The sequence below is a fragment of the Cydia fagiglandana genome, chromosome 1, assembly GCF_963556715.1.
Source record: "Cydia fagiglandana chromosome 1, ilCydFagi1.1, whole genome shotgun sequence".
Lineage (NCBI taxonomy): Eukaryota > Metazoa > Arthropoda > Insecta > Lepidoptera > Tortricidae > Cydia > Cydia fagiglandana.
In genome coordinates, this window is record NC_085932.1 from 7483940 (window position 1) to 8024415 (window position 540476).

The following is a 540476-nucleotide window of genomic DNA, read 5'->3' on the forward strand; positions in this document are numbered from 1 at the left end:
GGCTGTCAAATCTGTCGATTTCCGTAGCATAACTTGTACTCGCGACTGCAACAGCCGCGTAGAGAACTCAAAGTCGCGGCGCGACTCGTCAGTGTTACCCGGCGAAATCAAAGTCTAAACAAATCGATATTAGTCCGATAGCAATAACTTTTGAAGTTATAAGATTATTAATGTTGCCTATTTTTTACATATAGTTTTCAGACCACATACTAAACCTAAGAATAATAATTTGTGTCATCCTAGGTATTTGCTTAGGTAGAAATTTAGGTATTTCTTTTTTTAAACAGCATTCGGTAAAAAGAATATTCGAGATGAAATTCTTTGTTTCCCTGTAAAAGCAAAGTGGCTTCTGACGTACACACGCATTTTGTGTCATTTTCATCCACGGGTATAATGACATTTAATAAATACCTAATAGTGAACCTAAAACGCCTAAAATAAAATTATAGTCGGTAAGTGAAGTGTTGTACTTCAGAGGATATTATAATATGTTATTCAAACAAATGTGTGTCAAATTCATCCACAGCTTTTATTTTTAATCTTTTTTTTTCTTATAAACATCATGTATCTGCCACAAAAAAAAATTCATGTTATTAAGTTTACGTCTACATTATTATAATGCCACATCGAGACAACATTCATAATTTGGGTCATTTTCAACAACGGTTTTTTACTATTTGGCAAAATAAAACTTTGCATGAACGGCGTACGCGGGGAAGGCTACCTACGCGGGTAGCGAGTACCTACTTGCTCCCTTGGAGTGGCCGGCGTTGGCCCATCGTGTAGAGGAGCCATTACAGTGTATTTATTTCATTCGGAGGCATAATTATTATATTAAGTCTTTTCATAGTGTGGGAGTAGGTATGTTGTAAGTATATTTAAAAATAAAATGTAGGCTCCTCATACTGACCAACATTCGTGACGTTCGCAATCAAAAGGTACCACTTTATCCTTGCCATAAGGACTCTCTGACAGGTTATTTGTATAAAGATACAATCAAATTTCGTCTTTATGGTAAAGGACAAAGTGGTCCCTACCTTTTGAATGAGAATGTCACATCAGCGACTTTTAAAAATAACTTTTATTCGATATTTAGTACACTTTATAAGATTATTTTAAGACGCAATGTATTGCTAATTTTGTGATGTATAAAGCGTGGCAAGCAACGCCAATTACAATGATGATGGTGTACATTGAATACAAGACTTCATACATTTTAAAAGTTATTGAAAAAAATATGTTCCTTTGAGGAGCAGAATATTTTCTGTTAGAACGATTATGAAACAATTGAATTAATGAATGATTTTATAGGACATTGTTACACAGATTGGCTTAGTCGATAAACAACGATATTATAGAATATAAGAAATTATGTATATATATATATATATAATATACTATAAGAAATTCCACTGCGAGTAAAAGGATGATAGTTGCTGAAAAACACCGAGCTGAGGTTTTTAATTTGAAGAGAAATGTAAGTCCGTGTCGCTAAGTCCATGTTACTTGTTTTAAATTTAGAGTTTAGAAACTAATTCGTGGTAGTAAACGATACAAATATTAGAAAAGTCCTTTACAACCTTGTTCGCTACATATACTTATGGTAAAATCATTTTAGGGCGGGTCATAAAGGGCAAGTAAAATAATAATTGTCAATAGTAAAATATGTCCTTTACGACCATATTGACCACACGAGATACGATATGAAAAATCATCAAGACAAATGAAGGGCTTAAAGGACGACAAAAGACATGTAAGTCATTTACAATCATATTTATATTTAGCGGTAACCTTAACGATAATATCTATGAATTTCTAATTTATAACTGGTCATTTACGCCCCTTTAGATAAGCTGTTTTTACAAGCTCATAGTGCAAAAATTGGGTCAAAAGGCAACTTTTTAAGAGACATAAAAAATTTCACTATACAGAACGAAAGCGCTTGGAATTCTGAACAAAACTGTATATAACGACTACCGTAGGCTCAAAGGGCGTAAGGGACAAAATTGCAAAAATGCTGTTATACTCAGTATTTTTTTCTCTATCGAATAGTATATTTAACGTATCGATAACTTGAAAAAAAAGTCCGTTAAGCCCTACGAAAAATCAATGCTTGAACACAGTTTTCCAACGCATTTGGCCGTATCTGCCAATTAAAAAAAATGTTGTGAGGCATTTTGGCGTAACTCCCGACTTTGTGTACGATACGCCCTTTTGCATCGGAAATTTTTGAGTGCTAAATGTACGTTACGCCCACAACTAATGTATAAAAAAAGTATAACTATTGTATATTTATGCGAGAGAGAGATTCAATGTAAGAGATACGCCGGCGCCCCCATACTATGTATAATTTCGGGTTTATAATTGTTTCTTTTTTGTGTTTAAGTGGGATGACCTAGTTATACCTACTTTCCTTCTCAATTTTTTTGTTAAGTAGGTACTTGCATTACCTGCTCATGTGCTCATTGCTTTATTTATAGGGTTACTAAATTTTGACAATTTAAACTGAACTAGTGGGTACTTTTTAGAGATGCACCGGATATCCGGTTACTATCCGGTATTGGCCTATCCGGCTATTATTTTACTATCCGGCCGGATACCGGATAGTAACATTGCTTGATTTCAGAGTAATAAAATTGGATTTAAGAAACAGACACGGTCATAATCGTAGTTATTTATTATTTTAAAACAATTTAATCATTCTACTGACTTGTACGCGCACTCATTTCGAACCTAGAAATGAGTGTGCGTTAACGTTTACTAGGAAACAGGTCAAACCTGCAGAATGCGCACCTGAAAAACCGAAACGTAGGTATAGTTCCTCTGCCCGGATATTCGGCGGCCGGATACCGGATATTCGGCCTGACCATCGGCCGAATATCCGGTATCCGGCCAAACAACTATCCCTTGCATCTCTAGTACTTTTTCATCAGTTTTGTAAAAATAATAAAACATGACTATATTCAAATGATAATTATGGCGTTTAATTAAGGTTAGACTGATAACTATTAGTTTTGTTTGTGACTGGGTCATTGATAATATTAATTAAGACGTAATATTAATATTTTTTTGTTTAAACCCTAATTTACAGGATTAACCTTATGAAAGTTACTGTCTAGATATAACGTTTGCATTTAAATCCATAGAAGTACGTAAGCCTGGCCTTTTTCTACTCTAATGTAATGTCATAAATATGCGATCATATTCATTAAGTTTTACTGAATAGGCATATGAAATTTCTAAACTACTATTGTACCTAATAGTATTTTAGTATGTAAAAGTAAAATTTATAATCTAATTAACATTACAAACAGAAATAACGCATAATACTTTCTATAGTTAAATTAATTTGTTAGAAATTGTTGTATATCAATATATACATCAATGGTAGGACAGCAGTGATTCTGTTGAAGTAATATACCTAAACAAATAAATAGAACATTGTTTTAGTGGCTAAGAAAACGACCTTTTCCACGTTTAAGTATTCAAAATAACAAAAATGTGGAAAAACTTAACAGTGAATACTACATCTCATTATATTTTAACTCTAGTAAGTGTGAGGTGATGACCTTTTCGCGATCGCAGGGGCCTATGGAGTATGAGTATGCATCGGGGATGCTTGTATAGCACGTTCGGCCCGCGTCCGTGATCTAGGTGTGCTCTTCGACCCTGCACTCTCATTTCGCGATCATGTTCAGGCAGTGACGGATGCGGCTTACAAGAGGCTGGGATTCGTTTTGCGTAATTCTGGGCCCCTGAGCGTATACGCCACTCGCGTGCTCTATGCTGCACTCGTCCGGACCTTACTGGAGACGAATTCTGTAGTCTGGAGTCCGCATGAGAATAAATATATTCTCATGTTAGAACAGGTCCAGAAAATGTACCTAAGGGCTTTGTATAAGAGGCTATACGGCTATTATCCGTACATGTACCCTACCTTATTCTTACAGGGTCAACTCGGGTATGACTCCTTACAGTTACGAAGGTCGCTCTCATTAGCCAAATTTATATTGGCAATCTTTAGGAATAAAATCGACGGTATAAAACTTGTCGAAGTCTGCGTGCGCCTGTTCGTACCTAACCAATACACCCGCGCGCGCCGGCACCCGCTGCTGGCGGGGGGCTCCGCGCGCACGCAGGCACACGCGCAGGCGCCGGTCGCGCGCGCGCACGTGCTGCTCAACTCCCTGCTCGAGGCACAGCCGCAGTGCGATTTATTTGTGAGTGCGATGGGGCGAGTGACGATGGAATGCAAGAGGATGTTAGAAAGAGAGATGCCTAAGAGTACCATACCATAATGAATACATGTGTCTTAGCTGTATATTGTACCTATTGTTATAAATAATGTTAAAAATGCTTTATGTTGTTAATGTGTTCCAATTTGTGCCGCTTTGGCATTAGCTGTAAGGTGCAATTTGTTATTTGAAATAATAAATAAATAAATCTCTATATTTTTTCGGAACAAAAATGTAAATTATAGTAAGTACTTAGAAGTATAGTGTTCCCTAAATGCAAGTAGTAGCAATATTGGCAATATTGCAACGAAATTATTGGATTTACGCCAAATGGTACTAAAACAGTTTAAAGTTTAGTACATTACGCCCTTTTTCTAATAAGATAAACAATAAAGAAGAGACGTAAGGGACGCCCTTCTTAAAAACAGTCGTGTTTTTTGGCGTAACGGACATGCTATTTTCGTTAATAAGCATTGTATTGTAAGTTCAAGAAATCAGTTTAAAAGACCTCAAAAAGTTAGGAATAAGCCACATACAGGCATTAGTTTATTCAAACAAACAAAAAAGGTATGATTTTTTTTCTCAAACAAAACTGTTTTTTGGCTCTCCTGAAAAATCGCGTTTTGTCAGTTAAGCCCTTTGAGCCTACGGTAGTCGATATAACTCATTTTCACCAAAATGTCCTTTACGCCAATTGAACCCAAAGGTAATTATTATCCAAGAAGCTTGAACTATCAAAAGTGTTGGTAATTATTATTGAGGGTAAATGTATAATAATAATACTTCAATTTAATTTGTTCAAATACTTCATAGTAGCCTAGCTCTTGTCGGTGGAGTATTCGCCATTCCGTTCTTTTCTCTGCCACTGTTTTGAGCTCCTGATGCGTCACGTCACTACATTAATTTTCTCTTTGGCCTGGTCAATATATGTACGTCTCGGTCTTCCTCTGCCTCTCTGTTCTTCTATTCTGCCTTCAATTATAGACTTTATGTAAGTATCGTGACGTATCAGGTGCCCCAACATGTTTCCCCTTCGGTTTTCAATTGTTTTTAGCAGAGATCTCTTCTCATCTACCAAATTTAATTTAATTAATATACTTGAAAAACGTGTGTAAAAAAACATTGTTTTCTTAAAAACGACCTTTTCCACGTTTAAGTATCCAAAATAACAAAAATGGGGAAAACTTGACATTAAATACATACATCTCTATAAATTTTCAGAAAAAAAAATGTTAATTATAGTACTTAGAACAGTGGTTCTTAACCTGGGGGTAATTACCCCCGTGGGGGTAAAACTGGTATTTTACGGGGGTAATAAGCTAACCTAATATAACAATACAACAAACGTACACGTTTTATTTTTTATTACTATTGGGAGGAGGGGTAAAATCAGGTTCCCTAGTTAGTCATAGGGGTGACCGGACTGAAAAGGTTAAGAACCACTGACTTAGAAGTATAGTGTTCCCTAAATGCAAGTTGCGAATATTGCAACGAAATTGTTGGATTTACGCCAACTGGTACTAAAACAGTTTAATTTTTAGTACATTACGCCCTTTTTCTGATAAGATAAACACTAAAGAAGAGGCGTAAGGGACGCCTTTTTAAAAATAGTCGTGTTTTTTGGCGTAACGGACATGCTATTTTTGTAAATAAGCATTGTATTCAAGAAATCAGTTTAAAAGACCTCAAAAAGTTAGGAATAAGCCACATACAGGCATCAGTTAATTCAAACAAACAAAAAAGGTCTGATTTTTTTCTCAAACAAAACTGATTTTTGGCTCTCCTGGAAAGATATCCTGGCGTTTTGTCAGTTAAGCCCTTTGAGGCTACGGTAGTGGATATAACTTATTTTCGCCAAAATGTCCTTTACGCCAATTGAACCCAAAGGTATTATTCAAGAAGCTTGAACTATCATAAGTGTTGGTAATTATTATTTAAGGTAAATTTATTCAAAACATAAGAATAAACAGGCTTTAAATAACCTCAATACGTGTAATATTAATAATATCTATTGTAAAAAAAATGCTAAGAACAAAAAAATACATTAAAAAAATAATGTGCATAATTTACGTTAAGTATGGAAAGACTGGTTTGTGCTATTTGTAATGAAAAAAAAAATGTTTATATTAAAATTTATTAGTCCATATAATTAAGATATATTGAAGTTAGACTTGATTAGATAATTAGATATAGAAATCAAAATATTAATAACATTAATATAAATTAAGTTCAAGAAGTAATATTTTTATCAAAGAATGAAAGTTACCTCAAGTCACGGCATTAATAAGCAAATTTTACTCAAGTGGTACCTTTTCCCTGTCATTGTCACAAGTATATGATGCGTAACCGTGAACACTAAAGTTTGTAAATTGCGAACTCTTTCTCTTTTACTCCAATTAGACGTAATAAAAGTGACAGAGAAAGATGTCCGCAATTTGCGAATTGCGATGTTCGCGGTAGGCCCTCAGGATGGATATGTCGCATATTTGTTAATCAACATTACGTAACGAATGTCAAAGAGGAATTTCACATTCTCAATGTGTATAGATATAAAGTTAAACAGACCTTAATTCTCTTTCTTACTTACACACTTACAGTTATTTTGCTAAATGGTGACATAATGTACAATATCTATAAGTTCTCTTTGTAGTAGTATAACTTTGCATAAGTTGCGTTAATTTGGCGCGCAGGCGAACTAAACATGCGTTGCGTACGCAACGTGTGGTTTTTAGAGAGAGGCCCGCTCCCCGTGCACGGCCCGCGTTGCCCGTTAAGAGCCACCCGCTAACGTCGTATGAACGTGAACATTATTTTTGTATTATTTGTTTATGCAATGGATGAAACTGACACAAATTCATATTTCTTATTTATCCCGCCTTTTATATTAATAAGGTGTGAACTCTAGTAACCTTAATATTCTTTTGTTATGGTAATAGCCTGTTAGAACAAAATTATCAAAAAATCTTATGAAGCTGTGCCTCAATAAGACACAAAAACATGTAATGTACATATTGATACGATTAAATGCGACGTCAGCAATTTATTTTAACTTTAATTATTTTTTGAGTCATTTTGAATAGTATGACATAGTATCCGATTGCAATGGACGTAATTGACACAAACTATGTTTTCACATTAAAAAAACTATCCTAAATGCGACACAGTTACATGTTTTCTCTCGAATATTCTTTTCTCCAAAATAATTCAAAATAAAAATAATTACCACAAATTATTAAATAACTTAAAAAGCAAATAATATCTGTGACACAAAACAAAATGTAAGATTAACATCTTAAAACAGCATTCGTAAGCAAAAAAAAAATTGACTTTAATATTACTTTAAGTTAGGGCTCAAAATATAGCCAGCGCTGCAGGACTATATTTGCAAGTGGCAACACTGAATCGGAAACCAGGGATGCGCTAAATCATTCGTTCTTTGGTGATAAAAAATCTAGTTTTTTGTCGATGGTTAAGTTTTTCCTGTCAAAGTCAAGGAACTTTCAAATTTTGTCAACATTTAATTACGGGAAAACATATGAAAAAATGTAAGTAATAGAGCCTTATATACTTAATATTGATAATATTCCTTATAATATATATTGTTTAAAATTTTCTGTTTAATAAACCTTTTAAATAAAATATTTTTGTAAGTAACTATAATAATGGAATTGCTATTATTGGTTTTGTTCTCATATTCCTGTTGTAAATAGTGTTTTTTTTTTCAGAATAAGTTCAGCATTATCCTAGACACGATTGATATCCCAGCACTCAAAGGAAAATATTATTAACAGGAACGTGCCAACGGGACCCGAAGTGGAGATTCAGGAAAAGAAACACACTAGGCAAGCTTGTAGGTTTCAAACGCGGAGCTGTCCCCTTTTCTAAATTAACTAAGATGTGAGAAGCGCTTTAGCTTTAAGAACACCACTGAGGAAGTGAACTATTAATAATTACCCTAATGGTTATGGCGTACCTATCTTAGCTGCCACAGTAACTCTCAAATAAGTTTCATATAGTTTTTCTTGTGCCAATAATGGATGGCATGTGTGTGTACTGTGTACCTAACTGTTTATGATTTGACAAATTGATATGAAAAGCTTATTTCATAGTCCTCGATGAAGTCATGACCATATTTTATTGTCTTGTTTACAAACCAATTTTCTTTCCAGGGTGATATTTAATTGTCCTACGCCGCATGTCGAAGAAAAAGGAAGAGAGAAAATACTTTTCAAGGGTAATAAAGAAGATTCTTACAATTTCTCTATAGTGGTTCTAGATGTTAATATATATTAGGTTTAATAATAAGAAATATATAAGGCAAAGCAATATACTATTAATTTAAATATTGTTTTTTTTCTCTCCTGTATTTTTACCTGAAAAGAAACAAAAATAAAGTAGGTAGGTATAAAGTACCTAGAACTCCTAGAAGCCATTATTAATTAATAGCTCCCCAAGGCCCACTTCATACCTAATGTTGACAGCAACGTATCATAGCATGATCGTATCAGGCCCTGTCAAACATGAAGTGAAACATCTAGAACATGGGTATGATCTAGAGGAGTTTCAATATGGTAGACCATATGATAACCGTACCTATGCTACCTACGCAGACTATGACATGAGCGTAACGACTCCTTCAAAATATTGTTGGTCGGCTCGGTCCAGTCACGTCACGGTATGGTGTTGGCAGGGGACGGAATGGTTTAGTGGGTGTTGACTGATAATATTTCATACAAAGCATGATTTTGAGCCGGACATGATCCTGTTATAGCCACGTATTACATCATTCTGTTACAGTACGATGCAGCGGGCACAGGCCACATGTTTTGTTGAAGTCGAGGAAGGTTCCAAACGGTACCTAAATAGTAAGAGATTGTTGAAATTAGACATCTAACCGTGATCCTAAATATTACTACTAAGACTATGGCTTACTTAATAAGTTGGATAGTTTGTTTTGAATATTTGTACCTACCCACCTCATCGGCTTCATTTATGTACAAGCAAGCGGGCTCCGTTGTTAGGTTGATGAAAGTTTTGTGTAAGGAAGTCTTAGGATTACTTTTACAAACTTACGAACTTGAATTGAAATTTAAAAATCCTACATATGTACCTAATTACTTAATTGAGTACCTACAAGCTAGCTGTTTGAAATTAAAGTTGTAAAGATGATGGGTGTGTTGTGGTACTTGTAGATATCACCGTGCATAATCGATATAAGCGTGCGTAAAGCGCATTTAGTGATTGTTCCATACTTCCTTATTCCTTAGGGCAATAAGTAATTATACAAATTATATTATTACATAATATATGAAACTTGTTTTTAAGTTATAATTATCATGAGTTTAGTTAAAAACGTACAAGCAAACCACCCGCGAGAGCGAATCGCGTTATAAAGTCGCGTAGACTTCGACTCGCGGATTGACATAAAGACGAGAGAATATTTTGTCTCAAAATAGGCAGTTGTGCTACGGATTTTAGTTCAAAGTCGCGATCGTTGTCATTTTCTGACAGTGACACCTGATCGCGAGTTTGTCGTGGCTCTCGCGCGTGAGTTGTGCTGCCAACACGCGACAAGCCGCCAAGTCGCGCCGATCTGTCACTTCTCACGCCTGTCGCGGCCAGTTGTGCTAGAGGTGCTGTAGTTAGTTATGAATAATCTTTAATGTCAATTTGTTGTGTAAATTATTTAAGTACCTATTTAGAAAAGAAAGCATAATATTGGATGCAAACAATAATAGTAATTGATAATTATTCATATTTAATTTATTTTTACCTTTCTTATTTATTTATTTAAACTTTATTGCACAAAATATATACAACACTGTACAAATATCTGACTTAATGCCAAATGGCATTCTCTACCAGTCAACCATAGGGCCAAACAGAGATATCTACAATTGGTGCAGATTAATGGAGTACTTTCTTGTCGGTTTCTCCTCCTTAGGTTAGACACTTTGCGCTGAACTGCTTGCAGCTACACTACTTTTAAATTCGGAGTCAGAACGTAAAAGTAAGAAACACACACAGTTATATGTAAACCTCGAACACGATAAAAAAGTAGGTACTTACCTAGTTCAATCTTCCTTTATTAAAATACTTGGGTGCTATTTATATTTTACTTAACTATACTTGCCTTATACATATAATAAACAAATCTAAAGAGTTGCAGATGGTATCATATAACTATATAATTATATCCGGAAAGCATCATTGCTTACTTGAATGTACTAAGAAATTTGACCTTGATATTATTTAATGTTTTTTAAATATTTCACAAACCAACGTATGAACGTATATTATTTATTTAACTTCTATAGAATTATTAAAACCAACTACCCATGACATATGCGATACGGCTACCTATATCTATAACTAATAGCTAGTTATTCCGCTAAAAGCAATCCCATTTCCGATGACTGAATGTTTATAAAGTCACTTCCTTCCTTAACACATAATAATAAACGATGTCTTCAAGTCATTGAACCTTGATTGGGCTTTTCGTGAAGCCTGCTAGTGGAAAATATTTTACTAGCAACAATTATAATTTGTTCAAGTGCATTCTTACAAGTTAGAAATTGTAGCCATGCCACGCGTACTTGATAGCAAGAATGACAATTATTTGTGGGATTTTCATTGCAAAATTACTTTAAATATAAAAACGCTCTAGTGTCCTTTGTGCAAACAGTGTATTTTGTGGATCCCATAAGTAATTGCTCGCACTACACTAACCAATGGATTATCAGGAGTATCTAAGACGTACAGCCACAAGGAAGTCCTGCACATAGAGAGAGGAAGCCCCCCAGTGTCCTTACCCGTTGAGCTGGGGCTCGCGCCAGGACACCTATCATCTTTATAATTATTTATATCCTTTACACTTTTACGCCTTTTGTTATAAGTACTGTTAGTTTTATTATTTAGTTTAATTTTATTGTAAGTAGTTTATTTTTTCACTTTTAAAACCAGTCCTTTGTTGATGCCCCTTTCAAGCCTATCTTGCCCTACTCCACCCACTGCATTGCCAGAGAACCTTGTTCGTTGCCCTGAATGTATAGAACCGAGCTTTTTTAAAGGCCCTAGAGGCCTCAGTATTCACATCGGCAAAAAACATAAACAAAGCCTCAGCCAGCCTACACCTTCTACACCATTTCAACCTAACGCTGTAGCCAGTCCCGATTCCCAGTCATCTAACTCAGATGTACCTTTCTGGCAAATTCTAAGCGATCTAAAAAACACACGCCCGGTCCTAAAGCGCATACCGCGCGGTGCGCGCGTGTCCGTCGCCAAATTTCTTAGTGAAACAATCAAATCAATAGTCTCAAAAAATTCCATTCACAGCTGGGAAAATTTACTAACATTTACCTCTAGAGTGCTGCACATAAAACCGGATCAGAATACCAAGTCACTCACGAAAATTATTAAAGATAATTGCAGCTGTGATTTTTCAAATTATCCCGCCGCTGATGGTTCTAAGCGCTCAAGCGATAATATATTCAAAAAAGTAGAATGCAAGATCTCCGATGGTGATATCAAAGGCGCCGCCCGCCTTTTGTTTTCTGACGATGCAGTGGCCCCGGCCAATTCTGATACCCTCGCAGCCTTACTTGCTAAACATCCACCCTCAGACCCGAACCTTCTTCTTCCTGATCCCCCGCAGCCCAACGATCCCAGTCTGCGTGCATCCACCGATGATGTTTTCGCAGCCATAATGTCGTTTCCTAATGGTTCCGCAGGAGGCCTCGACGGTTTGTCACCACAGCACCTCAAAGACCTCCTGTACTGTGGCTGTGGTGACACCAAGGAAAGTCTCTTGAAGGACTTGACGGCCCTTGTAAATACCATGCTGGCTGGTCTGGTCCCTCCAGAGATTACAGGCGTTCTGTACGGAGCCAACCTTTGCGCCTTAACTAAAAAGGACGGCGGTATTCGGCCCATTGCAGTTGGCACTACCTTGCGCCGCCTCACTGCAAAAATTGCTTGTCACTCCATCCTCAAGGAACTTAGCTCAGAATTACAGCCTGTGCAGCTTGGTTTCGGTTCCAAGAGCGGCTGCGAAGCCGCTGTCCACGCTGTGCGAACCTATATAGAACATCAGACAGGAGAGGTTCTTCTGAAGGTGGATATCTCCAACGCATTTAATTCAGTAGACCGGGGCGCCTTGTTGACCCAAATCAAAGATAAAATCCCGGCTACTTATAATTTTCTTTGGCAGTGTTATAGTTCCCCTTCTAAATTGTTATACCAATCTAACCTCTTGGCTTCATCCGTAGGATGTCAACAAGGCGACCCGCTCGGCCCAGCAATTTTCAGCCTAGCCATCCATCCCATAATTAAAAACCTAAAGTCAAAATTGAATTTATGGTACCTTGATGACGGGACCCTAGGTGGTGAAGCGTTTTCAGTTCTCGGTGATTTAGAAAAATTAAAAACAGACCTCAGTATCATTGGCTTATCTCTTAACTTCTCGAAATGCGAACTCTTTGTTACAGACTCTTGCCCAAACAAGGAAAGAACAATAGAACAGTTTGAACAACTAGCTCCTGGAATCAAAATTATTACAAAAGAAACGCTTCACCTCCTTGGTTGTCCCATCTTGGACCAATCTTTTGAAAATTTCATAGATACAAAAATTCAAAATTTTAAGGCATCCTCACATCGTCTGATCAAAATTAATATACATTCGGCGTATTGTATCATTAAACATTGTTTATTCGTCCCAAAATTTACTTACATTCTCCGCGGATCACACCTTTGGAAACACCCTTCTTTGTTATCAAACTTGGACAACTTAGTTTTAGAAACACTCACCACCATTTTCAACATTTCTTTTGGCGAAAGAACATGGACCCAGGCTAGCCTACCCATTAGGTTGGGCGGCCTGGGCATCCGCAAAATTTCCAGCGTGGCGCTACCCGCTTTCTTGGCTTCGGTACACGGTGCTCAAAACCTCATCGGGAAAATTTTAGCCCCTTCCCTTGGGGCCCTGGAGGCTTCGCACTGTACCGAGGCCAAGAACGTATGGCATTTAACATGTCCTAACACAGACCCGCCTGTCAACCCATGTTCGCAGAGGCAGTGGGACGAGCCTCTCTGCCGTCTAACTAGGAACCGTCTCCTAGATTCGGCACTTAGTCCGACAGATCGCGCTCGTCTTCTTGCCACTGCGGAATGGGAGTCGGGTCTGTGGTTACAGACACTACCATCCACAACTGTGGGCACATTGCTGGATAATACTACATTCCGTTTGGCCACATGTTTAAGAATAGGGGCATCAACAAACATACCCCACCGGTGCCAATGCGGAATTATGGTGGATAATCTGGGCCACCACGGCCTCTCATGCAGCCGTAGCGCTGGAAGGATCCCCCGCCACGCCAGCCTCAACGACGTCATCCGAAGGGCCCTTGTCAGTGCCAAGGTACCGGCGTTCCTCGAGCCCAACGGTCTGGCCAGGGTCGATGGCAAGAGGCCTGACGGAATGACGCTGGTGCCTTGGAGTATGGGACGGCCACTTGTCTGGGACGCTACGTGCGTTGATACCCTGGCGCCGTCCCATATTCCAGGCACCAAAGTTGGCGCTGGTGCGGCCGCATCCTCGGCCGAAAGCCTCAAACGCCGCAAATATGTCACACTAGGTAGTAGCTATATATTTGCGGCGTTTGGTGTGGAAACCTTGGGGCCGTGGGGACCTAGCGCGCGTCGCCTCTATGGGGAGTTATCAAAGCGCCTCATAGAGGCCTCCGGTGACCAGAGGGCTGGCCTATATTTTGCCCAAAGGATCAGCATTGCCATCCAGCGGGGCAATGCGGCTAGCCTTCTGGGCACCCTACCTACGGACCATGACTTAGGGCAAATTTTTTATTTATAAGTTTTAGTGATTTGTTATAAAGTTGTAAAAATGTTATTAAATAAAATTACCCAAAAAAATGTTTAAAACACTTCCAATAAAATGATTTGAATATAAAACAACACGAACGCATCGTTAAGTTATTTCGACTAGACTATCACATCACAAAGGTACACTTAGCGTAGTTTGTCACATATACAATTTGTTCATTTTAGTATCATTTGGTCATTAAAATAATCTCGGTCCGATAGTCCTAAAAGAAAATTTGGTAAGGGTATTATTAATTTGGTAAGACTACCTTTGAGTATTAAGTAACTGGAGACGCCATGGCTGTCATTTTCTGTACAAAACAGTCTGCCGATTTTGGCGGGGGAGGGAGGGGCACGTCAAATCTATGGCTATTTGTGCATGATTTGTACGGAACGTATAAATAGCCATGTCAGATAAACGTCAGCCCACACAACACACACACAGACACACACACACACACACACACACACACACACGCACACACACGCACGCACGCACTCACGCACGCACGCACCCACCCACACCCACACACACACACACACACACACACACACACACACACACACACACACTCACACACACTCACACACTCACACACACACACACACACACACACACACACACACACACACACACACACACACACACACAGCAGTGCAAGGTTTTCGGCAGAGAGGTAAGCTCTCAAAGGCGACTCCGGTTATTAAATGCTCTAAGGTGACTACTTTCGAGGGATGAACGTAAATCACAAATTTGACACATATTGAACCTTACTCTGGACCTCTGAAGTACTATGTTACGTTAACATTCTAGTGGTGTACTTCGCAGAAATGAGCTTTAGCACTATAAATTAAGGTGTGTGACAAATTCGGTACTTCGCCATTAAATAGGTACAGTTGACAGGGTTCAGGCGCTGCCGATGTTAGGTAAAACCAGCGTCCAAAATTTCACGGAACACTGCCAGGGCTCCGTTACGTAGCGTTTTACGTTAGTCTACAAACGACGTTAAAAATGCAACTTCGGAAAACACTTTTCAATACACTGTTCTACAAGAAATATGCGTCATGTTTTTGATTGAAAACTGAAAATTTGACAACGTTAGCCTAAACCGCTCGTACGTGGAATTAAATGGCTAGCTAGGTGCATCAGGTTAATTGCGAATTCAGGAACAGGCGCACGCGCGGAGTCCTGCAATTTCAAAGCATTTCGGTCAAATGTACGAGTATCAAGTCCCATCACAAGCGTTGCTTTACATTGACCTAAGTAACACAATTTACACAGTAGGTATCTATAGCGTGAGTGTGACCCCCTTTCTTGCACATATACGCAGAAGATTTACTGCTGAAGATATGTCGGTAAAATTATTTCAATGCTCTAGAATCCAAGCAAACGTTTTAATTCAAGTAATTGTAAGAAATTTGTTATACATAATAGGTAGATAAATTGAAGAATACCGGGGGTAGCCTGTAACAAGAGCAAATAATTAAAACATAGATTGTACCTACTCCTCAAACGGTGACACTTTTGTTCAACAACTTTAAAAAAAAATATTATATTATATTACATTATATTATTATTGGTGTATTTAGACTCCCTATTTTTCATACAAAATAAATACATATTATGTTCAATGGACGCCATCGCCACGCCATCATTGTGATTGACGTTGCTTGTCACGCCTTAAACATAACAAAATTCGCAATACATTGCGTCTTAGAATAAACTTTACAGTGTATTAAAAATCAAACCATAAGTTATTTTTAAAAGTCGCTTAACAAAAAAATGTTGGTTAGTATGAGGAGTACAGCCTGTAGTAAAATTTTTTGCTCATATTACATGTCACACCTGGTATATCTTACGATATAGTTATGTAACTGCGTTTATAATTTTCGTTTCACCGACTTCTATTTGTATCAAAGTAGAGAAGAGAGGGTTTAGACTACTTCAGACAGTATTTCTGCAGTCTTCTGAAAACTTATTAAGTACTTACCATAAATATGTGTCTCGATCCTGACTTATGGCCGCGTTCTCAGTCCCAGAGGTTGCTCGCTGGCCAGGCTAACTTACGGTCTATTTCATTTTCTAATGACCATAATTGTCTTTACATCGTTTTATTTTGGCTTAACTTTGTCTTGTATGTACAATAAATTATGAACTAGAAATTCAGCAGAATATCTAGGTATCTGGGGTTCTATGCAATATTTAAAACAATATCAGGATCATGTTTCTATATTTTTTACAATAACTTAGGCTAAAATTGTAACGTCTTAACTCCGTAAATAATGTCTCGGAATCTACGTCTTTCAAGGATACTCCCCTTAAAAAGGAACAATTTGTGACATCTATCGATATGTTAAAGAATTATTTATTTCAAAACTGTCATATAACAAAAACGTTATTATAAACGTTAAAAGGAAATATTTCCAAGGCACATTGCTAATATTTCCAAAATTAACATGTTGCTACCAATATTTAGATAGTTTATGTTGCAGTTGACTGGTGGCACAGTAAATCAGTGTTTTGTTTTGTTTAATTAATCCTATTAGTAGCGATAAATGGCAAATAATTACAGGTAATGCATGCATGGCGGGCCGTCGTTTGGGGAAATGTGATTGGTGCCCGGGAATGAACTTAGTGGCACAGCGTTCATTTGGTTTCGAAATATTTACACTATTGCCTCATAATAGGGTATTTTCCTACTAGTCAAATCAGGTCAAGTCAGTCAGGTACTTTTTTAGAACTGTCAAAACGATTTGCTAATATGGAATTTATATGAAACATTATACCTTGACGTCACGGCCAACTCACCTACTTTTTATATTTTCTATCCGATTTATTGAATAGAACTTGTGTTTAAAAATAACTCCTATCTGTGTTTTTCTAATAATTATCTGGTGCTTTATTCCATGCATGGTGTAAAATAATTTATTTTAAATACAGTATAATTCCCTATTAATATATCATAATTATTCCTACAATAATAACTCAAGCATAATTGTATATTATCAGACATCGTAACTTTTACAGAATTTTTTGTGCAGCGGAGTGGTGTTAACGGAATTGGTATAGATAATTCCAACTGAAATGGTAAATTAAGGTTAATATTAACGTAATTAATGCTAATTAATCATTAGGGTTGAAATTGTTTATATCGATTCCGTTAACACCACTTCGCTGCACCAAAAATGCTGTAAAAGTTACGATGTCTGTATATTATACATTATAGAAGGCACCTTAGACTCAGCTTCCGTAATACTAAAAAAATGTTATGGCGTAGGTATGACCGCCTATGCACTCTGAAGATAACACAATGGGTCTGTAGGTTGCTGTATAAACATCTTCGTATAGGCATAGGTGCTAAATAAGTTCACTGTTCTTACCCATTTTTTTTTAAATATGGCAAACCCAATAAATACAATAAATTGTTTTTAATAAGAGACTTCACCTTACAAGTAAAAAGTTTTGAAAATCCAATACGAACGTTCGGCACATAGCAATGCAACCTTATTAACTATGCCTTTTCGAAGCAAGGAATATTCCTCTCCTTTACCGGTACACATTTTTTAAAATCCTCATCGGGACTATGAGGTATTTTGCGAATACGAGACTCAAACCTCACGTTTTAAAAAAGCATGTATTCCAACTCTTTATTAAACGCAGACACGAATCAGTGTTCCAGTAACCATGAGTCTCATGTAAGTAAGCGTGTGGATACTTTATCGTAAAGTGTGCGTTAACTGGTATCCAGAGCTTACAACTCGCTTCATAAGCGTTAGAACAACACCCCAAGCGCGTTGCTGATTCACACATTCTTCCGCAAATGCAAAGTAAATGAATCAACCTAATCGACCCTGCCCTTCGAGTGCTGGGCAAGGGAGCTACCCTTCATCGGCATTATTTTCATGTTTTCCGCATTATGTCAGCGGGGGAAATTACAAACAGTTTAACGCTGCTTGGGTATACCTTTGATTTATAGTTCGTGTAATTACTATCAGGTTGCATTAATAAAATTTAGTACACGAATAAGTCCAAGAATACGTTTCTTTCGTATAGATTATTTCATTAAGTGTACCTAAGTAAATTCATAAGAGCTGGGGCCTTATTCCACTCGTGCAAAGCTGACATTTGCAATCCACATCAAATCAACAGTTGATTGTATCACATGTTCAATGGAATCGCGTTCTATCGCAAACTTGTGATCGAAAAAATAAGTAAGAAAAAATCAACTTTGTTTTATCACTACTATACGGTTTATAATGACTTTGAACTCGGGGTAGGTCGGTTAAGTCGGTTTGGTTTGGTTGTCACCTAACTGTGGATTGCTAATGTCAAATTTTGACAGGCGTGGATACTATCGCTAGACTTTTTTGTCCATGGGCTTGGGCACCATCTTGGAGTTTTTGACGTGCGAAAGGGTATTTTATAGCATAGAGTAAAGCTTTTTTTTTTCAATATATACGTTTACAGGAATTAATGACATCTTGTGAGCGATAGATGAACTAACGCGCTATTCACGGTGCGGCGGCGAGTAGTGGAACTATACGTGACAATTTCCCTCAATCAAAAGGGGACTACACTGTTGATGGTCGATAAAGGCTATTATTAATTGAATTTTAACAGCACGAACGTCTTATCGACAAGCGTTCTTTTTTGTTGAACCCACACCTACACGTCAAATAATGCTCACTCCACACATTCACCTATGAACGCTCAAAAATGCCTATTCACGCAAGTTTTTTTTATGTAATACTCTGCAAAGTCAGTTGTACATAAACCATATATAGAAAAGTGAGTTTTTTTATTACTGGGTGGAATCAGGGATGAAAATCCCGGAAAAAATTAAATCCTTATCGCACACACAAAAAACAACACAAAATTTCGTTTTTTCCGGTTTTTTCCAGTTTAGGATAACTCAGGTTAGACCGGGCTGTGGCCGGGCCGCCGGAGCTACCGGAGCTTCGTTTTCTATGCAAAGCGTTATGTCATCACCAGGGCTCGGGAGTGGCACGGTGGGGGCCCGGCCCGGTCTTGCTATGTGCAAAGCCCTGACCCCCCCCCCCCCCCAGTATCTTTCAATTTTCATTATGACATTGATGCATCAAGGTGATTTGGTTACAGTATTTCGATTTATGTGTTTCGCGGTAGGCCCTGGGATGTGCTATTAACGTCCTCTACGCAGGGTTTTGCGTAATGTTGCCTATTTCCTGCCTCAAATAACAGTTTGACAAAAACTAGTAGAAAATAAATGAGGGCGCCACTTTCTACGTTACTGTCCCTTTTTTGACGTAAAATGCTTAAAAATGGCATCAATTTAGTATGGCATATTTTCAGTTCCAGTTTATTTAATTTCTACTTTTTATGTCGCACTTTGGGTATAGGCACTAACTACTGAAATAATACAATAGAACTCTTTGTATATATATTTTTTTATAATAAACTAAACGGGGATTGGCTCTAGTCACACCTGATTGAAAGTGAGAGCCTGAAGATGATGGAGCTCACCGGCTCAGTAAGTAATAATAGCCTATTCACTCTTGCTTTAAAGACACCGAGGTCAAATTTCCCAGGAAACACAGATGACGGGAGCGCATTCCATTCCTTAATCGTCCTTAAAAAAAATGAGGCAAATCGTTTTGTGCGGATAAATAGTATATTAACAACGAACGGGTGCATTCGCTTTGTTCCTCCCGCCTGAACGTCCGACATAGACCTAGTATTACATAGATGAGCATACGCGTGTCTTCGTGAGGGACAAAACATTCGCAAAGCGACAATATTAAAAACACGTTTTAACATTCCTGACAACATACCAAAAATAATCTACGTAATTTGGTCGGGTTTTTGTTGATAAACCATACTAAATTTTTTGTGGGGAACAAACAAAAAGTGAGACTGTGACAAGGACAAGCAATAATACTTTCTCTGCTACTCCTACTGAAATTTCCATAAGTGCATCTGGTTCGGTCGTGTACCTACTAACATTCGTTGTAAGATTTAAATTAAAATGACGAAATTGATCCTTTGTTGGTCTTAAATAAATTAAATTTTTTTTTTAATAATAGGGTAATTAAATAACAACAATCTTAACAAATATGGCGTAATTGATCATGATTGCAGGATTGCTTTCAAATAGGATCCATATTATATTAATATGATCATTTATATGACAGTTTAATTAATTGCCTTGTATTTTTTAGAAATCATAATTCCCTCAGTGAGGGTGCTATTGGACGGTCGACGCAGTCTTAATATCATCTTACTGACGTACATTTTTACATATCAAACGACAAAGAATAAATATTCTTTGAATAGGTAGGTATATCTTCCTTTGACATGGCTGCTATTATACCTATATTCTTCAGGATTTGATTTGCCGTGTGATCATCGCTTTCTGGTTGCAACTTGGTGCCATCTAGGAACGTCCATACTATATACTTATATGAAAATAAAAAATATTTATCACAATACCTTCTACTACTACAGGGCGGCACCTTTAACCTTATTTTGGCAGTGATATTAATATATCCCTACAAAAATAGATTAGGTGTCTAATTGTGCATCAATTATATTTTCAGTGGCTCATCTTTGTTATATATACTAGCTTTTCGCCGCAACTTCTTCAGCGTGGAATTATTAATTTAGGTAGGTAGCTATTATTTTATTCAATCAGTTAATGGGTGATTTCTTGAATGAAAACTACCCTTTGTCGTTCCCCGGGACTCGAACTATCTGTATGTACCCAACTAAATCGTGCACCAGCGCCGGTGCTACACAGTGCGGGCGGGACAGTTCCTATTGACAAAGTCTGTTGTGCAGTTTGTGTTAAGTGCCCATACAAAGTTCCACCGCTTTAAAGGATGATTTCTGGAATAAAAACTATCCTATGTCCTTCCTCGGGACTCAAACAATCTCTGTACCATATTTCAAATAAATCGGTTCAGTGGCTTAAGCGTGAAGAGGTAACAGACAGACAAACAGACAGCCGCACTTTCGCCTTTGTAATATTAAGTAGCTATGGATATGCACTAGTCCAAGCACCAAGGGCGTGTAAGCGATAAGATAGAGAATCCGTGCCGGTAAAAGACAATAGATAGGTATATTTAATAGTTGATCGCTGGCTGTTCACATTGCCGGCGAGGACTCTCTTTACACTCTTTACTCGCAGCGATCTAAGCTGTCAACGGTAAAATCGCTTAGCGGTAGGTACTCGCTAAGCGATGTTCGCTTGGCGGTCGGAGAGACCATGAAACTAGAAAAAATAGTCGTATTGTTTTAGAACATCTATATCGATATTACTAACGAACCTCTGTAACTCAAAAAAAATGTATTTTCACGTTTCTATGTATTACCTGCCTAACACGAATTTTAATGTGTTTTTAAGACTAACAAAAACCTACAAGAACCTCTCTAAGTCGATACCCTCTACAAGACAAAACCTCGTTAACACGAAGTTTTGGCGTTTCCCTTGAGATCCGTGCTATCGAGGTTCCACTGTACTTCTATTCTGTGACTAAGGTTACAATACTTAATTCACGTAGGCTGATATTTGCTTGTAGACCTTATTAACCTTAAATACGGTGTTTAAAACGTCAAACTCGCATTCAAACACTCGCTTCGGTCGCAGCCGGACGACAAAACTATCAGAAGTATCAGAGGGCCTACCGCGAACCACGTTCGACGTGTTGCCTCCCTGTCACACTTACGTACGAATTTACAAGTGTGACAAAGAGGGAACACGTAGAACGTGGTTCGCGGTAGGCCTTCAGAACTAATATACTCGCTTCTCGCTGCTTGCGCCCCAACTCGTTTCCAGTTTTATAGCTCTAATCGCTTCTCGCTCATCGTTCTTAGTAAAAACCAATCCCAGTATATTGAAACTAAAAAAATAATATATTATATTTACATTATAACCCGAGGTACGAAAAATATACCAATTATTTTACACTACTGGAAACTGCAACTAAAACGTTCGATATGTTTCGGAAATGTTTGGGCACAGTCATTTGTAAGGTCAAACATGCCTCCCATCACCCATCAAATTAAATAAAATGTTCCGTAGGTTGTATGTCTAACTGTACACAGGATACAGGTGTATAAAGACGGGCCAATAACACCTGCTTTGTAGGTATCTATGGTTTTATTTTTGAAGATTATCTACCTATACCTACGTAAAATGAACACCAACAACGCCGTTGTGGTTGTTCGTTTTTCGTCAAGTTCTTAAAATAGTCCTATTCTGCTTTTGTTACCCATTCTACATTCGTCACAATCGTCGGTGGCTTTCAATGTAGAATGCGTGACGAAAGCAGAATAGGGCTGATTTAAGAACTTAGCGAAAAACGAATAGGACGACCCAAGACGATACCACTACGCCATATTGGTTAGTACCAACCCCGCGACCCGCCCCGGCTTCGCACGGGTTACACAAAACCTTAACAAATCATACACCTAAATCTTCCTCAAGAATCACTCTGTTGATAGATGAAAACCGCATAAAAATCCGATCTGTAGTTTTTGGGTCTATCGCGAACATACATACACACACAAACAGACGCGGCGGGGGACTTGGTTTTGTAAGGTGGAGTGATTATATACTCGCTGTGGCCAGCAAGGCTTTGCCCGCGTGGAATTTGGTCAGTTTCTCTTCCTCCCTCTCTCCCCGCCCGGGAGGGCATAAATAAAAAATAATTAAAAGCCTAAGCCGAAACACCTATTAAATACTTGTCATGGAGAAGTTACTTTCTGGTCTTCATGAAAAAGTTCCATTTACCAAATTGCACTGTTTAAATGCAAATGTAAAAATATACTATAAGTACCTATATATAAAAGATTTGAAAAGTTTCGTCTCTTCTTTCTGCAACCCATCACCAGAAATAGGTCTCGACTAAAATGATGCTTAAAAATAACTTGCAGATTAAACATAACAAAGAAGAAGGAATAAATTCTTGCGGAATGATCATTCACAGAGATAGGTAGAAAATGGGTAGAAAGATGGACAGACGGACGGATGCACAGACGGATAGACGGACAGGCGGACGGACGGACAGACGGACAATAAAGTGATCCTAAAAGTGTCCTGTTTTTTCCTTATGAAGTACGGAAACCTAAAGAATTACTTTCTGCTTATCATAGCGCTCTTTCTTTCGACACACAAGTACTTTATAGTAAATGATAATAGTATTTACTTTATTCCTCTTCAACTCGATACCTACACCCTAGGATAGACAGACAGACGGACGGACTCACAGACGGACCGACGGATAACGAATTGATCCTTAAAGGGTCCCGTTTTTTTCCTTTTGAGGTACGGGACCTTAAAAAATAACTTGTACTTATCATAGCGCTCTTTTTTTGGACATATCGTATAGTAATACTCGTATTTACTTTACTCCTCTTATTACATATTTTGGTCCCTTTTACATACTACTTCGTGGGTTAAAGAAAAACTATTAAGGTAAGTATATAAAAATTCTACTTACAAACATACCTACACGTAATATAAAACAACCGGGCTAGTGTGAATCTGACTCGCGTTTCTATGGTTCCGTACATAAGTCCGACTCACGCTTGACTGCACATTTCTAATAGGTTTTCCTGTCATCTACAGGTGAAGATTTTTTCAAAATTTTAGACTATTGTTTCGGAGATAAGTAACTTTTTGGCTCTATCTATGTATTTTAATTTTTTTTAATATACCTATGTCCATCTTTGGGTCACTAATTAACATATGTGTACCAAAATTCAATTTAATTGGTCCAGTAGTTTTGGAGTAAATAGGCTGAGACAGACGGACAGACAGACGCACGAGTGACCCTATAAGGGCTCCGTTTTTTTTCCTTTTGAGGTACGGAACCCTAAAAACAAACCTCCTATGAGCAGATCCATTTCACTAAATGTCACTTTTTTTTAACGTAAATACTTGCTTTATTGATGAAAACACAAAAATCGCTATATGTATGCCTACTTATAAGATTCGAGGTGTTCGGATGGACCCATCATCAGAACTGGGATTAGATAAAAACGGGACCAACTTGGAACTACATATACCTATAATTTCAAAAAAATCCAAATCGGTTCACCACCGCCAACCGGTTGAAATTCTAACTTACGAGTATGTAGTGGTTTACAAAATTAAAAATACCTAATTTCGCAATTTCATTATAATATAGTTTTTGAGTAAAATTGCTGTGGCATATGGACAGATAGACGGACAAGCATGACGAAACTTTAAGGGTTCCGTTTTTGCAATTATAGCTAGGGCTAGCTACCCTAAACTTACAGTGTTTGGTAAATTTCAACTACCTATTATCGTATCGATCAAAAATTATTATTCCCAAGAAGAAAGTAAGTATGTCTTATATAGTTTATTTTTTAACTGTTAGACAATTTTACCTTAGTGTACTTATGAGCTTAATAGTTAATTTACTTACTTCTTTTTTTTACTTTGAGACATTCTTAGTGGTAAACGTATTCGCTATAGCCGAAAACAGTTTATAGATGATTATCTTCTATCGATACTTTAAAATGTTGTTACTTTCCCACAGCCATCGGAAATTTATTATCTTTTAAACTTTCGTTTTTCACGCGTTCCTGAAACCATAAAGTAACTATAATCTGTGCTGAAACTGAACAAATCTGTACACATGAACACTGAAGAACGTGAGATTGATGGAAGAAAATAATGCCAAAACCTGAAAGCTGAAATCTAAATTTGTAGAATGTAGTAGAACGCATTGAGCACTGTCAGTTTGTTGATATTCCATATTCCATAATATCAATATCCAGAGAGGAAAATTGCGACTACGTTTGTATGGAGAACTGGACATCCCCTTCCCTCTTAATAATATGCTTCGGCACATGATTACACATATTTATACGTGCATTGTATTTCCATATCTTACAAGCACCAGGCAAGAGCCAGACGGTGCTTGCTGGATACTTATTGGTTTCTGAAATCTTCGACTAAGTCTTGGGTCATACTTATGAAAATAAAGCTCTTTACATAACGTATAATATTTTCCTTTTTCCTAATTTTTTTATATATTTTGCATTTTTTTCTTGGATATTTTCTTGACTTCGATTGACGTGTTTATTATTTTCGTTACTATGACAGCGTGAATATTGAAAAAAAAAATATAACGTGAAGGTTGAGTCCGCAGGTGAAGGTATAGTGATATTTATAGTTGGTCAAGCAGATTTTGTCAGTAGAAAAAGGCGGCAAATTTGAAAAATGTAGGCGCGAAGGGATATCGACTCATAGAAAATTTGAATTTCGCGCCTTTTATAACTGACAAGATTTGCTTGACCACACAAGCAAGAACCACCATTTACATTAATATGATAAACATTTAAATACCAACTTTTTGGCGTTTATCGTGCGTACTTCTATTCGTCTTTTGGGAAAAAATACCACAAACAAAGGGCCTACCGTGAAACACGAAATTCCAAATTTCGTTAACTGCCACTCTATCACTCTTGCATATCCGAGCCATAGAGCGGCAGATAAAGAAAATTCGCTTTTCGGCGTTCGCGGCAGGCTGTAAACAAACCGCCTTGATCCATCAATGTTATACACCGTGTTCTTATTGAATTCCGTTAACTTCGTGGTATGGTTAAGTACGTTTAAGAGAACTAAATAGCATATTTAAAAAAAAATTGGATCCTGAAAATAATAACAAGGTTTAGGTTACGCTCAGAATAAAATTGGGTAATAAATGTGACGGTTATTCTATTATTTCGAAATTCTTACCTAAAAAGTTTTCAGATGCAATGAAATCTTCGGATTTAAAATGTGCTGAACATATCTTTGAGGTTTTTTTGCTTTACGACGTACCGCCGCTTCCCACAGTTTCATACACTTTGGTCTTTCGGAAATGAATGATTTCCTGGATTTCTGCAGCCAAATACGCAGCACTGATGCATTATTGTATTAACATATCTTGTAAGTACCTTATTTTAAAGTCGAATTATATCAATATCTTTAGCAATTTTATTTTAATCCCGATTTGAAAGACTTGTCAAAATTGTCAAAAAACTGTTTACTATATGGATCGGTCATGCACTCTGGCGGAAGAACAATGCAGTAATATTCCCTATTAGAATATCGGTGTCTTTGAGAAAGTTACTTAATTTAAGCCCAGGAACGCACCCTTGAAATTAACGGAAATTAAAAAAGAACACGGTGTATAGTTGGTCAAACCAATTTGTCAGTCAGTAAGAACCGGGAAATCTTTAGTCGTCCTTTTCTTTTGGGTGCTAGTACTAGTGTAAAGTGTAAACCAAAGAATGTATGATTGTCTCTGTCTATGATTGAAAGGAGACCTTTGAAAAAACTATATTTATTCGAAACATCTGTGAAAACTTGATTATTGACTTGTTTACTTACTTGAAACTTGATTATGTATGCAAATTTTGAGCTTAATTGAACACCCGGGAAGTGGGTCTTTAGATTTGATTGTTACAAACAGACAACGGGGCAGGTGAAAGTGAAACTAAATAAAAGCTTGTAAAAATGTGGCTTCTGGAATTTCCAATTTCTATTGGAATTTCAGATGAAAACGTCCTTGTTGCATTTGAAGCATAAAGCCGTACCCTTATTTTATGGAAAGCCTCAAATAACAACGACGACCGGTCTGGCCTAGTGGGTAGTGACCCTGCCTGCGAAGCCGATGGTCCTGGGTTCGAATCCCAGTAAGGGCATTTATTTGTGTTGGAATCCGACACAAGAGCAGCCGATGCAACGGAGCCACGCCGTTTTGTCGACTAAATAGTGTTTAGTTTTAAGTTTATAAAATACATTATGTATGTTAGTCTGTAAGGTATTTGTAATATGGGCCTTGTTGCCTGAATTAAATTTCTAAATAAATAAATAAATAAAATTTGTATGATGAATTGATGATACATATATTTGTTCCTGAGTCATGGGTGTTTTCTATGTATTTAAGTATTTGTATATTATATATATCCTTGTCTGAGTACCCACAACACAAGCCTTCTTGAGCTTACCGTGGGACTTTGTCAATCTGTGTAAGAATGTCCTATAATATTTATTTATTTATTTATTTTTATAATTCGAGGCTACTAAGGTGGCAAAATATGAGTAGGTCCAATGTAGAGAATGGCACAGGCACTAGTTCTTACGAATTTTACCTGAATTAATTAATTAATGGAGCTGATGTAAAAGTGACTTGGGAAAGTTGGCAACTAGTCGCCGAAGCTCCGGTTTTCCAGAGATTAGCCCCTAATCATGCACCTAACATATAATTAATACCCTGGCTCATGGCTTAGGGCTTTTAACAACACAATAAATGCTTATTTTGCCGCATTCTTCACTATCTCTCCCTGCCATCTAACCCAGAGGGGAGAAATATACCTTATTGTGGCTACTCCATCTTCCTCATGATATTATACTTCACAGAAAAGCAATTGGTTAAGATAGTTACAACAAGTTCATTGTTAATAGCCGGGGTTACGACCCACGACCATTGGTTTAAAAATTATACTTTTTACCTATATGATTTGTAAGTATGTTTATAATATCTGTTTTCTTTTTGCCATTTTGAAGTATATGTATTGCTTTATGTTATTTGTCAATATTTTTTTTAATCATAGACAATTGTCACATGTTCGTTTCATGATAGATCTACACCCACGCAACTGCATGTCATGTTCTTGCGGTTTATTTTTATAACGCCAAGATCGAAATTTGACTGCTAACTCCATCTTGCGTCCAGTAGAAGAATCAAAGTATTGTAGAAAAATAAGAATGCAGTTTACTCTATGCCGTAGGATCCCCTTTTGAATGTCATAAATCCAAACATGGCAGCCATACCCATCGACAAAAAAGTCTAGTATCATTGACAGTTGCGATCGCAAGTTGTCAAATGTAACAACTTGCGATACATTGTGATCCTAACTAGAGCTGGGACACGTTGGCAAAATGCGTACCAAAAGTACGTTTCTATGAAAGTACCAGTTTTACGTGTACCACCCCAAAAAGGCAATTTACGTGTTTACCGTACTTAAGCGTTTTACAAATAAAGGTTATTTATGCAAATATCGACTTTTCATTAGTAGGGATCTGACGTATCGTGACTTTTTGAGTCAAGGCCATTAATCAAATGAGATATTAACAATGTAAAAATTATTTCCATAATTTTTTGATCCAACAGACACCCAGACGACTGCCAGTTAACAAAAAAAAATATTTAAAGTAAAGGTAAGAATGGAGGTACGAGGTGTTGGCAACTTCATATCTGTTATATTTCGAAAATTAAAGTACTTGCTTTTAAATACTCGACAAACGAAAAGTCGTCCATTAAGAAAAACCTGTCCCAATAACTATTTCAGTACAACGCCCCACCTCTAGTGTGGATAGAGTTCACTGACAGGTGGTGATTGTACGCAATTCGACAAGTCATGATTTATCAGTATCAACTGGATATCCTCATGATACGTCAAATGTGCCTTCTCGAATACACCCCCTGGTACGAGATTTGCACTGAAAAAACAACATTTTCGTAATAAATCCGCGCCAGCTTTCGTGAAACGACCTACTGCCGTATTCGAACTTCAATATATTCACAAGAGACGACACGTTATAGTTTAGATATCAACTAGATAGTTCTCTTTTGCAGCGCAATTCGGGCAACCAATGTCACTTTTACGTTAGATAGAGTAAGATATCTATTAGATGTGAATAGGATCTCTAAGTCATATCCTGTGGAAATCGTTCAAGAGTATCGCGCAAATGTCAAATTTGACAGGTTAGATCTTAAACATATCGTTATCGTATTTTGGTGATGTCTAATAGATGTCTATTTCAAAATCCGAATCGGGCCCCTATTATAAACAAGTATGTTGTACACCTATTTCATTCGTTGCCATTAAAAAAAACTTTCACCACTTCATTCATTCATTATCTTCAATTGAGTTACTTATTGGCAATTTTAATATAGTAATTATTATTTTAACTTATGTAATTGCTATTTTAATGTAACGAAAAATAATGCAACACCTACACAAGTGCTTTGCGAGTGACATATCACTAAAAGGTAAATGAATAATAGATTTTCAAAGTTCAATTGCTGTTGTTTATAAATGTGTACATGCAACAGTACAACGCCTGTCTGTACCCCGTCGAGACGTATTGTCAATAAAACGTTGTAACTTTGGGGTAGCGAGGACGAGTAAAAAGTAAAGAATAAATACATTATAATCCCCAATATTCTGCTCCTGGCACGTATCGCTCCACCATATTTCGTGCATAATTTAAGATTTGCCGCTCATGTTTTAATTAATTTCAACATAGTGTAGGTACAGTCAAGGAATTTAAATTCCGACCCATTTCGTACTTTGTCACAGTGACAACCGTATGAGGTCTCTAGCGGCTTTCATATTGATTGTCACTGTGACAAAGTACGAAATGGGTCGGAATTTAAATTCCTTGACTGTACCTCAGTATACTTTGCAAATTTTTAGTTCATTTTATAGGTAGGTTATAGTTGATTTTTTATATAGCTCATAGTCCTAAACGGGCAGCCTAAAAAATGTCAACTATAACTGTAACACCCGCCTCCTGTTGGACCATACATATATGTAGAATACACGTAGTAGATATTTTTTGTTCCGGGGTTATACTGTTCTGCTGTATTTGTCATTTCACAGACACGTTCAACAAGTTTACATGTTGTACTCGTAGAACAAAGGTTTTTCAATTTATTTACTTCCTTGAATAAAATTTTAACAATTTTAATCTCTAAAGCTCTACATGAACAGCGCCCTAGTATAGATAGTGTAGAGTCGGACCAAGCTAACTCTGCAAGGCATTTGCTTTGCCAAAGTGTCGAAATGTCATCAACATCATTAATGTCAAATTTCCCTCTTACATCCCCTCACTTTCTGCTGTTCGAGTCAGTCCAAAGCTAACTTCAACGGATTCTAGTTAAATTGACAGTTAACAATTAATTAATGACAATGAGTTCTACCTGATTAAAATAATTATGTAGGTACATGCTTTTTTATGGATCAACGCGTGGTCAATTCTAAAGGTATACGTAAATCTTTTAAAAGCGACAGTGACGGAGAGGTTGGTGACAGCTGGGTTGCAGTTCGCGAAAGACAGACGGAAATTGAGCTTCGCCAATATGATGCCAGTTGTCAGGACATGACGAATAAAACTGACTTGCCGTAGATTTTAAGGGCGGTTCCTGACTAGCGTTTTATACGAGCGTACGCGTATGTGCCAGTAAGCTGGGATAGACCAAGGGCCCGATTCGGATTTTGAAATAGACATCTATTAAGTAGATATATTTATTTTAGACATCACCAAGATACGATAACGATATGTTTAAGATCTAACCTATCAAATTTGACATTTACGCGATTCTGGAGATACTCTTGAACGATTTCCACAGGATATGACTTAATAGAGATCCAATTCACATCTAATAGATATCTTACTCTAAGTATCTAATGTAAAAGTGGTATTGGGTGCCCAAATTGCGCTGCAAAAGAGAACTAGTTGATATTTAAACTATAACGTATCTGGAATGGATCTATTAGTACGTGTCGTCTCTTGTGAATATCTTGAAGTTCGAATACGGCAGCAAATGTAAGGAAAAATACGCTAGTCTGAAACCGCTCTATTAGCTCAAGATATTTCCATGTTCTGTTATGTATGAAAATAACAAAATGATATTGGTTAGTCAAAATTTTATGACTTTAATATTACAATACCTAATGCTTTTACAATAGGAAAATTCTACAGTTCCCCGAAAACTCGCTGCGTTTCACGCAACTCATGACATGTTATTAAAATAGTCGAATTCACTAGAGACCTTTCTTTCAACACCGGAAGTCTCTTTCTAATGAATAAAGTTTAAAAAGGCTTCCGCCTGTATTACAAAGTATTATTCAAGAAATCAATCCCTTGTCTTTACGAGTGCTGTCAAAATTAAGCTCTACCTACTTAGGTAAAATATATATACAGGATGTGGCCTGTAATATGAGCAAAAAATTAAACTGCAGACTGTACTCCTCATACTAACCAACATTTGTTTAGCGACTTTTAAAAATAACTTGTAGTTTGATTTTTAATACACTTTAAAGTTTTTTCTAAGAGGCAATGTATTGCGAATTTTGTTATGTTTATGGCATGACAAGCAACGTCAATCACAATGATATGGCGTAGCGATGGCGTCCATTGAAGATAATATTTATTTTGTATGAAAATTAGGGAGTCTAAATACTTCATATTTTTTAAAAGTTGTTGAACAAAAGTGTCACCGTTTGAGGAGTACAATCTATGTTTTAATTATTTGCTCGTGTTACAGGCCACACCCGGTATATATCAACTATTTTCAATGCAGGAGTTAAGCTAATAGTTAAGCTGACTGTACAATTGTACATTCCAAGTATTATTTAGTTTAAAATACTTACTTAAATAGTTATTTTTGCGAATAACTTAAATCTGGGTAGAAGAGGGGTTTTAAAAAAAAATTGCTTGTAAATCACATATTTTATTCTTTTTGATTTCTTAACTTTGAGCTACACAATTATTTCATTATTTACATATTGACTCTTAATTCTATTTATTTATAACAATAAGCAACAATTTTTAGCCGCAGCGTGTGGCCGGGCTGCGTGCGCGCATCTCAACAACATTAGTAGAATACGTATATAAGTAGCAAAATATTTTACACATAAACCTAAAAAATTTTGACTATTTCCAATATGTTTCCAATAATCTGAAATAAGCTAAGTTGATACTAGTGGGTGTACATGTTAATACTTCGGTAATAAATATTCATAGAATATACAGAATACGATATATGTAGTTTACAACGAATGATTTGCAAATAAAATGTTCCATATTTCATACGGGCATTTTTGTTTGAATCAATGCCGTTTGATGATAAACCCAAAAGTGAAAGTGAAATGCCATGTATTTCGCCACGAAACAGCAAATTAGACGTTACTTAAACATTACCTACGGATTTAAAGTACCTACCTACTTACAAGTTTAAATAAAAATGTATGTACATCTGTTTTTTTTTGTTCTACTATAATACTATAAATAAAATTATACCCCAGACCAAAAATGCATTTCTGCGTAGGTATAGAATAAAAAATATCATATTATATATTTTTCTTAAATATTCAAATACATAGGTACAAATGGTGCAAAATTATAACATCGAATTACTTAGGTATATAATAATTCGAGTAAATTCCCTCGAGTCGTCATTTGTCTTGGTAATCCGAATAGCGGGAACGCAACGTAGGTACGATATGAAATGAACATTGCAATGCCTAATTAGCAGCTCCGCTGGAACAACAAATGGAACTTATTATCGGAGTTCCTGCAGTTTAACTGTTTTAATTAAATTGCAGAAACTAACTAGTTCAGTACAATGGCCGTTACGGTGGTAATGAGTATTGAATCGATTAAAAACATGTTGGAACCTAGATCTCCAGAGACTGCAGTAGTAAAATAACCAAAGAGTTCTAATAGAAAGAAAAGAAAATAACGGATTACGTACTTATAGTAATAGCTTGCTAAGTCAAGTAATTTGAGAATTCATCCATATTACCTAGGTGTCGATAAATACCGCAGAATACTACAAAATATAGGAAGAAAAGGTAAAATATTTAAAAACTTATTATATATTTTGGGAACCAGCCCCTTTTAACTAAGTATAACAATAGATAAAAATAAATTATTTTTTGTTTTATTTTTCATTACACGCCTGTAGTACCTAGGCCAAACACAGGAGCGGCACATCGGTCTCTCGCCCAGGAGACAGACTACCTACAAATACAGCAACAAGTCTATCTCGCGGTCGCGGTCAAGATATTGTCGAAGTCGCGCCGTTTCTATGCTAGGCCTACAGGTCGTACAGAGCTCTCTTCATTATTCATAAACGAATGATAAAGTAAATAGCATTCTATTAACGAGAGTGGCAAAGTAATTGATGCATGAGTTGTTTCCTCATGTTGGCTGGTGGAATTAACTTTTATGTGATTGATTTAGAATAATTGATATTTAATAGCTGTCATTTGGAATTGATTTGTAATATTTTCCAGTTCGTATTTTCCTTTGGTGTAATGAAAAATTGTATTTTTCACTCGGGAGCAAAATCTGTATAACCCTGGTGTCTTAAAATCCGCGCAACGCTCAATATTCCACTTTTTTACAATTTTGTATTCTTTAACCTACTATTTGGGTATCAAGATTAGGCAACAAATTTGCCCCCTTGTAAAATAATAACTACTTATTTAAAAGATTACAGGATGAACCCCCACCATAAAGCAAGTATTAAACGAATTGGTCTTTCGAACGTATCGTAGTTAGTGGTTTAAATGAAGATTAGACTGTATTTTTTTAATGTGCAGGGTGGCGGACACATCAAAAAGGGAGCCCGAGCGGGCGGAACTTGCGCTGCGATTGTCAACTTGTTCCAAACAAAACTAAACTAGGACAACGAAAGTTTTAATGTACACAAACATATTCATTCATGGAAATTCCTTTAAGTAGTTGGTATTTAATGACACTAGGGGCAGTTTCGTTATAGAGGGCAATTTTAAACATTTGAATACGTAAATTTTGCCCTTTGTTTTGCATAAGGTTATCTGCAGCAAATTTTGCATTAGTTACCTAGCCTATATAAATTTGTTTTTTTTTACTTAGGGGCTATTCATAAATTACGTCATTTCAAATTAGGGGGGGGGGTCTGGACATCGGATGACGGTAGCATGAAGTAGGAGGAAATGGGGTAATTTGAAGCATGATTTTTGGATGATTATAGGGGGGGGGGGGATTCAAAAATCGTCAAAAATCGATGACGTAATTTATGGATAGCCCCTTATGTAACTAAATCGAATAGAAAAAAGCTGTAGTTTGATTCACTGATATCACGTCAATAAATTTAAAAAACATCCCTTGAATTTACATTTTTATATTAAATTTCTTCGAGTTCTTAACACAGTATAATATTATATCGATCTAAATTTCTCTATTTATTTGTCCAAATGACAATTCAATAATCTTCTACATCCCTGTACAATATTCAACTGTATATTCATAGAATTAGCAATTACTGTAATGCTATTTAGTTATATTGGTAGTTAACTATAGTTCGTTTTTTTTAGCATTAGAAAGAACTCCACAGAAGCAAGCGTGCAGTTTTTATCAGGCTCTTTAATTGTCAATAATTATTGAATTATCTAATGTAGCATGGTCAATACATGTAATTTACTTCAAATTATTACCGCTAAAAGTGCCGGATTTGGAACCACAAGCTTACTTCTGCGAAGTTCTTTCTAATGCTAAAAAAAACGGACTATACATATAAAACTCCCTCGAGACTCAGACATATTATACCTAACAGGTCGCTCACTTTTATCCAGTGTTTTCGATGGTTAGTCAACGTGAACCTTGAACGGATAAAGATAAAGCTCTTTGTTATAGTTCGTTTTTTTTAGCATTAGAAAAAAGGTAAACAATCTTGATGTGTCTTTTAATTGAAAAACACGTTTTAAAAATAAGTCACGGCAAATATGTAACAATTATGAATCTAATACAATCATTTATATTCTTTTGCCTTCATAAGTAATAGTCTTTGATTTTTAAAAAGCGTTTTTCAATTAAAAATTTAAAAGACATGTCAAGATGTCTTACCTTCTTGCAAGTTCTTTCTAATGCTAAAAAAACGAACTATAGGAACAAAATATTCCGAGCAACATTCAACTTATGAAACGTCAGTGACCAGTTTTAAAATACCTAACAAGTCACGTATAACTTATTTTTTATCGCAATCGCAATATCATGTGGAGCTACCATAACATAATTTTGACAACAAAGGTATATTTTACTTCGAAAAGGCCTGATTCGCGTTCATACGATATTTTAGTTAGGAACTAAGAATTTTGTTTCTGTTGACCAGAGGGCTCTTTCAAGAAAGCTTGTAACTTGTATTATAATACAAGCGGAGCATTCTTTCTAATACCTAATAGGAGTTAAAATCACTTGTAATTGTAATATAAGGTTTCATGAAACGCTCTCAATGTTTAAGCAATCATATTAGTTATCAAACGAAACAAAGTTAGACGTGGCCTAGTAAGTGCTGGTAAAAAATATGAAGAAACTCGTGTTTCCTGACTACATTAGGAAACTGACAATATTTACTGCCCGAAACTTTGGAATTGACTGCGATATTATTGTAATATTATTATTAAGTGCGAATAATTCCTTTCAGTATTTATTGCCTTACCTACTTAAATATCAACGTCGTTTTACGTTTTAGTTCACTGGCAATATTGCTAGCAACATAAAACTTTTTCCGGGACCACACTTGCCAAGTTTCACTGTGAGGTTCCGATAACATTTTTTATCCGAATAGCAAAAACAATGTAGGCATTTACCACGATCGACACCCAATGGATTCAGCGAGCAATATCGTTAAATAAAGGGCTCCTCTCCTAGCTAATTATTACATATTATGACATAAAATTATGTTAAGTCTTATATAGGTACGTAAACACGTTTCAATACTAAAATATACACAGAATGTAAGTATGTACCTACAACAGTATATTGTGATCGATTAAATGATGCATATTTTACTCGTAATTATTTATTAATTTGAACGACGACACCGGTTACGTTATTTGTATGTACAGTCGTCATAGGCTATATCGGAGCGGCCAAGGTGTTCACAATATCTGAACAGGCACTCTAATGTCTTGACAATAGAGGCATGTTCAGATATTTGTGAGAGCCTTGACCGCTCCGATAGATGTGATGGCGGCTGTATTTATTGCAGAAATAAAGGAGGAAGCACCTGAAGAGAATGTGAAAGAAATTTATTTTATTCGCTTATCAAGTTTTAAAAACGACGCGACGCGACTTGTGTATTACTTGTAACCCGATTTATGCAACAGAAAATAATAAATATGGTTATTTTTCAATCGCGTCAAGGTGCTGAAAAAAAAAACATTAAAATAAATTGATATTGCATTAACGTACAGTTCCATATCAGCCTATCGAACAAAGCAGTAACACAGTAACATAACAACATCTTTGGAAATAATGTTGTGACGGATTTTAAGCGATATTGCAGTACATTATTGAAACCTGATTTTAATGATATGTCATGTATGTCTCATAATTGGAATCACAAATAACTGCTACGTAATTAATTACTTACCGACGTTTCGATACGTATAGATTACCCTTAATAACGCAAATGTAATGTACCTATTGTACCTATACGTAAGAGATTTTGATATGTTAATTACAAAATGCCTCCACTTTGGTTAAATAAAATCTTGGTAAAACAATAATCTTTGGAATCCGAGGTGATAGAATAACAAGGTAATAATTATTACTTCGACAATGGCACATATCTCACGCGTTAGTGTTTATTTACTTAGCAACACAGAATCAAGCGTATTTTACAATAATTAGTTTATCTAATCAGAATGATCGTTTTTGCACCATTAACAATCCGAACACATAGGAAGTGTCTGCGTTGTCGTTTCGAGCCTTTTAAGTGTTTAATCGCATAGTGGGGTTCGCGGCGGCGTGCGCGAGTAGCAGCGCGAGCGCAGGCAGTAGGGCGGGCAGGGGCAGCGCGGGCAGCGCGCGCGGCGCGGCGCCGTGCTTGCCCGCCGCCTGCACGCGGTCGGCGCGCGACGCGCCCTCGCTGAGCTCGCGCGAGCGCGCATACCCCTTCATGCGCTCGCCCTGCACGCTCTCTTCGTTGCTGCGCCAGTACACTGTCGCTATCGTTGCCAGACACTGTCAACAAAAAAATATCACTGACTTTTTTATACTGCTGTATCGAACTGCAAACTATTTATTGAAACTAGTTTTTACCAAGCCACGCTATGAAAACTAAGAAAAAACAGAAAGGTAATGTTAACCAACATCGTTAATCACGTTTTAAGTTTTTTACAATAATATAATAATAATATAGCTATAGCAGCTTGGGAAAATAGCATAATCAACCCTTTAACGCTCATTCCTCAAATGGGCTTCCTAATAGTATACATTTATAAATACCCTATGTATGTCAGGATCGTAGCAAGTGGAAATCCGTGGTCTCTGCCTACCCCTCCGGGAAATAGGCGTGATTATATGTATGTATATATGTATGTATGTACGTTATAAATACCCAATACCCAATAACTTATTTTTCTCAAGTAATCCCATTTTATGTCGAAAGGTCACATGTCAGCCGTTTTCGTAATAATTAGTGCCGACACCAATTCTATTGCGCCCTCACTAACGGCAAAGAGGATGAAACACCGGAGTGGGTTTAGTGGATAGGGCCAATTTTCCCTCCCAAATTACCAAAGGAGAGGAGAACTACCTACATCAAAACATAAGGGATGTGTTTTGAGTAAGTCAGTGTGTCTGCCTGCTACCTCTACACAGTCTTCACCATTAAACCGCTGAAGCGATTTAGATAAAATTTGGTATGGAGATAGTTTCGGGAAGGATATAAGACAGGTACTTTTTATCACGGAAACCATTATTCTATGCAAAAGAAGTCGCAAGCCGAAGCTCTTGTCTTGCTATAGTTTTGTGTTGTACATTAGGTGTCAGCCAGAACGAGTGCATTCTATCAATAGTAAAATGTCCTTTGTCAAAGGATATATTTATTTCTATATTTCTACAAGAATTTCAAGAATACTTATCAGCTAGGCACAAGGATTATAGATTTTTATAAGCTTAAATACAGTACAAGTCCCTACATAACTACTATATAGTACCTAGTTTAGTGTAGTAGAGTTCAGGTATAATTTAGATTTTGTTAAAAGCTGTCAATATTAATAACTAGATGAAAACCCGGCTTCGCTCGGGTAAAATAAATAATAGTAATAGGTAATACTCATTATGAATTAAGTAATTATTTACTTTTAGACTTCAAACCTTCATCAAGGCGGTTACAAACCTATCTCATCTCAGAAAACTTTAAATCCGTAACATTAACTCGAAAAATGTACTATTCCGATATATCTAAAAACAAATATGTAATTAAAAAAATCTCATCTGCTTTTCTGGTAGCAGTTCGGTTCTGTAAGGGTCGCAGTTCTAACCTAACCTAACCCACTTCTGGTTGCAGTTTGGTTCTATAAGGATCACAGTTCTAACCTGACCCACTTTTCTGGTCGCAGATCGGTTCTGTGAAGGCCGCATTTATAACCTAGCCCACTTTCCAATCTCAAAAGAGGGAACCCTTTGTACCTACCCTTCATGGCACTAAAGTGAAAGTATGGAAATTATGACTACTATTTCATTCTTTAATATTAATGCCTATCCGTTAATAATAAATTCATTAAAAAAAAAACTGGATAAGTGCGAGTCGGACTCACCCATCAAGAACGGAACACTTTTAAGTATTTGTTGTTATAGCGGCAACAGAAATACATCATGTGTGAAAATTTCAACTGTCTAGCTATCACGGTTCATGAGATACAGCCTGGTGACAGACGGACAGTGGAGTAAACTGAAATAAAGGTTCCGTCACACCGGCGCGTTTTCAGAGCCGGGCCTGAGCGTTTTATATGAAAAAGCGGCGCGCCCCGCTCACGCGCCGCACGCGAAACGCGCCTGTGTGACGGAGCCTGAAATATCAAACCGGTCAAGTGCGATTTGGACTCGCGCACGAAGGGTTCCATACTTTTTAGTATTTGTTGTTATAGCGGCAACAGAAATACATCATCTGTGAAAATTTCAACTGCCTATCACGGTTCATGAGATACAGCCTGGTGACAGACAGACAGACAGACAGACGGACAATGAAGTAAAACTGAAACAAATGTCATATACCTACTAAGAAAAACCGGCCAAGTGCGAGTCGGAATCGCTAATAGGTTCCCGTTTTTAGTTACCCTTCAGGTACGGTACCCTAGTATGGTACGGTACCCTAGTCAGGTACGGTACCCTAGTATGAGTGTAATAGATTTGTAACCGGTCAGCAATGTGAGTCCCTTGGAGAAGCAGAGGTCTAGTCTAAACTCCCACTTACCATGGGCATTAACAGCCTTATATGCTTGTTTGCCACCAATATGTCATATTAAAACATATTAATAAAAATTTACTCGGTCAACAATGTGAGTCCCTTGGAGAAGCAGAGGTCTAGTCTAAACTCCCACTTACCATCGGCATTAACAGCCTTGTATGCTTGTTTGCCACCAACATGTCATATTAAAACATTTTAATAAAAATTTACTCGATCAGCAATGTGAGTCCCTTGGAGAAGCAGAGGTCTAGTCTAAACTCCCACTTACCATCGGCATTAACAGCCTTGTATGCTTGTTTGCCACCAACATGTCATATTAATAGTACATTGGGGTCCCTTTGTTTCCCATAAAGTTTTAAGTCATAATGTATTGTTTGTCATATTATCGTTAGTCATAAAACTGAAACCGTTAACTTTTCAGGATTTTCCTAAGGTTATTCTATAGATAGGTTAGGTTAGGTTAGGTTTGTTTTATGGCAATCCTGAAAAATTACGCGTTTCTGAGAAAAACCAATTATGACTAACGAAAATTCGGACAAACAATACATTATGACTTAAAACTATTTGGGAAACAATAGAGACCCTAGTACATTACTACAGAGGCCGGGACAAAAGGGGTTGCCGGCCGAAGACATATAGGTCTGAGCGCGGGCAACCCCATTTCCCGCCGAGGTATGTATAGTGCTTTTCTCAAACATGCAATGAAATAAATAAAATAAAAAATCCACGAAACCCAAGTTTTATTTATAGAAAAAACTAAAAGTAAACTACACCCAAAATATAACTAACACGTACCTATATCTTTATCACGCGTATGTTTTACACGAGTCGTGTATTTTTACTACCCGTATATTTTCATGTATCTTTGATTTTTTCGCCTTGTATCCGTCTGACTGTCGTTTTCGTCACATAAGTTTACATAGTATTTCATGTTGATATCATGTTTCACATACATCGTTGCTTTATGCATGGAGAAAATAAGTATAATTTCCACAGTGTTGACGAATTTGTAGTTACATTCATTTAAAATATGCCACAAAACTGTTTCTAAAAAACTGTAAGCCATTTTTCTTAGATTCTAAAATAATAAAATTGCCATAAGCAACCATATAGATACTTCGTCTTTGACTTGGCGGCAGAGGCAGCAAGTTATTTAAAATCAATTCTGGTTACGCTGCCAATTCCAACTCCTACGATTACAATTAAAATTAATTTCATTATTTTGTCGGGACTCATATTAAAGTAAAAAAATCAACAACGCACCATAAATCCAATAAAACAGAAATACAGAATGAAAATTTTTCAACTTTGCCTCCATAACAATTTAAAAAAATAACTACGCGTGTTTGAGTAGACCTTTTTACCGCTAACGTTTAGATGAAATATTTTAAATGTATTTATTTGTGTAGTTTAATTTATAATTTAAAATTACAGAATTTGGTTAATAATGTATTATTTATTAAGTTCATGTTGATTTTATACAAATAAAACTGCAAATTGTAGCAAACATTGTTTTTGTTTTTTTTTTATAGGCGTAGTGGCAGAGTGTCATTACGAACCATAAAGCAAATACTGCCTCTAGTTTTTTTTAAATGGCTGAATACCACGATGCTGTGTCTCAAATATCTGTGAAATGGAAATTAAAAAAGAGGACTTTGCCGGCCTAGGCCTGCAAGATTTGTATGAAATTCCATTAAATACCTCTTGTCCTAGCCGAACCTGAAACGTCATACTTCGCAGCCTATTATAAGGAACATAACATCAATATTTCATTGCATGTTTGAGAAAAACATATTAATAAAAATTTACTCGGTCAGCAATGTGAGTCCCTTGGAGAAGCAGAGGTCTAGTCTAAACTCCCACTTACCATCGGCATTAACAGCCTTGTATCTTGTTTGCCACCAACATGTCATATTAAAACATATTAATAAAAAATTACTCATTTCATTGGCCCCGCTTAAATATTTCTTTAATTTGTTTTTAGTATTTGTTGTTATAGCGGCAATAGAAATACATCATTTGTGAAAATGTAAACTGTCTAGTTAATCTAGTTATCACGGTTCATGAGATCTTGAGATACAGCCTGGTGACAGACAGACGGACAGCAGTCTTAGTATTTAATAGGGTCCCGTTTTTACCCTTTGGGTATGGAACCCTAAAAAGGCCTCCAGTGCCCCAGGCTGGAATCAAAGCAGCGTCCTCTGCTATTGCAGCAGGTGCCTGTGCCATTCTGCCACCGGGCCATCCACGGCGGCATAGGTCGGATTTTTCCAAGTATACTTATGCACTACTTACTGAAGGCTTATGGAGCCTCGCCATCCCTAAGCCTAAATTAAATATTTTCTGAAAATAATTTGTTTTGTTCTAATAATATATTGGAGTCCTAGTAATAGGGGTCCCGTTTTTACCCTTTGGCTACAGAACCCTAAAAATCAACCTTGTTTTGGTACTACGCTTAACTATGACTCTGAAATTTTAGCAGGAATTAATGTTTTTTTTGTTGTCACCTGTCAAATTAGAATAGAATAGGATAGAATAGCCTTTATTGCCCAAAAAATTAAATTTCAGTACATATTACATTTAAATAAATTCACATTTCATTTATATCAATTAGTTTTTCAATATTTTTTCCTTAGTAACTTTATTAAATAATTTTTATGTCATTGCTTTTTAATAATTATTTCAGTCTGCCTTCTTGGCATAGGCCTCCCCCAGCTCTCTATCCCTTGCCGTCCCTATCCAATTCGGCGCCGCATGCTTCTTTATGTCATCCGACCACCTCATTATTGGTTTCCTTCTCTCCTTTCTCCATCTCTAGGATACCATTCCGCTACCTCTCTATCCCACTTATCTTTACCTTCCCTTGCCATATGTCCAGCCCAACCTTTTGCAGTCAAAAGTGTGAACTGGTCAAAAGAACTTTTAACCGACAAAAACAGGCAAAACTGCTTTTGACTGAGCATGTTGGTCAAAAGTAGTTTTACCTGAAAATCATACCTATTTCTGGCAGCAGTTTCGTTTTTAGGGCGTAGCAAAAAAAAATAACCCTAACCTACCAAACTCTGGGAACAGTTTCATTTTTTGAGCGTAGCAAAAAAAATAACCCTAACCTACCTATCTCTGAGAGTACTTTTGACTGATAGTAACAGTCACAATTACTATTAACCAATGATTTTCAGGTAAAACTACTTTTGACCAACACGCTCAGTCAAAAGCAGTTTTGCCTGTTTTTGTCGGTTAAAAGTTCTTTTGACCAGATCACACTTTTGACTGCGACATATATACTATCTATATATCTTATTATATTTAATCTTATATTCAACTTACATTGATTCCGGAGATAACTTATTAGCTTTTATTCACTTTCCAATTCACCGATACACCTCAAATTTGATTCATAGTCTAAACTAAAGCACAGTTATTAAATATGTCCACAATACACTGTAGCTTTTTCACTGTTTCACACTGTTTACAGTCAGCTGGCACTTAAACTCAAAGTTTCTTTGAACAATTTTCATCTCGCTCACTTATTAGTTTATCACAGCTGCTTCAAGGTTGCTTTCACTTGCATTTCCAGGTAGCTAGTAGTGCCTTGACATGTAAGAATATTTGGAACCATTCTGAAATATTAAAATACAACTGAGAGACCGATGTTTATACTAAACACAATACTCCCATGGAACGCTTTGAAGTTCAAATCTCGTTATGTTATGATGGCGTTTGTACTTTGCACTATGTTCGGTGACTATTTTTTTATTGTTAACACACACAATACACTATTTAACAGGTTTTTATCACGTCTGGAGTACCGGATAAAGTATTTTTGAATAACAGCCGTCGTTGACGTCTAGGCAGTGTTGCTATCGTCTTAAAAGCCGTAACAGACTATCGCACGTTCTGGCTTAAAAAAAAAAAGTAATAATTATACCGGTATACATATCCATATGAAACGAAACTTAATGCAAATAATAACCATTATACATACCGGAGTCATCAAATAAACAGTAATATTCGTCTTGCTTTTTATTTAAAAAAAAAAAAGACCAACCTAACTTGTAAGCATGTTTGCAGTTTCTAAACGCAACAAACGCTGTCAAATGACAACCAACAAATTGAACATTTGCATTCTTTGTCGAAATTTTTTCACTTTTAAATGCAAAATACTCGACAATACGAATTTTGCGGATACATGTTCTCGATTCAAAAGTGATATTTTTTCAAGCTCTTTCGATTGAGCATAATTTCATTCGGTTTTACCGTCAGAGCCGCTCGCGTTTATATATAAAGATGAGTTTTCTAACAATGACTCATCATCGTAAAGAACGACTAACTACGTCTACGATCAATTTAAACAAGTCTCAATCCGGTGGCCTCCGAACTTTCTGATTTAATTATTCAATTGTTAGTAGTACCTACCTACTACAAACCTAGTACTTACTACAAAATTAAAATGGCCGCTGTCTGGGATAAAATCAGTTTTTTGCGATTACATGGTAATTTAATGAATATAATCGAGTTTATACTAAATCACATGGAAACGTAGTCGTCTCGTCTACTCATAACATAAGGCGCGATTCGGGAAATGAATTAGAGATTCACTAGATATGAAATAGTAAAGATATGTGACGTTCCACGACAAAAGGTACCTTTGATTTGATTGACGTGACCAATATAGAGATTCCCGTGCAGAATTCCTGATACCGTGTCCACAATACATAGTCCACATGTCCAACTTGGGCCAACTAAAGGACGCATAAGCGTTAGAGGGAGCAAGTGATATTGCTATTTCATTCCACTGCATAGCTGCGTCCCTCAGATCAGATTGCCCCATGTTGGCTCAATATGTGGACTCGGCTTCACATCAAATTCAAAATAGCCGGTTTTGTTTAACGAAACTACTATAGATTAAAGATTCCAGGTCATAATGGTACAATGGCAATAGGGTACTAGTTTAAACATCCCGTCCAGTGCCAGCCGCTGATTGAATAATTGGCCGTATAAAAAGATAATAGACCAATACAGAACGGGGCTCCGGCCCCTGATCGAGTTCCGGGAACCACTAATTCCGATGTCAAAGCTTGGGTATACTATTTTCGGAACCTTATCATCATTCTCTTGCCCTTGTCCCATTCACTTGGGGTCGGCGCAGCATGTCTTTCTCTTCCACACCTTTCTGTCGCCCGTATTTTTGGAACCTAAGTATAAACCTTTTAAAAACAATGAGTTAGGTATATAGGTTAGGTTAGGTATAGGTTCGTAGGATAAAACAATAGCCAGCGCTAACCGTGTTTTAGCGTGTGTAAGAGTGACATTCCATTTCCAACTGCAGCTGCAATACTGTTCATTTTACTATGGAAACGCGTCGCTGTCATTGTCAATTTCCATAGGAAATGAACAGTATTGCAGCTGCAGTTGGAAATGGAATGTCACTTTAAAGCGACGAAAACGCACGGCATATAACAAGTGTGAACTGTCACGGAATAACATTGTTGACAGATGTCGCTGCCAGGGTCGCGTCGCCGTCACGCACAGAGCGAATAGAGCTTCATTGTGTGTTACCTGACGTACCTTAAGTTTCAAATCCCCTCTTCTGAAGTGCTTTGGCTTGACCTTGAAGTCGAGCTCGAGGCTGGTGGTCTCGAGCCCGTCGGGATGCGTCTCGTGCACCGGCGGCTGCAGCGCGGCGGGCGGCGCGGGCTCGCCGTTCACGTACCATGCCAGCCGCGTCGCCGGCCGCGACCGACCCGACGTGCAGTTCACCTGACCATAGATGGAATAAAAAAATATGGTTGTCTGTAAAGTCGGTTTACGGACGATCATTTTGCGTGATAACGTCATAAGAAATATTACTATTACATTACGTAACGTTACCATGGAGTGGAGATCCGTCCACAACATTACCATGGAGATTTGTCCACAACGTGACACTTTTTCGTGCATGCTACCAGTAGGTATTCATCGATTTATAAGACGTTATCGCGTCAAAAATAAATATAACAGGAGACAATCTTCTTGATTCGACCCAGTTAGAGTTAGAGGGATTTCAACTCGTCATCCCTAGTCCCGGGTTCAGCGGGATAATTACTCGTACGTAACTGTCAGTGACGGGCGGCTAACCGAAGCCGATTTTAGTTTTAACATTTTGTCTTTGAATTGAAAAAAAAGCTATTTTAAAGGTACACGTGGCAATGGCAAGCTTACACGCGTTTTTTTATGTATAGATAAAAGTTGCGAGTTTCCTTTAATCACAAACTGGCAACGCTGCAACGTTTCCACTTTGTGATTTGAAAAGGCGTCTTGTTTTGACGATGACGACTTTCTTTCTTTCAAAATTTGTCGGGTTTACCAGCCCACGGCGTATAAATAAATACATAGTATTAGTTAAGCTAACAGGGTTCTACACCTATATTTATACAGTTAGCTATTGATTAACCGTTGGCAGTGTTTTAGTCTGTCTTACCTTGTAGATTATGCATTTTATATCTTCAATTAGCGTAGGCAGTCAATTATTACAGGTCCTTAAATTTTACTATATTTAGAAACTATAAAAAAAGATTCCGTGAGAAACTCATTAAGAATTTCCATTTAGGTAACAGGAAACTTGTTTTTCTGAAATTGTTTAGGTATTAGTAATTACGTTTGAAAAGGTTATTAAAAGGTATCTCTTTAAAATAGATAATAGTCTTTACAGTGATAAATAATTACCTGGAATGAGACGGAGGTTGTAACACTTTATTATTTTTTAATTTATTTGGTACAACATGGAGTAACTCAAGGTTTCAGCAAGGAATTAGAGTAACAGCAATTATAAAGTGTGAGATTAACAATACCGTCCACAGATTACTAGATTATAAACCTACGAATATGTAACAATATAATTATACAGAATATAGAATATAAAATGAAGATTATAACATGAACAAATTACAAATAAGCTTTGTGAATAATGTGGATACAGTATTAATACACACATAAATATTAGGCAGCTACAATTTAGTTAGCGAGTAAAAACAGCATGGCCCACCAGCAACTTTTAATTATGTTGGTTCTGAAGTAACGGAATAAAAAAATAGTTAATAATGTGCATCAATTTTACCTGCACTCGGTCGCCGATCTGATACCGAAGCTTGGACCCTGTGATTGTGGGCCCGTGGTTCGGAAGAGCTGAAAAGAATGATTTATTTAAAACTCTGAAACAGATAGCCGTTTATGGTAACTGTCGCAACTAAAATCTAGAAATTCACTAGAAAGCTAGGTAGCTATATGAAGTACACCACGAGTACCTTTACGGTGAACTAATTTAAGCCAAAAATTCGTAGCCTGTTCGCATTATGCTGCGCCAAACTAAGATAATCTACTCATAGCCCACATTTAATAAAAGCAAAACGTGATACGAAAATTCAGTTCATTGGAATACACCTTAACGCCTCGAAGCTTTAATCTAATTTAGAATAAATTTGTAGTGAGTACGCTTTGTGCAAAGCATTAAGTTATTTTGTGTTATCTTTCCGAGATTACTTACCTAGCTTTGAGCAAAGCATTAGGTTATTTTGACAAAAAAAATACATTATGTTCAAGTGGTTTAAATGTCACCTTGTAATGTTGACATTCCTTATGATGAATGATATAATTGAATTTGTTTTCAATCTAGTAAATGTCTTGAAAAACATTACGAGTATTAACTTGTGAAAGACGAATATCTAATTATAACGACATGAAAATCTCGTTCATACCGGGAATTTCAAATATTGCTTACGCAAAATGAAATGTAAGAATAAAAACACTTACATTTTTTGTACAATAAAATTCGTTACTAAACATTTATCGCCGTAATAAATACTCATGTAAATAGGCATTAATAAAATGGTTATTGGACGAAATATATCGTCACTGAAAATATTTTGCAACCTATGACATAACTATTAGTATATTAATTTAGTGTACTTTAAAACACACACACGCACATGATGGTTATTTCTTTAATCTTATAAATATTTCCTAACGTAGTAATTTTATTATTATAATTTCATTTTGTTTTCTACAATTAGAGACTATACTATACTAGACTATATATATATGTACATCTCTAATAAAGTATCTAATATTTCAAAAGATATACCTTTTGAACTTAATAAACTTTATTTGGGGACCCACATACTTTACAGTGGTATTGCAATCCTGCGGATGTTTTCCCAAGAGGTCATATTAAAAAGTTGCAAGCGTCTAGGATGCGATACCGCTTACCTGAAGGTAGTCAAAAAGATAAATATACAACCTTCAGCGGTCACATTGGATAATCAGAAGTCCCACCTCACCTATTGTCGCCTAGAATGGTAATGGCCATGTGCTCGGGCCGGACACTTTGCAGCACCGGCTCTAGTTAGACTCACCTACGACAGTGGTGTCCGAGTGGTGGGTCACCGTGGGGAACCGCGGCCGCTCATCGGACACCTCGCAGCGCTAACATCGGCTCTAGTGAGAATCACCTACGACGGTCATGTCCCAGTGCTCGGACACCGTGGGGAACAACGGCCGCTCGCTGGACACCTCGTAGTGCTAACACCGGCTCGTGTGAGACTCACCTATGACGGTCATGTCCGAGTGGTCGGACACTGTGGGGAACAACGGCCGCTCGCCGGACACCTCGTAGTGCTAACACCGGCTCTAGTGAGACTCACCTACGACGGTCATGTCCGAGTGGTCGGACACCGTGGGGAACAACGGCCGCTCGCCGGACACCTCGTAGTGCTAACACCGGCTCTAGTGAGACTCACCTACGACGGTCATGTCCGAGTGGTCGGACACCGTGGGGAACAACGGCCGCTCGCCGGACACCTCGTAGTGCTAACACCGGCTCTAGTGAGACTCACCTACGACGGTCATGTCCGAGTGGTCGGACACCGTGGGGAACAACGGCCGCTCGCCGGACACTTCGCAGCGGTAACGCCCGCCTGTCTCCAGGATCGCCGGGAAGAGCGTTACGTTAGCCCCATTTGTACTCGATCTCTGAATATTAAACACAATAAAAATTTAAAATTACTTAAGTTAAATTAATTGAGTATGGTAGCGTTTTGATATTGATGATGTATTTTAAAAGAAAGAATAGGTAACATAATTTCATGTTTTGAGATAAGATAAATAAGTAAGTATATACGTAAACAATGTTTAGTTGATAGGTTTGGACATACATATTAACGTACTAACAATGATCGATCATTTAACGAGTCTGGCTTCTAATTAAACTTGACAATCGTAACAAGGTGTTAGTAAAACCATTTGTATTTTTTATTTTTTTAGTTTTTGTTGCAACAAAAGCTGAAATGTACCTATTGAATTGATAGGTGTATTATTTACCTATTATCCGACTGGATATAAATAAAATATAATAATTACTAAACCAAAACCTTGCAATTACTTATACTTCATAGGTATGTAGTTACTTATTAATCTTCAATATAAATAATTTGTCTATAAAGTCAAATATGCTAGTTTATTGAGACACAACGTTTTAGTGGTAAAAGTTGCTCAGTTAATTAATCCTGAAGGTTAATAAAAATTGCTATTGATTTCTATAATCGCCAAATAAACTGTTTGCCTTTAAAAATAGACTCTCATTGAAATATTGGGATTGGGGGTTTTACATATGCCTTACGGGACCGCTACCGATTTTTAGTATGAAGTTTTGCTGCGCGTGATTGAGACAAAATTATTTACAAAAATATAATATTAGGAAACCCAGTTATCCAGCTTTACGTCACAGATTTCTGAAAAATAAACACCTATGTAATTTATGCAAAAATACTCACGCGGGTCAACATCGCACTCATATTGTGCGAAGCACTGACCAAATAGATTTATTTTGCAAAATATTAAATTAATAATTTCTTTTATCCACTTGGACTTCATAAAAGCAATGTTTTAATGTATTTTTCATATCTCATGCTCTGAAAGTGGGTCGTTGTTGTTCTAAAAGGTGCGCAGAAAGTGATACGTTTATGCTCTAGTGCAGAAAAGTGGTGTACTCCTCTGCGTCCCCGTCCCACGAACAACTGAGTGGAAACAAAATAGAGAAATAGTGTCTTTATTTCCTCGCCTGGAACAATTGGTAATTGTTTAATTTTACTAATCCCACGTTGATCCTTTTTTTTATAAAAAATGATGTAAGTAAATTGTTAAAAACAAATTATTCTTGATTTCTTTCGTTGAATTCTATTTACTCGATTTCATAAGGCGGGAACCAAAAGGAATACACCAAAAATATTTTTTAAACCTTACACTTGCGTAAATGAGCAAAGGCAGAATCTTATACAGCCACAGTTAAACGTTAGTACGATATTATATTGGTTTTTAAAGTTATTTAGCACTATATTCATGAAAATAAAATAAAAAACAAGATACTTTCTTATATTATTAATTAAATTGTTATTTTATATTTTAAATACTTTTATTATTTTATTACGTGGTGCGGTGCACCAAGGTCGCGGTGCAGTCCTGTAGTGTGTTGCGGCTATTAGAACGAAAAAGTAAAAAATTAAAAAGTAAGAGGCAATCCCGCTGATTTTCATACTATAATGAACAAATAATTTTAAAATTACTGCAGTTTGTTAAAATATGTGTGTTTTTGTAAATATTGCAATCTAATGCAATAATAATGCAATGATTTTTGCTAGGGGTTATTAATCGTCACACATGTAAAGTATCCGATTGCAAGTAAGTCCTAAGGAAAAAAATCATGGCCGTAGGTCTATTAGGTAACTTCAATTACTGATTTTGCGAAATTGCCTTGTCTTGTTTGGTTTCCTCGCATTCGATATGAAAAGTAGAGTGTTTAACTCGGGTGAAAGGCACCATTTCTGTCTCGGACTATTGGCGCTCTCACTGCGTTCGAGCGCCAAACTACCTCGACAGAAATGGGTGCCTTTCAACCCTTGGTTAACAATCTACTATTATGTCAAATGAATAATCGAATGTTTTGTTTTGCATTTTATCGATTCACGGACCATATAGATACCGTTCATTTGGCTTCTGTGTAAATTAACAGAACAATTTTTGAACGAATTTCATTTGGCAGAGTAATATTTTAGTTTATGCAACAGTTACATTTTAGTATACATTTATTAAAAGGTTTGCTGAATGACTGATTGTTTGTACATTTAGCAATTGCGGCACTAGATTTTATCGATTGAAATTGTTTGCAACTAGGTACAGTCACCTACAATAATATGTTACTCTTCGAAGGCCGCAAAAATATGTGACATGCTCTTATGGGTCTACAAATAAGATCGTGTCAGATATTTTTGCGGCTTTCGTTGTGTAACATAATATTGCAGGTGACTGTACCTACTATACACAGATTACCTACATCAATAAACAAAACTTCTACGACGGTACATTAAAAGCTAATATTTGTGTTTGTAGGTAAGAAATTATACTGCAACTTCTGAATATTTAATTAAAAAATAATATGTAGGTACGAGTATTAGTCACCTAGTATATACAAACCTGTAATTCAACTATTTGAATCCCTATGGATGAAAATTTCCATTCCAATTTCGTATTACGCTGGCATATGAAACAAGAGGTCTGCAGCTGAAAGTAAGCTATCAGCCCCCACAACAATGCGCCCGCCAGCTGTATGAACACCTCTTCTAATGAAATCCATGTGCTGCATTCACCGGCTGGTTTTGTTCTTGAATTATACACTTATTCTAGCTTTTCAATAGAGCATTGTAATTTTTAAAGTAGCATGTTAGGCTGCTAGAAAACAAAGTTGCCACAGTTTTCAGGTTTTGCTTTTATTTCAGCAATTTTATAAAATAAATGACTACTGAATAAAAGTTACTTAAAATAGACAAAGATATTCAAAAAATTCTGTTAATACAAGGTAAAATTTTGAAAAAAGCAAAAATTACAATCACCGTTTAGGGCAAAATTCAAACTTGCGACCTTTTGGAACACGCCTGTCCGATCGCGGTTACGGTTCGGTCGGTGAACAAAAATCGTAATGCGGCTTGCAAAAGACGTCTCTGTTTAGAACAAAATTAGTTCTTTTATGAAGTTTCTTGGAGTCAATTATTATTTGAGTTAGTATCTCTTTGAGACTTGTTTTACTAACTGTCGTTATCACATCACTATTTTTTGCTTTTAATAATTGCTCGTGAAATAGGTGCCTACCTGCAAAATCTTTACCCGCTGTAAATATCAATATGAAATTCATAGCTGTGAATTTCTTACAAATCTTTTACTTGTCTTTAAAGGCAGGAGCGGCTAAAAGTATAATATCTACATTCCGCAATCTTTGAATTATCAAGATAAAGATTTAAGTGTATCAGAAGGGATTATTTTAAGTGATATCATAATTTAGAAGCTAAACAACTGCTGCTGCTGCGTGTGGTGGATAACCTTTAAGCCGGCCCATAAATTAAATTATACTTTTTCAAGTATACCTTTAAATTATACTTCTTTTTTAATTAATTTTAATCTCATGATTGATAAAAATGATAAATGATAATTTATATCACACAGTTTCATATACAACTTTCAAGAACAACTGTACACATAAATTTGTTACAAATACCAACTTGTACTTTTATACGAAAATAAGGCTTGACCGACAGACGGGCCTACAACAAAGTGAATTGATCCTGTAATGGACCGGTTTTCTTTTGAGCGCACCTACGCTACTCTCAATTTTTAAAACAATTTTCCTTCAAAATAAGCCAGGATGAAACGGCTCCGGCCGGTATAAAGTATAAAACAACAAAAGCAAGCGGTCGTCAAGAGCCGCGAGTAGGCCGCGTAGGTGAGGCTAAATGAAAGAAAGTATATACGAAATGGCTCTCGTACCAGAGTGGGACTGTGTTTGCACCTGAACCTCTTCACAGCTTAATATCCGTTCTAGTTTTATATTGTTTCCACTCGGAACGACCTAAGCAAACTCGACTCGACCGGATTAATCTAATTATACCTATCTGTACCTATGCACATATTTGTTTAGTTGTTTAGACAATATGAGCTTTGTTTATTGATCTTGCAGTCACTCTAATACCTTATGTAAAACGTAGCCGGTACTACATATAGTGCATATTTTTAATTATTTAAGATATTTTAAGTCGCATATTTATATAATTCAAGGTATACATGTCAGAGTAGGTATAGGGATGTTCATCTTACTAATTACCTATCGTAATTAATTGGCATAAATTAAAATGATATCCTACGTAAATTAGAATAAAACAAATACGTCGGTAGGTACTCTGAACTGAGTAGAGCGACAGTTTCTTAATTTTTTTAGTTTAAGGTTTGAGAATCATTTCGTGCTAATTTGACATCCAACATGTGTGTCTACACGGTGTCGCGTTTAGTACGGATTAGAATGACCTCAAAGCTACTGATCTGTCCTCGATCGTTCATGATTGTTTATCAAACATTACATAATGGTTTCGGAGAAATCATCAATAAGTAGTACCTATGTACTTACTGAACTGTAAGTACAAATATAACTTTATGTAATTTAAAAAAGTATCGAATCCGATGTAAGGGCACTTATAGGCGTCCAGGAGGGCGATTTTTGAATATCGGTCGCTCGATTTCGTCGCTCGAAAATCGCTGGAAAACGGCGTAATGTCAATTTTTGAAATACGAGCGATAGAAATTTGGAATCTATTGGTATTGACCACTCGATTTCAATTCTATTAGTAGAATTTAAATGCCTAGTAGTGGAGATATTATTTAACGAAATACACGAAATCGAGTGGTCTAAATTCAAAAATCGGCCCCCTGAATTTATTCTACGTATTAGTGCACGGCTAGTTTATGAATTAATTCCATTCATAGGTATTTTTCGATGCGATTTTGCAGCTCACTGTGCCTCGACATCACGCCGGGCAGCGGCGGGATTTTTTGCGCAGGCTCTGTGGCTCTGTGTCCTTGGGCATGTGTCGAAAGAACTCTTTGCCGTCCTAGCACAGATTATATAATAGTTCTTACGAACAGATACTTATCTCTCAAACAAAACGCAAATACCTACCGTTTTGATACCTAAACAAAAATACAATGGAGTGACCTTCAACGCGCCGCTCCCCGCACCGCGCGCACCGGCACAACGCTAGGGTTGCTGACGCTTAGAAATGATAAATAAATACCTACTTAAACAGCGGAGTGAAATAAAAGGAAAGCTAAATCTTAAATTATACCTAATATTCCGATTATGCGTGTTTGCGAAATAGTCATTTTAAAAGGTCATATGTCCCTGCAGTAACCGCAGTGTTTACGCCGTTTTATAAACCGCGGAATATAATCCAGGCAAGAATTAGTTTTAAAATTTCGTGTAATTTAAAACCAGATAGAGATTAATGTTACACAATAAAGAAAAATAATAGAAACACCATGAATACCGGTAATGAATTATAAGTTAACCAGAGCAAAAATGAGTAGGCACTTTCCGGTGTAAAGTTAACTTACTGCCGTTACAATAAACATATACCAAAATAAATTAAAAATTTGCTACCTATTTCAAATAGATAGATATCTAAAACTAATATACATTTGTCATACATAATAAACATTACAAATGTTTAATTAAAGAAATTCAATAGTAGGTAGGTACCTACTACGTAGCTTGTAACTATCGTAAAAATTGACAGTGCGGCGCGCGGTGACGTGCGTACATGAGCGCGCGTGGCAACCAACTGGCTTGCTTTTCTACCGTGAACGGGAGCAGATTCGTAGGTATAAATCTGAGCTCGCGCGGAGAGTTCCATAGGCCTGGTCCTAGTACCACTTCACTTCGGCGGGGCCGAACTGCGAGCGACAGGATAGCGACGCGTACGACGTACGTGCTCATAAAGAATATGCTTACCTCGACATCGACGCCAGGCAGCGGGAATTTCCTGCGCGGCTCTGTGTCCTTGGGCACGTGTCGGAAGAACTCCTTGCCGTCCTTGTACCACTTGACGGAGCACGTCGGTGGGCTCAAGCTGCCAGCGGTGGGACAACGACGCGCACGTGCTCATAAGGAATGTTTACCTCGACATCGACGCCAGGCAGCGGGAATTTCCTGCGCGGCTCTGTGTCCTTGGGCACGTGTCGGAAGAACTCCTTGCCGTCCTTGTACCACTTGACGGAGTACAGCACGTCGGTGGGCCCGAGCTGCCAGCGACAGGAGAGCGACGGGCGCGTGCCCAGCGGCACGTGCGCCGGCACGCGCAGCTCCAGCAGCTCTAGGCTCGACACGCCCTCTGTAACAATATTCTTCATTTCAATATTATGTACCTACTGGAAAATGCCGCGTGGGCAAGCCGCCAACAAAGTTGTGAGCATCTGTTCAAGATTCAAAAACATAAACTAGGTACCAAACTAAACCCATAATATTACACAAACACTAAGAGCCTCAAGGGATAAGTAAGAGAAATTATGTACCGAGAGTACCTAATGTCAAATAAACATCTGATTAATCTGATTTTGAATAGCGCTTCATACGAAATTTCAATAGCGCTTCAAACCTAATGTGTTTTGTAGCTTGTGGCGTACGCAAAGTTGCAAATTACGACAATAGTATTACACCGTGTTCTAGATAGGTATCAACTTTGTACTTGAATTTTATTTGCCTGTAGGTAGCGTGTTATGAAGGCAAAAATCCATTAAACGGCACGTCAAATAATTTCCCATGTGACGCGCGCTCGCGGCCCGTAAAAGAGGCACTATTGCCCGCCCGCGCCCAGCCCAACGGTGGATAATATTACTTTACGACCCGCGGGGCCACACAAATGTAAGTAAATTGCCGAATAAATACAAACAGCGCAAAATGTCGATGTTAGAATTATACTCGCTAACTACACCTGCCAGCTTCTAAGAACCACCAACGTCCGCTACTCGTGCTCGTCCTCGACATAACGACATATTTAAATATGCAATATTGGGCGGGCCACAGGCTTCCTCTCAAACGCGAGAAGGATTGAGCTAATAGTCCCCATATTAGTGCAAATTTATACCTATATAATTTTTAAGAAAAAAAAACCGACTTCTATGGGGCCCGGTGAAAGATTATGGTAGATGGTGCACTATGTAGAAAAGGAGGTAAAAACAGTACTTTCTAGTAACATTTCGTTTCCGTTAGGGTCGTAGTTCTAGCCTAACCTAACCCACTTCTCTGATAGCAGTTCGGTTCTGTGAGGATCGCAGTTCGAACCTAATCAAACCCACTTTTCTAGTAGCATTTCGTTTCTGTAAGGCTCGCAGTTCTAACCAAACCTAACCCACTTTTGTTCGGTTCTGTGAGGATCGCAGTTCAAACCTAACCTAACCCACTTAACGGCGCATGCGGTGCGGTGTACGGGAGTTTGAGCGGGAGGGGTTTGGCATCATCATACCCACATTTTATGGTAGGTAATCATAGTGGTTTATTTAGTTTAGGTATCATAGTGGTTTTCCGGGTCAAGGTCCGGGTCTCTGAGTCAGAGTCCGGGTCCGAGTCCCGGTCCGAGTCCGGGTCCGGCTCCGAGTCCGGGTCCGAGTCCGGGTCCGAGTCCGGGTCCGAGTCCGGATCCGAGTCCGGGTCCGAGTCCGGGTCCGAGTCCGAGTCCGAGTCCGGGTCCGAACCGGATCCGGGTATGAGTCCGGGTCCCAGTCCAAGTCAAAATCGAAATTCGAAATCACCAAACATGTACTATGCGTCGTTGAAGAGTTCTATTCTGATCATCATCAGCAGTTCCACTTCATCAAATGCGACAGTTTTTAATGTAAATGCTTGATTTTATGATGAAAATACAAAAAATTCTATACATATGCCTTTAAGATTTGAGGAGTTCCCTCGATTCCTTATGGATCCCATCATCAGAACTCGAGCTTGACAGAAATGTGGCTTAAAAACTAAACTTGCTTAACAAACATAACGAAGAGGACAAATCGCCAAACGTGAACTATGCGTCGTTGAAGAGTTCCGTTCTGATCATCATCAGCAGTTCCACTTCATCAAATGCGACAGTTTTTAATGAAAATGCTTGATTTTCTGATGAAAATACAAAAATCTCTATACGCATGCCTTTAAAATTTGAGGAGTTCCCTCGATTTCTCATGGATCCCATCATCAGAACTCAAGCTTGACAAAATTGTGGCTTAAAAACTTAACTTGCTTAACAAACATAACGAAGAGGACAAATCGCCAAAGGTGAACTATGCGTCGTTGAAGAGTTCCGTTCTGATCACCATCAGCAGTTCCACTTCATCAAATGTCACGTTTTTGAATGTATATGCTTGATTTGTTGATAAAAACACAAAAATCACCATATGTATGCCTTTAAGATTTGAGGAGTTCCGTCGATTCCTCATGGATCCCATCATCAGAACTGGATTTTGACAAAAACGGGACCAATCTGTATGCATATACATACAATCAAAAAAATAATTTTCAAAATCGGTCCAGTAATGACGGAGATATGGAGTAACAAACATAAAAAATAAAAAAAATAAAAAAAATAAAAATAAAATAATTTTTAAGAAAAAAAACCGACTTCTTTGGGGGCCGGTGAAAGTATGTAGAAAAGGAGGTAAAACCACCCATTTTTCTACTAGCATTTCGCTTCTGTAATGGCTCCTCTACAGGATGGGCCAACGCCGGCCACTCCAAGGGACGCAGCCATGCGGTAGAAAGAGATAGAAATATTACTTGCTCCCTCTAACGCATAAATGCGTCCCTTGGAGTGGCCGGCGTTGGCCCATCGTGTAGAGGAGCCATAAGGGTCGTAGTTCTAGCCTAACCTAACCCACTTCTCAGATAGCAGTTCGGTTCTGTGAGGATCGCAGTTCGAACCTAATGAAACCCACTTTTCAAGTAGCATTCCGTTTCTGTAAGGCTCGCAGTTTCAACCTAACCTAACCCTTGTTCGGTTCTGTGAGGATCGCAGTTCAAACCTAACCTAACCCACTTAATGGCGCATGCGGTGCGGTGTACGGGGGTTTAAGCGGGAGGGGTTAGTAAGATTGGCATCATCATACTTTATACCTACATTTTATGGTAGGTAATCATAGTGGTTTATTTAGGGTATCATAGTGGTTTTCCGGGCCAAGGTCCGGGTCCGAGTCCGGGTCCGAGTCCGAGTCCGAGTCCGAGTCCGAGTCCGAGTCCGAGTCCGAGTCCGAGTCCGAGTCCGAGTCCGAGTCCGAGTCCGAGTCCGAGTCCGAGTCCGAGTCCGAGTCCGAGTCCGAGTCCGAGTCCGAGTCCGAGTCCGAGTCCGAGTCCGAGTCCGTGTCCGAGTCCGAGTCCGAGTCCGAGTCCGAGTCCGAGTCCGAGTCCGAGTCCGAGTCCGAGTCCGAGTCCGAGTCCGAGTCCGAGTCCGAGTCCGAGTCCGAGTCCGAGTCCGAGTCCGAGTCCGAGTCCGAGTGTGAGTTCGAGTCCGAGTCCGCGTCCGAGTCCGAGTCCGAGTCCGAGTCCGTGTGCGAGTCCGGGTCCGAGCCCGGGTCCGAGTTCAGGTCCGAGTCCGGGTCCGAGTCCGAGTCCGGGTCCGAGTCTGGGTCCGAGTCCGGGTCCGAGGCCGGGTCCGTGTCCGTGTCCGGATCCCAGACCGGATCCGAGTCCGGGTCCGAGTCAGGATCCGAGTCCGGTTCCGAGTCCGGGTCCGAATCTGGATCCGAGTCCAGGTCCGGGTCCGGGTATGAGTCCCAGTCCGGGTCCCAGTCCAAGTCAAAATCGAAATTCGTAATCACCAGACGTATACCATGCGTCGTTGAAGAGTTCTGTTCTGGTCATCATCAGCAGTTCCACTTCATCAAATAATGCGACAGTTTTTAATGTAAATGCTTGATTTTATGATGAAAATACAGAAAATTCTATATGTATGCCTTTAAGATTTGAGGAGTTCCCTCGATTCCTTATGGATCCCATCATCAGAACTCGAGCTTGACAAAAGTGTGGCTTTAAAACTTAACTTGCTTAACGAACATAACGAAGAGGGAAAATCGCCAAACGTGAACTATGCGTCGTTGAAGAGTTCTGTTCTGATCATCATCAGCAGTTCCACTTCATCAAATGCGACAGTTTCTAATGAAAATGCTTGATTTTCTGATGTAAATACAAAAATCTCTATACGCATGCCTTTAAGATTTGAGGAGTTCCCTTGATTCCTCATGGATCCCATCATCAGAACTCGAGCTTGACAAAAATGTGGCTTAAAAACTTAACTTGCTTAACAAACATAACGAAGAGGACAAATCGCCAACCGTGAACTATGCGTCGTTGAAGAGTTCCGTTCTGATCATCATCAGCAGTTCCACTTCATCAAATGTCACTTTTTTGGATGTATATGCTTGATTCGTTGATAAAAAACCAAAAATCACTATGTGTATGCCTTTAAGATTTGAGGAGTTCCCTCGATTCCTCATGGATCCCATCATCAGAACTGGGTTTTGACAAAAACGGGACCAATCTGTATGCATATACATTCAATCAAAAAAAGAATTTTCAAAATCGGTCCAGTAATGACGGAGTTATGGAGTAACAAACATAAAAAAAAATAAAAAAAATAAAAAAAAACATACAACCGAATTGATAACCTCCTTCTTTGAGATTTGGAAGTCGGTTAAAAAACATACAACCGAATTGATAACCTCCTTTGGGATTTGGAAGTCGGTTAAAAACGGATTGGATTGCTTGGAGTATCCGAATAGTACAGAAGTATACAAGTGTTATGATAGATGTTCTAATTTAACATTAACATAAGACCAACTTTACGAGTCAGTTATTAAAATTAGATTATGAAAGAAGAAAATATTAACTGAAAGTTCTAATTCGTAAATCCTTTGTACAATTATATAATAGTACTTGGGAGAGAGAAAACATAAAAAAACTTAAAAAATGCGCGTAAATAGCTAGATCGTTTTTCGCCCCCGAAAACCTCCATTTACTTAGCAAGTTTCATCGAAATCATTAGAGCCGTTTCCGAGATCCCTGAAATATATAAATATATATACATACAAGAATTGCTCCTTTAAAGGTATTAAATTAGATACAAATACCTAAGCTATTACAGTCATACATATATATCGGAATGCAAATAGGTTCCAGCAGACAGGATGCACGCTAATATGTCATTGTGAATATTACACCACCCATGAAAATATTCATGAAATTTGCAGTTACAACCCTGCTTTCTATTGCTATTTAAATTTATACAGACAACTGACTATGTATTGCTTTAAATATCGTTAAAAAATAACGACGTTTGTATGGAACATTTTAATATTTTTAGATAACTGTAGTTATAGTTTTCTTGCTGTATATGTATTTTCGTATACCTACGTTATGTTTTTACGATACGAAACAATATCACATAGCCAAATGAATATGTATCGAAATCAGAATACCTGCTAATATTTGTCTATTTGTGCACAAAACAGATCGTTGGAATAGCCATTATCTGATTTAGGTACAAATATTGGCAAATAATGGGAGCATGGAATGTGCCAATATTGGTTACTAACAGGTTATAGAACTACATTTATTAGGTATTGATCTGTAATCGTGTGATCCACGCTTAGATGAAAGGCTCAGTTAAATACCAACTTATTGTGTACCTATGTACCCCTGCGTAGAAGCACCTTAGCCTTTTCAGACAGACATTTTGTATGGAACCGTCGGGACGAGACCAGTGCGCCAAGCCCCTAAAAGCATTCATACTCATGGGTCTCGCCTTCATTATACTGACCTTTGCAGCCCTATTGAATGCGAACATTTCGAACTTTGAAGGGTGTACACTGTACGTAGTGCCTCTAATAGGGCAGCGGCCGGCGGGTCAGGCTAAGTTAATAGCCACAGAAAACAACTAACGATTTTTTTCTTAATATCATAAATACGAGTACTAAGGAAAAAATATTTGTCGCATTAGGGTGTTGCTGTTGCTTTATTTTCAAAATATATGATTTATTCGATAAAGCCTATTTAAAAATTCTGTAAGTAATTCAAGAATAACAAAAATAAATTAGAAGCGCACGACCCTTTTCCTTTAAAGTTTAAAGCACAGTTTCGAGTATGTGACGAAGAACCATTAAGCATTAACTGTAAGATAAAGTCAGTATTAAAGTTTAAGATTATGAATTAGCCTTCTAAAAGGGTTATTGTATTGACGGCACTTGTGCGGAAACGGAGCAAAGTGAGGTGTCAGCACGCGCGGCTCCTCTCGATAGTGCACGTAGCGGCTCTCCGCCAACATATCACCAGCAACACTTCCCGACCTATCCCCTTCACGCTCACAGACCAAAGTACTAAATTTTACACGCCATAACAGACTTTCAAAGAGGAACTTTTAGTTACTAATACATTTTTCAATGCCGATTTTTTGCATTATTTGCACTCTGATTATCGATTAAGCAGCATCATAGCAACATTTATATTTCAAACAAGTGGCAAAATAATTTGACGCAATTTTGACTTTTAAGTGATTTTGGATGATAAATATTTTATTATGATTTGATTTGTATTATTTTACAGTAAGGTGCTTATTTAGTATATTCATCATTCGTTTTCAATAAATAACGAGAATTAAGTCACCGAATTCTTTTTTTACACAATTGAGTCATTCCATATGAAAACGTCCGAAATGAATTATTTTGTGTTGCCGCGTGGTCACGGACTTTAATAAAAAAAAAAAACGTAATTTTACGTACGTATTTGTAAGTACACAAATAATAAGACCACCGGTGGACGGGCAGCAGCGTCCCTCAAATTCGGTGTACTCGACTGCGATCGCCAACCCGCCTGCCAAGCGTGGCGATTATGGCATTCACCCCCCATAAGGGGGAGGCCTATGTTCAGCAGTGGACGTCTTATGGCTGAGATGATAATGATGATGATGATTTGTAAGTGTTTCTACTCGTCTATTACAAAATATTAACCTAAAGCGCCAAAGGCAAATTTATGCCAAACTAAAAGTGAAATATCGCCGTATGGTGTATTATAACTTTACGACAGTCTGTCTAAGATAGTTTATTACACTCACACAAACTCGACACGAAATCCATTACTAAAATGTTAAAATTGTACTTAGAAACTCGGGTACCTATTTGGAAGAGGCGGGACGTAAGCAAATAAGCTCAGTGACTTGCTTTTAGTCCCGCTGGGAAATAAAGATATTCAAAATATCTGCGTTTCGCGGTTACCGTTAACGTATGGTTGTCCAAACGAGCATGTATTTGAGTACAGAATTAAGTAAACATTTGGTTAGTTTGATGAAGGAACCTTTAAATGAGAAATGTGCATTGATTACCTAACTCTGTGAGTGTAATCATTCATAACATACAAACGAGACTGAAATCTATTATCTACTTATTGTGTATCTGTTATAAACTGGAAACGGAAACTGATGATGGAAATATTATGGCGGTAGGTGTCAGCCAATCGTGAACCGCTACGTCATCTGTCAAATACCATCACTCCCTCTAATATTAAATAGGCGTCAAATAACGGTAGTTTAATGGGACAAAATCTCGTTTGCAATACCTAACTGAAATACTCAAACGTTATTTAACAATGTAATGGCTTGCCAATAAAACCCGATCAGATACTGGAAATATGAATAGGAAAACGTAAACATATGCGATCTTTGCCCGGAATACGAAATGGCTTACAAACGTGGCCCTGCAAGCTTCTACCCACAATTTACGTTTCTATTTATTATTATAAATATAACTTCTTATCCTGAGAAAACGGGCGTGCGTTGATTTCATCGGTATCATAACTCACATAGGTAATATTAAATAGCACAGTCAAGTGCGTTACCTAGGTTAAGTAGGATAGGTCTGAGGCCGGCAACCCCATTTCCCGCCGAGGTATGTATAGTGCTTTTCTCAAACATGAAATTAAATTAATAAAATAAAAAATCCACGAAACCCAAGTTTCATTTATAGAAAAAAACTAAACGTAAACTACACGCAAAATATAAGTAACACGTACCTATATCTTTATCACACGTATGTTTTACACGAGTCGTGTATTTTTACTACCCGTATCTTTGATTTTTTCACGTAAGTTTACATAGTCTTTCATGTTGATATCATGTTTCACATATATCATTCCTTTATGCATGGAGAAAATAAGTATAATTTCCACAGTGTTGACGATTTTGTAGTTACTTTCATTTGTTTAAAATACGCCACAAAACTGTTTACAATAAACTGTAAGCCTTTTTTCTTAGTTTCTCAAATAATAAAATTGCCATAAGCAACCATATACATACATACTTCGTCTTTGACTTGGCGGCAGAGACAGCAAGTTATTTAAAATCAATTCTGGTTACGCTGCCAATTCCAACTCCTACGATTACAATTAATATTAATTTCATTATTTTGTCGGCACTCGTATTAAAGTAAAAAAATCAATAACGCACCATAAATCCAATAAAACAGAAATAAAGAGTGAAAATTTTTCAACTTTGGCTCCATAACAATAAAAAAAAATAGCTACGCGTGTTTGAGTAGACCTTTTTACCGTTAACGTTTAGATGTGTTTGTGATTTTAAATGTTTTTATTTGTGTAGTTAAATTTATTTATTAAGTAGCGTAGGGGTGGACGTATGGCCACGCGTTGGGCGGACAGAATAACGTCAGAGACAAACGCCACATTGCAGGCTAGCATGCACTGGGCCCAAGACAGAGTGGCTTGGAGAGCGCTGGTGAAAAGTGTCCACATTCGTCACGTCCCTCAGCCATGAGGATACGACAAGGAAGAGAAGAAGTTAAATTTATAATTTAAAATTATAGTATTTGGTTAATAATGTATTATTTATTAATTTCATGTTGATTTTATACAAATAAAAGTGCAAATTGTAGCAAACATTGTTTTCTGTTTTTTTTATATAGGCGTAGTAATACTGCCTCTAGTTTTTTTTAATGGCTGAATGCCACGATGATGTGTCACAAATATCTGTAAAATGGAAATTAAAAAAGCGGACTTTGCCGGCCTAGGCCTGCAAGATTTGTATGAAATTCTATTAAGGACCTCTTGTCCTAGCCGCACCTGAAACGCCATACTTTGCAGCAGTTATAAGGAACATAACATCAATATTTCATTGCATGTTTGAGAAAAAAAAATCAGACAATGTTTAGGGGCTTTCTAATAAGCTAGGTACCTATAGTACCTACCTAATGCATGGTTGTTTTAAAAACATAAGGTATACTGTTTTGCTTATATACCCGTGGAAGTAAATACATAGATGACATGATTTTTATATCGTTGTCCTTTTTTTTGTCAAATTGAAAATAAATTGGTAAGTAGATAGAGTTACCTATTCTGTACAATACTTCTGAGTTAAGAAAATGTAACCGTTAATCAACGGAAAATTAGGTACATAAGTAATTTTTTTTTCGTCCAAATTGGGATTTCGTGTTTATACCGCCCAGAATAAGGAGCTCTTCATTTTCAAACTTACCTACTAAATTTTATCTAAATATGATGAAAAAAAAAACGATATTTAAATAAAAATCGGTCCAGGTAACAAACAATCCATGTCTTCTTACGCGCGAATACGACTTTGAAAAATGCTACATACATATATATTTGAAATATGGGCCATAAAAATTACTGAATGACTGTAATGTCCACATCGTATGTAACAATTCAGTTAAGTAATAGGAAGTGAGGGCCCAAGTAGGGTATTTGTTTTTTGGGCGCCAGCTTAAATGTCATTAGTTTAATTTACTTTTATTTAGGTACTTAAGTTGTTTTTTCGTGTATTATAGCAATCCACGACCTCATTCAGTCATACTCTGACAATGAATTCAAATATTAATTTTCTTAATATGAATACAAAAAATACAAAAAATACAAAAAAGTTTATTTACAAATTTAGGTAATATACAAAAATATAACTATATCCGTCAGAGACCAAACTAGGCTGAGCCTGTATCTTGGCCATCTGATCTGCGAGTGTGGTTATCAATGTACAATTTTACCTTTAAGATAGGTGACTTGATAGTTAAATGTCTGAAACTAAACAAAAACAACCTTATATCTACTCGTGTATAATATAGAGTCTGGCTAGCCAAAATTTGTTGACAGATATTTCGTTGTTGTATCACCAATTGTCTATGATTTAAAAAAAAGCTAAAAGTTAGTTGACAATTTATGTCATTCATTCAAATTATTTGCGGTTTATAAGGGGTTTCTTTTAAATAATATTAATAATTTCTATACTGAGTGAGGTTCGCAAACTATTATTCAAGCTCGTAAATAATTACGACAATGTGCGAAGTCGACGTGTAGCGTTGTATAACGAAAAACTGCAATGTTTACAACTCCTAACCAAATGTAAACAAATTAGGAGGTTGGTGCTCTATAAATATTTTGATACTTTAAGTACTAGTTCTAACATTTGCCTATTACTTTGATTAACTACGTGAATTTATTAATGCCTGAATCCCATAAATAGGACAAATGTATAAAGAAACGGATAAACTAAAAGTCCTGAAAAATATCTATAAAATCTAAATATTGGAACGTAAACATATGTGTTTGTCGTTGACTGCACTTTAAATAATGGTAGAAATTATGTGAGCTGACTTAGAGTGCACGTAAACGTTTATTTAACTTATTTCCTTAGGTACCTTACTTGTACACAGAATATCAAAAATACTATCTAGTATCAAAACTATAATTCCTAGTACACAAAGTGTGACCAGCCCAAGATTTTATGAATTTCCCGCCAAAAATGTAGGTAAAATTTCAGTAGCCAGACTATAACTATAGCTAGACTTATGGAATGACAATTGTTCCCGTAAGAGGGCATGTTACATGCAGGACCTAAATAATTATAATAGCTGGGTTTGTGATATATGTGTGTGTGTGTGTGTGTTTGTGTGTGTGTGTGTGTGTGTTTGTGTGTGTGTGTGTTTGTGTGTGTGTGTGTGTGTGTGTGTGTGTGTGTGTGTGTGAGAGAGAGAGAGAGAGAAAGAGTTACCTATTTGCGTGTTGCAGCATTACTTTGCCTTTAAACATTTGATGATGTCCTCTGTGTCGTCGTAAGATAGTGTGAGTAGCCACTGTTTTACTTCGTGTTTCGCTCTAGGGACCGATAGACATTTGATGTTACACTTATTACAGATATGATTATATATTCTGTAGTGGGCGTAAGCGGGTGATCTCCTCGCGAGTGCAGACTTGTAAGGAGGGAGTACCGCCCTGTACGTTCGCTTGCTTAACATGTTTTCATGTATATTAGAGCCTATAATGTTACTGTGAGTGTTTGTGACCGCCTTGATGATAAAGAGTTGTCTGACTCTTAGGACTTTAATATCACGGTACAGCAGATGTGTGGGGTACCTATAAGGCTTTTTTACCATAACCTTTAGTACTGCTCTCTGTGCACGTTCTAGTGGCAGCAGGTGGGTCTTGCAAGCACAACCCCAGACGGCCACGCCATACTGAATGATGGACTGACCCAATGCGTGGTAAACCATTCGAAGCATGTCCATTGTTGCACAGTCACGGAGCCGCTTCATCGCATAAATAAGTTTTCTGACTAACCTAGTAAGATGCTAACCGAGACGGTGTCAAAGGCCTTTGCCAGATCTAAAAAGATACCTATGCACTTATTGCCACCGTCTAGGTTCCCTGAGATTAAATTTAAAAGGAGGGAAGCCGCGTCCTCCGTTGACATCCCTGATCTGAAGCCGAATTGTCTGTCTGAAATTAAGTGGTTGCTCTCAAGGAAACGAGTCAACCGAACCTTTACTAATTTTTCCAATATTTTGGAGAATACCGATAGAAGCGAAATCGGTCTATAGTTATTTGGCGTATCTTTAGACCCGGATTTGTGAATGGGCGAGACACTTGCTACTTTCCAGCAGTCGGGGAAACACCCTGATTGCATACTAAGGTTATATATATAGGTAAGTGGTTCTAATATGACCCCCTTAGACTCCTTTATTAGTAGCGCTTTCACATTGTCCGGACCAGGTGAACTGCCTAACTTAAGTTGGGAAATAATTTTATCAACTTCGTGGGTGTCGGTTGGTTGCATAAAGAAAGAGTTTGAGATTATCCGCGTGGGTTTGAATTTTGCAGCTAAGGCAGCCTGTGATTCTCCCGTTGTGGACAGTATCCTGTCAGCTAGCTTTTTACCATTTGTGGCGAAATACGTGTTACAATTGTTTAGGATATCTAACGCAGGTTTATCGTTTGAAGAAATAAGTTCCTCTGCACAATTTTTACGGTTAGGATTTTGGCAAATTCCTTTAATTGATTGCCAGAGCTTACTAGGGTTATTTTTGCTATCGATTAGTTGCTTGTTTTGATATTCGTTCTTAAGATTGTGCAATAGATTGTCCAAGAAATTTCTGTATCTAGTATAAGACAAACGAAGAATATGATTGTTTGTTTACAACTTTACAATGTTGTTTCACCTTTATTTATAAAATACGAATTATATTGACCGGCATTTACCGAATGATTGCGTTGCGTATCACTCACTTCCTTTAGCTTTGTTATTAAAATACATAGTACCTATGTAATTATCAATTTCTAGCGACAATCTCAAAAAAATAATTTCGTTTTCGAATAATTTCCACCAGTCTTTCTATTTCAAAAGCGCTCAAGTATCACAAGTAAGCCGACAATGATATGTCAGTCGTATTGGCTCCGACTTAACAGCACTAGGGAGCGTCTTGCTTGGAGCAGACATCAAAAGGTGAAGCCAGCTGTCATCAGCACGGCACCGGCCCTCACGCAAGCAACACAATAACACGTCACCATACAACTGAAGCTCAATTATAGAAATCGACAGGCTGCCAACCCAATCATGTTTCCAACCAAGATAACATTGTTATTGTTATTATCAGTTCATTGTATAATGGATATGAATTGTACATATAGTTTCAATATGCGATTGGTGTCCCTTTTCTTATCCTTATTTTAAAAATCGACTAAGTGTGAGTCGAACTCTCGTTCTCGTTCGTACTTTTTCCGTTTTTTTATTAAGTCTGACTCATGATGACTACAGATTTCTAATAGGTTTTCCTGTCATCATCATAATTAGGTATATACACAGTAGTTTAGGTTAGGAGATAAGGGAAGAAAGGGTAATGTTGCATAGGTCTTTGGAGTACTATCATCATATCATTCTTATTTCAAGTTATAAAAATTCGAAATTATTAAAAAAACTAAAATTGTCATATACTTAGTGTCTTTTTTGGGTTTCGTTTTGGCAGTCATGTAAAAACGTGTTTTTCTCATCCATTGTAAATATAAACATAATTAAATACATAATTCGCAAGGTAAAATCTCACTTTTATACGTCACTCATACAGTCCACCTTTCTCATCTTTTTCAGGTATTTTTTTTACCTATTTTCTTATTTCTAAACTATTCACCTTAAAATTATAAAAAAATACTTAAGATTCTCACAATGCTCATTGCGAACATTTCGGGCGAGAATCTCTCCACGAGAGCGCACCACCACCATCACCATGTACATACTCATTGAATCATTTAAACCGCGGATCCCCGCCACGATGGACATAGAAATAGAAACTGTTCCTGCGATTTGCCTTTGTGCCGCTATTATAATCAGTCACCTAATAGTAGGAAATTTACATGTCTGATATTATAAAAATAATGTATGACAAAGATATTTAAATAAATGTATGCTTACCTCTGCATCCGTATTTATTGTTTTTCTGCATAAAACTATTTCATTTAAATATGAGTTTGAGAAATGTGAACCATATCGGTTTATACATGGATTTCCACTAGCTTCAGATTGCATGAATTTTTAGGGTTCCGTACCTCAAAAGGAAAAAACGGAACCCTTATAGGATCACTCGTGCGTCTGTCTGTCTGTCTGTCCGTCTGTCACAGCCGATTTTCTCCGGAACTACTGGACCAATCAAGTTGAAATTTGGTACACATATGTAAGTTTGTGACCCAAATACGGACATGTAACGTGAACAAATGAATTTTAAACATGGGGGCCACTTTTGGGGGTAAATGAAAAAATGAAAAAAAAATTTTTTCAAACTATATCATATTACATATCAAATGAAAGAGCTTATTTTAAGGATCTCAAATATATTTTTTTTATAATTTTCGCATAAACAGTTTAGAAGTTATTCAAGAAAATAGGCAAAAAATGACCATCCCCCCCCCCCCCCCCCCCGTTATCTCCGAAACTACTAGGTCTAAAATTTTGAAAAAATACATAAAATAGGTCTTTACCTATAGATGACAGGAAAACCTATTAGAAATGTACAGTCAAGCGTGAGTCGGACTTAATTACCGTTTTTGATCCGACCCCTACGGATTTTTTAAAGAGATTTCACTCACGTTTCACATAAAAAATACATTGTTAACAGTGCCGGATTACTTAAAGTAGTAGTTTTCTTAGAGTAATTGGTGATAATTTTCTGATAAGATAATCGTTTTAATTATTTAACCGTCTTACCTACTTACGAGTAATTCTAAGGTCAAATTAAAAATAATGTAAAAAACAATGTTAAATTGAGTTAATAGTTGAATTAATAAAGACTTTGTAACCAATAAGCAAAACAAGCACGTGCTTAGGGCACCAAGTTCAGGGGGGGCACCTATAGTGTGGGGTGTCGTTGGATAGGTCTTTTAAAACGAATACGGGTCTTCGAGAACCATTTTTTAATCTGCTTAATATTTTCGGAAATAATCGATCTGAAAGAAAAAAAGTTGTGTTTTCCACTTTAGTGCCCCTAACATTTGAACCATGGGTCCAAAAAATATGAAAAAAATCGTAAAAGTACAGCTTAGTAAAGACTTTCAGAGAAAAATATAGCGAACCTAATCGATTTAGCAGTTTTTGAGTTTTTGCAAATAGTCTATTTTGACGGACGGGAAACTACGGAACCCTACACTGAGCATGACCCGACATGCTCTTGGCCGGTTTTTATTTTATTTTATGGCGGTACGTAGCCACGAGTGAATCCCGCTTTTTTTTCAACTCTGCCACGGGAATATCAAATATAATATCAATAAGCTCACTTAAATATACTATAATATACTATATTTCACATCTGTTGGGTTCCATAGGAGTGGTTCCATTTAATAAAATTTTAAAAACTGCAATTATTCATGTTGTACCATATTTTAACGGCTGATAACAAAAACGCGTCTTTACAGAAACATACCGGGCGATTATTAATAATAGTGTCTCTATATTTGACAATATTCCTGTAGTATACATTCTCTTTGTGTTGAGTATATAATATAGAAAGAGCATTAGTGTATCTAAGCTATGAATAAAAGTGACGAGTGAAAATCATAAAGGCTCGTTAAGAATCAACGTTAAAAACTGGACCATAGTTCTGTTGTACTTAAGGATGATAGTTACCTGATTTTACGGTACCTATTGAACTTGTGGACCATAGTTGCAGTATTGGACTATAGTTGGGTGGTTTTACAGTAATGTATAAGACCATTCCATTTCAGCTGTTCAAAAAAAAGCAATTAAATGAGTCAAGATTTAATTTTATACGAATGTGACTTCATAATATGCATTCAGTAGCGTTTTCGTAAAGAAAATTTTAAGATTAGCTGGCGTGCTCCTATTGCTGCTGCTCTGAATACTTTAGCTCGCAGTCGCTTATTGTGGTAAAATTAATTTTAAACGCGCATATTCATATATAGTTTATAGTAACATAATAACAATATTAACAATAACTAAGTGAAATGTTCACGTCGTTTATTTTGAAAGAGCTATCATGAGTTAGCAAACCATACATAGTAGATGAATGGTGGAGTGTACCCTTGTTTTGCCGACAAATTTTTCATCGAATATTATTTCATCGACAACGATTCATCGAAACAATAGTACTAGTACTATTGTTTGGCGTTATTTTGTTTCATATACTATTTATTTCAATTTTTCTTACTGCGTAGAAATACTATTCAACGAATATCACTTGATCCCTAATTTGTTTAAAATTATTTTAATTGGCACAACTACTAAACATTGCAATTCATTTGTTCGACTTATTACTTTAATACATTTTTATATGTCTTACTATACATTTATACATTTTTCTGTTGTAAGAATTTTAGATTTAGGTTAGGTTAGAACTGCGACCCCACACAGAAACGAACGGCTATCAAAGTCGGTTTAGGTTAGGTTAGAACTGCGACCCCACACAGAAACGAACGGCTTTCAAAGTAGGTTAGGTTAGAACTGTGACCCCACACAGAAACGAACGGCTTTTAAAGTAGGTTTAGGTTAGGTTAGAATTGCGACCCCACACAGAAACGAACGGCTTTCAAAGTAGGTTTAGGTTAGGTTAGAACTGCAACCCCACACAGACACAAACGGCTTTCAAAGTAGGTTTAGGTTAGGTTAGAACTGCGACCCCACACAGAAACGAACGGCTATCAAAGTAGGTTTAGGTTAGGTTAGAACTGCGACCCAACACAGAAACGAACGGCTTTCAAAGTAGGTTAGGTTAGAACTGTGACCCCACACAGAAACGAACGGCTTTTAAAGTAGGTTTAGGTTAGGTTAGAATTGCGACCCCACACAGAAACGAACGGCTTTCAAAGTAGGTTTAGGTTAGGTTAGAACTGCAACCCCACACAGACACAAACGGCTTTCAAAGTAGGTTTAGGTTAGGTTAGAACTGCGACCCCACACAGAAACGAACGGCTATCAAAGTAGGTTTAGGTTAGGTTAGAACTGCGACCCAACACAGAAACGAACGGCTTTCAAAGCCACACTGCGGGGTTGCGAACTGTATCGCAGCCATAATTGTGTTTTTAGTTTTAAGATATATTTTGTAATCATATGTATGCTAGTTTTAAGGTATTTATCTATGGGCCAATAGTTGCCTGAAAATAAATCTTTTCATTCATTCAAAGTAGGTTTAGGTTAGGTTAGAACTGCGACCCTACACAGAAATGAACGGCTTAAATTATTGTTACCTATTTATAATTTGGCCAAAATGAAAATGGCAGCCTTGTAAAATTATATCTTCAAAATTAGAGTGTCAACTTAAAATTGCCGCTTTCCTCAAAATTATGTATGTCCAGATAAACAATTTTATATCTTAAACTACCCACATAGCTTTAATCGCGCAGAGTGAGCCGACTGACATGACTGCGTGTAGTTTCGAAAACGAAATATTACAAATTGAAGTAATTTTACGCGTAATAAATTTTACTAAATACAATACAAAATGAAATAAGAAAACCCGTAAAGAAAAACCACGATATAATCTATATACAAAATAACTCAAGTACCAATTAAAAGTCCCCGATTTAAATTTACTAGTATCGATTCTTCGACGCAATAACTTGTCGATGAAATGAAAATACTTGAAACGTTGTCTTTGAAATAAAATTCGATGAAATGTCTGTCGGCAATTCAAGGGTAAACCGGTGGAATCCACGTGATAAATAATATTTTTATTGAACACTTGAAAAAGTTATCCACTGTATTTACAACATGATATTCGGACGTCAACTTTTTCTTTATTACAGTATAAGTTTCGAGGGTAGGAGGGTAGGAGGGTAGGTTATGAATGAGTATAGAGATCACATAGCAGCAAAAAAGCCACGTCACAGTTAAAAAATAGTGTTTTAAAAATGACGATGTTATAGGTAATATAGTTTATACCTATAACATTTTTGTTTTCGCAGAAATAGAACAGAATCCTTTGTTTCAGATTTTTCCAGAGCATTTAATATTTATACAAAATCGATACTTTACCTTTCGTCTTAATACCATACCCGCTAATAGACATTTACTGAACTGAAGCTGGAGGAAACTAAATATAGTAGTAAGTAGTTGTTAAATATCAATAGAACCGTTTTTAGGGTCCGCACTTCGCCAGTTTTTTCGCAATATCTTCGCTAGTCTCATAGTAAAAATTTATCAGTATTTATAACCTATATACATTTATTTTTACTTAAATGTCATGGTGCAAAATGTTAAGAAACTGCGTGGCAAGTTTAGAACCGATCAATGATCTCACAGTTCGATGTAGAAACGAGCGCGCATCTGGTTAGTGTTCACAAAAGTGACGGGGCCGCTGTCGATTCACTCCGCACATGGGCCTCGAATTAAGTGTCCTTTACACTCGGCTCACATTCATTACGTCAATTTCAGATGCTATATCTATTTTAGTCCGTTGCAAAATAGGTCTCAACAACAATTTTACCAACAGAATTATACGGATTATACTTATGTACCTACTTTACAGGCGTAAATTGGAAGTACGAGTAGGTATCCGGAAATAAAAGTACATCTACTACTTTTGCATATTAACATAATATTCATTCATTCAAAGTCTTGCCACAAAGGTGCATTTTATACAAAAGTTAATTCAAACACATTAAAAGAGTTTTTAATGGGGTTTTCCGGCTTAATTAACCCTATTTAGTAGAAGGAGCCACGACATTATTTCAATAATGTAAAATTATGTTATCAAAGTGCTTTTTTATTCGCCCTGTAGTGTTTGCGTACCTTTAAACGTCTTAATTAAACCACTTGAATAATGAAGGGCTTAAAAGACCCACTGCACAGTGCAGAGGACTCTTTAGGGCGGTACCCCACTCTTTAACCGAGAGACCCACAAGCTGAACCCACTTGAAGCGGGTCATAATTTATATTTCAAAGAATGATGAAATAAATTATAATTAAAACATCTGGGTAATATGTAAAATTTTGAGGTAAGATTTGTTCCGATCTTGTTCTTTATTCATGTTCAGCCTTAATTAACTTTAGTAAGCCGGCGCGATGAGTAGAGTAATAATTAATTAGTAGGTTTTCTTGTGAGTTTGTGCAGAAAATGATTTGGGCGACCGGTTATACGCATACTGAATTAATTTTATTATATTATTGCAATTTAGATACAAGAACTTATATGTATTGTGTTTCAACTTCTGACATTCAATCAAAAAATCAATGACCTAATTTAATGAATACACTTATATTAACCATTTCTCCACTTTTTCCCAAGGCTTTAAATATATTGTGAACAATGTTAAAATTATTAAAATAGTAGAGTTCCACGAATCGAAACACAATACACGAGGGAAACGTAGGCGTCTCATTAATGTATAAATTTTAATTAATATTACGTAATAATGACTACTTCAGTTTCAATTCGGTAATAATGGTTATTTAACCTCATTACTAAGAAATAATCCCTCTAGCGCTCCGCAGATTCCGTACCATCATATTTTTTTTGCGTTTATTTTTCCTTAAGACCAGTTATTTATTATTTTATTTAATTTATTTTTGAACAAGTATATAGTTTATTTTATTTTGATAGTGGCAGTAGAAATAATTACAAATTTTAACGCCTACCTGGTACGAGTCATGATATAGGCCATAGAATGGACCTAGAATACTATGGACGTAGTTTCGCTAGAAAACAACTTGGATTCCATCATCCACCAGTTTCCTAGTATTTACGCGTGACACACACACACATTGACAGTTATCTCTATGCCCTCATCCACCAGTTTGCTGTCAGACGGATCGAAACGTCGTTGAAGTAAACGTGTCGATGAAAAATATTAAATGAATGCGTAATAAATGCTGCAGGAATTGTACCGATCGCAAGAAAAAACCTGACAGAATAATGTTCCATACGTAAGTTTATCAATAGGGTATTTTCCTACTAGTCAAATCAGTTATTTTTTTAGAACTGTCAAAACGATTTGCTAACTAATATGTAATTTATATGAAACATTACATCGTGACGTCACAGTCAACTCACCTACTTTTATTTTTAGGTATATTATTAATTAAAAAGAACTTGTGTTTAAAAATAACTCCTATCTGTTTTTCTACTAAATAATTATCTGGTGCTTTATTTCATACATTGTGTAAAATAATTTATTTAAATACAGTAAAATACCCTATTATCAAGTTATAGTACGTAAAATCACGATATTTCATTGTTTATAGGAGTGTGACCAGTAAGTTGAATAGGGTAATTTCCCGAATGTAGGGTAATTGATGCCCTTATTATTAAATCATTATGTAATAGGTACAGCTTGGCAAAAAAGAGTAGAAATTAAAAAGTGGCAATATTGTTGTGTCGTCCTTTCCAAGCCAATATATATAAGAAAACGGGACGACACTACAGTGTTGCCACTTTTTAATTACTACTCTTTTTGCCAAGCTGTATCTATACATTTAAGATATCATTTAGGTAAATGGCTTAATTATTGATTGTGCATTTCAAACTAGGTCAGCATGGTAATTTCTCGATAGTAAGATCTTACATGAATAATGTTTGATAGTTAACCTTTCTTTGTTAGGTACTTATGTATTTTTTTTGCTTAAAACTAGATATCTCTAATGTCTTTTTACAATTGATTTCTAGTTTTAGTACCTATATCAGATACATATTTATTGTCTAACGTAAAACTGTCCTATTTTTAGTGTTCCGTACAAAACTTTGTTTACGGAACACTTATGGGATCACTTCGGTCTTGCAAATCAGTTAAATACGTTTTTCTCAGAGACCGTTTGACATAGATACCTAAAATTTGGAACAGTTATAGCAATTACCACCACTCATATTGTAAATAAGTCAAAACTGCTTATTTCTTATTAAAGGGGGAAATTTAGGGGGTTGAGAGGGGTAGGCTGAAACTTTTTTCATTTGTAAGAATCGTGTGGGGTACCATTAGAAAGCTTGCAAAAAATTGAGTCGATGGACTGATTTTGACTTCATTTTAGACTGCAATAGTTTCGTCAAAAAATGCATTTAAAGTTGCAAGTTTTCATACAAAAATTTTCACCTCTGTCCTGGCGATTTTCGCGAAAACTATAGCTAACAGGCAGCTGACCAGTCAATACCCAACTTAAAGAAGCATGGAGACGGCGGGAAAATTATCAGCTTAACTTTATCTTTATTAGTTTTTCAACTGCAGCTTGACCTTTGGTTGCTTAGGGCTAGCTAACTGATGCTTACACTGGTCAATTCATATTAGGCGAGAAACATCCTTAGTTAAAACTTTGGCATTGAAATTTATGACTTATGTCTTTGACACAAAGTTTAATTCTGCTTGCTTATTTTTGTGGGATATTTAATTTTATCTCAATAGCCTACTATAAGTATGAGAGAGATCTACAAAATACGACCTTATTATATTGCAAATAAGTTTCAATTTCGAACGGGCTTTCCAACCAATGGACTAGGCATCTCAAAAATCTGAAAAATTCAAATTAAGAATTCCGTTCTTGACTGTCGTTGTGTTTTTTTTTCCACAATAGGACACATAGAGTTAGTAAGGCGTATAGAGATAATAAAGTCATTTAATATTTATGAACAGCTTTGGCCTCATGTATAGATTTTATTGAGAGTATCTGATTCGTCGAAACAATATACACAATATTCCTTTTCATTAAGTACCATTACATTTCTGTATTAATTGTATAATTATAATATCAATTAATTATATTCAGTTCTTATGTATATTTTTGAACGGATCGGTGAGCAACAAGATTCAGGGCTATAACCGCGAAAATAGAAGTTCGCAAATTGCGAGCATTTTTCTCTGTCACTCTAATTACGCCTTCATTGGAGTAAAAGAGAAAGATCCCCGCAAATTGCGAATTTCGGTTTTCGCGGTAGCCCCTCAGTCCGGTTACGAGAAAATAATTTTGGAAGACATTAATAGTATATGACAGTTAAATATCACAGTTTTTAGAAACAAAGGTAAAATAAGCCGTATTTAAAGTAAGCCGATCTTGTTTTTTAGCAGTTCTAAATAATATTAAAGTCTATATATATGGCATAGAACTAGAAACAAAATCAAATAAAAAATAATAATGAGTTCTAAATTCAAATTGAAGGAGTATACATTTAAGGTATTATAGGCCAAGCGCGCACCAAGATATTATTTTTTGCGACACGATTTTAGAATCGCGCTGTAATATATCGCAGAAAATTCACTGCGCGCACTGCGATGAAAAAGTCGACGATTTGTTCATTCTCAACGTGGATTTCGTAACAGTCGCTTGTCATGAAACGTGTCTTTAATATGCGATTGCTGTATGACTTTGAGCATTTATAACACAAAGGTGATCCCCGTCTATTTCCATAATTAAATGGTCAACATCTAGAGTCTCATTTTGAGACTCCATTGGAGATGCAGGTGCCGAGATGTTGGGGTTTGGAGAGCGAAATGCCGACTGAGGTCCGGCCGGGGTGCGATTTTATTATCATAGTGCGCGCGGGGCCATACAACTCCGCATGCTGCAATTCACTTTGCGACAATCGCGTCGCGAACAATCGCGGAAAAATGTGACAAATCACAATTTTAAAATCGCTGCGATTTTTTTGTCGCATATGCGCGCACTAACATATAAACACATACGTTGCATTTCTGCGACAAAATTATCGCAGGACAAAAAATCGTGGTGCGCACTTGGCCTTAAAAAAAAATTAAATTATAAAAAATTAATTAAATTATTATAATACATCACATCAAGCATTCGCGAGATGCTCGACTTCGGTATTCAAACACAAAGCAATAGTACAAGAATCTAACTAAATGCAAAGGCCGAAGGAGCGATTCGAAGATCCGAAGCGTCCGACAGACGCGCGCCTCCCGTAACTTTTCCAAGTATTTTTAAGTACAAGTGTCTAAGTAGCAAGATCCAAAGGCTGAAGTCGCATTGGGCCGAAAGCCCGAAGCATCCAGGAGGTCAGTTCTAAACACAGGTAATTAATACAAGTGTCTAAATGCGAAGGCCGGAGGCCGAGCTCCGCGTAGGGCCGAAGGCCCGAAGCCTGCAAGATGTCAGTGGTTAAACACAGAACTGACAGCCTGGACACTTCGGGCCTTCGGCCCTACGCGGAGCTCGGCCTTCGGCCTTCGCATTTAGATACTTATACTATTGTTCTGTGTTTAAGTACTAACATCCTGGACGCTTCGGGCCTTCGGCTCTACGCGGAGCTCGGCCTTCGGCTTTCGCATTTAGACACTTGTACTATTGTTCTGTGTTAAAGCACTGACATCCTGGACGCTTCGGGCCTTCGGGCTACGCGGAGGTCGGCCTTTGGCCTTCACATTTAGACACTTGTACTATTGTTCTGTGCTAAAGCGATGACATTTTGCTAAAGCTCGGCCTTCGGCCTTCGCACTTAGACACTTTGTACTATTGTTCTGTGTGTGTAGTTGAATACGGTATCCTAAAAACAGGCAAACAAACTTTGTAAAATGTAACGATGCGAGCGGTACGGCTACCATCAGTTTGGCATTGACATAAACGCTACCGTGGGCGTGAACGTAATTTACTTTCTATGCATCTCGCTCGTACTGACATATTAGTGCGAAAGAGATATACCTATAGGAAGTAAATTACGTTCACGATATCGTTTATGTCAATGCCAAACTGATGGTAGCCGTACGGAACACTAAATGCCTCGAGCTATCTCGGACTTGGCCAAATTATTTTAATTTGAAAACAAGGTCACAGTTTATCTTAAGTGACATTTCCTCTGTCAAATATCTCTATGGGTCATAGCATACCTACCGCTCGCGACTGACAGATATATAAGAAAAATAAAAATTTGTCACGGTTTTTATTGAGCAGCTTTCACGTTTAGTTTAATTGTTTTATAATAAATGTAATAGGAAACATACAAGGTTTATTGGATATAACGCAATGACCGACGGACAGACAAAGAGTAGGTAATAGGCAATGGCCGTAATTAGGGTTTTATTTTTCGTAGAGCAACCTGTGTGTACAGTACAACCCTAAAAACAAGTGAACTACTTATATAGCTTGTTAGCTAAGATGTGGGACATGTCAATAGAGCTCATTCATGGGCTGACAAGTGTCCCGGCGGAGTCAACAGTTGCGCAGTTTACGCGTAATTAAATTACGACGGATTGCCCTGAGCTTGTATACACAAGAACAAGATGCTCAAACTGTGTGTATTTCTTAAATAGCAATCAATATGGTAATTTTAATGTTTTATGCAGATCGCATTCAGAATCCTAAGATAATACGACTTTATGAATAAATCAGGGAAAAAAATGTCCATGTAAACTAGTCTAACACGAAAGAAGGAGTCGTGTAAGAGCAAATTGTAGTTTTTATATTGAATTTTTAGAAATTCTGATGGTATTTTGGTAAAAAATACATAGGTATTTTATAATACCAAAAGTATTAAAAGGTTAAAGTTGACTCGATAAAAAAATTCGTTTATTTTTAATTGTATATCGTTACCCTGCATAGATAGCAGTATATTTTAGTACAAAAAAGCTAGTGATATAGTTAGCCGAGAGACCCGAGGAGCAAAATATTACAGAAGTAGCTATATTTTCAGACACATGAGAACCCGCGCGACGGTCATATCTTTCGTCGTGTGTTTCACGCAGGACGCCATCGTCTTTTGTTTCTAGTTTCCCTAATTTCCTAGGTTTACGCTTTTAAATATTATTTCTTATCCAAAATATAACTTACAAAGTACAAAAAACATACTTACATACGTAGGTACGTTACATGCGTAGGTGCATACTTACATACAAGTTACATTTACTTAGGTACTTTTACAAAAAGTATTTGAAACCACGTTGGTATCGATAGCACTAGTAACATCGAATGCAGGTGTTATCATCGCTACGGGCATATGACGACGAGCCATTGCTTTCTGGAGATAGGAATTATACGTACGTGGAAGTTACGAGCCAAACGCTTATCCTTTCACACATTGATAAAGTTTCAGCGCGTTTGAATGGCAATGGCTGACATTATCGTAAAAGTCGAAACTTTGTGTTGAAATAGCTCCGGCGAAACATAAGGGGTTCACATACAATTGCTAAAGTTTCTAATATATACTATGATATATACATTCCTGTTATGGTTCGTAAGATAGCACATAAAAATATCAAAACTGTTGAAAGTTTAAGAAGCGCTGAAGAATGGCAAAGTGTGTTTTGAATGTATTTAGAAAATTACCGTGTTTTTTTTTTAAATATATAATTATATTTCGAACGATGCTGAACACAAAAAGCTAAGTTGGAAACTTTGCTGACTTTACGTCTATTACAATCAAAGTCAGATTAATGAGATTTAGTCCGCCACAAAAAATATCAACTCTGCGAAAGGTTGCGCAGATATAGGTACAATTAGGTACCTAACCTAGTTGTCCTACAGCGGTGAACACAAAATGTCGTGTGTCGTGTTTCTTTTTGTTAATTAGGTTCCTATAGTTCTAACTGATGTTAGGAAGTATTTACGACTACTTATTTAATAATAATAGGTGAAGGTAAAATAGGTATACATAATTACATTTGTATATGCTGTTTCGTACTTAATGTAGGAAATTTTAGGGATGATAGCTGAGGAAGTCATAACATACCTACTCAAAATTTTTGTATACAGTAATATGTATTTAGAGTTTAATATGGAGTACTAGTATAGTAAATTGGTGTACATACTATGTTGTTCCTTCAGTTGATTATGCGCTCGTATCGGCGTACGTTCCGGGGAACGCGGATTCGCGTACGAAGGAACTACTTCGGTACCTATTTGAAAAAAAATGCGGCACACGAGAGGTTATTCCTTGCTTGAAGAGATTTCCTAATATATCAGTTAGAGTTTCAGATCAAATAAATGGAAGAGATTTTGAAACTTCGCTGGCTGTCCCAAGAAACTTGTTGAGGTCTATAATTGTATATAGTTTGAAGTGAATTAATGAGTGGATTCCTTAATCCTACCGGGAAGCCGTGGCCGGCGGCGGCGGCGCCTCGACAGGTCTTCCTATCGGGTTACGACGGACTCAGTTAAACATCATTAAATTCACAAATTGTTAACTTACCCTCCTAGGGCACATGCGCACCGGCGTGGTCTCAGTGGTCTTATATGTCATCGTAACAATGTTTCCACTATCAAGTCATAATAGCCGAGGCACATGTAGATAATGTAGATACCTAAAACTCTGCAAGTCTTATTAACTAAACAAACTGTAATGTAACGAACTCGCGTCATGTTTACTGTTGAGACAATGTAAGCTTATTACTGCTTCCGGTTGGCGAAATACCGTAGTCTGCAAGTGCGATTGCACGATACAAATTTAACCCTTCAGCACTATACGGCACAAGATTGATAGAATGTTTGCTTTGCTCGTCGCTAAAGCGTTCTTAATTGCCCCGAGCAATAAATTCTCGCCGTTAGGGAACAAAGTAAAATGTTCCGTTCACAATGTTTATGCGCCGGCAACAATGGCAACAGAGCTCGTACAAAGAGGTTTTAAGCGCTTCTCACGTGGTCTAATTAAGCGTTACACTTAAAGTGATGGCTGAGCGAGGGTGCCACTCAATTATTCGCAACTTGATGCGGGATCACGATTCCCTTCCCCTCGAGGTCGCCAGTTCCTCGCAAATCCAGCCGAGGCGCATCGCAAAATTCTACACCACAGTAAAGTTATGTGTCATACGCGACTGAAGGATTATGCGAATTAAGCAGAGACCAAGCTTAGTACGCGGAGCTCATCATCATTAATGCTCAAGAGGGGTTACTAGGTACAAATGTTGTTAAGCGATATGTTGGTGCTTTGGTTACCATAATCATTAAATCTGTACCGTAAATTACTAATGCTTGTAATTAAATACCTACCTATTTATAGGTAGATAAATATCGTCATGCTATTTATATCAGCGCGCGACACACGTATACATATGAAATCACATGGTGTCTGACTTTTAAAAAATAATCTGTTTTTCGTGTGCCTTACTGCAAGTTTTGTTGTGGAACACCTTCACAATCAACCATACAAATCACGTCAAAAACTAAGTGCTCGATACAAAAGCTTTTAATTAGGTAGGTATATTGCAAGACCCTGAATATGAGTTAATAGAGCTAACCTCGCAGTGCAATAAGCCACTTCGTGTATAAACGCCATAACGTCAAAGAGTAATTTAGCCATTTTGACTTGATTAAAATACAGGAGACGTACCTTTAAAGGCGTCAAAAAAATTCGATAAACTTTTATGTGGTTATTATTCAAAAAGTATTACTCATCCCACGCCTTAATCTTCGTATATAATCAAAATAGGATTCTGAGACGCAGAAAGAAAGTTTATTTTTGGTTGTTCAGAAGGAAGACTTAGCTATAACATTGTGAGATTACGGTGTGTCGTTACGATGCTCGTTTAGATAGGGCACATGAAGAATTGCAGATCTAGAAACGGCAGCAACTTGCGAGCGGCGTCTCGAGAGCTTGCCGTGCCGAACAATAACTTCATTAAACTTTAAGTGTTGCTTTCAGTAACACGTTCATGCCAATGTATTAATCCTTTGTTCAATTGACATGCACCCACCCTACCTACCTAATTTGTAATTTTGGTTTTAACAGTGACTAATCGAAATTATATTTTTGTCTACCTTATATATAAATATTTTTTCATGTTACAAAATCTACATAACCATTTTATAGTCCCAAATAAAAAAAACCGTTGTAAGCTCACTGCTTATTATTATTCGAATGTAATACCTACCCAATGAAAAAAATTGTTTGATAAACACCGACGTATTACTCGTACAAATAACAATTTCTTGAACGTATAATAATAAAACATTATTACAAAAGCCAAGAGAGCAGGTATGGCCTAACGGTTATGTTATAACTGGGTAGTAGGGGCCACACGGCGTGGAAAACTGACCTGTAATTGGATATTTCCCAAATAATGGCCTAATTAGGTACTCTAATTAGCTATAATTGTAACGGTGCGTGTAACGAAGCGTTACACTATCGACCTTCATACTATTTCTGGCACCATACAAATTCTAAATTCCTTTTTGAAATTCAAATCCTATTCCAAATTCCATTCAATGATTTTTATTTTCAGTTCGATCACATACTTTGATCGATAAACATCATTTTATCTAACGGACTGTACTTCCCAAGTTTCTAAACACGACCGTTTAAGTGTGATTTTTATTAGTAAACGTAATAATTCATAAGTGCGTGCAGTTCAGTATAGTGCTCGTTTTGTGGCCCTGCACACCTTCCAGATATATATCTACATCATCACCAAGGCACATATTGTAAGTTATTTGATTTCTAACCTTCTGAATTACGAAAGTGTTTTTATACATACCTATCTGTTAACACGTAACCTGTATTGTTACAGGTGCCTTTTTATTTAAATAATAAATACCCCTCATCGCTCTGGATCCTGCCTTTTCATTCCCATCATCCCTGTGAGGCTCCTCTACCTGCCCCCTCACACTGGCGCCATCAACGTGCTCAAACCCGGACCTGACAAGACACCCACCCGCCCTACGACGCTGAGCAGCCCGTTCCAGTACCTCCGTGCCAGCACCTGCTCCTACCCAACAACCGCAACCAGCTGTTCCAGTCCTACATTTTACCTTTTTCTAACAATTTTTTTTTTATTGTTTGTAATTGCTAGCTTTAAGATCTTTTCAAAATTCTAAAAGGTTATAGTCGACCCAACTCAAATTTTCGCAATATCTCTCGGCCTAACATCATTTTATTTAATTTTCTATTTTACAACCAACCTTTTATCTAATCCTCAACCGTTTAACCAAAATTCCCCCCTTAAATAACCAATTACATATACATCTATCATCATTCATCATCTTATACCAATTTATCTATATCTATTTTCTAATCCCTATTATGCCAGCGTCCTACGCTTTTTGTCGCGCCACATAACAAAACTCTTAACATAGTGATTACACAAAACATCTATCACATACAATTACACAATCCAAGATTTCCACTGAAATCTCACAAATTGGTTTCAATCCTAAGTGTTTTTAAAACTCCTTGGAGTCACTGAAGTGCGAACCAATCCTGACTTACGGCAGTACTATTGGAGATAATCCGATAGCTTATCCTTCACCCGATTAAATAAATATACACAACTAAGCCTAATGTCACAATAAACTTCTCCTTTCGATTCAATAAAAAATAAAATTTAATAACTACATATTTTATTTATATTGATAACATCAATTATTCTCTTCGTAATAGGTATCCACTTTAATAAACAATGAATCCAGCACTATTTAATAAACCTGAACTCATCTATGAGCTCAAACTCAGGAACATTCAGTTCCCAGCCACCGCGCAGGCTGATGATTTAAGACAGCTCCTCACTCCAAATTTATTCGCGGACCCGTGTTCGAATCTCTCCAGCCCATATGATCTTGAACAGGATATCACCGAAATTAGCAGATGCCTCACAATAGTTTCTTCTCAGCTACAGCTTGCGACCACCAACCAAGCGAAGCACGATAGAATAGCGGTTTTCTTATTTCATTTATATAACAGAATAGAACGTCTCCATATTACCACTGAATTATCTCCAGAAATTATTGACAACTATTCGAAAATATGCGAATTATTGTCAAAATGTCAAACAAAATTTAACATGTCACAACCGTCAACAACAACGTCAACTTACGCGTCAGCAACCTCTTTGATAGATGATTCCACAAATTTAGACCTACTTGCTCGAAAATTAACCAACCTCTCTGAAGCAAAACCAAGCGATTTTAAAAAATTCAACTATAAAGGCGATAGTTGCCCTTATGATTTTATTCGAAACATCGAAGAGTTTGCAATAGCGCGTAACATTGACGACAAACGCTTACACAAATATATATACGATTTTTTATCAGGCACTCCTTTAGATTGGTATAGGTCAAAGAAAACAACCCTTACAGATTGGAAATCATTTAAAACCCACTTCTTAAAAGATTTCGAATTGCATGACCATGACCACAACTTACTACAAAATATACATTCCCGTAAACAAAAACAACATGAACGAATAATAATGTATTTTTCAGCCATGGAAGCCCTCTTTTCCAAATTACATGAACCCCTTTCTGAAAAACAAAAAATAGATATCCTCCGTAGAAACATGAGCCCTTATTACAGTTCCAGATTAGTTCCTACAGATGTTACGTCTATAGACACATTATTCCAATCGTGCAAATGGTACGAAAGCTGTAATACTACCTCTACTTATAGCTCTAGCAACTATACCAACATTCAACAAGATTCTAACCATACCCCCCCTTCCCAACCGTATATACCACCATTCCCATTTAATAAACCGGTCCATACTGTAACAGCACCACCTTCTACGTTACGTTACTCCTGTCCGCGTTGCAAAACAAACGATCATTCTTTAGATATTTGTACAAGTAAAAATATAGTATGCTTCCGCTGTGGCAAACAAAATGTCACTTTTGCAAAATGTATAGTTTGCCATAAATTTCCAAAAAACGCATAAAGGAGAAAAGTAACTTAAATAAAACTACTGCTACAGAATGGAACCAATGGTTAGATACCATTAAATTATTTATGTCATCATACAATACTACATCAGCACTTTTCACTCAAGATCCATACGATGAACGACCTTATGTTAACATCCAGACAAATAATTTAACTTTATGTGGCCTCTTAGACAGTGGCAGTGCTTTAACTATTTTCGGAAATAATTCCCATAAAATTCTCTTATCCCACAATTTTACCATAAATTACGACCATAAAGTCGTAGGCTCTGTAGCCGACGGCTACCCTATATACTCTATTGGTACAATTCAACTACCAATTTCGTACAAAAATATTGTGGCTATTATTACCGCTCATGTTATCCCTACTGTAAAGCAACCCTTGATTCTAGGCACAAATTTTTGGAGAAAATTCAATATAGCTCCCCACATATTACCTGACATAACGTCATATTCTGATAAACATATAGATACCCTAGTTATTTCCACCTGCGACCAACACATCACTAATTATGACAACCTTTCTGAAACTCAACAGTTAATTTCAGATACTATTATTGAAAAATTTAAAAATATTTCAACAGAAACCAAACCCTTAGGACTAACCCACCTCATTGAACATCACATAGATACCGGTGACCATCCACCAATCAAACAGCGATGCTATAGGCTTTCTCCAGAGAAACAAAAAGCTTTATGCAAAGAAGTTGATGAAATGCTAAAGCTTAATGTTATCGAACCCTGTGAAAGCCCATGGCTAAACCCTGTCATAATAACTCCTAAAAAAGATGGAACGTGGCGTTTTTGCATCGACAGCCGTAAACTAAATTCGATTACGCGCAAAGATGCCTACAAACTCCCACTCATTTCTGACATTTTAGATAATCTAAAAAATGCTAAATATCTATCATCGATAGACATAGCAAAAGCATTTTGGGAAATACCCCTACGCCCTTCTGATAGACCTAAAACTAGTTTCCATGTACCCTCAAAAGGCATGTACATGTTTCGCGTAATGCCTTTTGGATTGACTAATGCCCCTGCTACCCAACAACGCTTTATGGATGCGTTATTCCCTTCTGAAAACCTTGATAACTCAGTATTTACCTACTTAGATGATATTATCATCATAAGTAATACTTTCGATGAACACATCACTTTACTTAATAAAGTTTACCAAAGGCTAGTACAAGCCAACATTACTATAAACTTCCCCAAGTGTTCATTTTTCAAAAAAGAACTTAAATATCTTGGTTACATAGTTAATGAACACGGCTTTCAAACAGATCCTGACAAGGTTAAGGCAATACTTAACATCCCACCTCCCACAACTCCTCGAGAAGTTAAAAAGTTCCTAGGTACAGCAAGTTGGTATAGACGCTTTATCCCCGATTTCAGCACAAAGGTTGCACCACTAACTAAACTCACCTCCACTTCCAAAAAAGCACCACCATTTAAATGGACATCACTAGAAGACAATGCCTTTAAATCCATTAAAGAAGCTCTAGTCTCTACCCCTGTTCTTGCTTGCCCAGACTTCTCAAAACCCTTCGCAGTCCACTGTGATGCATCCAGCTTCGGCATCGGTGCCATGCTGACCCAAGAATTTGATGGCGTTGAGAAACCCATTGCTTATATGAGCAAATCCCTAACTGGCCCCCAAAGAAATTACTCAATTACAGAAAGAGAACTCTTAAGTGTCTTACTAGCCCTAGAACATTGGCGTTGCTATCTTGACAACGGCTTAAAGTTCACAATCTACACAGACCATTCCGCATTACAATGGTTTCTCCATCTAGATAATCCAACCGGACGTCTAGCCCGCTGGAGTATTCGTCTATCTACATTTAACTTCGAAATTAAACATAAACGTGGTAAAGATCATCTAATCCCTGACGCTTTATCACGCTTACCTTCAGTAGACGTTATTAACTACAATAGTTCTAATACCAATGACGACTGGTATAATAATATCTACGCTAAATGCAGTTCTAACCCCAACACCACTCCAGATTACATAATACATAATAATAAATTATACCGATACTCAAAAACCCCTTCGTTACTCCAATCTGAGTATAATTGGAAAGAAGTTATCCCACTAGAGTACAGAATACCCATTATCACAGAAAATCATTCCACCCCAACTTGCGCTCATTTCGGAACATTTAAAACATACAATAAAGTTAAATTGAAATATTTTTGGCCAGGAATGTACAAAGATATTTCAAATTTTATTGCCAAATGCGAGACTTGCTTAGCTTGCAAACACCAAACCCAACTAAAACTTGGCCTAATGGGTAAACCTAAGCAATGCTCTCGACCCTTTCAATGCATTTCAATAGATTTGATCGGCCCCTTGCCTACTACACTAAAACACAACAGATTCATCTTTGTCGTTACTTGCTGTTTTTCAAAATACTGCCTCCTCTTTGCGATTAAACGTGCTACGTCATCAGTAATCGTTCATATTCTAGAAAACCTAGTTTTCCTAGTATACGGAATCCCACAGACCATAATTCTTGACCATGGTCCTCAATTCGTTAGTCAGGAGACAACGGATTTATTCCACTCCTATCAGATCCCAAAAATACACTATTGCGCAATTAAATGCGCCCAACCAAATCCCGTGGAGAGATATAATAAAGTTGTTACCACAGCAATATCCTCATTCATACAGGATGACCACAGGAATTGGGATATCAACCTACATAAGATACAATTTGCTATTAATACTTCCGTAAATGAAACAACAAATTATACTCCTTCTTTCCTTGTATTTGGTCGCGAATTAGTCACATGTGGATCAGCATACGATAAATCTGATCTCACAGATGATATTATATTCGCGCCCAGAGACGAATACGCTGATAATCTTGGTCTTCTCCAGCCTGTCTTCTCCGAAGTACAAGCCCGTCTTTGGAGAGCACACCAAACCAATTCTTCATCGTATAATAAACATCACCAACATTTCGAATTCAACGAAAATGACATCGTCTGGAAACGAAATTACGCAATTAGTAATTCTCCTAAACACTATTCTGCTAAACTTGCACCCAAGTTTATTAAATGTTCTATCCTAAAAAAAATATCACCCTTAGTATATGTCCTACAAGACATGTCCGGCAAAATGCTCGGACGATGGCATATTAGAGACCTTAAACCTCTCCCCAAAATTCTAAAATAAATAATATACTGTTTTTCCTTAATTAGATTCTTATTTGGCTCAAACTTAGCTACTTTTCTCCTAAGCTCCTAACTTGTAAAATATTGTATATAATGTTATACATTTATAATTATACCTCATCCCCATTATACATTTCGGACTCATTACATTTCGTACATACCTACTTAGTACGAATTTATACGTTCATTTATACTATTTAATTTATATAACGTTATATTACGTTCATATAACGTTATTCAAAGCTAACTCTACCAGAGTTAGAACAATACTTATTTATATATTTCTTCCCTTGACATAACGTTCATATTTACGTACTTAAGTACATACGTACCGTACAGTACATTTATTAATTCCATTAAGGAATTATCTTATGATATTTTGTAGTAATCCTACATTCCATACGGCATTATTTTGTTGAATAAATTTCAACAATCGTACTCTTTGTAGGTACACATTATTGTAGATATTATATTTAGATTCATTAATATTCAGCGGGTGGTTACTGATTAATAAGCCTTAATACTAATGGAGAGCGATTTAATGAGTACGTCCTCTACTTAAAGGAGTACTCTATTGAAACTTATTTTGGTTAAACAATTAACCAAAATTTTATAAGATGACGTATGAATGACCTTTGGTATGCATGTTTAAATCGCCTCTCTTGTATGATAAACATTGTGTATAACATCCCCACCTTCTAAATTTATCACTCATACCCATATTCATTACATTATATTTACATTACGGAAAAATCCTTTGGCCATAAGCCCCAGGATTTTCCCTTCCAGGGCGACCCCGGTAGTGTAACGGTGCGTGTAACGAAGCGTTACACTATCGACCTTCATACTATTTCTGGCACCATACAAATTCTAAATTCCTTTTTGAAATTCAAATCCTATTCCAAATTCCATTCAATGATTTTTATTTTCAGTTCGATCACATACTTTGATCGATAAACATCATTTTATCTAACGGACTGTACTTCCCAAGTTTCTAAACACGACCGTTTAAGTGTGATTTTTATTAGTAAACGTAATAATTCATAAGTGCGTGCAGTTCAGTATAGTGCTCGTTTTGTGGCCCTGCACACCTTCCAGATATATATCTACATCATCACCAAGGCACATATTGTAAGTTATTTGATTTCTAACCTTCTGAATTACGAAAGTGTTTTTATACATACCTATCTGTTAACACGTAACCTGTATTGTTACAGGTGCCTTTTTATTTAAATAATAAATACCCCTCATCGCTCTGGATCCTGCCTTTTCATTCCCATCATCCCTGTGAGGCTCCTCTACCTGCCCCCTCACAATAATTAAAGCACTCTTAATAAACGTATGAAAACGCGTATTATTCATTCAGTAAGTATAGCTAGTAGGCTCCTCATAGCTCTTAAGAAATAACAATACATGTGTTGGTTCATTAGCATATCTTTTTCAAAAACGGGATAAAAAATTAATGACTTATAAACATGATATCATTCAACGTAACGACAATGACAATACGGAACTAATTAAATATCTTATTAGCTTTGCTTTTCTAATCCAGCATGGTCGAACACAGGCTCCACCGGCGCGGCGAACGCGCAGCACCGCCCAGCTGCGTGAACCCGTCCACTTTGATCTTTATTGTAATAAAGTTACTTCATTCCGCTCCAGTAATGAATATTAATGTCTTCTCTTAAGTCATAAAATAAACTTTATCTGAACAACGCGTCGTCGTGCCTGCGCCACCTCTGGCACCTCGGCCAAAGTGATAAATTCAAAGAATAACCCGAACTCGGTCCGTTTTCAATTAAAACTCAAATTCATATTGTTTACTTTCTAACTCCAATATCATGAATTATGTACATCGCGCCGTTAATAACGGCCGTGTGCCTATTTGTTGTTCTGTGTTACCTCCGAGGCATAACCCTTGCCTGTGTTGTATTCAATTGTGTTATTGCCTAATTACATCAGCCGAAATGCGGTTACCTGCCTTCAACTTGTTCCGAACGCGGTCGAGTTTCCGAGGAACTACTATGAATTGATTCTCTGAGGGAATTGTAGAAGTGAACAACATTTACCTAATACCATTAACACCACCACAATGAACACAGCAAGCGTAGTTTAGTCTATGAAAAAAATGAGTTTATTTAAATTGACAAATAGAAAAACTCTTTGTCTAAAAAGTTTCGTATGATACGAATTTTAAGATTGTCTACAAAACATATAATGACCCAAACTGCTCTCACAACAATCTCTCGGCAAGCATGGGTGAGTTTAATCTTGACCTGTTCGCAGTATGCAATGTAGTTTTTGTAAATATGATGAATCACGCTTCAGCGGCGAGCAGGGCTAATCTCGTTCCGTGCTCCGTTACGTTTGCTCGACAAACACCAGTCTGTTTGCGTAGACAATAGCTAAGTACAATAATAATTGTGCATTGAGTGCCCTGGAGAGTCGTAGCTTGTTGGCACAGCGGTCCCGCTAAGCCCTTCCGATGTGAAACTAATGTTTGTGTATGGTAATGAGATGGTAATGACGACGAGCGCGCCAGTTCACCGTAACTGGATCATCCGACAGCGCGCTGCACGGCCACCCTGCGGTCCTTAGGACGCTATCACACTAGCGGTTTACAAAACACATTCAAGCGAAATGAAGACAGTGTGTTTGTGGTGACAACGTAACGCAGTCGCTACGATGTGCTAAATAATTATAGACTTGTGGAAAAGCTATCTGTCTCTCTATCACTCTTCCATATGAGTGCGATAGAGAGACAGTGTTTCGTTGTCGTAGCGTAAACGATTGTCATTTTGGCTATAAGCACCAGAAAATTATAAATAGTTGATCAAGCTCAACAGGTTTCTTCTTGTAGACAGAATAAACAGATTCGACCCTCGTCTGGCATTTACATGTTAATAAAGTACCGATTGCTGTACATATTTACCAATGTATCATTTGATCGTTTTGAGGGATCAATATTAAACGTAAAATCCTAGATTGCTTCTCGTGAATTCTAGACGTTCAGTAAGTTATGTGCCCTTTCACAGAATAAATAATAGTACTAAGTACCGAAGACTCACTCTCTAACAAAACGCGTCTGTTACGATCAGCACAGATATGGCCGCTAGGTGGCGACAGCGCCACGCGCGGCTTATGGCTTTCCCCAAAATTGGGGTGGAACGGATGTACTTTTAGCTACCTACCTGTAGTAAAGGAACGAAATCGGGGAGTGAGCCACGCCTGGCCAGTTGGCCACATATATATTTGCAATTTGTATATATTGTGGTATTTAGATTGACTAATCGAGTACTTAAGCCAGTAAATTGATGAATAGGATTTATCAGTATAACCAACTGTGATCACTGATTTCCAAAATCACGAGTCCGTATACGGCTCTTGCCGTCGAATGACGGACGCTTCACGTTTAATGTACCAAATTCCCATAATTTACGTTAATGCCGTGGTCAGGCCCCTATTTCACCAACGTGACAGGTGCGACAATTCGACAAGTCTCATTGTTGCTGACATCACAGGCATCCATGGGCTACGGTTATCGCTTACCATCGGGTGGGCCGTATTCCTGTTTGTCACCATCATTGTATTATTTAAAAAAACTTTATTATATCGGCAAAAAGAGTAGTATTTCTCTTGTGATGTTTATGATGATAATGATGACAATTGTCACAAGATTTCAAAGAACTTTCGGTAATTCTTGACAGCAAATGAGTTCTGTGTCGGAATTTCGTGACAATTGTCGTATTTCTTGTGACAATTGTCATTAGCTTCGCAAAATAAATACTTATTTACTGGCGATATAGTGGAGTTTTTTAAATTAACATGTTGGTGGCAAACAACCACACCGCCCGTCTGATGGTAAGCGGTTACCGTAGCCTATGGTGGCCTGTGACGTCAGTAACAGTGATGTCGACAAATGCGACATTTGTCACGTTGGTGAAATAGGGCCCAGGACAGACTTACACAAGGCGCGGCCTGTCACGGGCGCAAATAATTAAACATGACAAATAGGTAGGTACATCTATAAAGGGATAAGGCACGGCAGAAGAATAAGAAATAGGTACATCTATAACGTGGAAAATTGTTGTTAATAAAATTGTATTCCATACAATGATACCTATATTATTTATTCTGATATTTAAGCGTTTCCAAAAATGCATGTTTCTAAATATAACGAACTGCACTGAGCCTTTTTCTTCACTATTCTTTATTTTTTGTTGTGTTATTTGCTCCATACAAAATTCACGGGAAGAAAAACACTTGATTGGTAAATAAATTTATACCTATAACAATTACAACATTATGAAATTTTGTAACTACAATATATTTTACAGTACATATGGTCCTATTTTCCCGCACTAGTGCGTAAAATAGCACTTTTCGTGCGATGTCAAAAGTTTAAAGGGCCATATGTACTGTAAAACGTTGTACGATACACGTGCGAATAGGTAATTCGCAACTCGTGTCGATTTAAAACACGGTCGTGTTTTAATTTATTGCCACTCGTTTCGAATTTCCTCTTTTTCGCACTTGTATCGTAAATAACTATTTTAATAAATGCTCATCAATTTATACCTGTAGCAATTATTTGCTGGTGCCGTGCTGCCCCTATCGGTCACGAGGCCCTGTTATCGCATAATCGATAACTATGATTTCATAAATAGAAAGCTAGTGAGTGTAGTAAACATTTAATGAATGAGTCTTTGGTTTTACATATCTTGTTCATATTTAAAAAGGCCACTTAGGGTGATTGGACAATTTTCACGGTATGTGTTTTTATATTCTTCCAAAGATGAATTATCCTCTTTGATAGCCTATGAGATATGACATGATGATTACTTTTACCGACGTTAGTTCATGAATGTTTTACAGGGTCCCTCAACGTATAAGAGAGTAATATCGTTATTTAATGAAGCCTACTGTAAAATCGCCGACATACTGTAATTATCCTTTGCCTGGGAAATGCCCAGCCACAATCAAGTGGCCCTGTACACTGACATGACATCTGTGAATAAACAATGGGCACCCGTAGCGTCGACCGAACGGAACATGAACTTCGGAGTTCGGAGATCTCTGCAAACAAACCGGAGAAAGTCTATGGAATACAAGTTTGTGATGTAAAGTGCCTCGGGGTTAATCTAAAGTTACGTAATGTAAGTACTTTTAATAAATCAATAGTCTCAATGCTCACATTTGATTAATACGATATTCAATTAAAAGTTTTAGCATCAGTGATCTGGATCACATGATTTTTAGACAGTTTACATAGTTACAGATTACCATAGTTTTTGAGAAACCTAAATATGTATTAATTGATTGACTTCCTTAAACTCACTCTTTTCATTAGGCGTGTACGTATTGCGAGGCCGTTTCAAAAGAGTTCGAAACTTTGTTTTGGCTTCGTCTTGGTGAATCCAATAACAATTTTCAAATTCTTTTGAAATGATCTAAGGCGAAAATATTTTATTCTTTTAGTTATAACAAAGATCTATTGAAGTGTATAAAATAAATAAAGTCTAAAAAAAGTTCCTCGGAAAATGTCAATTCTCTTTGGTTCTATATCTGTACCTACACATATTTACTTAGATTTGTGAAAAACCAAATAATCGCCTACTGTATCGTCCCCTGTCTGTTATAAGGCCAAATCTCAAAATGTATGATTATTGGAGATTAAATCTTCATTGAAAGAAAGTTAAGGGCCCGATTCGGATTTTGAAATAGACATCTACTAGATATCTTTTAGACATCACCAAGATACGATAACCATATGTTTAAGATCTAACCTGTTAAATTTGTAATTTGCGCGATTCTGGAGATACTCTTTAACGATTTCCACAGGATATGACTCAGAGATCCAATTCATATCTAATAGATATCTTACTCTATCTAACGTAAGTGACATTGGCTGCCCGAATTGCGCTGCAAAAGAGAACTAGTTGATATCTAAACTATAACGTATCTAGAATGGATCTAGTACGTGTCGTCGTCTCTTGTGAATATCTTGAAGTTCGAATACGGCAGTAAGTTTGTAGGTAAGTCTTGATTGTTACCGTAATAACCCGTTTTTTCTCGTTAAAACTAGTTTTCCGTAGAGTATAAGGAAAACTACTTTTAGTTAATTAGGAAAAATTAATAACGAGTTTATACGGTTTCTTATGTTTAAAAATAAATTATTCAGAACTACTAATAATAAGTACCTAAACGTAAAATTAATTAACAAGGTCTCAATTAAGTAACAATATAGAATTTTCGACCTGCGCTCCAAGGCTGTTTATACCTGGAGTTGGTTGCAAGGATTTATTTGCGTAGGTAATTAATCATCGTTTGGACTAAACTAACTCCCTGTAAACTGGCTTTTGTGTGGCGTTGGCCGGCGCTGCGGCCGAGCAACATTTACGTATTAGGTAAGCATATTAGTTTTAGCTTCAGTGCCATTAGCTACTAGTTAGCCAAGTTATGCACGTATGAAGGTTGTTTTATTTAAGTAAAAATAACTAAGGTTTAACTAGTAAATGTACTTTGTTTGACTGGTAGTTGCAAAAATATTGGACCTCTGCACACACTATTTGTAGAGTCGCTAATGCGTGACAGAAATTTTGCGGGCAAATTCATGACAATCACTATTATTACGATTGACTTTATCTAGTAGTAGTAAAACAAGATGACATAAATATATGTATACCCAATCATCATGTCATGCGATTATATCCTGGTTACCGTAAAATGGGGTGAGTTGGGTGAAATTTGACTTTCAAACCTCAATAAAATTAAAATTAAAAAATTTTACATGTGAAAACTGAATGGTGTATATAATAAGTGGTTCGGACGTTTGTATTTTATTTTGGGTAGTTCCATTTCATAACTTTGACTCGTATCATAACCTCGTATTTGGGGTGAGAGGGTTTTTGATACAAAGGTGATTTTGGAAGATTGTTGGAACGATTTTTTTTTATTATGCGTATTACTATAGCCCCATTTTAAATTGGAATACATTATTTTTGTAGCAGTAGCCTTAAAATCCCCTCTCACACCCCTCTCAAACCTTCTCTCCCCAATCATAACCCAACTCTCCCCGCGAAACCTACTCACCCCGTTTTACGGTACTTACTCTATTTCTTTCGATGTCTCAACGTAAAATAGATCATCATAGGTCGAGTCGTTCTTATATATACGACTTGAAATAAATAATCCTACAAATTTTCCTACAATTTTCAATCCTACAATTTTTTACTTTTCTAATAATTATTGTCGGAGATTCAACGAACAAAGGCTTATGAGCGCAAATCATATGCAAAAGACGGGCTAAACCTTAAAAGTAGGTACATATATATATTTTTAAAAGTAAGGATCCAAACAAATTCAAAACTTTTATCATATCACATAAATAAACCCTAACCGCAGTGATAACAACACAAGAAAAATAAATTCATAGCGGCTGCATTCATGGCGCGTACGCGGTAACGGACGGCCCAATTCTGGCGTACAATTTACCTGCAGATGCAACAAACACAAAGAGGCCATATTTTCCGCGAGGAGGTTGCCGGGGTCGGATTACAGCGGCCATCTGCCGCGCGGGACAATCAGCCTAACGAGCGTCGCGTCGCTCGCGACCGGATTAAAGCCTAATACCGCTGAACAATACCGTTGACGCCCTTTATCAGTTACACTTAGACGTTAACAGATAGCTCGTGTCGCGACAATGGCCCTTCTTGTTTACGGCTAATCCTAAGTGGATTACATCTGCGCCGCGGACGGCCGCCGACGCGACGCGGGACTAGTGACGACGTAATCGTACGTTTTGTTTACTTTATTTACGGCTTGACCACACTATAGGACTATGCGATTATTGTTTTATCAGTTTTCTTTTCACTATAATGGTTTTTATTGTCAAAGTTGTTTACCAGTAGGTAGGTACTAACGCTGTTTATATATTAAAAAAAAAAACAATAAAATATATATAGGGTCTTATTCGTATATAATTTGGAACGTAGAAAATAGGTCACTTAACTGTAAACAGTTAGTTGCTTTTTACCCACTTCTCAGCCAGAATATGTCTGAAAAAATATCTGCTCGAGCAAAGATCGCACAAAAATTACATTTACTTACATTTAACTGAGAATCCTCTTCCAAAATCTTTGAAAGCGGAAGTAATTTACTTTTGTAAGCTATTTATGTAGCGCCGTGTAGTCAAAGAGGCGTGTGATTGTGTATCATTACAGCACTACAAATAGGAGCATCCTAACTTGCTTGCCTGCTTGCCTAAACGAGGTCTTAAACAAACCGGGTATATTTTCCAAAGAGTTTCCAACGGAGAATGCTAGCGAGCTTAGTGAAATAGAAACCCTGCCCTGCGTTAAACGCTGAAGAGACACTTCCACCCTAATAGGTCCTCCCTTAGCAAAGTTTGTAAAATATTAGCCTATAACTTACAGCTATGAGTAGGGGACGGCCGAGTTAAGGTTTATGATCTTAGATCAGGAGTTAAGGAAGATGTATTGAACATACCTTAAATAATATTGTGTTTTGGAAAACAAGTTTTAAGAATTGTTCTTAAAATATAATAAGATGGCAAATCAAATAGTTTGTTAACTTGGGAAAACGTAGGTATATTAAAATACTTTCCTAAAGGAGGACTTCACGTATAAACCCTCTTCCAAGGACTCATTTTCTTTTCCGACATCTACCGGGACTGTCAAGGTGCATAGAGCTTCATGTTCAAATAAAAATAAAATGTCGTTATTTTAATTTATTATTTAATCAGAACGCAGATTAAGTTGAAAATACCAAAATCAGGAAAGCTTGACAAATTAAAAATGGTGTCGAGATTACTTCTGACTTAGTTTGAAAGAACGATGAATGGTGGAGTAAATCAATGAATAGCCTTGCCGGTTACCGTCGCAATTTGGTAAAGTGGGCAATCTCCGGGAAATCGCGTCACTCGCGCTGACAAATTAGTCAGAAACCCACCACCAAGTACCATAATCATGCCATTATAGTGTACTACATAGGATATTTCTGTTACAAGTTCTATGATCATCATGTCGAGTTCGAAGTAAGGATTTGAAACTTAGCGTTTCATTTCCCAAATGTGTCTGTTAGTGTATACTCCAGCCATCCATTTAGTAACCTTTCAACCAGATTTGATTGAATCGATGCGTAAGACGCTTCCACAGGCAGAAAGTAATGGAGAAGTAACGCAAACAATTACACGATATATCAGGGGTCCTGGCGGCCATATGTCAACACGGCGCGGCGGACGGGAAAACCGGGGAAACTAAGCGATTCTGCCAAAAGTACGTGACCTTAATGTATATCAATCCGAGCATGATTTATACAGGAGGGATCTGTAAAATATGATATAAAATAAACATTGACAACCAAAACGATGAAATACGACGTAGCGTTGTGATTTAAGGGCGCGTTCACAAGATTTTATGACGCTATAAAATCAGCTCGCGCCGCTCGTCCGTGCCCGGCAAAGCGCGCACGTACCGCACAGATTTGACAAAACAGACGACAGGCATTTATTTGTTCTAGTTTTTTTGCAAGTTTTATGGACTGGTGCCAGCTTTATGGTCCCTGGACGGCAGACGTTTTCGCTTGACATTGTAAAATTGGGCGACTAGATTTGATTTACTTTCAATACAATACGTAAATTGTACCTCATTTTGTACACAAGTTTTGTACATCAGTAATGTCTGTATTCTTTGATTGTACCTGATGTTAATCTTGCCAGTGTTGTGACACTATAATAGCAATGCTGGAGTAGATAGATACTAGATAAGATAGTTGCGCATAGGTACTCCTACCTTACACTTGATATCTTACAATTGCAAAGTGTCAGATACTGTTCGTCACACGGTCGTAACGCTACTCGTAATACAATAACCTATCTACGATTACGTGTTCATCGTGTAGGCTTTAGGCTTTGTAGGCTTCAACAAGTCAATTATCAGAAGAATGGCTGTAGGTAGATCAGATTAGCGATTAAAGTTACTGGCAATTATCGCTGGTCTAGACATACCTATCCCTATTACCTACTCTCTGTTTCGGACTGGTATAGGTACCTATCGACGAATAATGTTATAATCAACTGCTTAGATAATATAATACTAGATCTGACATTCAAATTAATTATTAAGGTTCAAATTCTTTTCAAAGGGGAATCTTATGCAAAACGAATTAATCCAGACACAAACGAAGCTGAGCAAGGTTATACATATATAGCAATTATTATATTATTATTATTATGAGCCTATACATATTGTACCACTGCTGGGCAAAGGCCTCCCTCTTATTTCTCCACGTACTTATCCCTATCCCCTGAAGTCGCACCAGTCTCTGTCAAAGGCGTCAAGCTCGTCCCGCCAATATAGCAATACTTATGCTAAATTCATGGTAACGTCTACGACTCGGTAACAAAGTATTCGATAATCGTGATTAGAACCCGGGAACTTCTTAGGCAGGGTCACCTCACCGGGTTACAGGACTTAAACTAGTAAATATTTAATGTTTTCCTGTAGGGTAGGTAATTGCGAATATCATTAACATAGAATAAGTTTCAATATTCCAAGCGTAATAAAGGATATTAATGCTTTCCACCAGGTTACATTTCTGCTTTTCGCCAGAAATTAAAGGTGTTGCCAGCGCGAGGCAAGCGCGAACACGGTCCCGCGGGGCGCGTACTAGGCCAACAGTTGCATCGCCGCAGCGTGTGCTTGGCCGACATTCCCATTGCTTTACTAAGGGTGGTATTCCATCTGTCCAACATCTTGGTCCAATGTCACTGCGTCTCTCTCATTAAGCAAAATGTGAGATAAAATACGTATACCTTGGACAGGTGGAATACCACAGTAAAGAAAACTCTTCCTTTATACTTGTATGAACCAGTATTCGAGGAACATACTTCAACACATTTGTCGTGATAAGGGCGAAAAAAAATGTCTACATTGCCGTCATTGCCATAACTTATTTATACATAGGTACATATATGGTTATAAAACTAAGTAGGTAGGTACATTTAAGTAATATGAACTGTTTAGCATTTTTTAAACTTTTTTCAATCCAGGCTGTTCGTACATAGCATGGATGTCTGCCTTTTATGTTTCGTTATTTCGTCATTAGGAGTTGGGAGGCCGTCTATCTCTGAGCCTTCATGTAGATCTTTTCTTTTTTGTTTTTACCTTGTAAACGTCATTACTTTTCTGTACCTATCATAGGAAAAATATGTTTTAGGGTTCAAGTAGCTCGCCCGAGTCGAGCCTCCGGTATCCGAGAACGTGTGCCCTATATTTTAGCGTGCGGGACCCTGATCCCTGTGGCCACTTTAATTGCCCACAACTCGGAACGGCACGTTTCACGTCGACGCGGCTTTCGAAGGATCACATCTTAGACTGATCCAAATAAACCACACGCTTTATATATTTCTTAGATACATTTGATTTGTATTTGAAGCTAATCAACATTGGCATCGTTAATTTGTGTATATAAGTGAGTGTAGTTTGTATTTCTGATGGTTTTCAATGAAGTATTTTTAAGTTGGAAGACGAGAGAAATACTTAGGTATAAATAAGTAAGTCTAATACTTACCGCCGTCGATCCAAACGTAACTTATTAGGTAAACACATGTTTGATACAGACATCAAATAAACTTTAAAAGGAGCAAATGGAAGATACATTACGCATGTATCTATACGTATACTATATATATATGTGTATTGAAATCATCATCAGAAACAGCGCTTTCATTCCTGCAAGCCTCAGAGTTACGGGGACGTTAACAAGCTGACAGACGGCGCCGGCGGCGGCGCTTTAACCTATGACGCGGCTATTCCCAGAATTGTAGCTTCAATAAATAGACGACAAAATATTTCTTAATTAAAACATGCATTCATAGGTAGGTACAGGATATAATTTTACTATTATTCGGCATGAAGAAGTTTTATAATATATATTGTTTACTAAATGTATTTTGCATATAAAAACTTTTCATGAGAGTAAAATTTCCTCATCTTGATAGTTTATTTTGATAGTAGCCGCTACAAACATGATACATTACATATATTGATTGATCAGAAATAAAACGGTAATAAATATTATACTACATAACGGTAATGTTTCGGAATAACCCTGAACGACCTACTCGTATCATTTTACAATGAGAACTGTAATGGACGCCTATCGTGCGGGATTACTTACTGGTTTCATCATCTAAGATATGATAGTGCAGACCTATTTACTTCAGATCTTCATATAGCCAGTTCATTCTCTTAACATACTTTTGACCAAACTTCTTGACAGTCCGTGGACTACTTATATGACCTTTGTCTCGTCTTGGCGGGGGCATGGTCGTGTCCCCAGATTAGTTTAATAAATAAGGTTCGAGAAATGGGTTCGCGACTGCAGGACGACGCCTGGCCTGTAAACTTGATGACTGTTTCCAAAGTATCTGAGCGACCTGCCATATTGTGTCTCTTAGTTTATTCTAAAGGCAAATTCGAACATATACAAATTGATATCAATTTTATTTTATACAATGGAAAACTTTGATATCCATGTTGTAAATCTGATTACCATGAATACACGTATATTATTAATCATTTTTTACATCTCCTCTCCATGACTCTTGCTCGATCCGAGTGAGTGAGTTGGGCTGTGCCCACCAGTCAATCCAATCCAGTCCTGCCATGCATTTCGATAACCAATCTATTGATTCCAGTTCGACTGAGCCCTCTGCACTCCCGCACTCGGTTAGCCATTGGAATGACACCCTATACATATGTACACATACTTGAAAACAAAGCTATTATTCAGAATGACCCGTCATCCTGTCCATTGTCCCCAAATTACTGTCGGATTATAAAAATTGTAATGGGATTATTGTTTAAGGGGCAGCGGCACGGACACGCTTGAGACACATTTCAATTACCGCGTGCATTGTGCGCCCGCGACGGTGGCGCGACGTCACGCCCGGCCTGCTGTCCAGACGTTCGCCACCAAATACTTACGGCAGTTTACAGGATCAATGAAAACCCAGCTCGTCAAAAAAAAATCATACTGTATACTTATTGCAAACTAGTTATCTATATACATTATACATCTACAGTTGTCATTTATTTATTTATTTAAGCTCATTTGCTCTAACACGAATGCAATTTGTTTAGAGGTCGATGAAAATTGTCGAGGTGTATAGTATACTAGCTGTTGCCCGCGACTTCGTCCGCGTGGAATCTTATCTTCAACATTTTACATCTTTAGTACCTATAATTTTCATATCCAAGCAATGTTGAAATTAAGTACTTTTCTTTTTTGGCAAGTTGTATGAAGTTTTAAGTCAAGTGGATTTTGATGTTGGTTGCTGAAATTAATTTTCTTGTATTCTCATAATAGGAACCTATGCCCTTATACAAAGATTCAAGTTCCGCATTCCGCACTCACAAAATATCTGATCTCCATACAAACTTTCAACCCTTTCTCACCACCTTGGGGGATGATTGTCAAAAATGCTTGAATTAGTTTTCATGTTTTTTAATTTATTACCTTTTTTTCCAAAAAGTTAAAGTTCCTAGCTTCAAATAAAATTTGCACCTGAAGACGAACTTTCATCCCCTTTTTAACCCCCTTTGGGGTTGAATTTCCAAAAACGTTGCAATTACTTTTTTTTGTAATCAGCTATTATGACTTTCTAAGAAGTTTCAAAGCATTTGTAATGGAGTCTTTGAACCCCATTTTAACCCTGTTAGGGGATGAATTTTACAAAACGCTGAAATAACTTTTATTGTCTTCTAATAGTATCCCCAAACACAAAGATTCAAGTCCCGCGCTCGCAAAAATGTTTGATATCCATACAAACTTTCAACCCCTTTTTCACCACCTTAGGGGATGAATTTTCAAAAACGCTGATATTAGTTTTCTTGTATTTTAATTTAAAACGTTTTTACAAAGTTTCAAGTTCCTTGCTTAAAATAAAATTTGCACCCGCAGACGAACTTCCATCCCCTTTTTAACCCCCTTAGAGGTTGAAATTCCAAAAACGTTGCAATCACTTTTCTTTGTGATCGGCTATTATGCCTTTCTAAGAAGTTTCAAAACCATTTGTAATGGATTCAAACTTTCAACCCCTTTTTAACCCTGTTAGGGGATGAATTTTACAAAACGCTGAAATTACTTTTCCTGTCTTCTAATAATATCCCTAAATACAAAGATTCAAGTCCACCACTTGAAATTTTTTTTGATATCCATACAAACTTTCAACCCCTTTTTCACCACCTTAGGGGATGAATTTTCAAAAACGCTTAAATTAGTTTTCTTGTATTTTAATAGTATATCTTTTTACGAAGTTTCAAATTCCTAGCTTAAAAGAAAACTTTAACCGCATACAAACTTTCATCCCCTTTTTAACCCCCTTAGGGGTTGAATTTCTCAAAATCGCTTCTTATTTCTTGTACACTTTATAAATGCAATCTGGTGTGCAAATTTCAACTTTCTAGTTTCGGCTCTGCGTTGATGAATCAGTCAGTCAGTCAGGACACTTGCATTTATATATATAGATAGATAGATTTTAAGAGTAGGAGGGAGAAGTTTTGTAGTGAGAGATGTGTAGAATACAATATTTGTATGAACAAACCTAGAGACTCTTATACAATTAAGTAACCAGCTACTTATAAAAAAAAACATTCTTCAATCCATAAAACCTCGTAAAGTGTGATGCAGCTTAAAGAACGTATAAAACTTGGGATCTTTTACCTACAATGTACACAGAAATGCATCATTTATGCTATTTTTCTGTCCTTGCATTCACTTGCAACTTAGTAAGTATAACGTGTCTCTATTATACGCTATACTATTCTTGTGTAATAATACCTAGGTAAGGACTTACATTCAAATAATAAGAACAAATACAAAGTCGTAAGAAGTATAAAATTGAAGCCGTTTTTGGTTAATTGGATTATTGATAAACGTTTAGTGATGTTAAATAATCGGCCAAGAGCATGTCGGGCCATGCCTCAGTGTAGGGTTTCGTAGTTATCATTCTGTCAATATAGGCCAAACGGGGGCTATTAGTAAGTATCATAAGGAGTACCTTTGCAGCGCTTTGTACATTACGTCTTTTTACTAAGAAAAGAAGATTTTTTGCAATAACTCACAAACGACTAGACCGATCATGTTCACTATAATTTTCGTTGAAAGAATTTATTAAGCTTGTTTCGCAATTTTTGTCATAATTTTTGGACCCATGGTTCAAAAGTTAGGGAGGGGGGGGACACATATTAATTTTCTTTCGGAGCGCATATTTCTGAAAATATTAACTATATCAAAATGATTTTAAGAGACCCTTATTCATTTTGAAAGACATATCCAACGATACCCCACACTATCGGGACAAAAGTAAATAAAATTTTTCGAAAAAAAGCTTTTTGTATGGGAGGTACCCTAATAAAAAAAATGTACTTTTTATTTTACCGTTTTGGCGCAATGCATGATTTATGTATCCATGCCAAATTGCAGCTTTCTAGCACTAACGATCACGGAGAAAGCCTCGGACCTCGGACAGACAGACAGACCTGGCGAAACTATAAGGGTTTCTAGGTGACTACGAAACCCTAAAAAGAACACTGGATTTAGAAAATAAGTAGCTGGAATTCATAATAATAAGGATTACGTATCTATAAAAAAACAGGGAAAAATATTTGTATTGATTATCTATGTTATGAGTTATGACTAAGTATTAACATACATGGCACAGAAATGATGTGCACATATTTATGTAGTAATAGTGTGTAATTACTTAATATAGCGCAATTGTTTTTTGTATTTAAAGCAAACCACCTTAACTACGGAACCACCGTATACACTTTATTTACGTTGTTTTATGACTAAACCTAAAACGTTTTCACCAAAAATGAGAGCTTGACAAAATGAAATATTAAATTTGTAATCTCACGTTGGGCTACATAAAATTCTAGGTACTATGAGCCACGGCTGGCTCAATTAAATTAATTCCACTATCATTCCCCTCACACAATTAAACAAATCAACAACAAATGTAATTTTAATAGGACTGTCACTGCAAATTGTTGTGGTTGTACGGGTAGATATGTAAATCCTAGTAAATCCAATCGCATTTACCACACGACGTAGCGAGTCATCGGGGATCAGTATTTCAAATTACGCACTGTTCTATGCTATTAGTAGGTAGTAATCATCACATTGTTTACACCTTAACCGAAAATACGTTTTCAACAATTATATCTGATAATTAAACCGTCATGCCTTAAATTAAACATTAATATTAATTTGTAAGTATAATTGTTTAGCGGTGTAATTTTCAAAGTTATATTAGGTATATATTATGTTGTTTACTACAGCGCACGTACAATAACCAATATAATCCAAAACAAAATAAATACAGATAGTTTTAATGACTAAAATTACTAAACCTTGAGTAAGATAGCCACAGTCAGTACAGTCAGCAGCAGAAGTTGCTAAGCGGATGAGATGTTTCTTTCGCGAAAATCGCGTTAAGATCATTTTTAACACCTGTCCCGCTTAGTAAACTTTTGCTGCTGACTATACCTATAAGTAGTTCAAGCAAATTGATGCGGTTATAACTTTTTTGTAAGTATAAGTTACGTGTTATTTTTAGTGTTTCGTGCAAAACTTTGTACACGGAACACTTATTTTATAGTAAAACCTAAAAACATTCCATTTATTCATTTATTTGTAGATGTTAATAAAACCATTTGACCAATTTTAACCTCACAAATACCTCACCTTATTTTAAATATCTCTTCAGAACTTATTGTTTAAACGTCTAATAGCTCTCTCATCTTACTGTTCTCTCAATAGGAAGACCAGATCAATCACTAGGTATAGTCTTATATGTACGTTTAAATTCTGAATCACATCAGGAGAGGTACTAACGTTTCTTTTCCGGTTGTTGCTACATGGGTGGGGCCAAGTAATTAGAGCCTCTATTCAGGAATGATGGCAAAGGATCCGCGCTAACGAAGTATTATGAAATGATTGCGGATCAATCACCTCTCTTGTTGCTGGACACAGTGTGGGGGTAATTAGCTTCTGTTCGTAGTGCAGAATTTGTTGATTGTCGATTCCGACGCACTCGTGCAGAACACCTGCACATCATATAGGTATACTGCACCTATCAACAATTTTATACACTAATATGCAGAAAGTCACATTGCACACAAACACCGAGAAACATAAACTGAGAGTAGCTAATGGTATCAACGTGTACAGTCAAGTGTAAAAATATGGGTGCAATAATCATCTCAAAAATATGCCTCATAGCTCTTATGTCAGCGAATTAAGAACTATGGGACATATTTTCGAGCAAGTTGTCTGTACCCATATTTTTACACTAGACTGTGCCTATTAATAACGTAACAACTGACTGAAAATGACGTAGTAATAAACTAAATTTTCGAAAATAGGCTTTGGTGATGTCCGTTATTAAAGTTATTATTTATTATTTTTATTAAATAAAGTGGCCTGCATAATCGGCAATAAGCCATCATGCTACACTTAAAAAAATTGGGTCATTTTAACCTGAAGTCAACTTTCATTTTGCTAAATTATACGGTTGCTTAAGCAAAATATTCAATATTAGGGCGGGTGCCGCAGCAGTCGCGGGCCAAATTAACATATTATGGCCTATGTCTACGCAACGTATCTTCCCCGACCACATTTGTAAACAAGATTATACCTGGAGGATATCGTTACTCGCGAGTTATGAAAGCCTCCCGACCCGCAACCGTTTACCGAGGAAATATCACCTATCAACTATATTTATTTGAAACCAGCAAACATTGATCGTGGGGTCTATTCAGATTTTTTATCAGGGAAACAGTATTCACACTTTATGATCATTTTCATATCTGCATGACGAATAAACTCATACGCTAATAGTTAATGCTTCGGCATAGCCTGTTACCATAGTTTTCCCGATACACGTATAGATTTTTATCGGCCTATAAGTAAAATATTTTTTTTGTTTATTAGATGAAAGGTTAAATATGTGTAGGTTCAGATAATAGGGACAACAGGGTCGTAGGGCTTTGGATGCCTACGAAGCCGTAAACTGTCGAATAATAATCTTGAACGAGGGAGCACAGAAGTAAATTCAATTCAGTAATTAATTTCGTTGCGCGTCATAATAATCCGTTACTCTTGTTGAACTGAGTGAGCCTTTGTTCTCAGAACAAAGTAAGTATTTATGGAAATAAACGTCGACCTCTTATGAAAAATGATAATAATTTGCTACACATTCCGCCCTTATTCGATGAAATTCCTTGTACATAATGAAAGGTCATAAATTATTATACTTACTGAGTGAAAAATTGAGTTTCTTGCAGCACTTTTTTGCATAAATACTTCTTAGATTAATAAAATACCAATATTACTCACCTCACGCTAAATTTATTACGTATACATTCTTAAGTATGTATACCAAATATGTACACACATAACTAAAATATAAGCATTCATCTACCAAGTTTTCACTTAGGATGATAGATCAGGTAGCAGTCATTTTCGTAAAAACTTGTGCCCATGTCTAGTGCCTCAATTTTTCTTGAGTACCTAGGGACATTCAATTTAAGATGCAACATGGAACGGCTAAGATCGGGAGCCAAAAAATGGCTTCACGTCAGTGCTCGCCCCAGCTGTAACTGTAAGCGGTAAACGGCTAATCTGTAGCAGGCCCGCGGCAATTTCGCCCGTTCCAATGAATTTAATCAGTATTTTTTCTACGTAATTCTGCAATTTAGATCCGCGTCATCGAATGCAATGCAAATTATTATGCTAATACAGTCTATTGGACCTGCGTCACAACTTCTTATTAGATGTGATCGTATTACAGATAGCCGCAGCGCAGCGCCACCAGCACCACTGCGAAGGAAAGTAGAACAAATGTATCGTATTTCTTTTTTAACTTTATCCGTATATTTCTTATCTGATTTAAAGTGAAACAATAGTAATAAACTGGATTGAAGACGAGGCCCGCTTCTCCATAGAAACGTAGTCCCCATTCTCCTCATATAAAATAAATAAATAAATAAATAAATAAATATTTTCACATTTTAATTTAATATATGGGTATTAAACCATACCTATATTATAGGAATTAGAAGCGAAAAACAAATTCCATACAAAAAATCAAACGAAGGGGCATACAGATCTAGTGCATAATTATTTTCCATCGTATTTTCACGGAAACGTACAAACGTGGCTTGCTATTTCAGTCAGTCTCTAAAACACAAAAACATAGTTAGTAGCATTTCGAAATGATGAATCACGCACCATGCATTAGACAAACGAGCCCGCGATGAACTTCTAAAAGGTTGAGTAAGCACGGTTTTAAAGTCACTCTAGATGAGAATAAATCAAGGGAACAGTTAAAATTGTGGCTGTGTTGCAGTCGCTGACTGAATATTGATGACACGAAGCTCCACTGTAGCCAATTTGTATTCTATGCATAAGTAATGGGGAAAATATGGAACGGAGATTCAAGCGCACAATAAATATTGACATCGAGCTTCCTTTGGGGCCCGTGCCCACAAATCCTATGTTGTGCGCACTAACACGGTAAACATCATTTTGGGGATTAAATATTTTTCTTACATTGTTGGTTGACTGAACGACTTGGATTTAATACACGACTTGACTCGATAATGTATATATTTAATTCTATACAGGTCTCCGACCTCATATCAAAAATAACACATTTATTTTTCTTATGTTATTACTAAGACTAGGTTCTAATAAGAAACAACACCGAGTATGTAATAGTATTAAAGTATTTTTTTGAGGCGTGATTTTAAAATCTGCTGCATGTAGCCGAATGCAGAAATAGACAAACGCTGGATATCGAATAAATCCGAACGAGTAATAGGTCCGTTGTTAGTAGCATACATATGAGTTTGCAACGAAGATTCAGCACAAACAAAAATCAGTATAACGACAGCTTTCAAAAAGAAAATATTAATAAATTGATGCCCACATTCAAAAATAATGTGCTATGCGTCTGAACTCTTTATTTTCAGAGCCACTACAAAATCAATATACATTTTAATCTCTTTCATCCTTCGGGCTATAAAAGCGCGAAAACCTATTCGATATTTTCTATCAACGCAATATAGTTTCCACGTATCCTGCGGCCGAAAACGTCGAGATGACTTAATTAGCGCCGAGTTTTTTCATTATCCGTATAAACGGTTCTGCTCCATATTAGACGACGGTTTTACGTAGTCTATATGAAAAGAAAATGTGCGCCCATATGACACCGCTCCGAGACAGCCTTTCCTAATGGAAATTTGCATACGCACCTTTAAATTTTATTCATAAGGAGAAAATTGTTTCGCATTCACGGCGTCGTCGGGCCACCGCGTAGCCGAAGCCGGGAGACGCACTCAAGCAACAAAATCGAATTATTTCCGTACATTAGGAATTTGGGCCGTTATTTTGCGGGTAACAAGGGCATTAGCTTATCAAACTTCCATAATACGAACGCACAATTATACCAGCAACTATGAATTATAGACAACTCTTTAGTTGAAAATCCATCCACCACAGCCTTATCTATCACGAGTACATATTACCCCTACCATCGACAACATTATGTAATATGTATTTTAATCCTCGTTCCCTGAAACCCTCGCAACGCTCAAGATTACATTGTTCGCTACGCTCGTGGTTCATATTGAAATCTTTCACTTGCTGTTTAATTAATTATATTTGAAGTAATTTAGGCCAAAGAATTAATTTGCAGTTTAATTTAGGAAAAATATTATGTAGCAAAGTAATTTGGAATTAATTTCACGTAATTAAGCTATATTTAGAATTTCACGCCGACAAAAAAGACTAAGCTAATTAACATTGATTTATCCCAAGGTCGTCCGTTTAAAATTAAAACTTATTCCGGAATAACCTTCTGCACTCCCTCAATAATAATAATTACCTACTCGTATTACTTGTCTAATCAATAAAATGCAGCATTAAATTATTAAATTGTTGTATTTATAAAGTCATTTTCATACGTGACATTAAGATTCGAGAATAAGACCCAAATCGATACGAAATTGTCAAAGAAAATTGTTTCCCTTTGAGCAGAAAATGATAAATCTCCATTATAGATTTATGCATTCCAGTGTAGCGTAGTTAATGTGATTATCCTACCTTTATGTGTTGCAAAAGATCAAATCTACCGTAAGTACTTCAATATTTATAGACAATTTCAATTCCCCATCTATTTCCTGGCGATCGAATTTATCTCGTTTATTATCTTTTGATGTGATGAGCTTTAGTGACATTTAAAGACGTCACTTTCATTGATCTTAATTTTTAAGGCCCCGTAAGAACACGATTCTTCTCTCACTCTCACTGAGCGTAAGCGTGAGCGTTTTTGAATGAATTTTTATTAGTTGTAAGTTTTAACAAAAAAAGTAAGCGATAAGTTCACTCAAAAATAAAATTTCACATTTTTATTAGAAGTAATTTTCATATTTTTAGTTTTTGGGGAAAAAATTGAAGTGCGTTTTAGACCATAGAAAATCCTTAAGATTTATAATAAAGTTTTTGGCAACGATCTAAAAAAGCGGAACGATTATTCAAAAACTCTGTTCTCTGGTTCTACAGCGCCTTAAGGAAATAACTATGTGGGCCAAAATCGACACGTTTATTTTGAAAACGTAAGTACACGTAGTCATATACGGCCCAGCCATTATATTTTTCTCGGTATTTTCAAAATCATACGAAATTCTCATTTACCGTAAAGTAATGAGAAGACAAGTTACTTAAGTGTGCGCTGAAGATTTTCCGTAAATCTGTGCTTCGTTTCCGTCGTCGCGCGGAGCACTTGTTGTCCCTGCGCCCTTATTTGGGACTTTCGCCAATAACAATAACGTCAAGTGTTTTATCCGGGCGGCAACACTCTATCCTTTATTACAAAGGTTATTATGTCATATTTCATAAATTATTTGAAGCGGCGATTACCCGGGTAACGGGGGTGAGATAACAAGAGGGTCGCTACGCGAACAATTTCCGGAGCGGCCGCGGGTTCCGCATGGCACACGCACAGCTTAACCAACCACCAACGATCACGGTCTTGAGCACTTTTATAAGTGCTTAGATGACGATGATTGATAAATAACTATCCGAATGGCCACGGAAAGCAAGTTGCATACTATTGACACTAATTCTACACCACATTAAACACCCAAAGCGCTTCATAGGATTTCTTTTTCGTATGGAACACTTGATTCATAATTATTTTACTTGAAAATTTAGCCAGTTCAACCCTAGAATCATTTGGATCATTTACGTCGCAAGTGCCAGTCTATAAGCACGAATATTATATTATGATGCCCCAAAGACAAAAAGTCTAGGTGCCACAATGTCCAATTGTAATAAAGCATAGTTCATATGTCAGAAATGATGGTGTCACATTGTCCCACTGGGTACATAACATACAAAGAGTGTTATTTAACTTATTTACCAAAGCGCGTCCCGTTCCTTGAGAATATATCCATATTCAAATTTGAACAATTAGTGCAGAAAAATAATGGATGAATAAGTGGATCTATAATTTTCGTGGATCGCTCATCGATCGATCATCACGCTGGCCGTTTGCTTGTTTGCCACCGAATTCGTGCGTGAACAATTTTTTTTAGTTGTAAAAAAGTTACATGGTTTTCAGGTTCTGTAGACACGATTCACCAAATGAGTGATTTGCATCAAGACGCTTTACTAAAGCACTAAAATATGTGGATATTTTATCAATGGGTTATTGTGACACAGATTTCATATTACACTTGGGCACAATCATATAAAGATGATTTTACAAAGCTTTCCAATTCAGCAAATTTTAGATAACTATTAGGACCGTGATTAGGCAGTGTGTATAATGGACCTAAAACTGTGTTTAAAGTTTAAATAAATATTTGGTTAAATTTCTACACGATTCAATATCAACTTTGGTCAACACTATTCAAATAATTTAGTTAATTATGTAAGGTATTATTATTCAACTTACAACATACGTACATTTTGTACGAAACTGCGCCCATTTTCAATACAATGACTATAGCTCTTAATCTGTTCGGATTATCATTGCAAAACCATTAGTGTTTAGAGCGCACATGTGCCGAGTGTCAGAATAAACAACCATAAGGCTTGCGCTGAACAGTCATCCGCGCTGAAAGAGGAAAACTATAATAGGTTTGTTCATGCTGTGAACTAGATACGAGTTTCTGACTCTTGTTTATCAATGAAGTCGCAGGAGGAGGCAGGCTAAGCTGTGTATTCTCATCGAGCACAAGGCTTGTCAAGTTCACATGTATACCAGTGTTACGTGGCCTTTCGATACGTAATATGGTGAATCGGAGAGGGAACTTATTATACTGGTTCGCTAGAGTATTTGACTGACCAGTGTTCTGTATACGTTTGGAAACGGCGCCTCCGGCCGCAACGGCAGCGGCGGTGGCGACGCTAACCGCGCGCAACCGGCTTGAATACCGATGACGGCGCACTACGCGACTCGTTTCAATCTCTACTCTATGCATAAGTAATGCGAAAAGTATGGAGATATTGGAGATACCGCTCCGACGCGGCACACACGGCGCTCCTCTAAAATATTGTTCAATATTTTTATGGTAACGACTTCGGTTATTTGTTCTTATTCTTAGAACAAGATAGCCTTTGTAGACATTTTGCCGTTCAAAATCCAAGACGGGAGTTCCACAGCGTGTTCAGAGAAATTTGCATGCCTCGGAGTTTCATTTGTAGCTTAAGCTTAACTACCGTTTGCCGAGATTTTAAAATATAGTACGTTTATAGTGCCAGTACTAGCGGTTTTATGGCTTTACACAGACGGGTTTCCGTCGGTTTCAGGACTTACAGCTTCAGCGTTATTCGTTAGTGTAAGTCTCACTTGCCGTGGATCTCATTTGGAGGTATTGGAACCATATTGAACTCTACGCGTCCGCTTACGCTCATGTATAATTAGTCACCGTCAGATAGACCAAGGTGTTTATAAACAGCTGAACAAAGTCTCTATTATCAAGACGTGAAAGTGCATGTTGCGATATTTTTGAACACCTTGGACACTCCGATATATCTGATGACGAGAGTACCTTGATAGGCACCAAAAAATACGCATGACACTCATTGTGAAAGAAATTATTCACGGAATTAAATCTGTTTTTTTTGTTCCTCGGTTTCTTATACACTGTTCGCTGCGCAAAAAACAGATACATTGAAGAATTCGCTCTTTAGCGATAATATAGCCTGGTAGTTTGCCTGTATTTACGACATACGAGTATGTATTGGTAAAACTAATTTTCGGTCCTGATCAAACCATACTTTTCAGCTATTGGATAATAATGTAGCAGAAACAAGCGAGGGTCGCGTTAGCCGGTGCGGCTCGGCAGTAAGACATTTCCACATAACCGAGTTATGGCTTATGGCATGTAAATAAACGAGCGGTTGGCGTGGCTAGTGTCTATTCCGACGTGGGCAATAACTGTGCGATTATCCTATTTGAGCTCGCAACAACTAACAGGCGTGACTTGGTTCTACATTTTTTATAAGCATCCTTGGAAATATTACGATCACACTACTAAGTAGCTTAATATAAAAGCAAATGAAGGTATGTCGATGCAGACGCGTATGTCGTTGTATACTAGCAAAATGGCATCGTTTTAATTTCGCGTTGCAAGCAAAAACTTTAATTCGACACGTGCTCTGTGTAGTAACGGGCCGCTCGCCCAAGGTCGTGGTTCCCATCGAGTAACTAACGATTGTAAAGGCACGAAGTAGCTTGATACGAACCAGTATAAGCGTGGTATCTGATAACGTTAAGACGTTGCCAAAGTTGAGATTACAGCTCACCCACGCTGGCCCAAAGTGGCCTGAGACTTCACATACACCTTTCTTCAATTTCTTTACGGATGTATGCAGGTTCACGCTGTTTTCCTTCCCCGAAAAGTTAATGGTAAATATCAAGTGATATTGTTTCACAACTTCCAAGAAACTAAGGGTTCGACCCCGCGACCGACCGACCGACCGGGTTGAATGTCACACGTCTTACCATGCTTGTCCACCGACTACATATGTACATCATACAGAAGGTACACTATATTACATATACGAAATGCTTCTTATTTTGTAATAGGTAGTTATTTCAATTAATTTGTCCCTGAAAAAATACCGCATTTCAACTTTTAAGCATATCAGTTTAAAAAAAATTAACATAGGTACATATTCAGTTTTCAGGTGTTTAGGTTTACCTCATTCATTGTAAATAAAATGATTTATAATTTCCTGCATTATTTTTGATTCTTAATGCTATTTCATAATTAGGTATATTTTTAACAAGGACCAAAAATAGATTGATTACTTAAAACTAATTAGGAGCAGTATCGCTTATACGTTTGCCTGTAAAAACAAACCCACGCAAATTGCAAACTCGTCTAAATCTCCATACGGCTGTCATTTTAGGCACCTAATCAAAATTCAAATGTCTGAAATGTCTCGAATATAAAGTTCCACTGTGTTTTTCTTAAAATTCGAACAAAAATTAAGAAATTTTCTACTTTGTCAAACTTATATTCGGAGTGACTAAAACGTGAAATTCGGAGCGAACATAAATATTCAGTAAGGCTGTATATAAATAAACCAAGTTTGGGTCATTTATTCCGATACACCGGGACTCTGCACAGAGACTGGAAAAGTTAGGCGGGAACTGGATTGCCTAATGCGATTTTAATTCGTTTTTTCTGCGACGAAAAGAACAATTACAATAGGAGGCATTCAGTTTTCCTCGTAACGCTACGTCTTACGTAGGCGAACAACGCGCGAACGCGGCGCGGCGCGGCGCGGCGAAAGCGGCCGCCGCCGCGCCGCGCCGCCTGACATTCGCGTGCAAATCGCGCCGCACCGCGTTCGCAACGAGATCGCTTACGTAGGACACTTCTATGGGCATCGAAGGATTGATTTCGCCGCGCCGCGCCGCGCCGCGTTCGCGCGTTGTTCGCCTACGTAAGACGTAGCGTTAGTGACTGAATGAAATGCAAAGCCAATTAAATGATCTGAAAACAAAAATAACAAAGTGCATTTGCTTGTTGATAACAAGGAAAAGCACTTTTCATTATAAAATCTATCATTTTTTATTAAAAAGTTTACAAAGCTTCCTACTATAAATACAGCCTTTAGTGTCACCTCGACCAAAAAATTACAAGGTCACGACCATACTTTAGTATAGGGAACTAATAATAATAAAGCCATTTATTCCGAACAAAATTACATTTTTTTTTCTTATAATATATCCCTCAGTTAGGTGTGCCGTAAGGCATAGGCCTCCTCCAACTGTCTCCATTGGGCTCTGTCTGCAGCAACCCTCATCCAGTATGGCCCCAGAGTCAGAAGGATGTCATCTTTCCATCTTGTGATTGGATGTGCTTGCTTTCTAAGTACAGCCTCTAGGGTACCATAGGGAACTAATAAGCGAACAATATATGATTCCCACCGACTGAGCCGGTTCGGATCGGCTGCCGCCGCGTGGCCACGGACGCTCGGGCACCCGGCGGTAGCCGACCGCGTGTCATCGTAGGTAGTTCATAAGTTGCACGCGCTTGCTTTAGGGCCCATGGCCAAGTAAGTATATACCTACTTACATAGGAAGGCATATTCAATAATTGTTTCAAAGTCTACAATTAATAAACCGAAGTATGTACTTTTAATATGACGATTTTAACAAGAGCTACTTCAAATTATACAATCGTTATTTAATGCTGTTGTTGTTGTGTGTAAATTATTATCTTAATAAAATCCATAAACGTCTCAAGTTTGGAAGACACCGGTAGTGGCCGGCTAAATAGAATTCTACAGCGAAATTTTTGCAGGACAGGTCACGTCCCAGGAAAACGCGGCGTGATGGGCCCCGGCAGGAGCGCCACGGCGGCGCGGCGTGCCGCTCGGGGTGGCCCGTTGAGGAGGATAAGTTTGGACTAAAATCAAACTGTTACAGTTAAGTAAATTCATTTTCGCACCATGGCTTCAAAATGTGGCAATAATTACCTACGTACTTCAAGATTAGAAAACTATTGTGGTGTCTCAAAGATCGCCCCATCCCCGCATACAAAACAAATTGACAGATTCAATAGATCATATTGCTTTTGATTCAGTTCTAATCTTTTAATACCTTTTGAAGAAAAATATAATGTCTAAAAAAATGGTAATTTATTTCCTCCCAGTAGTCGTAATACATGTCGTCCTGACTTTAACAATTTAATTCATTAATAGCTTATTTCACAGCATCTTTAACATTGTAGTTACTATTCCACCCAAGAATGACATCGCATGGTCGGATTTAGACAACCGAATCTTCTCGTAAATACAATTAACTAAGTATTTTATCGATCTTATTGCACTGTTAATAAAATGGTAGCTATATCCCGCCGTAAGGGTGAATGCAGTAAGCAAGTTTGCTTCCCACCCTATATTAAGGGTAATTGAGACTATAATTACGCCAGCAAACAAACTGACCGTCTGAAAATGTTACCCTGCGAAAAGTCTGACGTAGCGATCAATACAGCATAATCTATTTGTATTTGCTTGCTTGGCGTGCTTCTAAAATCAAGACATGTTTCAGCGTCCGGCTTCATGCCAAAAATAGAGAATCGAACCAAAGGATTCGAGGCACTATATAAGGGGGGTTTTCTTTTGTCTTTATACTGGCTTTTTAAAGCACAATGCATCGGTAATGACTATCCGTAAATAAAAGCTTTCCCAAAACGTGCCGGTGTTTTATTTTATCTTCATTTCGGTAATAAAATAAGACAAGCGGTCAACGAAAATACAGACCATTAATTAAATGAAATACAATTGTACTTTAAATAACGCATCTACGAGTGATGATTTGATGAACTATAATAAAAATAGATATAATAGGTATATGTTCATAAATCACGCCGAGAGTATCACTATTCAGTAAACTACGAAATACTAGTTTATTACATAGTTATATTGAACTCTTGTATAATTAGATTTTTAATCGCTTGATGCTCTTTTTTTTTTTTTGTTGTGCAAGTATAACAGCAAGTTCGCTAAACAGGTATATACTGATTTCTTAGGGATTTTTCATCAAAATAATTCATTTTTATGAATTACTGTGTCAAATCTTGATCTCGTCGAAATTAATCTCTCGAAAGTCTGACTGTGTTTCGAGATCTCGAAACTGAACACTCAAGCTCGATTCAGATTTTTCACGCGAGATCTTGAATCGCCAATCTTGTGTCAAGATTGGATTCCCTAAACTAAATGTAAGCGTTTCAGTACCTAGGTACCTACCTTACCTATTACCTTTTTAATCTATGTCGTGAATTCGATCGGGGAATATTGTTTCTAGCTAAAATGATACCAGGTACATACAAGCTTGTTCAGTGACAATTTCAATAAGATTGCAGTCTAAATTCTATTTCGTGATTTTCGTTTTGTCGATAAAACACGAGGCGGTGAGGCAGTGACACGTCAACTCTCGTGACCTGTGTCGCTTATTCGATGTATCGGCAATAGAAGCAAAACTAGTTAGTTTGGACGAAATATTGTTTTATAACAAATTTAATTTGTTCAAACGAAACTTCTAACAAGGACTTAAAACAAATACATAGATAAATGTGCTACTTTTCACAACAATACTTTTATATTGCACGGGTATATCCGAACGGAATCGGGATTGTCGTGCAAGTATACAAAGTCATACCTTGGTAAGTTGGCCTTATTAAAAGCAACATAAACGCCAGGAGGAGAACACGTGTGTATGGCCACCCTATTGTTTGCTCCGTTAAAATGCATCCCAAAGTACAAAGCGAACAAGTCCTACCTCGACACAGCACCATAAGCGCCAGCAGGAAAACGCGCGAGGTCGCGTGCGCCGCCATCCTGCTACTTGCTCCACTCAGGCGCATCCCCAAACGGAGGCTTGGAATCCCAGCTCGCTGCGCGTCCTCATGGTGCAAGAACTGAAACAAAGAAAAATGCGCTGTTAGGTAATTGTAAATTTTCACCGATGATGTATTTCCGTTGCCGCTAAAACAAATAACAACAAATATTAAAAACAAAATATAATAAATATTTAAGTGGGGCGTGGGTATTTTGCGTAATGGTACGGAACCCTTCGTGTGCGAGCCCGACTCGCACTTGGCCGGTTTTTTATAAATTCACAAATGTGGTATCATGATTCAATTTACGATCCGCTATTTAGGTTCAAATTTCATATAACAAACGTAAATTATTTAATGATTATTAAATTTGGATGCTTCACCGTCCATAAACTCTTGCCACTTTATTATTAATTATCAATTTCCCTTTAAATGCCGTCAATAACGACTTAAACGTGTAATCCCGTTGTTTTTCTACCAGGCCTGTGTGTTATTGTTTGTTTCCATCAAGTATTTGTAGCAATTTCCATTTTGAGCTTTTATTGTATATTGTATTGTACGATTTTTAAAAACGCATATGCATAATAAATTATATACATAAATATTTAATAATATATGTCTCTTGATTAAGTAAACTTGACAACTGATATGCGTGATTTCCGGTGAGATTTATTTATCGGTGTTCTTTTTTTGAAAATATGTACTTATTTGTACAAACTTACACGAAACTCTTTTTAAATGCAGAAGTTGTCGACTCTACTGAGTTCAGGAAATGGTGCCACATTTCATTATTTTGCGATTTTTGATGGGTCGGTTGAACTGGACGTAACAAACCAAACCAGCCCAAGTTTTTAGATATATAAACTATTATATTGCAACCACGTAAAAAATACGACAATTATAAATTAGCGCCACTTGCACCATTTCACTAACCCGGGGTTATCTGGTTAAACCTGGAGTTACCATGGTTACCAATACAATTTGACACTGGGTTAACGGTTTAACCACTTAACCTCGGGTTAGTGGGATGGTGCAAGTGGCCCAAATATATCTTACCATGACAATCGTTAGTGGTCAGGAATAATCAAATTTGAAAGATAAGCGAACAATGAGTTTGCAAATCATACGTTATATTACAAAATTTCAAAAATGGAACGTCTATTCGATCGCTTCACCGAATTCAACAAGGGCTTTAGCTAAGTTTTTTACCTATTATCATAATATTTAACTTTACAATTTTAGTCAAGTATTTTTAAACATGACATGCGTAAGCCCTGTAAGTAGGAATTGCAAAAATAATCGAATATTATGTGGGTATTTTTAATGTTTGAGAGGTAACTTTAAGCTAACTTTCAATCAAGGCAAATTCAAGTAGGTATGTAATTACATCTCTGAAACTTATGAGCTCTTCAATAAATCCTAAATCATTAGAAGTGGTGCTACAAAGACAACTTGAAAATAAACGAAGTAATTAAGTAAGCTTAAGTAAAAGTTCATGTGGTTTTCAAAATGACTTCTTATCGTACTTTTTTCGCGCTGCTGACAAACGTGAAATACGCGTTATTGAAGAGTTCCGTACTGGTCATCATCAGCAGTTTCTCTTCATCAAAAGGCACTTTTTTAATGCAAATTCTGGTTTTGTTGACAAAATCAGTTCAGAACAGACTGAGTTCTGAGGTAACGTAGTAACGTACCTACGTCAAAGAAAACACCGTGGAATTGATAACCTCCTTTTTGAAGTCGGTTAAAAAAGGCTTTTTAAGGATAGGTATTTGTTGTGGTAAATGCATTATTTGAACCTCGATAATGGTTTAGGCATCTTAATTGTAAAACTCATTTGTGCAAAAAAAAAACGAAGTTCGTTTCATAGGTAAGTCAAATAATAATACAGCAATGAGCTTAATAGGGTATTTTACGAATTTTACGAACATTAATCTTGTGTTACGTCGGGGAGTATTTTTACGCCGGTCCATACGGGCCGATAGCCGAATGACGAATGATGAGCGGCTCCGGGTCGCGGGCGAGGTGCATTCGTCAAGGCAAGAATTAGGCCGGAGAACGTGAGCCCAATTCAAGTGTAACAACTTGTTACTGTTTTGATCTTATTTTGACACGACCTTGAAGATTGCTGACGCTGATTGGCGTATGCGAAATGAAGTGAAAGTCGTGCGTGAGATGCGCGCCAATCACCAAGACGGTCATCAAAACCATAACAAATTGTTCAATTAGGACCGGCCTCTGGGGACCGCCCGGCGGATCCTTCAAGAATAACAGCGCATATTGCTGTGTACTGTTACAGCAGGGTTTCTTAAAATCAGGGGTCCGCATTAGGTCGTTACCTACCTACTATAGGAAATCTTGTAGTAAAGTTGACCAGACGAGACCTAAGTGTAATGAAACTTCATTTTAAAATATTTTTGACCGGGGTCCGTGGAATTGTTTAAATTGTGAAAATGATCCGTGACTGCAAAAATTTTAAAGAAACCCAGTGTTACAGTCTACCTATCTGTGATAGAAGTCATACAATGTGGCCAGGGCAAGTAGGTATGATAGGGTCGTAAAACCGTACTGGGATCGCAGATTACGAAAATTGTAGGATTATTAATTGCCTTACAGCAGATGATGTAATAGGTACTAAAAAATAATAACTCAATATTGTGGTGTCGTCGCTAGCTGCCGTATCAACCTTGGAAACTTATTCTTCCATTCGATACCACCCTACTGTAAATATCTAACTTACACTAGCCAACCCTTTCAAGATTGCCTACTTAACAACTTAAAAATAAACTCAACCACAATACTTGGGAGTTCGGGTGGTCTATCACGAAATAAAAAGATCTGCCGAGCGCGGCGCGCGCGCGAGTAAAAATAAATAATAATAACAGAGCTTGCGCGTTAACGTTGCGGTTTGCTGTATAAACATGGCATCCGCGGTGACTTCCTACATATTGAAACTATCATACCTTCACCTATTACATTCTCATTTGTATCCTACATAATTATTTCTTGTGTATATTTTATCTCTTGATTTGCTACGCATAAAGGGGGGTTCCGTACTTTTACACAATATTAAAAAGTCATAGGTACTTACAAGCTCTCATGTCCTTTGCATAAAACAAAAGAAGTTTTGTAAAAAAAACCTCATTATTTACTCAACCGATCATGTTCATAGTATTTAAAAGTTAAAGGGGCAATTTTTCGAAGCAATTACAAGTATTTTCAAAAGTATTTTTTTATTCCGATTTTGTTATATTGGATATGATGGTACGGAACCCTAAAAACGTACTGCAAATTGGATCCTGTTGGATCCAATGCCGTCATACCTATTAGATTTTCCACAAGATTGTCAGCACCGATTAGTTAGACATATTTCACGCCGAAAACCCACACGAGTCAGTCGTTTTATTTGTACATTATGACCATTATGAGATTGTACCGGGACTTTTTTAATTCAAAAAATATTTGTAAAATGCATTTCTCGAAACGCTAACGTGTCAGCCGTAATGTAATTTTATGAGAAACATTTAGAAAAATGTTCATGGCATTACTTAATATTTATCATAGCGACCAGCAACAACAGATTATGTATTGATATGATTCTGACACAGAGACAAAATTTAAAAGTGATAAATAACATCATTATTTTTCTCATTAGACTTTTAATACGTACAGTATAGACATTTTACAGGTATCAGTGAAATGTCAAAAATACTTACCTAACTCCTTGTCTTAAATGTTTCATGATTGGAGCCGTTACTATCTATCTAGGTTGACACGTATAGTTACCATGACTCTCAACAAAATCTGTAAGTAAATACTGAAATGCAATTGTACATATGAGTTATTTTATTTACACTCCAGAGATATTTATGTCGTAAGCGTAAGACCCATTTAACAAAATTAAACGCCACAGGTGCGACTTGTTTTTATGGCTTAACATTTTCACTTATTGGAGCTACTACGTTGAACATCAAATACCTACTTCCAACGTCTTTAAGGATAAGTAGACATTTAAGTGATATTAAGTTAACATATTGGAAAAAGTCTTCCAGTAGCGTGATGGCGTCCCGCTGTGAGAAAAAAAAAATCGCATTCGATAAATATCCTAATCAATAAGAAATTTGATCTGAATTTTCGAAAACAATTCTGTACACAATTCAAAAACAATGATTTAAAAATGTAGGTACATTAGGTACAAAATAGGTATCGTCGTCGTCGTAAATTTAAGAGTTAGACTCTTGTCGGTGTAGCTCTCTCCACTTGACTCTATCCTAGTTATATAGGTATAAAGAAAGATTAATTAGTTTTGTTCTTAAATATATAGTAACTGATTTGCGATATTTAAATATTGAAAAGAACATAAACATACTAATATAAATAAGTCAGATTCAAGACATCTTATAATGATGAATAGGTAATTTAATGAAATCTTTGGCAATAAGGCATTTAAATAATATTTAAGAGCTTTTTAAAATCACCGAAATCGTTACTAACACAGTATTTGACATCGAGCTCAGTGATTTGAAAATAGCAAAATTACAGGTATGGACCTCAAAGGCAATGATGATGATTAAATAAAGATTTATTAACACGCTTACGAAAATTTATTAAATATTAACAATCAGGTGAAGATTACAATTAAAATAAACGTCCCGATGATACTGTTCCAAATTTCCAATATTAATTTTGTTCCATGCCACCATCACAATTAGAAACAGGTTGGGGGTTACCATAAAACAGATTACGTATTTTACGAAACGCGAACATTACGGCTAATAAACATTAATATGCGCAATAAACCTAATTTCACAATTCACCGCGACATTTCAAATGCGATGAAAATTTGATTTAAAACCTTGTTTTGCATGGGATCTGAAATGTACCTATAAATTGGTTGGAGTTGATTTGTAGGTAATTATTAAGTAAGTAATAGATTATATAAAATAATTATTCTTGTACGTGTGTACCAAAAAGTCGGTAATCAGTAAAAAAAATAGGACCATAATAATATGGCTTAGATTAATTCGTCTTATGTTGCTAGTAACAGTGATTTTATTAAATAGATGCCTATTAAGCTACTATATAAAACATAATATATTATGTATCAGTAGCTTTTTTAGAATCCTACTGAAAAAACGATTAGAAATATAAATGTATGTGTACCTTTAGGTACATATTTATGCTGGTAAACATAACGATACTTTGTTGGAATTTATATCTTACGAAGTCCTCGAATAACGATGTATCCAATCCACAAGAATTTTTTTGAAAGAAATAAGAAAATTCCGGGTTCGGAACCCTATGTTTTTTTTACTACTAGAGTTAGACCAACTTAACTTTGCACAGAGTTTGCAGTGATAAAGTGTTGATAGCAAACACGTCATTGAATTTCTATGACAATATAACGTTTGAAGAGGCACCCCCATGATACTTCGTTCTGTCAGTCAGACGGCCAGACGGACGGACTCTATAACTAATTAATTGACTAATATTTTCTTTACATTCAGATCACAAAACGAAAACAGATAGATACGTATAACTAGTTAGTATTCCAGAAACATAACTGTTCCTTTATTGGGATGGAATAAGCATTAGTCCAGGAAACTGTATTAATAGCCGCTGTCACAAGTTAGTATAAGTACGGCGCCGACTATTGATGCCGCCTGCAATGACGTGCAATAATTGTAACGCCGAGTTAGCTCGACGCTAATATTTACGAAGCTATTTCGTTAAAGGCAAACATCACTCAAAGTTGCGTGTCTTCCGAGATTGTTGTGATTCTCGACAATGACGTCACGACACTCGGCAATAACCCCGCGACGCAGAAGGATGTAATGTCATACGTCAAAAATGAGAAAACATGGAAAACGAAAATGTATTCGCAAGCAACGCATTTACCATCGAAATAAAAGAAAATATTTGTGACAAGTGAAACGAAATAACAATGAAACATGAAATGTAATAACCTAATGAACCGAACGGGCGAAGATTTAAGACAAAATTTGCTCATTCGTGGCGTTAACGTGCTGGAAGGGAAGAAATCTCTCGGCGGCGACTAATGAAAAATAATTTAGGTGTAGACAGGCGACATTAATATAAATAAATAATAAGGTGACGGTTCGCACGGTAGTACATAAATCCCGCACGCTGCGAGACGTCACAATAGTAATATATTAGGACAAATGTTATTACAAGCTCGACTCGTTATGTTATTTTTGTTCGTTCCCTCGGCGGAGCAGCCGGCCGCTGGCACGACCGCATCAAGGAGCCGACAGCGCGCCCTCATCGCTGCGCCGCGCCGCGGCGCCGCGCGGTTACCGGCCACGGCTCCTGTACGAGTACACCGCAGCCCTGGACTAGCACACTTAACGCAATAAATTAAAAGCTTACAGCTACATTCTTACATAAAAGTACCAATTTCACAAGTTACTGTATTAGAACGTAGCAAAAAAATAATAATTGAGGATTGTGCGTACGTATCGAAATAAAATTATCGTAATTTGCCATACAGATCATTAGTACTAATCAATAATACGAACAAAGCTCGATTTAGAATACGTGGATAGTTATATCTAACGTAATAATATATTCAGTTTTGTTACAAGCTCGACCACTAAATTAATTAGAACCACATTTGAAAGAATTTCGATTAAGTAGTCCATTGCAGGACGACGGCAGCATATACACCTATACAGTATATGCTGCCTGTTTGTCAAAATAAACAAAACTGTCTGATTCTTAATTTTTTGTAAAAATTTCTTACTGAATAACGATTAGAACTATGGTGCATAACAAATTCATCTCCCCAAAACTTCTTTACATAAACGCCTTCAATTTGTGGATCAAGTTGTCTACGTCAGAATTTAGTATAAGTACAGTTCTACCTATAAGCTCTACCTTCTATCGGAGTTGGAAGTTCACTTCAATGTGGCTACTAGAAACAGTGAAATACCCGCACCCAAGGCAACTCGCCCCTTCAACTCTGATCGCTTTAGAAACTTGCAAGAACAACTGACCAGATGTTATAGTTGTAAATTTAAGCAAACCTAAATGTTTAAGGGTAGTCCCGGGGAAACGGACAGTGCATTATCATCATATTCATCATTGAAATAAAATATAACTTTGGATAATCTTTAACCCGTCGAGCGTTTCGTATGCGTTAAACATTTGGCTGTACTGAACTGTACCCAAACAGTCGCCATTAAATACATAGCCGAGGTGCTCAAAAAGATCTGAACAGGCACTCTAACAACATTAAATAGAGGGGTTTTGTGCTCAACACTCATTAGGACATTACTGGACAAATAGACGCCAGTGCCATCGACAGTCAGCATATTGTTCCATACACATCGTTATGTTTTTGGCAATTTTTTGTCATTTTTTGTGCACCGGAATTTTAGTTGACAATGTAGACATTCAGGTGACAATTGATCAGTGTTAGGAAGTTGTTGTATCGTCAGCCGCGTCCCTCCCCGCGCCCCGCGGAGCAGGCAGCTGCGGTAAATCGCAATTTGAGCGGCATAAATATTAATCACGAATTTAAAATAATAATAATTGCGCCTAATTGAAGCCATAAATTTTAATAAGGCGTGTTCGACACAACAGAACATTTCAGAACAAACACTCTAACATCATTAATGCCTTGGCTGTGTGGAACTTCAGACAGTAGATGGCAATGGCACTCGGCAGCTTTTGCAGTTTCTACAAACCGAATAAAATGTGGTTATTATATAAATACTGCCTGAAAAATCGTAGCGTACGTTTAACGTAGGTACATAGCTGCAGAGGTTTACCTACTCCTCCCAAAGGATTAACCGAGAAGATAGTTTCTCTTAAGCAAAGAAAAGGACGTGTATTCATATTATTCTTTAGTCGGAGACGATTTACCTAAACTGGTAAATGGAAATCTCTTTGGAATTTAGTACCGATTACCCCAATTATTTTATACGAATTTTAATTCACAAATTCAATCGGAGAAGTTCATGCTAACCACCGTTTCAATATTGTACCTATTTCTATAGACATTAAAATAAACTCTTTCCATATGAGCACGATCCAGTCTAGCTGCCAGCAAGTTTAATTCCATTACAATTCATGTGCAATGTTAAGAAGCTTAAACATAAATTGAATGAGTTCGGAGCATGGAGTATTTGGTGAAGTAATTAATTTTTGTTAGGGTGTTCTGTTTAATGGGCTGCGGACATGTGGGGCGGGACCGAAGGGATTAAACACCAACAACAGCCGGACGGCCATATGGTAACGTTGTCATGTCCGAGTCTTCGCACATTATTTAGGGTAAATGTACTAAATGTAATATACACGCTTCATGCAACGTTCTCATCTCATCCACATCTATGTCAATGTGGAAATTCGAAACTTGTACGCAGGAAACGCTCATAGTTAAGTCAGAATGCCTTTATTGAATACACGAAGTAGAGTAGCTTACTACTACATGTATTCAATAAAGGCATTCTGACTTAACTATGAGCGTTTCCTATAGGTACTTATACCTATAGTATTAGTAGGTAAGTAGTAGAGTACTTAGGTAACGTTTCATTCAATTTGAATACATACATACTCACATACATACACACATACCTTCACATAAACACTTTCACTTACTTATAACTTACTAAGACCTTAATAAAAATTCTTAGTTTTAATTTTATTGTACTAGATTTAATAATAATTTGTATTTGGCTTAGACCCCCACGTCACAAGCTAAGCCTAGTGTGGGGATCACTGTACTTCACGTATGTAACATCCAAGCTATTAAATAAATATGTTTTAAATTTGAATTTGAATTTTGAATTTATTAGTTTTGTAGTTTCGGCTCGTCATTAATAAGTCAGTCAGCCAGTCACTCGGTCAAGATAATAAAATTATACTTAGGCAGGGTGCCCGGTAATCAATGGATTAAGCTTCAACGTTGACCCTTACAAGTTACTTCTTCTGGCCATAAAAGACCTAACTACTACTACCATGTCTAGGTAGGTAGGTATATTCGAAATATCCCAACCATCATAATTATAGTGTACCACCTTTTCTATTTTGGCCTAATCGATGCAAGCTGCCTAGTAGTGCCAAGATAGAAATGCAGTGACATTTAAATTGGATTCATAAAGTTCGTATTCGTCATCATGAAAATAGGAATGTATGCAGGTGTGCTAAGCTAATGGTTTTGGCTGACTGTATTTTGTTTGTTTTAACCCTTAAATATTATTTACGCACAGAAAACCAAGGTACTTCAACCCGTCATACCGCCAATGATTCTGGTTAAAAAGAGGGTCAAAGGTTATGTATGGAAGTCGATTACTATTCGCAGAACATTAGTTGACCGAGATTTAGCGAAGGTCTCCATTTCAGCTTTCGTATATCTGGATGTTCTCCTCTACAAGTCGCGTGAAATTTTGTGAGCAGGGTCGGTAGTTCGAACTCTTTTTAAGTGTTTAGTTAGAACGTTTAAAATGGCGAAAATTAAATTGGCTTAAAAGTCTGAAGTGCCAGTAGAATCAGCCAGCACTTAAGACTATAGTGTCGAGTTCGCTGTGATAATGATTCAACAAAGCAAGTTTTCTTTATTACATTTTTTTAAGCTTTATCGCGCGGCTCTTCAGCTTACAGAGCCATTAGTCATTACTCAGTTACAAAGATTATTAGACAATGATACCTATTACCTACAAAATAGATTAGAATTTGTTTTTATTTTATAAACAAACAAAATGTAAATAGAAACTCTGTTACATTTATTAATAATTTAAATTTCAATTAAGGTAATTAGCACATTTATAGGACGGTGAAATCCTCTAGAGGTGAAATAAAATCTCTAATGTTAATCCTGGTTATTTTGCACAAAAATAAAGAAAAATCTCTAGCTTTCAATCAGCCAAGCTTAAAATGCAAGGTGCAGATAAGTTTACGTTAATAAGTTACATTAAAACGTGTACCTAAGTTAAAAAAAAGTGGCGTTGTTACAAATAAACTGATAGTTATACATCAATTTTTCAATTAATTAAATCTTCAATTGCGTTACATTCGATTCCAATTATGAGAGAGACGAAATTTAATGTTCTTGAATTGATACAATCCGTAATAAATAACGTCGATGAAATAATAGACGAGTGAACTTACACCCTAAACTCAACACAACCTAATTTGGGAATAAATTCCTACTCAGTCATTTACTTGTTGCATACAGTAATGAAAAGCTATTTGCTCACATGCTCTATCTTCACATTTAGTGACAATATTTAAGGCCTGTGCCCACCGGCTGCGTGAGCGTGACGTGTACGTGTGCGTGCAGCGTTGTAGTATACAGATTCTTACGAGAAACGGCACACCGCTTGCGTGACGTGTGCGTGTGCGGCTCCAACATTTTATCGCACGCGCACGTGCACGTCACGCACACGCAAGCCGGTGTGCCCAGGCCTTTATACATTACCACACCACTACTGGTTACAAAAAACTTTTTATCATCCTTGAATCGTATCCTAGAATTCAATTAAATACAAGGACGAGTTCTCACTCCAGTTGAAATGGCATATTTAAGAATAAGTATTGCTTTGAATACATAAAACGCACAGACACTCTCGATTACTTTGATCGCCCGGATGTCGCAGTCATTCCCAACTGCTTTGCGAACATTCCCCGATATATACACTTTAATTTTAGAATAAACGTGTAACTCGCAGCAGTCCTCACTGGGGCCTTTCATGCCCCTATAAAGTTAGCTGACTCGTGTATATTTGATGGTCGTATATTGCAGCTCACTGTGACTCGCAAATAAGTGTTTTTTTATAGCGCGATGACATAAATGTTGCGACCTATGGTTTTTCAACTACGAGGCGATACGAAATCGAAGCTCAAAACAAGTGACAATACACATTCATCACGTGTAAAATAAACAAAAGAAAGAGGTCGATTCTAATTTTAAAATTTGTTATGATTTTGAAATGGTTTTGATACCTACGACCTTGACGATCGACTTTGTGATCATCTGCTAGAATAATATTTTTTTTTCATGTTTGAGGGGACGTGTCGCACTTAAACTAAGAGAATAATAAAGGTCGGAATTACCAATTTTACACTGTTTAGCGGCTTCCTTCGATTTCGCTAAACTGCGAGCAGGGCCGTGATGTGGGTGGGTAAATCTAGTACCTACCTAAGCTCAATTTCAGTGATTTTCTGGATAAAGGATTTAACCGAATATCTACTAGATCTCATGTCTAACTAGATGGCAGTGGATGCTGTTATACCTAATGGTAATTAAGTTCATTAAACTGTGATGCACTGGACTTGATTGCGGCATGTAGCCGGCATTGGGTTACGGTGACCGTCGGTTCAAAGCTAACGAGCACGGGGCAGACGTGAACCCGCACTCATTTGCGACGTCGCTCGCTGCCGGTTGATTGGTTAATTGCTTCGTTTAATCAATTGACCGCTTGAGACACGCCGCTCGGTTTAGATGCAGGCACAGTTATTGCTCGCTAACTCGCAATAAATCCTAGTTAGGAAACGGTTTTATTCAATAAATACCTTTGCCGATGACAACGACGAGTAGGGTTGTAATTAATTTAAATTAAAAACCTTTTCAGAATACGTGAGGTATCACTTGTACGGTAGTTTTGCATTTTTACATAGTGATCACAACACATATAAGTCAAATACTATTAAACCTTCTACTACGAGTACATCTTAGTTAACTATAACAACTTCTTATTAAAACGCAGGATTGTATAATATATATATAGATTGTATAATCTAGGCACAAATACCACGAAAAGATGTTCTAATATGCGATGTGCGATTTTGGCGCTCGTAAGGCGGCTAACAGCCGTATTCGAAGAATGAGATACGTCAAATACTAGATATTGAAAAGATATGGAATAGATATGTCAGTGTCAAAAGTGACGTTTTTGTTTGAAGAAATGTCAATTTTGACACTTGTTTGACACTGACATATCTAATCCATATCGTTTCAATATCTAGTATTTGACGTATCTCATTGTTCGAATATGGCTGTCAGAGATCCATTAGTAATTCGAGAGTTCATATTCAAGTAATCCGGGCCTCCAGCCGCCCTCCATACAAGGAAAATTGGGAATCGAATTTGAATCAATGGTATTATAAAATAGCCTTTTAGATATCGTCCGGCGAACTGGTAATCTGTGGGCCCCTTTACGATTTTTTGCTCAGATTTACGTGATTATTACGTTACGTCTAGCAATATTAAATAGATAAATAACAATATAGCTCGTCACAACTCGTTATGTGAATTTAATTAAAATGAAAAAGTGCATGGCATTTTACTTTACAATTATTAATTTTTTTACTGCTGCGGCACCTAATACAACGTGAAAATGGTAATCTCATTCAGTAAATTTTACAAAAAAGGTTAGGGAAAATTCATGTTATTCGAAAGCAAAAGATGCTAAAGTATAGTATAAGTTTTAAATGTCGCGACTCGCGTCTTGAAAACTGTACGTTTACATACAGGTTGGGTTTTTTTAAATAGGGCACTAAAGGCAACTACTAGATCCCGTGCTGCTATATCAAACTGGTTTTAGGGGACCATGCGTAACATTTTTAATAACGATTATTGATATTTACAGATTTTGGAAAATATGTAAATTCAGCGACATAAGTTTAGCAAGATCTTCCAAGACCATTTTGTCGTAGAAGCATGGGATCTGGTCGCTGTCCTTAGTGCGCAGTTAGTGCCCCATTTAAAAAATCCACTCTGTATAGCTAAATGGTTTTTAATAATGTAAAAGGCTGTTTAAGAGTAAGTTTGGCCTGGCCAGCCACACGAGAGCTGATGAGAGGAAAAATCCTTTATTACCGAGGTCGCCGTTATCCAAATCGACGTGGAGGACTACCTATTTACAGTACCAAAATGACGTTCGTGTAAGGTAACAAAATGCAGCGCTTAACTGTGATATTGCCTTTTATTGTGTTTATTTTGCTGCGTAAATAATGCGTCAACGTCAACGCATTTTATTATTTATTAAACCACCGTAAATTTATTTTAGGGATCGATTAATAGGACCCGTAAAATATGAATCAAGCAAATAAACATAAAGTAATATCTACTTAGTTGAGAAATTAATTAAATATCGATTGCTAGCCAATATTATAAAACATTACAGTTGCCGTGTCGCCGAAATATTTTTTTAGCTTGTAAGATTTTATTATTGTATGTATGTTAGTTTGTAAGGTAATATGTATCTATGGGCCTTAGTTGCCTGATAATAAATGATATTTGATTTGATTTTGATTTGATTACAAATCAACTACAAATGATCGTTATTAAATATTTATTTCGTTATCTATGTACACTATACAGCATGGAAACGCTGCTAGTGTGATGGGAAGTTTTGGGCCGGATGCTGTTCGCGGCGGTCCTTTAAAATGACTTTATTATTATAATTAACATAAGGGAAAATAACGAAGCCTGTTGCTACCCGCTTTGTTGTTTGTATGGAATGACGACGCCTGTTGCAGATTTATGGTTGTACCCACCTGACGAAACCTACGTTGTTTGAATTTGTCAACGTTGTAAATTACTTAATTGTACTGTTGTTTTGTAAACTGAATTTAAATAATAATGAAAATAAATGTTATTAAGTAAGATCTGTACATAGCAACTTTCTCACTAGTTTTTTAAGTATTAAGATAGCCTTATTTTACAAATTCCAAATTATTTATTTTTTAAATATAGGCAGATACAACAGTAGATCTTAAATGTATAATATAATTAATATTGTATCACCGTGCTTCGCCACATGGCACACTAATAGCTACAGTATATAGTGTGTAATTATAAACTAGGTCTTAATTGATATTAAAATATACTCGGCGGATGTAGTGAAAATTAATGTACATGTTACATTATTACTATTATTAGTAACATGCGTTACTTCATAATAGTACGAGTACGTATTAAAAGTCAGTGCCCATATTTTTGGAGTGATGAATGGACAATTGTCAGCAATCTACTTTTCCAGTCTCGTCTGAAACCGCCATCTATTTTAGGAATCATTGTCAAGTCAATCGATTGGTGAGTGGATACCTACTCCAATATTCCAGCTAGATACATACATACCTACAAGTTGCTTTCATCATATGACAATAAAGGAAAAATAAATTAAGAGAATACAGTTAATACAAAAACGGACTACTTTGCCAAGAATCAGTTTTTGCAATTTTTTTCCAATGAGAAAATGTGCTGCGTATTATATTAGTTATCTAAGCTATACCTCTCGCGTCGTGTGATGATCCATATGACAGTAAATTTTTATATGAAGGAACCTGTCACGTAAAATGTTTTTGGACATTTTTTTGAAGTTTAGCACATCAATTTAATAAGGCATGGGCCGTGGGGGCCTAGCGCGCGCCGTATATACAGGGCCTTAGCGGAGCGCCTTATAGATGCCGCAGGGGATCAGAGGGCTGGCCAGTATTTTGCTCAACGCATTAGTATTGCCATACAACGTGGCAATGCGGCCAGCCTTCTGGGCACACTGCCCATCGGCAGTGACTTGGGGGACGTTTTTAATTTATAGGCTTTTATTTTAAGTTTATTTAGTTTAGAGATAGTTTGTATTATTATTTTTAAGCTAATTTAATGTTTTATATTTACTTAATAGTGTTGTAATAAATCTGTATCCCATAAGGCATGTAACATGTAACATTTAAGAAATAAAATTATAGTAAAACAAATTTAAATAATTATTTTTTAAATTAATCCCGACCAAAAGAGACTTGCAGGAACTGTCATAGGGGTCATCATTGACCGCGATAAGTATAATTATTGGTGACATTGTGGGTGGCTCTAATAAATGATAACTTACTACTACATCAAGCATAACATAGGCATTGCATGGGGTAAGAAGAAATGGCGAAGTATAATAAGTATTCTCTTTATTTACTTTTCGTCTTAAGTTAGGTTATTTATAATATGAATATAAAAGTAAAAACACTTACAAAACAATAAAAATACATATACGTACACATTATAAAAAACCTAACCTAGGGTGCCGCCGGCAGCGGGGCAGGGCTCAAGCTGCCGGTGGTCAGGGCCGCAGAGTGAAGAACCGACGTACTATACGCGCCGTGTCCAAAATTACCGCCTTCTGCATCTGACCCTTGATCCAACCACCCAGCGAGAGTCTCTCTAGGTGTTGGTCGAGACTCTATAAGTATAATTATTATTACACCATGGACTTATTGGATATTGCTGTAATCTGGCAAGACGTGCTACATGTGCAAGTGCAGGAAAAATAATTTACATATTTACAGTGCGAGAAAGAAACGTGGTACATTTATTTTCATTAGTGCTAAGTTGGAGCCCAACGTCTACTGCTAAAAATACATAAAGATAGGGTACGTGGGTTTTCATTTTCACATAAAGCAAACAAGTAAAGTGGTGACAATAAGTATCTAAACATACCTGAGTATAGTACAAATTATACAATGTACTCAGGTAGAAGTGGACAATTTAATGATTGTGGGGCACTGGCGTTTTAGTTAAAAGTAGTTTAAAAGTCAAGTAAAGCGGAATAAACCGTCCAGTAAAGTGGAAGGTTCGTAACCAAATGACTGTTGTAAATTTTATTTCTTTTGTGTGTTGCAAACTTTGTCCATTAACAGTTCCTTCCGTTTTGTATTATACGGCGACTTTTGAGGATAACTCTTGATAGAGAATAAATATAGATCTCACATAAGCAAACTTTACCAAATTATCGCTATACTCTGTATCATTAGGTATTTAAATGAAGTAAACAAATAATTTGTACATTTTCGGGTAGTTATAACATTTATTGATTAACCAACCAAATACAAAACCACCTGGATCTGTCACTGAACGACCTGACTTTAACCTACACTATTTGATCATGTAATGTTTTCATCTACCCTCAACTGGCTTAAGAAGCCATTTGAGGGTAGATTATGTTTACTCTTTTTTAAATACCTAAAGATACAGACTATAAGTATTCGTAACGTAGGTACTTATCTCGCTAATATGGATCGCTCGTAGGAGTGCGATTCACTGCAAGTAGTTAATATCAATATAATACATATAAGTAATGGTAGGTAAATACCTACTTACTGTTAATCTACTTCCAGACTACATCCATCTTCCGATTTATTGTGAGTAAACAGCCTTGAAACGAATGCCTAGCCTGCTTAGATCCCTAACCAACTGGTCTTAGTTGCCCATTTACGTTGAATTAATTCTCTGTGTGAATCTATTATTAGGTCCTTACATATGAAATTGGCGTTTGGCGAACTGGCAACTTTGGTTCAAAATATGTGGCGTTCGGCTAGGAATTCCAAATTCAAATTTATTTCAAATTTAAGACCATGTATTTCTGTGTTCGAATTACGAAATTTATTTGTTATCGCGTCATTTGTTTTTCTTTCACATCGTTCTGTTCACAATATGGAGAACTTAAAATATCGCTATATTTACGAATATGAGTTTCACCTCGGCACTAGTGCTGCAGAAATGGCTCGTAGGATTAACAATGCGTATGGGGAAGCTACTGCAAAAGAAAATACGGTACGTTATTGGTTCCAACGTTTCCGTTCTGGAAATTTTGACCTACAGAACATAACGAAGAATTAAAAGCAATTGTGGAAGCAGATCCATCGCAAACCACGTCAGAGTTAGCGGCAGGCTTCGGTGTGAGTGATAAAACCATTTTGATTCACTTGAAACAAATTGGAAAAGTGAAAAAACTTGAAAAATGGGTACCGCATGAATTGAGCGACGCAAACAAAGAAACACGCGTCGAGTGTTGCGTTTCACTTCTCAACCGGCACAATAATGAAGGCATTTTGAATCGTATCGTTACTTGTGATGAAAAATGGATCCTGTACGATAACCGGAAACGTTCTTCACAATGGCTGAACCCAGGTGAACCAGCCAAATTCTGCCCGAAACGAAAGTTGACTCAGAAAAAGGTACTGGTAAGTGTCTGGTGGACTAGTGCCGGTGTCATCCATTACAGTTTCTTAAGATCTGGGCAAACAATCACGGCTGATGTGTATTGTCAACAATTGCAAACGATGATGGAAAAGCTAGCCATTAAACAACCCAGACTGGTCAATCGATCTAGCCCACTGCTGCTTCAGGACAATGCTCGACCACATACGGCACGTTTGACGGCCGCAAAACTAAGGGAGCTGCGACTGGAATGTCTTCGACACCCACCGTACTCCCCGGACCTTGCTCCAACTGATTACCATTTTTTTCGGAATTTGGACAACTTCATGCAAGGAAAAAAATTCAATTCTCACGAGGCTGTCCAAACGGCCTTCAAAGATTTTATTGATTCTCGCTCACACACTTTTTTTAGTAAAGGAATCAATGAACTACCTTCGAGATGGCAAAAGTGCATAGATAGCCATGGTACATACTTTGACTAAATAAAAAAATAGTTTCATAAAAAAAAATCGTTTTCATTTCTGCCATATGAAACGCCAATTTCATATGTAAGGACCCAGGGCGTCCCACGGCGATGCCACATGGAGGGAAAGTACCTTAAATATCATAGATAGCATATTTTGCTGAAAGAAGACTTCATTTTATTTTTAAAACTTAGTTAAATTGCATTCATACTTTTTTAATTTTTTTTGAAAAAAAATGTATGGATAAAAATGATCGCGTCATTGGAGGAAAAGTACCTTAATTATTGTAAATGAACATCTGACTGAAAGAAGACATTATTTCGATTTAAAAAAACAAGTTGAATTGCATTTTAAATAATTTCATGGTTAAACCGGGAATCGAACCCGCTACACGAGAAAAAAAAATACCTTGTAGCTTTGTCATACCGATCGAAAGGCTTCAATGTGAGAATTATTTTTTTGGTACAAGGTATTTTTTTTTTCTCGTGTAGCGGGTTCGATTCCCGGTTTAACCATGAAATTATTTAAAATGCAATTCAACTTGTTTTTTTAAATCGAAATAATGTCTTCTTTCAGTAAGATGTTCATTTACAATAATTAACGTACTTTTCCTCCAATGACGCAATAATTTTTTTCCATACATTTTTTAAAAAAGAAAATTAAAAAAGTATGAATGCAATTTAACTAAGTTTTAAAAATAAAATGAAGTCTTCTTTCAGCAAAATATGCTATCTATGATATTTAAGGTACTTTCCCTCCATGTGGCATCGCCGTGGGACGCCCTGTAGTAACGTTAATGATGGGTCAGAATTCTAGTCGTAGCCTGAATTAGTTTGTACATTAAGGGCACGTGTTCAGTAGACCTGTCATCCTCAGCGCATTTTCACATTACCCGATCCGATATCGAATGTCGAATACATCGAGTTATTATAAGCGTAAAGCTGGATTAAAAAGTAAAACAAAATCATTAAAATGTAATATTTTTATATCAGTGACAACCTTGCCACTACAAAGTTCTAAATTGACACATAAATCATTAACTTTTAACTTTACATTCAATGCTCGGATTTACGTGCTAGGGTTGAAACTAGAGATGCCACGAATATTCGGCAACTATTCGGTATTCGGCCTATTCGGCCACTTTGCCGAATATTCGGTATTCGGCCGAATGTTGCCTACTATTCGGCCGAATACCGAATATCTGTGGCACCTACCTAAAAAGAAAAATTACACAAAAAAATTACCAAACCCTAGGTATATTTAATATTTAAAATGTAGTAGTAGTAGTAGTAGTAGTAAACACTTTATTGCACAAAACAAGTACATAACACAGAGAGAATACAATAAATGTGTACAAAGGCGAACTTATCCCGTTAAGGGATCTCTTCCAGCTAACCTAAGAAGCAATGTATTAAGAAATGTAAAATTAAGAAATGTATTCTTGGAAAGTAGCTAAATACGAAGGCACATTTTTGAGCATTTGTTGATTACAAAATATTTATTTTTATCATGGGTCTGATTTGATTGATTCTAACTCCATTTATTAATAAAATTGTGTTCAACATAAAAATATAAATCTAGCAAACGTTGTGCTTTGTTGACGAACAATTTTCATAATAGTTGTGACTCATAATGTTCGCATGTCATGCCGAATATTCGGTCGCCGAATATTCGGTGTCCGGCCGAGAGAGGGGCCGAATATTCGGTATTCGGTATTCGACCAAATTCACTATTCGGGGCATCTCTAGTTGAAACATGCAGATTTTTGCACTTATGTTTTACAAACTCTGTCTCACAAACGGTTAGAATTTTAGAATTATTAACGTGATTAATAAGTGAAAAATAAAGTACCTATACGTAGCCTAAACAATTCCCCGTTTGCACAAAAGTCCCTCGTTCTGTTCCACCTGATATATATTATCAAACAAGGCTCCTTTTGTACAATTTTGGCGAGCCGTGCTATTAATACACCGGAGGTCTTAATCTCAAACGTTCATATAATAATATAAAAATTACAATGCGAATTTTTCTCATTATTCCATGCCTTTGGCTGCCTATCTTCGCTCGCACGAGTGCACGTGTATCACATTTCTGTGCCACCACGCATAGCAACCATGTCTGAAGTTCGAAAACTCATTCAATTAAGTAAAGCTAAGTATTTGCTGTAATCTCGCGCAATAAAGGGATGTCATTAATTATACGAAAAAGTGATGTAGGCTTCCAGTGCCATGGCAGAAAATTAGTAGGTACTAATGTACCTACCTACTAATTTGAACAAGTGAGAAACAAGTAGCGATAAATTAAAAGCACGACCGAAGGAAGTCATAGACTGAAACCGAGAGCTACCTACTACAATTTCCATTTCTCACATGAACTCTTTGATTCGAGTATCTACTCGTAAGCCCAATTACATAGTGCAATACATATACAATAGCAAGCATCAGCTCATAGAATTTAAATGTTAGAGTTAGACCAAGAAAAGCCTGCAGCGATTTTGATAGCCCACGCAGTGCAAACGTTATTTTAAACGTCAAACTTCTATGAAATTATGACGTATAAATAACGCTTGCACTGCGTGGGCTATCAAAATCGATGTAGACTTTTCTTGGTCGAACTTTAGTTATCTATAGCATCATACGTGATTACGATTATGGCGTGATACGTGATTTAGGCAATCGTAAACACAAAAGGATTGCCGGTTCCGGCTTTTTTAGCCAAACGCACTTTAACGTTACGTTTACATATGACGTTACATTGACTCCTTAAAAGCCAAGATCGCAACAAGGCAATGTTTATTTGACGATGCCTATACAAAGGTAATTGTGTAATGAATGCATGAATAATAGAACCTGCATCTTGCATAGGACTATCATCACGTTCCCCACCTTTTTGGGAATCCTTTGCATCTCGGTTTTTGTAATCAAAACTATCAAAAGGTACATTTAAGTACGTACCTGTATTGCATACGTATAGGTACCAATTTAATTAGTGTACCGCATATTAGCAAGACGATACAACTAGTGATGTGCCGTTACCATAAATTACGAGAACAGAGAAATGTACGAGTATAATATAGGTATGAAAATTGCTAAGTATTCCTTCTTTAACTATTTCTACAGAATTGTATTTCATTTAGTGACTATAATATGTACTGAAAATTTCAAAAAGATCGGACAAAAGGAACTATTTTTTACCAAAATTACCGTAAATCACGTATTTCCATGAATGTTCCGGAGTACATTTCTATCAGAATATGTTTTTAACTTTTTTCAATATTATAATTGAAGTCTAGAAGTAAAATATTTATATTACCTATATTATAAGTATTTTACTTCTTTTTTACTAAACTTTAATTTTATTATTTTACTTATATTAAATGAGTTTTAATGGAGAAGTTTCATTTTGGTCACTGCTCTAAAGAATAGCAGATCTGAGTATTTGATAGTAATTTTATTCTGATACCTCCTCGTGTCCCTGAGAAAGCGAATATATCATTTTTGCCGATTGAAGTACGGTACTAAAAAATATTATCAAAATTACGAGTATCAATAATTCCGTATCACTTACTTTGTCAACATTAAGGTGGATGTCTAGGGATGGGATGCCGATTATCAGCCAAAAGATGGCGTCACTGTGCACGAATTGTGGATTTTCACTATTTCTCCTAAAATACAAAGTTTCATAAGATGTGTTTGATATGTGCGAAAACTATAAAAAATACTACATCCAAATCGAGACATGTTCAACTCAACATTGTCTCATTTCGTTATTATCGGAATCCAACTGCAAAATATTGCAATTTCTTGCATTCACGCACACTTACGTACTTAAAGTCACCTTAAAGTCAGTGTCAAATGTCAGCAGATTCGTAATGTTACAGTAAAGTAACCTAGAGGGCGCAGCGGATGAAATGTTTATTGTTGAAAAAAGATTGGAAATTAAATAATAAATTCTTGTTTGAGCAACGATTAAGAATTACAAGGCATTCAGAAGCAACTAATGTTTTCGACCATCAACTGTCATGTGCTCGTGGCACCCGTAGCCTCTATTTTGAAAAAAATCAGATTGTAGCTAAGATACATGGTTCAAACCCCGACAATGCCAATTTTTTTTTATTTTATAATTTTTGCATTCTCTTTTGAATTATTTTAAGCGTATGTTATTCTTCGAAACTAAACTTACGTGAGTAAAACATTTTCAGTAATTTGATTATTTTTTAATAATATTATGGGAAGATATATAAAATGTAGGCGCGAAGGGACATCGTTCATAGAACATTTGGATTTCGCGCCTTTTTTTACTGACAAGTTTTGCTTGACCAGGTATAAAATAAAAGTTTCCAAAATTTTATTGAAATGATATACATATAATGATATACATGAAATAATCAAATACAACACATTTACTTAAAATAACTTTTAAAATAAGGCATATAAAATTACCAAAAAGATGAAATAAAATAAATACAAAAAGAAATGAGTCTTTGTTCGTGGTTTGAACCCTGTCATGCTGTTCAACTTGTTAGACTTATACTCAATAGCTAAAAGCCACTAGACCATTTGACCATAGTAGACCCGGGCGAAAAATGCCTTCTTATTTAAGTAACCCATTACTGTCAAAAATATCAAGTTTGAATTGATTTGAAATATAGTTTTTCATTGTCGACTTATTGACATCCAAACGTTGCGAGCATGTTGTACTTTAAACCATTTGGCAACGTCGCACGCGGGGAAATCTTCTGAAAATGTATGTTCTTTTATATTTTGATATTTATGGATATATGAGGATTCTTCTACTTATGTTGCAAATTGATTAAATTATCGAGAGACAAGAACAAGAAATATGATTCGGTTAAATTGTGTTCTAATGTATAGGGAAGACAAACTAATTATAGCCAGCCTTTTATGAATATAGTATGATACCTTAGGGTATGGTGCTTTACGCACACTAGCGTCCCTTCCCCTCCCCCTGACGCAACCCCCCCTTTTTGCATGAAATATGTCCCGGTTCACAGTTTTTTACATTTTTTGAGGAAAGTATATATTTTAGGAAAAAAAGTGTCAATGAAAGAAATAATCCTTAATAAATTCTTAATAAAAAAGGTCATATTCATTTTTTTATATGATGCACCTAATTCATGTATTAGCTTGTCAAAATTCGAAATAACATAGTTTTTACTTAGGATTCGAAACTCATTTATTATACACAGTGTAACACGAGGAACTCGAATAATTTTGACAGCGTATTCCTGAACATATTTAGAGACAAAAATGTCCTATAAACTTTTTGAAATTCGCCTAGTTTCAGAGTTAACACCAATTAAAAAAAATACATGTTTCTCTTGTTACATAGTTCAAAACGCCTTTTTGATGGCGATGTTGCTACTATGGGATTTAGTCTAAATATCCTTATTGATATGTCAAAAAGTGACAAGTAACACTTTTTTTGACAAGCTAATACATGAATTAGGTGCATCATATAAAAAAATGAATATGACCTTTTTTTATTAAGAATTTATTAAGGATTATTTCTTTCATTGACACTTTTTTCCTAAAATGTATACTTTCCTCAAAAAATGTAAAAAACTGTGAACCGGGACATATTTCATGCAAAAAGGGGGGGTTGCGTCAGGGGGAGGGGAAGGGACGCTAGTGTGCGTAAAGCACCATACCCAAAGGTATCATACTACATTCATAAAAGGCTGGCTATAATTAGTTTTTCAAAAAGCACAATTTGACCGAATATATGAAAGAGGGTCATTGTTGTTGTAAAAGGTGTGCAGGAAATGATACGTTTCTGCACTAGAGCAGTTTAGGTTCCAATTCCAAGTACGATTTTATTATTCTTTTTACAATAAGCAATTGAAATTTGGGTATAAATGGATTTGTTATACAATTTCCATTCTGATATTTGACTCCCCATTCCATAAATAACGATACTTTTGGCCAAATTATTAATTGAAAATACCTACTCTCAAAAATACCTAATAAAAATGTATTTAAAAAAACACATGCATTTTACTTTCCTCGTATGCGAAATGAAAAGTAGAGTGTTTTAACTCGGGTGAAAGGCAGCATTTTTGAAAAAAACCAGGCAAGTGCGAGTCGGACTCGCGCACGAAGGGTTCCGTACCATAATGCAAAAAAAAACAAAAAAAAAGCAAAAAAAAAACGGTCACCCATCCAAGTACTGACCACTCCCGACGTTGCTTAACTTTGGTCAAAAATCACGTTTGTTGTATGGGAGCCCCATTTAAATCTTTATTTTATTCTGTTTTTAGTATTTGTTGTTATAGCGGCAACAAAAATACATCATCTGTGAAAATTTCAACTGTCTAGCTATCACGGTTCGTGAGATACAGCCTGGTGACAGACAGACGGACAGACGGACGGACAGCGAAGTCTTAGTAATAGGGTCCCGTTTTACCCTTTGGGTACGGAACCCTAAAAATATCATCTACTAATGTTATTGTTATGCACAAGCAGAAGATATTATAGAATCTTGTTTATTTACAAGAAGATGACATGTTTCTCCACATATCTATATATTTTTGAGAAAAATATAGCCAGGTATTTTAGTTTAAAAATCATTATTACAATAAATATAGGCTTTTCCATAGAACATTTATATTTCTACCGAAACGAAAGCAGAATTCACAAGGGTTTTCGGTGGACGACCGTAACGCGAATGATTGTTTGGATTTGGACTGACCTTTCTATAAATATATAAATGTATTTTATTGTGTAATAATCATAATAATTATTAAGTTATATTAAATCTGGGAATGAAATTATATCAGAAAGGAGATTCTTAAATGAGTAGGTATACTCGTAACATGCTTTGTGCATTAAATATACCTCCCTCTATTGAGTGAAAATAAAACAAAATACACAGGTAATCTGTGTTGCGGTTTTAAAGTGCCATCTGTTACACCTTTGAATAATTAAAAATGATTGCTTGTCAAATGAAGTCGCCATGTTAGAATTACACCGATACTATAAGCATCACTCACACAAACAAGCAATGAGGCAAAATTTTACCAATATTCAAAGGCTTTTTTCTTAATAATTTTAATCAAAATCTAGTATTTTTTTACGTTAAGCGAAGACAGAAATATATATACTACCCAAACATTACATATACAAGCGAAGAAACCCTATATAATAGGAGCTAGGGTGCCAAGAAAGTTTGTATGAAAATCGAGCAAGGAGAACCACCTTAACATCGTTCTCCTAATTTAAGAATTTTTGAAGAATCAGAATCGTGAACTACGGCTGCTATTGACTTGTTGTCTGCCGGTTGACCTTCATTAAATTCTACTTTAATGTCAACAATATGTCACCTCTTTGAATAAACGACAATTTTCAGTCGCAAACCAAATTTGTCAGAAGGAAAAGGCAACGAATTATAAAAAGAAGGTCGGTGTCCCATACAAATTATTGTAGGGGTTCCGTAGCCAAATTAGCAAAAACTGAACCCTTATAATTTCATCATGTCAGTCAGTATGTCAGCTCATTTTTTTTTTTTATAGTAAACATCAACTCATTCCGATAAAAGGATTACTTTTAATCGCGGGGAAACACCGTTTATTGATTCGATTTTCAAACTATAAAGAATTGGGTTTTTGAACGCTTTCATCATGTTTCTGTTAAGGCCCATTTACATGGTGCGAGTTTCTCGCACGTTTTGGGGCGAGAAATCGTATGACATTATCGTATGCAATAATCGTCAGGCGATTATCGAATAAAAATGTTTACACTCATACGAGAAATAAAAACTCGCCTACGATTATGTCATGCGATACTCGAATGGCGATTATCGCCAGGCGAAATAGTTTACATGGGGAGCTGCGTTCTAGGGAGATATTTGCATACGATTTCTCGACTCGTCTAAACTGGTTCTCGTATGACATTTTTTCACGTACGTGCGAGCAAAGGCGAGGCGATTATCGCTCCTTCTAGTACCATATCGTACGTTTAGTTTACATAATACTATATTTTTCCTCGTGCTACGATAATCGAGCGTTCGAGGCGAGAAAATCGCACCATGTAAATGGGCCTTTAATGTTGCCAACCACAATCAAAAATCAACTTCTATGTATTTCTCATAAATCGATGATCAATGTTTCCCCGAGACTCAAAGTAAACCTAGTTTACGATTTTTAAAAATACTGTTAGGATTACTAAGATTTTTTTTTGTTTTAATGAATACTTTCATTATAAAGTTTTTCGAAATGATCGGTTGCAATAAATGTTTTTATTTCCTTATTATTTTTTAATTAGGTAAATAGACTCAGCCCAACTAACATTAGGCGCTAAATTTAAGGGTTAGAAGAGATTTATATAAGCGCCTATTTACTCTTTAGGTGTTGTTAGTACTCTAAAAATAGGAGTTATAGCCGGCTATAACCCCGTTTTAACCCCGGATTGGGCACAAATTTTATCACCATAAGATTTATAACAGTGCTACAGTAGGGTTAGCGGATAAAAAAAGAGACATAAGAGCGGTATAGTGGAGCTACAATAGTGTTAATTAATTCTTTAGGAGCTAGATGGGTTGCATATAGGTGACTACAAACTGTTGTAGTAGAAGAGCGCTAAAGTAGTGTTGTAATAGCGTTGATTAAGTACTTACGATTTAAAAGGGTGCCAAATAAGCGAATACTAACTATTTGAGTAGTAGTGTAGGGCCATATAGATGATACTTTCAGCTTTAGATGGTATATTAGCATTTTAAGTCAATATTTGTAACACTCAAGAAGGTAATTGCACATTTTTTCCTTAACCCTATCTGCTTTGGTAGCAGATGTTTCCATTTTGTATTATTATTCGTAAGCTTGCTCTGTGACAGCTTGAAGTGAAATGTAATGGCGGATAATTAAAAGCAAATAATTATTTTAGTTCACTGATGCAGGAGTTATCTGCGGATTTATGATGGCGAAATTAATTACACTGCCAAAAACTATATGTATTACTAACAAAATTTTAATGGGCCTCTGATCCTTTGCATATTTATCTGAATATAATATTTTTTTATTTGTGGTCCACCGTATTTAATTTTCGAAAAATTACTCAATATACGTGAAGTCCGGTTTTAAATATAACAATACTAACATTAGGTCAATATTGAGTAAAAGTATCGATTTTTATGAAGTATTTTACGTTCTAATTAATAGTTTTTGTTTTGCTTATTGATTCATCGGTCATCTTAACATGGCGCTATATTAGGCTTAGGTTCTAAGTTAGACTCTAATAACAGTAAAAGATGTACTAAGGTATTGAATAACGCTCGTCTGCGACTACATGATCGATAATGGTGACTGATAACTTCTCTTTTCGACTGTAAGTGATACAAGAGAGTTAAGTAGCGATTATGATACACGGAGCTATAAAAGACTTTTTATCGCCTGTTTAGAACCTTAAGTGAAAATTGCAGCTGCTTATTACTCATCTAGATATTAAGGTGGTAGAATTCACTTTGAGCTATAACACTAGCTGCTTAAGATGCATTATAGCGGCCAAAACGGCTACTGTGGATCTTAAAGCTATACATGGACCTCTTAAAGACCTTGATGTCACCAGAGCCTGTAAGCTTAGAATATGTAGCTATTCTACAGCCGTTCTATGTCTTTAGGTGATAAAATAAGTGCTAAGTGTCGCTTAATTGTTTGTTGGGAGGTGCCACAAAATTTTTTTATGGATTAAGTCGTATCGTATCAAAGTACGGAATCGTAATAAATCCGAACTAAGATTGTGTTTTTTTTTAAATCCAGACCACCCACCTATAAGTAAGTACCTAAGTAAGTACCTAAAATAAATTTAAAATTAAATTATAAGTTAAATTTCTTATAAGATTTCTTATAAAAGCAAAATTCACAATGAAAAGCTGGAATTGAAAACCAAATACTAAATTCAAATACCTACTTAGCATTTCCTTCGAAAACATTTATAACTTGTTATAAAAATAATTGAAGACATCATTTAAAAATTTAAAAACACACTACTACTTAACTATTTTTAATTAGGTAAATAGATAACACTGTACTTACATCAGAAACAAAACATATTGTCAAACTCACCCATTCTGCTTCAATTAAACTCCATCATTCCAAATAGAACTGTGTTCTCTGCTACAAACACACACCACACAGATGGCTGCTAACTAATTTGCATCCAATTTTGTTCAGAGCACTGCGCACTTTTTCTCGTTGGAAAAGTTCGTGAAAGTTTTGCGAGTAGCGGAGCGTGGGTGCGGCGTGAGGCCGGCGTGCGCGACTCGAGGCTCCGTGCCGACTGAGCCCGCAGCCCCACACGCCCACCCGGCCCTCCCTCCTGTTGCCTGCTACCCTCCGCACACGGAACTTCAGACGCTAATAAAAACTTATACCCACAAAAAGTACCCGCTGCCCCATATCGGAACGTGTTATCTCGCACAATTTCAACCACAACAATCGCTAAACTTTTGTTAACATATTTACGTGAGGTAAGTGCAGTTGATGTTTAAGGAATTATTTGTAGTTTTCTTTTTCAGATAAACATAACCGTTGCAAAAGCAGTTCACAATTAAATTGGCTCACTGCACTGAGAAAATGAAATGGCTAGAAATAAATAAGTTTTTGCTGTCTACAACCGAGTGACTTGTCTCGGAGGGAGCCTACAAAGTTTGTTGTTAAAATCAAAGAAGTCAACTTGGTTAGGTAACGTAAGTTGGTAAAGTTACGCAATTAAATTTATTAAAAGTAAATAACACGCGTTTCTATTGACTAAGACTCTTATTTGAAAAAAAAAAGTACTTGGTTAAAACAACCAAGAACGTTTAGCAATAATTGCTTGTTTGTCAATTACAGAGCTTTTATTTCGCATTTTAAATAAGTCTTGGTTGAATTCAACTAAATGAATTTTAACGAAGCCAAATTGGTACTTTGCTAGAGCTTTTTTTTTCCGTGTGCAAAATTGGCTAACACTGTGTTGGACTTATTTATTAATATGTTTTTATAATTAACAAACTTCAAAATATCGACGGAGAATGTTTTCAATCTTCGGGTTCTTTGTTTTTTTTGTTCTCGTTGTTCCCCGATTCCTGAGTTGGCTGGGCCGATTCGGAAAATTATTGTACAAAATTTGATAATAAGCATCATAGAGATATTAAAGTCATTATTTTTAAATTTTAGGTACTTATCACACCTTTTGTGACTTTGATACTACATATACTGTAAATTGTAACTCGTGCAAGTGGTGCATATGTTCTCGAAAAGCACCGTTTGGCAAACTGGAATTGCTGATGAAGAAACATTTAAACCGTATTAGTGGTTTTTATCATTTTGTTTAAAAAAAATTACGAGTATACTTAAGTTGTATACCTAATATGTACATAACAATTCGGATTTGATTTGTAATTTTTACAGTTTGATAGTAGTTTTCTCGCGTCCCTGTGGTAAAAACATAGGTTTACTCGGTCAAATACATTTTGTTCAACTCTCTTGCAAAGCTCAAGATTCCGCTTTTCAAATCACATGCTATGTTCGTAGTTCAATTTTGGAATCATTCGCTTGCTTGGGTATCAATATTAACACGAGTGGTTAAACAACATTGCACCCATGTAAAAAATATACGGCTCTAGAAAAATAGTAACATTTTAGTCTTCTTGGAAAATGTAATACAGAAAATTTGTAATATTCATTACACAACTGTTTAAATGACCTACACGCTCACGCTCGTAATGATTATTTGCATTGTTTATGTAGTCAATTAACTGTAGAAAATTGGGAGTATTTTTGACAGTAAAATAGAGGTTGCCGTTTCAGATACGGAGGCCCGTTTCCTAACCTAGATTTACCTGGCTTTTATAATCTTGATTTTAAGCTTAATTTTTAAATGTTTTCTGAGAACACGTTTCAGTTGGAAGCTAGGAAGATACTTTCAAATCATAGAGTTTTAAACCACGGGGACGCTCACGCGATTCTAAATAAGTAGGATATATAGTGATTGTTATTAAATAAATTAATAGTGATTTATAATGCCCCGGGGTGTTTTAGCGCCACTATGGATTCTGCATCACGTTTTGGGCGAGAGGGTGCGTTATCGACTTTCTGTATCCGATTGGGAATTTGTGATTGAGTGCGTTTCTCTATCGAGATCAGTTGGTTTGCGTGGTGGCGTTAGATATTTAGTTTATTTTGCAGATAATTACGTCGGCTAAAGTCGCAAACCTCGTAACTCCATTACAAGGAAATTAGTAATTCCTACCTTAGCCAGCAATACCCAAAGTTGCAAACCTCGGAACTCCATTACAAGGAAATTAGTAATTGCTAATACCATACCCAACAATACCTAAAGTCGCATACCTCGTAACTGCATGACAAGAAAATTTTGCTACCTTATACAATAATACCTACCTTGAGCCGATATATACAATATTATTATTGTACTGATATTTTGTCAGAAGAAATCCCACATTAAAATATTATGAATGCAAAAGCATTTTCGAAATATTTTTATTGTTTTCATCAAAATGAATTGTGTAAAAAAATATGTGGAGGTTAAAAATAGGTAGGTGTGTAATAAAATGTTAGGCGAGTGTAGAATTTTGTGGGTGGGTATGCGATTATCGAGTTGTAGACGAATAGAGCAAGTTCTTAACGAGTAAATATTTTATATTATGTATACAAATAAATACAAATAATATTAAAATTAACGTAAGCATATCCACATCACGATTATGCGGTGCCATGACTACAGCGAACGCTTGCAAAATGGCACTCCAGTTTATAATAAATAACTGAAAATATTGCGCCCCTAAAGTATTATGACACAAATTGTCGATTCAATTATAATAATGGGCTCAATAGTTCCGCACTCTGCCCCGCTATCGACGTGCTCGGAGCTCGTCCATTTACTCGCATACGATGTTCTGCATATAAATAAGCCCCCAATTAAGTCGCTGGCCTTTGAGCGCCACCGAATATGTCAAATAGAAAACGTTATATAAACACCGTCTTTATGGACTGGTTAGATCATTTTTCCAAAATCATAATTTACCTGTAGCATAATTTCTATTCGCATTTTTTCCTATTCTTAATTTACACCAGACGCATTATTTCCTAACATGATTTTTCCATTTGCATATTTTCCCATTAGACAATTTAGCCACTCACAAATATTTCTTACGGCGTTTATCTCATCACCTATTCACCTATTATAAAAAATATGTACTTGTACTTAGGACGTATAGGACGTATTTTATATAACAAAATGATAAGATAATATATAAGTGCACATTAATGTTTATTTATTAGAAGCTGGAAAAAAAATGCAATAATATTATGCATATTTGGTTTAGTTTATAATTAGTTATGCCGTGTTTTTTCTTCAATATTCTTATTGGTACCTATACAATTATGTGTTTAATAAAAGTACTAGATATGTTTAATTACTATTACAGAACATATTCCTATTAATTTCGAAACTTGAGGCAATTACCTAAATAAAATTAATAAAAAAAACGCTGTTGGTTAACCAAAAGATTACTTTTAAATAAATTAGTTTAATCTTTATACAAATTTAAGATTGTACGTTGCAAGGGTTATTAAAGTAAAGTGTAGGTAGGTAATGGAAAGCTTGAACTAGCGATTTTCATAAGTACGTAGTTCAATTAGCAAGATAATGCCGGTTAAATATGAAAGATACATGCGTCTTATTCTAAATAATCCTTCTTAAGCATGAAACCTACAAAATTAACAAGATTCTGCTCTCGGCGGCGCAGCGTGGGCGCCGCGCGCCGCCCGCCGGGCGCGCGCTAATCCGTGATCGCTCCCCCGAAAATTGTAATTAGTAAGCATTTATACTATGCTAATGATGTAATCAGTTTCCTAAACTATTAACGCCACGTATTTTATTAAATTATAAATTTCATTAATGTATTTGCATTACCCCTATTGACTGAATATGATACACTTATACACGATGATTTTTAATCGTAACTAGTGGGTCTGAGAGCTGTAGACCTCGCGTTAAGTTTATAAAATTGAAAAGTGAAAAATACTTAGTTCGTTGAGTCGTTATTACAGGGCACTCACAATGGTCTGAAGCGCCATAGACGCAAAAATGATGCTAAAGTCCTTTATGCCAATTTACGCATTTTGAAATTACCAAAAACTTGATTGACCAAAAAAATCTATTTAATCGTAGAATCTGGTCACATAATTTCACGAGAATCGCTAGAAGAGAACATGCGGACGGAGACCCTCGATGACGCTTCGATGAAGAAACGGAGACCTCTGCTGACGCTTCGGTCAATTACTTTTTATGCCGATGTTTCAGCAAATAAATCATTATCATTAATTAATTCACACCTTCTTTTCTTTTTGCCTAAGTACCTAATTAATACGATTACTAGTATATTAAGCTCAATGCTTTGTCATGTATTCCCATTATTGTTATCCACTACGCTTCACGCTCCTTATGAGCTTCATTTGTGTTATTTAAATATAAGTACTTGACTATTAGAACTAATAAATTCAAAAGTAAATCTACATATGTCAGTATTTTGCCCAAGGAAGTGGAAATTACAGGCGGAGCCACGGGCACACCTAGCTAATAATAATACAGTCCGTTCTGAGATATTAGAATTAAGTATAAAATAGTAGTACTATTATTCACTAATGTATTCATGTAGGTACATACTTACATATGTATATTTCGGCATGGCGGATTGCAGTTTATCGCAAAATGGTAAATAATATGAATTGAAATATTCCACCAATTCGTTTCGAAAGCCTTCATAAGTTTATTAAAATCATCAGCATCGCTTGTTTCAAAAAGCAATCAGCAGATGAATTAGCGGAACCATTAAAACATAAAGCGATCAAGCAATAAAATTAACTCAAATATTTATACAACAAATATAACAATGTGAAATAAATGTATGAGCTCATTTCCGAGACGGGCGATATATGGCCCCTCGTTCGATCAAGTTTTTATCATGACAAAGGCAATTCCCATCAAAATGCACGAATTTGGGGCTTGAAGCGTGAAGCTGGCCACCGCCGTGCACACTGCACACAGTGCAGGTCATGCATACACTCGCCACATCGCCGCTCTACCCCAATAATTGCATTTTAAAATATATTCCTAGGTTATGTTACATAACATGTTTCCGTCGCCTCGCCTAAACTTAAGTAAGGTACAGTGAGTTCAGCCAGCTTGAAAAACCGTAGCACTTGTTAAAATAATACGGTTGCCAAAAAATATGAATAACAATCTTGAGTACCTATTCTTGAGGCCTTTCCCTAGTAACTTAATCGATACGAAATCTGACTAAACAAATTTCACTCGATAAAAAAGTTGCGAACGTCTAAAACGCATCAATAACGTAGGTAACTATTTTTGCACAAAAACTAACTAATATGATAAAAATAACAATGATATCCGCGATCTGATTGGAGAAGGACCTAATTCACTGCACCTTAAACGTTAAAATAATTCACGAATGATAAAAACTTTGCCATTATTACTTTATTTGTGTCTATATTTTAAATTACATATTTAACTAGCTGTTGCCCGCGACTTCGTTCGCGTGGAATCTTATCTTCAACATTTTACATCTTTTGTACTATAATTTTCATATCCAAGCAATTTTGAAATTAAGTATCTTTCTTTTTTAGCAAGTTGTATGAAGTTTTAAGTCAAGTGAACTTTGATGTTGGTTGCTGAAATTACTTTTCTTGTATTCTCATAATAGCATTTTTTTGTAATCGGCTATTATGTCTTTCTAAGAAGTTTCAAAGCATTTGTAATGGATTCAAACTTTGAACCCCATTTTAACCCTGTTAGGGGATGCATTTTACAAATCGCTGAAATCACTTTTATTGTCTTCTAATAATATCCCCAAATACAAAGATTCAAATCCCGCGCTCGAAAAATGTATGATATCCATACAAACTTTCAACCCCGTTTTCACCACCATAGGGGATGAATTTTCAAAAACGCTGAAATTAGTTTTCTTGTATTTTAATTTAATACATTTTTACAAAGTTTCAAGTTCCTAGCTTCAAATAATATTTGCACCTGAAGACGAACTTTCATCCCCTTTTTAACCCCCTTAGGGATTGAATTTCCAAAAACGTTGCAATCACTTTTTTTGTAATCGGCTATTATGCCTTTCTAAGAAGTTTCAAAGCATTTGTAATGGATTAAAATTTTCAACCCCTTTTTAACCCTGTTAGGGGATGAATTTTACAATACGCTGAAATCACTTTTCCTGTCTTCTAATAATATCCCTAAATACAAAGATTCAAGTCCACCACTCGAAAAAATTTTTGATATCCATACAAACTTTCAACCCCTTTTTAACCACCTTAGGGGATGAATTTTCAAAAACGCTGAAATTAGTTTTCTTGTATTTTAATAATATATCTTTTTACGAAGATTTAAATTCCTAGCTTAAAAGAAAACTTTAACCCCATACAAACTTTCATCCCCTTTTTAACCCCCTTAGGGGATGAATTTTGAAAAATCCTTACTTAGTGGACCCCAAGACCTTATAAGGAATCTAGTTACCAAATTTGGATTTTCTAGTCCCAGCGGTTTGGGCTGTGCGTTGATTTAAGTCAGTCAGTCAGTCAGTCAGGTCTTTCACGTTTATATATATAGACTAGCTGTTGCCCGCGACTTCGTCCGCGTGGAATCTTATCTTCAACATTTTACATCTTTAGTAGGTACCTATAATTTTCATATCCAAGCAATGTTGAAATTAAGTACTTTTCTTTTTTAGCAAGTTGTATGAAGTTTTAAGTCAAGTGGATTTTGATGTTGGTTGCTGAAATTACTTTTCTTGTATTCTCATAATAGGTACTTACCTATGCCCTTATACAAAGATTCAAGTTCCGCATTCCGCACTCACAAAATATCTGATCTCCATACAAACTTTCAACGCCTTTCTCACCACCTTGGGGGATGATTTTCAAAAATGCTTGAATTAGTTTTCATGTTTATTAATTTATTACCTTTTTTTCCAAAAAGTTAAAGTTCCTAGCTTAAAATTAAATTTACACCCCAAGACGAATTTTCATCCCCTTAGGGATTGAATTTCCAAAAACGTTGCAATTACTTTTTTTTTGTAATCGGCTATTATGTCTTTCTAAGAAGTTTCAAAGCATTTGTAATGGATTCAAACTTTGAACCCCATTTTAACCATGTTAGGGGATGAATTGTACAAAACGCTGAAATTACTTTTATTGTCTTCTAATAATATACCTAAATACAAAGATTCAAGTCCCGCGCTCGAAAAAATGTTTGATATACATACAAACTTTCATCCCCTTTTTAAGGGGTTTCATCCCCTTAGGGGTTGAATTTCCAAGAACGTTGCAATTACTTTTTTTTTGTAATCGGCTATTATGCCTTTCTAAGAATTTTCAAAGCATTTGTAATGGATTTAAACTTTCAACCCCTTTTTAACCCTGTTAGGGGATGAATTTTAAAAAACGCTGAAGTTGCTTTTCCTGTCTTCTAAGAATATCCCTAAATACAAAGATTCAAGTCCCACACTCGAAAAAATGTTTGATATCCATACAAACTTTCAACCCCTTTTTCACCACCTTACGGGTTGAATTTTCAAAAATGCTGAAATTAGTTTTCTTGTATTTTGATAATATATCTTTTAACGAAGTTTCAAATTCGTCGCTGAAAAGAAAACTTTAACCCCATACAAACTTTCATCCCCTTTTTTAACCCTGTTAGGGGATGAATTGTACAAAACGCTGAAATTACTTTTATTGTCTTCTAATAATGTACTTAAATACAAAGATTCAAGTTCCGCGCTCGAAAAAATGTTTGATATCCATACAAATTTTCAACCCCTTTTTCACTACCTTAGGGGTTGAATTTTCAAAAATGCTGAAATTAGTTTTCTTGTATTTTGATAATATATCTTTTAACGAAGTTTCAAATTCGTAGCTGAAAAGAAAACTTTAACCCCATACAAACTTTCATCTCCTTTTTAACCCTGTTAGGGGATGAATTTTACAAAACGCTGAAATTACTTTTATTGTTTTCTAATAATATCCCCAAATACAAAGATTCAAGTCCCGCGCTCGAAAATTTTTTTGATATCCATACAAACTTTCAACCCCTTTTTCACCACCTTGGGGATGAATTTTCTAAAACGCTGAAATTAGTTTTCTTGTAGTTGAATTTGATACTTTTTTACAAAGTTTCAAGTTCCTAACTTAAAATAAAATTTGCACCCGAAGACGAACTTTCATCCCCTTTTTAACCCCCTTAGGGGTAGAATTTCCAAAAACGTTGCAATCACTTTTTTTCTAATTGGCTATTATGCCTTTCTACGAAGTTTCAAAGCATTTGTAATGGATTAAAATTTTCAACCCCTTTTTAACCCTGTTAGGGGATGAATTTTACAAAACGCTGAAATTACTTTTCCTTTCTTCTAATAATAACCCTAAATACAAAGATTCAAGTCCACCACTTGAATTTTTTTTTTATATTCATACAAACTTTCAACCCCTTTTTCACCACCTTAGGGGATGAATTTTCAAAAACGCTGAAATTAGTTTTCTTGTATTTTATTAATATATCTTTTTACGAAGTTTCAAATTCCTAGCTTAAAAGAAAACTTTAACCCCATACAAACTTTCATCCTTAGGGGATGAATTTTGAAAAATCCTTTCTTAGTGGATCCCTAGACCTTATAAGGAATCTAGTTGCCAAATTTGGACTTTCTAGTCCCAGTGGTTTGGGCTGTGCGTTGATTTAAGTCAGTCAGTCAGTCAGTCAGTCAGTCAGTCAGGTCTTTCACGTTTATATATATAGATTACTGCACCTGCACGAATAGAAATATGTTCGTTAAAATTATCTTAGTTTTCTTAAGTAAGTATATAATATAGTCCGTTTTTAAATGACATTCCTATATAGGTATATGCTACCAGTAAAATTAAAGGTTAAGACTTTCCATATTTTTAGGACCTACGTCTTTTCAGGCCTCAAAGTTTAACTAAAAGTAGGTAATTCGTTTCCTTCCTGTCTATGCCGGCCAGCTTTTAAACACGCTAATAATTTAAAACTTTTTCCTTTGACATGGTATACGTATACCTATGGTACCTATATAATATATCAGGTTCAGTGTTAAACTTTTGATGTAACTCAACGCCAAACTACCTAGAAGTAAATAGAACTTTCCAGATACGATTAAAGAATATTATTATAGCTGGTCAAGCAAATCTTGTCAGTAGAAAAAGGCGCGAAATTCAAAATTTCTAGGGGACGATATCCTTTCACGCCTACATTTTTCAAATTTGCCGCCTTTTTCTACTGACAAGATCTGCTTGACCAAATATAAGAATCATGGCGCTAAATTTTTTGCAACTTAGGATTAAGTTCAGAATTAGATCTGGATTAGATAATGTATGATATAGTTCTTAACTTATTATTAACATCAGTACATAGTCTAATAAAACATGGTCTTCTCTTCCCAGAGTGACACAAGCCTACGTCACAATAACATTGCCACTTTGTATAGCGCTATTGCATACTATTATATAGCGCTGTCGCATGATGACGTAGGCTTGTGTCAGTCACCTGGTCGGAAGAGAGTACCAGGCGGAGTATATTGTTATACCATATGCATCAGTATATGATGCCTGATAACGCCAATAAATCACCCATTCACTTTCATGTGGGGTAATCGCAACAAACTCCCACAGATCCTTGCATGCAACTTTCCATAAAATTGGCATTAAAATGATGTGTGAGGGTGGGAGGTGTAATAATAATAGCGGAGCACAGCCGTCGCGTGCGGCGCGCGCGCCGGCCGGCGCACGGGCCGCGGCGCGGCCAGGTGAACGCACACCATCTGCTGGCCGGGTCCAACAGCCGTGCGCATATTGTCCTATTGCACTGGAAGGGCTTTAAATTATATTCGCAGTACCCTTGCTGTCTTACATTGGTAGATAACCAGCTCCAATTTGCTAACTATGCATGTTTTTTGATAAATCAAGACCAAATGGCGACAGGCCTACAGTACGTATGAGGTTCTGTGGACTCTGTGGTTAGAAGATGTAGCTTTAGCTTGTATCTGTTGACTACGCACACAGGACTTGCAAAAACTATCAAATCTCTCAGCTCCACACTTTCATGACTCATACTTTTTATAATATTTAAGAATAAATTAAATTTTAAAATATTTACAGGTCCCTCAAGTATTTTAAGTCGAAAATCGCTCGACATGTTCACTCCATATCGAGAAGCGTCATCGGGAGCACGCGTTGGCGGACCGACGCAGACTCACAGTGAGAGTTTATTATTATCTATGGCGGCAACGTAACAAAAAGTCTGCACTAAGTAAAAAAGGTATTACTTACCTATGTAAAGATACCTATTTGTGACGTCCCACGGTCAAAGGTACCTTATGGCGGGTATGGAGTTATGCATACCCCCGTAATCTACAATAAATAAGCTATCGATAACACAAAAGATCAACCTCCTAGGTTGCGTAGTTACAGAGATATGATTTTTTGAAAATAATGTTGTGAAATGAGCAACTTTACGATAGAGAAGTTTTAAGTTTAGCCGCCTAAAAAACTATGTTCCTGAAGTAAGTTACATAGTTGACTACAAATAATAATACCTTATATATCTGAGATTTAAAAAATATTGCGACTTGTTCTGTAATGCAAATAGAAACTTTGATATCGACTGATTTATGTGTATACTAACCAATCTCTTGAAAATAAAGTTTTATTTCATTTTCACGATTGATTGCAATGAGCTCTCAAGATTTAAATTTTATCTATTAGAAAACGACACTGACAGACAGTTTAAGCAAAAAACAATACCGATTTAGAGGTTAAAATGTATTTTCTGACTTTTTCATATAAAATCACAAAATTGAATATTTTTACTTTTAATGTGACACACAATCAATTTTTCTGAGCACATATGAAAGAAATTCTGTCATTCAAATGAAATAAATCCTAAAACCCCAACTAAATACAATATTTAACCCCTTATGCCACTTTAAACTTACATAACAATAACAGTATTTGCTCCATACATTTACGAAAAGGTACCTTATGGAAATAAATCTAATAATACATCACTACAAAACATCAATCACATTACAGTTTATCTTTTATGAATAGAAAATATTAATTTACATTAAACTGCCACAAATTTAATTAGTTCTTCGTCATAATAATCTTAAAACAGACCAATAATTTGTATGTAATGAAAAGGTACCTTGTGGTTAAGTTACATGATGGAGCCATGATGATGATGGAACAGTTAGGATAAACTAATAATATTTTGGGGTAAAGATGGTATAAATAGTCTATTTCTTATCAATAATATATTTTGGTTGCCATTGAAGATAAGCGACATTGAGGTTCAATGACCTCAGATATTCCATAAGGTAATGCGTCGGGTATTGGCATTTTTCAGCAAACCAATGGCTGATTTACTGCATGCGACCAAACCAAATGAAGATTATTGTAGTTAAGAAAGACTTGACGAGAGTAACTTTGGTATAATAGCAGGCTACTTGGATTTGTGATGTCGGTCGATGTACGGTTATAATATTTGCTAGGCGCCCCAACCAGAACTGAAATTATCAAATTAGATTTGCAGAATGCTAATACAGTTCTCTACCAAACTTCTTTTCCCGTATTGACTAGTTTTTTTGGAAATTTTCAATATTTTTTCCATAAGGTACCTTTTCACTAAACTTTGAAACGACATTACTAGGCTTATAACTAACTTATAACAAAAATAAAAACAGGTAAACACGCGTTACGCATTAAGGTTTCAGATCACACAATAAAAAAAGATTGAGCATTTTTTCACCTCTTTACAAAACATTTCATATCTCCGAAACTAGAAACCCTCATAAGGTACCTTTTCCCGTAGAACGTCACATTTAGTTAGCTTTTTAAGTTGGTTTTTGTCACTTTGTCTCATCTAGAACAAGTTTTTGTATATCCACAAACTCGTGCTCATGCGATTAGTAACAGTGACCATTCGTATCATATCAGAATCACATTTCGTCTAAATATTTACATAAATAATACTCGCATCGCTTTTTGTTAACCAATCAAATCATATTATGTGATGTGATACCTACATATATTTTATTTTAGATTTTTGCGCAGATTTTTTATGAAAGAATTTAAGTCGGTTAAATCATTAAGATGGGTCCCTATCCCTACATTTGTGTGACAGCGAGTTGCTTTCGTAGGCGGCGACCGAAACTGTCCCATCTTTTCCTTTCCTTAAGCAACGACAAAAATTCAATTGAAATTGCGCTTTCTGCCTCCCAGTTACTTCATTCTTTCTCTCGGTGAAAATAAATCTCCCGTAATTGATTCCGCTTTAGTTCAATTTGTCTTCGTTAAAACTCAATTTCTGTAGTCTATTTGTGAATAATAAATTGCGCACTTCAGCGATGTGCCAGAGTGTTGTTCTGCTAACACCCGACCCGAAAAACAATTCGACTAGGCCCGAAACAAGTCAATCTAAATTACAGGAAATCGGTGACACAGCACTCCTCGCGCCACCGCTCGATCCGCACTGAATCGACGCGTGTATATTGTTTATTAATGAAGGCAGCGTGTGAAAGGGACTGTTGTCAACTACATAATTTCATAGGCGTGAACGACCCTAGAATAAATAAACTGCTTGCACTCGAATGAAATGGCCTTTCATTAATTAGGTATAATATTCAGGCTGGCTCGATATAGGCGGGTTGCTTTAATCAAAGACCGCTCATTTCTGGAGTTAATAAATAATTGTCAACATTTGATATGTTACTTGTTGTAAATATAGAGTATCTATCACTAATTATTTATTGAATCTTTATTGCACATAGGAAAAACACATTGTACAAAAGGCGAACTTAATGCCATAAGCCATAAGGCATTCTCTAACAGTCAACAGTCAACCTTTAGGCAAAGCAGATAAGTGGCCTATGTAGCCTATGTTTACGTTCGATAATTTTAAAATACTTAGATTTTTAATTTGATAATCATAAGTAAGTTTTTAACTTCCTGTATTGAAAATGAAAAAAAAATGAAAATACAAATACATGTATATGAACTCGACTATACTTAGTGTGATAAATAGACGTTTCCCACAGAATTAGATTATTAGCCGCTTTATTTGAACAGCTTTCACTATATGATATTGGTGTGCGCGATAAGCGCGCAGGGCAGGAGTCGTCAATGTAACGGACTCGCATATTGGGTCTGCGGATCCCTCGCTTATCGGGAGGACATCGCGGGTCAACATTACGCTCGGTACTAATCTGCCCCACAAACGAGCTGCCCGAATTGACTAGCCCACCAAATACTAAATTAAATTGGTTACTTGCTCCGTGTTGGGGAGCGATTGGATACGAATTGGAATGGATTAATTTTTAGTAACCAGCGCGCGTTGTGGCGTTACAAGAAATATTTGGTCATGGAACTCATGGAGACCAGCCTTATTTAGTAATCTTAATGTTATTATCGAATGGTGTGCCACATGCTTATTTTACTGGAAAAAAAAACAAGTAAATTAATAAGAAAGTTTAATTAAGGAAGTAAAAGGAGGGGTTTAGTAGAAGGGTAAGGAAGTTTTAATAAATATTTAATATGTACTTAAAGTATTCATGCTAACTGTACATATGTATATACCACCCTTTGCACCCTTTTCCAACTTAATAAAAGGTTAGTAGTAATAATAATTTAGCAAGATCATGCTTCTTTACTTCGATGTAAGTAGGTACAGTCAACATGAATAGTAGCGGATGAAACAAAAATTAAAAACTACCCTGGAATACTTTTCCAAATATAAATTGTATATATCTACAGTTCGCGATCAAAAGTACCTATCTTCCTCAATTGTATTGCACATGTCTCTTATTGTTAAGTTATTAGAGAATATAAGACACTTTTGACGCGTAGTTTGATTCGTTACTTTTGATACTGTACCTATCTACGTTTGTTAATGAAAAAAACAAAGACCTGCGTCATTATTAAACCTCGAACTTTAAAAGCATTTGAAATGTAAAAATGTCTGAAGAAAATTTGTACATGAAAACAGCGTAACTTCAAACTTAATGCAAAATAGTGAAAGTTTACAAATTAGTGTTAACGGCAGCGGGTTTTAATAAGCAGCGGGTTTTACTTGTCGCGAATGGCAATTACTCCCATCTTGCGTCACGCGTGGACTTAACGTGTCTAGTTTGAAAAGTCAGTCCGCGTCTCGCTTTTAATGAGTTTTCGTCTAATGCCTTCCTTGCAGAGCAAATTTATGTCATGAATAATAATAGACGCCAGCGGAGCAACGTTTAAATCCCGAACAGCGTTCGTAGATAATCAGATGAGCCTGTGGAAACATCGGAATAAACACATTTAAACGAGCCGATGACATGAAAAGCCTCCTTCCCCGCCACGCTACGTTGAGCGAGTTATGAACGCCAACAGTTCCGGTATCTTAATAATGCTTCCTAGCTCATTAAGTTGCCACTGCCGGTGTTCTTTGGAATAATAAATACCGAACTTAAATTATATTTTAATTTAAACTCGACGCCACTCATAAGTTTGCCGCTTGATATTATTCACTTTCCAACTTCCAACTCTTCACAAATTAAAAATACTGTTTCACTGCTTTAAAAGTTATTCACATACCTACTTTGACTTTAAGCAAAATACACCACTTCAGGAATAAAATTGCTCATTACTGGTTGGGTGAGCAATAATCATATTTAATTTAATGAAAATTTAAATTTACCGCCAACTTTGGAATAAATCCAGATTTTACTTCAACCTCATACCTGCCAAAATGAATTTGTATAAGTAAATACTTGTAGTTTATTGTAAACTTCATTGTAAATAGGTATACAAGTGACGAACTTAATGCCAAATGGCATTATCTACCAGTGGCCTATCCCACAAAACTTACAATTACAATTTTACAAGTGTCAAGTTACAAGTTTGTAATAATACAAATGTGCGTACCACAAGTAACAAATTTGTAGTGGAAAATTCTTACAAATATGTAAATTGTATCACAAGTCTACAATTTGTTGTATCACAAAAGTTTACATACGCTACATATCTTTTCCGGAAAATGTACAAATTTGTAGCTGACAATTGTTTTGTGCTACATTAAATTGTAGTAATAATTATACATATATGTAGAATTGTACCTACAATTTAACAATTCTCTAAACGTGTGTCGCACCCTCTTGCTACGATTGCTACTATACGAATACTAGTAATTGCAGTAGTATCTTTATCATATTTAGCGATTCCAACCCTTTGTATATATACCTACCACGAAATATTTAGTTCAAGTAGCAGTGATAGTGATCCTAGGTGTCATGAATTTCATATATACCTACATATATAATCCCAATTTTACTTAGCTTTAATTTAATTTACGAAATACTCATATATACTTGACAAAAAAATGCATATACTCAAATTGAACTTATCTTTGTACGCCTTTTCCAATTTTGCCACATAGTGTCCCTTAAGTATTTCCAATCTTTCTCCATTATTCCTAAATCATTTAAATTTTGCGCTTTTTCCTTCCATTTGTTTTACATAGTGTGCGTCAATTTATCACTAAATTTACTAAAGTTTTTGTTTTCATTTATGAGGTTTATAATATAATGGTCAGTTTAGCTTGCAAATCCATTGTAATGTCAGTTGGTATGTAAATGCTCGTAGATAGATCAAGATCACTATATAAATATAATTGATGTAATTCTTGCGTATTGCGTATAAAGTGAAACTACCTTCAACATTAAAGAAGCAAAATAAATTGTTAAGTAAGACATATTTGTAGTTGTAAGATTACAATTTTTCGCTTGTATATTTACAAATCAACAATTCTACAATTATGTAGCTGTCGTGACATACCTTTATTCTTTGTGATACGCTTTAGCAAAAATGACATATTTGTATACTGCAGACTTGTAATGAATACATATTTGTAATTATTGTGGTACATTTTTTTGTTTACTATTTAACAATTTTGTCGAATTGTACACTTGTAAAGTTTTGTGGGATAGGGCACAGGGCGCATATGGCATACTGGAAATATGGTGCAAAAAGAGAAGTCAGGAAAGAGATACATACATTATTTTAAAACACAACTAACCGAATAAATGAAGTATGTTATCATAAAATCTTCTACAAAACGGTAATAAATCAAATGGAATAGTTAGAAAATACTGCTACGTATTTTATACAAAAATATTAAACACTATGTAAAAAATAGGCGCAAGTCAAATTTTTGTGACAGATATTTTCCACATTCATATAAATTATAAGTACATTTTCCAATTGAGCTTAAACGATTGTAAAATGTATTATACATTGTAGGTACTTATTTATATAAGTACTTTTTGTATAAACTCTGGGTTCTGATCCTTTACTATTTAAAATCTTTTGTATTATATTTCGCAGCACTGTGTGTGCAGATTGTAATAAGTGGAAAGCGGAAGCGGATTTAAATAGAGCTTAAGCTTGTGCTCAGGGGTTAGTTATATTATTTTGAGGTTCTGATTTAAACATGTATTAAATTCCTGGCCTTGCCTTATTCGATTTCAATTCGATTCGAAAATACCTATGTGTAATGTAAGCAAGATCTCCAGATCTTAGGTTTTAAAGGGCCCGAAAATTCGAACTAAAGACACGGATGCCTTCCCCGGCGTTGGTGATCCATAATTAGATAGGTAGGTACTATTGACATAGATTGGCTAGACACATCTCTAAAAATTAAATTAATTAAAAAAAATCGGTATCCAGTCAAAGTTTTGTCACGTTTTTAATTAATTTAAACCATTTCCAAAACTGAAAGATCTACTTACGAAAAATAATCACGTATTGTTTCTCGCATAATTTAAGCCCCTACTGATTTGCCGACCCCCTCTCTGACCTGACCGACCTGCACTAGCGATATTTCATTCGATGCCGATGATTTGTTCTAACACTTCCCTCTCGTCTACTCTATGGGAAGACTCAAGAGGAATCCCTTTAATTTAAAATAGGTAAATTTCTCTTTCTTGTGACAGAACCCAAAATACACACTAGAGCTGCATTTATTTTAACTCCCGCAAATGGCGCATAGGTGCTCGTTGAATGTTTAACGACGTTTCACACACGTCCGCGCGGGTACAATGCGTATATTACATATTGTAACAAAGACCCTGTGCGGGTATAATGTTAAACGAACAAAAGAACATATGGATTTATATTAAATTCCTTTTACGATTATTCCATTTCATTTGTACGTAATGAATACTACATCATAAACTGAAATATAATATGGTTTAGTGACCAAGCCCTGCAGTGGCGGAGACCGGATTTGAACCGGCGTTTTCAGCTTAGGTACGCCGACTGAGATTTAGCTATTACTTATGTTAAGTACCTACGAGCATGCAGCATGACATCAGTTAATGGGCAACAAATGATTTATATCTTTATTCACAACACCAGAGAATCAGATCAGACATCTTGATACTACAAAGAGCCATTTATACAAAGAAAAATAAATTCACTTGCAATAATACATACGTTTTGGGGAGTACCCTTCTCGGTTGGTAAGCATGGGCAGAGCGGGGAGCCGAGGATCGCGCGACCACAGCGCGCGCGGGGGAGATAGTGTAACTAACACAGATATTTCACCTTTCACTTTTACTTAATGTAGCTATGGCGGGTTTTAAGTTATGAAATATCCATCCATTTGGTTATGATTTTAATACCTACTTTAGAGTTGGATTCCCGGCAGTACCTATGTTAATTTTTTTGATAAGGCACTTAAATTGATGCCATGATTTCTTAAATATACTAAATGATAAAAGATATAACTTAAAATTTCCCATAATGCCCTTTTATACTTGTTCTACGTAGCCCTTTTATCGTATTTTTAAATGTTGCATTGTTGCTATGTATTTTCCATGTCACCATATCATGTCAAATGTTTTATTGACTGGTAAAATCAGGGGGGGACACTCGGAACATAGTTAACGTCAGTAAAGATGACGGATGATGGCGTCAATTTAGAAAGAAAGAAAAATTGCGTAAAGCAGACTTCCGATTATGCAAACTACGTCATTAGATGTGTCACTATAAAATTGATACAATTTTAAGGCATGAATACAACATTGAGAAGGTTACATACCTAGTTTGTCAAGACCTTTCTTTATTTATAATGTTGGTTACTTAGCAACTGTTGTTTACTTGTCAGACCAAAATAAATTTCGTAAACAAATTATATAAGATAATAATTTTCTATTAATTTTAAAGTGTAACCGAGTAAAAATGGAGCAAGCATTAAATACGAAAATAGGGAAATTAGCCTCCCAATATTACAACACCTGGAGGTTTAAAATTTTTAATAGTGCTCAAGAAAATGCCGGGAGGTTTAGATATTCTCGAACGAAAAATGAAAAATTCCATCGTTAGCGCTCACTGCAAATAGCGATGAAAAGGACCTGGGTATAAGTTCGAAACTATAATAGTGCAATTTTAATTTTGGTCACGACAAACATGTTCTATGACATTCTGCAAAAAATCGTGCGTCTTGATTCCGCTAAAGACACGTCGTGGGAGGAACTGGAGCGCATATTATGGAGGTACCTGCTTAGACAATGGATATAGAGTCAGAAGCTGCAAGCGGTAGATTCCTGCTATTAATAGGTACTATCTGTATATACCAAATTGAAGGCAATAAAATACTTTACTATTACTTACTATTACGTTTCTGTTATATTCCACTCTTTAAAACCGGACGGACGGGACGAAAGTACACGTATGGATGCATATGTAGTTGTACACGCACACATACATACTTAGTTTCGGGGGAGAATCAGAGATGGCGCTTTCAAATGAGTTTCCATAAAATGCTTCAAGAGGGCTCTCTTTACCTATTATACTTACTTTACTCTTTGGGTAAAATGTTCCTTGAAGTCCATTTGCAGGATAGGTTTTATTTTGCATTTTGAACTATGGTACAAAGGGTTAAGATATTCATGACTTAATAGGCCCACTATATCAAAAGGGCTCATTTAGACGATGCAAGTTTCATTACATTGCGGGTTTTGATCAGTCGGTTGAATTGGACGTAACCAACAGTCCGCAATATAACTAAAATCGCATGCGAGTTCGCGGGCCGTCTAAACCAGCTCTAATTCAGTTAAGAGAGTATTAATAGGTATAAAGCATAAACAGCGCAGCAAATTGCCAGCAACATTTTATCAAGACCTCTGTCCAGCGTTATCTGCGGATCGGTCCCGAATCTTCCCAGGGAGTGTTTTAGTGACATAAATTGCCCGCGCCTATTTACATTACGCTGTCGTAAATTAACATATCCCTGGGTATTCCCTAGCCAACAACCTGAATAACTCCCGAAAAATTCACACAATTTATAAAAATAACAAATGGAACTAGAGAAGGGTTTCATGGTTAGCACAAACTTTTTTTTGCGGTCATAAATGATCGTATCCCATTTCGTTTCGAAAATAATTTCCATTTGATATTTATACGAATTTATAAAGTCTGAATATAATTACGAAAACAGTATCTATTTATACTTTATTGGGGCAAATGTTTCTTATACATTTAAGGTATTTGGGTTAGCAATATAAATAATCGAAAATTAATTCTTGACCTCTTTCATAATGTTCTCTGCCAATATAGGATATACCTACCGAAGGTGTAAATTTATATCGACTTATTACATTTATTTTTACTTTTCATTTATTAATTTATTGTTTACTTAAATTAATACAATGCTCTTTGTGTGATTCCTATATGGATTAAACGAGACGTTTTGCAAATGCATACCGCTCTGTTGTGAATAAAGCCATGAAAGCAATATCTACTTTAATGAGTCCCCGAGCAGCGAACAAATGACTGCAGCCGCTCTGATTGACCTCGTGATTGCCTGAAATGAATGTTGTCTTAATGTGTAGCTTTTAATTGTATTTTTCAAAAACCTGTACCTACCTTCAAAATAAATTTTCATAATTAATGTCAAGTTACTTTATAAACCTTTCATTGTAAACTCAAAGAAAGGTATTTTATTCAGGTTACAATGAAATTAGAACATACTGTGTTGTTACTTCAAAGACGATTTTGTTCAATTTCCGTTACTGGTGCTCTGAAATTAAATAGCTCCAGTAATTGGAAAATGTTCACATTGTTCACAATTTCAATATTAGAATACAGAACTAATATGACGACTTTATATTTAGTACAAAAAAATGCTTGTGCGGTACACTGGTGGAATCCCACCTTTAGTTACAATATAGATATAATATTCTAAGATATAACCACCGACCGCGTCGAATACAGCTTTTCGTATTATCGAGCCCGCTTATACGTAAGTTTTGGTAAATTTAAGCGACCGCCTGAAACTCAAAAGTGCTCACGTTTTTCTATTTGTAGTTGATTTGTAGTCTGCCCCTTTTGCAGTCATGAAATGTTCATATTATTAAACGAGATCGCTTCCCTTTTGCGCACTTCAAAGAGATGCACGCAGGAATGATTCATGTATTTAAAATAAATTATTTCCCACCACGCACGAAATAAATCATCAGATAATTATTAGAAAAACCCAGCTAGCAGGTATATTTCGACTTAATTTCAATTGCATAAATCGGATAGAACTAAAAAAAGCAGGTAATTTGACCGTGACGTCTCTATTATCACCAACACAATAATTAAATTATGAGCAGGCTCGATCGCTGGGTTATGGACCTAGAAGAGCCTAGAAGGCCCAAAAGCTATTTGTGAGAGGTCTTGCTATTCTGGTCAACTCCGTTGCAAGAAAATATGAGTGGCCATAGTATAGATAGACATAGACATCCTTTATTGGTAATGATAAATTACAGGTCACAACTTACATATTAGTTATACAATTATTATAACTAAGACATTATTTACATATAACTTAATTGTTTGATACATTGGTAGGGTAGGTTGATTGTTGTCTAGTCAATTGTGGTGGGTACGCGAGGAAAAAGGCGTATCAGCCATCTTAAAGTTAACATTTTTTATTCAATCGGTTCGCTAATGTAGCGAACCGCGAGTTCTCAGTTCGGGGCGAACTACTAGTATTAATTAAATACAAAAATCCATCTAAGTTATTACCTAACTGTATAAAATGACATTGAAGTAAAAAATATGTTTATTAGATTTACTTAAACCACACTAAGTCTTTCCAAAATGTTATAAATTCTTTAAAAAAAGTCGCTTCGCCGTATGATACGAAACGTCCCCTTTTAATAAATCTCTATTTACCATTCCTCGCGAGTGGAGAGCAAAGGCTTACGCGAGGACATTTTTCTTCATACGAGTGTGCTAACAAAGTCGAGCGGGTGTCACGTTTACGCTAAGGGACTATTTTTTACACAAATGCTTTTTATAACATGATTTCACATAAATCGTCTAAATTAAATCTAGACATTTACATTCTACTAACAGAATTGAAAAGTAGTAGCCAATACCACAAGATTCCCCATTTCTATTGCTCGTATTTCAAAAATATCAAATCGCCGTAGGTATTCGAGTGACGAAATGAAGTGCTCGAAATACAAAAATCAGCCCCTTGATATTGACATTATGGAACATATTTCTACTTACTATTCATTGTATAGGAACTTAGGTACTAACTAACCATAGCTATACCCCTTCATTTGAATTTTTCGATTCTAATTAATGTTAGCTAGCAAAAATTAATTTATTATATGAGTTAGAAGCTTTTAGAATTTTGTATGGAATTTCCATACAAAATTCTAAAAGCTTCTAACTCATATAATAAATTAAAAAAACCGGAAGTGCGAGTCGGACCGAAGGTTCCGCACAAACATTTCTTATTTTATTTTTATTTTTCAGTCAGCTATTGGCCCATAGATATACCATACATAAGGTATGTGACCTTAAAATTAGCATACATACCTACATATACAATATCTTAAAAACACACACACAATATAGCTGCGATGCATTTCGCAACCCCACTGTGTCAGGGAGCCGGCCGCGGAACCGCCGAAACTTGACACCCTTTAGCCAAAACTCCCCCTTGGCGAAGGCATACTTTTGTACTTGACGAAATACCTTAATTGTGATATTATGTAAGACATTTTATGTATATTATGAATTGTAGCGCATCATGGCTGATCCTTCTAATTGTTATAAAAGGTAGCCTTATTAAACTGTATTAAATGTATGAAAATGTAAAATAATAATAATTAACATAATACTAATAAATGAACACAACCTTCCATTTCAAAATTATAGAAATACAAGATATACTGTAGGTATTGATACCTGTACGTCCGCCCCAGGTGAACCCGTAAAATTCCCTACTCAGTTTTTAAGCTTCAACTAAACGAAAGAGAAATTTTAACGATTCTGTTACTGAAAACCTTCTATCGCCAACAAAGAAGAAATCTAAAGAAATGGCGGGTACTTTATGACTTTCTGACTGCTCTATTAATATCGCTCGAGTGGATTTCCAATGTGTTTATATTTCTCGGGACACTATTGAAGGCAAACCCGCCGCTGAACATTGTCCGCAGGGGTCACTCATAAATTTCAATGTACTATTCAGACTTGCGTACTTTTAAGTGAAATATCTACTCCATTTGGAGACCCCGCCACCCGAACCACACACTAACTTGATAAATTATATTTCTCTATTTTCTAAACTTGGCGATTTATATTAACTCAGCAAGCCATAAGTTATTTTAGCAAAATAAGTATTCAGGCTTTCGAAGTATTTTTATTAAACTTATCTATAAAAATAAGAACGACGGTGGGAGCCCTCATCAGCGCTCATTAAGCGGCCGAAAATATCAGATTTAACCTTAAGATTTAATGGGTATTTCCACAAAAAAAGAGTGATTTTTATATACCCGTAAACTTGATAGAAGATAGAATAGGCTTTTCCAATGGAAGTGCGTTGAAACATAGAGCCTAATAAATAATCCGGGCTGTCGGATCGCTTCCCTTTGCCTCTGAGACAGGACGTCTACGTGAGATGAGGAAAACCGCCGAGATTTGTACCATAAAACCTCCTGTCACCGGGAAACAAGGAATACGCGAGATATCATCGCGAGGTACCCTCCCAAATACAATGCGAACAAACAAGTGTCATGGATTATGGCCACCTAGGTAAGATAGCGAAATTGAGCCATTAAGCCAATTCTAGTTTACACGACTCCCTCGGTTTCGTCCATATCGGTACGTTAAATAAGCTTACAAATCAACTTATATCGAAGCTTACTTAACCACGGCCAATTAACATTTAGCCAGATGATATACCTACTTATATGTCGATATACACTTAGCAACTGATTCCGAGTAAACTCACATATGTAGGTGAGAACATACATTTATATGAACCATGAGTAAAATAAAGATTTAATATAGGTATTATTGATGGCACAGGCAAGCTTGAGCTCACCGGAACACTTGACTTGGAGGTAGTTGACAACTTCACATACCTGGGCTCAAGCATTAGTAATAATGGCTCTTGCGAAGCTGAGGTGCGACGTCGAATCGGGATGGCAAAAGGAGCTATGGCGCAGCTACAAAAGATATGGAAGGACAGGAGCATCACCCTGAAAACCAAGACCAACCTTGTGCGCACTTTGGTGTTCTCCATATTCTTATATGGCGCAGAGACGTGGACCTTAAAGAAAGCCGACCGTGACCGCATTGATGCTTTTGAGATGTGGTGCTGGCGCAGGATGCTGGGGATTCCCTGGACAGCACATCGCACCAACGTATCGATTCTTCAGGAGCTCAAGATCCAGACGAGACTTTCTACCACCTGCCTACGAAGGATTCTGGAGTACTTCGGACACATAGCCAGGAAAAGCAGCGATAATCTTGAAAAATTAGTGGTCACTGGCAAAGTGGAAGGAAACAGACCTAGGGGCAGAAGCCCGATACGTTGGACTGACCAGGTTCGCACCACCCTCGACACCACCGTACACGACGCTCTTCACGAGGCAGCAGATAGAAGTGTGTGGCGCCGAGTGGTCCACACAAAACTATTTCGACGAGATGGTCACGACCCTCAGCATTGAGGAAACCGACGCGAGGAGGGAGGATTATTGATGGAACAAGTCATTTGAAATAACTTAACATATATTATGTAGAATAAAAGACCTCTTGCCCCCAAAATTCATTGATACAATACATTTTTCGTCGAATTTGAGCGTCTTCGTGAATGCTACGTGCTCAAGTGAGGGTGTTAGCAATCCTGCCCGAGTGCTCAATAAGTGAGTTTTGAGTTAATGCCCCAATCGCGATTACCTGCTCTAAGAAAACGGACAAGCCAGCAGTATGTTCGTGACTTAATTAAAGCCGACAAAAATGGCTTTCCATTCGTTCCTCACTTCATTGGATCGAAAACCTTTTATACTCGAGTGTAGATAACTTTGAAAAACGTTGACTTGAAGAAATATATTCGTTCGAAGCTTGCCGGCTTTTGCACGGCAGCTGCGTAAATTATGGAGATTATTACTTATATCATATTTTCTTATTTTATACCTACAACAGTAAAAACTAAATCAACTCAATATCGAATAGTAAATATCAAAGTGAAAAATACTACCTAATAATTTCCTTGATAGTAGGGTTTTTATTTTTATGTATATAAGTAAAAGACATAGGCTAAGCATAAGCTGCAGACAAAGACATAGGGCTTGCTGAAAGGAACCTGCAAAACGACTTTAACCTGATTTGTATGTGGTCTCATGACGCAGGTCTCGTCTTAAATGCCGAAAAAACGAAGCTTCTACATGTGCATTCTAGCCAATCGAGAACGGTGCGCGCAGTTCACATTGTTGGTCATGTTCACGACTGTCTGCACTCAAGAAAAATAGACTCTACAAATAGCTGCAAATGTCCACAATTGGAACAAGTTCTAAAACAAAAATATCTAGGCCTTATAATCGACAACCGGTTTAATTGGGATGCTCATATTGACCTCGTATGTGGTAAGCTAAGGGCAGTTATGGCAAAAATGTATATCTTACGTAATAGAATCCCGTTTAAAATACGATTAGATATTTATAACGCGCTTGTTGAAAGCATTATTTCATACGGTCTAAGTAGCTACGGTCGCACCTTTAAGTCTTATCTTGATAAAATATACAATTTACAGGTTAGGTTACTTAAGCTTGTTGTACCTCTTAATGTTAAAAATAATCGTGAATCTGATAAAGACCTCTTTAGAATGTGCAAAGTTTTACCAGTACACACGAAATTTGAATACCAAATGCTGAAAGAACAATATTTTAGGATCGAAATACAGCATATAGTTGATCACCCAAAAACGACCAGGCGGGTTACAAATAGCGTGCTAAAGAAACCTCAATTTAAAAACTTCTATGGACGACGAACGTCGCAATTTATACTACCAGATCTCATAAATAAACTCCCACTTGAATGGAAGTCAGAAATGTCACCAAATAATATTACAAACTATCTTAAAACAGCAATATTGAATCAGCTGTAAGGAAATTGGTTGTAGAATTAGTACTTTAGCATAAGAATTATAGCTTCCATAATAATCAAATTTCATCAAAATCGATTCAGTGGTTAGAGCGTGATGACTTGACATACATACAGACCGACAGACAGATTAACTTACAAAATATTGAAATCATTGGTAGGATTATTAACTATACGTAATAAGATAATTAAAAACTTAGTCAAACATATTTGGAGCATCCTGTACTCGGGCGAGTGCAGGCTGGTCGGCAGAACAATAGGATAAGGAAAAAATGTTATTTATTTAGCGCTCAGTGCAGTGGGGTCGGTTGTTGTAATTTAAATGATAGATTATATTGAGCATGTTATGAATATGTAAGTAGTTTCTTAAGTTGTTGTTAAAAGATATTTTATTGTTGTATAAAATCTACCGCGGATGGAGTATCGAGACAAACCTTACTGGTTTAACGATACTTTTGTAATTAAGCTTAGATATTGTGTTGTAATTACCTGAAAATAAATAAAAAATAAATAAAAATCGTTAGTAGAAATTAGGCGTACAAAGATATTAGGTAAAAGTGGTAAAACTAACTCTGTCACCAACAATGAACAGGCCCCAATTTCACCACCGTGACAGGCCGCGTAGCCAAGACGCCAATCGCTTACGCTTCGTAGCGATCGAAACGCAACTGTCACTGTCACACTAATATAGAAGAGTGATAGAGAGACATAATGCTTTTCGTTGTCGAAGCGATAGCGATTGTAACCTTGGCTAGGCCGGCAGGTGCGACAATTGTATCAAAATATGACATATGTAGAGTTATCGGTTTCACCACGATGACAGGTGCGACAATTGTAGAATACAATTGTCACGTCAAAACATATAGGGAAAAACGTATCAAATACTATAAATAAATTAGCGAGAGCTTGGACTGGCATATGTAGTGGTAATCTAACTGTATAGGCGTTCTAAATTTTAATTTTCCGTTTTCTCGTACTATAAGCATAAAAAGAGGTTTGTTTTTCATTGGTGTAAATATGAGAAAACAATGTCAGTGTCAAATTCTGAATATTGAGTGCTTGTTTTTATTTCAAATACCTTATTTATTTTCATGCTAACGGTAACGCCACTACATATATTTGCCATTCCACGCTCTCGCTAATTTATCTATTGAATTGTTTAACTCAAACATGAATAAGTTTTTTTTTCATACCTATATTGTGTCCTATATAATAGCTATTTATGTAACAAGTGCGGAAAGTAGGTGATTTCCGATGAGTGGCATGTTATTCACGAGCGAACGAAGTGAGCGAGTGTATAATACGACACGAGGCGGAAATCATCTTTCCGCGCGTGTAACATACAAGATTTTACTATGCATCGTTCGAGTAAATAAAAAAAAATAGGTACTACGACAAAATACTTTAATTTTTAAAATTAAATTACAATTATCTTAATCTCTCCGTCATTTTCACTCTGATATTTACAGTTATACTTATGCTTGCAAGTTCTTCTCTTCATAAAGCTCTCGTTTTTTCGAAAATCAATACAACCTAAAAACAAAAACACAAAACTCGTAACTCATATCGTATGACCACTAACAATTGCCCGCCATGTAGATAAAATTAAGGGTAATTTACGTTACCTTCGTTACCGTACTTATAATCTGGCGCCTCATTTGCAAACTTCCATATAATATAGTTCGCTATTAGAACTTATGACTTGTTTGGTCAAAAACATCATTTTGTCATTATAGAAACAGGATTAACCTTGAATAGTTTTTAAAATGATGTCATTTACACTTTATTATGATTACGAGTAGTTTGTTAATATACGCAAGAATTACATTTTTCGAAATCGATCCAGCTTTCACGCGAGTAGAGGGCTAACATCACTAAACTTGAACTCGATACTTAATTTTATTACAAATAAAACACTGATTAAAAATTTCTTAATGGCGGGTATTTTTTTCTTAAACACATGCACGCGCCACGCTTAATGATGCTTCTAGACGGGCAATATTTTCACTGCAATATGTGGCCGGCAACTATTTGCATCTTTCTCTAACATTTGAGTAAGAAAGGGACTCAAACAGTTGCCGACCACATAATTGACATAATGCAGTGAAAATATGGCCCGTCTAAGAAGCCTCATTACGTGTAGATACGTACTGCGCATGTGTAAAGTTGCTAACACACTATCGCACCGCACCAAGGTCATTGTGGGACGCACCCATAAGTAAAAGGGAGAAAGCGATATCTCTTTCTCCCTCTTACTTATGGGTGCGTCCCACAATGACCTTGGTGCGGTGCGATAGTGTGTTAGCAACTTAATACTCGGCCATGTTTTTTTTTTCGCACTGTGCAGGCTAAGGCAATATTTACGTTCTCCCAAGCATATTAAAAATTGTTTTTAAAATAATATTACATATTTATAAAATTTAACGAATAACAGTAATAACACAAGGAATTATATTAATTTTGAAATATCTTAAATATGAGTGAAAATTCTCTTTTTTACTTTTAAGTTAAACTATTCTCACGTAGTAAATACTCTTTGTGTTGGGCTGATATTGGGGTTAAACATAAAAAAAAAACTGAAAAGTAAAATGCACAGGTGCACAATCGTGCAGAAAAGTGCTTCTTTCCGCACGATTTGAGTCCATAGAAAACGCTGTTTTCGAGAACATGCATTGTAAAAAATATTTCATTCACAAATATTTCAGTAGGTAACACACCACGTAAACCGCGTCCAAACCGCGGCTTCCGTATAAGTTGCTAACACACTATCGCACCGCACCAAGGTCATTGTGGGACGCACCCATAAGTAAGAGGGAGAAAGAGATATCGCTTTCTCCCTTTTACTTATGGGTGCGTCCCACAATGACCTTGGTGCGGTGCGATAGTGTGTTAGCAACTATAGAAGGGATACTTTTTATTGGCTGAATGTAAATAAATGCCTTTGCTCTCTTTTTCATAAAACCAATTTAAAACTATTAAGTCCATTCCCGCCATTAAGTAATTTTCTTCGTGAAACTAGCATTTCTTGTGTGCGTATGTTACTATTTTTATTTCATAAATATTGGTGCAATATGGATACTGCAAGAAAGATGACTATCTTAAAATTGATTTCCGACAGTAAATCCGTGTTATTTGGTAAATTTGATAACAAATTAACATTCGAAATGAAAGTTAATAAATGGAAGGAAATAGCTCAACGTTTGAATGAAATGGGTGTGTACGACAAAGATTGGAAATATCTAAGAGATACAACTTGGCAAAATTGGAGAAAGAGGACTATAGTAAGTATTTAACAAGTTTGAATTATTAATTAGTTACGATAATATGGATCAATTTGTCTGAAATAAATGAATTTTATTATTTTATTTACACTATTTTAATTTGGAATTCAATGTAAAAACGTAAGTACAGTCAACCAATTGGAACCCAAGGCCACTTTAGAACTCTTGTCTTATTGACACCCTGTTATTTAACTATGTATTAGCCATAGAAGTAACTTTGACGTTTACTATAAAAAGTTTCTACAGTGGTCTAGGGTTACAATTGATTGACTGTAGGTCGTTCATTTAAAAACACTCAACATAAGGAAATTTTAGCTTTCAATAATCGTAATAATTATTTGTTTTTTTTAGGAAAAAAGGGATAATCGTGACCAAACAGGATCTGCGGGAGGCAAAAAATGGCAATTTGATGAAACTGATGACATTATTCTGAATATAATAGGGAAGAACACTCCAGTCGTAGAGGGTTTGACAGTTCCAGAATCCTCAGGAACTCAGGCGGCTGAGACTATTCAAGTACAAGAAACAAGTCAACCTATTCCTCAAAATTCCCAAAATAAAACGAATTCAACTAATGTGCAGTATAAATCCGTTATACGTTTAAAAAAGGAAAAATTAGAGGCTGAAATATTGTTGCTTAAAGAGAAAACTGAACTTTATAAGAGAGAAAAGTATAAATTAGATTTAGAATTATTTAAATTAGAAAAAGAATTGAACATAACGCATTCTTCTTATACAGCACCTTACCACGATCAAAATTGTGTACAATTAGATATTGTTCAATTAGTCGACATAGAAGAAGAAAACGTTCAACTTACTAGATCAAATACAACTTAAAATTATATAATTTCTTATAAAGTAATCACTTCTTTTTTTTTTCAAACTTATTTTGTACCTAGTTATTGGCTATGTATGGTGGCGAGCCCTTTTAGTAGCATACTTATTTCTTACTATGTTTTAATCACAAAGTACACAATTACACTGATAATAATATATATTGATTATAATATTAAATAGCGGGTTTAAATTCAGCAAGCTGTACCTATCCGTACCTTTTTCATAACATGTACTTAAATAAAGTGTAACATACTAATATAGGTAGTCTAAAGGTAATGAAATAAACGAGTTTGTATTTTGTATTTATTTTTATAATATGTCCATTAAATATTTCCTTAAGTATAGATTTGTATTAATTCCCTTAACACTTCAATCGCCTCAGGGTCAATTGCATGATTTCCGTCTCCGTCTCTTCCGTCGTTATCTTCATTATCTCTCTCATTGTCACCGTTATCAACCGGATTGTAATACGGAATATAATACTGCACTCCAAGGCGTTTTTCTAAGTTGTGAAGGGTGACACACGCTAAAAATATATGGCATGCTTTCAGAGGTTGAATACGGAGATGATTGAGACAGGGGAATTTTTCTTTTAATACTCCTAAAGCGTTTTCAACTAATCTTCGTGTACTTTTAAAAGCTCGTAGAAATCGCATTACTGCTTCTGTTATTGGTATTTCAACTGGGATGTTTGGCGTAATGAGCCATTTTTTCATGGCATATGCACTGTCTCCTAACAAAATTGCATTTGGGAACGGCCTCCAACCATTCTCCCACTGCTGAGCCAAAGTTGAATTACGTAGCACTCTTGCATCATGAACGGATCCCGGCCATCTCGCACTGGCGTAAAAAAACTCTAAATTTGGCCCACAAACAACCATTGTATTAATCGAATGCCCACCTTTGCGGTCAACGTACATGTACTCATGTTGCTGAGGTGAATCAATGGGTATTAATGATCCATCAACGACTCCACCAATTCTTGGAATATTTGCTAATTCCCTAAATAAATGCGGGATAGCGTCGGAATTCTCCGGCCAGCGTACTTCAATCCCAAACATTTCGTTGACAATTGCAGTCGTAACTCGTTTGATACACCGATGAATGGTAGCCTTAGATACTCCATGATTATCTCCGCTTACGTGATATTGAGAGCCCGATCCCATCCAATGCAGTGTACAAAGAATTTGTTGGCAAGGCGTCAAAGCTTTGTTTCTTGGCGTTGGATGTTCAATACGTGCACCAATTAGGATTGTTCATTTTTTTTCTAATGTTCTATTTCGAAAACCATTTCGAGATATAAGGTTTTTAAACAGTTTCCGACATTTGCTGCGATATAATAATTGAGAATTGAAGATATTTCAACAAATATCCTTATGACCTTAGTTTGACCTTCTCTTGGGCTGAATGTAAAGTCATTGCATAATAAAAGTTATCGAACCATAGTAAATAAATCCGTCACTCACGTATTGTCAAAGTTATCATTGTCATCGATTGTCATAACAAAATTTTTCAGTTAAACCGCTGCGCTTGTTTGTTACAATTTGGTTTATAATTAATACCTAAACAGTAAATTTCATTGCTTAATAATATATCAAAAACCTTGTTCCTATGTGTGGGAATGATTCACAAAAATAATAGTTCGAATCCACGAAGACCTACGACGTGAAAAATGGTGCCGTGAATTAAACTTGGAATACCTACCTACTTCACGTGTTACACACAGTATTGCTGTGAGAATCACGTCGATGTAAGTATAAAATTAATATTAATTTACTACAATTAAGTATTTAAAAGCTCACTCTATTGGTAGGGTCATGGTATCTATTTATTTTCTGTGGTAATGTAGCCAGAGTATCTAAAGGCAAACCGTTAAACAGAGATGGTGCCTACTAGAAAGAAGGAATATACAAGAATACATAGCCATACTCAAAATTCAGCCTGAAAATGCTTTAAAAAGATATAATTTCTAATTTCCAGGTACATGTTGCAGTTCAAGCTGCTGATATCATGGTGGACAAGACTTAATAAAGAGTTGTGAATAATAAAACATGTTTTTGTTTACCTACTTTTTTATTAATTTGGGAAATATGTTATATATGTTTCCAAAAAAAATAGTACCTTTACATTAAATGTATGTTTATCATGTTCTGCACGAGCATCTGACAATGATGGCTTCTTGTTGACCATCCAGAAGAGAAGTGTATGGTTTGTTATTTACTCTGTTCCCAGGCATTATTTACGGTCGTAAAGTATTACGACGATTAATAATTAATATGACGTTCGTTTCAATACAAAATGCTCAACTTTGTTCTGGGCCCAAGTGCAGTTACATATCTCACAGCTGTATCTAAATTGGAATCACGATGACCTGAAATAATAGGATATAATTAGCAAAATTGGCATGTTCCTAATATAGTAGTATAAGTATGTAGTACAATATCCAAATAATGGTGACAAGCCGGTAGAAAGCACCCACTGGGTGCTAAGCTACCTTTAGCAATGGACGCTTGTAACGATTTTATGAATCCAATCTTCTTACAAATCGAATCAGTTAAAATATATATGATGTAGGTAACTACATAGGTAACTTACATTTGTATTTTTGCTCCCTTGATTTCAGCCAAGTTATGGTTGGAGTTGGATGCTATATGGATACATACTCCAATAAAACTAAGTTATATTATATAACTTAGGCAGATTTCTGGAATCAGCTTTCTCAAATTTATAGCGTAGGTATTTTGAAATTAATGATTCAAAATAAACGAGTTTTCCATTCCAGACGATTGTTATTTATAGAAACACGTGACACTGACATTGTCGACAGGTGACATTACAATCAATTGACAATGACAACTATTTTTTTAATGCTTGTTGTTGCTTGTGCATTATCCTAATCAGCCGACGACATGTAATTTACGAGAAGTCGTATCTCATATTTTCAATAAATTATAAATATTCAACCGAGCCACGAATTACTAAATCATTCAAATTGGTATCTTAAATTAACCTATATTTTCAGAAAATAAAATAAAAATGGTGGTCTAAAAAAAATGAACAATCCTAATTCTATTTATTAAATATTCTACACTGACTTTACTAAGACGGAATTTTTCCTTAAATGAAAAATCCGTAATATCAAAAGAAAAATTAATTCTTTCTTTAAATCTTCTAATATGTGCGAATTCATCAAGATCACTGTTACTATCACTAGCGTCACTACTACTCGCATGGAGAGCCATTTTGAACTACGCGTGAATCAACCACGAAATACTACAATTGTCACGCAAATCCGACACACCTTCAATCACATGTCAAGATTCTCTGACAATTCTACAAATATGTCGACTAAAAATAATAATTCTTGTTTCACAACATAATTGTAATACATACAATTGTAGCAAAATGCCTGTCACGTATGTAAGCATTTCTATAGAAAATATTTCATAAAATTGTAATATGTCACCTGTCGCTTGACAATTGTAGCTCGACATATGTCACTGACAATTGTAGCCGTGGTGAAATTGGGGCCGGTTAAAGCAAAATAATAGCCCGACACAGGAACTTTCCTTTAAACTTAAGTTTACGGAGAATTTTAAGGAAATGTAAATAGTAAAAGACTTGGAATGCAAATTCCAAGTGGGCGAACGGGAGCACTATTAGAACCGCGGAGAAACGGAGCTTACGTTGTCCAAATGATTTTTACGGAAACAAACCTTTACAAATATACTATAGTTATTAAAATATACCCAGTTATACCTACATACGATTTAGTTGATGCTATTATACGGTTATTCTTGGTGACTGACTATTTAAAACCACACGACATCAATGAATAAAGTAGGATTGTGTAGGTAATTGATAGGGCGAGTTGCACAGACATCAATAATCAATTGATATTTATCAAAATCGGTTAATATTGAGTTAAAACAATAAGTATTCACCTTCTTCTGATTCGTTATTTAAATATAATCTACCAATACTAAGACCAAGCATAACTATAAGTCTAATGAGAAACTGCCTTATTTAAATGCTTGCCCTTTATTTGAGTTGGGGCCATCTCGCACCTGAGAGCGGGGCTTAAGGAAAGGATGCTAAATAAATATTTTCCAAATGGAAGGGATAAAGGGGCACGCTTCAACGATAAGTTTCTTCGGCGGGCGTATTCCGAGCGCCGACGCGAACAATCAACAATCAGAGTATGTATTATATATCGGCACTACATACTTTGAAAAAAAGTCATATCTTACTGTGTCAGTCAAAAGAAAAATGTAATATCTATGTATGTGATGCATACAGAATTAAGTACAGAGTAGCAGTGGGAGATACTAGATTTTTTAATTGGGCCGATATGTAGTGCCAAATGAACGCGTCATACATAATAAGTATATATGTACTGTACCTATGTGACAGTAGAAGGAAAAGTTGTTAAAAATTAGAAAGTGCAAAACATTTAACGTTAACTCTTTCACACTAACCCATGCTATTTCAGGTGAAAAGACGCTAGACGCGTCCGTAGCACATACCTACTCGTATAGCAAGCGAATCTTGTAAGTGGTAGCGCACACAGATATACGGGGGCTAATTCGGGTTTTAGTTATTAGATCTGATTCCGATACGATACTGATTTGTCAGTGTCAAAACTGACATGTCTTCAGACAAAAACAGTCAGTCAGTTGTCACAGCTGGCTAGCAAAAGGTAGCAAAATAAAAGATGTTTAAGATCGTATTACAACATTAGATTAAGAGGGAACTAACGCAAAATATTATAGTTTTTATATTGCATTATTACATGTTTTAATCAAAGGCAAATGCCATGAATGAACTTAAATATCTGCAAGGGCAGACTTCAATAAAAAAACCCTAAAAGATTAAATTGGCTAACCCCTAAAGTTGGCTTGACAGAAAAAAAACGACAAATTTTCATTAACTCGTATTTTCAATTGTAATTCGTTACCTTACATACCATAGCAGTAGGTATAATTTTAGTATACCCGAGGGGTCTGACGAGCAAACTTTTAAACAAAAGTATATTTTAAGAGTGATTGATTGAAATACTCACATTACAAACATGGACGCTGAATACAATGCGCTCCTTTTTTGTGCAGTCGTGTAAAAAGAGCGTGACGGTAATATCATGATTATCATGTTATAACTGTATTATGGTGTGGCCTATCTTTTGTTTCATTCTAATTTTCTTGCTTTAAGCCCCCTTTAAAGTCTATAAAATTGTTTAGAGTCGGACCAAGAAAAGTTTGCAGCGGATTTGATAGCCCACTCAGTGCAAGTGTCATTTATACGTCATAATTTCATAGAAGTTTGACGTTTAAAATAACACGAGCACTGCGTGGGCTATCAAATCCGCTGCAGACTTTTCATGGACTGACTCTAGACATCCTCTTCAGAACGATTTTTACTTAAAACAATTTTTTGCTTCGTGTTCCCCATATACCTACGTACAAAAAACTATTTACGTTTATAAAAAAACTTAATTTTTAATTGAAGTGCAGAAACAATGACGTATTTACGATAGTAAATAAAGTAAGCAGAGATGGTTAATAATCTACGTGTATGGAGATACTCGTAGGCAGACGCGGTTCCTGAAATCATGCAATGCAATCTCGGCAAATTGTACAATTTCCGAGTTCTTTCGCCAAGAAACTATTAAATTACCGTGCCATCTCCTATTTCTGTATATTCTTCTTACTAAACTGAATTCCAGTATTACTTTAAAATGTTAAATTTCTTCCAGAAATATTTTAATGATATTCTGTCTTCAATGAACTTTCGAAATAATAATGTTATAGAAATACTTTGTTTAAAGCGGTACCGTAAAACCTCTCCAAAGCTCCCAACTATGGTCCAAAATTAACTGTAATTTTTTTCGTTCAGATCAGGTCTTTTACTGTATTTTTATGTAGTTCTAAGGCCACGTATGTTATAAATGGAAAATAAAACTCGGATTAAACCAATAGAAATATTGGTATTGATACTTAATTTCCTTTTGAACTTGTGGACCATAGTTGGACTATGTATAATTGGGAGGTTTTACTGTAGCTTAAATAATCCTGTATCCATGTTACCTATACGAATAAAATAACTATCTCATTATTCAGATATTGTTCATTAAGCTACCACATTTGTGCAATGCCATCCATTTACTTTTCAAACGTAATAGGTGCCAGATAAATACACTAGATTATTAAAAATCAATATAATAAAGTAATACTGATAAATATGAATGAATGTGCCTTGAAAAAAAAATTGTAATAAATATAAAGAAATAGATGGTGTATCGGCACAATGAGAATACTCCCCCAATACGAGAACAAGCAAGGCAGTTTGCGTAGGTTCTGACAACATTTCTAATTAAGGAATTTGTTGCTATTAGCTACACTTTGTGTTGCACTTTGTGGGTTAAGTAAATTCAGTCAGAATTATATTGCTTTGAATGTTGTTTTTAGCAAGTATTATATTATTTTTGAATGGCGAAAATTTCGTAGAAAACTTTATTTCTGAGGAAGCCGCCTTTATGAGTAAAATATTATGAGACATCTGAGAAGTACCTACCTAACCATTCATTCGAGCGCTGATCTAGAGGTAGCTTACCTAGGTACACTAGTGTAATACCTACCTACTTAGTAAATATTGAATAAACGAACATGGAACTAAAACTTGCTGTAAATTACTTATACAGAATTCTGTTATAGCCTCTGCACCATTTAAGTTCCACGGTAACTTAACGGATTATTTCGAAAAATATTATGGGCCCGATTCGGATTTTGAAATAGACATCTATTAGATATCATTTACCAAGATACGATAACGATATGTTTAAGATTTAACCTGTCAAATTTGACATTTGCGCGATTCTGGAGATACTCTTGAATGATTTCCACAGGATATGACTTAGAGATCCAATTCACATATAATTGATAGCTTAATCTATCTAACGTAAAAGTAACATTGGTTGCCCGAATTGCGCTGCAAAAGAGAACTAGTTGATATCTAAACTATAACGTATCTAGAATAGATCTAGTGCGTGTCGTCTCTTGTGAATATCTTGAGGTTCGAATATGGCAGTATCAATCCTATCATATCAGAGAGAGCCTCTATTCAATATCCCATCCATTTATTATCAAACCTTAATAAAGTGTTTTTTTGCAAACTTCACTTAAGTTTTAAAACCCTTTATAACACTTAAGTGAATTAATTTCTGATCTCTGTGAAGACAATGGATAGGCAGAAATTGTTTTACTCTTTAGTCGGTTTTCAACTAATTACAACTTCGGGTACCGCAAGGATTGTCGCTGAGTGAAAAATAATCGTATTATTATACTTTGACTTTTTCCCCTTCGCATTTATCTACGACAGAAAATTAGTTACTAAAGTTACTTATGTTCAATAATTAAGTAATTGCAGTAAGGGTTTCTAGGTATTACATAAAGCAGAGACAGACGAATACAAGCTTTGTGATGGGCTCGTGAAAATACCATTAAACGTGCTAATTAACGTATCAGGTGTTTACCAGCCTCTATTTAAATAGCCAAAAACTAGTTAACTACTATGGCTTACCCATCCAAAAAGGATCTTGGCTTCCAAAGTTAAAGGCCCTACCTATCCTGATCCTATGTAAATTGTTACAAATTTAATGTACTTACAACAAACTGGAAAACGTTACAAACTAAATATTTTTATTATTTATTATTTTATTTGATACCCAAGCAGCTTTTAGAGCTGGTGCGTGCATATCGAAGCACTTGTATTTTATTTTGCACTTTTTAAAGTTCTAAAATGTGTATCCAGTTCTAAAATATGTTGCAGTTTTTCACAAACTACGCAGGGAGCACTACTTTTTTGCTTGCAAAACATAGTTTCAAACACAAAACATAGTTTTTAAGTTAGTAGTCCGAGGAGTCGAAATAACATACAAATAATGCAGCTTTACATCATGTTCTATTAAATTAAACGAAGGAGCAAATTCGCGCCTTCAGGCGCCTTGGGATGGATTTCCTTTCACAACCGCTTTGAGGAAATTTACACAAAAACCTAATATTTGCATCTTTAAGTCATAGAAATCTTCGGATCAATTTTCAGTTCACGGCCCCGTTGGCTATCAACTTAATAGCTTAATGGTTTTCATACAAAATAAATACCTGCCCGTATTTTCTTTGATAATTTGTCAGTAAACTGCCAAATGTTACCAACAGGGTGCGGTAAATTTTTCCGACGTCCTAAAATAAACTGCTCCTGCCAAACTCCTAATGAGAGCGGGTAATGAAAAACGATATTTATATTTTGTAATAAAGAAGGCTCAACCCTAACAATGGAGTAATCCGCGGCCGGCCTATCTTCGCCGTACATCTTGTAGGCAATAATTTTGCCCAGATTATTTTTCACTCCTGGCAGCGAGTTTTAATGTCTTTTGAAATAAAATTAAGTTTGTCGCACCGCTTCCGGTCTGTTCATTAGAGGTCCGTTCACGTTACTTTTAAAAGATATTTATGCATAAAAATATTTACTTGTTGACTACTTTGAATCCTACCCATAAATTGTAGGTAATGTTTTTCACAATACATATTATGTATGTGTTTAGCGAAATTATTGCTAAATAGAAAACTACCACAGAAGCCTAATATTATAGCAAACATCTAAAATAATTTTCCACGCAGTTTAATCATGTAAATCACTCAGTCGCCCCCGGCAAAATGTAACCTTACAATACCTCCAGAGAGTTCTGATGGAACAACATGAGGAAGTTTGAGTACGTATTCAGGTATTAGAAGAGATAGGGAATCCAGACTAAGAACAAACATTTCTGTTTACCACAACAACTCCAAACTAGGTACCTAAGTATCTGAATATATTTCGCCATAATTATTACAGGTACCCAGTACTTACTAGCACTTACTTCCTTTTATGACGATAACTCAAAAGCGGATAAGTAAATCGATATCAAATCTAATAGGTACTAATTAGGCCTGGCACACGCTGAGACTGGAACCCTTTGCCTAATACAAAAATCTTCTCACCTTTTGCTCTGTATAATTTGATAATTTAACGGTTGTATTTTATTATGTAAGTAATTCTAACTCTATGTTATTTTCATGTATGTGGCAATAAACCATTCTTATTCTTATTCTTATTCTTATTCTTAATTAAAAAGCACCCCCTGTTCGAAAAATGGAAGAGAGGAGTGCCACACACACAAGTGAAGAGTTGATGTGCAACAAACCTATTAAAAAAATATATTTTTACACGGTGTATACCTAATACCTACCCGGTTTTGATAATATTACAGTATAGTGAGCACCATGTGAACACAAAGTTGCGTTCCTTATGTATGTTCCAACTATGTACTACCTATTAAGACCTACGGTATTTTAACTAGCGTTATGTACCGTAGTACATTTTCTTAAATTTTAAGTTATAAGAAAAATGATATAGGTAATAATAATATCATACCTTAAAAATGATATAAATGTCAAAATATACATCTATGTAGGTATATAAATGAAGGCTAATAAGTATACCTATTTCGAACACAAAACACATTATTATATTATTTATGTTATCTAATCGAAAGTGGAAAGGACGAAAAAGACCGTAAACATTTATGAAGCGGGGTGTTTAAAAAACTTGGCGAAAAAAATAGCCGTATAATTTAATTAGAGACGACTGGATATCCGCTACCGATAAACCGATATATATTATTCCTTGATAGGACCGAAGCATTAAATTGGCTTCACGGGCATAATAGTAATTGACAACAATTTTCCTCTGCCTCTCTCATCTTAGCGTTAATCCCGAGTGCATCCTCAGCTATTGATTTGGAGCCAAAGCCCAGAAGGCCTATTCAGATAGTAATTTCTTGTTATGATATATCAGCACTAGTTTATATTTATAATTTAAGAATATAATTATCATACATCGGGGTTTTAGGTGCGGGTGCAGGAATGATTTCGTGTATTTATAACGTTGTTTATTGTCAAATAATTACCAAACTATGAATTAAACGTAGGTAGTAAGGTCCAAATGTTCTTAGAAATGTTAAATTACTATAGTTTTTTACAGTTTTTACCTGTTATTTGGCTAGTGTAAAACATTCCCGCACCGAAAACCCCGATGTATGATAATTATTGATAACAAGAAATTATACTAACTTACTTAACACATACACCGCTGAACTACGGTTACGGTACGTAGCGCTACATACGTACGTAGCTGGACATTGGCATTTTTTTTTAAAACCCTGTTTTAATGCTTTTCTGTTGAAAATGATGTAAGGAATAAAAAATGTTTTATACTTTTTTTTTTCAAAATAAGGCTTATTTAAAGCAGATAAAAATAAACTATGTTTATTTTGTACATATGAAACTGAAAAATAGGTATCTTATTATAAGAAAACCGTTACCGATCCCGCTTTCTAACCTTTAGAATATTATTTTCCTACTTAAAAACGGTAGAAAATAGTAAACACCTTATCTCGGTAGGTGCCCGTTTTTTTTTTATAAGTACTCCAGTCAAAAGTCAGTACAAAACAACATTTTTCTTAGTGTTTTATTTTTTTAATTGTCAATAGTTTAACGGTATATTAATGATAATTTAGTGTAAATACGACATTTTTTGACATTTTTATAACTATGACAAAGAATATATTAATTTTATACGTACGAGAAAATTATGATTTTTTTAAATATAAGCAAACATGAAAGTAAGTGAAAATATGTCGTATTTACACTAAATTATTGTTAATATACCGTTAAACTATTGAAAATAAAAAAATAAAACACTAAGAAAAATGTTGTTTTTTTGTACTGAATTTTTGACTGGACAATAAAAAAAACGGGCTCCTACCGAGATAAGCTGTTTACTATTTTCTACTGTATTTAAGTAGGAGAATAATATTCTAAAGGTTCGAAAGCGAGATCGGTAACGGTTTTCTTATAATAAGATACCTATTTTTCAGTCTCATACAAAAAGAAACAGATTTTATTTTTTTCTGCTTTATATAAGCCTTAACTACAAAAGACAGAGTTGAGTGGAGGAAGCGAGGGGAGGCCTTTGCCCAGCAGTGGGACACTTAACCAGGCTAACAAAAAAAAGCCTTATTTAAAAAAAATGTATGACATTTTTTATTCCTTACATCATTTCCAACCGAAAAGAATTTTTATAAATAGGTTTTTAAAAAAAGATGTGAATGTTCATTTTTTAGTCATTTCGATCCAATGTGCGTCGTAGCCGGCAGATAACATAGGTATCCTGGTATATAGAGAAAATGCCTCGTAGAGACAATACGAATTAGCGCTGAATCCTTTGTATCCGCGGGACATAATTTTAATCAAAATATCGATTAAATTATTTTAAATAATTGTAATGAACATCGGACCAGTTGCTCTGTTTTTCCATGATGATTCCAATTTCTAATTAATCTGATTATTTAGTTTTACTTACTGGACCTTTGGGTCCCACGCACAATTAAAAAGGTCTTTGCTCACTTCTTCCACTCGTTTAGACCCTACTGTATAGTTACCCTACATAAAATTCAAAATTTATCCTAAAGCACTATAGGTTTGGCAGTGCTTTGTAGCAGAAAAAAAAACAAAACAGGAGCACTATAATAACAATTTCACAATACTTTTCAGCCCAACTCCATTAGCTGCATCTTACGACACCCACGGGGTTTGAACAGGGAACCGTACTAACCAAAGCGGTGGATCACTCGGGAGGAATAATAATATTATATCGAAAAAGGCCAGGTTATCTTTAACTCAGCTTTGTAAATATGTTAGCAAAGCAGGGAGTAGGTAGGTGCCTATTTTCCTAATGAGGTTTCCTTAGACCTACTGCCGAGTCCAAATAAGATTATTTATTGGAAATTAAACGAACTTACCTGTAAGTGAAGTTCTATTTCAATTATATTAGCTGCACAAACTTCGAAATGATAAATAACTTGTAGTAGGCGTAATCATACAGCCTCTGGCCATGTTAAGTATTCAGAGTAAAAAGTTAAAATTTCTCAACGAGAATTCAAAATTTTGTATCAGATTTCTGAACGCATAGTCGCGCCCCCGCGCGCGCGCCGCTTCTGTCGCCCTCATTTAGTTTAGAGTAACAAGCCAAGACATAATACTTTCACTGCCAGTGACCCGCTAACTAGGCAGGTTCTCTAGTCTTAGGAGCTTTTCGCTACAAAGCGGAAAACGCATATTATCAGCTTCGCTCGTTGCTCGCGCTGGCAGTGAATATGCCAACTGATATGACAGCTTGGCCCGCAACTCAGCAAAGCCAATATTATCTTAAACTTTGACAGGGATTTTTCACTATTAAAATCCCTGGTCATCTCAGGACAACGCGGGTACTGGGCGGGAAGGGATTATCATTTCGAAGTTTGTGCAGCTAATATAATTGAAATAGAACTTCACTTACAGGTAAGTTCGTTTAATTTCCAATTATTATTACGCTGCACAAACTTCTTCAATGATAAATAACTTGTAGATGTTTAGAGATAAGTATTCAAAGTTTGTTTTGGCTTTGTATTACAATAATGAAATCAATGATTAACAATTTCATTTTTAAAGTAGGTACCTTTTTAGTTATCATCAACTATTTTCAATATATATGTATATTTTGTTAACAACATTATTTAGAGATCTAGTGATTATAGAGATGATTATTTCATCAAACTGCCTGTCATATGATGATTGAAACAAAATTAATTTGTTTCTTATTAATAGGTATTTCATTAGTACCACTTAAAACTCAATTATTATAGGACTATCAAAGAAATCAAATGTTAGCATGAGATGCAATTTTTAACGAATTCAACAACTATAAGCAACTCTTAATAGTGTGTTGCTGCTTACAACCTTTAGTAGGTAACACTTATTTTCTCATTAACTAGATAGTAAGGATATATCTTTATATAATTATTAGAATTAGATGGAACTATGATTATGAAATTGAGCAAAATTATTAGAAGTGTCATGTTTTCTTCCATCAATATTAACTCCTAAACGATTTTGCTGCTTGTCAGCCTGAGCAGCCTTGTCAGGCTGCGCATAATGGGTTAAATGAGTGGTGAGATTAAAAAATATCAACACCACTATTTTTTAAGAGTAGGACTTAGTCCATCTACAAATCGTTTGGGAAGCGATTTTTTCTATGAAATAGACATAGAATTTTATTGCTTGAGTTGTAGTAGGTACTTATAGAAATTAGGAGTTAACATGCAATTTTGCATGAGGTTTTTGAAGGCAATAATATATAATCACTAACAATTTAATAATCTACCATCACGAATATTATCATTCATTTATATATAGCTAACCAATGTTTAGCTTAAGCAACCTTACTCAATTTCAATTTAGTTTTATCTTGAAAAATTAATTTTGAAGGTAGCAAAGGTTACTGTAATTTATAAAGCCATAAAGGTCTTTATCAAAAATCAGAATAAAGTTTCATATTTTATCAATTACAGGGTTTGCACGTTGCGTACAATCACAATGGCTAATAAAAGAAATAAAGTAATTTTTTACTTTTTCTGTCTGTACCTAATGAAATATTTTCATTAGTTGGTGACATTGTTGATAAGTAATTTAAGACTGATTAAGGTATCAGCTCACACTTTAATGTTGAGGTGGGTGTAATCTAAAAAACGTTTTTCCTAAAATGTTCAATTGTATCATTTGAGGAGAGCCTATTCCCCAATAAAAACCCAAGAACAAATTTACAGAAAATTACACTTCTATACCTAGCATAAGTAATGCTATTAAAACGGCAAGCACTTCTGGAACAGATACCATAAAATAATTAATGTAATTATTTTCACAAAACATACACCAGTATTTCAAGTGTTTAGGTATCATGCTGCTTGACGGTGTTGGGCGCAAGGGATTACACCATACTGTTGGCCTCACCAATCAGAAATTCCTCCTGTCTCCTCCTCCTCTTCCCTGCTCGTTCAGAGATGGCTGATGGCACTCCCCGGATAACACTGGGATAACCATGGATAAGACGCTGTTGAAACTTGAAATCGGTTAATAGAATAAGTTTATTTAATTGAGAGCTGGGGCTCTAATCTTTACAATTAAATGTAACATATACTCATAAATATTTTTTAAAACTGAGTAGTTTCAGTGACCGTGCCTTCTGGTTTTCCTATAACTTTAATACCTTAGATTTCATTTCAAATTAAAGAAAAGCATAAGTAGATAAAATAATTTTTATATTCATGAAAACGTGAAAGCATCTACCTACTTATGTAGAAAAAACATCTGGGTTACTTCACCAGGATATATGTATAGCGTTCACATATTTCATCTGCACGGCTACCAATAACTCGATAGGTATATGAAGTTGCAAAATGTTGCAAGACATTTCAAATTTGTATTAAAACGTTGTATTAACTCTAAAATCCCAAGTTATCACTTAATAGCACAAATATATCATTTAAGTAGAATATTGTAATGTCTTTTTTCGCACCACTGCAAAATGTTCCTAGACATAAAAATACAGGATTTAATTTCACCTATGGAGCATTCCATGAAATTGTCTACCGTTGTCCCGTAGAATGCTCCCTATTCGGTTTATAAATAATTGCGATAGCTGTGTTGTCAAGCTGTGCTCTCAGAAGCATCTCACAATCTGTTAAACCGGAAAGAAAGTCTTTAAACATAAAAGACCACCATAAGCTGAACAAATTTAATGTAATATATATTCTTCTTGACTCCTTCCATAATCCAACAGCTAACTCATTGTAATCTGCCGCCCCAGCGTGTCAATAAACTATTACTGTAAGTAAGTAAATATCTGCAGAAAGTATATTTATAAATCTTTATTTTAATGAGCCACCAAAAAATGTCACACTATGTTTCCTTAAAATATATTGAATTTAGTATACTTATTATGTATTTTTGTCTTTTCAGCTCTTTAACCCTTAAAGCGTTTGTGTAAACATATAAATAGCCAAACTTATCCTATGACTATACAAACAACCAATTTATATTAGCAATGTACCAATTTATAAAGGGCTTTATCTTTTGATTAACTTTGAATTTTTTTTTTTCCTAGTAGGTAAAGAAATAAATCTATATATTAGCCAGCTTTGTGAGGTACTAAGAAGCTAGTTCCATTTGATTATAACTCCACATAGGTAATGGTACCAAGACTATAATTAAGTGTGTCCTGTATAAGTACCTGCCCTACATAGTATAACATTTGTTATAAGGAGTATCAACAATAGATATATCTATCATCTAAACAGTCTGTGTGTGTATGTGATCTTAAACACTTCATAAAAGGTCTGGCACATATATCTAGCTAGAGAGATATCTAGTTTAATAGTCTAGGTATGTTAAGACTAAAAACTGAAATCTCATCTTTCCACATGAAACAGATATGTTTTCTACATTCAAGAAATCAAGTAAAAACATCTTGGAGCTAGTGCTCATTTAACAATTTTGTGTTCTTAGTTTCTGGCAATTCTAATATCTTGTTAACTTAAAACCGCTCAGTTGCACTACCTAAATGTGCTTATATTATTATATGGATCTTGCCTATAGGTACACCTATAAAGTGAACATTATTTTATAAGGTCATCATAGGCATATATTTGTACACACAGTATATACCTCAGTCACATATTTATCTAGTATTCGACTATCAATTTCACAGAAGTGATCATATTTCGGAATACTTGCAGGTGTTGGCACAGATAAAAAAGGAACTTTGTATGAGATAGACCGGACAAAATCCTTATATGTGAAAAAAGGTAGGTTAGGTTCATACAATTAAGTAAACCACAGCTTTTAAGAATTTGTTCTAAATGAACACAGGCTGTTGTGATGTCGCTGTGTGCGACCACTGTTGCGACCACATTGTGACTGCAGAGAGGAAAGTCTTGCTCTGCTTCCTCTTCCTTGCTTTTGACCAGGGGTTTGTGTATATTGTTATGTTTAATAAATACTTTATTGTATGAAACAAATACAACAGCAAATCATACGTTAGAAAATATGGTTGGTAGTTGAGCCTTTGAATTTTAAAGTGCCAGGCTTACGGGCTGGGCTGCCGGAGTTTAAAGTTCTTCTGCTAAATTTTCTTAAAACATCACTTGTCAACAGCATGTTTAAAAGATTTAATAAACCTCTTATGCCATTTATTATGATTCAGTCTTTAATTTCAAAAAATGGACAGAATCACTTAAAAGTGACAATACCTTCTTATAGCTGGTACAGTACACAATTTTTGAGAGCTAAATCATCACAGTTAGAGAACAGGAAACTTTATTTTGTATCATTTCAATACTAAGCCTCGTTCCCCACTGGCAAGAATCTCGCCAGCTGCAGCTTAAGTCTCTGGGTTCATCTTCGAAGGACCAATAATTTCTTACAGCGCAGAGTAGTTTTTTGTAATCTTGTCCGGGTCATACTTCTTTTATAATGTTCTTAGTTATTTATCTGTAATCAAACAACAACACTATCCTATAAGGATTTTTCCTATAATATCCAAAATTCTGGTGCGTCCCTCCGACAATGTCAAGGTTTGCTCGCTTAATTCTTCGCTTGCTGACATTAGAATAAGTAAGTACCTTCTTAATTTCACCTACTTGAAGATGAGTATATATCAAGAGACGGCCTAATCTGGCATACCACATGATTAACTCATTAGGTTAAAAGCGGTGTCTAGTCAAACACGCCACAAAACCCAGTAGGTAAGTTTATCTAGCAAGACTTGTAGGTGGCTTATAATGCACCCTATTATCAGGTAGGACATGAGCAATGTCTCAGTGCTGTTGGCAAGGAATATGTGACAATATCCCTTGGCTATTGGCAGTGAACGCACCTAGTGTAGTACGCCAAGGTTGCCAAGTGCGAATATCAAACAGAGATGTCTAGATTAACACTCCAAAATGATTAGCACAGCCATTTTATGCAATTAGAAACAGATACTGAATAGCGCTCCAGAATGCATATGCACAGCACAATACTATCAGCAACCAGAGTTGGCTAGTTATAACACTCCAACGCACAGCACTAACACCAGATAGAAATAGCATAAACAAATCATATTTTTTACCTGATAATAATTAATGTTCCTTTTCGGAATATTAAGTGTATTAAATAATTAACCGAATGCTGGCACTATTGGAGAGCGAGGCTTACATCTGGATACCGAGCGATATCTACTTCTCGACGCCGGTGGCGGAGATAGGGATCTAGATTATGCAGAATAGGTTCAAGATCATGATCCCATCGATCGGTATGTAACGCGTATGCTCTTGATCTTCTCCAATCTTCTTATTTTATCTTCTTCTTTACATATTTCGTCCTAAAAACACTTTTATTTTAATAGGACGTAATGGCCGCGGCTGATGAAAAACGACAATGAGGGCGACAGAAGCGGCGCGCGCGCGGGGGCGCGACTATGCGTTCAGAAATCTGATACAAAATTTTGAATTCTCGTTGAGAAATTTTAACTTTTTACTCTGAATACTTAACATGGCCAGAGGCTGTATGATTACGCCTACTACAAGTTATTTATCATTGAAGAAGTTTGTGCAGCGTAATAATAATTTGTTAAAAATATACTTCCAGGACACTCCAAACTAAAGAATTATGTACCTACTAACAATTTCACGAGAAAATAATGTAAATCATGAATCCATGCAACTGTCGTAAAGGAAACAATTTTTAACGAATTTTAACAATTAAAATGAAAAATTAAATAACTATACCTAAGCATCATTAGGTTACGTCCTTTTAATAAAAAGAGAAGTTGTTTGAAAAAAATAATTAATAGCTCAACCGATCAGGTTCAAACGAATATTCAATGAAAATATTTATTAATCTATTTTTCTTAATTTTATTCAGAGTTTATATACGTTTGGTTCAAAAGTCGAAGGGTCACATTTGGAAATTTTGTAGCGATGATTTTCAAAAGTATTTGATTACTTTTATTTAAAAAAACCGGCCAAGTGCGAGTCGGATTCGCGTTTCTAGGGCTCCGTACATAAGTCCGACTCACGCTTGACTGCACATTTCTAATAGGTTTTCCTGTCATGTATATGTAAAGAACTATTTTGTGTATTTATTTCAAAATTTTGGACCCAGTAGTTTCGGAGATAAAGGGGGGAATGGACATTTTTCGGCTATTTTCCTAAATAACTTCGAACCTATGTATTTTAAAATTATAAAAAAAAATATGTCCATCTTTGGGTCACTAATTTACATATTACAACTTAATTGGCCCAGTAGTTTTCGAGAAAATAGGCTGTGACAGACGGACAGACAGACAGTTCCGTACCTCAAAAGGAAAAAAACGGAACCCTTATATGATCACTCGTGCGTCTGTCTGTCTGTCCGTCTGTCACAGCCTATTTTCTCCGAAACTACTGGACCAATTAAGTTGAAATTTGGTACACATATGTAAGTTTGTGACCCAAAGACGAACATGTAACGTAAACAAATTAATTTTAACCATGGGGCCACTTTTGGGGGGTAAATGAGAAAATTAAAAAATAAAGTTTTTCAAACTATATCATGTTACATATCAAATGAAAGAGCTCAATGTGAGAATCTCAAATATATTTTGTTTATAATTTTAGAATAAACAGTTTAGAAGTAATTCAAGAAAATAGGCATAAAATTACCATTCCCCCCCTTTATCTCCGAAACTACTAGGTCTAAAATTTTGAAAAAAATACATAAAATAGGTCTTTACCTATAGATGACAGGAAAACTTATTAGAAATATGTAGTCAAGCGTGAGTCGGACTAATTACGTAGTTTTTGATCCGACCCCAACGGGTTTTTTAAAGGCAATTCACTCGCGTTTCACATATAAAAAAATACATTGTCAAAAATGGACGGAACCCTTGGAACGCGAGTCCGACTCGCACTTGACCGGTTTTTTCCTTTTGAGGGAACGAAACCCTAAAAACATAAAGTTATACATTTAAATATGTAGATGTACAAATAATTACAATTCAAGACAAAGTTATATTACATATCAAATATTGTTAGAGTTCTAAGCTAATGTAAGTTGGGAGCGATTTTGATAGCCCAGACGGTGCAAGTGGTATTTAAACATCATAATTTCATAGAAGGTTGACGGTTAAAATAACACTTGCACAGTCTGTGCTATCAATTTCGCTGCCTATTTAGCCTAGTCTAAATCTACCATTCTCTAATAGCTTTACAAATTAGAGGTATGTTTCTTTAAATTTAACAATTAAAGTGTGTGAGAGATATACATATGTCTATTTGTAAAAGTTTTAGAGGATGGCAATTACTTCTGGTTGTTCCATTCGCTGTATACTTTGTTGTTAAATGTCATACTAAGAGAAAATGTCACAACACACGTAAACATGATTGCTATTATGGCTCCTCTACACGATGGGCCAACGCCGGCCACTCCAAGGGACGCATTTATGCGTTAGAGGGAGCAAGTGATATTGCTATCTCACTCTACCGCATGGCTGCGTCCCTTGGAGTGGCCGGCGTTGGCCCATCGTGTAGAGGAGCCATTAAAACCGACGCACGACGCATTCACTGCCAGCACGAGCTGAGCGCTATATTTGCAATACCTAACGCGTGTTATTCGCTTTGTAGTGAAAATGTTAACCTACGAGTAATATTCATCTGGAAGTATGTACGGACATAAGTACACGTACGTGTATGTATGTACATTTATAATCATAATATTGGCCCAATAACTAACGATGCCTTTAAGGGTCCTTGGCGTACATAGGCTTAACTGATTTATTCATACGAATACCTATAATTTTCGTCTCCGAATTTGCATGAAATGAAAACAACGTCGGTTTTAAATCGTCAAATTAAATACGAGTGATTATTTCCAATGCTGTAAGTTGTAACAGGATTCGCGGTGAAATAAAGGAAAAAGTCGTTCCGTAAATGGCCGGTCATGTTCGACAGCGTTTCGTTCGTGACCCAATTAAACCCGACTCTCATTTCGCGGAACTTGAAAGGAACATCCCAATTCTGAATTACAATGATTGCTGATGACTTTGAAACAGCTATGATAACAAATTAGATAATACCTTTCCTTCTTTTTAATTCAATTTAAACTTGACGCGATTAAAATCGTGCATAATTCAGAAACTGTTAATAGAGAGAGGTTCGGATTGACTTGTTGAACTGAGGGGGTACAAAACACTTTACCGTATTAATAATTGAATAGTTTTTACATCAAACCCTTGCTAATTTGTCGATTTGTTGTTGTCCGACGTCGCTCTTGTTACAGCGTAAATAATAAATTGGAGGCAATAAGGCATGCCAATCCATCGCCACTGGTTTGACGTGCTAATGAACTTAGCGTTTAGGCTGTGTTTAGTTTGCCGTAACAAAGTTGCTTTGTCGCCTGCAGGCCGCGTATACGAGCCTTCAATTACCAGTGTCTTTGGTGCGAGACAACATTAAATTACATTTTGATTTCCGCCATGAGTGAAACAATAGGCACTAATGTGCCAAGGACATAAACACAAACACATTTTGATATGTTTATGTAAGATGTGAGTTGTTATGTGTGGGAATAAATTGTGAAAGCAATGAATTGTCATCATCAGGTAATTAGACATAGGTACTCGTACAGCGGCGAAGGTGCTCAAAATTATCAAAACATGCACTTCAACATCTTGCTAATTAATACTTTGTTCAGATATTTATTATTTATTTTTTTATTAAGACCTGGCCGCGTAGCCAAGATGTCAATCGCTTACGCTTCGTAGCGATCGAAACGCAATTGTCACTGTCACACTAATATGGAAGAGTGATAGAGAGACATAACGCTTTTCGTTGTCGAAGCGATAGCGATTGTAACCTTGGCTAGGCCGGCTGGACCGCTCCAATATAATATACCTACCTAATGTGATTGTACTTGCAAAGCACTTACAGACGACTTTTTTATGCAAACTTTCATACTTGTCTAAACTCCACAAATAAACCTGTGGATGGACACGGTCACGGACATCTCATAAGTTTCGTTCTAGAAATATATTTATGTGCAACCAGTAAAGGTACCTCCGGGCGCCGTCGGCTAATTGTTTTGGATTCAGGAGTCTAATAGAATGTCTTGATTTTCTATCATCAACAATTCAACGTCACTCGCGAAACAAATGTGTTAAATTTTAAATAAATATTTCAGATACCTACGTAAATTTCAAATATTTCAGAGTCACAGGCATTCGCGAAATTTATTTCAAATTAATTAATTAACGTTTACCCGCCGTTTACCTATGTAAATTCGATGCATAGAATATGACAGCGGTTCTCATATTTATCATTTAAATGACACGTACCTACATTTTTATGTGCCTTTATTAATACAAGAATATGAGCTTCCGTACCATCGCCCATTTTATTAGGGTTACCTAGTCAACCCTAATTTCGTTATGTCCGTATGTGCATCAGGATTCGGATAGACCGTATCCCACCAAAAACATAAATGTAAATAATTTTTAAGAAAAACAAACCGACTTCTATGGGGCCCGGTCAAAGATTATGGTAGATGGTGCACTATGTAGAAAAGGAGGTAAAACCAGTACTTTCTAGTAGCATTTCGTTTCCGTAAGGGTCGTAGTTCTAGCCTAACCTAACCCAGTTTTGTTCGGTTCTGTGAGGATCGCAGTTCAAACCTAACCTAACCCACTTAACGGCGCATGCGGTGCGGTGTACGGGGGTTTGAGCGGGAGGGGCTAGTAAGATTGGCATCATCATACTTTATGGCTCCTTTACACGATGGGCCAACGCCGGCCACTCCAAGGACGCAGCCATGCGGTAGAATGAGATAGAAATATCACTTGCTCCCTCTAACGCATAAATGCGTCCCTTGGAGAGGCCGGCGTTGGCCCTTCGTGTAGAGGAGCCATTATACCTACATTTTATGGTAGGCAAGGTAATCATAGCGGTTTATTTAGTTTAGGTATCATAGTGGTTTTCCGGGTCTAGGTCCGGGTCTCTGAATCCGAGTCCCGGTCCGAGTCCGGGTCCGGGTCCGAGTCCGGGTCCGAGTCCGGGTCCGAGTCCAGGTCCGAGTCCGGGTCCGAGTCCGTGTCCGAGTTCGGGTCCGAGTCCAGGTCCGAGTCCGAGTCCGAGTCCAGGTCCGGGTCTGAACCGGATCCGGGTACGAGTCCGAATCCCAGTCCAAGTCAAAATCGAAATTCGAAATCACGAAACGTGTACTATGCGTCGTTGAAGAGTTCTGTTCTGATCATCATCAGCAGTTCCACTCCATCAAATGCGATAGTTTTTAATGTAAATGCTTGACTTTATGATGAAAATACAGAAAATTGTATAAGTATTCCTTTAAGATTTGAGGAGTTCCCTCGATTCCTTATGGATCTCATCATCAGAACTCGAGCTCGACAGAAATGTGGCTTAAAAACTAAACTGGCTTAACAAACATAACGAAGAGGACAAATCGCCAAACGTGAACTATGCGTCGTTGAAGAGTTCCGTTCTGATCAACATCAGCAGTTCCACTTCATCAAATGCGACAGTTTTTAATGAAAATGCTTGATTTTCTGATGAAAATACAAAAATCTCTATACGCATGCCTTTAAAATTTGAGGAGTTCCCTCGATTTCTCATGGATCCCATCATCAGAACTCGAGCTTGACAAAAATGTGGCTTAAAAACTTAACTTGCTTAACAAACATAACGAAGAGGACAAATCGCCAAAGGTGAACTATGCGTCGTTGAAGAGTTCCGTTCTGATCATCATCAGCAGTTCCACTTCATCAAATGTCACGTTTTTGAATGTATATGCTTGATTTGTTGATAAAAACACAAAAATCACTATATGTATGCCTTTAAGATTTGAGGAGTTCCGTCGATTCCTCATGGATCCCATCATCAGAACTGGATTTTGACAAAAACGGGACCAATCTGTATGCATATGTCGCAGTAAGATAGATAAAGCCGTTATATAGTTATAACCCTAGGGATATAATTATATGACGTAACATAGTTATATGAAAGCGTTTCATTACTATCTTACTACTTGTCCAGTAATGACGGAGATATGGAGTAACAAACATAAAAAATAAAAATAATAAAAATAACAAAAAACATATAACCGAATTAATAACCTCCTTCTTTGGGATTTGGAAGTCGGTTAAAAAGGAGAGCCAAGTTCAATACAAAAATTATGCTTGGCTGTGGGCTTCGCCGCAAAAAGAATGGAGATCTAAATGAGTGCCAAGTTCTATGCAAAATCCAAATATGTATTTATAGGAACAAAATAAAATCAAAAATCAAAATCATCAAAATCAAAAATGTCTTTATTGCAAGATTATGGTACATTTACAGTAGTAAAGATGTTACAATGTTTATGAGAACACATAATCTACCCGTCAGAGCATGCAATAGGTTCATCTCCTTCATCTCATCAGTACTGAATAATACCTATAATAATATCTAACATTTTTACATTTAGAGGAACATTAATTATTACATGAGATCGTTAAAATTATAATCAAAATATTAATTTAAACTATAAAAACTTGCTTTTATGAGTATGTTCTTTAATGTAGTTTTAAATGTTGTTCCTGACATCATTTTGATGTAGTTTGGCAAATGATTGTATATTTTAATACTAGTGTAATACATCCCTTTACGTACTATTGTCAATTTTGAGTCAGGAACTTGTAAGTTGAGCAAATACTTATTTCTAACAGGCCTGTTTGTTTGTTTAACATGAAATTCAGAGGCGTTGTTCTTGATAAAGATACAGCATTGCAAAATGTAAATACTAGTTAGGGTTAGGAAACCTTGGGTCATGAATATAGTCCGACATGACTCGTCATCTCTCAATCCAATAGTACATTACTACAGAGGCCGGGACAAAAGGGGTTGCCGGCCGAAGACATATAGACGGCCGAGCGAAGCGAGGCCGGATAGGTCTGAGCGCGGGCAACCCCATTTCCCGCCGAGGTATGTATAGTGCTTTTCTCAAACATGCAATGAAATAAATAAAATAAAAAATCCACGAAACCCAAGTTTTATTTATAGAAAAAACTAAAAGTAAACTACACCCAAAATATAACTAAACACGTACCTATATCTTTATCACGCGTATGTTTTGCACGAGTCGTGTATTTTTACTACCCGTATATTTTCATGTATCTTTGATTTTTTCGCCTTGTATCCGTCTGACTGTCGTTTTCGTCACATAAGTTTACATAGTCTTTCATGTTGATATCATGTTTCACATACATCGTTGCTTTATGCATGGAGAAAATAAGTATAATTTCCACAGTGTTCACGATTTTGTAGTTACTTTCATTTCTTTAAAATATGACACAAAACTGTTTCTAATAAACTGTAAGCCATTTTTCTTAGATTCTAAAATAATAAAATTGCCATAAGCAACCATATAGATACTTCGTCTTTCACTTGGCGGCAGAGGCAGCAAGTTATTTAAAATCAATTCTGGTGACGCTGCCAATTCCAACTCCTACGATTACAATTAAAATTAATTTCATTATTTTGTCGGGACTCATATTAAAGTAAAAAAATCAACAACGCACCATAAATCCAATAAAACAGAAATACAGAATGAATTTTTTTCAACTTTGCCTCCATAACAATTTAAAAAAATAACTACGCGTGTTTGAGTAGACCTTTTTACCGCTAACGTTTAGATGAAATATTTTAAATGTATTTATTTGTGTAGTTAAATTTATAATTTAAAATTACAGAATTTGGTTACTAATGTATTATTTATTAAGTTCATGTTGATTTTATACAAATAAAACTGCAAATTGTAGCAAACATTATTTTTTGTTTTTTTTTTTTATAGGCGTAGTGGCAGAGTGTCATTACGAAACATAAAGCAAATACTGCCTCTAGTTTTTTTTAATGGCTGAATGCCACGATGCTGTGTCACAAATATCTGTGAAATGGAAATTAAAAAAGAGGACTTTGCCGGCCTAGGCCTGCAAGATTTGTATGAAATTCCATTAAATACCTCTTGTCCTAGCCGAACCTGAAACGTCATACTTCGCAGCCTATTATAAGGAACATAACATCAATATTTCATTGCATGTTTGAGAAAAAATAATTCTAACACATCTCTTTTGTAGGATGAAAGTTGATGAGGCATTTACTGAGTTTCCCCAGTAAATGATACCATAGTTTAGAATGGAATAAATATAACCGTAGTATGCTAAAATTGCAGTTTTTGTGGTTGATACATTTATAAGTACTTGCAGTCCATAACAGAATTTCCTTATTTTATTATAAACAAGTATTAAACTCTATTTCTTTGCTTTATTTGATACCTATAACAATTGCTGTTATTTAAAAAAATTGAGATCTTAAAGTAGGTTAGATTTGACTTGGCCAGTTTTCATTACATCAGTCATTTTATAAAGTTATTCAACATATATATATATATATTGGAAAGGTTAAAAAAAAATTCTGGTAAAATCAGCGTTTGGCATATCATTCGTCGGTTTTAAAATATAACATTCGGGAACGATTTTATATATATATTGGAAAGGTTAAAAAAAAATTCTGGTAAAATCAGCGTTTGGCATATCATTCGTCGGTTTTAAAATATAACATTCGGGAACGATTTTATTTTTATTTGTTTTTTATTTTTTATTTTATTCATAAGGCACACTATACAGACGACATTCAATGCATGATTACAATAAAAGTGGAGGCTTTGTATAAAAATGCCATCCAAAATTAGTGAGCACAGCAAGAACAATAAGTAACAACGAGCAAAAACTATCCTAAAATTTTAAAAACAACACAAAATATCTTAAAACTAAATTTTAAAATTACATAAATGATCGTAACATTCGATCGATTTTTGATTCAGTACACACTTTTGGAAATAATCGTTCCCAAATCAAAAATGGACCCGGGTATGTCCTTAAACTACGTCCAGGACCCGGGTACGTCCTTAAACCACGTCCAAGACCACCGGTGGACGGGCAGCAGCGTCCCTCAAATTCGGTGTACTCGACTGCGATCGCCAACCCGCCTGCCAAGCGTGGCGATTATGGCATTCACCCCCCAAAAAAGGGAGAGGCCTATGCAGCAGTGGACGTCTTATGGCTGAGATGATGATGATGAAATCAAAAATATTGTATAGTGTGAAGGTACAGAACCACTAAATATGCGTTTGCCGGCGCTATTCAATAGGCAGCTACACAAATACTCATTATGTGCAATTTTATTTACAGCTTAGAGGTACTACTGTTTCTGCGATACATCTCTGAGACAGACAGTCTGACAACGGACGAAGGCTTAGTAATAGGGATTCGTTTAATATGTACAGATGTAGTGCATAATTATATCCCTATTATCCCTTCATATTTTCTCGGATACGTTCGTATTTGTCATGCTACTTCAGTCAACCTCAGTACTTTGTGTACCTACCGAGACTGACTGAAATAACAAGACACGTTCGTACGTTTCCGTGAACTTACGAAGGAAAATAATTTAATATATGCCTTACATCTGTACACCCTTTGTGCACGAAACCCCATATCTGAAAGCTGATATTCCTTCCATAATACATTACAAAAAACTCTAGATAGATAGTACACAGATTTTAGTGTGAATTTCGTTCATAATTTACTACGAGTATTACCTGCCGCTAATAAATGCCAATATCATCAATATCATCATAATATAAAAACCGCAATAATGTTCATGAATTGACTGAATTTAATCCTGGAGGCAGCGGATTTATATAATAATTTGAGATCAATTGAAAATGCCCACCGCAGATCCGGTAATAATTTGAATGGTGAACACGACGTTTTAGCTGAATTTATAGCATAACGGCTGCGAGATAAATCGGCGAGTTAGGGAAGAACCGGCGCCGTGAATACCTTTTATTAATTGAATGCCATGTCTCGAGTGACAACCGGCTCTACGAATCAATGGCGCTCGAAATTTGCGTTCAGTGCTGTCATAAGCAATCAATCACAATCAGCCATTCGAAATCTACCAATTTCAAAACTATGTATATAAACGTTTTTTTTCTAGCTATAGCTCATATTTGGCTCATTTAACTTTAATCACCTTGAAATGAAGACATTATTTGCGTAGTAGTGAGACACATAGAGAGGGCTTATAATAAAAAAATAAGTGCGAGTCGGACTCGCCCACCGAGGGCTCCGTACTTTTTTGTATTTCTTTTAACACAGCAACAGAATCATCTGTTACAATTTCAACGGTTCACGAGATACAGCCTGTTGACAGACAGACGAACACACGGATAGAGGAGTCTTATGGCTCCTCTACACGATGGGCCAATGCCGGCCACTCCAAGGGACGCAGCCATGCGGTAGAATGAGTTAGCAATATCACTTGCTCCCTCTAACGCATAAATGCGTCCTTTGGAGTGGCCGGCGTCGGCCCATCGTGTGGAGGAGCCATTAGTAATAGGGTCCCGTTTTTACCCTTTGGGTACGGAACCCTAAAAATGAGTAGATATCATTGTTTTTCAATAGGTACCTACATAATTATACAAAAGCCATCCTGGTGCCATTTGTAATAACGATCCAAATTAAGCTACTGGTACATACTTACCTACTTGCTGTAATGAATACTTCAATATGCAGTTCAGTTCTATTTTAAATACTTACATGCTTTTATAAATTATAAAAGTTAATGTATTTAGGTACAACACTAGGTGTATATTGTAATATTTTGCCCAATATTATTCCAAAATATATTTAGGTACATTTATTTAAACAATAGTAACAGACCCCGACTTTTCTTTTACCTAACCCTGAAAATGTTAACATATTGTCACGCTCTTAGCTACGTGAACTTTTGTAACAGTTGCCGACCGAAGAGCGTTCCATCCGGGTCGACATATTGCTTACTGCAAATTGTAACATAGTTGGCACCAACTTTGAATACAAAGGCAACATTGCGAGGCGCGTGTTGAAATATTCCCATCGAGCATGTGCAGCGTTCACTATGAAGATGTAAGCGACGACGAGAATACAAGCAAATTATAATCCGTACATTGACTTACATACATTATGATTTTTATTGGGGTATTTGTTTAGTTTACAATATGCTTTGGCACCAGAGTAGATCTCTATGTATAAATAGTAGTAGGTACCTATAGAACTAAACTTAAAATCAGGGCATTACTGAAGCACAATAAAATTAACTTCTTTCCGCAATAAAATAAAAAACTCGATCCACTACGCTAATCTATACCCAGTGGCGTAGCTAGCATGGGTGGCACCCGGTGCGGTAATTGTGCGTGTCACCCCAAAATTCAAAAAGAGTAATTGTAATTTTTGTTAAATCTCAGGATTTACTTCATCGCTTTCATTTTACGAATTTTTATAGGTGGCACTACTGATGTTCACGGTCGGGTGTCACCCCTAAATGGGTGACACCCTGGGCGGACCGCCCCCACCGCCTCCCCCCTAGCTACGCCTCTGTCTATACCTACCGGTCATTTTGAGCTAAATAATACATTTTAATCAGAAAAGAATTATAGAATATGTCTTAATGTTTATAAAGTAAATCTATCCAAATAATTCTTATATTGAGATTGTTGAGTGTAAACTCAATGTTCAAATTAGTACCTACACAAATGACATTGGTAAAGTACAGCTTAAGTACCTATGCCATTCAAACTAATCCAATGACACGGCCAAAAAAGGCATATACTTACCTCGTCAATCGGATCAAACATTATAAAAATTAAATACTTACATCCCACGGCCCGCCCACCCAAGTTTTGAGCGCCCCTGATTACGATACTTGCACTGTGTAGGTAGTTCGCAATTTTCTGCCCGGCTGCGCCGCCTTTAGCCTGTGCTCCATGACGTCGAGGAAGATTTATGTCATGTTTCGTGCATGATACTGAAACATTTTTCCGCTAATGCGCTTTATGATAAGAAAAGAGTAATGCATTTTTGGGAACACACTGTTTCGATGAGTGAGGAAAACGGGAAACCTAACTGGGTTACCTGTGGGCTGTTGTTTCAGGTTCATGTCATGATTACAGCGCCTAAAAACCTGTCTAAATCACACTATTTAACTACTTAAATATGTACCATGTATCGTTATGATTTTCAGCTATGTACTTATATTTAAAAAAAAGTACTTAGACAAACTGAGGGTATCGAGTTAAACATGACACTGATTTAATTTTATAATTAATTTTATAATTATTTTATTACGTTATCGTCGAGTTGAGTAAACTAAATAAAAGCAAGTAACTGAACGAAAAAAGCTCAGGATAGCACCCTTGAAATTAACGGAGTTAAATAACACGGTGTTTAAACACGCTTTTCGGCAAATATAATAACCTACCTACGCATTTTAAATTGCGTTTCAATAGACCTTAAAAAATAGGTCAGTTCGCTCACACGTACCCTAATAATGTTAATAGAGTAGGAAGGCCACAACAATTAGTCGCAAGTACCACCGTCCATGTCGGCACGGGCAACGACATCCGAGCATGCAACTAATGAGCGAACCCAGAACGTACGCTCAGAGACAGGTTCATTATACAGACCATAGGTGCAAGGTGAGTTCCCGTCGTTGTAGTAGGGAAGATCCGTTAACAATTCTGATACTAAAGAAAGACACCAAGCCAAGTCCTCTGGTGGCCAGATTTCTAGTACGTAGTGTAACTACTTAAAATCACGCAAATATAAATAATATAGCATAAAGTAGTTACCTATAGGTATTTTTATGTACCGCACACCATAGCAAAATAAGATAGAAAGAAACTAATAGAAAGTAAACATACGCTTACCATTCTTTTGCTTGTAGAGTCCTTACTCTTTACCATCATCTCATCTATTATTTGACTTTAAAAGGAATTCACTAGACCACGTTAATTCACGCCAATATAAATTACTCTATGTTTTTTAAGCTGCCACCAGCTTAATACAGGTTTAGTTTTGTGTTACAGCTTACAAGTGTTTACAACATTCGTGAAAAGTTTAGTTAGAAGTTGTAAAAACGCTATAGGTGCTTTTGAAAAAAACTTATAGGAACACCACATTGCCTACACAACGAACAGTTATTTAATGTTAGTAACTTGTCTCTGGTAAGTATAATGAAACCTCAACGGATATATATCGGGTGGTAAATGAAAGTTTCACCAGCGCAGAGGCATAAATCATAATTTGCGATGCACTGCGGCTCCAAGATGCAGCACATCTAACTTATTCGCTTTGTACAAGCAATTTAATATGCGCACAGTAAATAACATCTTACGTAGCCGTTATTACAGTGGCGGAATAACAATTAGATTAACAACTGGATTATTCAGAGCATTCGTCATGAGATTTTAATATTTATTGAAGGTTGTTTTAAAATGCCAAGATTTACATTGAATTAAATCTTATTCATATAACCTAGGTTTTATATGACTTATAAAAGGATTTATATTAAAATGAACCTAACGAGAAACCTATGTAAGTTATTATATTAATTAGAAACTTACGAGTGCAATGTTTGAGATTACGATATAATGTTATATTCGGTAATACCTAGATCTCGCTGCAATAATGCAGGAATCGAACATTTTGCTGAAGAAAAGTGTGTACCTGTGTGTATATTTATGTCCCATTTTTGGCCATATGTTTTATGTACCTAGCTCATTTATGCTGATGTAAAATTACTATAAAGTGAGGGCCCGATTCTGATTTTGAAATGGACATCTATTAGATATCTTTAAGACATCACCAAGATACGATAACGATATGTTTAAGATCTAACCTGTCAAATTTGACATTTGCGCGATTCTGAAGATACTCTTGAACGATTTCCACGGGATATGACTTAAAGATCCAATTCACATCTAATAGATATCTTACGCTATCTAACGTAAAAGTGACATACGGCTCGATTCGGGAAATGAATTAGACACTCACTACCTATAGAATAGTAAAGATATGTGTCATTCCACTGCAAAAGGTACCTTATAGCGGCTGGCGCCGCGATTCGGGAAATGAATTTGAGAGTCACAAGATATGAAATAGTGAAGATATGTGACGTTCCACAGAAAAAGGTACCTTATGGCGGCCGGCGCTTACGTCGCATAGCACCGCAATAATATTGGAGCGGCGTTAATGATAGCGTAAGCGCCAATTAACCGCCATAAGGTACCTTTACCCGTGGGACGTCACATATCTTTACTATATCGTTTCGGCTGCTATTTAACTGATCACCAGATTTAATAAAATTTAATACCAAAAAAATATATTTTACCACCCTAAAATAATGAATGATCACCAAAATTATAACACCATTTTATTGTGGAATGATTACCAATTTTATTACATTTTACTATCCTTTTAAAGGAAATGATACCAAACTAATCATTATTAACCCAAAAATTCATTCATAATAAAAAAAAAGTAAATGATTACCAAATTTCAAACCCCATTTTAATGTGAAATGATAACCACATTTTTACATCTTGCTATCCTATTAAAATGAGTGTGTACTGTCTCTTCCGAAAATCTTTATTTCCAGATTGATATTTTTGCCATTCGCAATTACCATTTTACTTTTTCTCGATAGCTTCCTTTTCCTAAATCATAATTGACCATTCGCATATTTTCCCATTATTTTAATTTTCCAATAGCTTAATTTTCTAATAGGTTTTCTAACCATTCGCATAATTTCCCACTATATTTCATTTGTTTACAATCACGGGAGACAGAAAATAGATAGGTGCGACGACGAGCGAAGCGAGGAGGAGTGTGTTAGGTGAACTGCGAGCAAAACCAGAACGGACTTATTTTATTGTACGACATTGTTTTACAGAAAGAAGTTATTTTTTAGTTAGTGTCTCGTATATTACAATAAAGAATACATATCCAAATTATGCGAATGGTTAGAAAACCTATTAGGAAAATAAGCTATTTGAAAATTAAAATAATGGGAAAATATGCGAATGGTCAATTATGATTTCGGAAATGGAAGCTATCGAGAAAAAGTAATATGGTAAAAATTGCGAATGGCAAAAATATCAATCTGGAAATAATGATTTTCGGAAGAGACAGTACACACTCCTAACCTAACTCACTTTTCTAGTAGCATTTCGTTTCTGTATGGGTCACAGTTCAAACCTAACCTAACCCACTTTTCTAGTAGCATTTCTTTCTGTAAGGGTCGCAGTTCTAACCTAACCTAACCCACTTTTCTAGTAGCATTTCTTTTCTGTAAGGGTCGCAGTTCAAACCTAACCTAACCCACTTTTCCAGTGGCATTTCTTTTCTGTAAGGGTCGCAGTTCAAACCTAACCTAACCCACTTTTCCAGTAACATTACTTTTCTGTAAGCGTCGCAATTCAAACCTAGCCTAACCCACTTTTCTGATAGCAGTTTGGTTCTGTAAAGGTCGCAGTTCAAAACTTCAAACCTAACCTAACCCACTTTTCTAGTAGCATTTCGTGTCTGTATGGGTCGCAGTTCAAACCCAACCTAACCCACTTTACTAGTAGCATTTCGTTTCTGTATGGGTCGCAGTTGAAACCTAACCTAACCCACTTTTCTAGTAGCATTTCGGTTCTGTGAGGATCGCAGTTCTAACCTAACCTAACCCACTTTTATAGTAGCATTTCGTTTCTGTAAAGGTCGCAGTTCAAACCTAACCTAACCTACTTTTATATTACCATTTCGTTTCTGTAAGGGTCGCAGTGCTAACCTAACCTAACCCACTTAACTGATAGCAGTTTAACTTACTTTTCTAGTAGCATAACGAAATGCTACTAGAAAAGTAGGTTAGGTAGGTATGCGGTGCGGGATACGGGGGGTTGAGCGGGAGGGGCTAGTAATTTTGGTATCAGTTTACTTTATTTGGTAATATCTATACATTTTTTGGTAATCATAGTGGTTTATTTAGGTGAAAATATCGCATTAATTTGGTCTTCAAGATTTGGTGATCATTAATGATTTTTGGTGGTCATTCAATATATTTGGTATTTGAATACAATTTGAAGGGCAGTCGTAATTAAAACGGTGGTACTTTTGTATTTTTAGGTCTTATTTTTTTGGTGTTCAGTAATTTTTTTTGGTAAGCATGATTTTTTTATTTAGGGTACCAAAGTATTTTTTGGTGGTCATTATATTTGTAGCCTATCGTTTCTAGTTAATCTCTAATTTCCCGAATCGCGCCGATTGGTTGGCCGAATTGCGCTGCAAAAGAGAACTAAGTAGTTGATATCTAAACTACAACGTATCTAGAATGGATCTAGTACGTGTCGTCTCTTGTGAATATTATATCTTGAAGTTCGAATAAGGCAGTGATGCATATTTTTTTTAATACCGTAAAATCTTCAAATCTTTAAAACAAAATTATTTAGTATTCATGTGGGTATTTCAAAGAAATATTAGGTAAATATGTACAGTCAAGTGTAAAAATATGGGTGCACTCATCATACACAAAAATATGTCCCATAGCTCTTATGTCAACGAATTACGAATTAAGGACATATTTTTGAGTAAGTTGTACAGTCAGCAGCAGATATACCTGAGCGGGCAAGGTGTCCAAGAAAACATATACACTTCAATCGTCACAAAAATAAGGACATCTAAGTTGTCATTTTAGCGTAGGCTTTCAGTTCGTCACATATATCTTAACTTCTGAGTTTTTCTTTAGCACATACACCCTTATTTAATCACAATGACAATAACTGTTAAAAAGTCAGTGGTATCTAAGCACACCATGGACATATATATTACTTCGTAAGGACGCGGCTAACGAGCACTAAAAAGGGGGCCGCTACATGGGTGTGATATTTGCATTTATCACACCCCGGCGCTCAGTCGTGTGGCGAATTGCGCAGTAGAAAGTTGTCACGCAGCATAACACAAAAATGCCTTATTGCGTTGTAAAAGGGTGCAAAAACCATTATAGGAAGTATAAGAAAAAAAATGGGACCTCATATCATCGGTAAGTAATTTCCAATTAGGTTTATTTATTGCTTAAAACCAATTTTAAACGATAATTTTATTTCATTCTCACGCGCAACTGATGTTCGCTCGTACGTCATAGCGCTAATGCATTAACCTTGTAAGGACGTCATTTCTCTTTGGAAGTTATTATGAAGTAGAAATGCATAATGCGTGATTTGTATAGGTAAATTTACTTAAATATGATTAGTTGATTACCTACCGGATATAATTACCGAAATTAAAGTACCTATTGTCTGACTTACAGAGTTTGTTCCCGTTTCTTTTACATAATTATTAAAAACATTCAAAATAACAAGATCAAGTATTTGTTATTGTTTTATTCGTTGACTTAGGTACCTAGTATATTAATTCTTGTCAGGTATAAGTTTTTAATTAACTGTAGGTAAAACTCAAAAAAATTTAACAGGTGAGCGCTAGGAACAAAGCGCGCATTTTCAAACACCGATTAATTCACATCGCTGTATTTATTACTTTCCATTACCTACTTATATTTTTGCATCATGTTTGTGGACAGGTGGCACGCTCTCGTTTCGGAGGCCAAGATTCTCTTTGGATCACTGAGCCAAAATAGTTAGTTAGTTTGTATTGCTGTATAGATTCCTTCTTTTTTACTCTACCTGTTTTGCAAACAAGAAACTGACAGAAATAGTTGTTCGCCGCATTTTACCCGCGAAAGCTCGGGAGGTACTTATCGAACTGTACTGCTGTAGCTAGTAGCTCGGCCAACTTGTCGACCTTGACAGAGCCGGCTTAAGGCTCCTCTTTACGTTGGGCCAACGCCAACGCCAACGAGGGACGCAGCCATGCGGTAGAATGAGATAGCAATATCACTTGCTCCTTCTAACGCATAAATGCGTCTCTCGTTGGCGTTGGCGTTGGCCCAACGTGAAGAGGAGCCTTTACACAGGGCGGCACACCGCACGGCGCGAATGTTTAAAATATTGCATTGCCGCCTGAGACGATAATGACATCACGAAATAACGTAGAAGAACGGAAACTTAGAAGGATAAGTTCGCCCATTTTAATACAATAAATATCGTTTTGATTAACCATAAACTTATTCGACGCTCCTCTGATATAAACCGCGAATAAACTTAACAAGCCTTGTACGCCCGTACAAAGTTATCGCGAGAGTCGAGCTCACGTAGTTGTACGCAGTGTGTAACAGATGGCGCTTTTTTGCTGACATGAAGCTCGCAACAGGCAATTCGTATGCATGCGCTCATCCATAGTTTATATCTATGAAGCACACAAATTCAAGCTGCTGTCATTAATACCTACACGCACTGCCAATCACGTACGTCAGCAGCCAGGGTGCCACCAGTTGCTAAGCAGTTGTTATTTCAATGGTAACTAAGCATCAACGTTTTATCAGTTTAACTTTTAAAAAAATACTGTAGCAGCTACGAATTGACACCTCCTTTCTTAAAGAAGTATTTTATCGTCAAGTGTCAAACTTAGACAATAGATAAGTAGGTTCTGAGTATTATATTCTTTGGTAGGTTCTACGAGAATGATCGGTTTTTTTTATTTTAACTGTCATAGGCGGCCGTTCTTCCAAACCGTAGAGCATAGCCCGCTTATTGTACTAAAATATACTATATAGTACTAATAGTACTAAAATACGATGCTCCGAATCGATCAAAGAACGAAGAAGAAAACAATAGAATTGAAAACCTAACCTAACACGTTCACTGTCCCAATCTAACATGTAAACCTTATGGCTTTGTAATAGAGGCTAGCCGTGACCCCACGTGAGAAGCACGGGCAGTAAAGGTGTTAAGCATATCCAACTATGACTCCTCTCTTTATTTTGTTGGAGGAATGACGAATTTTGTTTTTACAACTTAGCAGAGAGGATAGAGTATACGGAGTTATATACAGTATGTATCAGAACGAAAGGCCAAGAAACAGATCCATTAATGTTTAGGTCATACTGAGCAACTTTTACTATGGGACCAACCCTGAAACCCCGGAAAAAAATTTACTCTCCCATAGCAAATTTCAACATCAGACCAGCAAAATGTATAAAACTTCCAATTATTTTACAAAAATTCAAGTTTTTGGCAGATGGTAGTGGCCATCGCCTTCGATCGAGTACCAATCTTGCACTGGCAACACCTCATCACAAATCTCGTGCGTATGGTAAATCTTTTGCGGTACGAGCTGTTCAACTTTGGAATGAGTTGCCTCCCTCCTTAAGGCAATCGCAGTCCGTTGCGTCGCTTAAGGGGCAGTTAAAAAAGCTGTGGCTATCGGACCGGAATTAACTTGTTCGTGACTATAGATATTATATATTTATTATATTTAACGTAGGTATTCTATATATTTGTTATATTGTTAATTCCAAATTTTATCTTATATTATTTATTTTCGCCCTCTTTTATAATTTGATTGACTTTCCTCTAGTCTATTGTACTCAGTGCTATATTTGTCTACCGTTCTTCTTCAATTCTCATCTACTCAAAGGTTAACTGGAAGAAATCCCTTAAAGGGATAAGTTCGCCTTTGTACTGCCTATCCTGTGCCATAAATTTGTGTTTTGTGTTTTGTACAATAAAGAGTTTATACATACATACATACATTTTTCCGCGTTATCGGGGTTGGTCCCATAGTAAAAGTTGTCCAGTATGATCTAAACATTAATGGGTCTCTTTCTTGGCCTTTCGTCCTGATACATACTGTATATCTTTGAACTTATTGTTAGTATAACCTAGCAGTAAACATCAAATGGCATTCGGCAAAGGAGTAATCTAAGGAACGCCCACTGCGGGTTCAAACCTACAACGTCCTGTTAGAAAGTCGTACATACGCTACATGTGACATAATATCTTCAAAAAACATATAAACTTATGCGAAATTAATATAAAACCACAAATTAATAATATAAATGAAACCCAAAAAGAAAAGCTGTAATTTCTAGGTGCGTCCGACTGAGATTTGAACCCGCGGTCTCTGCTTTGAAAAGCAAACGCCATAGTAACAAGACCACAACGTGCCTTGACAATTGGCTCTAAATTCGGCTTCAGTTAGCTTTCGCTATGTGTCACTCATTCGTTTTGATGATTCTATTCAATAAAAGAAATAGTTTGCAGTAAGTTGACTGACAGACCACTGTCAATGGTTGAAGGGCAAAACGTGAGATAGATGTATGTGATGACAAGACTGTACTGCTTTCGATGATTGTCAAAACGCTTTACCTGAAATTAGCATAGCTATTATTCATTCAATATACGACCATACATGTATGCTTTAAACGTCTATTTTTCCATATTGTTCAGATATATTTGACACGTTGACCGCTTAGATACCAGTGGTTTTTTGACAGCTAAGGTATCAATGATTTGTTGTAAGTGTAGAAATTAATGAATAGCGACTGTTAAGATATTTGTGACATGTTGAACGCTCACAAGTAAATGCTACCATGACAGTCAACAACTTTTTGACAGTTTAAACGTTTACCTCTCTTTGAGCACCTGGAGTGTATAGCGACTTCTGCTGCTGACTGTATGCATCCATATTTTTACACTTGACTTTACTAATGATTTGATGAACAATTTCTGGCATCCTTGTAAGTATTCCAAATTTCTGACTAGTTTTATTTTCCTTTCCTACTAATAACTCTAGTTATTCGAAATATACAGGTTGGTGCAAAATCGCATGGCCACATTATGAATGGATTCATTCGTAAAGTGACCATGCAATTTTACGGCTGGGGGTACTTTATCTACAGCGAGCTGTGTACCCTTATATCTTCCTACTTAAAGGTAATATCATACATATTTATTAGCAACCCAATCCAATGAAGTAAAAAAAACATATTGGGTCAGTCCCCCGCTAAAAACATCCCTCCTTATAATGTCCTACTTTCATTCATTTTCTACGAGTAAATCGCTGAAAATCTTGGCTCTAAGTATAACGATATAACAACTGGCTTTAAATAAAGTCTTAAATAGGTAGGCGAAGAAAAATATACGTGCCTATAATAATGCAACCAAAATAGACTAGACAAAACTTGCCTAATCATGAATTTATTTCTCTACTCCACTTTTCAACAATAGAAAGCTGAGACAATAGGGCAGACATAGGGGATGTCAGTTGATACGTTGTTACTCATGAGGTAGCCGATAGCTGATTATGTGTCCTCGGCTGGTATATTAGGGTCGATAATTGCTTGGTACCGGCTGGATATTTGAGGAGGCAGGCAAGAGCCCTCCGACGGGCAGTGCCCTGTTCGGTTGCTCGCCGGACGCCTCTCGACCCAATAGGCATCGAACTGCCACCAGCAGGCTTAATCATGAAACCGAGTTAATTTTGTCTTTTATTGGATCTGTTGTCAAAGCCTTACAATATGAATGTTCAATTTATAATGACGAACCGGCCGATGATGATGATATGATAAATGATGATATTGATGATAGAAATAATATGAAGTAAGTACCTATGTTGTAGGGGAGACCGGGATAATGCCGTATAGCTAAGGATTAGAAGCTCTAGAGTAGAAATTACAAAGGACCAAGTAATCAAATAAACACGTTTATTTAGATAATTTAAGTGGAAAAATCATGCCACAAAGAAAATTAGGAAAACCTTAACAAAAAATGAAATTTTCATAACAAAACAAAAACGCTGCTTTTTCCGGTTTTGACCCGACACCTGTACAAAACCGTATACCGTATACGATATTGAACCGGTAGCTAGTTATCAGCAACGCATGCCATAAATATGAAACTAACATTACTCTTCTGAGTCGTAACCGGTACAGCCATCATGAGCCGATCCTTTGCAAACTGCACACTGCACCCAATCTTCATTGACGCGACTTGTACCGTATTTTTCAAGGCAGAACAGATATGTATTGTCATCAATGTTTTTTTTTTTGGGTTTATGTCCCATTCTTTGTTCTTAGTTGTTCTTTTGTACCGGCGCGGCATTTTGACAGTGTCTAAAACAATATAATATATTGTATTTGTCAATCATAGTTAAGGTCAAAATCGTATAATATACGGTTTCACCCCATACGGTTGTGGCCCGAGGGTAACAAATACAAACTTGCCGCTCACAACTACACACGCAATCGATTTTTTACTATTATGAATTATCGGTAACTATAACAAAAGACACACAATTCAATGTAATTAATTAGTAACTCACCTCATTACAAGTATTATCCACTAAAACTGCTTCATTAGTACATCGAAAAATAACATTGAACACACCAAAAAATAATTATTTTGAATATTTTTACGCAGCGCGTGCATACAGCCTAGCCTTTGCTGATGAATAGCTCCTATTGGCGGATGACAGCGAGCGCATTAAGCGCGGCAAAATATGAATTAGTGACAGACATATGGGCAGTCTACGGTCTTACCCCGGTATACAGTTTTACACGGGTTTCCCCTACTTATAACACGGGACGTCCCGTTTAGGAACCCATTTTATTTTTAATTAGGGTATACGTGCGTGTCATGCTTGAGCCGTACCTGCTCGAAATAAAAAAGTTGTGAAAATACAACTTATCTAAAATAGTTATTTACGATACAAGTGCGGAAAAGAGGAAATTCACGAATTATCTATTCGCACGTGTATCTTACAACGTTTTCCAGTACATTGGCCCTTTAAACTTTTGGCATACGCAAGAAAAGTGCTATTTTACGCACTAGTGCGGGAAAATAGGACCATATGTACATTATGTACCTACTATAAATATATTTTTAATTTTTAATATTTTTATCCTTCTTAAATAAAAAAATAAACAATGTATTTGCCTACTTTGGCGTTTTGCCTTTTATGCTTATTTGCCTATTATCGAATTATGGCCTTAAAAAATAGCTCTGTTAAAAAATCAATAATACATTGGCAAATAAGACAAAAATGCGTTTTACATATTGAAATAATGTGTGTTGATGTTGAAATCTATACCTGTTTAAAATTGTAAATGGTTTAGTCGCTCAAATTGTGCCTCTCTAATAGACAGGCGGGGCACAATCCAAAAGCTATATGAATATTTAACATATGAATAAATTATAGCAGCACTCTGCAGCATTATATAGTATGTAAATAATAAATCCTGTAGGTACTTAACGTAAATAATAAGTATTATTTTTCAGGCTTTTGCAACTGCATCGGCAGGCAGATGTCGGCAGGAGAGTTGAGGTGAATCACGCCCACAACTATAATAAATTGAAAATGTAGAGTATTTGGAAAAAAGGTAGTGAATGAACGAATGAGTGAACGAGAATTAAATGCAAAGTGTACGATACAACGATATTTAAACTAATTTCCTTGAATATTAAGTACTTTTCGGTCAAATTTCCTTGAATATTAAGTACTTTTCGGTCAATCTTTCATTTGAAAACAATAATAGGAATTGAAATTGTTTATTTGGGGTAACGTATTAGGTACAAATAAAAACACAACAGAGTTATTAATTACAGACGAAATAGGAGGCCACTCCGCATATTTGGTATGCCATAGGTAGATAAGCCATGACACCAATTTTCAGGGCACCCACAAAGCGAAATTAAAATAAACAAAATATAATACAAAACATAACTAGACTTCAAATTTGCGAAGAGAGAGAACTTACAATAAAATAATTGTATATGTTAGTAAACGCTACAGGTTTCGAGGGCATCGAGCTTCCATCTTCCCGGGATTTAGAATGGGCTGCTATGCCATTGTGGGTTTATTTCTAAAGAGATTTGAGGTTAAATGAAACTAGAAGTCATTTTCTTCGTTGTATTAATGCATCGTAATGACAGTTTTGGCTACAAATTATAATAATGTGCTACAAGGGTCACACTTTAAACAATTTCATCTAAAACGTTTTCAGTTTATAACCTTGAGTCTGGCTGGCGAATTTGAAAATTCCACCAATAAAAAGAAAACCGGTGTCAATGACATTGGGCTGTTGAAGGTTCATTATAGGGTGGCGCTCCCTATCCAGTACATATCACCAATCATTCAACTTGTTACTACTGCTAAAACTTATTTACTGGTCTGGTTTCTCGATTCGCTGGCCAGACTCCAGCAGTGATCACAATTAAAATAAATTATCTTTATTTTCTAAGGAATGATCTGAAGTAGAATAGTAAGATATTAAGTAACAAAATTTACATTTCCATGCCGATCACAAAAACACGCCTTAGATCGAAGAAGTGATTCGTACAAGTATATTTTCATAGCAAACCATATAAAAGCGATCAAAGCGCTTGCTAATACTTAGCTTATGTCTTGTCTGCATATTCTTCAGATATGATCACACAGTCTCTACATCAGATCAGTCTAAATGACGCTAAGAAACCAGAAAAATACATCACCACAGTTTTCACCCTCTGGTAAGCTTTTAAAGGGCCCACTGATTACCAGTTCGCCGAACGATATCAGCCTGTCAGTTAAACGCAAAATTTGAAAGCTCCGAACAACCGACAGGCTGATATCGTCCGGCGAATTGGTAATGTGTGGGCCCCTTTAGGTCTCGCAATTTAAGAAGAGGCGAATGGCACTAACGATGAATTGAGATTCATACACCGTGAAAAAGAATAGAGATATCAATTTATGAATTACAATTTAACATGGCACTGACAGTTTCATGTCTGTATCCGACGTGGTGTCGTGGCCTCTTCTTAGGTTGCGCGATAGCGCCAACATGGATACACTGGCAGTTTGGATACCAATGTATCCATGTCGGGCCTCGAGAGTCTTTAGGTATAGCATTACATATGCCTCTTCGTACTTCTATATTCCTCTCATTACCAATGCTGGATTACCGATATGATTATATCACTTCCATAGTGGTACATACCACTCATCTACCTTGAATGCTATGAATGAATGAATCTAAGTATATGATATTGATGATGTATTCTTTTATACAATAATTAAAAAAACTAATCGTTCAACTTACGAAGGAATGTCATCAGTAGAAATTCTACGTAGATTACAAGAAGATTATGTCTTAGTCTTAACTTAAACATTGATATGGCAACATTTCACACAGTCACTAGTGGTATTATGGTAACCTAAACGTTTACTTTCAGTCGGTCTTAAAATTTGTAGAGACTCCTTTTTAATATCGATTATATATTTGTAACTTGATACAAGATATCTCAGACAGCTAAACTATCATATAATTACGCCTTTTTTACTATGTTAACTGACAGGTAATCTCTGAAAGACACTAATATAAAATATGCTCAGCAGTGAGACACTAAAGTAGACTAAAAAAAAAAGTGACGTCATTCCGTGAAATGTTATACGAACGTCTTCAGCAGCGGAGTCGAAAGACAGTCGCCGTGGTCGAAATCGGCCGAGAGAGAATATAATAATATTATATTACCTACTCTTTTTAGTTATTCCGATTGATATTATTTTTTCCTTTGTCGTTGGCGTATGTCGTCAATAATTCGTAGTACACCTGCCAACACAGTGATGACACATAATCTTGTTTTACTTCTTTTATTATAATAGTTTATATGTCTGAGATTAGAAGAAGTATAATGGTACTTTCTAAGATTCAAATTACTTACTGTAAAGAACTGACCTGATTATGATTAACTTATTGTAAGTATAAGTAATTATGTACTGTTCTTTACTTCGTTTGTGGACTTAGTCGCCTCGTACGACACCCTATCCTATGAACGAACGAACGAACGACGAAACGAAGTAAGAAGCTATTTCGTCACAGGGGAGATGGTCCTGTTAGCATTGTTTTGCAATCCATCTAGGAGAAGGATACTCCAAAATAAAACCCGGAATGGAGTTTCCGTAAGGCGCGAGTAGGGTCCAACCTGAAATATGCGGCAGATTCCTGCAGCTGACCTGTCTCCACACGTATTGGCTCGCCTTTCCTGTGGCATAAGACAGTGAAGCCGAGAGGGTAATGCAGGTGCTGGGCATCCCTGCGTTTCCTTAATTCCGTCCCAGGCGGTGTAATGTATGTTACACCATAAATCGTCTGCAATAGACGTAAAGGCCAATGATGATGATGATGATGACTGTTCTTTAGAAAGGGCCTCTAGATGACATCATAGTCCCGAATCGTTTTAGAACTTCGCTACAACATTTATAAATGGAATTCTTGTCATGGTAACTTAGTTAAGTATCAGCATAAACTTAAAACTATTACTAACCAAAGCATATTATCGATATGCCCACAAAACTTGTAGAACACATTGTGTACGACGTACGTAAACTAAACAGTCCATAATAACTGTACATAAAATAAATGCTTGAATGTCTAATTTCTTAAACCAAATAAGTACATGTAGATACAAGGTTACTATATTGAAGTAAATAATCGATTAAAAATAGCTGTCAAACATCACATGAGTACTTCTTCTTCTTCCTGGCGTTATCCCGGCATTTCGCCACGGCTTATGAGAGCCTGGGGTCCGCTTGACAACTAATCCCATGATTTGACGTAGGCACTAGTTTTTACGAAAGCGACTGCCATCTGACCTTCCAACCCAAAGGGGGAACTAGGCCTTATTGGGATTAGTCCGGTTTCCTCACGATGTTTTCCTTCACCGCAAAGCGACTGGTAAATATCAAATGATATTTCGTACATAAGTTCCGAAAAACTCATTGGTACGAGCCGGGGTTTGAACCCTTGAAAACATCACATGAGTACGTTAATACAAAATCAAAACACTAACAATACAATTTCAACAATACACGTGAGTATGATGCGAAAGCTGCTCAAACTAAATATGTAATACTAATAATAAGAAGTCGTTCTACGGCATCCACCAAATTGACGCAATTCAATGCGCAATGCAAGAGTACATTTCAGTCAGCAGTTACATGGAAATATCCGGAAAGCGTATCCATATTTTTTTGGACTGGTACTTGGACGTCCAAATTGAAACTATATCACGCTATATATATTTAGACGCACGGCCGGTTTCCATCCTTACTTGGTAGATATTCCGCCAATTCGCACGAAGCGCTTTGCTTCTACTTTCCTTATGCGCACTGCCAAGGAGTGGAATTCCTTGCCGGCGTCTATATTTCCGTGCTCTTATAACCCGGCAACCTTCAAATCAAGAGTGAACAGGCACCTTCTGGGCGAGCTCGCTCCATCGTAGGCCACGTCTACGCCTCGGCTAGTCTGTGGCCATGAGTAAACCCATGCATAATAAAAAAAAAATAAAAAAAAATATCACTTTTCTATGTACCTTGTCATTCGATAGAAAAAGGGACTGAGTTGAGGGAATTGAACGCCAATAAACCAGGCAGGTTTAGGTGAGACTACAGTCATAGTGGCATTTGTGATGTAACGTTACATTGATGACTAGCTTGATGATTTTATGATAAGCATAGCTGGTAATAACTTTCAAGGATCCTACTCTCGCCTTTAAGTCCACTTACGACCATTTTCATGGAAAACTTTTGTATAGCCACTTGTCACGTCAATAATTGACACACAGTGGTGAATTTTACTTTGTAATAGTAGGGACTATTGGCGTTACGTGGCGTTACTATTGAAAATAACCAAACAGCTTACCAACCAAGTAGTGAGCTATTCGTTCAGATCTCAAGGTATTCATATTCACCTTAAAATCAATACAGTTTTAACCGTATTTCTCAAACTTATTTTTTATTCATCTTAAAAATAGTTTAGTTTAAGTAGTCATTGAATACACCTGATAATAATACTGCGACTGGCCCTGACTTGACACATATTATTAGATTTTTTTGACAGTAGCCGTGGACAATAATTTGAGCATTGCTTTGTCGGCGGGACTCTGAGGGCCTACCGTGAACCAAATTCGACGTGTTGCCGGGAGTCACACTTACGTACGAATTTAAATGTGCGACAGAGAGGTAACACGTCGAACGTGGTTCGCGGTAGACTCTGGCTTATAATGCTTTAACATTGCATAGACAAATTCATTTAATACAAAGGCACACATCCCTAATTGTCATTCTGTACTAATTTATCTGTACGTAATTACTCAGAAGCAAAATTTCTATAAGTAACGTATCCATACCAACGGTACTGTATACGTATTGTTATTGATACTGTGAATAACGTAAACACATACTAATAAGCTAATAACAATCCAGCCTATACACCTCATCGAATCGATTGAATTATAATAATTACCTATGTAAAATATAAATTTATGAATAATAACAAATAACAATACAATTACGCCTCTTCGGTTGTCTAAAATTAAAGCATTAACCAAACAGCTGCGAGATTCACAATTTACGTAACAATATTTCGAATAATTAAAGTAAATATTAATATAACATAATTATTACATTGTTTTTAATACCAAATAGTTAAAGAGTTTAAATAGTTATAACTAGAATAAAGGCGTTGAAGGAGATGAGTACAAATCCAATAAACACCGGTAATACCGGAACTCTTAGTTACGAGTGTAAACAAAATCCGATACATTTGTTCAGTTACATTTTACGCTTACAAAATATGACATTAATGTGGTAATAAAATAAATATTTCTAACCTTCTTTTATCACCTTAAATATTGCCTGTCGTTATTCAAATGACTTCGCTACGTCACTACACATTAATATTAACCATAATTAAAATTAGCCTAGCTTATACAGGGTCATTTTGTTATCTCTGGCCGAACCCTGAATATGTAGGTCATACTAAACAACTTTTACTATGGGGCCAACCTTGAAAATTTTTCGGTGAATCAGAGTCAATGTTTTCTATAGAACAACTGATTTTTTTTCGCGAGATCAGGGTTAATCCCATAGTAAAAGTTGTCCAGTATGAGTACATATTCACCCTTCAGGGATAACAAAATCATCCTGTATGACGTCTTATATCATATCTTAACATTGAACACTACAAAATCTACAAATATTAAAGCAAACCAATTACCTTAAATAGGGAAATGTAAAGATGTAGAATGTATAAGTAATAGCTATTTACAGCGTAGATATTGTATATAAAAGTACTTAGATAAAAATCACTTAATAAGAAAGCTTTGATAGGCAGAATAACTAGGTTTCGATTATTTTGCATAAGGTCCGACATGTTTCGTTCTACTTAGACAAGTAAAATTCTATTTACACCAGACAGGTATATGTGGCTACAATTTATTTCAATAATATGATAATTTCGAGTTTCACATTGAGTATAAATGCTACAGCACTAATGGGACAATAATCAAAATTAATATTGCGTACCATGCTTTTAAAGTTAGAAAATATTACGTATCCTCCCTTTCATTAAAAAACTAGTTATCATGACATTTTTGCTACACATACATGTATGTCATTTCATCATAAACCAGGGGAGCAAGAGCATGTAATAATTATAACATAATTATAAAACAAACATAAAACCAGGGCACAATAGCATTTAGAGTCAGACAAGAATAGTCTGCAGCGGATTTGATAGCCCACGCAGTGAGTGTTATTTTAAACGCCAAACTTCTATGAAATTATGACGTATAAATGACACTTGCACTGCCTGGTCTATCAAATCCACCGCAGACTTTGTTTGGTCCGACTCTACCAGTTTTACTACGCCATAACATCAAACCAAGCGTTTGTTCCTAATAGTTACCACTTCCAAAATATCGTTAAATTACCGCTGACCCCTATATCATCTTATATCTGAAATAAGTTGCGTGCCGACGGGAGTAGTAACTATAAGGATACTTCCACTGAGCACTAGTTGTGCTTCTTATTTCGTAAAATACATTCATAATTGCACTAAAGCGGCCATAGTCTGCGGCCAACATCAATGTTAATCACTACGCACACCAAAATCGTATTTAATATTAACAAGATTTTAATAGTCTCACATAAACATAACAAACAAGAAATAAATCAAAGGAGTATTATTTATTCGAGATTCTAAATGAAGATTTCTCGGCATTTTTCCGCGATCGTAATAACTACAACATCTAACGAGCTGAATGAAAACCCTGCGTAACTCGTGCGTAGTACAGAATTGCCGCCGCGCCGGTGGAGTAGTAGGTCGGTAATGGGAGTGACTCACAGATGTCTAGTGGTGCGGTTATAGCGGCTGCGCCGAGTCCTCGGGCAGAGCGTGCACGCGCGCCGATAGCAGATTATGCAGGATGAACACGGCCGGCTTCGGACTGCCCTCCATATCTAGTTCCTGGGGAAACATTTCATATGAGCTATTCAATTCCATTTTCAAATCCAAGTTTTTTCAGCTGTGAATATCGTTTTGTATATACGAGTATCAAATGTGGCGAAATTGCTTTGCCTTAGACCACAGACATAAAAATCCCCTAAGGAGTGAGGGAAAGACAGAGAGAGCTGGTTATAAGCGTCCGAATTGATTAGGAAATGTAAGTACTCTTAAAATAGTGTGTGAAGTAAATGCCGTAACGTGGCAGGGGCAGCATGCGTTCAAGGTCAAACGACTTGGATTATTGTGTCTGGGCTGTCGTCTTCGGCGGCGGGCTAGAGACAGTACTGACCACGGTGTCGTCGTCCGTGAAGTGCAGCCAGAGCGCGGAGCGGTCGTCGTCGGCGGAGGCCTTGAGCGCGTGCAGCGGGCGGCGGTAGAGCGCTCGCGCGCCGCCGCGGCCCAGCGAGCCCGCCGCCTCCCACACGCACACGCCGCCCGCGCCCAGCGACAGCCGCGCACACATGCCCCGGAATCGGCAACCTGCAATACGATACATATTATTCTCATTCTCATTAATCACAACTGATACGATACAATACTCTTTTTTGCACACCTCAATGAAAGAAGACAATACAAAAGAAAACAAATACAAGCAAAGCTAAACAACAGGCGGTCTTATCGCTAAAAAGCGATCTCTTTCAGACAATCTTTGAGTAGCTGATATTATAGATGCGAACGTAACTCTGTCCGTCTGTTTCTTCGCCACGCTTAAACCGCTGAACCGATTTAAATGTAATTCAATATAAAGATAGTTTGCAGACCGATAAAAAACATAGGAAAGTTTCTATCGGACGAAGGGGCGGGCATCAGCTAGTTCAATATATATCTAGTAGATCGAAACTGTAAAAATTGTAAATCTAAGGCGACGTGTGTCCAAATAGAGCGACAGCAAGTCGACAGTTATAATCTTACGGAAGGTGAACTCGGGCTGCGCGCGCACGGCTCGGTGCGCGCCGTCGACGAGCGCGCCGGCGACGGCGGCCAGGTCGTGCGGCGTGTCGGCGCGCAGCGCACGCACGGCCAGCCCGCCCGCCGTGCCCGCGCGCACGCCCAGCGCCGCCGCGCGCGGCCCGCGCCGCCACCACGCCAGCCGCGTGGCCGCCAGCGCCAGCGCCTCGCCCGCCGCGCACCACGCCTCCGCCGACCAAGGCGCCGCCTCGTACAACCTGCACGGTGCACGGTGCACCACCACAATAGTTATTTGTACAATATCAAAGTTATTTACATCTTGTGCGCTTTTGAATCCCTTACTACGCTCAAGATTCTATTATAGAATCTTTCGCTTGCACGGGACTCAAAACAAGCACTCGAAGAAATATCAAACTTTGATCTCGTGTAGTACACAAAACTTTTCACCCTAAGCAGTGAGAACATACCTAGAGGGACAGAGATAATAGAACCCAAGTATATCGAACTTGTATTAGACCCCGCATGTTGAAATGACATTTGACTATAAAGGTCACTTGAATGACATTTTGTCTCACTCAGTGAGCAAAATGCGATTTTGCTCACTCATTTTTTCTCACTCAGTGAACAAAATGCGATTTTGCTCACTGAGTGAGACAAAATGACTCAGTGAGCAAAATCGCATTTTGCTCACTGTTTTTAAGAAGCAAAGTACTCTTGTTCGAGCTGCTGAGGTGAAAACAATATACTCGCTTAAATGCTGCATGTTACATTATTGTCACATAGTCATTGTTGTACATTTGTTTCACGAGTGAATAGGCGACACTTCGCACTACCATAAAGGAAGAAGACGACCCGTACCTCGACTCTTTAAATTGTGGTAAAAAAAGCTGTTTCCTAAGAAATAGAATTGAAATAAAATGCTCAGAATAACAAAGACAGACATGCAATAAAATATACCTTAATTCTCGATCCGTGATAGCTACAAAGGTGGGCTGCCATCCCTCGGCTTCATCGGAACTATCGGAGCCCCCGGATGCGCTGATCTGTAAAGTAAAAATTAAATTTTTAAAAACTATTAAAAAAAAAAACTATACTAATAAATTCTTGGTAAACCACGTCGTCTTTCAAAAATCTACTCTGAATCTGAACAGGCCGCAAAGCCCACATACAATTGTCAATAGAAGAGTGATAGAGACACAAAACGTTTCGTTATCGTAGCGGAAGTTATTGCCACCTGTAAAGATAAAGAATGATTACACCCAGGGTGATTACACCCTCTATCGTTGAACAAATATAATGCAAGCGATAGGCAAAATACGGACGCCTCGCCGTAAGCATTTCAGCTGGAATTGAATATACACATCCATTTACGCACGAGCGTTGCGTTCAAATTGGTGTCAGCAACCGTCGGAGTAGGTATAGTGTAAGACTGACATGATCCATGGCGGGGCGGCGCGCCAGCCAGCCGGCGTAGCGCACGTCGCCGAGCAGCGCGCGCAGGCCGGGCCGCGCCCGCGCCAGCGCCGCGCGCGCCGCCCGCCGCGCCGCCGCGTGCAGCGCGCGGTGCCAGCCCGCCGCGCCCGCCGCGTCGCAAGCGCGCAGCGCCAGCGAGTGCACGCCGTCCGGAGAGTACACCTCGATCGTGCGATCCTCTGAAACGGTCTAAACTTATTACTCTGCTCTGACGTCACCACATTTTTCATGCGCATCGTTTGTGATTACCCGTTTACTTGGCACTACTTACTGAATATCGAATCCAAAAAAATATACAGGATGCTTCGTTGGGATAAATTTTGGTTAAAAATAAAGTATTCGTCAAGACAGTGTTTTTCAAAACTGTGGGTCGCGACCCCCTGGGGTCTCGCGAAGCCTCTGCCGGCCTTAAAACAATACAAAACAGGGCAAGTGCGAGTCGGACTCGCGCACGAAGGTTTCCGTACCATAAAGCAAAAAAAAACGGAAAAAAATGCAAAAAGAAAACGGTCACCCATCCAAGTACTGACCACGCCCGACGTTGCTTAACTTTGGTCAAAAATCACGTTTGCTGTATGGGAGCCCCACTTAAATCTTTATTTTATTCTATTTTTAGTATTTGTTGTTATAGCGGCAACAGAAATAATTTTAAATTAATTAAGAAATTTCAACTGTATCACGGTTCGTGAGATACAGCCTGGTGACAGACAGACGGACAGACGGACGGACGGACGGACGGACAGCGAAGTCTTAGTAATAGGGTCCCGTTTTACCCTTTGGGTACGGAACCCTAAAAACGAAACAATTTGTTCGTGCTAAGCATGTTGCGTCATGAAAAAATTTGCAAAAACACTGGTCTAAGACATATGACTAAAGATGTTCAAAGTTACCTGAGCTATGGGATCATCATTCGACGCGAGAGGTAGGTCTACATAAGTACCTGGGTCGTGATGGCGCAGATTCTTAGCCACGCAGGCCATCAACAGCGGCACGTAGCGGGTGTCGGCGCGGCGGCGGCGTGGCGAGGGGGGCGACGGCGGCGCCTCCGCCATATAGCCGCGCTGCAGCTCCCATCCCACTTCGCTTATGATTGACGCCTTCCGGAAGTATGGCGTCACTTCGCGGAGGTACTTCACTGTAAAGTTATAAATATGAAGAATAAATGGTGAAAATTTTACTAAACACTCATAAAACCAGGACTGACGAGTGATTCGGGGGTGTCATGGCAAAATGTTCACGATCCCATGAATTCCCATGACGTGTCCTATACGGCAATGCGGGTAAAGCCGATGTCGGTTTAGTGGATAGGACGTCTACGAACATCGTTAAAAAAAGTTAAAAACCGGGCAAGTGCGAATCGGACTCGCGCACGAAGGGTTGCGTACCATAATGCATAAAAAAAAAACTAAAAAAATGCAAAAAAAAACGGTCACCCATCCAAGTACTGACCACTCCCGACGTTGCTTAACTTTGGTCAAAAATCACGTTTGTTGTATGGGAGCCCCATTTAAATCTTTATTTTATTCTGTTTTTAGTATTTGTTGTTATAGCGGCAACAGAAATACATCATCTGTGAAAATTTCAACTGTCTAGCTATCACGGTTCGTGAGATACAGCCTGGTGACAGACAGACGGACGGACGGACGGACGGACGGACGGACAGACGGACAGCGAAGTCTTAGTAATAGGGTCCCGTTTTACCCTTTGGGTACGGAACCCTAAAAAAGGACTGACGAGTAATGATTATTGTTGCGAAAATTGCTTGGCTGGTGAAAGCAGCTGGTACCAACAAACAGCCACCAAGGATAATATATAGTTTAGGGTTCCATATCCATATTTCTATTGCGATTTGTTGGCCTCTTACGGAGCCTCATAGAAAAATCTTTATCTATTTGCAGGATTTCATTGGCTATGGAAACCACTTACCATTATGTTTGCTTCTGACCTGGTATAAAAAATGAGGTGAATATTATACATTTTTTGGTAAGCAGTTACCATAGCCTGTGAATGCCTCCAAGTCCATTGTCTTTATTAACTGTTTGAGTCCCATAGATCTGCAGGATCTGGTTGTATTTTGTAGTAGTAGTAGTAGTAGTAGTAAACTCTTTATTGTACAAAAAGACATATTAAAAATAACATACAATTAGCAAGAAGTACAAAGGCGAACTTATCCCTTTGAGGGATCTCTTCCAGTTAACCTTTGAGTAGATGAGAGGAGAGAGTGAAAAGAGGGTGACAAATGCAGCAAAATGTACAACAAGGTACCAGAAAGATAAAGGATATAAATACATACAAAATTTATAGGATAAACATACATATATTACACAAAAAGGAAAGGGGAAAATACACTAAAAATTGGAAAGAATTAGAACGATATAAAGCAACTATATACAATAGAAATATAGACAAATTAATCAGTCAAATCAGATAACCATAGCTTCTTTAACCTCTTTGACTTGCAAACTTAACCCAGCCCAGTTGGGACACAAGGTAGGATAGTATTAGTGCTGTATAAGCATTAGGGTTTGCATGATTGATCCGAAATGTAAGGAAGATCCGCGGATCCGGATCCAGATCCGGACAATTTCATACATTTTGGATCCGGATTGCAAACCCTAATAACTATACTAACCAGATCATATGCAAAACCATGTTTTTTAATTTATTTGTTTTGATCCAATGAGAAAATAGTACAAATATATAGCAAAATATTGTAACTTCAAATACGTTCTCCCGGCATACTGTAATTAATGAAAGCATTTACAGTGACCTCAAGCTCCAATTGCCATAATTTTTATTAGAGTTAATTGATCAATCTAGATGAATGACCAGTATAGCCAGTACAGCACCTCTAGCACAACTGGCCGCGACAGGCGTGAGAAGTGACAGATCGGCGCGACTTGGCGGCTTGTCGCGTGTTGGCAGCACAACTCACGCGCGAGAGCCGCGACAAACTCGCGATCAGGTGTCACTGTCAGAAAATGACAACGATCGCGACTTTGAACTAAAATCCGTAGCACAACTGCCTATTTTGAGACAAAACATTCTCTCGTCTTTATGTCAATCCGCGAGTCGAAGTCTACGCGACTTTATAACGCGACTCGCTCTCGCGGGTGCTTTGCTTGTACTTTTTTAACTAAACTCATGATAATTATAACTTAAAAACTAGTTTTATATATTATGTAATAATATAATTTGTATAATTACTTATTGCCCTAAGGAATAAGGAAGTATGGAACAATCACTAAATGCGCTTTACGCACGCTTATATCGATTATGCACGGTGATATCTACAAGTACCACAACACACCCATCATGTTTACAACTTTAATTTCAAACAGCTAGCTTGTAGGTACTCAATTAAGTAATTAGGTACATATGTAGGATTTTTAAATTTCAATTCAGGTTCGTAAGTTTGTAAAAGTAATCCTAAGACTTCCTTACACAAAACTTTCATCAACCTAACAACGGAGCCCGCTTGCTTGTACATAAATGAAGCCGATGAGGTGGGTAGGTACAAATGTTCAAAACAAACTTATTAAGTTTAACTATCCAACTTATTAAGTAAGCCATAGTCTTATAGTAATATTTAGGATCACGGTTAGATGTCTAATTTCAACAATATCTTACTATTTAGGTACCGTTTGGAACCTTCCTCGACTTCAACAAAACATGTGGCCTGTGCCCGCTGCATCGTACTGTAACAGAATGATGTAATACGTGGCTATAACAGGATCATGTCCGGCTCAAAATCATGCTTTGTATGAAATATTATCAGTCAACACCCACTAAACCATTCCGTCCTCTGCCAACACCATACCGTGACGTGACTGGACCGAGCCGACCAACAATATTTTGAAGGAGTCGTTACGCTCATGTCATAATCTGAGTAGGTAGCATAGGTACGGTTATCATATGGTCTACCATATTGAAACTCCTCTAGATCATACCCGTGTTCTAGATGTTTCACTTCATGTTTGACAGGGCCTGATACGATCATGCTATGATACGTTGCTGTCAACATTAGGTATGAAGTGGGCCTTGGGGAGCTATTAATTAATAATGGCTTCTAGGAGTTCTAGGTACTTACCTACCTACTTTATTTTTGTTTCTTTTCAGGTAAAAATACAGGAGAGAAAAAGAAACAATATTTAAATTAATAGTATATTGCTTTGCCTTATATATTTCTTATTATTAAACCTAATATATATTAACATCTAGAACCACTATAGAGAAATTGTAAGAATCTTCTTTATTACCCTTGAAAAGTATTTTCTCTCTTCCTTTTTCTTCGACATGCGGCGTAGGACAATTAAATATCACCCTGGAAAGAAAATTGGTTTGTAAACAAGACAATAAAATATGGTCATGACTTCATCGAGGACTATGAAATAAGCTTTTCATATCAATTTGTCAAATCATAAACAGTTAGGTACACAGTACACACACATGCCATCCATTATTGGCACAAGAAAAACTATATGAAACTTATTTGAGAGTTACTGTGGCAGCTTAGATAGGTACGCCATAACCATTAGGGTAATTATTAATAGTTCACTTCCTCAGTGGTGTTTTTAAAGCTAAAGCGCTTCTCACATCTTAAGTAGTTAATTTAGAAAAGGGGACAGCTCCGCGTTTGAAACCTACAAGCTTGCCTAGTGTGTTTCTTTTCCTGAATCTCCACTTCGGGTCCCGTTGGCACGTTCCTGTTAATAATATTTTCCTTTGGGTGCTGGGATATCAATCGTGTCTAGGATAATGCTGAACTTCTTCTGAAAAAAAAAAACACTATTTACAACAGGAATATGAGAACAAAACCAATATTAGCAATTCCATTATTATAGTTACTTACAAAAATATTTTATTTAAAAGGTTTATTAAACAGAAAATTTTAAACAATATATATTGTTGCGAACTCTTTAGTTTTTTGACAAATATTTAAATTTGTATTTTTTATGATTCTTTACATCATAATATGTCACTCTAAAATAAATGGCTAAACGTTTCGGGTGTATTTTGATTCGAGCTATATTTTCTCTCATTTCCTTCATCTGGCGACCGTTAAATATAATGGAAATGTTACGAAAAGAACGAAGTATAGCCAGGAGGCTATTCGCAACCGCAAAAAACGATATTGTGGCTAAGTTAGAGTCGACCGACATCGACGAAATCACCGCGGCCTTTAACAAGCTCCAGCTTCGAGCCGATTCCTTGTTCAACGTCGACCAACGTATAAAAGAACAATGGCTAAAAACGGACGAGATGACTGAAGATGAAATTTATGAAGACTGCATGACCAGCGATAAGTATGAAAGCGACTGGGAGCGTATAAAAGTCATGTACGACAACGTTTCCCGGAAGAACGAACGCAAGAAGAGGTCTCGCAAGTCTAGCGGCAGCGATGAGTCGAATAATATGGACAAATCTCATCAATGTTGTGAGAAGTCGGCGTGCAGTTCTGCATGTCATTCAAGACGATTCCGTCTACCGAAATTTGAGTTACGGAAGTTTGACGGCAATACGAAAAACTGGATTGGTTTTTGGTGTCAATTTCAGAAAATCGACGACGACGAATCTATAGACGACGGAGATAAGTTTCAGTATTTATACCAATGCACTGTTCCAGATACTCCAGCGCGAGAGATCGTCGAGAGCTTTCCGCCGTCGGGAGCTAACTATAAGAAGGCTGTTGAGCAATTGAAGTCCAGGTTTGCACGTGACGAAATGTTGATCGACATTTATGTGCGTGAACTGCTTAATCTTGTATTAGCACAAGCCAAAGGTAATACTTCCTATAAATTAGGCCACTTATACGATAAATTAAATACGCAATTACAAGCACTACAAAGCTTAGGTGTCACTATAGATAAATACGCTGCTTTACTTTTCCCTTTAGTTGAGTCCGCCTTGCCCGAATCTGTTTTACGAGCATGGCAGAGATCCCACGTACTCGAGGAGAAGAGCGACGATCATCTGAACCGGCTTATGCAGTTCCTGAAACGCGAGGTGGAGTCGGAGGAGCGGATCCAGCTTGCGCGTAGCGGAATAGCATCGGGTGACAGTTTGCATAGCGTTTCTACTCAACCTACCGCGGCATGCTTGGTATCAACGGAAGACGCAGGTAAGAAGATTTGTTGCGTTTGGTGTGAAAAGGCATCGCATACCAGCTTCGAGTGCTACAAAACTAACAAGATGTCGTATGAAGCTAGGAAGGATGTGCTAAATAAAAAAGGAGCATGCCATATTTGTTTAAAAACGGGACATAATACGAAAAGATGCAAAAATTTCACAAAATGCCTTTTCTGCTCCAAACGTCATTCTATATTGATGTGCCCTGACGTTAAAACGTCAAGTCAAAATGAAAATGATAAAACTTCAGATATTGAAACGTCAGACTTAAATAACAACGTAACTCAAAATAAGGCTAGTACTATACTATTGCAAACGTTTATGGCGAATATTATAAGCGATAAGAAATGTATACCGGTACGATGCTTTATTGATTCGGGAGCACAGAAGACTTATTTACGTCGCGATATAATAGAAAGTTTAAATTTGAAGCCTGTTGGCAAAGAAATCGTGTCGAATTGTCTTTTTGGTGGGATCGAAACTAAAAAGGAACTGTTTCATACCTACGAGTTCACTGTCGCAAGTTTGGATAAGAAGTATCAATGTAGAATGACCGCGCGCGACAAGTCTAAGCTCTGCGGATATGTTCCTCGTTTAAATGTAAATCATGAGATGTTCAAAGAGTTGCAGAAACATAATATCACCCTGAGCGACGTCGGCGATGCGACCGCACCTGACATCGGGCTTTTGATCGGCGCAGATCACGCAGGCGTGTTGCTCACGGAGAGTTTCGTGGAACTGAACAATAACCTCGTGGCAATAAAGAATAAATTTGGATGGACGCTTCAAGGACCTATCATGAACACATGCAGTGTCCTAATGAACGTAGTATTGGAAAATGAAACTAAGTTGACAGTTTATGACAGAGAAGTCAACATAGAAACTAAGAAAGTACTGCTCGCTAACAATACTGCAGATTATAGTACGTTTCTGTGTACACTTATTTACTTCTATAAATACATTATAAACCTAACCGGTACTCTTTTCCTGCGGTTCGGAGGGATGATATGGATCATTTTATGCACGTGTGTAATTTACCAAGTCGTGCATCTGACTAAATTGACCATGTCGCTAACGACCAAAGCCTTTCTTATGGACGTACGAACATTTTTCACAAGACGTGGAAGAATTGGCGCAAAGTACATCACGGATAACATCAGCAGCACTAACTTCCGCGAAAATGAAAATGGTTCAGGAACGAGTACGTGGAGAGGCTCATCCAGCAGGGCAAGGAGAGGGAATCGTATTTAAGGGTAGGTGATGTAGATTATAAAGTGGTCTTTAAGAGATAATTGTGTAAGAGTGGCTAAGGTGCGCACAGCAGATGGGCAATAATTCACACGAGCCGTTCAACGCCTGAACCCGCTTGAAACACAGGACTCTACCGAGATCTAGAGAAGAGTTTTGGGCCTCTTGCCCAAAAGGTGGGAGGATGTTGCGAACTCTTTAGTTTTTTGACAAATATTTAAATTTGTATTTTTTATGATTCTTTACATCATAATATGTCACTCTAAAATAAATGGCTAAACGTTTCGGGTGTGTTTTGATTCGAACTATATTTTCTCTCATTTCCTTCATATATTTTAAGGAATATTATCAATATTAAGTATATAAGGCTCTATTACTTACATTTTTTCATATTTTTTCCCGTAATTAAATGTTGACAAAATTTGAAAGTTCCTTGACTTTGACAGGAAAAACTTAACCATCGACAAAAAACTAGATTTTTTATCACCAAAGAACGAATGATTTAGCGCATCCCTGGTTTCCGATTCAGTGTTGCCACTTGCAAATATCGATTTGTTTAGACTTTGATTTCGCCGGGTAACACTGACGAGTCGCGCCGCGACTTTGAGTTCTCTACACGGCTGTTGCAGTCGCGGGTACAAGTTATGCTACGGAAATCGACAGATTTGACAGCCGCGGGAATGGCGACTCGAGTCGCGGTCTAAGTCGCGGATGCAAGATGTGCTTTAATAATAAGAAATATATAAGGCAAAGCAATATACTATTAATTTAAATATTGTTTCTTTTTCTCTCCTGTATTTTTACCTGAAAAGAAACAAAAATAAAGTAGGTAGGTAAGTACCTAGAACTCCTAGAAGCCATTATTAATTAATAGCTCCCCAAGGCCCACTTCATACCTAATGTTGACAGCAACGTATCATAGCATGATCGTATTAGGCCCTGTCAAACATGAAGTGAAACATCTAGAACACAGGTATGATCTAGAGGAGTTTCAATATGGTAGACCATATGATAACCGTACCTATGCTACCTACTCAGATTATGACATGAGCGTAACGACTCCTTCAAAATATTGTTGGTCGGCTCGGTCCAGTCACGTCACGGTATGGTGTTGGCAGAGGACGGAATGGTTTAGTGGGTGTTGACTGATAATATTTCATACAAAGCATGATTTTGAGCCGGACATGATCCTGTTATAGCCACGTATTACATCATTCTGTTACAGTACGATGCAGCGGGCACAGGCCACATGTTTTGTTGAAGTCGAGGAAGGTTCCAAACGGTACCTAAATAGTAAGATATTGTTGAAATTAGACATCTAACCGTGATCCTAAATATTACTATAAGACTAATAAATAAATAAAAATAAAAAGCCTTTTATTTCCTTTTGTTATACATAAGTTTGTTAATAAATTTTTGTTGATTATTTTGTAGGAACCCGTTAGGTGAAGGCCTCTTCCAAAGATATCCATTTTTCACGGTCTTGTGCTATTCTTTTCCAATTTGGACCAGCAATTCTTTTCATGTCTTCCTCCCAGCGCATGTTTGGTTTGCCTTTTCGGCGCTTGCCGTCTGGGCCTTTCCAGTTCGTGACTATGGCTGTCCATCTGTGGTCTTTAAGGCGAGCCACATGTCCAGCCCATCTCCATTTTAGCTTTCTAGCGTGTTCTAGAGCATCTATTGCTTTTATTGTTGCTTTTATTTTACTATGTCTTATCTTTTGTATCTTTTTTATATAAGACTATAAGACTATGGCTTACTTAATAAGTTGGATAGTTAAACTTAATAAGTTTGTTTTGAACATTTGTACCTACCCACCTCATCGGCTTCATTTATGTACAAGCAAGCGGGCTCCGTTGTTAGGTTGATGAAAGTTTTGTGTAAGGAAGTCTTAGGATTACTTTTACAAACTTACGAACCTGAATTGAAATTTAAAAATCCTACATATGTACCTAATTACTTAATTGAGTACCTACAAGCTAGCTGTTTGAAATTAAAGTTGTAAACATGATGGGTGTGTTGTGGTACTTGTAGATATCACCGTGCATAATCGATATAAGCGTGCGTAAAGCGCATTTAGTGATTGTTCCATACTTCCTTATTCCTTAGGGCAATAAGTAATTATACAAATTATATTATTACATAATATATGAAACTAGTTTTTAAGTTATAATTATCATGAGTTTCGTTAAAAAAGTACAAGCAAAGCACCCGCGAGAGCGAGTCGCGTTATAAAGTCGCGTAGACTTCGACTCGCGGATTGACATAAAGACGAGAGAATATTTTGTCTCAAAATAGGCAGTTGTGCTACGGATTTTAGTTCAAAGTCGCGATCGTTGTCATTTTCTGACAGTGACACCTGATCGCGAGTTTGTCGCGGCTCTCGCGCGTGAGTTGTGCTGCCAACACGCGACAAGCCGCCAAGTCGCGCCGATCTGTCACTTCTCACGCCTGTCGCGGCCAGTTGTGCTAGAGGTGCTGATCACCTAGCAACCAATCCTTTTAAGACTATTGGACCAATAAGGATTTTTTATTCAATTTAAAACACTAAAACGCACAATCAAAAATATTTAGTAAAACACTGTGTCTGTACAAACTTTATTAGACACTTAATGTAGAAAGTTGGATTATATTTTAGGCTATTAATAAGAAGTCTATTAGGGCTGTCCTTAATCCACAACAGGGCTCCTGGCCATGAAAATAAGTCTTCCCAAAAAAAAATAAGACTCATTCAGGGTATGTACCTTTTAAAGAATTCAAGTTTCAGAAAAATATTTAAAATTGTGATATTTTTAATATCATTTGTTTCTAAATATTGAATAAAGGTTTTGTCTGCCTTTCTTGTTCAACTTGATTCACTGTCATAGTAGCATATCCATCTCAGCAGAGGTAATTTTTAAATTAACTGCAGTACTATATTAATGACTCACCTTCCAACTGAACCATTTTGCCAGCTCTTTTCAGAGCCTTTACAGCTTCTTCATGTGTAGCATCCTTAAGATCCTCTCCGTTGACCGACAAGATAGCATCACCAACATACAACTGTTCAGTCAGGTCTGCCGCCATACCTTTGAATATTTTTGATATTAATATGGGCATATTATTTTCTATTCCCCCCTTAATTGATATTCCAAGCCCATTATTGTCGGATTTAACCACTTGCACTACTCGTTTTTGATTCGCGATCGCTTCCGGCACTTCCGTGAAGTCACTGTTGGGTGTTTCGACATTGTTATTGTTGAGGGTGCCATTGAGAGTTGTCGTCGCATCGTACCCGTCGTCGAGGCACACGCTGAGGTAGTCGTCCTCCAGGGAGCAGTGCACCCGGTACCACACCCCGCGCACCAGCGTCTCCAGCAGGCCCGACCTCCCGCAAGTCGCGTTAGGGCTGTCGCTGCCCCCGCTCGAACCGCCGTTCTCAACCATTATTTCAATGACCTATGTTATGATGAGCAAGAAACAAACTACGCAACACTGTGAATGCACAAATAAGCACGTACGTTCATAGTCCTCGGCCCATTTTCTTAGCTATTAATTAATACATAACGTTAATTTAATATATTGTAAACAATTCGAAATACATTTTCACTGCACAATCAATATACAACACAAACTTGTCATTCTGCATACTCCAATACGTTCTCGTACTCTGTCGTACTCGTCAGGGCTGTTTCACTTAGAACTATCAATATGAAGTATGGGGGCATATGTCTTGTCATGAATCTAGAGATGTCGCTGGTAACGGCAATCATTTTACCCCTCATCCACTTGTTTTATTTCCTGGTGCAACATTTCACAGTGCTCAGCGTTTAGTTATACGCAGAAAAACAGCGGTGCAGTAGTCTGTTACGACTATCAGTATTTATGGTATGTAAAAAAGCGGTAATTTAAAAAAATATAAGCGCGATGGGTTATCGTCCCATAGACAATCTGAATTTCGCGTCTTTTTCTACTGACGCAGTTGTTTGACCGGCTATACTTTTGTCACTGCAATGAAATAAAAAAAGATTACCAAAACTGTCTTTTAACTTGTCTTTTTGACTTTTCGTGTAACCTGATACGCAGATAGCATATCGTTTTTTGTAATAAAATTTATGAATATCGTTACTCGGCGGCGAAGACAATGGCCGCATCTGAGAAACTTTGCTGCGTTCGGGGATGCGGCAACTCTCGTAAGTAAAATACCGAGCGGGAAAATTTAAAATAATAGTGCTAACAGGCCTGTACCGACGCGGCGCGCGGTCATGTGTTTTTCTGTATTTATTTATAAACTATCGATGTATAATAATCGCTCAAGCTGATTAGTAGATGCGAAACGGATTATACAATGTGTACAGCTTGGCAAAAAAGAGTAGACTTTAAAAAGTGGCAACACTGTAGTGTCGTCCCTTTCAAACCAATTTGTATAAGAAAACGGGACGACACTACAGTGTTGCCACTTTTTAATTCCTACTCTTTTTGCCAAGCTGTATAATTCATGCTATTTTCCGGTTAGTTTTTCCTAAAATACTACAAGAGTTAGACCAAAAGAAGTCTGCAACGATTTTGGTGCTACATCTTTTAAAAGTTATCAATTCTTGCCATTTTAACTATTGTTTTTCAGGTGCTAACGGAATGCCGCTGCATTCCTTTCCCCACCCAAAAAAGGACCCACAGAGATTTTCCGTGTGGGTGGAGACGGTGGGCTCGGTGGTGCAAGAACTAGAGCCTGATTATGTTTATAAAAGGCGGAGAGTCTGTCATGCTCACTTTGAAACTAATTATTTAACATGGTCTAATCGGCTCAGCCCAGATGCCGTCCCAACCCTGCGCTTACCTGGTGAGCTTCTGTAAATATTTGTCAATTTACTCTTAATAAGAATGTTTCAATGTCTAATATCCATTTTTTCTAACAGCCCAGCCAACTACGGCTCCACCTGACCTGGAACCGAATGAGAACCAATTTAACGGTCAAGGTACAACAAATAATCTATATCTAGCCTATGTGTACTTACTTTATTACTTGTACAAAACAGCGTGTAGTATCAGTATGTGAAAGCGTTGAATTTGCTGTAGTAGGTAGGTAGGTACCTACTAAAGCAAATTGTGTTTGAATTAGAACTTAGTTGTAGGTATTAAATATTTGTCAATTTACTCTTAATAAGAATGTTTCAATGTCTAAAGCCTCCTCCACACTCGTGCGTGAATCGCGGCGCGAAGCCGCGAACGTGAGTGTGGCGTCGATTTTCGCAGACAGCGAAATCGACTCCACTCGCGCTCGCGGCTTCGCCCGCGATTCACGCGCATAGTCTGGAGGGGGCTTAATATCCATTTTTTTCTAACAGCCCAGCCAACTACGGCTCCACCTGACCTGGAACCAGATGAGAACCTATGTAACGGTCAAGGTACAACAAATAATTTATATCTAGCCTATGTGTACTTACTTGTACAAAACAGCGTGTAGTATCAGTGTGTGAAAGCGTTGAATTTGATGTAGTAGGTAGGTAGGTACCTACTAAAGCAAACTGTGTTTGAATTAGAACTTAGTTGTAGGTATTTATTACTGAATTCCCGAAGAAGATCGTATGTGCTACAGATCCCAATGGCGCTTATAGTTTGTTCCTCTTAAAGACAGCACATTTATATAGGTATACTAGATGAAAACCCGGCTTCGCTCGGGTAAAATAAATAATAGTAATAGGTAATACTCATTATGAATTAAGTAATTATTTACTTTTAGACTTCAAACCTTCATCAAGGCGGTTACAAACCTATCTCATCTCAGAAAACTTTAAATCCACTATCGAAAAGTCATGCACTATTTACCTAAGTTTCGATTGGCGTTTTCTATCAAGTATTGTGATCTAGGCACCCTGGGCATTCCGCTGTTATGTGTGATGAGCAAGAAAAAAATAGTAGATTGTACAACAAGGGCATAAAGTGACCCATTTTTACCCGAGGCAAGTTTTTAGCAAAATAGTAGACGAGGGTAAAAATGGACATTTATGCCCTTGTTGTACACTCTGCTTTTCACTTCGATTGCGAGGAAAATAAAACACATTTTCACGGCAATTTACACCACCAAATTGTCGTAAAGCGAAAGAACATAATACATAACCAATTCCCGCCAACTAACTTTTTGATTTTTTTTTTAATTTTCAACATGTGATCAGAGTTTCAGATGCTTGGTTTTCTGCCAAGTCAAACATTTTGGAGCATTTTTGAACGATAATCGACTCCTATTTTATGTGATTTACTAAATTTAATGACAGAAAATACGGATTTCTAATAAATTGTAGCAAAAATAAAATAATATAGGTAACAAGTTTTGTCATCTACACAATTTTATTGCTCAGTAAAATTGTGCAATATGCTTTAACTGTTTGGCGGTTGAGACCGATTACCTTAGTCTTAGAAGAAAATTTTACTTTTATGCTTTAGAGCATAAAATGCGATTTTATGTCGTCTACGCACGACATAAAAGTGCACTTTTTGAGCATGAGAAGTGAAAATATAATTCTTCACGTAAGAGGTTCCTTCACAATTTTTTTAATTCGCTTAATAGGGTTATTCTGTACCAAAAGGGTAAAAACGGGACTCTATTACTAAGACTCCGTCCGCTTTCTGTCCGTCTGTCTGTCTGTCTGTCTGCCTGTCTGTCAGTCTGCCTGTCTGTCTGTCTGTCCGTCCGTCCGTCCGTCCGTCCGTCCGTCTGTCTGTCTGTCTGTCTATCTGTCTGTCATCATGCAATAACTCATATACCGTGATAGCTCGATAAGCCCCCTCCAGACTATGTGCGTGAATCGCGGCGCGACGTCGCGGAGCGAACATATCGCGAAGTTGACGTAAGACTCCACACTCGCACACTTCACGGCGATTTCGCAGTTTGGTTTGCGGCAATATGGCGGAAAAGCATCAGCTGATCGAGTTTAACTGTTAGTTATCTATGGCATCATACGTGCTTTAGCTGTTTTTCCATTTTGTTTTATTGTAAAACCGTAAAATATAGCTGCTTAATATAATATAATCATAATAGAATTAGTATTTATCTTGCCACAGAGGAGTCAAAATATTGTGTTAATGTGGAGTCTTGCAAATTCGCGCTTCGCGTCTCCTTTGACGCGGGCCGAAATACCGACAAAAAACGGAGAACAAGGCGCGAAGGCGAGAACAATCTGCGAAATCGACACCACACTCGCATTCGCGGCTTCGCCCGCGATTCACGCGCATAGTCTGGAGGGGGCTAGAAATGTGCAGTTAAGCGTGAGTCGGACTTATGTACGGAACCCTAGAAAAGCAATTGTGACTCGCACTTTTACGTAATGGTACGGAACCCTTCATGCTCGAGTCCGACTCGCATTTAGCTGATTTTTATGCATCTCGCTGTATGTTCACTGGTGGCTCGAAGACCTACTTTTTTGGAAAGGCGCTTTATAGGTTGGCCCCATTGTCATCATTCCAGGATTTGACAATTGGGTTTTAGATAAATCAAAATTTTACGTCACACATATTATCATTAGTTACCAGTGATGTGGATTATGTAGGTAATGTGAAAGGGATAGTGACGTATAGGTACTGTAGTAACATAGGGGCTGTCCATAAATTACGTCATCGATTTGTGACGATCCCCCCCCCCCTAAAATCATCCAAAAATCATGCTTCGAATCATCCGATATCCAGACCCCCCCCCCCTTTGGATTTGCAAAGCTATTGTTTAGGTTACTTATTCCATTGAAAAGGTAAAAAAGTGTGGATTTGCAGAGGCAGGAGTTCCGAGGAAGGCGCGAGGGCACACGCGCGCCGGTGCCAATGCAGGTAAAATCCGCCGCGCCGTGCTCACAGTCATAACGCTAACGTTCATACTACCCGCGCCAGCTATCGGATGCCCTTAATAATGTCATTCATACAATTTTGTTCATTAAGTTTACTTAGGTACTATACAGCTAATAGGTAGGTAGGTAACGATGCGAGTTGGGTTATTAAGTACAGTCACCTGCAATAATATGTTACACAACGAAGGCAGCAAAAATATCTGACACGATCTTATTTGAACAGCCATAAAAGCGTGTCACATATTTTTGCGGCCTTCGAAGAGTAACAACTGTACAATAGTTATTATGGGTTAGTACGGCTACCATCAGTTTGGCATTGAGATAAACGCTATCGTGAACGTAATTTACTTTCTATATAAGTATCTCTTTCGCACTAATATGTCAGTACTACGAGCGATGCATAGAAAGTAAATTACGTTCACGATAGCGTTTATGTCAATACCAAACTGATGGTAGCCGTATAGCTTAGGTTTATTTTTATTTACTTACTTATAGTTAAGTTTATTGCAATCACATTTATACTTAACACCACAAGGATTGGTATAAGTACAGGCGCTATTTATAACAAAAGGAACTGCCATCGGAAGTTTACCTTTAGAAAGAAATGTAGGCTTTATTCTGATAAGATTTTTTTACGATATTTTTCCTCGTCGAAGATGATAGTAAATATCCCTGACCCAAAATATGATAATGAAACTGGAAATCTTTAAAGGAACCGAGGTTCACATGATCGTTCAGCGATATTTCGTTACTACCAGTCTATATTCCCAGGGCCTGACGATGAGACCGAAGCGAGGAAAGAACTGAAATTGCGTAATATACTATAATTATAACTTTTACGGTTTAAAGACGGAGTAGGAAGTTAAAAATAAGAATGTCTTAAACTATATATATAGATGTTCCTAGAATGTGTAGTGTAGACATTCTAGGCATTATTAACACAGTAAACGGGTCAAACAGAAAACTATGTTACGTCGTTCCTGTAGACATACACAAGAGTTAAGGGCTATAAAGGTTAATTTTCTTATTTAACCCTTAAACACGTGATAAGTGTACGTAACTTTGCTATAAGATCTATAAGTACTTACTTTTTAGATTTTTTACACACAATTCAACGAAAATTTAATTATTCAATTCCACGCAAACGAAGTTGTGGGCGTCAGGTAGTCCGACATAATTATAGGCTATTATAGTAAAATGTTTTTTAAGAAATGTGTAGGGCCATCTCATCCATCACCATCAGCCACCCAACATTATAACATTTATAACATAACACAGACATCATTCAGACGTCACTAGGCTGCTGAGGAAAGAAAATAGAATAGTATGTTTTGGAAAATAATGGAACATTTCGTCTCTGTACTCATCATTGGCCTTTACGTCTATTGCAGACGATTTATGGTGTAACATACATTACACCGCCTGGGACGGAATTAAGGAAACGCAGGGATGCCCAGCACCTGCATTACCCTCTCGGCTTCACTGTCTTATGCCACAGGAAAGGCGAGCCAATACGTGTGGAGACAGGTCAGCTGCAGGAATCTGCCGCATATTTCAGGTTGGACCCTACTCGCGCCTTACGGAAACTCCATTCCATTCTCCGTACTATATACGTATTAAAATTAAAAGTCTCGGGGATCGCACTCAGATACTTTGTGAACAATTAGTGCCAAGCGAAAACATACGCTCGTACCTCTAAGCTAAACCGAAAAAGTGGCAGATTATGATGTTGACTCCACGGTATACATAATAAGTAATAATGGGACTGGTCATCATTATCCCAAGAAAAATCGAAGAAATACAGGAGAATCCCAATTTGTAATTGCAATATGTCTAAATTCCAATTTGTAATAGCACAGCCTGGCCGTGAGCTACATTCCCAGTAAATAAATAGTTAAAAACCGGGCAAGTGCGAGTCGAACTCGCGCACGAAGGGTTCCGTACCATAAAGCAAAAAAAACCCGAAAAAAATGCAAAAAGAAAACGGTCACCCATCCAAGTACTGACCACGCCCGACGTTGCTTAACTTTGGTCAAAAATCACGTTTGCTGTATGGGAGCCCCACTTAAATCTTTATTTTATTCTGTTTTTAGTATTTGTTGTTATAGCGGCAACAGAAATACATCATCTGTGAAAATTTCAACTGTCTAGCTATCACGGTTCGTGAGATACAGCCTGGTGACAGACAGACGGACGGACGGACAGCGAAGTCTTAGTAATAGGGTCCCGTTTTACCCTTTGGGTACGGAACCCTAAAAACCATGATTACGCGAAGCAGAATTTTGAATGCACGAAACAGCGACATCTACGTGGAAACTTATCTAAATGTACGGATATTTGTTAAACTTTCAATTGTAATTTATATATAAGATACCTATTTATATTAAATCCGTGGTCTCTGCCTACCCCTCCGGGAAATAGGCGTGATTATATGTATGTATGTTATATTCAATTGTAATTTATTTTTGTAATTGTACATAAGGCCGTAGGCCCGACCTGAGGTTGTCAAGACACTTTTCCTATTGGGTCGTGTTTAAGCTCCAACTTCCCCCTCTCGTGTGACGCTTCGGGCCTTCGGCCCTACGCGGAGCTCGGCCTTCGGCCTTCGCGAGCCTCGACAATACTTAACTTTGAGTGTATAGGTACCCTAAAAAATCTACCGATCACTACCTGGTAGGTACATACCTCTTTACCTGTATTCTTTTCGTATGATGGACTTTTAAAATTACAGGTGAGCCCCATGTTTCCAACCAACAAGACAAACGAAAGAGACTGCAGGCTACACAAGTACTACTATTGGATATCTAGCAGGTCAGCTAAATTCAATTAAAGTGAATTATGAATTTGTCACTCTAATTACGCCGTAATGAGAGTAAACGAGAAAGATGCCCGCAATTAGCAGACTTCGGTGTTCGCGGTAGACCCCCAGCGCTGATTTAAATATCGTTTTATGTAGATAATTTATAATCCATGCATTAGTCTTCCTACGTCTAGAAATATATTTTTCATTAGATAGCTTTATTTTTCCACTTTGAGCTATGTGAAGTAAAATCTGCTTGAGTGTTTGATTACAGTCAACAAAATAGGTATATCTATCCATGCACCGCAATATAACAGCGATACAGGAATTGCGAACTTGTGTTAATTAAGACGAAACAGGAGCTGAGTTTTAAATATTTTAGGGAAATATACCCGTCTCGTTATCGGAAGCGGCTCCTTAAACTAGTGCGATAAGGACAAGGCGAAAAATCCTGCGTAAAAATCTCAAAAATCCAGGTTTCGTACTCGACTGTTTCCTACTCCAAAACTTAACCAATCGTAACCAAATTTGGAAATCTAAATAATTATGAAATTATCTGTGTAGGACCGTTTTGCTTTTTTGGCTAATTGATGTCAGTTTTGAATACTATGCCTCTCATTGCGGCATAGTCAATGAGGCCATTTTTGAAGGGCTCTAACGCCTTAAAAACAAAAATATCAAAAAAAGCAAAACGGTCTGACACAGATATTAACAATAATATTAATCTGTGTTGAAAAAATCATTACTCTAACATCAAAACCCACGGAGGAAACAGTCGAGTACGTTTGTATGGAGAAATGACCAATTAATTAATTTTAATTGTAACTGGTTCCCCGCGATACAGGCGTAGCCTAGTGCGGAGACCCCTGCAATATTCTGTTACGTGTTTTTATTGATAATAAAATGTATTCTTATTCTTATATTCTTACTTTTAAAATTACAGGTGATGAGCCCCATGTTTCCAACCAACAAGACAAACGAAAGAGACTGCAGGCTACACAAGTACTACTATTGGATATCTAGCAGGTCAGCTAAATTCAATTAAAGTGAATTATGAATTTGTCACTCTAATTACGCCGTAATGAGAGTAAACGAGAAAGATGCCCGCAATTAGCAAACTTCGGTGTTCGCGGTAGACCCCCAGCGCTGATTTAAATATCGTTTTAAGTAGATAATTTATAATCCATGCATTAGTCTTCCTACGTCTAGAAATCTAGACACGCGGCAGCGTGTCAAGCCAAGTTCAAGCAAAGGAACTGGCTAGCCAGCGCCAAGTGTAATATTACACGAACCACTTGGTGCCACTTTTGACCCTTCTATAACTCAAAACATCTTTAACGTAAACACATAAAACTACGTGTGTTTAATTATATCCATAAGGACATCTAGAAGCCCAAATTTCATGAAGCTAGCTCAAACGGTTATAAAGATATGAAGGTCAAAAAGTCGTAAATTTTAAGACTGACTGACATACCTATAGTACCTAAACCTAACCTACTTCCAGATGACCTAGAAGGATGAAATTTGGAATCCAGCTCAGTTATTGTGTGAAAGCGTAGGAAAAAATCTAAAAATTAAAAAAAGTTATAAAATAGGGGGGGTCCCCATACAAAAAAACCATTTTTTATTGTGACTGACATATAAGTACCTAAACCTAACCTACTTCCAGATGACCTAGAAGGATGAGATTTGGAATCCAGCTCAGTTATGGTGTGAAAGCGTAGGAAAAAATCTAAAAATTAAAAAAAGTTATAAAATAGGGGGGGTCCCCATACAAAAAAAAACATTTTTTATTGTGACTGACATATAAGTACCTAAACCTAACCTACTTCCAGATGACCTAGAAGGATGAAATTTGGAATCCAGCTCGGTTATTGTGTGTAAGCGTAGGAAAAAATCTAAAAACAAAAAAAAGTTAATAAATAGGGGGGGTTCCCATACAAATTTCTTTTTTATTGTGACTGGCATATAGTACCTAAACCTAACCTACTTCCAGATGACCTAGAAGGATGAAATTTGGTATCCAGCTCGGTAATTGTGTGTAAGCGTAGGAAAAAAATCTAAAAATAAAAAAGTTAAAAAATAGGGGGGGTCCCCATACAAAAAACCTGTAATACGCGCTAAACAACCGGCCAACGGTGTGTCGTTGGCGGCGCGCGGCACCACATAATTAATACAAAGAACAGAAGTAAAAAACATGCAGCGGAAACACAAGAAAAAACATTAAATCTCAATACCTGCCTAGTTTTCTTTACAAAAAGTATTGATATCCCATCAAAAACATAAATGTAAAAAAGGAGAGCCAAGTTCAATACAAAAATTATGCTTGGCTGTGGGGTTCGCCGCAAAAAGAATGGAGATCTAAATGAGTGCCAAGTTCTATGCAAAATCCAAATATGTATTTATAGGAACAAAATAACATTATAAACAAGTATTAAACTCTATTTCTTTGCTTTATTGGATACCTATAACAATTGCTGTTATTTAAAATAAATGTGAGATCTTAAAGTAGGTTAGATTTGGCTTGGCCAGTTTTTATCAGAATTACAAAATATATATGTTGAATAACTTTATAAAATGACTGATGTAATGAAAACTGGCCAAGTCAAATCTAACCTGCTTTAAGATCTCGCATTTTTTTTAAATAACAGCAATTGTTATAGGTATCCAATAAAGCAAAGAAATAGAGTTTAATACTTGTTTATAATGTTATTTTGTTCCTATAAATACATATTTGGATTTTGCATAGAACTTGGCACTCATTTAGATCTCCATTCTTTTTGCGGCGAACCCCACAGCCAAGCATAATTTTTGTATTGAACTTGGCTCTCCTTTTTTACATTTATGTTTTTGATGGGATATATTTTTCATTAGATAGCTTCATTGCGGCATAGTCAATGAGGCCATTTTTGAAGGGGTCTAGCGCCTTAAAAAAGAAAAATATCAAAACGGTCCGACACAGATATTGACAATATTAATCTGTGTTGAAAAAATCATTGCTCTAGCATCAAAACCCACGGAGAAAACAATCGCGTTTTCCCAGATATAAGACTTAGCTAGATCGACTTTCCGCCCCCGATAACCCCCATATAGCAAATTTCATTTAAATAACAAGAATTGCTCGTTTAAAGTTATAAGATAAGATAAGATACCGCCCATTAAATTCTATATTTTTTTTGTAAATACATAATTTACATCGCGGTCGGGGATCGAACGTGCGACGCGGGTTTAGTTATTATGTTATTAATTTTGAAATCTTTTACTAGCTTTTATTTAGTTTCACCTGTCCCGTTGTCTGTAATCAAATCTTGCAAGTTAAATTTGATCTCCACTTCCCGGTGCCGGTGATTGAGCTGAAATACAGTCAGCGATAAAAGCTTGTACCAAAAATGTAATTTTTGCCAAAAACTTATTAAAATTTGCATTTTTATTTTGATATAGAATCGTTTATTTTAACGCCCTCTTTCGACAGCTCTTAAAGTCACAATAGACCTCACCTTGCTATTATTATTATTTGTTATTAATTACTATGTACTATAGTTCGTTTTTTTTAGCAATAGAAATAAGGTAAACAATCTTGATGTGACTTTTAATTGAAAAACACATTTTAAAAATAAGTTACGGCAAATATGTAACAATTATGTATGTAATACGATCATAGTATATGCTTTCATAAGTAATAGTTCTTAATTTACAAAACGCGCTTTTCAATCAAAAGACATGTCAAGATCGTTTACCTTCTTTCAACTTCTTTCTAATGCTAAATAAAACGAAGTATAACAATTAGTAAAGAACATTATTTATTTTGCTGAAGCATATTTTAATCTTGTTAAAACTAAAAAAGGATACAAATTGCAATCAAAATTACAAATAAAAATTAAACACAAAAAGTTCACCTTTCCTGGGAATCGAACTCAAGTCACATGCGATCACACATTTTGTTCCGAAGCAAAATGCCAGCAATATGACTGTAAATGAGGGCTAGCGTTCTTTGCTCACCAGTTGGCGCCACTGTTGATGTTGGTCCAGTAAAACAGAAGTTATCAAAATTCTTACATGGGGCTATTCATAAATTACGTCATTTCAAATTAGGGGGGGGGGGGGGGTCTGGACATCGGATGACGGTAGCATGACGTAGGAGGAAACGGGGTCATTCGAAGCATGTTTTTTGGATGATTTTAGGGGGTGGGGGGGGGGGGGTGTCAAAAATCTTATTTTTCTAAATGCATATAAGTATTTTAGTTGGCACTTTTTTTTATAAGTACCACTAGTATTTATTGAGCTATAGCTATGGTTTACCATGATTATAATCAAAGATTTATCACAATTATGAATATGGAGTGAAAATAGCGATAATTAAAAGCTTGGAACCCCGAAAACTTCTATTCATTTGACATTTTGAAAGACCTCCATCTACACTAGCGCGGGTTTACTTATTAATTTTGTAATAAATATATTTTAAAATAAACACAAAAAGTTCACCTTTCCTGGGAATCGAACTCAGGTCACATGCGTTCACACATTTTGTTCCAAAAGCAAAATGCCAGCAATATGACTGTAAATTAATCTAGTTGTTTTTAGAATTTTTAGGTTATTACAATAGTGACATAATGTTTTATAACTCAATAAAATTTTCTTTGTTGCTTTTTTTTTTCAGAACACAAGAAGAGTCTCAAGGCTGCAGGAGTGCACTTAAACAGCGGGCGATTTATAAATAGTTACGAAAAGTAGGTACTTAGTTCGAAAAGCTGCAGAACAATGTTACGGGCTGTGACTCCAATCTCAGGCGGTTGGTAAAGAACTTGTGCGGTGGTTTTCTAATAGAAGGCAACTGAACTTTGGGACTAAAACTAATTTAAATATTACACTTTTCTTAGTGAACATAATAAAAATGACCTTGATCCAGACAGCCTACGGACTGGGTCAGCTAGTAACTTCTTACCAATCGCCTCAGTTAGGCCTCTCACTAAAGTCCAAGAAGCAGCGAGCATGCAGGAGGGACCAAAAGTCAATGAGTACATTTTTCACTCGACGACTATTTAAGGCACATCACACACTACCTGAACCAGTACCTAATAGTAAAATGGCATCTGTCTTTTTGTATAATACCGGTTATTACATCTACCCGGGGCCCAGGGCACTCTTTGTACAGCAGTTTTCCGTTATACTTAATATCTAATAATACATAACCCTTCGTATGCCTTTGTTAAACATTTGCTACTGATTTAATAACCTACTGATATGACAAGGCATACGAAAGGTTAAGAGGAAATAGGACAACCGCTTCTTCAAACAAACGTAATCCCCATTTTGCTCTCAGGATATTGACATTATGGAAAATTATTTTTACATAATTTAATTTATACTTATTATTCTTATTAACTATTATTACTTAGCTATGCCTCTACGTATGACATTTTTCGATTTATTGGTTAATAAGTATAAGAAAAAGAAGCGAAAAACAAGTCCCCTAGGTATTTTTTTTAATGTTCCTAACACTTTTTTAATAACAAAATTTTTTTACACTTAAAATACGTGAGTGACCCGTTTTTAATATATTTAATATGTTCCTAATACTTATTAGGAACTATAGGGGGCAGCACAGGAGCCGTCGCTATAAAAAAATAAAAATAATAACAAACAAAAAGTTCACCCTAGGTGGGATGCGAACCCGGGGTCACAATGCGTGTACACTTTATGAAACCATGCATAAGGTCCATCGATGGATAGTTAAGAGTATTGCTGTTTGTACAGTCGACGTCAAAGAGATCTTTACGACTAACGTTACAAAAAATTATTTACACGACTTTATTGTCATAGCATTTAGGTCGTGTAAACATTTTTTTGTTACTTTGGCTGTAAATTTCTCTTTGACGTCGACTGTACCTAAGCCGGTTTTCTGAAAGGAAAAACTCAGCGCAAAAAGTAAAAAAAAAAACGAAAAAGTTCACCGATGGCGGGAATAGAACCCAAGTCTCAAGCGAACACTTTGTCCTAAGTCAAACATACCTAAGCTGCTTGCTAGATTCAGACCAGACATGCAAGTGTTATATTTTAAATGTCCAACAGCTATGAAATTATGATTTTAAAATAACACTTTGCAAGTCTTTGCTTTGAAAAACACTGCAGCGTTACCTTGGTCTTACTCTGCCACCCTAGTTAGTAAGCATGCTAAAAGCAGTTTTTCGGAATTATTTGTCGATTAATGTCTATAAGGAAAAATTACGAATTATAATAATGTAAAAAAAAACCGCCCAAGTGCATGTTAGTATCGTGCACGAAGGGACTCCGTTACTCAAAAAAGGGAAAAAATGACGTTTGTTGTATGGGAGCCCCATTTAAATATTTATTATAATGTGTTTTTAGTATTTGTTGTTATAGCGGCAACAGAAATACATCATCTGTGAAAATTTCAACTGCCTAGCTATCACGGTTCATGAGGTACAGCCTGGTGACAGACAGACGAACAGACAGTCTCAGATAACGGTTAAGTATACTATTCAGTTATATATTACTGTGACAGAGACATTGGGCGTTTCGTTCGCTACGGAGTGTGAACGATTTGCAACTTGGCTATGCACCCAGCTACCTCGCACATCTCTGGTGGAAACGCAGCCTAAACCTGAGATGTTAAGACATCGCCTTGGTTACATTTATTTCGAAAATACAATTCGCGATATCTTTTTTTCGGTACCTACTATTCTCATTTAGACTTTTAGTTTTATTTTTGTACTTCGTTATTGATACTTTTAGTTTTTTAAATTTCTTGACAATAATAGGTATTTAGACATTTTAGTTTAGACGTTATTATTTTAAGTCATTTTTCCTTACGACATTAGTCGCCTGATTCGTTTTCCGTTCCACATAATATCAGGACACCGTTATGTCCGTTACCAATATACTTTTTAAGAGGAAAGACGACGAAAAAATATTAAGCATTGAATATTATCGGCAATTCAAGGCAAATATTTTTTTTTATTTTTAAAATATTGTTAAGAATCTTCTGATATTTTGTAAACGAAAAAAATAACGGAAAAAAAATAACAAACAAAAAGTTCACCCTAGGGATTCGAACCCGGGGTCACAATGCGTGTACACTTTATGAAACCATGGTTTCAACCTTATTACAAAAAGCATAAGGTCCACAGTTGGATAGTTAAGAGTATTGCTGTTTGTACCTAAGCCGATACTGCTACCGGCAGACAGGTAGAATAACGTTTTTCGATTTTGTGATTTTGGCTGTAGTAGACCCTCAGATATCATTCGCGCGCCAAAAGGCTAGGTGTAAATTACATTACGACTATTACGAGTAATAAAAGCCCGATATAAGTCGGTCATAAAAAAAATTGTTTATTTCCGAAAAACATTTCTTGGATACAGTTATAACAAAGCATACTAAAGCAATTCACATGTACCTTACTTATTGTGTACCTACTTAACTGACGGAAGGGGCGCAGCTATAAGTTAGTTATCGACAGTGATATCAGCATTTCACTTCTACTCTACGTACCTATTGTTTACGTACCTATTAAGCGACGGGCGATACGTATTAATATGTGAAACTAGACGAGTTTATTTTCGAATAGAGATAGAAATAAATCTAATTATTTTACTACAAATAGGTGTACCTAAGTATAGTTTGTCAAAAGACATACTGTATATTAACATGAAAGGTATTGAAATCTGTAATTATATAGTTTGGTAAACAAGTAATTGTCAGTAAAAAACTGTTACGGAAAAGAGAGTACTGAGCTATAACCGCGAAAATCAAAGGTTTGCAAATTGTGGGGATCTTTCTCTTTTACTCCAATGAAGGCATAATTCTTCATTGCAGTAAAAGAGAAAGATCCCCGCAATTTGCGAATTTCGGTTTTTGCGATAGCCTCTCTGTTCTTTCTGCTTAAAATGCTCCACTGACAAACGACTCTTCCCAAACTATAGATTACAGGTAAACCTACCTGGTAGGTAGGGTTTACCTAGTTTATTTAAAGTTAGCAAATATCTAACTAAGTTAACAATGTAACGATAGGTATATGGTCTGGCAAACCAAATTTGTTAGTAGAAAAGGCGGCAAATTGAAAAAAAAATGGCGGGAATATTCTATCATCTCCCATATGAAATTTGAATTTTGCACCTAAATGCTTGGTTTGCCAGGCGATATTAGATATGTACTTACCTGTATTTGGTTACATGTGGCCACTACAAGTGTATAAGTGGGTGAATCAACCTGTTTTCCCACTCATTGCCATAGTTATGGTTTTCTGAACTACAAAACAATAGGTACTCATTCCTTTCTTTTGGGTGCTAGTATTAGCGTAACACTACAAAGACTCTTTCTGAAAGATTATTTGCCTAAAGTGTCATTCTATGGAACTTGCTAACTACTTATGTAAACAAAAGTCGGAAGGAAGTTCATCATTCAGAGACAATTTCAATGTTTACGTAGTTGTATGTTTACATAGTTAGCAAGTTCCATAGAATGACACTTTATGTTTGATATGAGACAGTCCCTGGACACAATAGGGCTTATTACACTTATTCTGCCTTCAGACGGCTGACGATTGCCCCGATATCGGGCAAGAATCGTTTTCCGTTTCATGTGGTTTCATGAAATATTGTCACATAGTTCACAATATTTCTTGGTGTAAAAAATAGTTCAACTACAAAAGTATCAACCATGTTTGCCAATTCGAGACAAAGTATTTGTTACAATTGAAATATTGTTGACGATGTCCTTATATTTCGTGAAACGCAAAACGATCTTGCTCGGGCGCACCGTCGGCCACGATCGCATTAAGGCCCGACGGTGTGGAAGTGTAATAAGCGCTTATAATGTACATAACGTCAAGGAATAGTTGACTCACCCATTTTTTTAGTAGTTGTGACGTGGCTTCGCCAGTCTCCTTTGTGTCTTTTGAGAGTGTGTGGTACATGTATGGTAACGAATATTGTCAGCTAGAGGTCGGTTCTGTAACTTCCAACAACTTCTGTAAACAGGATTGTCGTCCGTACAAACATAGCTAACGTAATGTTACATTTTAAGTAAAAATTAAGGATGACTCACGCTAGACCGGGCGGGATCCGAGCCGAGGCGTTCGACACGTCATTTTCTATGACGGCTGATCGGTGTTCACGTGGTGCTTTCCATATAAAACGAAGCGCTGGTACTCCGGCTCGGTCTCAGCCCTGTCTCATAGCGTGAGCCATCCTTTATGGTGATCTCCTTATTAGAAATATAAGGACTAAATATATCCTGTCACAAGTGTAACAGGATAATTTCTGCTGAGAGGGACAGCTCTTGTTAGCAGAAAGTATCCGGTAGCAGAAAAGGTATAATCGAGATGATTCCTCCGACGATCTCACTCCTCACATTTTTTTTAGACAGAATAGCATAATAAATAGCTAGTATTTATTTGTGACTATATCCTAGAGCCTCAGCGCCCGTTTTTGTACCCGTTTACTATCTGTGAATTATGTAGAATATTGTAAAATATAGGTAGTAGGCAATATAAATTGTGACTACCTGATAGTTATATGTTTTTTTTTTATAATCAGGCAGACCACTAAGCTTATACTGTTTAACTTAGGTATTTTTAGACACTCGCGCGACTTGTAGGTACCTATACAAACACCACCACCAGACCAGTACAAACGGCAAATATCAATTTACGCTTTTCCTACTGACATATTGGTTTGCCACTTACAATTATAATGTACCTACCTGAAATATGCTTACAGTCCCTTTTTTTAGCATTAGAAAGAACTTCGCAGAAGTAAGCTTGTGGTCCAAATCCGGCACTTTTAGTGGTAATAATTTGAAGTAAATTATATGTATTGACCATGCTTCATTAGATAATTCAATAATTATTAACAATTAAAGACCCTGATAAAAACTGCACGCTTGCTTCTGTGGAGTTCTTTCTAATGCTAAAAAAACGAACTATAGGTATCGATTGCAATGTATTATTAGTTACTGCAATAAAGAATTTGTATTTCCAGTTCGATTGTCAAAGGCTCCATTAGTAAGTACCTAGGTGATCATAGGTCCTAGATCCGGATCATCCGGGGGCTTACGAGAACTTGCTTACTCGTCTAGATATGACGAGTATATTGTATTTTAAATTGTTAAAAGATTTTTATAGTACTTTTTGTTGTGTTGCTGTAACTTTGTTAGTGGATTTGTTTAAAATTACTGTTAAATGTTATAAAATTTGGTAAATAAAGTAATTTAACCATTTTAAAAGTTGTTTTACTTAATGATTATCAGGATGCCTTTAGTTTTTAGGGCAATGAAACTATTTAATAAATTAATTTAACTATACAAAGAATAGTTTTATTACCCTAATCAACCATGAACAGAATTGAAATTTCCCTAGAAAATTACCCTTGTGCCAGTTAGTTTGACATAATTCGCTAGATGGCGTAGCGTCTCAACGCTGAGTGTATACTCTATCTCAGTATATATAAGTTACTCTATGGTACTCGTTTTATTAATGGTTTTATTTTCGCCCGCATCAATCAGTAGCGCTAGTGATTGACTGAGCTCATGAGGTGACGTTTAGAGAGGTACCTAAGAATAAAACGCGTCGCCGTCGTGCTATTCTACAACATGACGAGAAGATTTTATTTAAACACAATATAAGTTATTCTTCAATCGTATTAGTAGTGAATAAAAGAATAACGAATAAATCACTGTGGTACTTGAGGGTTTTGATTAAATTTGTTTCGAAAATATCGAAATAACTGATGCGCCAACCATGAATCTAGTGTATATAGTCGCACCAAACAAAGTCTGCAGCGGATTTGATAGCCCACGCAATGAAAGTGTTATTTTTACGTCATATTTTCATAGAAGTTTGACGTTTAAAATGATACTTGCACTGCGTGGGCTATGAAAATCGCTGCAGACTTTTTACGGTCTAACTATATCTACTTAACACTTGAAAGGTGGGGGGAAGTGACCGAACAGGATAGTCTTATGACTCTTATGTATCTCTCAGTAGGAGTAGCAGCGATAGAGCTATTATTGTTTGGCCTTGTCACAGTCTCGCATTTTATTTGTTCCCCACCGTAAATAGTGTGGATTATGGTGGGCAACAAACAAATTTGACCATGATTTGACCAATCATAGTGTGTGCGCATTGCGTAAGTTTTGTCCCTCACGCACAAAACATACGCAATGCGCACACTATGATTGGTCAAATTTATTTGGAGGCACTATTTATATACCACTTCTATAGGATCGTACTTCTATGGCGGCAACAGCGGCAACACTGCCTTCCATAGACATAATATATATATAGACGGTGTCTCAGCGAGCTGTCACTGTTGCCACTTTTGTTTAGTGTACGATTAACAATTTAACACCACCTTGCTGTAGCCATGTCGATAAAGTCATATCGATAAACTATCGACATTTCTTACAATTTTAATTTTACTTCAAAGGTTTGACGATATCTAAAATGAACAAAAACGCTTTTATTCTTTATTGTGGTTATCAGATCACAATTTTATCGTCACGCCCCAGCAGGGAACCAAGGGAAAGTTCAGATATTTAATTAAAATACATAAATACCTACTAAGATATGTGTTCCGCAATAATTGAAATATTTTATTATATTCTAATATATTTATTATTCATTAGCATTTCAATTATGTATATGTTTAACGAAGATATTGAAGCTTCAATTAATAGCTATTTCGTTCCGCTGTGTAGCGTTTATCGATATATAGCATGATTAAAATCGACTTTTCACATCCCTAAAAGAGCACACATACACGTTTTTACGCACACATACACAGCCTGGATGCATCAAAAAAGGCAACACTTGATTTGAAGTTCACCTTGTCAGCAGTATGGTTGTCCTTTTTTGACAAATGGCATTTTAAAAGAGCGAGGAGAGAGAAATGATACTAGTTGCTGCGCCGTCAAATAGGACAATAAACGTAGGGGCCTTGCTGCCTTCAGACTCACGAGTGTCACACTGACGTACCGTGCTGTCGTGGAGATGTCATGTTTTGTGATTTCAACATAGTGAGTTCCTGGTTAATTTACAAATTAGGCATAGTTTTCTATTAAATCCGCAAAACATAACAATTTGTAGGATTGTAAGGACTTGGAAATAGAATGCGATGCTTCCTCGGCGTCGTAATGTAGGAGGAGTGTCAGTGACTACCTCCGATGAGACACCACTACTGGAGAATGAATTAAATTCTTACAGTAAATTTGATAAGAAGGGATCTAAATATCTGCAGACAGAGAAACAGGGATCCTTTCCGTTCATTGCTTCCAAACAAGGAAGTGGATTTGAAGAACCAGACTTTGTTTTCGACTTTCTCGAAGAGCCCATATTTGAACCAGTCATGGCTGCAAGAGACAGGACCAACGAGTTCGCCTCAACCGTGCGGAGTCTCCAAGGCCGAACTCTAGCCAGACCCGTCGTTCGTGATGAACGCAAAGCTGCAGTACTAGAGACCTATTCACAATTCATGGCTATGGCAAAAGTCATTAGTAAAAACATTACAGGAACATATGCTAAACTGGAAAAATTAGCTTTGTGTAAGTATAGTTTTTATCAGATTAAAATACAAACCATATTTCCTCTAACTGATCTGTTTTCTCCTCTTCAGTTTTTGAATACAGATTCTTTCAAATTCATCTTACAATTGTTATTATTACAAGTTGAAACATCATACTATTTTCAGTGGCCAAGAAAAAGTCCTTGTTTGATGATCGTGCTACAGAAATTCAGGAGTTGACATATATGATCAAGGGAGACTTGAGCGCACTTAATCAGCAGATAGCCCGGCTTGGTGAAATGCCTCGTGGCCGCCGCAGTATGCACAACCATTCTTCCAGTGTGGTACTAGCTCTGCAATCACGACTAGCTTCCATGAGCAACCAATTTAAGCAGGTAACATCTAATTTTCAATACTACAATTCGAACATTGCATTCTTGTAGCCATTACAACTTCTTAATGTTATTTTGAAAATTATATTTCAGGTTCTTGAAGTGAGGTCAGAAAATTTAAAACACCAAAACAATAGAAGAGAACAGTTTTCAAGGGTGGGCCCTGTTGTCAAAGAAGTCCCGTCTTTTCTACAGCAACAGGATGAGGTCAGCATAGACCTGGGAGAAACTTCAGGTCTCCAAATGCAGACCCAGCAGTTAGCAATAAGAGATGACACTGATACCTATGTGCAGCAAAGAGCAGAGACTATGCATAATATCGAAAGTACAATAGTTGAACTGGGGGGCATATTCCAACAACTAGCTCACATGGTAAAGGAGCAAGATGAGGCCATTGGGAGAATTGATGCCAACATACAAGAAGCCGAGATGAATGTAGAAGCAGGTCACAGAGAAATAATGAAATATTTCCAAAATATAACTGGCAACAGAGCATTAATGTTTAAAATATTTGGAGTTCTCATATTCTTCTTTATTTTCTTTGTTGTTGTTATGGCTTAAATTTTATCATCTTATGTTGTCTACACTTAAATTTTTATAACAATTTTCTTTGTGACTAATGTGATGATCACATAAATACTTCAGTTAAGCATACAATAGATTAGGTCATTTCTCTGGCAAACTGATTACAACAATTTAAAGTGGCACTTAATATTTCATGTGACTGTGATGCATTCCGGTTACAACATATCAGAACTCCCAACACTGGGCACTGTATTTTACACTACTACAATACTGTTACTATTTTTGTTTAGGTAAAAGCGAAATGTAAACTGCATTGTTATATAAATCAATAATTTTATTTCCTATTATAATCATGAAATTATGTAAATACAAGTGAAAAGTAAACAGGTATTTTTATTATGCTATTAGGGGGATATTAGGTATGGTCAATATGTTTAATTAAAAATATCCTTGTTATACTACTGAAATTGTCTTCAGTCTGAAAACTTTCATGTGTACCCTACCACTTAACCTAGGTGCTAGGTAAAGTGGTTTTCTTATAGAAGGTAGCTTATTCTGGAACTAAATATAGGTAGTTTCAGATCAGGGTGGTGGTAGTATGACTTATTAATTATTGCATCCGATATTGACTAAGTAGCTCACTATAACCTTACCCTACAATAGAAACTGATGCCTACTCACACTGCCAATGTGTAGTTATTACAGTATAATCTTGCTAATCCGGCACTAACACTGACACAAGAGAGCCAGATTAGTGGGATATTCACATTGGGAAATCTGCATATGTTATTTGTATTCACTACAAAAAAATGTTTTAAAAAATTGCTTACTACTTACTCCGTTGGCTCAGCGACCCAAAACGAGACTTGGCCTCCGACACAAGATAGCGCTACTTTTCTCGGTCCTATCAACCATATTTAATCTATTACCCATTTATAAAAAAAGCTACTGATAAGATAATGCAATTGTAGATAGTAAACTTAGACAGAATAATAGCTTGCAACCCTTTTTTCACTGTTGGATTATTGGGTGTACCGGAATATGAGATTTTACTGTATAATTATGTCATCACAAAAAATAACTCAAAATGCAAACATATGTTTATTGTAATAAAAAAATATTAATAGTACATAATTATATTCTTAAAAGAAATGTCAATATTCACGAAGTCATTGTTACCAATATTACTATAATTATTATATTGTTAAATGAATATTAAAAAAATATTATCCTCTCATGTTCTAGTGAATGAATCATAATTATTATGTGATAAACTAACTAATTAAGACTGGTTCTTATCTAGTTAGATTCTGTAACAATTTGTTCACTTCCATTAAAAATTACATATTAACAAACACATACAAAAATGCATAGATTAGTCATAACTGCTTACTTTCCAATTATTTACAGGTAAGAAAATATTAGTCCGACATCCCAAGTCAAGGTCAATTTACAAAAATTCATCACACCACTCTTGTAAGCACTGGTAACAATCTGCAGATTGCTTTGAGTTAGCGCTGCAGGTCTCTTTCATCCACTCTTGAAACAGCTCTTTATCCTTCTTCAGCACCAAAAACTGGCCAAGTACAACATAGGCCTGAAATGTAAACAATATTATTGCAGGAAGATCATTTCATTTACACAATATGATGACATGTATGTATGTTCTCTTTTTAACTTTACCTTGTCAAAACCTGCTGTTTCGAGCCTCCGCCCTAAGACTTCCCCCACGCCGGCTAGATCTGTAACTGGCTTCTCCCCCATGGGCTCAGCCACAAAGTTTCGATGCTTTTGTGATGTACTAGACATTGTGCTTGTGGAGTGTACACGATATGGCTCTAACCAGTACTTTGAACTATTTACACACGTAGAACAATATCACAGTTTTAGCAACCACTACACACTATACAACAGTCGTGGATAGCAAAGCACGGGCGCGCTAAATTTGCGTCACTAGTCAACACTCTACCAATCAAATCAATAGTCAAGGTTATGTTCTGTAATATTTAAATACCAGTGTGAAATCGCAGAACTAATATCGGAGCGTATATTTTTCTGACCTGCACGAAGACAGTGGCGCCTATTTTATCGGAATATTACAAATTTGTAGCACTGCATGGTACGCATACGGTACGTTACACCACCTGTCAAATTGAAAACATCGCTTGAACCATAGACAGCCTAACTCTAGATTCATTCACTAGGGATTATACAATCCATGCCAAGTTTTAAAATTGTTTGCCAAGTAAAGGTACTTTAACACAATATAAAACCATAATGTCAATGGAATGTATTTATTATCTATTTTGTATTCTTATTTCTTTATCTGTGGTGCAAATCGTCAACTTTCAGCTTGACGTTTCGATCCCGCAATAAAGCAAAATAGAAACCGGATTAAATTCTTTATTATCTTACACAGTTCCTTATTTTGAGATCATATGCTAAGAAAGCTCAAGTGTTATAGTTCGTTTCACTAAAATGGTAAGTAATTTCCCACCATGCTTTAGAGTGGTGTGCTTTTATGGTTGTCGTATATATCTGATGCCGTTTTGTATATCTTTTTACAGGACGCGTCAAGCACTGGCACTAGCTCGCCAGGTTTGATGGCAGCGCCGCCGCTGTTGCCCCCGCCGATGTTAGGCGGGCTAGCACCCCCGATGCCGCCGCAAGTGGCGATGCCCCCGGTACCCGGGATTACTCCAACGATGGCTGCGATGCCTCCACCTATGGGCTTTCCACCTATGATACCTCCGTTCTCGATGCCTCCACCGGGGTTTCCACCATTTAAACCCGTAAGGCCACAGTATTTTACTACCATTATTTTTGAGGTTACATTGAATTTCAGTTGACTGCTGGAGCTGTAAGTAGTCCTAGTGGACTGCAAATGCTCACAGAAATTTTCAAATTCCTTCTATGTGCAGCACTTGGGTTCACAAAGAGATGCACCACATGCAGTTTGTAATAGTTTATGGTAAACATATCCCAAAATAGCAACACATTAGATATTTGCATGTTTAATGAGTAAGTCATACAGATTTGTTATTATTATGGAACCCACAACATTGATTAATAATTGGCTACTTTCACATCAATCAGGTGAATAAATTCTTAGGATTGACTAATTACTGTAATTTTTATGCAAAATTTCAGGATCTAACTGCTCCAGCACCAGAAATTGCTCCTATATCAAACCACACCAGTCCCTGGTCAGAGCACAAGGCTCCTGACGGCAGAACATATTACTACAACTCTGTGTCTAAGCAGAGTCTCTGGGAAAAGCCAGATGATCTGAAAACTCCTGCTGAGGTATATGACTCAAAATTTAGACATTTTCATTGTATACATGTAATTTTATTTCTAATACATAATGAGTTAAGGAGAGAAGAAAAATATTTAAAATGTATTTGGGTAGTTCTGGATTACTTCCAAATGTGAGAAATTCAAAATAATGGTTAAATCTGAACATCACGCATAATTTTTAACAAGCCGGAACATCTGTGAACAATGCTATTAAGCTTAAAATAAATTTTGAAGTGGAAAAAACAACCAAGACAGTAAATTTTCCACTTTTAAATTTATTCTAACTCCCCATAATTCCACCATTTTGTCCATTTTCGTAATTATTCAAAGACAACATTTCATAGTGTTACTCAATAATCCAAATACTCTCTTCTCCTACATTCTGATTGGCCTGACCTATAGAATATTTTAATAATAAAACAATTTATAACATGCAAAATTTACGAATTATTTTTAGAAACTGCTTTCTGCCTGTGTGTGGAAAGAGTATACAACAGATGCTGGCCGGCTGTACTACCACAACATTGAGACCAAAGAATCCAGTTGGGTGGTGCCTGCGGAGCTGCAGGAGATCAAAGATAAGATAGCTGCAGAGGAAGCTGCACAGTAAGTTATTAACCTTTCGTATGTATAAGCACTGGTCAGTGCAAACAAATCTAAACCTATTGTATTAAACAAAAGGATTTAAATTTGTGCGCACTGATCAGTGCTTAGACATACGAAGGGTTAAAGTATACAGAAAACTGTGTATAAAACATAGAAGTAGCATCCTATAGAAGTGGTGTGCGCGTGCCTCCGTGAGGGACAAAACATACGCAATGCGACAATATAAAAAACACGTTTTAACATTCCTGACAATATGCCAAAAACAATCTACGTAATTCGGTCGGGTTATTTGTTGCCCACCATAGCCCATACTAACAAAAAAGGTGGGGAACAAAGAAAGAATGAGACTGTGACAAGGACAAGCAATAGTACCGCTTTCTCTGCTAATCCTACTGAAAGTTCTATAAGTGTATCTTGTTCGGTCATTTGGCCCCTCCCCCGTGTCCTCTCTATATTATTGTACCTCTATGGTATAAAACTTTTTAAGTTTTTTTTTTTACCTGGGATTAAATTTTAATTCTGTATGATACTATATGACTCTCATGGCACCCAACAACATGTATAACTAAAGATAGGGTTTGTCTAAGCTAATTTTGCACCAACTTGAAGAGGATAAATTGTGGGAGTCTCATTATAAATGTCATATGACAATATGACATTAATGATGCCATTGCCACACTTTATCACAAAAAAAAACTGTTTAAAATAATGTAATCTTTTTATAGCAAGAGCCTCATCCTAATGTTAAATACGTCTAGAATAAATGCATTTATACAGAGTCAATTTGTATGACATACCTCGAAGTTAATTTGTCATTACAGAGCAGCATTAAACGGAGACCTGCCTCCCGGAGAGGTGCCTCTGCCAGGGTCTCCAGCGGTGCCCAGCACTGGCAGCTCAGCCCTTGATGAAGCCATGGCCAAGACCCTTGCTGCTATAGATCCCTCTATTGTCGGCTCTATACCTATACCAGATGACAGTGAGTTTTTAGCAGTATTTTGTCTAGTGCATGGTAAGGTAACCTCTGTCAAAATAATGATGCTTTGTTGAAACAAATGGGCTGGCAATCATTTCGAAGACTGCTGCTTCACGCGGCAATTTCCTCGCGAAGCGGATCGTTCTACGTGGACGCGCCTGTTGGTGTGCTATCTAAGCAGCATTTTATTGTTTAACCAACCACCATTTTATTGTTTAACCAGCCACCATTTTATTGTTTAACCAGCTACTATTTTATTGTTTAACCAGCCACTTTACCATACCTACGGCAGATTGAGGATTACTGCAAACTACTTCATCCATTCGTTTGTCTATTTGCTCTCAAATTATCGAAAGATCAAAGTCAAATGGCGTTCTAAAAGTGTTAATCATTTGTGTCGAAAGATGGCAGTAAATGTACTGACTGCATCATTTACTTTGATAGTTAATATCCCTCTAATCGAAATTCTCTTTGGCTGTGTTGTGCCCTACCACACAAAGCGAGAATTATTTTTTAAGTCTCTTACTCGTATAACTGAAAGAATGAAGAAACATAATATGTATGTTTATTTTTAGTTGAGCCAGAAGACGTTGCATCACCAGCTCAGGCTCCCGGGGAAGCAAGCGACGCCGTCGCTGAACCACAGTACAAGGACAAGAAAGAAGCTATTGAAGCTTTCAAAGAACTGCTCAAAGATAAAGTAAGTAAAGATACATTTCCAAAACTCTACGACATTTTGTTTATTTATACAGGGTGTAATTTTTTACGTGATACAAAATATGTTTTTCTAACTCCATAAACAACTAGCAATTGAATGCTCCTACTCTCGTTGAAATCAGACAATTTTATTTTTAATTTTTTTATTTTTTTTCGTGATATTTTTTGTACTTTTAAAGGATATTATGATATTAAAACAGCTTTAAAATGTAAAGTGAACTAAATTACTTTTCAAAGTAGCGTAAATCACAAGTCATTAAACATTTTTTGTGATTTATGCTACTTTGAAAAGTAATTTAGTTCACTTTACATTTTAAATATCTTATAAAGCTGTTTTGATATCATAATATCGTTTAAAAGTACAAAAAATATCACGAAAAAAAAAAATGTCTGATTTCAACGAGAGTAGGAGCATTCAATTGCTAGTTGTTTATGGAGTTAGATAAACATATTTTGTATCACGTAAAAAATTACACCCTGTATATACATAGCTGTCCATAGCCATCCAGTGGGGTAATGTCGTGAGCATTATGGGCACTTTGTAATTAAGTTTAAGCCTTCATAAGGCAGAGGGAAATATTTCCCACATTGATTTTGAACTTTGGTTTAAATGACTTCTTCTTGCCTTATGAAGGGTTAACGAGTTTTACTTCGATTAGAATTATTGTTATTATATTGGTAACTCCCAGGAGTATAAAAATGCTATGCAGAAAAGGGGTCATCCATTAATTACGTCACACGTTTAGGGGAGGGAGGGGGTCAAAAAAATGTGACATGTTGTGACATGGGGGAAGGGGACATTGTGACGTCATTTTAACTTCATCCATCACTATTCATCAGTAACCGAAAATTAATTTATATTTTTTTATTCGCTGTACATTTAAATAATGAGGTTTTGGAAGTAGGTAATTTTCGTTCCTAATTGGTTTTGTGTTATAAAATTACTAGTATTTCTTTTACCAAAAATATTATTTTATTAAAAAAATAATGCCGAATTAGTATTGCCGATTTCGTTGAAAACAAAATTGCCTAAAATGTGACGTCACACCAGGTGGGGAGGAATTTGCAAAATGTGACCAAGTGTGACAAGGAAGGGGGGAGGGGTCAAAAATTAATGGATGATCCCAAATGACCAAGAAATTTTAAATTTAATATTAAACTTTCTCTTTATTGAAGATCACAATGGTGGGAAGCGAGAGGTTAATATATATTAATTAGAGTTATTTAACGACATTTTTCAGAATATATCATCAAACGCTACATGGGAACAATGTGTGAAAATTATATCAAAAGACCCGCGGTATGCCATATTTAAAAAACTCAATGAGAAAAAACAAGCTTTTAATGCATACAAAACACAGAAGATTAAAGATGAGAGAGAAGAATTAAGGTATGTAGATAAGTACATACAATATTTTTAATTGTTTGTTTATTGCTTTTTGTCATCTGGGGGCACGGCAGTGCCCCCGCCAAGTCGAGCGAAACAAAAACGCACGGCCGTACCATCCTTTTCCCGAAGCGATTCATAAAATTTACATCTAAAGGAAAAATTTAAAAATTGACTACCTCCCATTATCATTCACTCACCATTAGTCTTGCTGGAGGTGGTGGATTTTTTATTTATTTTATTAATATTATTATTTTTTTAATCCCTCGCAGATGTTTGTGCTTGATAAAAATGAATACTTATTTACTCATTTATTCCAGGTTAAAAACAAAGAAGAATCGTGAAAATCTTGAAGAATTCTTGCTGAGTTGCGACCGTGTCACGTCCATGACAAAGTATTACAAATGCGATGACATGTTTAGCAACCTAGAGGTAAGTTATCAATGATAATGATATACGTACGCCTTCAGATATATCGGAGCTGCCGAGGTGTTCAAAAATATCTGAACACGGACTTTAACTCCTTGACAATAGAGGCGTGTTCAGATATTTGTGAGCACCTTGCCCGCTCCGATATATCTGATGGCCACTGTACATGCAATAAATATATTCTATTGGAAATACTTGTTTATATAATGTTTTAGTGTAAATGTGACTATTTTGACAGATATGGCGATGTGTACCAGAGTCGGACCGTAGGGACATTTTTGAAGACTGCATATTTACGATAGCAAAACGCGAAAAAGAGGAAGCAAAGGCATTGAAGAAACGAAATATGAAAATGTTAGCACAGGTAAACACGAAGCATAGTCTACCTACAGTCTAGAGATTGCACATACTGGGAATATACCTATACTACGTGACCTATTTTTAACAATATTTTACACCCCCTCCCACCCCTCGTTGACGACTCGTATAGTTCGTTTTTTTAGCATTAGAAAGAACTTGCAAGAAGGTAAGCGACCTTGACATGTCTTTTAATTGAAAGACGCTTTTTAAAAATCAAAAACTATTACTTATGAAAGCAGAAGAATATAAATGATCGTATTAGATTCATAATTGTTCCATATTTGCAATAAGTTATTTTTAAAATGTGTTTTTCAATTAAAAGACATATCAAGATTGTTTACCTTATTTCTAATGCTAAAAACGAACTATAGTATATGCCAAAAATATTTCGGCAGTGTTGCCTCCTGTGAGCTTAATAAGCACCAAATGCTGCGCGAAGTGAAATAAGAAGTAAAATTTTCTTGGCCCTTGTTATGCCGGGTATGTTGCGCCACTTCTGCACACATAGTCAATAATGACGTTATTTATAAATGCACAACAAGAACTGAATTATCCAACAATCGTTTGTCTTATTCTGCCATTTTGACCTATGTATTTGTTAAAATGAGATAAAACAAATAATTATTTATTGAGGCTTCTCTAGTTTATGAATTAGAGGATTAAACGATTTCCGTACTGTGGCGTGGCCGTCCTATGCCAATACATGTACCAACTCCGACCGACATAAGTATTTGAACGAACGCCAAAGACGTCAATTGACGCGTGCGGCTACAGCTCATTATCAAACTTCGTTCATTAATTCCGTCAACGTTCAGGATGACGCGCCGTTCAAACGGTTAATCCCTAAATGTTATTGTAGGTATTGGAGAACATGAGCGAGATCACATACAGCAGCACGTGGAGCGAGGCGCAGGTGCTCCTGTTGGAGAACTCCGCCTTCAAGAACGACGTCAGTCTGCTCGGCATGGACAAGGAGGACGCGCTCATAGGTGACCAGTATAGCCTTAAAATATGGCAATTGCACTTAGAAAATGCGGACCCATATATAAAAATTATAAATAAAATAAAAATGAGTCTCATAGGCATTTTAAATGCTAATAACACACAGAGCACACTGGATCCGATTCGCACGTCGGAGTTGTCGCTATATTACGCACATAGCGTTGTCTCACTCAAACATCGGAGCAACTTGCAAATCGGATCCAGTGTGCTAAGCAACATATTCGACTGTCCGTAACCGTCCCTAGCATGTTGCCTAATATTTTATAACTAATTTTACATTTTCCAAAGTGTCTCTAAGTCTCTAATAATAATCAGATCTCTAGGTACAGTCCAAAGTTTAAATTATGGCCCATTTGACATTTCGTACCTATTGTCAGAGTGACAATCGGTATGAAAGTCCCTAGAGACCTCATACTATTGTCACTGTGACGATAAGGTACAAAATGGGTGATAAATTAAAACTTTCGACTGTACCATGCCAAATTAGCTAGCTCTAATAGTTAACTAACATGTTTCTGTCATCATCTTACAGTTTTTGAACAGCACATAAAGAACATGGAAGCCGAATATTTACAAGAAAAAGAACAGCTCAAAAAGAGAAACAAAAGGCAGCAGAGGAAAAACAGGGATAACTTTTTGGTAAGTATTATAATTTATTGGCATCAATTGAACAATTGAGAAGTAAAATATTTTTAAACGCACTCAGAAAAAATGGCCTTCTTAACTATTTTTTGTAAATAGTATTTCTATATTATGTAAATAAGATGTGGATCGCTCAGGGGTATTATATTTTATCCGATATACGCCACCAAGAAGGGGGTGATTGTCACAACAAAATGTTTAGTAAAAAAAACTATCAAAGTAGCGAATCATCAGCGTATCAAAATATGTGTATGTGATTTAATTGTTTGGCCCAACAGGCGTTGCTGGACAGTCTACATGAGGAGGGCAAATTGACGTCGATGTCGCTGTGGGTAGAGCTGTACCCCGTCATCTCGGCCGACATGCGCTTCTCTGCTATGCTAGGTATGCACAACTTCGACTAATAATTAAAAACTTGACCGGCACACCGCACCGTTTATAAATGTAAAATATAATAGAATAAAGTGAAAAATTGATTGAAATTACTTAATTTCAAACAATTTTTATTATGACGTCAAAATTATAATCGACACTGCTTACAAAAACTCAGCAATACTAGAGACAAATAAATCTTGATCCACCTACTAACCCTTTATTACAGGTCAAACAGGTTCAACCCCACTAGACCTATTCAAGTTCTACGTCGAGAACTTAAAGGCGCGCTTCCACGACGAGAAGAAGGTCATCAAGGAGATCCTCAAGGAGAAGCAGTTCGAAGTGAAACCGGACACCAGCTTCGAGGAGTTCGCCACCGTGGTGTGCGAGGACAGCAAGTCGGCCGCCTTGGACGCCGGCAACGTCAAGCTCACGTATAACTCGTTGCTAGAGAAGGTGAGGCTACACCTACATAGGTGAAGTGAAACCGGACACCAGCTTCGAGGAGTTCGCCACCGTGGTGTGCGAGGACAGCAAGTCGGCCGCTTCGGACGCCGTGAACGTCAAGCTCACGTACAACTCGTTGCTAGAGAAGGTGAGGCCACACCTACATAGGTGAAGTGAAACCGGACACCAGCTTCGAGGAGTTCGCCACCGTGGTGTGCGAGGACAGCAAGTCGGCCGCCTTGGACGCCGGCAACGTCAAGCTCACGTACAACTCGTTGCTAGAGAAGGTGAGGCCACACCTACATAGGTGAAGTGAAACCGGACACCAGATTCGAGAACTTCGCTACCGTGGTGTGCGAGGACAGCAAGTCTGCCGCTTTGGACGCCGGCAACGTCAAGCTCACGTACAACTTGTTGCTAGAGAAGGTGAGGTCACTCCTACATAGGTGAAGTGAAACAGGACACCAGCTTCGAGGAGTTCGCCACCGTGGTGTGCGAGGACAGCAAGTCGGCCGCCTTGGACGCCGGCAACGTCAAGCTCACGTACAACTCGTTGCTAGAGAAGGTGAGGTTACTCCTACATAGGCGAATTGAAGTGAAGTAATGAGGTCAAAAGCTTCCAGCGTGCACTACAGCACGTGCTTGGAATTGATGCCAACTGACTAGTCATATGAGCTTCAGACCAGTCAGTTATCATATATTAAGCAAATGTCAACAACATCCGCAGGTACAGTCTGTTCGGAAAGAGAAAAGTCGTGGAATGTTGGGCCGCATACATTCCACGACTTTTCTCTTGCCGCACAGGGTCTAATGTCGTTGACTTTGCTTCTAGTTATTGATGCAGTTTGAACCACCTGCTACGTTAACCTTTAATTTTTAACAGGCTGAAGCAAGAAACAAAGAGAAAATTAAAGAGGAATCCAAGGCCCAGAAGAAGGTAGAAAGCGCATTCAAATGGGCACTGAGCGAAGCGAACGTGGACCACCAGCTGCCGTGGAGCGAAGTCAAGGAAAAGCTGGACTTGGAGGCGCCGGAGTTCGCCGCCGTGCCAAGTGAAGAGGACCGCCTTAGGATATACAAGGTAAAAACTTAAAAAGCCTTCGCACATTCTTTATGTGATACAACGAAAGTGTTGAAAGTGATCCGTCTAAGTCTGCACTTTTGACATTTAATTATTTTGGATAATTAAATAAATTGAAAATCCATGCTAATGTACTGTACAGACAGCAAAGATATTAACTTGCCACCCCTGCATACACGATTGTATGATGCCTTAGAAGTCACGTGGAATCGGAAAGCCTGGAAATATGGCATCCGGATTCATGTGCTTGACGTAGGAAGTCACGAGTGTCACGACCCTCTGAGGAGATCAAAGCGAGGATGGAGAGCATTACACCTTCAAGAGGTGCTCCCAGCAATATCTACCTATCGCAAACACTAAGGACCTAAAGGTTCATGATATTTTTTTGTTGCAGGACTTCCAACACGAGCAGGAGGAGAGCTGCATGCACTACCACCACCCGAAGCCGCGGAAGGCTAAGCGCTCCAAGAAAAAGAAGCGTTCACGCTCCCAATCTCTGGTAAGTTACTCGTTTTAGCGTGGGACTGTCATGCCGTGCCGCCCCGCCTGGGTGCTCACAATATCAAAGTATACTTTCTGTGTAAGATTGTCATATATAGTTCAGTATTTATTTACAATGCTATATGCTCAGAAAATGTCTTTAAATGGATTGTGCAGGTAAACAAAGTAACACTTTTCAGCGCGCGTCATGAAATTAGTACATTTCGATGCTAGTGCGGAAGGTATGTCATTACTACATGATACATATAATGACATTTCCGCACGTGTATCGAACGACGTTTTTTAATACAGTTGCGAAAAAATAAGAAAAACATTGTTAATCGTACACTAAACAAAAGTGGTAACAGTGACAGCTCAGTTAGACGTCGTCTTTAAGTATATTATATCTATGGGCGTTTGGCAGCTATTCCGTTCCATTCAGTCAACTTATTAAGAACGGAATTTTCAATATTGAATATTAAAAAATAAACGTGTTATAATGATGAAGAGGTAAGTAATTAAATATGAAATATGTAATATTTTTCGTATTCTTACATATACGGTAGGTTTTTATGCTGATTACGACGTTTAAAGGAAACTAATATTAACACTCATCAATAAGTAGTCGTGAATTGGAACAAGTATAAATTTAAAAAAATTGGAAAAGTAAAAAGCACTAGTTCGAGATAACCAACTTTCCGCACGCTAAACAGCTACGTAAAGTAGCACTTTTTGAGCAACTGTATTAAAATAGTTATTTACGATACAAGTGCAGAAAAGAGGAAATTCGAAACAAGTGGCGATAAATTAAAACACGACCGAAGGGAGTGTTTTAAATCGACACGAGTTTCGAATTACCTATTCGCACGTGTATCGTACAACGTTTTACAGTACATATGAACCCTTTAAATTTTTGACATCGCAGGAAAAGTGCTGTTTTACGCACTAGTGCGGGAAAATAGGACCATATGTACTGTAAAATAATATGCGCGACGTGCTTGACATAGATATTTTTTAGATTAATATAGGCACAGTTTTTACACATATGTAAAAAAAAAATTCCACTGATTCGAAATTTATTATTTTGTGCAGTTGTCTAGATGTGGGTGGGAGAGAATACCTTCCTTTAGGGCAATTTTTCAGTTGGCCTGCGAACATACTATCGTCTGAAAAAAAATCATTTCAAGTCATCGCTGTTATTACATTACTTACGTACTTGTTATTGTGTGCGCGACCTCAACTCTGGTGCCGGTATCTATAAACATTACCCGAGAGCCACGGAACGCACGCCCGATACCGCCACACATTTGTTTACCCAATTTATGGTGGTTGGCGTCAGCTTCACGCGTGCACCCTCGGAGCGTGGGTTTCGTAGCGTCGCGTTAGTATACTTCGTCAAGCAATTCTTGTCAGTAGAAAAAGGCGCGAAATTTAAATTTTGTATGGGTCGATAACCCTTCTTGCCTACATTTTTAAATTTGCCGCCTTTTTTAAGATTTGCTTGACCAACTATATATTGTACACGGTGTTGCAGTCGCCGTCCAAGTCGCGGTCGGGCACGCCGGCGCCGGCGCCGCGCTCGGCGTCGCCGGGCGCCGCCAGCGCCGCCTCGTGGAGCTCGGAGGAGCGCAAACACAAGAAGTCCAAGAAGAAGCACAAGAAACCGCGCGACGAGCCCACACCCGTGAGTACTCACCACACTACATTGTTTAACCCTTTGAACGCTTTATGCCAGAAACGCAAACATCACTCAAAAAACCTTACTCGAAAGTGTGGAGGTTACTTTGACAGCGTCCGCCTTAACAGCTATAGTCGTCCTTGGGGCTGTGGACACGACTGGTAATGACACCTTTAGGTGTCCTTGGCGTTCAAAACGTTAATACCACGTCAGCGGCAAACAAGCCCCTGACAGTAAGCGGTTACCGTAGCCTCTGGACGCTTGCAACTCCATAAATTGCACATGCACGCTGCGAACCAGTTACATACGGCACGTGCCCTTTTGAGTTATGAAACTCGAAGGACACCAATTTCCTTCACTCATCTTCGTGTAAACGCGATTTTATATCATCAGTAGTCAGAAAAACAATTGCAATAAACACAAGTACGGTACAAACACGGTATCTGACCCCAATCCTTGACAAACTGAATAATTATGGACATTATATAACATTATATTATGGTACAGCGTTCGGCGTCACCAGAAGAAGGCGGTATCTCGGACTCTTCGCCGCCGCCTCAAAAGAAGAAGAAGAGCAAACGCAGCGCGCCCGCCTCCCCCGTCGCCGACTCCGACCACGCCTACAAGCCCAAGAAGAAGAAAGAGAAACGCGATAAGAAGGACAAGGAGAGGTATACCGCTCACCCATTACCGTTGTAAGCTAATCGTATGTTTGCATAATTATGGATATATATAGTTTGAATAATTAACGCTGTAAGTCAGCCAGTGGTTGAACTTGCTAGATTTTTTTCGCAGAAAGTAGCAGCTATAGTGATAGAAAACAAGCTAGTAACTTTTAGTAACCTTACTAGCTCCGCCCACACTCAACGTCCCTTCCCTGTTTGTATTAGAATTTTCAATAGGGAGTATTACTGCAATGTTCTGCCGCCAGAGTGCAGCACTGATTTGTTTAGTAAACCATAGAGTAACTTATACATACTAGGCCTTAAACAGTTTTTTGACAAGTTTTCACTATGACATTGATGCACCAAGGCGGATTGTTTACAGGTGGCATACCGCGAAACGTGACATTCGGGATTTCTTTATCTGCCTCTCTATCGATCGAATAAACAAGAGTGATAGAGAGGCCGAAACCGAACTTTCGATTGTCGTGTTTCGCGGTAGGCAATGTGTCATGAGTCATTATGTGATGTGTCATTAATGATGTAAATGAGGTTTGTTTACTGTATGTGCTAATGGCAGTGGGGAGACACTCCTGACTTCGGTCGGCTCAGCGTTGCTCCGAGCAATTTTTAGGGTTGGCACCACGTGACTTCCTTTTGCGTGCACGACCACAGATAAGATAATCACTTGATTTTTGACAACCCTAAATAGCCGACAGGGATAGTGCCATTGCCATGTATTAGAAAGAGATAGCATGATTCGTCCCTGAACCGCTGTCAAACTTCGGGTTTGTAGGAAGTGTCCTTTCTGTACGGTAGTACTATTATTTCTTCTGTGCTAATGGTGCCACCTACGCAGAGCTTTGCCTAATATTCCCTATTTTGAACTGCGGGTCATTTTTTTAAAGAGCGTGATATTTGATCGTGATATTTACCAAAATCGGCTTCTTTTGCTAAACGACAAGCCTCATCAGGCCTCATATCGGTATCGTTGGTGGGTGCAGAGGGGCGGCGTCGGCGACGACGACGGCGTGGAGCGACGCGGAGCTGGAGTCGCGGCGCGCGGCGCTGCTGGCGCAGCTGCACGAGCACGAGGCGGACTGACGCAGCGTCACGCACGTGCGCATCTACAACGCCTACCCGCGGCCGCTGCACCACCACGAGACCAAGCACTGGCCCCGAGACCACACCTCCTCGGATGAAGAATAAACACATACACTTTGAGAACCCCTCGACTATATTCGGCGGTTTGGCCATTCGTCATTATCTTGCTGCACTCACGACTATATTATAATGAATGCGAGCCATTCTCCTCATCAATCATTTAAAATAATGAGAGAAGCCACAACATCTTATCAGTTTTCGATGATGATTATGGCGCCTGCATTTTGCTGCCTGTCAAAATTACTCTGCAAAAACATTTTGAAATAGGAATGGCACACGATAAAACTAAACTGAACAGTTGCTTTTATACTTTACCGTAGACGTCCACAGCAACAGTACGTTTTACTGTCACGATAAAACGGGACCGAAATGAATGAAATTGTATGCAGTGCGGTAATTTTGAAGAGATACAATCAATCTAAATCCCCTACTCTATCGTGACGATAAGACTTGTCGATGTCACGGACGTCCACGGTAAAGTATAAAAGAGATCATCAAGTAGAAATTCGTCCGAATTTTCTAAATGTAAGTTGCTAAGGATAATGACGGTGGTACAAACGCACGAATGTTCGACTAACATGACATAACCTCCTAAGGCCCAGTTATACAAATTAAAAATACAAAATTAGCCATTGAAATTTGAACCAATTGTGTAGGAAATACAGTTGATTTTGCATTGTTGGAAAATTGAAAGAAACAAAGCAAAAGCGACTCTGTTCTGAATTGAATAGGATTTCAATTTGATCGAACTGATGAGGTACTATAAGTAGGACCCTGGGCCTTAGGAGGATAATTTAACCAAAAAATTTTGTAGTAGCAAGGCTACTTGTTCTAATAGATTCTTTATCCCAATGCTCTTCGGTTCGTAATTCGTATACTTAATATTCATGCCTGTTTAAAGACGTGTTTTGATTTCTGATTACTTTAGTACTTTTTAATACCTTCATACAATTATTTATAGAACTTTTCAGAATTGAGTAAGTATGAAATGATACTTATAATATGGGTGATATTTATAAACACCATTCTATTGAAAAAGTCCAAGTCCAAGAAAACACTTATTTCGCATAAGTAATTTCATTGTGTTGTATGTATTTACATTCTTAGATATTAAGTTAGTCTTTTAATGATAAGTAAATAAACATTACTTATAATTTAAAATATGTGATTTATTGACTTTGAGGATCTCGGGGTACGACTACAACCTAAACAGAATGCAGTAAATCTTTGCTACTTCCGCGTTTAACACACCCACTGCTATAGTTCGTTTTTTTTAGCATTAGAAATAAGGTAAACAATCTTGACGAGTCTTTTAATTGAAAACCACATTTTAAAAATTATTTACGGCAAATATGTAACAATTATGAATCTAATAAGATCATTTATATTCTTCTGCTTTCATAAATAATAGTTTTTGATTTTTAAAAAGCGTTTTTCAATTAAAAGACGTGTCAAGATCGCTTACCTTCTTGCAAGTTCTTTCTAATGCTAATAAAACGAACTATAGACAGAAAATTATACATTACTCCTTATTATTATTCGTGGGTCCGCGTAACGATCACGTAGTGTACGCCAAGCGATCACTAGGCGGGGTCTGGGCTGTGCCAAACGTAAAAATTAGATAATTTTTGAAAGACTCAGATTATACGATTTCCAGTCATCGATGGCCATGCCAATGGTGCTTTGATTTCTGAAATCAAATGCAAGTTACTATGAAATAATTATAATCTGACCTGTCATCAAACAAATTGATGCAAATCTGCCTCTATCACATTGAATATGCAAAAGCGATAGAGATGCAAATAACGAAATTTCGATTTTCGTTTTCCTCAGTAAGCCCTCAGAAGCGGTTTATTTATTAATGGGCCAAGATCAAGGGTTTATTTAAAGTTTACAAAATAAAACGACAGTTGACAACTTACATTACAATTCTTTATTTATACACATATATGGCTTATAATTTATAACATTTAATATCACTATAATATTTTATACTTTTGTTCCCTTGCTTATGTAATTAGAAATATTAATTATCAATTGTTTCACAGTATTAAAAATAATGGTATTTCTACCTGAAAAATATTCTAGCACTAGTCAGACTATAATAGAGGAGTTTATATTCCTCCTCCAAGGTCTTGATCTTTTTCTCAGTGAGAGCCAGTGCTTGCTGCAGTTGTACTGACCCCTTAGCTTTTTGTTCCTCGAGGATTTTCCTTTCGTCTCTGATATGTTTCCATACAGAATCAAACCAGTGGAGTGCCTCAAAACTTGGGTCCTGAAAAAGTATTAATTTAATTTTATACTAGTGTAATATCAAATTTGGAAATATTCTTTTGACTAAAACATAACTGAATACCTGATCAAGTAATTTGAGTATGTATGCTATACCCATAGCAAATCCGTCATCTGTAAATGCGGCTCCGACCTTATTCCTCTTTGAAATCTTGTCCTTTGACAAAATCATGTGTTCTACAAAATTCAGAGTCAGTGGGGGCACAATGATGTAGAAATTCTTTAGATGAACATTTTTGGGGTTTCTGAAAACTGGTGCAAATACATCCAAAAGCAATTTAAAGTATTCTGTTCCTTGAATGAAATTACTTATCAAGCAATTGATATTGCTCTCCAAAACTTCAGCTGCCTGAATTACTTTAGCATCTACACCACTCTCTTCTGCTAAGTCTTTAAATGACTTTGTAGGCTCTAGGGAAGGTAAGAACGCAGTGGCATCAGCACAGCAATGTCTTCCACCGGACCGAATCATTCTAACGTAACCCATAGCGTTGCCTATCTGACTGATCAGGTCTCTGAACAGGTCCAAGTAACTCTGGCCATCTTCTGCGAGTCCCAACACTTTTATACCCTTGTTGAACTTTTCTGCGCTCTTGTATGGATACATGTTTCCATTAGTATCTGCAATTTCCTTAAAGTTTCTCAAATCCTTAATGAGTCGTGACTTTATGTGCTCGTCGTACATAAATTGAGAGAATGTGAAGAATTTCTTTTTTAAAAATTGGTATGTAAAATTTACTGTGGTGTTCATTATACCGGTGCCATGGGTCCTTATGGAGTTTGCTATGTGTTTGATATTTATTGAATTCAAGTGTTTGTTATTACTGCTCTTTTCAATAAATATCTGGTTGTTGAGATTGTAAAGGTATTTGGACACAAATATGTGTATATTGCGCATGATTTCTAGAACATCTAAGCCTTGCTCTAACGTTTGCGTGGGCAGATTGTCTTGAACTGTGGTTAGATTAAATTTGAATTTAGCCATTTGCCTCATTTCCCCATAGGTTTTCCAGTCTGATAAAACAACAGTAGTCAAATTGTAATACATTGTGGACAAGTAATGTTCTAGCGATGGTATGACTGCCATGTAGACACACTGGACTCTAAATCTATCAATAACTAGCAGCAACTTCTTTGTCATATCTGTCGTAAATGGATTGATAACATCAAGTTGCAAATGGGAGTGAATGTGTAGTCGTAAGTTAGTTTCTATGTTTTGGTTCGTAGTTCTCAGAACATTTTCTGTTATTAGCACCTTGATATTGTCAAGAAACTCATTGCCTTTGTCTTCTCCAAACTGTTTATCAGTCTTATGTAAAAACACCACACAGTCCTCCAATACCATTAAAAAGTATTTCAATTTCAAGACATTCAATTGGGTGGTGAAATTCTGTTCAAAATAAATAGGTATGACATTTTGGTGCCAAACTACCCACGAGCAATTACATAAGTCCTCCATAACTTTCATAAAGTTCGCCAGTGATTGTATTTTCTCAAGAAGTAACCCAATTTTTTCGTAGCTATCTTCAAGATAAATGCTTTCTGGAATAAAACTTAGAGCTATGTTGGCAGCAATGTTACGTTCCAATGTGACTGTCCCCTTGAGGGCTCTTTCTGCAATAACAATGCATGTTAAGTCATCTAGCCTCTTATTTGCATAGTTTTTGTCACCCATCAATGTCTTTTTCACTTCTAGAACGGAACATGTCGCTTGAAATGTCAGGTGTTGAATAACCATGTTTACAGAGTTCAATATCTGATCGTGATTTCGGCTAACTGCATTTTTTATACTCTTTAGTACCTCTGTTACCTCAAACAATGACTTCAGTACGCTTTTTGATAGAGGTACTCCTAAACATAGGTGCAGGTTGATTAATGTTAAGATTGAATAGTTGATATTGGAAGCCAAATCAAGTCCGTCTAATAGGGTCTTGGAGTGTATATTCATTTCTGCCGCTCCTAACTCTCGATGACTAGAAGAATATATATCCTCCATGCTGAGTACCCACTGTGTGCACACTGTCTGTAAAGTAGTAACATCTCGAGCGAGGGATGACTTTTTGCTACTCATATATGCCTGCCGGGCTTTAAGCATTGTCTGGGACAACTTTCCATGGCTTGCACAAAGTGATGATAAATATCTTTGGAGAAATTGTTCCGGGAACCAAACTGTAGTTCCAACAATCGGTATGCTATGTGCCTGCAAGAAAACAAAATTACATACTTATGTATAAATTCATATCAATGATATGGGGCTGTCCATAAATTACGTCATCGATTTTTGTCGATTTTTGACCCCCCCCCCCCCTCCTATAATCATCCAAAAATCATGCTTCAAATTTCCCCATTTCCTCCTGCTTCATGCTACCGTCATCCGATGTCCAGACGTAATTTATGAATAGCCCCTACGTTATGCAGTTATAATAGGCATTTTGTTTTATCTAATCTACTTGAAGCACACCAAAGTAAAATTTTATTTTTGTACAATCTTGCAGTAAACTCAGAATCATAATCAGTGCACCATTGGCAGTCACAAATAATACTTAGTATAAATAGTAGCACCAAAGTGCACAATTCAAATAATGATTTTGAGCAAAATTTAATTTTCGTGTTGTAATTGACAAGAAATTACGACGCAAATTATTTTTGGATAGGTACCTTAGTGTTGAGTTCCATGAGAGCCTTGAAATTCTTCTTGTCATTATTTCCAAACAAGTGTGAATTCAATACAAAAAGTGCATTAATTTTAATACACTTGTTCATACTGCTTACATTAGGCTTGTCCTGCACTAGCTTGTCAAGGCTGGCTATGGCATGTCTCAGATAATGACTGAATTGGTCGGCAATCATTGAGCAATTCCTGTCTATCAAGGTCTTCCTTAGACCAAGCAGGCTGTTAAGGGAGTTGTGCACAATATCATCATTCATAATTTTAGCAGTTATGTTATCAATAGCTCCCAATACTGCAAGGAACTTATCATCAGCCAAGTCCACAGTTTGCTTCAAGGATTTTAGCCGTTTGCAATAGTTGTGCCAGTTCCTGCTCAGAGATGAACTGGAGATTAAGAGCTCCAAAAGAACAACAGTAGTGAACATCTCTCCTATGTGATTGATTATGTAGTGGAGCTGGATCTTTGCTGAAATCAATTGGTATATAAGAAAATATGTTCCAGAAATAAATTAAATGCACCTTAGCAATAGCTGACATTCACAAACTCATCTCATTTTTTTTAAATTATTACTAGCCTTAATATTCAATCATTGCAGAAAGAAGAAGAAAACAATACATAAGTATAGCTTTCTATAGTTAATTTTTTTTAGCATTAGAAAGAAGGTAAGTGATCTTGACATGACTTTTAATTAAAAAACACTTTTTAAATCAGTAACTATTACGAAAGCAGAAGAATATAAATTATCATAATTGTTACATAATTTTAAAACATGTTTTTCAATTAAAAGACATCAAGATTGTTTACCTTTTTTCTAATGCTAAAACAATTAACTATAATATCTGCCATTTAATACCATAACATAGTATTTTTAGTAGACTATTTTAAGGAAGTGATCATCTTCATAACAGGTGACTTTAAAATTGTAATTACTTACACAGATTGATTATGTTCTCAGCAAATAAAGCAAAAGTCTGTGTGCAAAGGTTCTTCAATGTGTCTTCGCAGCGGCTTGTGAAGGCACTCAGCTGGCATATTGCTTCCATTTGTGAACTTATGTCACTTTTGGTGTATTCATCATAAGCAGCCAGGAATATAAAATGCCTGTAATATTTTTTAACATTCAGTTATTACTAAATAAAAAAATCATTATTTCACACAACTTCAAAACAACTTATTTGCAAATGTAATAATATTTAAGTTTCATGAGGTATAATCATTAAAAAATTTAAGGATGAAAACAAACCTTTCATATGCCTCCCGTTTTAAGGTCATCACTTCAATACAAAGTGAAGAAAGGACACTGAGCACTTTCGTCATTAAAGTGTTATCCGATGAAACCAATTCTGTAATAGGAACGAGTTCAGACGACTCCATAACCACTTGCACGGGTAAAAATGTTTTATTTTCTTCCCAGTATTCATTGTTACACATCAATATACAATCTTGATATTGCTGCTTGAAGAACTGGCCATATTTTTTCAGGAGCGCCGAGCCTGCTTCTTTCTCGACGTCGGTACGCATTGTTATAAATGGAAAATATATTTTCTTATAATTATCAAATATTATAGCATTTTTTTGTTAAATTGTTAACACCGGAAATAATAATCCGCCCACAGGTCAGAAAATCCGTAGACCATAAATTCCACTTATACTGAACCGAACTCTAAATATAGTGCATTACTATCGACCATATCAATTAATAAATCACTAATTAGCTTAAATTAGGAAATTACTCATTAATAATAATATAATATTTATTTTAATAAACTTGTGTTGTGGATGAAATTAAAATCTTTCCAAGGTAGTTTTGACATTGACAGTGACATTTAGTGCAGTGTTGCAATTTATCATAAATGTAAACTTTGTTATTGCACATGGCGCATTTAACGTACACATGATAAGCAAAATGTTGAGCAAGAGCAAGTAAAGACGGGTTAATGCAAATAATCCGCGAATTATGCTTGCATTAGTAAATGATGCATGTATCGTGATGTTATTCGTGCATGGCGCATACTAACCTGGGCCTCAACTTGCTCGAAATACAGGCGCCATCATCATCATAAAATGCATAAAGAGCCTTTACGGAACATTAACACTTCTGTTCTTGGTCTTATTGCACTTTCGTGACATACTGAGGAAATAGATGCAGTTGCAGACAACCAACAAGCACCAGACTTTGAATACAGAGTGGTGTTTATTTCGTAGATAATTCACAGTTATCTGAGGAATTGATTAGGTGTGTGTGGAGTAAAGGTTAAGAAAACCCTGCAATAGCACAGAATAAATAATAGTACTACCGTACAGAAAGGAAGCTTCCTACAAAACCGAAGTTTGACAGCGGTTCAGGGTCGAATCATGCTATCCCTTTCTAATACATGGCACTATCCCTTTCGGCCAATTAGGGTTGTCAAAATTCAAGTGATTATCTTATCTGTGGTCGTGCACCCAAAAGGAAGTCAAGTGGTGCCAACCCTAATAATTGCTCGGAGCAATGCTGAGCCGAGCGGAGCCGAGTTTGGCCGAAGTCAGGAGCTTCGCACCCCTGGCAATAGTCACGACAGCTACATCTACTCATGTACTATACCCGTTTAAAGTTTAGGTCTTCTAGCTCTTCCATGATTACTAAACTAACTCTTACAACAGACAAGAGAGCTTACCGCGAACCACTTCCGTTTAGTCGTTCGTCTTTTGCCTCTCCACTTATCACTCGAATCTGCAAGAGCGATAGGGGCAGATTACGAAATATCGATTTTCGATGTTCGCAGTACGCCCTCAGTTATCTGACTCCGGTCCGGTATAAATTATTGGTTGTATAAAAGACTACTTTAAACAAGCAATTTGACCTTAAAATGAATCTATTGGAATTTAAGTAATAGAAGAAAAACATAATAAAAATCATTCTGTTTATTTATTTCTCAAATCCTTAAATCAAGAACTATGCAATAGTAGATATTAATGCTAGACTAAGTTTTAGTTAAAAAACTTTTCAAACACTTTTTCAAAACTTAGAATGAACTTCTAGAATATAACTTAGCAACAAATTATGGAATAACTTAAGAATACTACTGTTTTTTGAAACTTTTCAAAATTGGATAAATATTATCAAAAGCTTCATAAATCTCTTGTCGTACTTTGGCACCTGTTAATACTACTTTGCCGGAGACAAATATTAATAAGACTATTCTAGGTTTCACCATACGGTAGATCAGTCCGGGGAAAAGTTCAGGCTCGTAAGAGCTGAACTGGCCGTGAGTAAGCACTAGGCCTTCAAGGCGAATGGGGAACTTGACGTCGCAGCTTCCCACCATGTTCTGTATTTTGAAGTCAAGGAACTTTGCCTGTAATAAATATAATGTATAATGTACCTTCTCAATTAAAAAAAAAAAGCTGTATATATAGTAGAAACAGGAACAAATGTATTTTTAACTTCTGATTTGCAATAGGGGATTTGCAAGCATGCCAATGTTTGGCCTGTTGTTTAGGGGTTAGCAATGGAGGACGACACATCTACCTAAAAAAAAAATTTATTTGATAAAGATTTTAGATAGGATAAACTTCAAACTTCTTTAAGGCAGTATTACTTCAAAAACTGGTATTAACGACTGTACCTAACTTTTTAGTACCTATCATTGGGCACATCAAATCACTTCGTAGGAGTTTTTCTACGATAAAAAATGCTTTGATTTGACAAAGAAAAAAGGCTGAAAGAGAATAAAACATTCGTTTGTACAGTGTGGAGACGGACATAATTCTCATACGTATTCCAACTTACAGTAAACCCAAGCTTCTGTATAATCCGAGCATATTTCCTCGCCGCCAGCCGGGAGTCCTCCTCACTCTTGGCGCCCGTGCAGACCATCTTTCCGGAGGAGAAGATGAGCGCCGTGGTCCGGGGCTCACGGATACGCATGATCACGGCCGCGAACCGCTTCGGGTTGTATTCGGCGTTGCGGGCGTGAAGCGCGATCTTCTTTAAGTCCAACTTGCAATTCAGATTTACCGTTGATACTATGTTCCTGGAATATAGCAAATAACACATTGAGTACACAGAACAATCTTTTTTCGAAGGAGAGACAGTAAAACGGTGCCTGACTGGTGATGAAAGTTAAAAAACCGGTTACCTTTAGACTGGTTGTCTTTAAATTAAAAGGATGAAAAAAAAAAGTTTTTGTTAAAAATGACATTTTTGATACAAGCTATGAAGTGACCCCCTTAACTTGACATGGTGGCAGTGCTCACAATAGTCACAATGATATAAAATTTGGTAGTCTGTTCGGAAAGAGAAGTCGTGGAATGTATGGGGGCCAATACATTCCAAAACTCTTCTCTTTCTGAACAGACTCTAGTAAGCTTCCATCAATGTCACAAAAGCTAATTAAGCTGAGTTGTGGTGACACTGTTAAAAAGTGGGCCTAAAAATGAGCTCCTCACTCTTTCAGAAACCTCCTCATTACAACCATCATACAAATTGATTACAAGAGTGAATTTGTTGTAGGGTAATTCACCAGTAACTGGCCACCCCAAACCAAAATGAATTCTATGCTCCTATAAATAGAATTCATTTTAGTATAAGGTGGCCAGTCATTGAAAAATGGCCAGTTATTGAAACCTTATACTAAAATGAATTTTGTTTATGGGCGAATAGAATTCATATTAGTTTAGGGTGGCCAATTACTAAAAGTAGCCGGTACTGGCGAATTACCCTATAGGTTATTACCTAATATTATGGTTAAATTTCTTATGTTTAAAAGATCAGTTTTATGAAAAGTACAAATGCAATAAAAAATAAGTAATAGTCTGGGCAACAAATCCAGTATGTAGTTTATTTAATTTCGGCTAGAGTTACATCAATTACGGTTTTGTAACTTACTGCAGTTGTGGCAGAATCCCGGGGTCGGCGGAGTGTGGTGTCATCGGAGTCATTGGGGCGGGACTGGCTTGTGACATCATCTGTTGACTGGCTAAGTTCCCACTTGTGATCATCGGTGACATCATGTTTTGCTGCACAAAATTAATATAAATAGCCTCAACTTACATGTTCATATTCCTTATGTAAATGAAAATGAAATTCCTTTTGTAAATGTAAACAAAAAAATGTTAAGACCGAGGAGTTGACGAGGAGGCAATTTTATTTTAATAAACAGCACGACTAGGAATCACGATTATGAATTTCATAATCACATAATAATTGTTTAGGTATTTTGATTATCTATAACTGGTGGGTGTTACATCCGAGATCCATCAAAACCACATCCACATATTGAAGTGATTTCAGTAAACCTAGTAACCAATTGCATTCATAGTTGATAAGTAAGTACCAGTGAGCATGTAAATTTGTTGTTACCTACTTTTTATTGACATAATAATTAATGTGCATTAAAAATGTTAGCTGTGTAATTAAATAAGAATAACTGTTGAACCGGAACAGATATGATGGTTGTTGTCTATGTGACAGCATGATAAGATAAATGGTGTCCATCACTTTCAATTGTGCAGTATTAAAAATAAAAGAAATTAATAATACATATTTTGGAGACAATCTAGGCCCAAACTAAGCAAAAGTTGTACTATGGGTAGGGTACTAGGCGATGATATACCTACTTTTGCAGATAAATACACACTCAGACAACATCCATAACCATAACTTAGGAAAAAATATACCTATAGTTACTTTGTCATATGGATGAAGACAAGTAATCTATCATATGCCTGCAGGTAGCTATTAAGGACATAAAAACCTTGCAAGAGATTTTTTTACTTCTTTTTTTCTTGTTTTATTAAGCATCTCAAAAGGATAAATAATAGGGGACTTAACACCACCAGGCACTCTCAACGGCTCAATAATTATTAGTAAACCTATATGGTTGTTTAATTTTTTTCTTCTTTGAGCAATAAAATACTATTTGCCTCAAGATCTTCATCTATCAAGGTACATAACTCATAAGCATCAAGGAATTTAATTATTGAAGCTATCCTTTACACAAACAGCCTCTGATGAATACAAGGTAATCATTATAATTTTTGTCCTCGAAAAACAATACAAGTCAACAGGTTGTTTTTAAAATTTACCGGGGTCTGTGGCTGCATCATCTGCTGTGGAGTGGCATAACTGGCGGTGGGAGCGTATGTGTGCATAGAGCGCTGTGGGGTGCCAATGAGTCCCCCGAAGCCCACGAGCGGAGAGCTCATCGTCGCAAGTGACTGCATCTGCGGCTGCGGTTGCTGCTGCTGTTGTTGCTGTTGCTGTTGCAGCGCGTTCGGCAGAATCTGCTGGTCTTCCTCGGGTTGGTGCAAAGGGGTACCAATCCCCGGTATGTTATAAGGACTTGATAGCATCTGATCCATTGCGATGCCTTTTAACGCCTCCTATCTACAGAATGAAAGTTGCTTCACAAGGAAACAACACGATAGTTTTTTCCAATTTCTGAAGTGGTAAATATTATTATTATTATGTATTAAATATAATTATCTGAGAAAACAACTTCAACGAAATCTGGCACACGCTCAGCTAAACGAAAATACGGATACGGATGACACTTTGAGCTTGACTTGACACTGTCGTTGACAGTTGGTTAGTTATGGATGCATTCAGAATTTGTAGAACCATTTTGATACCATATAAAAGTCGTAACAGACGGGCGTGGGCCCAGTTTTATAAAGTTACAAGTTACAGGTTACAAGAGTACAGGCTACAGGCACCTGTAATGCACTGTGAACGGCTACAGGTGTTTTATAAATACACATAAATAATTACAGTTGTAAAGAACCACGGTCAATCTCGATTACATGTGAAATCTACAGGTGTGAAGGACATCACTATTTTAAAAAAAACGTGTGTCATAGATACTCGGTTCTCTACTAAATTATGTGTTTTTGTTTGCTGTAAAATATTAATTACTGGAAAAATGGCCAGAAATGAAGGAAAAATCGAGTGGTTGAGAGCGGCGTTCCATGCCAAGGATATACTTTTTGGGCCGTTTTCAGATTCAGATTAAGTTAGATTTAATGAAATATTTACGTAATAAGTAAATAACATGTAAATAAGTAGGTACTCTTTCACATTCTTACATCAAAATGTATCGTTTCGGTAGCGGCTCAAAGATAAATACGGTGTGTATCGAAAATTATGAATAGTAGTACACTTTACCATAATGTGAATGCACTATACTTATATAAAGAGACGAATGCTAATAAATCAACGACAAATATCGGCAATAATCTCTTTCCATTTCCTAGTATAGTAGATAAAATAAAACGAATCGTCAATAAAATCAATATCAAACATATTGTCACTTTATTTCCTATTTACTATATATTTCAGATACATTAACAAAAACTGATAAGGTCAGTGCATGGAAAAGTATGCATGCCCTGGCACAATCGTTGGCGTTGGTGCTTAACAATAAAGAGTAAAATCTCTCAGAAAACGAGTCTACAAGTAACTGCTGTTGTGCTGTTACAGGACTCAAGACGTATGTAAGTTTTTGTTACAAGTGTACCAATCTACACTTGTAATTTACAATTTTTTTATAAAACGCCTGTTCGATTATGAGTTTAAAACTATAAAACTCCCGTATTTTCGTCTATGGTTGAGCTACAGGCACTTGTACCTGTAACCTGTAAAATTGTAACACAGTACTTTTATAAAACGCAAATTGTAAAAAACGGAGCAAGTGTTGCCAGTAAACGCCTGTAAACTTGTAACTTGTAACTTTATAAAACTGGGCCCAGGACTGCGACCTTGGTCCGTTCAAAATATCTCTCTCTCTCGCTCTCTCATATTATACACTATACTTACTTTACTCTTCTACACATCTACCGTGTGTTTCTCACTATAAAGTTTAACTATCCGTACAATGTCTGAAGTCTGAAGATATCATGTAATTAAGGCCCCTGTACAGCGCCGGCCACTCCAAGGGACGCAGTTATGCGTTAGAGGGAGCAAGTAATATTGCTATCTCATTCTACCGCATGGCTGCGTCCCTTGGAGTGGCCGGCGCTGGCCCATTGTGTACAGGAGCCTTAATAGAATATAGCACGAAACAATAAAAACAGACAAATACTCAAAATAAATCATGAATGAAATAATGGTACTAAATCACTCGCTCGAATATGTAATAGTGAGAAAGAGACAGATAACGAAATATCGATTTTCGCATAGATTTACATATGTATATAGAGATCCCGTCTCAGCGAGCTGTCACTGTTGCCACTTTTGTTTTTGTTTAGTGTACGATTAACACATAGACATAATATATATATAGACGTAGTCTCAGCGAGCTGTCACTGTTGCCACTTTTGTTTAGTGTACGATTAACAATGAGGCCCACGTTGCTGTAGCCATGTCGATAAAGTCATATCGATAAACTATCGACATTTCGTGCAATTTTAATTTTACTTCAAATGCCTAAAATGACCAAAAACGCTTTTATTCTTTATTGTGGTTATCAGATCACAATTTTATAGTCACGCCCCAGCAGGGAACCAAGGGAAAGTTCAGGGCCCAGTTTTATAAAGTTACAAGTTACAAGTTTACAGGCGTTTACTGGCAACACTTGCTCCGTTTTTTACAATTTGCGTTTTATAAAAGTACTGTGTTACAATTTTACAGGTTACAGGTACAAGTGCCTGTAGCTCAACCATAGACGAAAATACGGGAGTTTTATAGTTTTAAACTCATAATCGAACAGGCGTTTTATAAAAAAATTGTAAATTACAAGTGTAGATTGGTACACTTGTAACAAAAACTTACATACGTCTTGAGTCCTGTAACAGCACAACAGCAGTTACTTGTAGACTCGTTTTCTGAGAGATTTTACTCTTTATTGTTAAGCACCAACGCCAACGATTGTGCCAGGGCATGCATACTTTTCCATGCACTGACCTTATCAGTTTTTGTTAATGTATCTGAAATATATAGTAAATAGGAAATAAAGTGACAATATGTTTGATATTGATTTTATTGACGATTCGTTTTATTTTATCTACTATACTAGGAAATGGAAAGAGATTATTGCCGATATTTGTCGTTGATTTATTAGCATTCGTCTCTTTATATAAGTATAGTGCATTCACATTATGGTAAAGTGTACTACTATTCATAATTTTCGATACACACCGTATTTATCTTTGAGCCGCTACCGAAACGATACATTTTGATGTAAGAATGTGAAAGAGTACCTACTTATTTACATGTTATTTACTTATTACGTAAATATTTCATTAAATCTAACTTAATCTGAATCTGAAAACGGCCCAAAAAGTATATCCTTGGCATGGAACGCCGCTCTCAACCACTCGATTTTTCCTTCATTTCTGGCCATTTTTCCAGTAATTAATATTTTACAGCAAACAAAAACACATAATTTAGTAGAGAACCGAGTATCTATGACACACGTTTTTTTTAAAATAGTGATGTCCTTCACACCTGTAGATTTCACATGTAATCGAGATTGACCGTGGTTCTTTACAACTGTAATTATTTATGTGTATTTATAAAACACCTGTAGCCGTTCACAGTGCATTACAGGTGCCTGTAGCCTGTACTCTTGTAACCTGTAACTTGTAACTTTATAAAACTGGGCCCAGATGTTTAATTAAAATACATAAATACCCTTCGAGCAACACCGGCTTCCGACACGTCGGAAGGGAGGGGCCCAAGCGATATCTCACCGTACAAATCATTCTGCCATTTTTCGCGGGGGGAAAGGTGCACACAGTCGCACTTCTCACACACTTACATACAAAATCCAATCTGTAATGACGACACAAATACATAGAAAATGACACACGTCAAAGACAAATCTTGCAAACCTCGATCTCTTTTTGTGTACGGACGAGTGACTAGTTTCACAACACGCACACTAAGACATTTTCGTTGAAGTATATCATTGTATTCTGGGTGATGAGAAGTCGGATTTGTCGCTCGACCGATCCGCAATTTGTACTGAGCGAGCAAAATCGATAAATCCAACAATTACTTGAGACTAAAATATAATAATTGTATTTAAATGTAATTAAACGTATGATATGTAAAAAAAAATATTACGTGTGAAATGTAACACTTTCTTTTTGTAAATTTGATTTCCCCGACCTCTTTTTATAACAAAAAACCGAGCAAACAGGCATTTTTGTGCAGCAGTGTTCACGCGCGCGTCTGGACTCGGTCTAGTGAAAAATCCAAGTGCAACTAGTTTTATTACCCGCGCTAGATTAGATTGACGCGCTAATCTTGTACCTCGGCAGAGGGGAAATAGTGCGAATGCCGCCTCCCTTCCGTGTTGCTCGAAGTAAATACCTCCTAAAATAGGTGTTCCGCAATAATTGAATTATATTATTATATTATAATATATTCATTATCCATTAGCATTTCAATAATGTTTATGTTTAACGAAGATATTGAAGCTTCAATTAATCGCTATTTCGTTCCGCTGTGTAGCGTTTATCGATATATAACATGATTAAAATCGACTTTTCACATCCCTAAAAGAGCACACATATACGCTTTAACGCACACATACACAGGGTGGGCGCATCAAGAAAGGCAACACTTGATTTGAAGTCCGCCTTGTCAACAGTATGGTTGTCCTTTTTTGACAAACGGCATTTTAAAAGAGCGAGGTGAGAGAAATGATACTAGTTGCTGCGTCGTGAAAGAGAACAGAAAAGGTTGGGCCCTTGGATTAACAATTTAACACCACCTTGCTGTAGCCATGTCGATAAAGTCATATCGATAAAATATCGACATTTCTTGCAATTTTAATTTTACTTCAAAGGTTTAACGATACCTAAAATGAACAAAAACGCTTTTATTCTTTATTGTGGTTATCAGATCACAATTTTATCGTCACGTCCCAGCAGGGAATCAAGGGAAAGTTCAGATATTTAATTAAAATACATAAATACCTACTAAAATATGTGTTCCGCAATAATTGAATTATTTTATTATATTCTAATATATTTATTATTCATCAGCATTTCAATTATGTATATGTTTAACGAAGATATTGAAGCGTTTATCGATATATAACATGATTAAAATCGACTTTTCACATCCCTAAAAGAGCACACATACACGTTTTTACGCGCACATACAGCCTGGATGCACCAAAAAAGGCAACACTTGGATTTGAAGTTCATCTTGTCAACAGTGTGGTTGTCCTTTTTTGACAAAAGGCATTTTTAAAAGAGCGAGGAGAGAGAAATGATACTAGTTGCTGCGCCGTCAAAGAGAACAGAAAACGTAGGGGCCTTGGATTTTCGTAGCAGGCTCTCTGACATCTCTTTCTGCTCTATACGTGCCTTTACTTGGCATACAACTTCAAAACTTGGCAGATAAATTCGTCCGCATCGCATTGATTGTTTATAGTATTTTTTGCCTGTGCATGTGTCACTTATGTCATATTCAAGGGCCCAACCTTTTCTGTTCTCTTTCAAGGCGCAGCAACCAGTATCATTTCTCTCTCCTCGCTCTTTTAAAAATGCCGTTTGTCAAAAAAGGACAACCATAACAGTTGACAAGGTGGACTTCAAATCAAGTGTTGCCTTTCTTGATGCGCCCAGTCTGTATACGTGTGCGTAAAAGCGTATATGTGTGCTCTTTTAGGGATGTGAAAAGTCGATTTTAATCATGTTATATATCGATAAACGCTACACAGCGGAACGAAATAGCGATTAATTGAAGCTTCAATATCTTCGTTAAACATAAACATAATTGAAATGCTAATGGATAATGAATATATTATAATATAATAATATAATTCAATTATTGCGGAACACCTATTTTAGGAGGTATTTATGTATTTTAATTAAATATCTGAACTTTCCCTTGGTTCCCTGCTGGGGCGTGACTATAAAATTGTGATCTGATAACCACAATAAAGAATAAAAGCGTTTTTGGTCATTTTAGGTATCGTTAAGCCTTTGAAGTTAAATTAAAATTGCAAGAAATGTCGATAGTTTATCGATATGACTTTATCGACATGGCTACAGCAACGTGGGCCGCATTGTTAATCGTACACTAAACAAAAGTGGCAACAGTGACAGCTCGCTGAGACTACGTCTTTATATATTATAAGTCTATGGTCATATTCATATTTGACAGCTGACGTTTCTTTGATATGAATGCAAGGCGAAGCCACGCGTAACTTTAATATTTTACAAGCTTTTTAAATACCTAAAGCCGATAGAGCTTCTAAAATGGCAGAAACAATGAAACAAACTGTCGCCGGCATACTGAAAAGTATAGAACGGTAAGTACACTGTTTTGCTAGTGTCATCTTTTAGTACCTTGAATAGAGTCTTAACTAATTTGTAACTTTTAGATATAACCCAGCGAATCTGCAGACCCTGGAGCGCTATGTTGATATGCAGTCTCGGGAAAACACGTACGATTTGGAAGCGAACCTGGCGGTGCTGAAGTTGTACCAGTTCAACCCGGAGAAGTTCAATGCCGATATAACCTGTCAGATACTTCTGAAGGCGTTGACGAACTTCCCGCATACTGATTTTACTTTATGCAAGTGTTTACTACTTGAATCAGTGGTAAGTTAACAATTTTACATATTTTTATGTTTTTAATATACAAATGTACTGCAAGTAGGTCTGTATATAAATTAACAAAAAGCTTGAATTCTCAAATCTCTAACAATCAAAGTAGGTTCACACACTGGAATAAGGTCAGATTTATACCTTGGTGTAACTTGTACATTCCTTAAATCTTAGATAGCAAAATTCTGTTGATTAAACTGTTTTTATTATGTTTCTAGCCTGAAAATGAAACAATATCACAAATCAAATACTTAGCCGACATCCTGGAGCAGTGTGACTTCGCCCAATTCTGGAACCGTGTGCACCAGATGCCGGAGCTATGCAACCGCATCAGCGGGTTCCACGATTCCATCCGCAAGTTTGTCTGCCATGTTGTCGGCATCACCTTCCAGACTATTGAGAAGAATAACTTGGCCAATTTGCTTGGTGGCATTGATGGTGAGGCTTTGTAAACTATGTTACTGCATTAAACAACCTTAAAATCCATCCACACTACAGTTAACTTGTGTGGAACAACACTAACACAGTAACATTAGGTAACATACCTAGTTAATCACTGTTGCAATCTAAATGGGGTAATTCTAAATTAGTTAGTGTATGTCAATTATTTAAAAACCATTTACTACTTAGTTAAACATGTTATGTCTTTCCTCCTATTTCAGATGTTACTCTAAAACACTGGGTTAAGAAATATGGATGGCGGGACGATGGCAACCTAATTTTCATTGCCAATCAGGATGAAAATATCAAGACAAAGAATATTACTGAAAAAATTGAGTTTGACCACCTTGCTCCGCTCATGGCCCTTTTGTAATGTGATGAAATATCTCATAAAAATAAAATAAATGTGCTTACAGGTTCAGTATTGAGTATTATGATTCTTTTGCTATTTCACTTTGTTGCTAATCCCTAAATATTTAGCTAGTAGATTTTGTAATGTATTTAGCTAGTAAATAAACCCGAACTGCATTTCAGGTTCACATTAACCTTTAGCTAGTAATAAAAGAAACCCAAAATAAAGATTGATGATTATGAAAAACACAACATTTAATAATAACAGCCTCACTGTTCTATCCCGTTATTTGTAAAGCTAAACATATTAAACTGATTATTATCTCAACAGAGCTAGATAATCATCCCAATATGCTTCTAATGTCTACAAACAAATTGTTGTTAATGAATTATAATTTAGTAAGTCTATGATTAGCATTTTCGAATGGGTACATAAATTAAATTTGGATCTAAGTCTAACCTAAATTATATACGTACTGACTTAGTATTATGCAAAATGACTTCAAAACAAATAAAAAACATGTGCAAGTATATTTGGTAATTAGCCCTTTTTGTGGTGGCTGTATCCATGCTCCTTGCCGCCGGCGTGGCCACCCTTCTTGCCGTGGTCGTGGTGGTGCGCGTGGTGCTCCTCGTGGCCGTGGTGGCCCTTGTGCCCCTTGTGGTCTTCGTCGTAGTGACCCTTGTCGTGGTGGCCCTTCTTGCCGTGGTGCTTCTCGTGGTGGCCCTTCTCGTGGTGGCCGCCCTTCTTGTGGTGGCCCTCCTTCTTGTCGTGGTGGCCGTGGAAGTCTCCGTGCTTGTGGTGGTGGCCGCCCTTGTGGAAGTCGTCGTAGAACTTGTGCTCCTTGTGGTATTCGTCCTTGTGCGACTTGTGGTGGAATCCGGTGGTCTTGGAGCCCTTCTTGTGTCCCTTTTTGTGTCCAAACTTGCCGCCCTTGTGTCCGTGCGCCGCCTCGTGGTGCTCGCCGTGGTGGTCGTGCTCGTCGTGGTGCTTCTTCTTGTGTCCGCCGTGCTCGCCGTGGTGGCCCTCGTGGTGATGCTTATCGTGGTGTCCGTGCTCGGCCTTGTCGTGATGGTGGTGGGATTTGTATCCCTTGTCGCCCTTCTCCCCGTCCTCCTTGTGGTGATGCTCCTTGTGTTCGTGGCCGCCACCCGCCTCGTGGTGGCTGTCTTTGGGCTTTTCTTTGTGTTCTGTGCCCGCGACCGTCTGGTCGCGCGCTACGGTCCCGGCGCCCGCTAAATCGTCACCCAGTATGGCACCCACCTCGGCGCTCACATTTTGGTCGCCTTTTAAATCGCTTACGTTCCTCGCCCGGGATGAAACGATGGCCAAGGCTAAAAGCCCTGCTATTACTGTGATTTTCATCCTCTGTAAGAAAACGAAATGTTAGAGTAGTGCGTCGTTAACACAGCAATGATGTAATAATGCAGATAATTATTTAAAAATAAATTGTTTTCTTACCACTGTTGCACGTGGGTGTTTAGGAGGACAACTACTGACGCAGAGTGTCACAAGAGTTTCCGTACTTTGAATTTATAGATAAGAGCACTTTCATCTGCTGTCGATTACAGGCTGATCTTTAGCAATCATATTGCTGTTGGTTTCTGGACGAGTGACTCCGCGCGGTGACGACATCGCTCGGGCTCCGCGCGGACTGAGTTGGTTTCGTTGTTACAGAAATATACCGGGCCACACTATGCGTCACTAACTACTCTTATTTTAATTTAGGGTTCAGCTGGAGTTAAACATTGACGGTAAATATAAATAATATGATATGTTTGAGTTCCGTACGATTGTAGATAGGTACCTATGTACTTTTTGCTCACGACTGCTTAGGTAATAATATATTGGTATTATTATTAGATACTTATTAAAAAGTAGCACATTTTACAGGCACAAATAGACCAGAGTCTATAGTCGTACACTCAGCGTCAAATATATTATAGCTGCAAAAGTGGTCAAATAGTTCGTTACACCATATATTACTGCGTGACCACTTTGGCTGCTAGAATATATTTGACGCTGACTGTCATACAGGGCGAGTTCGTGTTTTGGTATTTGTAACTCACATTTCTCTCAAAAATCCCCATTTAGACGGTTCAAGAACTTGCATGCATTTTTCATTACAGGCGTAGTGCAATAACTATTTTCCATCTTATTTTCACTGAAATTTACGAACGTGTTTTGCTATTTCAGTCAGTCTCGGCACAAAAAGTACTGACATTTACTTAACTAGCATGACAAATACAAACGCTGCCCAGAAAATATGATGGAAAACAATTATGCACTACAACTGTAGGTACCTACATTTCGGTATTTGGTCGATCGACCATTGCACTCTGTAGTTAGCAATTTATCTAATAATGCATGTAAGTTCTCGAACCGTCTAAATGGGGCTTAAGAGCACCAAACTTGATTTAATTGTGTACCTTGTAAGTACGGTAGGACTTAAAGATTGTTAACGGAAATGATTTGAATACCAGCCGGTATCTTAATTCATAATTAAAACTAATATTAATAATTAAAAATTCAACTTTATTTTACATTTATTTACATGGAGGTATTGTATAAAATAACAATATAATATAACGAATATTTTAACAGTCTCAGTGTTTGCCGTGATGGTGGCCCCAGTGCTTGTGGTCCTCGTGGCCGCCCTTCTTGCCGTGGTCGTGGTGGTGATGATGGTGCTCCTCGTGGCCGTGGTGGCCCTTGTGTCCCTTGTGGTCCTCGTCGTAGTGGTGCTTGTCGTGATGGCCCTTCTTGCCGTGGTGGTGCTCGTGGTGGCCGGAGTGGTGATGGCCGCCCTTCTTGTGGCCGCCGCCCTTCTTCTCGTGGTGTCCGTGGTGGTGGCCGTGTTTGTGGTGCTTGCCCTCCTTGTGGTGGTCGTCGTAGAAGTGGTGGTCCTTGTGGTACTCGTCCTTATGGTACTTCTTGTGGTAGCCCTCGGTCTCCTCTCCCTTGTCGTGGTGTTTCTTGTGGTGGTGCTTGCCGCCCTTGTGGTGGTGGCCGTGCTCGTGGTGTTTGCCGTGGTGGTCGTGCTCGTCCCAGTGCTTCTTGTGGCCGCCGCCGTGCTCCTCGTGGTGGCCCTCGTGGTGGTGCTTGCCGTGATGGCCGTGCTCGCCCTTGTGGTGGTGGTGGTGGCCCTTGTGTCCCTTGTGGCCCTTCTCGCCGTGCTCGTGGTGGTGGTGCTCGTGGTGCTCCTTGCCGCCGCCCTCCTCGTGGTGGTGGTCCTTGTGATGGTGGCTCGCGGCGGCGACTAGGTCTGTTTCCTTCTGCCCGAGCTCGCGGCCAGAACAAACAACCACCACGCACCCCAGGGCGGCCAGGGCGACCAGCGTCCTCATTTTGGTGTTTTAATGAACTCTTGTTTAATGATTGAAACCTGGGTTTGTACTGATTGCCTGAGTGTCCGAGAGGCATTTATATCATGAGATTTAGTCGCGGGTTGCACAGTGAAACCACCGGCAAGGACGTCGCGGCCGCGCCGTACGCGTTACGCCTAATTACGGTTTCTGGTGATTGCGGTTGCGACATGGGCCTAAAAGTGTTTTGTCGTCGGGACGGGGCAAAAACACCGGCGCCACGTGGGTCATGGATATAGCGGCTTCGCTTTATTCAAAATAAAACAACTGTGTGATCCCTACTGAATTAATTAGGTAGGTACATGTGTAGCCTAGTTCGTTAATTTATTCCACTAAGTAAGCCTCTTGATCATCATTCTTTTGTAGGACCATAGTTGCAGTATTGGGCTATGTAGTTGGGTTGGGAGGTTTTACGGTACTTAGGGGTCATCCATTAATTACGTCACACGTTTAGGGGGAGGGAGGGGGTCAAGAAAATGTGACATATTGTGACATGGGGGAGGGGGGAGACACAAACTTTGTGACGTCACTTTAACTTCATCAGTAACCGAAAATTTATTTAAATTATTTAGTTCGCTGTACATTTAAATAACAAGTTTTTAAAACGAAAATAGTTTTTAATCGTTTAATTTTCTTTCCTAAGCAGTTTTGGGTTATAAAATTACTAATATTTATATCGTCAAAAATATTTTGATAAAATATTAATAATACTTAGGTACTTACTTAATTCGATTTGGCGATTTCGTAGAAAAAATGTGACGTCACACTAGGGGGGGAGGGGTTTGCCAAATGTGACCAAGTGTGACAAGGGGGGTGGGGAGGGGTCAAAAAACCTAGAAATTGGTGTGACGTAATTAATGGATGACCCCTTAGTAAAGTAGGTAATTTTACACTTTTTTTATCAAGTCTTGTATGGACCTACTTAATTAGAACTTATATGATATGGCCTAAAAATCGCGGTGAACAAAACTAATAGCAGCATGTTGGTACAGTCAGCAGCAGAAGTTGCTAAGTGGGCGAGGTGTTCAAAATTACCTTGACCCGCTCTTATCTCTTAACAATATATGTAGTCCCGTCAAGATAATTTTGAACACCTCGCCCGCTTAGCAACTTCAGCTGCTGACTGTTGGTACCTACTTACTTAACATTAATTTGAACCTACTAGCTTCTCTCAACGATGAGTTAATATTACCTAAATTATGGTATTTATTTTTGAATGGAAAAGTGAAGTAGGTACTTATAACTTACCGATTACTTATACAAAAAAAAAACCAATCCATGAAACGGCTGAACCGATTTTGATAAATCATCTCTAAGAACTACCGCTAGACAAAATGCTTTGAAATAAAATAAACCGTATCCTATTTGATGCACTCGAGCTACAGTGCAACAGACAGACACACACACACACATACACAGCGGTTAACCTCTTTAATTTGAATCGAGGGTTAAAACCAGACATCGTGCGCATCGTCGATAGGATGTATTTGTAAGTATATTGTGACTTTGAAAAAAATCGTATCTCTTACTTTTTTCGTTTTGCGGTTTTAACATACTTAGTACTTAATGTGGGTTTCAAATGAAAGCTAGTGAAAATACCATTTCAAAAATATATGTAACTGACAGTAGTCACAGAATAAATAATAGTACAGAAGACTCACTCTCTAACAAAGCGCGTCTGTTATGATCAGCACATATATGGCCGCTAGGTGGCGACAGCGCCACGCGCGGCTTATGGCAAACCCCAAAATTGGGGCCGAACGGATATACTTTTAGCTGCCTGTAGCAAAGCGACGAAATCGCGGAGTGAGACACGCCTGCAGTAGTCTGAAATACTTAGTCATTATTAAGTATAAGTATACTTAGAGTAGACGCGCACGAGCAACTTTGTCTCCGCAACTTTTTTTTTGTCTTTGTCAAGTCTATGGGTAGTACGATAGAGACAAAAAAGTTGCGGAGACAAAATTGTTCGTGCGCGCCTAATCTTACCTATATGATAATGGTTTTTGCAAAAATCTTCTTTTCTTAGTAAAACGACGTAATGTACATACAAAGCGCTGCAAAGGTACTCCCTTATGATACTTACGAATAGCCCCCGTTTGGCCTATTTTGACAGAAAGGTAACTACGAAACCCTTCACTCAGCATGGCCCGACATGCTCTTGGCCGGTTATTTTTTATAGAATCAGAAACACGGAACGGAACTGCGTTCCAGAACTAGAGATGTAGATGTAGGTGTCAAGACCGCTAAGCATAAGTGGGACTGGGCTGGACATGTCTGCCGCATGCACCCTGAAAGGTGGGCCAAAATGGTTACGGAGTGGGACCCACCGAACACCATAGATGGTGCTGGCCGGAGTGCAGGCAGACCGAAATGGAGATGGCGGCCGGGAAACTACCCCTTCGGGTGGCAGCACCTCCGGTTGAACGGTAGGAGAAATGGCGCGGCCATTTTTTTATGGCTCCTCTACACGATGGGCCAACGCCGGCCACTCCAAGGGACGCAGCCATGCGGTAAAATGAGATAGCAATATTACTTGCTCCCTCTAACGCATAAATGCGTCCCTTGGAGTGGCCGGCGTAGGCCCATCGTATAGAGGAGCCATTAAATATGCCTGCGTGGCAGAGGCCGCGAGAAGGTTCGGTCATAACAAGCCCGTAATTGGCAGAGACCGTCTCGCGACATCTGTGCGACGCTGCATTTCGCGCCTAAAATAAAACCGTTAAAACTATGCCTTGCTTGCTCACTCTTGCAAGATGCATTCGTCAATAAACAAGGATGGTATTCCCTAACGGTCGAATTCCCGCGTAAAACAAAGTTTGTTAGAAATGACGTGATGTTCCTGCCCCACCTCGCCCATTACGCGCCGACCGTCGTCGAGCCGCGAACATTCAAACGGAATACGCACTGATAAAAAGTGAAATAAACTGTGCGAATCGTGTTAAATGTATTGTTTTGTCATAAAGACGGTACTGCTTTTTCTACAATCAATTGTTTTATTTCGTAATTATACGTATTTTTACATGAAAGTAGAAAAAAAAGTAATATGAGATTAGAACAAGTCTAGCATTATTCACATAAATAGAATAGAATTCATTGGTATACAATCAAATAACCCATTTTATGCTGAATTCAGTGATATATAGTTTATATATATCATTCAGACATTTTTTTTGGGAAACGGTCATATTTCTAAAGCCCCCTCCAGACTATGCGCGTGAATCGCGGGCGAAGCCGCGAACGCGAGTGTGGAGTCGATTTTCGCAGACAGCGAAATCGACTCCACACTCGCGTTCGCGGCTTCGCCCGCGATTCACGCGCATAGTCTGGAGGGGGCTTAACATGCGCCAAATTCGCGATGATCACCCGTTGAGGCCCCGCCACTTGACGTATATTTTTCCAAAATGGCTGCGCCACTCAACCGGCTTGTTATGTCTGTCCGTCTCGCGGCCACCGCCAGTCCGCCACTTACCGTAGAGACCTCGAGGAGGACAATGCCACTCGAAGGGCTACAAAAGACAGGGTTGAGTGGAGGAAGCGAGGGGAGGCCTTTGCCCAACAGTGGGACACTTAACCAGGCTAAAAAAAAAAGAGTAGGCGCGCACGAACAACTTCGCACTTTCGTACTACCCATAGGCTTGACAGAGACAAAAAAAAAGTTGCGGAGCCAAAGTTGCTCGTGCGTGCCTACTCTAAGTATACTTAGGTAATAATGACGTCTTTTAGGTAAGACCGTCTAAGTAACAACTTAACAAGCTTTTTCATCGCTTCTAACTCTTCCGTTTGTACGCAGGTACTCGTCCACTTATTTACAGAAGGTCGGTAGAGTAAAAGGAGCAAGGCAAGGCTCTTTCGTTCTGACTGTGTTTGAGCGAAGTACCTACGTATTCAAATACGAAGGTTCTTCTCTTCTTCCCAGCCAAAAATAAATGGTATATATTTTTAGCAGTATGTCAATATTACATATTTAGGTACAAAATAGCCTTGCTCGGGAGGCTCGCGGCTCGTGGGCCGCAAGCGAGAGGTTCGCGGGCCGCGTGTTGCCGACCGCTGATGTGGTGAAAAGTTTTCTAGTCAGCAAAGTTTTTTCCTATCTCTGTCCTTTGAATCACTCACAACATCCAAACTTTCATTTTTCTTTCTTGAACTGCAAGAGCTTTACACTTTACATGTGAAATGGCAGTAAAAAAATCATGATTAATCATGAAACAATACAATATTGCTAATTTACTGGGGTTATGTTATGCTGGTTCAGCTTCTGTATGTATTTCTGTTTTTTTTTTGTTTTAGGGCTGAAACTTTAATGGCCTGCCTACTATAAAAGAACTAATGGCCTGACTGAATTAAAAATGCAGCATGTCAAATTTATGTAACTGACAAAAAGAAGAGGTTCTAAAGTTGATGGTGAGTTTCTTTATATATATGTATTTTTATGTAAAATATTATAAATTGTTTAGTTTTGAATTTTTTATCAACTAGGAGGAACCGTTAAGGTTTCGCCATGTCAGTCGTCTGTCTGTCCGTCCACGGCTTTGCTTTGTGATCGTTAGTGCTAAAAAGCTGTATTTGGCATATAGTTACGGTTGGCATTAAGTATATATATATATCAATCATGCGCTTAATGTGATAAATAAATACTGGGCTAGGAGGCTGTTTTTGGGTCAAACAGATCACTGTGTTACGTCTTTGGGGTCATCCATTAATTACGTCACACGTTTAGGGGGAGGGAGGGGTCAAGAAAATGTGACATATTGTGACATGGGGGAGGGGGGAGACACAAACTTTGTGACGTCACTTTAACTTCATCAGTAACCGAAAATTTATTTAAATTATTTAGTTCGCTGTACATTTAAATAACAAGTTTTTAAAACGAAAATAGTTTTTAATCGTTTAATTTTCTTTCCTAAGCAGTTTTGGGTTATAAAATTACTAATATTTATATCGTCAAAAATATTTTGATAAAATATTAATAATACTTAGGTACTTACTTAATTCGATTTGGCGATTTCGTAGAAAAAATGTGACGTCACACTAGGGGGGGAGGGGTTTGCCAAATGTGACCAAGTGTGACAAGGGGGGGGAGGGGTCAAAAAACCTAGAAATTGGTGTGATGTAATTAATGGATGACCCCTTTCCTGTAGACATGCACAAGAGTTAAAGGGCTATTAAGGTTAATTTTCTTACTTAACCCTTATCCACATGAAAAGGTCTTCCTTTTATTTAGAGAACTATGATAAAATCATTACTTACATGCCCACAAGCTGTTAACTATTGCCCACAGGAGAGAAAAATGTACAGTTCGCGCGAACACACTAGTTTATTTCTCTCCTGTGGGCAATAGTTAACAGCTTGCATGGATAGATTTAAAAACTGACTGGACTGAGTTTAAAATTGCAACATCTTGGTCAAGTTCAAGTGCTCGATCGACAGAGAAAATGTATTTTAAATGGACTCTAGGGCCACTTGCACCATTCTACTAATCCAGGGTTAACCGGTTAAACCTGAAGTTGCCATGGTTACCAGTACAATTTGACATTAGGTTAACGGTTTAACCGCTTAACCCCAGGTTTGTGGGTTGGTGCAAGTGGGCCAGGAGATCAACAGAGGCATGAAGAGACAAGCAATGGTTACCTATATATGTGTGGCGGAAGCTGTTGTATTCCGAGTTGACTAAGTTGATGTAAGTAACCCTACTATAAATAATAAATAAATAAAAACTTATACAAATAAAAATAAAATAAATTACCTGTGTGTGCACATCCGGACAAGTGCAAGTCGGATGCACCCGAGGGTTCCGTAGGTACTTTTTAGTATTCGTTGTTAAAGCGGCATCAGAAATACATCATCTGTGAAAATTTCTACTGGCTAGCTATCACGGTTCATGAGATGCAGCCTGTGACAGGCTGTGACAGACAGACGGGCAGTGGAGTCTTAGTAATAGGGTCCCGTTTTTACCCTTTGGGTACGGGACCCTAAAAATGGAAACATGTCATTCATAGGTATAACTATAGTTCGTTTTTTAGCATTAGAAAGAACTTGAGAGAAGGTAAGCGATCTTGACATGTCTTTTAATTAAAAAACGCTTTTTAAAAATCATTAACTATTACTTATGAAAGCAGAAGAATATAAATGATCGTATTAGATTCATAAATGTTACATATTTGCCATAACTTATTTTTAAAATGTGTTTTTCAATTAAAAGACACATCAAGATTGTTTACCTTATTTCTAATGCTAAAAAAACGAACTATAAGTTTTCTTATTATTGTGCGTAGGTAGGTACCTAAACAGAAAATCAAATGAGTACAAATACGATTTTGTAACCAAGATAAATAATTAAATTGATCTTCGCATCGCTCAGCCAGAATTGAAAGAATCCGTAAAAGTTTTATAAATTAAAACGATGGTTGATTGATGTATTAAAAGTTTAATAGAAAGGAGAGTGCCTTACTCGCTCCCACAAGGGTTTCTTCTGGTGAGCGAAGCAATTAAGTAGCAATTTTGTTTATTTTACCAGGTAGGTGCTTGTTAATAAGCTCAATCTATCTATCTTGTACCTTTAAACGAGCAATTCATATTTTATTTATAATTATAATAATATATATTTCGGGGATGTCGGAAAGGGCTCTAACGATTTCGATGAAATTTGCTATATGGGGGTTTTCGGGGGCGATAAATCGATCTAGCTAGGTCTTATATGTTGTAAAACGCGCATTTTTGAGTTTTCTGGGGGCACGGCAGTGCCCCCGCGAAGTCGAGCAAAACAAAGACGCACGGCCGTACCATCCTGTTCCCGAAGCGATTCAGGCGATTATATCTTTTCTGCGCAAAGCTCGGTCTCCCAGATAATAGTGTTAATACGAGCTCGTGCAGGGTAGGTACTGCGTCAAAAAAGTGTTGGTTCATTTAAAGGTGTTTAATCTTTATAAAATAAAAACTATATAAACGGATTATATCGCGTAGGTATAGTGAATTTAAAATACATCCCGATGTTTACTGTTAACATACGTTTTACTTTAGTTTCATTTGGGAAATTCCACTTAACACGTATTAGGTACCTGTCATTGCGGGTTATTTGAAATAATTTAACTTATTTCATTAATGATGCAAATTGTCTCTGCCATATCTAGGGTTGAAATTAAAAGTTACCCTTACCTATCCAGTTCTAGAAAAAACACCTTATAAAACAACTTACAAATTTTGTTTCTTACTGTTATCCTCCCGTTTGTAATTTTTGAGACATACATAATCATGTTCGGTGGCTGGCTGATCATCTTTTCATCCATTCCATTTTATCGGCGCGCGGCGCTAGGTTCGCTGTTGTTACGTCGTGCGTGACAAAAGGGTTGTAGTTCAAGGTTGGCTGTTTTCATGTCTGCTGAGAGAGTGTGGAGCCGCTTTGGCGGCTTTAGGACTCATTAGTTATTTTAGAGAATTGAGATCTGTGTAAAACCACAGAATAAATAATAGTACTAGGTACAGAAGACTCACTCTCTTACAAAACGCGTCTGTTACGATCAGGACAGATACGTAGGTCACTCGATAAGTTTTGAGATGCTCGAAATTCGAAAATGGAACGCACCTGAATTATATGTTTTTAAAAAGCAAATTTATTTAAAAATATAAATAGAACACAAGTTGCCGATTCGCTCCAATTTAAATAATTTGGCCAAGCCCGAGATAGCTCGAGGCATTTAGTGTTCCGTACGGCTACCATCAGTTTGGCATTGACATAAACGATATCGTGAACGTAATTTACTTCCTATAGGTATATCTCTTTCGCACTAATATGTCAGTATGAGCGAGATGCATAGAAAGTAAATTACGTTCACGCCCACGGTAGCGTTTATGTCAATGCCAAACTGATGGTAGCCGTACCGCTCGCATCGTTACATTTTACAGAGGTTGTTTGCCTGTTTTTAGGATACCGTATTCAACTACACACACAGAACAATAGTACAAAGTGTCTAAGTGCGAAGGCCGAGCTTTAGCAAAATGTCATCGCTTTAAGCACAGAGCAATAGTACAAGTGTCTAAATGTGAAGGCCAAAGGCCGACCTTCGCGTAGCCCGAAGGCCCGAAGCGTCCAGGATGTCAGTGCTTTAACACAGAACAATAGTACAAGTGTCTAAATGCGAAAGCCGAAGGCCGAGCTCCGCGTAGGGCCGAAGGCCCGAAGCGTCCAGGATGTTAGTACTTAAACACAGAACAATAGTATAAGTATCTAAATGCGAAGGCCGAAGGCCGAGCTCCGCGTAGGGCCGAAGGCCCGAAGCGTCCAGGCTGTCAGTTCTGTGTTTCTTCGGCCCTACGCGGAGCTCGGCCTCCGGCCTTCGCATTTAGACACTTGTATTAATTACCTGTGTTTAGAACTGACCTCCTGGATGCTTCGAGCTTTCGGCCCAATGCGACTTCAGCTTTTGGATCTTGCGACTTAGACACTTGTACTTAAAAATACTTGGAAAAGTTACGGCTGCGATATATTACAGCGCGATTCTAAAATCGTGTCGCAAAAATTAAAATCGTGGTGCGTGCTTGGCCTATAATACTATAAATGTATACTCCTTCAATTTGAATTTAGAACTCATTTTTTTTTTGTTTCTAGTTCTATGCCATATATATAGACTTTAATATTATTTAGAACTGCTAAAAAACAAGATCGGCTTACTTTAAATATTTCGTCAATTTTACCTTTGTTTCTAAAAACTGTGATATTTAACTGTCATATACTATTAATGTCTTCCAAAATGATTTTCTCGTAACAGGACTGAGGGGCTACCGCGAAAACCGAAATTCGCAATTTACTCCAATGAAGGCGTAATTAGAGTGACAGAGAAAAATGCTCGCAATTTGCGAACTTCTATTTTCGCGGTTATAGCCCTGAATCTTGTTGCTCACCGATCCGTTCAAAAATATACATAAGTACTGAATATAATTAATATATATTATAATTATACAATTAATACAGAAATGTAATGGTACTTAATGAAAAGGAATATTGTGTATATTGTTTCGACGAATCAGATACTCTCAATAAAATCTATACATGAGGCCAAAGCTGTTCATAAATATTAAATGACTTTATTATCTCTATACGCCTTACTAACTCTATGTGTCCTATTGTGGAAAAAAAACACAACGCCAGTCAAGAACGGAATTCTTAATTTGAATTTTTCAGATTTTTGAGTTGCCTAGTCCATTGGTTGGAAAGCCCGTTCGAAATTTAAACTTATTTGCAATATAATAAGGTCGTATTTTGTAGATCTCTCTCATACTTATAGTAGGCTATTGAGATAAAATTAAATATCCCACAAAAATAAGCAAGCAGAATTAAACTTTGTGTCAAAGACATAAGTCATAAATTTCAATGCCAAAGTTTTAACTAAGGATCTTTCTCGTTAAAATTACTTCCTAGAATTGACCAGTGTAAGCATCAGTTAGCTAGCCCTAAGCAACCAAAGATCAAGCTGCTGTTGAAAAACTAATAAAGATAAAGTTAAGCTGATAATTTTCCCGCCGTCTCCATGCTTCTTTAAGTTGGGTATTGACTGGTCAGCTGCCTGTTAGCTATAGTTTTCGCGAAAATCGCCAGGACAGAGGTGAAAATTTTTGTATGAAAACTTGCAACTTTAAATGCATTTTTTGACGAAACTATTGCAGTCTAAAATGAAGTCAAAATCAGTCCATCGACTCAATTTTTTGCAAGCTTTCTAATGGTACCCCGCACGATTCTTACAAATGAAAAAAGTTTCAGCCTACCCCTCTCAACCCCCTAAATTTCCCCCTGTAATAAGAAATAAGCAGTTTTGACTTATTTACAATATGAGTGGTGGTAATTGCTATAACTGTTCCAAATTTTAGGTATCTATGTCAAACGGTCTCTGAGAAAAACGTATTTAACTGATTTGCAAGACCGAAGTGATCCCATAAGTGTTCCGTAAACAAAGTTTTGTACGGAACACTAAAAATGAATATGTTACAGTCATTTTTCCAAAACGGTTCCCGCGTTTTTTCTTTGAAACGATGGAGCTTAACCGCGAACATTTGCGTGCTATGATATTTTATGATTTTAAATTTGGTTTATCTGAACAATTGTGTTTGCAACGATTGCAGTCAGCGATAAGCGGGCCACTCACACACCTGCCTCAGGGGCAATATTGGAATTGGACCTTTAATTTCCTCCTTTATTGTGATGTGTGTAGAGAAGCAGGGGCAATTTTTAGATTAGGCCTGCAGCAGGGCGGCAGGGGCGCAAGACCTTCCTAGCTCCCTAGATTGTATCTGCCGCCCTGCTAGGTTGTTACATGTGTAGTACGATTGGGACAATTTCAGTCAGTTCATTGGCGACTACCGAACCAAACGGAGGTCACTAAGTCACAATGAATAAAGAACGTGAAATTTGGACACGGATAATAGATGTATATAAAGGCCGGCCACCCATGGGATAAACAAAAACAAAAAATATGCCTCTTTTCTGCAACCAGTTCTCCAATATTTTTTCTTTCTTTTTTTTTCGGTAGCACAGAAAGTGCCAAGGCGATACCAATCCTTTGGTGCTTTGATAACACAGGAGCCTTTCTCGTCGACGTGCGTTCAGCAGTACTATCACTTACACACTGAGTGGCAGGCTAGTGTGTAGAAAACAGCCTAAAATTGCTCCGACCGCCGTGCGACCGGTATTGCCCCTGCGGCAGGTGTGTGAGTGGCCCGCTATAGGAGATTCTGCTCCTTCACGGGCAACAGTTTTTAGATGGTTCAACGAATTTAAAAGGGGTAAAACCAGCCTCGAAGGTGACCACCGAAGTGGTCGCCCGCAAACAGCAGCAGGGGTGCGAAGCTCGATCCTGACTTCGGCCAAACTCGGCTCCGCTCGGCTCAGCATTGCTCCGAGCAATTATTAGGGTTGGCACCACTTGACTTCCTTTTGCGTGCACGACCACAGATAAGATAATCACTTGAATTTTGACAACCCTAATTAGCCGAAAGGGATAGTGCCATGTATTAGAAAGGGATAGCATGATTCGACCCTGAACCGCTGTCAAACTTCGGTTTTGTAGGAAGCTTCCTTTCTGTACGGTAGTACTATTATTTATTCTGTGACAGCAGTAACTGCAGAAAACGTGTGGACTACTGAAATGTTGGTGCGAGAAGATCCACGAATAACATACAAGGACATAGAGAAGATCCTAGCGGTCAATTCGGGGGGCGTTAATATAATCCTACATCAATATCTTGGAGTGAGGAAGCTCTGTTGTCGTTAGATCCCGCGTTTGCTCAAACAAACTGATGAAGTTGCGATTTCTGCCCTATCGGATCAAGACTGGCAAAAATGTTTTCAAATTTGGTTTAGATGAATGGAACTTTGAATATAGAATGATAGAGAGTATTTTGAAAAAATGTAATATAAATAGTGCTAATATCTTGAATAGTTTTTCTGTATCTCATAACTTATCGAGTGACCCACGTATGGCGGCTAGATGGCGACTGCGCCACGCGCGGCTTATGGCAAACCCCAAAATTGGGGTCGAACGGATGTACTTTTAGCTACCTGTAGCAAAGCGACGAAATCGCGGAGAGAGACACGCCTGCTAAAACTTAGCATGTTCAGAGAATATAATGGCCGACGAATATTTTCACCGCGCCGTGCTTTGTTGTCTCTTGTAGATTGCTCGTAGCTCGTAGGTATCTACTTGCGCCATCCACGACGCACGCAATACATCCATGCTCCTTAAGGACAGTGGAGATCAATGGAACATCGTTGTTTTAAATAAAAGTCAGTATGAAATTTTTTTTTTCGCTGTTTACAATTTTATCGAGGACTAACGGGTTGGCTTAAAGTAATGAGAATTTTTGTTTTCGGACATAAAGACAAAAAGACAATGGCCATGGATTTCTGGATGTTATATTGAAGAACTATGCAATATCCAACATTAGAACCAAATTCAAGAATGAAGTAATTGGCCTCCCTTGTGTTAGTTTACGTAACATGCTTCTGACCGTTTGCTTTTCACTTTGGACAAACTACCAAGTACTCTCTGACTGATCGTTTTGTAATTACACGGTAAAATTTATTTTATTCTATAATATTTTTGCCTACTATCGCAATATACATATCAGAGTATATAATATTTGCCAAAATTCTTCGATTGATTTAAGTCTTGGGGATATTCTAGGGTTGGAAACGTTTAGTCGTTTTTCCGCGAGAGCCTAAAACCAGTTAAAAACGTCATTGCATACATTTTACCAAAATATGATACATAAACAATTTTCTCTAAATATCAATCAGTTGCAGATTTCATGAAAATGTTAATCATTTAGCAATTGTGAATATATAATAAGATATTATATAATAAGATAATAACAAGCTAATATGCCGAAATAATTAAAATTAACGGCAATAAAACAGTTATGGAATGTAAATAAAACGTTGTCCAAAGCATGACGCAGAGGGTTTGAACACAGTTATGAGAAATCGGATGTGGGAGATGTTATAGTATATATAATGTTTTCTTGTAATTTAAAATATGCTCTTGTTTGTCACTGTAAAATTTCGAAAACCCACAGCTATTGTCTTTTTTTTTATATTTCCGAAAACGAAAATTCTCATTACTTTAAGCCAACCCGTTATATTAACTATATTTCTCGAGGCCTTTCTAATGAGACTAAACTAAATGTTCATATCAGATCAGCTCCAGATTTTAGCCTACCTAAAGTGGTGCTACTGGTGCTCGACGCGGTCCCAGTACATGTCATCTTGAAACTTAAGTCATTGTCAATAGAGGTGACAGCAGGGTGTCATCTATTGGGCATTAGCATGTCGAGCAATAGTACCACCACCTTATATTGTAAAGTCATTACGGAAGTACGAACTTTGTACTGAGTGAATTGCAAAAAAAATGTACATAGTTTTTAAGCACCTGTAATTAGTCTAAAGTTAATTGATTCCATTTGTGTTACGACAGTTAACCCATTTCTATTTAAGTTAGATGCATGAAAGTGTGTTAGCATATATATGCTATAGACTTATACCGGGTGTGGCCTGTAACATGAGCAAAAAATTAAACTGTAGGCTTGTACTCCTCATTCTGACCAACATTTGTTCAGCGACTTTTAAAAATAACTTGTGGTTTGATTTTTAATACACTTTAAAGTTTATTCTAAGGCGGAATGTATTGCGAATTTTGTTATGTTTAAGACGTGACGAGCAACGTCAATCACAATCATATGGCGTGCCGATGGCGTCCATTGAAGATAATATTTATTTTGTATGAAAAATAGGGAGTCTAAATACTTCATAATTTTTAAGTTGTTGAACAAAACTGTCACCGTTTGAGGAGTACAATCTATGTTTTAATTATTTGCTCATGTTACAGGCCACACCCGGTATGTAAACGAATTAAGTACAATAAATACAATACAATTTACATAGTTAATTTTCGTAACACAAATAAATCAATTAAGTTAAGACTAATCACAGCTTCTTAACTGCGCTTAATTGCATACAATTTTTTTGGAATTCACTCTAGTACGAAGGTACGTACTTCCGTAATTACGGTCACTTTATACACACTAAATTTCAATAGATCAGACATCAGGGAAGTGCTAAGTGGCTCTATTGTATGTTATTACAATATTTGAATTAAATGTAAATATGCATACTTATAAAAAAATGCGATAATTATATATTTCCTTATTAAGACCGATGCCATTTATTAAAACATTTAGAAACTTTTGTGCACAACACAATACAAAGCAATTCTTACTTAAATCAATTCAGCCTTGTGATGGTTAAGAGAAATTTAATCAAGCGTTCCGACCACACAAACACTTTGATTTCGAAGTACCATTCGCGACTAAGTATAACCTCCTCTAATATGAAACTTAATATAATACCTATTTAATATATTTTCGTATATTTAATGAAGAATTCCAACGACGTCGCTCTGGTCAGCGTCTAGTCATAAATTATAATATGGATGTAAAGGGGACTTTACTATTTATAAATAAAAATAATTTGACCATCTGAGATTTCCTACAGGCGATGCGTCCAGATTATATTTATTTAAAATAAAGTAGGTACTAGGCACAAGTCTAAGTCTATACTGTAAAACTTTTCGGTATCGTACGCTACTAGTTACAATTGATATAAAAAGCCAATCAACGTTTCGGAGGTCAGTTACCGACCAACTTCCGTTCCATAACAACCTATTGGCATAAGCACCGACACGGGCCATCGGCAAATATGAGGGCGTTGTTGGTGTTCGGAGTGCTGTGCCTGGCGGCCGCCTGCATGGCTGACTCCGCGCAGGACATGGCCGTGGCCGAGAGCAAGGGCCACCATCACGAGCACGGCGGCGGCCATGAGCACCACGGCCACCACCACCATCATCACGGCGGGCACGGACACAAGGGCCACAAGGGCCATCACCACCACCACAAGGGCCACGAGGGCCACCACGACAAGCATCACCACGAGGGTCACCACCACGAGCACGGCGGCGGTCACAAGAAGCACTGGGACGAGCATGACCACCACGGTGAACATCATGAGCACGGCCACCACCACAAGGGCGGCAAGCACGGCCACCACGAGCACCACGACAAGGGAGAGCACACCGACGGATACCACAAGAAACACCACAAGGATCACTTCCACAAGGATCACCACTTCCACGATGGACACCACAAGGAGGGCAAGCACCACAAGCACCACCACCACCACGGCCACCACGACAAACACGGGGGACACCACAAGAAGGGCGGTCACCATCACGAGGGCCATCACGAGGGCCACCACGGCCATCACGGCCACCACGACAAGCACCACTACGACGAGGACCACCACGGTCACAAGGGCCACCACGGCCACGAGGGGCACCATCATCACCACCACGACCACGGCAAGAAGGGCGAACACGAGCACCACAAGCACTGGGGCCACCATCACGGCAAACATTAATAATAATAGCTGTGTTACTGTTATGGCGGCGTTCGAAGAAACGCATACACCAAATATTAATTTGTTATTGTTGATGTTTTTTTTTATTTTTATACGAACAAAATAAACAATTATTTTATTACTTACTAATTATGTTATAATTTACATCCTTATACTAGCATATGTAGGTATATCTAAATTAATTAATGGGCCATGGAAGAATCTCAAGAAATATTAATTAAGTAGGTATTTTTATGAAAGATAACTGCTCTCACAAATTTGTGGAAATTTTTATCCACCCTTTAGGATTAGACGAATATATTATGTAATAGACGTTTTCAAACGTTTGAAAATGTCGAAATATTATATCTATTCGTAATCGCATTTAACAAACAAAAGATGGTTAGTTCTTTTTAGGGTTCCGTAACACAAAAGGAATAAGGAATAAACGGAACCTTATAACTCTCCGTCCGTCCCCGTCCATCCGTCTGTCCCTCAAGACCCTTTATCTCGGGATAGTGATCCAAAAGACTCGAGCCCTGTTAGCTCTTTTTTTAGGGCTCGCCTCATCTCTTGACGCCTAAAGGCTAAAAGCCTTTTCTATTTCATTAGGCTTTTAGCCTTTTAGGCGTCAAGAGATGAGGCGAGCCCTAAAAAAAGAGCTAACAGGGCTCGAGTCCTTTGGATCACTATCTCGGGAACGCGTGGAGGTATCGAATTTAAATTATTACTATATGCTCAGGTCTACAGTCCCTTGAAGCTGTGAAACAATCAAATTTCTAAGTTAACGTAAAAACAAGATACGGCTGTTTATGCAGCAAAAAACGTATATTTCGACACTTGACCGAGAACTACGAAATTTGGCTATTAATATCGTCTTAAACTAGTAAAACTAAAAAAAATCTTAGAAACCTATCAACCTTTTATCTCCGCCTTTCCAAAGAACTGTCTGGCTTTAATTTCCCGATTCCAAGACTATGTAAGTTGCATAACAACTACAACAAAATTGAAGTGTTTTGCACTCCTTTAAACAAGTATAAACGTCAGCTTCACAAAATATATAGTAGGTACCATACCTATACTTAGTTAAGTAATTAGTTAGTATTTATATTTAATTTGTTAATACAAAATATTAGTTTGCATTTGCATGCAGGGTTTCCCTCTATTTTATTGTACACTAAGCTCTTAGTTATTAAGAATTTAATAGTTTTATGTAAGCATCAGTGTAACAGTAAACCAATAAGAAAAATAAAATAGATATTAAACTACAAGTAGGTGCAGGGAAAAGTCTGAAAACGAAATTAGTAAAAAAAATGTTAGGGGGTCTAGCCGCACTCCCATAGTGAAACTGCCCCTGGCTGAAATGTATACCTTTCTTAGGCGCGTTTAATTGTCTTATTAGGTACATATAAGATATCGTTTTACCAAATTTCAAGCCTAGAATCCCCTTGGTTTGGCAAAAAAAAAATTTGGTTTTCAAATCGTTTTTATTTTTTTGTAGCTAAACTAGTGGTTCTATTGTTTTGAAATTTCGATGTTACATGCACCTAATAGTAGTTCATTTTCAACCCCCCCCCCCCTAAAATCATCCAAAAATTACCCCGTTTCCTCCTACGTCATGCTACCATCATCCGATGTCCAGACCCCCCCCCCCCCCCAATTTGAAATGACGTAATTTATGAATAGCCCCTTGTTAAAAATTTAGTAATGTACGGAACCCTTGGAACGCGAGTCCGACTCGCACTTGGACGGTTTTTTAAATACATGTATACTTTTCTTAGTTATTTGTTTTTAATCAATTAAATACGAGCTCTTCAATGACTCATAACTGTCAGTCATAGCAACCGTGACCGTGACATTGGAAAATCAGTCTTAACTAACCAATGGCTAATAATATGTTAAAGTATACGTAGATACTTTACTAGTTTACTCTTTGGTCTGAACTTGGAATTTATTACGCGAGAATGTACTGTACGTACGGTATTTAGTACTGAAAATACGGTTGTAATGCGTGGTCTCCTACTTTACATAGTTACTTGAATTCTGCGTGGTGGGGCAGAATTGGGATCTAAAGCGGATAAAAATCCGCAGATCTATTTTTCAGTTGACGTTTGTGGCAACATTTTGTAGGTAAATTATGCATTATGTAAAAAAATATCTTATCTATTATACATTTTCCGCAATAGACGCCGTGTGAAAGATTTTCAAAATTGCCATTTAAACTTTGCTGTCACTACGGTATTCGATAAAATCCCGTATACCTACCATGAGGGAAAAATTAAGAGCCAACAGGAGTGGTCAGTTCTCCATACAAACGTACTCGTCTGTTTCCTCCGTGGGTTTTGATGCTGGAGCAATGATTTTTTCAACACAGATTAATATTGTCAATATTCGGACCGTTTTCTTTTTTTGATATTTTTGTTTTTAAGGCGCTAGAGCCCTTCAAAAATGGCCAAAATGGCCTCATTGACTATGCCGCAATGAGAGGCGTAGTATTCAAAACTGATATCGATTAGCCAAAAAAGCAAAACGGTCCGACACAGATAATTTCATAATCATTTAGATTTCCAAATTTGGTACGATTGGTTAAGTTTTGGAGGAGGAAACATTCGAGTACGAAACCTCGATTTTTGAGATTTTTACGCAGGATTTTTCGCCTTGTCCTTATCGCACTAGTTTTAGGGGCCACTTCCGTTAGCGAGACGGGTATATTTACCAAAAATATTTAAAACTCAGCTCCTGTTTCGTCTTAACACCGTGTTGCGAAAACCGTAGGGACCCTGGAGGACTCACGCAAAATCGCCTTTTCATACAAACGTTGTCCTCGTCTAGGATTAGGATATATTAACATTATTGAAAATATTTTGAAACTAATTGTTGTATATTAACCAGCGCTATGCCCCTACGTTCAAATTGTTTATTAGCTATTTATTATATTGTTAGGAGTATTTAAAAAATTTAATGATATCTGAATTTCGCTCCTAATTTTTACATTAATAAAATATCGAAAAAAAAAAATTAAACTTTGGGGCATAGCTTTGGTTAATATGCATCAAATCATGTCTGAATATTTTACATAACATCAATATCCAGAGAGGAAAATAGGGACTACGTTGGTATGTCCACTTTCGTCTTAAGAGTCTTACTTAAAGTATAGGTATAACTTCCGAGAAACTAATTGGTACAGAATACGAGTTATTTTACCTACCAGAGCATACTTACCTACGATTCAAACGTTCGAACCCATGACCTCCGTTTTGAGTCTTATTGCTCGGCTACCAAGTGCTACCTGATACTTAAGAAGAAGGCAGAAGATTCCAATAGTCGATAACTACATATACCTACTTATCCTTCTTAGATAGGTAAGTAACATAAATAAAGAACTTCTGAAATAACTAAGCAAATTTTGTTATCTTAACGAGTGGAGATGGTTCGCCATAATCAGGGCCCATTTGTTTTTTCCACACTGTAGTAGGTATCGTAAAATTAATCATATTTAGGTAGTTACCTACTTTTTTAGACAATACGGTAACACGGTAGAGCAGCTATATAATAAATCACAACTAATAACAGATAACTATTTCATTTATTTTGTTCGTATAAAAATAAAAACATCAACAATAACAAATTAATTTTTGGTGTATGCGTTTCTTCGAACGCCGCCATAACAGTAACACAGCTATTATTATTAATGTTTGCCGTGATGGTGGCCCCAGTGCTTGTGGTGCTCGTGTTCGCCCTTCTTGCCGTGGTCGTGGTGGTGATGATGGTGCCCCTCGTGGCCGTGGTGGCCCTTGTGACCGTGGTGGTCCTCGTCGTAGTGGTGCTTGTCGTGGTGGCCGTGATGGCCGTGGTGGCCCTCGTGATGGCCCTCGTGATGGTGACCGCCCTTCTTGTGGTGTCCCCCGTGTTTGTCGTGGTGGCCGTGGTGGTGGTGGTGCTTGTGGTGCTTGCCCTCCTTGTGGTGTCCATCGTGGAAGTGGTGATCCTTGTGGAAGTGATCCTTGTGGTGTTTCTTGTGGTATCCGTCGGTGTGCTCTCCCTTGTCGTGGTGCTCGTGGTGGCCGTGCTTGCCGCCCTTGTGGTGGTGGCCGTGCTCATGATGTTCACCGTGGTGGTCATGCTCGTCCCAGTGCTTCTTGTGACCGCCGCCGTGCTCGTGGTGGTGACCCTCGTGGTGATGCTTGTCGTGGTGGCCCTCGTGGCCCTTGTGGTGGTGGTGATGGCCCTTGTGGCCCTTGTGTCCGTGCCCGCCGTGATGATGGTGGTGGTGGCCGTGGTGCTCATGGCCGCCGCCGTGCTCGTGATGGTGGCCCTTGCTCTCGGCCACGGCCATGTCCTGCGCGGAGTCAGCCATGCAGGCGGCCGCCAGGCACAGCACTCCGAACACCAACAGCGCCCTCATGTTTGCTGGTATCCCCTGTCGGTGTTTGTTTTGATAGGTGGTTAAGGAGAGGAAGTCTACCGGTAACTGACCTCCGAATCATTGATTGGCTATTTATATAAATTGCAAATCGTAGCGCAGTGAACAAAAAGATGGAGAAATTATTCCGCAAGCCTTCCGTCGCACTAGTTCAAGGACAATGCAAATAACTGCACGTTAATCGACAAGTCCATATAATTAGTTCATCGATCGACTCCTAGCTTACCCATCTCTGCACACTTGAACGCAATATGTAGGTACCTAGTACCTAAGCATAAGGTAGGTACACGTAGCACATATGTACATATGTATTCACAGCTCTCGGCGGTGCATTGTGTTCACTCCAGTTCACCCGAACTGCACCCGACATCGCATTTAATTTACACACTTGATTGACAGCTTATGAGCTCGGATCGATCGAAATTATCTGCTTAGTGGATCCTTTCTCGTTCGGAACACCGCTATTTGGATAGCGCTAAACAATTCTTCCGAGTGACTACTCGCGTAATCCTCGCCCTTGTTGGCTTGTCCGGGATCTTTTCAGTGTAATATATTTCTGTTTGGGCATTCAGCTTGATTATGCACGCTTATGAGTTCATTGCGGTCTTTGTAAACAGCTGAATGTACGCCTACCTAAAGTACCTAACCATTGAGGTGTTTTGATTCAATATACTATGAGTATTCATTGAAATTGGGTTTTCCGTTTTGTATTCAGATGTTATACGGCTCTTTATTACTTCGGGATTTAGTTACACTTATCTCATGAGAATCTAGACACGCGGCAGCGTGTCAAGCCAAGTTCAAGCAAAGGAACTGGCTAGCCAGCGCCGAGTGTAATATTACACGAACCACTTGGTGCCACTTTTGACCCTTCTATAACTCAAAACATCTTTGACGTAAACACATAAAACTACGTGTGTTTAATTATATCCATAAGGATATCTAGAAGCCCAAATTTCATGAAGCTAGCTCAAACGGTTATAAAGGTATGAAGGTCAAAAAGTCGTAAATTTTAAGACTGACTTATGACTTATAGTACCTAAACCTAACCTACTTCCAGATGACCTAGAAGGATGAAATTTGGAATCCAGCTTGGTTATTGTGTGTAACCGTAGGAAAAAATCTAAAAATAAAATAAAGTTAAAAAATAGGGGGGGTCCCCATACAAAAAAACCACTTTTTATTGGGACTGACATATAAGTACCTAAACCTAACCTACTTCCAGATGACCTAGAAGGATGAAATTTGGAATCCAGCTCGGTTATTGTGTGTAACCGTAGGAAAAAATCTAAAAATAAAATAAAGTTTAAAAATAGGGGGGGTCCCCATACAAAAAAAACCATTTTTTATTGGGACTGACATATAAGTACCTAAACCTAACCTACTTCCAGATGACCTAGAAGGATGAAATTTGGAATCCAGCTCGGTTATTGTGTGTAAGCGTAGGAAAAAATCTAAAAATAAAAAAAAAGTTAAAAAATAGGGGGGGTCCCCATACAAAAAAATATTCTTTTATTGTAGCGTTGGAACCGTTACAAGCAGATATTTGAAACTACCCCAATATATGTATTATTATATTTGCTATATTAAAATTAAGTTTAGTCAAAAAATAAGTGGTGTCCCCATACAAAAAACTTGTAATACGCTCTAAACAACCGGCCAACGGTGTGTTGTCGGCGGCGCGCGGCACCACATAATTATACAAAGAACAGAAGTAAAAACCGGGCAAGTGCGAGTCTGACTCGCGCACGAAGGGTTCCGTACCATAAAGCAAAAAAAAAACAAAAAAAAGCAAAAAAAAACGGTCACCCATCCAAGTACTGACCCCTCCCGACGTTGCTTAACTTTGGTCAAAAATCACGTTTGTTGTATGGGAGCCCCATTTAAATCTTTATTTTATTCTGTTTTTAGTATTTGTTGTTATAGCGGCAACAGAAATACATCATCTGTGAACATTTCAACTGTCTAGCTATCACGGTTCGTGAGATACAGCCTGGTGACAGACGGACGGACGGACGGACGGACAGCGAAGTCTTAGTAATAGGGTCCCGTTTTACCCTTTGGGTACGGAACCCTAAAAACCATACAGCGGAAACACAAGAAAAAATATTAAATCTCAATACCTGCCTAGTTTTCTTTACAAAAAGTATTGATATCCCACCAAAAACATAAATGTAAAAAAGGAGAGCCAAGTTCAATACAAAAATTATGCTTGGCTGTGGGGCTCGCCGCAAAAAGAATGGAGATCTAAATGAGTGCCACTGCCAAGTTCTATGCAAAATCCAAATATGTATTTATAGGAACAAAATAACATTATAAACAAGTATTAAACTCTATTTCTTTGCTTTATTGGATACCTATAACAATTGCTATTATTTAAAAAAATGTGAGATCTTAAAGTAGGTTAGATTTGGCTTGGCCAGGTTTTATCAGAATTACAATTAAAATGATTGATATAATGAAAACTGGCCAAGTCAAATCTAACCTACTTTAAGATCTCACATTTTTTTAAATAACAGCAATTGTTATAGGTATCCAATAAAGCAAAGAAATAGAGTTTAATACTTGTTTATAATGTTATTTTGTTCCTATAAATACATATTTGGATTTTGCATAGAACTTGGCAGTGGCACTCATTTAGATCTCCATTCTTTTTGCGGCGAGCCCCACAGCCAAGCATAATTTTTGTATTGAACTTGGCTCTCCTTTTTTACATTTATGTTTTTGGTGGGTATAAGATACCTACTAGGTACATATACCACCTAGGTTACCTAGGTTAGGTTAGGGTGCTAGGTTAGTGTAGTGTACTTGCTTAATTTAGCTGCTCAGAATAGCTTATATTGTAGGATCAGCGTTCAAACCAAAATACTTAGGTTCATATATGTTATTCCAGCATGTCATTTTAAAATAAAAGCATATATTTTCGAATGTAAGTAAATTGCTCTGATAATTAGCTTAAGATAATATAAAATGTAAAACGTTCATAAGTGCTTGTTACTACATAGGCCTACATGAATAAAGTATATTTGACTTGACTTTGTATTTAAATGACGGCGCTATTATTGTACGTACGAGTAGTTCATATGATGTAATTATGGGTGATAGTCGGTATTAATCGGGAGTGATTCTGAATTCTGAAATCACCTTACACAGCTATTACAAAGTATTTCTATTTGCCAAACTACGGTCCGTAAAAGTACTGAGCTGAAAGCAATATTCAGGAGGCCATTAAAAGTTTCAAAAATCTCATCGTACTCTGTTAAAGCAACGTGCATCTTTCCTGCAATTTTATATAGCTGTACCTAGGTAACAGTTTATAATAAGTTTTTTTTTAATCCGATTGGTCTCTACAATAGCGGTGACACTTCTTTTGAACAGAAATATTAATTATGTAACTAGTCGTGTTTAAAGGAGACCCATAGCCGACGTCAATAGAAACTCATCAAACTCATCACCGCCGCGCAGCCGGCCACAATAAGTTCACGACCGACACGCTCTGTCGCACTCTTTTCTAAAGGTGCACTTTCAATCGAACTCATTTTCAAGGCCGCACTGACCTTATAAAGTGCTTTCGTTTGCGCAACTCGTATTTGCGGTTAATAGAGCACCTACATACGCGTTCATACTTAACTTTTTACGAGGTTAAGTATTGCCTAGGCTCCTTTTTTGGCCCAGCACTATTACCTAATTGTAATGTAGGAAGAAGAAAAAAGAGGAACAACCGGAGCATTCATTGATAAGAAATTAATTCCGTCTTAAGTATTCTTTCTTTACCTTCATGTTTGGGTATGTCTCGCGGGTTCGTAGGAAAATAAGCCAGAGAGTAGGGCTCCTTGGCACAAAACAGATAGGTACAGAAATCAATCTACATACAAAGCGCGCTCGAGCAACGCACACATAGACACTGCTCATGGACACGATATCTCGGACCGGTTGGGACCACTGCGAGCGCGAATGCCATCCGCTTGCGACACGCGTCTGTGAACTTTTTTATGCAATAATGGAGAAACAAAAAAAAAGTTATTATAACTGTACAGTGGACGGTTGTTTAAATTCAACATTAAACGGTGAATTATCGTTTTTTAAGCTACCAGTGGTTTCAGAGAGAATGCGAATGCGAATTTATTACATTGTACATCATAATGCGGATTTATTACACTTTAAAATATAATAATCGTGTATTTCGCCAATCTCAAAATCATCGCAAGTCATTTTCTATGACAAATTTGTAATATAACAATGACATTAAAATTAAAATACCTATTTGAGTTATTAATGTACTTTACTTTTCATACCTACCTACCTACCTTTTCATGTTATTATTAATTTATGTTAACATTCTTCCCGTTTCATCCTCAACAATAAATCAAACAACTAGATACGAGATACGATACGATAGATACGAGTGCCACTACCACGATAGTTTTTGTGCATAAGACATAGTTCGCAACCCTAGAGCAACCGCCGAGCGTAGGTATGAAAAGTAAAGTACATACATGTGATTGACTTCTGTTCCTATCTGTTTTGTGTCCTTGGCTTGTCCCTCTGAGGACCTACCGTGAAAAACGAAAACTGAAATTTCTTTATCTCTACCTCTCTATCGCTCAGATTTGCACGAGCCAGGAGCTCTAGATTGGCATAAATTTAAGATTCAATTGGCGTAATAATAATTGGCTATTTGTCTCTTATACATTCAAGTCCGTAGGTTACCTACCGTGTGTTGTGTGTTGTGTTAAGCCTTCAGGTAGTAGACAAAGTAGATTAAATGTACGAATTAAAATCGAATCGAATTGGTTGTTGATACTGTGGTTTGAATCTTCACTTCACTTCACTGGACATCGACAGCGACGTCAAAGCCCGAATATCTGCTGCTTGGGTCAAATGGCGGGAGATGACTGGGGTTATTTGTGACCCCAAAATGCCGATTAAGTTGAAGGGACAGGTCTATAAGACCATCATTAGACCTGCCCTTCTGTACGGCAGTGAGACTTGGCCTTTACTAGAGCGGCACAAGCAGGAACTGCGTGTCACGGAAATGAAGATGCTACGGTGGATGTGCGGAGTTTCACGCAAGGATCGCGTCCGAAACGCCCACATTCGGGGTAGTCTTGGCGTCCGTGACATCGCAGACAAGGGGTCATCCATTAATTACATCACACGTTTAGGGGGAGGGAGGGGGTCAAGAAAATGTGACATATTGTGACATGGGGGAGGGGGGAGACACAAACTTTGTGACGTCACTTTAACTTCATCAGTAACCGAAAATTTATTTAAATTATTTTATTCGCTGTACATTTAAATAACAAGTTTTTAAAACGATAATCGTTTTTATTCGTTTAATTTTCTTTCCTAAGCAGTTTTGGGTTATAAAATTACCAATATTTATAGTGTCAAAAATATTTTGATAAAATATTAATAATACTTAGGTACTTACTTAATTCGATTTGGCGATTTCGTAGAAAAAATGTGACGTCACACTAGGGGGGAGGGGTTTGCCAAATGTGACCAAGTGTGACAAGGAGGGGGGGAGGGTCGAAAAACCTAGAAATTCGTGTGACGTAATTAATGGATGACCCCCAAACTGCAAGAGTGCCGCCTTCGTTGGTATGGTCACGTCTCGCGCAGACCGGCAAGTTACGTGGGTAACAAATGCCTGGCCGCCGCCTCCTCCCGGTACGGGAAGAAGAGGCCGGCCCAAGAAGCGATGGCTTGATGTCGTTAAGGAGGACATGCGTGCCAACGGACTCACCACCAGGGATGCCGAAGATCGGGCAAAGTGGTCACGAAGGAGTCGGAAGGCGGACCCCGGGTCCTCGCGCCCTGCGCGGGGGCACAGCCGGGTTTGACGCCAGGATGATGATGATGATGATGATGACTGTGGTTTGAATATTATTTCTCGAGGAGTGTGTTCGTTTTATAAAAAATCGTGCCTGGGTAATAATATCCTGTCCCAGTTCCAGTGTTACACAAACCGCTAACAGACTAATGCGCTTAGGGCTTGCACGGCGACACTCTTACGCGACTTACGCGCTAAGGCGCTAGGCGGTGCACAACAGAGGGATTCCAACCTCAAAACACTTACATTAGGTCCAACCAAACCAGTATTCGTGTGATCTCCAGATTCGTAATAACATATGTAAACGAAGCCCATGCTTATTCTGGTTAACGAGTGAGCGATTGGTAAGCTATGAGAATGATAAGAACAGAAAGGGTGAATCTTCGTACAATCCTGTTAGTCGGCATTACGTCTTGCCTAATACTATTAGTCAGCGATGACTCCTATTACAACTGATACGCGTAGGTATCATGTTACTTTATAATATTACCATATGTTTGATTTATGCTAAAATGACTTAAATGTTTAATGAATTCCTATAATCTGAGCTTTTTATTGAATACGTTTTGTTGTGCCTAATGTGCGCATTCAATTAAAAGTTATTAAACAAAAAATCATAATTTTATATACCTCTAGATATCAGTTAGAAGGTACCTAGTTACCTACATCTAATTGAAGGTTTACTTACTTCATAAATCAAAGATTAGTGTAATTAATTACAAAACTGCTTTTGCTCCACACTTGCATTGTAGGTAGGTAATAGGTATACTGGTATATACATATAGGTAAGTATTAACATAAGGTACCTACGCGCACAGTTTTGTCGCACGTTTTGAAGAACTCTAATACCTTCAAATCTCAATATGTAGACGTCAATTTAAGTTTGTTAGGAATTAATTTTATGATATTGAAGCAGATTAAATTTGAGATTCTTATTGGGATTAGACTGATTAGGTGCAAATATAAAGCCTAAATTATTTCCCGGGTAGGTACATCATTTCGGCCTAGACGTGTGCGCCGATTAAAAAATGATAGCGGCGGCGTTTGCCAAAAAATCGGCGGCGGCGGCGTGATTTCGGCGTGAAATCGGCGTGACCTTGACTTTCAGGTTTCTTAAGAAAAATCATTAATTAGTTGTTTTTCTTGAAAATTTGTTCAATGCAGGTTGCTGCTCAGTCAAACTACGTATAATTTGAATATGCTGTGAGTAAAATAGGGTTTATAAATGAATATAGGATATAATCACTTGATTTCCCGGGTAATTGGCTTGCATTAAGAGGTTACCTGGTCCCAATGACCTTCGATCCGATCTGTAACTCTCCGTATTCTCAAGCTTTCCATGGCTTATCCTATTAAAAATGACGTACTTTAACAAAACAGATCTCCACATATCCTTGACATTTGCTAGACATAGTGGACTCCTATAGCTTCTTTTTAATGTTTTTTTTGTCGTACACAAACACCAGGCTCACTGAGACGTATTTTCTTTCTCGTGTTCTCATTGCTGAGGCTCTCGACCACATATGTAATTTGTCTCCATTTCGTGCGGTCATAAGCCGTATGGACTGCACGGTGCAGACTGTCGCTAGCCGACCTCTTCATTTCATAACGTTTGACCATCTCACACATGCTCTAACTCGAGCACGTTTGCCATTCATTCGGCTTAAACTCGTGTGTTTCTCCACATCATGCGTTGGATAATATGTCCGAAGAATCTAAGATCTAACCCATGGCATGTTGGGAAGAGATGAGTGGCGATATAGAGCTCTTTGAGAATGGAGGGGTTTGTTCTTCTAGCTGTCCAAGCAGCACGAGCAGCAGTCTTCGTTCGTTCGTTTACAGTTGAAGGTGAATACTTAGGATAACTCAGTTACTTTAATTGGTGTGTCAAATAGTTTCTGCAACTGGCTATTCAGTTTCATTCAATTAATAATTGACGTATATTTGACAACAGTGACATAAATAATACAAACAAAATCATATTTTAATCCAAAAACCAACTTGAAATAGCTAATTAACAACACTCAAGGTCACGCCGATTTCACGCCGATCATTTATCGGCGGCGGCGGCGTGGTCAAAAAGCCGGCGGCGGCGGCGCGCCGGCGCGGCGCACACGTCTTCGGCCCTTGTTAGATTCACTAATTCATATCGATGCAGCATCTGTAATTAAGAAGGTACGCGTTATATTTTACATGTGCCTTTGGTACAATCGCTTTGACCAATCGCACGGCTTGATAAACCGACAAATTGGTCCAATAAGCACTCCTCAGTCGAACAACTTTGTTAAATCTGTTAATTTATGATGAATCTCGATTACCTCTGTACTATGAATTCATATTGTCACAAATGTAAATATCTTTTCTTTTGTGTCTCGCCTGCGAGATGGACTACCTGTTCTTTTCTAACTGTATTTGTTAAAATATTTATAAATAAATCTAAACCACTATTTATTAGGTATACATAAGATGCTCAAAAATTCAATTAAAAGCGCAACTAGTATCGATTCCATTGTTGACACTTAGAGTCGACATACAATCAGAAAAACATTCGCAGATTTGTCTCGTCACGATAAGCAGCTGCCAATCTCTTAGTCTCTTTTATTGGTACGTACAACTAATGGAAAATTAACTCCGTATAATACGGCGATTATCCGCGTATGACTTAATACAGGACGGTCGGTAACAAAGGGCATAAGCATTAAAATAGCTAACAATGGTCGGGATTATCCGGGCTAACCAACAATATGCCCACCGCGTCCCCTGCACATAACATATCCACATATTGTCGCAATCGCGAAAAACGACGTAAGTCCGCATTCAATCGTGCATACATATGACGTTGCGGGATACAGCCTGCTGACAACATTTGCCAAATCTAACAATGTGGTTCCTACCCCAAAACATCGGCCAGTACCTATGCAATTTACATATTTAACGTAGTATTAGAGAATTATATTCTAGCGTAGTATGTATACTACTTAACTAAAGAGAATATTACCTATTATAAAATTCTAAATCTTACTAACATAATAATTGTCATGCAACTTGCTTTAAAAAAATGGTTTTGCGAAAGCATGGTATAACTTTTGTAGTATCTGGTCATTAAGAAGTAGACCCTGAAAATCTTGATAAGCATATCAATTTTAATACTTGAATTTGCTGTGGGGTTGTGTACTTATAAAATTTGTCTCGTTAAAAAATTTTGGTGTTCTAAGTATATAGTTTCTACCACCGCCTGCCCCAGCCTGTCCACAGCTTACCCACCTCATTGTATCTGCAACATGGTTTGGACTATAGGTATTGAGTTTCTACCATTTCTAATACCATGTGGTGTATGCCTCTGATCTTGTAACCATCTGTCACAATGCACAGACAGGTTCTGGACAGAATTTCGGCCTCGAGATTTAAGTTTGACCTATTTTCTCCATCACCGCGGCCAGTATTAGTGTAAAAAGTAGGTAGAACAGGTACGTAGGCAGGACAATGGCATTAAAGGTTGTGGTTGTACCGAGTAATCTGGCCTAGTGTCACGCATCGTCGAGTGCGGCCAATATTTGCCGGAACGCGACACCGTGGAGATGTTTCCGGCGCTCTAAAGTATCATATTAACTGTCCAAACATTGCATCGCAGCTGGCCGACACGACTAATTACATCAATTACTGGCAAACAGAGCTGCGCTTGGGTTTCGGGCTCCCACCTTTGTCAATATTTGCAGAGTTGCGCCGCCCCGGCGAGTTGTTCTGTATTTCGTTTATAGCGAACATTCGCTGAAGGCGAACCACTGTTACACTGATATCCATTGAAACACAGTTGTTACAGATTGCGAGGTCTCATTTATATTGTATCTCCTACAGCGTTAGCTCTGTAGATATGTTATAGGAATAGCAGCCCTTTGCCCAGCGCGTTGCGGACGCGCGGACAATCGACTATCTAACCTAATTCAAATCTAGACACGCGGCAGCGTGTCAAGCCAAGTTCAAGCAAAGGAACTGGCTAGCCAGCGCCGAGTGTAATATTACACGAACCACTTGGTGCCACTTTTGACCCTTCTATAACTCAAAACATCTTTGACGTAAACACATAAAACTACGTGTGTTTAATTATATCCATAAGGATATCTAGAAGCCCAAATTTCATGAAGCTAGCTCAAACGGTTATAAAGGTATGAAGGTCAAAAAGTCGTAAATTTTAAGACTGACTTATGACTTATAGTACCTAAACCTAACCTACTTCCAGATGACCTAGAAGGATGAAATTTGGAATCCAGCTTGGTTATTGTGTGTAACCGTAGGAAAAAATCTAAAAATAAAATAAAGTTAAAAAATAGGGGGGGTCCCCATACAAAAAAACCACTTTTTATTGGGACTGACATATAAGTACCTAAACCTAACCTACTTCCAGATGACCTAGAAGGATGAAATTTGGAATCCAGCTCGGTTATTGTGTGTAACCGTAGGAAAAAATCTAAAAATAAAATAAAGTTTAAAAATAGGGGGGGTCCCCATACAAAAAAAACATTTTTTATTGGGACTGACATATAAGTACCTAAACCTAACCTACTTCCAGATGACCTAGAAGGATGAAATTTGGAATCCAGCTCGGTTATTGTGTGTAAGCGTAGGAAAAAATCTAAAAATAAAAAAAAAGTTAAAAAATAGGGGGGGTCCCCATACAAAAAAATATTTTTAGTGTTCCGTACAAAACTTTGTTTACGGAACACTTATGGGATCACTTCGGTCTTGCAAATCAGTTAAATACGTTTTTCTCAGAGACCGTTTGACATAGATACCTAAAATTTGGAACAGTTATAGCAATTACCACCACTCATATTGTAAATAAGTCAAAACTGCTTATTTCTTATTACAGGGGGAAATTTAGGGGGTTGAGAGGGGTAGGCTGAAACTTTTTTCATTTGTAAGAATCGTGCGGGGTACCATTAGAAAGCTTGCAAAAAATTGAGTCGATGGACTGATTTTGACTTCATTTTAGACTGCAATAGTTTCGTCAAAAAATGCATTTAAAGTTGCAAGTTTTCATACAAAAATTTTCACCTCTGTCCTGGCGATTTTCGCGAAAACTATAGCTAACAGGCAGCTGACCAGTCAATACCCAACTTAAAGAAGCATGGAGACGGCGGGAAAATTATCAGCTTAACTTTATCTTTATTAGTTTTTCAACAGCAGCTTGATCTTTGGTTGCTTAGGGCTAGCTAACTGATGCTTACACTGGTCAATTCTAGGAAGTAATTTTAACGAGAAAGATCCTTAGTTAAAACTTTGGCATTGAAATTTATGACTTATGTCTTTGACACAAAGTTTAATTCTGCTTGCTTATTTTTGTGGGATATTTAATTTTATCTCAATAGCCTACTATAAGTATGAGAGAGATCTACAAAATACGACCTTATTATATTGCAAATAAGTTTAAATTTCGAACGGGCTTTCCAACCAATGGACTAGGCAACTCAAAAATCTGAAAAATTCAAATTAAGAATTCCGTTCTTGACTGGCGTTGTGTTTTTTTTCCACAATAGGACACATAGAGTTAGTAAGGCGTATAGAGATAATAAAGTCATTTAATATTTATGAACAGCTTTGGCCTCATGTATAGATTTTATTGAGAGTATCTGATTCGTCGAAACAATATACACAATATTCCTTTTCATTAAGTACCATTACATTTCTGTATTAATTGTATAATTATAATATATATTAATTATATTCAGTACTTATGTATATTTTTGAACGGATCGGTGAGCAACAAGATTCAGGGCTATAACCGCGAAAATAGAAGTTCGCAAATTGCGAGCATTTTTCTCTGTCACTCTAATTACGCCTTCATTGGAGTAAATTGCGAATTTCGGTTTTCGCGGTAGCCCCTCAGTCCTGTTACGAGAAAATCATTTTGGAAGACATTAATAGTATATGACAGTTAAATATCACAGTTTTTAGAAACAAAGGTAAAATTGACGAAATATTTAAAGTAAGCCGATCTTGTTTTTTAGCAGTTCTAAATAATATTAAAGTCTATATATATGGCATAGAACTAGAAACAAAAAAAAAATGAGTTCTAAATTCAAATTGAAGGAGTATACATTTATAGTATTATAGGCCAAGCACGCACCACGATTTTAATTTTTGCGACACGATTTTAGAATCGCGCTGTAATATATCGCAGCCGTAACTTTTCCAAGTATTTTTAAGTACAAGTGTCTAAGTCGCAAGATCCAAAAGCTGAAGTCGCATTGGGCCGAAAGCTCGAAGCATCCAGGAGGTCAGTTCTAAACACAGGTAATTAATACAAGTGTCTAAATGCGAAGGCCGGAGGCCGAGCTCCGCGTAGGGCCGAAGAAACACAGAACTGACAGCCTGGACGCTTCGGGCCTTCGGCCCTACGCGGAGCTCGGCCTTCGGCCTTCGCATTTAGATACTTATACTATTGTTCTGTGTTTAAGTACTAACATCCTGGACGCTTCGGGCCTTCGGCCCTACGCGGAGCTCGGCCTTCGGCTTTCGCATTTAGACACTTGTACTATTGTTCTGTGTTAAAGCACTGACATCCTGGACGCTTCGGGCCTTCGGGCTACGCGAAGGTCGGCCTTTGGCCTTCACATTTAGACACTTGTACTATTGCTCTGTGCTTAAAGCGATGACATTTTGCTAAAGCTCGGCCTTCGCACTTAGACACTTTGTACTATTGTTCTGTGTGTGTAGTTGAATACGGTATCCTAAAAACAGGCAAACAACCTCTGTAAAATGTAACGATGCGAGCGGTACGGCTACCATCAGTTTGGCATTGACATAAACGCTACCGTGGGCGTGAACGTAATTTACTTTCTATGCATCTCGCTCATACTGACATATTAGTGCGAAAGAGATATACCTATAGGAAGTAAATTACGTTCACGATATCGTTTATGTCAATGCCAAACTGATGGTAGCCGTACGGAACACTAAATGCCTCGAGCTATCTCGGGCTTGGCCAAATTATTTAATTTTATTGTAGCGTTGGAACCGTTACAAGCAGATATTTGAAACTACCCCAATATATGTATTATTATATTTGCTATATTAAAATAAAGTTTAGTCAAAAAATAAGTGGTGTCCCCATACAAAAAACTTGTAATACGCTCTAAACAACCGGCCAACGGTGTGTTGTCGGCGGCGCGCGGCACCACATAATTATACAAAGAACAGAAGTAAAAACCGGGCAAGTGCGAGTCTGACTCGCGCACGAAGGGTTCCGTACCATAAAGCAAAAAAAAAAAACAAAAAAAAGCAAAAAAAAACGGTCACCCATCCAAGTACTGACCCCTCCCGACGTTGCTTAACTTTGGTCAAAAATCACGTTTGTTGTATGGGAGCCCCATTTAAATCTTTATTTTATTCTGTTTTTAGTATTTGTTGTTATAGCGGCAACAGAAATACATCATCTGTGAACATTTCAACTGTCTAGCTATCACGGTTCGTGAGATACAGCCTGGTGACAGACGGACGGACGGACGGACGGACAGCGAAGTCTTAGTAATAGGGTCCCGTTTTACCCTTTGGGTACGGAACCCTAAAAACCATACAGCGGAAACACAAGAAAAAACATTAAATCTCAATACCTGCCTAGTTTTCTTTACAAAAAGTATTGATATCCCACCAAAAACATAAATGTAAAAAAGGAGAGCCAAGTTCAATACAAAAATTATGCTTGGCTGTGGGGCTCGCCGCAAAAAGAATGGAGATCTAAATGAGTGCCACTGCCAAGTTCTATGCAAAATCCAAATATGTATTTATAGGAACAAAATAACATTATAAACAAGTATTAAACTCTATTTCTTTGCTTTATTGGATACCTATAACAATTGCTATTATTTAAAAAAATGTGAGATCTTAAAGTAGGTTAGATTTGGCTTGGCCAGGTTTTATCAGAATTACAATATATATAAAATGATTGATATAATGAAAACTGGCCAAGTCAAATCTAACCTACTTTAAGATCTCACATTTTTTTAAATAACAGCAATTGTTATAGGTATCCAATAAAGCAAAGAAATAGAGTTTAATACTTGTTTATAATGTTATTTTGTTCCTATAAATACATATTTGGATTTTGCATAGAACTTGGCAGTGGCACTCATTTAGATCTCCATTCTTTTTGCGGCGAGCCCCACAGCCAAGCATAATTTTTGTATTGAACTTGGCTCTCCTTTTTTACATTTATGTTTTTGGTGGGTTTTAATATCAAATGTAAGCTCGACCTTGTGCCCAGAATAACCTGATCTTGACTTCTGTTCCAAATACTCAACGAGAGAGCTCACTGATACTGGGTCACATTGAAAGTCTGTGAATAATACCGTTGACGCCTTGGCGGCCAATGCCCATACCGGCGAGCTCCTCCCCGATTTTCTCGACCCGTTTATTATATAACAAGTACCTCTACAACTTTTTTAAAGTAAAATTAACATACATAAATAATTAATTAGTTCATCAAGGTTCTCTCTAACTTTTCCTATTGATTTTTACTTACCTAGTTAAAATAAATTAAAAAATAATAAAGTTTTAACATTTCCTTTTTGGTTATTACTTAGGTATATGGTTATATGACTTCTCGTTTAATTTTGATCTCACGGCGATTTGAAATTTTGAGTGGCTCCTTATTAATAGGTACGTAACTGTTGAAAATTTATAGAAAAGGTTACGGGATTTTGGTACCTAAGCCTTGTTTATTATGAATGTAAATCGTCAATTAAACTAAAGGGATCTGTTTTTATGTGGTAGGTATTTAATTGATATTTAGCTTAGTAGCATAAAAGACTCAAGCTCTGTTTGAATAAGTAAGTACCTATTACATTTAAAAGCAAGATTGACATACATTATACATAATATAATAGATAGGTACCTAGTACCTATATATTATATTAAAATATTTAACAATTAAAACTGTGAAGTACCTACCTAATTAGAAAAACAACTGTAGGTACTTATTTTATATGTAGCTAACAATCTCTATAAATGTAGATTATGCTAAGTAAGTAGGTACCTGTACCTACTTTGTTGTAGATATTGTACCTACTTATCCTATTTTTATTTTAAATGTACTTATCTATTAGGTACTATCTGTACGTGTGTACTCACAGACTACGGGTCTGAGTATATACTCGTATCAACAGTGTATATATGTAGGTAGGTATTCGGATTTCGGATAAAAACGTTTTTTTATTGTAACATAAATAAACACATACAAAACAACTCTTAAATCCGACATATCTTCACAATCTAATGAAAAACCCACAAAAAGCTCTGTTTTTTTGTCACCGATCCGTCCTTTATTTCTCTGTGTTCGCGCGTAACTACGCGGGTTTAAAGTATTGTTAGGAGCAGTAAGCTGCAAAAGGCTGTCGCGTCGCAAGCCGCCGCCGCGGGCGCAGCTTACAGTTCCAATTTGATCGCTGTTAGCAACCGCCTTCTAATCCCTCTGACGTCTACGAAAAGACATCATCTTAGAACGCATATCTCGTATTTAAGAAAATGTGGGCGGTAAAAAGCTGCAGATTTTGAGTCGGGAATTAGGTACCTTCAGGTAGATAGGGGCGGAAACAACGTCAATTCTGCGGTTTATCATGTAGGTATATATGTATCAGGAAAACCAAAGCCTCTGATAAAATTCCCGCGGCAGTTTTCTCTAAATACTTCCCAAATTTCATGGTTCAGCATTTCCACAACAATTTGGTAGCTACTTTAGCAACAATTTGGTAGCTACTTTAGCAATGATTTAGATTTTAGACCTAATAGTAAAATTGAATTATTTAGATACCTACGTTTTTTTGAAAAATGCCTAGGTGTATTTACCGCCTTGTCAATAAGTCTCGTGCTTTTTACAAGCTTTTATTTAACTGGCCCTGCCGGGCGAGCATATTAGGAGCATTTCATGGGCTGTCCCGTACAAACGCATTTCATTTTCTGTGTTGCGACTTTTTTTCGGCATTTAATGCAGGCGATTATTTTTCTGTGCTTATTTCTGACCAAGGAAGGAAAAGGAAACTCTAATACCTGCAAATATTCAGAAAATTTGCGTTTGTACGGGACAAACGGTAGACAATTTCATGGAATATTCCATTATTGGCGCAACAGAGGATCTCGCCCGCGAGATAGACTTCCCAACGCCCTTTACTTAATACAGTTAGAAAAAGACGAGTAGCCTATCTCGCCCGCGAGATACTGTCGCGCCAATCATGTGCTAGGTCTACTGTTAGTATGTATGTTGTATGTTAGTGTGGTCCTAATCTTGGAAGCTAAATGTGACCCACTTCCCGATTTCCCATTGAGCTGAAATTTTGTATCCATGTGTAAATCGGATGACAATGCAAATATTTATGTATTACCTTTATTTTATCTTATTATTATTATTTATACTGATGTACCTAAGGCATAATCCTTTACCATCGTATTTCCACGGAAATGTACGAACGTATCATGTTATTTCAAGTAGCATGACAAGTAGGTATGTTCCTTCTGCCCCCAAACAGGTCGCCCGCTACCTTTTAACAGCCTCACGCATTAAAAGTTATCTACTCCGCAGCGGGGGAGTCATGGTACAGAACAAAATTTGGCTTCAGTAGGTAAGCGACTTTCCTTCAACTCCAGTTTAACTTTTAGCTAAAAAAAACATTGCTAGCATAATCCATGTATTGGCAGTATTTATTTACACATTTTCCTTCATAAGTCAATTTTATTTCACTATGTAAAAAAAAATGTTTTGTAATGTTCAATTCAAGCTATTTCAGATGATACCCCACTCGACCTAGTAAACGTGACTTTGAAATGTTGCCCCCTCTTTATATTGGGCAATTTACATAATTAATAAAAAAAAAATCACTTCCATGAGTTTGGGTTATCGTTGTTCATAACTATCCCCAAATCGATAGCTTCAGTAGTTCTCGAGATATTTAGCAATGTGACAGACGGACGGACAGACGGACAGAGTCGCACCATAAGGGTTCCTTTTGTACCTTTTTGTTACGGAACCCAAAATTCATACCTAATAATTAATTTTTATTTGATACCTACAAACCTAAGATGTACCTACACTTGTACAGGCATAATAAATACAAGAAATTGATATTTTATCGTATCCAATCCATAAAGTTAATACATTTACCCTAACATCCTTCTCATCTCAATTATAACGGATAGAAATATTAAGGCACAAGCGAAATAAGCGTGAGCAAATTACAGATTTAATAACGCATACTTCTAACTTACGTATAAGCAGAGTTATAGAATCAATGTTGTTATTTGAAATAACGTTTCGGGAGCGTCGTATTGTCACATCCATTAAGCCGGGGCAGGGCGGAGCCTGGCCACGCCCCGCGCCCGCCCCGGGCCGCGCGCCGGCACCCACTCCCGGCTCCACGCCGCCGCCGCGCGACAACTTACTAAAACGATTTACTCGCAATCGCATCTCGCCCCGCGCGTCCTATCATCTCCTAAAAAATAACCTACTTGGTGAACATGATAAACAACGTGAACCCTTTTTGAAAATTTGTATCAAATACCAATGACCGAATTATTGATAGATTGGTGCTTTAGTAGAAAATTTTTACTAATTGGTTAATAAGAGTTGTTGTTATTTCGGACTATGTTGAGAAGAAGTAGACTGTGATGTCGTGCGAAGGTGAGCGTGGGTGTGAATCCCGGTGGAGAGTGCGTGTATCGGTGCAGCGGTGAACGTCGCGACGGTGGCGACGGGCAGCGCGCGCGAGCGCGAGATGGGCGGCGGCGGCGGCGCGGGCGGCGGCTGGGCGCGCGAGGCGCCCGCGCTGCTGAGCACGGCCCTGCTGCTGGGCGGCGCGCTGCCGGAGCGCCCGCCGGCGCCGCTCTTCACCATCGACAGCATCCTGGCGCCGCGCCCGCCGCCCGCGATCCCGCCGCTGCAGCTGCACCATCTCGCCCACACCACGTTCCACAGAGCGCACGATCTCTTTGGTACGTCTGCAAAGATGTTGTTCATGAACGGTGAGCTTGAAGAATACATTTATAGTCTGCTTCTGACAAATTACGTTCCATAGGATATGAATATAAATTATTCATCTAGCAAATATTAGATGATGGGTGACATACGTAGTAGGTAATTTTATGTATGTAAATATACTTACAAGCTATTAAGTAAATAGGTATACCTATAATATAGCTATTAGGTAAAGCAACCAAAGTACATACCAAGAATATGTAGAAAATATCTTCTTCAATTTGACAAAATTTACGAAAGTAGGAAATATTTAAAAAAAAGTTACTTTGTTGGAATCGCGAGGAATTATTTAGGTATAATAAAATTAAATCCGCGACTGCTTAGGGTAAAGGCACCAGTGCTCAGCCATGCAATAGTAGTCAGCCTTTCTTGCCTGACTTAATTGAAAAATACCTTAATTTTAAACGAATACTATACGATGATCCAAAAAAAAATTTAAAGTAGACACCACCTTCTGACATGAAAGGTTATGAGATATGCGCCATTTTTTTGGAATGTCACATGGTATTTTGATAAAGGGGCCCACTGATTAACAGTCCGCCGGACGTTTTTGGCCTGTCAGTTAGAACAAAAATTTGACAGTTCCGAACAACTGACCGGCCGATATCGTCCGGCGGACTGTTAGTCAGTGGTCGGCTTAAGACGTTAGTAGCCAAATTGTGATTTATTTTTAAAAGAATATGGACTGCTTCACCTAATTAATACCCAAACTATCTGAAAAACGTAAAAAATTAATGTTAATCCGTATGGAAGTAACATTTTTATGGCGGCTGACTATTGGAAACTACTTTTTTGTACAAACTCCAATATTCAGCCTCCCCTGGCTGACTACTGGGTTTGAAGCAGTAATTTTAAAAAGGTCGTAAACCCAGAAGTCAGCCGGGGGAGGCTGACCATAGGATTTATATTTGTTATTATTTTCAAATGAAGTGTAAGTCGTTAAATCAAGCCCCTTTAAAAAATTACGTTATTATGAATTTATTTGATTGAAATGCATTAAATACCCAGCTGACCACTGGACAATAAGCTCGCTCTACTCGAACCCACTAATCAGCCATTAGAATGGGATGGCTGGCCACTGGGTTCCTCAAGGCTGTGTATACAGGGGGCTGATAACTGGCAAAAAGGCCCTTTTATTATATTTAATTAAATATGTCCAAAAGTTATATTCAATTAAGTTTTATTCTTTACAAAAATTAAACTTTATTAAATTCTTGAACTGAAAAAACATTGATAATACCTATTGGTCCATAAGTGTGCAAATTATACGATCTTGAACATAGAAATTTTGTTATAAGGCTGACTAGTGACTACTGGTGCTTTTACCCTACATAATAATATTTTTGAAATGGTCTCTTCAATATAGCTTTAATTATAACAAGTCCCCTTTTTGCATTTGCCTACACTTACTTACCACAATATGATATAACTACCACAATTCTGACGAATTCAATGACATTTTATATGTCAAAAACCGTCCAGCCTTTTAGGCTACAGGGCCTATGAAATGGACATATATGTAAGTACATACCCACATATACTCGAAAAACATTACCTTATGCAGTTGGGTAATAAGGACTTAAATTCTACACAGATCCTTCGTTACTAAATATTTTGCATGATGGTTTTATGAAACGGAACCCTCCTTATGCGATGACCGACATGTGTGTGTGAGTTATTTTATTAAAAATCCTTTGACAAGGAACCCAATTCAGATTTAACAATTTGTTATGGTTGTGATCTTATTTTGATACGACATTGACGATCGCTCACGCTGATTGGTGCATGCGAAATGAAGTGAAAATTGTGCGTGAGATGCTCGCCAATCACTAAGACGATCGTCAAGATCGTATCAAAACCAGTTTGAACCCATAACAAATTGTTAAATTAGAATTGACTTGATTAGAGGTTTCCTATTAAGGAAACTTCCTTGTATTAAGTTAATACTTTCCTGTACTTGTCCACAGGACTCTAATCGGGTTGTCCGGGACACTTGCCTTAGGGCCTGCTTACATAATTGAGCAATTCTCAAAAAGTTTGTACATTTCGATCACATCTTAGATTTCTATAAAAATTGGTATGCTGGTAAAGTACGTGAAGCTGAACAACTTCTATCACATTTCCCAAAATGTCCCAGAAAATTTTTAAGTTAAGCAACGTCGGGAGTGGTCAGTACTTGGATGGGTGACCGTTTTTTTTTTGCTTTTTTTTTGCATTATGGTACGGAACCCTTCGTGCGCGAGTCCGACTCGCACTTGCCCGGTTTTTTTGTTACCAGATTTCCTTACACATTTGGTAACAAAAAAGGAAGGTTTCTTAGAAACTTTCTGGGACATTTTGGGAAATGTGATGTGATGGAAGTTGTTCAGCTTCATGTAGGATGTAGGATTAGTCTTTAGTATGAGTTAATACATTTGCTACTAAACACAAGTACCATCGCCGACACTGTTAACTGTACATCGGTACTATACCTTATGCCTTTTGTAATAAGGTCCACCGATATATTAATTATATATATATTTTGTAATAAATTAGGAGTGTTGCTGTTTGTACTATCTCAGACGATCGATATTCGGAATGTCATTGATATGTCATAGTTTCAATTGTTTGGTAGATTTAAACAACGTTATTACCAAAGAATATAATACTCACTAGGAGAAGAACGATAACTCCATACAAAAAAATGTCCCCTTCAAAAGTTCGTTTATACTACTAGCGCTCGGTAGGATACCATTGTAATTAGAATTGACAACCCGTTTAGCCTAGCGCCCCTAGCGGGTATTGGCAGTAATCCAGTTCAGGAAGCTAATGGTCCTGGGTTCGAATCCCGGAGAGGGAATTTCTTTTTGTATTATTTTATTTTTTGTTGGGGTCAGGTTTTTAAGAGCCCATCAACGTGCACACTAGCGCCACAGCTGAATACATTAAACTAATTTTTATGTTACTGGATTCGTCAACCTTCCCGTTCAAAACTAAAGCGGCCGTTTTTGTTTTGAGCTCATAGATTGACGAATCCAGCAACATAAAAACTAGTTTGATGTATTCAAAAGGTACTTAAATACACAATACAGTCAGTAGCGGCCACTTTTTTAAATATCTGTAAAATTTAAATTTAACTTAAATAATCACGATTATTTATTTTAGCAGTGGTGCTAGTGTGCACGTTGTTGGGCTCTTAAATTAGCATATCACAAATAAATAAAGAAATACGTTATAAGCAGGGGTCGTACAAAAAGTGCGGATGACGTCAAACCACTTATAGGATGATTTCAAATAGTATTTTTGATTTTCATAAACAATTATCACTTATCATTTATCAACCTCTTTATTAAACGATATCGCCACTTGAAATGAGTAAGTACGTTTTTGACTGACACATTGTCAATCAGATGAACAATAAATTGACTTCGTTATTGTTTAGCTATTGTATCTTCACGATTATATTTTGCTAAAATTTATATTTACTAATGTATAAGAAAACGCTCTAAAATGTCATCTTTACTCGAATATTGTGGCAATTTTCCGTTTTTGGAGGTACGTGACACGGAAGTTTAAATACAAACTCAAACATCATCCTGTGTGCAAGATTACGTCATTTTTACGTCATCCGCACTTTTTGTCCGACCCCTGGTTATAAGATAATGATTAGGTACTATATTTAAAAATTCGTCAAATATAAAAGGTTACAAAAAGTTACGTATTATTAAGATATAAATATTTTCATTCCTATTAGGATTAGTGTATATATGTTAGGAGCAATACATATGAATACATACATTGATATGGCAAATGGTTACAAGTTGTTATTACATCTATCCGGTTATCGGACATTTCTGCTCCACAGCTCCACGCAGCGTTCTTGGTCACCGGAAAACTAGTCTGTATATGCAGCAGATACGTGCCCTTTGAGCTTTTTCCAAGAAATCATATCACGGGCCAGGATTATTATTATCTCACGCTCAAGCCATGATTCACTTTCTAAAACAAAATGGTCACAAATTAAACAATATAATCTAACTTCCTAATAACTAACGTCGCTAATTCCTAAGGTCTAAATTTACCAGCTTACTCGTAAACAATGAGAGGTTTTAGATTATAATTTCGGACGCGATATAGCGTCCGCGGGACTGACGGGGATAGCAAGATTAAATTATTATATTTGAATTTGGTAATTAGTACGCTCATTTTTATTTAAAGATTGATATATTTCTTACCTTGAAATTATCGCTGTTTCTGGTTTACTACAACGGTTTCCACACACACATTAGGGCTTTTCATAATCCGGATAAGAATTGTTGATGAAGTCGCCATTGCCGAATACATAATACAGCAAGGAAGGAAGAGCGACAACGGTTTAAATTTAACTAAGTCTGTGCGAAGACGCATTTAGATATATTGCTCGTACATATGAATAGTTTTTATTTTTAAATTAATAGGTAAATAAATATATTTCAAGTGAATAAATCGTTTTATATGCAAATTTATATTTTTGGCGTTAAATGACTTAAATGACAGCATTGACATTACGGACTTTTGTCTTGTCTATGTTCTTACCGGCCAGACTCAAATCAAGGCCTATCAAAGAGGCCTATTGACAAAGATTTTTTTTTTAATTTTATCAAGGAGGGTAGAGGCACGTCTACCCTTCATAGATTTTATGAACATAGACAAAGACAAACTGAAATAGATAATATAATTTACATATTTCGAAAAATAAATAATAATTTACATATGACTTTGACTACTTCATAAAATATTAATCAAAATATATTTGATAAAATAATTGGATTTGTTCCTAGAAATCGTATAAACAAAGCCAGTTCTAGCAATGTTGCTGTAGTAAAATATTTTTATGGTAATTACTGGCAATACAGCTCTAGAAACGGAGCACACATGTACAATTATGAAGGGTCACGTCATTCCAAGGAAGTCAATAGGCCTTGGTTATTACTTATTAATTACATTTTACGAAAAAAAAACTATGCCATTCAGTTTCCATATGGCCATACCCCGAAGTTAACAGAGTTTAAAAAAACACCCTGTATTAATATATAATTCATATTCGAATGAATAGAGTTAGACCAAGACAAGCCTGCAACGAATTTGATAGCACACACAGTGCAAGTGTTATCTATACGTCATAATTTCATAGAAGTTTGACGTTTAAAATAACACTTGCATTGCGTGTGCTATAAAATCGTTGCAGAATTGTCTTAGTCTAACTCTAGCCACCTAAATAATTTTTCATCACACTCGCTCAGTAAATGTGGAATTGCACGCAGGTTTAGCGGGAGTTATAGAAAAAGTTTTCCCTAGGGAGTTATGAAGTTTCTAGTGCCATAATTAACAGTTTTTTGTCTTTATACTTAATTTTTGTATCGCAAGTGTGATGAAAAACATTGTGTGTAACCAGTGTAACTCGGGGCGTAATAATATCGAGGCAAGCCGTCGCGATTTAACTTACTTCTCGTTTGCAATATTTATCTTACGCCCCATGTTGCACAATGTACTATTAATACAACATATTTGGATTAGTTTGCTATATATTTCTTGTACGAATTAACCGATTCGTTGCGTGTTCCATTTTCGAAAACTTTTGGCTACAGCCAAATGCGCGCGGAACAATCATTTCATGCACGGCAGACATGCAATGCGCCATAGAATATGATGACACTCCTCCCGTGTCATACGACTCATACGCCACACGTAAAAAACATTGATGACACGGCAGGCGTGTCATAAGCACCGAATCAGTTAATAGAAATAGGTACCTCAGAATAGCTTATCTTTTATAAATTGGTAATCGATACGTCTTTACACGCCGGCGGCCACAAAAGCTTTCAACTCCCGAGGAAATGCTAGTAATACCGTTACCAGCTGAATATTTATGCAAAAATATTCCATTTTTATTCGTAACAGTATTTTTAACGCTAAGGAGCGCCGGGGGAGAGCCCGGGGCTCCCGTCCGGGATATTCATGCATCGGCTGCCTCAGATACATGTTTAAGCTGATAGATAGTGACGCGGTAGGATTTTAAAAATGTACTCACCTTAAATCTTTATTGATTAGCACGGCGTGTGTTTGCTTTGAACTTTGAAGTTTTGCACTTGTAGACTTGATTTTTAATAAAGACCGAAGAGTAGGCAAGCTGCTTAATTGAATGAGGAATAATTCAAAATTTGGTTTGCATTTGGTACCTGCCTAACTAGCGGAAGATATATAATTTTGAGTTTCAAATATTACAGAGTCAGCAAAAACAGTAAAGGTCTAAAGTACTTAAAGACTGATTCACGCTAGAACGGTCCTGGTCTGGGCCGAGGCGTCTGACACTTCGTTTTTTATGATGGCTCATCACGCTGCATGTGATGCTTTCTCTAGAAAACGAAATGTCGAACGCCTCGACCCGGGCCCGGACCGTTCTAGTGTGAATCATCCTTTATGCTGCCATCTGCACACGACTTCGTCTACGTCAAACTCGTTAAGTACTTTCTAACTCCATTTTGAGGCCCTTAAATAAGATCGAATTTAAAAAAATCCTTTTTAGTGGAGCTCTACAACACATGAACACATCACAACACCTTATAAAACAAAAGTCCCCCGCCGCGTCTGTGTGTTTGTATGATCGCGATAAACTTAAAAACTACAGAATGGATTTTCATGCAGTTTTCACCTATCAACATCACTCTATTGATAGGTGAAAACAGCATGAAAATCACTATTCTTGAGGAAGGTTTAGGTGTATAATTTGTTAAGGTTTTGTGTAACCCGTGCGTAACCGGGGCGGGTCGCTAGTTAAGTATTTATGTTACAAATTTCAAAATTCTCCCTCTAACGATCTTATGTATATACTAGTCTCTGAATTTCTATCATCAGTATTCTTAGTATATATATATATATATATATATACATACTTACTTGACATGTAACGGAACTGTTTGCGTTTACCAATGTTGACAATCGGAATTTTGCACTTTCCGTCATGTCATTGCTAATCGAACTCAGAATCTGAGGTCATATACTGAAGTCAGCTTGTCGCCGAGGGGTGGTGAGCGACTATTCTGTAGATACTACTATTATTAAGTATGTCATATCATGTAATGTATGTCAATGTTGTTTCTGCGCAGGAGTGGGCAGCATGGGCGGCGGCGTGTCCGGCTCGGGCGGCTACGGGCTGTACGGCGGCTACGCGGCGGCGGCGCTGGCGGGGCTGGCGGGTCCGCCGCCGAAGCGCAAGCGCCGGCACCGCACCATCTTCACCGAGGAACAGCTGGAGCAGCTCGAGAGCACGTTCGACAAGACGCACTACCCCGATGTTGTGCTGCGCGAGCAGCTCGCGCTGCGTGTCGACTTGAAGGAGGAGAGGGTTGAGGTAATTATTAACAAATTTTTTTTCTTGCCGCCAAACGTCATATCAGGTGGCGAGTCAGGTAATAATTCAATCTCTTTCACTCTTGGTTAGTCTTAACAAGGATGAAAGAGATAGCATCATGTTATGATCTTGTCACCTGTTAGTTTTGCGTCAAGTATAGTGGATACTTTACTTTCTATTTTTGCAACTTTGCATGCGTGTACGGGTGCCGTTTCGTAGCGCGTCCCGGCTCGTGATGTGACGTATACTGAATGGTATATAGGTACTGTGTTTTGTTTATGAAAGGCTAATAATTTAATTTCTATGAATAGTTTATTTACTATAGGGTGAAATTTACGGGCTATTGTCTTATTTCTTTTTTTACCTATCCTATATATCTAATGAGTAAAATGTTACCAATATCATATTAATATCAGTTAATATGGATGGAATATAAACTAATCGGACGATTTGTACAATCATATGTAAAAATATGGGTGCATACCTATAACTTCTCAAAAAGATGTCCCATTATAGTTCTTAATTCGCTGCCCGCGCTGGCATACGAGCTATGGGGCATATTTTTGAGTATGATGTGTGCACCCATATTTTTACACTTCTTGACTGTACAATTCTATGATCAATGATGCCACTTATACATATATACGTAGACCTTGAAGTTGTCATATGAACTTAAGGGATTAAAAAAGTGGAATCATATTTAGTTTCACCTCGCTAGAACAACTTCGGTACCTAGTCACCAGGTGAGGGCAAATAAATATAAATAAGACAGGCAATAAGTATCTTTTGCTATACATTTATTTAATGTATTTCACAATTTCATGGTCTAATTCAAAATATAAGGACCTACCAACTCTACCAAATGTGACAACAATAAATCAAAGCGTGTAATACTTTTGATTTGTGGGATTTCACTGATTTCAATTGTAACAATGGCCGCGTAACAATAAACAAATTCCATAAGCTTTAGGATTACGGGAAAAGGAATAATTTTTCGTTGTTGGCATTGGATCAAATTAACTTGATTCGTGGTACTCAAAGAAGCGAAGTTTAAAAAACACTGCCTACTGAAGGCTGCTGGGCTAATTAGCGTAGAACTGCAAGACAACTAGTGAACAGTTGAGGGAAAAGGGAATTTATTTCAACATATCAATCAACATTACAATATCTTAAGAGCGTTTCTTTTATTTTTTGCCGATTTTATATATTGAGCCCTTTTTTGCCACTTTTGTGTTATTTCTACTCAGAATCACGAGCTCTTTCGATCCTAATGGAATAAAAAAATGTCCCAGAGTTTTTTCCTATTGTGTTACTATTTCCCGGTATAGGTAGGTACTTTGTATGGCGGTAACAAAAAGGAAAGTTTGAAAAATGTATGGAAATTTTAGGACACTTTTTTTCTCCTATAAGGATGAAAAGAGGTCATCCATTAATTACGTCACACGAATTTCTAGGTTTTTTGACCCCTCCCCCCCTCCTTGTCACACTTGGTCACATTTGGCAAACCCCTCCCCCCTAGTGTGACGTCACATTTTTTCTACGAAATCGCCAAATCGAATTAATTAAGTACCTAAGTATTATTCATATTTTATCAAAATATTTTTGACGATATAATTATTAGTAATTTTATAACCCAAAACTGCTTAGGAAAGAAAATTAAACGAATAAAAACGATTATCGTTTTAAAAACTTGTTATTTAAATGTACAGCGAAGAAAATAATTTAAATAAATTTTCGGTTACTGATGAAGTTAAAGTGACGTCACAAAGTTTGTGTCTCCCCCCTCCCCCATGTCACAATATGTCACATTTTCTTGACCCCCTCCCTCCCCCTAAACGTGTGATGTAATTAATGGATGACCCCAAAGGGCTCGCGATCTTGACTAGAAATAACACGTATTTAACGGTTCAATCTTCATGGGCGAGTCCGAATCGCACTTGGCCGATTTTTGTACAGAATTGACGAGACGCTAACTATAGATGGTCAAGCAAATCTTATCAGTAGAAAAAGGCGCGAAATTAAAATTTTCTATGAGACGCTATCCCTTCGCGCCTACATTTTTCAAATTTGCCGACTTTTTCTACTGACAAGATCTGCTTGACCAAGTATACAAGTCCGTGTTGGACAGTATATTTTTCATTTCTCATGCTCTGAAAGAGGGTCATTGTTGTGCTAAAAGGTGTGCAGAAAATGATATGTTTCTGCACTAGAGCATTGTCGGTTCCAAATAAGTACGATTTTTTTTTTACGATAAGCAATCGAAATTTGGGTATAATAGTTATTTTTAATACAGTTGCTCAAAAAGTGCTACTTTACGTAGCTGTTTAGCGTGCGGAAAGTTGGTTATCTCGAACTAGTGCTTTTTACTTTTCCAATTTTTTTAAATTTATACTTGTTCCAATTCACGACTACTTATTGATGAGTGTTAATATTAGTTTCCTTTAAACGTCGTAATCAGCATAAAAACCTACCGTTAATGTAAGAATACGAAAAATATTACATATTTCATATTTAATTACTTACCTCTTCATCATTATAACACGTTTATTTTTTAATATTCAATATTGAAAATTCCGTTCTTAATAAGTTGACTGAATGGAACGGAATAGCTGCCAAACGCCCATAGATATAATATACTTAAAGACGACGTCTAACCGAGCTGTCACTGTTACCACTTTTGTTTAGTGTACGATTAACAATGTTTTTCTTATTTTTTCGCAACTGTATTAAAAAACGTCGTTCAATACACGTGCGGAAATGTCATTCTTCACTCGTCCCGAGTCTTGCCACTCGCCTGCGGCTCGTGGCAAGATATCTCGGTACTCGTGATGTAATGACATACCTTCCGCACTAGCATCGAAATGTACTATTGTTTTACAAGGGGGCAAAGTTGTTGTTTAACCGCTCGTGCTAATATTGATACCCGAGCAAGCGAAAGATTCCAAAATTGAACCACGAGCGTAGCGAGTGGTTCGAAAAATGGAATCTTGAGCGTTGCGAGGGTTTCAAAGCACGAGGGTTAAACAAAATTTGCCCCCGAGTGAAACACGAAATTTTTCACCACACCAACCCGAAGCAAATATTAAATGTAAAATATCAAACAAAATCAAACCAAATCAAATCCAAATGAATGTTATTAAATATTTATCATCCAAAATCATCATTTAAAAGTAAATTCTACCAGCAAACATAAGAAAAATACTATAAAAATTTATACTTAGTAGTAGTTTTAAAAAACACATTCATTTTACTTTCCCCATATTCGAAATGAAAAGTAGTGTTTAACTCGGGTGAAAGGCATCATTTCATCTCTTGGTTAATCTACTAATATGTGACGTCCCACGGATAAAGGTACCTTAATTATGGTGGTTGGCGCCTACGCTCTTATTAACGTCGCTCCAATATTATTGCGGTGCTATGCGACGTAAGCGCCAGCCGCCATAATAAGGTACCTTTTGCCGTGGAACGTCACATATACTATTGCTCGTTTCTCTCGAAATCGTTAAAAGTTTCATAATAATTATTGATATCACAATTTTTTACATAATGACGCAGGGATCGGAAATTAGGATGCTTTTATACCTAATGTTTGGCCTCAGTACCTACGCCGCGGTGTTGTTGAGTAGTATGGAGGCGGATTCAATTTAATTTTGCTAATAAATTTACCGGGACTTCCCGGTATACCGGCAATTAGGATACATATACACATACGAATTAAAGTATTTAAATAACATATTTCAGCTGGTCCTTTTTCCAAAATATGTGGTATGCGGTATTTTTTTGTTACACCCTGTTTGTAGTTAAAACTATTTACCAAATTGTTGGTATGTTAACAAAATCGCTGAAAATAGTCATAAACTAAATATTTGGACAGTTCTCAGTATTTCGTGATGTTTTATACGATCCCGGAATCCCGGAACTTAAATAATTAAAATAATATTTATAAGAAGCCGACTCCATACTTGCTGAGCTTCTTCCGGGAATTTGCTAAGTTTAGGTATAAAAGCATCCGAATTTCCGATCACTAATAATGAGTTTCACGTGCCGCATTAGTAGATTAACATTCGTACGCTCAGTGTTGACTGTTGGTTTAGTAGTGTGTGAGGAGTTTAGTAGGGCGTAACGTTTATAAGTAGCGAAGGACCAGTGGGTCAACAGTGCTGACGTGACACTTTTCAAGTGCCAGTCTGTGGGTGGGCTCGCTGGGAAACCGTAAACAGCTATTTAACGGTAATTTTAATAACGTGAGGATTTATATTCATCCGTGTGTATACTGAAATATTTTCCATTATTAGCGCTCGCGCTAGACGGCGCGATTCGGGAAATGAATTAAAGATTAACTAGATACGTTATATAGTAAAGATATATATGTGACGTCCCACGGATAAAGGTACCTTATGGTGGTTGGCGCCTACGCTCTTATTAACGTCGCTCCAGCCGCCATAAGGTACCTTTTGCCGTGGAACGTCACATATCTTTACTATTTCATATCTAGTGAATCTCTAATTCATTTCCCGAATCGAGCCGGTCTGTGCGTGAATGTTTAGGGCCGGCCACATTCCGCGACTCTTCTCTTTCCGAACAGACTCTACCTACGGAATATGTTTGAAGTTGATTCAATAATCAATGCAGTATCTTACAAGACCAAGTATTGGGAGTGATTTAATACTAATATTTCCACTTTTCAGCAACCAAATGCACCAAAATATATTTAAAATACTTAGTTAAATTCCATTAAGAAACAAAAATTTTAAGAAAGCTAAATGTACTTTTATTTTGTGTTCGAGGAATTCCGTAAATGCGTCTGAATGCCGGATAATACACAAAATCACCCATAATTCCATTATATTAGAGGCTATTTTCTGCAATACCCGACAATCTGAAATATTCGGCATCACTCGAATACTCCATACACCTAGTCCATTGTCCATGTCAGTGAAAACTAAGTTATTTCAAAATTGACAAATAATTTCTATCTTGGGGACCTTGCCACAGGGGCCTTTTTTAGATTTAGTTTAGATTAGTTTTATTTTATTTTAGAATAGTTTGTATTTAGTTTAATTTTAAGTTATTTTTATTTATTGTTTTTTGACTTGATTTTGTACCATATATATGAATAAATTTCTAACTCCAAAGAAATATGAAGACAACCAGACGGACTTTGGGTTATTTTATAATATGCGATGCAGTTAGTAATATTTGAAAAGCTTCCTCGCGCTAAATACCAGAGACGTTTCAATAGTCTTGTTTGCGCTTAAACTCCTCGTAGTTTCGTCCGAGTGCTCTCGATGATAGAATTTGTGATGTTGAAAGTGAGCAGGGGATATTTGTGGCTACCGGTGTTGTCGTGTGTGCCGACCACTCCACGCGCCACCCAGGCCGAGGCTGTGTTTGCCCACCTTTATTCGTCTTATATGCGATCACTGCCAATTTAGAAATAGGTAGTGCGTTCCGAATAAAAGTAACCATAACGTTTTGTTTTCATCTTCATCCCCAATTTACTATTAGTCTTGATTTTTTTGTAATGTTTCATTTCGTAAAAGGCATACCTTTTATGTCATATGAAGGAGACCCACGATGGTCGGCACCTTTTTAGGGTTCCATACCCAAAGGGTAAAACGGGACCCTATTACTAAGACTTCGCTGTCCGTCCGTCCGTCCGTCCGTCCGTCCGTCCGTCCGTCCGTCCGTCCGTCCGTCCGTCCGTCTGTCACCAGGTTGTATCTCACGAACCGTGATAGCTAGACAGTTGAAATTTTCACAGATGATGTATTTGTGTTGCCGCTATAACAACAAATACTAAAAACAGAATAAAATAAAGATTTAAATGGGGCTCCCATACAACAAACATGATTTTTGACCAAAGTTAAGCAACGTCGGGAGGGGTCAGTACTTGGATGGGTGACCGTTTTTTTTTTGTTTTTTTTTGCATTATGGTACGGAACCCTTTTTAAATTCTCCAATTGCATAATAAAAAAACAATTTAGGAGTTACATAAAAAAAAAATTGCGGGATTTCCGATTCCAAAAATACTTACAAAGATTCCGCAAGATCATGAGCTGAACAAAATGAAACTAATTTAAATGCTCTTGTACGGCTTACTCAATGGAAAAAGTAATGGACGATACGTTAACTCGCTAAGTGTAAACTTTTTATTAAGGAAGCCGTAGCAAGTCCCGCGGAGTTCACGATTGTTGGCGTGGGCGGAGGGCGCGCGGCTCCGAGTCTGCGAGTAAATTAATATAAGTTAATTAAATCTGATTTATTTATGCTGCCCGAGACGAGGGCAAAAGTACAACAACGCGCTTAATGAGGGTCACTTTTACGGCTTTTCACGGATAACGGTGTTTTTGTGATTTGCGCAACTTTTAATAAAATTTACTTACCTACTCCGTTTTTATAAGCTCTTTAGAAATTGATATTTTATATACTTTCGAAAATTGCAATCTATTTTACAAACACTTGGCATCTGATAGTTTAGATTTTTAGCTTAGGTAGGTACAGTCACCTGCAATAATATGTTACACAATGAAGGCCGCAAAAATATCTGACACGATCTTATTCGTAGAGCCATAAGAGCGTGTCACATATTTTTGCGGCGTTCGAAGAGTAACATATTATTGCAGGTGACTGTACTTATTACCTAGGTATATTTTAATTTTGGTGACAATGGAGTGTTGGTAGGTACCTACTGTAAGTTGTCTGAACGAGTAGAGATCGAGTAGAGACGGCAAGTGCCTATTTTATTTCCGTATTAAATATACTTCTTCTTTGGCTTGTTTTGCCAAAAACTTATTACTTATTTAATTAACTAAACCGCCTCGGTTTTCTTTTCAGTTTCGTTCCACCTACGCAAAATAAAACTTGAAGGAATGTAAAACAATGAAACGAGTAGTATTTTTGGGTGGGCAAGCGTGTGTTTGCAGCATCGTATTGCGGGCGGAGCCCCTGCTATTTGCGCAGCACCAATTGGAAACTGCATTATTAAACCGCTTTTGTTTAGGCACCGCAACACTTGCTCAAAATCGAGTTACTGCTAACCAGCCTTGTTTTTTTTCTGAATTTTGTAATTATGTATGTTTGTGTTTGTTTCTCCCTCAGTGGGCAAGTGGAACGTGTAACGGATTTCTATGTAGAGACGTGCCGTTCTCGAGAACGTTCTTCGTTTCATATGGAAAAGGTCTCGCTCGAGAATATTCCTCAAAGTAAACAGATAACGTAGTAGGTACTCGAGAACGGCACAACTCTGTTTCTTTGCCCTTGCCCATTATACTTTTTAGGGTTCCGTACCCAAAGGCTAATAAAAACGGGACCCTATTACCAAGACTCGACCGCTGTTCGTCTATCCATCTGTCTATCAGTCTGTCATTGTCACCAGGCTGTATCTCATGAACCGTGATAGACAGTTTAAATTTTCACAGATGATGCCGCTAGAACAACAAATACTAAAAAGTACGGAACCCTCGTTCGGTGGGAGAGTCCGAGTCGCACTTGTCCAGTTTTTATGAATACTGGTCATCGCTTCTAATTATAAATGATCCACGGGATGTGCGAAACGATATGGATTAGATGTGTCAGTGTAAAAGTGACATTTTTGTTTGAAGAATCGTCACATTTGACACTTTCATATCTAATTCATATTAGGTCAGGAAATGAATGCTCAAAAAACGTTGTAGAGGGAAATGCTAGGAACACAATTTTTGACTCCGTAACTTTATTTGGACTAGTTAGGAGGTGAACATATCAAAAGTCCCCGGCTGTAGCCCCGCTGCTGGGGGGTAGAGGGGGGTAAGAAGGTCGAATTTTTCGGTTCTTCATTGATATCTTGGAAACTTTGCGTCTTAGCGACATGACTACTAAGACAAACCGAAAGCTGATAAAATTAGTTACAAGTTTTATCCAGACAAGTTTTTCGATATCATGAATAGTTTTTGAGATACCCGCTCTTGAAAGTTTATTTAGGGATAATTTTATCTTGATATCTACGTCAGTGAAGCTGTTAGGCCATGTTTGGTATCATTTTCGTATAAATCGGGGGTGCTGAATTCATTTATGGTATCACATTGACACTATTCCGAAGTAAAACCAAAATTTAAAAAAATATATTTTTTTTAAATCCCTCTTCACGCTTAAACTGCTGAACCAATTTCGTTGAAATTTGGTATAGAAATAGTTTCAGTCTCGACACAGAACATAGGATAGTTTTAATAACCAAAAGCATCTTTTGAGGGTGTGAAAAGTGGGGTGGAAATTTGTATGGGGAGTCAATAACCGCTGAACCGGTTTAGATGAAATTTAGGGCGGAATACATCTGTGATTTAGATGAAAATTATACCAAACATGACTTCAAACCTTACCTTGAGCAGTATTAACCTCAGGAATTCAGTTTCGTCGACGAAGTTGAATTCCCCCCATACTCCATTTCACAACTTTAAAGGATGATTATTGACATAAAAAGTATCTTATTTCCTGTCTTGGGTCTCAAAATATCTGTATACCAAAATTCAATTAAATCGGTTGAGCGGTTTAAGCGTGAAGAGGAATTAAAAAAAAAGGTATTTGTTTAAAGTTTATATGTTTTTTCTTAGGAATGGTGTCAATGCGATACCAAAACTGAATTCAGCACCCCCGATTTATACGAAAATGATACCAAATACGGGCTAGCAGCGTCACTAATGTAGATATCAAGATAAAATTGAAAGCCCTAAATAAACTTTCAAGAGCGGATATCTCAAAAACTATTCAAGATATCGAAAAACTTGACTGAATAAAACTTGTAACAAATTTTATCAGCTTTCGGTTTGTCTTAGTAGTCATGTCGCTAAGACGCAAAGTTTCCAAGATATAAGTGAAAAACCGAAAAATGAGACCTTCTTTCCCCCTCTACCCCCCAGCACCAGGGCTACGGCCGGGGACTTTTGATATGTTCACCTCCTAACTAGTCCAAACAAAGTTACGTAGTCAAAAATTGTGTTCCTAGCATTTCCCTCTATAACTTCTTATTTCTTGGCCTATATCGTTTCTAGATCTATTAATTGACGTAGGTATCTTAAAATTCGAATCAGGCCGTTAGGTACTCAATGTTCGAGAATAACCATATCCACTTATGTGCATTGTATATATGTAACCTACTTGTTTGATCGTGATTACAGGATATAGTTCATTCTGCATTACCTACACGTGAACACGGGATTCCCGGAATAAATTCTAATAGAGCACACTGAAAATGCATATTATATTTTATTGAATCATGATTCATGAGAGACGTTTTATCAGCTTTAATTTTGATAAGTAGAATCAATAAGTAATTCAGTTAATCAATAATATCCGTGCTTAACAAATAATGAAATGTAAAAAAAAACAGTAATGAAATGTAGCTACTTAATATTTTTTCTTATAAATTGAAAGCTAATTAATGATTTTGCCCTTTTCACATGAGTATTTTCCGCAGTTCATACCTATTTTTGAATAACAAAATTAATTTTAGTATATAAGGTAGGTACCTACCTACCTACATAAAATATACCTTTACGTTATGTTATTTTCCGTTAAAAGTAATCAATAAAATTAATAAAGATCTCGTTTTTATTAATAGCCAAACTGTCTTAACAAAATGAAATAAAAAAATAAATAGTTTATATATTTTAATGTGTAAACAAGGTGAATATCTACCTGTGCTAGCAACAGCGTACAAATTTAGCAACCGGGCTTCTTCATATATATTTAAGAAAATTGAGTCAATACTTCCAGTAGAGAATGGCAACTGAGTAAACTAAAAAGACAGCGGAGGGTTGGAATCCTATTGTATGGCGCGCTCAACTCTTTACACAAGTTAATTATTAACGAGACATGTAATCTTGGCTTCTCTGCCTGCGGCAACGAGACCTCTCGTCGGCTATGGCTTTCACATTCAAAGATTTTCACTCAGAGTAATTGAACTGAGAATTGATGAAGTAGGTATTTATAACAGAGAGTTATGTATTGTAGTTCTAAATTATTTATTCATAAACAATAATACAATTAAAATAGACTACATAATCTAAATATAAAACTAATACACATAGAACAATTTTATTCAACATCACATGAAATGACAGAGTTAACAAATAGTGTAACACATTTTACAGATAAATCTTAAATTTACACTTAAAAACTAAGAAATTGAGTTGCACATCTAAGGGGATATTCGTCTATAAACAGAATAATCTTTATTAAAAATATGTCAAGCAAACACATTACAATAAATACCTATAAACTAACTTATATACTAAAACTACAAATAAACACAGCACAATACATCTAAAACTAATTAAAAACTAAACTTAAATATAAGCAAAATAATATAGACAAAGAAAAAGAATTAAACTAATTAACTAAAAGTACCTAAAAAGTAAAAAAAGTAGTTGTATTGTAGTTCTTGCCTAGATACCTATACATATAAAGTCTAACAAGGAAAAATATCGTGCCCCTCAGTCTGACACATGAATTAGATGGCGCTGTACGAGTGAATTGCATAAAAATTGTACATAATAGTTAAGCATCTGTAATTAGTCTAACTAAAGTTAATTGATTCCATTGTGTTCCCACTGTTTAGCCATTTCTATTTAAATTAGATGCATGAAAGATAGACTTGTATGTGTACGTTTTAATTAAGTACAATAAATACAATATAATTTACATAGTTAATTTTCATAACACAAATGAATAAATTAAGTTAAGACTAATCACAGCTTCTTAACTGCGCTTAATTACGTAATTTTTTTTTTACAATTCACTCGTACGTATTGTGTATGTATGTATTGTGTAGTGGTAACAGAATTGTTTACCTTTTTCTAATACTTTAAAAAGAATGAGGTATAGAATTACCGACGGTAACTCTACGGTAACTTACCGTACAATGTACGATACGAAGTCATACAGCCCCCCGTCTATACTAGGTAGATGTCAAATTCGAAGCATGGATTTGTATAAATCATAAATCATATATTTATTTGTAAACATAGGTTTTTACAGATATAATTGTACACTTAAACAGAGTATCACTATGTTTAGCCATTGGGCATACAAATATTTTTCAGATGGTGCATGCATATATTTACAAACTTAATCTATAAAAATAAAATATAATTTAGTAATTTACATTCCTACATATACCTTGTTTCAATGTTCAATGAATATTTATTTACTTTAGGAACCTTATAAAAGTGTAACAATATATTGCGAAGTATTTTAAGTTATTTTAATGTTTAAAGTATGAACTGTTTTGTTGCTTTGTCGCTATTTCTGTAGACTATCAGTCGGCCTAGCCAAGGTTACAAATGTTACAATCGCTATCGCTTCGACAACGGAAAGCTTTAGGTCTCTCTATCACTCTTCCATATTAGTGCGACAGTGACAGTTGCGTTTTGATCGGTACAGAGCGTAAGCGATTGGCACGTTGGCTACGCGGCCTGGCTCGAAGGACCATATCAAACTCTGTACAGGACCCGGCGATAAATATTACACATCGGTCTTTAGGAAGGGAATATTGGTGACAACGAGAGAGAAAGAGACAACACTCTACGAAGCCGAAATGTAGGTTTTTTCCGTAGTAGATACACTGAATGAAAGCACCTAGTTAGATTCTTTTTCAGAAAGAAACATTTTATTTCTGTAAATGACAGTTATAGTCGCACCAATAAAAAAAGTCTGCAGCGGATTTGATAGCCCACGTAATGTAAGTGTTATTTATACGTCATAATTTCATAGAAGTTTGACGTTTAAAATGACAGTTGCACTGCGTGGGCTATCAAAATCGCTGCAGACTTTTTACGGTCAACTCTTATATTCGCATGGCAGCGGGATACAAAGTGATTTTTTGCAAGGAGGAAACGCAATGCAAAAAAATCCATAGCTAGGTTAGTGTAGACGTAGATTCAGCGTCTCCTTCTTTTAACAAAGTCTTCTCAGTGAGGTCGTGACTGATGTGCAGAGTACTGAATTTCTTCTCTTGTAATAAAATTAAAGGAATATTAAATTATGGTTCCAGTACCTATGGGTATTGCGTTTAATATAAGTAAAACAGGCTTAGGTAACTTAATGTACTGGAATCAGTTATGTAACCCTGCCATACATGACCCAAAAATTTTTTATTAAGCTATGAGCTTCATCACATCTGATATTTGAGTAATTCTAAGCATTTCTAGCCTGGAGTGGGGGGGAGGGTGGGGTACAGAGACGGCCGCCACCCGTCATCTTTAAAAAATATCTATTCTGATCCTGGTGGGTACTAGGGCAAGTTTGGTATCATTTTCGTATAAACCAAAGACGTAGAATTCATTGCTGATATTTGTTTTTTTCAGTTTCATAGTAATTTTACAAGAAAAACGTAAAAAGGTGAAAAATTTGGTTGGAGATTTTTGCTACGCGGAGCCGAAACTACAAAAGATAGAAAGTTGAAATTTGCACACTAGATTAAATTTATAAAGTGTACAAGAGATAAGAAGCGATTTTGAGAAATTCAACCCCTAAGGGGGTTAAAAAGGGGATGAAAGTTTGTATGGGGTTCAAGTTTTATTTTAAGCTAGGAATTTGAAACTTCGTAAAACGATATATTATTAAAATACAAGAAAACCATTTTCAGCGTTTTTGAAAATTCATCCCCTAAGGTGGTGAAAAGGGGGTTGAAAGTTTGTATGGATATCAAAAAATTTTTCGAACGCGGGACTTGAATCTTTGTATTTGGAGATATTATTAAAAGACAGGAAAAGTAATTTCAGCGTTTTGTAAAATTCATCCCCTAACAGGGTTAAAAAGGGGTTGAAAGTTTGAATCCATTACAAATCCGAGTAGACACACATTTCTTATTGCCTCCCAGGCTTGAAATGCTTAGAATTACTCAAGGAACATATGTGACGAAGCTCATAGCTTAATAAAAATTTTTTGCGTCAACTTTATAACTGCTTCCGCTAATGCCAAGACTTACAAGAATAGCCATCCTTTTTGGATCTCGCCTTTGTTGAGTATTGTAATCCCAAACCGTTCGCCATAAAATAAATTAAAGAAAGAGATATAATTATTAAATTTTGTAATTAAACCTGAACTAGTCAACTCTGATGTGACATTGACGAGTTATTTACGAGTACTGGTACTGGAACTGAAGTATCGACCTAGTTAAAGTTTAAAACCCGTGCCATTAGGTGAGACTCGCACTTGGCTGGTTTCCGCAGTTAGGTAGTTAGGAGTTTTACTTCTTTTTTTTTAAGATTAGTACGTGGCAAATTCCGTCATATGGGCTATTCCGTCCATTAGCGTACTACATTTCTTTGATTTTAAATCGTAGGAAAAAAAACATTTGCTTTTGATTGCTGAAACTCAGTGGCGTAACTAGGGGGGGGTTGGAGGGGGCACGTGCCCCGGGCGCCGTCCAACGGGGGGGCGCCAAAATGCACAAGACCTTTCGTTAGGAGGGAGGGGGGGGCGCAAATTCGGTGCCTGCCCCGGGCGCCATATCCTCTAGCTACGCCTCTGCTGAAACTAAAAGAAATCGTTGATCTGTCGACGAAATTCGTTTCGACACGTCTCCTCCTTGCAAAAAATCACTTTGTATAGCTGCCATGCGAAAATAACTATCATTTACAGAAATAAAATGTTTATGTTTATGTTGTACTTTGTTCGTTGTTCCAGAAAATCGCTAGTGGACGGAATAGCGTCTATGACGGAATTAGCCATATTGACCTTAATTAACTTAACGTCACAAATGGGGTTTTTATAATTCAGAGCATAGTTACTCAGATTTGATTGTAGTGGAAAAAAGGTATCAATAACTTTTCATGTTATAACATTTCTAATCTGATATAAAAACGGGGTAAGTATATATAGGAATATTTAACCCTACATGGATATTGTTTTCCTTACCTCTAAGCTCTCACTTACCTTCCATAAAGATAACACTGTTGATTGTCGCCAAATAATTAGTCCAAAAATTGCTTGGATCACGACTCTCTCTAACTCTAATAGCGGGGGCCGCGAAGTAACAGCCAGTTTTCCATGTGTAAGAGTGACCGTGTCGGCCTGTCGGGTCGCCGAGTGTTCACGCGCTCCTGCATCGCAGTAATTGGATGGCTGTAGTTTACTGTCGTGTTCATAGCACTTGTTGTACATAAAGTTACAAAATAGGTCGATAAATTTTTTGGTTTTTTACTCGTTGGCACTTACAAACTGTAACTGAATAAAATTGACAGCGTTTTACATATACACACGAACAACATTTTAAGCGGCTACTGTAATATTGTCTCGATGCACATGTTAATTCACAAATCGCTTAGTTCGATATAAGATTAACCCTAGACTTATATGTCAATATATGGACTGGATATGGACCGTGGTTACCTACCGTTTGTATTGTTTCCGAGCTCCCGATATTTCGACGCAGTCCCATATCCCGGTCGATATAAGTCTAGACGTAGTGAAACTAACTAACCGTGAATCATTCAAAACTATGAAGATTAATCCTTTTACAGCGGACAGTAGCGGACACGCACGTTTCCTATTCCATACAATTTTCTTGAGTTCCTACGCAGAATATGGCGTAGCGATCGTTTGCTTGACAATTCATAAAACAACTACTTAAATCTTCCAAAGTAGGGAAAGCGCGAAGAATTTCGTACATTGACACGCCATTTCCTATCCCTATCGCAAGCGCGCTACGATGCCACAGACACACAGACATACAGATATTGGCGTCAAACGTATAACACCCCTCTTTTTGCGCCGGGGGTTAAAAAGTGGTGCAATCTTACACAGATCGACCTAGCCCCAAACTAAGGACAGATTGTACTATTTATGGGTATTAGGCGACGATATACTTACGTTCCTATATAAATAAACATCCATAACTCCGGAACAAATATTTATTATATTCGCTACGTGCACGACTGTCACGCAACCTAGCGTCCGCAAATCTAGCGGAAAACGTCAATCTAGCGGAAAATGACATCTTAGAAAACTACTCCAAACTCCAAAACTACTGAACGTATTTTCACACGATTTCCATCTATCAATAGAGGGATTCGTGAGGAAGATTTACGTATATAACTTGTTAAGGTTTTATATAAATTGGTTGAAATATGACGATGTTGTCGAGCCATATAAGTCATATAACTTGTATGAAATGTTAAAGACGCTATCCGATGTTAGTTCCAATTATCACCACCTCATGCGCTGCGATCGCTTTACCTTATCCCCACCATGTATTTCGCACATAGCCAATACACGCAAATAAATGACCGTACCGGGGTACGAACCCGGGACCTCCTAATTCTAAAATCTAACTTATCTAACTACCTATACGTACCTAATAATAAAGTGATATAAATATTACAAGTAATTTTATTTAATAACATTTTTACAACTTTATAACAAATCACTAAAACTTATAAATAAAAAATTTGCCCTAAGTCATGGTCCGTAGGTAGGGTGCCCAGAAGGCTACCCTAATAGCATTTTCTTGTAGGGATTTTGTTGGGCCTTTGTTTACGTATTAGTTGGGCAACCGTTATATTTGGCCGTACGATTTGCTGGAGGGCCCTCGACAAAGGCCCTCCCGAAGATTCCCAACAGAGGGCCATTAGAGTAATTTTTTCGTTGGGCCTATTTAAATAAATCATACAATTATTCAACGGTGGTGGTTTTGGTTGGGCCGTGGTTGGGCCTATACACATTTGTTTGATGGTTGGTTAATTGTTACATTTGGCCGTACGATTTGCTGGAGGGCCCTCGACAAAGGCCCTCCCGAAGATTCCCAACAGAGGGCCATTAGAGTAATTTTTTCGTTGGGCCTATTTAAATAAATCATACAATTATTCAACGGTGGTGGTTTTGGTTGGGCCGTGGTTGGACCTATACTCATTTGTTTGATGGTTGGTTAATTGTTACATTTGGCCGTATGGCTTGCTGTAGGGCCAACTGCAAAAAAATAAAAAAGGGCAATTTTTTCGTTGTGCTTCTGTTTGCAAATTCAACAATTACCCAACGGCAAGTCAGGTAGGTCGGTAGGTAGTCGTGCACCAGATTGAAGGCCCAACACAGCTTGTCCCACAAAGGGCCAACATTGTAACTTTAACGTTGGGCCTTGTGTAGGATTCTTACAATATTACCGTAGGTAATTGTGTAATTTATAGTGTGCCTACCTACAGTCTAATTATGTAATGGGCTTTTGTTTACGAGTCCTACAGTTACCCTACGTTAAGTAAGTGGTTGTGTAATACGACGTTGGGCCTTTGCTGATAAATATGTATTACAATTACACTACGGTAGGCATTGGTTGTATCCACATGAAGGCCCTAGGCAGCAGTTGTTGTTAATCTTCTCTGTATCGTTCCAATTTTAGTATATGTACTGCCGAAGCAAGTACACTTACTATACACTCTAATTTGTATATATGTCGTAGTCAGATCGTATAATCCGCCGTATTACATTACGACTAGCCGTTTTCAAAAACAGGGGCGTTTTGAAATGCGGCGGTTCGACGATTAGCCGGATTGTCACTGCGATACGTTCTTCAATAAGGCGGCCCACGTTTAGCCGCATCGTACATTGTAGAGTGACCAGTTCTTTCGGTCGCCTACGTAACCGGAGTTTGACAATGTTTGCAATTTAATTTATTTCTACCATGGTCCCACCGCACTACATGTGTTTCTTTACCAAAACATTTCCTTCACAACTTAAATAGACGGAGCCCCGCAAGCGGGGCTCCTATTTCTGGGCGGTTTGCCCTTCGTGCATCTGAAGTTACCTAACGAACCTAACCTAATTACCTACCTACGCTTTTTTCCCCAAAGTGTAATGTTTTCACGGACGTCTCACTTAATCAATAGGTAGGTAGGTTAGGTTCGTTAGGTAGCTTCAGATGCCCGAAGGGCAAACCGCTCAGAAATAGGAGCCCCGCGAAGCGGGGCTCCGTCTAGTTAAGTTGCGAAGGAAATTTTTTTTTGAAAAGAAACAGTCCGACAAACTCCAGATTTGATGGACACCCCAGCGTTTGTCAGGCAGCGCCACGAGTGTTAAAAATGGGAACTAAAAACTGTCAAAGCGGCGGCTAATGACTCGCTGTATTACATTACGGCTAGCCGTGTTGAAGAACGTATGGCGCCGAATACATTCCGGCGGATTCTCATTCAGCCGCATTCAATACGGCTAATCGTTAAACCGCCGCATTTCAAAACGCCCCTGTTTTTGAAAACGGCTAGCCGTAATGTAATACGGCGGATTATACGATCCGACTGCGACATATATACTAACCGCACTTCGAAACTTCGTAAGCGAGATTTATGTTTTTTGAGATTTAAATTGAGAAAATGTTGGTAAAATACAATTTTTTAAATTTATGTATAAATTTTATAGTTATAGCTATTAGATTTATGTTACTTTTAAAAAATATTATGATTATATCCGGAATAATCCAGAAAATAACTATAACTTCGACGTTTGGAGACAGTAACGCCATCTAGTGACGCCACAAGCATACTCAACTGGTATTGTTGGGCATCAGTACCACAGCCAATGTTGGTAAATGCGATATATGTGCTCACTGGGCCAACGAATGTTATCGTTGTTTAGCCACCGGTACCAAAATACACAAAGGCCCATTGTTAGGCGTCAGTGCCACAGCCAATGTTGGTAAATACGATATTTGTCATCATTGGGCCATCGGATGATATCTTTGACTAGCCAACGTTACCAAAATACACAAAGGCCCATTGTTGGGCATCCGTGCCACAGCCAATGTTGGTAAATGCGGTATTCGTCACCATTGGGCCAACGAATGTTATCGTTGTTTAGCGAACGGTAGCAAAATACACAAAGGCCCATTTTTGGGCCTCAATGCTACAGCCAATGTTGGTAAATGCGATATTTGTCATCATTGGGCCATCGTATGATATCGTTGATTAGCCAACGTTACCAAAATAAACAAAGGCCCATTGTTGGGCATCAGTGCCACAGCCAATGTTGGTAAATGCGATATTTTTCATCATTGGGCCATCGGATGATATCGTTGATTAGCCAATGTTACCAAAATACACAAAGGCCCATTGTTGGGCATCAATGCTACAGTCAATGTTGGTAAATGCGATATTTGTCGTCATTGGGCCATCGGATGATATCGTTGATTAGCCAACGTTACCAAATAAACAAAGGCCCGTTGTTGGGCATCTATGCTACAGCCAATGTTGGTAAATGCGATATTTGTCGTCATTGGGCCATCGGAACATATCGTTGATTAGCCAACGTTACCAAAATAAACAAAGGCCCGTTGTTGGGCATCAATGCTACAGCCAATGTTGGTAAATGCGTATTTTGTCAACATTGGGCCATCGGATGATATCGTTGATTAGCCAACGTTACCAAAATACACAAAGGCCCATTGTTGGGCATCAATGCTACAGCCAATGTTGGTAAATGCGATATTTGTCGTCATTGGGCCATCGGATGATATCGTCGATTAGCCAACGTTACCAAAATAAACAAAGGCCCATTGTTGGGCATCAGTGCCACAGCCAATGTTGGTAAATGCGATATTTGTCATAATTGGGCCATCGGATGATATCGTTGACTAGCCAACGTTACCAAAATACACAAAGGCCCATTGTTGGGCATCCGTGCCACAGCCAATGTTGGTAAATGCGGTATTCGTCACCATTGGGCCAACGAATGTTATCGTTGTTTAGCGAACGGTAGCAAAATACACAAAGGCCCATTGTTGGGCATCACTGCCACTGCCAATGTTGGTAAATGCGATATATGTCATCATTGGGCCAACGAATATTATCGTTGTTTAGCCAACGGTACCAAAATACACAAAGGCCCATTGTTGGGCATCCGTGCCACAGCCAATGTTGGTAAATGCGGTATTCGTCACCATTGGGCCAACGAATGTTATCGTTGTTTAGCGAACGGTAGCAAAATACACAAAGGCCCATTGTTGGGCATCACTGCCACTGCCAATGTTGGTAAATGCGATATATGTCATCATTGGGCCAACGAATATTATCGTTGTTTAGCCAACGGTACCAAAATACACAAAGGCCCATTGTTGGGCATCAGTGCCACAGCCAATGTTGGTAAATGCGATATTTGTCATAATTGGGCCATCGGATGATATCGTTGACTAGCCAACGTTACCAAAATACACAAAGGCCCATTGTTGGGCATCCGTGCCACAGCCAATGTTGGTAAATGCGGTATTCGTCACCATTGGGCCAACGAATGTTATCGTTGTTTAGCGAACGGTAGCAAAATACACAAAGGCCCATTGTTGGGCATCACTGCCACTGCCAATGTTGGTAAATGCGATATATGTCATCATTGGGCCAACGAATATTATCGTTGTTTAGCCAACGGTACCAAAATACACAAAGGCCCATTGTTGGGTATCTGTGCTACAGCGAATGTTGGTAAATGCGATGGGAGGCCAATACAAAATTAACGTTGGCTACGGAACGAACCTCATCCCAACGTTTTCCCTACCGTTGGCACCGTGGGCCCCAACGAAAATGCTACTAGGGTAGCCGCATTGCCCCGCTGGATGGCAATGCTGATCCTTTGGGCAAAATATAGGCCAGCCCTCTGGTCACCGGAGGCCTCTATGAGGCGCTTTGATAACTCCCCATAGAGGCGACGCGCGCTAGGTCCCCACGGCCCCAATATTACAAGTTGAATACGAGCTAGATCTCTACCTCTAGCTCGTAGTTAGGTATCTAATTAAAATAATCTACCTTAGCTATACCAAAATTCGATGACAAAGTAATAATAATTATAGAACATTTTTCTAGAGCGGCGGCACATTCAAAAATAAAAAAAATCGTTATTGATTTGATATTTACAGTGAAGTCTCGATAATCCGGCACTTCGATGGTCCGGTATACCCAAACCCATACAATAATCCAGCACTAAAATTGGAATACAATTGATCATTCTATGTCATAATTTACTATTGTGCGCTAACATTTTCGCCCTTTCAATCTCTTTATAAATGGCTAAGTTCCAGATAAGACTAGAATTTTCTTGGAATTTAGTATTTTGGTAAAACGTATTTCTACGACATACGAAATATATGCAGATTTACTCTAACTTCCAGTAAACCGATTTTTCCAGTAATCCGGCTCTCTTGTGTCACCATTAGTACCGGATTAGTGAGATTGTACTGTATATGATTTCATACATACAGCTGTCAGAGCGAATATCAAATCGATAACAAATTTATACACATTAAATGCCGCTCTTCTTGTACCAATAACTAAACACAATATGTTATAGTAAAGTTTGATTATACCGGGTGTGGCCTGTAATATGAGCAAAAAATTAAACTGTAGGCTGTACGCCGCATACTGACCAACATTTGTTCAGCGACTTTTAAAAATAACTTGTGGTTTGATTTTTAATACACTTTAAAGTTTATTCTAAGACGCAATGTATTGCGAATTTTGTTATGTTTAACGCGTGACAAGCAACGTCAATCACAAGGATATGGCGTGGCGATGGCGTCCATTGAAGATAATATTTATATTGTATGAAAAATAGGGAGTCTAATTACTTCATAATTTTTAAAAGTTGTTGAACAAAAGTGTCACCTTTTGAAGAGTACCTACAATCTATGTTTTAATTATTTGCTCGTGTTGCAGGCCACACCCGGTATGTTGTATACGTTATCTAATATCAATTTGTAGCGACTCCGTAGCGATGCTACGCGCATAGACGCTACGGATGTCGTAGTACTTCTTAAAAATCAAAACCGTATAAATTTAAATCTTAGGTACTACCATAGGTAGGTAGGCAGATTAGGTGAAGCCTTAGGTTTCAAAATCTTACAACTAGATGGCGCCATTAAATTAAGAATACGTAGGTCACTCGATAAGTTTTGAGATGCTCGAATATTAAAAATGGACCGCGCCGTATTCTGTCTATAAAAAGCAAATTTACTCAAAAATAGAACAGAAGCGGCCAAAGTACACCGTGGCACGGTGGGCAAAGTTATTTTTCTCTAAAATGGACGGCAAAGTCGATTTTGCCGTCTAAAAAAAAGGTCGCGAAGCGCGTAATTTATGGTCAGTCAAAAATTAAAAAGTTAAAAACATTGCAGTCTCGATTTTGGGACTGCAATGTTGCATACAAATTCCATTATTTGTCGAGTTCCAAACTTTTTAAAAGTTGAAATGACCATACCAAATGAAGGCACAGGTCCATTAAACAGCCAAACAGATGATTAGTACCGCGACTATTTAGATGTCTCAAATAGGTTGGCGTATTTTTGGCAGAAAAATACACTTCTATTTTTTTATTAAAAAAAGTAAAAAGGCGGGAAGGGCTTTTTTTGTCAATAGTACATTATTGCAGAGGCCGGGAAAGGGCAATTCGCGGATGAGTTTCGATTTTGTCGGACGACGCGAAGCGGAGTCCGACAAAGAAGACGAATCCACGAATTGCTATTCCTGCCGAGGCATATATAGTGCTTTTCTCCAAACATGCGAGGAAATAAGCTAAAATAATTATTATTTAAGCATCAAGCATCACTCAAATCAAACCTTCACATCCAAAATGTTAAAAACAATTTCCCTCTTTAATTAATTTTAAAAAGTTAAAGACACAAACTTATTCTGCCATTCAGTACCATTCAATATTCGTTCATTCAATATAATTGCGCAATATAGTTTGTCAAACCAACTTTTCAGTCAGTAAGAACCAGGAAAACTACACCCATCCTTTTCTTTTGGGTGCTAGTACTAGTGTAAGGCAAAGATAGTATGATTCTCTTTGTCTATGTTTGAAATGAGAAAGTCCTTTGACAAACTATGTAAGCTTTATGAACACGGATGAGATTTAAAAAAAATATAAAAATAATCTTTGATTTTATTAAGCAGTATTCGCACGATCATACACGTGAAATGATAGCTGATCGGGTCGTGTAGAAGCGGCTCGCGGCAATAATAATTGGCTGTTTGCGTTTTTTATTATTAAAAAGTAAAAAACACTACAGTAATAAGTTATTACTGACAGCGTTTTACACAAAAATAAAACGCTAATTAAATAACTTACCCTATTCGGAACCTAATAATAATATTGAGAGTGGCAACACTGTTGTCGGTCGTATTGTCCTTTTCTAGCATATACGTCCCTCTCTCTCCCACACTCCCACCACAGCAGTTTGCTTTTTGGCGGTTGTCGCAAAAACAAATTTCCAACTCATTGTCTCAAAATTATACATATTTACACCAGGCAGGATTAAAACTTTAGGTTCCGAATAGGGTAAGTTATTTAATTAGCGTTTTATTTTTGTGTAAAACGCTGTCATTAAACAACTGTACCGCTATTCGGAACCTAATAATAATATTGAGACGTGTTTGTTATCGCCTGGTGGTGGGATGACGCCAAGCCAATGTGATTATACATGTACTTATTATGTATATGTAATATTATTATATTATGAGTGTTTAATTAATTATGCAGTACACCCTTTATTTTAACACCTGTGAGGAGAGAGGTATTTAGTAAAGCATACAATTTGATATTCCATTATATTATGATACTAACTTAACATTTTATATACGTACTTAATGTACTTATAAATGTTCAAAAAGAATAAGTGAGTCACCACAAGGGTGCTATACTTAATTACTTAAATGTATGTGAAAACTAGGTAAAAGAAGATGTGATAAGTCAGTCTACTCTTCAAGGAGCATACACATCTGTTATAAGGAGTAATGTAATTCAAGTATGAAAAGATAAAAATAATAAAGTACTAGAGTAGTTTTTATTTATAAGTCGCAATTATTATCAAATTTGATAATAATTATCTATAATAGTAAGGTAAGCAGTTGCAGGGATATAACAAGGACAGGACATTTCTTATTTCCAGAATCCCTCGGGATTAAGTAGACGAATATTTTAATTATTCGTTAGATCACTATCACCACAAACAGAGTTAATAAAATTAGGTACTTATTGAAATGTCATAGGGAATCACTAAATTTATTTAATGACTGTAAGCCATATACTTGGTTATAGGTTATAGTTATAGCTATAAAATGCATTTAACCCTTTTAAACGCTTTACTAACGAGAACGCAAGTCAGTGTACATAAATAAACCTTGCTTAAAATTGTGAAGGTTACTATGAGAGCTTAAGCCACAACACTCATGTGTTCACTGCGCTGTGGCACTAGTTATGACGCTTTGTGGTGTTCTTGTGTAGAATTGCTACAGAACTTTATCAATAATATTTGCAGAGTCATTCTAATTAAATTCATGTTTAGCTATCATAACCTTGATTTTACTCAAAAATTTGTATATATGTAGTAAGAGTAGTTTCTTAGTGGTTTACTTTATTTGGTGCCTACTGGTAGACATAAGCCTTAAAACTTTATTGGTTCTGACCGCTAAAGTGGCTAATTTTCTGTAAACTATTCATAGACATTGCTTAATTCTGAATATTCAGTTTTCTCTATTCAGTGTGTAAATTATAAGGAATCAGATACTTAATTCGAAACCCTAGCTCATCGCATAGGTGCTTTTAACCGAAATACAAATTTATGTGCTTATTTCGTGATTTTACATTATTTGCTGTGGGAAACCAGGGGGTTCCCTATTACCATTTGCCGGGCGCCTGTGGCCCCAAAGCCAACAGCGCAGAGGCCCTTTAAGAGGGAGCTATTTTATCCAATGCTAGAATCAACACTTTGTCGAATCTATTAGATATTTAGGTATACTTATCCTCCTTATGAACTAAGGATAATTGTTACTTGTTTATATTTCAATAATAGCAAGATTGTAAATTATTTTATATTCTGAAATATAATATTACTTAATTTGGGCCAGTGTACTTTTGTATACTATATCTCTGGCCTACTACCTACTATAGGTTAGTCTAATAACATCCCGCCTCCTGGGAGGCAATATACAGAGTTCTTGGATATATATTCACGATATCGCTAAGTGTGTGGACCTAGTTTTCCGACACTTGACTGCATGAAATTATTGTGTACATTTTTTACAGGTCTCGAGCAAGAAGGGTACCTATATATAGGTTGAGGTCCTTAACTTGTGGATTTGGTAATAGGAGCAAGACACAGACGGGGTGTAAATTAATTGATCCACCATGTTTCAAGAGATTCATGTGCATTGATGCCTTCAAGTTACACTGTACAGACAGACTATATAACTCTTTTGCAGAGTTTTGCTAACATATTATAATAAATGACTGCATTTGTTTGGGTGTACTTGTTCCACGACAAAAACATATTTATATATATTACAATGTATTTTTGAAAAGTACTCGCCTTTCAAAATAGCTTCGCCTTTTCGCAAGGCTTGCTGCTGTTTCACATTGTGCAAAGCAAACAGTATCGCAATGCTATAATTTTGTATAATTTGAGAACTAGAGGGTCATGCCCTAGACGTGACCGCCCAGAAGTTATACTAGAATCGTTCGTGCAAACCATTAATTCACTGTTTATTAAAAACCTTATGACTGGGTACATTACATTCTACGGTGGGTACATTTGTTAAACGTATAGTATCAAACTATGACGAATAATGAAAAGTGAATTAAGTGATAACAATATTTGGTCCGTGCATAGAAGCACGTGCCCTTGAGATTAGTGCATGGGTAGTTTAAAATAAACTTAATCTGTGCATAGGAGCACTTACGATCAAGGTGATTCGAATCCTCAAGGTTCACAAGGCAGACATAAGGGTGTAAAATAAAGCATTCATAAACGCCCAGTTTGGTCAGTTTTGTATATTTTTATTTCCAACATGCTTGTGCAGCACATGACAATTTTCCTATACCATGCCAGTCAGGGATATAATAATTAAATAGGTAACCTTGGTTATGTCGTGTACCTACATAGGTAGGTACTCGTAAAAATGTTAACTGAAAGACTAGTGCTCTCGAGGCAAATATAATTTATATTAATTTCGAGTCTGTCATAGCAGGCATAGACTTCAAAGGTTTTTAGATATTCATAGGGCCGCTAAACGGAACCCTTTGTACACCTTGAGCAGGCTGTTTGTGCTCTTGTAATTTTATTTTCACACCATGAGTGATATTAAACATAGCTTATTTCAGAATTGAACCGTAAGCTATGTTGTGTCGTGAGCTTAAGTGAGCCTGATTTAATTAGAGTCCACAGATTATCTGGACCTTTGAGGATTGACCACACCTTATTCTAAATATCAATATTCTGCCTGGGCTTATGGTCGAATTTAGGTGACTAAATCTCTTAGTATTATCCATGCCACCCACGTTATGAGGCTTAGCGTCTCCAGACCACAATTTTATATTAGGGTGCAAAGATTTTTTCATCTTTAAAATAAAAATGAGTCGAGATAGGCCTGGAATCTTAGGTTATTTTATACCTATTATATTATAATTTTAGAAATGTTAATTAGTCCAATTTTGGGTTTAGCCCATAGGGTGTCCGGGACCCTTAAAATAAACAAAAACAAAAATACACAAAAATGAAACCTCGAATAACGAAGTCTATTTCGACTGATTTTTACCCAGAACATTATTTTGTTAGAACCCTTTTCACTTGTCCTTTGTCCAAAAGGATGTATTTACATATTCATCTTTGTTATATTTTTATGATTGTGGCCTACTCGCTCGCCTGTGTTATGACCATATCATTTAATTTCTGACATGCCTTGCGCAGGCTTATATTTATAGGTTGTAATATCATCATCAATAACTTGATATCAGTTTGTGAATGAATCAAAGATTCTTTGGCACACCTTACGCAGGTGGAAATATGGCAGCCTTGCGCAGGCTTAAATAGGTACACAACATATTGGTTTCATCACAAATAACTTGACGTTAGTTTGTGCCTGCATAAAAGATCCTCTTAGGCACACCTTACGCAGATGGAACCATAACAGACATAGCTTAAGAATATCATTCAAATGAAGTTTATGGGTAATATTCCCTTAGTTGAGAGTTCTTCGCTCGACAAGGGGAAAGGATTTACTTTAATAGGCACTTTTAGAAAGTGTCATTCACGGTGACGAGATTTGCCATAACTAAACTTTAACTCTACAGTTAGCGAATATAATTTGAAATTATGAAGCAAACCATGCGTCTTCGTCAATGAATCAATCTAAACATTCCCATATCGTTAATGCCCTTTCAAGTCACAGGCTTCCGATTTTATTTAAAACGTTTACAAGTGTAGGTACTATTTATGTAGGTAGGTAGGTAGGCTTAAAGATGTATGTACCTATAGTTACATATATAATGAATAATCAAGTTATTCAAATCCAAAATAATACAAGCACATATAGCAACTACATGCAAGAGTTCTTTTAAGCTGTTAGTACCTGTTATTTTTTTAAAGAGATACCTATCTACCTACATTTTAACCATCTTTTTTTTTTTTTTTTTTTAAATCAAAGATCTAGTTGGAGAGATATAAATTGGTAGATAAGGAGTGAAATACTTAAGGATTTCCATGTCATTCTTGCGCAGAGCCATGCTAATCTCTCTCTTTATCTAGTCAGACTTAAGTTTACGTACTGCCGAAGTACTCACTTTCCACAAAAATAAATGCAATGCTTGCGATGTAGGTTTGTTCGTTACCTTGTGTCCCTCAGAGCGGAAATAGAAGCCCCGCGAAGCGGGGCTTCGTCGACTCCTAAGCGGGTACACGTTATTTATCAGCAAGTATATTACCAAAAAAAATATTTTGTAATATTATATTTAACCCGGAACGGGATAAACCGACAAGTTGCTGATAGATACTTGGACAGATAAACCCTACACGTCATATCATATCATATCATATCATATCATATCATATTTATTTATTGCAACCATGGTATTTCTATAGATATTACAATGTCTGGGTAGTTCCACATGGACCCTGTGAGGGCATAGCAATATTACATGCTTAGGATCTATAAGCTTCTACCTTAATACGTAGGTTCTACGTAACACGTATTAACTATCCGATCCTTTCGTATTCGAAAACACAAATCACTTGAAAACTGAAGGGTATGCCTCCACACATCACCATTTAGTTAAGTGTTATACCTAATTTCAACCGTTATTATAGACACACAAAGATTTAAAGTAATAAGTAATAAGACTCAGAAGAGACTTAATGTAGGTATAATATTAATTAAATTCTAATGGTGACAAGTGCACGCTTTACCAGCTCGATGTGTTTTCTAACATTATGTGTTTTAGTATTTTCATTAGCATAGCCACGGTGCGCGCAGGCAGCCTTTGAAAACTTACACATTACTATTCCGGATCGTTTTTATTTGCTAGATAGTTTAACGGACACTAAATTTAAATATTTATTTCGAACGGCAAAAGCCGTTAGAAACTGTTTTTCAATATAGTCAGCTAAACTGAGGTACAAATTCAAAAACTCACCAGCAGTTTAGCTTCACGACCTTCCAGATGGAAAAACAGCAAGCCAATGAGTTGGAAATTTGTTTTTGCGACAACCGCCAAAAAGCAAACTGCTGTGGTGGGAGTGTGGGAGAGAGAGGGACGTATATGCTAGAAAAGGACAATACGACCGACAACAGTGTTGCCACTCTCAATATTATTATTAGGTTCCGAATAGCGGTACAGTTGTTTAATGTAGTGTTTTTTTACTTCCCGTCCGCTAGAACAGGACAGCGATAGTTTGATGTTTTTTAGTTAGAGTTTGACATTAACGAAGAACTTCGCCCGTACTATTATTGCTACAGTATGGTGAACATTTCCGAGCATATTGGAGAAAAATATATATGTACGAACGTTGCTTTTGTAAAATATTTCTAAGATATTTATATTTCTTGCACCATTTTTGAGAAAAGCACTATATATGACTCGGCTGGAAGGCTACTTGCTGGCTTCGGATTCAATTAAACGGACTCCCAAGGTCGTCCGTTTAAAACGAATCCTCAGCCTGCAAGTAGCTACTTCCGAGCCTCGACAATAATGTACTATTAAAGGGCAAAGTTAATTTTACGGTAATCGTGTTGAAGTCATTTTACTAATATGACCTTGCCCGCGGTTTTTCTTTGAAACGATAAAACTGAACCGGGAAAATTTGCGTGCGTATATTTTATGCTTTAACCTAACAACTAAGTATACAAAGATTACAATATACAGCATAAGGGGACTATACAGCATAAGGGGATTCCACCCCGAGCAACAGTTTTTAGATAGTTTAGTGAATTTAAAAGGAGCAAAACTAACCTCGAAGATGACCAAAGGAGCGGTCACCTGCAAACAGCACTAACTGTAGAAAAGGTGTCGACTACCGAAATGTTGGTCCGCCGAGAAGACCCACGAATTACATATACGGACATTGAAACGATCCAGGGTTAGTTCGGGGAGCGTTAATATCATCCTACATCAACATCTTGGAGTGACGGAGCTCTGTTGTCGTTAGATCCCGCGTTTGCTCTCTCATACCGGTGAAGTTGCGATTTCTGCCCAATCGGATCAAGACTGGCAAAAATGTTTTCAAAGTTGGTTTAGACGAATGGATTTGTATAGAGAATGATAGAGAGTATGTTGAAAAAATGTAAAATAAATAGTGCTAATAATTATCTTGAATAGTTTTTCGGTATCTCAAAACTTATCGAGTGACCTACGTAAGCAAACCTCCGGAAAATTCGCGTGCATACGGAACAACGGTAGACTATTTCGTACTACACTTCACCCCCATTTTAAGATACCGTTTATTGCCTTTATTGTCCTGTTCTTTTCTTTCAAATTCATTGGCGTGTAGAAGTTAATAAATGGATAACATTATTCCTATGTTTTTTAGCACGTATTATAATTATATTATCTTTCACATAGCGTGGGTAGTTAGGTACAGTGAAAGCTGTTATCTCAATACATATATCATTGCGTTTTAAGGTTATTGTATGGAGATGACAGCTGTAACCGTACCCAAGTTATGTAAATAATATTAAATCCGTGTAATAACTAATAGTTATGCCTCGGCATAACTTACCTAACAGTCAATGCGCAGCCCTAACTCTCTACAGCGTCTCCCTGAAATGAAAACGCAATAATATCCCTGAGTCTAGAAGAAGTCTCGTGATGCAAAGTCAAAGGATAAAGTACATCCGCCGACAGATACAGGCGGCGAGAAAAAGTGGGCGTGGCCCCGCCCCGCCCGCCGTGTCACCCTGTCTCCCGGAAATTTATCTCGTAAGGTAGCTATAAAACAGATATGCTCGCAATGTGTTACTAAGTAATAAAGCGGCGCCATTTTGTCTCCTGCCTCCATGACAAACGCGTAATAACGACTTCATGAGCGCGGAAAAGCGAGACCCTGATCAAAGAACCCCATCACGCTTGTTACTCCTATTTGATTGTGAAACTAGACGTGGATAATACAATTATTCTACAGACAAAAATGTTATTGAGTGGCTATACAATAGGTATTTGTTATTATTTAATTAAGAAGGGGCTAACTGTTATTTAATAACTTTTCGTGAGCGCCTGCGGCCTTGCGTATGCCAGGGTTTAGTGAATCGCGTCGACATAATGTGCTATGAAAATTTAAGTAGGCTATCTGGTTAATTGACGTCTATATGTATAAGGTTGGCAACTGTCAAAGGTTTGTATAGATGGCGACATAGGTTTTACCTGTCTCTAAGTTTGGTTCCATCGTTGCATGAGATTTGGCAAGGGCATAAAACATCCAAAAAATCATGAATTTCACACTTTTCTTAGGACTGACAGGAAAACCTATGCTTGCGGCGCAACTGTAAAATACTTCAATCCGCCAACCCCATTTGACTCGCTTTTGTCATGCATATTATAATACTGGTTCCATGGCATGGCCATATTTAAAAAGTTCCAGAAACTGAATAGACAAAATAAATCCATATATTTATCGTTCCTGTTCATATAAAGGAAGTACTCAAACATTTTTGTCCAAGCTGAAACAGAAAAACGCTTCGATCGCACTACTTGATTGCAAAATTGAAAAATGCGCTGGAGTGCATTTTCACACTCCGATATTAGACGTAGGTACCTGATCTTGACAGTCTATAACATCGCAACGCAAATGATACGTTTTGAAAAGCAGAGTTCAAAACTTATTATAGCGGATGTCGCCATTTTTCACCTCATTGCCCATGTCCCGAACTGCGCCATTAGATAAACCTTGCTTCGTGACCCAGAGGCTTGTTCTATGCCTGTTTAATATGCGTATTATTCATTCATTCATCATAATATTATTCAAACCATATTCCCAACACGACGTATTACACATTTTACCTATCATACGTCGTGACATTCCAACCCTGTATATATACTGGGTTGGAATGTCACGACGTATGACAAATAATAGTCAGGTTAATACCGTTTAGTATTGTAAGATATTATGAACACATTTTGCGCTATGTGGTTGTTTGTATGTGGTACCAAGTTAACATAAACGAATGCAATGCAATACGCATTCAAGTCTATTTTCAAGGGTTAATTCTTTAAAAATTAAATTAATAGTTGGGAGGTAATAATGTTATTATTTTAATCCAACCAAACCAACATCCCCGTCTGTAGTGGAGTACCACTCTATTATTTATGGACGCGTTCGATACGCAATACAAATTATTGTTTTCAAAGTATAACGTTTAGGGGAGCGCGTTGTTTGCAGTGCGACCCTCAGGGGGCCTACGAGGGCTCCCGGTCAATCCAATCGGACTCTTATATTTATGGCATTAAGCGTTGTTTTCGTTCAAAACGTAAGGGATAAAATTCTTTTCTGATTTGAGTGGAAATCGGGGTACTATTAAAGCAATCTTTAACAATTGAATTTCGATTCGACTGTCGCTTTGTGCGCAGATAGGCCTTTCCGAGCGTGAGCGTCGCGCGGACACGGTTGTTTGGGTGCGGTAATTGATACAAAGTGACAGATACTGGGGGATACTTTTCCAGCCTCCGGGCTGCAGGGGGTGTTTTGACATCCAGCAGAAAGAGATGGGTGTGATTTGAAGTGCCCTTTGTGGAATTATCGCGGCGTCTTTAATATTGACTAATGCATTTCGCGCGGATGGGGTGATGAAACTCGACAGGTGCGTGTCACATGATGATGGATTTAAAAAATGCTATAATTAAGAATGGCTTTATAAAGTTAAGCAAAGGATGGCTTTTTGTTAATCCTTATAGTCGAAAAAAAAGGATTAAATAGAAACAACATGAATCATGATCGATTGTCATGATTCCTTCTAAATGATTTAAATTAGTGCAGTTTAATTGTAGGTACAGGTATCTACAGGACCTACAATGATAAAGTATGAAACCCGAAATCACGGCGGCATGGGTCGATTTTCTCGAGTATATGCAATCAGTTAGGCTTAATGGTGCCCTGCCCTGCCGCTATTAGTCCGGGAGCCGGCTGCATGAAACAAACCTCATCAAAAAATAGAATATACCTACCCTGTAGAGGTACCTGACATTTAGTAGATTCCAACGCACTTGGTCGGCCTAGGCTTAACCTGGCAGATTTTGTACAAATGGCAAAAACGTTGGACAAAAATTCATCAAAAAAAACCTCATCGAAAAATAGAATGAAACTTGTATGGTAGGATACCTGACCTTGAGGACAGTAAAAAAAAAGTGGTCGGCCTCACCTTAGCCTGGCAGTTTTTGCAGTCCGACCAGATTTATTGGGTCACGTGAGAGCTACAATTTACCTCATCGAAAAATAGAATGAAACAAACGGATTATAATAGCTAAAATAAGCCTGTCGACGTATGTCTTGGTCGGCCTCACCTTAACCTGGCAGTTTTTGCAGTCCGACCAGATTTATAAAAAAATCATCAAAAATATTTTATCGAAAAATCGTATGAAACTTGTATGGTACGATAGCTGCCTTTGAGAACAGTAAAAAAAAAAGTGGTCCGCCAAATCCTGTGTTGGCAGGTTCCTGTGTCCGACCAATTTTGTGGTACCACGTAAGAGCTACAATTTACCTCATCGAAAAATAGAATGAAACAAACGGATTATAATAGCTAAAATAAGCCTGTTGACGTATGTCTTGGTCGGCCTCACCTTAACCTGGCAGTTTTTGCAGTCCGACCAGATTTATAAAAAAATCATCAAAAATTTTTTATCGAAAAATCGTATGAAACTTGTATGGTACGATAGCTGCCTTTGAGGACAGTAAAAAAAAAGTGGTCGGCCAAATCCTGTGTTGGCAGGTTCCTGTGTCCGACCAATTATGTGGTACCACGTAAGAGCTACAATTTACCTCATCGAAAAATAGAATGAAACAAACGGATTATAATAGCTAAAATAAGCCTGTCGACGTATGTCTTGGTCGGCCTCACCTTAACCTGGCAGTTTTTGCAGTCCGACCAGATTTATAAAAAAATCATCAAAAATTTTTTATCGAAAAATCGTATGAAACTTGTATGGTACGATAGCTGCCTTTGAGGACAGTAAAAAAAAAGTGGTCGGCCAAATTCTGTGTTGGCAGGTTCCTGTGTCCGACCAATTTTGTGGTACCACGTAAGAGCTACAATTTACCTCATCGAAAAATAGAATGAAACAAACGGATTATAATAGCTAAAATAAGCCTGTTGACGTATGTCTTGGTCGGCCTCACCTTAACCTGGCAGTTTTTGCGGTCCGACCAAATATATAAAAAAAAATTCAAAATTTTTTTATCGAAAAATCGTATGAACCTTGTATGGTACGATAGCTGCCTTTGAGAACAGTAAAAAAAAATGGTCGGCCAAATCCTGTGTTGGCAGGTTCCTGTGTCCGACCAATTTTGTGGTACCACGTGAGAGCTACAATTTACCTCATCGAAAAATAGAATGAAACAAACGGATTATAATAGCTTAAATAAGCCTGTTGACGTATGTCTTGGTCGGCCTCACCTTAACCTGGCAGTTTTTGCAGTCCGACCAAATTTATGAAAAAATCATCAAAATTTTTTTATCGAAAAATCGTATGAAACTTGTATGATACGATAGCTGCCTTTGAGGACAGTAAAAAAAAAGTGGTCGGCCAAATCCTGTGTTGGCAGGTTCCTGTGTCCGACCAATTTTGTGGTACCACGTAAGAGCTACAATTTACCTCATCGAAAAATAGAATGAAACAAACGGATTATAATAGCTAAAATAAGCCTGTTGACGTATGTCTTGGTCGGCCTCACCTTAACCTGGCAGTTTTTGCAGTCCGACCAGATTTAAAAAAAAAATAATCAAAAATTTTTTATCGAAAAATCGTATGAAACTTGTATGGTACGATAGCTGCCTTTGAGGACAGTAAAAAAAAAGTGGTCGGCCAAATTCTGTGTTGGCAGGTTCCTGTGTCCGACCAATTTTGTGGTACCACGTAAGAGCTACAATTTACCTCATCGAAAAATAGAATGAAACAAACGGATTATAATAGCTAAAATAAGCCTGTTGACGTATGTCTTGGTCGGCCTCACCTTAACCTGGCAGTTTTTGCGGTCCGACCAAATATATAAAAAAAAATTCAAATTTTTTTTATCGAAAAATCGTAGGTATGAACCTTGTATGGTACGATAGCTGCCTTTGAGAACAGTAAAAAAAAATGGTCGGTCAAATCCTGTGTTGGCAGGTTCCTGTGTCCGACCAATTTTGTGGTACCACGTGAGAGCTACAATTTACCTCATCGAAAAATAGAATGAAACAAACGGATTATAATAGCTTAAATAAGCCTGTTGACGTATGTCTTGGTCGGCCTCACCTTAACCTGGCAGTTTTTGCAGTCCGACCAAATTTATGAAAAAATCATCAAAATTTTTTTATCGAAAAATCGTATGAAACTTGTATGGTACGATAGCTGCCTTTGAGGACAGTAAAAAAAAAGTGGTCGGCCAAATCCTGTGTTGGCAGGTTCCTGTGTCCGACCAATTTTGTGGTACCACGTAAGAGCTACAATTTACCTCATCGAAAAATAGAATGAAACAAACGGATTATAATAGCTAAAATAAGCCTGTTGACGTATGTCTTGGTCGGCCTCACCTTAACCTGGCAGTTTTTGCAGTCCGACCAAATTTATAAAAAAATCATCAAATTTTTTTTATCGAAAAATCGTATGAAACTTGTATGGTACGATAGCTGCCTTTGAGGACAGTAAAAAAAAAGTGATCGGCCAAATCCTGTGTTGGCAGGTTCCTCTGTCCGACCAATTTTGTGGTACCACGTGAGAGCTACAATTTACCTCATCGAAAAATAGAATGAAACAAACGGATTATAATAGCTAAAATAAGCCTGTTGACGTATGTCTTGGTCGGCCTCACCTTAACCTGGCAGTTTTTGCAGTCCGACCAAATTTATAAAAAAATCATCAATTTTTTTTTATCGAAAAATCGTATGAAACTTGTATGGTACGATAGCTGCCTTTGAGGACAGTAAAAAAAAATGGTCGGCCAAATCCTGTGTTGGCAGGTTCCTGTCTCCGACCAATTTTGTGGTACCACGTGAGAGTTACAATTTATCACATCGAAAAATAGAATGAAACAAACGGATTATAATAGCTAAAATAACCCTGTTGACGTATGGCTTGTTACGGGCGGCTTTCATAAATTCAATGTGGCAGTGTGCGGCAGAATCCACTTGCATCAAATTTGATGCAACACATTGTGGCTGGACATTAAGAGATGAAATGTATAAGATCAAATGGTTTGAAGGACACATAACGCCTTTGCGAGTCGAAGAAATAACAATAAGATAATCACTTAATATATGTGAGGTTATCTTGTGTATTTTTATTTATTTATATTTATTGAGAAGTTCAACAGCGTTTACATTAAATAATATACAAAAAACATGAGAACTTATAGCATAGCCAATAACAGAACTTCCTGTAATTTATACATAATAAAAAATCATCTGTGGGTAGACTTGTAACTTGTGCTGTACAAGAATCGTAAATATAACTTAATTTGTAAGTCTTTAAGGTACAAGGAAAAAAGAAAAAAATAATAATAACTGTAAACTGGAAAAAAATCCTAAAATAGTAGGTATAGCTCTAATTTTGCGTAAACAATAAATAAAAAATAGTAAAATAAAAATACATACAGTACCTACATAAACGAGCGAATCTATTAGTTTGTATGCATTTATTGGAATTTATGTGTTCGTGTGTGTGTGTGTGTGTGTGTGTGTGTGTGTATGTGTGTAAGTGGGTGTGATAGTGCGTGACTACCAGGAAAGTTGCTTTGCAATTTGTGATTTGAAAACACGTCTGGAGGAGAAGAAAGGGTCAATGTTTTGGAACGATTTATTATAGGTACGTGCGATTCTACTCAGAATTTAATAGAATAGAATTTTGGCCATAATTGGTACGATGACAGGGAATATGGAATAGTGTGGTGTGACGAGTTCGGCGCGTGGGAGCGCGGAGCCCTAACTGTGATAGCAATCCAACGCAGTCTAGATGCCCGTTGAGAACATCGTGGAGGAACATTTTACCATTTATTTAAATTTTGGAAGGATCACGTGCAGTTTTTCCTCTTATATTACAAGTGTCCGATTGAAAACTAAGCTTTGGTGTATACCTGGATCACCTGCACGTACAAGAAGGCGTTTCATATACGCCCGCCCATCAGATAGGTACACAAAGTCATGATGCGTATGGAATACAGCATGTGTGGTCCTATTCTAGCTGTCACGTGGTATCACAAATTTGGTCGGACTGCAAAAACTGCCAGGCTACGGTGAGGCCGACCAAGCCATACGTCAACAGGTTTATTTTAGGTATTATAATCCGTTTGTTTCATTCTATTTTTCGATGAGGTAAATTGTAGCTCTCACGTGGTACCACAAAATTGGTCGGACACAGGAACCTGCCAACACAGGATTTGGCCAACCACTTTTTTATTACTGTCCTCAAAGGCAGCTATCGTACCATACAAGTTTCACACGATTTTTCGATAAAATTTTTTTGATGATTTTTTTATAAATTTGGCCGGACTGCAAAAACTGCCAGGTTAAGGTGAGGCCGACCAAGACATACGTCAACAGGCTTATTTAAGCTATTATAATCCGTTTGTTTCATTCTATTTTTCGATGAGGTAAATTGTAGCTCTCACGTGGTACCACAAAATTGGTCGGACAGAGGAACCTGCCAACACAGGATTTGGCCGACCACTTTTTTTTTACTGTCCTCAAAGGCAGCTATCGTACCATACAAGTTTCATACGATTTTTCGATAAAAAATTTTTGATGTTTTTTTTATAAATTTGGTCGGACTGCAAAAACTGCCAGGTTAAGGTGAGGCCGACCAAGACCTACGTCAACAGGCTTATTTTAGCTATTATTATCCGTTTGTTTCATTCTATTTTTCGTTGAGGTAAATTGTAGCTCTCACGTGGTACCACAAAATTGGTCGGACACAGGAACCTGCCAACAAAGGATTTGGCCGGCCACTTTTTTTTTACTGTCCTCAAAGGCAGCTATCTTACCATACAAGTTTCATACGATTTTTCGATAAAAAATTTTTGATGTTTTTTTTATAAATTTGGTCGGACTGCAAAAACTGCCAGGTTAAGGTGAGGCCGACCAAGACATACGTCAACAGGCTTATTTTAGCTATTATAATCCGTTTATTTCATTCTATTTTTCGATGAGGTAAATTGTAGCTCTTACGTGGTACCACAAAATTGGTCGGACACAGAAACCTGCCAACACAGGATTTGGCCGACCACTTTTATTTTTACTGTTCTCAAAGGCAGCTATCGTACCATACAAGTTTCATACGATTTTTCGATAAAAAATTTTTGATGATTTTTTTATAAATCTGGTCGGACTGCAAAAACTGCCAGGTTAAGGTGAGGCCGACCAAGACATACGTCGACAGGCTTATTTTAGCTATTATAATCCGTTTGTTTCATTCTATTTTTCGATGAGGTAAATTGTAGCTCTCACGTGACCCAATGAATCTGGTCGGACTGCAAAAACTGCCAGGCTAAGGTGAGGCCGACCACTTTTTTTTTACTGTCCTCAAGTTCAGGTATCCTACCATACAAGTTTCATTCTATTTTTCGATGAGGTTTTTTTTGATGAATTTTTGTCCAACGTTTTTGCCATTTGTACAAAATCTGCCAGGTTAAGCCTAGGCCGACCAAGTGCGTTGGAATCTACTAAATGTCAGGTACCTCTACAGGGTAGGTATATTCTATTTTTTGATGAGGTTTGTTTCATGCAGCCGGCTCCCGGACTATATAGGCCATAATTGAGGCCTTGGTCATTTTTCTTTAGTGTATGACATCTATTTCAGTTTAAAATGAACACCACCTAAGTAAATAAATCTCATAACTCGTATGTAGGTATCAGTTTCAGGGGAACACAAATTATTTTTGTTTTAATTAGTCTACTTAATCGAATCTAAATTGTTTATTATTTCTTGGATAAAGCCAAGTGTATTGTTATATAATTTATATATTATGTGCTTGTTTAATTTTCTAAAGAATGCCTTAAACATTTTACAATAATATTAATTATACTTCAAACTGAACACCATCATGCCATCCGCTGTTACTCTTGTTAATTAACCTCCGAGTTGAAAGAAAACATTCCACAAACGGCAGGTTAAATCAATTAGCTTTCAAAACGTGGAAGCTAAAAACATCAGTGAATGCAAATTAAATCGACATTAAAGTATCAAGGGCGGATCAGGCGGTCCATTAATAAATCAGTTCGCTAAAACCGTAATTGTAATCTCAAACAGCGGAGGGAGCGTGTTTGTTCTAAAAACATTATTACAATAAGTTCGGGCTCGGTTCGCCGCCGCGGCCCACCGGCCCGTTCACACGACGGGCACTTTGCGCCCTGTGTTTACATTACATTTATTCTGCTATAGGAAAATCGGCAATGTGAAGAAAGTCTCATAACACTCTACTCTAATTACCCGATTACTAAACTTTCTGAAGTCTTTGCATATATCTGCCCATACAATCTTTTCGTTTTATGAAGCCGCAGGTATTATACAATTGAGTAAGTACTTTGATACGAAGTTTTCGAGTTTTTTTTAAATGATATACATACCATATTACCCAATAACGGCTCTATACTTTGACTAAAATTGTATTTCTTCTAGGTTCTAGACTTATTACTACCTACTATAAATTATAAACTGAAATGGATGTCATATTCATATACGAAAGAAAAACCGACCAAGGTCTTCAGTGCCCAGAGCTGGGACATCGACTCTTTATAATATTTTAACCCTTATAATTCGACGAATGTGATATGTTTTTATTGTCAATTAATTACCCGACATCTTCAGTAAAGTGCAGTTGCCCTACTTACATTAAATACTTCTACGCTTCTAAGAAGTAGGTATATATAACAATGGTACGAAATAGAGTACCTACCTACCTACCTACCTACACACAGGTATAAGGTACCACACATACCACACCATAATCAAAGCGAGGATCTGAATATAAGCACCTACACTATAAACAGCTTTCAAAAGTAAACTTCTGGCGACAAGATCGTGTTATGTGCTAGTCCGATAGTTGAGTAATAGAGTGGAGCCCCCATCGTCGGTATAGTAGGGTGTTGGCGGCACTCGGCAGGCGTCGAGGCGTGGTAGCCGGGGCGCCCCGCCCCGCGGCGATACTCATCTGCTTATCTTCCCACACGTTGTCGCTTCTATACACTCATTACGTTCAAAGATTGGTACAAATCGTTAGTTAGCAATTATTTTTTTGATACACTGTATGAAAATATAGCAAGAAGATAGAAGTAGGCGAGGATACACATACTTTAAGAGTATTTTTATTCATACGATTGCACTCATTGCGGGGGTCGAAGAAAATTTTTCGGACGGATTTATGTTTAGCGGTCAAAATACAGGAGTATATTTTTTTTCTCTAAATGTATACTTTTATCTCTAGTACATATACCTACCCTTTATCTCTTTTACAATCTAGTTTGAAATTAAACTTGGCAAAAACTGCAGTAAAATAACATCAGCGAATTAATATTCTGTTTAGAAAAAAACGCGTAAGTAACACCATCAGCTACTTCCAATAGCCAAGCAAAGGTTTCATCGTGTATTTTTTTCACATCGTTCAATCCGTAAGGTTATCGGATGATTTTCGGAGAAAAGCAGCTGCTAGAGAGTGCCCCATGCCATGGCATCAAGTCCTTTCTGCGGGTTAAAGTTTATGTAGGTAATCAATGAAAAAATAATTATGAAAGGCACTTTTTATATTTTACTTTTTTGTAGTTGTATCCAATATCGGTAACCATTTAATGAGCAATACCTACGAAAAGATTTGCTTTTAGTTTTTTAACCCGAAATTTCTAAGCAATGAATTTCCCTCTCGTAGTCTGTACTGTAGTAAATATTCCCTTACAGTGTTACAGTTCAAACGAATGAACGGATTTTCGTCTCAATTGTGTGGGAGCAAAATAAGCCCAGCATTTTTCTGGTACCTAAATAAAAAAGTCTTTGCTTTGTTGCTTAGGTTATTTTATTTCTTCTTTAACTATTTACTTAGTCACGTGGGGTCAGGGTTACATAGTATTCCTACGTATAAACGTGTAGAACGAAATTCAAATCGAATCATACAAAATAATTAATGTAACTACAAATAAGTTATTAATGTGGCTGTCGCAGCATTAATTATTTTTTTAATTGCAGAGAAACCTAATCGAAACCAAGTTAATAGTGCTTAGCACTCTCCCTGCGTCAGGCGTGGTAGCGCAGCACGTTGATTATTATTGAACAGCGGTATTCAGCTCAGCTCGCCGTGGCTAAACAAAGTGAAACATAATGCCTACGAATTTACCATACGGTTTAGCTTTCAATAAAACGCCATGTTTATCTTTGGTAGACTGTGAACTAAGAAATTATGTATGCATGATACGAGGAGCGATGCAGTACGTGCGGGCACAATGGAATTTGGGAATTCTCCACGCTCAGCTTTAAAACAATAGGTAGCATGGAGGGAGCTGTAGGGAGGCTGTGCTAACTCCGCGTCAGGCGGTTAAGTCGAAAGCAAACGTTATGTACCTTACCTAATATAGGCCCCATAGCCCAATACCAATATCAATTATACGCATAAACTATAAAGGATAAAAGCGTGAATTGAATAACATCTATATTTTTTAATAATGTACTTATGACGGGTACGCAACAAAACACACCAGTGCTTCATATTTATCGAAAATTATACTCGTAGTAAGTACTTTGCAGAAAGCAAATTGAGCAGCGCCGGCGTTTTTCAAAAAAGATTTAACACCAGCGATAAGGACAAACGAGTTAAACCAAAGCACAATCATGCACACAAAAGAGCGTCGTGCGGATAATCTTAGTGGGCGGGAGGACAAAAGAGGTTTGCGAGTAGTTCTATAGGACGAGAGACTATTGCAGCGCCCCCGCGTCTGGCGCTGGCAGCCTGGGCTACGTTCCTATTGCTTACTAAGCATTAGCCAGAGACGAACCATTATAAATTGTGATCTCCATTTACGTATAGTACTTTCGACTACAGGTACACTGGTCCGTTCGAGAAGAACGCTCGGATTGCGATGGTAATGCAGCCTGGGCCATATTCCCCGCTTGAGTGCCACCGAATGGAACAACTCGCACAAGTGTTAAGCCGCCACTCGCTCGCCGAAAGTTAATGGGGCCTTTGTCGAGCTACCGGCCGGCCCTTGTAATGCAATTAACTCCGACAATGGTGCTATATCACTGACGAATTAATTTTTAAAGCTGCCGCGCGGAAGCGAAGATCTTTATCAATGGTCGGGTCGGGGTGCGGCTTATACATAATATTCATAACAATTGGTACATATTGACAATTTCAGCTCCTAAACAATATATTACTTAAGTAAGTATACCTACTTATTTATAGTCTTAGTTGGAATTAGGTAGGTATTCCAGAAAATATTATGTACTTACTTACGTAAAATACTTTTATTAAGCTATCTATTTAGGTTTCATTTTAGGTACTAAGTACATGCTTTGTTTGTCACTAACTAGTAGGGTTGCCAGATCGAAAGGCGCTATTATCGGGATAAAATATCAAATTTTCGGGATTTTGGGACTTAAGTCGGGAAAATAAAAACATTCATATTAAAGTAATTGTGTTAAAAACAACGATGTTTTACATTATTGACACTACATCAGCTGCTCTGCCCGTAGACGTTTTTATATAAAAATAGTATAAATTCTTTGGGATCTCGAACAAACAAAAGAAATTCGCGGTGGCGAGCGGCTCGACGCGGGTCGCTCGCTCGCTCGACGACAGTTCGGAACTTCAAATTAATGTTTTTTAACGTGAAGCTGTTTTTCGGGACAGTTTTCACTTTGTCGGGAATCGGGAACACATGCTAAAAATCGGGAGAATCCCGCCAAATCCCGACCATCTGGCAACCCTACTAACTAGCATAATACATACCTATAAAAAATTAGAGGTAGGTATGTACCTATACACATTCACGTTTCCTTAACTACATGCTTAGTTGAAACTGCGCATATAATCAACGCAACGAAATAATAATTTAATATCCATAAACAGCCGAAGAAATATAATAGAATCAAGAAATATAATATTTGAATTGAAAGATTCCATCCCTTTTATAACTTTCTCGACTTAATCCTGACGCCAAATGAAAATGTAATAATTTCTATAAAAACATACAAACATCCACGTCAACATTTATGAATGAGTGGTAAGTACGTGAAAGCCTGCCGCCTGGTGTTGTGATCGTTTCGGTGGCACAATGGCAGACTCGGCAGACCACCCGGAGACGGGCGGTGTTGTAGGCCTCCACTCGAGTGGAAGCGCTCACCCAAGCGACACAAAGCCTACTGAGAACCAACATCAATGATCATTACAATACATGAACACATTTTTTTCAAACCTCATGAACCCGGTCAGTTCACAAAATTGGGCCGGACAATTGTCCGAAAATAACACACCAGATTATTGATGCATCACTTACAAATATCACAATACGATATCGCCTTCTGAATTTGAATGCTTTGTAAATATCAATTTCTAAACCTTTTGAGATGCGGAACGGTAGCTCTACAGAAATATTTAAATTGAGTTTTCATTGATAAAATATGTTATGAGGATAAAATATTATAATGTTAAAGTCAGCGTATGAAATAACGTCCTATTTTTAATAATAACAGATACTAAATTATGTTTACAATAGATTAAATTACAAATTCTGGTGGATATTTGTGATCGAACCGGACCTTCGGACTTCGATAGAATAGTTAGCAGATTTATGTAACCCCGCCACGCGAAGCATTTTTCCTTGTCGTGTGTTGACGACTGCTTGAACGAGGCTTTGATTTCGATATGAGCTTTACGAGAATTCTGGGGCCCCGTTATAATAAGTTAAGAGGCATACCTAACCTAAAGCCTGAATGTTCGATCGAATCTGACCTAGCGTGCTGGAGGCCTTCTAGTTCTATGTAGACATGTATTTATAGGAATTTATCAAGAATTTACGGAAGCTATTGTTTCAGGTGTGGTTCAAAAACCGTCGAGCGAAATGGCGGAAGCAGAAGCGCGAGGAGCAGGAGCGGCTGCGCAAGCTGCAGGAGGAGCGCGTGTGCGGGCGACTCGGCGCGCGGCCGCCTGCGCCCGCGCCGCCCGCGCTCGCGCACTCGCCGCTGCGCGCGCCGCCGCCGCCGCCGCGCTGCTCTGACGACTCCGACTCCGACCTCGAAGTCGCTTGAGACCACCCCCAATACAGACACTTGCGTGCTAAACGACTTAACTCAATTACACGGGTACAGTTTCAGTGATCAGTGAAAACTATTTAAGCAAACAAGTGATGAGAACGCTGTTTTGTCAATACGTGCAATCGAATGGAACGGTAAAGTGTCGCAGAAGAACTTGATGCAATATTTAGAGATGTTGACACTGGGCGACTCTTCGCAACTTGTGTTTCTTGTGAAACCGGTGCAACGCTGCGCTGTGTCCTTTCACAAGAGCAACAGACGCCAATTTAATTAGATGCAACAGATTTAACAACTAATAGTAACAATAGAATTAGGTAATTGTTTATAGTTCGAGCACTTGACAACTGTGTGCTAATATTTATTATGTGGAAAAATAGTAGGTAGGTACTAGGTAGTCATATTGTATATTTTAGACTTTAAGGTACCTATAGCAAGCAAATGTAATTAGATATACTCCACAGAATAATCGAATAGATAATTGATGTAATAAATAGCAACATCACATGTTCTATTCATATAGAACATTGAATACAACATTAAGGTAACACGGATAATAAAAAACGAGTATCTATAAGTACATGACAAAATACAAAGGATACTTAAGTTTTCATCCACATACATCCACGTACAGTCATTCTGTCAAGCACTCGTTTTTACTAGAAATTCTCCTAGGTCAGATAACTATGCCAACTGGACTTTTTCTTAGAACATATTTGTGGCAGGTGGATGGTTCAATGGAGAAAATTATTACCTAAAGTTATTTTTTGGCCATTATTAACCAGTAGGTAAGTAATTTGACCAACTACCTACTGTAATATCATTACCTACCTATACGTTTTAAATAAGCATAACTTCCCTATGTTATTATTAACTCTATTTTAATGGGATCAAATCTTGCAATTTTTCTTTTACTTCAGCACCTACTCGTGACTGCATATTGTTTGTATGCAGAGATGCTACGCTAATTAATAACTTTGCAGACTGTAGGTACATACAATACAGCATTACGACATTAACATTATCAACGTATCAATCAGACCTGGAACCTGAGGCCTAGCCAAGATGATAACTAATCGTTTGCGCCGTAGCGAACGAAACGACTCTCTTTCTATCGCAATAATATGAGAGAGTGATCGTTTCGTTCGCTACGGCGCAAACGATTGTCAACTTGGCTAGGCCCCCAGATGAGATGTGTTTTATTTTGTACAGTTGGTCATAATAATTACTAGGTAGCGCATTTCTACGTACTTGTCAAATCTCGTATACGGATTTGGATTTTAAAAATGGCTAGCGGTTTGTCACGATGTTTACTTATTTACCAACAGGTACTAAACCATAGTTCGGGATAGAACATAAAATATTTGTCTGTAATAAACTTTCACTAATATCCAGCAGTGTCGGTGTATTTATTTCTTTTTAATACGACAACTTCGACAACCAATTACTTAACACATATTCACCTACCGTAAAATATGCCGATTTAAAGTTAACCCATCACTAATACTATCATATAGTTTTCATACTTACATGAAAACTGCTGGAGCACAATTAACCAAGTGGGTAGCAAAGTGGGTAGGTATATTTTACAGTAGGTACATCTTAAATAGGTAGATTTTCAACAAATAAGTACTTCAGCCAAAGATTTTCGCGCTTTGGGAGTCAGTGCAGTCTTAAACTATGCTGGGGCCGGGGCCCTCTTGGGCACGTAAGATTTTGGGGCCCTTTTGGGAAGTAAAGAAAGCTAATATATTGGTATATTGTTTACGTCGAAATAAATCACGTAAGGATCTGGAAAAGAAAGCTAATAAAACTAAAAAAAAACTACTATGATCTTCAATTTATTATGGGTACGTACCTAAGCAAATATACTGTAACTGTCTGTCCTTCAGAGCCCCTGAGGATGGGGGCCCTGGGCACGGGCCCCGTGTGCCCTTATGGTAAAGACGGTATAGTTTGTTGGTAGTATACCTAGTGATAGTTTCAATGTTTATACATATATGACAGTACCAGCGACCAGCTAGGTGGGTTCTCTATCCGTAGGAGCTTCTCACTAGAAAGCGGAAAACACGTGTTATCGGCTACGCTCGTTGCGCGTAGCTCGCGCTAGCAGCCTGGCAGTGAATATTTTAACTGAGAAACACAATTTGTCCTCAAAAGACATCAACGATCATTTCAATTAAGTTAGGTACGCATGCTACTTACTGATGTTGATGTGCGATGGGCACAATAAATTAGGTATATGTATTAGAGTATAATAATAATAAAAGGCTCCTGTTTGCATACTGATAAGGAGGAAAACCAGAAGGCCTGCGACGAAAACATTGCGTCACCACTCAACACCATGCCATGCGGTCACGGGGCTGTCATCTCACGTAACGTAACAGGTATGCATGCTAATCAGGTCTCACTCAATACTCTGCTTACGAATCTTATGATGTACTTACAGAGTAAGTAACTACTAACTACTTGTATTACCTACGAGTAAAACATCATCCGCTCGTAATTCATTAAAAACTAATGCTACGTAGGGATCATATATTAATTACGTCACACGAATTTCTAGGTTTTTTTACCCCTCCCCCCTCCTTGTCACACTTGGTCACATTTTGCAAATCCCTCCCCACCTGGTGTGACGTCACATTTTAGGCAATTTTGTTTTCAACGAAATCGGCAATACTAACCCGGCATTATTTTTTAATAAAAAAATATTTTTGGTAAAAGAAATATTAGTAATTTTATAACACAAAACCAATTAGGAACGAAAATTGCCTACTTCCAAAACCTCATTATTTAAATGTACAGCGAATAAAAAAATATAAATTAATTTTCGGTTACTGATGAATAGTGATGAAGACAAAATGACGTCACAATGTTTGTGACTCCCCCCTCCCCCATCTCACATTTTCTTGACCCCCTCCCACCCCCTAAACGTGTGACGTAATTAATGGATGACCCCTTAGTAGTGGTTACGATTTTTGATAAGAAACCGCCTGACAAACAGACGGAAGGATGGACAGCGAAAGTTTAGTAGGTACCTACTTATAGGTATAGGAAGTAATAAAACGTAATTTAATTTGATAGCAATTTATTAGCAATCATTTAACGCCATTACAGAGAAATAATTAATCAGTCAAGGCCGGTGTTTCATTAAGATTTAGACCCAATATCTTGGTAGGTAACAACAATTCGCAATTGAAAGTAAATTACTGTTTTGTAAAAATACAACCACTAAGAGCTCTTATACATTGTGATTGTGACCTAGGGCTGATGGTACCTAAAAAAATGGTACTTACATCGGTTGTGAGGCCTAGACCGAAATTAAAAAAAAAAATTAGGTACATTACACTAATTATACATTTAAAATAAAATTATTAGGTAGTTACATCACAGGTTAGTTGGATATACAGAGTGTCTTCGCAACACAAATTTGTTTGTGAGTATAACTGGATAAACTCTCGAGCCTGTTAACCGTCGATTATGTTATGTCATTCGTAAAAAGGAATTGCAAAGTAGGTACAGGTATCTACTTCAATACGGATGTTTTGGTAGGCATCGTACGATTCTTTAATAAGTGTTCGAACAGTAAAATAACGATAACTCACAACCCCTTTGTCCGACGAAGTCCACTCGAGTTACTCGGTCTAGTAGTACGCGTAGGGGTAAGAGTAAGTGTAAGCGTACGGGTAGGAGTAGGCGACAGCGCTGTAGGGGGAGACGTAGGCGGGTGCGTAGTAGCCGGAGTACCCGTAGTCGACCAGCACCTGGGGCTTTGCCTCTGCAGGGCTCAGCGCCAGCGCCGCCAGAAGGCACACAACCAATGCCATCTGCTCAACAAAATACATATGATACAAATTTATAGATAAGTACCCAAGTATTAAATACTAAGTAGTCAAACTATAAATGGAACCTTGTATCGCTATTTTCATATCAAACCTACCTAAGCGATTTTAATGAAATTTGATGTGTAAAATGCTATTCTAAAGTTTAAGCTAATTAATCTTACGAATGGATCAGCTATTAGCTATGACTATTTTATTTTAAATCAAATCGGTAAGGTGGGAATGATAATGACATAGGTATATAGCCCGAATCGTTTGACCAAATATGAAAATTATCTTATGTATTTGTATTAGATTGCATCGAATAAATGATTATGATTATGATTATTTACCCTAACTGTTTTAGAGGTGGATGAAGATTCGTATTAAAATGCTTGAATAGGTACAGAAATAGGCCAGGGATATGTTTTATCCCAAAAATAAACATTTAGAGCGTAACAAAGAAAATATTTACCACGTTATTAACGCACTACAAGCCTCAAATTTATTAATCGTTTGTCTTATTATAGTTAATAAAATAATAATCTATCATTTTTATTTAGGTATGTATTTATAAAAAAGGCCTAAAACATAAATTCACTACCTATTTGAGGGCTTGTAGCGTTTATGAATAAGGGGGAGAAGCACGTACATCTCTGACAAGATAACATCTGATAGTATTTCTTCATATTTATAGAAGGGAATTTATTTTATTAGGTAACTTTATTTACAGACGTTTAACAAAAACTTGCGATAGCCGCCTATAATTATGTGTTCAAAATGTCAAAGTTTTAAATATTATACTTAGTTTAATTATTTATTATTATTTAATATTCAAACCTAATTTACAAGCTGGTATTTATATACAAGCTGGCAAATGAATGAAAAGCAACTGCTTACGGTACTTGTAATGAAATGTTAATTTTATGCGCTCTTAGATACCCGCTCAACCTCATTCATGAAATTAAGTGTAGACTGAAACTATTTCAGGCTGTTATGTATTATGTAAGTAGGTTGTACTTAACCTAAACCAACCTAAACATAACATGAACAACCGTTTTACATTTTACACTTGGTAAAAGAAATATTATTTTTACGTTATTGGCTTTCAACAAAGACACCCTATACGTAGTACATACAATAAAGTCAAGAAAGTAGGTAACTACATAATATTATCAGATATTATTATGTTTATGTATACCTACATCACATAAAAAATGGATTTATCATTTAGGACTAGAGTCTGTACGGAAAGAGAAGAGTCGTGAAATGTAGGGGAGCACCTACCTTATACGACTCTTCTCTTTTCGCACAGACCTTAAAATTGATGAAATTACCTATTTACATTAATGATTTTAGTAATTAAAAAAAAATGCTCACCAATTTCATCATCGTGGTTTCGTGTGGTTTAAAAAGCCACCAAAGCCTGTTCTAGTCAGCACTAGACGGGATTGCTGCTTGATATGTGTCAGTTCCTCCCGCCGTATCCTTATATACGCGGCCGGGGTCCCTTCGTGCGCGGACCACTAATGCCCGCGTCCTCCGTTCAATGGTACCGGACTTAAACGCACACAATGTCACATTAAGCTATAACCAAACCATACAAACAAAAACAAACAAGCGATAATACGCTTTATATCAAACGTGATAAATGCTTCGAAGCATCAGTACCATCATCTCCATATCGGACCCGGATCGCGGTGACAATAGATCACTGCACATTCGACACGCATTAATCGACGCAAAAAAATATATAGTACCTATCCATATAATTGATCCATCATGAGCATTGAGACGTGGCCGTAGGCTCCTTTGTGATGAGATGTTAGATTTATAACGATGTTTTTATAAGGTCCAGTTTGAAATACCTACCGTTAAACGACCGGTACAAGCTGAGCTTCTTATTAGTTCACCGAGCCAAGTGGTAATCTATGAGGTTACATTTAAAGGCAAAAATGATGTAACTTTTGCCTTCAAATCTATTTAGATCTGCATTCAGACAAATGATATTTGTATGAAAATTGAAAACTCTTGATCTGAATCAATTTTTTTAACATATCAATCTAGAAATAGGTATCGTATTTACCTACACGCGTCATAGCCAATCGTGAATGCGTAACGCGACTCAAATACATTACCTCAAGATAATATATTCGTATCTTACTTACTTCTTATTCTGTGGGTTGAGCTCTTATCGAAATATTGGAAGTATGCGGATATGGGGACACCCAAATGACAAATAAACTAAAATTGTATCTACGCATCCGCTTAAGGCGAAATCAAAGAGAATTAAATCACTACTGGGTGCGAAATATGCCCGGCTGATTCGTAGCGTTTTTATTGGAAATAGTGAATGTCTTTAGTTCCCAATAAGGCCTAGTTTACCCTCTGGGTTGGAAGGTCAGATGGCAGTCGCTTTCGTAAAAACTAGTGCCTACGTCAAATCATGGGATTAGTTGTCAAGCGAACCGCAGGCTCTCATGAGCCGTGGCGAAATGCCGGGATAACGCTAGGAAGTGAATGTCTTTAGTTAGGAACTTTAACTAGTGGTACTACTTACCTACAAAAATGGTTATTTACACGGGTTATTCCCACTAGTTACCATCAAGTTGTTTTCAATGGGAACAATATAGATAAAGTTGTATCAGTTTTTACCACTTCACCTCATCTTTTTATCGGTTGTTACCTACAGAAAACAGGTGAGAATATTTTTTATTAGTTGTTACCTCTGGTAACAACTTGGTGGTAACAAGCAGTGGCGGCGTGTCCATAAAAGCCGATTCCCACCGGCTTGCCTGTTTTTGGACGTTTGAGCAGACTTGTAAAGGAAATATGTAAGCCAAATTAGCCCCGGTTTGTCTATGGATATGTTTGAAGCGCCGCCAATGGTAACTAATGAAAATTACTTTATTATATCTCTAGGGAACATACTTACGAGTGCTTCTGTCGCGCCGCGGAGCCCTCGGGTTCTATGATCGGGCGGGGTTACAAACAGCAACACTCCTAACTATATATCGGTGGCCCTTATTACAAAAGGCATAAGGTCCACCGATGGACACTTAACAGTGTGGGCGATGGTACTTCTTGACTAGGACGATTATCATGTATTTATCAAGACATTCGAGAGCAATAAAATAACATTTGATCAAAAAATAATTATTTAAAAAAATACTTATAGCATAATTATTATCAGTGATCAATCATCATCCAGCTTCTGCCGCATGTTCCGTTTGGGGTTGTTGAGTTTCCTCTTCTTGAACTGGACAGGGCCGTCGCCGAGCGAGTCGACGCGGCGCTCGCCGAACGTGGCGCGGGCCTCGGGCTCCATGATGACGGGCGGCGGCAGCACTTCCTTGTCGGGCTTCGGCAGCTGCAGGTCGATTTGCTCCACTGGTCTGAAAACATTCATGAGATCACTTTCTTGGCTTCATCACAAGATATGTCATCGCGTTGCCCCGGCTTTTTATCACGGCTCATGGGAACTAATTTCAAGAATTGACTTACTCCCTATAGTCTGTATCTTTAGGTATTTAAATGAAAGTAGAAGAAGCCCTCGCTGGAGGACTCGCTCGTCATCATATAAAGCACTCATCCAATCTGCTTATAGTCTGATTGACTGCAGATAAAACTAGAGAAAAAAAAAAGTAAACAAAATCTACCGTCTAATGGCTCCTTAAGCCAGTTGAGGGTAGATGAAACCATTACATGATCAAATAATGTAGGTTAAAATCAGGTCGTTCAGTGGCTGGTCCAGGCGGTTTTGTATTTGGTTGGTTAACCAACAAATGTTATGACTACCCGAAAATGTACAAAATATTTGTTTACTTTTATTTACATAAATACCTAAAGATACAGAGTATAGTTATTACGAAAGCGACTGCCCCTTACTACTTGGGCTTAACAGCCCATCAACATGCACACTAGCGCCACTGCTAAAATAATCATGATTATTTAAATTTAACGAAAGATATTAAAAAAAGAGGGCCGCTACGTACTGTATTTTGTATTTAAGTACCTTTTGAATACATCAGACTAGTTTTTATGTTGCCGGATTGGTCGATCTAAGACCTCAAAACAAAAAAAACCGGGCAAGTGCGAGTCGGACTCGCGCACGAAGGGTTCCGTACCATAATGCAAAAAAAGAACAAAAAAAAGCAAAAAAAAAACGGTCACCCATCCAAGTACTGACCACTCCCGACATTGCTTAACTTCGGTCAAAAATCACGTTTGTTGTATGGGAGCCCCATTTAAATCTTTATTTTATTCTGTTTTTAGTATTTGTTGTTATAGCGGCAACAGAAATACATCATCTGTGAAAATTTCAACTGTCTAGCTATCACGGTTCGTGAGATACAGCCTGGTGACAGACAGACGGACGGACGGACGGACGGACGGACGGACAGCGAAGTCTTAGTAATAGGGTCCCGTTATACGCTTTGGGTACGGAACCCTAAAAACGGCCCTTTTAACTTTGGACGCATAGACTGATGACGAATCCAATCCAGCAACATAAAAACTAGTCAGATGTAATCAAAAGGTACTTAAATACAAAATACAGTACGTAGCGGCCCCCTTTTTTAAATATATTTCGTTAAATTTAAATAATCACGATTATTTAGCAGTGGCGCTAGTGTGCACGTTGATGGGCTCTTAACTAAGTGCAACTGCACTCACTTGTTTTGAACGGCCTTCCACGTGCCGTAGGGGTTGGCGGCGCGGGGCGGGGGCCCGAAGTGCGCGGCCGGCGCCGGCGCGGGCTCCTTCTTGACGGCCAGCGCTCGCATGCTCTCGCGGGCGAGGTGTGCCTTCGCTTCCACTACAGCTTCTTTATGTTTCTGTTCTCTGGAGAAAGAAAGGAGTGTATGCAGCATTTATTTGAAAAATGGTTTGGTATATTTCTGAGCGCTAATTCTAAGCAAAGATAAACCGGTAAAGTCCATATTAAGTATGGACTTGCTATTTTTTTGATGGCAAAATTTTCGAGCGAAGAGCAAAGTTATGTTTCTATTTAGTAAAAAAAAGTCATGTTAGTAGTAGTAAGTCATGTTTGTAGTCATGTGCTCTTTTAGGGCACTTGGAGCTATTGTAAATTGACTAAACAAAACTTCCGAGGATTTTAGCATAAGAACTACATATTTCCAGTAATAAAATAAAGCCTGTTAATCTTACTTTTGCTTTTTCTTAATCTTCTTTGCTTCCTCTTCTTTCAGTTTCTCTTTTTCCTGATCAGCAAGTGATAAATAATGGTCTGGAGGATCCCATGTAGTTTCTGAAAAATATATAAATATTTAGTACCATTTGCGTTAGTTGAATAATATTATGATGTTTAATATCAAAATGTTCTTTCTTATCAAGTTACCAACTATACCATGATTGCTTTGATAAAATTGCATTACTTAATTCAATGAATTCATTGATAATGTGGCCATGCAATTTGCATCTTGTTGTACATTTCGCAGATAAGGTCCACGGATTTGGGGGCTGAGGGTGTGGTAACCTAGCATATAGGTGTAACTAGGAAGCAAGTAGGACCTCATTTTGCTTCCATGAATTTCTTGGTGCAAATGTTACTCTGACAATTTGATATATTATTTTTACATGAATATTTAGAATTGTTTACAAGGCGGTTAAGTAATATCCCAGCTTCCAAGTTTATCTTGCCTTCTCTTGCCACAAATACCTAGATGTTTGGATTTACTATTATAGCTATGTTAGTGAGCGTGTATGTATATTTACCATTGGTTTCTGTGTTCCAAAAGTATGAACCATCATCAGCTTTGACCTCATGCCAAACTGGAGCGGGCCGAGCTTGTGGAACCTCAACAACTGGTTCGTTTTTGTCTGAGGAGCTGCTTACACCCAACATGTTGTTGATACTCTGAAATATGAGACTAAATTTAGCCAATCGTAATGAACAATTAAAATTAAACAACATCTTACATATTGAATACCTATCTGACTGCATATTTCCATGCATCATCATCTTCCTCGCGTTGTCCTAGCATTTCGCCACGGTTCATGGGAGCCTAGGGACTCCTTGGTAACTAATCCCAGGAATTAGCGTGGGCACTAATTTTCACGAATGCAAAGCAAAGTTTTAGTTTTGCATATTTCCATACATATGGATGGACAACATAGGACAACAATGATGGAAAGTGTACCTATTATTATTATTGGATTACTTAGTCTCTAAGATGGTGGCTATTATATTCTAGTCTTTCTAGTACTCTCCAACTCCCACGCAAAAGACTATGGTTGTCTCATGAATTTATTAACTAAGGTCCTGAATGAATGAAGGTAATGAATTTATTACACTCCTTTAAAATAGTACCTGTGAGGTGAGGTCTGCATTGTTTTGTACATCCTTCAAGTAGGCAGCCATGGCAGCTGCCTCCATCTTTTTCAAGTCATCATCAATTTTCTCTTTTTGTTTAAATTCTTTAGTGCTTTTCTTTGTGATCTGGGATATGTGTTTTTGCACATTTTCTTTGTGACGTTTTCCACCTTCATGAAAAGAAATTGACTGAAAATAATACACATAATAGTAAATATACAACTTTGTAAGTAGAAAGTTGCGCGAAATTTTAATTTTCTATGGGATGATAATCCTTTGCGCCTTCATTTTTTAAATATGGCGGTTTTTTCTACTGACGGAAATGGCTTGACCGAGTATAGGTATGGTGTATGTGTGTGTGTAGTAATCTTAACTACTGTAATTTCTTAAACAACATGTTTTCATTATAATGATTGTCCTGTGGTTACCTGTTAATATTATATGTAAGTAAATTTGTTCAAATGGGATAAGCGCAGTAGACAAGGTAAGCGTTTTACGGTCCATACGGACTGAGCAATGGGAACTTTGTTGTTTGAACTTTAAAGACGAACTAAGTATTACTCACAACTTTATTGTCAGCAAACCAACATTTACAAAATTCACAATATTTGCGAGCTTGGGATTTCCAGTATTCTGTCCTGAAATGAAGAAAAGGAGAGGTTATATACTTAAGATTATTAAATACCACATTTGTATAGGATAAGTAGCATTTGGTTACGTACATTCTGCTAATCTACAGTTCACAGCACAAACAATTATTGAACTTGAGTATTTTTAATTAATGTAACTGAAGGATTTAATTAAATGTTTACATAAATCAAAATGTTTCATTACACTCAATATACACTCAATATTGACAACATTTGCGATAATTGCGATATTTGACAGTTAGATGTGTCAAATGTCACCAGTCATACGTTCGTTCGAATATCAGCATTTTTACTTATTTTGACATGCAATATACAAAAAAAGTAAACTTCATCACCTGTATAAATACGCGATAATAGGTTTTTTATGATTGTAAGTAAAGTTTGTAAATTGTTGTATAATATTAGTCTTGCTTATTTGAAATGATTTGTAGATGGTAAAAACAATAACAAATAAAATGGTTTTCGAATGCCGTGCCACAGACAAGAAAATAAATAATAAGATAATGAGTCTATAGACGTTGCAAAAAATGGCATGCTATTTTAGATATAGTTTGTCAAAGAACTGTCTCATTTCAATCATAGACAGAAAATCATACTATCTTTGTCATACACAAGTACTAGCAACCAAAAGAAAAGGATAAGTATAGTTTTCCTGGTTGTTACTGACTGACAAATTGGTTTGCCCAACTATAATAATTGCTAATCAAATAGGAGATAGGAGCAACGAATTCAATCGATCGACCAAAGGCTGCAAAGTATTGCAATTAAAATGTAATTATCAATGATGTTTAGAAAACCATTATATTTGTCCAACCCTAGGTCTCTATGGTTAACAGATTGTTGTCAGTTTTCAAAAAATAAAATCTTGTCTTTGGTGAATTGTTACTGTGATGTCGTCGTCGAGTATCGAGTGTCGTCGTCTTTTGTAAAGTTTTATCAAGGTAACGTTTGTTTATTATTGGTCACGAAAGAAAGCGTACTTTCTAATACATTATGATAATTAATCTAGTCTCCTTTAATTAAAGTCTACTGCAATAATTTTAACTATATTCGATGCCACTGGCCGGCGGCCATATTAAAATTTTAAGACGAAATTTACAACTTGCACTATTGAATCGCTTTAAATCTTCTTCATCGTAAGTCTAGGCTTTATTAGTGTTTTAGTAATTAGTTATATGCATATAATACTATCCCTTTAGTGTAATAGTTGTCAGTTAACAATTTGTATTGATATTTTGCGTCAATAACATTTAGATTGTATTTATAGGTATCTTGATTGTTGACGCGTCTTGTTCGGTTCTAATCTAATTTGAAGTACCGTTATGTAGTTGATAACGTTTATGACTTGTTTCAGATATTCCTGGACTTAACTTGGTGAACGTGATAAACTTCTCAAATAGCTTATGTATCTAAAAGTGACTTGTAATAAATTTTGTTTAGTGTCGGACTTGAACAAAAAAAAAATTGTGATCAGTTTCTAATTTTAATTACCCCTAAGTGGGATAGTTTGGCAAAATGATGACCGAAAATAGAATTAGTTCAAGTAATCACGTCGGTAACAGTATGAGCAATCAGAATAAGGGGTCTGTACACTTCCTTTGTTGCGTTCGTTGTCATATTAACGGAAAATTTAGATGCTTATAATTTTATCCGTTTGTTTAAATTTTCAGAGATGTCGATAAAACTGTCGACGACATCGGTTGGAAATCAAAATTAAAAATACCCCCAAAAGATAGAAGAATAAGAACTAGTGTAAGTGATTTTCTTTATCTACCTACTACAACAATCGAGCACTTCGTGCTATTGTGACTAAGACAATTTCACTGTAACATTATCCTGTAATCAAAATGAACTAAAATAATCCAAAATGTGTATAGCTTGTTAATTCTATTTCTATTTTTAGGATGTCACTGATACTAGAGGTAATGAGTTTGAAGAGTTCTGCTTAAAACGAGAGCTGCTGATGGGCATTTTTGAGAAGGGATGGGAAAAACCGTCCCCCATTCAAGAGGCTTCAATCCCCATTGCACTTAGTGGTAAAGATGTGCTCGCTCGAGCCAAAAATGGTACAGGCAAGACTGGAGCTTATTGTATTCCAGTTTTAGAACAGGTAAATTTGTACATTTGTAATAATAAATTTATGTATAGGGTAGCCAACCCTGAAATCCGCCACCCTACTAACAATGTCTATATTTACCATAGGATGCGGCAAATATTAAAAAGGGTGACTGACTATTACTTAATTCATTGTTTTAGTCTATTGGGATATATAAATTAAGCTGATCTGATGATGCACACTGGAGGGGGCCACAGGAATTTAGTGATATTTTAAAACAGAGTATATTAGTTGTCTAAGTATTGAAAGAAAAGTACAGTCTGTGATTAAAGCTTGTATCAAGAATTAAATATTTATCCCATCTTTTAGATAGGTATTCCACAGTTCTTATATTTTTGCAGAATTGATATGACATTCCATCACTTATAAGGAAGTAATTTAAATTCATTAAATTATTATTAGCTTTGGTGAATCAAATTGTAGCATTACAAGCATAATATATCTATGCTTGTTTTTTTTTATTATTATCCAAGTATGTATTATAGAACTACTGTTCCTGTGCAAATGTTTTATGGACTATTTTAAATGATGATACTTTTGGATTCCCCTTCATTTTCTATAAATGAGAAAAAACAGTTCTGATTCAAACAGTACTTGTTAAGTTGTTATCATAATATACCTTCTTTAGTCTAATAGGTATTCATATTTTTTTAGGTTGATCCTAAAAAAGACGCTATTCAAGCTTTAATTGTGGTACCAACTAGAGAGTTAGCACTTCAGACATCACAAATTTGCATTGAACTGGCAAAACACACAGACATACGCGTGATGGTCACCACAGGAGGGACCAACCTCAGAGATGATATTATGCGTATTTATCAAAATGGTAAGAATTTTAACATTTTACATTGTTCTACATAAGTTTATTTCCCTTCTTCCTAAAACTATACACTTTATGAGTCAAAATGCTCAATTTTATTAAATATTTCTTAAATAATTGATGACTTGGAAATCTTTTTTATGTACCCATTAAAAAAAGGCTGGACCAAGAAATATTGGTTTTGATTGAAAGGCCACATTGTCAAATAGTTTGAATTATTATTGGGTATCACTTGATTAGATGAATATTTTAAGATTTTCTTATAATATTTATTTATTTATCAGTTGGTATTGTTTCTATCTACACTCCTTGTAAATACCTATGTGTGTATGTTAGGTAGCATACAAGCCAGGCATGCCCATCAGGATTTTATTTCCACTGTGAATACAAATAGAACGAAATTTATATTCCTATTATGTACCCTACTACTTTTGTAGATGTGTAAGTTTTAGAAGATTATTTGCAAGACTAAACAGAATTTATACAGGATCCTTTTATACTGGGAACCATCCGGATAAGAAACAAAGGAATTGGGGGCCAGTTTAAAGATTTCTAAGCTTAGTCACACACAGGCTTAGCTTACAAAGCATATATTTTATGTTTATTTATGTATGTAGATTTACCATCTGCATTGAAACTACTTTATTATGATGATATTTATTGGATTCCCCTTCACTTTCTATAAGTGAGAAAAAACAGTTCTGATAATTTAACTATGATTGGTATATTTCATACTGAAGTAGTGATTATATTCTAATAGTTTTTTATTATTCCAGTGCAAGTGATTATTGCCACGCCAGGCCGAATGATTGATCTCATGGACAAGCAGGTTGCTAAGATGGACCAGTGCCGGATGCTGGTCCTAGATGAAGCCGACAAACTTCTTTCTCAGGACTTCAAGGGCATGCTGGATATGGTTATTTCACGGTCAGTATTTCTTTTGATATATAGTACAATCTCACTAATGCGGATACAAGAGGCAAATTTGGATTAATGTAAGTTACAGCGAACCTGCTTGATGTTAATTCAACTTTATCAGAGAAATACACTATATTACACTTCGTTTTTAATCTTAATTGGTTACTTAAATCTTAGTTACGACCATTATGGGCCATTGTTGTCTTTAAATAAATAAATTGAAATTACAATAATAAATCACAAGCAAATTCGACCCTCATCTGTGCTTTTTAGTGATTTAATTAAATTATAAAAAAGAAGGCAGTGTGATCATGTAATCATTAGAAAAGGGTCCTTATGCTCGTGTGTGCATAAGGAGCTCCTTTCTCTGATGGAATGCCACATATGCGCATTTGTTTTTTTATCAATCAACCTGTAGCATTTAAACATTAGCCTTTGTCATTTAACAAGCTATCTTTTTGTTTAAAAAGAAATGGAATATCTATTTAGTGAGAGCCTATTGTTTGTACTGTACTGGTTACTAATAAAACCGACTTTCCCAGATTACCCAAAGAGCGCCAAATCTTGCTGTTCTCCGCCACATTCCCGCTGAGTGTGAAGCAGTTCATGGAGAAGCACTTGAGGGAGCCGTACGAAATCAACCTCATGGAGGAGCTCACGCTGAAGGGAGTCACACAATATTATGCATTTGTACAAGAGAGGCAGAAGGTGCATTGTTTAAATACCCTATTTTCAAAGGTGAGTTATTATATTAACGTATTTTATGTACTTTCTCTGTATGTGTATGGTTTATTTAAATGGAAAAGAAACTGGAGAAATGCATTTACAGCTCAGAAATAATCAGAACTTATCCCTGTATAGGATATCTTTCTCTTCTAGTTAACTTTAGAGGAAATGAGTACGGTTCCGTATGTATTTGAGATGCAATATTTATATTTGAGATGCTCACAATGAGCACTTTCATGTGATTGATAGTTTGCATTTTTTTTACCCCTAAAAGTGGCCTCTATCTTTAAACTTTTTAGGGTTCCGTACCCAAAGGGTAAAACGGGACCCTATTACTAAGACTTCGCTGTCCGTCCGTCCGTCGGTCACCAGGCTGTATCTCACGAACCGTGATAGCTAGACAGTTGAAATTTTCACAGATGATGTATTTCTGTTGCCGCTATAACAACAAATACTAAAAACAGAATAAAATAAAGATTTAAATGGGGCTCCCATACAACAAACGTGATTTTTGACCAAAGTTAAGCAACGTCGGGAGGGGTCAGTACTTGGATGGGTGACCGTTTTCTTTTTGCTTTTTTTTGTTTTTTTTTTTGCATTATGGTACGGAACCCTTCCTGCGCGAGTCCGACTCGCACTTGCCCGGTTTTTTTATTTAGGTTACATGACCGTCTTTCTTAGTATGTGTACCAAATTCCAATTTAATTGGTCCAGTAGATAAGTGTTCCGTTTTTAGGGTTCCGTACCCAAAGGGTAAAACGGGACCCTATTACTAAGACTTCGCTGTCCGTCCGTCCGTCCGTCCGTCCGTCCGTCCGTCTGTCCGTCCGTCCGTCCGTCCGTCTGTCCGTCCGTCTGTCACCAGGCTGTATCTCACGAACCGTGATAGCTAGACAGTTGAAATTTTCACAGATGATGTATTTCTGTTGCCGCTATAACAACAAATACTAAAAACCGAATAAAATAAAGATTTAAATGGGGCTCCCATACAACAAACGTGATTTTTGACCAAAGTTAAGCAACGTCGGGAGTGGTCAGTACTTGGATGGGTGACCGTCTCTTTTTTGCTTTTTTTTGTTTCTTTTTTGCATTATGGTACGGAACCCTTCGTGCGCGAGTCCGACTCGCACTTGCCCGGTTTTTTTCCTTTTGATGTACGGAGGCCTAATAATGGATACCTAATAACGAAATAATAGTTAGAAAAACATAATCGTGTGTTGGCGGGCCACAATCTTTTAAGCCTCTCCTCGAGTAATAGTGCTTACTAAACTAAACAAACATTGTTATGGCTTTACCAAGTTTGACAACATATTTTCGATTTTACTGTTACTGAACTTGATTTTATGTTATATTTAAGTAGTTATTTTCACCCAATTTTTAATGGTACCTATACTGCAAATAGGTGTTTGTTTTTACTAACTGCCATTATAGTGGGTTAGAGATAACATAATACATATAATGATAAATAAGTAATATTTGATAACCCTACTAAATGTTATCTTCACTATCAGAAAATCAGTGAATGTGCATAATAAACAGAGCTTAATTGGGAAAATTGGATTGAAAAGTCATTAAATTCCGTTTACACTGTGATGCAGTACCTACTCCAGGCTTTCAAGTTGATCACAGACTCGCCAAAAGGATCCCCAAGTTCGCTAAGGCGGTTGTCACACTGCCGTCGCGTCTCGTTGCGAGACGCGGAGCAACGGACTCGCATGCGGAGACAACGCACCAACGTCCGAGTTTTCTCCGCATCTCCGTCCGGAGCTGCGATGCGCGACGTCCCGCGTTACTTCCGTCTCGCGTTCATTTCACATTCGAACGTTACGGCACAGAATAAATAATAGTACTACCGTACAGAAAGGAAACTTCCTACAAAACCGAAGTTTGACAGCGGTTCAGGTTCGAATCATGCTATCCCTTTCTAACATATAGCACTATCCCTTTCGGCTATTTAGGGTTGTCAAAAATCAAGTGATTATCTTATCTGTGGTCGTGCACGCAAAAGGAAGTCAAGTGGTGCCAACCCTAAAAATTGCTCGGAGCAATGCTGAGCCGAGCGGAGCCGGGTTTGGCCGAAGTCAGGAGTTTCGCACCCCTGGTTACGGTGAAAACAGAGCGGCTACCGCGAAAACCGAAATTCGCAAATTGCGGGGATCTTTCTCTTTTACTCCAACGAAGGCGTAATTAGAGTGACATAGAAAAATTCCCGCAATTTGCGAACTTCGATTTTTGCGGTTATAGCCTTTGTCGATAAAAAGGAAACGGAACTTATTCATAACTCATAACTTTCAGTTTGTTTTTTGTACAATCGAGTCATAAAACGCAGAAGACACTGCATGGGTACATCCCTATTTATAAACCAGACCTATAAATGGATCTTTTGCTAGAGATTACCAAGATTTAAGGCAACACGAAGAATTTTTTTTTAATTGCACCCGTTTGTCAACCTCGTCATTTGATTATTTGCTAAGCAAAATATTCGTCGCATTTAATATTCCAAATTGCTGGACGACTTTCAATTTCAAAAATAAACTTATCGATGTCGATATCCATTGCGCCTACGCCCTTCTTGCACTAAAATCTGTACGGCACTGCGGAGCTCGGTGTGACATACCCTGCGGCACGCACCGCGTCTCCGTCCGAGCGCAAGTCGTCGTGCGTCTCGCTGCTCCGCGCGTCGACGCGGAGCCAGTGTGTCGTACCATGCGTTTTTTCTATACAAAATCAAGATTCTACATACAAAGTTAAAAAACGCATCAACGGACGCCGCTGCGAGATGCGGAGCAGTGTGACGACCGCCAAACTACAATGCAGCGCAGCGGTATATGAACGGGGTGGTAGCAAGGCCGTGGTGTGCTGCGTAGCGCTTCCGTCAGGCCTCGTTGTAGTGTGAAGGAGCTTATATATTTCATTAGGCGGATCCGCACAGAACGAGCCGTGCGAAGCAGCTCGGTCAGTGGAGACGTGTCTCGCTCGAGGCAATGTAGCCCAGGTACGTTTACACAGACCGAGCTGCTTCACTCGACAATTTCCTCGTTCCGTGTGGACCCGCCTATTTAAGGCTCATTCAGACTGTGCGAGAACTCTCATGCGAGTTTCATTACATTGCGGTATTTGATTGGTCGGCTGAATTCGATGTAACCAATAGTCCTCAATGTAACTAAAATCGCGTGCGAGTTCGCGCGTCGTCTAAATCAGCCCTTATGTTTGGTCGCTAAGACCAGGGCAATGTTGCCGTTAGGCAGATAGTGTTCACACTTTGTTCGTGCTGCTGCTGCTACCGTCAAGATGCGAGCGCCCACAGGGTGTGAAGCTTTGGATTTCACTTTGATTTAATCTTATTTTATTGCATCGTTTTGTTACAGTTACAAATAAACCAGTCCATCATTTTCTGCAATTCAACTCAGCGCGTGGAGCTACTGGCCAAGAAGATCACAGAGCTGGGGTACTGCTGCTATTACATCCACGCGCGCATGGCGCAGGCGCACCGCAACCGCGTGTTCCACGACTTCCGCGCCGGCCTGTGCCGCAACCTGGTCTGCTCCGACCTGTTCACTCGCGGTATCGACGTGCAGGCCGTCAACGTCGTCATCAACTTCGACTTCCCGCGCATGGCCGAGACTTACCTGCACCGCATCGGCCGCTCGGGCCGCTTCGGCCACCTCGGTATCGCCATCAACCTGATCACGTACGAGGACCGCTTCGCCCTGCACCGCATCGAGCAGGAGCTGGGCACGGAGATCAAGCCGATCCCGAAGGTCATCGACCCGGCGCTGTACGTGGCGCGTGCCAGCGAGGACGACGACGCGGACAAGTAACCTGCGACGCGCTCGAGCCCGTCGCTACTCGCGCCGCTAGTGCCAGCGCCGCCGACTGACTGGTGAATGGATTACTATAAAAATATAAAACGAAAAACTTATTTGTAAAAAGTGTAATGAATTTATTGTAACGAAATGTGCGTGTAAATAGTTTATCGTGAATTAAGACTTTAAACCTGGAATGGGTTACTTTTTTAAAGTGTATATAAAACGAACATCGGGACTTGCGAGAGGCGTCTACGTTCTTTGTCCATATTGGATACTGTGCGTGAATTCCTATATTGTTAAAACGTAAAATATTTATCTGAATCTGTGGGAGTCTACCTAGATTTGTCAGTGAAATAAACATAAATTGTGGTAGACTTTGGACAGATGTTCATGAGGATACTTGCCCATATTTAGTACAGTAGAGCTAGCGCCGGTTTTCTTTTACAAATGAATTTCTAAAAAGTTAATTCTGTGATATGGGTGAGTATGAACAGTCTAGCTCTGCCAATCTGTCAAATTAATATTGTGATAATGATAAATGATTTAAAAAAAACCAGTGTCAAGGACATTGTCTTTGTCTGCTTGAGACATTGTCTATACCATGAAGCCGTGTTTATATTTCATATTAATGTCATTAAATTATTTTCGAGTGTAAAGCAGCTAAGTCACAGTAGGATAACTTAATGTGGTGTAAGGTTTGGTAGGCATGCCTAATGGAACAAATCAAATCTATTTTATAATTCTTTTTCTGGTTTCTGAGAGAAATGTTCACGTAACAAGGGCCAAGAAATGAAGTGATTCCGAAGGACTTTTAATAAATTGGTGAAAATGATAGATGCAGCTGGCGCCTACCTTACCTTATGGGGATGATTTTTTTGTTGAATTTAGATGAAACTGTGACTTCAACGAGGCTGGGCAATGAACAGTACTGCTGCGGCTTGCGGTTACGGTACATTGCTTGGTCTAGGGGAATTTTAATTTAGAGAGTATTTAGTTTTGATTATTAAAGTAACATGATATTTTTGACTCTCTGGGGAAATTAATTATGGGGAATGTCAAGTGAAGAGTTAAAACGTTTGGTCTGTATTTTCAGTCAGTAAGTAGCTTAAAGTAAAATTGTAAAAAATGACTGTGTTCAGTATTACTTGGAATAAATAATTTCCTGTAGTGTGGCACTGCCTTTCAACGACTTGTGCCCGAGGACACTTGACCAATCGGCTAGTACCTGATCTTAATTGTCAATATTGTTGCAGAGTTCTGCCTAGGAATTATAGTAGTATTTGATGTTCACATTTGTAATTTGAAACTGTCACTGTAATTTTATTAACAAATAATGCTGACTGGTGTAAAAGAGTTGTGCTATGTTCATATCTACAGTCAGAACATACTTTGATAAAATAGTCCACTGATGATTTTATACTTCACTGCGTTATTTTTTAATGAACTTAAGAAAACGATGTATCTATTAGATTTAATACTTGCAATTTGACTTGCGAAAACATAGTCAACAAATGTATGTATTACAGTTAGCTCTGGCATGTGTAATAGGTATGAAACAAGCGATTGTAATGAAAGTGCTTTTTGTTGACATGAGTGTAAATGTATGTACGGTAAAACCGTTACAAAGAGGCGAAACAAAACGAGAAAGAGCAATGCAGAAAGAGCAGCAATGGGAGCTGTTATTTGTCTGTGATAATCTTCTTGCTGACTATGTTTTAGGTCTATTTGAATATGGGTTTGATTTGGTCTTCCGATATGCCGTGATTAAAGGGATGTATGTTTGATGTGGATATGTTACAGATAGACCAAATGATATATAGATTGTAAAGTACCCGTATCCTTGAATCAGTTAACAAAAAAATATATACTGAATTTAACATCCAGTGACAATTTGACAATTATTAACCATATCATATAGATTTTTTTATAATTCATGTAATTATTTACTTAAGAAATCATGCCTTTATTATTATCTATACACTAGCATTTTGCAAATTTAGTGTTTTCCAGTGGCAGTGTCATTAAAATTCTGTGATTTTGTTTTTGATATTAAAAAAATATATTATTGTTGAAAATTGGCCAAAATAAACTCTTCACGCCAAATGTTTGTTGTTATGATTCACGGGTCACGTACACCATTCACTAACTCGGGGTTAAACGTGGAGTTACCATGGTTAACAGTACAATTTGCCATTGGGTTAACGGTTTAACTGGCTAACCCCGGGTTAGCGGGATGGTGCAAGTGGCGCTAGCCTTCGTAAACTTGCTTTTGAACGCGAAGCCCGTACACTCGTACACATTTTGCGGTAGAGTGCAGTGTTACGGGCATAGACTAGGAATCCTCTAGACGGAGTTTAGAGCAATGATTTCATGCAACCGATGCTGCCAAAAATGCGGGGGTGCGCGGGACGAGGTGAGCGAAGTCCCGTGCCGTGATTGGTCCGTTCAAACGAACGAGTTCACGGACGTCACACAAAGACACTTTCGACTCGAAGATGGAGTAAAATTACCGTATGCGTGGCAGCGGGGGTAGCGCGACTATGCTCAGTCTCATAGACTTATAATATATAGAGACGGGGTCTCAGCGAGCTGTCACTGTTGCCACTTTTGTTTAGTGTACGATTAACAATTTAACACCACCTTGCTGTAGCCATATCGATAAACTAGCCACATTTCTTACAATTTTAATTTTACTTCAAAGGTTTGACGATATCTAAAATGAACAAAAACGCTTTTATTCTTTTTTGTGGTTATCAGATCATAATTTTATCGTCACGCCCCAGCAGGGAACCAAGGGAAAGTTCAGATATTTAATTAAAATACATAAATACCTACTTAGATATGTGTTCTGCAATAATTGAAATATTTTATTATATTCTAACAAATTTATTATTCATTAGCATTTCAATTATGTATATGTTTAACGAAGATATTGAAGCTTCAATTAATAGGTATTTCGTTCCGCTGTGGCAACAAATGGCATTTTTAAAATAGCGAGGAGAGAGAAATTATACTAGTTGCTGCGCCGTCAAAGAGAACAGAAAACGTAGGGGCCTTGCTCAGTCTAGCTTCTGTTCTCTTTGACGGCGCAGCAACTAGTATAATTTCTCTCTCCTCGCTATTTTAAAAATGCCATTTGTCAAAAAAGGACAACCATACTGTTGACAAGGTGAACTTCAAATCAAGTGTTGCCTTTTTTGATGCATCCAGGCTGTGTATGTGTGCTCTTTTAGGGATGTGAAAAGTCGATTTTAATCATGTTATATATCGATAAACGCTACACAGCGGAACGAAATAGCTATTAATTGAAGCTTCAATATCTTCGTTAAAAATATACATAATTGAAATGCTAATGAATAATAAATATATTAGAATATAAAAAAATATTTCAATTATTGCGGGACACGTATCTTGTAGGTATTTATGTATTTTAATTAAATATCTGAACTTTCCCTTGGTTCCCTGCTGGGGCGTGACGATAAAATTGTGATCTGATAACCACAATAAAGAATAAAAGCGTTTTTGGTCATTTTAGATATCGTCAAACCTTTGAAGTAAAATTAAAAATTGTAAGAAATGTCGATAGTTTATCGATATGACTTTATCGACATGGCTACAGCAAGGTGGTGTTAAAATTGTTAATCGTACACTAAACAAAAGTGGCAACAGTGACAGCTCGCTGAGACACCGTCTCTATATATTATAAGTCTATGGTCTAGAGGATGTTTTGTCTGTGGTTACGGGTTACGGCATAGACTTATAATATATAGAGACGGTGTCTCAGCGAGCTGCCACTGTTGCCACTTTTGTTTAGTGTACGATTAACAATGAGGCCCACGTTGCTGTAGCCATGTCGATAAAGTCATATCGATAAACTATCGACATTTCTTGCAATTTTAATTTTACATCAAAGGCTTAACGATACCTAAAATGACCAAAAACGCTTTTATTCTTTATTGTGGTTATCAGATCACAATTTTACAGTCACGCCTCAGCAGGGAACCAAGGGAAAGTTCAGATATTTAATTAAAATGCATAAATACCTCCTAAAATAGGTGTTCTGCAATAATTGAATTATATTATTATATTATAATATATTCATTATCCATTAGCATTTCAATTATGTTTATGTTTAACGAAGATATTGAAGCTTCAATTAATCGCTATTTCGTTCCGCTGTGTAGCGTTTATCGATATATAACATGATTAAAATCGACTTTTCACATCCCTAAAAGAGCACACATATACGCTATTACGCACACATACACAGCCTGGGCGCATCAAGAAAGGCAACACTTGATTTGAAGTCCACCTTGTCAACAGTATGGTTGGCCTTTTTTGACAAACGGCATTTTAAAAGAGCGAGGAGAGAGAAATGATACTAGTTGCTGCGCCGTGAAAGAGAACAGAAAACGTTGGGCCCTTGGGTTACGGCCAACGGCCGATGGTAAGCGATTATGAAGCTGCGGTTTGGCCATAAGCCCCTCTAGACTATGCGCGTGAATCGCGGGCGAAGCCGCGAACTCGAGTGTGGAGTCGATTTCGCTGTCTGCGAAAATCGACTCCACACTCGCGTTCGCGGCTTCGCCCGCGATTCAGCCGGCCTAGCCAAGGTTACAATCGCTATCGCTTCGATAACGAAAAGCATTATGTCTCTCTATCACTCTTCCATATTAGTGGGACAGTGACAGTTGCGTTTCGATCGCTACGGAGCGTAAGCGATCGGCATCTTGGCTACGCGGCCAGGGCCCCCCCACATCTGGCGTCTTTCGAGCGTCGGCGTCGGTCCAGCGCTATGGAAAATGACGTCGCTGCGCAGTTGCGTCGACGCTGCGTCGACGTTGCGTCGACGTCGGCCATAGAATTGTAGACGCCGACCATAGACTTAATAATATATAAAGACGTAGCCTCAGCGAGCTGTCACTGTTGCCACTTTTGTTTAGTGTACGATTAACAATGAGGCCCACGTTGCTGTAGCCATGTCGATAAAGTCATATCGATAAACTATCGACATTTCTTGCAATTTTAATTTTACTTCAAAGGCTTAACGATACCTAAAATGACCAAAAACGCTTTTATTCTTTATTGTGGTTATCAGATCACAATTTTATAGTCACGCCCCAGCAGGGAACCAAGGGAAAGTTCCGATATTTAATTAAAATACATAAATACCTCCTAAAATAGGTGTTCCGCAATAATTGAATTATATTATTATATTATAATATATTCATTATCCATTAGCATTTCAATTATGTTTATGTTTAACGAAGATATTGAAGCTTCAATTAATCGCTATTTCGTTCCGCTGTGGAGCGTTTATCGATATATAACATGATTAATATCGACTTTTCACATCCCTAAAAGAGCACACATATACGCTTTTACGCACACATACACAGCCTGGGCGCATCAAGAAAGGCAACACTTGATTTGAAGTCCACCTTGTCAACAGTATGGTTGTCCTTTTTTGACAAACGGCATTTTAAAAGAGCGAGGAGAGAGAAATGATACTAGTTGCTGCGTCGTGAAAGAGAACAGAAAAGGTTGGGCCCTTGACGCCGACGCTCGAAAAGCCCCCTCCAGACTATGCGCGTGAATCGCGGGCGAAGCCGCGAACGCGAGTGTGGAGTCGATTTCGCTGTCTGCGAAAATCGACTCCACACTCGCGTTCGCGGCTTCGCGCGCGATTCACGCGCATAGTCTGGAGGGGGCTAAAGACGCCAGATGTGGGGGGGGCCTAAAAGGTCTGTGGCCTGATTTGATCGGACAATTTAATCAGATTGGCGAAAAATTATTTGTGGCCTTTTGTATGGAAGACGAAAAATTTTAACACGATTTTTTTTCTCGTTAGACGGATCCCCTCTATTATGATATAATATATAGAGATGCCTCGAATTGTGTATTTGGCCGAATACCGAATATTCGGCCCCACGCTCAGCCGAATACTGAATATTTGCCAACAGCACGTTTGCTAACATAATTTATGTTTATGTTGAACAGAATTAATGAATCTAGTTAGAGTCAATCAAATCAGACCCATGATAAAAATACAATATTTTGTAATCAACAAATGCACAAAAACGTGCCTTCGCATTTAACTACTTTCCAAGAATACATTTTAAATATACCTAGTAGTAGGTGCAACAGATATTCGCTATTCAGCCGAATACCGAATATTCGGCAAAGTGGCCAAATAGCGAATAGTTGCCGAATATTCGTGGCATATAGCTATCCATGCCGTACTTAATCGGCAACGGCGACCCTAGCTAATTACGAGAGTGAGCTCTATTACACCTTTGTATGTACGTACATACACCGGTTATAATCATGCTTAACGTAGTCTGGTATATAACTATAAAATTAAAAAATTTAATAACTCCCTATACTATGCCAATAAACTCCATTTTATGCCTAATAAGTAGGTAATAATATTTCGGAAAAGAGCTGCTTGCGTAGCCAACGTGCAATCGGCTCCGTAGCGAACGAACTGTTACTGTCGCAATAATATGGAAGAGTGAGAGATGATTACGATATGCTACGGAACGTTAACGGTTGGCACGTTGGTTACGTGCCCTGTTTGTTACTCTGTTCTCAGAGCTAAGAACTACCGCAAGGAAGGTCGCTTTTACATTTAAAAAAATATCATCGAAATCGGTCCATCCGTTGGTGAGCTACGATGACAGACTTTTGCGTCGGGGATAAAATGTAAATAAAAAAACGCGAGTGGTCAAACAAAATAGCCATCGAGTAAGGTTATTAAAATTTATTGTAAATCAGTCGCAATCATCATTAAGTACATAAACATAAGAACAGCACACATTTCCGCTTAAATAACGCAGTTACAATCAATACATTGAAAATTCAATCATTCAGGACCAAGGTACAAACACTTAATTCAACGCCAATTATTTGATATACAAAAGATGTTGGTGTCTCATGACAATGGCACAGTTTTCTTTTATAGTAAAATAATAAATTAGGGTAAAGTTTTAATTTAAAAGGCGGAAATAAAACATTGAACCATAAATTCATAAAATAAATAACCTGCACCAGAAGTACAAATTAATTATAATGTATTGTAATTTCATTAGGTCGATTCGGCATGCACCTCGCAAAGTATTTTGTATTTAAGTAATAATTTTACACTATTTTTAGCTGTCTGACTACCTACTTCAAAACAATAAATGATTAGAACACACATTATTTCAATAATTAATTTTTCAAACGTTTGTTGTTTGTTCAAAATATTGCGTTAAATTTATATATTTATTGCATTAGAAACGTGACACAAAATGTAAGTAAATAAATCGAATTGACAGAATTGTTTATCAACTCAAATTATTTGTGCTATGTAATGACTGCTGACTATACAAAAAATACACTGTAGCTATCTAGAGATCATTATTAAAACAGAACAAAATATAAAAGTAAAAAAATAAGACTTGAGACATAGGAGGCTACGTTCAAACGGAATGCAATAATAATTGTAAGTATAGTACAAAAAGTAAATAGTGATAAAAATAATACCAGATGGTACTCAAAATTAATTATAACTTTTACGGAGGCTCGCTTGATAAACAAGATATACAAATATGTACCACAACAGCTTGTAAAGGCTCTCTTTATTTTTGGAAAACAGATGAAAAAAAATGCAATATTTCCCGTGTTGTGGTGAAAAAAAAAAATTAATTTCACTCGTGCATTAAACCCACGCAACGTTCGAGATTCCACTTATCGAACAACTCGCAACGTTTGTGGTTCAATTTAAGAATGTTTCGATTGATAGGGATATGATATATTACCACGAGGGGTTAAACACTAACTTTGCCTCCATATTTCTTAACTTTGCCGTCATTTCCTAGCCGATTTATTGTTTTTCAGTGATTAATTGATTAACTTGCCTAGATCTGTAAGTAAGTTGCAGTCAAATGGACTGAACTATAACGGAACAATTATATGTTTACATATAATTATACGCACACGATAAATGTGATATTTTCGTGTACTCAACACTTACTAGCTATACCTGTGTAAGTAACAATATATATTATGAAAATTTACTTACTAATTAAGTTAGTGTTTTAACTATTGGGCGGGAATACATGTTCAAATAATAAAAATATAATAAATTCGATATCTAAGTACCTAAGTTAATTGTTCAATATGAATTATTAACCAAAAGAACACATTTTGTCGCGCTTGTTTAATTTAAGTACGCACTCTGTGGTAGTCTATAATAATCCGAAAACGCACTCTAGCGCCTTGACAACACAGACGTGTTCAGGTAATTGTGAGCACTTTGGCGGCTATATCTGATGGCGACTGTACCAGAATTCACGTCCACGGGTAAAACGTCTTCATACAAATATGAAAACATGAAATTAATGCATCAAACGCGTGTTTCGACTAATTGCAGGATACGATACGAGATACGTGATTATTCAAGGACTCATAGTCTGCTTCTTGAATCATTAAACGGTTTATAGTTTAGCTAAATTCTCCGTCAGTATTATTAGAAAGATCTATGACACAGCTTTAAGTAAAGATTCAATTTTGACTCTGATTTCTGACTTTTACTGTTTTAACATTTTTACAATCGGCAATAGCCGACCATAGTGTAAAATGAGCATCCAGTATACCATTAAGGTGCGTGTTACATCAAATAGCCAAGACAGTCAAAAGGCTCCATATCAATGCGGCCGAGGCGTGTTCGGACAAAATCTTGTCTGGATCGAGACAGACCTATTCACGCGGTTTCTGCTCACAGCACATCGCGCAGTTTAAATGCTAGCCGTACATATGGTCAGAAGAACTGAGGTTACCAGGTCAGATTTCAAAATTCCAATCCAATGTGCATTGCGTGTCACTCTCTCACTAAGCAAAATGTGAGACGCAAATACACATTGCACAAATGGAATACAAAACCCTTAGTAATTAATTTGGTTTCGAATCAATGTTTAGGACAAAGTTTTGTATCGAGTTGGCTTCTCTATATTTCGTGACACAGTTAGCAGTTGATGATCGGGCCTTGTCAAAGGCGTCAGGACCGCGGCACTCGCGGCGACAACGTGTCGGTGTTCACTCGATGGCGAGCTGGTCGAGCAGCAGCTCCGGCGGCGGCGGCAGGCCGGGCTGCAGCGTCACGGCCACGCCGCGGTTGAGCGACACGGCCGGGTAGAACGCGCCGCGGAGGCCCGTGAACGCGATCTCGCCCTGTAAATGGTCATGAGCTTAGCTTTATCGAGTGGTCGTGACAGTGCTTTCAAAACGGTAGTTAGTAACATAAAGGTCACTTAACAAACCGGTTCCCTATTGCAAAATACATTCTCTTTTGGAGAACAGAGTCGCAATTTGAACTCATTCAAAAACGTCACCATCATAAAGTAATAATTAAAATAAGAAATAATATAGTAAAATGATAGTCCGTTGGTGCGTGTGCGATTGATGAATCTTTGCAATTTTTTCGTAAAAACATTAAACATCAATGAGACGTGATTTTAACTGGTAATAAATGTATTACGCGGTAATTTCAAAGAATGTGCGTCCAGAAACGTGAAGGTATTCATTCAGATTCTGAACATGAACATGTGAAGCTACTATAGACCGACCGCTTAACTGAGTGCGGGCGGCAGGCATACGGCATCCGCACCTTCCCCGCCACCCTTAAGCGGGATTTACATTACGAAATTAGTGTCATGCATGTTGAAATCAGTTTCACGAAAGTACTTTCGACAGGGGTGCGAAACTCCTGAGATCGGTCAAACTCGGCTCCGCTCGGCTCAGCATTGCTCCGAGCAATTATTAGGGTTGGCACCAGTTGACTTCCTTCTGCGTGCACGACCACAGATAAGATAATCACTTGAATTTTGACAACCCTAAATAGCCGAAAGGGATAGTGTCATATATTAGAAAGGGATAGCATGATTCGACCCTGAACCGCTGTCAAACTTCGGTTTTGTAGGAAGTTTCCTTTCTGTACGGTAGTACTATTATTTATTCTGTGCTTTCGATGAATGCGAAAGTAATTTCGTGAAACAATCAGTGTCGTGAAATTCACAGTATCGCAGTGACCCCATCAGCATCGAAGCTACACGTCCGCATAGCGCAGACACTTTCGCGACACTAAGTTTTCACGTCGCATTTACACTACGAAATTAGTTGCATGACACTAATTTCACCAAAAAATAAAAATCGCATATCGGCACGAAATTTATTTGCTTTCATGAAATTAATGCATTCTTTACGAAAATATTAAATTACACGTGAAAATGTAGGTAAAACTAATGTCATGAAATTAATTTCAAGCCACTAATTTTGTAATGTAAAGCGGGATTTACATTACGAAATTAGTGTCATGCATGTTGAAATCAGTTTCACGAAAGTAGTTTCGATATATGCGGAAGTAATTTTGTGAAATAATTAGTGTCGTGAAATTCACAGTATCGCAGTGACCATGGTCGCATCAGCATCGAAGCTACACGTCCGCAAAGCGCAGACACTTTCGCGACACTAAGTTTTCACGTCGCATTTACACTACGAAATTAGTTGCATGACACTAATTTCACCAAAAAATCGCGCAGAGCACGAAACTGATTTGCATTCGTGAAATTAATGCATGCATTATGAAAGTACTAAATTACACGTGAAACTGTTGGTAAAACTAATGTCACGAAACCAATTTCATGACACTAATTTCGTAATGTAAATCCCGCTTAAATCCCTTTAGTCGTCCCGCCCCGTCGCCCCCGTACCGCGCAGGCGAGGATTCAGTTAAGCGGTCGGTCTATAGCAGCCCGTAGGTGCGTTACCTGCGGGGTGTCGTCGACGGTGAAGCGCAGCGTGCCCCGGCCGAGGTCGAGCAGCACGCCCACGGCGGCGCCGCGCGCCACGCCGCCGGCCGCGCGGCCGCCGTGCGCGCCGCCGTGCACGAACCAAGAGCGCCGCGCGTCGATGTACATCGTTACCTGCGGGGTGTCGTCGACGGTGAAGCGCAGCGTGCCCCGGCCGAGGTCGAGCAGCACGCCCACGGCGGCGCCGCGCGCCACGCCGCCGGCCGCGCGGCCGCCGTGCGCGCCGCCGTGCACGAACCACGAGCGCCGCGCGTCGATGTACATCGTTACCTGCGGGGTGTCGTCGACGGTGAAGCGCAGCGTGCCCCGGCCGAGGTCGAGCAGCACGCCCACGGCGGCGCCGCGCGCCACGCCGCCGGCCGCGCGGCCGCCGTGCGCGCCGCCGTGCACGAACCAAGAGCGCCGCGCGTCGATGTACATCGTTACCTGCGGGGTGTCGTCGACGGTGAAGCGCAGCGTGCCCCGGCCGAGGTCGAGCAGCACGCCCACGGCGGCGCCGCGCGCCACGCCGCCGGCCGCGCGGCCGCCGTGCGCGCCGCCGTGCACGAACCAAGAGCGCCGCGCGTCGATGTACATCGTTACCTGCGGGGTGTCGTCGACGGTGAAGCGCAGCGTGCCCCGGCCGAGGTCGAGCAGCACGCCCACGGCGGCGCCGCGCGCCACGCCGCCGGCCGCGCGGCCGCCGTGCGCGCCGCCGTGCACGAACCAAGAGCGCCGCGCGTCGATGTACATCGCCCAGCCTAGCGCGTCGCTTCCTAAACAACAAATAAAACAGATTACCTACAGATTAATGTGACGTTACACGCTATTTTTAACGACGCTCCGATACTAATGCGGTGCTACAAGACTTAAGCGCCGCCGCCATAAGGTACCTTTTCCCGCAGAATGTCACAAATACCATAAAAGATGATGACGTACTAAAAAAATGATATCTGAGGGCCTACCGCGAATCACGTTCGACGTGTTGCTTCTCTGTCACTCTTGTAAATTCGTACGTAAGTGTGACATCAGGCAACCGTCGAACGTGGTTCGCGGTAGGCCCTCTGGACTACGTTAAGCTCGATCGAAGAAGACGCGCAAACCTTCGCTTACTTCAAAGAAATGAAAATGTACAAATGGTGGCCATAATACCTAAAAGGCAATTTCTACCAGTCAATCTTTGGATCACATGTAGACTAGGGTGGGCCGATTTTGTATGGAAGAAAATAAATATTCAAAACTCATATCGTAATAGGTATCAAAAGTTGCGTAATAATGCGTAGATTACAGTTCTAGCAAAAATAATCAAAATAGGTATTATTTTTAGCCCTCTACCAGCCGACGAAGAAAAAAAAATAGGGCAAAATTAAAAAAAATAAAAATATTGGATGGCTCTTATTTATTAAAATTATTATAATATAACATAAATAGACCATTAGCTAACCTAATTCAGTAGTATTTAGCTCTTAATTTTCACTAAAATCATATAATATAACACCCCAACAGTTCATATAAAATACAATTATCACTTTATCGCAAAAAATACGAGAAGGGTCGTTAATATATACAATAAATTTTTAGTTTATATTGAATATGAAAGTAGAACTGCTTAAATATGATAAAAACAGTTTTTGGCATTTTTATTATGCATTTTTACAATTATTCCTATTTTTGTAAACTTAGGCAAAAGTTGCGTTTTATGCTAATTCAGGCATATTACGATGTGCTTTTTCTCATTGGTTTGCTATAAACAGTATATATTTTTATGATCTATTTTATTTTATTGTTCACTAATGGGCCTAGAATAGGATTGAAATACAAATTTGGGCGTCTGCCATATATTAAAAAGTTTTTTCCGAAAAACGCAATTTATGAGTACTTTTTCGACTTCAGAAAAAAATGTTTAGGAGTGTAATTGACGAACGTTAAAATCATGTCGGATGCTTAAGGCATTGCTTTCTTCAAACAAAAAATAAAAATGGAAAAAATTATAATGAAATTTTATTTAAAAAAATATATTTAATTTTTACACTTAATCGTTGGTAGAGGGCTCAAAGTAAATAGCTAGAATTTTTAAATTATTTTTCTCGTTATCTACATAAAATTACGCATCCTTTAGGTGGTATTACATTGCTTATTTCCAATATTTACTCAAACGGCCCACCCTAATGTAGACGTGCCAAATAATAATCAAAAAAAAAAATACGTAAAGATTTTATATATCTGAACATATATAAACTGCAGCAAAATACTTATATTTCACATTTAACACGAAAAATAATGTAAGAAAAAAAAGATTCCATACCGAGCATCTTATCTTTGGCGACGTCGGCGCGCGCCACGCCGAAGGCGGGGTCGGCGTCGCCGTCGTAGTCGTCGAGCACGAGCCGCCAGTAGTGCACGCCGCGCGCCAGCGGCTGGTCGGCCAGCGCCACGCGCGGCTGCCAGCCCGCCGCGCGCGCCGACAGCCCGTCCGCCGACAGCGTCAGCCCCTCGCCGGCCGCGCACCGCAGGTCCCATGTGAACCATGCCACTGCGGAATTTTACTTATCTTTAATATCGCTGAGTGGAATTAGTGAAATCAAGGCAAAATGAAACGAGAATCAAATTTCAAATATACATAGATTAAGTTCAGGGTTAAGCAAAAATGCCCCCGGGAGTTAAAGATTAAACAAATCAACAAACCATTCCAACTAAGTGAAACGTTACGAACTGCGTTAGTGGAACTATAAGAGCAACGCCACATTAAAATTGAACGCAAACATGCTCTCGCGTTTAGTTAAAACTTACAAATCAGGATGAAAAGTAAGAAAATGAATTAAGAAGATGAAAGAAGGATAATGCTAAATAAAAAGGAAGTAGCTTATATACCTGATGAAGTCTGAAGGCCGATGACCTCGCTGTAAGGGCCTTCGCCAGCGCCGTTGAAGGCTTTAACTCGCGCGCTGTAGAGCGAGGCGTAGTGCAGCCCGTCCACCGTGCATATCGTCTCGCGTCCGCAGTACACCTCCTGTATCGTAACATTCAAATTGATGGTTAAAGAGTTGGTTGGCAAAGTTTAGGGACATTTCCATGGTATGAGTTTCTGTACTGTACGATAATCGCTAGGCAAATGTAAATCCTAGTTACGATATCGTACGTCTAATTTCCGACATGATATATTTTTTACAAGCTTTTTACTTTCACCTGACCGTTGTCTGTCTGTCTGTGTGTAATCAAATCTTGCAAGTTAAATTTGATCCACTTCCCGGTTTCCGATTGAGCTGAAATTTTGCATGCATGTATAAATCGGATGACAATGCAATATTATGGTACCATCGAGCTGATCTGATGATGGAGACAGGAGGTGGCCATAGGAACTCTGTGATGAAATAACGCAACCTAATTGTGTTAGTAGGTCAAGAAATGAATGCTCAAAAAACGTTGTAGAGGGAAATGCTAGGAACACAATTTTTGACTCCGTAACTTTGTTTGGACTAGTTAGGAGGTGAACATATCAAAAGTCCCCGGCTGTAGCCCCGCTGCTGGGGGGTAGAGGGGGGTAAGAAGGTCGAATTTTTCGGTTTTTCATTGATATCTTGGAAACTTTGCGTCTTAGCGACATGACTACTAAGACAAACCGAAAGCTGATAAAATTAGTTACAAGTTTTATCCTGTCAAGTTTTTCGATATCATGAATAGTTTTTGAGATACCCGCTCTTGAAAGTTTATTTAGGGATTTTAATTTTATCTTGATATCTACGTCAGTGAAGCTGTTAGGCCATGTTTGGTATCATTTTCGTATAAATCGGGGGTGCTGAATTCATTTATGGTATCACATTGACACCATTCCGAAGTAAAACCAAAATTTAAAAATAAATATTTTTTTAAATCCCTCTTCACGCTTAAACCGCTGAACCAATTTCGTTGAAATTTGGTATAGAAATAGTTTAAATCTCGACACACGACATAGGATAGTTTTTATAACCAAAAGCATCCTTTGAAGGTGTGAAAAGTGGGGTGGAAGTTTGTATGGGGAGTCAATAACCGCTGAACCGGTTTAGATGAAATTTAGGACGGAATACATCTGTGATTTAGATGAAAGTGATATGAAACATGACTTCAAACCTTACCTTGAGCAGTATAAACCTCAGGAATTCAGTTTCGTCGACGAAGTTGAATTCCCCCCATACTCCATTTCACAACTTTAAAGGATGATTATTGAGATAAAAAGTATCTTATGTCCTGTCTTGGGACTCGAAATATCTGTATACCAAATTTCAATTAAATCGGTTGAGCGGTTTAAGCGTGAAGAGGAATTTAAAAAAAAAGGTATTTGTTTAAAGTTTATATGTTTTTTCTTAGGAATGGTGTCAATGTGATACCAAAACTGAATTCAGCACCCCCGATTTATACGAAAATGATACCAAACACGGTCTAACAGCGTCACTAATGTAGATATCATGATAAAATTGAAAGCCCTAAATAAACTTTCAAGAGCGGATATCTCAAAAACTATTCAAGATATGGAAAAACTTGACTGAATAAAACTTGTAACAAATTTTATCAGCTTTTGGTTTGTCTTAGTAGTCATGTCGCTAAGACGCAAAATTTCCAAGATATAAGTGAAAAACCGAAAAATGAGACCTTCTTTCCCCCCTCTACCCCCCAGCACCGGGGCTACGGCCGGGGACTTTTGATATGTTCACCTCCTAACTAGTCCAAACAAAGTTACGTAGTCAAAAATTGTGTTCCTAGCATTTCCCTCTATAACTTCTTATTGCTTGGCCTATAGGGGTTTTTAGAATTGTCTCGATGAGTATTAGTTGTCTGTCGTAAGAAAAGTACAGTCAACGATAAAAGCTTGTACCAAAAATGTAATTTTTGTAAAAACTTATTTATTCTCGTCTTAAGATGCGAGAAACTTGTATCGTGGTAATTACAAGGTATGGCGCGCTGCGCGAAACTTGAGTCGTGTGTTAGGGATATCTCACGGGATAAAAAGGGCTATATAATTTTATTTAAATCACTCTAAAAGATTTTAATGAATGCAAGCTTGGACCATTGCTCCTGCAAAGTTGTAGCTACTATCGCCAGTGACGCCGTGCACTCCCCTATTTTATAACCGGTTTACATTCATAATGACAGGTCATGAGGTCAATTTGATTTTGGATCCTGCAACATGAACCTAATCGTTGCAGTACACCTTTGATATTACTCCTACATTTTAATTTACAGAACTTTTTTCACAATGTTACATAACTAGTCCGTTTAGTACCTATCGGTCAAAAACTTTGTAAGCGATCCAAATCCCGTGTTCAATTGAGCCTAAATTTAGCATACGTAATAGGTATTGGTCTCTAGACGTGGCTTACACAATCACACTGCTAGTGATGCTGTGTGTAGGACACACTACACACAGCATGGGGATGGCTGGAGTGAATAGGGACAAAACTTAAAATGTGATTTACCTTATAATGTTCTTAAAAATACGCACACAAATTGGAACAACATCTACTATAGGGCTACTTGACAGACAAACATGCATAGTCCAAACCAGAAACTGTAATAACGACAAGTAGCAATTAAAAGCATTGTATTATGTGTAGAGTTAAAGGTGACTCAGCTCAGGTAAGAAAGCACATCAAATTGTATGAAAGCATCTCATAACAATCAGTCAGATTAATATAATGTGTATTCTCATTTCTTTTATTGATTTTATTTTCTTTTCCTTTTGTAAGAATTTGATATGTTTTCTCAAAGAGCTACGTATTTGTATAAAGTTATGTACTCACCGAGTATAATTGCATGAATTCTATAGTAATTTAAATTGTATTTTTCTTAATTACTCGTAATGCATGTTAATTATAAGATGTAATAATGTTTTGAAAAGATGTGTCCCGCCGAGTTTGTTGCCGGTCCCATATTGGGATACCCTCCTCCAATTGAGGGGGGATTTAAATCTTCTCGGGGCAGAGGTGTACGGTTGGAGCCCGTAAAGGTTTATTTGACGTTCATAAGCGCATTGTAATATGCCTACTTGAATAAACTATTTTTTATCTTTTATCTTTTTTATGATTTTCAATTGAATGAATTGTATCATTCAATTGAAAATCATCTCTATAACTTCTTATTGCTTGGCCTATAGGGGTTTTTAGAATTGTCTCGATGAGTATTAGTTGTCTGTCGTAAGAAAAGTACAGTCAACGATAAAAGCTTGTACCAAAAATGTAATTTTTGTAAAAACTTATTTATTCTCGTCTTAAGATGCGAGAAACTTGTATCGTGGTAATTACAAGGTATGGCGCGCTGCGCGAAACTTGAGTCGTGTGTTAGGGATATCTCACGGGATAAAAAGGGCTATATAATTTTATTATATACAATTTACCCCAACCATCCCTATTCCAGGGCAAACCGGTATTTGCTCCATACAAAAATACCGGTATTATTGCGTTCTTTTTCGTTCTATGGCTTATTATTTCATTTTTAATTGGACAATCTTATAACACAAAGTCGTTACCTAAATACATGATTCAGTCCTGCGTCATCATCATCATCTCAGCCATAAGACGTCCACTGCTGAACATAGGCGGCATAGGCCTCCCTCTTATGGGGGGTGAATGCCATAATCGCCACGCTTAGCAGGTGGGTTGGCGATCGCAGTCGAGTACACCGAATTTGAGGGACGCTGCTGCCCGTCCACCGGTGGTCTTGGACGTAGTTTAAGGACATACCCAGGTCCGAGTCCAGTCCTACGTAAAGAGCATAAAATAATTCAAAATATAACGGTATAGTGCACTCACCCGGAAGGGCCCGCCGCGGCCGTCGTCCAGCTCGAGCACGTAGCCGCGCACGGCGGAGGGTGCGGACGGCGCGCGCCACGCCAGCGTGCACGAGCAGCCGCGCGCCGCGCACGCCTCCACCGCCATCGTCGGCGCGCCCGGCGCTGCAACAAGACAATAGGGATGTTTCCTCTACTTAAAATAAATTATTTCACACCGTACACGGAATAAAGCACCAGATAATAATTAGAAAAACATAGGCAGCAGTTATTTTTAAGCACTATTTCAATTTAATATATCGGATTCAAATATAAAAAGTAGGTGAGTTGACTGTGACGTCATTACATTCGTTTTCATATAAATTCCATATTAGCAAATCGTTTTGACAGTTCTAAAAAAAGCTGATTTGACTAGTAGGAATGTAGCCTATTCATACATATCATAAATAGTACATTATTGTCGAGGCTCGGAAGTAGATACTTGCAGGGTGAGGATTCGTTTTAAACGGACGATCTTGGGAGTCCGTTTAATTGAATCCGAAGCCAGAAAGTAGCCTTCCAGCCGAGTCATATATAGTGCTTTTCTCAAAAATGGTGCACGAAATATAAATACACTCAGCGTCAAAAAAATCGCACATCTTAACTTTTTGCTTTCAAGCGGTTTTAAACCTTATATTATATAAGGCAAGATAAGACTATTGGGCCTTATTTGAAAGGTTATGAAATCCTCTATTGGAAAATGTCGTAAAATGAACGATCTACTCCATCCAAAAAGAAAATTTTCAGGAAAACGAATCGACGTGTATTCAGGTGTTAAAATTGCAACGAATAAAATCACTACAAAATCAACAGATACAGAAAAACAAACTTAAAACTAAACTTAAACCCTAGTGCTGCCTCCTCTTGCCCTCTGAGTAGCTTCCATGTGATCAGTCATGACTGTCATGAGTGCCACGATGCGTTTTTGAGGAAAGTTGTTCCACACCTCAATAATGGCATTTTGAAGCCTGTCGAGTGTGGCAGGAGAAGGATCAGGCGACCGAACCCGCCGGTTTAGCTTTTCCTAGTGATGTTTGATTGGGTTCAGGTCAGGGCTCCTTGCTGGCCACTCCATAACGGTGATCCCAACCTTCCACAGTTAGTCTCACACAAACAACGCAGTGTGACAGCGGGCGTTGTCATGCATAAACTGGAAGTTGGGTCCAACAAAACCATCACATGGGATCACATGTTCCTCCAAGAACACCGTTATGTAACGCCGAGCAGTCAGGGATCTCTGGCTGTGACCACCTTCAGTGCGGGAAATGCACAGGAGATCAGTTTACTCGTCGATCGAAATGCCGCCCCAGAACATGCGAGATCCGTCCCCTTAGCAGACGGTTTCTTCAGTGCAGGCCTGCGTAAATTGCTCTCCCTGCCTCCTATACAGCCCCCTGCACCTGTCGTTGGTGTAAAGGCACACCCTCGTCTCGTCGGAAAAGAGGACATTCCTCTATTGTTCAAACGTCCAATCTTCGTGCAGTCGGCAAAATTGTTTCCTGGCTAGTCGATGCTATTGTTTTAATTGGGGGCCTGTAGCAGCTCTACGGGGCAACATCCTCTTCTTTTCCGGCTTTCTTCCGATCGTAGAGATGCTTACTGCTGTTTTTTGAGCTGCTTGAAGCTGCTGCTGCAGCTCAACAGCCTCGGAGAAACGGTTCTGCAAAGAGTTCGATACAATGTACCGGTTGTCTCTAGCGGAAGAGCAGTGTTGTCTCCTGATGTAACTACCAGTCACCTGGAACCCCAGCAAGACTCGACGGACTCGGAAACCGCTTATGTTAAATCTTTCAGCAACTTCTTACTGCCATAGTCTTGTTTGCAGCAGTGCCACCTCTTGAGCTGCTCCTTCTGGCCTGGTATCCATGTCCAAGGGTTTTTTCTTGCTGTAACAGTTCATTAGTAAGTTTAGTAACCTCAGTGACCTCTGGAGAGCGAATAAACCATAACTAACCTTTACCCTCCATTTTATACCCATCCCGGATTGCACAACAACGGACCGATTAAAATTGGATCTCGGCCCTTTTTTAAACAAAACGCCTATATTCGGCGATGGTTGTTTTTACGGATAATAACGATTTATCTTTTTAAAGTTCATTAATTGCGCTTTCAAATGATACCAACATTGACAGGGTACAATGCAGTAGATAAGAGCTATATTTGCTTGAAACGAATTTTTGGCGAGGTGCGATTTTTTTGACGCCGAGTGTATAATAGAAATATTTTACAGAAGCAATGTTCTTACGTATATCTTTTCACAGGAAAACGTAGAAAAAATTTAAAAAGTTTGCTTTGCCGCATTTTTATTTTTTTATTTTAAAATAGAAGTGTTTTTTCTGCCGAAAATTGGTATTTTCGTCAGTAAAATACACTTCTATACTGCGTCAAGCAGATCTTGTCAGTAGAAAACGGCGGCAAATTTGAAAAATGTAGGCGCGAAAGGATATCGTCGCATAGAAAATTTGAATTTCGCGCCTTTTCTACTGACAAGATTTCCTTGACCATCTATATTTTAAAATTTAAAAAAATAAAAAGGCGGCAAAGCAAACTTTTTCAATTCTTTTTCAACCTATTTGAGACAGGTAAATAGTCGCGGTACCAACATTATAATAATATAGTCAGACCAAGAAAAGTCTGCAGCGGATTTGATAGCCCACACAGTGCACGTGTTATTTTAAACGTCAAACTTCTATGAAATTATGACGTATAAATAACACGTACACTGCGTGGGCTATCAAATCCGCTGCAGACTTTTCTTGGTCCGAAGAGTCGGACCAAGAAAAGTCTGCAGCGGAACAGGCCCATTAAACAGCCAAACAGATGATTAGTACTTAGAGAAGTACTAATCATCTGTTTGGCTGTTTAATGGGCCTGTTCCTTCATTTGATGTGGCCATTTAAACTTTTAAAAAGTTTGGAACTCGCCAAATAATGAAATTTGTATGCAACATTGTAGTCCCAAAATCGAGACTGCAGTGTTTTTAACTTTTTAATTTTTGACTGACCATAAACTTCGCACTTTGCGACCTATTTTTTAAACGGAAAAGTCTGCTTTGCCGTCCATTTTTGAGAAAAATATTGTAGTTACTTATAAAAAATTATTAGTTTTTAAGTAACTAATCTTATATACATATGTATGGGTAAATATGAAATAAATCATTAATTGAAAATTAACCTTATGAACGCCAATAACATCTTAAATCGTCGTTACTACTCGAGCCCACCGCTCCATGACCAATTATAGGTGTTACAGCTTGGCAAAAAAGAGTAGAAATTAAAAAGTGGCAACACTGTAGTGCCGTCCCTTTCAATCCAACAAATATAAGAAAACGGGACGACACTATAGGAGTGTTGCCACTTTTTAATTTCTACTCTTTTTTGCCAAGCTGTATGATATTACTTATGATGTACGCTGTCAAAGGTCAAAGTAACCTTTTATGAAGAGGGCAGAAGAGGAAAAACTATCCTAAGTTTTTCAGTGCACTTGCTTTTTAGGAAATAGACTTATTTTGAAGTCTAAGATCATGAATCAAAGAGATACTAGTTTTTCTTATAAAAATCGAGCACTGATCCAGAGTGGCGATATTCGCTCGTTGCTCGTCAAATTGCAAACATTAAATCATTCCAAAACCGATTACAAAATTGACTGGTAGTGCATAGGTAGTTTCCATCGTATTTTCACGGAAATGTACGAACGTGTCTTGCTATTTCAGACAGTCTCGGTACAAAAAATACTGAGGTTAACTGAAGACTGATATAATTAATTCCGCTACTCAAACTATAATATAAATATGACACTGATACTTGCACGCGCGGGCTGTAATATGAGATTAATTACGTAGTATGTTGAGTGTGGCCGAAAGCCAGCCGGTTTATTTCGCGCACTACGACCTATTTACCCAATTCCAGTTCACAAATGAGCACAAACCACAGGTATTCCTCTGTAAATTGCATAAACGCGCACTACGACCTATTTACCCAATTTCAGTTCACAAAATTTGTGCCTACAGCTGGCCTACAGGTACCTATTTCTCTATACTGAAATTGGTTAACAAGATCGTTCGTAATAAGATTTCTGGCTTTATATTTTTTCGATTTCAGGATGCGTTAAAATTAAAACCGTTGACTCGCATCTTCTGAATTAAATCGTTGTTTGAATTTTATTATGATTTCCAAATACATTTTCATGATGTAATCAGAAACAATGCCTACTAATATTATTAATGCAAAAATAACGGTCTGTCTGTTTGTTACTCTTCACGCCTAAACTGCTATTAGATGATAGTTTGAGCAAGGGCATAAGATAGTTTTTATCAATCATCATTATCTCACGCAGTCGAAGTCGCGGGCGGAAGCTAAGTAACATTATAATTTATATAACTTATCGGAACATCCAAAATATAAATCGCCATACCTGAGGATCCCATTTCCTTTTCGTCCGCTGCATTCCAAATGTGAGCATTAAAATAGCACAAAGTTATATTCGGCGACCGTTTTATGAACAGTTTGTTGTTAAAACGGGTTCATCTTATTTATAAACCAGATTACGGAGTTTCCTGTTAAACAACAGTTTGACGACTGTTTACAATCGTAGATACCAAACTTCGCCCACCTATAATTTCTCACACTCGCTGTGAGTACAATTAGCGTGATTATTTGTGTCAGATATGCCTACTACACGTACACGATAGGTACAACAAAAAGTATGCTAAGGATATTAGTGTCCGACCGAAACGGGACTTTTTGCTTTTAAGTTTTAAACTGAAGCTTCTGTTTTGACTTACATTCAACCGAACCCGAAACTTTAATAAAGATGTTAAAATAGTGAAAAAAAAACTGTGGTCTTTCTTTTTCGTGCAAGTAGTATAAAAAAGCGCGCGGCAAGTGCATGTTGGACGACGCTTAATCTAATTAAGAACCTAATATGAATTCACTTATAATTATAGAAAACAAGCCAAACGCGATCCGAAAGTGCAATGTTGTAAGTTTCGGCGCGGCTGTTACCTACGTATGGTTCGGCAGTTTTTTGACCGAAACATGACTTTTATGCCGAAACCGAAAATTCGGTCGGACATTAATAATGTAATTTGTAATAATTACAAACCTCGTTCTCAACGCAGGCGTCAATGTAAGCTAAGGGAATAGTTATATTTCTCTGAAGCGGCTACATGCTGATGAAGTGATGACGCACACGACGGTTTCCCCATCAACGCATGACAGGACTGGACGTTAGTCCAGGGCTGCCAGTACATAAATCTTGATTATGCGATCATGTGGCCGCAATTATACGAAATTCGATTGCATTATACGAGTACAAAAAAAAACTATAATTTTAAATCGATTTTTTAATAACTGGTGAATTTCGGTTTTCGGTGCGGTAAGCCCCCAAATTGCGGGGATATTTCTCTTTTACTCCAATGACAGCGTAATAATAGTGACAGAGAAAGATGCCCGCAATTTGCGCACTTGGTTTTTCGCGGTTATAGCCCGCGTTGACGTGTATTTAAGTAGTTGCCGTTCCATTAAATCGTATAACAGTAACAGTAATCGTGTAACAGTAGTTTTTTTTTTTGCTTTTTTTTGTTTCTTTTTTTGCATTATGGTACGGAACCCTTCGTGCGCGAGTCCGACTCGCACTTGCCCGGTTTTTTGAAGCATTGACAGTAGTTTAACATCGGTGTTTTTTAACCGACTTCCAAATCCCAAAGGAGGAGGTTATCAATTCGGTTGTATGTTTTTTTTTATTATTTTTATTTTTTATGTTTGTTACTCCATATCTCCGTCATTACTGGACCGATTTTAAAAATTCTTTTTTTGATTGCATGTATATGCATACAGATTGGTCCCGTTTTTGTCAAAATCCAGTTCTGATGATGGGATCCATGAGGAATCGACGGAACTCCTCAAATCTTAAAGGCATACATATAGTGATTTTTGTGTTTTTATCAACAAATCAAGCATATACATTCAAAAACGTGACATTTGATGAAGTGGAACTGCTGATGATGATCAGAACGGAACTCTTCAACGACGCATAGTTCACCTTTGGCGATTTGTCCTCTTCCTTATGTTTGTTAAGCAAGTTAAGTTTTTAAGCAACATTTTTGTCAAGCTTGAGTTCTGATGATGGGATCCATGAGAAATCGAGGGAACTCCTCAAATTTTAAAGGCATGCGTATAGAGGTTTTTGTATTTTCATCAGAAAATCAAGCATTTTCATTCAAAACTGTCGCATTTGATGGAGTGGAACTGCTGATGATTATCAGAACGGAACTCTTCAACGACGCATAGTTCACGTTTGGCGATTTGTCCTCTTCGTTATGTTTGTTAAGCAAGTTTGGTTTTTAAGCCACATTTCTGTCAAGCTCGAGTTCTGATGATGGGATCCATAAGGAATCGAGGGAACTCTTCAAATCTTAAAGGCATACTTACATAATTTTCTGTATTTTCATCATAAAATCAAGCATTTACATTAAAAACTGTTGCATTTGATGAAGTGGAACTGCTGATGATGATCAGAACAGAACTCTTCAACGACGCATAGTACACGTTTGGTGATTTCGAATTTCGATTTTGACTTGGACTGGGACCCGGACTCGTACCCGGATCCGGTTCGGAACCGGACCTGAACTCGGACTCGGACTTGGACCCGGACTCGGACCCGGACTCTGACCCGGACTCGGACCCAGACTCGGACCCGGACTCGGACCCGGACCCGGACTCGGACCCAGACTCGGACCCGGACTCGGACTCAGAGACCTGGACCTTGACCCGGAAAATCACTATGATACCTAAACTAAATAAACCGCTATGATTACCTACCATAAAATGTAGGTATATAGTATGATGATGCCAAACCCCTCCCGCTCAAACCCCCGTACACCGCATGGCATGTGCCGTTAAGTAGGTTAGGTTTGAACTGCGATCCTCACAGACCAAACAAAATTGGGTTAGGTTTGGTTAGAACTGCGGGCTTTACAGAAACGAAATGCTACTAGAAAAGTGGGTTTGATTAGGTTCGAACTACGATCCTCACAGAACTGAACTGCAATCAGAGAAGTGGGTTAGGTTAGGCTAGAACTACGACCCTTACGGAAACGAAATGCTACTAGAAAGTACTGGTTTTACCTCCTTTTCTACATAGTGCACCATCTACCATAATCTTTCACCGGGCCCCATAGAAGTCGGTTTTTTTTTCTTAAAAATTATTTTCGTATCCAATTATACCGATTGACCAACTATACGACATGTATACGAAAATAATTTCATTATACGAATTTCGTAGCCTATTATACGATCTGGCAGCCCTGCGTTAGTCACTCTCTCACACACACGGGGGGGGACTCACGGATGCACTCGACGAAGTTCATGGCGCGCACGGTGCGCAGCACGGGCTCGATGTCCAGCGTGAGCGCCGGCGGCTGCGGTGGCGGCTCCAGCGCCGCGCACAGCGTGCCGCTCGTCTCTTGCGCGCGCGCTGACAGGATGCTGCCCACCTGTGTACAATTATCGCTATATTAGGGAGCAGTTGTCCTAACATTTTCAGTGCTTTCAAAAATATTATGGCAGTTATCCTTAGTGCTATGTCTCAACAAATATAAAGAGGTCTAGGAATACACACCGGGACACGTGATGGTATCATTTTGCTGCAGTACATAAGCAAAACAAACCTCGATTGTGGTTAACCTCGCCTTTTAAGTACAGACATATATGTAATTGATATGACTCACTTTGTTTACTTTTATCTGTCTAATCTAAACAAGAAATATTTGTTTATGTACCTTTTCCAACATAACAAATACCTATCTAATAAATTATTAGTCAACAACATCTTATCTTATTGCTAGGTGAGTAATAGCATCCATGCAAATAAAAGCAACTTCGATAAATATTGAATACCTAAATAATAACACATAAAAATAATCTATAGACTTAGAGAGTGATAAAGTATATTCAATACATTCATACATCTATATAATAGGTACGAAGCAAAGCAGGTTGGCTCTATTGATTAGCCTCAATAGTGTTTTGATATCAGATATCAGTGACACAGATTGATAAACAATCGCTAGGTACACTACACACGCGCCTTATGATATCAGACTATACAATTTTAGCTATGACTAGTATTCTAGGCTAATGTTTACTTTATCTGTTATATCTGTTATGTAAAGATCTGTTAGAAAATTCCTTTATACTGATGACATAGCACGGCTTTGCAGCAAAGACGACCTACTTATTTCAGATACCTAACACATTACGATAAGCAGTATCCTTTTGGTATACTATTTTAGTTTTAATTTTTATTAATTTATATGTAAATTTTCTACGGGTGTAACTTGCCTGTCAATAAACTAAAAATATTGCCTGACTATAAAAAGCATCCAAGGACGAATTTGGTAAGTGCGTGGCGCTTACCAAATACGCGTAGTGGCACGGTATTCATGTCTATTAATCCTGATATGATATACTCTACCTGTAGGAAGGCAGCATGGTCAGCCTCCTTGAGCGCCTCAATGGAGAAGTGCAGCAGCGCCGTGGCCTCCCTAAGCTTGTGTGAGGCCTGTGCGGACCTGGCCCGCGCGTCGGCCGCGGCCTGTGCGCGGGTCGCCCTTGCTGCTCGGACCAACTCCTCACGCCGCTGTCCCAGAGCGCGGGATACCTCCGCGCATGCTTGTTCAATCTGCCGCTCTAGCTCAGAGCATGATTCCTACAAGATATACATATAAGATATAATGCATTATACTATGTACTTAATTATTTAGCTAGGTCATGGTCTATGAACAAGTTTAAATTGAGTGTATCGACCATGGAGACAATAATTTTTAGGAACTGCATCATAGATCTTATATTATATGGAGATCCATATCAGGGATGTGGCGTATTATGCAGATTTTTTGACATCCGCGGATGCGGATGTCAAGATTTGGTACTTATAAACGTCAAATATTAAAATTTTAGTAATTTTTACTATAAAAAACGAAATGTTTACTATTTGAGCAAGAATATAGGTGCGTTTTATTTAATAAACAGTAACTTGGCCAACTTTTCGAGATCTAGACGATTTCGTTATATATAATGACGAAATTACCTAGCACTTGCGGCGCCGCTAAGACGTTCCTGTTACCGACTTGGTTACAGATTTTATGCAGATGCAGATGCGGATGTTGAAAATAATGCCAATGTTCCGCGGACGTGGATGCGAATATTCGCAACATCCCTGATCCATATAAGAACTATGATGCAGTTCCTTTTCCCTAGAAAAATGTCTACTGTAATTTGACCGTAGTTATGCAGAAAACGACCAACTCAATTTTTTTATCAATGCAGAAAGCTACTAAGTTAGGGTGTAAGTCACTTTGACAAAAATAAAAAGTTGGTCGCTTTCTACAGAACTACGGTCATTTGGTAGACCTATATATACAAAAATGTTTAATTGTTTTTTTATTGTGCCTTTGGTTCACAGAAGAGTTCAACAATATGCTATGACAAACAGGTTTAATAATTATGTAAATTCATTTAGATCGGTACAAATATATTGGGTAAAGTTAAGGCTCATTTTAATTCCATTAAATCAGAGGCTTAATTGCACCCAGTTTAGTTGTGAGACCAATCTAATAAGAATTTATCACCACACCAGCTGGCAAACACTCACTTTATTCTTCTAAAACAGAGTTGGTTTGCTTGCTCATATCAGAATTAGGGGTTAAACAACAATTATGCTTCCTTGTAAAATTAAACTTAAACCATGGATAACTGTAGAATACTTACACCTACTTGTTCACTTGAGCCTTTTACTACTTGGATATATTCAGTCATAGCCTTGGCCTTTTCTGAAAGCTGTTGCAATGCTTGTGAGAGTTCAGTCTGCAAAAAAAAAAACAGTTGTAGGATATGAGGTAAAGGTATTAAACAAGATACAGCACAAAAATAGTGAAGATTACCTTATGTGCTCTAGCAGCACTCGATAAGGGCTGTGTGACATGTGCAGAGTGCCTTTCAGCCACACACCGCTGGCACACGGGGACTAGACAGCTGTTGCAGTACAGCACCGGAGGTGAGCCATGGTCAGCGCATGTTGTGCCTAGGGTTCTCAGCTCGTGTTGAGCAAGTGGACCGCGGGTGGGATGCCATGCGTCCCTGCAGCTAGCGCAATACCGGACCGAGCATTGCTCACACCGCACAACCGCCGCCCGGCGCTCCCCCTCGCACATCTGACAGGCCTCCTCAGCCGGCGGAGCTCCGGCCACGCCGCCGAAACGCTCAACAATAGTTCGCATAACGCGAAACGGCGGAAGGCCTTCAGCTCCATTGTCATCTAGGAACACTTGCTTGTTGCATGTAGGGCATGTCAAAGTGAATGCGGCGCTCTGATACGCAGCGGCGGCGGGCGTGCCCGCAAAGCTATTAGGCCGGGAGCCGCAGACCACACCGCTGTCCGTCTCACTCGACACCGACGCCTTGTCCGCCTCCTGATAGTCAGTCGATGATGCACCGTCATTCTCATGTACCGGACTTTGCAGATTCACCCCACATAAACGACAAAGAGCATGCCCGCAAGGCAGTAGCACTGGTTCTCGGTAAAATTCCTTACAAACGAAGCACCGTAATTCTTCTTCCATTATTAGGCCTAGTACAAAACGTGTTTCCTGAGCACTGCACCCATCAAATTCCGTTTATTATTGGTTTGTTAACGGATTGCTTATTATTCTTTCTAGTGTTGCTAAATAGTAGTAATAAAAACCAGGGTCACTGGTAAATGCCGCGGCCCTCATGGACGTGATCATGTTGCACAAAAATTTCTGGTCCTAATACTTATATCAATACGTGTAAATTAAGTAACTAGTATGCTGTAAGTACTAAGTCAAAGTCTTCTTTCGTCTATTTTATCTTAATCAATTGTTACACTTGTTATGAACTAAATACTTTTATAAAAATAAACAATGGTTACAACATCCATAGCCCAAATGTAAGTCGTTGAATGACCAATGAATGACTTGACTGACTGACTGAACTGAACTAAACCACCTATATACTTTTTGAACTAAAATAAATTTTGTAGACGGTTTGTAGGGATGGGAATTGAATGGAAAGAACGAAATGAGGGCTTTGTTGAACATGTTGAACATATGTTGAATATATGTTGAATGCGTTGAATGTGAAACATGTGAAAGATAGAGTTTTGTTTGTTGTCTGTGAATAATGGAATCTACAATATACGTATTATCAACTTTTCCATTTAATAACCTATAGATAGAAACAAGGATAAAGCTATCTGTCGCGAGTGTCGCGTATATTGCTATCTCACACTGACACGCTATGGCACATTGGCATGTTTTTTTGGGTGTTTGTTGTGAACCTTTATTGTTGTTTTGACACTTGACACTGACGTTCGAAGGAATTGCGGTTTGATAAAATTACAATTTATGTTTTTACACTAATTTTCACTTGTTATACGGTAACTGTATGACGTAATTCATTAGTTAAAACATACCTTACTTTGAATAATTAATTGTTTAGTTAAATGGTATTGCAACCACAGTAAAAAGTAATAGGATTTCAACAACTTCAAAACCAGCAACAATGGAAGCCCTATCATCAGATGATAGTTGCGATTCCGAAGTGAAGAATATGAAAAGTCAGCTAACCGGTAATCATCTCTTAATTTTTTGCTAAATTTATTATAAAGTAGGACTATTCTTCTACCTCAGAAGTACGTTGTTATTGTCTGACGGGTTGTTTCGAACATATTATAAAGCCTATGACATACATTGTATACAAACATCTAATAATACCTATTACACAAATTAATTACTAAATGAAAAAAAAAATAGCGTTTGGGTCTCAGGAGGTTGAAACATAATTTTCTATTGACAATGACAACTTTGAAATGAATAAGTCATTTAATTTTTGCAGAGTTTGGATTAGAGGATGAAAACCTAAGCAAAGAAGAAATGAGTGATTTATTGAAAGCTTTGAAAAATTCTAAGTCAACTGCTGTGGAGGATGAAATCTCTCGACAAAAGGTATTTATTAACATGTTTTGACAATGGCAAACAAGCATGGCTCACCTCATATTAAGCTAACACTGTGTCACACAACTGTTGCCTGCCCTGTAAACATAAATAAGCAATAATTTACTGTGTAACTGGAGCTATAGCAACCTCACAATCAGATATTACAGTAGACTCTCGTTAATTCAAACCTGCGATAATTCGAACCTCTCTATAATTCGAAGTTATCACGAGTTCCCTAGAAAATCTCTTTATATTTCGAAATAATTCAATACATTTTTAAGCACTTGGTAATTCGAACAAAAATCATCGCTACGTAACAAAACGACGCGTTAAGTCGAACTCATAGGCATCAAACACTCGACAATTCTAAGTTATCAGATTGCAGAGGTAAGTGTAAGTACCCTTACATTTTGAGACAAGTTCACGTTCATCGTTGCATGAGCATTTGTTATTGTAAAATCATTTCTGGCACTAGGTATTTCTGATAAAAAAAAGTTATTGATCAGTCTCAGCAATGTGCTTTGAAGCAAACTAATACAAACTTCTTCTCAAAGACAAATAATTAATTCACATTATGTATGTGCATGTAAATATGTACCTCTAACCTTTGGATATTGTTATACAATTAGCAGTTAATAAATCATAATTGATGATTACTCAATTATTCGAACTTTCATCTTTTTTCTCTCAAAAATTTCGAACTATTTGATATTTCAAACTCTCGATAATTCATAATATTTTAAAAGTCCCTTGAGTTTCGAATTAACGAGAGTCGACTGTACTATAATCAGGAACAAAAACTAGTTGCTACGCTGTGACAGTTTGATCAATTAAATTGTCTTCATAATTATTTTAGTAGAAAATAATTTTTAAGACAAATTGATAAACTCCTCTTTAAGTCCCTGTTAGGAAACGGTACTAATCATTCTGAATGCCAGCTATAGGTAGTTGCATTTATTTAGTAAATATTTTTGTCATGGGTATTTAATTACATAATTGACCACTAACCAGTAAAAAAAAAGGTTAGTTATAAGTGCAGTACTGGTTTATCATTGGCCACTTGTATACTTATAGGATGAAGTGATGGAATGTGACGCAGCACCTAGGAAGCAGATGAAGAGGAGATATTTAAATGTAAAGGACAGAAGAATGCCGTGGAGTGTGCTACCCAGCAACATCACACAGGCCGAGAAGGCCCAGGCCCTGGCTGTTTACATCAAAATGATGTCCATAAACAACTACCGCCAAGCTAGGCTATCTGCTAATTTCACTGTGTGGCCTCCTCCAATTCAGATTGTGGAGGAAACCACCAGAGTTCAGCCAGTACGGTCAACAAGGAGCGGACGCTCCGTGCCTGTCTACGCAGGTTTTGATGATGACTCTTCCGATTTAGATTTTGTTATTACTAAGACTAAAAAGAGAAAGATATCAAACAGTGATCCAAACGATAAAGATGGAGTATATTCTAATAAAGTGATTAGTTTAAAACGGAAACCTTCCAAAGATGAGAACATGCGGCCAGTAAAAGAGCAGAAAATGAATGCGGTCCAAGAGTGCAATAATGAAACTGTTGCAATAAATAGTTTGAAACCTAAAAAGGAACTTTTCACTTTAATTGAAGACTGAACTTAGTGAACTTGCAACTTTGGTCCCTCAATATAATTACTAGTTGCTACTAATTTAATTTACCCGATTGTTGTAAGTGTGGTGCATAAAGACAAAATACCAATATGTAATTATTTAAATTAGCTTATAATATAAAGAACTTATACTAGTTTGCGTAAATAAAAGTTCGAAATTTGGTAAATGGTTTGTTATTCATATTACAGTAAAAACATATATACTTGCTCTGAAAACATAAAAACTCAAAAATGCGCGTTTCCCAGAAGACCTAGCTAGATCGATTTTTCTAAGAAAACCTCCATACAGCAAATTTCCTCGAAATCGGAGCCGTTTCCGAGATCCCCGAAATATACCTTCCTATAAATAAATATATATACAGGAAGTGCTCGTTGTACCTTTAGTACATAAATATATATAAGATATAAGATTCATTGCCAGCAACCCGTTCTCTGTTTCGGCGCTTTTCGCTATAATCAGTATTTCCTGTTATCCGTGTGTTATCCACGACGCACGTAGCGCGTAGGTAGCGCTGGCACTGGATGTATTATGTTATTTAAAAGGTTTTGCGGAGCCCTAGGGCTCCGCGGAAAACACTTTGAGAATGGCTGGATTAAATGATTAATTGGTACCAGATTGATTGCCTTAAGGCGATTTAATAATCGCACTTGACATAGGAATAGAATAGGCAAGCGAAAGCAGCCATTATTAATTATTACCTATTGATTTGGAGTTACAGCGAGAAGATCAGAGATGTGACAATAGTTATTTGTTTTACAAGGGGGCAAAGTTGTTGTTTAACCGCTCGTGCTAATATTGATACCCGAGCAAGCGAAAGATTCCAAAATTGAACCACGAGCGTAGCGAGTGGTTCGGAAAATGGAATCTTGAGCGTTGCGAGGGTTTCAAAGCACAAGGGTTAAACAAAATTTGCCCCCGAGTGAAACACAAAATTTTTCACCTCACCAACTCGAAGCAAATAATAAATGTAATAAATAATTTGGCCAAGTCCGAGATAGCTCGAGGCATTTAGTGTTCCGTACGGCTACCATCAGTTTGGCATTGACATAAACGATATCGTGAACGTAATTTACTTCCTATAGGTATATCTCTTTCGCACTAATATGTCAGTACGAGCGAGATGCATAGAAAGTAAATTACGTTCACGCCCACGGTAGCGTTTATGTCAATGCCAAACTGATGGTAGCCGTACCGCTCGCATCGTTACATTTTACAGAGGTTGTTTGCCTGTTTTTAGGATACCGTATTCAACTACACACACAGAACAATAGTACAAAGTGTCTAAGTGCGAAGGCCGAAGGCCGAGCTTTAGCAAAATGTCATCGCTTTAGCACAGAGCAATAGTACAAGTGTCTAAATGTGAAGGGCAAAGGCCGACCTCCGCGTAGCCCGAAGGCCCGAAGCGTCCAGGATGTCAGTGCTTTAACACAGAACAATAGTACAAGTGTCTAAATGCGAAAGCCGAAGGCCGAGCTCCGCGTAGGGCTGAAGGCCCGAAGCGTCCAGGATGTTAGTACTTAAACACAGAACAATAGTATAAGTATCTAAATGCGAAGGCCGAAGGCCGAGCTCCGCGTAGGGCCGAAGGCCCGAAGTGTCCAGGCTGTCAGTTCTGTGTTTAACCACTGACATCTTGCAGGCTTCGGGCCTTCGGCCCTACGCGGAGCTCGGCCTCCGGCCTTCGCATTTAGACACTTGTATTATATAATTACCTGTGTTTAGAACTGACCTCCTGGATGCTTCGGGCTTTCGGCCCAATGCGACTTCAGCCTTTGGATCTTGTTACTTAGACACTTGTACTTAAAAATACTTGGAAAAGTTACGGGAGGCGCGCGTCTGTCGGACGCTTCGGATCTTCGAATCGCTCCTTCGGCCTTTGCATTTAGTTAGATTCTTGTACTATTGCTTTGTGTTTGAATACCGAAGTCGAGCATCTCGCGAATGCTTGATGTATTATAATAATTTAGAGTAAGGCCAAGCGCGCACCACGATTATTTGTCCTGCGATAATTTTGTCGCAGAAATGCAACGTATGTGTTTATATGTTAGTGCGCGCATATGCGACAAAAAAATCGCAGCGATTTTAAAATTGTGATTTGTCACATTTTTCCGCGATTGTTCGCGACGCGATTGTCGCAAAGTGAATTGCAGCATGCGGAGTTATATGGCCCCGCGCGCACTATGATAATAAAATCGCACCCCGGCGGCCGGACCTCAGTCGGCATTTCGCTCTCCAAACCCCAACATCTCGGCACCTGCATCTCCAATGGAGTCTCAAAATGAGACGCTAGATGTTGACCATTTAATTATGGAAATAGACGGGGATCACCTTTGTGTTATAAATGCTCAAAGTCATACAGCAATCGCATATTAAAGACACGTTTCATGACAAGCGACTGGTACGAAATCCATGTTGAGAATGAACAAATCGTCGACTTTTTCATCGCAGTGCGCGCAGTGAATTTTCTGCGATATATTACAGCGCGATTCTAAAATCGTGTCGCAAAAATTAATATCGTGGTGCGCGCTTGGCCTATAATACCTTAAATGTATACTCCTTCAATTTGAATTTAGAACTCATTATTATTTTTTATTTGATTTTGTTTCTATATATGCCATATATATAGACTTTAATATTATTTAGAACTGCTAAAAAACAAGATCGGCTTACTTTAAATATTTCGTCAATTTTACCTTTGTTTCTAAAAACTGTGATATTAAAATTATTTTCTCGTAACAGGACTGAGGGGCTACCGCGAAAACCGAAATTCGCAATTTGCGGGGATCTTTCTCTTTTACTCCAATGAAGGCGTAATTAGAGTGACAGAGAAAAATGCTCGCAATTTGCGAACTTCTATTTTCGCGGTTATAGCCCTGAATCTTGTTGCTCACCGATCCGTTCAAAAATATACATAAGAACTGAATATAATTAATAGATTTTATAATTATACAATTAATACAGAAATGTAATGGTACTTAATGAAAAGGAATATTGTGTATATTGTTTCGACGAATCAGATACTCTCAATAAAATCTATACATGAGGCCAAAGCTGTTCATAAATATTAAATGACTTTATTATCTCTATACGCCTTACTAACTCTATGTGTCCTATTGTGGAAAAAAAAAACACAACGACAGTCAAGAACGGAATTCTTAATTTGAATTTATCAGATTTTTGATATGCCTAGTCCATTGGTTGGAAAGCCCGTTCGAAATTGAAACTTATTTGCAATATAATAAGGTCGCATTTTGTAGATCTCTCTCATACTTATAGTAGGCTATTGAGATAAAATTAAATATCCCACAAAAATAAGCAAGCAGAATTAAACCTTGTGTTAAAGACATAAGTCATAAATTTCAATGCCAAAGTTTTAACTAAGGATGTTTCTCGCCTAATATGAATTGACCAGTGTAAGCATCAGTTAGCTAGCCCTAAGCAACCAAAGGTCAAGCTGCAGTTGAAAAACTAATAAAGATAAAGTTAAGCTGATAATTTTCCCGCCGTCTCCATGCTTCTTTAAGTTGGGTATTGACTGGTCAGCTGCCTGTTAGCTATAGTTTTCGCGAAAATCGCCAGGACAGAGGTGAAAATTTTTGTATGAAAACTTGCAACTTTAAATGCATTTTTTGACGAAACTATTGCAGTCTAAAATGAAGTCAAAATCAGTCCATCGACTCAATTTTTTGCAAGCTTTCTAATGGTACCCCACACGATTCTTACAAATGAAAAAAGTTTCAGCCTACCCCTCTCAACCCCCTAAATTTCCCCCTTTAATAAGAAATAAGCAGTTTTGACTTATTTACAATATGAGTGGTGGTAATTGCTATAACTGTTCCAAATTTTAGGTATCTATGTCAAACGGTCTCTGAGAAAAACGTATTTAACTGATTTGCAAGACCGAAGTGATCCCATAAGTGTTCCGTAAACAAAGTTTTGTACGGAACACTAAAAATTGTAAAATATCAAACAAAATCAAACCAAATCAAATCCAAATGAATGTTATTAAATATTTATCATACAAAATCATCATTTAAAAGTCAATTATACCAGCAAACATAAGAAAACAACTCAAAATTTGCATTTGATTACTTTGCCTCACATGTGGATAAAATGCAACTTTGCTATTCGTTTTCGAAGTGCAAAGTAAGCCTTTCCGAGCTGGTGTGGTGAAAATACTTTATAAAAAGTATTTAACCCATTGACCGCCACAGACGGCTGTGGACGTCATCGGAAAGTCTTGCCAAGGGCGCCAACGACGGCTACAGCCGTCAGCTTCGCCAATTCAATAGGGATTTACGCGAGACTCCGTAAAGTTCAATTTCGCTTAAATAATCGCAATCAATTGGCGTCCGGGGCACGGCATATTAGCGCGCCGTCTGGCGTTCAAAGGGAATACAAACACTTCCTTGATATACTATTTCAAATGCAAAATACAAAATAGTTATTAAATTTGTATTTAAAATACAAAATACACGATGGGCCAGCGCCGGCCACTCCAAGGGACGCATTTATGCGTTAGAGGGAGCAAGTGATATTGCTATCTCATTCTACCGCAAGGCTGCGTCCTTTGGAGTGGCCGGCGCTGGCTCATCGTGTAGAGGAGCCATTATCTCAGTAGGTACCTATACTTATTGTTAGCAGAGATGTGACTTATTTGAAATACTTGTATTTAAAATGCAAATACAAAATGCAAAATACCTATTTTGTATTTTGTATTTAAATACCTTTTGAAGAAAACTATTTTGTATTTTATTTGAAATAGTTTTTGGGACCTATTTTCTATTTTCAAAATACAAAATACTTTATAGTAGGTAGGAGTTACAATCTCTTCTCATGTTACAATCCTGGCAACTCTCTCATTCTTTTAACATGGAACTGTTGAATCTGTTTAGTATAGTAACGTCGCACATGACCACAAGCGTAGCGAGTGGTTAAAAAAGTGGAATATTGAGTGTTGCGAGGGTTTCAAGGCACGAGAGGAGAACAAACTTTTCTGCCCTGGTGAAACACAAACGAGACGTTTTCATCACACTAACGAAAGGCATTATACTAGCAGTAAAACATTACAAATTAATGCTTTAAAAGTTGGCCGTTAAAAACCATCATCCATACCTACATCCTACCGGTTAATATGAGCAAACAACTAGAAATTTGCACTTTAGATAGAGGATTGATTTCAAAGAATAAAGAGTATAAGTCTTTTCAACTCGGAAATTTCGAGTAATACTTTTTAATTCAGACTAGGTATTCACTACTCAGAGTACCTCTTATCGCAAAGTATTTGTATTTTTAAAAAGTATTTTGAAAATACCTATTTCGTATTTTGTATTTAAATACAAATTCAAAAACTATTCTGTATTTTGCATTTGAAGTAGTATTATCAAGGAAGTATTTGTATTTTGTATTTAAATACTTTTTATAAAGTATTTTTCGCATCTCTGATTGTTAGTATATTTAGCGTTAGAAAAAAGGTAGATAAACAATCATGACGTGTCTTTTAATGTAAAACGCTTTTTAATAAAGTCAGTAACTATACCTAAAAGTTAAAAGAAAAATAATCTAAATGATGTACATATATGATTTAAGGCTTCGTCACACAGGCGCGTTTTTCTCGCGGGTCATGAGCGGGGCGCACCGCTTTTACATATAAAACGCTCACGGCCCGCCCGGAAAACGCGCCTGTGTGACGGAACCTTTATAATTGTTGCATATTTGCCGTGAATTATTTTTTTAAAGAGTTTTCCAATAAAAAAACACGTTGAGATCGCTTAGGTACCTACTTACCTAATTCTAATTTATAACGAAGTGGGTAGGTAGGTACGTATAGTTCTTCGTTTTAATTTCACTAAAGAGAAACAAAGGAATGTTTGAAATAAATAGGTATATATTTATAAAAAATAACTAAAATAAAATGAGAAAAACTTAAGTTGCGTTTTAATTATGATCGAACAACTTAATCCATGCGGACCTTGAGCGGGGTTAGGTGTATTCTATAGTTCGTTTTTTTAGCATTAGAAATTAGGTAAACAATCTTGATGTGTCTTTTAATTGAAAACCACATTTTAAAAATAAGTTACGGCAAATATGTAACAATTATGAATATAATACGATCATTTATATTCTTCTGCTTTCATAAGTAATAGTTTTTGAATTTTAAAAAGCGTTTTTCAATTAAAAGACATGTCAAGATCGCTTACCTTCTTGCAAGTTCTTTCTAATGCTAAAAAAAACGAACTATAAGCAGGGGTCGGAAACCGGTATTTGCTCCATACAAAAATACCGGTATTATTACGTTCGTTTTCGTTCTTTGGTTTATTATTTCATTTTTAATGGGACAATCTAATAATACGAAGTTATTAACTAAATACATGATTCAGTCCTATCTAAAGAGCATAAAATAATTCAAAATATTGGGCTATTTCGGGGTTTAAAAAAAATACCGGTTCCGAGCCCTGATTCTAAGTAATCGAGCTATTTTAAAATATAGCATTACATACTACCTATACTATATTGTTACATATTACTTTTTGCAATATCACCAGGTGTCTTATAACAAAGTAGGATATATCTTTTTCTCTATTACTAATATCACTTTTTTTTAAATTCTTTAGTTCCCACCTTAGATATTGTCTAGTACCAGGCGTGGCTCACTCCGCGATTTCGTCGCTTTGCTACAGGTAGCTAAAAATATGTAGTTTTAGCTGCCTGTAACCCCAATTTTGGGGTTTGCCATAAGCCGCGCGTGGCGCTGTCGCCACCTAGCGGCCATATCTGTGCTGATCGTGACAGACGCGTTTTGTTAGAGTGAGTCTTCTGTACCCAGTACTATTATTTATTCTGTGGTAGTACCTACACGAAATTATACATTAACATATATTATTGTATAAGCAGGTACATTAAATTTTTATTTGAACGCAGTAAGTATTTTTTAAATAAAAATACACCTCTAATATATTTGTGACTACTCGTAAATGTACCTAATTGAACATTATAGTAGATTGGCAATAATTATCGAATAATTCACAGTGGATGCGAATTCGCACATCGCTCCGGTGAGCGAGCGGAACGTTGCTATTATAACGCGTGCATGCATTAGAGCGACGTGCTAATTTGCACCAGTGAACCGCGTAAAACTATACCTACGAGTTCAGAGGTAGGCCGTTACTCTACAGAGAAATAAAATAATTACAACAATAAAAAATTCAGGTGCATGTACGAAATTACACGAAAAAAAAGAAGGTGTAACGTGTTTTTGCCGAATTGAAACAATTTTTCAATTCGAGCGATGTTTACAACGGCATTAATTATTTTTAGATTCAGTTTTGCGCTACGTTAAAAATAAATCTGCACGGGTTGTAATTGCGACATGGTCTCTCAAAACCCGAGGCTACGGGCGACTCTCTTGATCTCCAGTCCTAAGTAAGACTGGCTGCCCCAATGCATAGGCATTGCTGCTGGCTGTACATATACATTTTTATGTTATATGTACAGTCAGCAGCAATAGTTGCTAAGCGGGCGAGGTGTTCAAAATGATCTTGGCGCGACTTTATTGTTAAGAGAACAAGAGCGCGTCAAGGTAATTTTGAACACCTTGCCCGTTTAGCAACTTCTGCTGCTGACTATTTTCCACTCCTGACTATTATTATAATAGCTGTGGTTGATTGACCTACATCAAATTGTGCAAGAATTTTCCATAACATCAAGATCCAGAGAGGAAAGTGGGGCCTATTCTTTTGTAGCGACAAGCGGTCGTCCACTACATAGTTAGTGTTTGTGTTTTCTCTCGACCACCGCCTTTATAAGTTGTGGCGAGGCTTGCTTGAGGTTGTGCGCCCACCCGATCTTCGCGAAGCCGTCGAGCAGCAGCGTGGTGAGGTTCAGAGTGTAGCCCAGCTCGGCGGCCTTGTAGTCCCACGGGAACGTGTGGTGGTAGTTGTGCCAGCCCTCGCCCAGCGCGACGGCAGACACGCCCCAGTTTTCAACTGGCGTGATATTCCTGGAAATTAATTTTTCAATTTAAATAAAGCATGGCATCTAAAACACGCAAAAATTTCAATAGGTGTACAACAATGCATGTTCACTATTATTGACGTTGAATTGGCGTTGTTTCAACCTACCTCTAACTATTTTTAATTTGCCTACTTACATGTAGGTAAAGTAGGTAGATACATATTACCCAGTATACGGTTAGCATCAATTAGACAGCGCGACGACCAAAGTAGTCAAATATCTTGTAACAAACTTCTATTACCATAAAAATAAGGATGTGCTCCGATATTAAGTACAGTCAGCGTCTTATAGCAGGTAGCATCCAAAGTACCTATTCACATAGTTCGGTACGCCATATACAAATAATATAGTGTACCGAATTAAGTACCTATTGAATACGTTGGATGTTGCCTGACGCTGACTGTACACCGTGTTTTTTATTTCCGTTAATTTCAAGGGTGCCTAGTACCTGAACGCAACATTGTCAAAAATCGAATAAACCGCATTTTTTTTAGATTTGGGCGATTATAACCCTAAAATACTAGTTTTTGGCAGTAACTTCCTAGTGCGTTTTTAAAGTAGACTAAATTTGCTACAATAAGACACTAGAATTGTCTCTGTACATCTAATATTTTCCGAGATAAAGCCTTTCAAAATTTTATAATTTTACAGAGGCAATTCTAGTGTCTTATTGTAGCAAATTTAGTCTTCTTTAAAAACCCCCTAGGAAGTTACTATCAAAAACTAGTACTTTAGGGTTATAATCGCCCAAATCTAAAAAAAAATGCGGTTTATTCGATTTTTGACAATGTTGCGTTCGGCGCTCGAGGTCACAAACTTGGATTATTCATTGGGCCAACATCATAAATAAGTCTGCAAAAAATCAGAACTACCGGATTTGACGCAAACGCAAAATGTATAATTTTACTGTATTAGAGAGGCTTTAGAGGAAAATTACCTACAATAGGCGAGATACTCACGGGTCGTAAGGCTTATTGCCCCACAGGTGCGCGAAGCTGTTAACCGCCCACGTGAAGTTCAGGCTCATCAGGTACCGCAGGAACACCTGCGAGAGGACCGCGTACTCCCAGCTCTCGGCCCACCCCCACACGGGCACCAGCGTCGGCAGCACGAAGCAGAACGCTGTCTTGAACAGTTTGAAGTGTCTGGAACAAAGATCGTCACATATTAACTCACATTTATAGACGGGTCTAACGCGAAATTTACACACACGACACGGACACGACACACACGGACACGGACACGGGTCTGTTTTGACATTTTGCTGGGACATCAGTTAGCCGCGACCACGACCAGTGAAACCTGTGTCCAAACGTCGGTAAATAAAGGCAATTGAATAAATTTCGCGTTAGACCCGTCTATAAATTTAATGTGAGTTATAAATATGTGTTCAAAACGCGGAGGTTTTAAATATTATAAAGATCGTCACAGTTTGCATAGGTACTCAAAGTTATTGGTTGGTAAAACTTCGTTTAGGTACTGGACAAAGAATTGAATCAGAATCAGAATCAGAAATTATTTATTTGCATTGATACAGTATGGGGATGTTACTGTAGGGACTGCGTCCTACATTCGCCCAAGCTTAGATGATATTAAATAAATTAAATTTTAGCTTTTCCCGTTATACGCAATGTGCATAGCACACGTAACGGTAACTTAATTTTATGAATTTTATGATGGCTAGCCGTTAGGGATAAGCTTGTAAAAATATTGTAAAATGTATTTCCTTTTCTTTGCCGGCACTGACTCTTTGTTTATCCATCTTTGTTTGGCAATTGTTTGGCATCATGGAAGTTTTAGAAGTTCTAAAGAGTGAAATTGCTGACTTGCGGCAACAAATAAAAGCTTTGTCTCTCAACGCAAGTGCGCGACACAGAGGCAGATCACGCTCGCGTTCGCGATCTCGACCTCGCTCAAGGAGCAACTCAGCAAGCGGTATGTGTTGGTACCATGAAATTTACGGACATGAAGCGCATAAATGCGTACCGCCTTGCGCATTTAAAGCAGCCGACAATGCGGGAAACGCGAGCGGGAGCCATTAGTGGCGAATGGTTGCCCAAACACAACAACAACGTCACGACGAGTATTCATCATGGACAAAAACTCTGGGACCAGGTTTTTAATCGATACTGGAGCGGACTTAAGTGTATATCCTCGCAGCCTAGCCCCTCACAGTGAAGAATCTTTGTACGAGCTAGTTGCAGCGAATAACACCCCGATCAAAACTTACGGTTTCTCCACGATGACCCTAAACCTCGGACTACGTCGAGATTTCACATGGCGATTTGTTGTTGCTGACGTGGCTAAGCCGATAATTGGTGTAGACTTTTTAGGTCACTATGACTTACTAGTCGATCCAAAAAGGCATAGACTGATAGACGCCACGACAAACCTTACGGTCACCGGTCAGGTAGCCGAGTTCGAGTCGCCGCTATCAATCAAAACAATAGCCGGGGACTCGCCTTATCACCGAGTTTTAAGAAAATATAGCGACATCACTAAGCCCGACGGTGCCGCGGCAACACAAAAGAAGCACAACACAAAACATTACATTGTGACGAAGCCGGGACCGCCAGTAGCTCAAAAACCTAGAAGGTTAGCGCCCGATCGACTTATCGCCGCGAAGAAGGAGTTCGACGCAATGCTAAAGTTAGGCATTGCGCGCCCGTCACAAAGCAGCTGGGCATCGCCACTTCACATGGTTCAGAAGAAGGACAATGGATGGCGACCATGTGGAGATTATCGCGCGCTTAATGACCGCACATTACCGGACAAGTATCCAGTTCGGCACATAGAAGATTTTGCCCAGACTCTTAGTGGAAAAAAAGTGTTTTCAACCATAGATCTAGTGCGTGCGTTCAATCAAATTCCAGTGGCGGAGGAAGATATACCCAAAACGGCTATAACTACGCCATTTGGATTATTCGAGTTTCCATATATGACTTTTGGACTCCGTAACGCAGCTCAGACTTTTCAACGATTTATGGACGAAGTGTTACGTGGTTTAGACTTTTGTTATTGTTATATAGACGATATTTTGATTGCTTCCAGTGACAGTGACGAACACTTAAAACATTTAGAGACCGTGTTTAAGCGATTAAGTGACTATAGTGTAGTGATTAACCCTTCTAAGTGTGTGTTTGGTAAGGACCAAGTTGAATTCCTAGGTTATTTAGTGTCTGCGGAGGGCACACGCCCGTTACCTGGTAAGGTAGAAGCTATACGCTCCTTTCCACTCCCGACCACAGCGAAGCAATTGCGACAGTTCTTAGGTATGCTAAACTTCTACAGACGTTTCTTACCTAACGCTTCAGCGAATCAAGCTAGATTAAACGACTTACTGAAGGGAAACCTTAAAGGTAAAGCGCCGATTCACTGGACACCTGATAGCATTAAAGACTTTGAGGCCTGCAAACAATGCCTCGCCGACGCAACAATGCTGGCCCATCCTCAAGATAACGCTGACCTGGCGCTATTCACAGATGCGTCAGATAACACGGTTGGCGCCGCACTTCAACAACGAGTGGATGGCGCATGGCAACCGTTAGCATTCTTTTCTAAAAAGTTGACAAGTGCTGAGAAGAAGTACTCTACTTATGACAGAGAGTTATACGCTATTTATGCCGCTGTCAAACAATTTCGACATAATTTGGAAGCGCGACCATTCACAATATATACCGATCATAAGCCTATTGTGTATGCATTTGCGAAGAAAGATAAACAATGCACTCCAAGACAGTTCCGCTACCTGGATTTTATCGGTCAGTTTACAACCGACATCCGACACATTAGCGGAGAGCAAAATATACCTGCCGATGCAATGTCTCGCATTGAAATCGATCCAATTGAACGAGGAATTGATTGGAAGGATTTAGCCTTATCTCAGAAATCGGACGACATTTTATCATCGCTACTAAACAAAACTGATTCGACGCTACAGCTTAAGCTTGTACAGTTACCTGGGCTCGAAGAAAGTATTTATTGCGACATTTCTACTCCGTCTGCCCGACCTTATATTACTGAGCCTTTCAGAAGGACTGCTTTCAATTCAGTTCATCAACTTTCTCATCCAGGAGCCAAAGCTACTATCAAATTAGCTACGCAGAAATTCATCTGGCCGTCTATCAAATCAGACTGCAGAGAATGGACTCGAAGCTGTTTAGAGTGTCAGCGTGCTAAGGTTACGCGTCACGTGTCAGCCCCTGTCGGATCATTCGCACCGCCTTCTACTCGCTTTGAACACGTGCATATAGACATAGTTGTAATGCCAATTTCAGAACGATGCAGATATATTTTAACTTGCATTGATCGTTTCTCTAGGTGGCCTGAAGCTATACCTATTGAGAATCAGGAAGCAGAAACTGTAGCATGGGCATTTTACTCAAATTGGATCACACGATTCGGCGTACCTCTTCGTGTCACTACGGACCAAGGCCGAAATTTTGAGTCGCATCTCTTTAGAAGCTTAAATAATCTGATTGGTACGACTCAACTGCGAACTACTGCATATCACCCAGCTGCAAATGGAATGATTGAGCGATTTCACCGCCAATTAAAAGCTGCGATTAAATGTCATCAAAACGACCAATGGACACGAGTTTTACCTACAGTTATGATGGGTATTCGCGCAGCATTCAAGGACGATCTGCAAGCTACGCCCGCTGAAATGGTTTACGGTGAAACCATTCGCTTACCTGGAGAGTTCTTAGTACCCAGAACAACCAGCGATTGTGATGCATCGGATTTCGTCACTCAATTAAAAACTAACTTTTCTAATCTGCAACCCGTCGCAGGAACTCGACATGGACGTAATAAAATATTCATATTCAAAGACCTGAAGACAGCTAGTCATGTGTTTGTCCGTGTTGATGCCCCTAAACGAACCTTGCAATCGTCGTATGAAGGTCCATTCGCCGTTATCTCAAGAAGCGATAAAACATTCGTCATTAACAGACGAGGACATCATGTAACCGTTTCGGTGGACCGACTGAAGCCAGCCTACGTACTAGCAGATAACATTGAACCGTCGCACGAGTTCCAAGACGACTCAGCACAGTTCATTGTGAAGCCAACAACCTGCACTACAAACAATAATGCGAGTACAGCTAGAGCACCTGCACCGATGGTACAACAAGCGCCGCCTATTAATGATAACGTCACCAGAACCAGATCAGGTAGACGAGTCCGTTTTCCGGATTATTACCAGGCAGGTCTCAAATAATTAATGTGTGTAAATAGTTAAGCTTAATTTACCTTTTTCCGTAATATGTTTTTGTATTATTATTGTTTTTATTGTGTTTTCACCGTGTATTATCAATTTATCATTAACAATAAATATTGGTTGTAGTAGTTATTTTAGCGTACACGTACATAGCACCTAAGCAAATTGTAACTAACAATTTTATCCACTGTACATCTAGAATTGTATTTTTATTATTTGTGTTTAGCTTTACTTCATTCCTTTTTAGTTTGTAATATGCTTACCATTTTCCATGTGGGTGTTTTTACCAATTGTTCTTTCATTTCTGTTTTTCTATCGTGACTTCATCACTGGTAGGGGGGTACTGTAGGGACTGCGTCCTACATTCGCCCAAGCTTAGATGATATTAAATAAATTAAATTTTAGCTTTTCCCGTTATACGCAATGTGCATAGCACACGTAACGGTAACTTAATTTTATGAATTTTATGATGGCTAGCCGTTAGGGATAAGCTTGTAAAAATATTGTAAAATGTATTTCCTTTTCTTTGCCGGCACTGACTCTTTGTTTATCCATCTTTGTTTTATTTCTTTGTCGGTGTCCGAATAGCTATTGTTAACTTACGTAATAAACTAATTTGTACCCAGCGTGAGAAATGCTAGGATCAGGCATGTGCAAAACCGTTATCGGTCCTGTACCGCTATCCCGATGAGCCTGTTGCTTACCTGCAAAGTTATGGTCATCAGGATCGCGGGGAGTCAGAATCAGTTCTGAGTTAGACGTCAACTCGACAAGTTATCTTGTACCTTTATCACGGGTCGAGCTTGATCTTATATCGCTCCCTAATACTTGTTAAATAATGTAATTTTAGTTAGTTTAGTTTTCTTAGTAGTGTTAATATAGAACAATTATTTTTCCCGGCGTCTAAACTTTTATTTACGATACTCCCAACACCTTGGTACGAATACCAAACCCCACTGCCAAATTACAATATTATATTGTCACAAGTTTGCAGACTTAAACATTCTTGGTCGGCCAAACTTAACTTTTACGAAGTCTCTCATATTTAAGTCATATAATATATCGTACAATAATATATGTAGGTACATGTAAGTACACCATATACATAGTTAGGGGTTAGGTTGATCTGTGTAAGACGTCCCTTAATATTTATTTATTTAACTTAATATTTAATAAAATAATTTGATTTGTTCCCAAAGTTGTGATTTCATTGTGTTTAACAAAAGAACGTCAGTTTTAATTTAAGTTACTCAACTTCATGTGCCTAATATGAAGTTTGGTGTACCTAAAGGCTCCTCTTCATGTTGGGCCAACGCCAACGCCAACGAGGGACGCAGCCATGCGGTAGAATGAGATAGCAATATCACTTGCTCCCTCTAACGCATAAATGCGTCCCTCGTTGGCGTTGGCGTTGGCCCAACGTGAACAGGAGCCTTAAGCTGTAAGTACTTGCTTAAACTGACCAACACCTACACCAACACTTCCTACATAATCATCTAAATATACTATCTTTGTTTTGTAGTTTAACTGCCTAACTGTAACTTGATTTGGATTCCGGCAGATTATCAGTGCTTTGCTCGAAATAGCGAAGCGCATAGCTGAATCGGAATCCTTTTGTTTGTGCTGAAATTCTGATCCAGTGCATTTCATGCAAAGCGTAAAGGTACTGCAACTAAATATACAATACTTAGGTATGTTGTTATTTTTTGTAAATTTTAAATTGTGTGTATTTGCAGCAACCAAATAAACGTCTTAGTATCTATTTATCGAAATACAATAGGTACCTAGTTAATATCTTAACTTAATGAAATCAATCACTACATCTTATAAAACAAAGTCCCCACCGCATTATCTGTTTGTATGTAGGTGTGTATGTTCGCGATAAACTCAAAAACTTATGAACGGATTTTCATGCGGTTTTCATCTATCTATAAAGTGATTCTTGAGGAAGGGGTAGGTGTATAAAGAGTTTTAAGGTTTACTCGTGCAAAGGGGTGGGTCGCAAGTTAAAATATATTAACGAATTAATTAAAAAGTCTCATTACGATTTATCCATTCAGACTAAGCATTCATTTCCGGGTTGACTGTGTAGGCACAGATTATGTAATAGTTCTTACGAACAGATACTTATCTCTCAAACATAAGTATCTGTTCGTAAATACCTACCGTTTTGATACCTACACAAAAATATAATGGAGTGACCTTCGACGCGCCGCTCCCCGCACCGCGCGCACCGGCATAACGCTAGGGTTGCTGACGCTTAGAAATGATAAATAAATACCTACTTAAACAGCGGAGTGAAATAAAAGGAAAGCTAAATCTTAAATTATACCTAATATTCCAATTATGCGTTAGTATTTGCGAAATAGTCATTTTAAAAGGTCATATGTCCCTGCAGTAACCGCAGTGTTTACGCCGTTTTATAAACCGCGCAATAATCCCAGCAAGAATTAGTTTTAAAACTTCGTATAATTTAAAACCAGATAGAGATTATGTTACACAATTAGGCACTGGTCCCACCGCGAGCTAGTAAGCTATGAGCTATCGGCTATAAACACGAACAAAAGATAAGCACTCCCGTGTAAATAAAAGAGACACGGGGATATTTATAGTTACTCGCCCAGCGGTGAGCTATAAATATCGCCGTGTCTCTTTTATTTACACGGGAGTGCTTATCTTTTGTTCGTGTTTATAGCCGATAGCTCATAGCTTACTAGCTCGCGGTGGGACCAGTGCCTAAAGAAAAATAATTGAAACCCCATGAATACAGGTAATTAATTATAAGTTAACCAGAGCAAAAATAAGTAGGCACTTTCCAGTGTAAAGTTAACTTACTGTCGTTAAAATAAACATTTACCAAAATAAATTAAAAATTTGCTACCTATTTCAAATAGATAGATACCTAAAACTATACATTTGTCATACATAATAAACATTACATGTTTGATTAAAGAAATTCAATAGTAGGTATCTACTACGTAGCTTGTAACTATCGTAAAAATTGACAGTGCGGCGCGCGGTGACGTGCGTAAGTGAGCGCGTGCGGCAACCAACTGGCTTGCTTTTCTACCGTGAACGGGAGCAGATTCGTAGGTATAAATCCGAGCTCGCGCGGAGAGTTCCATAGGCCTGGTGTAGGTGTGACTTTATTCGTCAAGTCGTCCTATTTCCCTTTTGGTCCCTTGTACCTATGAGAACCAATGAACTTACTTGGTATGAAACTGCACAAGCGGGTCTTGGGTGACGTCAGTCATGTCGATCTTGCGGCCCTCGCGCACGACGTCCGGGTGCTTCCTCATCATGAGCCACCCGACGTGCGCGAAGAAGAACCCGCGCCGCGCGTCGTGAGGGTCCGCCGACGTCTCTGAGAACTTGTGGTGCACGCGGTGGTCACGCACCCAGTCGGGGATGGGGTTCTATCGATATTACATTTTAAATAGGTTTAATAAAGAGCAACCCTTTCAATGCAAAAATTATCCTTATAAATAAATAAATAAAATAAATAAAAAGTCATTTATTGTCGCAACAAAACTTACAGCAACAAATCGAACAAAGAGAAAACAAAAAAGGTTACAGCTTATGTACGGAATCCTAAAAAGTAACATATATGGACACAATTATAATAATAGCCTATACGTTAAAACTAGCCAAGTAATATCTGTAAGTAGGTATAGGTACCTATATGATACTAAGGCTATAAGTTAAACGGTAGGTCTTAGCTTCGTAAATATATGGGTCAAGTCATAAATTACTTTTTAACTTCCACCGACTGTAATTGTCGACTGAAAAGCTCTTGTAACTTGTAATATAAGCGGATGTACAAGCTTTTAAGAAACGGTCCCGACAAATGTGTTTACCTGTCCGGCCACAGAGTAACATATAATGAGGATCCACTGCAGCGGCAGCGTGGCTTTGTAGGAGCGATGACACCAATATCGGTGCACGCCGGCCGTCACACCGAACCCGGCCACGTTCCCTACGAAGTAGCCTGAAATTGACACAAGTTAATATGTGTACATATTCGGTTTCACTTTGATCTACAAAAAACATTCAACTTAACTGAGAACCTTCATTTGAAACTTATCTAATCGAAATTATAAACGATGTTTATCCCATAACTGACACGGCTGACGGACACCCATTCAGAACCTAACATAGCAGATCAATTGAACAATGCGAATTCAGAGAAATTAATAGCTCCAATACCTTGGCAGGTATAGGTAATAGCTATTACCTACCCAAAGCTCCGAGCTCAAAGTTCAGAGAAATTCGCTTTTTCGCAGAGTTCGAGAGGTACATACGAACTCCAATCGGTTTAGTTTTCGAGGGAGTTGTGATGATGGATTTAAATTACAGTGTTCAACACTGTGGCGTCACTTGCCACGTGTCTGATGGCACATTAAAAAATAAAGTGAAATCTTGTAACTCACCATAGACTGCACTTTGCCACTTTGGCAGGTGACCAGTCATTAAATTGTAAGCGAACCATACAACAGTGATGATATGTAACACGGATATGGATATAATGTTCAACCAGATAAGTTCCGTTTCGAATCCCATTCGTTGCTCCCATTGTCGAAGCCAGGAGAATTCCGGTATCCGTAAGGGTTTGTCGGAGCCGTATTGCTCATTTATTAGCGTCTCAGTGGTTTCTATATTATTATTGTTATTGTCGCACTCGATCCCTTCAAGAGGTTTATGTATGACGTGGCAAACTCTGCATTGTGCAAGATTTTTCATGAATTCGGGTGGTTCTAAATGAGTGGTTTTCGTTTTCGTCGCTGGAGACATTATGTGGATCTGTAGATAGAAAAATAAATATTAATAACTTAATAGATAATTGTGTATATTTACAAACCTTACATAATATTTTGTGTAAATATATACCTACTTAAATTGGTTCCGGAAAACAGTCATGACTAAATAATAATTTCCAAGGTTTCCATTGTTTAGTAAAACAGTGAGGTGAAAATTCGTTATAGCAAAGACAGTTTTCCGAATGCATAAGTGAAAACTAGTTATAAGTCATAACTGAGAAATTTTCAGTAAAAATATTTTTTTTCTCCTTTTTCTAGACTATATAGTTTTCAATTTTCAAGGCACTTTGCTTGTGCCGACTAATTGTTGACTAATAAAATTAAACCACGTCCAATTTTTTTTTGTATTTTGTACTTCTTATCAATAGTCTTTTTCATTATATCCCAATTCGACTGTACATATACATACTTATATGTATTTATATGTTACTCTGTCATAGGTACCTGCATATATTTTGTAAGCGACCACCCACTAACATTCGTTTATTCATAGCTTCAAGTAATAAATGGATCGACTGAACCTGAAATGTCGTTGTTACATACATGACACGAACATAGGTAATCAAATGAATTGAATTGGTCATCATTAATTGAACTAATGAATAGAAGTAGCTATCTAGATTGATGAATAGAATATTTGTCACAGGCGTCATAGCCACCTCGAGGTGTCCTTATCACGCCGACTAGGAACCTATTAATATTATTATGGCCTTATTCATAAACGCATTACAAGCCTGAATTAGGTTTCCGAAAAGGAATCGTTTGTCTTTATCTGTCATTTTGACTTAAGTATTTGTAAGAGAGGGATAAAACATAATTTTAACTAATTCAAGCTCTAAGTTTAATGAATAAGAGGGTTAGTGTTTCAGATTTAATATGAAATAAAGTAAATATATATACAGGAACTTGACAATTTTATGAGCTCGTGTTATCACCGGTAGGTGGGTATATCATACCTATAGGTACGAGTACCCTAGCTAGCCTAGCTAGATCGATTTATCGCCCCTGAAAACCCCCATATAGCAAATTTCACGGAAATCGTTACAGCCGTTTCCGAGATCCCCAAAATATACCTATATATAATTGCTCGTTTAAAGGTATTAGATACATTCAGACACAAATTAATGCTTTTCTCTACACATATCATAAAACCTCTATGATGCCCTCAAAAACCGCAAATTACGACCAACATAATGTTAAAAAAACTTTCTTATCTGCGTAAAGTTTAAACTTTAAATTTCAAACACCTCTGAAAGAAACCCTGCGCTTGCTCGGGTATCAATATTATCAAGAGGAGTAAACAACAACTTTACCTCCTTGTAAAAGAAAATAACTAAGTACCTATTTCTTGTTAAAATCTACAAATTAATCAATATTCATTAAACTGTAAAGCACTCGGGGCTATTCAGTAATTCGACCGACGCCGACACACCCTTTATTCAATTCGAAGAATGCTGGCGCCTGAAACACATAAGTAAATACCTATCTATGTTTGATTTAATTACTCCACTGCCGGCTTAGAGGTAAGTTCTTCATATTATTACTAGTAAGTAAAATAGTTAGTAGATATATGTTACCTATAGATAGTTTGTCTCGAACTGTGAACTCGCGGTTTGCAAAGAGGCTTGGTGAATTTCCAGCCTTAGCAACTATCGAATGGCAAGATTTAATATCACTAGATACACCTTATAAAACAAAGTCTCCCGCCGTGTCTGTCTGTTTGTATGTTCGCGATAAACTCAAAAACTACTGAACGGATTTTCATGCGGTTTTCACCTATCAATAGAGCGATTCTCGAGGAAGATGTACCTATGTATAATTGTATACCTAATAGCAAATTAGGTTTTGTGATGTTTTTGTGTAACCCGTGCGAAGCCGGGGCTGATCGCTAATCTGCTAATAGTAACCAATATATTAGTTATACCCCATAGAGAGGTTATACCTACTACATAGTTATAGTTACCCAATATAGTTACCTACTACCCAATATAAATAGTTAATATAGTTTTTTATTCAAACATTATTTGTTCAAATCTGTAAATGCCAACTGCCTTTAATTAAAAAATTAGAGAAGTTCTCCTAAGACCACTCTAGCAAAGCAGCACCAACTGGTAGCTGCTCTCACTGACCATTTAAAATCCGACCTGTAAAGGATGACTGACGTTAGACCGGGTCGTGTCCGGGCCGGAGTTTCCGGCCCTTACTTTTCTATGATATGACAGGCGATCACGTGATGCTTCCCATAGAAAACGATGCACCTGAAGCTCCGGGTCGGACACGGCCCGGTCTAACGTGAATCATCCTTAAAGGCTCCGTCCCATAGGTGCCTTTTGAGGGCGGCGCGAGACCGGGGCGCGCCGCTTTTACATAAAAAACGCTCACGTCCCACCCGGAAAATTTAAAATGTTCAACCGGTTGTCTGTGTCATAGATGCGGGGGGTGTTACTGGGCATCGTGTTATGCGCGCTCGGGTTCAGGGGGGCCCAGGCGCGGTGCCCCGCGTCTGCACTTGCATCCTTTCCCCTCGTTTTGGAGTACGCGGTGTGGCGGGGCTGGCATCAGGCCATCATCTACACACCAGAGCTGGAGCACGGTGAGTTCACTTGACATTTTATTATGATGTGGTATGCAGTGCAAATTATTCGGTACAAATAGGAGAGATTAAGTATGATACACGCTAGGCCGGACCGGGCCCGGGCCGAGTCGTCCGACATGTCATTTTCTATTACTGCTGATCGGTGATCACAAGGTGCTTTCCATAGAAAACGATGCGAAGTTCCGGCCCGGCCCCGGCCCGGTCTAGCGTGAGTCGGAAGTTTAGTTTCTCAAAAAATAAATTCCAAATATACAATAGGTACATATTGTGAGTTAAGTATATTTAAAATGTCACAATTTGATATCCCTGGTACCTACAATATATTAATTATATTATGCTGAAGTGATCGACATCAAAATCAAAATACTTCCCTCTTAAAGACGACCGGTGAACGGAACCCTTATATATAGGATCACTTTACTATCCGTCCGTCCATCTGTCAGTTTGTCAAGACCCTTTATCTCGGGAACGCGTGGAGGTATCGAGTTAAAATTAAAACCCTATACTCATGTCTACAGTCTACTGCCGTTTATTCCGAAAAGACGTACATTTTGACACTCTCAACTCAAAGGAATCAAAGTTTTGTAGGGTAGGTACTTCCCGTTGACCTAGAACCTAGAACTATGAAATTTGGCAAGAATTCTCGTCTTATACTACAAATACAGGGAAAATTGGAAAACTATTTTGTAAAAAAAACATCCATATTAATATTATACATTATGCGAAATGTGTCTATCTGTTACCTCTTCACGCGTAAAAATATTCCTGAATTTAGCTGAATTAAGCATTAATTTCGCTTCCATTTCTAGGAAGGTTCTTATATTTATAAATACCGAAAGTGCTAACACTTAGCTACTTTATAAATAGTTAGAGATACTGTGTAACTGTAGTATATTCCATAAGTTTATTATAATGAGCTGCGTTCGAGAAAATGGCACAAAGTAGTTTGTTTTCCCACCAGTGGATGTTGCGATTTTATTAAAACGGAGCGGGTAACCAAGTTGACCGTTATCTACCCGCAAAAATGTTAACCAACTATCAATAAATAAACAAAAGTGAAACCCCACTAATCTAAAATCCTGGTAAAAATATTATAACATCACTTTCTTACCTGTTTTATGAATTAAAACAATCACTTGCACATTTTTGTCCATTCGCACTTCACATGTAGTCGGCAGCCGACCGCGGACTGGTCTGACAGAAGATCTGCAACGTTGCACTTCGGAGCACGTTTGTTTATGATACAGGAGACTCGACGTGTCTCTGACGCTGCATCAGCACGTTCGACCATGCCTCATTCGCGAGGAATTAACTTATTTCGAAAATTCCGATAATATTAGTCGATTGTGCAAGAGAAGAGATACGCGTCTGCCAGAACTGCAAATCTTTTTAATCGACAATCCGAGGGGTATTTTTATCATAGGCAATTTTGACAATATAAAGTGTCATTCTATGGAACTTGCTAACTATGTAAACAAACATCACTATAGTTCGTTTTTTTAGCATTAGCACAGAATAAATAATAGTACTAGGTACAGAAGACTGACTTCCTAACAAAACGCGTCTGTGGCGATCAGCACAGATATGGCCGCTAGGTGGCGACAGCGCCACGCGCGGCTTATGGCAAACCCCAAAATTGGGGCCGAACAGATGTACTTTTAGCTACCTGTAGCAAAGCGACGAAATCGTGGAGTGAGCCATGCCTGGCATTAGAAAGAACTTGCAAGAAGGTAAGCGATCTTAACATGTCTTTTAATTGAAAAACGCTTTTTAAAATTCAAAAACTATTACTTATGAAAGCAGAAGAATATAAATGATTGTATTAGATTCATAATTGTTACATATTTGCCGTAACTTATTTTTAAAATGTGTTTTTCAATTAGAAGACACATCAAGATTGTTTACCTAATTTCTAATGCTAAAAAAAACGAACTATAGTAAATTCATCATTTTTGACAGTTTCAATATGGCGGTTTGTTTACATAGTTAGCAAGTTCCATAGAATGACACTATAGGCTGTGGTATTTATTCGTCATAGTATTCCTTCCAAACGGATAAAACTATAATGTTTAGGCTTTTTTACACGACTGCCCAAACAAAAAGAGTGTATTGTTTTCAGCGTTCATGTTTGTATGTATATATGTATGTGAGTTTCTTTATTCCACCATAACTTCTGAATGCCTTAACCGATTTAGATGTATGATACATCATTAGAATCCTTACGTCATCCCGACTAACATAGGCTATGTGACGTTATTGTAAAACCAATATGGCGGACGTAATACACAAAATTGCGTCACGTTTAGAAAAAAAAATCTTGCAATCCTATCGAGTGGGGTCTCAAAATGAAGAGCCTTGAAAGACGATTTAAAATATATATGCAGCATACGCGTTTAAGTCTCATTTTGGTTAAATAAGGATTTACAAAATGTGCTAAGAAAAATAAATCCTTCTATCTACTTTAGTGAGCTATCAAATGAAAGGGTATTGACTGCTGATCATAAAAATATATACAAATCATCCATATGATTTGTATATATTTTTATAAGGTAAAAGGAACTAAACACAAACATGTTCTAAATCGCCCTATTGAAATCTAAACCTGTGAACTTCGATTTAAGCGATAGGTTTGAATAATTTATGGCTTATTGCATTCTTATATTTCTTGTGAATAAAATTGTACTTGACTACTAATTCAACCCGACTGTAAAAAAACAGATTTTGATTTAACACGTGCGTAGGTAGGTAGGTCGACTGTAACAATAGAAGTGTATTGTCATTCTATGTCTGAACACCAAATTAAAGGCGCACCAGAGGTAAACTTCGCGTAGGACCGAAAGCCCGAAGTGTCCCTAAAGAGGCGTACCTACCTTTAGTATAATATTGTACGCTTACCAAAGCCGAGTGCCTTCGGCGCCCTCATACTCAAAACGTTGGGCGTAGCCCGACGTACGTTGCGCGCTGTACGCTTACCAATACCGGGCGCCTCCGGCACCCTCATACTAAGAGTGTCGGGCGTAGGTAGTCCGACGTACGTGGCGCGCTGTATGTGTTCCAAAACCGGGCGCCGTCGGCGCCCACATACTTAAAGCGTCGGGCGTAGCCCGACCTACGTGGCGCGCCGGACGCGTTCCAAAACCGGGCGCCTTCGGCACCCTCATACTAAGAGTGTCGGGCGTAGCCCGACGTACGTGGCGCGCTGTACGCGTTTCAAAACCGGGCGCTTTCGGCGCCCTCATACTAAGAGTGTCGGGCGAAGGTAGCCCGATGTACGTGGCGCACTGTATGCGTTCCATTACCGGGTGCTTTCGGTGCCGTCATATTTAAAGCGTCGGGCGTAGCCCGACGTACGTGGCGCGCTGTATGTGTTCCAAAACCGGGCGCCTTCGGCGCCCTTATACTTAAAGCGTCGGGCGTAGCCCGACGTACGTGGCGCGCCGGACGCGTTCCAAAACCGGGCGCCTTCGGCGCCCTCATACTAAGAGTGTCGGGCGGAGCCCGACGTACGTGGCGCGCTGTACGCGTTTCAAAACCTGGCGCCTTCGGCGCCCTCATCCTAAAAGAGTCTGACGTAGCCCGACGTACAAGACACGCTGTACGCGTTCCAAAGCCGGGTGCCTTTGGCGCCCTCATACTTAAATCTTCGGGCGTAGCCCGACCTACGTGGCGCGCCGTACGCGTTGCAAAACCGGGCGTCGAACATACTAAGAGTGTCGGGCGTAGATAGCCTGACGTACGTGGCACGCTGCACGCGGTCCAAAGCCAGGTGCCTTCGACTTTCTCATACTAAAAGAGTCGAACGTAGCCCAACGTACGTGGCGCGCTGCACGCGGTCCAAAATTATGAGTCTTTATTGTGGACCTTCAAACCCTCATGGCCATTATAATTAAAAATGTCTACTTCTTTCTAAGAAGATATATTTAAAATTGTCGAATATCCCAAATTGTGAACACATCCACATATTCTCCACAGAAAAGAAGCCCGGACGTATTCCGGAACGGTGAGCTTAATTAAAAGGTCCCAGTTCCAGAAGCTAATATCCACATAAAAAAAACTTCGTGGACAAACTAAATGGCCGGGGGAAATCTATATACCTACCTTAAATCATAGTTTTATACTTAGTTTTTTTCACTAAAATGTTTAAAATAAAATAATTAATTAAAAAATTAAAAACACGACTGCTGCATTTTAAAGCGAACTGAAAAGCTAAAAATAATGTTCATATGTTAGTTACATAACTTTATGAATCTAAATTGGAATGTAAATATACACTCACGGTCATTCACAGTAAATACTAAGGTTTATGCTCATTTATGACCGTGAATGTAGGTACGTGTACATTTAATTTCTATTGCAGTCGGGGGACCTTTTGAATGAGATGCACTTAGGCACACCAAGGTCCCCCGATTGTAATTGAAATTAAATGTACACGTACCTACAGTCACGGTCATAAATGAGCATAACCCTTAGTATTTACTGTGAATGACCGTGAGTGTATATTTACATTCCAATTTAGATTCATAAAGTTATGTAACTAACATATGAACATTATTTTTAGCTTTTCAGTTCGCTTTAAAATGCAGCAGTCGTGTTTTTAATTTTTTAATTTGTTGTCTAGCTTAAAATTTCTACTATGATATTGTCATAACTATGGGGCTAACTTCGAAAATGCGAAAAATAAACAGTTCTATTTTTTAGCCTAGCTACGCAATGGTCGGTAAAGTCAATCAAAACGAAACTTAAATACCTACCTAATAATGTACGTGTGTGTGACTTTTCGTAGCATGTGTCATCTTAATACATTTTTTCTTTTCGTTCGACGTTTGTCGATGTACGATTGTCATCTTGACTAGGCCCCCTGATGTTTTTCGGTCGCGATTTCGCGGTTGACCCCGTGGTAAAAGTTACTTAGTACCTATAACCAAAATCACCCTGTATACAATATACTAGTAGTAGGTAGTTTATTAATAGAAAAGAGGATGGCGTAAACAGAGGAACAGTCAAGCTCACTTTTGTACCCAACTTTTGTAATTTAAGTAACTAATTAAACTCAAAGTTCACTAGATGGTTGCAGTACCGTAAAATCAGTACAAATTATGGTCCAGTTTTTAACGTTGATTCTTAACGAGCCTTTATTATTTGTACCCGTTACATTTAATTTTGCTGCTTAGATAGCTCTTTTTATATTATAAAAATACACAATTTGAAAACATACCTATACATATTTTACTGGACCTTGAATTCGGAGCATAAATAGTTGTAAGTTGTTGTAAGTGAACTAAAGTTACCTGATTTTACGGTAGTTATTTTTAGGTAAGTTTCAACAATTAAATAATAAGAACTACAATTTGCGATTAGCAAACGCCTAATAATCCAGTAACTTTGTCGAATTTTGTAACCTGGCTCTTTTGCGTCAAATCCGGTAGTTCTGATTTTTTGCAGACTTGTTTATTATGTTGGCCCAATGAATAATCCAAGTTTGTGACCTCGAGCGCCGAACGCAACTTTGTCAAAAATCGAATAAACCGCAATTTTTTTTAGATTTGGGCGATTATAACCCTAAAGTACTAGTTTTTGATAGTAACTTCCTAGGGCGTTTTTAAAGTAGACTAAAATTGCTACAATAAGACACTAGAATTGTCTCTGTACATCTAATATTTTCCGAGATAAAGCTTTTCAAAATTTTATAATTTTACATCAGTTCTTAGCTATAATATGAAAGTTAGGTAGGTAATTTATATGGAATTCATCACCGCCACGTTCTACCAAATATTTATTTTCCATAAAAAAATGTATGAGTGACTATTTTGAAAAAAAAATGTTTTTTATGGAAATAGGCCAAGAAATAAGAAGTTATAGAGGGAAATGCTAGGCACACAATTTTTGACTCCGTAACTTTGTTTGGACTAGTTAGGAGGTGAACATATTAAAAGTCCCCGGCCGTAGCCCCGGTGCTGGGGGGGAGAGGGGGGAAAGAAGGTCTCATTTTTGAGTTTTTCACTAATATCTTGGAAACTTTGCGTCTTAGCGACATGACTACTGAGACAAACCAAAAGCTGATAAAATTTGTTACAAGTTTTATTACGTCAAGTTTTTCGATATCTTGAATAGTTTTTGAGATATCCGCTCTTGAAAGTTTATTTAATTCAAATTCAAATTCAAAATTATTTATTTCATGTGATTTACGTACACACATAGCAATACACAACAATAAACAATAAACTTACAAGAATTACACATAAACACAACATATACACATTAAAATTGACACAAGATATACAGTGCTAGCCAAACTCTTAATTTTTGCTACCACTGTATCACACTTGTAGGGGAATGTAGTCCCTCACAGTGGAGCATTATGGGACAGTCTGGCTTTTCCGCTATCATTCTCAAGATGGTGTTGGGACTGTCCCGCACCCGGCGCACCAGGGATGCGGCGCGCACACGCAAGGTCGCCTGAAAACAATCGACGCCCGCCTCAGCAAACATCCCTGATGCGCTACAGAAGCGAGGCAGTCCCATCATCACCCGGAACGCGTTATTATATTGGACTCGAAGGGCCCTATAAGCCCGTTGCGAATACTGAACCCAAAGGCTGCAGGTATACAGGGAAGTACAGAACGCTCTAAAGAGAGTGATCTTTACCCCCCTGGAGCAACCCGCAAACCTTCGTGCTATCATATTTGCCCGCACCGACAAGGCCCTTCGTTCCCTTTCAATATCTATATCGTCCTTGAGGTCGGCCGCAACAACATGACCTAGATATTTAAATTGGGTTACTCGGTCCATTGGACTGCCATTAAGATATATTGCGGGAAACTCTGAAGACCTGTTGCGGCCGCTCTCAAAGACTACATATTGGCTCTTCTTCTCATTATATTTGAGACCGTGACTCACCGCATAGTCCTCACATATCTTGAGCAGCCTACGCATGCCACAGACCGAGGCGCTCAGCAGCACCATGTCGTCCGCGTAACTGATGTTGTTTACACAGACTCCGTCTATATGGCATCCGACATGGATGCTGCTGAGCTCCTCGATGAGTTCGTTCACATACAGGTTGAAGAGCGTTGGTGAGCTCAAACCCCCCTGCCTCACCCCGCATTCCAACCTGTATTCGTCCGACAGCGCATTTGACCATCTAACGCAGTTGACCTGGTTTCCATACCAGTACCTAAACATACGTACTGTTTCCGGTGGTATACTGGTTTTCCTTAATTTTTCCCATAGTATGTCATAGGAAACCAGGTCAAATGCCCTAGAAAGGTCCAGGAAACATGCAATCACTGGGGTCTTGCTCTTGGTGTAATACTTGACAGTATGCTTCAGACACAGTATTGCAGATTCTGTAGACAAACGCGGTCGAAAGCCAAATTGGTTGTCATGCAGTTTTATATGCTTACTTAGCTGTGAATTAAGCACACTGTCAAATACTTTGGCTATAATCGTTGCCAGTGATATCGGTCTGTAATTGTTTTTGTCTGCCAAGTCCCCAGTTTTGTTTTTAACTACAGGAACCACGATAGTACGCATCATATCATCAGGCAGATATGAATGCCTCATACACATTGTAAAAAACATTGCCAATATCCTAGATATGTGAGGACCAGCATTTTGGAGATGCTCGATACTGAGACCGTCATGACCCGGGGATTTGCCTCTGGACATTGATTTAATTACTTTGTCAATATCCTTGACCGTAAACCCCGGGCCTGGTTTTTCATTGGAGGTCTCAGTCACAAGCCCCCCCATCATCGATGGACCTAAGGGAGATTTCAAAAAGAAATGGTCTTTAAACAGGTTCGCGACACTTTTAGGCTCGCTTACGCCATCAACACTGACCGGGTGACCAGCCACATGCTTCATTTTACTTGTGGATCTCCAGAAACCACGGAAATCTTTTTTAGAGTGATGAGAGGTGATTATGTCCAGTTTAATTTGGTTTTGATGATTTTGACACCATTTTAACCGCGATTTAAAGATCTTACGACTCTCCACCATCTCTTTAAAAAGACATCCGCTTTTAGGTCTCCCACCTAATGTCCATTCATGAAACCGTTGCCTGGCAACCCTATGAGCGCCACTGACAAACTTATTCCAGCCCACTACCTGTTTTTTAGTCCTACTTCCTCTTTCAATCCTCCCTATAGTCGCCGAATTTCTTAAAGCATTAATTATGTCACTATAGAGATCGTCCAGAACTTTTCTGTGCCCATAAATTTGACAATAGTTGTCCGCACAGGTCCTTAGTTCAGTCGGGAAATCAATACATGTTAACATCTGATTACATTGTTTAGAATACATTTCAACCTGCTCTGGTGTTCTTTCTCCCCAAATGACATTATTATTCTTGTTTAGATGAGCCCCACCAGTAGTAACTCTGGGAACTATAATATTCAGGTCACATTCCATAAACATAGGGAAATGGTCAGACCAAGTAACACAGTTATCTACAAACACATTTCGCACGGAAGACAAGGCAGCTTCAGTAACCACGCAATGGTCCAGCCAGCGCTCACACAAATGCGCGTCACTAAAAAAAGTATAGGTATTCGATGTAATCCCTAGCTTAATGACGTCTATATTCGTCTCTATTTAGGGCTTTAAATTTTATCTTGATATCTACATTAGTGAAGCTGCTAGGCCGTGTTTGGTATCATTTTCGTATAAATCGGGGGTGTTGAATTCATTTTTGGTATCACATTGACACCATTCCTTAGAAAAAACATATAAACTTTAAACAAATACCTTTTTTTTTTAATTCCTCTTCACGCTTAAACCGCTCAACCGATTTAATTGTAATTTGGTATACACATATTTCGAGTCCCAAGACAGGACATAAGATACTTTATATCTCAATAATCATCCCTTAAAGTTGTGAAATGGAGTATGGGGGGAATTCAACTTCGTCGACGAAACTGAATTCCTGAGGTAAATACTGCTTAAGGTAAAGTTTGAAGTCATGTTAGGTATCATTTTCATCTAAATCACAGATGTATACCATCCTAAATTTCACCTAAACCGGTTCAGCGATTATTGACTCCTCATACAAACTTCCACCCCACTTTTCACATCCTCAAAAGATGCTTTTGGTTATAAAAACCATCCTATGTCCTGTGTCGAGACTGAAACTATTTCTATACCAAATTTCAACGAAATTGGTTCAGCGGTTTAAGCGTGAAGAGGGATTTTTAAAAATATATTTTTTTTACTTTTGGTTTTACTTCGGAATAGTGCCAATGTGATACCATAAATGAATTCAGCACCCCCGATTTATACGAAAATGATACCAAACATGGCCTAACAGCATCACTGATGTAGATATCAAGATAAAATTAAAATCCCTAAATAAACTTTCAAGAGCGGGTATCTCAAAAACTATTCAAGATATCGAAAAACTTGACTAGATAAAACTTGTAACTAATTTTATGAGCTTTCGGTTTGTCTTAGTAGTCATGTCGCTAAGATGCAAAGTTTCCAAGATATCAATGAAAAACCGAAAAATTCGACCTTCTTACCCCCCTCTACCCCGCAGCACCGGGGCTACAGCCGGGGACTTTTGATATGTTTACCTCCTAACTAGTCTAAACAAAGTTACGGAGTCAAAAATTGTGTTCCTAGCATTTCCCTCTACAACGTTTTTTGAGCATTCATTTACTGACCTAAAAATAAATATTTTGTAGAACGTGGCGGTGATGAATTCCATATAAATTACCTACCTAACCCTTATATTATAGCTAAGAACTGATGTAAAATTATAAAATTTTGAAAGGTTTTATCTCGGATAATATTAGATGTACAGAGACAATTCTAGTGTCTTATTGGAGCAAATTTAGTCTACTTTAAAAACGCCCTAGGAAGTTACTATCAAAAACTAGTACTTTAGGGTTATATATAATCGCCCAAATCTAAAAAAAATTGCGGTTTATTCGATTTTTGACAACATTGCGTTCGGCGCTCGAGGTCACAAACTTGGATTATTCATTGGGCCAACATCATAAACAAGCCTGCAAAAAATCAGAACTACCGGATTTGACGCAAACGCAAAATGTATAATTTTACTGTATTATAAGGTAAATTTATAGGTTCGGGCGACATTTGCGAGAGCGATAATCTCGCACAAACATTGTCCACCGTAATTAGCGGCGGAACAAACACTAGGGTATGCCCGCTGGCGCCTGTAAATAGTGTAAATACGTTTCAACTGTACAGGTAAGGCCGACTGGGTTGAGAACACACATAGCATCGATAATTCTGTATAAACTCTCAGTTGTTTAACCAATTAACCACGGCACCGTCGTCGGCTGTGCTTGATGTTGACGCAGCATTATTAACGTTTTTCTTCTTTCTATACTAACTAATATTATTTTAAAAAGGGGGAGATCATCTAAATGACCGTGATTTTTTACATGTTTGTTACCTCAGATCGTCTAGCTTGAGAGTTGCGTTCTCACGCGCGAGTTCATACCTATTTGAAGAAGCGCAAGATGTATAGAGTCAGGCGAGAACGTTACTCATGCTAGCAGGTCAGAATTCCGTCATCTCTCAACCGATTTGTGTTTTTTTATTTAATCTACTAAAGTTTCGTTTCGCTTGCGAGACAGGTAAAAATATCTATAATTTGCCCAACTCATCGGTGCAGTCTTAGAAATAAGCACAGTCGAATGCCACATACACTGCTTTATACCCGTGCCCGTTTAAATATCCAAAGTATTTTTTAAGTTTAGTTAATATTAGGCCTGCGTGAGCGGAAGAAGGGGGAGGCCTTTGCCCAGCAGTGGGACACAAGTTAGGCTATTAAAAAAAAAGTTAATATTAGTGTTAATTTTTGTATCAAGTTGATATGTAATATATGGTATGTCTGTGTGATTTTGCAGATTGCCAGTGGGCTACAGTGCGTCTAGTGAAATGTTTGAGCGTGAACGGAATCGCAGCGGCGGCAGATGTGGTCGACCGCGTACACGTACAAATCGGTGTCGGGATCGTCATCCTGGCACCTCGGATGCAGCGAAATGCCAGCGTGGTACTGGCTAAACTTATAACACAGGTATAGTCCGTAGATTCGTAACTGAGCCCGGCGGCTAATCCTATTGTCTATTGTTATTTAAGTAAAACCGCACGTGCTATATACTTACCTGCAAAAAAAGGTCATACTCATTCTATTTGGCACCTGAGCGCGGGCTAGTCCAACGCTCAAAAAACCAGTGTAGGTGCGCTCTCCGATAACGCGCCTTTGTTACGCATCTCGATGACACATTTTAGACTGGTTCTGTAGTGTTCGACTCGCCGGTACTCAGTAACCGAATTACGCAGGTTTTTATGCAGGTGGTTGTGGCACGTGGCACGAGCGGTTTTACTTAACAATAGACAATAGGATTAGCCCGGGCTCAGTTACGAAATCGAGAAATACGAGTTACGAAATCTCTATACAAACGTAATTGGTTTTTACTTCCTGGCAGTCGTGCTGTGACATTATATGCTACGGACGCTTATACCACAGAAGGACCATTCACATTCTTACTCATTTTGTAGTCATTGAAAAAATACCATACCAAATTTCAAAGTAGTAGTAGTTTGTTTTAGCTAAGAACAGCGTTTCTAAGAAATACATTATTTTTCCATAAAAAAGCTCATATTTATACAGGCTACAGACGTCTAAGGAGACAGTACTTTTTTTTTAAAGTAGGTAGTACCAATAAAATATAACTTGTAGAAACTATAGGTAGGTATACAAAAGATACATATAAAATTAAAATTATTAAGGTACTTAATATATAGTTGTTATGAGTAAACAACACATTTTATTCGAGATTCCAAATTCAGAATATATCCGAAACGCTAAAGCGAGGCGTATGTAATTCCAGGAAAAAATTTGGAATATATTATATTCCTTTATTCGACCTGGGAGAAAATAAACAGATAGGTATTCATATATTTGAATTCTTTGTCTACGTATGTGTTATTTCATGCCTTAGATATTATAGACCAGCAGTTGAACAAAATTTGGGTTTGATAAAAAAATTTTTTATATATTGTTGGAGGCATGTTAAATATTTATATATAAGTAATTCGTATCTTTTATGATAGCTTTAGTGAATAAATCCTTTATTTGGTTTGTCGTTGTTTATTACAGCTCCACTCAATTGACATGAACACGGCGTCCTTCGACTGGCTTGTAGTTAGCAGATCCATCGAGGACATCCACCACATCAACGGTGTAATGAATGCAACTTCTATACGATTCGACCAAAATATCGTAGCTTCCTTTCCAAATGACAACTATAGGCCTAGATTGCGCTCGTTACAAATTTGTAATGGCAACTTCCTATACAAATCAGCAACTAAACCTACTAATCGGAGACGTAACTTTTTACCGAGAAAGCAATATTACTACAACAATTGCAGACATCGCTATGATCAAAACTGCAACAAAACGGAGTATGAGAGAAATTATTATCGAACATCGGAAAGATTTCGAAATTTGACTCGAAACCAAACTTACAAGAAACAGGGAAACATTTACCCGCTGTTCCAATCAGGAGTTTTAAATTACAATTTCTCTCGGACATTAGATATGGTGAACATAAGTAAATTCTTTGTTACTAGAGAATTTAACAAGTGGATTAGAGCGAACAATGTTAATCGTGGGATTGAAGGAATACACTTGATCCAGTACTTCAAAGTTCGGACCAATTCAACTCTGTACGCTTTCTTTTTAGGTGGGTAAGACGTTTTATCGAATACCTTAATGTTGTGAATCAGTTGAGGACAAAATCTTATAAAAAGGTTTCCTTCTCAAAGAATATTAATACTCCGTTATCTCTTTGAATCCCAATGTTAGTTAGATACTTTGTTGTATCTGCAACCTGTGTAATGGACCTCCAAAGAAATATTCACTTTGATACAGAAATAGAGAAACAAGTATGTCATGCTCTGTGCAGGATTCTGTAGGGACATTGAGCATGGCCCGACATGTACTTCGGGTCTTCTAGAAATGCGTGTCTCTGAAAAGTTCGATTTTTTAATTAGTTACCTATTCATGTTGTTGTTGTTATAGTTTTTATTCAACATGTCTCCCTTTTTAGTCGTGTGTGACTGTAGAAGAGCAGTGTATGAACCCACAAGTTTTCGTTCCAAGTTATTGGATTAAAAACTTACACACAAACTTAAATTTATGTTGTTCAGGCGACTGGGACCGTGACCGCTCGATGTCCCGCATGGAGTCCCCATACCCCGTGGAGGCGCGTAACTTTCAAGGCGAGGAGTTAGTCGTTGGTCGGTGTAACTCGAGCGGCGACGGCGCGCCGGTTGGCGATGACGACGGACCGTCGGCGCCAGCATTGCTTGATGATGTTCTGCATTTCCTTACGTTCAGGATAAACGCCTCGTAAGATTTTATCATTATATGAGTCTCCCCGAAGAATTACGTGACCTGTCCTAATTCAAATGTTCTCAGCAAATTTAACTGGATAATCGTTGTCGCGGGCCACCTTGTGCGCCCTAACGGGGGAACTTATTCATGTAACAACGTATTAAATTCAGCGCCATGTGTTAGTTTACACAATAGTGGTAGCACATATTATTTGAAAAAACATTGCCCCTCCTTCCTAAGTAGCGCCATAAGATTCAGGGGCAAACTTAATTCAATCGAGTGTTGTGGCTACCCGCCCTGTCAGTGGTTGAATTTTTATAGCCTATAACCTGGCCTGGGATTTTTCGAAAGATTAGTAAAGTTTTCATCAAAATCCGTTCAGCCGTTTTCACGTGATGCGCGTTCAAATAAACCGACAAACAGATAAACAGACAAAAATTCTAAAAACTGTTGGGACGTGTTCTGTTATCGATTCGAAGTATCCCCAGCCAACTTTTTTTCGAATATCTTCCATGTACAGACTTTCGACCCTCTTCAGCTTTATTATATGTACCTATAGATAGATAAATAGATTTATCCTTCTGTCAGTAGGTATAGGTATACGCAAGTAATTATCCGCAGGTGTTCGACGAGATATTACAGCAAGCTAGGGTTCCGAAGCTACGAGGGCGCGTGGACGGGGCTCCTCGGCGCGCTGACCGAGCGCTCGGTAGACATCGCTCTAGAACCGATCACGGTCCACGCGCCACGCTACCAAGATATGGACTTCATTTTCCCTATTGCCGAAACCATGTGAGTTTTATAACCATAAGATACTAAGGTAGGAATATGGAAATACATGTGCGCATAGCACTTGCTCGCTCGAGAATACGGTCGATTTTACAATCTAAAGGATGACTCACGTTAGACCGGGCCGTGTCCGGGCCGGAGCTTCCGGGGCATCGTTTTCTATGGACAGCATCACGTGATCTACTGTCATATCATGGAAAAGTAAGAGCCGGAAGCTCCGACCCGGACATGGCCTGGTCTAACGTGAGTCATCCTTTACACTTTGCTTTTTAATCTTAGTACTCAAAATGTTAGAACAATTAACCTACCTCCAATTGTCTTTAATGTATTGAACTATACTTATCGACGTTTAATTCTACCACTAAATTATCGAAGAAACTAACGCAAAAGCCTTATGAAGAAATACCGCAAGCTATTTATAGTGAAGGATTAATAGGGCACGTACGATACCTGATTAAGATACTTACTTCATAAGGAATATAAGTACGTTGTTGATAAAGTTAGGAACAATTTCTGTCTATCGATAAGCGGGCTTTATCTCAAGAATTGTTTCAAGTTATAAATAGAAAAATAGTCTGGAAATAAAAAAAGGCTACTTACTACTTCTCGTATTGTAGGTACAGGATATTAAGTCTGCCCTGCTTATTGTATCAATGGTATGTGCAGTACTTGAGCATCGTTTGAATAAAGAACTTATTCAAAGAGAGCCAGATAAACAATTGCATGATTTTTCAACTGCGATTACTCTGCATATGTTGTTAGCACGGCAGAAGTTATAAACAGTTATATCAGCACTGTTAAACTCATTAGCAGGTTTATTTTTAACTGTTGTTTTGTTTAGATATTACTCATTTTAACTTATTTATTACCATACCATAGATAGGGTAAACGTACTAGTGTTCGACATGCTAAAGCCCAATAGATGACATCTTGCTGTCGCCTCTATTGACAATGACTTAAGTTTCAAGATGACATGTACTGAGACCGCGTCGAGCGCCAGTACCTTATATACTACAATATACACAAATACTTATACTTATACTTATAAGCGTAAAAAAATGAAAGTCCGTACCTATTAATGTCATTCCTTATTCTACACTTTAACCATAGCCTCATTTACTGAGCATAAAAATCTTTGCAGTTCACATTACAATTTAACATTACTCAGTCTAGTCCGTCTGTTTTATTATTTTGTAGGTTAATCCATTTTTATAGGTATTTGTAATGCTGAGTACCCGTAAATGGCTTTTTGTGGAACAGGAAATGCAATTTTCTTTGTCTGCGGAAAACAATTTCATGTTCATTAGTGAGCCGTAGGTATTCGACGGAAGCCAGTGGTCTCAGAGTAACTTGATAAGCAGTCAGACGGAGGGTCGGATCGGGAACAATGACAAGGATCTTTTCGGACAGCCAAATTATAAAGAAAAATTAACTTTTGACTCTACTCTTCGGGCCATCCTGACGAGTGAGCTTCGGGTGCAAGTACAAGCATTAAATTCGGTAACTATGCATGAACTTATCTATCGACAGGTGCAACATTTATATCCGGCATCAGGAAACATCAACGGTGCGGGACATCTTCTTGGCTCCGTTCAGTGCGCGCCTCTTAGCCTGTGTGCTGGCGGTAGCGGTGGCGGCTTCGATTGTCGTCGTACTTATTAGCAGAGCGACCCCCAACCCAAACGACTCTCGGCCTATGGAGTATACTGAGGCCTTCGTGTGGACCACGGGGATTCTTTGCCAACAAGGTGCTGTATAATTTAGGTACCATAAAATAAAATAAATTTTAGGGGACATCTTACACAGATCAACTTTGTCCCAAACTAAGAGAAAGCTTATCACATTTTCTCTTACTTAACTCATAGCAGGGTTTTTTATCATATTTTTTTTTCAAGTATTTCGTAAAGTCATGCGAGCTGCGGAGGATATTTTTTCAACATATTGGCTCACGTATATGTATTACTGGTTAATAGATGATTTGCTTCTGTTTCTCAACAGTATCATTAATGTACCTATGTGCTTATGCAAGTACATTAATGATAGTAGGTACGTATCTATTTAGTAGGTAACTACAGGTGACATTTAAATTATAAATTCACGACCTCAAAGTCCTCAAACTTCAATAACTATATTGTATTTTTTCTACAAGACTCAGAAATTGTTAACAATTTGGCTGTTTCCCTATGCCATTTCCAGGCGGTTCATGGACCCCGCCCGCGCCGGCGGCTAGCGTGCTCCTCATCGTGTGCCTCCTCTTCGCCGTGGTGACGTACAACGCGTACGCCGCGTTCATCACGTCCGTGCTGTCCGTGCGCGTCGCCAGCGTCGACACCGTCGCCGCCGTCTTACACTCGCCTAACTTCAAAATCGGATATATAAAGAATGGTGTGGATCAGGCGTATCTCATGGTAGGTACTTCGAACTATACCGGTCGCGTGGAGTCTCCTCTTCGCCGTGGTGACGTACAACGCGTACGCCGCGTTCATCACGTCCGTGCTGTCCGTGCGCGTCGCCAGCGTCGACACCGTCGCCGCCGTCTTACACTCGCCTAACTTCAACATCGGATATATAAAGAATGGTGTGGATCAGCCCAGCAAACATTTTTGGTCGATATTCCGAAAAAGGCACCTATTTTAGGTCGCATTATTTAGGGGACCAAAATGAGGCACGTCGAATCGACGTCGTGGGCACGTCGAGTCGACATAAATGGGGAAAAAACGCACGTGCCGGCGACGTATTTATTGACGGTAAATTAGTGATTACAACCATTAGGTCAACACTAGGTCATATTTCCGACGTGGATTCGACGTCGCCACGACGTGCCGCGTAGTTAAAATGTACTAATTTGGTAATCTTTACCACCTTTAGACTTGATGGCGACATATTTTTATCCATATAATTACTCTGCGAGGCAATATTTAGATGAGACGCGATGAAGAGAAAAAGAGACACAAACATTACGCTTATATATTCTTTTCACTCAGATACAAAATGTCTAACAAGAAAACACCTTTAAGTTGTGCAATGATAATGGCGGCCACTAAGTCATGTAAAATAATTTAGGGCGATTACGCTGATGAAGAACGATGAAATCTAGTGCACAGAAAATTTTTTCGTACAGTATATTAGGTTTACATACAAAACTATCGATGGGCTTTTGAAATATTTAAGTTTTCAACATTTTATAAAATCAAAATGCATATATTTGCTTGTAATTGAGTGTTGTAATTGAATATTTGTGTGTGTGAGTGTATTGACTTGATCAAAAATATTGTTTTATTTTGAATATTAGCACAATGAAGTACCGTGCGATGGCACCATTCAAGATATAATAACTTAAATTATGCAATTTCATATTTAGCATCTCGTTATAATGAAAGAACATGGCGGCACAACCTTATGGTATTGATTGTACTTTACAAGTGATTTTAACTATTTGGTCGCAATTTGGTATCTATTTTAAGTAACATTTACCTAAATCCTAATCCTTAGGATTAGATCCTAATAACCATAAAATCTGACATCATTACTTAATACTATAAAATTGTTACGTACCTATTTGTTTTGATTTGACCAAGTAATTTATTTTTGTGTAATATTTAGACATTTGATTTTCTATTATTTTTTGACATTAGTGGATATATTGATTTGTTCGTTTGTTTTTGTACTTGTAAATAGCTTATTGTAAATATTATATTGCATGCCTTCTTTGGTAGAACATAAGACGCTTTTAAAAATGTTATCACCTTATATGTACATAATTCAACTATGTTCTCGCAATAAAAAATATTGATTGATTGATTGATTGATTAAAATTAGTAGCTAAATCAACATAAATTCGACGACCTAAAGGTCTCCGTATAAGAAATAATTACGTCGCAAATACACCTAAAATGTCTTATTAGTACATTTGACCTATTGGTCAGACTTTGCAGTTAATTTTACCTAATATTTCGACTTATTTTCAACCATTAAGTCCCTGACTTCATGGTCCCCGTATAAGAAATAATTACGTCGCATATACACCTAAAATGCCTTATTAGTACATTTGACCTATTGGTCAGGGTTCGAAGTTAATTTTACCTAATATTTAGACAGATTTTCAACCATTAAGTCCCTGACTTCATGGTCTCCGTATAAGAAATAATTACGTCGCATATACACCTAAAAGGCCTTATTAGTATATTTGACCTATTGGTCAGGGTACGAAGTTAATTTTACCTAGTAATTCGACTTATTTTCAACCATTAAGTCCGTGACTTCATAGTCCCCGTATAAGTAATAATTAAGTAATAATACACCTAAAATACCTTATTAGTAGATTTGACCTATTGGTCAGGGTTTAAGGTTAATTTTACCTAATATTTCGCCTTATTTTCAACCCCTAAGTCCCTGACTTCATGGTGTATTTATGAAGTGAAATTTACGTTTTATTATCCCTATATTTTGACTTGGAAGTAAAAGTGTACAATACGTAAAATAATTGGTGACTTAGGACGTAATTTTCACTTAAATTGGTAAAACCTTCTTCGAGCCTAGGAAAAAATACTTAAAATGTTTGCTGGGAGGCGTATCTCATGGTAGGTACTTCGAACTATGCCGGTCGCGTGGAGTCTCCTCTTCGCCGTGGTGACGTACAACGCATACGCCGCGTTCATCACGTCCGTGCTGTCCGTGCGCGTCGCCAGCGTCGACACCGTCGCCGCCGTCTTACGCTACGTCTTACGTAGGCGAACAACGCGCGAACGCGGCGCGGCGAAAGCGGCCGCCGCCGCGCCGCGCCGCGCCGCGCCGCCTGACATTCGCGTGCAAATCGCGCCGCACCGCGTTCGCAACGAGATCGCTTACGTAGGACACTTCTATGGGCATCAAAGGATTGATTTCGCCGCGCCGCGCCGCGCCGCGTTCGCGCGTTGTTCGCCTACGTAAGACGTAGCGTTACACTCGCCTAACTTCAAAATCGGATATATAAAGAATGGTGTGGACCAGGCGTATCTCATGGTGGGTACTTCGAACTATACCGCTCGCGTCGAATGGTGATCCCTGTGACAGGTCATTTTTATATGGAGTAAGTAGCTGTTACGTAAAATGTTTGTAAATATTTTTTTTGAAGTTTAGCACATTCACCTATTTTATATTTTTATTATTATACCTAACCAAAGGAGACTCTAGAGAAATTGTCAGAGGGACCATCATTCGACGACACTTCGACGGTAATAAATTATTAATCTTATGCATTCTCTTAAGCCTCGTATTTCAAGCGAAAGTCTTTTCATTTCGGTCCTTTCAGGTTGTGTTAAAAGTTAATCTTCATGGCAAACAAAAGGCAGATTATATTATTAATAAATAATATTTTTGTTTTCTGAGAAAATCCGCCGAGCTTACGAAAGCTGGTACTGTCAACAGTATCGTAATCTCTTGACGCCCAAAAGCCTATAAGAGCTTGACAAGTTACACGGCGAGTTTTAAGAAACATAATAGTTATTTGTACAACAAGAGATCAAAGTTTGATATTTCTTCGAGTGGTTATTTTGAGTCCCGTGCAAGCGAAAGATTCTATAATAGATTCACGAGCGTAGCGAGTGAATCTAATTTAGAATCTTGAGCGTAGTAAGGGATTCAAAAGCGCACGAGATGTAAATAACTTTGATCTCGTGTAGTACACAAAATTTTTCACCCTAAGTAGTGAGAACATACCGGACAGAGATAATAGAACCCAATTATATCGAACTTGTATTAGACCCCGCATGTTGAAATGACATTTGACTATAAAGGTCACTTGAATGGTCACTCATTTTGTCTCAATCAGTGAGCAAAATGCGATTTTGCTCACTGAGAGAGACAAAATGACTCAGTGAGCAAAATCGCATTTTGCTCACTGTTTTTAAGAAGCAAAGTACTCTTGTTCGATCTGCTGAGGTGAAAAATGCTTTTTCTACTCGTCGACTATAATTCTTGAATTAAGATTTCTTATACCAAACTTCAATTGGGTATTTTTAATGTATGGGCTTCCAACTCAACTATAATATTCATATCGATACAGTTTAGTCGACTATAATGAAATTGACCAATCACAGCTCGCCGCGATCAAGAGGACGAAACAAAACCATAGCTCAAATTAATTATTTATTTTAGGTTGTATAGTAGAAACAATTGGTTCATAAGTCAGAAACTCGCATGTGACACCCTTAATATAGCAACATCCATAGACTACGAAAACCACTTAGTGTTGCTTGTTAGTCTCCATAGGCTACGGTGGCCAAAATCTTACTGTCTAAAAATTTAATTTAGCGCGGAGCAAGTACCAGGGCCTCATGAGTTACGAGAAGGTGTCGTTGACCATGGCGCCGGGCGCGGCGGCCGGGGCACGTAGTATGATTAAGGTATCGCGGCTGCTCGCGTACCATCTGCATACTTTTGGTTTGGTTTGTTTGTATGATTCTACTAGTTTAAAGTATTATTTTTGTTGACTCATAGAAAAAATATTGTATACAATAGTGATATAATCAAGCTTTTCAATCTCGTACCTGAATTAGGCAACTCAGCAAGCTTCGTTGCCTAAACACGGTACTCGACTGAAAAGCTCTCTATTAAGTATATCACGATTGTATAAAATACTATTATATTGAAGCAGCATTTATTTTGTTTTGGTCGATGTCATAAGCATAACCCTTTCACAGTTCGAAACAAGTGCGAGTCGGACTCGCCCATGAAGGGTTCCGTAGCAGCAAGTAACATAATAAAATTGCGGTTTTCGATTTATGATTATGACGTATTAAAAAAACTACTTACTTACTAGATCTCGTTCAAACCAATTTTCGGTGGAAAGTGTGCATGGTAATGTACATCATATATTTTTTTTAGTTTTATCATTCTGTTATTTTAGAAGTTAGGGGGGGGGGGGGCACACATTTTACCACTTTGGAAGTGTCTCTCGCGCAAACTATTCAGTTTAGAAAAAAATGATATTAGAAACCTCAATATCATTTTTGAAGACCCACACGTACCTATGGGTTAATTTTTTTAAGTTTCAGTTCTAAGTATGGGGAACCCCCAAAATTTATTGTTTTTTTTCTATTTTTGTGTGAAAATCTTAATGTGGTACACAGAATACATCTACTTACCAAGTTTCAACAGTATAGTTTCGGAAAAAAGTGGCTGTGACATACGGACGGACAGACAGACAGACAGACATGACGAGTCCATAAGGGTTCCGTTTTTTGCCATTTGGCTACGGAACCCTAAAAAAAGAAACTAATTTGACTAATAGTCAAATACCCTATAGACACAGTAAATTTAGGCCAATCAAATTAGATTTTTTCGAAGAATTAATTCCCAGCAGCAAGGTGAAAATTTATTCAGTATTTTGTATACTTTTACAATGGTATGCTTGATCTTTTGGGTTTGTAGTGTTGACGTTAGAGGGTTGTGCTAATCCAATCACTTGTTTCTGCCTTATTCTAAAAATGTTCAGCGATAGAATGAAAATGCAGCATAAAATATGTAAGAGAATGACAGGCCTATTCAGATTTCGAGATAATCACAAGATCTAGAGACGATTTAGAGATCAACTAGATCTACATTAGATATCGACTAGATGTGACTTGGATATCTAAACTTCATAACTTGTCGAAATCGTTCAAGAGGACCTCCAGAATCGCGGAAACGTCAAATTTGACATATATATTCATCTTACAAATATCTTTAAATTATCCATATCGTAACTTGTTGAAGTCTAGTAGAAATCTAATTCATTTTCCGAATCGAGCCGTGAGTCATAAAATATATCAACATACCTTTTACAGTATTTATACATATTAAATTATGAATTTTGTAGCAATGTAGGCTAGGCTAAGTGAAAGGGATATGGATAAGCGAATAATGACGTTTTATTGTTCCAGTCGACAAAAGACTCCCAATTGAATGCCTTTTACATCCGGGGGTATTCGGACGCAGAGAATCTGGTGTCTTCGGCCGAGGAGGGGCTCGCGCGCGCCGCGCGGCTCGACTACGCGTTCTTCGCCGGGCAGCGCGCCGCGCGGTCCACACTCAAGTTTGTATTGACCAGACATAGAAGTTATTGTGGCAAAATAAATTGATTGAAGAAATGAAATATCGACATGTCTGTTATCGATGTTAGCTTAACGTTATACTTAGATACGTAGTACATTTTTATATGAAGATAGCTACCGCGAAATACACAACACGTTCGATATCTTCCTCTCTTTTGATATGTTGGTAGTTTTCTATTCTTTTGGCATTGGCATTTTTAAGTACATACTAAATATTTTAATAAAGAAATTATGTACCACTTTGTGATTGATTTGCATTATTGAAATTTCTCGGTAACTTACCTACAGCAAGTAGAAGTTACATATTTTAAATATTAATCTACCTATGACTTATCGATGTTTCGTTTTCTCAAACACTCGTTTTTGCCACAAAAACTTCTGTCTGGTATTAACACACAAACTCCTTTCATGATAGTAATCTTTCCACTTGGCACGTTCGGCAAATGCCGGAGGTATACGCCATACAGGCGCGGTTCTTAGGGCCACCCCACATTTAGCGTCTTTCGAGCGTCGGCGTCTACAACTCTATGGCCGCTGCTCGACGCAACGTCGACGCAACTGCGCAGCGACGTCATTTTTCATAGCGCTGACCAGACGCCGACGCTCGAAAGACGCTAGACGGTGGGCAAGTAGTAGTTCGGCTCGCGCTCGCCTGGCTCGCGTGGAGGAGCGGTTTTTTGGGCACGAGCCAAAGGACGCTCGCGTTCGGCTTGTCATTCGGTAATAAACCTTATGCCGTGCCGTTAATGTTTAAAATATATTAGCTCGACGAGCTTACGAGCCATGAGACGAGCCACGAACCGAGCTACGAGGCGAGAGTGTAATCATTAGTTCGACGGGCTTACGCGCTCGAGGCGAGCCATGAGACGCGCCGCGAGACGAGCCACGAGCCGCGAATCTAAACCGGCCATAAACCGCTTGTTAAGCCCCCTCCAGACTATGAGCCAGCCGCGAACGCGAGTGTGGAGTCGATTTCGCTGTCTGCGAAAATCGACGCCACACTTGCGTTCGCGGCTTCGCGCCGCGATTCGCGCACGAGTGTGGAGGGAGCTTATGATGCCTATCCTGCTAGGTATAGGCACAGATTAATAAATAGTTACTTAGTATAGGTACCACGCCACGAACGCAAGTGTCGTTACCGGGATGCTGCTTAAAACATCTGACACAGATGAAAAGGCCTATTATTAGTATAGGTACCGTACCTAACAATATCTAATGTTCAAATCGAGAATTCACTGATGCTTTGAAACTATATACGGAAGTGATCGTTAGTGCTCCGGACGCCGGTGTTGTTCGAAGTTAGTGCTAGAAAGCTGCAATTTGATAATTATGGATAATAAATTAATTTTTAGTCTGCGAACGATGCTATGTTTAGAATTAAAAGTGGAAAAATGATGCACTCTCTTGGGTGAGACTTGAACCCAAGACAGTAACTTTTATTTATACTTAATTTACCTATACATATATCCCTATGGCTATATATCAAGTTTATATATTAATCCAGCAAAGTCGTAAAATAATATCTAAAATATTTTTTTAGGGTAGCTTGAGTTACCGCGAAAAGTTTCCCCTTCATAGTAAAAAGACCTGCCACAGTTAATTAGTAAAATGTGATACAAGTGTGCTACGTCGGTCATTACATTACTAATACCTAATGAATAGTTTAAAAATTCATTCAAATTATCTTTAAAATTACAATTACCTATTATATAAAGTAGGACCATTTTACGGTATTCTGTTACATACTTTCATGTATGTCATAACATAACACGAACACCTATTTATATACGAAACTGCCAACATATCGCGGACATAAAATGGAATATAAACATTTTATCTTCATCGATATTAAATCCTGCCCTCATTCGTGGAAGCATCGCTGAAGGCGGGATTGTGATTGTCATCATCATCATCATCATCATCTCAGCCATAAGACGTCCACTGCTGAACATAGGCCTCCCCCTTGGACCTCCATTCGTACCGGTTGGAAGCCACCCGCATCCAGCGTCTTCCGGCGGCTTTAACAAGGTCGTCCGTCCATCTTGTGGGTGGACGTCCTACGCTGCGTTTGCTAGTCCGTGGTCTCCACTCGAGCACTTTCGAGCAGATTGCGATTGTAAATATTTAATTTACAAAGAGGCTAGCTTTATACAATATGAACCTGAATCCGAATTCATAATCTGAATTCCGGTACTTTTCACATACGTATGATTAATCAATTGTACTATAAACGTCTGTCTCACTCTCTCTTACGAATCTCGATATTTCGTTATCGTCTCTCAACGAATATCGACGCTGGCCGTTTGTTATCAGAATATAATGAGCCTCGGAAACAAAACAAAGAAGCTGGAAGTACTTTTACTGGATGAGCTAAAATACAACGTACTTATTTAATTTACCATTGACATACATCTAAAGACGGGCCTTAAATAGGCATTAAGAATGGTGCTAGTTTAGGGGTATGACTCACGAAGTCGCGCCAATCGTGCAGTCTAATGGTAACATTCCATTTCGGACCGCAGCTGCACTACTGGTACTGAACGCGTCGTTGTTATTGTCAATTTCCATAGTAAAATGAACAGTAATGCAGCTGTCGTTGGAAATGGGCTGTCACCTTAAAGCAACTAGGGCTATTGCTCGTAAGCCCCGTCATTAGATACATGTCAATGGTATTTACCGAATATTGACTCCGTGATCACGAACTCTGTTAGTTATATTGACAAACGACAATGTCTTATAAAGGCACAAATATTTACAAAGTGCGGCTCGCTTCAATTTCGTTAACTATGTATTATGTGGCTCTTGGCTGCTAAAAGGTTGCCGACCGCTGGTTTAAGTAATTATATTATATATAACTAAATGTGACGTTCCCATTTAGACACAACCTTCTTCTTCCTCACGTTGTTCCACGGCTCATGGGAGCCTAGGGTGCGCTTGGCAACTAATCCCAAGAATTTGCGTAGGTACTAGTTTTTACGAAAGCGACTGCCATCTGACCTTCCAACCCAGAGGGTAAACTAGGCCTTATTGGGATTACTCCGGTTTCCTCACGATGTTTTCCTTCACCGAAAAGCGACTGGTAAATATCAAATGATACTTCATACATAAATTTAAATTCCAAAAAACTCTTTGGTATGGGCCGGGGTTTGAACCCGCGACCTCCAGATTAAAAGTCGCACGCTCTTACCGCTATTTGGGCCACCAGCGCTCGTTTTTAGACATAACCATTACTGCTGCAGTATCGCAGCGCGATATTACTGCCGACTGCATTGCTGCCGCATATGTCAAAATTCCAGGCAGCAAAATTGCTGCTAAATCTAATAACTTATAGCTGGTGCTAAAACTAATAACTGAGGCCTGAATTAGATGCATTTGATTTAAAGAATAAAATTTATTTCAGTATTAGTAGACAGAAACAGAGAAAAAAGAAATAAAAAGACTTGTACCTACACTTTAACAACATTGAAAAAGGCGAACACTCAGCATAATACCAGGTCCTACTGGAGTAGGTACCTAACGTTGGTCTTCCATGAACACTGGAGGGAGCGTAGTTGCGCGCAGCTACCAGCTACAGTAGAGTTACTAAGATAAAAGATAACTATGATAATATTTACGGCAATAAATAACGAAGCGGCAATGAAGCAGTTGACATCAAAATGATAGTATGACTAGCATGGTCTAGGAATTTGACATAAATTACTTTATTTAAACTTCTCATTGAGGAATTTGTTGTTGTGTACAGGTCGTTGAGCCAGGCGCGAGGGCGCTGCGCTCTGCGTGAGCTGGCGGTGCCGTCCACGCGGGCCCACCTCGCGTTCCCGCTGCCTCTTCGCTCGCCCTACGCGCGCCCGACGCTCGTCAGGTAAGCTAAGCATATCGTTTTGCACTGTACTTACGTGTGTACAGGTCGTTGAGCCAGGCGCGAGGGCGCCGCGCTCTGCGTGAGCTGGCGGTGCCGTCCACGCGGGCCCACCTCGCGTTCCCGCCGCCTCTTCGCTCGCCCGACGCTCGTCAGGTAACCATGACGTTTTAAATTTGATTGTATGGGGACACCTTTTTGGCGGCCGGTTTGTGTGACTCTTAAGCAAAGTGCTCGAGCAGCCGGTACCGTTGCGATGGGAGTTTAAACTCTCCTCAGGAAAGTTTCCTGGCATAACCTTATCACTGACCTTGCTTGCTTATGAAAAGAAGTTTTACTCGTACTTGGTATCTGAATATTTTAGCTGATTTTAGCACAGAACTGTGTATTTGAACTGTGAAATTATCGGAATTTATAATCACCAGAACTTTGTCCTCTAGATAGTCAAATATTCACACGGATCATATTTCGAACTAGACCACGCAGTGCAGCAAATACTTGTCTTACGCTTGTTTTTAAAAAGTAATATGTCACTGTACCTACGTACCGCTTCGTACGTTTATCTATAGGTATATAAATGCTCTGGTATAAACGTTCTGGTTGCCAAAATTTGGCGTTGACCATTCATTTAGGTACCACAAAACATGTGGCGCTGTAATGCGCCATCTAGTTAAGCCGTCAAACTCGGGCAAGATTTTTTTTCTTACACTTTACAATCAATTACTCTTTAGCTCTGTCATGACTTGAATGCAAATGTATGAGCTTTGGATAAGTTGATCTTCTAGTAAACCAGTAGATATTATTGATTACTCCAGCGTGTTTTCATTCCAGCCCTAACAATTTCAGTCTATGGTCTGTGGCTATTACGTGCTCTATCAACGACGTGCGATCTCAGCCATGCAAGTTTATGATACACTATACTAGCCGATTGACACTTCGTCTTTCCCAGTGTTCAACACCCACACAGCTCAATATTCCTTGCCGTACCCGGCAATGGCGACTCCATCAACAATTCTTATCCGGATTATGAAATGACCTAATGTGGCTCACAAAACCAAACTTTGTCTTGAAGATGCGGTCACACGATGCGCAATAGAGTTGTCACCAAGAGCTTGGCCACGAGTAGTCTGCTTTTAGAAAAGGTACGGCGGCACTGTGTACAGTCAGCGTCAAATATATTGTAGCAGCCAAAGATGGCCAAATAGTTCGTCACACCGTCCAAAATATATGGTGTAACGAACTATTGCAGCTATACGTCAATATAATTATATTTAGTGGTTACTTTACTAACCAACAGAGTGCATGTGGAGTGATGAAGACTCCTTTACAAATTCGCGGCCTTGCTGCGGGAACTTTAGGTATTTCTTCCTAGTATCTATCTAGTTATCAACTTATTACGACCTCTAACTAGTAACTAGATTCCATTAGCACCAACCACCAACCTAGCACGTGCAATTCGTGCTAATGCAACCTAGTAACTTATGTTGACGAAACTTGCGTTGTCTCGACGGGCTGTGTTAGTTTACTAGGTACCTATATATAATTTATAAAATTTATGACGTGTCACGGTGGGTATCTTTTATAGGTTTTAACCTTCGAGCAACACCGGCTTCTTTACGGAGGGGCCCATGCGATTGATGCGATATCTTACCGTACAAATCTTTCTGTCATTTTTTGCGGGGGGAAAGGTGCACACAGTCGCACTTCTCACACACTTACATACAAAATCCAATCTGTAATGACGACACAAATACATAGAAAATGACACACATCAAAGACAAATCTTGCAAACCTCGATCTATTCTGAGAGATAAGAAGTCGGATTTGTCGCTCGACCGATCCGCAATTTGTACTGGGCGAGCAGGGCGAGCAAAATCAATAAATCCAACAATTACATGAGACTAAAATATAATAATTGTGTTTAAATGTAATTAAACGTATGATATGTAAAATAAATATTACATGTGAAAAGTAACACCTTCTTTTTGTAAATTTGTTGCCCCAGACCTCTTTTTACGACAAAAAACCGAGCAATTAGGCATTTTTTTCTGCTGCTGTGTTCACGCGCGCGTCTGGACTCGGTCTAGTGAAAAATCCGAGCGCAACTAGTTTTATTACGCGCGGTAGATCAGTTGATCTTGTACCTAGGCAGAGGGGAAATAGTGCGAATGCCGCCTCCCTTCCGTGTTGCTCGAAGGTTTCAACACCTATTTTGTTAGCAATGAAGTATTTATTTATTGAAACCCTGAAATTCATAACAATTGAACGCTTTTAGTATCGTAAAACCTTTTGGAATTCTGCTGTTGTACCTATCCGTTTTGTTGTACTGATCTCTCCATCAATGTCATACTAAGACCGCCTCTTCAATAACGTTTTTGGGGATATTGAGTGTCGAACTGTCGATCGACAAAGGAGACATATAAAGGAGATAGCACGCACCCAACATCTATTAATCATGACATGTATGTATTTGGTATGACTGTCTTCTGAAAGGTTATATCGTCGGTTTAACTCGCAAACCTCTTTTCACCATTTCAAGGAAATTAGCTGGCAATGACTAAAGTTGCAAATCTCTTAACTAATTTAAGAGGAGATAAGAGATTTGCGATTTTAGCCGACGATATGATATGCCAATAGCGGCCTTAAATGTTTTAGAAAATTAAAAACATTGGTGATAAAAATTCGGACCCGAAAATTGCGTCTGGGCTGGTTTTAGTCGATGTAAATACCTACTTAATTCACAACCAAAAATAAGGCTGTAGTAGGTGAATACCGACCTAATAGGGTCATAGGTGGTACACAAAATTTGTCTCTTTTATACCCGAAAGTTGATTCTAACCTTTGGGTATAAAAGAGACAACTTTTGTGTACCTATGACCCGAAAAAGACGTAAGTAGTAGGTAATACGTATGTACAGTACCTTAATGCAAATCAAATTACAGACTAGAAACCTACTACGGCTACTACACGAACAACGACTATATACAAAGCTACTGAGCTTCGTAGTAGAAACTCCTCAAATAATACATTTAATATACAATGGGGTTGGCAACTGTCAAAGGTTTGCATAGATGGCGCCATCATAGCTTGCCCCTTTTTCTATGAGATTTGGCTTAAAGAGCTTGCATCCAGGGTATTAAAAAACAAAAATTGACACAATTCTAGGGATAGACAGGGCAAGCTATGATGGCGCCATCTGCGCCAACCCCATTACGTGATGATGATGATTTAGTTTGCTGTTGTTGCGGAGCGGCGGAGCAATGGCGCGGTTGCAGGCGGCGCTGGTGCCGGGCATGCCGCGCTGCGCGCCGCCGCCCGGGTTCGCGTCCGCGCGCGCCGCCGACGTGCGTTCTGCGCTCATCCTCCTCGTCATTGGACTCGTCACTGCCCTTTTATTAGGTAAGTGCGCAAATACAGTGGGTTGTATGGCGCGGCGCCCATTTTCAAACAAATGCAAGCGGCATCAGTGCGCGTTGCTCAAATGTGTGGTACTACACAGCATGTCCACGGATGATTTTATTATTTCTTTTGCGGTACATATTCATGAAAAGAAATGTACTTTTATGTACTTACGTTTTTAAAAACTGCACTCGCACGGTTTTGGCATAGCGACATACAGGTTGTGGTCGTGCTGAGTAGATACTCCCTGGCTCGACCACACTATATTAAAGGTTAATTTAATGGTCAAATGAATACAAAACAAATGTACTCAAATTGTACCATCTACAAGCACATCAAAATGTGATAGTGGTACTGCAAAAATCGCTGTCATGATTGAAATGCACGTAACCAACAGTTCGCAATGTAACTTTCTATTTTGAATGCTAACTAATATAGTTGCTAATATATTGAAAAACTTTTTCAGGTATGGGTGAATACTTTTGGAAAAATCGCAAACAGTTCCAAAAGATTACGGCCCGCAGCTTCGGACTAATACTAAATCGGATCAGATTTGATTAGTTTGGTGGTTGCATGAAAATATATATTGGTTTAAGTTAGTAATTTATTGTAGTCAATAAATTGGGACATAAGTTGACTAGTTGGAATAGTCTGTGTAATATTTAACGTCATGCAAGTGTAGGTACTGCACACATCCCTACCATCCATACCTACTAACTATAGGTACATACTATATATCCCTACTAATCCTACTATAATATTATAAATGCGAAAGTATCTATGTCTGTCTGATGAACTGAACCGATTAAGATGAAATTTGCTATCGGGATAGTTTGAGACGCGGGAAAGGTCTTAGGCTAGTTTTTTTATCAATTATCGTCATCATCCCACGCAGACAAAGTCGCCGACAGAAGCTATTGCATTATTTAAGGGAACTTTTATAAGTTTCTTTAGTTTACTAGGTATTTATTATAAGAGTAGTATTATATATTAATTTATGTATGTATTCACTTGTTGCTTCGGGTTTTTATAGACAAACAAAAAAACATACAACCGAATTGTAACCTCCTCTTTTTGAGTTTTGGAAGTCGGTTAAAAATATTCAGAGGCGTATTCTGTAATAGGTATTATATTGTAATACAAGTAGGTTATGAATTAATTTGATCTGGATTTGTTATGGATATGATCTTTCAGGGTCAAAAGTGACGTTTCTGGTTTGTAGAAAGTAGGAAGTGGTTCATAGTGAAGTCATAATTATCATAAGATTAGGTTCATAGTACACTGTATTTATTTATTTATTTATAGTCAAACGCGGTGAAACTAAATAAAAGTGTGTAAAAATGTAATTGCAAATTGTAGTATTTTCTCCTAAAATGTTGTTTCGTGTATATTACCTAATTGATACAGCTCTTTGGTGTCATATAATTTATTAATAAATTAGTAAATGATTTAAATTACAATTATTATTTCTAACCTCTCCTCAAGAAGTGATCTTCTGGGAGTGTTTGATGTGTGACGGCGTCAGCGATGCAAGTCTTCAAAGGGCGTTTGGACTCGGCGGCGGCTTTCAGGGCCTGCTGCATGGTGCCCTGCTCTATAGTGTTTAGGTCTGTGGCTAGGCCCAACGCCGCCCACACTCGGATGAAGGCTGTCGAGCAGCCACAATCTGAGAAAAGAAAATGGTTTTCGAGTGACTTAAGGTTTTCAAATGTATAAATGCAACACTGTTAACTGATAGATAGTCGCAAGATAGTCGTAAATATTTTTTATATTTTATTGATAAAGATGTTTATATGACATTACAGTTAAACCAATGCGTCACGAAACTTAGACTAAAAACAATAACAGTACTTAAAACAGCAACAATTATAGCACATTACATTAGCATAGACTAATATTGTAATGTTTTATTATTTATATTGGATACAATATTAAAACTAAAGTTAAATCTATTGGATAGTTGAGCACCTAGCATCCATCGCCTCACAGAATCTCAAGCATTCACTATACACAGCCTGTTCATCGCCACGCAAATAGGTCGCACTTAGGTGTCGATGGTATTCAGATAATGGTATTCGGATGACTTAACACGTTCCCTGTGCATGTATCATTATGTGTAGCATTTAACCCTACAATGCATGACTTTTTTGTTTATGGAAATAAAATTATATGTGATAAATATATGTGTTTACTATTAGGGAAAAATAATAAAAAAAATACCCAACGCATATTTTGGAAAATAGAAGGTTTTTTATCTGTGTTCCATATGTGGAACACTATGCATTAAGGTATAGAGTATATACATTTAAAAATATATCGCACATTTTCGTTTTTACATATTCCATTTCTTTTTGTAATGCTATCAACAGTTTTTATGGATGTGGATTGCTTTTAAGTGACTTTTGTGGATTTAGCGGCTTTGAATGATGTTTTTGACGAGATTTTTGTAATTTTACTTAGTCCTGATGAGGCCAGCTTGAAGCTCTACTGGTGATGTATTACCAGCATCAGCATTCCAAAAACTTCTGGTATTGTAGGTTGACTTTACAGAATTAAAGTGTAGGACGTGCAGATGATCATGGAACACATTGGTGACCTATTATTGAACTTGATACCAACTCCGAAATTCTGACAGGTGATTCCGATGTATGGAGTTGTGATATATAGTTAAAAATAAGTCATATGTAACTGGCGTCAGCTCAACTAACTCAGGACATGACGACCGACTATTTTCTGAGTCGCTAAATTTTTCAGAAGCCTGATTTATTGTTACCCGCATTATTTCAAAGACGAATTCACTATCGGCACTCTAATATCCCATCATCCAGATCCCGATCATCTTTACTTGCAAAGGATTGATAAAAATGATAAATAATGCTCAGCGGAAACAAACTAAAGAAATATATTAAATTAAATAGACTCATAAAAAAAAACCAAAACTTGTCTAAAATAAATAAATTGTTTTTTAAAAAATTTAGATTTTGTAAAATTAATGTTAATTTAGTGGATAAGTTAGATTTTTATTCTACCCAGTTAGAAAATAGTCAACTGCAATATGAAACCGACACACAGACTTTAAAATTAAAAATTCAGAGTTTGGAGGATTCCATAGAATCCTTAGAAAATATAAATGAGAGTTCTAAAAAGGTGATTAATGAATATTCTTTGGCCATGGATGATTTAATATCCCAGATTAAGCTTAATTCAGAACGGTTTGAGTCACTGACCAATGCCCAGTCATGTACTTGTAAGCAAGTGACTGAACATTCGTCGACCAGTTTGCTCGACCTAAGCCTGTGTGACGGTTTACCACAACAGCATGTAAATGATAATAGCTCCTTCCACACTACACAACAAAGCACACCTAAACCTAATGTTATTATGTATTCTGATGAAATTGGAAGCAATATGAGCTCATTTTTAAGCTTTTACCTAAAGGGACTTAGTACAATCAGCAATTGTCTGCCTCACAGTAGCTTTGAAAATATCTTAAAACAAATTTTAAATGACAGTAATATTAATTCTAAGACAACACTGCTTATTCTTATGGGGAATAGGGGTAATGTGAACAAAAATAATTTAATTAAATACTTTGAACAGTTAAACTCGCTTGCAGTGCATGAAATTATTTTTTTCACATTCCCCTATTGTGAGCAAATGTCAGAGGCAGAAAATACCACTAGACATAAGTTAAATATATCTCTATATAATCTTTGTACATATAGTAGTAAGTTTAGCATAATTGACACTAACAATTTTGTTAGTAAATACCATATGCCTATGGTGTTTTTGACTAAAGGCAAGTGTTGCCTTTCAAATTATTATAAAAGACAAATAGCTTTATCGCTATCCTATTTACTTGACATTTCTGCCAAGAATTTGGCAGACAATTCTGCTCCTATTGAGCAGCCCAGTATGAACTTGGAATTGGTTCCAGTCATAACCAATGATTTAATAGATTTAAACTAGCTGTTAAGACAAAAGATTCTGTCTCTGGCAATTTAGTTTTAAATAAATATAATGAAAAATACTGCAAACATGGAAAGTATATCCACCTGGTGCATCAAAATATTCAATGTATTAGAGGAAAAAATTTGCAGATTGAACTTTTTTTGAATGATTTTAATATTGATATTTTATGTCTTACTGAACATTGGTTACATAATAATGAATTAATGCCCCAATTTAATAATCACCAGGCGGGAAGTTCGTTCACCAGACTTAGTTCCATACATGGTGGGTCATTAATTATATTAAATAGTCAGTTAAAATTTAAGGAACGTAAGGACATTGTATCCATGTCTGTTGAACGGACTATAGAACTAAGTGCAGTTGAATTAGAGCAATTTATTGTTGTCTGTGTGTATAGGCCGCCATTAAGTAATTTTGAATTATTTGAAAACATAATGGAATCTGCCCTACGTAAAATATCATCTTCTAGTAAGAAATTGCTTATATGCGGCGACTTTAATGTAAATATTATGGAAAATTCAACAATGTCTTGTAGATTATTGAATCTTTTTAAATCTTGTAATCTCAACCACTTGTTTATGGAGCCCACTAGAGTGACTGCTACTAGTGCAACCTGTATAGATAATATTTTCACAGATATTTTTCCTATTGCTAAAAAAGTTATCAGCAATTTAGAATCTGACCACTTAGGTCAATTAATGGTATTTGAGGCATTTAGGAAAAATACCATGAGAAAACAAATAACTTTTGTACCAGTAACCTCGGACCGCGTGGAAAGAATGAAGCTAAGTTTAGTTCAGGCGCTAACCTTTTTGTCTTCCGATATGAGTCCTAATAGTATGTATAATTCATTCTTTCACACTTTTATGAATCATTATAATGCGATATTCACCTCAAAATCGGTCGTAGTTAGTGGTGCATCAGTTTTTAGTGAGTGGGCTACTGCGGACTTACATCAAAGAAGACGTGAACTGTATGCCTTATATGAGGAACGGCGGTTTAATCAGAGTGATGAATTTAAAGAACATGTGAAGGCGTATTCGAAGAAGTTTAAAGTAGATTGTCATATAGCTAAGCGAAATTATCTAAGTCAGAAAATAAAAAGTAGTTCAGACATTATTAAAGCAACCTGGAAAGTAATAAATGTGGAGACTGGTCGTTCGAAACACACAATTAAAGAACTTAAACTAAACATTGATAACAAAATTATAGATTCTAATTTAGAAGTAGCTACAGAATTTGAAAAATTTTTCACCTAGGTACCAGTATCTACAACTAAGGATTTAAATTCATCACCCTCATCTGCTGTTACATTATTAAAAGATAACGCTCCAGAGTGTTGTGGAGACCTTCATTTTGAACATGTTTGTACCTCAGATGTAATAAAGGCGTTTAAATCAATTAATGTCAAAAAAACTAGTGACCTCTGGGGAGTCTCTGTCCATGCTGTCAAATCCTTAGTAGAAATTGTAGCGCCTGACTTGGTAGTTATATTTAACAACAGTTTTGATTGCGGCGAGTTTCCTGATCTAATGAAACATAGTAAAGTAATTCCTTTATTTAAATCTGGTAGCAGCTCTGACCCCACTAACTTTAGACCGATATCTGTGCTACCAACATTTAGCAAGATTTTTGAAAAATTAGTTCTTTCTCAATTAGTTCGACATTTTAACGTTAATAATTTGATGCATAATAAGCAGTTTGGTTTTACACGGGGTCGCTCAACAACCGATGCTGGTGTTGAGCTAATTAAGCATATTTTCGATGCCTGGGAGGAGTCACGAGATGCTTTAGGTGTCTTCTGTGATTTATCTAAGGCCTTCGACTGTGTTTGTCATGAAACATTAATCAGGAAACTTCATTATTACGGCGTTAGAGGATCGGCACTGAATTTACTTAAGTCCTACTTAAATGGTAGAATACAAAGGGTCGATGTGAATGGACAGCGATCACCTGGGTCATTGGTCTCTATGGGTGTACCACAGGGGTCAATATTGGGGCCTTTCCTGTTCCTTATCTACATAAATGACTTGCCATTCCTTGTTAAGACCCACCATGATATAGTATTGTTTGCAGACGACACCTCACTTATTTTCAAAGTCAAACGACAGCAACAAGCTTACAATGATGTAAACAATGCTATTTCAAAAGTAGTAAATTGGTTCAATGTTAATAATTTAATGTTAAATGAGAAAAAAACTAAATGTATTAAGTTTGTCACTAGTAGTAACGTAAGGCATGTGCAAGCAAGTGTCATTGTGAAGGATGAGGAATTGGAATTAGTTGATAGTACAGTTTTTCTTGGTATAACTTTAGATTCTAAACTCCAGTGGGGTCCCCATATTGCTACTCTTTCGAATAGACTGAGCTCTGCAGCTTTTGCAGTGAGCAAAATCCGTCAGTTAACTGATGTGAAAACAGCTCGATTAGTATATTTTAGTTACTTCCATAGCATTATGGCATATGGTATTTTACTGTGGGGCGGTGCTTCAGAGATAAATACCATTTTTGTTCTGCAGAAGAGGGCTATTCGAGCAATATACAAAATGAACCATAGAAACTCACTTAGAGATAAATTTAAGGAAATTGACATAATGACAGTGCACTGTCAATACATTTATGAGAATATTCTGTATGTACATAAAAATATTGTAAATTTTAGGAAAAATTGTGAAATCCATAATATTAATACTAGAAATAAACATAAGTTCGCAGTGCCCTTCACTCGGCTCCATAAAATTAAAAAATCATTCATGGGTAATTGTGTAAGATTTTATAATAAACTTCCAAACCATATTACTGAATTATCTATTAATAAATTTAAGAATTATGTAAAGCGTAAACTTATTTCCAAAGCTTATTATACCACACAGGACTACATGAATGATAATACAACGTGGGATTAATTGTTATTCGAAATGATTATTTATTTATTTGATTATTGATGAGGAAATGGATATTCCGATGTAATATTATCTACTTGTTTGTTACTTATGCTTTTTTTTGACATTTAGATTTTATTCTAGAAATTCTAGACTAGTATTTTTTTATACAATTTTTTTTTAATGTTTGACGATCCTTTTGTGAAATTCTTAGTGTTAAATTTGACATGTATAATAATCCAATTTTATTATGGAATAATATTAACATCAATAAATTGCTCTGATAATTAGATTAAGATTAATTACGATTCATAAGAGCTTGTTGCTAGGCCTACATGAATAAAGTATATTTTGATTTGATGATTTGATTCATTATCTGCATTCCGTAAGGATTTACTTTCGCATCGTCTAAAAACTGTTCATAATTATTAATTAATCAGCTGTTGTGAGCTCTAAACAAAGGTTAACGATTTTGAGCCTTATGCCTTGGACAGAAGTTCTCAAATGTATACATATTTTAACGTGAGTGTGCCGTAAAACCATAAATAACCGTTCCTACAGATTACGCCAAACTAAAACTTATGCCAACGTAATAAAGACTCTGACAGGTGCAAGCGTTCCTTACTTGTTTTGTGTAAGCAATATGAACCTCAATGCATGGTGTGCCATATCGGGAACGTTCAGTGGCGGATTTCCCATAAGGCACAGTAGGCCCGGGCCTAGGGCGGCAAGATATTAGGGGCGGCAAATTGTGACAAAAAATAACTCAAAATTAGACCAGTGGCCTATTTTATAAAGCTACAAGTTACAATTTACAAGCGGAAGTCTCTTTCCAACCCTATGTGTTAAAAAGAGACTTCCGCTTGTAAATTGTAACTTGTAGCTTTATAAAATAGGCCACAGGCAACAAATTCTCAAAAAAGTACCTATAGAGGGAAATGCTTGCAACACAATTTTTGACTTTGTACCTATTTTTATTTGAACTATCTAGGAGGTGAACATATCAAAAGTCCCCGGCCGTAGCCCTTGAGCCAGGGGAAGAGAGAGGTCTCCGAAACTGCCGGACCAATTAAGTTGAAATTTGGCACACATATGTAAGTTTGTGACCCATAGATGGACTTGTAACGTAAATAATAGTACCTACATTGTGCAACATGGGGTGTAAGTTGAATATTGCAAACGAGAGTAAGTTAAATCGCGACGGCTTGCCGGAGCGATTTATAGGCTCGAGTTTGCAATATTATTACGCCCCGAGATACACACAATGTTTTCATCACACTTGCGATACAAAAAATAAGTTTAAAGACAAAAAACTGTTAATTATGGCACTAGAAACTTCATAACTCCCTAGGGAAAACGAAATTTCTATAACTCCCGCTACGCCTACGTGCAATTCCACATTTACTGAGCGAGTGTGATGAAAATGAATTTTAAATATGGCCTCCATATTTTGGGGGGTAAATGAGAAAATTTAAAAATAAAGTTTTTCAAACTATATCGTGTTACGTATCAAATCAAAGAGCTCATTGTAAGAATCTCAGATTTTTTTTATAATTTTAGGATAAATAGTTTAGCAGTTATTCAAGAAAATAGTTTTTAATGTTTTTGTAGGTACATGAAAGTCAATGTTATTGGTAAAACTGTCACTTAAAATGAATAAGTATTTGCTTATTAGTGTTCCGTACAAAACTTTGTTTACGGAACACTTATGGGATCACTTCGGTCTTGCAAATCAGTTAAATACGTTTTTCTCAGAGACCGTTTGACATAGATACCTAAAATTTGGAACAGTTATAGCAATTACCACCACTCATATTGTAAATAAGTCAAAACTGCTTATTTCTTATTAAAGGGGGAAATTTAGGGGGTTGAGAGGGGTAGGCTGAAACTTTTTTCATTTGTAAGAATCGTGTGGGGTACCATTAGAAAGCTTGCAAAAAATTGAGTCGATGGACTGATTTTGACTTCATTTTAGACTGCAATAGTTTCGTCAAAAAATGCATTTAAAGTTGCAAGTTTTCATACAAAAATTTTCACCTCTGTCCTGGCGATTTTCGCGAAAACTATAGCTAACAGGCAGCTGACCAGTCAATACCCAACTTAAAGAAGCATGGAGACGGCGGGAAAATTATCAGCTTAACTTTATCTTTATTAGTTTTTCAACTGCAGCTTGACCTTTGGTTGCTTAGGGCTAGCTAACTGATGCTTACACTGGTCAATTCATATTAGGCGAGAAACATCCTTAGTTAAAACTTTGGCATTGAAATTTATGACTTATGTCTTTGACACAAAGTTTAATTCTGCTTGCTTATTTTTGTGGGATATTTAATTTTATCTCAATAGCCTACTATAAGTATGAGAGAGATCTACAAAATACGACCTTATTATATTGCAATTAAGTTTCAATTTCGAACGGGCTTTCCAACCAATGGACTAGCATCTCAAAAATCTGAAAAATTCAAATTAAGAATTCCGTTCTTGACTGTCGTTGTGTTTTTTTTTTCCACAATAGGACACATAGAGTTAGTAAGGCGTATAGAGATAATAAAGTCATTTAATATTTATGAACAGCTTTGGCCTCATGTATAGATTTTATTGAGAGTATCTGATTCGTCGAAACAATATACACAATATTCCTTTTCATTAAGTACCATTACATTTCTGTATTAATTGTATAATTATAATATCTATTAATTATATTCAGTACTTATGTATATTTTTGAACGGATCGGTGAGCAACAAGATTCAGTGCTATAACCGCGAAAATAGAAGTTCGCAAATTTATAGCATTTTTCTATGTCACTCTAATTACGCCTTCATTGGAGTAAAAGAGAAAGATCCCCGCAAATTGCGAATTTCGGTTTTCGCGGTAGCCCCTCAGTCCTGTTACGAGAAAATAATTTTGGAAGCCATTAATAGTATATGACAGTTAAATATCACAGTTTTTAGAAACAAAGGTAAAATTGACGAAATATTTAAAGTAAGCCGATCTTGTTTTTTAGCAGTTCTAAATAAAATTAAAGTCTATATATATGGCATAGAACTAGAAACAAAATCAAATAAAAAATAATAATGAGTTCTAAATTAAAATTGAAGGAGTATACATTTAAGGTATTATAGGCCAAGCGCGCACCACGATATTAATTTTTGCGACACGATTTTAGAATCGCGCTGTAAAATATCGTTTATTAGTTTAAGTATATCGCAGAAAATTCACTGCGCGCACTGCGATGAAAAAGTCGACGATTTGTTCATTCTCAACATGGATTTCGTACCAGTCGCTTGTCATGAAACGTGTCTTTAATATGCGATTGCTGTATGACTTTGAGCATTTATAACACAAAGGTGATCCCCGTCTATTTCCATAATTAAATGGTCAACATCTAGCGTCTCATTTTGAGACTCCATTGGAGATGCAGGTGTCGAGATGTTGGGGTTTGGAGAGCGAAATGCCGACTGAGGTCCGGCCGGGGTGCGATTTTATTATCATAGTGCGCGCGGGGCCGTACAACTCCGCATGCTGCAATCACTTTGCGACAATCGCGGAAAAATGTGACAAATCACAATTTTAAAATCGCTGCGATTTTTTTGTCGCATATGCGCGCACTAAAAACACATACGTTGCATTTCTGCGACAAAATTATCGCAGGACAAAAAATCGTGGTGCGCGCTTGGCCTTACTCTAAATTATTATAATACATCAAGCATTCGCGAGATGCTCGACTTCGGTATTCAAACACAAAGCAATAGTACAAGAATCTAACTAAATGCAAAGGCCGAAGGAGCAATTCGAAGATCCGAAGCGTCCGACAGACGCGCGCCTCCCGTAACTTTTCCAAGTATTTTTAAGTACAAGTGTCTAAGTCGCAAGATCCAAAGGCTGAAGTCGCATTGGGCCGAAAGCCCGAAGCATCCAGGAGGTCAGTTCTAAACACAGGTAATTAATACAAGTGTCTAAATGCGAAGGCCGGAGGCCGAGCTCCGCGAAGGGCCGAAGGCCCGAAGCCTGCAAGATGTCAGTGGTTAAACACAGAACTGACAGCCTGGACGCTTCGGGCCTTCGGCCCTACGCGGAGCTCGGCCTTCGGCCTTCCCATTTAGATACTTATACTATTGTTCTGTGTTTAAGTACTAACATCCTGGACGCTTCGGGCCTTCGGCCCTACGCGGAGCTCGGCCTTCGGCTTTCGCATTTAGACACTTGTACTATTGTTCTGTGTTAAAGCACTGACATCCTGGACGCTTCGGGCCTTCGGGCTACGCGGAGGTCGGCCTTTGGCCTTCATATTTAGACACTTGTACTATTGCTCTGTGCTAAAGCGATGACATTTTGCTAAAGCTCGGCCTTCGGCCTTCGCACTTAGACACTTTGTACTATTGTTCTGTGTGTGTAGTTGAATACGGTATCCTAAAAACAGGCAAACAACCCCTGTAAAATGTAACGATGCGAGCGGTACGGCTACCATCAGTTTGGCATTGACATAAACGCTACCGTGGGCGTGAACGTAATTTACTTTCTATGCATCTCGCTCGTACTGACATATTAGTGCGAAAGAGATATACCTATAGGAAGTAAATTACGTTCACGATATCGTTTATGTCAATTCCAAACTGATGGTAGCCGTACGGAACACTAAATGCCTCGAGCTATCTCGGACTTGGCCAAATTATTTTTTTCATAAAACCTATGTTCCTATCATCATGTCACAAGGACGTTTAGTTTCTAAGATATAATAAGCGAAAAACCGAAAAATGTGACTTTCAAACCAAAGCCCCCAACTTTTCATATGTTCACCTCCTAACGAGTCCAAAAAAGTTACTAAGTAAAAAATGTGCCAAGCATTTCCCTCTATAATATATCTTTCCGTTGCCTGATCTAAATGTAGTCAATATGATGGGTGCTGATGCTGAGAAAGGGGCGGCTACAAGGCTTGGGGCCTAGGGCGGCAAAGACTGCAAATCCGCCACCGGGAACGTTTGAAAAATATTGCTTGACGCTATCTAAACGTTGCAAAACTATAAAATTAAACTTACCATTGAGTAATATACAGATTAACAGTCACAATATATATTTTTTCTTATTCTTTAACTTTAAAATGATTTTTTTGTCGCACTTCGAAACTTGTCAAAACTGATTTTTGCACCAACTTCCGAAATTTGACCGATTGTCCGTCACCATGGATATTTACTGCTACCTAGCGGCAACACGCCGAACTATTATAGTAGCCTTGAGTGTAAAGTAACCTTCAAGGTATAATAGATGTCGCTGCCTACCTGAATCTTGACGCAATTCGCACATATTTCGGTTGTGCCATACCTATATGGAACTGTATGCATTGTAGGGTTAAGAGTACATATGATACGTGCATGCACCACTAATGATACATGACCCCATATAAACTTAAAGCACTGCCAAAATTTACACGTGTGAGCTAGGTCTTTTTAATTTGCATGCACATACTGGCTATGATCCTTTTGACAAAAAACATGTTGCACGTGTGGACTCAATTTTTGGTTCCTAGGTACACAGGGAACGTGTTAAGATTCAAAATGCATAATGCAACACTGTTAAGTGCAAGAGTGGTGCAAGATAGTCGAGCATAATATATTACAATGTTTGATGAATTGCGTTCGGCAATAGATAAATATGGGAGATTTTATGAGGTTTAATTTGGGAGAGTCAAATTCTGTTATTAACCCTTTACCAGGCGAAGGGATATATTCCTCCGACATCTTATATCTGTTATCGTAGTTTTAACTCCAAACCTCCTACAAAATATTTTCAATCAATCCCTGAAAATAGTATTTTATGATCTTCATTCACAACACGCTTCTAAATCGCATAATATATCTTTGGCAGCCGTTTAAATTCACTTGAACTCTAATTTCAGTAAACTACGGAGAAATTCGAACACTTTCCCTACACTACGTGTACCCGTGTGTGTAATTTCTATGAAACAGAAGTACATAGGTCGAACAATTTTGTAATATTTTGTAGATTTTGAGTGTTGAAAGGTAATGTAATCGTAAACATTGCTAAATATTCATGCATTATTGTGTATGACCAGAATTATAATGTGGGTTGACATTATCCCATGGCCTTATTAGAGTTTCACTGTGCGGGAGCTATTCTTCCCATGACCCGGTAAATTGTCATGTCATGTCATAAAAACTCACGTAAGTAATAAAACTATTTTTGTGTTCAACCTAGAGCGATTCAGTGATTGATATAATGTTTCGTAGTAGATTTGGAGTTAATCCCTGACTATGATAACCGATATAAGATGTGGCAGGAATATATATCTCTTCGCCTGATCAAGAATATAATAAGACAAAATCGAGTATGATAGTTAATTACTTAGACTGGCGATGGGATACCCGTAACCCACATTTTTATTTCTGGTTTATAGGAACATCTCCGACTTTCGTAAATACATTTTTTACAAGGCGTTCAATACGGTTGTAACAGTATATACAGTACCTATGAAGACAGGCTAGTTCTTAGGGGCCTGGTAAAGGGTTAGTATTCATACCTACTCGTAGTGACATCACAACGTTTTAATGTATGAATAAAATTAACTTGTTTAAGTGTTTTTTTAAGATTTTAACTTTTTTTACATTATAAGCCTAATGCTATACGATCCAACATTTTTCTCGGTTAAATAACCAAGAAATAAATGTTGGATTGATGTATACATAATCACAGAATAAATAATAGTACAAGGTACAGAAGACTCACTCTCTAACAAAACGCGTCTGTCACGATCAGCACAGATATGGCCGCTAGGTGGCGACAGCGCCACGCGCGGCTTATGGCAAACCCCAAAATTGGAGCCGAACGGATGTACTTTTAGCTACCTGTAGCGAAGCGACGAAATCGCTGAGTGAGACACGCCTGACATAATTATACATTTGACATATGTAGGTAGTATAATAGGATAATATATTATAGTACGACCAAAATAGTTCAATGACTCTGGCAAACAAAGTAAAAATTTATTCCTAAGTCTCGGAAATATGTAAGCCGGAGGATAAATATTTTTTGCGTTGTTAGTTAGTCCCTCTATCCAGGAGCAATATTGGCATAGTTTGTTAGAAGCTAGGTACATTGTGTTACTTTGTACTAACATGCTTAATAAATTTAGCCCATTATGAAAAAGGTTATAAGCCCCTTTTCATAATTCTATCACAAAAATGCATGTTTAGTCAAAGCACCAATAAAGAAAATCATCAATCAACGATTGACACGAAAAGGTAGATTCACCCAAGTAATTTGTACCTATAGTTCGTTTTTTTAGCATTAGAAAGAGCTTGGAAGAAGGTACCTAAGCGATTTTGACATGTCTTGTAATTCAAAACCGCTTTTTAAAAATCGGTAACTATTACTTATGAAAGCAGAAGAATATAAATGATCGTATTAGATTCATAAATGTTACATATGTATTTGCCGTAACTTATTTTTAAAATGTGTGTTTTCAATTAAAATACACATCAAGATTGTTTACCTTATTTCTAATGCTAAAAAAACGAACTATATATCTTACCATATGTGCCGTATTCGCCAGATTTGTAGTCGTTCGGGATCAGGTAGTGGTATTGAGGCCAAAATGTTTTCGCCAACACAAATACCGAATTTGAATCATGCGGGTATCTGTAAAAACAATTGTCAAATATTTATATTGCCAAGCGTAAATCTGCAATCCGTACAACCAATATTATCCTTACAATATTACCATCAATATTATCCGTGCACTCTTATCCAATTGAGCTACGGAAGTCTACCAGAACCTCGCAAATCTTTCCATTCCTTCGCTTATGTTTACACGCCTTTTGGGGTCGCTTAAAGCGACGTCAACCGAAAGACGATTACCGCTCGCAGACGTATCTGCTTGTTAAATAATTGATCCCAGTGATTGACAGTAAACTTGTGCAAAATATGTAATTTGCAAAGTAAACTTCATACTTTTTAATAATATGAAGTAAAAAATATAAACCGGGACGGATTACGAACTTGTCGATAAGTAGTCTGCACTTACCTCAACATGCATTTAGTCAAAGCACAGAATAACTAATAGTACTGTCAAAGTAAAACCGTCAACAAAATACTTAGGTTTCACACGGTACGAATACTGGACTAAATATCTGAATATATTTGGGGTGCAAAAGAGCAAATAACACGCTAGACTTACCAAAACAAATGAACACCCAATGAATGAAAACAGAAAAAAAAATATTTTCCCTAATTGCTCATGTTGTTTGTGTTCCGCTCTTGTTTATTCTGTTAAAAATATTTTTAATTTATTTAATGCACTATTTAGTCCTGAAGTTGGTACTTACATAATTTAAAGGCTTTTCTTCGGTCAGACATCTAAAATATAACTACGTATTTATGTGGTTATATTAGGTGTCTCGGACACTATAGATAACTACATAAATATTTTTATTTGGTGACGTCTGATAGACACTATGATTACTATGAACAAATACATAATTTTATGAAGGTACTTATTGCCGTACTCATGTCTGTGGGACACCCGCAGCTCATATCTCCCGGTATGCACCGCGTTGCCGCTCGGGCATCACTGTCCGATGCCGCGAGTCGTTTGAGGACGAACAAATAGCGCAGGAAGCCGATGACGAAGATGGAGCTCAGCACAGAGTCTTCTCAGTACTCGAGCGGTAGCAGAAGGAACAGCAGGCAGTAAAGGGTCGAGTATAACTTACTTCTCGCCGGCCTTGAGTCCCCACACGCAGACGGCGCTCTCGACGAGCCACGAGGCGTGGAGGACGACCAAATAGCGCAGGAAGCCGATGACGAAGATGGAGCTCAGCACAGAGTCTTCTCAGTACTCGAGCGGTAGCAGAAGGAACAGCAGGCAGTAAAGGGTTGAGTATAACTTACTTCTCGCCGGGCTTGAGTCCCCACACGCAGACGGCGCTCTCGACGAGCCACGAGGCGTGGAGGACGACCAAATAGCGCAGGAAGCCGATGACGAAGATGGAGCTCAGCACAGAGTCCTCCCAGTACTCGAGCGGCGCGTTGAGCGGCAGTAGGAGGAACAGCACGCCGTAAAGGACCCAGTAGAACCTGAAAGACAACCGTATTAGACGAGTAGTGTTTTGGTATCGGTTGAAAGATATCATATATTATTTATATCGTCAATTTCATTATAAGTACTTTTCTGAGATTATACTTTAATGTAATCTATGTTTTTGAGAATATTTCGTTTTTGTCGGCTGTCGCAGTTCTAACCTAACCTACTTTTCTGAGCGCCGTTCGTTTTTGTAGAAGCTCGCAGTTCTAACCTAACCTAACCCACTGCTTCGTATTTGTATAGTTCGTTTTTTTTTAGCATTAGGAATAAGGTAAACAATCTTGACGTGTCTTTTAATTGAAAAACACAGTCTAATAATAAGTTACGGCAAATATATAACAATTATGAATCTAATACGTTCATTTATATTCTTCTGCTTTCATAATTAGTAATAGTTATTGATTCTTAAAAAGCGTTTTTCAATTAAAAGACTTGTCAAGATCGCTTACCTTCTTTTAAGTTCTTTCTAATGCTAAAAAAAACGAACTATAGAAGATCGCAGTTCTAACCTACGACTATTTAATCAATCATTAGCACTTTTTTTTATTTTTGCCTCCGTCAAACCGGAGTAGGTATGATTATGCTTACTTTTTCTGAAACATGACAACGGGATCGTCGTGCAGATCCGACACGTCGATGGATTCTTTAAGCTTCTCCTGGTAGGGGCTGAGCTTGCGCATGCGCGTGAGCACGTGCGCGTACAGGAAGCCCTTCTTGTGGTTGTACGGGTCGTCGTCCGTGTCGAACGTGGCGTGGTGCAGTCGGTGGTTCTGCACCCAGTCGTATATTGAGCCCTGGAAAATTATAATGCCGCTATAATTTGAAATAGATGATGTATGTATATGTCATATAGGTATATAACGCTAGGTAGAAGAAGATAGGTATGTATAAGGAAAAAGTGACGTAGACTACCAGTGGTTAACCGGCGTCTTAGTAATCTTCATGCCTAAGCATAAATTTGCTATTGGGGGTTTTCGGGGGCGAAAAATCGATCTACCTAGGTCTTCTCTCTGGGAAAACGCGCATTTTTGAGTTTTTATATGTTTCCGTAGCAAAGCTCGGTCTCCCAGATATTTTCATTTAATTTAGGTAGATATTGGATTGTGATCACTCCCACGATCACTGCTTACCTGTCCCGCGAGGGTTTGGAACACCATGAGCGTGATCCTCAGAGCGGTGTTGGCCTTATACGAGCGGTGCGCCCACAACCGGTGGGCTCCTGTCGTCACACCCAGGATCGCGCAGGATGTCAGGGTGAGCACTGCCAGAAAAAACCAGTACAATACAGTACCTAAGTAGAGACACCTAATAAGTATTATATTTCAAATTAATGTATGCTCCGCCATTTTGAAATATTTATTTCTTAAACCTGTCAAAAATTTCAAAAGTAAAGATTGTAAATCGGCGTATAAACGGTTATAATTTTATTATAATATAACGCCGAGCGAACATGCGCTCCAACGAATAGTGCACAAACACTCTTTGTGTACCAATTTTCTAGCCCACTTAGTAGTGCTCGTAAGGCCCGTCTATACGAAGTAATATATAAGTTAATGAAAACTGGATCTTATCACTTTTAAACAAAATATAGACACACAGTCATACATTTTATAACGCGTTGCGGACCTGCACCATGCCAACCCCACACCTGACGGGTGACTATTGCGTCTAGCCAAGATGCCAATCGTTTGCACCGAACGAAACGGTAATCTCTCTCTATCACTCTTACATATTACTGTGACAGAGAAACATTAGCGTATCGTTTACTTACAGATCGAACGATTAAACGATAAAAATGTTTACACCTTTTGTATGCAAAACTTAATTGTGAAAAATTCGCTCGCTACTATAGGGTGCGTGCATGAACTATAGGGGGCAGCACACGCACAGCAGATTTTTGAGTGAGTGAAGTATATGAAGTTTATGTTTCCTATGTAGCCCACATAGCAGCGCAAACCTACTGTGCACAATGAATAAGAAAACGTACGAAAACTGTAGCTATTTAGCAGCACTTGCTTTGACAATGTACCTGTACCTACATGTTTATATTTCCGATTCAGGCCACAAGATGGCAGATCCTCTAAAGCGCGCGGTAGGATATAGTCGCTAAAAGCTCTGGTTTCCTAGCCCCCTAGGAAAGCGGTGCCGCCTCTAGCGGCCGTAATACAGCGGTGAATGACGTCACTAGAACGTTGTTTATGTAAACAAAATGGTGCGGTTTCCTAGAGCCTAGAGAACGGTGACTGAAAAAGCGAAAAGCGGTGCGGTGCCGTCTTGTGCATGACGGCCGTCTTGACGGCATTGATATAGTTGTCGGCCGCTATATGACGGCGCCGCTTTCCTAGGAAACGAAAGCTTAAGCTGCTTGACGGTCCGTTGAATTTCCAATAGACAAGCATTTTAACGGTTCGTGACAGCCACTTTGGTTATAATAAAATAATGCTTTATTTGATGCTGGAACTGGAACAAAAACCATCAAGTCCTATCTTACACAGGCTGATGATCAATTTATTGATTGCTAGATTTATTTAAGGCATTAGGTGGGTCAATTCGAAAATATTATTTGAATAAGTAATCTAGGTACGACTATTAAGAAATAATTCATCGTATAAAGTATATTAATTGTCAAAGTGGTCCGGTTGTTTATTTAGTCTCCTGCAATAGTTTGCGGGGTGAATATCGACGCCCGAAAGCAAACACGTAGTAACCCACAAAATCCAAATTGTTCACCAGAGACGAAAAACTTTTCGAGTTTTGAAAAAAAAATCATAACTTCGTTGTTTATGATCATAACTAACTCAAAATTGGATGCAACATTCAACATTTTTTGGACGTCAAATTCATTTAAATAAATTTAACCGCAAGTTGTTACAAGGCCATATTTTGTGGGTTACTACGTTTTGAACTTTTTTACACAGTGCGCAAACTCGTAGTAAACGCCAGTACCAAATGTATGGGATAGCATTTCCTTAAAATTTGTATGGACAGCAAAAACGCAGTAATCTACCTGAATATGACAAAAGATATCCGTAATAAAGTCTTAAACGTGGTGGTTTAGAGATTTCGGGTGACAAAATGCTGTAACAGTATGTTTTTTCTTTTTGTAAGCAATTTAGAATGCATTAAATGTATTGCCAACAATTTTACCACACCCTTAGAAATGACTTTAATGGCATCTTAAAGTAAATTGCACGACATTTCAAATGTATACTTATAAAATGTGAAGATGTTTTCGGGATTCATAAACGAAAATAACACATCTATTATGATGATTTGAACTATTAAAATCAATATAAGCATTCTTAAGACCAAACAAAACACATAACTTTTGCTTAATTTTCAATAACATAATTAAATCTTATAATGTTATTGTAAAACCAACTAAAAAATAAGAAGTCCACTTTGGAAAAGACATAACGTAATGGGAGATCAAAATCTAACCAAAGTATAACAACGATATTTGATTAAGTGTTTTCTACATCCTCTTATAAAATAATAGTCCACTTTAGACAAAACAAACTTTCATCAGATATCATAAGACCAAATTTTATTTAAGTACCATAAAACCATAAAATCGATACACACACCGTAAATATTGCAATTTTACATGCTTACAATAGAAAAAATCTTCCTTTCTTAAATAAAAATAATCACTTTATTCAAAATCCCCGGAATATTTTACTTGATCCCAACACTTCGACTCACTTTCACCCCCCGAACCGCACTGAGCGACGGCGCAAATGTTCTGGTAATGGCCGCGATAGCCGCGTTAAAACGAAATAAGACGCAGAAGTTTAAACCTTACGCCCTACAACAGTGAAGTAATTATTATGTTGTAGTTTTACTTGATCCTTGTAAACGTAGTAAAAGACATGTCTCTCATATTTTAATAGTGTGTGAATTTGTGTTAAACCACTACTTGACTAAACATTATTTCCCATCAAATAGCGTAACTGCAAGACATTCACATTCATGAGTGGCAAACACGTAGTAACCTACACTTGCGTCAGAACCTGACCCCATTCGAAATGCTGTAAATACGGTGATTTAAATTATTGAGTTTTTTTTGCTATTTACTGCGTGTTTGCTGAGTACATTTCAAGGAAAACGAGAAAATTTTGTGTTCCTATTTTCCCCATTTTTCATCGGCACGTGGATACGACCTATCGACGCAGAAAAAATTGAAGATTCCAAAAATGCAATAAAAAAAATGTTGACCTTGTGTGGGTTACTACGTGTTTGCTTTCCGGCGTCGATATACAGGTCATACTGAGCAACTTTTACTATGAGACCAACCAACCCCGAAATTGCCATAAAAATTGGCTGTTTCATAGATACATTTTGGCTGTCTGACCTTGACATATTATATGGGAGAGTAATTATTTTTTTCGCGATTTCGGGGTTGGTTCCATGGTAAAAGTTACTCAGTATGACCTATATATTCAGTTTGTAAATTATTGCAGACTAAATAAGCACTCTGTATAAATAAATGTACCTAATGCTGCGTTATTAAGTCTGTTGACGAAATGCGATTAATGCGAATTTCTAATTATAGTTTATTTATATCTTCTACACGGACGAAGTCACCAGCGGAGGCTAATCATGTAGGTAGGTATACATTAGCAACACTAAATGTGGTTGAGTTGCCTAGAATTGCGCTCTTTGCCTACTTGCTAAATTACCTTCTACCGCAAATCTTAAGGAATCGTGGTAATTTTACCGCAAACTTGAATTTCAACTTCACAGTGGAAAATAAAATACAAACCTTTAGGCCAAGCGTGGGCCAAGCGCTCCATTTTATTTCTCTACCATTCATTTCATCTAGTTCTAGGTAAGTAATACCTCAAAGTGGACACTGTCTTTTTAGGATTAGGCTGGCTCTCTCACAATGTTTTTATTGGCTACGGCCAAATAAATACCAACGCAACCTTCCATTAGGTATCCGACCTACTGTTAAGGTTCAGTTGACAAATAAAATTATACAGGGGAATGTGAATTATTCTAATAAGAATAACGTTTGTGTATAGGTACAAGGAAATCCACTTACAATATGAATTTGTGCGACACAAACAATCCAGAAAATTGAATATAAATGAGTTTTCGAGTTAATTTCCAAATATATGGAATACTTATTCGTAATAAGTCATGCCCTAATGTACCCATACAACCATTTCCAGTCGCCGTTACGACGCGGTGTAGACACATCTTGTGTCGACACCGTCTGTTTCGGTCACAATTCCAGTCGCAGAGTCGTCGCCGTGTCGACACAGTTACCAGAAATGGGGAAGGGTCGACACATGACACAAAGTGACATAAAGTGTGGTCGCCGTGTGCACACATTGTTTCGGGTTTGCGACTACTTTATGCCAATATCATTCGTTCATTCGTTCATTTTGTTCCTGTCAAATGGAAACTGTCAGATGGAAAAATAGTTAAATAAAAATAAGTGTCATTAATACGCCATCTCTAAAACGGATTACAAGACGTAATTATATATTGTTTGCATTTATATTACAATAGGACTTAAATTATAATGGGGAATTAAACTGCTCGAGTGATTTGATAAACTAAGTGTAATATAATCAACGCGCCACCACATTGTTTTAGTTTAGCCAGAAATGAAATTGTTTACTTCTCAGTGCCTGTGTTCATAAATATATTATTTGATGCATTTTTAGTACTTCGATGCGTATACTATACTTAAATAACAGAAATAACGCTTTACATACTACGAAACTTGTTAATTATGATGTATAAATATGGTTTAAGGCTGAGAAATATTGCAGTCACAAAGTAGTCGCAAATGTTTCGACTTTGTGTCGACTCTGTGTAGACACATGACACGCGCTGTCAAAAGTAATAACAAAGTTACTGGATTTGCAAAATGGCTCCTTGTGTTCATTTGTTTTCAGATATTCTCAAAGTGTAAAAATGCCGTGGTCAGAGATGGGACTTAATAGATTAACTGTTTATTCGATTAATTAATGGAATAAAAAAGTTAATCCTCAAATTTTAATCGCGATTAGTTTAGTCGACCTATAGATAGAAATTGAATTAATCTGAATATTAATCGAATAAATTATCGATTAAATCTCGGTTGGAAGTTGACAGGGGGCCATTTTTGTACGTAAAAATAATAGAAATGTCTTGCATGCAGATGGTAGCCAAACACTTTGTCATAAAAGTCGAGATAGGTGTCGATTTATAGGTTTTAGGGAGTGGCGATTTCGAAAATGATGACCATTTTGGAATCCAAAATGGCGGCCATGCACTGTGTCATAAAAGTCGTCATGGATGTCGTTTTATACGTTTTAGGGGGCCCCAATTTTGAAAATGATGACCATTTTGGAATCCAAAATGGCGGCCATGCACTATGCCATAAAAGTCGTCATGGGTGTCGTTTTATAGGTTTTAGGAGGCGCAGATTTAAAAAATGATGACCATTTTGGATTCCAAGATGGCGGCCATGCACTATGTCATAAAAGTCGTCATGGGTGTCGTTTTATAGGTTTTGGGGGGCGCAGATTTAGAAAATGATGACCATTTTGGATTCCAAAATGGTGGCCATGCACTATGTCATAAAAGTCGTCATGGGTATCGTTTTATAGGTTTTAGGGGGCGCAGATTTCGAAAACGATGACCATTTTGGATTCCAAGATGGCGGCCATGCACTATGTCATAAAAGTCGTCATGGATGTCGTTTTATAGGTTTTAGGGGGCCCCGCTTTCGAAAATGATGACCATTTTGGAATCCAGAATGGCGGCCATGCACTATGTCATAAAAGTCGTCATGGGTGTCGTTTTATAGGTTTTGGGGGGCGCAGATTTCGAACATAATAACTATTTTGGAATCCAAGATGGCGGCCATGCACTATGTTAAAAGTCGACATGGATGTCGTTTTATTGGTCATGGTCATCATTTTCGAAATCTGCTCTTCCTAACACCTACAAATCAACATCTATGACGGCTTATATGACAAAGTGCACGGCAGACATCTTGGAATCCAAAACGGTCATCATTTTCGAATTCTGCACTCCCTAAAACCTATAAAACGATATCCATGACGACTTTTATGACAAAGTGCACGGCACACATCTTGGATTCCAAACTGGTCATCATTTTCGAAATCGGCACTTCCTAAAACCTATAAAACGATATTTATGACGACTTTTATGACAAAATACGTAGCCGCCATCTTGGATTATAAAATGATCATCGTTTTCGAATTCTGCACTCCCTAAAACCTATAAATCGACATCAGTGACGACGCAAGTTATCTTTATTTTCAGATCTAACAAATTGCTACAGAATACAAAGGACAAAAAAGAAGCAAGGAGGTAATGAAACAAGCAAAAATACAGATTGACGCAATTGTATGCTTCTTAAATTGTGTCCAGATTTTTTTTGTCATAAAAGTTTTTATTTTTCACATATTACTCTCACAAGTTCCGTGACATTTCGACCTTGTAATTTTTTAAGTAAATGTTTTTGTTTATCTATGAGGATCTCACTAGAATAATATAATCAAGCTATGTTTATATATGATGATTGAAATAGTAACGCAAAAATAAAAATTATATTTGTGTCTTATATTCCAGCCGAAGACTTTTATTTTTCCTTTTCCTTCTACACAAGTTTGGCCAAGTAATAAGAATTTAGGGCTCTCAATTTTATTTTGACTTCTACAACAGTAAAACTACGAGACCATGTTTGGTATCATTTTCGTATAAATTCGCAGTACCAAATTTAGTTATGGTATCACATTGACACCATTCCAAAGTAAAAACATATAAACTTGTTAAAATACTTTCTTTTAAACTCCTCTTCACGCTTAAACTGCTGAACAGTTTTAATTTAAATTTAGTACACATATATTTTGAGTCCCGAGACAGGACATAATAAGTTATCTCAAAAATCATCCTTTAAAGGTGTGAAATGAGGTGTAGGGGGGAATTCAGAATTGACTTCTTGAAGTTAATACTGTTTAAGTTTAGGTTTGTGGTCATGTTTTTTTATCATTTTTAACTAAATCAAAGATGTAGACCATCCCAAATTTAATATAAATCGGTTTAGCGGTTATTGATTTCCCGTACAAATTTCCACGCCACTTTTCACACCTTCAAAAGATGATTTTGGTTATAAGATCTATCCTATGTCCTGTTCCAGGACGCAAACTATTTCTATACCAAATTTCAACGAAATCGGTTCAGCGGTTAAGCGTCAAGAGGAGTTTAAAAAAAACCGGCCAAGTGCGAGTCGGACTCGCGTATTAAGGGTTCCGTACATTAAGTCCGACTCGCGCTTGACTGCACATTTCTAATAGGTTTTCCTGTCATCTATAGGTAAAGAACTATTTTGTGTATTCAGACGGATAGACATACAGACGCACGAGTGATCCTATAAGGATTCCGTTTTTTGCTTTTGAGGTACGGAACCCTAAAAAGATTTTTTTTAATTTTGTGGAATGGTGTCAATGTGATACCTTAAATGGATTCAGCAACCCAGATTTATGCGAAAACGATACCATACACGGCCTAGCACCTTCACTGATGTAGATATATCAAGATAAAATTGAGAATCCTAAATAAACTTTCAAGAGCGGATATCTCAAAAACTATTCAACATATCGAAAAAATTGACTGAATAAACTTGTAACAAATTAAATTAACTTTCATTTTGTATAAGTGGCCATGTCGCTAAGATGCATAGTTTCCGAGATATAATCGAAAAACCGGAAAATGGGACCTTCAAAGCCCCCTCTCTTCCCCCCGCTCAAGGGCTACGGCCGGGGACTTTTGATATGTTCACCTCCTAACTTGTACTAACCAAGTTACAGAGTCAAAAATTGTGTTCCGAGCATTTCCCTCTACAACTTTTTGAAGCATTCGTTGGCTGACCTAAGTAGCTTATTGCATTTCTTTAAAAACTTTTCTGTAAAAGGTTGACGGTCGTTGGGCGTTTATATGGTTTTGGTCGATTATTATCATTTGAATCGCCCATGATGACTTACTAGAATTACTTACGAGCACACGAGACACTAATAGTAGTTTGACAAACCTTGGTTTTCAAGAGGTATTTTATATTGACATTTGCTGTCACAAATTTGCTGTCAGATTTAGTCGCAAACCGCACGCAAAGTGCACACAAATGTGTCGACACCTTGTTACGGAAAAGTGTACACACGGCGACGACACTTTGTTTCGAAACAATTCTAGACACATTGTGTGGACTCTGTTACGACACATCTGACATTTAGTTACCACTTTGATGATTCTGCGACTGGAATGGTTATATGGGTAATTACATACTTAGGTATCATCTTGATTAAAAAACCGGGCAAGTGCGAGTCGGACTCGCGCACGAAGGGTTCCGTACCATAAAGCAAAAAAAAAAACGGAAAAAAATGCAAAAAGAAAACGGTCCCCCATCCAAGTACTGACCACGCCCGACGTTGCTTAACTTTGGTCAAAAATCACGTTTGCTGTATGGGAGCCCCGCTTAAATCTTTATTTTATTCTGTTTTTAGTATTTGTTGTTATAGCGGCAACAGAAATACATCATCTGTGAAAATTTCATCTGTCTAGCTATCACGGTTCGTGAGATACAGCCTGGTGACAGACAGACGGACAGACGGACGGACGGACGGACAGCGAAGTCTAAGTAATAGGGTCCCGTTTTTACCCGACTACGGCAACGCAAAAGGAGGGTTATGATTTTGACCGGTATGTATGTGGGTATGTATGTATGTATGTTCATTTGTTCCCTCAGAACTCCTAAAGTACGCATTATAATTTGACAAACGATATGTCATTCGAATCGTCTTAAGCGTCCGCTGGTTATAGGCTATATGACGTCACAAAAAAAGGAACACGGCGCCCTCTAGAGGTCATAAAGGCACGAACCAAAAAAATAAAAATAAGTAATGATGGCGTGTTGTATATCATTCGAAAGAGCTCAATTAGCACATTTCAAATATATACATATTGTTAGCTTTTGCACCCGGCTTTGCTTACATGAACCCGATAAAACATTAATTTTCTCAAACATGCAATGAAATATTGATGTTATGTTCCTTATAATAGGCTGCGAAGTATGACGTTTCAGGTGCGGCTAGGACAAAAGGTCGTTAATGGAATTTCATACACATCTTGCAGGCCTAGGCCGGCAAAGTCCTCTTTTTTAATTTTCATTTCACAGATATTTGTGACACAGCATCGTGGCATTCATCCATTAAAAAAAAACTAGAGGCAGTATTTGCTTTATGGTTCGTAATGACACTCTGCCACTACGCCTATAAAAAAAAAAAAGAATGTTTGCTATAATTTTCAGTTTTATTCGTATAAAATGCAGCATGAACTTAATAAATAGTACATTCTATAATTTTATAATTTTAAATTATAAATTTAACCCTTAATCAAATATCGGGAAATTATTTCCCACTTCATTCTAATTTACGAAATATTTTTTATCTATTTAAAGGCAGCACTCAGCGATACCAACCATACAGATTTAAAATCTTAGTAACATTTTGAAATTGAAAAATGGCAACACTTTTCTAATGGCCGCCATTTGTGACCATAAGTCAAAGTCAATGTGAGTTGTTATGATTTTTTTTGCAATAACGTAAATTTTTTTAGTGTTTTGAGGTTAAGTGCGAAAAAAAATCTTGTAAGTGCATACACTGAATACTATCATAAACTAGACTTATTTTCCCTGTGTTTTGCTTGAAAAGAATTGTGATAACGATATGATTTAGCCAAGATTTAAGGTTTTAGTAAGTGGGTAATTATTTCCCATTGTTTGCTCCGGAACGTACGATTTACAAAAAAATTGGTAGGTTTTATCAAGTGGGAAATTATTTCCCAGTGTTTGTTCTCCACCTAAATTTTAATTGGTTTCCATAAATAAAAATACATGCCCGTTTGCCTGTTACACAAAAATATCTGTGGCTGTTTTTGTTTTCTTTTTTCTTTTATTTATTTCTTTGATTTTTGAAGATAACGTTAAAGGATCATACTTGAATTCCAAACAAAGCCGGGGGGATCTACTAATTAGTAAAAAGTTTGTAACCGTATCGGACAATGGGAAACTATTTCCCACTTCATTCAAAATTTTGCTATTCCGTTACGGATAACGGGAATTTATTTCCCACCGCAAAACCCCCCTTTCCCCCCCACTAAAATTCTTTTTATATATTTTTTCGTAATCTACGCACCCAAATTACCTAAAAACCATTATTAGTTTTCAAAAATCTCATAAAAAGTGTTCCGTTTGATTAAGGGTTAACTACACAAATAAAAACATTTAAAATATTTAATCTAAACGTTAGCGGTAAAAAGGTCTACTCAAACACGCGTAGTTAATTTTTTAAATTGTTATGGAGGTAAAGTTGAAAAATATTCATTCTGTTTTATTGGATTTATGGTGCGTTGTTGATTTTTTGACTTTAATATGAGTTCCGACGAAATAATGAAATTAATATTAATTGTAATCGTAGGAGTTGGAATTGGCAGCGTAAGCAGAATTGATTTTAAATAACTTGCTGCCTCTGCCGCCAAGTTGGTTGCTTATGGCAATTTTATTATTTGATAAACTAAGGAAAATGGCTTACAGTTTATTAGAAACAGTTTTGTGGCATATTTTAAATGAATGTAACTACAAATTCGTCAACACTGTGGAAATTATACTTATTTACTCCATGCATAAAGCAACGATGTATGTGAAACATGATATCAACATGAAAGACTATGTAAACTTATGTGACGAAAACGACAGTCAGACGGGATACAAGGCGAAAAAATCAAAGATACATGAAAATATACGGGAATACACGACTCGTGTAAAACATACGCGTGATAATGATATAGGTACGTGTCGGTTATATTTTGGGTGTAGTTTACTTTTAGTTTTTTCTATAAATAAAACTTGGGTTTCGTGGATTTTTTATTTTATTTATTTCATTGCATGTTTGAGAAAAGCACTATACATACCTCGGCGGGAAATGGGGTTGCCCGCGCTCAGACCTATCCGACCTCGCTTCGCTCGGCCGTCTATATGTCTTCGGCCGGCAACCCCTTTCGTCCCGGCCTCTGTAGTAATGTACTATTATCGAGTAGGTAATTCGAACTACGAATCTACAAGCGCTCTGAATTCTATCCGCGTATTACCCGATTAAGGCGATACAAGAAGGTTTTTGCAAAAGAAATTAGTTTGGCCACTATATACATGGTGTTTTTTAATGATCTGCAATATTTTATAAAGTGAATAGGTATAGAAGTCCAGATCAGCCAAAATGTAGGAAACAGCCCTACAAGAGACGTACGAGGCACGCTGTACGTACGAGGCTCGCTGTACGCGGCAAAGCGGCGCCCTCATACTAAAAGAGTCGGGCACAGCCCGACGTACGCGTTCCAATTCCGGGCGCCTTTGGCACCCTCATACTGAAAGTCGGGCGTAGCCCGACGAACGCGTTCCAAAGCCGGGCGCCGAAGGCGCCCTTATATTAAAAGAGTGGGGCGCAGCCCGACGTACGAGGTTCGCTGTACGCGTTCCAAAGCCGGGCGCCCCGGGCGCCCTCATACTAAAAGAGTCGGGCGTAGCCCGACGAACGCGTTCCAAAGCCGGGCGCCGAAGGCGCCCTCATACTAAAAGAGTCGGGCGCAGCCCGACGTACGAGGCTCGCTGTACGCGTTCCAAAGCCGGGCGCCTTCGGCGCCCTCATACTAAAAGAGTCGGGCGTAGCCCGACGTACGCGTTCCAAAGCCGGGCGCCGAAGGCGCCCTCGCACTAAAAGAGTCGGGCGCAGCCCGACGTACGAGGCCCACTGTACGCGTTCCAAAGCCGGACGCCTTCGGCGCCCTCATACTAAAAGAGTCGGGCGTAGCCCGACGTACGCGTTCCAAAGCCGGGCGCCGAAGGACCTCACACTAAAAGGCTCGCTGTACGCGTTCCAAAGCCGTGCGCCTTCGGCGCCCTCTCACTAAAAGAGTCACGTATACGTTCCAAAGCCGGGCGCCGAAGGCGCCCTCATACTAAAAGAGTCGGGCGCAGCCCGACGTACGAGACTCGCTGTACGCGTTCCAAAGCCGTGCGCCTTCGGCGCCCTCTCACTAAAAGAGTCGGGCGTAGCCCGACGTACGCGTTCCAAAGCCGGGCTCGAAGGCGCCCTCATACTAAAAGAGTCGGGCGCAGCCCGACGTACGACGCTCGCTGTACGCGTTCCAAAGCCGGGCGCCGAAGGCGCCCTCATACTAAAAGAGTCGGGCGTAGCCCGACGTACGCGTTCCAAAGCCGGGCGCCGAAGGCGCCCTCATACTAAAAATGTCGGGCGCAGCTCGACATACTAGGCTCGCTGTACTCGTTCCAAAGCAGGGCGCCTTCGGCGCCCTCACACTAAAAGAGTCGGGCGTAGCCCGGCGTACGCGTTCCAAAGACGGGAGCCTTCGGCGCCCTCATACCAAAGGAGTCGGGCGTAGCCCGATATATGCGGCTCTTTGCATGCATTTCTGTACTGCGGACGCCCTCGCAAAAGTAATATCAAGTGACTTCAAATAGTTAGTAACGAAATCATGACCCCAAAATTAATTAAATAAAAAATAAGTTCAAAAACTAAAACCCGACTACTGCAAATCGCGCTCTAAAAAGTATGAAACAAGATAGAATTCTTATCTAAAAATTATCGAACAGGGAATATTATAAATGTTACCATTTTTTCAATTAAAAAATACAACGTAATATAATTTACTATTTTTTTTATATATGTATTTACAGAGATTCAGAGGATAGCCGTGGTCGTATGCCACTTTACCTTAAAGTTTATAATCGTGGCATACGACCACGGCGATCCTCTGAATCTCTGTAAATATATAAAAAAATAGTAAATTATATTACGTTGTATTTTTTTATTGAAACAATGGTAACATTTATAATATTCCCTGTTCGATAATTTTTAGATAAGAATTCTATCTTGTGTCATACTTTTTAGAGCGCGATTTGCAGTAGTCGGGTTTTAGTTTTTGAACTTATTTTTTATTGAACTTATTTTACCCTTTGGGTACGGAACCCTAAAAATGAGTAAAAGAAAAGTAGAAGAATATAGCTTAGTAGCAGTCAATTGTTTTTTACATATCAACCCTTTGGTGTGAGATGTCACTGAATAGGTCTTTCAAACAGAATATCGATAAAAAATATATTAACGTCATTTTTAAAAATGTTTTATCAGTCGTTCGAAACTATAAAGAAACAATTTTTTATCGACAGCTGAATTAAATAATATTCAACAGCACTTTAGTTTCCAAATAAATTTTCAGATAAAACTTTACAATGACCTAATTCTAATAAATAATAATCTGGGGGTACGGGCACGGTAGTGTCCCGCCAAGATGAGCAAAGCGAAGTGCAAGGGCACTACCTACCTTTTCTCGAAACGCTTCGTGGTTTTATTGAACTCTCATGACTTGGGTTTGGATTACCTAGGTACTTCCCAAGTAACACAACGTAGCTGAATATTGTTTGAATAATAGAGCATGCCGTACTTAATGCTGAATAAGGTAGCTGTATAACAGCTGAATAAGCGTTATACAGACTTTATACAGAAGGTTTGGGCGCAAAGTGGGCAGTGCCCACGCCGCTTATTTCTGAATAACAGTAATGTAATAGCTATATAAGTGTATGCCCACACATTGAATCGCTGAATAACACTTGTATAGAGGCTGTCAAAAGCTTATATACCGCTTTTAAACCAAAGTTATCCAGCTTTGTACACAATGAATCAGTTATTCACACGTTATGAAGCTTTTGGTTCCAAAGTGCATTTTTACAGAAAATATATTCAGATATTTGTGTTAAATCAATGATTTGTCTTCCATTTTAATTTGTGAACTAGTGTCAAAGTGTAGTTTCTGCAGTGAAAACTTACAAAATAAGGAGGACATCACCCATATATTAATTTGATGTTTACATAACTTCAATTTCATTGCGCATGCGACTTTACTGTTAATATATATATGCATTTTATTTAAAATTTTAAAGCGCCGCGTAAATAATGCACCGTTTCAAAAGTAAATATAGAAAATTTACTACTCCACATTTAAATTTGTAATTTTTCTGCGGTGTTTAGATGTTTTAGTGATAGAAAATGTACTTTAACAAGTTATGCTACGATAAAACTAGTTTTATAAATGAATAAAATGAGTTTTTCAGTTCATTTTCAATTCCTATATAATTGTAGAGGTTAGAAAGTGAGCAACCGTAATGGCGTCCGACTGTGCTGAATATAAGCTGCTGCCACAGCTATTATTGTGCTAATTTTTGAATAAGCATTCACATTATTCGCGTTACTAAGCAACATGTTAGATAATAATGGTCTTAACACAACAAGTTTTGAATAACATCAGTATAATAGTAATTGTTTTCTCAATCTTAAAGCCTATTAGGGTTCTATACACAAATAGTAAAAACCACATAGATCCTCACTACTTTGATGATAAAACATTATAGGTATGTAACACGGGCAATATTCAATCCTACTTCCCACTAATATTATAAACGCGATATAATATATAATTTATATGATAAATCTGGGGGCACGACAGTTTACACAGTTATTTTTTCCGTCATCAGTTCCGACAAATATGTAGTAGGTAAAGGTAACGCAAAGATGTACGACGTGAGTACGAAGATGTATATAGTATGAGTGGTATGGTTACGAGTATGGTATGAATATGAATATGGTATAGGTGCGAAGGTGAGGGTATATCATTCATTCATTCATATTAGTAGCGGGTATCACGGGTATGAGTACAATTAAGTATAGTTTGATATGGGCAGTATTGTTTAGGTATGAGTACGAGTACAGTGTGGGATGGGTATGAGTAGACCCACTTGAAAACTAAAAACAGTCTGTTCAAAATCGACAGGAGAATCGATTTCGCTATGAGGGTGATTATTTTATTTTTCTCATACCCAGTCCAGTCTACAACTTTTTAATGCAACAATATGAATAACTAGCATTTGACACATTGTTTGCCAACTAACAACAACCTTAAATGGCCATTGGTAAACTTTATCTCGTTGCAGTAAGGTATGAAAATGGTCAGTTAACAGTGTTTACGATGGTAACTAGCAATTGTTTTACGTCATTAAAAGTAGAGATGCAACGGATAGTTGTTTGACCGGATTCCGGATATCCGGCCTGGACACTGGCTGAATATCCGGTATCCGGTCGCCAGATATTCGGCCGGCGGAACTATACCTACATTTCGGTTTTTCAGGTGCGCATTCTGCAGGTTTGACCTGTTTCCTAGTAAACGTTCGCGCGGACTCATTTCTAGGTTCGAAATGAGTGCGCGTGCAAGTCAGTGGAATGATTAAATTGTTTTAAAATAATAAACAAGTACGATTATGACCGTGTCTGTTTCTTAAATCCAATTTGTTTACTCCGAAATCATGCAATGTTACTATCCGGTATCCGGCCGAATAGAAGGTCACTATCCGGTATCCGGCCGGATAGTAAAATAGAGGCCGGATAGGCCGGATAGTAACCGGATATCCGGTGCATCTCTAATTAAAAGGACTATGCATCTTGTGTAAAATAACCAATCGAAGAGAATTGTTAAGAAAACTAAACCTCGATTTTTTAAATAATGGTTGGATTAAAGAATATGCGTATTTATTCTTGATGCGTTCAAAATAAAATAAAAACACGCTCAAGCTCAAAGCAATCAGACTCAAGTAGCACTGTTGACCGTGTATAAAGCTACGGAACCCTCTCCACTGCGCACTTGTTGATACTAAGCAGTAGTTTGAATAGCGCTTCTCATTGCGTTCATTTTGCAGCTTTTAGCAAGAAAATATAGTATATGTGTACTAAAATCGCTATAACTTAACCTTAAGTGTTGTTTTAGTATTTATTATTCAGGCGTTATGTCAATAAAAGCCATAATTAACCCATATATGCAGCTACTGAATAACAAATAATATGTGGATTTTATTACAGCTTCCAGTAATAGCGTCCACCTTTATTCAAAAACTAGCGTTAAAACAGAAACTGCAACCGCTTTTATACAGTTGAAAGTCTTCACCGACGCTTCTTTTCAGCATTTAGTAGCCACTATCACATTTTTCTTAATATTGTCTGCTTAAAATCATACAACACAGAATATATACAGCTAATTGCTGCTAATGCTGCTATTATGCAGCTTTTAGTAACCACAAATGCTTTAAGCTGAATAATGTCTAAGTAACTGTGTAAGAAATAAGTATTATTCAGCTTTAATATGCAAAACCGATACTATGCAAAATTTATTCAGCATTTATTGGTATAAAGGCCCCACTAGGCCCACATATTTTCTTATTCCGAATTTAGTAATTTCCACCGCATATACACAAAATTTATGCAATCTTAATTTGAATAAGATGATAATTTTACTCTATTATCCTGCTTGTGTGTTACTTGGGTTATACCAGATAAATATAACTCTCGGGTATGATGTTACATATTTTGACTAAGGTGTAGAGTTTGTGAAGTTAGGGCTTGTAGGGTTAGAATAGAAGCTTGGCTCTACATGAGATCTGATAAATTTTGACAGTGCAAGCCTTATGGTTTCGTCTTGGTAACTATAGTTCGTTTTATTTTAGCATTAGAAAGAACTTGTAAGAAGGTAAGCAATCTTGACATGTCTTTTAGCTGAAAAACGCTTTTTAAAAATCAATAACTATTACATATGAACGCAGAAGAATATAAAAGATCGTATTAGATTCATAATTGTTACATATTTGCCGTAACTTATTTTTAAAATGTGTTTTTCAATTAAAAGACCATCAAGATTGTTTACCTTATTTCTAATGCTAAAAAAATGAACTAATACTTATAAGTGGTAAGTACAATATTTGGTTTTCAACATTATAAAATACTTATTAGGTATTAAATATCTTCCATGATAATTTTCCCGTCATTATCATTAGCTTTGATTGTACCAACGGTAATATTTTGAATTATTTAGAAATAAATTAACGTAGGTACTACCTACATGTAATGAAAACCATGTCTGTGGCTGATTAAGTGATTATTGATAACGTGATAGAATATTGGACGGGCGTATTTTATGCACTAGGAAAAAATCTACAGAAAAGAAAAGAAAACTTTTGTAAGATATTGATCAGGTATAAGTAAAGAGTAACTCATACGAGTCATACGTACCTATATGTGACAGTAGAATGCGAAAATTAATAAAAAATAACAGATTATTTGAAGACATAAAATAAATAGAGAAGCATTTTTGTGCTATATACGAGTATATATGTATATGTATAACCTGTCTATATAGGGATATAATATCATTGTCCCCACATCGATGTGATTATAAAATTTAGAAGCAAGAGTCATGGACCTTTCGTCTGTTGCTGACGATTTATGGTGTATTATACCGAAGGCCTACCGCGGACCACGTTAGACGCGTTGCCCCTCTGTCACACTCGTAAATTCGTACGTAAGTGTGACAGGAAGGCAACACGTCGAACGTGATTCGCGGTAGGTGTGCTGGTAGACACGTAAAAATGACCAACGCGAGAAGTGTAGGTACTTACGGAATAAAATGGTAAACAGTTTGACTTCGAACAGCAGCAGCCATAGCCCGTAGAGCGAGAGCAGATGTATGTGGATAAAGAAAAGGACGACGGGCCAGTCGGCCTCGCGGCTCCTGTCCTGCGCGGGCGCCTCGCCGATGCTGACCATGCTGCACGCTGGGCGCACGCTGCAAATATAACATAGTTTATAAACACAACTCCATGCTTGAAATTGAAAAATAGGAAATTCGAAACGAGTGGCACAGTACATATGGCCCTTAAATTTTTCGACGTGGTTACGTAATGTGCTTATTATAGCACCTGGTGTTGTAAAATAGCACCAGCTTTAATGTAATATAATTAATTTCTAAAGAAAACATTGTTATTCGGTAAGCTCATAGAGACATAGATTCATGAAGTTAAAAATTCCACCCGCCTGAGTATTTTTATGATTTTCTTTTCAAAAATAATCCTAAAAATAAACGCGACATACAAGTTACCTATCTATAGAATGGCACGCGCGGCACGTTCCTGCAAAAAATAAATGAACACCGGTCAAGTAAGAGTCCGTTCATCTCGCGCAACGAGGGCTCGATACAACATTATAATTGAATGATTTTCACCAGAAGTACACTAAGTACGAGTATAAGAAGGTATTATTGTACGAGTATACCTACAATCAGCTAACTAGTTTGCTCGAATGAATGTAAGTATGTATGTTGGTATTTCAATTATAATTCTTTACCTTGAGAACCGATTTCTATTTTCTAGTGTTCCGTACAAAACTTTGTTCACGGAACACTTATTTCTTATATGTATTCGAAATAAAGTATTAGGTATCTCATAGAAATTTCAAGTAACTATCATAAAGATACGCAAAGAGTTATTAAACTGCAAACTATACCTAGGTACCTACCCGATAATGTAATAAATAAATAATAGTTATTTGTTTTACAAGGGGGGCTAAGTTGTTGTTTAACTGCTCGTGCTAATATTGATACCCGAGCAAGCGAAAGATTCCAAAATTGAAAAAAAGATTCGAAAAATGGAATCTTGAGCGTTGCGAGGGTTTTAAAGCACGATGGATAAACAAAATTTGCCCCCGAGTGAAAGACAAAATTTTTCACCACACCAACTCGAAGCAAATATTAAATGTAAAATATCAAACAAAATCAAACCAAATCAAATTCTAATGAATGTTATTAAATAGGTACTTATCATCCAAAATCATAATTTAATTAAAAGTCAATTCGACCAGCAAACATAAGAAAACAACTCAAAATTTGTATTTGATTACTTTACCTCACACGTGAATTACTGATAGCAAAGTGCAACTTTGCTATTCGTTTTTGAAGTACAAAGTAAGCCTTTCCGAGCTGGTGTGGTGAAAATAATATTTTTTTGTTTACTGTAAAACGATACTTATCCCACTTGATCTAGTAACTAGACTTAATATATTTTCCATAGTAAAATTGACAGTAGTGCAGCTGTCGTTGGAAATGGAATGTTACCCTAAGTATTTCTCGAGTTTCTCGATGTATTTAACACAATGTGACGGACGGACGGACGGACAGAGTCGCACCATAAGGGTTCCTTTAAACCTGTTTGGTAGGAACCCTAAAAATATATTTATAAGATTTATCGCAATGCTCTATGAAAAATTCCATTACCAGCGGCGCCCGAAAGGCGGCGTTACTAAGTATGTTATAAGGACGATATATTATAATAGTAGTATGGGATGGTATGAAACGGTTAACCCAAACGACCTATCAAGTTCGTAAAAAAAACTTTCAGTACGATTTTAACATTTAGTTCCCCCTTTTATTTTATTAATATTGTTCTATGTATCTGAAAATGGGACGGTAAGTACGTATGTAAGTGGTAGTTATTATTTATCATACCTTTAAATAGTGAGGATGTATCAAAAAGGGTATTACCTACATGCTAGTATACTGTATGTACCTAATTGTAGTACGGGCGATTTTCCGCAACTCGACGTCCTGCGCCTATTTTGCGTGATAATATAATACCTAATTAACGTTTATTTTCGCTTGTACCTTTCATTAATAGAGGAAGGGTCTTCTGTAAAAGGTGTGATGCACCAGTGATGCAACCCATTTATAAACAAACATAAATGGGTTTTATAGCAACAGATGGCGCTGTTATATTTTTGTCGGGGTTTTAAAAGTTTTATAATGTTGTTCATTTACAACGTATTTCCAAATGCGAATAACTATGAAAGATATCTTAGCTAAGATGAAGCTACGGATACGAGTACCTAACAGCGCGGAAAATTGTCACTTTCCCACATATGCTGTTTGTTTTCTGCCGCGGCCGTTGCTCCCGCGCGATGTTGCAGTACCCCGCTTCGCGTGCACCGGTGATAGGTACCTACTAGTTCAGCGATCTAGCTTGATATCTCAATTTCTAACTCAATTCTGTACATACGAAAGAGACATGATTTTAGTCGGAAAGCTTGTGCTATTTTACTAACAAAAAATGTTTATGAAAAAATGGCCCCTAATAAAATAATAATATGAACTTGCATCTTGCCGTACTTGCCATATTCATTAAGTAAATAGTGTAACTATTTTATTAGATGTATAACGCGCGTTGAAAAAACGCTCGTGCGATGGGGCCTTTACCAGGGGTGCGAATCTCCTGACTTCGGCCAAACTCGGCTCCGCTCGGCTCAGCATTGCTCCGAGCAATTTTTAGGGTTGGCACCACTGGACTTCCTTTTGCGTGCACGACCACAGATAAGATAATCACTTGAATTTTGACAACCCTAAATAGCCGAAAGGGATAGTGTCATGTATTAAAAAGGGATAGCATGATTCGACCCTGAACCGCTGTCAAACTTCGGTTTTGTAGGAAGTTTCCTTTCTACAAAACCGAACTAACTAACTAATAACTACTAAAAGAGCCCACAAACAATGTGACATACGATGTTCGCCAGTCAATGAGTTCACAGTATTCCAATGACGTGATCAAGTAAATGTTTTATGTAAAAAGCGGGTCATAGGTGTAACGTATACACATTTTAATTTTAAATAAGGATAGTGTAAGCATAAATACTTCAAATCAATCGTGCAAAGGCCCAAGTAATGATCAACAGCAGGAAACGTAGGGTTCAGTTAGACGGGCAAATACAGGGTGATTCAGGAGACGTGAGCAGGATTAACACTGCGCATTTCGTAAATTATAAGCAACTGTTTCGTATCAGTATTAGTGAGTTTAACGTTAATTTTGTAGTCGTGTTAAAAAAAAAGTTATTAATTTATTTACGACATGCATGGTCACCCTAAAATTAGAATACCAAACTACCGATATTCTGTGTCAAATTGAATGTCATCACTGTCATCACGGTCTGGTTACTTTTGAAAACTCGTATCTCACCAAGTTTGACAGTACATTTTCTTCGTAATCAAAATGCTGTCATTAGATTTAAAGAGGTTTTATGTTTATTAATTAGGTATTGTAGGGTGACCAAGATTGTAGAGAATTAAATTTGCCCTCACTAAAAAGTTAAAAAATAGGAAAAAGTGTGGTTGTTTCACCTAAATACGACGGTGATCGATCAATTATCAGTTACTGAGTGTGTAGGATTAGTCCTGCTCACGTCTCATGAATCACCCTGTATATTATGTTGACGAGTATATTTACTTTGGTCAGTTAATCTCTTTCCAGGCAAAACAAATAGGTCGAACGTCGGCTAGTGTAGGAAAGAGCTCATTTAAAGGCAAACCACTGTCACTTAAGCGAAAACTCCTCGACTTTTACTCAACTGCCTGTCCTAACATACGGTGGCCAAATTTGGTCATTATTAAATTTGGTAATTATTAAATTTGGTCACTATTAAATTTGGAGATGTAAAAGGTTCCCAAATTTATAGAAAATACTAATAAGATTAGTTCTCTAAAGATGTTAAGGTTCTCCAAGCGTCAAAATGAAATTTAGTGAAATAATCAACAATAGCCATTTTACCGAGCTTGCTACTTATAAACAACTAGCTGTTGTAGGTTTATTAACATTCCGACTATAACTTCATATTTAGCAAGGACAGCCATTGTATGGATTTTTACCGAATCAGATGACTTGGAGGCCAATTACAACTGTAAGTAATATTCCGATACCAAAAATGTCATTTACTTATTGTGCGTCTCGCTCGAGGCAATACATGTGCAGACAAATACGAGCAAAATGCACGATAACTAAATGACATCATTTTGATGCCAGTGTACGATGCGAATTGGCCTCCAAGTACATGTATGTATGAACAAGTAAGTACAAGCGGATTGCACGCGCGAATAACAACAAAATGACATCACATCACATTAATATTGGAATAGGTATTGAGTTCGAATTGTCTACTCGTAGCACCGATATTTATTGGGCGTCGTAATCTTGATGACAGTTTTGGAGGGCATCTATCTATCTATCTATCTATCTATACATATAATAAAGCTGTAGAGGGTCGAAAGTCTGTACATGGAAGATATTTGAAAAAAAGTTGGCTGGGGATACTTAGAATCGATAACAGAACACGTTCCAACAGTTTTTAGAATTTTTGTCTGTTTGTCTGTTTATCTGTTTATCTGTTTGTCTGTTTATTTGAACGCGCATCACGTGAAAACGGCTGAACGGATTTTGATACAAACTTTACTAATCTGTCGAGAAAATCTCCGGCCAGGTTATAGGCTATAAAAATTTAACCCCTAACAGGGGGGGGTAGCCACAACACTCGCTTGATTTAAGTTTAGGAAGGAGGGGCAAACTTTTTTCAAATATTTGCTACCACTATTGAGTACCCTGGTAAACTAACAGATGGCGCTGAATTTAATACGTCGTGACATGCATAGCCACCGAGGAAGGATTTTGCCAAATTAACTCTAAGCAGCTCTAAGTTTAGATGAGGGGGTACGGATATCAACAAATTTAATTGAATAATTATGTTGATTTAATAATACAACAAAATTAAACGACAGTAAATCAATTACCCCTCATTGCACAGTGCCATCTTTTTCACGACCGCCCAAAAAAGAGAGAGAGAGAGAGAGAGAGAGAGAGAGAGAGAGAGAGAGAGAGAGTGTGTATTGTGTTTTCAGCGTTCGTGTTTGTATGTAGGTATATATTTATTTATGTGACTTTCTTTATTCCACCTTAACTTCTGAATGCCTTAACCGATTTAGACGTACGATACATCATTAGAATCCTTACGTCATCCCGGGTGAGATGATGAGAGAACATGTGACGACATTATCAAACCAATATTGCGGACTTAATACGCCATATTACGCAACCTTTGGAAAAAATATCGTGCAAAGCATCGAGTAGGGTATCAAAATGAAGGGTTGTGAAAGCCGATTAATAATATATAGGTATCCAACATGTGGGTTCAAATTTGAGTTTAAGAAAGTACGAATTGACAAAAAATGTTAAGAGAAGCTAATCTCATTAAACCAAATATTATTATTGAATGGGATACTTATTAAAATACAAAGAAGGCCTGATGTACGTGGCGCGCTGCACGCGGTTCAAAACCAGGCGCCCTCGACTTTCTCATATTAAAGTGTCGGGCGTAGCTCGATGTACGTGACGCACTGTTCGCGTTCCAAAGCCGGGTGAATTCGACTTTCTCATAGGTACTTGAAAGTGTTGGGCGTAGCCCGATGTACGTGACACGCTGTACGCAGGCGCCCTCATAGTCAAACCTTCGGACGTAACCCGACGTACGTGGCGCGCTGTACGCGTTCCAAAGCCGGGCGCCTTCGGCGCCCTCATACTCAAAACGTCGGGAGTAGCCCGACGCACGTGGCGCGCTGCAGGCGGTCCAAAGCCAGGCGACTTAGACATTCTCATATTAAAAGAGACGTACGTGACACGCTGTATGGTTACCAAAGCCGGGCGCCTTTGGCGCCCTCATACTCAAGGAGTCGGGCGTAGACCAACGTACGTGACACACTGAACGCGTTCCAAAGCCGGGCGCCTTCGGCGCCCTCATACTCAAAACGTCGGGAGTAGCCCGACGCACGTGGCGTGCTGTACGCGTTCCAAAGCCGGGCGCCTTCGGCGCCCTCATACTAAAAGAGTCGGACGTAGACCGATGTACGTGACACGCTGTACGCTTGCCAAAGTTGGGTGCCGAAGGCACCCTCATACTAAAAGAGTCGAGCGTCATAGTAAAAGAGTCGTCACAGCCCGATGTATGTGGCGCGCTGCACACGGTCCAAAGCTGGGCGACTTCGACTTTCTCATACTAAAAGAATCTGGCGTAGCCCGACGTACGTGGCGCGCTGCACGCGGTCCAAAGCCAGGCGACTTAGACATTCTCATACTAAAAGAGACGTACGTGACACGCTGTATTGTTACCAAAGCCGGGCGCCTTCGGCGCCCTCATACTCAAGGAGTCGGGCGTAGACCAACGTACGTGACACACTGAACGCGTTCCAAAGCCGGGCGCCTTCGGCGCCCTCATACTCAAAACGTCGGGAGTAGCCCGACGCATGTGGCGCGCTATACGCGTTCCAAAGCCGGGCGCCTTCGGCGCCCTCATGCTAAAAGAGTCGGACGTAGACCGATGTACGTGACACGCTGTACGCTTGCCAAAGTTGGGTGCCGAAGGCACCCTCATACTAAAAGAGTTGAGCGTAGCCCGACCTATGTGGCGCATTGCACGCGGTCCAAAGCTAGGCGACTTCGACTTTCTCATACTAAAAGAATCTGGCGTAGCCTAACTTACGTGGCGCGCTGCACGCGGTCCAAATCCAGGCGACTTAGACTTTCTCATACTAAAAGAGACGTACGTGACACGCTGTATGGTTACCAAAGCCACTACACGTTACGAAATTCTTATACTCAAGGAGTCGGGCGTATACCGACGTACGTGACACAATGAACGCGTTCCAAAACCGGGCGCCTTCGGCGCCCTCATAGTCAAACCTTCGGACGTAACCCGATGTACGTGGCGCGCTTTATGCGTTCCAAAGCCGGGCGCCTTCGGCGCCCTCATACTAAAAGTGTCGGGGGTAGACCGACGCACGTGACATGCTGTACGCGTTCCAAAGCCAGGCGACTTCGACTTTCTCATACTAAAAGAGACGTACGTGACACGCTGTATGGTTACCAAAGCCGGGCGCCTTCGGCGCCCTCATACTCAAAACGTCGGGAGTAGCCCGACGCACGTGGCGCGCTGTACGCGTTCCAAAGCCGGGCGCCTTCGGCGCCCTCATACTAAAAGAGTCGGACGTAGACCGACGTACGTGACACGCTGTACGCTTGCCAAAGTTGGGCGCCGAAGGCACCCTCATACTAAAAGAGTCGAGCGTAGCCCGACCTATGTGGCGCACTGCACGCGGTCCAAAGCTAGGCGACTTCGACATTCTCATACTAAAAGAGTCGGGCAATAAGATAGAATTCTTATCAGAATTTAGCATGCAGGAAATTATAATTGTTATAATTTTTTAAATTAATAAATACTGCGTAATGTAATTTACTATTTTTATATATTTAGCAGCTTACTGACACAAACCGAATTCCACGCGGGCGAAGCCGCGGGCACAGCTAGTTTTTAACTATGTATGAATTTTGTTTGTGGTGTCACTGACTAACTACGTTAGCTAAGTCATTGATCAATAGCGACGAGACAGTTGGCAGATTGAGTCCTAGCGACGTGACAGGATAATTAAGTGGTGTACTTTTCCGGCAAGATCAATAAGTAATGTATTTTTCACCACGCCAACTCTTTTATCATCAAAAAGTGATAAAAAATTGAATTATATCTACAAGAGCGGTAAACTAATAACTTAGATGCAAATTTTGAGTTGTTTCCTCATGTTGGCTGGTAAAATTGAAGTTTAAGTGATGATTTTAAGGATAAATATATTTAACATTTATTTACATTTGATTTGTATTTAAAATGTTGTGTTTTACTCGATAGCAAAGTTTGACTTGTTTAACCCTCGTGCCAAGAAACCCTCGCAACGCTCATGATTTCACTTTATGAACCACAAGCGTAGCGAGCAATTTTGGAATCTTTGGCTTGCTCGGGTAATAATATTACTCGTAGCACGAAAAGTTAAGCAACAACCTTTAACACAAACAATTAAAAACAAATAACGAAGTTCTAACTTGAAGCGCTGGTGGCCTAGCGGCATGAGCGTGCGACTTTCAATCCGGAGGTCGCGGGTTCAAACCCCGGCTCGTACCAATGAGTTTTCCGAAACTTATGTACGAAATATCATTTGATATTTGCCAGTCGCTTTTCGGTGAAGGAAAACATCGTGAGGAAACCGGACTAATCCCAATAAGGTCTAGTTTCCCCTCTGGGTTAAAAGGTCAGATAGCGACAGCAGTCGCTTTCGTAAAAACTAGTGCCTACATCAAATCATGGGATTAGTTGTCAAGCGGACCCCAGGCTCCCATGAGCCGTGGCAAAAATGCCGGGATAACGCCAGGAAGAAGAACGAAGTTCTAACTTGAACTAACTAATTTCTCAGTAAGTTTTACTCCCTCTAGGCTGGTTTGGCTTCCCTCCCGGGCGGATCTAGCACTCCCGGCGTTTTTGTCGTCTGTCTACAGCACACTCGTCGGCGCGGTATTCTACGTATCCCTTCAACCGCTGACGGGTCGGTGTCGTGCCTGGCAGAGGAGGCAGAATCAGCTTGAGGGGCTGACCACGCCCCTCAAGCATTTGGCACCGAACTAGAACCAAATGCTCTTCAAATCGCGTTTTGCCTTCGTCTGGGCATGACAATTTGCAAGGACTTTGCGTGCAGTTGCTGCGCCCAACCGATGGATATTCTAGGACGGTATGGCCTGCACTGCAGGATGAGCGCTGGTCGTTTTTACAGGCATTCCACATTGAACGATTTAATCCGCTGCGCCCTCAGCATAAGCCTCTCTTCCCGTGATTTTCGTGCCGTCATGCGTTTCTAATTCTTTGCCCGCACATTAGACAAAATTATTAACGATAAACCTGCTAAATATACCTAGGTACTTGCGAAAGTTATGAAGATGGTATCAAATTATGCTAATTGTAATTACTTACGTAATTATTGAAACGCATTAAATAATTAGATAATAAGATAATGCAATACCATCGATTTATTCAATTATTCTCATAACGGTTCTATAGTTCGTTTTTTTAGCATTAGAAAGAACTTGAAAGAAGGTAAGCGATCTTGACATGACTTTTAATTGAAAAACGCTTTTTAAAAATCAATAACTATTACTTATGAAAGCAGAAGAATATAAATGATCGTATTCGATTTATAATTGTTACATATTTGCCGTAACTTATTTTTAAAATGTGTTTTTCAATTAAAAAACACATCAATATTTTTTACCTTATTTCTAATGCTAAAAAAACGAACTATACCTACATATGTATAGGTAACTCAATGTGCGCCTTGAGATTTGAACTTAATGAGGACTCAAACGAGTCTAGAAGTCTAAACCGGTAGTACTATTAGTTATACTGTGTCTAAACGCAGATTTAAACAAACTAAGAATACCAAATTCAAAGAAACAAACCATAGACTAATAATTTCGAGTTCCTGACAGTTGGAATCATTTTTATAATCTGTACGTGTTTAAGTTGTTTAACCTCATTAGGTACACATAATAAATATAAGAGTTATAAAATCAAAAATTCACCTTACCGTATAAAGTATAACAGTACTTCACAATCTCCGTTATTATTCAATAAGCACTATAAATGAAAGATATGTTTAATGAAGTTTCTATAATCGTGTTTATTTTTAAAGGACGCAGCGCAGCGGCGCGCGCTCGGCACGTAACTAACAACAATCAGCCAGTGACATTAGTCGGGTGCAGCACAAATTATACGCCGTTTTACCGCGTCATGTTGTAGGTAGATCGCCAGGCGCGGTATCTACCTTACCTGTAACATCATTCAAATTTTAGTAAGATTTTAGGTACTTATGACCGAAAGTTTAAATGGGATTTCTCAATTTAGTTAATGTTTTACCTCATAACTTCATCAACTCAGATGATTTAGAACAGTTATTTTGTTTACAAAGGGTAAAGTTTTCGCTTAATCCCTGACCTAGCAAAAGATTTAATTTGGAAAAGTGGAATGTGAAATGGTATTTTGACACAATGGTTTAAACAACATTTGCTGCTGAGTGAAACACAATTTCAATTTTGATATCTTTCGCTTGCTCGGGTATCATCGGGCGGTTGAATTTTGCCCCCATGTAAAACAAATAAATGTTAGCATACTGTGTGGCATACCGGTCTACAACCTTCAGACCCACTTCAAGATTAGAACTTCAAGATTTCAAAAGAAGGAGGTTCTCAATTCAACTGTATGTTTTTTTTAATGTTTGTTACCCCATAATCTTAATAACTCCATAATTTCTGGCCCGATCTTAAAATTCTTTTTTTGATCCTAAGTATAGGTACTTATACATGCAGATTGGTCCCGTTTTTGTCAAAACCCAGTCCTGCTGATGATGGGATCCACGAGGAATCGATTAATTTCCTCCAATCTTAAAGGTATACATATATAGTGATTTTTGTGTTTCTGTTGGAACGGGAACGGAACAAAGTGCCCTTTTTTAGGGTTCCGTACCTCAAAAGGAAAAAACGGAACCCTTATAGGATCACTCGTGCGTCTGTCTGTCCGTCCGTCTGTCACAGCCAATTTGCTCCGAAACTACTGGACCAATTTAGATGAAATTTGGTACACATATGTAAGTCTGTGACCCAAAGACGAATATGTAACGTCAACAAATGAATTTTAAACATATGGGCTACTTTTGGGGGGTAAAAGATAAAATTTAAAAACAAAGTTTTGCAAAATATGTCGTGTTACATATCAAACGAAAGAGCTCATTGTAAGAATCTCAAATATTTTTTTTTATAAATTTACAATAAAAAATTTAGAAGTTATTCAAGAAATAAGACAAAAAATGACCATTCCCCCCCCTCTATCTCCGAAACTACAGGGTCTAAAATTCTGAAAAAATTACTCATAATAGTCCTTTACCTAACGATGTCCGGAAAACCTGTTAGAAATCTACAGTCAAGCGTGAGTCGGATTTAAGAACAAAAATGCGGTTTAGGTTTTTTAGGGACACAGCCGCAATGGTTTAAGTGAAACGTGATGTAGACAGCTATTTGCGAAGGCCCTAGGCCGATATCCGCATAAGGCCGAAGGCCCGAAGCGTCCCGAAGAGGCGTGCCATTCAATGGAATGACGACAAAAAATGCGACTATAGTTAGACCGTAAAAAGTCTGCAGCGATTTTGATAGCCCACGCAGTGCAAGTGTCATATTAAACGTCAAACTTCTATGAAATTATGACGTATTAATAACACTTACACTGCGTGGGCTATCATATCCGCTGCAGACTTTTATTGGTGTGACTATAGGCTGTATCTGGCACACAGCCGCATTGGTACAAGTGTAGTACTGATTGATTAGGTTACTATTGTTACGTGTTTTAAAAAGCACTAAACAGGGTGGCCAAAAATTAACTAAGTGTATTCCCGTTGCCAACGTGCAACCCCGAAATTGCGAGGAAAAATTTGGCTGTTTCATACATTTTGGCTGGTCCGGTTTCTACGGGAGGATACATTTTTTTTCGCGATTTCGGGGTTGGGGTCCCATAGTAAAAGTTGTAAAGCTCAGTATAATCCGAAAACCTCCCCGGCTACGGGAATGCACTTATTTTTTGGCCACCCTGTAGGTATTATCTCTCTTCGGCCTTTTAAAACACTTGCGGAAGTTGTAGGAAGCGTGACTCGTCGGACGCTCCGAGCTATCAGCCCTAGGCGGAGCTCGGTCTTCAGTCTTCGCATTTGGACACCTTGTACTACTGTTCGGCATTTAATCTTCCTATCTAAGCTACTTTGCATAGTTGCAGAGATAATATAAGCCACCACGCCAGAAAACTTCATGTTACATCTGGTTTTTGATTGACCCATTCAGGTTTTTCAAGACGTTTCACTCACGTCACGTTTGATGTACTTACAAAAAAAAATTGTTGAAAATTGTGTGATGTACGGAACCCCTACGTGTCACGAAATCCGTTCCACCAATTACAACTCACAAAAGACAGCACTGGATGACTGATGGCACCTTTGATCTTGTAGAAAAACGGCGGAAGATGAAAGCAGCGGGAGCTGATATTAAGGATCTTAATAAAATATCAGCACAGATTCAACTTAAATGCAGACAAGATCACAACACCTACCTGCGCAATATGTGTCAGGAAATTGAGGCACATGCAGACAGATATGAATCAAAAGACCTATATCACAAGATCCGCCTCATTACGAAAACGTTGCCGTCCAAAACCTGGGCCGTCGAAGATCAAAATGGCCGAGTAGTCACTGAACTGGACAAAATTTCGGAAGTTTGGAGGAATTATTGCCAGTCCTTGTTTCAAGACCCTCAGTCGCGAAACTTCACACCCACGGAACCTGCGAGTGACATGCTTGAACCGGATATTCTTGAGTCAGAAGTAAGAGCCGCTATTCAACATCTTAAGAATGGGAAGGCCACAGGGAAAGATGAGATCCCAATTGAAACTATAAGAGCATTGGGAGAGCGTGGCGTTCATATCTTCCACATCATCTGCAACAAGATCTGGCTCACAGGCAAATGGCCCACTGAGTGGGCTCACACGGTCTTCATGCCTCTCCATAAAAAGGGTTCCACGAAAAAGTGTAGCAACTTTCGACTCATTGCTCTGATAACACACGCTAGCAAAATAATGTTGCACATCATAAACGAGCGACTGAAAGCATATTTGTCCAGAGAAATTGCGCCAGAACAAGCCGGATTTGTGAAAGGAAAAGGAACCCGCGAACAGATTCTCATCGTTCGTCAGATCATCGAGAAGGCTCGGGAGTTCAACAAGCCGACATACATATGCTTTGTTGATTTCTCCAAGGCATTCGACTCTGTGAAATGGCCAACGTTGTGGAAAACATTACTGGACATGGGTGCACCTCAACACCTCGTACACCTGCTCAGGGAACTCTACGAAGGGGGAACAGCTTCAGTGCGGACAGATGACCTCCTCTCAGATAGTTTCCATCCAAGTGCGGGCGTGCGACAAGGATGTATAATCTCGCCTTTACTTTTTAACGCCTACACCGAGCTTGTAATGCGAATCACTCTTGAAGACTGGACTGATGGTGTTGCGATTGGTGGATACAAAATTGCAAACTTAAGATACGCGGATGATACCACCGTATTTGCCAGTAACGCTGACCTTATGGAGGAATTACTTCTCAAAATGGAGCGCGTAAGCCTTACGTTTGGGCTAAAAATAAACCGATCAAAGACCAAGATTATGATCGTGGATCGCGTCAACGACAATTCGCCCGAAGTGACACAGATTGCGAACTGTAACGTGGTTCAGACCTACGTTTACCTCGGGGCTTTAATCTCAAACAACGGCGGCTGCGTAGATGAAGTGAAACGGCGCATGGCTATTACCAGAACTGCGATGGAGAAGTTAAAGAAAGTATGGAGGAATCGCAACATTACCAAAACCACTAAGGTCAGGCTCGTGCGAACACTCGTATTTCCCATTTTTCTTTACGCCGCAGAGACGTGGACAGTGCGCGAGTTGGAAAAGGGGAAGATAGATGCCCTGGAGATGTGGTGCTGGAGGAAAATGCTTGGGATATCGTGGACGGATTTCCGCACCAACGTGTCCATACTCCAGGAGCTCGGCATCACACAGCGTTTATCGACCGTAGTACAGTCGCGCATACTACAGTACTTTGGCCATGTCTCTAGGCGAGATAACGACTCCATAGAGCGACTGGTCGTACAAGGAAGAGTGGAGGGAACCAGATCGCGCGGCAGATCACCTATGCGCTGGACTGACCAAATAAAATCCGCAGTGGGAAACCGCGTATCTGACTGTGCCAGACAGTCTGCCAACAGGGAGAGATGGCGGGAGATCGTGCGAAGAGCTGTGTCCGCCTCTACTACCGATGCGGACGCCTCAACGTGACCACGACCGCTCTGTCAAGAGCGATACGACAGAGAAGAGAAGAAGACGGAACCCTTGAAACGCGAGTCCGAACTCGCACTTGTTTTGGTTTTGAGTGTACCATCGACATCCTAAAGTGATAAAGTTAAACTGGTTATAGCAAAACGTACGTATACCTGTCTAAAATTATGCAATACATGCCTAAGGCGTATCTCAATAAATAAGTGTTAAACCGACATCCGTAGTAACTAGGTCTATTCGAAGATCATTCTGTACTGGTTTCACTGCAAGCGGTTTGTTAAGCGACATGGCTAAATGACATTCAATAAAAGTCTACCTTTCCGACTGACATACTTGTGTTGTCAACCGATTCTCGATACTCACGTTAACGTGCTCAGCATTAAAGGTAGGTTACTTACTTATTATTATATTACTCAATACGGTTGTTGACGGGCATTTAAAAATATAGCTATCACACTCACGCCGTCTCTGAAATAAAATTGTAAAAAATAGATGGAAAAAGTAAACCACTGTAAATTTTGGACACAATTTCTATTCCATAAATCGGAAAAACTTCAAAGAGTATAGTCAGACCGTAAAAAGTCTGCAGCGATTTTGATAGCCCACGCAGTGCAAGTGTCATTTTAAACGTCAAACTTCTATGAAATTATGACGTGACATAACACTTACAGTGCGTGGGCTATCAAATCCGCTGCAGACTTTGTTTGGTGCGACTCTAAGTAATTTGACCGTGACGTCATTAGCAAGTACCTATTTTATACAAATAGCTGTCTTATGACAGTCCGCAAAAAAATCTGATTTGTCCTATCAGTCAATATTTCAGACAAAGGAAAAGAAAAGGATAGGTAGTTGCTAACCGCAATACCAATTGATGACTGAAGTCATATTGCTGATGATGATGATGCTCTTCTGACCGATTTTGGCCACAGCGACTGTGTGCTCTCAAGGCCTAACGCGAACCACGTTCGACGTGTTGCCTCCCTGTCACACTTACGTACAAATTCACAGGTGCGGCAGAGAGGCAACACGTCAAACGTGGTTCGCGGTAAGCCCTCTGGAGTAGGCAAATTTTAACTCGTACTGAGTGTAGCACACAACTAGAGGAAATAGATACACTCACTTTGCTCGCATCGAGAAAATCTTTTGCATATGACGAAAATGATTAAATTTACCTAATCCGGTAATTTATATTCATTGCCTTTGGTAGGTAATCCATTAAAAGCTTCTCTTTGAAGTGTTATTGGTAGATTGAGAGGGGAATAGAGTGACCGATAAGAGTTGGACTTGGTTCCCTAAATAATAAACTTACTAAGGAATAGGTTACTTGAATGAAATTGTTATTTTTAGATGTATTGTTAATTCTATGTTATTTCAAAATTAGGGGACCCAATTTCACCTAAGATCAAGGCTCCTAGCAGTAGAGGTATTAGTTTAATCACTTTAAGCATCGTCAATTGTATCGTTATAATTGGATGGTGTTTAGCAAAAATGTGTTAACCTACATAAATTTTTCAATAAAATGTCAACCGTAAGCGTATTTTTTTTGAGTTGATATCTTATTGGAAAATGAATGTGGGTTGACACATTATTGCGTATCAGCATCCAATTACATCGTTTATTGTATTAGAATGCATAGACTAGGAATCCTCTAGACCGAGTTTAGAGCAATTATTTCATGCAACCGATGATGAAGTCCCGTGCCGTGATTGGTCCACTCAAAGACACGGACGTCACACAAAGACACTTTCGACTCGAACATGGAGTAAAATTACCGTATGCGTGGCAGATGGGGTAGCGCGACTATGCTAAGTCTGGAGGATGTTTTGTCTTTGTTTTAGAATAACTATAGAAGTCTGGCTCTTAGATTATTGCCCCGCGGTACCTGTACTCGTTTTGTGAAACTAAAATCTGCTGCTGCTGTGGCACTAAAATCTACGACTCGTTTCTTTCTGCGGTTATATTAAAAATACACGCTATAGTTACACTACTATATGGAATAAGATTTCTAGTGATATTACTTGTAGTATGTAAGCTGCCGATACCTACTATGCAGTTTTTCACATTTTTGTTTGTAGTAGTAGATAGATCAGTTCATCCTGCACGAAGACGCGTGCTTTGTATGGTCACGCTATTAAAATTTAGTTTTGATAAATCTGCGCGTCACCGTGAATGGCACTATTATTTATTTATTTATTTAAATTTTATTGCACGATAACAAAATGTACAAATGGCGGACTTAATGCCTTGAGGCATGAGGCATACACACACTCTATCTACACATCTACGTTATTTTGGGCTTAATTTCCTTTAAAAAAAAGTCGTTATGATCAATCATTTGTAACCAAAATCTTATTGCCGCCATAACAAATAGGTACCTAGTACATCTTTCTTCTTAGTCGGTACACTCTTGCCAGAGTGGTCGTGGTCATCATTGTAAATCTCGATGAGTGATGATCTTGCTAATACGGCGCCATTCGTCGCGGACTGCAGCTTTCCGGGTACATTCGTACCTAGTACGTAGGTACCCATTCATTATTTAACGAGAAATAAAAATTTCGACTGTCTATAACAAGTAAATATTAAAACTATGAAGTAAACTGGTTTTTACCAGTCAAATTAGATACATTGATTACACTCCGATTAGGTGTAATCACGCACTAGTTAGGTACTATCGGAGGCCACGGGTCTTCTTTACATTCAAAAACCTTAACCTGCAACACGTACCTAAACACGATTATCTATTTACGTAATATTTAATGTCTGACATTACACCTGGTATGGATTTTTAAAATGACTTCAGATATTAATAACTCCTAATAGTTGAGGATACTTGGTAACTACTTTGAAGGAAAAAAAATACAGGTAAATAAAATAAGAAATCCTAATCGAGCTATATCCAACCACCGTTTAAGGATTTGAAATTTAATTTACAATTTAATTTGACGAAATTATTTAAGTACAAAAAAAGTAGTAAGTATACTATGTATGAACACTAGTTAACACCGCCTGTTTTTATAACGTATTGGACTATTGGTGCAATGAAGAATACTAGCTTACTTACACAAACTATTTTGGTGATTGAACCGAGAACCAATTTTTCTTACGAATGATTGTTACCTAAGTACACAAAAAAAACAAAGTATTTTCTAATACGAACGCGCAATAGGAAATCGCCTGGCTATTAGTATGCCAACACAGCACAGCTGCTGCAAGGATAATGAGACGAAAAAATATTTAGTTCGAGGACACGTCCTCGTCGGATACCGTCAAATATATATACTCGTACAATCAATCATTAAAGTTTATTCGTTTAAAATATTCGAGGAATAAGTAATTAAACATGTAGGTACATGCCTAAATGTAATTTAGTACATTAGATCTAACACACACGTACTTACCTTCCCAATGTGTTAACATTGTGGACCTTACCTTACCGGTCACGTCAAAACCTAATAATCAGTATAATAAAATTGAGATCTTTTCATCGGTAACAATTAGACCATAGTTTCATCATTCTGATGTCAAGGTATGTTCGAATTGGCCTGTAAGTATACTTACGGTGTAAATTGTGCTGTGAGGTAATGCACTCGGTACCTAGGTAAGCTCCCTAGCTTACCTAGGTACTGAGTGCATTTCAAGTCAATAGTGATAACCACATACAATGTAGCGTGACAACCACGTTTTGCTAAAGCCGCGGACTGGACGCACGCGACCGGCGGCGCAGCAAGCGGCCAATCAGCTGCAAATGTATCAACGTCATCCTCGCTCCTAACCTTGACACTACCCACTAGACTAGACAAGCCAATTAATTTTAAGAGAATGTATGAAGAAATGTCAAGATCCGATCCATATCGTTATCGTGTTGAATTTTTGACTTATATTAAAATTAGAATCGGGCCGATATCAATTTAATTAAAATGTGGCATTGTTCGTTAATTGCGGCTAGGGCAAAAGATCGAAAATATCCATTGTATGTTAATTTGACCACGGCAAGGGTTTAGTGGCTTTAACAATGATAAAGTAAATTTGGAGCCTACATACGATTGAAACCGTTAGCTACTTTATGTTCTCTCATAGTGGTGCGCTGCGCTCCGCCGGTTTGCGCAGGCCTTTAGACAATTATTGCCAGATAAATGACCCCCTGCCCCCCTACGTAAGAAATAATAAGAATAGGCTGACTCCCCCTTCCCCCCCCCCTATCTTCTTCTTCCTCGCGTTATCCCGGCATTTTGCCACGACTCATGGGAGCCTGGGGTCCGCTTGACCACTAATAAGTAATATCCCATGATTTGACGTGATGATGATGATATCCTGTTATCCCTCATCAGGGACATAGGGCTCTCAGAAGGGATTTCCATTCTTCGCGCTCCGCCCAGCCGAGGCAAACTGATGTCGCCTCTTTTTCCACTGTGCGCCTCCACAGGTGGTACGTGGGTGGTATGATTTCACGTAGGCACTAGTTTTTACGAAAGCGACTGCCATCAGACCTTCCAACCCAGAGGCCTTATTGGGATTAGTCCGGTTTCCTCACGATGTCTTCCTTCACCAAAAAGCAAGTGGTAAATATCAAATGATATTACGTACATAAGTTCCGAAAAACTCATTGGTACGAGCCGGGGTTTGAACCCGCGACATCCGGATTGAAAGTCGCACGTTCTTACCGCTAGGCCACCAGCGCTTTTTTTTCTCCCTCCCCCCTATATTACCATATATTACGTGAGAACCTAAAAAAGGAAAAAATGGAGTACACGTTTGGTTTATTTATATTAGAATCGTCTTACGTAATAAACGAATGGCGCTAAGACTGTTTATTGAACTGAAAATACCCGATTTAAGTTTGCTAACACAACATGATTGATCAGTTCAACAGCGTCACAAAACATACGAGTAAATTGACCTCCGCAGTGAATATACAGCAAGATAGAATGTTCTAGTATTCACAGAAACTTAATTGCTAAATTGGGAATCAAACCAAGCGAAGCAAGGTGGGCTGAATCCAAACTTTTGTATTCATCGTTGTTAAGGGCATACATTATTGAAATTGAAAACCCCACACATAGGTATCGTTGTCTGAGTACCCACAACACAATTAAGCCTTCTTGAGCTTACTGTGGGGCTCAGTCAATTTGTGTAAGGATCTCAAATATTTATTTATTTAGGTACCTACTACTGTCGCCATCTGTGAGAGAAAGAAATAATTAACATTTCAATTACGAATGTTAATTCGTTACTTTGCTAACAGATGGCGTTAGTAGTAATACAAAGTGCTATTCGTTTATTTTATTTTTTTAGGTGTATAAAATGATATTTTTATGTTTGATAACACATCTTCTTCCTGGCGTTATCCCGGCATTTTGCCACGGCTCATGGGAGCCTGGGGTCCGCTTGACAACTAATCCCATGATTTGACGTAGGCACTAGTTTTTACGAAAGCGACTGCCATCTGACCTTCCAACCCAGAGGGGAAACTAGGCCTTATGTTTGATAACACATCTAGACATGAATTTACATTACTATGTTAAATCTCAAACCTAACAGTGCGATAGTTTTTTTTCCGTAAAGTCTACCACAAGAATGCATAGTTTGTCGAATAGTGATAGGGCTCGCTTCGCTCGCCCTAATTATATTCTTTGGTGCTCATTCTATATCAAATGTCATTACCAAACCCCGTTATCAATGTTGCGGTTCGTTGAAAATAAGGGTTGACGAGAATACGTACCCTAAATTCGCATTTAGTACATAACCTAGCCTTAAAATCCTAATTACGTTATAAAAGATATCTTGGGATTCATGAGCTTATTCATCTTTTAAGATTTGGAGTAAGTTTTAGTATAATTTTCGTAATGATAAAATAATAAGGCGAAGTTGGGAAGGGACGGGTGGCAGGGATAGATTTTCTTAACGATTTTTATGCAGCCTTATTTTATTGTGAGACCAATTTATAACTATTTCTTGGTAAAATTATTGATTTAAAATTTTACTTGTGTGAAATAGGGCGCCTACGGCAAAGTTAGGATTCCCTACGATAGATAATTTTGTCAACTCTTATTTTCAATATAACGGGGTTTGGCTATAAATATTCTGTGTCTATCTATATCACTCCGACGACTGATTCGAATCTCTAATGATGCCTTATAAACGTTGTAATTGGCTGTGCCAAAGAATTTGAGACATATACATAGAAACCTACATACATTTCGAAATCGTAACCCACCTTGGGCTGTGGGCTGTGGGTGTGAAGTAAATGATGAGTTTTAGTTTTACAGCCGTTATAACTAAGTGCCTGCAAAAGTTATAATAGCAATGCGTAAAAAAGGGTTTTCTTTAACTATCGTGTAAGTGCGTAATATTATAGTGTTAGATCAAGAAAAGTCTGCAGCGATTTTGATAGCCCACGCAGTGCAATTGTTATTAATAGGTACGTCATAATTTCATAGAAGTTGACGTTTAAAATAACACTTGCACTGCGTGAGCTATCAAAATCGCTGCAGACTCAGAGGAACAGTAGTTACTGTCAAAAAATCTATTAATAATATGTACCTACTTATAAAAAAATAAATGTTGTTATAAAAATAGGTAAAGGTTCTTTAGTTGTTAATTATTTTGTATGTAATTATAAAATAATATATATATATGTATATATTTAACACATAATATGTATTAATAATATATGATTTTAACTCGCAAATATTACTATTTACTTAGGTAATATTCTCTAGCACAAGACTAGCACGGCTAAATCTATTGACATTAATGTTTATAAAAATAACTAAATATTACTTTTTTGTTTATGGCTTTTTATTTTAGAGTGGTGGTTTTGTAGGTCAACTATTCAGAAAGGGTTAAATTAAAAGTAACACCAGAACCGATAACCATTTATTTTAACATTAACTAGATTAATACAATTATCACATTAATTAACAACTTGGCTACCTAATTTCTAGTGAGAGCACACCAACGTCACAGTCATACCCATCTTTGAAAGAGCTACGAAGTACATATTTATTTACCTACTTACATTGAGTGGTCTGGGCTGGACATGTTTACATTAACAGGACAAAAACAATATTGGTTAATTACGTCATGCTTTCTGGCAACCCCACACTCCATTTTTGGAATTTATTCATCAGGATGTATGTAGTACGAAATATAGGGGTACCTAAAAGGGAGGGTAGGGGAGTTTTCAAGTAATTACCTATTAAATCTTCATAAATTATAGAAATCCAAATTGCAATGTGGGTTTGCCAGAGAGCATGACATGGTAAGTTAACTTTCAAATGGTACCTATATGTATTCGGCACAACAATACTAGAGTCCGCAATCTCGTCGCGCTGGCAACATGATAGGTTGATAAGTTTAGGAGTAAATACTAAAAAGACACTCAACGTTTAAAGTGGCAACTTAGTTTCTAATTTATTAATGCATGCACTGCCTGAATTAAAAGCTTTTTATTTTATTTATATATTATTATATTATATTACTATTCTTTCTAATTTGAACCTATTCATTCACTCCCCAACCTACCCGAACATATTGACAGCGAGAAGAGATTGTAGATTATAAATAAGTATAACATATTTATTATGATACTTAATAAAACCAAGTTCAAATATTTATTGAGGTAGCAAAAATAAAAGAATTAACAAAATAATTAAACTAAAAATTAAAATTAAAACTAAAACTAAACTCTAACAACTATATACACATATTTACAGATAAAAAATGGGAGCTAGCTCGGCGCCGGATGGTAGGGTGCCCAGAAGGCTGGTGGCATTGCCGCGCTGAATGGCAATGCCAATTCGTTGGGCAAGGAAGTACCCAGCCCTCTGGTCACCCGTAGCATCATTAAGACGCTTCGCCAGCTCCCTAAATATTTGGTGTGCCCCGAATACTTAATTATATTATTCTAGTATTTTTATTTGTGTATTCTATATGGTAGTTTATCAGAATTATTAATTGTTCAGTTGTTTTTCATTGTTCTAAGAAATTCCTCTGTTCTCCTTGCACAATTTTTATAGGTACATATGTCTTTCTTTGGCCCAATGCTTGACTGATAGAGAATGCCACTAAGTCCACAATTTGTACATTATTTTTATGTTTTGTGCAATAAAGTTTAAATAAATAAATACTTTATAATAATTTGATCATTAATATTCATATCGATTAAAAAAATATCGGGACGACTTCGAAACTTTCAGAACTACAAATACATCTTTTAACAATAGTCAATAAAAATATATTTAGAGATATAAAAATGTCCAAAATTAAATTACCTACTATATATCAACCGACCTTTAAAAATACGTTTTATTATATGAATTTACTGTATTAACTTACATAATATAATGAAATCAGTCTTACAATACGTGTAGAGGTCGAAAATCTTTATTGAAAAGATGATAGATAAATATTATACTACCCATACTTACATCAATTGTATAAAACAAAATTATGACTAGGTAGGTACTATTATAAAATAAAACAACTAAAACTAAACTAGAATAAGTAAAAATTCCCTGGTCTTAGCAAAGTGCCCAATCACGTGTATTAATATATTTATGGTTTGGAATTTTATTGTAAATTGAGATGGGCCGAATATGGACCTTTGCCGAATACGAATATTCGGTCAAATGTTCGGTTCAAATCATACCGAACCGAACCGAATATTCGGTTCGGCTAAAACTGCCTAAAACGCTGAAAACAAGTTCGTACAGGTCCGCGATCTGCACTGCGCACGTGTTTTTGACCCTTTCCTCTCTGGGGGCCGATTTTTGAATTTCAACCACTCGATTTCGTGTATTTCATTAAATAATTACTAGGCATTTAAATTCTACTAATAGAATTGAAATCGAGTGATTAATACCAATAGATTCCAAATTTCGATCGCTCGTTTTTTAAAAATTAGCTTTTCGCCGTTTTCCACCGATTCTCGAGTGACGAAATCGCGCGAGCGATCGAAATTCAAAAATCGGCCCCCAGGGCTATAACCGCGAAAATCGAAGTTAGCAAATTGCAGGCAATTTTCTCTGACACTCTAATTACGCCTACATTGGAATAAAAGAGAAAGATCCCGGTTTTCGCGGCAGGCCTCCTGGACCGGCGACTGAAAACTCGAGTCGGTTGCATGATATAATTGCTCTAAACTCGGTCTAGAGGATTCCTAGTCTATGCTGAATAGGAACTTGCCAAATTTCAATGACAAATAACTGAATGTCTACCCGCATCTGTTATTTGATTCAGGCCAAATCCATAAATATAGATAAATATATATATTTTTGTGATATAAATAATACAAACTAACTTAACCTAACCTACGTTAGATTGTCCACTAACGGGTGTTACGAAATTGAACATGTGTAAAACAAGATGCCAAGTGGGGAAAAAGGGGTGCTAAACATCTAAATTATTATATGTAGGTATATCTCTGTAATAGTTAACTGCAGGGAAAAGTTTACACATTTTAGGCTTCATAATTTTTTAGAAATTATATTATAATCATGTGTGTCATAAGTACCATCACCATGAGTTTTATGCCGCCTTAAACTTCAACTCGGGCACAGAATAAATAATAGTACTAGGTACAGAAGACTCACTCTCTAAAAAAACGCGTCTGTTACGATCAGGACAGATATGGCCGCTAGGTGGCGACAGCGCCATGCGCGGCTTATGGCAATATCGGCGCGATTCGGAAAATCAATTAAGACTTTCACTAGATATGAAATAGTAAAAATATGTGACGTTCTACGGCAAAAGGTACCTTATGGCAAGAATAAATAATAGTAGAAGATTCACTCTCTAACAAAACGCGTCTGTTACGATTAGGACAGATATGACCGCTAGGTGGTGACAGCGCCACGCGCAGCTTATGGCTAGCCACCAAAATTGGTGTGAGACGGATGTACTTTGTACCTGTTGCAAAGCGACGAAATCGCGGAGTGAGCCACGCTTGCTTATGGCGGCTGGCGCTTACGTCGCATAGCGCCGCAATAATATTATTGCGGCGCCTTAAGGTACCTTTTTCCGTGTAACGTCACATATTTTTAATTTTACTCTTTCATATCTAGTGAATCTCTAATTCATTTCCCGAATCGCGCCGTATGTCAGTGTCAGGGAGTGCAGAGGATACAGATCGTGCGAAGGCAAAATTTTTGTAACGTAGATATTGATTAAAGGTGATATTAGATACTTATAGGATAATTAATAATAAGAGTAGGTAGGTAGGTATAGCAGGAAAAAGGAGGTAGGTAATTTTAGTCCTATTTTATTTGCATACATTCCTATCTCATTTTGCATTTGCACCTAAGTAACTAGGTTAGGTAAGCCATGCATAATTTCTGATTCCATATAGGTATATTAAGTAACGTAACTATAGTCTTGGTCTGAATCGGACAGCAGATGCGGGATGAATCATCTTATCTAAGAAATGAAATCCAAATGCATGATTTTTTAATAGTAGATATTTTCACATTCAAAATCATCACAAAGTCAATTCCACCAGTCAACTCAAATTTTGCATGTAATTAACTACTTTTCCACTCTGGTGGACAAAATGCAACTTTTTCACCTGTCCTTACAAATAAAGTCCTACGTAACGTACACGAGCTGGTAGTGAACAGAGATGTGACTTATCTGAAATACTTGTATTTAAAATGCAAATACAAAATGCAAAATACCTATTTTGTATTTAAATACCTTTTGAAGAAAACTATTTTGTATTTTATTTGAAATAGTTTTTGGGACCTATTTTCTATTTTCAAAATACAAAATACTTTATAGTAGGTAGGTAATGTAGGTAGGTAGGAGTTACAATCTCTTCTGATGTTACAATCCTGGCAACTCTCTCATTCTTTTAACATGGAACTGTTGAATCTGTTTAGTAACGTCGCACATGACCACAAGCGTAGCGAGTGGTTAAAAAAGTGGAATCTTGAGTGTTGCGAGGGTTTCAAGGCACGAGAGGAGAACAAACTTTTCTGCCCTAGTGAAACACAAACGAAACGTTTTCAACACACTAACGAGAGGCATTATATTAGCTGTAAAACATTACAAATTAATGCTTTAAAAGTTGGCCGTTAAAAACCATCATCCATACCTACATCCTACCGGTTAATATGAGCAAACAACTAGAAAATTTCACTTTAGATAGAGGATTGATTTCAAAGAATAAAGAGAGTCTTTTCAACTCGGAAATTCCGAGTAATACTTTTTAAATCAGACTAGGTATTCACTACTTAGATTACCTTTTATCGCAAAGTATTTGTATTTTTAAAAAGTATTTTGAAAATACCTATTTCGTATTTTGTATTTAAATACAAATTCAAAAACTATTTTGTATTTTGCATTTGAAATAGTATTATCAAGGAAGTATTTGTATTTTGTATTTAAATACTTTTTATAAAGTATTTTTCACATCTCTGGTAGTGAAAATGCGTTTTCGCTTTCCGCCTATATACAAAAGGTTAATAAACACCCTGCTTGCCTGCCTGTGCCAGTAAAAATATTAATATTTACATTATTTTAATTATACCCACGTTCACATTAAAATCTGCATATTGTTAAGAATAAAATGGAGGATCCGTACGAAACCGTCTTTTTATACAAACGTAGTCCTCATTTTTCTCTCTGGATATTAACATTATTGAAAATATTTTGACACAATTTGTTGTATGTCAACCACAGCTACGAGTATGTATATTTTTAAAATTAAAAATCGAATTAAAATTATTACAAAGAGCATTTCAAAATTTGTATAAAATCTTGTTTTTGCTCCTAATTTTTACAATAATCGAAAAACGTCAAACATAGCCATGTCAAACTAAGGGGAAGTTTGACATGGCTATGTGTGGTTAATATACAACAAACTATGTAAAAATATTTTCCATAATGTCAATACCCAGATAAGAAAATGCGGAGTACGTTTAGTATGGAGAAGCGGCAGTCGTCTTTTTCCTCTAAGCTCGGCAATTTACATCACTATTTCCACAAACTGTTTGGGGGAGACCTAGGGATTAGAGGCCAGAGGTGAATTGGAACAACGTCAAGTTCATCAGAAATTCTCATAATCTTGCCAAACCACCCAGGAAATGAAGGAAGACTAATCGGTTTCAACTAATACTTTAATTAAAAATGATTTATAAAAAAATAATCAATAATGAGAAAGAAAGAAAGAAAAATAAGCAGCTGAATAAACAAATAAATATAATCAAGGCTAAAAATAGATGAAAACAGACCAAGTAAATAGGGAAAAATAAAAAGTGAACGCATAATCTGTGCCTTTTTATAGTAAAGAGGTACATGTTTAATTAATACTATGTCCCTTAATTTTGGTCGCACATATAACAAATGTGCATACAGGGTCTGTATTCATTGTAATATTATGAACAGTAAAATGTATGAATTTGAATAGTGTATATATATAGTACCTATGTTTAAAATTTTAACTTTAATTGTTGCGTTAAAATATCTTTTTTTATATTCATAGAGTAAAGAATACCTACGTAAATAAAAAATGAATGGTGATTTTTGATTTTTAGTTAAAAAAAGATTTAAACGAAAAAAATAACACAGCCACAATTACTGTTTATCA

General features: G+C 37.6%; 21 protein-coding genes and 3 long non-coding RNA genes across 26 annotated transcripts; 11 read left to right on the forward strand and 13 right to left on the reverse strand.

The window, feature by feature from the left end:
* Window positions 1-33610: 33610 nt before the first annotated feature.
* On the reverse strand, window positions 33611-144334 carry LOC134663483 (uncharacterized). The gene is made up of 7 exons (XM_063519856.1): window positions 144023-144334; window positions 116472-116610; window positions 54168-54379; window positions 48011-48146; window positions 46237-46304; window positions 44709-44900; window positions 33611-36910 (listed from the first exon to the last, which is right to left on the reverse strand). The coding sequence occupies exons 2-7, from the start codon at window positions 116554-116556 to the stop codon at window positions 36659-36661; spliced, it is 945 nt and encodes a 314-aa protein (XP_063375926.1). The 5' UTR covers window positions 116557-116610; window positions 144023-144334; the 3' UTR covers window positions 33611-36658.
* LOC134663473 (E3 ubiquitin-protein ligase TRIM9) lies at window positions 139273-426567 on the reverse strand. The gene is made up of 11 exons (XM_063519847.1): window positions 425523-426567; window positions 425350-425445; window positions 424055-424288; window positions 422927-423074; window positions 419993-420019; window positions 415563-415705; window positions 411652-411790; window positions 411086-411313; window positions 409384-409556; window positions 406054-407164; window positions 139273-139282 (listed from the first exon to the last, which is right to left on the reverse strand). Exons 1-10 carry the CDS (start codon window positions 426198-426200, stop codon window positions 407030-407032), a joined length of 2001 nt encoding a protein of 666 aa, XP_063375917.1. The 5' UTR covers window positions 426201-426567; the 3' UTR covers window positions 139273-139282; window positions 406054-407029.
* On the forward strand, window positions 172527-173626 carry LOC134670412 (uncharacterized). The gene is made up of 2 exons (XM_063528260.1): window positions 172527-172755; window positions 173107-173626. Exons 1-2 carry the CDS (start codon window positions 172546-172548, stop codon window positions 173590-173592), a joined length of 696 nt encoding a protein of 231 aa, XP_063384330.1. The 5' UTR covers window positions 172527-172545; the 3' UTR covers window positions 173593-173626.
* Window positions 214274-234112, reverse strand: LOC134680356 (beta-1-syntrophin). 2 transcript variants are annotated; one of them, XR_010100445.1, is made up of 8 exons: window positions 233392-234112; window positions 224025-224219; window positions 223046-223263; window positions 222569-222654; window positions 221615-221868; window positions 220992-221182; window positions 219376-220663; window positions 214274-219143 (listed from the first exon to the last, which is right to left on the reverse strand). XR_010100445.1 is itself a non-coding variant. In XM_063539485.1 (7 exons), exons 1-7 carry the CDS (start codon window positions 233885-233887, stop codon window positions 220559-220561), a joined length of 1545 nt encoding a protein of 514 aa, XP_063395555.1. In that variant the 5' UTR covers window positions 233888-234112; the 3' UTR covers window positions 214274-220558. The 2 variants fall into 2 exon arrangements, 1 of the variants encoding a protein (XP_063395555.1); XM_063539485.1 differs by having other exon boundaries at window positions 214274-220663.
* Window positions 241001-246154, forward strand: LOC134670421 (uncharacterized). Its single transcript, XR_010099057.1, has 3 exons — window positions 241001-241083; window positions 242016-242098; window positions 245730-246154. It is a non-coding gene; the product is annotated as an uncharacterized LOC134670421 (long non-coding RNA).
* On the forward strand, window positions 253052-254892 carry LOC134680302 (syntaxin-5). The gene is made up of 3 exons (XM_063539415.1): window positions 253052-253631; window positions 253778-253986; window positions 254077-254892. The coding sequence occupies exons 1-3, from the start codon at window positions 253205-253207 to the stop codon at window positions 254542-254544; spliced, it is 1104 nt and encodes a 367-aa protein (XP_063395485.1). The 5' UTR covers window positions 253052-253204; the 3' UTR covers window positions 254545-254892.
* On the reverse strand, window positions 255591-256495 carry LOC134680313 (barrier-to-autointegration factor). The gene is made up of 2 exons (XM_063539425.1): window positions 256192-256495; window positions 255591-256105 (listed from the first exon to the last, which is right to left on the reverse strand). The coding sequence occupies exons 1-2, from the start codon at window positions 256315-256317 to the stop codon at window positions 255959-255961; spliced, it is 273 nt and encodes a 90-aa protein (XP_063395495.1). The 5' UTR covers window positions 256318-256495; the 3' UTR covers window positions 255591-255958.
* Window positions 256867-270886, forward strand: LOC134680319 (pre-mRNA-processing factor 40 homolog B). The gene is made up of 18 exons (XM_063539437.1): window positions 256867-256989; window positions 257076-257300; window positions 257659-257814; window positions 258266-258414; window positions 259236-259393; window positions 259966-260090; window positions 261349-261497; window positions 261815-261926; window positions 262162-262287; window positions 263143-263272; window positions 263818-263924; window positions 264206-264311; window positions 264529-264758; window positions 265633-265830; window positions 266225-266329; window positions 267845-267994; window positions 268496-268659; window positions 269655-270886. The coding sequence occupies exons 1-18, from the start codon at window positions 256987-256989 to the stop codon at window positions 269752-269754; spliced, it is 2493 nt and encodes an 830-aa protein (XP_063395507.1). The 5' UTR covers window positions 256867-256986; the 3' UTR covers window positions 269755-270886.
* Window positions 271725-276551, reverse strand: LOC134680328 (WASH complex subunit 4). The gene is made up of 5 exons (XM_063539444.1): window positions 276022-276551; window positions 275713-275879; window positions 274765-275243; window positions 272171-274306; window positions 271725-272089 (listed from the first exon to the last, which is right to left on the reverse strand). The coding sequence occupies exons 1-5, from the start codon at window positions 276297-276299 to the stop codon at window positions 271883-271885; spliced, it is 3267 nt and encodes a 1088-aa protein (XP_063395514.1). The 5' UTR covers window positions 276300-276551; the 3' UTR covers window positions 271725-271882.
* On the reverse strand, window positions 277665-281304 carry LOC134680337 (TATA-box-binding protein). 2 transcript variants are annotated; one of them, XM_063539461.1, is made up of 5 exons: window positions 281281-281304; window positions 280848-281144; window positions 279649-279779; window positions 278551-278794; window positions 277665-278116 (listed from the first exon to the last, which is right to left on the reverse strand). In XM_063539461.1, the coding sequence occupies exons 2-5, from the start codon at window positions 281121-281123 to the stop codon at window positions 277841-277843; spliced, it is 927 nt and encodes a 308-aa protein (XP_063395531.1). In that variant the 5' UTR covers window positions 281124-281144; window positions 281281-281304; the 3' UTR covers window positions 277665-277840. The 2 variants fall into 2 exon arrangements, with proteins under 2 accessions (XP_063395531.1, XP_063395524.1); XM_063539454.1 differs by lacking the exon at window positions 281281-281304 and having other exon boundaries at window positions 280848-281200.
* On the forward strand, window positions 286878-288187 carry LOC134680347 (eukaryotic translation initiation factor 3 subunit K). The gene is made up of 4 exons (XM_063539473.1): window positions 286878-287029; window positions 287102-287321; window positions 287546-287765; window positions 287990-288187. Exons 1-4 carry the CDS (start codon window positions 286977-286979, stop codon window positions 288139-288141), a joined length of 645 nt encoding a protein of 214 aa, XP_063395543.1. The 5' UTR covers window positions 286878-286976; the 3' UTR covers window positions 288142-288187.
* On the reverse strand, window positions 288534-289908 carry LOC134670430 (histidine-rich glycoprotein-like). Its single transcript, XM_063528270.1, has 2 exons — window positions 289582-289908; window positions 288534-289488 (listed from the first exon to the last, which is right to left on the reverse strand). The coding sequence occupies exon 2, from the start codon at window positions 289483-289485 to the stop codon at window positions 288661-288663; it is 825 nt and encodes a 274-aa protein (XP_063384340.1). The 5' UTR covers window positions 289486-289488; window positions 289582-289908; the 3' UTR covers window positions 288534-288660.
* On the reverse strand, window positions 290641-291496 carry LOC134670446 (histidine-rich glycoprotein-like). The gene has a single exon (XM_063528274.1). The coding sequence runs from the start codon at window positions 291465-291467 to the stop codon at window positions 290727-290729; it is 741 nt and encodes a 246-aa protein (XP_063384344.1). The 5' UTR covers window positions 291468-291496; the 3' UTR covers window positions 290641-290726.
* LOC134670456 (histidine-rich glycoprotein-like) lies at window positions 305659-306537 on the forward strand. The gene has a single exon (XM_063528286.1). It carries the CDS (start codon window positions 305728-305730, stop codon window positions 306442-306444), a length of 717 nt encoding a protein of 238 aa, XP_063384356.1. The 5' UTR covers window positions 305659-305727; the 3' UTR covers window positions 306445-306537.
* LOC134670467 (histidine-rich glycoprotein-like) lies at window positions 309991-310902 on the reverse strand. The gene has a single exon (XM_063528296.1). The coding sequence runs from the start codon at window positions 310826-310828 to the stop codon at window positions 310112-310114; it is 717 nt and encodes a 238-aa protein (XP_063384366.1). The 5' UTR covers window positions 310829-310902; the 3' UTR covers window positions 309991-310111.
* On the forward strand, window positions 328212-379274 carry LOC134663490 (diencephalon/mesencephalon homeobox protein 1-A-like). Its single transcript, XM_063519864.1, has 3 exons — window positions 328212-328688; window positions 335829-336070; window positions 378542-379274. Exons 1-3 carry the CDS (start codon window positions 328442-328444, stop codon window positions 378752-378754), a joined length of 702 nt encoding a protein of 233 aa, XP_063375934.1. The 5' UTR covers window positions 328212-328441; the 3' UTR covers window positions 378755-379274.
* On the reverse strand, window positions 381829-384734 carry LOC134670476 (uncharacterized). The gene is made up of 2 exons (XR_010099061.1): window positions 383959-384734; window positions 381829-382584 (listed from the first exon to the last, which is right to left on the reverse strand). It is a non-coding gene; the product is annotated as an uncharacterized LOC134670476 (long non-coding RNA).
* LOC134663406 (WW domain-binding protein 4) lies at window positions 385729-389766 on the reverse strand. Its single transcript, XM_063519774.1, has 7 exons — window positions 389635-389766; window positions 389478-389550; window positions 388910-389101; window positions 388315-388456; window positions 387748-387847; window positions 387253-387420; window positions 385729-385973 (listed from the first exon to the last, which is right to left on the reverse strand). Coding segments are annotated over exons 1-7 (876 nt in total). The 5' UTR covers window positions 389637-389766; the 3' UTR covers window positions 385729-385774.
* On the forward strand, window positions 390384-400054 carry LOC134680545 (ATP-dependent RNA helicase me31b). The gene is made up of 8 exons (XM_063539663.1): window positions 390384-390503; window positions 390917-391145; window positions 391233-391314; window positions 391466-391672; window positions 392333-392504; window positions 393275-393425; window positions 393959-394154; window positions 397511-400054. Exons 2-8 carry the CDS (start codon window positions 391078-391080, stop codon window positions 397961-397963), a joined length of 1329 nt encoding a protein of 442 aa, XP_063395733.1. The 5' UTR covers window positions 390384-390503; window positions 390917-391077; the 3' UTR covers window positions 397964-400054.
* A 377-nt stretch (window positions 426568-426944) lies between the features above and the next one.
* Window positions 426945-429402, forward strand: LOC134670482 (uncharacterized). Its single transcript, XM_063528310.1, has 3 exons — window positions 426945-427228; window positions 427495-427604; window positions 428670-429402. Exons 1-3 carry the CDS (start codon window positions 427162-427164, stop codon window positions 429219-429221), a joined length of 729 nt encoding a protein of 242 aa, XP_063384380.1. The 5' UTR covers window positions 426945-427161; the 3' UTR covers window positions 429222-429402.
* Window positions 429403-436949: 7547 nt separating this feature from the next.
* On the reverse strand, window positions 436950-451238 carry LOC134680588 (acyl-CoA Delta(11) desaturase). The gene is made up of 6 exons (XM_063519702.1): window positions 450995-451238; window positions 446901-447270; window positions 446328-446458; window positions 445681-445886; window positions 438209-438394; window positions 436950-437235 (listed from the first exon to the last, which is right to left on the reverse strand). The coding sequence occupies exons 2-6, from the start codon at window positions 447259-447261 to the stop codon at window positions 437004-437006; spliced, it is 1116 nt and encodes a 371-aa protein (XP_063375772.1). The 5' UTR covers window positions 447262-447270; window positions 450995-451238; the 3' UTR covers window positions 436950-437003.
* Window positions 449718-479957, forward strand: LOC134663292 (uncharacterized). Its single transcript, XM_063520028.1, has 11 exons — window positions 449718-449880; window positions 460761-460930; window positions 462017-462602; window positions 463069-463270; window positions 463877-464047; window positions 465575-465792; window positions 466241-466452; window positions 471946-472097; window positions 475859-475978; window positions 479208-479374; window positions 479841-479957. Exons 1-11 carry the CDS (start codon window positions 449718-449720, stop codon window positions 479933-479935), a joined length of 2256 nt encoding a protein of 751 aa, XP_063376098.1. The 3' UTR covers window positions 479936-479957.
* Window positions 479958-480784: 827 nt separating this feature from the next.
* LOC134663343 (acyl-CoA Delta-9 desaturase) lies at window positions 480785-514090 on the reverse strand. The gene is made up of 6 exons (XM_063519709.1): window positions 513910-514090; window positions 496454-496584; window positions 495912-496117; window positions 495131-495316; window positions 493773-493879; window positions 480785-481040 (listed from the first exon to the last, which is right to left on the reverse strand). The coding sequence occupies exons 1-6, from the start codon at window positions 514055-514057 to the stop codon at window positions 480844-480846; spliced, it is 975 nt and encodes a 324-aa protein (XP_063375779.1). The 5' UTR covers window positions 514058-514090; the 3' UTR covers window positions 480785-480843.
* Window positions 491985-492583, forward strand: LOC134663499 (uncharacterized). The gene is made up of 3 exons (XR_010098147.1): window positions 491985-492159; window positions 492200-492409; window positions 492442-492583. It is a non-coding gene; the product is annotated as an uncharacterized LOC134663499 (long non-coding RNA).
* Window positions 514091-540476: the final 26386 nt, after the last annotated feature.

Bases quoted from the DNA above. Each gene is read 5' to 3' on its own strand.
- LOC134663343 (XM_063519709.1), bottom strand. From the start codon at position 514,057: ATGGTCAGCATCGGCGAGGCGCCCGCGCAGGACAGGAGCCGCGAGGCC. The intron at 495,317-495,911 runs GTAAGCATAATC...GTTGTCTTTCAG, and splicing joins GTTGTCATGTTTCAGAAAAA to GTTCTACTGGGTCCTTTACG. The intron at 481,041-493,772 runs GTAAGATATATA...TTCTTTTCTCAG, and splicing joins TGGCGAATACGGCACATATG to ATTGTGGCTGCTCGACAGCC.
- LOC134663406 (XM_063519774.1), bottom strand. The intron at 388,457-388,909 runs GTACTATTTTAA...CTCATATTTCAG, and splicing joins ATGCAGACCTCACCTCACAG to AGTATCAACAACATGTTGGG. The intron at 385,974-387,252 runs GTGAGTGCAGTT...GAATGTTTTCAG, and splicing joins TGGAAGGCCGTTCAAAACAA to ACCAGTGGAGCAAATCGACC.
- LOC134680302 (XM_063539415.1), top strand. From the start codon at position 253,205: ATGCTTCCTCGGCGTCGTAATGTAGGAGGAGTGTCAGTGACTACCTCC. The intron at 253,632-253,777 runs GTAAGTATAGTT...TACTATTTTCAG, and splicing joins ACTGGAAAAATTAGCTTTGT to TGGCCAAGAAAAAGTCCTTG. The intron at 253,987-254,076 runs GTAACATCTAAT...ATTATATTTCAG, and splicing joins TGAGCAACCAATTTAAGCAG to GTTCTTGAAGTGAGGTCAGA.
- LOC134670446 (XM_063528274.1), bottom strand. From the start codon at position 291,467: ATGAGGACGCTGGTCGCCCTGGCCGCCCTGGGGTGCGTGGTGGTTGTT.
- LOC134680337 (XM_063539461.1), bottom strand. From the start codon at position 281,123: ATGGATCAGATGCTATCAAGTCCTTATAACATACCGGGGATTGGTACC. The intron at 278,795-279,648 runs GTAAGTTACAAA...GCTATATTCCAG, and splicing joins GGGATTCTGCCACAACTGCA to GAACATAGTATCAACGGTAA. The intron at 278,117-278,550 runs GTAAGTTGGAAT...TATTTATTACAG, and splicing joins TACAGAAGCTTGGGTTTACT to GCAAAGTTCCTTGACTTCAA.
- LOC134670456 (XM_063528286.1), top strand. From the start codon at position 305,728: ATGAGGGCGTTGTTGGTGTTCGGAGTGCTGTGCCTGGCGGCCGCCTGC.
- LOC134680313 (XM_063539425.1), bottom strand. From the start codon at position 256,317: ATGTCTAGTACATCACAAAAGCATCGAAACTTTGTGGCTGAGCCCATG. The intron at 256,106-256,191 runs GTAAAGTTAAAA...TTTACATTTCAG, and splicing joins AAACAGCAGGTTTTGACAAG to GCCTATGTTGTACTTGGCCA.
- LOC134670412 (XM_063528260.1), top strand. From the start codon at position 172,546: ATGGATACTGCAAGAAAGATGACTATCTTAAAATTGATTTCCGACAGT. The intron at 172,756-173,106 runs GTAAGTATTTAA...TGTTTTTTTTAG, and splicing joins ATTGGAGAAAGAGGACTATA to GAAAAAAGGGATAATCGTGA.
- LOC134670467 (XM_063528296.1), bottom strand. From the start codon at position 310,828: ATGAGGGCGCTGTTGGTGTTCGGAGTGCTGTGCCTGGCGGCCGCCTGC.
- LOC134663483 (XM_063519856.1), bottom strand. From the start codon at position 116,556: ATGCGCCTGAGTGGAGCAAGTAGCAGGATGGCGGCGCACGCGACCTCG. The intron at 48,147-54,167 runs GTAAACATTCCT...TTTAATATTCAG, and splicing joins TGCCTGGCGTCGATGTCGAG to AGATCGAGTACAAATGGGGC. The intron at 36,911-44,708 runs GTACGTCAGGTA...TTTTGTTGACAG, and splicing joins GAGGGGATTTGAAACTTAAG to TGTCTGGCAACGATAGCGAC.
- LOC134663490 (XM_063519864.1), top strand. From the start codon at position 328,442: ATGGGCGGCGGCGGCGGCGCGGGCGGCGGCTGGGCGCGCGAGGCGCCC. The intron at 328,689-335,828 runs GTGAGCTTGAAG...TCTGCGCAGGAG, and splicing joins AAAGATGTTGTTCATGAACG to TGGGCAGCATGGGCGGCGGC. The intron at 336,071-378,541 runs GTAATTATTAAC...CTATTGTTTCAG, and splicing joins TGAAGGAGGAGAGGGTTGAG to GTGTGGTTCAAAAACCGTCG.
- LOC134670430 (XM_063528270.1), bottom strand. From the start codon at position 289,485: ATGAAAATCACAGTAATAGCAGGGCTTTTAGCCTTGGCCATCGTTTCA.
- LOC134680356 (XM_063539485.1), bottom strand. From the start codon at position 233,887: ATGGTTGAGAACGGCGGTTCGAGCGGGGGCAGCGACAGCCCTAACGCG. The intron at 224,220-233,391 runs GTGAGTCATTAA...ATAACTTTACAG, and splicing joins CAAAATGGTTCAGTTGGAAG to TGAAGTACCTCCGCGAAGTG. The intron at 223,264-224,024 runs GTACTTATGTAG...AGACCGTTTCAG, and splicing joins TCTGCGCCATCACGACCCAG to AGGATCGCACGATCGAGGTG.
- LOC134680328 (XM_063539444.1), bottom strand. From the start codon at position 276,299: ATGCGTACCGACGTCGAGAAAGAAGCAGGCTCGGCGCTCCTGAAAAAA. The intron at 275,880-276,021 runs GTTTGTTTTCAT...AAAATATTACAG, and splicing joins AAACGGGAGGCATATGAAAG to GCATTTTATATTCCTGGCTG. The intron at 275,244-275,712 runs GTAAGTAATTAC...AATTGATTTCAG, and splicing joins TGAGAACATAATCAATCTGT to CAAAGATCCAGCTCCACTAC.
- LOC134680545 (XM_063539663.1), top strand. From the start codon at position 391,078: ATGATGACCGAAAATAGAATTAGTTCAAGTAATCACGTCGGTAACAGT. The intron at 391,315-391,465 runs GTAAGTGATTTT...TTCTATTTTTAG, and splicing joins ATAGAAGAATAAGAACTAGT to GATGTCACTGATACTAGAGG. The intron at 391,673-392,332 runs GTAAATTTGTAC...ATATTTTTTTAG, and splicing joins GTATTCCAGTTTTAGAACAG to GTTGATCCTAAAAAAGACGC.
- LOC134680347 (XM_063539473.1), top strand. From the start codon at position 286,977: ATGGCAGAAACAATGAAACAAACTGTCGCCGGCATACTGAAAAGTATA. The intron at 287,322-287,545 runs GTAAGTTAACAA...TTATGTTTCTAG, and splicing joins GTTTACTACTTGAATCAGTG to CCTGAAAATGAAACAATATC. The intron at 287,766-287,989 runs GTGAGGCTTTGT...CTCCTATTTCAG, and splicing joins TTTGCTTGGTGGCATTGATG to ATGTTACTCTAAAACACTGG.
- LOC134680588 (XM_063519702.1), bottom strand. From the start codon at position 447,261: ATGTCTCCAGCGACGAAAACGAAAACCACTCATTTAGAACCACCCGAA. The intron at 446,459-446,900 runs GTGAGTTACAAG...TGTCAATTTCAG, and splicing joins GTGGCAAAGTGCAGTCTATG to GCTACTTCGTAGGGAACGTG. The intron at 438,395-445,680 runs GTAAGTTCATTG...TCTTTGTTCCAG, and splicing joins CTTGTGCAGTTTCATACCAA to ACACTTCAAACTGTTCAAGA.
- LOC134670482 (XM_063528310.1), top strand. From the start codon at position 427,162: ATGGAAGCCCTATCATCAGATGATAGTTGCGATTCCGAAGTGAAGAAT. The intron at 427,229-427,494 runs GTAATCATCTCT...TAATTTTTGCAG, and splicing joins TATGAAAAGTCAGCTAACCG to AGTTTGGATTAGAGGATGAA. The intron at 427,605-428,669 runs GTATTTATTAAC...GTATACTTATAG, and splicing joins ATGAAATCTCTCGACAAAAG to GATGAAGTGATGGAATGTGA.
- LOC134663292 (XM_063520028.1), top strand. From the start codon at position 449,718: ATGCGGGGGGTGTTACTGGGCATCGTGTTATGCGCGCTCGGGTTCAGG. The intron at 466,453-471,945 runs GTAGGTACTTCG...TTATTGTTCCAG, and splicing joins TGGATCAGGCGTATCTCATG to TCGACAAAAGACTCCCAATT. The intron at 475,979-479,207 runs GTAAGCTAAGCA...ATGATGATTTAG, and splicing joins GCGCGCCCGACGCTCGTCAG to TTTGCTGTTGTTGCGGAGCG.
- LOC134680319 (XM_063539437.1), top strand. The intron at 259,394-259,965 runs GTGAGTTTTTAG...GTTTATTTTTAG, and splicing joins TATACCTATACCAGATGACA to TTGAGCCAGAAGACGTTGCA. The intron at 265,831-266,224 runs GTAAAAACTTAA...TTTTTGTTGCAG, and splicing joins ACCGCCTTAGGATATACAAG to GACTTCCAACACGAGCAGGA.
- LOC134663473 (XM_063519847.1), bottom strand. From the start codon at position 426,200: ATGGAAGAAGAATTACGGTGCTTCGTTTGTAAGGAATTTTACCGAGAA. The intron at 423,075-424,054 runs GTAGAGTATATC...AATTGTACACAG, and splicing joins ACCATGCTGCCTTCCTACAG to GTGGGCAGCATCCTGTCAGC. The intron at 411,314-411,651 runs GTATATAAGCTA...AAAATTCCGCAG, and splicing joins CGGCCTTCAGACTTCATCAG to TGGCATGGTTCACATGGGAC.